General features: G+C 40.2%; 4 protein-coding genes across 6 annotated transcripts; 1 reads left to right on the top strand and 3 right to left on the bottom strand.

The window, feature by feature from the left end:
- Nucleotides 1–131432: 131432 nt before the first annotated feature.
- CCNH (cyclin H) lies at nucleotides 131433–395629 on the bottom strand. Of its 3 annotated transcripts, XM_069880011.1 has the most exons (9): nucleotides 395497–395629; nucleotides 394946–395068; nucleotides 393014–393087; nucleotides 392539–392749; nucleotides 392084–392247; nucleotides 389351–389421; nucleotides 387444–387555; nucleotides 386843–386903; nucleotides 382182–382343 (listed from the first exon to the last, which is right to left on the bottom strand). In XM_069880011.1, exons 1-9 carry the CDS (start codon nucleotides 395593–395595, stop codon nucleotides 382311–382313), a joined length of 948 nt encoding a protein of 315 aa, XP_069736112.1. In that variant the 5' UTR covers nucleotides 395596–395629; the 3' UTR covers nucleotides 382182–382310. The 3 variants fall into 3 exon arrangements, with proteins under 3 accessions (XP_069736113.1, XP_069736114.1, XP_069736112.1); XM_069880012.1 differs by lacking the exons at nucleotides 382182–382343; nucleotides 386843–386903 and adding an exon at nucleotides 131433–131444 and having other exon boundaries at nucleotides 387440–387555; XM_069880013.1 differs by lacking the exons at nucleotides 382182–382343; nucleotides 386843–386903 and adding an exon at nucleotides 239811–239820 and having other exon boundaries at nucleotides 387440–387555.
- Nucleotides 135102–153971, bottom strand: ISOC1 (isochorismatase domain containing 1). Its single transcript, XM_069880017.1, has 5 exons — nucleotides 153663–153971; nucleotides 141807–141926; nucleotides 141447–141650; nucleotides 140949–141065; nucleotides 135102–137011 (listed from the first exon to the last, which is right to left on the bottom strand). Exons 1-5 carry the CDS (start codon nucleotides 153933–153935, stop codon nucleotides 136865–136867), a joined length of 861 nt encoding a protein of 286 aa, XP_069736118.1. The 5' UTR covers nucleotides 153936–153971; the 3' UTR covers nucleotides 135102–136864.
- On the bottom strand, nucleotides 175218–218110 carry SLC27A6 (solute carrier family 27 member 6). The gene is made up of 10 exons (XM_069880385.1): nucleotides 217588–218110; nucleotides 208534–208740; nucleotides 204323–204481; nucleotides 203161–203285; nucleotides 190820–191014; nucleotides 184408–184498; nucleotides 180941–181139; nucleotides 180203–180300; nucleotides 177943–178073; nucleotides 175218–175712 (listed from the first exon to the last, which is right to left on the bottom strand). Exons 1-10 carry the CDS (start codon nucleotides 218099–218101, stop codon nucleotides 175536–175538), a joined length of 1896 nt encoding a protein of 631 aa, XP_069736486.1. The 5' UTR covers nucleotides 218102–218110; the 3' UTR covers nucleotides 175218–175535.
- Nucleotides 316751–380565, top strand: RASA1 (RAS p21 protein activator 1). The gene is made up of 25 exons (XM_069880009.1): nucleotides 316751–317005; nucleotides 333162–333311; nucleotides 335542–335677; nucleotides 336511–336581; nucleotides 339206–339323; nucleotides 340361–340392; nucleotides 342212–342264; nucleotides 342960–343110; nucleotides 348570–348648; nucleotides 351412–351532; nucleotides 351856–352012; nucleotides 354833–354920; nucleotides 357530–357607; nucleotides 358885–359042; nucleotides 359303–359379; nucleotides 363363–363535; nucleotides 363736–363895; nucleotides 364074–364216; nucleotides 364917–365032; nucleotides 366223–366309; nucleotides 368903–368970; nucleotides 373028–373116; nucleotides 374631–374708; nucleotides 378742–378876; nucleotides 379558–380565. The coding sequence occupies exons 1-25, from the start codon at nucleotides 316755–316757 to the stop codon at nucleotides 379639–379641; spliced, it is 2853 nt and encodes a 950-aa protein (XP_069736110.1). The 5' UTR covers nucleotides 316751–316754; the 3' UTR covers nucleotides 379642–380565.
- Nucleotides 395630–431813: the final 36184 nt, after the last annotated feature.

The raw sequence follows: 431813 nt of genomic DNA, 5'->3' as shown, positions 1-431813 counted from the left end.
ACATACCAACACACCTTTCCCACCCCCACAGCCCTTTCCCACCCCCCTTCCATTGCGCATCATATCCCACCCTCCCTTCCACCGCAGCATCCCACCTACCAGCACCTCTTTACCACTCCCCCTTCCATCACACATCATATCCCACCCGTCCTTCCATCCAACATTGCATGCCACCCCCCTACCCTAACTCTTTCCCACTCCCCCTTCCATTGCATCGCATCCCACCCCCCACATCTTTTCCCTCCCCTCCTTCCACCGCACATCGCATCTCACCCCTCCAAGCAACTCTTTCCCACCTCTCTTCCATTGCATCACATCCCACCCTCTGTACATCTTTCCCACCCTTCCTTCCATCACACATCACATCCCACCTCCCCACCTCTTTCCCACTCCCCCTTCCATCGCACATCACATCCCACTTCTCCTTCCATCACACAACACATCTCACTCCCCCTGTCCCAACTCTTTCCCACTCCCCCTTCCATCACTGTCACATCCCAAAGTCCCTTCTATTGCATTGTGTCCCACTCCCCCCCCACCTCTTTCCCAGCCCCCTCTTCCATCCCCGCTTCCAGTGCACACTTCATCTTATGCCCCCACCCCAACTCTTTCCCAGTCTTCCTTCCAGCGCTATCACATCCCACTCCCCTTCCATCACACATCACATCTCAGGACCCCCAACTCTTTCCATCTCCCTGTTCCATGGCTATCGCATCACACCCCTCCTTCCATCACACACCATATCTCAACCCACCACCTCTTTCCCACTCCCCCTTCCATCACGCATCGTATTGCACCCCCACTTCATTCTCCATCCCACCTCCATTTCCATCATACATAACATATCGCCCCCCAACCTCCTTCCCCCCTTTCCATCATGCACCACGTCACCCCCTACAATTCTTTCCCACACCCCCTTCGATTGCACATCACATCTCTTCTGCCCTTTTCTCCTCCTTCCCACTCCCCGTTCCATCACACATCACATCTCACCCCCCACCCTTTCATCGCACCACACAAGGGGCACACGGGGCACCCATCCCCTGCTCCTCCTTCCCGTTCCTCTTCCATCACACATCACACTCCTCTTTCCATTCCACATCCTATCGCACCCACCCTCCTTCTTCCCCATCTTCCGTTGCATATCACATCACACCCCTTCCTCTTCTTTCTCCTTCCCACCCACCTCTTCCATCGCATATCACATTGCTCACATCAAGTGCATTCCTGGAGCTGGAAAGGGGCTCCTGCTCATCCCCATCACATTCTGCAGAGACTCTGCCTCAGATTCCAGGCGATGCAGAGGTTAATCATTTCTGCCTGGTTTTGTGTGATCTTATTCTGGCACAGGTTGCCCAGAGAGCTTGCAGCTGCCCCATCCCTGGAGGTGTTCAAGGCCAGGTTGGATGGGGCGTTGGGCAGCCTGGTTCAGTGGGAGGTGTCCCTGCCCATGGCAGGGGTTGGAACTGGATGGGCTTTAAGGTCCCTTCCAACCCAAACCGTTCCATGATTCCATGACTCCATGATTCCATGATTCCATGATTCTATGATTCTTCAGTTCTATGATTCTTGAACTTCCTTTGCCCCCTGCTAGGCAACTCTCCGTGGATACCCATCACTTTCCACCACAACCCTTGTCAGCAGAGGAATGGTTAAATGAGGAGTCAAGCAAAAGCTTTAAATATGCATCTAACATCAGCATAAAGTGCAGAAGCAACAGGTAAACACCTCCCTCTAAAAGCCTGGCTTCTTATCACAACTGCTGCTCCCTAACCTACTGTTGGTGGTGTCAAAGGTGACTGCTGTGCCTTGGGGGAAAGCCAAGCAATCCAGTGTGGAGAGGAAATCCATCTGTGCCATTCAAGGCGAGCTACAAAGCTAAAAAGTGTCAAGAGTTCTTTGTGGAAGTTAGTTTTATAAAATAAAAAGCAAAACAAACAAACAAAGAAATCACATTAGGGCTCCAAAATGAAAAAAAAAAAACAAACCCAAAAAAACCCACCACAGTTAGACTCCACAGAAGCCAAATGCAGCTGGGGTTTGCTCTCTAGTCCATTCAATAGCTGTTTGAAACTTTTTGCTGCATGGGTGTGTATTCTCAGCTACATCCAGACTATTTTTGATGAGTTGTTTGGTTTTACAGGAAAAAAGATTACCATACAGTGGTCTTCTTTTTGTCATCTGAACCAACTTACACAAAGCAAAATCAGAGAGTTGAAGTAAAAATAAGGCAGCAGATTTACACCTAACAGTTTAGGAAGAGGGCAGTTTTCCCAAGCCTGCAAACTAGTATTTGCTTGATAATTAGGTTGCCTTAAAAGTGCAATTAAGTGAAGCTTTGTTTCCCAAGTAAATAACTACTTACATACTAATTTACAGTGGAGTTAGTTAATAGGCCCAATACTGCATCCTTTTCAAAGTCAAAAGGTTCCACACAAAAGATTAGGAAATACTGTAACATGTATTTTATAAACTCCTGTGCAAATACTATGTACAAATTCTGATTTTTTTTTAAAAAAAACCCAAATCAGAATATGTAGACAAGATGCAAAAATACACAGAGAAATATCTTTACTTAAAGTGCGTGCATTTCCATCCCTCAAAGATATAAAAGGATCACCAGCATGGGGGGGTGAGGAATAAGAAAAAAAAACACAGCATATGCATTTCCTCATTTTAAAACTGTGAATTGCTGTGACTGTTTTCAATCTGTTCCGTTGGAGGAAATTCTGCTTCTCTCATTCACATGTATAATCTTACCGAAAAGACAAAATACTGTTTTTATCAGTAAGATAAGCAGAATCTGGCCTTTTCAGCACAAGCTGCAGGGGGTAAAAAGACTGTAAGAAGCCAATTGAGAAAGACTTTAATATGTTTGACTTTATCACCAGCCAAAAGAAGAGGAACATTTCAAATAATTCTGCACATATGAATACAAGGCAAGCTAAAATAAACACAGAGCTGCAACGAATTTCTTTAGCTTATTTTATGCTTTCTTTTTATTGTTTCAATAGTTTAAGTAAAAATATAAGGGGAAGTTCTCTATGTTTAGCTTTGGGGAAAGTGCACTATAAAATGGAGCCCCTACTGGTGTTCATTAGTTTTAACGAAGAGTCTGGTCATAGGTTAATACTGGTAGACGGTATTGTAGCCCACCACATGCTAACTGTCGTCACTGTTGAACTAGTGCAGAGAAATCTATGTCCAAAAGAATAAGAATTAAAAGAACAAAACAATGCTTTCATACTGCAGTTATTTTGCAGAAAGAATAATTTTGTATCCACATGTGCTGTCCAGAACTTTATTTTCTTAATCACAAAACCACCAGAACTCTTTGCAAAACAGTTCTTATTTTAGAGAACATATTGCATGCTGGCTAGTATTAAATATGCCTTCATAAAATTGGCAGAATTAGTATCTTCAAGCTCATAGAGTAAGCAAAATGAAAAGAAACATTTAGTTTGGTCCTGTAGATTCTTGAAACTGCACTTCCTATCCAAAAGTTCTGTTGTCATTCTAAGGGACTCATGTGGCATCACAAATGCATTAAGCAAAGAATGTGTTGATTTGTGAAGTATAACAATGATCCAGACCATCTCACTGGCATAAGAAAAAAATTACAGAAAATGAGGTAGAGAATGTGGCCTCATCAGTCCTTCTTGATTGAGATAAATCAGCCTAATTTTGTTGAAATCAATAGAGATTAGGCAATTTCCTTTCTTTTAGTCCTCCCTGATGTTAAATTTACAGAATTGTGCCATCAGTCCCTTAGGGGCTGGCAGAGCAAGGGCTCTCTCAAGCCCCACCACAGGCTGATTTTTTCTTTCTTCAGTGTGCCATGATCATTCATGATAGTGCCTCAATCACTGTTCACATACCATAGCCATCTCAAACCATCTTTTGAAAGTATGGGTATTGTTCTTCAACTTCAACACCCTTCAACACTATGGTTTTATTTGAAACTGTGCTGCAGTTACTGTCTTATCTTATGTCAGCAAGGGCAGAATTCCGCCCCCGCCCCCGATCTCATAATGAATCTGTTTCAGTGATTTAATTCTGGGGATTAAGATAAATAAAATATTAGCTTCTAGCAATACAGACAGCACCATCATTCCAGTACTTTCCTTAGTTTGTTTTTTCTCTTTATTTAATCACCTAACTGTAATAGCGATCAAGTCTATACATAGAGAAGGGATTAAAATTACCTTAGCATTACAATACATACAAGATTGCCTCAAGAAATTATTACCAAAAAACGCCAAACCTTTAATCCTCTTCACAGGGAAATAGTTGTTAATTATTTGTGCACATGCTTTATATATCTGATTGACGATATCATTGATTTTTTTATATCTTTGAGTACATTTGTTTCAAATTTTTACAACTTAACAAAATATGCTAGATGAATGGAAAAAATCTACTCTGTTTTGAATGGTGCTTACTACCTTAAGGCTGTGTATCGTATGACCACTGAGATTAGAAACAGAAACTCACATCTTCCTGCTTCTAGGGTGCTTTGCAAATGTTATCTCAGTATAAATAAACTTGTTTTAAAGCAGATTGAAATATTTTATTTTAGCTGCAAGATACGTGAACTGATGCAATTTTTCTCCACTTAAGCATGAATGAAATAGGTTTTTTTCCATTTTAGAAAGTGTTGTGTTCCCTATCCCTTGAAGTGAACACTGAATTTCCACTGCCTGTTAGCTCATGGACTCTGAATGTTTAGTCTGTAATTCTACACTGTTATTTACATGGTCAAAATGAAAGGTTTGTTTAAAAAGTATGTATTTGAGACCACTTCAAACAACTTTTCTTAGCGGGTCTTGTTTCAGAGCAAATCTCACAGTCACATCTAAATTCAGTAGTACAATCAGATGACCTGGGGAGTAAGATGTGTGTTGAACTATTGTCAGCTTAATGCATCTACTGGTTTAAAGCGCAAAACCTTAAAAAATGTGGGCTAAGCTCATAGAAGCTCAATGCTTTTATGCAGCACCACCAATTCTTATCACATGGAATCATAGAATGCTTTGGGTTGGAAGGCACCTTTACAGGTCATCCAGTCCAAACCCCTTGCAGGGACAGGGACGTCTTCAACTCGATCTTTAACTTGTAATCCTATTCAGTTTAGGTAATTTGGTGAAATTTAGTCCCAAGCCATAGTTACCTTTGAAAAGTAGTATCATGAAATTGATGGAGACCTTTGTGGATTGCACGTATAAGTAAAAATACACTTTCAACACATTATTTATGTTTGGCAGAGTAACCATTTAACCAGAATAGACTTTCAAAACTCTTGTATCATATACTTTTCATTTGGTGCCTTTTTTTCCCAGAAAAACTGACGCTTGGATATTGTTGACAATTTGACAGAAAGCTCAGTCCATACATTGGAAGGTAGCAGAGAATATTACTCAAATTGAAGACACTTAAAAGGCAGGAAAGCTCTTTTTGTGAACTCAAGTCTCTCACAAGTTGCCAAACTAAGGACTTCCTTACGCCAACTTTGTAAGTGACACAGTTAGTAGGCTTTCTTTCATGCATTAAAGATTTCAAACCTCTGCTTGCTTTGTTCCAATACAAAAGCAAATCCATTGAAATTCTGAGCGTCTCTTCAAATTCAAATAATTTAAGTAGAAAATATATTTGCCGAATTTTCAAGAGTGGGAAATGAACATCCTTTTGATTTTCTTTCTAATTAATATGATGCCAAAAGACAATTTAATTTGCATTTCAAGAGATAGCTGAGAATTGTGAACACATAAATATTCAAATAAATACAGAGTTCTATCTAAAAAGTTCTATCTCTAACCAGAGAAAAAACAAAAATAACAATTCAGGGCCTTGTATGGCATTGGGAATCTCTGGTAACAATTATTTCCATTGACAGTAAAAATGTACTTGCCTTGATTCTGAAAGAAATTACTTCATTTAAAGATTCTGGTGGAAGAATAATAGGGAAAAAATTGATACATGCATGATAAAAAATATTTGAAACTTTAACAGTTTTATTAGTCTGCCTTTAGGGTTTTGTGCTTTGTAATTTCAGAACTTTATTATTCAAAAGGTAAAGCAGATAGAGACACTAGTTTTTATGAGCTTTTGGGACTGATATCTTCAATAAGAGTTAAAGCTCCAACAGTTCCATGGTTTACATGCATGCCTGGATTTAGAAGAGTAATCCTTTTGATGGCAATGTGTGTAAACATAAAGTTGTTCTTTTACAGGTGCTATTGAAATCTTGTTCCATTCTTTATAAAAATGCCTATACTCAACAGCACGTACATTTATGGAGAAGTCATTCACATGATTAATTAACACTGTGTGGTTCCTCTTGGCCATTGCATTTAAAAAAACACAATAAGCATGTCTTTGAAGAGTCAGGTCTTCAAAATTAAATGTACTGTTTACAACTGTATTATAATTTGTAAATGTATGTGAGAATATGGAATTGCTCTCCCCATCCGCATGTCCCCACATTAAAAGGCAGTGGGGACAGGAGGCAGGCACACAAGCTGTTCAGCAATGGAAGGTGTTTGGTAGGAACTACAAACATCAAGGACTGGGTACAAAACTCAGAGTCATTTATGTTCAAACCAGAATAATTGACAACAACATAAGACTATTAATGGACGCTAGGTAGATATGGGCTGTGTTTAAAATAGTAAGTTTAAAAGATTCTTTACGCCATAGTTGACTCAACCCTACTAGGCAACAAGTCTGATCTGGATTTTATTCTTATTTTATGCAGAGAAAGGGTGCAATCATGTTAAAAATTATACATTGAGTTAAAAATACGTTTCCATTGTTTCTGTACATAGCTTAAATGGCTGAGTGGTATTACCATTGTAATATGTTTACACCATTTTAGCTCCAGAAAAAAAGCCACCACCAACACCACCCCTATCTTTTGTCAAGGAATCAGTATAACTTGAAAGCATATAAAATTGAAGATAAAAAATGAAGAATATGGGAAGAGGAATGATAATGTGTAAGTGAGAAATAAGAAAGGCAATGCAAGAAGATCTTATATAATATGAAATGTAGCTCCAAATACCTAAATGAGTTTCAGAGATTCTAGCAGTTAAATTGCTGTATGGTCTTCAGCTTATCAGTACAGATGCATTACTATTTTTACTATGTATTTGGAACTATTAACTCACACAGAGAAAAAAAAGACAACAGACACATGACTGGACGCAGGATCAGGAGAAGTCAGGGTAGAGATGACTGAAAGATGATTGAGATAACAAAGTCAAGGAAAACAAGAGAAGAGAGAGGAGATAATCACTTCAAAAACTGTGAGTAAATTAAAGGAAGTGATCCATGCAGCAAGGTTCATTTCCGTGTTGTTTTGTAAAGTGAGGCGTATAAATAACCTTGCTTTCTGAAACTCATATTTCTTTCTGTGTGGATTTAAAGAATTCAATACAATACCTAGGCAAAGATAATCACTGATTTCTAGACATTCTTTTTTAACATGTCACCCAGCTTCAAGCAGTGAAGATATCATGAAGTCTTATTGAAATGAAGTTAACTAGTCTCCCAGTCATTATTCATTTAAATGACATTGCGGATATCCTATTTGCACTTTCCCCTGCCGTGAGAGAGAAAGACTTCATTATATCTACCAGATAAAAACCAAACATTGTAGAAATGATTTATTTTTCCCTATCTAAAGGATTTATTCATGAGAACTTCTGTGTGGTAGCCTGCAGAACAGGCAGCCTTGCTCTTTTAGCCTCTGTAACTGGGAAACCCATTAAGACCACATGAGTTGTCAAAGCATACGGTATGTTACGTACCATATGAGTACTGTCCACGGGCACTTGCTTTGAAGGCAGGCCAATGGCAAACAGTGGCACCAGTAGACGGGCTGAAATACAGAGAAATCAAGGTGACAGCACATAAAACACAGGTTGTGCAAGGCCTCTGTTAAGCAGACAAAAAGCCAGGGACACGTGGCTGAAGGGTTTCCAAGCTGCTCTCTAGTAGTCTTGCTTGAATTGAGGTGGAAAAAAAAATACTGGCATCAGATGAGATGTTCTCAATCTTGCTTCTGAATTCTTAATCTCTGCCTCTCTCTCCCTCCTATTATGCTGAGAAAGATAAGAATAAAAGCCCGAAAGTTATTGTACTTTAGTGAGGTAAGGTAGTAGAAATAAACAAATTGACAAGCTGCACGGCAGTGATCATCTTCCTGGCCAAAGCCAGAAAGTGTCAGTCAACTCAGAGTTCAAAGGTCTCTGTGGTAGAGAAGATATTAGTTCCTATTTGTAGAACACACTGAAGATTAAAAGGACTGTATATAATTACTAGCCAAAAATCTCTGCTGTCTAGCAAAATGCAAACTGTGATATATTGTTAGAAAACCTTGGGATTATTTATAAATGCTTTTTCTAAACCAGCTGATGTGAATCTGGTGTCCATGATTGCTCCTTCTTTTTCTGACAGTGTAAGACCTTGTAGACCAAGGATTTTATCTTCATGTCTAGGTAGTAGTATAAGCCTGTTTTATGGCAAATTGAAGGAAACAGATTTCTGTGTATTCAAAGTACTATACTGTATGACACCTGGGACAGGTCATATAAACTTATTTCTAAAAGCCCAGAAGGAATGGCTATCCTGCTGAGAAGAGGCTAGCAATTGTTCTGGTAATAAGAAATACATGTAAGAATTTTCCTATCAATAGAATATTTCCCACAGGACATCAAAGTAATGGCTTATTACAGATCCAGTTATGTGGTACTTAACCCTAACTTTTAAAGGTCAGACTATCATAGCCTTTTATAGTTTCTTTAGTGCTTTTAATCTACCACATGACTGAAAGATAGGAAAGCATATTTTTTATTGATTTTTGGTAAAACAAAGAACCTAGACACAGCCCAGTGGTGTGCTGAAAGCTACACAAGGAAAAACTAGCAAAAGCTGAGTTTAAATTCACGTATATGATCCTATAATTCTATCGTCTCTTACCTCCTAAGCTGGTGTCCTAGATACCAGACCCAGTTATTTTGGTATTTATGTTATGTAAAGAAGATAATGTTAATCCAAGTTGTTATACATTCAGTCATTTTCTAAATAAGTAATATTATTTGCACTTTTCCCTGCACATCTTTTACCTTCATTTTACTGGGAAGGAAACAAGAGAACAAGGCTCTAAAAGCATATCAAGAAGGGTGTCTGGTTTGACAAGGCTGATGCCAGTGTTATGGTTTTTTAGAGATTGTGTCTAATGATAGAAGGTACTCCCGTATGTTTCTGGCGTTCATTTCACTGCAGCTAACTTTGATCAATACTGATTTAGGCCTTGATTTGGATTCTCAGCTGCATATCATCAACAACTTCTTAAGCTATCCAGCTGCACATTTTTCAGTGAAATACTACCATCCCAAAATTTAGAATCTTCATGGGGAATGTTGCTCCATGAAGATATCCAGCTCTTCCTCTACGTAAAAAATTTTGTGAGCATCCTTGAAGTGGAAATAAACTCATCCGTAGAACAATCACAACTCTGACTCACAGAGATGTGATTTCTATACAGCATTTCCTTACAGTTTTGTCTCTGAAAGTCTTACTATCAGCCAGAGCTTTTGCATACAGCTACAAGAAGAATGAAGCCTTTCAATCAATACTTTTGACTATTAGCTTTTTGCCCAATAGCTCAGATGTTCAAGGAAAAGTAAAAATGTGGGAAGATGCTGAGGGGAAGTCTTAGATGTGTTTGTCTTTCCTAAGGAAGCTGACCTTATGTAAAGCCAATTACACAGTTATTCATCAAGACGGTAGCACGGCAGCTGTAGGCAATCCTGGACGCTCCTGGTGTGCATTGAATATAATTTCTTAGTCCAGTTTACAGAGACCTTGACCCGAGGAGATGTGATACTGGACCTGATGGTCACTAATACAAGGAAACTCATCAGTGACATAGGATCAGAGGCAGCCTGCGCTGCAGTGATTACACACTGGTGGAGTTTAATGTCCAGAGGGTTGTGGGACAGGCAAGGAGTACAGTAGGGCCCAAAGTTTCTGCGAAGCAGACTTCCAGCTCTTCAAGGAGTTACTTGGTAGAACCCCCTGGGACATGGTCCTCCGGGACAAGGGAGCGGAACAGAGCTGGAAAAGTGCAAGAGCAGATGAAAGAAATCAGGCAGAGAAGGGAAGAGACCAGAGTGGCTGAGTGGAGACCTGCTGGTTAAACTAAAGAAGAAGAGGGAACTGCACGGGCAGTGCAAGCAGGGACGGGGAACCTAGGAGGTGTATAGGGACACTGCCCGGATGCGTAGGGATGAAGTCAGGAAGGCCAAGGTGCAACTTGGCGAGGGAAGTGAAGACCAACAAGAAGGGCTTCTACAGGTTCGTCAATCAAAAGAGGAAGGTTAAAGAGAACGTACCCCTGCTGATGGTTGGAAATGGTGATCACGTATCTACAGACGAGGAGAGGGCTGAGCTACTTAACAACTCTTTTGTCTCAGTCTTCATTGATAACTGCTCTCCTCACCCCTCCTGGATCATGGGACAGCAAGATTTGGACCAGGGGCATAAACACCCTCTCACTGTAGAGGTGGAGCAGGTTTGTGACCACCTGAGGAACGCGAACATTTATAAGTCTATGGGGCCTAATGATATGCATCCCACAGTCCTGAGGGAATTGGCAGATGTGGCTGCCAAGGCACTCTCCATGATACCTGAAAAGTCATGGCAGTCAGGAGAAGTCCCTGGTGACTGGAAGAAGGGTAATGTTGTGCCCGTTTTTAAAAAGGGTAGAAAAGACAACCCTAAGAAATACCAACCTGTTGGCCTCACTTCTGTGCCTGGGAAGATCATGGAACATGGAGGTGATTAATGGCAGCCAGCACGGCTTCACCAGGGGCAAATCCTGTCTGACCAACTTAGTGGCTTTCTATGATGGGGTAACCACAGCAGTAGACACGGGAAAACCAATGGATGTGATCTATCTAGACTTCTGTAAAGCCTTTGACATAGTCCCCCACAACATCCTTGTCTCTTAATTGGAGAGATATGGATTTGAAGGGTGCGTGGTTCAATGGATAAGAAACTGCTTGAGTGGTCATATTCAGAGAGTAGTTAGTGGTCAGTGGCTCAAAGTCCAGATGGAGATCCGTGACAAGTGGTGTCACTCAGGGGTCCATACTGCAACAGATGCCGTTTAATATCTTCATCAATTATGTTGACAGTGAGATTGAGTGCACCCTCAGCAAGTTTACAGATGACAACAAGCTAAGTGGTACAGTTGCCACACCAGAAGGAAGGGATGTCATCCAGAGGGATTGGATGCGAACATCATGAGGTTCAACGAGGCCAAGTGCAAGGTCCTACACCTGGTTCGGGACAATCCCCAATTTCAGTAAAGGGTGGGGGATGATGTGGTTGAGAGCTGCCCTGCAGAGAAAGACTTGAGGGTGCTGGTTGATGAGAAGCTTGACATGAACTGGCAGTGTGCACTTGCAGCCCAGAAGGCCAAACATATCCTGGGCTGCATCAAAAGAAGTGTGGCCAGCAGATCGAGGGAGGTGAATCTGCCCCTTTATTCCTCTTTTGTGAGACCTCATCTGGAGTATTGCGCCCAGTTCTGGAATCCTCAACATAGGAATGATATGGATCTGTTGGAACAGGTCCAGAGGAGGGCTACAAAGATGATCTGAGGGCTGGAGCACCTTCCCTGTGAGGACAGGCTGAGTGAGTTGGGCTTGTTCATCCTGGAGAACAGAAGGCTCCAAGGAGATATTATAGTGACCTTACAGTATCTGAAAGGGGCTACAAGAGAGCTGGGGAGGGACTATTCATAAAGGCTTGCGGTGCTAGGATGAGGGGGAATGGGTATAAACTGGAGAGGGGCAGATTTAGGCTTGATATAAGGAAGAACTTCTTCACCATGAGAGTGGTGAGGCGCTGGCAAAGGTTGCCCAGGAAAGCTGTGGCTGCCCCATCCCTGGAGGTGTTTAAAGCCAGGTTGGATGTGGCTTTGGGTAACCTGATTTAGTGGGATGTCCCTGCCCATGGCAGGGGGATTGGAACTAGATCATCTTTAAGGTCTCTTTCAACCCTAACTATTGTATGATTCTTTGGTTCTAGGATTCTTTGATTCTATGATTCATGGTAGGGAGAGATAGGCAGGCATATCAGAAAGCTTCCCTCTCCCTTACCTCTCCACATCATTTAATTCTGAAACATATGATTGGACAGGCCCTTTATCCACCTTCCTGCAAAAGGAACAGTTGTAAGGCCAGTATCCCATCTGACAGTCTTTCATCAATCAATCAGGAGTTTTAAAACCTCAGTAGTGTAAAATCCCTGCTCACCAGTTAATACTAATTCCAGCATTAAACTGTCACAACTGTTAGAAAGCCTGTTTTCCAGCAATCTACCAAAGATTCATCACTGCTTTTTGGGGTCTTTGGACATATTGTTTCAGTATCTTCCCACTGGTGATGCTTTCAGATTCATGCTTTCTAGACTTTTTATGGGCACTGTTGCCCTCCCTTGGGCTCTCAAACTGACCCATATCTTTCTGGAAGTGCAATTACAGAAAACCTGTTCTAGCTGAAACCTTACAACTTCTCTGTAAGTAAGATCAAAAATTAACTCTCTACATTCTGAAGGCTGTAGTCCAGTCTGTAATGCATCTAGGGATGTTCGTTCCTTTCTGTTCAAAATCAGAATATTTTTTCTGCTTAGAGAGTGAGAAAAAATGAGGTCTTGGATTACAAATAAAATCATGTCTTTTAAGTATCCCAGTTGGAATTTTGAAGCTTCTCACATGAAAATAATAGTGCAATAGTACATGCACTATTAGATATCTTACTCTTAGGAACAAAGACATGTTATACTAAAATTAGACAGAATTATAGCTGCTGACCAGGGAATGCAGAACTTTTGTGCAAGTGTGTTTTGAATATGATTTCAAACTGGCTTAAGTTCTTCGACAAACTAAGTTTTTCAGAACAGTACTCAGAAGATGGATTTAAAGGGAGACTAGTGTATTCTATAAGTAAGTATTATGCCTGTCTGGCCTGTGCTCTTTTTTTCAAAAATGGAATATTCTTTTTCAGCTTGCTGTTACCTAGGAAGGCTAAGTATTTGCAAAATAGAGATGAGAGAATGTTGGGGTTTTTAGCCTCAGGAAAGCTGTGTTTGGTATCTGCACATAGGTGCTAAAGCAGCCCTTCCAGTTTCCTTCATAATGCAGCAAGGTTTCTTTGTACATTACTTATACCCTTATTCATCAGTCTGCAGGTATTAAGAGAAAGACCTCCTTTGATCTTTCAAAATAAAGACATCTTTTCTGAAAAAGTTTCTCAGAGTTAAAGGGAGCCAAATAAATAATTTTTGTAAAACAATGAAGAAACCTGGGTGGGGAAGTGGAGTCTTTATAGTACATCAAGCGAGTTAACAAATTCAAGTTATTACAGATTAAAGGGAAGAGTGGAGTGCCTTCCCTGTTTAAATAAAGTCCTTCTTTGTAGCCAGGTGTTCCAGCACAAGTGGCCTCTTGTGACTTCAGCTACAATTGTGGGGGTTTTGAAGGCAAAAAACTTATGTAGGTAGGACTCTTACAATTTAATGAAACTCAAATTCATCTTTAAACCATTAGTTGCTCAGAAGAAACCTAGGTCTAGAAACTTGCATTCAAGCTTAGTTTCATGCTGGCAAGCAAGTTACATATGGTTGTTTATAGAATGTAGTCATTGTGGTAGCTATCACTGATATTTCACAGTCTATTTAAAAGTGTAATTGATATTATCTGCTTTCCACTTGATATTTATATAGTCCTAGATCAGCTTTGATTCCTTTTTGACCTGAGATCATAATGGTTAGAGTCCTTAAAGAAGCATATGTGGTTTTACATACGAGGAGGACCATGTAGTTTATATTCTCGTTTATTATGACTTCTAGAGAAAAAAGAGATGAAGGTATAGCAAAAGCAAACAGGGATATGGTTTCATTGCAGGAAATTATGTGGAAATTGGCAATAAACAGGCTCTTCCTCTAACTGTCCCTCCTGACCTATGAAATGGGCATCTAAGTAGTGGAAATGCACAAAATGAGCAAGTTGTTTCTCATCTTCTCCCTTCTGGTCTATGAAAAATCTAGTTGGAAAGACCACTGCCTCATTTGAAAAAAACTTACTTACAGGGCAAAGTCTTCCTCCCATTATAAGCACCACAAAAAATAAAAATAATGTAAACTGTTCAGTCTTTACTACACAGGAGATCAGCTGCATTATTTGAAGCAGCATAAATGTACAGTTCAGATCCGGATGGCACGGAGTGTTGTCTTGCTCATATTTACACATCAAAATTTTTCCCCTCTTAATTTTCTCCCTTTCTTAAACACTTGCCAGTGTGCAAAATCAAGTGTCTCTTCAGTTAAGAATGGTGATTCATAAATACAAGGAAAACTGATGAATAAATGAGGAAACAACAAAAACCAAAATCAAAACCAAAGCAAAACCAAACAAAAAAACCCCAAACCCTTAGAAAAAATAAGAAAGAAATCAGCATTTTCCTTTTCATGGTTGGGTAGTGTAGGTTTTTGTGGTGGCTCTGTGACATATTTGCTCCAAGTGAGATGAAGTGAGAGCTTGTAGAGAGAAAATCAGAAGGGCTAAAGATTAGTTAGAACTTAGATTGGCCCATTCTGTGATAGATAATAGAAAAGCCTTTTACAAATACATCAATAACAAAAGAAGGACCAAGGAAAACCTCCATTCTTTACTGGACGCAGAGGGAACAATAGTGACAAAGGATGAGGATAAGGCTGAGTTGCTTAATGCCTTTTTTGCCTCAGTCTTTACTAGTAAGGTGAGATGTTCCCTGGATACTCAACCTCGCAAGCCAGTAGACAGGGAGGAGGAGCAGAACAAAACTCCCTTGATCCAAGAAGAAATGGTTAGAGACCTGCTAGGCAAATTAGATCTTCATAAGTCTATGGGGCCAGATGAGATTCCTCCAAAGGTACTAAGGGTGCTGGTGAAGGTACTTGCCAAACCTCTTTTCATCATCTACCAGCTCTCCTGGCTGACTGGGGAAGTTTCCTTGGACTGGAGGCTGGTTGATGTTACCCCCATTTACAAGAAGGGCTGGAGGGAGGATCTGGGAAACTACAGATCTGTCAGTCTGACCTCAGTGCCAGAGAAGGTGATGGAGCAGCTCGTCTTGGGTGCCATCTCCCAGCACATACAGGCCCACTCAGCATGGGTTCATGAAGGCAGATCCTGCCAAACGAACCTGATTGCCTTCTATGGCAAGGTGACCACTTGATGGATGAGAGAAAGGCTGTGGATGTAGGGTACCTGTACCTGGACTTCAGTAAAGCCTTTGACACATTATCTCAAAGTGTCCTATTTTAGAAACTGGCTGGCACTGACCTGGGCAGGCACACCTTCTGCTGGGTGAAAAACTGGCTGTATGGCTGGGCTCAAAGAGTGGTGGATGGAGTTAACTCCAACTGGAGGCCGGTCACTAGTGGTGTCCCCAGGTGTCAGTGCTGGGTCCAGCCCTGTTCAATATCCTTATCAAGGACCTGGATGAGGGGATTGAATCCTCAGCAAGTTTGTGGATGACACTAAGCTGGGAGAAAGTGTCGATCTGCTGGAAGGCAGGGAGGCTCTACAGGGGGAGCTGAACAGGCTGGACCGCTGGGCTGAGAACAATGGGCTGAGGCTCAAAACGGCTACGTACTGAGTCCTGCGCTTGGGACACAACAACCCCATGCAGCACTCCAGGCTTGGGGAATTGCGGCTAGAAAGCTGCCTGGAGAAGGACCTGGGGATGTTGGTGGACAGTCGACTGAACGTGAGCCAGCAGTGGCCCAGGTGGCCAAGAAGGCCAAAGGCATCTTGGCTTGGACCAGAAAGGGCGTGACCAGCAGGACCAGGGAGGTGATTCTGCCCTTGTACTTGGCACTGGTGAGACCGCTCCTCGAATCCTGTGTTCAGTTCTGGGCTCCTTGCTACAAGGAAGACATTGAGGTCCTGGCGCGTGACCAGAGAAGGGCAATGGAGCTGGTGAAGGGGCTGGAGAACAAGTCTTATAAAGAGTGACTGAGGAACCTCAGGTTGTTCAGCCTTGAGAAGAGGAGGCTGAAGGGAGACATTATTGCTCCCTATGGCTACTTAAAAGTAGGTTGCAGAGAGGTGGATGCTGGCGTCTTCTCACAAGTCATAAGTGATAGGACAAGAGGGAATGGCCTAAAGCTGCATCATGGAAAGTTCAGATTGGACATTAGGAAAAATTTCTTCACTGAAAGAGTAATCAAGCACTGGAACAGGCTGCTCGCGGAGGTGGTAGAGACAACAACCCTGGAGGTGTTTAAAAGGTGAGTAGATGAGGTGCCTGGGGACATGATTCTGTGGTAGACAGATACGATTGCAGTTGATGATCTCAAAGGTCTTTTCCAACCTAATGATCCTATGATTCTAAGCTTGAACCCTGCTGAAATTTTGCTCCTGCTTTGGTAGCCCAGAGCTTTGCAAAAGGCATACTGCTTTAAGGCATTTAAGGTATTATGTCAAACTTCTGCAGGCTCTTTTCTAAAACAGACAATAAAATGAATACCACTTCCATCTTGCAAAAGATTAATTTAAAATCCCTGGCGGCTATCAGTAGGATACATTATTTGTTTTCCTAATATCCATCAGTAGTTTATATTGTTTAAGTTAAACATACACTGTCAATAGTTTTAGACAAATGAACATTCCAGTCACAGTAGGTTAGCAGTAGATATTAAAATTCTAGAGCTCTAGGGGTTTGATCTTGAAAAAAACTCCTTTCTTTTTTACTAGCCACTCAAATATAAGTTGTGTGTTTTAATAGTTCAGTGGAAACAGTCATATATTAATGAAACTGCTCAGTTTCTGTTCATCAAATATTCAAGGCGACATTTGTCAAAAGTGATTATGATACTTGTTACTACCCTTTTGTTTTTTGTTTGATTTCTTCCTACACCTTCAACAGAATTATTTTGTTAGAAATGTATCTAATATTTTTAATTAAGAAAAATAAATGTCTATCTGTAGTACTTAAAGCCACAGGCAAATGTTGATTTTAAGAAAATCTGCAGCATTTTATGAAATGTATTTTGATTAATACAATTCATAAAATGATTATGTATAATGAAGATAAGTAAAAAATTTTATTAGGAAAGCAAATGTTATCAGTTTTGCAGTGAAATTTCATGGTAAGAATAATGCATTTTTCAACTTAGAAAAAAAAATGAAAGCTCAATTAAATATATTTTCTGCAAAAACAACATTCATAGAAAGACCAAACTTTCTTCTCGTTAGTTAACCTACCTTCTTCATTTACCAATTGCAAACATCTTAAGAATCAATACCAGTTTTATACACAGTGAAAAAGAATGATCTGTCTCTTTTAGTGGTAAAGTAGTTGTCATCATCCTTTTCTAGTGTGTTTGACATGCTCACGAGAGGATGCAAGTGGCAGCAAATTTCAAAGCTTTTTTTTCTGGTTTCTTTTCAAATCTTTGTGGGATAAAAGTCTTTTTTATCCTCTATTAGGTCTGTGATAAAAATAATATTCCTACATTTAATATATGTCTTTCAAAATAAGTTTGATTCTCAGATTTTCTAGCCTGAGCTTCAGAAACAAAGCATCTATATGAAGCGATTTATTTTATGAAAACAATGAGAAAAGCAGTTGTAAAACTACTTCAGAGGACACACTGGATAATAATGACTGATAATAAGTAAACTCTGCTAGAGGGAGCTCTGCAGCTACATATTTATCCAAACAAGTGAACTTCACAAGAATTTGCAATCAATCTACATAGAATTATGAAAACATGAACTTGAAATGTCATATATACATTGCATGTCATCCTTAGCACACATGTGATCTGTAAAGCATTACGTTTTGCTTTGAAAATTATTTTTTTTATCCAATTAGAGTCTGCTTTTAACAGCAGTATCTTTACATGGTAATTCGGTTATGCATACAAAAGCATGAATAACATTGTACCATAAGGAATAAGCTTTCTTTCCTATTTTCAAACCTACATGTAAGAATATGCTGTTGTACAGGAAATGCACTAAAAAGCCTGATCCTGTGCTAGGCAAAGCATTGGCTGATTTTAGAGTACAACCAGACAAAACAAATGGGCTCTGAAAAAGTTACAATTTCTACTCATGTGCTTTAAGCTGATCAAGAATTTAATTCCTTTTCCCAATTAGGCCCATAATTTACAGTCAAATTATGTCAATTCTCTTTATCTGCTCACTAGTTAAGTCTACCTTCTTACCCACTGTTCAGTTTTGCTACCTCCTTACAGCTGTGCTGCCACGACCTCTCATTGTCTGCTTTGCATTAGTGTGTCCTGGCATTGCTCGTAGTCAAAGCATCATGAAATTCCCCTGTGTGAAATGGTCCTGGTGCAAAACCTCTGTGGAGCAAGAAAATATTTGGACATTTTACCTAGGCTAAATGTTCTAGCCACTACAACTGTGTCGCTAGGAGAACTGAAACCTACTAATCAAGGTCTATATAAGAGGACTCTACGCTGTATTGCAGTCCTATGCACAGGAATGCCCCATGAATGAAGAAAGGTACAAAGAAAAGTGTACGGTGAGAGAAAAAAAACCAAGACCTTCTTTACCAGTTCTTAAAAAGCATTTTAAAGCTTAAAAAGCATAAAAGCACTTTATTTATTAATCATTGCAGAGTGTTTATCTCATTTCTTACTTTATCTGCCTCCCCTATGCATCTTACTGAGGAGAAGACAGAGCTCAGTATCAGAAAACAGGGAGGAAAATCTGACTGTTAAAAGGTACGAGTGACATGCTTCAACTTCCCATGCTAGGTTTACAACAAACCTTTAGTCTAAGACTTCCTTATATATGAGGTAGCAAGTGGTTCCAGGAGGAGATAATTGGTGTGAATAAGAGAGCATATAAGCAGTTATAAAGTAAATAAATACAGTGTGGTTGAATTTCCCTCCTTTAAACAGGAAAATATAGGCATTCTGTTTTTAGGAATTATTTAAATAAGGTGTTTTGGCAAATAATTTGTTGTTAAAAATATCACAGAAAAAGATCAAAATAGCCAGCTGAAACAATGGCCTCTTGAGCCCAAGCATCTTAACAGGTGGTTTCTATTAAAATTCTATTGCTTCTTCAAGAATTGCTTTAATGTCTACTATGGTTTTATTATTATTATTTTGAGGAGATACCTACAGTATTTTAGATGTATAAGGGCAAAACTATTCCAAAAATCTGACAGAAGCATTTCTAACAGACTTTTATTTTTCAGCTGCTGATTCAGATCACGTTTTCATTTACTTTCTGCTACTGTTGGTCTTGATAAATGATTCTGTCCAACAGGAGGCTCTTTCACCGCAGCTCAGTCTCTTTTCAGTGTTTCCTTGTGCATGTCTTCATCAACAGCACTTTTGAAGATAAGGTGCTTGCAAATATTTTATTTCTTTGGCTTTGAAAAAGCACAACTATTTAGGATTTAGAAGGAAGCATCCGACAACACTTCTGGATTGTTGACATAGAACTTGGTCCTGAACCCAGACAAGAAAACTCATGACTTTAAATCTTTTGTGAGCATAACAGCTAACAGTGTAACACACTTATCTTGTGTTCTTTCATAGGAAATGCATTCCAGACTGACAAGGTGATGTAATTCAGTTTCAGTACACTGTATTCCAGGACCATATACCACTTATGGTATGTCTCATATGCCATATACAAATACTATTTAGTATTTTCATTGATGATGTAGACAGTGAGATTGAGTGCACCCTCAGCAAGTTTGCAGATGGCACCATGCTGAGTGGTGCAGTTGACACACCAGAAGCATGGGATGTCATCCAGAAGGACCTGGACAAGCTGAGAAGTGGGCATGTGAGAATCTCCTAAGGTTTAACAAGGCCAAGTGCAACGTCCTGCACTTGGGTCAGGGCAATCCCCGGTTTCAATATAGAACAGACAATGTGATTGAGACTAGCCTTGTGGAGAAGGACTTGGATGTGCTGGTTGATGAGAAGCTTGACATGAGCCAACAGTGTGTGATTGCAGCCCAGAAGACCAAACGTGTCCTGGGCTGGAATCCCCAGCATAAAAAGGATATGTAACTGTTGGAATGGGTCCACAGGAGGCTACAAACATGATTACAGGGCTGGAGAACCTCTGCCATAAGAACAAGCTGAAAGAATTTGGATTTTTCAGCCAGGAGAAGAGAGGACTCTGGGGAGACCTTCCAGTACTTGAAGGGTGGCTGCAGGAAAGCTGGGAAGAGACTTTTGAGAAGGGCAGGGAGTGACAGGATGAGAGGGAATGCTTTGAATTAGAAGGGGAGAAGATTTACGTTAGATATTGGGAAGAAATTCTTCACTAGGAGGGTTGTAAGGCACTGACAAAGGCTGCCTAGAGAAGTTGTGGATGCTCCCGCCCTGGAAGTGTTCAAGGCCAGGTTGGATGGGGCCTTGGGCAGCCCGATGTGGTGGGAGATGTCCCTGCCCATGGCAGGGGAGCTGGAATTGGTTGGGCTTCAAGGTGCCTTCTAACCCAAACCATTCTGTGATTCTATGATTCTATGATTCTGTTATGATTTTCTAGGATAAATGTAATGCAAAAGGAAACATGTAGAAATATGATAGATTTGGCCACATTCAAAAGACCAATAAAAACAGGGGTGTGGGATTTGAGGTGTGGAATTTAGCACAGAGTGCTCTTTGATTCCCCTATTTTGCTGTTAGAATGTAATTAAGAATGATAATAAGGGATTCCTCGTATTCCTGAGCAAGGTATATTCGGCGTATTAGCTGGAATAAACTGTGTATAAACTTCCTCAAGGTGTATTTAATAGTGTGCTCTCTGCCTTCTTGTGATAGCTCTGATCTTTAAGGTTCAGCATTGGGAAACAGTATGGTGATTTGCTATTATCCTTAGCAGATTGCTTAGTTATAACACAAAAAGTTATGCCTGTCCACATGAGCATTTTATAACCTGTGTCAGCTGCAAGACCTGTTTCTTCCAAGTGACTTTCAATTTTTATTGCTCACAGAGATGTTAGGTATCATCCTTTTAGCAAACTTTTCTCTCAGTTTAATAGCTAACAAATAAACAGAAAGAACTTCTAGAAGTATATGTTAGAGTTTTTAAATAGAGCGTTTTAGTTCCAAAGAAAGCAACAAAAGTGATAAAAATAAACAATTATTCACCTTTTTCTGTAATGATTTCACCTTATCTAGTCTAACTGAAAGCAAATATAATAATCTTACCATATGTCTACCTCCAAACCCACCACTATTAGCATTACCTTTTCAGGAAATAATACATGATGCTTATCTGAAATGAACCAAAATTAAATTTCATTGGCAACTATTATTCTCGTTTGCCAAACATCAGAGTTATGCAATCAAGAACAAAGAATGGCTATGCTAACACAGTGCAAGCATATTTTCCTGAGCCACCCTCTGGAGGGAAGTGAGACATTTGCTGGAGAGATCAGGTTCTCAAGCTCTGTAAGGTTAGTTTAAAACCTTCTCAACATCATCATCCTTTTGTTTTCTTATGTATTTACATTTTCCTGTGTCCTTCTAACCTTCTGCCTCTGTTCCCCTGCTGCTTCAAGGTGAGGCCTCAGAGGTGGCTTAGTAAGCCTGTTTCTCCTTTGCACTCCCTAGAAACTAGTCAGAACTACCTCCTTGGTCTACATTGCAGAGTCCAGTACCAGAGTGAAGAAAGTAAGCATTTCATGTGACATCTGATAATGGTATTCTTTAACCTGTTCAGTATCCTTTATCATGGGTAGAGATATAGAGTCTGCCTACAAAACGCGTGGATACAGCGTGGACATGTATTCAATAGCAAAGAGAAGTTATATATGGTCTGTGTGAAAAATTAGGAGCAGATACAAGTTTGAAACTGTGTAAAACTAAAATGCTGGAGCATGTGGCAGTGAGAGAGGGTTTGCTTTTTGTGCAGTAGGGATGTGTCTGGATTAGTTGAATAGGATAATGGCATTAAATGATAACACAGTTAAGATCACAAGCACTATCTCTTACTCTCCATAATACAAATAAGTACAACAATTTGAAGGAAAGAAATAATACAAAATAAATCAAAAAATCTTTGTGCTGAGGATAGAGTACTTAAAAGACAGAGTTAAAGCCCCCTCAATATGAAATCAAGAAGTTAGTAATTAAAGTCACTCAGCATTACACGAGAGCTCCTCAAGAATATTAGAGAGGGAAAGCATAATGTTAAGCATAAAATCAAAATAGCCAAAGGGTGGAAATTCAACCCTATCAAGAAAACACAACAGAATATATGTTCTATCAGGAATAATGCAAGACTGAATTTATGGAAGCTATCAAATCTAAAGGAATTTTTAAAGATTATTTAAAATAATAAGAACAAAGAACACAAACAACAGCAACAACTCCAAAATATCTAATAGTGAAGTCAAGAAGCCTGAGAACTAAATTAGAAAATTAGGTTGGTAGTAATAGCTAGACATAAAGTAGTGAGTGGAATGAACGCTATGGAAAACTATTGCTAGCCTTGTGGCTGGAAAGATTGATCTGCTTCCATACAGCCATGCAGATGGCAGATTTTGCATTAGCTTCCAAGGCTAAGGGACAATATTCTCCTATAACAGCCACTTTCACATGTCAATGTGTATGTGAATGCTGGCACTTGCTAGTGTCTTTTCATAACCAGTTTATGTAGGAGAAATGTAGGTTTGGGCTTTTATACCTTTTTAAAACATTATTTGTTTCCAATGAGTTCTTAAATCACAAATGAATTTAATTTACCTTGGAGATTTATTGTCTCAATTTCCCGTACCTAAATTGGTTTGCTTTATGCAGTGGTTTTGCTTATTGTTTGGTGACAATAAATGCTGATTTTTTTCAACTTTATGTGATGTACCCTGGTTAGAGAGATTCAGTTTTCATTTAATCAGCAACAATGCAGAATTAGCAGTGAACATGATGTGTTTTTTCACAGTCTGAGGAGAGGCCTACCAAGAAATTTGTGTTTTTCTGACTATGAACTGAGGATTCCAGCTGTGGGGCGCCAGGAAAAATCTAGAACTCTGTCTTAATTGCACAGAAAGATATTTCTGTGTATTGCCATTTTACCCCTTCAAACATAACAAGTTTTTGAATTTGGGCCATGAAAGTTAGAATGAACTGGATGTCCATTTTTTTTCTTGACATATATTTGAAGCTTATCTAAGATCATGTTCAACAAAAACAAGGACACCATGAACAATTTAAAACCCACTGAGATCATGAATATTTTCCCCTGGGCACACACCCAAATATAATACTTTCAGTAGGTTTTAGTAAGTGACTGTGAAAGACATCTGGACCAGACAGATACACATACACACACACACGCACACATACACACAAACACAAAGGAAAATAGCATCCTGTTATTCAGTGGAGAGGAAAGAATGTGATCTTTACCTTTGAGTATTAAGGTGAACTTGTAATAGGGTGAGAGGATCCAGGTTAATGCATTGATATACAGGGACATGTAAGACAGGCTAGGTCATGGGCTTGAAATGCAGCTCCTGACAGATTACGAAGAGCAGAGTCCTCCTCTGAGTTCCTCTGGTTCACCTAGAGGTTTGGGAACACTGTCCAAGTACGTGTGCAAACCCAATGGACTGTGAGTAAAAGGAGGGTCCATAATGTGTGTGGATACATTTGCACACAAATTCAGTGTCTGGGTTCCCTTTCCTAAACTGATGAATGTATTGGAAAATTCAAATTACTGAGCATGGCTTGAGGTTGTTTTTCTTTTTTTTTTTCTCTTTTTTTCTTCTTGTTTTGAGCAGAGACCTGCACTTGGGACACAACAACCCTGTGCAGCGCTACTGGCTTGGGGATGAGTGGCTGGAAAGCTGCCTGGCAGAGAAAGACCTGGGGTGCAGGTTGACAGTTGAACATGAGCCAGCAGTAGTCCAGGTAGCCAAGAAGGGCAGTGGCATCTTGGCTTGTTTCAGAAACATTATGGCCAGGAGAAGCAAGGAAGTGATTTTGCCCCTGTATCTGGCACTGGTGAGGCCATACCTCAAATGCTACAAGAAGACATTGAGGTTCTGGAGCATGTCCAGAGAAGGGCAATGAAACTGGTGAAGGGTCTGGAGAACAAGTCTTATGAGGAGCGGCTGAGGGAAGGGGGGTTGTTTAGCCTGGAGAAGAGGAGGCTGAAGGAAGACCTTATCACTGTCCACAACTACCTGAAATGAGGTTGTAAAAACGTGGGTGCTGTCACTTCTTCCAAGCAAGAAGTGATTGGATGAGAGGGAGTGGCCTCAAGTTACACCAGAGGAGGTTCAGATTGAACATTAGGAAAAAAGTCTTCACTAAAAGAGTTATCAAGCACTGGCAGAGGCTGCCCAGGAAGGTGGCTGTGTTACTGTCAATGGGGATATTTAAAAGCTGGGTAGATGAAGTGCTTAGGGATATGATTTAGTAGTGGACAGGTATGGTTGGGCTTGATGATCTCAAAGATATTTTCCAACCTAGTGATCCTATGATTCTATGATTTTTTGTTTAGCTTGGAAAAGTCCTTTAAGAATCCAGCTGTAAACCTAACACTGCCAACTCCACCGCTAAGCCATGTCCCTAGTAACCACAAAGTTCCCAGGAAGCAGAAATTAGACAAACTCCAGAAGGTTGTAAGGTAGAAGGAGCAAATAAGACAACAGGAAGAAAAACAAAGGAACAGTCATTATAGTAAAAAATAGAAGACTAATAATAATAATGTCTTAAGGAAGCAGACCTGGTACTAGAAGGTCAAATAAACGGAAGTCATGTAAAATTCACTGGAATAATCGAATATGCTCCAAAATGGGATATGTACAATAACAAAGACAGGCTTGGAAAGTGTACTTAGTAGCAGACCCACTCATGAGGCAGTCGGACTGCATGTAGGCAGCCCTGTCTCATCCCATGTTTAATGGACTGGAGAGTCCCTGCGTATTATGCTTGGAAGTTTAGAGAACTTGAGGCTCTTTGGTCTCATTATAGGCAGAGCAATGAGAGGACATTCATAGAATCATAGAATTATTAATGTTGGAAAAGATCTCTAAGATTATGAAGTCTAATTGTCAGCCCAACACTACAGTGCCTACTAAATCATTTACCAAATGCCACATCTACATGCTTTCTGAACATCTCCAGGGATGAAGACTCAACCACCTCCCTGGGCAGCCTGTTCCAATGTTTCACCACTCCTTCAGTAAAGAAATTTTTCCTGATATCCAATCTAAACCTCCCTTGGCACAACTTGAGGCCATTTCCTTTTGTGTTGTCACTTGTTACTTGGGAGAAGAGACCAGCACGCACCTTGCTGAAGTCTCCTTTTAGGCAGTTGCAGAGAGCAATGAGGTCTCCCCTCAGCTTACTTTTCTCTAGGCTGAAAAACCCCAGGTCCATCAACAACTCCTTGTAATAGTTGTGCTTCAGCCCCTTTCTTGTAGTGAGGGGCCCAAAACTTAACATGCTATTTGAGGTGGAGGGGGAAAATCCCTTCCCTGGTCCTGCTGGCCACACCATTTCTAATCAAAGCCAGGATGCTGTTGGCCTTCTTAGCCATCCAGGCACACTGTTGGCTCATGTTCAGCCACCTGCCAAACAGCACCTCAGGTCCTTTTCCACTGGGCAGCTTTTCAGCCACTCTTCCCTAAGCACTGCACAGAGCTGTTGTGATCGAAGTGCACATTGATCATTTGGAACTGAAACGAGACGAATATCTGGGATCAGAAGGCAAGAAATGTGTCAGTAATCTTTGTTAGTTCTGCCAGGATTATCCTAGTGATAATCACAATTTAGTATAGTGAAATTGCACTTCCTTTTATGAAAAAAAAAATCTTAAGAAATTTTTGTATACTGATTAACATCTTCACAGAAGTCTATAATAAACCCATGTGGGATTTTTATGAAATGTATTTTGTTCAAAAAAACTTTGCTTCCCATTTCTCATGAATAAAAGTCAATCTTAGCTCAACTGCTGAAGACATTCTCATCTCTGTGGTAGCCCTTTTTTGAGAGTAGCTGTATTTGAACCGCATAGGAACCAATGAAATTAAGGAGATAGATGGTTAGAAACAAAACCAAAATCAAACCCAGAATACAAACCCCAACATCATATTACATCTAGAAATGAAGTGAAAAGAGAACATTGCAAAAATTTGCTTTTTGAGAAATTCTTGCCAACAGTCACTCTAATTCTCTCATCTGGAGGCTCTGGGACAGAGTTCCCAGTTGCAGCCCCTACTAACAGAAGGTAGGACAATGTCATTATCTCTTCTGACAAATTTTACAAGGGTAATTCTGCCTATTTTCATTCCCTGTGAACTTCATAGAATCATAGAACCATAGAATCACAAAATGGTTTGTGTTGGAAGGGACACTAAGGATCATCCAGTTCCAATTCCTCTTCCACTGGATCAAGTTACTCATAGCCCCATCCAAACAAACTTACCTGCATACATGCCGTGAACAAAAGGGATTAGTTGACTACTGGTATTGTACCTAGTAAGTTACAATGTAATGCTAACACTATTATTGTATCACCATCACAATTGTCCTGAAAACAGGAGTGAAAGACTCAGAAGATTGTTCTTAACCGATATATAAATAAATTAAATAAATTAATTATAATTAATAAATAATATATAAATAATTAATTATTAATAAATAATTAATAAATTAAATACATAAATAGATGATTTTTCTCACTCCCACTGGACTAGGTTTGTAACTCCTTTTGTTATATTAGCATCAGTGGCTGAAGTTTACACTATTTTCATTTTTTGTGAGCTGGCAAACAAGCATTAAAGATCAACACGGTACTGTGCCACACAACATAAAATGTGACAAAACCAAGGATTAGACTTTTTTACTCTGGCTACACATGGTGTCATAGAAAGTATGTTTGATAGCCACTTGATAATTTAAGAATTTATTAGTACATGAAGAAATAAGAGCTAAACCAATGTTTCACTAGTTTTAACTATAAATGAAGTGCGTTCTTCCAGTAATGTCATTGATCGAAAGAAACATGTGTGTTGGGCTTATTTATCAGTTTGAAAGCCCCCGCCCCCCACCCCAGTGCTTCTAAAGTCTCACCAAAACTCAAGCCAAAACCATTCATCCTTTCTGAAGCCAGCTTATTTCTTTGCAAGCCAAAAGTCAAGTCTGAGTTTTAGTGAGTTTATCCAAGTACAATAAGAATTCCTTATCATGGAACATTCAACGAACCCAGGAGCAGACAATTACTTGGAACTAGCCACTGACTCAGATGTTACAGATGTCATGAAAAAGAAAGCTCATATAGTTTTTCTCAGATAGTCATGGCATAAAACATAGTCTTTATCAGCATCTTTTCAATGACACTCTAGTTATCTCCTGTGATTCTTTAGGACATTTCTATGCTAAGTACTGAAAAAGATTATTAGGCAGCATTGCACCTATAGCTGTAAGCACACCAGTTTAGCAATGACTTAATAGGCAGCAAAACAGCTCTTCTTCAGAGCTATTTATAGCCAGTTTGGGTCAGAAAATGGTCCAGACTATAAAAAGGAAATCCTTAATCATACAGGATTAGGGTGATTTCTAATTGGAGTTTATATAATACGTAATACATATAATAAATTGAGTCTATATGGACACTGTGTGCTGCATTTTTGGTGTCTCCAGCCCTGTATCAAAAGCAAGATCCAGAGAAAGACACACTAAATATGCGAGGTCAGTAATGACCTTAATTATTCCTTTCATTACTACTTACAGAAATTATGAATTTTTGAAGTTGTTCTGAGGATTTGGCATTCATATGAATACTACAAGTGATCGTGGCAACAAGTTTCTTCAGACTTGATCAGCTGAAGTAGAAGTATTTTACTCAGCTAAGTAAAATTATTTGAATACTTAATTTTAAATAAAATATTGTTAGTAACCTGCAAGGAAAGTTCATCGGTCCTTAAATTTGGCCAGGATTTCAGTCATGGTATATACCATGCAGCCGAAGTTGTGAGCAGTTCTAGAAATGGTGTCGTAAATTAACAGCATAATGCTATGGATATTTGATGTCAATTCAGAAAGTCTGAGGATATGTCATAGCTGATAATGTAGGTATGCAGTTGGGGTAGTGAAGTTAGTGTATCTCCAATAAAGTGAATATTAATGTTCAAAAACTGTACCTGAAAATACAGCATTATATTAAACCGCTGGACCACTACTTCCGATGAACCCAGTGCCCCACTATTAAATGAGATACAGTGTGATAAAGAGGAACCAGAAATAGACTCTGTTGAGCTTAGTAGTTTGGGATTGGCATCAGAATTGCTGGAGAAGCCCCACGGGGAAAGAAGCAACAGCAGCAGCTCATAACATAGCAGAAATTGTAATGCAACCTATGTCTGACAAATCTTGATGCAGACAGCCTAATAAGCAGGAGTAAGTTACCCAGTTGGACATTAATGTGTTCAAATTTTGATTTTGTTGTTGTAAGAATACAGTGGAGGTACATTAGGCTGCCCAGGGAGGTGGTTGAGTCATCATCTCTGGAGGTATTTCAAAGACAAGTAGATGTCGTACTTGGGGACATGATCTAGTGATGGACTTAGAAGGGCTGGATCAATAGTTGAATTTGATGATCTCAAAGGACTTTTCCAACTGAAACAATTCTATGACTCTATGATTCTACCACATACAAAAAGATGTCACTGTGCAATAATCACAGAACCTACAGAATCTACAACCTTGTGTTGGGTCATGTTGTCAAGCTTATATAAAAACAATGAAAATGCCCATGACAAGAAATGAACTTTCCATTGCACATAGAAAGTGAAAATTTCTTACCATACTATAAAAGTTAAATGGGATTATGCATAAGCAACTCACACATGGATTATAAAAGTACTTCAGACTTTAACAGGAATTGCCCCTGGGGTCTACCTGCAGGGTTGGAGCCTCAGAATGTGACAGGGAAATGCTTAGGCATCTGCTGCTTCTATTTCTTTTTTTTGTTAAAAGCTGGAAACCATTCCAAACTGAGTTTCCATGCCCAAATCGACAGCACCTGTCTTTGTTTACACGTTCACAACTATGTCCCAAATGAAAATATTTTTTAATAAATACTGCAAGTGTAAAATAAATTATGGACAGACTGCTGGCCTTAACTGGAATCTAGTTAATTCTTTTCATAGTGATGAAAACAGAGTTGGTGGCGCACTGATGCTTTAGTTATTGCTGAACAGAGCCTATGCGCTGTCGAGGTCTTATTTGCTTCTCAGACTGCCCTGCCAGCCAGTAGGCTGGAGTTGCACGAGAACTTTGGAGGGAGCACAGCTGGCACAACTGACCTCAGCTCACCAGAGTGGCACCCCACATTGCCTGCTGGGGTTAAATCATGACACACTCCTGGGAAAGATGCAAGCACCTTAAGATATCCTTAAATGCATGGTTTTTAGAGATATACTAGTACAAGTCCCCTAGTTGAGACTGCTATACCTCCAAAACTGGAACGTTTTGTGTTTTGTCCTTCTTTAGTGCACATCTTTGAAAAATTCACCAATTACAGGGGCTGTCTCATAGCCCTGGAAGCCTACCCTGTCATTCTTCCTTCTGACAGTAAGATACTATCAGCTCAGTGAGATCTTGGTGAAAATTCCTCATCCCACCTGATTTTTCTCTTTTTAAATTCTGTATTTCTAAACAGAGGCTTTCAGAATAGAAATTATTTCTTATCTCTCTGGAGTGTCTTGTACTGTGAGGAAGAAACTTTACAAGACTATCTGCAAGGAGGAAATAAAAACTCACTGACTGCACTGTTTGTAACAGGCAAGAACAAGTCTCTACACCCTGAAATGCACAGGGGTCCTAATGCAGCATTGAATGCTACTGTCTCCTCAGCATGTCAAGTAATCTCACAGATGGATTGAGAGCAATCGCTCGTTTCAGTAGTCTGTTTTCCCATCACTGTTTATGTTGGAAAGTCATTCTATAGCACTGCTGATGGATAGAAATAGTTTGCGTATAGACATTGATGATTTATATCTGTTTGCTTTTGTGTCAATGCCATTATTGGCCTTAATGGCTGATGTATCTCAAATTTCCTGTCTCTTTCAGGATAGTGACAGGACCGTATTTAGTTTTAGTGACTCAGCTTACTGCCAACTCTGAATCATCATGAACTAGACCCCTTGGGTCTTTTATGCATTTGCATCTATGGATAGCAATAGTCAATGACATTGTTTGTAGACCAAGAAACTCAATCTCTCAGCTTCCACCTATGTTAAAGAAAATGCCTACTCTTTGGAAAAATATTCAGCATTATTCAACATGCCCTTGCATGAAAATAAACTTAGTCTACAACATTTTAAACTTCTCCATAAAATATAAGAAACATAACCATAAATGAGGACTGCAACACAACCCCTTATCAAGACTATTTGCTTCTGAACAAATAAAGTGGTTTCATGTGTACTATTGTCCCAGAATTTATATCTTTGTATGGAGGCAAAACCAGAATTAGAAGATCTGGCACAGAAATTTGAATCCAATGATAAAGTTTCTTTAGTCACATAAAGAAAAAGGCGGCACTATGCATTGAAGGTAGAATTTAAAGGGTGGAAAACAGAGGCATAAACTAAAATAAAATTAATTTTTTACCTTTCCAGAACAATGTTAAAGTTGATTTCAAGGGCCAAAGCAGAATGATTCATGTGCTACATGTTTGTGAATTATAAAACAATTTTTCCTTTCTAAACTGGAGGCTAACCTTTTGGAAGCAGGCAAAAAAAGGAAAGAAAAAAGGTGTAAAGCTCTTTGGATTATTAATTCTATGAACGTGATGGGATATCACTGTGAATGCAGCAGATGCTATCCTAAGCTTTACCATAGTAAAGCTGTTTTCAGTAGAGATCAAGGAATATTATTGCTTTTCTGGGTAGTGAGAGATCCCACATTTAAGGCAGATGAATACAAAGTGAATGAGGTTATGAAAAGGGATTTTTTTTTTGACAAATTGAATAGAAAGTGTTTCACAAGGGAAAAAATAAATGGGCTTTATCTTTTTGTCAGAATTGTTCTAAATGAGAAGGCCTTGTAGATACAGAATCACAGAATCACTATGTTGAAAAACACCTATGGGTTCATCCAGTCCAACCATTGCTATCAATCACTAAACCATGCCCCTTAGCACCTCATCCACCCGTCCCTTAAACATCTCCAGGGAAGGTGAATCAACCACCTCCCTGGGCAGCCTATTCCAGTGCCCAATTGCCCTTTCCATGAAAATTTTTTTCCTAATGTCCAGCCTGAACCTCCCCTGGTGGAGCTTGAGGCCATTCCCTCTTGTCCTGTCCCCTGTCACTTGGGAGAAGAGGCCAGCACCCTCCTCTCTACAACCTCCTTTCAGGGAGTTGTAGAGAGCAATGAGGTCTCCCCTCAGTCTCCTCCTCTCCAGCATAAACACCCCCAGCTCTCTCAGCCGTTCCTCATAAGGCCTGTTCTCCAGCCCCCTCACCAGCTTTGTTGCTCTTCTCTGGACTCGCTCCAGAGCCTCAACATCCTTCTTATGGTGAGGGGCCCAGAACTGAACACAGGATTCGAGGAGCGGTCTCACCAGTGCCAAGTACAAGGGCAGAATAACCTCCCGGAAGCTCACAACTTGTTGTAAATATTTTGATGCTATTCCCTTAGATTAAGTTGTTTGTATATATAATTCTGAATAACTCAGGTGTTGTAATTGCTACTTCTCCTATATTGTGAAAGTTGAATTTAGATTAAAATACATTGTCAGTCATCCTTGATGACTTTTAAAATTCATTTAAAATGTGACATGTTGTACTTAAAATTGCAATTAAATTTATTTCTCAAATCCTATAAAATTTATTCAGGGATTTGTCTTTGCAAGTCTGGAAATTGTAATTAATTTGCCAACATTTCCAAGCTTACATGCCCACGTTCTGTATGAAAATCATTCTATTTAAGTTTAATCACTTGATTCTTTCCACATAGTATTCTTAGTTGTAAAACCATTACTTGAAGTCATATGGAACCAATAAAATTGATCCCCAATAAAAAAATAATTTTCCCACCTTTTTATGATATGTGGTCTCTGTCTACAGGCTCTTTTTCCAGTTTGTAAGTTATTTGTATTCTGAAGTATATAGGATTAAAAGTGACCTTGAAGAATATCCCCTAGAGATTCATTCTGGAGACAAGACCACCAGCAGGATGTGACTGTCTTCTGGGAACAGAAAAACAGTAGACTTCCTGGTATTTTCTAGAGCAATGCCCCTTTCAACATCGACAGCCATTTATATCAAGTAAGCATCATGATATTTGACTCAATATATCTTGCTTGTGAGGTTTTTTTGTTGTTTGTTTGATTGGGGTTTTTTAATGGAAGCAAAGAGTGAGACAGGTAGCTGGGGATTTGCACCTCCTGCATACACTGCACTTCAGTATGTAGATAGAATTTTCAGGGAATATTGATGGTGCCCTACACTGTCCAAGAAATATACTCTCTTGGACAACTCTGAGTAAAAGATAAAGATTGAAATAGCAGGGAAAAGCTAGTCATAGGGATGATCTAATGGAGTTCATTGTGGAAGTTGTTTTCTAAACAAACACACTTTTTCAATTTGGACACAAGCGGTAATAGATATCTACTAAGTTAACTGTGAGCATCTAAAGCTGTGTGGGCTGAAGTAAAGCTCACAAGGTTTGTTGAAGCCAAGGTCAGCAAAGGCTCCCGAAAATGCTAAATGAAATTTTGGTTTGGGGTCCCACTAGGTTTACAAGATTAAAAAGGGTTTTTTTGTGAAGCTTTTTTTTTCTTAGAAGCTAATGAGCTCTTCAAAAACAAAAATCTGTTTATTCCCATTGGCAACTAATAACCCCAATGAAATAGATATGTGTTTTCCATTGGGGTTTATACCATTTGCTCTAGCATTTATATCACTGGCTTGTACAAAAGAAAGAAATAGTAGCCTAAGCTCACAATATGTTGGGCAAAACATCAAGAAGATTAGGCCACATGGTAGAGCAAAGTCTGATGGAAAACATATATTTGCTGCACAGAAATATTTATGCCAGAATCTAAGAAATTCTATGGCAAAACAGTATCTGTCTTGTATCATGGTCTTTTAGTCCCTCTCCTTTTATAAGATTTTCTTAGCAGAAAACTGGGCCTTAGCTAAAATAATCTGAATAGCAGATTACTTTGAAAAAGATTAAGAGAGTTAATACACTGATAGAGAAGGTGAAACATGGAAACAGAGAAAACCTAGACCAATTTTTATTAGCAAAAATATTTATCTCTTTCTGTTCCATAAAATTATGGCTGCGACAAATATAATACTAAGCAAACTACAGAAGTTGAAGGAGACCATCAAATATACTTTACAATGTTTATGATATTTATTATTATGACCTCATTTGAGATTGAGTCTAATAGCAATTATGCTCTGCAGCTGCTAGTCTGCTGATGGACTCCTTCACTTCACCTGGAAATAAGGAAAATGCTCCCACTACCTCACATCCATGAAAAACAAGCTGCATATTAGACAAACTGTTCCTTCACATGTTACGAGACTGCTGACTTCCTCTAACCTGCTCAGAAAACAGTCATAACCCAAAACACATCTGCTGCCTACAAGGCTGAGCAACCCAACACCTTCCCCTTCCACCCTAGCCAGAACTGCACTGATGGCACCCCTTTTTTTTCCCAGTCATCACCATTGGGAGGGTGCTGCAGGAGAGGCAGAGCTCACGGCAAACATGTCTTGTTTTCAATGTTTAGTAAGCCGGCTTCAGCACCTGCACACTGCAGAGCCTACCCTCACCAGCACTGCTTCACCCATGCACCGTCTTCCTCTTAAGTACATCATTGGCACATTGCACAGTATCCTATTTCCTGCTGACACATTAACATTCTGGGGATGCTTAAAACTGAAAAACCTTAATGATTTGAAAGGTTGTTTTGGATGTTATTTGTTATCTTATTAAAATCTGTTTTTTCTCAGTGGTAGGCTACAAAATTCCTTTGTTTTTTATCTATTGTTAGACACGATGCTGGAAATTTGGGGAAGTTATATCATAAAAAAATTATCTGATACTTCTCTTTCTTTTTAAATGAAATCTCCCTAAAACTGTCATAAATGCTACTTTCTAAAGTTGCTTTTTAAAATTAGGCTTGATTTGCCATTCTGTATTGAAACTGCAGATTGCCCCAGCTGAGGTGTAGGACCTTGCACTTGGCCCTGTTGAACCTCATGATGTTCACATGGGCCCATTTCTCCAGTTTTTTTCAGGTCCCTCTGGATGACATCCCATCCCATTTTTTGGTAGTGCACAGGTATGGTTGGACTCAATGATTTCAAAGATCTTTTCCAACCAAATGATTGTATGATTCTACGAAATTATATTTCACCATCAACCATGTACAGCTGTCATATTTAATAAAAACTGGATTTACTGAGTCTGTAACATTTAAAACTGATGCCAGAGGAAATGAGGAATTGCAGAAGTACAAGGAAACAAAAATTTCCAAACAGAAAAATCAATATGATTCCTTAACGTCTTTCCCATACTGAAAGATGTATTATATATTCTAAGAGGATAAAAAACAGTAATAGCTTGTAGTAGGGATCCCAAAGTCTGGCAGACAGAAATTGATGGGAGTTAGGTCCTATCTTCTCCTGCAGAAAAGAAGAGAAAGGGCAATCAAAACCTACCCCTTTGTACCAGAATATCTTAAATGATTGTAATTGCAAGTTCCGACTACCACCTATACCAAAGCAAAAGGCACTTAAAGAGCTGTAGCAAATGTTGTGTCTGTGCAAGAAGGGTAACCCACAGATCCAAGCCACCAAGACACATCACAAGTTTGCCTTCTGCAGTGTTCTGCATTCAAACACTTGCTTTAAATGCACATAATACACTGTATTATTTACGTTTAGCAGTGCCTGAAAGTCTACTATATTAGCATAATCTCACCAGTCAGAGCTTTAGTGTTGCTCTGTTTTGGGCTGTCTGGACTATATTGGTTTCTTCTACTTCTGCGCTCATGTCCCTGACAGCTGGAGAACCACAAAATATGCTTACATCTTTTCCTCATGAGATGTAGCTGTTCCCAGAATGAGAGCTTCTTTATTAAGAAATGTTGTCTTGCTTCCAGTTACTAGTTGTGTTTTTAGTTGTTTCCACATTGTGTGGCTCCTTTATGAAATGCAACCTACTTATAAATACTGCAGTAATGACGTTTCACTTGTTGCAGTCATGATAAGCATCTCTGTTCCCTTTATGTTCCCTTTGACAATATTATGGAAACCTTTACTAAAAAGAAAAGAGAGCTTTCACAAAATTCTTTGGGAATAAATAGAAAACTATTAAAAATTGAGTAAAATTTTTCAGGCATAAAATGGAAAATGAATGTATTTTTATATAAATTGTTTATTATGTCTATAAACACAAAGATTTGGGAGATATACTGATCACAGTGTCACTTTTTCTGATTATGCTTAAGTTTGTGAAATAGGTTTACTTCATTTCCTCAGGATTAGCTGAACAATTGAGAACATAAGTTTTAACTTTTGAGGGTTCTTACTTTTCATGTCACTCGACCTTGCCGCTGCTCTCCAGATGGGTGAACATCAATCCTGTAATTTGGGAAAAAAAAAATTTGAAGACCTATCAAGAAGATTGAATTTCTTAAGAAAATAAAATTCAGGAACTTTAAAATGAGGGAACAGACGGTCTAGGTTGTTCTTTGTTCAGGACTGTGCAGGCTTTATCTAAAGCATCATATCTAAAAATAAAATACAGCTACTGTCACATTTAATTCAATTTGAAGATAATTTCTCTAGCCAGACTTGCACAAAAAGGAAACGTATGTATATATTATCCAGATCAAAACCAGTCTTGCCACCTCTTCGTCTGCTTTATTTAATTGCCAGGGATTTAGGGACATTTCTTTTCCCTGAATGAGTATTTCATGCCATTTAAAATACTCCACATGTTTTGTATTTGCTGATCTGTAAATATCTGGTCCAGCGAACAGCTATTGAAACTAAAGAGTTACATGTGCTGCCTTGTCCATGGAAAGCTTGTGCTGCAGTTTGTTTAAAATCTGTGTTCCACGAGCATCTTCCGTTGATTGTTTGTAGTAGCCTCCTCAGGCTGCTAGACACCAGGGTATTCCTCATATTGAGCTGAAGTGAAGAACCATAAACGTGGTTAGGAGTAATTTGCTTTTAAATCTGTGCGTCTCACAAAAAGTCACAGTGGATGTGAGTTCTTCTTAAGAGCTGAGATTGGGTTGAAGATAGGCTAGGATTTTTAAATGTTTCTGAGAGCCTGACGTAGGAGCAGATAGGGAGAAAGGCTACTGTGGCTCTGACAGTCAGAGGGAAGATGGAAGAACGCTGAAGATAAGAGTGCTGCTATCTCTCTAGGCAGTGCTTGAAAGGATAACATTTGAGTAGCTGGATGCATCTTAACTATACTGGGGGACAGTTGTGTTTTGCTGAGAATGTGGCAAGAAGAACCCAAAGGTGAATAAAAAAAAGATTAACTTGTTACAGCAGGAATGGTGCTTGTGGTAGCATCTTCAAAGGGCACTAAATATTTCAGCAAAGTAACTAGGTGGCAAATGGTCCCACCTGTGCAGTGTGACTTTGCTGCAACCAGAGAATGAATTGAGGAGGCAAAGCCTGCAGCAGGGAGGCAGCTGTACTTTTAGAGTTACATCCGTGCAGTTTGAAAGGCAGAAAGGCTAGTGATCTTTCCTAGTTTTAGGGCAGAAAAATGCAGTTCTATCTATACCTTGGTAAAAAAAAATGGAAGGCAAGCCAGCAGGAGAAACATAACTAACTGCTATCTACCAGGGCTGAAATCTTTTAAAAGGCTTTCCCACTACCCACTTAGGTAGCAGATATCGTGACTTCTGTAACTTGTTCTTAGATGCAGCTCTGGCTATACTTGTAGAAAATATTCATTTGAGATATAGAGATAAGCTGCTCAAGAAACTTAAACTTCTTGGTGATTGTGACTGTGTTTACATGGGTTTTATCTAGCAAACCATCTGGTTCTTTTGAAGTCTCATCCAGTACAAGCCATGCCACATTAGCATGGCGTCATTCCTAAAGTAATACACAGTGCTGCACAGCAGGGCTTATTAGCTTGGGCACTGTGATATTCTAATGGCAATTAAATGGGTCTTCTTGGCTCAGGCTCTGAGAAGAACTTGCTCATGTCTGTTGTGCCAAACCATTTAGTAGTACCTCATGTAGTAAACGTTAATTGATGTAACTGACTGCATAGGTGGTCTTTTAAGATTTTATTTTTGAGATGAGAAATGAAGTGGAATGACAGATAGTGAAACATTTTCACTGTGCCTTAGCCTGAATTCTACGTAACCTGGACTTTTACTAATAATTTAAGTGCAGATCCTGACTTTTGCTCATGTTTAAACTAATATTTATGTCTTTTGTTGGTATCTGTTTTCTGTTCAAAAAATCCTCACTCTAATTGCTATGTATCTTTGTGTTTGCTATTGTTGTCCATGGAGATCCTCACTGTTGCTGCCTCTCAGAGTAGCTTCCTTGAGAGTCCAAGCTGAAACTGTCCAAGGAAGTCAATCTGCTAAACTCTGCACTGAAGGAGCACTCATAAAATTAATTGTTCAATGGTAGGTGGAAAGCCTACAGATATAGCTCAGCAACTGCTTAAGCAAGAGTCAATAAACTTCATTAAGCTAATGACTCTTGTGCCTTCCACTGAGTTGTACTGTAGTAACATTCACAAGTCTATTTCAAATAGTGTTTTAGGTATATCAGAAAATTTTAACTTTTCCATTAATTAATTTCCCAATTTATCTTTTTTCTCTGTCTTCATTATTAGAAAATTCCTGTTGTTTCCGTGTTTGGACATGTTTCTTCACATCACATGGCTTTATCTAGTAATCATGGTAGTTTTATACTGAAAGAGACAGAAAAAATAGTAGGTTTATAAATCGGGTTCTTTTATGGAAAAGACTGGCTAATTTTTGTGTTGATAGGCCTAAAACCAAGAAGTGGTAGTTACAGATTGAATTCACGTGTGTTCACAAAATTTTCTTTAAATCCTTTCTGAATTCGACAGAAGATGTGCTTAAACGGTGCAAAACAGGATCACCATTTAAATAAACACAGCGCAAACTCTTGAGGAAATATGCAATTATGATTCCTAAAACTCCCTGCTACTCTGAGCAGTTTGAATTATAAAAGAAATAGTGAGTAGTCAACTGCTCTCACTGTGCCATATCACAATTTGAACATGAGAAGTTGTGGTGAGTATGACATTATATGTAAAGAATATTCAAAGTTATTTAAACGGTCAAACTAGCTGTAGATGACGATTGTCCTACAGATACTGAAGACTCATGTTCTAATTATAAAATAAGTTTCCAGGAATCTATTCCTCCATGACTGTATCACACTCATCTGTCTTTTGCTAAGTCTCTGAAATACTCCAGACTTGACCTTGTTCCTGTTTTCTGTTTCTGTTTCTCTCTATTGCTTTTCTACTGGCAGCTTCATAATATCACGTGATGTTTTGTACCTCATTGAAAAGTCAGGGTGTTTCATAAGAACAGTTCCCTGGATTGTAGCATCCTTATTGCTTTAAATTAGACTTTGCAGAGCAGCTCTTCAGGTTAAACCATACAGTAACTCATAATCCAACTCTTTTTAAAAAAATAAAGTCCTTTTGTCTGGTAAAAGGAAGGATTCTCCAGTAAAACTATGTATAACCAGGGCAGTAAAACAGTGGAAAGCGCCTGCGGTACTGCAATTACTTCCTACTTCAGTTTGCAAGTCAGTTTTTTTACAAAATGAAAGAAAACAGAGCTCACACGTTATAAATTAGCCTCACTGTGACATATATGAGAATTCATTCAACAACATAGCTATACTTGAATTTTTGTATCTTTTTTATATGGTGTTCAAAATGTGGCCAGTAGAAAGAATGAAAAAGCCCTTCAAAGATTGATTCAAAGCAGGGATAACCCTTTCCATTTGTTAGAAAAGGAACTTCCCAGTGTAAGTTTACGTAACAATGGGTGCTGGAATAAATTTAAGGCTTGCCATTGGTATGAAGTGGTTTTGACAGTCCTAAGTTTGTTCTTTCAGGCTATTCTAAAATGTCACATTCTCATAGTCTTAAAATGTTTTGTTGCTATTATGAACAGACAAGAGGCCATTTACTCTGTTTGGAGGGGACTTAGTCACAAACCTCTCTGTATTAGAAAAACCTTATGTGGAATTTTGCATCAGGATTAGGAATTATTATGTAATTTCTTTCTTTAAATTTATTTCTCCTTCTATAAAGCGTTTCTTTCAACATACATCCTCCTTCATACGGAGGAATTTTCATCAGATTTGTTTTGTATCTTGAGCTAAAGATTTTTAAACATTCTTGAAAAAAACTATACCAAACCAAACCAAATAATATATTCCTTGTCCAAATCTTCTTTCATTTTTGTACTTAAGGCTCAGAAAATAAATGCAGTAAATACATTTTAAATGCATCGATTTATAAAACTGAAAACCTTCAGATTCAACATTAAGCTACATATTTGTATTTTTATATATTTATTTTTAATGTGCATTCCCTTTTCAGTTGTGGGGATTAAAAATGACAAATATCATGAACCATTTTGGGGAGACTCATGTAAACAAAAACTGTACTGAAATTATGTGTGTCAGCTTAGCTCATCCCATATTAAATGAAAGAAACTAACAAATTACACATGTTTATCTTCTTGATTTTTTCTGTAGGCTCATCTTGACAGATTCTGAAATACAATTCTGTGTAAAGCAGTATCATACAAGGATTTGCACAAAATTTTCTTGGTTCTTGCTAAAAAGTATTTTGAGATTTACATTATTCTGTAAATATGTACAGAAGAGAGACACTAGAAAGAAGAGGAAACTCATTTGGCTTGAATGAGACCTTAGTAGTCAGCTGAAATTATGGAAGAGGCAGAGAAGATACCAAGATGGAAAAGCAAAGTTCTGTGCCATTGGGCAGCAAATGAAGACAGTGAGTTAGAATAATTTATGAAACATTTTGAAAAACCTCCATTTTGAGGCTGATTAGAATGTCAGTCTATGTAGAAAGCTAGGGAATGACCTGGAAGATGAAGCTGATATAGTGATATTTACTGGATAGACAGAGCTGTCTGGCTATGATGCTTCATGTCTCCTGAAGCTGAGATAACAAGGATTTGTAAAGATTCTGAAGAGGGAATAGCAGTAGCCCAGATAAGGAATGATTAATTCACGACTGAGGATTTCAGCAAATGAAAGGTCATTATAAAACCAAATACAAGGCAATGTTCTGCAGGTGGAAAAATTATGTAAGAAAAAATAAAAGGAAAAAAAGTTTCTTGAAAGACCAAGATTATTCACAGGGCTTTCTTTTATCTAAATAAGAAGAATGAAGACAGTTTTGTTCTTAAAGTAGGACAGCTTGAAAGAAAATCATTACAGAATACTCAATTTTCTTGTATGACAAAGCTACTTTTCTCTGCTTTTAACTCCTATCTCATTTGGAATGCTTATTAAGTTTTCCTGTAAGAACAGCACTGTGTCTGATGTTCATGAGCAAAGATTTCCAAGTAAGAAAATAATTGCTTTTATACAACTGCTGTTCTCTTAATGAGTTTGTGTTTAAAGGACAAAATATCTGCAATTCACTCTCACGTTGTGATAGTCAAGTTGTGGTTTGCAGAAGCTCTGAATCCTCAGTCCCTAAACACTTATTCAGAAATTTAAAGTCTGACTTCTGTACCAGATAAATAACATTTAGGCTAATATTTTCTTTGAAAATGCAAGAAAATATTCTGCTAACTTCATACATACCTGTGTGACACAGCGTTGAACAAGAAATAGCATTATTTAGGTCAACTTCCACTTATAGAACTACATTGGACTTCTCTAATTGTACAAAAATGACAGGAAAAATTTAAAAAAGCTGAAATGCTACACTTTTTCGCTTCTAATGAATAAATATGTTTTATGCAGACCCAGTTAGCCTGTGTAACAATAAAACCAACCAACCAACATAATCAGAATTGTGTATCCTTCACAGTTTGAAATAAGAATATAAACATGAATAGCAGAAAACTGGCTGTAAAACAACCCTTTTATTGATAAAATGATAGGATTCTAGAGGAGAATGTATCCAGTGGCAGAGGGGTAGCATTAGAAAAATGTAGAAATTCTATAAATCAAAACACCTGATGACTGCTGTCTAAAGAATTTTTACTTCGACTATCTGAAGCAGAAGTTGCCTGCTCAAACTGTACTACATTTTAGTTCATGAATAGATATGAGGGGGAACTGCCAATTTAAAAAAATAAGTCCTGGTGAAGCTCCCTCTGCTCTTTACTCACTTTCCTGCCATCCTCTCACTGCCACTGTTGTTAGTCTACTATTTGCCCTGATGTTTTAAATGCCATGTCATATCTGTCAGCAAATTTGAGCCCTACTCAGTCTTTTTTGGCTCATGATTATAGCAAATCTCTGAGAAGGGAGGCAAAAATGAATTTCGAAGATTAGCATTGCCACTTTACAGAGAAGCTGAGCCAAACCATGAGCCAGGACCCATAGGCCAGGGAAGGACATTGCAAAGTGAAAATTTGGGTGATTGTCTTCTACATGAGTTTAAGTAAAACATTCATTTTCTCTGACATGGTCACTGAACAACAGTTTTATTTACACAGGATACTTAGAAGTGCTCCCTGCTACTCTATTTTTTTTTAATCTCAGTTCAGTTTGAGCTTTGTTCATTAAAAAACCATCAGTGAACTATTGTGTTTGAATTCTGACTTAAACAGGCCTCTTGAGGGTACTGAGCTGTAAAGACAACTGAGCAAGCAACATAAAAAAAAGGCAGACATAATCTCATTCACAGCCTAAATTCGCAGAAGGACACCTGGACTATAAATGTGTCTGGATAGAACCAGGGTTTTTGTGATTAATTGCCAGCTGTTGTCTGTAGGAGATAGAACTATGCTGAGGAAGTGTTCCCTGGGGCCTCCCATGCTCAACTTCACGTGTACTGGGGTGGGAGGGAGCACGGAGAAAGTCACAAGCACAGATAGATCTTTTCAAATGAAAATAAGACCCCAATTTTTATAAACTGTTTATTTGTCATTTGTTACAGCTATTCTTAATTACACATTTATGTAAGTTACAACCTGGCATATTTGCCTGTGTTTCTCCACAGCTTCCTTTTAGAAAGCATAAATTGCCTAACCACAAACTCAATTAAGAATCATGACCTGTGCTATTCAAGCATATAAATGTGGTAAATATCTGCTGAGACACAACTTATGGGGGTATTGTCAGCAAAACCAATAATTTGCTTAAAATATCAATTAAAAATTGCCTAAAAAATGACAGCTAGTAACTGACAGCATTAAAGCAGTACCAAACTTTGATAAGTTGTTCTGACAAATTAAATACACTTAGAAATAGTAAAATTAATATTTTACAGAACTACATTGCTTCTCATTCAAAGGTACCAACTTTATTCTGAGGTAAGATAGGTAACTATGAGATTTCAGAATTATCCAATTTCTTAGATATATAAAAAGCAGCTGATACATTGCATCGTCATATGCTGAATCATAAAATCTAGAAAGCAAGCCCTAGAAATACTTCAAGAACAGATCAATAATTTTCTGATGAGGTTTCACAAAACAACTTTTTAAAAATTAATGTTTCTCTGATCATGGACTTCTGGAAACTAATGAATACAGATTTCAAAAGCAACCAGATGATTGAAGGAAATAAATCCTACTTCTAGTAGCAACTTACTTACCTAAGAGAGTGGGGTATAAGTTCCTAAGTAGTAATATCTTGAAAATGAGCATTTCATTTTGAAACTTTTCAATACTTTAGGCAATAGTTCCAACTGCATAAAGTGCTGAGTACTATTTCTTTCAAAAATAAACTCAGACTCTCTTGGGTTAAATATTTAACACTTTTTTGTGTGCAGAGCTTCATCAACTGCATAATAAAAATCACGCACATATTAACGCAGTTTTCTCTAATGTGATGCAAGAATGCAAGCTTGCAAAGATCCTCCTGCAATATTAAGTCTAGTCTCTTTTTACTGCAAATAATCTTATTATATCCTCCATTCCATAAATTTGTAAACTCCCACTTAAAAGTAACTTATCCCTTTTTTATTCCTGTAGGAAAGTTCCTCCAAACTCTTGTTCCTTGAGTTCTTAGAATTCTAATTTCCAGTCTGTGTTTACTCATAACTTCCCTTCATCAGTCTTTCTGATATATTGATGGAGGTCAATAGCTGGGTTTTTTAAGTCATGTTGGATGTGGTAAAAATGTTTTATAAATATCTCTAAAATTATGTTAAACTTTAGAAAGAAGTTTAAAGGCCAGCTATTGCAGATACTAAAGCACTGAAAACTACTTTAGTTTCAGCTTTGTGCATTTTATCTATTAGAATCAACATCAGTTTGCAAATGCAGGCAAAAAAGAAAGATGTGATTTCTGTGCTCAAATTGAGTAGATAATTCTGATAAATCCTTTTGATCAAAAAAATATTCAAAAAAGCAAGTTTAACAAAGGTTTCAATGAGTTATCATTTCTATTTCTTTTATCAGTTATTGCTGGATTCTGTGATCCTGAAGAAATTTGTCTTCATCGAATGACTGCTCCATCAACCTTAGTATGGATTGTCCTTCCTGTTTCCAAATTCCTGGGAGCACACAGCTAGAGCAAATTTGATTTTTTTTTTCTTTTGTATTTCCCTCTTACATATGAAAGACTTATTTGTTTGTTTGTTTGTTTCATAAAATAGCCATACTCATTCATTGCGACAGACATACATGGCATGGCCATGCATGTCAATTCTCTATCTGAACTAGAAGTGTCTCAAGAATTGTCACGATCATTTGCACATTTCACAATCTCATATAGACTGGAGAAAAAGAAACAAACCAAGCTATTCAGAGTACATTCGTCTCATCATTGAAGAGCTTTTAAAAATTATTTGCAACAGAAATCTTATCACCTATTTATTTAATTGACGGTCATTAATATCACAGAATCACAGAATCACAGAATCACAGAATCACAGAATAACCAGGTTGGAAGAGACCCACCAGATCATCGAGTCCAACCGTTCCCATCAAACACTAAACCATGCCCCTCAGCACCTCATCCACCCGTCCCTTAAACACCTCCAGGGAAGGTGACTCAACCACCTCCCTGGGCAGCCTGTTCCAGTGCCCAATGACCCTTTCTGTAAAGAATTTTTTCCTAACGTCTAGCCTAAACCTCCCCTGGCGGAGCTTGAGGCCATTCCCTCTCGTCCTGTCCCCTGTCACTTGGGAGAAGAGGCCAGCACCCTCCTCTCTACAACCTCCTTTCAGGTAGTTGTAGAGAGCAATGAGGTCTCCCCTCAGCCTCCTCTTCTCCAGGCTAAACAACCCCAGCTCTCTCAGCCGCTCCTCATAAGGCCTGTTCTCCAGCCCCCTCACCAGCTTTGTTGCTCTTCTCTGGACTCTTTCCAGAGCCTCAACATCCTTCTTGTGGTGAGGGGCCCAGAACTGAACACAGGATTCGAGGAGCGGTCTCACCAGTGCCGAGTACAGGGGGAGAATAACCTCCCTGGACCTGCTGGTCACACCGTTTCTGAAACAAGCCAAGATGCCATTGGCCTTCTTGGCCACCTGGGCACACTGCTGGCTCATATTCAGTCTGACAGTAGATGTCAGGAAAAAAATCTTAAAAGAACACTGCTTGTTCACATCATGAACTTGAATAAAAACATGATTCTGTGTTCAGCCTCTGTGGAAATCAATTAAAGCACTTTTAAAGGAAAAAAATCGCAATCAGTCATTCCCTTCTTCATCTACAGAAGTTTAAAACTGGTATAGATTTTTCTAATATTTGTTTGAAATAATTTCTACAAAGAGAACTAACAATTAAGAGTTTTGTAGAACACCTGACAAGCTATGCTGAAATTCTTTTATAAGCACTTCAGATTAACAGCTGAAGGAGGGCATGATTTCAGCAGAAAGTGGATAATCTGCAAAGCTGGTGGGCCAGATGATAGGGAGGCTTGACATACTGGCAGTTTTGCAAATAATTGCACTCAAGAGTTTATGTCTATGGTGATGCACAAGTATTTTAGAGCTTTTTTTCCAAGCAGAAATAGGCTTGGGACCTATGCTTTAAGTTTCTCTTACTCTGAAGTGATGGTTAGAAGAATGGCCTTGTGCTGGACATGTGGAATAGCCATAGAAGTAATAGGCATAAGTAAAGTGCTTCAGGGAAAGGTTGTTCATGGCTTGACTTGAATAACAAAACTGTCTTTTAACAGGGAAGCAGAAAAAGATTTTGAAAGCAGACTGAGGTTTGCTATTTAGCAATAGTGTCATTAAAAGAGGGTGGTGTTGAAACTTAATTAAATCTGAGAACGGACATTGCCTTGGAACAAAGGGGAATAGAAGAAGGACTTAAAAGTAGGGAAAGACTGAATTGTGTGATGTTTGTAGGACATTTTTAGTGGGAAAGACTGAGATAGTAGAGAGATTAAAGGTTGGAGGTGGGTAAAGTATATGTCAGAAATGAACAAGAGCACATGCTTTAAAAATAAGTTTTAAAAACTATTGTAATTTTACTGATATTTTATACATGTAAGCTATTCATAAGTTTTCAGAGAATTGAATCATTATATATATATGCTACATACAGGTGGTCTGAACAGGGGAAGGGAAAATACTTGCAATGATTTGACGTACGCTTTTTGAATGAGCAAATCCAACTTCCAGGGCCAGAACTCTGCAATAAAGCCTCCCTTTCTATACAAATAATTTTTTTGCTTTTACATTATACCTAACACTACCGACAACTGAATAAAGCAGAATGCTTGCTGTGTTATGCCATACTTAACTGGTGTTACAGGTGGCAGATTCCTTTTGTGGGTAAAAATATTCCTCTTAACAACCAAAATGTCAGGTTTCCTGAAGGCTGCAAGGGTAATTAAGAGTGTAAGTCAACTTCCATCTCCTGGCAGGCCGTGTCACAGCAGATAATGATGAACCAAGTTGCTTCCAGCAAGACAACAGGAATTAACGGAAAGCTGCACAGGGGAGTCCTGATGCCTACCCATACACTGTAAACCATATATAAAGGTGTTTTTTTACTCTGGTTACTGAGCTGATAAGGACTTCAATGAGAGATACAGTCAAGGAGGGTGACTGAACACCTGTATAGCAGAGCAGGGGTTGGATTAATTCAAGAGTGAGTGAACCTGATGAAATAATGTCTCTACCAGATGGGGGAGAGCTGCTGTTAGTCCCTTTTTGCTTGGTTTGGGGTCATGCTAACCCTAATCAGAAACCAGCTCTGTGCTGGACTGAAGCGGCTGGTATCACTTCAGAGATAGCAGTTTATAATCTGTTTAAGACAAAAACTACATAGAGCATTGCTTAGGTTTGACTACCCTGCATTTGATAAAGGATGAGTGTACCTTTTATGAAAAAATTGCCAGCACTGTTAAAATTTAGGCAGATTTCCTGGTTCTGTGACAGTGAGATAGCTATATATGAGTCACTGGGAAGTTACTGTAGTTTTCACTCAGACCAGAATGCAAAAGCTTAATGAGGAATGCCAGGGCTTGCTGGTAGGTTGCACTTCTCGCTGGTAGTTTTAGGGACTGCAGTTACCAAGACATGCCCTGGCCTTGTTGAAGATGAAGGTATGGGGTATACAGAGCCCAAGTTGGAAAATTAACAAGGTAAAAGCCCACCTAGAACTCAATCTGCCCACTGTTGCAAGAGACAGTAAAAAATATTTTTGCAAATATATCTACAACAAAAAGATAGTGAAGGAGAACCTTCGTCCTCTACTGGATATGGAGGGGAACATTACTACTGAGTACAAGGAAAAGGCTGAGATGCTTGATGTCTTCACCTCAGCCTTTAATAGTCAGACCTGTTATCTCCAGGGTATCCAGCCCCTTCAGCTGTAAGATAGGGACAGAGAGCAGAACATACCCCTCCCCTCCATAATCCAGGATGAAGCAGTTAACAATCTGCTATGCCATCTAGACACTCACAAGTCCGTGGGGCCAGATGGGATCCAACCAAGGGTACTGAGAGAGGTGGCAGGGGAGTTTGTCAAGCCATGGTCCATCATTTATCAGCAGTCCTGATAAAAAAGAGGGGTCCCAGACAGCTGGAGGCTTGCAAATGTGATGCCCATGTACCAGAAGAGCTAGAAGGAACGTCCAGGGGACTATGGGCCTGTCAGCCTGGCCTCAGTGCTAAGGGAGACTGTAGAGTGGTTCTTCATGAGTGTTCTCACCAGGCAAGTCCAGGACAACCATCAGGCCATCAGCCATCAGGCTCAGCCAGCACAGGTTCATGAAAGGCAGGTACTGCTTGACCAACATGATCTCCTTCTTTGACCCCGTGACCAACAAGAGAAAGGTTGTGGATGTTGTCTTTTTGGACTTTAGTAAAGCCTTTGACACTGTCCCTCACAGCATTCTCCCAGAGAATCTGGCATCTCATGGCTTAGTCAGGTGTTCTCTTCACTGGGTGAAAAATAGGCTGGAGCTCACAGAATTGTGGTGAACTGAATTATACCCAGTTGGTGGATGGTCACAAGTGATGTTCCCCAGGGTTCACTTTTGGGGCAAGTTCTGTTTAATATCTTAATCCATGATCTGGACAAGGGGTGTGAGTGCAATGCTCAGTGTTGAGCCCTGCATTTGGGACACAACAACCCCATGCAACACTACAGGTTTGCAGAGAAGTGGCTGGAAACCTGCCCGATAGAAAAGGACTTGGAGGTTCTGGTCAGAAGTGGCTGAACATGAGGCAAAAGTGGCCCAGGTGGACAGAAAGACCAACAGCGTTGTGGCTTCGATCAGAAATAGATGGACAAGCAACAGGGAAGGGATTGTGCTCCTTTGCTTGGTGCTGGTGAAGCTGCATCTTTAATCCTTTGTTCAGTTTGGGGCTTCTCATTAAAAGAAAGACATCGAGGGGCTGGATCCCATCCAGAGGCACACAATGGAGCTGGGGAATCTGGAGAAGAGGGGTTTTTAGGAGCAGCTGAGGAAACTGGAATTGGTTTTTTTGGAGAAGAGGAGACTGAGGGGAAGCCTTACTGCTTTCTACAATTACCTGGAAGGATTTTGTAGCGAGGTGAGTTCCAGTCTCTCTCCCAGGTAACAAGTGATAGGATGAGAAAAAGTGGCCTCAAGTTGCACCAGGGAAGGTTTAGATTGGATACTAGGAAAAACTTCTCTACTGGATGAGTAGTGAAGCATTTGAACACATTGCCCAGGGAAGTGGCTGAGACCTCAGCCTTGGAGGTGTTCAAAAAATGTGTAGATATGTCTCTTCAGGACATTGCTTAGTAAGCGTGGTGGTGTCAGGCTGACAGTTGGATTAGATGATCTTAGAGGTCTTCTCCAACTTTAATATTTCTATGATTCTGTTCTATGAGTAAATTGCACTGCATGGGTTTGTTGGTTTACAAGCTGTGTTTTGTCATTGTCTACATAGGAACCAACATATTTCCATGCAGTTTCTGGTATTACGTATAGAATATAATGTTGATTTGTTTGCACTGGGTATGTGTTTGCCTGAGTTAACATGAGTTCTGAGTAGTAAATGGTCTTTCAATGCCTTTCCAGTAATAAATGCATGTGCTTGTATGATCAGTTGTGTCACCTTGCCCAAAGGCAAGGTTTCCTAGGAATAGCATCTCTAAATTTGTTGTGGTACTTTTCCTACTGTGTGGCATAGTGAACAGGAATACAAATCACACTGTGAAAAAAGCTGAGCAGCAGGAGCTACATTTGCTTCTTTGCTATGTACCATAGATATTTCTCTGTTACCAACACCACATGTCCTGGATTGAACCACAACAAAATTTCAGCAATCTTAGCTGTAGTGGAGAGAATGTGTTAATTCATGCTTCTGTATATGATGCTCTGTTCTCCTTTACCTTTTTGATCAGTTCTCAGGCACCTGGAAGATTTCTGTTTCTGTACCTTTACTACTTTTACGCTCACGGTGTTCGATTCAAGACTCAAAAATATGTCCATCTTCTACACCACAGAATCACCAAAAATAGGCTCTCCAGAGTATTTGCAGTCAGACCCAGACTTCTATGATGCTGAAACCAGCCACAATATAGCTGGCTATTTAAGGCAATTTTCTTCGTTTTTGTTCTTCATAAATTTTCAGAAGTCTGCTGAAAATTGATTTCATCTCCCTCCTGCCCCTGACAAGATCTGATAAACTCCAATATTTGCACTGCTTGATCATCCAGTCTGGAATAGGTGTATTTTGAATTAATTAGCTGGAGCATATAAATAGGCATTTATGCAGTATTTGCCAAAAAATTGCCACATATGGCCTCAGTTCCTTGTATATGTTCTCATCTTTGATGTTGGTGGTAGAGTCTCATCCCAGATATGTCTGTTATGCTGAATCTATCACTGTCAGTATGTTTATTCTCATGATCCAATGATTTGGCTTAGTTCCCTGTGGTTATCCTAGGAACTGACTTTGGTTTTAAGGTCTGACACTGTGGTCTGTAAGACCTTAAATAAAATGGCAGATATCTATGCCAGGATGGGTGGCAGAGAACTGTGCCACAAATCTTCGACTCCGGGGAATATATCAGGTTGAGGAAACTGGTTTTCATGGACATCAGTGTTTGTGCTCTATCTTGGTAAGGAAGCTAACCAATATGAGATTTCTGCTAGGCAAAGAAATACCAGGGCTATTTGAAAGCAGCCAGCCAGAAGCATGTATTGTGCTGTTCCTATTTATTTTGGTGTAAGTCAGGACCTCATTATGATTCGGGGGGCAACATGTGTCATTCAGAAAGAATTTTCGTCATGCTCTCTGCAGATGGTGCACCCACAGAAGGTCACAACAAGCCTTATTGACATGGTTTTCCCTATCCACAGTCAATCGGATGTCTGTGATGTGTGCTTTTGTTCTCTTCTCTGCCCACTTCTGTTTCTGTAAACATAGGAAAAAGTACTTCTCCATTGCATTTTAGATCAAGTCACTGTATCACAGTGAATGCTTTGCCACCATCTCTGTAGGTTGCATTGTCACTATAACCCTAACTAGAGAGATTTTCCTAGTGAAAACAGCACCAAGAATCCAGAATGTCCTTGATGTTGAGTCTCTTACCACCAGTGTAGTTATACTTGTTAATGGATGAGCCTTTGAAGTTCACCTACTGCACTTGAAACAAAGATCATTTCATTAATTTTATTTTCAATGGTATCCAGTAAAGAATTGCGGAGGAACCACCAAGGACTTGGTATGCTGAGGCACAGAAGCAGAAGCATATGGAGAATAGGGGAGAGGAATTGTAAACCTTTGTTCTCTTTGAATATTTTTGTCTCCCTGAAGAAAGTAGCCATGGGCTTGCACGTGAAATATTCTGAATAATTGTGAAAAATGAATTCTGACAGAAACGTTAGCCCTCCATCATAATAGTGAAGTTTAAGCCTAAGATATATAACTGGATTGCGGAGTAAAACAGCATATAATTTAGTAATCTCAAAGGTAGAAATTTAGTGCAAATATATTAATGCAACTACTCAACAATCAAATTTGCAGTGTAGTGGGAAATACTCACTTTATTAATATTGATAACAAAATATTAGGGAAAATAATTTTTATTGAGTGTAAATAGTAAAAAAAATAACTGCATAAATTCATTAGAAGTAATCTCAGCTAGTCTTGAAATTACTTTTTAAAAAGAGGAGAATCGGATGAAGTGATCTTGAAGTTGGTTGTAGTTTTTTTCCTTTTTATATTTTTTTCTGTTTATGATTAAGGTAGTTCAAGTTCATATAGTGTCTGTTTTCTTTTCTTTTCAGTTCAAATTACATAATTGATTCTCAGTGGACTTCATGTTTATATAGCCTTTTACAATTTTAAAATCTATGTAACATACATGCTATTTGGTTTTAGGCCTAGTATTTTAGCAAAGATTACACAAAGGCTATGCTGAACAGGGACAAATATCTTAGGAAAGTAGTAAAGCTATTAGAGATAATTCTAAATGTCAAACAGTAGGATTTAACTAGGTGACAACTAAGACATTAAACAGGCCACAGTCTTTGCAGAGATCTTGACATTACTTTGTAATGGAAGGAGGATTGCAGACTTGAATTAAGTTCAAAGGCTTCTAATTGAAGCAGGGTGCTGGAGAATCCTTAGTTAATAAAAATCTGTGTGGTATTTGATTTAACCCTTGAAAGATGACAGATCTGTGTGAACTAAATAAAAAAATAAAATAAAAGTATTTAGAAAAACCACCACAACCAAATTAGCAACTAAAACCTAAAAAAAAGCCCCAGATATACATATGAAACTAGCCATTTGGGTCCTTTTTCAGGATCGCAGATCCAGCTCAACTACCTACAATATACACGTCATTATCTTTCCTCAGTACATTGTTCTTAATAGGCTATATACAAAGATGCAAACCCCCAAACCCATAACCTGAAATGATAATCTTTTGAAAAAGGAGCCTGAGTACTGTTAGAATCAGAGCAAACAAGAAAAAACAAATTTCTGGAAAAAAACATATACTGCAATTGAGTGTGAAGTGAAATTAAATTTAATTTTGTATACAGTTTCTGTATTGAATTTGTAATCTCCAGTAATTTAATTACTATGAAACCAGTTCCGCTATGCTCAAAACTGGAATTTTATTGAAAAGCTGGAACGGCACCCAGAAAAAAAAATACAACTATAAAATCTCATCTCCCCGGAAGCTGAAGTGTTGGGCTTTTATTGCTAATGCTTCACGGATGAAAAAAAGTTATTGTTTTTCATTCCCTATTTCTGGATTGACAAGGACACAAGTAAAACTCCCAGTAGCTCAAGGGTTAATATTACTTACTATGAACCAGAAATTGGATAATTCTGCTGCTGATTTCTGTAGGCGAAGGCATGGCAGACAGAGGAGATATTTTAATAAAACTAACAAAACTACCATTTTATTGAAAGGAAAGAAAATTACATGAAAATGTTAATGAGAAAAAAATACAGAAAGTATTTTAACTGCTGTGGGAGAGGTATTTACCAGTAGTTTTACCTGGAGTTAGAACTTGAAAACATGGGGGAAAAAAGGCTAGAATTAAACAAAGTTTTATTTGTTTTCTTTTGCAAGCATTCCAAATGAGATTGATTAGTAGTTGGAATAAGGGTGAGGAAGGAAATGTATCCAAGTAAACTAGTAGTCCACTGGGCTTTGCAGATTATCACATAGACATTACTACACAGAATCACAAAGTCATCAAGGCAGGAAGGGACCTGTGGAGATAAACTAGTCCAACTCCCTTCTCAAAGTACAGGCAGCCAGTGCAGGTTGCGCAGGGCTGTGTCCAGTCAGGCTTTGGATATATCCAAGGGTGGAGATACTTGCTGAATAATTTAATAGATGCATATTTATAAAACAGTCCTCCCTTAAGGCATACAAGCAGTAGGTACTTATTCTTTTATTTATCTCACTTGATTCAAAAGTCCATTAGGCTGAGATTAAGAATATTATTCCCCTACATCCTTTTATGCACAGGAAGCTCTATCACAGGGGCTCCTGTTATTGACTGCCTGGTTTCCACCTGAGCAGACAGCTGCTAGTCTTTGGTTTGCGTAACAGCTTTGGTAACCTTCACTTCAGAAAACTCAGGTCTATATGAATGCAGTATAAAGCACTTTTAATTTTGTCAAAGGAGTCACTTGCAAACTCCAGATAGAGTTCTGAATGCAACACCTAGGGATGGCAAGAATCATACATACCTTTGAGGGTAGGAAAGTATTTCACAGTAGTGGCCACAAGCTTCCAAAATAAATAGTTATTCCAATGAAATTCTACTAGATTACTACTATATCGAGAGTTTATGAAGGCTTCCCTTGCCATGGAGTATATTGTGCAAAGTAAAATATCTAAATAATCTGTAGGCATTAGCTAAAGTTCCACTTGGCTGCTTCAAGGATGAAATAATTAAATGAGACAGTGAAGCGTTGGAGGGAGCTCCCAGTGTGTCTTGTGAGACCTTTGCTAAAAGGTTACAGAGCAGCCTCTTACTGCAGATGCGCTCAGATAACCCGTGCCAGAGATAACGTATCCATAGGACAGTGACTCATACTTCAGAGAAAATGTTCTCCTTTTGGAAAAGGAAAGACTACAGCAGGTGTGAATATTTCCTCATAGTATCCACAGTGACTATGCCACATGCAATCCAAGAAGACTTAAAACTGTTCCCCTTCACACTGACCTCCTCGCTTGCAGTCAGAACACTTGCGGCATATGTACATCTCTTGTCTCCTGGGCAAAATGAGCAAAAAGAGCAAAATGGAAATGCCACATCCTTTCAAACGAGTTACATATCACCCACACAAGGAATTGCTCTTCTGACTCATACAGAGAAGAAAACAAGGTCATGATCTTTCCTCCCATCTGTTTCTCCTGCATGTTTTGTGTAGGCTGGTGCAACACTGATTGCAATCTTCCACTCCAAGATGTGGAAGGATGATTATTTCTCACATCTTCTCCCCTAAGCGTGTTCAGGTTAAAACCCGAACATTTTAACTATTACAGTTAGGCCAGAGTAGAAAAAAAAAAAAACACAGAAACCCAGAAAGTCAAGATTTCTTCCACAAAGGTAGGAAATGGCAGTAGGAGTTCAACATGTTAAATTTTGCAAAAAAACCCCAAAATTTTAGTAAAAACTCCCTATCTTCTTTATTAATTTTAGACTTCAATATGTTGTAGTTGTAAAATAATATTTGTATTGAACTTTAAAACCAACTAGTAAGTGGTGATGAGTTCGTATTTGTTTTTATTCTATATTTTCTTTTTTTGTTATTACAGAAGCTTGTTTATTTCATAATAAAGTTTTGAAAAGTCCAAGGAAAAAGGAAAGTTTGGAAAAATCCACAACTTCATGTTAGTAAATTATGGTAAATTTTAAACTATACTACTTCCACCTGTGTTTGTTCTTGAGGTAATGGATTATTCTTTTTGAAGGAACATAAAGAGTTTTTAAAAATATGCATTCAATCTTAAATGGAAAAATAACAGAGTACATATTTGCTCCACAAACTGTTTGCATGTCAACAGCTAATTGCACCCAGTTGTAGCTGGATGCATAATTGTCATACTTCTCTGCCAGTCTGTGGGGTACGCAGGTGATTCTGAATACCTGAATGAAAGTCCTTTCGAATTCTTGGTTTTAATTATCTGGGTGATAAAATTTGAAGCAGCAATTTCCAAAAGAAAATCTTATTAGTAATGGTTCTGAATTGAAGCCATCTAACCTCCCCGAAAATACTTCTAAGTTCATAACATCACGGGATCATAAAATGGTTTGTGTTAGAAGGAACTTTAAAGCCTATCCAGCTCCACCCCTCTGCCACGGGACGGGGCATGTCCCACTAGACCAGGCTGCTCAAAGCCCATCCAGCCAGGCCTTGAACACCTCCAGGGATGTGGCAGCCACAACTTCCCTGGGCAACTTGTTCCAGGGCCTCGCAGCCCTCATTGTGAAGAATTTCTTCCTGTTTTCTAATCTGAATCTTCCCCCTCTTCCAGTATGAAGCCATTCCTCCTCATCTTATCACTACAAGCCCTTCCTCCCCAGCTTTCCTGTAGCTCCTTGAGATGCTGGAAGTTTGCTCTAAGGTCTCCTTGGAGCCTCCTCTTCTCCAGGCTGAGCAACCCCAACTCTCTCAGCCTGTCCTCATATTGGAAGTGCTCCATCCCTCAGGTCATCTTTGTGCCCTCCTCTAGACTCTTTCCAATAGCTCCATATCCTTTCTGTGCTGAAGACTCCAGAACTGAACACAGTATTTCAGTTGAGGTCTCACCAGAGCAGAGCATAGCGGCAGAATTCACTTCTCACCCTGCTGTTCACACTTCTCTGGATGCAGCCCAGGATACAGTTGGCCTCCTGGGCTGTGACTACACATTGCTGGCTCATGGTGAACTTCTCACCCACCACCACCCACGCAAGTTACATATGTACTACAAAATGGTTAGAGTAAGCTGAGGTTAGTAATCATTCCCATCCTTCAGTCAAAGGGCAATTCAGTAATGTATTCACTTAGCAGATAAATAATCAGATTACTTTTCAATGCAGTAAATGTATAATTTCTGATATGCCATTATGAAATTTTCATTCAATTCTTTATAAAAGTATGGATGTAGACAGAAAATACCTGGTGATCCACGTAGGATGTGTTTCTTAGCTTAAAGAAGCTGTAACAGTCATCATTTCCCAATCTGCACTGAATATTACAAACCAGGAAGAGAGTTTCCGCACCCTACATAAAACAGCTGATAAAACATAAAGCATTGACATTTAAGCCTCATTATTTCCCATGGGATTATGCACATCTCTTGTGAAAAGAAGGAACTATCATGAGATGAGTGGTAGAAATGACTGCATGGGTAACAGGTGATGACATAGGCGAAGTTATGTAGTTATTCTGAGTTGTTCTTCTAACTTATCAAAACTTGAAGTGTTTTTTTAAAGCTCTTAACATTGAAGACAGTGGTTTAGTATTGATCACTGGAAGAAATTTATAAGACTTCTTGAAAGAAGAGATGTCAAGACCTTAGAAGTAAGTCAAGGTATGCCACAGGGTTCGAAGAGGAGGGTCTAGGCTGATATCAGCTATGCAGGTCCAGGTTAAAAAGAAAAGAAAAAAATGTCTCATCATTCCATGCTGAGACATCAGGTAAAAAAAGAGTAACTGTCCCCATTCTCAGAGCTCCAAGATGGCAATAGAGCTGGAACAAAAACTGAGATTGCAGATAATAGATCTTGGATTCCTTTCTGTTGTTTTTAATTACTTACGAACACTGAAACTTCTGTAAGTTCATTTTCTCTTTTCCATGTAAGTTTTATCTGAGGACTACAAAATTAAACCCTGCTAACTGCTCTTAAATTTCTGTGCTTCCATTCTAACTCTGGAGCTTACTTTTATGTACTGTACAGGAAGCAGCAGAATACCACTTTTCAGTTGATGATGATGATAATGATTATTATATTTTGTCCTCAGTATTTATTAAGCAGCATATGTTTCTTATCTGATGTTTTATTTAATCCTTATTGGAGTTTAGATTTGATGTTCTAAACACATTTTAATGATAATTTGAGTAGTGCATGACTGTGTGTTGGTAATTTTATTTACCTTAACAATCAATATGGTCATGGTTGAAAAGATAATGCTTCATTTTAGCAGATCAATGCCACTTCTAAAGTTTTGGGACATGTGAAGGCTACAAGAAGCTGACTGTCTAAGACTGAGACAGCATATCTGAGAAAAGCAAAAACTCTCTAAAATTCAGATGTCTAAAGTACGGATGTATTAATGATGTCTAATACTTGGGTAACTGGCTTACATAGACATGTCCAGTTTATGCATCCCTGAAACTGGGCAGAAAAATCTCATCCACCTCCACTTTTATAATTTTGCTTTAAAGTAGGAGTTTGACAAACCTTAATATTTAGTTATCCCAGTCACCTGCTAAGCTGAAATCACTGAAACCTGGGTTTAGATTCCCTGTGTGGCAAATCTAGGCTATCCATGTACTGTCGTTACTGAGGATTTTGCTCTGATCATGATTAAAACCTGTGAACCTAAAACATTTAAACTTGTAGCCCAGATTTTCATTATACCTGTTATGAAGTGTTTAGAAAATCAAGTATAAGTATAAATCCAGTTACAAAGAACACACAGGGAGCTCAAAATTTGCTGGTTTTGATTAAAGAATCAGACTCTCTAAAGTCCATTGGGTTTACACCTGTAGCAAAGCTGATTCTGAAGCAAACACGCCTGTGATACAAAGTAGAAAGGACTGGGAGAAAGCCAGGAAGTAATGAATGAAAGAAAGGAATGAAAAAAATATTAAAGCTAAAAAAGGCAATACATTCAAATACACAGATTTTTTTCTTTTCAAGTTCATAAATTCTAAATATATTTCAAATATTCATTAAAAATAAAATTTGTCTTGAACTTCTATAAAATTATTCAAATTGCAATGGGAAACACCCATTACCTGCAGTAATTAACATTTGTGCTGTTGGCCTTGTATTTTGTGCAATAGCTTTAATTAAAAAAAAATTCAGTTTTCCATGGATAGAAGCCCTGAAAACAATGATTTGCCATGGAAATATTGACACAATGTAAAACACAATACGACCAATTCTGCTTTTAGACATAAATGATTCATACTGCAATGAGTCACTGTTCTACACAGGGGACTTAATTTCCTGGCTCCACCACTGCTTGGTTTATATTATACTTGTATATTTGCAGTACTATTAACTTGAATAGCTACAATTATTAATAAGGATTACCAGTTTATCTACAGAGCTACATAATTTATTCTCTGTGTCACATATGTAGATAGTGATGCCATGCTTCATCAAAAGCCTCTCGTACTGTTGAAGATAAGGTCAGTACGCCACATGGTTAACCTCAAGTTCCCTCAAGGAAAACACTTCTTTATATTCAATATATCTAAAGAGCTGTAATTACTTGGCTTTAAGTCTTTGGGATTATTTCAGTTGTACTCCCTTGTGCTTATTTCTTATGGTTTACCAAGAGCTGGTTGTTTTCCTGATGCTATGCAAACATAAAGAAATAGATTGAATAGAGCACTTTATTTTTAATGTTACTTTTTTTCTACTATAGATAATTGCCATTTTGAGGTTCCACATAGATACTTGTAACTCAGACTAAATTGGGAATTTATATAAAATATTCCAGAGTTAATGTATGCAGGCGGAAAAACAAAAGATATTTGTTTCAAATAGAAAAACAGCTTGGAGGAGCTGAAAAACATATAACCAAAACACTAAGTACTTATATTCCACAATCCCACATTGTCCTGCTGTTACAAGGAAAGACAACTCATAAGAAAACCTGAATTCAAAGTTAGAGGTGAAATTGAAAATTTCAATTTGCATTTTGAGGTTGCAGCCCATTTCTAGCCAGAGTTATCCAAATCTTTTCTGATTTTACGCCAAAAGTCAACAGAATTAAATAGAAGAGGGACCTGGCCAAATAATTTCTGGTATAGAAGGATTATTACTATCTTATAAAAACATTATGGACCTACTTGATACTAACCAGCTAAGTTCAGAACGAGCAATGTTTGTTTGCTGATGTACAGTTACTATCTTTGCTTCAGGTCTTTGTAGGTGTAACAGCAAGAAGTTAGCATTTCTTCAGCTAATAACTGTGCATCTCACTGGATAAGGAAAAAGAGAGTGCAAATGCATGATGGAAAGCTGTTTAGTTGTTCCTGTTCAGCATTACAACAGTAGGAAAAAGCTGATGAATAGAAATGTTGCCATGTGGCGGATTATCTGTTCCTTGAAATCCTGAAATAAATGAATTATACTTTTCTTACCAGTTAGACCTTTCCTTCAGAAAAAAAAAAAAAGAGAAGTATCAGACACAGCCAAATGCGTCAGGCAGATGTGGCTGGAGAACCTACCTGCAGTGCCAGCTGGATTTGTACTAGCATTCTTGGAGAGACTGAAGACACGAATGGCTGCTTTGAATTTAATATATGTTATTTCCTGCCTGCTGGCGTTACTTACGGGACATTTGCCGTCCACTCTGCTGTGCCCTCTGAATTTTTTTCCCTTCTTCCTGTCAATTTTTTCTTAGTTTTTAATATGGACTTTTCATGAAATGAAAAAAAAAAATTAAATGGTTGCCTTAAACATTTGGCTCCAATCACTTTGTTCGTAACCAAAGTCAGACAGCAGTTCGTGGTAAAGAGGAGAGGCAAATGGTTAACACATTTCAAGATAGATTTTTGGCAATGAAAGAAATTTGTGAAATAGTTTCTGACTTTTTTTTTCTGAAATAAAACTGCTTACTAGAGCAACTATAATGTTTCTGTGACACCATTGCCCTTGCAAAGCTTATTTGCATCTCATAATGTAATTATGTAATATGAGCCCTGCTGGTGATGAACAACATTGTTTATCCAAAAGTCTTATTTATTCAAACTAAATCAGGAAGCTTCATCCTAAAATTGTTGGGATTGACCCTAATCTTACTGGTCAAATACTATGCTCCACCACCTAGAAGTGCGTCCTGTTGCCAGAACGCACTGGACATAATGAGAGCACAGAATATGAGGTTCTTTGAATGGACTATGTACATCAGATTATGAAGGTTCCAGGATTAGTGCATTCATATGCAAGTATGTTTATATGTACACATGCACACACATGCTCTTGTGCTTTTTGAATGCGCATGTCTGTTTCTGTAGAATCTTTAGATTTTGTTTGCTTCCTAATATATGTCTTATGCATGTAGTTCTGAGAATTATTATTTGAATGCTAGCAGGTGAATGTTGAACTCTGTGTTTTGTTTCATAATTTAAATAGTTCTGTGACAAGAGACAAATAAGGCTATAGATGTTTTGTTGTTGATTTATTTTTTAATATTCATTTTATAGAATGGTTGAGTACCAGTGCCCTGCAGTCCTACACAAGCATATATTTAGTCCCGCATAAGGCTGCCCACAACCTGTCAGGTTCCTATCTATCTTTTTTGTGTCCCAGCAGCCTGTCAAGAAACAGCATGCACTGTGGCTTGGTGAAAATGACAGCCATGCTGACTGACTGACTGGTTTCTGTGATCTGACTACCTGGCTGTTTGCTTTTCCTCGGCTGCTGGGTGAGCCTAAACAGAACTCAACTTTGATGGATCAAACAAATAGCTCTGGAGCCTGTATGAGGCCCCTGGGCAATATTTTATGCAGGCTGGTTGAAGGAGCTCGATAACTTTGAAAACTTGATCTCTTTGTCAAATTTTGCTCAATCTGTCCAAGGGACTCCAAGGTACTAGTGAGACAGACACAGACTGCATGACTGCCTAAGCCTTGTTTCCTCAGGAAACCACGCTAAAAATGTGCCTAGAGATAGTCTTAACATCCCGAACTGCTTAGCAGTCCTCAAGATGATGAGAAGAAATATATACACTAGTTATTGTTTGCAGAAAGATTTCAGCACACAAAATGAGAAGGAAAGTAAAAATACATTTAATGCTATCTAAGACAAAGATTTAGGTTTGAAAAGGAGTGCCAGTGCTTTCCACAACTTACATTTGAACAAAATCAGCACCACCAACAACAATTGTAAGTAGCTATTAATTATAAATGCTTAAAAAAACAGTTCATGGCAATAGCATGACTCTTGTGAAAAAGAGGTTGTTCTTGTTAGACACATTCAGAACTTCATCCCATATAAACCCTTTCATATACTGCGTCACTCTCTTCCAGAGATATTTACATATGCCTCCCATTTCTACCAAAGTATCTGTGCAGTGCTTACACTATAGTTTGTCTGATATTTTGTGGGTTTTGCTCATGACTTCCAGATCTCATGCCAGGTTTTTAACCGAATATATCTTGAAGAGGAAATAAAAACTATCAAGCATGGAGGAAAGTTTATTCTTTTTTGTGTGAAAGTGACTAACTAGATATACTGGCTCAGGAAGCGTTAATGTAAATATGCACCTGGTATCAAAGTATGATTGAAAACTCAGAATAGATGGTGCAGAGGTAGAGCTTAAGTGTATACTGAAGATGCTGCCTTATATCTTCATAATTCAAAAAATGTGAACAATCCTACTGGCATAAATGAATTTATCTACAAATTTAAAGTTACAAACCTGTAAAAGGAATAGAATTTAAATGTATTTGATCAGCCTTACCTGGTAAAGCATTCCTGCCATGAGCTAGAAACTGCATCACTCCTTCTGAAACTGAAGTGTAAGTTATGGGTAAAGGCATTGAGTGCACCCTTAGCAAGTTTGCGGACAACACTAAGCTGGGTGGAAGTGTCGATCTGCTGGAGGGTAGGGAGGCTCTGCAAAGGGATCTGAACTGGCTGGACCGCTGGGCTGAGTCCAATGGCAGGAGGTTTAACAAGACCAAGTGCCAGGTCCTGCACTTGGGGCACAACAACCCTATGCAGTGCTACAGACTAGGAGAAGTCTGTCTAGAAAGCTGCCTGGAGGAGAGGGACCTGGGGGTGTTGGTTGACAGGGACTGAACATGATCCAGCAGTGGCCCAGGTGGCCAAGAAGGCCAATGGCATCTTGGCTTGGATCAGAAACGGCGTGACCAGCAGGTCCAGGGAGGTTATTCTCCCTCTGTACTCGGCACTGGTGAGACCGCTCCTTGAATCATGTGTTCAGTTCTGGACCCCTCACCACAAGAAGGATGTTGAGGCTCTGGAGCGAGTCCAGAGAAGAGCAACGAAGCTGGTGAGGGGGCTGGAGAACAGGCCTTACGAGGAACGGCTGAGAGAGCTGGGGGTGTTCAGCCTGGAGAAGAGGAGGCTGAGGGGAGACCTCATTGCTCTCTACAACTACCTGAAAGGAGGTTGTGGAGAGGAGGGTGCTGGCCTCTTCTCCCAAGTGACAGGGGACAGGACAAGAGGGAATGGCCTCAAGCTCCGCCAGGGGAGATTTAAGCTAGATATTAGGAAAAAATTCGTCACAGAAGGGGTCATTGGGCACTGGCAGAGGCTGCCCAGGGAGGTGGTTGAGTCACCTTCCCTGGAGGTGTTTAAGGCACGGGTGGACGAGGTGCTAAGGGACATGGTTTAGTGTTTGATAGGAATGGTTGGACTCGATGATCCGGTGGGTCTCTTCCAACCTGGTTATTCTATGATTCTATGATTCTATGATCCTATATAGAAATAAATCAATCTTCTTTGCTACTGGAAAATAATTTATTCTCTTTGATTATGTACTTGCATTCCAGTAAGCACAAGTGACTTTATTTTCTAACAAGGTGATCATTCAGAACAAGATCCACACAGTACTACAAGAACTCATTGCAAGAGAGGAGTCAAATAGCAGAACTTGCCTTTTCCACAAGTTCTCAGCTTTAGTGAGGGTCAGCCTTAATGAGTTTGGTACCTGGATCTGGCAAATTTTTAAGGACCCCAAAGGCAAAAAGATGTGCTAATACAGGGATAGTGTGAATTCCCTCATGTGCCTGCTCACTTTGTTTTTTTCTTGGAATACTCCCTGGCACACGCTGAAACCAGCTTGTGCTTTCCCAACCACAGTTTAAGGGACAGCAGACTCCAGGAACTATTCAAGTTAGGAAGACTACAGTGTGGCTGTCGAGTTTTAGGAGATCTAGCTGTGGACAGGAAAATGAAAGCTTAGATGTGTGAACTCAACCCAGGCTTTGTAACACTTTGTTTTGGAGCCAGAATATGTGCCCTGGTTTATTTTATTTAGCAATAGACAGACAAAGCCTCAGTGTTTATGCTTGGGCGTTTAGTAGTAGGTGATAGCATTCAAGCCTGTTGTGGATAAGCTGGCTTAGCAAAAAAGCAGTTTTTCTTCAAAGACACAATTTAAAAAATGAAGGCAATAAGGACATGTAGGAGTATAATCATGAAACTCAGAAAAAAATTGTAAGAGTAGATAAGAACTTCCAGAACAACCCAGCAATTTCTCTGGCCCCTGTAAACGTCCTGCCCTGGTGTAAAGACTCCATGGATAGACTATAACAGCAAGTGTGCCACAGGCACTGAATCTGTGGAGTTAGTCTGCAAGGTAAAAACTGGCCATGTTATTTTGGAGCTAATAGCTGTGCCTTTGGCTGTTTCACAAGTTTGCTTGAGGAAAGCAGACAAGAGTTCACTCAAATTTGCAGTGAAAAGTGCATCACGTTGCAATACAAGGAAAGGCGGTAGAACTCTTCAGAAATTGTATCTTATCCCAATTAGCCTGTAAAGAAATTAATGAAATTTTTTCTTTCCTTTATTACCTTATGCTATTTACATCTGATGAGAAGATTCACTTTCATGAGTCATTTCATTTTACTTTGAAATGATTTTACTTTAGTAGGCATTCTTTGACATGAATTTTCATGCATGTGCAGGAGAATGCATAAGCAAAAAGGCAAAATTATCTTAAATTCTTTAGTTAGCTGGTCTGTTAGGATACAGAATCTTGAATTTCTCAGAGACACTTCTGTGTCTTTTGTGGGTACAAGAAAGGCACATTTAAGGTCTTTCCTGTTACTTTATATTAAATCTCCATAGTGTAATTTCTGCATGATTTTAATCTACACATTACCTCTGTGTTCATAATGCACCATTTCAGTAGTTCTTTTACATTCATGCAACATGCTGAAACAGAATACTTTGAAATTTATCTTTTTTCTTTTATTGAAAAAGTTGTGCCAGTTTTCACAGAGACTGAAATCCCAATCATTTCAAAAATACATAAATACGTATTTGCAGAAATATGCTGTTAAAGAGAATTCAGAAAACATTGGCAAGAAGCACTTCTCTACCATGAGCAACTGATTGATATGTGTAACTGCAGATTTTTAAAATCAGGAGTAAAAGTGAAGAATAAATAATAAATATTTTTCCAACAGAAGTGATTTTTGTGTTGTATAAAACACTGCTGAAAGTTTTTATTGTGTTTGGCAGCATAAATGGACCACAAGCAATGCTTGAAAACATAACTACAATATCTTTAAACTATATGCTAATATTCAATGTCCAAGGCCCACATACTCTGTTTATTTGTTATTACATTTTGAATAAGTGAAATTTAAAAGAAATATGCCAATTTCTTAATGTACTCCATAGTTTCAACTTCAGAGAATATGCTTGTGATTACTAGTCCTTTGAAATATCATTGCACCTATCCATCAAATAAAATAGTTTGCACCCTAAGTACTACCCAAGTGATAGTATTCAGACCTCCTATGTGTGCAAAACAAAGATAAAAGCAAGCAGCCTTACAGCCAGTTTTGCCACCTGAGAAAATAAGCAATATTCTATAGCTGCTCATGGGTATCTGCCACTTCTCGTTTGTTTTCTTCCCTTCTTCTTGCTGTGTCAGTTGGTTCTTTCTCATCCTCTTCCAATTATTCAGTGGGATAATGCAACTGGTACAGGGTGTACATTGATGAATTGAACTGGAACCATGTGCCCAAGTTCCTGCCATTGTTTTCATACTGGGCTCCTGTTGCAGAGGATGTACAACAAGGACTCTGCAGCTGGTTGGAAGCAGGGCACATTTCCTTGGTTTTCCTACCCTGGACTCTCATTGCCAGGGACAGGTGCTGTATTACCTGTTCGGAAAGGTACATAATGTTTCATATTCCTATGCTTTTATAGAACTGTAGAGTCACTGAGGTAGGAGAAGACCTCTGAGATCATCCAGACCAACCGTCAACCCAACACTACTGTGCCTACGAATCCATGTCACAAAGTGAGAGACTCCATCAATTCACTGGACAGCCTGTTCCAATGCTGCACCAGTCTTTCAGTAAAGAAATTTTTCCTAATATCCAGTCCAAGCCTACCCAGGCCCGATTTGAGGCCATTTCCTCTCATCTTGTCAGTTGTTACTTGGGAGAAGAGACCAACACCTACCCCACTACAAACTCTTTTCAGGCAGTCATAGGCAGTGATGAGGTCATCCCTCAGCCTCCTTTTCTCCTGGCTGAACAACTGCAGTTCCCTCAGCCACTCCCTATAACCTCTGGGTTCCAGACCCTTCCCCAGCTCTGTTCTCCTTCTCTGGACATGGGATTCAGCGCTTGGTATCACTGGTGTTGAGTACAGGGGGACAATCTTTTCCTTACTCCTGTTGGCCACACCACTGCTGATCCAAGCCATGATGCTGTTGGCCTTCATGTCCACCTGGGCACACTGCTGGCTCATGTCCAGTGAGGTAGATCTCAGAAGGCATCTCTGCTCAAAATCCCCAAATTTAAAACCTCACAAGCTTGTAAAGACCCCAAAGGCAAAAAGGTGAGTTCTGTGTGCCAATATAGAGGTGGTGTGAATTCATTCCTGTGCCTGCCCTCTCTGCTTGTAAAGTGTTCTTTGGCACAGGTTTGGCTGAGGCCAGCTTGTGCTTTCCCAAGCATAATGTGGGAGAGAGCAAACTCCAGGATCTTCAGCCAGAAAATACTATTAAATTTAATTCAAGGTAAACTACAGTATTTTTGTTCTAAAAGGCAAAAGATCTCCAAGTTTTAGCCAAATTAAGAATCACTAACAAATACTTTTAGAACACATTTTAAAATCGAGCTGTATAAAATTAATTATTTCATCATTTAAATAACAAAATCTCTTTTGCTTCTCTGTTTTGTTGGTTAGTGGTTTTTTGGAGGGTTTTTTATTCGGCTGTTTTTATTTTCCTTTCCAGTTGTAGTTGATAGCATCTCAAATGTGCAAAGCAAATATGGGAAACAAATGTGTATTGCTGCTTTGGATTTTGTTGGGTCATCTGTTGTAGAAGAAAACCATCACTCCAAACTCATGCTTTGGCAGGTAAAAAATTTATTCACAATATTTTGTGCCTTGCGTTAGCTTCACTTGGAAAACATGGTTATTAGAAACATGGTTTTATTTCCATTTGTTTGTTATGACTACCAGTATAGGGCTTAGCCAGTTATTGACAAGACCTTTTTTCTTAATAAAGAAATTCTTCTGAAGCCGGTGAATTTCGTGTAATATGTATATATATTAATGATACCACAATTTACATTTCCTTTCACAACAAAAGGGGATTTTATTTTTCTAATGTAAGTTACAAGATACTGTCAGTAGAAGCCAGGTAACAAGAAAATGCGTTTGCATTTAAAACTTCTAATTCATAGGAAATTATTTGACACTGCATACTAATAACTCAGAGTAGTAACATCAAAATATTATCAATAGTTGTTTCCTGAGCATATTTTCTAGGTTCGGTACTGAGTACTTACTGACTCTTTGCTGTATTTCAGTGATACTGAGAATTACTCAGCTTACATTAAATCTGTTTAAAAGATCTGCGAGTACTTATGTGTGGATCTGTACTGCAGGTCAGTATTCTGTTAAGTTTTGGAGTCTCCAGCAGAATAGGATTTCTTAGAGCAGCTTCCAGTACTGAAAGGAGCTACAGGAAAGCTGGGGAGGGGGTCTTGATCAGGACTGCAGGGACTGGATAAGTTGAAAGAAAGGAGATCAGATGAGGTATTAGGAAGAAATGTTTTCCTGGGAGGGTGGAAAGACCCCAGCCCAGGTTGCCCAGAGACGTCATCGATGCCCCAGTCCTGGAGGAGTCCAAGGCCAGGTTGGATGGGGCTTTCAGCAACGTGATCCAGTGGGAGGTGTCCCTGCTAATAGCAGGGAAGTTGGAACTGAATGATCTTTAAGCTCCCTTCCAACCCCAACCATTCTATAATTCTGTGATTCTGTGAAAACTAAGTAACGTACACCACTGAATCAGAAATCAAAGCAGCAGTGTGCTCCTTTGAACTCTCCTGTCTGGGTATAGCATCTTTGTTACGAACATAATTTTTTTAGCATCATACTATTAAGTTCAAGGAAGGTTGTATACGCCTGATGAAGTTTTTTCAGATCTGTTAAGATACTGATTTAAATAATTCTGTTTAAATTGATAAATAGTTAGAGATTGATTAGCTGCATCATGAAAGAAAGACTGAAAATAACTTATTGGGTTTTTATCTGTCTACTTTGTGTGAGCCTGTCATCGTGTAGAATAATACAGTAGGATCATTTTTCCTGTATTACACTTCAGTATTACAAAAATTAAAACTACTGTAAAGCCAAAACATAATATATAAACAAATACATACTAAGTATGTATAAATACATGAGTATGTGTATACATGAGTATATATATTCATACATACTCATTTCAGAATATAGTGGCATTTCATAAGCAGCAAGATCACAGAATCACAGAATCACAGAATAACCAGGTTGGAAGAGACCCACCAGGTCATCGAGTCCAACCGTTCCCATCAAACACTAAACCATATCTCTCAGCACCTCATCCACCCGTGCCTTAAACCCCTCCAGGGAAGGTGACTCAACCACCTCCCTGGGCAGCCTGTTCCAGTGCCCAATGAACCTTTCTGTAAAGAATTTTTTCCTAACGTCTAGCCTAAACCTCCCCTGGCGGAGCTTGAGGCCATTCCCTCTTGTCCTGTCCCCTGTCACTTGGGAGAAGAGGCCAGCACCCTCCTCTCTACAACGTCCTTTCAGGTAGTTGTAGAGAGCAATGAGGTCTCCCCTCAGCCTCCTCTTCTCCAGGCTAAACACCCCCAGCTCTCTCAGCCGTTCCTCGTAAGGCCTGTTCTCCAGCCCTTTCACCAGCTTTGTTGCTCTTCTCTGGACTCTCTCCAGAGCCTCAACATCCTTCTTATGGTGAGGGGCCCAGAACTGAACACAGGATTCGAGGAGCGGTCTCACCAGTGCCGAGTACAGAGGGAGAATAACCTCCCTGGACCTGCTGGTCACACCGTTTCTGATCCAAGCCAAGATGCCATTGGCCTTCTTGGCCACCTGGGCACACTGCTGGCTCATATTCAGTCGGTTGTCAACCAACACCCCCAGGTCCCTCTCCTCCAGGCAGCTTTCTAGACAGACTTCTCCTAGTCTGTAGCACTGCATAGGGTTGTTGTGCCCCAAGTGCAGGACCCGGCATTTGGCCTTGTTAAACCTCATGCCATTGGACTCTGCCCAGCGGTCCAGCCTGTTCAGATCCCTTTGCAGAGCCTCCCGACCCTCCAGCAGATCGACACTTCCACCCAGCTTAGTGTCGTCCGCAAACTTGCTCAGTGTGCACTCGATGCCTTCATCCAGATCATTGATGAAGACATTGAACAGGGCTGGACCCAGCACTGATAAGACATTAAGTTCCTTCTTCAAAAAGAAGCCAGAAATGTAATCTAAAATCTTTTGCAGTTCATCAGAATCTCAAAAAGAACTAAGACTGAACAGCAATTAAAAAACATCTGCAGAAGGGGGACAGAACTTGAGTGTATTTCTTCTGGTTCGTTGCTAATCTTTTGCTCATGAGCACAACGCAGTATGAGTCAGAAGTTTATGAGAGTAAAGACTTCAAGATGGGACATAAAAGAACTGGAATAGTAAGGAATGCTATTAGCATGAGGTTGATAAACATGACTGATCTTCTACAGTTACACTAAAACTCTTATGTAAACTTGATTAATCATTGTCATGAATGTTAGTATGTATGTATTTTTAAAATTGTAAATTAATTTGCTTTGCCGAGCAACATATAGTATTTGTGTATTCTTTGAAGAACAGTTTTACTGTAAATATATGTTCTTCAAATATTTCCAGAGCCATCTGTTACAATACACTCTAACACAATGTTAAAACATGTATACTAGGAATTCCAAATGAAATGCGTTCGACAAAGAAACTGATTTTTCCCTCCACTGACTTATTAAAGGAATACTGAATAATGCATGTGAAAAACTGAAAAATGGGGACTATGGAAATATAAGATATGTGTATTGTTAAAAAGGATCTGTAAATATTAATCCAGGTTATGTGTTCCTATGTGCTTTACATCATCAGAGTCACATACTTGGAATAAAGGTAATTCTGGAACAAAAGTTGTGCTTGTCCTCATACAACCCTTGTGTCTCAAGTAGAAAAGTAGATCATTTCTTCAAAAAGGAGAATAACAATCATAGGACAAGTTATGCTATTTTTCTCACTCTGTTAGAGCTGGAAGACAAATTAAGATTGAACTGTTTAATGATGTTTATTTATAAAAATTATTAAACCTTATAAATCAGGTTTTTACTCTTTACTCTTGAAAATTGCAGTATTATAATATTTTAGGTCTATTTTCATTCCATTATATAAAACAGAACATTTATTATTTCATTCCCTAGGTTTCTAATAATAATTTTAATTAGAAAGAAGTACAACTTGGAAAACTGATTTTTGTATTATAATCTTTTTTTCTAACAATCTTTTTACTGACTTTTAGATAGTTTTTCTGTTGTCGATCATATTACCCAAATTTTAACTTCAAAATTAAGTGACTACCTTGTCAATTCCCTGACTAGTAGTGAAACAAATGAGCCAAGTCAATTCAAATGTTAAAATGGTAGTACAGACAGAAACCATAGAAGTTTATGAAGAGTGTCTCAAACAACAATATTAGACTGGAATATATGTGTGCATAATTTATTGGATGGGTATTCCTTATAAGGATTTAAATATAAAGGTCATCTTTGAAACCCTCTTCAGGGCTTACAACTGAACTTGACAAAACCAAACAACAACTCAAATTAGAAGAGATGGAAAATACTGTGAATTGTTATAGTATGTAAGACTTTCAGCCCTGATAGGCTGAAAGAACAAAGGTCAAGAAGACAGAGATGTTGACCATGGATTACACAGAAGAAAAGCCTCTTTGTTCCCCTGAGTTGCTTTGATTCTGTGAAAATGTTAACCAGTTTATATGAGAATTCTTCTCAAAACAATTCAAACAGACTTAAACATAATCAGTGTGAGGTTTTCAAGGAAGTGTAACTTTTATTTTCCTGCAAAATACTAACTTCCCTAGTTTCTGAGTCCATCTGAAGAAAAGAGTCCTTACCTAATAACTGAATGGGAGATTCTTTATTGTCTCTACTGAAATTCTGAAATTTTAGGTTACACTCAAATGAGCATCTTCAGATTACATGTTTTCCTCTGTCTTGAAAAAACAAAACTGTGCAACATCTCACTGTAAGTCTTCCTGCACTCAAGGAAAAATAAGAAAGAAAAATGTTACTATAACACAAGATTCCTGAATGTGGAGGTTAAAAAAAGAAGAAATGATAGCAGTTCTGTCTGCTTCCTAAAAAAATGCCCTCGAAGTCTCTCTTATTTGCAAGTAACCTCTAAAAAATGAAGTGTTTGCCTTGCACATTCACAGACTCTTGCCAAACTAACCTCAAAAATAAAATCCATTGTTTCATTGTCATCTCCTACCATAGCTAGATAAATCCTTTACTATGTTATTATTTCTACAGATCACATAGAGTCATTCCACTGTATTGGATATCTTCTGAAGGAAATACTAACATTTAAAATTTTTGTGACTTTCAGTTACAATTCAAATCTGTAAGGAAGAACCTAGTATGAAATGCAAATGAAGCTGCTTAGCCATTGAATCAATTGATCACACAGCTTTACTATAATATTTTAATAAATGATTAAACTAAAGCCCAAACTCTAAAAGTGCCTTATAAGGAAAATAGATTTTTAAGAATTCACAAGAAAATCAGAACCAAAATTAGTAAGAACCTCCATTTTTAGCACTATATAAAAATTCTAATATATATAATACCTCATTTGAAAGCATATTTAAACTATATAACTGTACAGAATAGTTTGGTATTGGCAAATTGGATTATGTCCTGAAAGATGTCAAGTTCTTTTAAGGACAGGAATAGAGTCTTTGAAATCACAAGAAAGACGTTTGTTGACCTTTTTAAAGACTATGGAGAGCAAATCTCCAGCTGCCATGTAACAAATAAAATAAAATCACAATGATAAACTGACATTAACAGCTGCATAGTGTTTGCAAATGTTATTTGTTCTTTTAAGCCAAATTTTTGTGATTTTTATATAAAATTGTAATGTGTGTGAATAAACAACTCTTTAATAATAAAATCCTTTATTGCAATAAATGACAGAACAAATATTTCATACTGATATGACCTGGTGAAAAAAGAGTTTTATCACCATTTGTTTCAGCCACATGTTCTCATTCACAGTATTGTTTACAGACAAAAATAATATTAGTCTTATGGATTAGAATGCTGTTTTATAACAGATTCCACAGCCTTACATGATGTTGATTGGCTGAACTCATAACACAAAATATCATAGCCTCTTTACTAAATCTTCCCTCAGCCCTAGAACTAAAATCTTTTGAAGCACTATGTACTTTTTTATTTCTAATCACATTACGACATTTCTCTACTTTAGTAAGAGGGACGGACAGAGAGAGAGAAAGGAACACCTGCAAAGAAAGAAAGGAATAAAAAAAGAAAAGGAATTAAATGTATTCTCTCTGTGCCCCAGGGCTTTTCACTGTTTCATTGTTCCCCAGCCCCACACTTGAAGAGTATTTTGTTTCGGGTATGGCAGAACCCTTAAATTTGTTTTTTCTCAGATGAAGCCTACAGGGTCATTTAAGAAGTGGCTTTATCTGTTTCTAGGTACTGAGATCATATTTCACTGGGATTTTTTAGGTCTTTACTGGATAACAGAAGCTCTGGTTTGAGCTAAAGCTGAATTACTTTTCTAACTATCGAGCTAAGCCTTGTCTGGCTAACTTCATTTTCTGAAAGTTAACTCTACTGTTTTCAGACCTTGTCTGTCTTTAGAAGTGATAACACTGAAAATTTATGATTATAACCAAGTAACAGGGAATTATTTGCAGAAAGGCCATTGCTCACATCTATCCCTTTGGAGATGAAGGTCCTTGTCAAGTTAGTGGAATGCTGTTAGTGAAAAGGTAAAAGAAATCACATCAGCAGGGAGAGATGGAATAGACAGGTGATCCAAAACCGATCAACAGAATATTCTATTCCATATACATCATACTTGGGATGAAACTGAGGGATCACAAGGGTCAAGCTCTCTTCTTTGATGAACTGCACCTGAAGTGCAGCTATGGTGGGGTATAGGCTTTTCAGGTGGGACAGGAAGGGTAGGAGAGGAGGCGGGGTAGCCCTCTATGTTAGAGAGTGCTTTGACACCTCAAATTCGATTATGGTGATGATGGGACTGATTGCCTGTGGGTTAAAATCAGAGGAGCCCTCAAGAATACAGAGATTGTGATGGGAGTCTCTTACAGACCACACAGCAAAGAAGAAGCAGCTGATGAGCTCTTCTATAAACAACTGGGGGTAGTCTCAAGATTGCTACCTCTTGTCCTTGTGGGAGACTTCAATCTTCCAGATTTCTGCTGGAAGTACAATAGAGCAGAAAGGAAGCAGTCCAGGAGGCTCCTGGAGTGCATGGAAGACAACTTCCTTGCACAACTGGTGAGCAAACCAACAAGGGAGGGTGCCCTCCTGGACCTGCTGTTTGTGAACAGAGAAGGCCTTGTGGGGGATGTGGCAGTGGGGGACGCCTAGGACAAAGTGATCATGGGATGATAGGGTTTTTAATTCTAGGTGAGGTGAAGAGGGGGGTTAGCAGAACAGTCACACTAAACTTCCAGAGGGCAGACTTTGGACTGTTCAAAAGGCTGGTTGGCAAAGTCTCATGGGAGACAGTCCTCAAGGGCAAGGGAGCCCATGAGGGCTGGGAGCTCTTCAAAAAGGAAATCCTGGCAGCTCAGGAGAAAGCCATCCCTGTGTTCTAGAAAAGGAGCTGGCAGGGGAAAAAAACAGCTTGGTTGAGCAGGGAGATTTTGAGAGATATCAAAAAGAAGAGGAATGTCTATGAGCTTTGAAAGAAGGGACAAGCATCTTGGGAGGACTACAGGGAGGAAGTGAGATCATGCAGGGCAAAGATCAGGAGGGCTAAGGCCCAACTAGAGCTCAAATTGGCCAAGTCAGTGAAAGATAACAAAAAGCCTTTCTATAAATGTATTAACAATGAAAGGAGGAGTAGGGAGAATACTCAGTCCCTATTGGATGCAGATGGAACAACTGTGACAGGGGATGAGGACAAGGCTGAGGTACTTAATGCCTTCTTGGCCTCTGTCTTTAACAGTAAGGAAAGTTGTTCCCTGTGTGCACAAACCCAGGAGTTAGAGGAGCAGAACTGCTCTAACAGCAGTAGATAATTGTTTGTGCCCTTTTCTGTTTTCTTTTTTCCTTTAGTGCAACAGGATTGAGTACGACACTGTTCCTACTCAGCATCAAGGAAAAACCTCTATATTAAAAAAAAAAAAATACAAAAGTTATCTGTCAAGGTTTAACAGACAAACAGGTGTATACATGAACTACTGTCATCCTTTCAGTTCAGAGATTTAGCTGGCCAAAAATCAGAGTCATGTATAAAAGAGATTGTATGTTGGCTTTGCCCATGTTGATAGGAAGCTGGACTCATGCTCTGGTGGGTCCCTTCAGCACTCTAATTTCCTTTCTTTGATCTAATTAGATATTTTTTTCTTAAATTCAAGAGACTAATATTTTTCACTCCTGCGCAAGTTTAAAAGTTGATTTTGAGTAATCTATCTTATATTTGACTTTTGTTGTTCATTTTGGTCTTGATCTTATATATTTTAGGCAACCAAAGGGGTTTCTTTGTAAAGAGAGGTTTGTAAAAAGAACTATGAAAACCTTACCATTTTAAAAGCACCTCTTTCACAAATGCCTTTGAATGTCAGCACTTCAGGAATTAAATTTCTTTTTTTAACTTCAGGGTACTTAAAAATTTTCTCACATTCATTCTTTTGCACATTTGCAAGAGGAGAAGACTGGTTTTGCTAAAACTATCAGCCAGTCATGGATGTGAATGTTGATTTATTTTATTATGGTGTTTATCATCTGCTTGACTTGATGAGGAAAATTAAATGTAGCTCCTACATTTGCAAGTGTATTAGGAATGTATTACTTAAAATGGGCCTATAGGAAAGATGGGGACAGACTTTTTAGCAAGACCTGTTGTGACAGGACAAGGGGTAATGGTTTTACACTAAGGGAGGACAGATTTAGACTGGATATAAGGAAGAAATATTTTACAAGGAGCGTGGTAAAACACTCCACAGGTTACCCAGGGAAGTAGATGAGGCCCCATCCCTGCAAACATTCAAGGTCAGGTTGGATGGGGCTCTGAACAACCAGATTCAGTGGAAGATGTCCCTGTTTATGCTGGGGGTTTGGGGGGGATGCGGGGTGGACTACATGTCCTCTAAAGGCCCCTTCCAACCCAAAACACTCTATGAATTATATGATTCTATGGCCAGTTCCCAGTAAGCCCTCTGTCTATCTTTTTTGCCTCTGATCCAGCTCCCATCTGCTGCTGAGCTCAGCCTAGAACCTTTTCCCCATGTCTGCTCTGCAGCATCAGTGGTGATGTAGCTACTGAGGGGGGAGTCAATTTCATGTATTTTATATATTTTATTATTATCTCATCAATAGTGTTTCCCTATTATCTAACCCACAAGTTTCTTTCTGTAATTTCCCACTCCCCTTTCTCTGGGTCAGGGTTAGGAACTGGGGTCACCATGGGTGGGTCTAAACTGCGACAACAGACTTGCCTGCACACCATCTAAGAACTGGAAGGAAACAGTAGTAATTTTTTAGCTACTTTGCCAAGACTTTGGCTAGGCAAAGGAGCTCAGTCTTCATTTCTAGAATATTTTTCTTCCCAGTTGTAAGCAGGGAAGAGAATCTATCAAGATGAACTCTGCCAATAAGAAAAGGAAAAAAAAAAAACAGAAAACAACCAAAAACCTCAGATGACAAACCATGAGACTGAAAATCTTTATTCTACTGTATGCTCAAGAGTTATTCCAGGATATGACAATTAAATCAATTCCTACAGTAACTGAGCATTTAACAATCAAATTCAAGTAATTGTTCTGAATTTGGCAGAAGACTTTCATTACTCCTCATCCTCCTCCTAAGAGATACAGAAGCAAAACCAAGCCTGATGTTTGGCAGTTTTTTACCAATTCCATGACTTGATATGCAAAGACCAAGTGCATGGTCTGTAAATCCTAGAGGTCAGAAGACTTCTCTGATCTCATAGAGAATGGCAAAGGATCTATGAACAAATTAAAAGAGAGAATGAGTACAAAGCAAAGAAATGGAAGTCATGTCTAATTGAAATATATCCCTTTGAAATTTGCACAGACTAAAATCAAACCCAAGCCAATATATTTCTAAATTATCAAAGACTGGCTTTGCACCCTAGGTTGTACAGAAGCCCCTACCTTTTTTCACAAATTCAATGTCACTATGCCCTTAGGAGTTCTGAAGTTCTGCATCTGCAGCTTCAACACTGAAGAAATTAAGAGATTGATAGGAAAAATACTCTCTAAAGCTTGTGATTTTTGTGAAACAGCTATGGAGTGAACTTCTGTATGGAGTACAACAATTGTGCAAACACTGAGTCTGGAGGAACTCTATTTTCTCAATATCTATTAATTCAATGCTTATGACAATTTTAAAGGAATATACTAAAGTTAATGAATTAAATTGAGTAAGCTTGCACTTGTTACAATTCTCTGCTTTCTCAGTTAATGACAGAAAATATCATTATGATGGATTGTGGTTCACCTACTTTTCTACCAGTTATAAAAATCTGAAGAGGTAATACTGGCATGCACAGTATCATTCACACAATTCACTGAATTTTTCCTTCATTTTTTCAAGGTCTACCAATCAACTAGACTAACTACACATATCCAATGCTAGTGTAATTTCTCAGTGATATAATACATGTAAAATTTAAGGCCACTGTGATAGAAAATGTACATGAGAATACCTTAAAGATATGACCATCAATATAATTAATATTTTACTATCAGCTTTGAAAAAAAATATTTCAGTGATTTTTTTTTTACACACTACAGAGTTCAAAATGTAGGAGTGAATTTTAAGAGATGTGGACAAGATATGAAAGGGTAGTGGTAAAATGAGGGTTAGAATTTTATATTATGATTTAAAATTTTCATTGAATTACAAGTAATCAATAGGAAAAACCAACAAATGCTGCAACATTAACAATAAGAACCATGTGAACTGGTAGCACTGCTATGTGTTCAAGATTTGTCTTTTAATCTGTAACAGATACAGAGCTTTCACTGCATCTAGTTGGATCCTATATTGCAGGCTATGACAACCATATAAAATGTCAGGATTAACTGTCATCTCTGGCTGCTGTCAATGTGTCGAGATGCTTCCTTAGAGCCGTGGTAAGCAATAAACTAGCTGAGAAAGTGTTATTTGGTACGAAAGGCAGAAGGAAATAAAATTAAAAAACCCAAAACACTAAAATAAAAATATAAATGCAATAAAATAAAAATATAAATACAATAAAATAAAAATAAAAAAGCAGAGCAATGTAAAATCCATAAAATCACTTATAAATTGAACACTTACAAGGCTCAAATGTGACTAGTCCTCTCTTAAATTAGATTAAATTGCTATTACTTTTTAATAATAATTTTTGTAGTAAATTTTTAAAATCCTTATGTGCTTTTGCAGAGAAATACATACTGGGCCACATTTGCAGTACTAGTGAACAGAAGAATGGGTATGATGAAGAGTAACTTTGTTTATTTCTTGAAGTATGAGCTACCAACTCAATGAGCCTAGTGCTATCATAGTGTATGTCCATAATAGGAAATACTAACATCATGCAAAAGATATAAAATACATGCAGTGTATTAAAAATTAAATATGTATATATATTACACATTTTCTTGCAACAACTGAACCTTAAGAGTAAGCAAGTTGTTAGCATTTTTTTTTCCCAGTATGCCTATTTTAAAGTTAAATGCAGACAAAGGAGGAGGGAAAGAAAGAGGGATGAAGATAGAAAGGAATTTGGATGGAATTCCCAAACTGCAAGGTAATTAGGAAGCTGTGACATGTTAAGAGCTTTATCCTGCAAAACAAGACTAACTTGACATCAATAAAAGTGTCTGCATGAATTCTCACAGCTGGGTAATAAAAAGGGAAGAGGGAGGGGAGCTGGAGAGCAGCTCAGCCTTTCTTCAGTTGTTTATGCATCTAATGCAACAACTGGGGGGACTGATCCGGTATGTACCATATACGTGCAGTATGTCAGACTGCTCTCTGTGCACGGAGCGCTGCACCCAGAACAGCTGGCTTTACTCTCACTTTCATGTGCTTCATTGATACCGTTTCAGTGTTTCTCTCCCTCCCACTGAGCTGAATTTCAGGGACAGAAGATAAGACCACAGCACTTTTATGAGATAATTCGTAAATGAATGTCTGGTTGTCAAACCACAGATGGTCTAACTAGTCATAAAGTTTATAGTGACAGGAGTGTGAAGACAAAAAAAAAAAAAACAACATTGCCTCATTATTTATGTTTTTTGGTATACATTATTTCATATTATTGCTGGAGGTTGATAACATATCTGATGTTTCTCCACTCATGACCTTCGAAGCCAGGGAAACAACAGAAACAGGCAGTATCCAAGTTGCTTGTTCTTCCAACATGCATGTAAATTTGAAAAGGTAATGAAACAGATGCTAAGGACCTGTAATTTCCTTCATATTTCACATGGATTTTTCTGATAGCTTTTTATGATACGACAGGCATCAAAACTTCACTGCATTTCTCCAGAGTTTTCCAGAAAAGCAAAATATTAATGGTGTGGATCAACTAATTTCTGGAGGATCTTAGTGAGGATGGTGCAGCACCACCTTGAGTACTACGTGCAGTTTTGCGTACCACAGTATAAAAAGCACACAAAGCTATTGGAGAGTGTCCAGAGGAGGCCACAAGGTTGGTGATGGGTTTAGAGGGAAAACTGTAAGAGGAGTGGCTACAGTCGCTTGGTCTGTTCAGCCTGGAGGAGACTGAGGGGAGACCTCATCGTGGTCTATGGCTTCCTCAGAAGGGAAGAAGAAGGAGCAGGTGCTGACCTCCTCTTTCTGGTGACCAATAGGACCCAAGGGAATGGCAGGAAGATGCTCCAGGGGAGGGTTAGGTTGGACATCAGGAGAAGGTTCTTCCTGCAGAGGGTGGTGGAGTGCTGGAACAGCTCCCCAGGGAGGCAGTCACAGCACCAAGCCTGACAACATTCAAGAAGCATTTGGGCAAGCTCTCAGACACCTTGTGTGAATGTCAGGGATGTCACAGAATCATAGTATCACCAGGTTGGAAGAGACCCACAGGCTCATTGAGTCCAACCATTCCTATCAAATACTAAACCACGCCCCTCAGCGCCTCGTCCACCCGTGCCTTAAACACCTCCAGGGAAGGTGACAATGTCCTATGGTGACAATGTCCTAGGTGAAGATGTCCTGTGCAAGGATAGGAGTTCTCCTCCATGATCCTTCTGGGTCCCTTCCAGCTGAGGACATTCTACAATTCTCTGATTCACTAAGCAGAATGAAACTAGAAGTTTCACACAAGAAAAATCCTTGCAAGCAATAATCATGCTTAAACAATATTAATTGTAGATGATTTTTGTTGCTAAATAGGAAACATCATCAATTCACTTAGCACCAGAGAAATTCCTGATAGTATTAGACCTCTCCTGATTTGTCCTCTGCCAGGATGACCCCTATGTGACAATACTCAGTATGTCTCTTTGCTCAGCACACATAACCTATTCACCTTTGCAGGTGCCTAGGTGTAATCTGTGTACATAAAGGCTTTGTCTTTTGAGGGCAGCCACAATGAATACTGCAAAAGGAATCAAAGAACAGCAAAACAGCCTCTTGTCATATGGATGAGAGAAAATACTGCACCACTTACATCAGCAGAGATATATCATCAGTTTGAAAGACTGTCCATATATTTACAAATAGGCGTGTTGGATGCAGGAAGTCCAAACCTAGGCACAGCAAGTCAAGAACCAAAGCTTACGGAAAACTCTGCTGTGAAAGGCATCTGAGGTTGTCATTGCTCCCAGTCGTATCTACACTGGTCTAGAAGCCCACTTTCAGGCACTGGACATCCTTTTTGAAATGTAGCCATGTCAGTGCAGGAAACGACTGCAGACTCCCTCAGGCAGCACCTTTGGATCTAGTGCTAGGAATACTTATTTCGTACACGTTATCCTTTTTTTCAGTTAACATCAGTGGATCCAGGGCACATCCAGAACTTATTCAGTTTACAGTAGCGTGGCAGATTTCAGGTGAAGCAGGTTAAGTAGTTGTTGTATGAGCAATTTAGATGGCTTTAGATAGCTTTCAGCAAACAGCACCCTCTGGCAAGAATGCAGTAATGAAGATACTTCCCTTTTTCACAATAACAGAAGAAGAGAAGGTGGATGTGAATGTATCACTTTATTATTCCTTCTGGAATAACAATGGTTTTAAAGACTTTACAGTAAAATTAATAAAAAAATAAAGAAAATCAAAAAAAATCACTTCACTGAGACGTCTCCAGAATTCAAGTGGGCAAAAGTTGCAAAACCACACTTTGTGATTCTACAGTGACATAAGAAATAAAAGCTGGAAAGAGAAAAGTCTTAGTCTAATCACAAGCAGCTACAGAAACTCTGTGTCCCAACTGTGATCTCCAGAGAGCCATATAAAGATAGGGGTGTTGCTAAATGTATGTCCCAAATAGTTGGGACCCATGGAGACCAAGTTTAGATAATGAGCAAAAGAAGGTTAGCAATTGCAGAATTCAAGCAGAAGCAGCACAGCACTTCATGTATCTATCCCCATATCACCTATAAAACTTGAAGTGCGTTGAACATAACATTTAACTTTGGCTGAACTTGATAAACAACTTGAACAGGGTAACAAATGCTTAAGTAGCCTCTCCTGCTTTCTGTGCTAACCCACTCATAATTCAAACATACTTAGGCAGCTTTGGCTGCAAGACAGCCCCAGTGTGTCCTTAACCATTCCAGTGCTAAGTACCACAGCTCAGCTCTACAACACTATTTATACCCATTAAGCACCGCTGGAGTCAGTGCTGTACATCTCTGATCTAGCTGCCTAGATATTTGTTTCAATACCCAAATTTCTTTTCAGAGAACGTTTTTGCACAAAGGAGGAATCATATATCATACAGTGGTGAAATCACAAAAAAAACAATGTAATTTGCTTTAGATGCCACGTGAATCTTCCTGTATTTATATATTGCTTAGAATAGAATCATAGAATCATAGAAGAGACCCACCGGATCATCGAGTTCAACCATTCCTATCAAACACTAAACCATGCCCCTTAGTGCCTCGTCCACCCGTGCCTTAAACCCCTCCAGGGAAGGTGACTCAACCACCTCCCTGGGCAGCCTGTTCCAGTGCCCAATGACCCTTTCTGTGAAGAATTTTTTCCTAATGTCCAGCCTAAACCTCCCCTGGCGGAGCTTGAGGCCATTCCCTCTTGTCCTGTCCCCTGTCTCTTGGGAGAAGAGGCCAGCACCCTCCTCTCTACAACCTCCCTTCAGGTATTTGTAGAGAGCAATGAGGTCTCCCCTCAGCCTCCTCTTCTCCAGGTTAAACAACCCCAGCTCTCTCAGCCGCTCCTCATAAGACCTGCTCTCTATATACTAAAAGGTTATTTCACTTTGGTTTTCAGTTCCTCACTGATCCATTGTGCCTGGTTTTCATACCTTACCACAGAAAGTTCATTAGCTTCTTTTTGAAAAGGAAAGAGAGGAAGGTAGTATCTGGGAGCTTTCTGATGATTCAGGATTGTGTGGAAGGCAAAAGACCCCTGTGCAGAACCATCATTCAGATCTAAAGGGAACCATCTGCTGCTGAAGTGCCTTCTCAGGAGATACTGTAACAGCTGTGAATCTGCAATTTTTCAGTCCAGATTTGTTCATAAATTGCCTGTTCACCCACTTTTTCTATTTGCTAACATGTTCCTAAGTACATTCACAAGAGTACAGTTAGTTTCTGTGTTGAAATAAAAGACAGTAAATAATAAGCATGAGGTGGTTGCTTTTAAAACAGTTTTCCTCATCCTTTTAACTTTCAATATCTGTGTTTCTTTAGAGCCAAGTAGGTGAGGCTAAGCAGTTTCAAGATACTTTATTTGGCTTTGTACCAGAAAGAAGTGGTAGGGGAGGTAAGTGCAGTCAGAAACTCAGTTCACCTGTTTCCAGGTGACCCCTGTACTAGATGCAAGCAATAAACTTGCAGCTGAAATCAAACTCTATTTGCTACAGCTGATTAAAGTGAGTGACTGCTTTTTTCCCCCAAAGCACCCACACAGGACTGCTGAGACATTTTCTTCTGTCTTCACACTCAATGAAGTGAATGGCAATTATTTTCCCCTTAAACCTGAGAGTTTTCAGTTGGTGTGTGATAAATGACTATCACTTGTAGAAACTTCAAAAGCAAATCTAGATCTGTCTTGGTCAAAGTCCCAAAGTGCATTTTATTAAACTGGAAACTGCAAAATTACTTTTATTACCATTTATCTTAGTCGCATCATTGCTTAAAAATTCGATGAAGTTTGGCCTCACGAAGAAAAAGTGGCTTCTCAGTTAGTTGTAGCAGTTCCTGGAGTAAAGGTCTACATAAATTTAATGAAGCAGTGGCTTGATATTTTATATTAATTGCAACTTTTGTTTTAAGGTGTCACTGAAAGGAGGGAAAAGAGTTTAGAAAAAAATAAGGAACCCATTTTACCCCCATAACCTGAACCATCATTCTTCTCTTTCATGCCAGACCAAACTCTCTTGCAGCCTTGGAAAAATTTGTTTAAGTGTTTTCTTGCCATTATTTTTCATTGTTGCATACTTCTGCTCTTGTGTAAGGAGAACTTAGTGACAGATGAAGCAGAAACAACTGTGAAACTACAATAAATAAATTGTATGTCAGAGTTGTCCAGAGGGGATAGTGCCAACAAACAAGGTAAGCTTTAATGATGAAAAGAATTTCAATTAAAATACGTAACTAAAATACATAAACTATTCTTTTAAGAAAATGATGTTAAATAGCTTTGAAATATATCACAAACATCCTTCTGTTCACAGCAGAAGCTCTTAACTCATGAGTATCAGGAAAGATTTCTTCAGCATAAAATCAATTTAATGTCTAATTTGTATTACTTAACTAAAAAGACAAGAAAGAAGTTAACCCCTTAAAAGAGGCAAACAAGTCTTTATGTAATTATTTATTAAGCTTTGTCCTTTTGGGTTTTACTCAGAATTCCTTACTGAGGAGCAAAATCTTTTCATCTTTCTTAGTATCTAAAACTGTTTATCCATTTTTAAACATGAAAAATAGATGAAATGGTCCACTCAGAGTAAAAAATTTGAAGGTGAAATCATGCTGTGGCTAATATGTATGATGTTTTTCCCCACTGATTTTATATTTTATTCTAGATGTGGATTATTTTCTATTTTTCTGAGCCCAGTTGTTTGTAACTGTGTTCATATTGTACAACCCGTGTTGTATGTCCAGAAAGGTTGTGCATGAAAAAGATCCACCAGTTACTTTCTCAGAAGAAATTCTCTCTAAGGAGATTCAGTTACATAATTAGTGATGCATAGTGAATACAAATGTTTTTTATGGGTCACTAAAGCTCCCTTTTTCATAAATTTATTTGGATACTACAAGCTTCTCTTATTTTACAAATTTCCCATCTCAGACCAGACAAATTATGATGCACAGTGTTGACAGTAACAGTGAAACAGAAAGATGTACTAGTTGTTTAAGGGTGGGGAAAGGTTATGGGAAATGCAAATTCCATTCTTTTTCTTCCCCAAACTACCTCTGTGGTCCTTGACAAGTCATTTTAGCACTTTGTGCAAGTGTACCCAGATGTTGTGATAGTGATGTGACTTACGTAAGCAACCAAAGTGAAAAAAGGGACACTTGGCTGAAGAGAAGTTATTTACATCTGTAAGGATATGCAAAAGCGACATAATTTTTGGACCTCAATCACATAACTTGACATTTGTGAACAAACCTCTGAGTTTTTATGAGGTTCTATTGTCTTTGTTGTTGTTGTTGATTTTTGTTGTTGTTCTATCTTTTTTTGTTGTTTATCTTTAATGAAGCTCCCTAGAGGCTTGGGGCTCCACTCATCATTCCAGACTCAGAATCAGGACCATCAATGCACTTTTTTTCACACAAATAAACAGCTAATCATGGACTAAATTACATGAACTCAGAAAATAACTTTTGATAGTGTTAACTGAAGACTAATGCAGAGTGCCAGCGAAGACCACATTTACCAGTGACAGGACAAAAAAATATAACGCTAATGATGAAAAGACATCAGTGGTGAATAGCTTCACCTCAGACAGGAGAATGGAGTCAGGTGTAGTGCTGTAAGATGAACGCAGAAGTACCAGGGAGCTGGATGAAATAACACGAAGAAATGGCAACAGTTACCATCTATCCTTCGGCTCACTGAGTAAACCAAAATTCCCCAGTGGCCATCATCCCAACATGATGTTTTTCCTGAAATGACAGTAAGAGAGCTAAATTACCTTTCTTGTAAAAGAAAACTGGATACAAAGATGGAAAAAACAATGGTGTAACAGAAAGTTCACTTTACTAAATAATGATGCATACATAGACACACATACACAGCCCTGAATTATATTCAAGCATAATTACCGTGTTTGTCTCTTGTTCCAACATACAGGCCATTTGCTGAAATGAAACACCTAGGAGAAAGACTGTAATTCATTTCATTGCTTAACTTTAGTTATGTTCTGGTGGGTTGGCAGCCACCTTCATATCTTAGGCTGGAGCCCAAAGAGCAGACTGAAGAGATACTTAACCTCTTAAATCATGTCTCTTACTTTCCGTTATCTTACAGTTCTAAAATGTCTTGGCAAAAGTATCAGGAGGCTAACAAGAGAAGTTCTTGTTTGTAAATTGCACTTGTGTTTATGGCCAGAATAACAGCCTTTAAATGCAGGTTCAGGTCATGTTCAGTCAATTCCAAGCTCTTTCAACACATTCCACAATTTGTACACTTCATATTTAAATTTCAGTATTGTTTGTTAAATTCTATGTCTTAGGGTATTACTGAGTTCATAGGCTCCATGCACTTGATTTTAAACTCAACTTTCTAGTTTCTCACTAGGAACGCTGTAGCCAGTAAGATCTTGTGACACCAGGACAAGGTCTCCTTCAACCCAAGCATTAGATTATGCTGCATTTAACCCCGTTTTCAGCTTCTGCTCTTCTTCTGGGCAAGTACACCTCTTCCTAGGTGTAAATATGGATTCACATTATATTGTCAAGTATTTACACATGTGTACAAGAAATAGCTCAAGAAATAGAAATACTTTCCCTTTCAAAAAGCAATTGCTCTAAAGCGTAAGAACAATAAAGCTACCTTAAAGAACTTCCCTCAAATGCTGTTCGGAGACTATCCAGCAACAACAAAAAGGGAAAAAAATCTGAAAGGCACCTTTTGAGTAGACACTGACTTCAGACAAATATCCCAAACATATATTTCTCCTAAAATCTGAATTTTCCAAAATTTTTGCTTATATTTATCTAGATTTAAAGCAAGAAAAGAATAGAAGACTGAAATAATCTTAACTGTACTAGGGACTTGAAATTATATTTCTTTCTGGATAGCTAATGATTTTAAGACAGGGAATACATTTTTATCTAAGAAAAAGTATTAGATTTTCTTGAACTAAATTTTAAGTTCTCTCTCAAAATTAAGTGTTCATTCAAATTTTTTAGGATCTACCCAGGATTAATATGGAAAGGAATCTTTCTTTATGTCTTTGGAAAGATTAACTGATGGGCTTCATAATGTTTTTCTGCATTACTGAAAGATTCATTTTTTCTTCGCAGTGCACGTAATTACTGTGATATCAAACAGCTGGAAGCTGTGCCATGTGCCTATGTTGCACTACTTACCTTATACTACCATCTCTGTTAAGAAAGCACATTCCTTACCTACATCCTTTGTCTCAAAGTGATATGTCTTTAAGTCTTTGACACAATGTGATCAACATTCTGCCACCACCAAAGTTTGTAAACGAAAAACAAATGCTGAGAGTTTAGGGGATGGTGGCTGGAGAGTATTTTTGGGTTTTTTTTAATATTCATCCAAGTTATCCAATTTTTAGTTGATCTTGTCTTATCATTTTATCTAAATACTCAAAAAACCTCACAGTAATTCATCACTAACAGTACGATAGCACAGTATATAAATTGTATACAATGGTTCCTTTTAATTGTCTAATTACATCAGTGTAGAGGATAATTATACACATTTTTTTTTAACCTATTTGTATAGTAACCAACTCCTACTACTTTTAGGTGGAAGAAAGAACACTAAATTCCAATAAGAAGACTCAGAGGGTTTGCACTGAATCTGCATGCCTATGTGTCTAGAAAGCCAGAAAGAGAAGGGTACCTCTAGAGACTGGGAGAACTTTCTACTTCTGGCTGGGACACAAGTTCCTGGTCTGTTGTAATTTATCAAAGTCAAGAAGTAGGAGATTTTTCAGTTGTTTACTTACATTGATCAGACAATCAGTTTAAAATCAAAATGAAGAAGCAGCATTCCTCATGAATGACATGTAAACAGTTTAGACTTAGATGAATAAGTGGCCATATCATTCAGGTGGAAGGCTCTGTCAGGATTTCAGAGAAACAGTGAGAGATGGAAAATGCTCTGTTACTCTGTGATAATAAACACCCACTCATTTCTTCTCCATAACCCATTTTCCATGAATTCTCTCATTTCGCTCTGCTAGCTTCAAAAGACAGAGCTCCAGAGTACCCCATGCAGGCAATATTGCAGAAGACGACCACACTGAGGGGAGACACCAGGCACCGTTCTCAGAGATGAAAGAGGAATCACTTCAAACAGTGGAGAGGGTCAAAGGCCTGGAGGTGTACAATGGAGGGAGCTCTAACTTTGCTTTGCAAGGAAAGGGATATATGAACTACTTGGGAAAATATTTAGATTATAGTGGGAATTTAGACTATAGTGGGAAAATTACATTTTGCATGTATGAAATGCTGACTGCTTCTTCATTTCTTTCTAGTGACTCATCTTCATTCTTCAACTATTGACAATACCCTCTGTAAAGCCCTTAAAAACGTAGTAATCCACAGGAAGAGGCCTGGAGACGTTTCCAGTACATTGATCCTTTTATTTTATTTCAGCTTAAGTTATTTGCTGTTTTAACATATGTCTGTTTCACCATGTGCCGCGAAATTTTACTGCCTTGTTGATTCGTGTCAACCTTTTTCCTCTAAATGAGTAATTCCTGACCTACTGACCTAAATCTCCAGCCACAGCAAGTTTGCTTGAAAACTTCTGGCCTGGTACAACCACAGCTCATTAAAAGACTAACATATTCACGTTTTCTTCCTCACTTCATCAGTAAGAGAATAACACAGCACAGTTTATTAAATAAATACAAAGAAAAAGATCAACTCCTTGTGAATGATCTAATGCTTACATTATTTTCATGGTTCATGTCCAGGTAATTTACAAGGTAAATTTTGAATACAGTAAATGCAGAAGTAGCAGCTGTTCTCATCCTGCCTGCCTACAGCTATCTGGCAGAGGAATCCAAGTAATGATCATGGGGGGAAAACTGATTTAGAGAATATGAATAATTGCAAATCCCAGATCCTGAGGTCAAAGTAGAAGTCCAGTTTGGATAGCTGTCCTTATAGGTCTGGTTGATATATTTTGATAGAACAAGAAAAAGTTTATTATTTGCAGTACCTAAGTTTATTATTTGCAGTACCTAATGTTAACATTATTTGCAGATGCAGTGGCAATGGGTTTTATTTCTATTTTCTTTTTTAGTGTGATTCTCCTTGCAATCTGTTATCCTAGGGCAGAGGATCCTGTCTGTGCTTAAGGTTTACCATATAAAAATTACACGTGAAAACCATTTGTAAACTGAGTCAGTCATTATGTAACAGCTTTATACTTTTTTGCAAGCTTCCACATTCTCACTGTAGTTCAGTTATGGCATTTTCACCTCACTGTACAATCAAGGACACTGCATGTGCATCTATGCACAAGATTGGTATGGTTATATTAAAAAAAAAAAAAGGGACTTAATTCAACATTGACAACTTCACCACATGAGGTCAAGAAGTGCTGACATAATATCCCCACAGGGTTTTTGGAAATAAAAAAGGCGAAGACAAGACAGTGGAAACAGTATGTAAGACAGATAGACTGAACAAAAAGAACAAGAGACTGTTTTGTAGGAGTGATTTCCAGGGTTCAAACAATTACAGCACATCTAACTAAAATCCAATTGTTCTCAATTGTGACCTTTAAAGCATTCCTGCTTCTCACAAAAAGTTAAACAGAATATTTTTGTTTTCTGTTTTATAGTCCATTAAATCAAAAACACATGAATGAGGTTTATGCAATAACATATGGAAGTCATTAATGCTGCTTTACTTCTCAACTAAGTACCCAGTCCTGTACTCCTTAAGTAAGAAAAACTCTTGCTGAAGTCACTGTGAGTTTTTCTTGCATAAAAGGGGAAAAAAAACGAGCACTAAATGTAATGACCTGTAGGCTACTAAAATTGCCCAGTGACCCCTGTGTCAGTCTCTTTTAATAACAGACACTTTTTTTTTTCTTGCAGGATATAAATTCTCGCTATACAGTGAGTGATTGTTTTCTGTTCAACCAGGGACCAATTTGGCTTTCACAAAGTCAAATGCAAAACTCTCACTGACCTCTGTAGGAAGCAGGATTAAGACTTTTACATAGTTCCTTTATAAGAAATCTTCTGTCTCAACAGGCTGTCACCTTCTCAGTTAGCTGTAGATACGAGTGGGCTGTTGTATCAGTGTCAGTTACAAGTTTCTTGACAAAGGCAGGGCAGAAAAGCTTCCCTGAACATTGAAAGGTGAAAACCGCAAAAGTCAGGGACATTATACCCCCTGTATGTTGTCTAAAGAAAGGCCTCTATTTCTCTTTTAAGGAGATGAGCAAACAAAAAAATCATCAGATACTTCTCTTAACGAATTATTAACAAATGCTTCAAAGTGCTGTAAATCGTGATCTCAACTGAAGAATCATAGAATCATAGAATCATAGAATCACCAGGTTGGAAGAGACCCACTGGTTCATTGAGTCCAACCATTCCCATCAATCACTAAACCATGTCCCTTAGCACCTCGTCCACCCGTGCCTTAAACACCTCTGGGGAAGGTGAATCAACCACCTCTGTGGGCAGCCTATTCCACTGCCCAATGACCCTTTCTGTGAAAAATTTTTTCCTAATGTCCAGCCTGAACCTCCCCTGGCGGAGCCTGAGGCCATTCCCCCTTGTCCTGTCCCCTGTCACTTGGGAGAAGAGGCCAGCACCCTCCTCTCTACAACCTCCTTTCAGGTATTTGTAGAGAGCAATGAGGTCTCCCCTCAGCCTCCTCTTCTCCAGGCTAAACAAATATGAATGAATATGAAGCTCACAAATATGAATGGCAAAAGAAAGCTCTCATAGCAGTAACTATGTGAGTGGATATAGGAATATTTTTGCCTTTCTGACATTTCATTGTGATTCCCAGGTAAAGATAGAAATTGTTCTATGTGAAGTCTCGGAATTCCAGTATTCTGCATCAAATTTTGCTCACATTCCTTCTTATTTTGACTTTTTTATATTTGCATATTTTTCTTCCATAAATAGGTCACCTTGCTGATTTCTCCAAGCCATCAGATCTTCAAAACTGCAAAATAATGATGGAAACTGAAGACTGGAAATAATTTCAAGTAATATGGATTAAAGAGCAATATGAGGTATCCTGATCTTCATGTATTCCCTGCTCAGCTGAACAACTATGTCTACGTGCTTGTGACATAACACTGTAAATTGTGAAAATACATGTGCAAAAGATAAATTGTTATACACTCACATGGTCTCTGTATTCCATTAGAGTATTAAAATATGTTTATTTTAAAAGATAAAATGTGTTCTTGGAAGTTGGAAAGGGGAATTCAGACAATGCTGTGTTGCAGTACAATGATTACTTGTTCCAGTGTTTTTCTTGGAACTGACTGATGATTCAAATCTCTGTGCATTCATTATCAGCTTTCTAGTACTTCAGAAATTCATTTCAAGGTTTGATAGAAAGAAAGAGAGAGAAAAGAAAGACAGGGAGAAAAAATGAAGGAGGAGAGGAGGAGAGAAGGGAAGGCAAAGGAGGAGAAGAGGGGCTACACAACTACCCACCATCTAAGTATTGTTCATGATGTGTAGCAGGAATTCAGTCAGGTCACACACTGTGTATCACTCGCACTGTAAGAGTGGCCAAAAACAAGCTGTTAAAAAGCCCCCTCATATTTCTATAGAATTTAACATATAATCTGGCTAGCAGTGAAAGAAAACAGCTGTAGTGGTGGGAAGCTAGTTTTATAGGTAGAATGTAATGAATCATCGCCTAAGTTGAAATAAACTCAATTGTTTTAACTTACTTAATGGAAGGTGTCTATGGAGGTTTCTTCATAATATTTTGATTAGATTCTTAGGAAATTTCATGCTCAATGCCATCATTTTGTGGAGAACTAGATTTTATGTATTCAGTGGTATGGAAGTTCACCACAAATTATAGGAATTCCAATGTGAATTTCCTTCAAATTTTTATTTTACTATGTTCCTCATAGTCATTTGTCCCCAGAATAATTCAATACAGTGTTCTCCAATATTTTTTTTTTAATTTTTACAGGGTTTTTTTTTTACAAGAATTAGCTTCTGCCTAGGGAATATTTTGTTGGATTCTGAGAACCTGGATGAACCAGCACTCCTTTTAATGGCCATAAATGGCTTGTCTCTCTTCATTGACCTCTTATGTATCTCTGAACTACGAAAAGGCAAAGCTATCAATCTGGAATCCTCAGAATTTCTTCTGCTTAGCCTTACTGAAGGGAATTATTGACAGTGACATCTGTAGTTGAGATTGTCCATTCAAATATCCCAGCTCACTGAGTAGTTATTGCCTACAGAATTATTTTCCCCATATTGACCTCAACAGTTCTAGTCTAGAAGATTCTGATAGTAAGACAGGGAAAAACATTTTTTCTCCAAATGAAACAATGCTGAAGAACAAGGACTTTTCATAGAAGAAAAGTAAGTCTGGTTTATGACACTAATGCCCAAATATGTATGAAAGCCACACATAAGGCATGAAGTCAATGATTAATCAAATTAAATTGTTCATATTCTTCTGAGGAGGAAAAGATGAAGAAAGCAAATTTTGATTTTGTTTTCACTTTTACTTTCATCCAGATGAAAGCTAATATACGTAATAACACACATTTCAAAATTAAATTGCCAATTAGCATTTCGATAAAAAATATTTCTGGTCACTTTGACAAAGTGACTAAATCCTTTTCTATTCCAGAGTTAGATTTTAACATAATTCTTTGCTGTTTTGATTACACTTTTACTTAGATGTGGGCTACATAGAAATCACTGGATGGGAAAAGGCCAACTCAAACAATTTCCCGGCAACATTTCCAAGTTAAATCAAAGGAAGTGTTTGGGCGACAAAGAGCTCTTTACTTTAGCAATCAGTGCTTAACTACCTCAGGGACTACTGACTAAGATTCCTGTTTCCTGGTAGGTTTCTTGAAGATTTTGGATAGACGTTTCTGAAAGGCCAGAAGGATGGTCATTAATTTGCATGTGCTTTTTTCAGAGATGTGGGAATGTAACTCCTGCCCTCTCTTCATTTTAATGAAAGAAAACATTTTATTTTTTCAGGAACACAAATAATTAGCAAATTAGTTATCAAGTAACTTAGTATTAATGATCTGTCAGTGGCACCCAAGAAACAGTGCAACTAAAAGTGATAGGAAACTAAACACATTTCTGATCCTAACATTGCAAAAGTCATAGAACTGATGCTTCCTCTAATTTAATTTTACTAGGTGGTGAGAAACAGGAGGGGGTATCCTGTCCCTGTGTGCAGTGGTGCCAGAATTTTACCCAAGAAGTTCAATCAGAGGCACAAGGATTCCTGGATGTGTAGGTTTCTTGAAACATTTCATAAGAAAATGCTATTGGACAAAGATTATTTTATTTTACTTAAGGTTTGCTAATGCATTGGAACACTAACCTATGCTGAATGTGAACACAAGCTATATAAAAAGTATTATTTCCACATAGTTATTTTGTTTACCTCATGCAATTAAAATCACTTCGTGAAAAGCAGGCAAGTATAAATATTGAAAGAGAAGGTCTGGAGATTTCAGGGTGGGTGTCCTGTTGTAGGTTAGGAAAATAAGCAGCTCAGACTTACTGTTTAAAACAGCGTGAGGTCTGTCACACCCTAAGTTTCTTTGTATCTTTAAAACTGCTGCAGGTGAAGCTTACCACCATTTTCTGTAAATAAAATTTAGTCTCATGATTGTTACTCAGATGTAGTTGGGGAATCTCTGCCTGATGCAACTGGAAGTCAAAACATTTCAGTGGGACTTGGCCCACTGTTCAAGTCTGTAGTTATCTCTGTATTTACATACATAAGTAGATAAATACTTGTGTTTTTTGCAGCTTATTAAATTGAGGATTGAAACAACTTAATATCCAGAAAGTCAATAAAGATCGCCATATTCCATGGATCATCTCTCTGCTGTTACGTTTTAAATCATTTTATATCCATTTTATATCCTCAGATTTTTCTTTCCTAAAAAATAAAGGCAGAGTTACAGTCACAGTGAAAACTTTGCAGTATTAGCTTCTACTACAAATATGCATCTTAATTCTCATAACTACAATGGAGTTTATAATGAGTTTTATTAGATTAAAAGGTTTACCAGGTGAAGGCAGATAGCATGCCCTACATGCTGGCAGAAAACAAGGTGAATATTCTAAGATGCAGACAGAGACAATCATATATAACACATTCTGTAGAATTACAATGGACAAATGTCACAGGAGTAGACGTATACAGAACTATAAAGCATCTGTTATGGCTATTTGAAATGCCTGACACGCCCATGAAAGAATGGATTCACCCATGAACAAATGTTTCCAGATCTGATAAGTTTAGCTGAGTGCATGTGTCCAGTTCAACCAGTGACATGTCATCATGGTAGCTTATCCCAAGAAAAATCTGTTCATGCCTAATCTCAGAATCACGCAAAAGCTCTTTAGGGACTGTAAAAGAAACTGTCTGGCTCTATAGTTGTATATGATACAGAAGTCAAGAACTGACAGAAAATTTTAAAGATTTTCAGTAAACAGAAAAATATGCTTAAACCCATGCTTTAGCATCCTAGGCACAAGAATCTGTGCTGAAGCAATGAATCTACATAGATTATGGCAGATAGTTTATGAGGCATATGTTTTAAATTGCTTTCAATACTTACTGTAAATGACTGGAATTATTCTGTATGAATTAAATCTAATGCAGATGTTGGACGTGTTAAAATTACTGTTTTAGGGACAGCAGTTTCTGAACATGTTCTGTAATTAATCTAATTTGTACTCAAGAGTTTTTACTGCTTGTAAAAGAAATGGCATCAAATGTAGCATCAGTACCCACAACAGATATTTTAGCATGAAGATTTATTAAAAAAAAATTTTACTGGTCAAAATTTTCTACCGTCAAAGTCTTATTTGAGCAGATATATTATTTAGACTTAAAGAATTTTCTTTGTCAATGGAACTGATATAAAATATTTCATCTGTCTGAATTTTGTTTCTTGAATTTTAACAGTCCAATTGTTTCTTAGCAGACCCATAAAACATGTAATTCAAGGTACCATTCATTTTTGTGAGCTGAGATACATTGGGGAATTTCTCTCTTGCAGTGTAATGCATCCTTTCCTCCTACCTAGATCACGGGTCTCATCTAGGAAGTATCATCTGCCAGGTACCTGCAGAACTGAGAAACATTCTTCCGTTAAATATCTGTAAAGGAGGAAAGGGAGTTTGGCAAGCCAAACAAAACCATCTGGAGGAATTTCATATTTTTATTTAAAAAGAATAGTCCATCAGGAAATATACAATCCCTTAATGAAGTGAAAGTTTCTGGCACTTTATGGATTGACATTCTGAAAGTTTGTCAGCTTTGCTCATCTTGAGAACAAAACTACAATAGTTCAGAAGTGCCAGGTGAAACAACAATTTCAAGTTTTACACCAGTTCTAGGTTCAGGCAGGTAAATTAGGATATGCATTTTACCAAGTCTTGCATACTAAGAATATTTGGTAAAAAATATTATTTAAGCTTAAGAAACTCAATCCTTCATATTATGCATAATATTTTAAAAAGCTAAAGGCAAACTTTACTCCATTGCCTTCATTAAACTTTTAACTCCAGAATGGCAAATATCTCAGATCAATTATGAACTTAATTTCCACCCCCCTTAGCCCTGTTACATCAACCCCTTGCCAGTTTGGAGTATTTTTTGCCTTTCTCGTAACAGTATTCACTCACATTTTGGTCTCCTACTGAGTGTTCCTATTCTAGATAATCCCATTTATTGAATCTCATTTCTATACAACCGTTTTATCCATTGCCTTCTCTGCCATGGTCCTCGAAGTCCTGCCCTGCCTAGCAGGGGCTCCAGTGTAGATCAGAGCTTTCCAGGTGTGCTACTTCTGAAATCTGTCCTAGGGAAGAACTGGGATTTCACCTACTGAGTGAACCCATCAATAAGCAATGAAAATTTTTCTGGGCATAGAAGAAAGGAGTATCCTGCTTACATAGTCTCAGTTACCTTCACCTTTATTTTGGCACTGTTAAGAGGAATAATTAAAACCTGAAGCATGTTAAATGAGCAGGAAAATTGAAAAGTACAGGGATCAATACTGGTTTTTCTGGTTCAAAAATGATGCAGTGAGAGGAAAAGACACCTGCTCTCAAAGCCATTCCCTGTTAAAGGCTCAAATCCACTTAAATCTACGCATATGTTTTCAATAGTTTAAGGATATATCTGAACATTGATAAAATACTGGCAAAAGAAACCATTAGCATTCCTATGAATAATCCTTTAAAAACCTACTCCCCTGCACTGTGGCAAATTAAACTTCTGAAATAATTGATGTCTCCTGCCAGATGCAGCTGGATGCCTCCCCAACATGCAACAAGAAGTCTGTGCTCCTGATGATGGGAGCCTTTAGTGGGGAATTACAGTACCTGGCCCAGCTCTCTTTCTCTCTCTCTCTCCTTCTCTGTGAGTTATAATTGATAAGCTGTGAGACTATTAGTTTTGTCATTGATTGTTTCTCTCAAAGCTGTTAAAAATTAACGAACCATTCAACAAAATTCACACGTTCACCGTCTAAGCCTCTGATCCTTTCAAACAAACCTACGCAGAGTTGGTTACCTTCATGCCTCCCTGAGTCCTGATGTGGTCAGTCAGAACCTGCGTGTGTCTGTCAGAGCAAACACATGTACAGGACTGAGCCTCCTGAGACCTTCATCTAGCATAAGTCTTTATGTGATGCCATGGGTGGTTCACATGTTCAGAAAGCTGCCTGGTAGGTGTCACTTTTGGGTGAATTTTTTCTTTTTATTGCCTTATACTTGCCTTCCTTAGGCTAAGACAAGTACTTGGAAAAGACAACTTTGATTATTTTGCAAAATAAAGGCTTTTATGAAGTACTGTAGTTTATTTTGATGCCTGTATGGCACAAGGTAATCAGTGAAGGTGGTTCCCACATATTTTTATAGTCTAAGAGCCTCATCTTTAGAAGCCTAGAGATGCCTTAATTCTTATGTCTTATATCTTTTGTGGTACTTACAGAAAAAGAATCAAATGCACAAAATAAAATGGAAGTCCTAGACAGTCAAGAGAGACTACAGTTTCAAAGGCCTAGCTATGCATCGCTCTAAATTCTACTATATTTAATAGCAGTTATCTGGGTATCTATTGTTAAGGCATTGCAAGTCTCCGTTTCAGTTTAGAATATTCAGAAATTCTCATAGGAGGTGGCATCACAGAGACTAGATACCAATAAAGAATACAACAATATGTCTTATATTTATACAACAAATTGATACAGTGAGCTTTCACATCTGTCAAACCAATTCAATAAGCATTTTAAAAATACCAAAATACTTTTAGTCGCATAATTCAATATACCAGGCTAAAACACTTACAGCAAAAACAAGAAAGGAAGTTAGAGAGGTGTTGCAGGCATTTAACAATTGCAAAATAAGTAAAGGGTAGTAGAAGTTGACTCAAGATAATATAGAATCATAGAATCATGGAATAACCAGGTTGGAAGAGACCCACCGGATCATAGAGTCCAACCATTCCTATCAATCACAGAATCACACAGAATCACAGAATAACCAGGTTGGAAGAGACCCACCGGATCATCGAGTCCCACCGTTCCCATCAAACACTAAACCATATCCCTCAGCACCTCATCCACCCGTGCCTTAAACACCTCCAGGGAAGGTGACTCAACCACCTCCCTGGGCAGCCTGTTCCAGTGCCCAATGACCCTTTCTGTAAAGAATTTTTTCCTAACGTCTAGCCTAAACCTCCCCTGGCGGAGCTTGAGGCCATTCCCTCTTGTTCTGTCCCCTGTCACTTGGGAGAAGAGGCCAGCACCCTCCTCTCTACAACCTCCTTTCAGGTAGTTGTAGAGAGCAATGAGGTCACCCCTCAGCCTCCTCTTCTCCAGGCTAAACACCCCCAGCTCTCTCAGCCGCTCCTCATAAGGCCTGTTCTCCAGCCCCCTCACCAGCTTTGTTGCTCTTCTCTGGACTCTTTCCAGAGCCTCAACATCCTTCTTATGGTGAGGGGCCCAGAACTGAACACAGGATTCGAGGAGCGGTCTCACCAGTGCCGAGTACAGAGGGAGAATAACCTCCCTGGACCTGCTGGTCACACTGTTTCTGATCCAAGCCAAGATGCCATTGGCCTTCTTGGCCACCTGGGCACACTGCTGGCTCATATTCAGTCGGCTGTCAACCAACACCCCCAGGTCCCTCTCCTCCAGGCAGCTTTCTAGACAGACTTCTCCTAGTCTGTAGCACTGCTTAGGGTTGTTGTGCCCCAAGTGCAGGACCCGGCATTTGGCCTTGTTAAACCTCATGCCATTGGACTCTGCCCAGCGGTCCAGCCTGTTCAGATCCCTTTGCAGAGCCTCCCGACCCTCCAGCAGATCGACACTTCCACCCAGCTTAGTGTCATCCGCAAACTTGCTAAGGGTGCACTCGATGCCTTCATCCAGATCATTGATGAAGACATTGAACAGGGCTGGACCCAGCACCGAGCCCTGGGGAACCCCACTTGTCACTGGCCTCCAGCTGGATTTCATACCATTTACAACCACTGTCTGGGCCCGGCCATCCAATCAGTTTTCCACCCAGGAGAGTGTGCGCCTGTCCAGGCCAGAGGTGACAGTTTCTCAAGCAGAACGCTGTGAGAAACTGTGTCAAAGGCTTTGCTGAAGTCCAGGAAGACCACATCCACAGCCTTTCCCTCATCCAGCAGCCGAGTCACTTTGTCATAGAAGGCGATCAGGTTAGTCTGGCAAGACATGCCTTTTGTGAACCCATGTTGACTGGGCCTGATCACCCGGTTCTCTTGCATGTGCTTCATGATAGCACTCAAGATCACCTGCTCCATGACTTTCCCTGGCACTGAGGTCAGACTGACAGGCCTGTAGTTCCCTGGATCCTCCCTGCGACCCTTCTTGTAGATGGGCACAACATCAGCCAGCCTCCAGTCCAGTGGGACTTCCCCAGTCTTCCCGGACTGTTGGAAGATGATGGAAAGGGGTTTGGCCAGCACATCCGCCAGCTCCTTCAGTACCCTAGGGTGAATCCCATCCGGCCCCATAGACTTGTGGCTGTCCAGTCGGGCTAGCAAGGCTCTGACCACCTCCTCTTGGATCATGGGAGCCTCATTATGCTCCTCTAGCTCCTGGGTTTGTACACAGATGGAACGACCCTCCTTACAACTAAAGACTGAGGCAAAGAAGGCATTAAGTACCTCAGCCTTTTCCTCATCCCCTGTTACTGTTGTCCCTTCTGTGTCCAATAGGGACTGTATGGTCTCCCTAGTCCGCCTTTTATTATTTATATATTTGTAGAAAGATTTTTTGTTATCTTTCACTGACTTGGCCAATCCAATTTATAGCTGAGCCTTAGCCCTTCTGATTTTTTCCCTACACAATCTCACTTCCCTCCTGTAGTCCACCCAAGAGGCCTGTCCCTTCTTCCAGAGCCCATAAACATTTCTCTTCTTCTTGATATCCCTCAAGATCTCTCTATTCAACCAAGCTGGCTTTCTCCCCTGCCGGCTTTTTTTCCGGACCACGGGGATGGCTTTCTCCTGAGCTGCTAGGACCACCCTTTTGAAGAGCTCCCAGCCCTCCTGGGGTCCCTTGCCCTTGAGTACTGTCTCCCATGAGACTTCACCAACCAGCCTTCTGAAGAGTTCAAAGTCTGCCCTCTGGAAATTTAATGCTACCGTCTTGCTAACCACCCTCTTCACTTCACCTAAACCACGTCCCTTAGCACCTTGTCCACCCGTGCCTTAAACACCTCCGGGGAAGGTGTCTCAACCACCTCCCTGGGTAGCCTGTTCCAGTGCCCAATGATCCTATCTGTGAATATTTTTTTTCTGATGTCCAGCCTGAACCTCCCCTGGTGGAGCTTGAGGCCATTCCCTCTTGTCCTGTCCCCTGTCACTTGGGAGAAGAGGCCAGCACCCTCCTCTCCACAACGTCCTTTCAGGTAGTTGTAGAGAGCAATGAGGTCTCCCCTCAGCCTCCTCTTCTCCAGGCTAAACACCCCCAGCTCTCTCAGCCGCTCCTCATAAGGCCTGTTCTCCAGCCCCTTCACCAGCATATAATTGGCTAAGATTAACTGTTCACGCACCTTGACATGTTCTGTTTTTCTGTCATACAGCCAAGGTATTTCCAGGACAGCCTCCACTTCCCTGCATCCTTACAATTCTTTGTGTCCTCCAGCCTGCAAAAATTCCTCCACAGATAAGTAACTAAAATTCCCTTGAAATCACTGAAGCTGGTCCCTTTTGCAGTAAAATTTGTTTCAATCCCAGGTGCAGAACCACTTTGACACTATAACAAGGAAGCATTATTATGGTCAGCCCAAAATGACACTATAGCTGGAATGATTTTTGCTGTGGTATAGGATGTCATTATGAGAACAGAATAACTCTTTCATATGTGTATTTAATAACCTCAAAACAAATTAAGTAATTAATTTATGATTAATTAAAAAATTAAATATCATGTTGTTATAGTTATCATTATAATATATTTAGCTGTTGCATAAAAGTTGAAGTTAGGGAAAAACAATAAACATTTTTGACATTTTAATTAACAAATCATTTGTTGATACAAAAAAAATGACATTACAATATTTTCACCTAGTATTAGTGATGAATTATTGTAAAGCAAATTAATTAATCCTGCAGTTCAATTAACATTCTGAGCTAATTACATGGCAATGATTCTGTTACTAACAGCTTCATCTTTTCATTGCTGAAATTTTCTGGTAAGGGAGAAAATACCTCCTGCAGCTTAGATTGGAGACTAAATCTTTGCTAAACTCATAGTGTCTTTTCACAGAACACAGAACTCCTCATGACAGGTTTAGTATCGTGCTTACTATTTCTTATAAAGAAAATATTGTAAAATACTTCTTTGCATCATTTCTTCCAATTTTTCTAGCATTATTTAGCTTTCCCTACATAAACAACTCCAGCTCCTACCAGCTCCAAAAACTGTGATAGAATCTCTTGCACAAGCCAATACTGAAGTTCCAAAATTAATCACAGAAAGAGTTGATAATTCCTTGTAACCTAATTGTATTTTGCCAAGATTTTCTGGTGGGTACTTCCATTTTCCTGTTCTGACAGACCTTCTTCCTGGCTAGAAGTGAAATTTATGATGAAAAATCAAAATTAAAACAATTCAGGATGTTCGTTTCTGTTTTTCATCAACGTCTCAGATTTGACCAGCTGTGCCCAGCCTGATAGCTCAAAAGGCCATATATTTAAGCTCTGCAGCTTTGCAACACATGTAGTCAACTGGACATCTTACCTCCACACAGTGATCATTCTGATGAGTCTTAAAAATCGTGCAGCAAATGTCTTTCCCTCATTTAAACTGCTATGTTTCAGGAGAACAATCTCTTCAGGCAGTGCAGAGCTGTGTACCCCACAGGGCTGCAGTGGAGATTAAATGTTCTTGTCTCAGCACTTTGAAGACTGTTAGCATTAAATTCCCTTCAAAGATAAAGGCTGTTAACCCTGTTATCTTTCATAAAACTTATTTCTGCAAGCATTCACAGGAACTTTCTAGGGGCAATTATTCTTAGAGTTCAAGAAAATTGGACTACATTTATCTGTAAATAGATTTTAAGACTATCTTATCCACTATGCGGTTACTTATTGATACTATTGCCATACTATTTATTATGCTTTTTTCTTAATATTTACGCATGTTGTCTTTAATACAAGCTGAGTAGAATGTGTCCTTCTGTAACACTATTTGTAAGACTATTTGTAAGACTATTTGTAAGACTTGATAACAAAGAAAAAGCAAGATGTTGTACTATACTCCTTTATCGCAAAGCATATAAAATTTGGAGCAACACTCAGTTGAAGCTTCCTGACTTCAGAACAGATACTTAAACAACGCTAGGCCTGTCCTATTTTTTCACAACTAGCAAGATTGTGAAATCCTGTGAGTGGAAGGCAAATACCACCAAGCCCAGAACTAGTGAAAGGAGCAGGGAGGGGTACCCAACACTCTAAATAATATGCATCTTATGCATATGTACTTTAAAAGGCAAATTCTGGTCCCTGATATTGGAGCTACTTATGCATTTCCCACTGAAACCAATAAAAGTTACAAGTGAAAGAGAAAGAGAAGAAGTCATCAAGATTGTCTACTCAAGCTAAAGTAATTAATGATTTTTTTTTTGTTATTGTACTAGATCTAAGAACATGGAAGAACAAAATATTATTAATATAGGAACCAATACAGTTATATTCAGATTCGCATCTGAGCTTTCTTGTCTCGGAGCTTTTGTTACTTACAATGCTGGCTATTCAAACATATCAAATGGTTTTACATTATCCGATATTATAGCCTGGAAAACAGTTAAAGGTGAGGAATGCTCTTAGAAAAATGACAGTGATTTACATTGAATAATATAACAAATCATTAAAAGAGACAGGGAGAGAAGTCAACAATCCTATTGTTAATCCTGAAGGCTACCAAGGTAATAGTGCTTCCTACTGGAAAAAAGTCCATTGTTATTTATAACAAGTCAAATAGTTATGCTTTTATACAGAAATAAATCAATTTACAGAAATAACCAAATGTCTTCAAGTTTATAGCTGAAATGGTCTAGTTTGTAGTTTACATGCAGGAGATGAAGAGCTAATGGGTCATTTTCCAGACTAGAAAAGCAAATGGCATTAGTATTTTTGAAATGTATCCAAGCTCCTAGTGTTTAGGTAGTAGCCGGTAAACTGTAACAGCTGGCCTGCTGCTGAGGTCAAAAGAATACCTGGTCTAGACATTTAAACATAGATGACAGAATCCTAAATTATGCACTGCTAGTATGTATGTTGCATATTTCATACACTTAAACTGCCCAAGTAGACCTCAGTGAGCTGAAATGCTAGGACAAGTCATAGCTTTTTTTCAAAAAGAAATCTGTTTTCATAGCACTCTCTTCATTCTAAAATTACTCCTTAAGGAGTAAGCACTAAGTACCATATCACAGAACTTCAGACGGCAAGTTATTTTTATTTTACACTAATATCTTGTGATAAGTCATATCTGTCAAATTCCAGATGCAAACTATACCGGGGAAAATAAAATGGGGAGAAGAGGTGGAGGTGATATCTCTTACAGACCTTGTTTGCAAGGTGAAGAATAGATCATTCTTATGCAGTTCATTATTACCAAGTAAATATTTCCTACAACAATCTTAATAATTGCAGAGGAGAAGGTACATATCAAGTAGGTAAATGCAAGGTGAGCCTAACTACATGATCTTTTCAGGCTAAGAAGGAATTAATGCATCGATTTCCCAATTGTTATTTGTTACGACCTCATGCTACAGGAACAGCCACTACAGAGCACTATAAGGCCCTTTCTGTGAAACCAGGTTAGTCTACTCTCACCTTCAGGGTAATTCAGCTTTAATCCTTCTGATTTCAAGTTGAAAAGACCAGGAACATTAACCTATTTAGTGGCAATGACAAATAAGAATAAGAAGAAAGCAAGAGTGGTGGCCATCTGTAAAAGAACAGGAGCAGGGGAAGGAACACTCTAATAGGTTTCCTGAGCACTGGAATAGGTTGCCCAGGAGGGTTGTAGAGTCTTCCTCCATAGAGATACTAAAACACCATCTAGACACAATCCTCAGCAACTGGCTGTAGGTGACCTTGATGCAGAAGAGGAGTTGAACCAGGTGACCACCAGATGTGCCTTCTAACAGCATCCTTCAGTGATTCTGTGAGGAACGTACACATCTCTGAGTTTAACATCCATAGGGTCGAGGGGAAAGAGTAAGAAAAAGAACACCAATTCATTGAATAAAACAAGATAAGAGCAGGCTGAATTGCAAACAACTTCAAAAAAAAAATCATGTCAAAACAATCTCTTTTCTTCCCATAACAGGTTCATAGAATTATAGAATCACCAGGTTGGAAAAGACCCACCAGATGATGAGTCCAACCATTCCTATCAACCACTAAGACATGCGCCTCAGCACCTTAGCCACCCGTCCTTTAAACACCTTCAACCACCTCCCTGGGTAGCCCATTCGAGTGCCCAATGACCCTATCTGTGAATATTTTTTTTCTGATGTCAAGCCTGACCCTCCCCTGGCGGAGCTTGAGGCCATTCCCTCTCGTCCTGTCCCCTGTCACTTGGGAGAAGAGGCCAGCACCCTCCTCTCTACAACCTCCTTTCAGGTAGTTGTAGAGACCAATGAGGTCTCCCCTCAGCCTCCTCTTCTCCAGGCTAAACAACCCCAGCTCTCTCAGCCGCTCCTCATAAGGCCTGTTCTCCAGCCCCCTCACCAGCTTTGTTGCTCTTCTCTGGACTCGCTCCAGGGCCTCAACATCCTTCTTGTGGTGAGGGGCCCAGAACTGAACACAGGATTCGAGGAGCGGTCTCACCAGTGCCGAGTCCAGAGGGAGAATAACCTCCCTGGGCCTGCTGGTCACACTGTTTCTGATCCAAGCCAAGATGCCATTGGCCTTCTTGGCCACCTGGGCCACTGCTGGCTCATGTTCAGTCCCTGTCAACCAACACCCCCAGGTCCCTCTCCTCCAGGCAGCTTTCTAGACAGATTTCTCCCAGTCTGTAGCTGCACAGGGTTGTTGTGCCCCAAGTGCAGGACCCGGCATTTGGCCTTGTTAAACCTCATGCCATTGGTCTCAGCCCAGTGGTCCAGCCTGTTCAGATCCCTTTGGAGCCTCCCGACCCTCCAGCAGACCCACTCTTCCTCCCAGCTTAGTGTCGTCCACAAACTTGCTAAGGGTGCACTCGATGCCTTCATTCAGGTCATTGATAAAGACATTGAACAGGGCTGGACCCAGCACTGAGCCTTGGGGACACCACTTGGAACTGGCCTCCAGCTGGAGTTCATGCCATTTCCCACCATTCTCTGGGCCCAGCCAGCCAACCAATTTTCCACACACGTTAATAGTCTTCTGAGCAAAGGGTAACAATAATCACACGTGTCGGGTTTGTCTGGAAAGCTTTTGACAATGCTGCAGGTGACATAATATGCAAGTGCAAAAGCATGAGCCAGAGGAAAATAGTACAGAGTGATGCCAAATTGTCCATAGTCATTATTAGCACAGTAACGACACAGCTGTCTTAAGCACAATTTGACAAAGGGTTTTTCTTTTGTTTTGGCTTTTTTGCATCCATAATTTGAATAAAGGTTGAATAACGTTTGTTAGGTTTACACCAAAATGAAAGAAACGGCAAGCATACTGCAGGACAATATCTGAAAATAGATTTACAAATTCAGAGTCATGGTCTGAAAGGTCCTACTAGGTTATGGGTCTATAACGCTAGTAACTCACAATTTCCTAAAGCCAGAGCAGTTTCTTGTGTGTCCAGATACAGATATTTCTTTATATATGTTATTTGTGTGTATATATACAGATATCCATATGTGTATATATGCATATATGGATATGTGTGGAAAAACATATTTATACGTATATATGTGTGTGTGTCTGTGTGTATGTATACTTATGTATCAGCTAAGACAGACGATCAATTTGAAAACAGATGTCATGGATAAGGTCTCACAAGGAGGAAGAGCAATTATTCAATGGCATGTGGCCTTCTTAACAGGATTTGAATCTACACTTTAGGAAGTTTTTGTCAACGCTTTGAGGTTCCTTAATTGAGTTAATAGCAATGTTTCATTGAAGGTGGAAAGGTTATGATAGACGTAGTAGTCAGTTGACCTTTCTGCTGAACAGATCATTACTATCCAGGCAAATTAAGAGTGGTTTCCTGCTCTAGTCTGATCTGAAGCTTAAGCACACATGGGAAAATATCCAAGATTGTATGCTGCAGGAATTGATTTACTGTTGGAACCAAAAATACACTGGAAACAGTAATATAGAACAAACCTGTCTTCCTCCTGCCACCAAAAGAAAAGAATAGAAAGAAGCACTTGTGAACATGTGTGCATAATTTTCCCAGCCATATACCAGCTAAATAAAATAAAAATAAAATAATTAATGTATTTAAATGGTTTACCAGCTATATGACTTATACTGATATTTCCAACTACATTTTTCTAATTTTCATTCTAAACATAAACTCCAGACCAGTTATCCTCCCAGGTCATCCTCTTGCAGAAAAGTGCATAGCTGTACCCTAGAACTGAGATCTGCCAGAAGAAAAACAAGTCAAAAAAACCCAAACAAAACCCTGTGATTAAGCCAAAGTATTACTAAACCAGAAGATAGCCTAAATTCTTGTTTCTAGTTTTCAGAACTGCACACATCATTGCTATCAATTGCTTTCTAATTATCAGTTTAATTCTTCATTAGAGAAAGTGTGCATTTTCGAAGGGTGGCAGGTGTCTGCAACCACAGGGCAAGCTTCCTAGCTGATTACAGCTGATTAGCTCTTCATTTTGTAGTCAATGTAAGTAATTTAGCCAGAAAACTGGACAGGCTATCCAGAATGGCAGGGTTAAATTATTGAAAAAAGTTTTGCCAATTTACACGTTTAAATGATATTTAGATGGTGACACTAGCAAAGGGAAATGAAGTAACAGGTTGTTCTAGCACAGAGCTTGAGGGACAGTGTGGGTGGTTACAGGAAAGGGGACTGAGCCTTTTCTAGAATTCCCAGTTTATACTCTGAAAAATAAATAAACAACTTGTGAGATTAAGTCTAAATGTCTTTCAACTGTTTCAGCTGTCTTCTGTAATTTCTAGTTCTTTAAATTATAAAATATATTAAATCATTTTTCATAGCTGATTCATCGACAAGGCGATCCCCTAAAAGTAACATGGCATGCACGGACTGACTGCACCACCTGCAGTATCTGACAGGCTTCCTTAGGCTGTCCATGAACATGAAATCCCTTCCTTAAACAAGTCCAGGTGCTACATCACAGAAACAAGGCACTTGATTATTTGCAGCCTATTTTTTTATGACTATGTGAATAAGCAGTGCCTGGTTAGAAGGCAGGTCAGTTGGACAAATGCTGCAGTTTCTTCATATTATTGTATGTCCTTGGATTCCTTTCCCATGAATCAGTGCAATAAGCAGGTCATATTACCTTCCACGCTTCTTAGCATTTCAATATCCCTTTCAGCAGGGAGGGTAAATTATCTCTTACATAGACAAAAATTATTAAAAAATAATATGGAAGAGTATTTTCCAACATTCAAAATCGCAAACGAGTCCTATTACCCTAGTAAGACAGCTATCATATGGACTAAATGGTTAGCAATACCTGGCATGCCTAGTGGATAAAAGTTCACTCAGCGTTTCAAGAGGAAGAAGCTACAGCAGGAAATTAAAAGAAAACCTCAAACAAGATGTCCTTAATATGGTTGATAAAGAACATCAATATGGCATTACTAATTTTTGTCTAGTCACAGTAGAAGACCCTACTGAGAGGAACGCTCACAGTGCAGACTATCGATTGGTGAAAACTGTGGGGAGGGATTAAGTATTTTCACAGACTTATAGAAACATTGTGAATTAGTCAAATGCTTAAAAGCTCAGCTGTTGCAGTTGTCTGTCCTTCTGGAATACATTTTCAAAATACTATCTTAAGCACAAGAGTGTTCTGCTTAACTGAAAAAAGAGGGCTTGGATTTGTTTACTGGCTGGCAGTGCAACGTATTTATGAGTACGTATAAGGCACAGCCAAAACAGGCAGTCAACCAAGTACCAAGTACTTCTAGTCATTAGCATGATTCTTTTTGTAAAGTCAATATGAAAATTACCTAAGAAATTTGTAATACAATACTTGCTGAATTTGTAATATAGGCAAGGAAAAGACTTCAAAGAGCAATATTGATATGACAGGTATCTATAATTTGTAGATGAAGGACAGATGAAATAAAAGAAAATGAAAGACTACATGTCAAAGCCTACTTGTCATTCCAAAAACTTTAAAACCAAGAAGCACTAAATGACCACACCTTTCTAGTAATAAACAAGAAAAAGTGCATTCCAGGACTGGATTAAGAACTTGTTAAGTATACAGTCCATAAACAAATTTAAGCTATGTTTCTTTGTGCACTGCTATGGAAAAACTCATGAAATACATTTAGAAATTAACAGAGAACGAGTGATTCATCACATGGTGGGATAAAATTAGTTACTTTTTTCATCAGCAATTCAGAGAATGAGCCTATGCCCTTCTAATGAAGAAATTAGGTTGATTTCCACTTAAAAGAGCAAACATTTCACGTTCATGAAGCTGGTGTACCGAAACATACATCAGGTCCATATTCAATTCTATTTAAAAACAAAAGAAGTCTTTCTACCTATTGAGTGGATTTCAGATTAGACCTTCAGTGGATCGTGAACAAACAAAAGGAGATGTTGAGAAGTGGAAAAAACATAAATGTTGATTAATTTTACAATAATTAACATTGATAACTTGTGCCCTACTTATCCTTTGAAAATTGCTTTCATTTCTTATCTGCCCATCAGGGGCAAATCCAACCTTCTTCATGCTGCAAGCCACAGAATTTCCTCACATGGCTGAAAGCCATGTAATACATAAAATACAGTATATGACTCAGATACTCCATAATGAGTAGGAGAATGCTAGTTTAAGCACATTCTGGCTAGCCTTAACACGCCCCACAACCCATGGGAAAATGGTCCTAGGGGGAGAACCTTTTTACAGCCCACTTCTTCCTTTGGAAGCCTCTTAGCAACCACAGACCAATGGGACCTCTAGGCTTTGTGTCTGTCCCAAGTCTAACCCTACCCCTAATCCAGGATCATAGGTGCAGTTCATACATCTTACCATAAATATTATTTTCTTTCTGAAACAGACACGGAGTGGAAGGTCAGAAATTCTGAACAAGCACCAGAACATCTGAAACAAGGGGGTCACAACCTAAGGTATCTCATTTCTGGGCACTTGACAACCTTTGCTGTAGAGGATAACAATGTGAAAAATCTGTAGCAAGCACAACAAAAAGAAATAAAGCAGACAGAAGACTGTAACGAGATTCACCAGTTCTCAAGGCAAGTCTAATAGGCAGCTGCAGGGAGAGATGAGATCAGTTTCTCCAGCCCAAACTGGCCCAAAGAAGCCAGATCTGGTCCAGAAGCTGGACAGCTGTAGTGTTCAACCCATTTAACTTCAGATATGATGTGCTCACACATCTCTGTAACTTCTACGCAAATGCTGAATTGCAGCTGGTTACTGAGAAGGATCAGCAAAGCTTTTCTAGTCTCACTTGCCATTGAATTCTTAATAACTTCGCAATGGTATCACATTGTTATTAATTAATGACTTAGTTCAGCAACTGCCTACATTTACAGTTTTAAGGGTGCCTCATGAAGTTGTACATGCAGGCAAATATGTACCTAAATTCTACACTATTTATGTAGATGCAAGACAGTAAATTATGTTTTGCTAATACAATCAAATTCACAGAAGAAGGAGAAAATATTATTTACAACATCTAGGGAGTTCCTTGAATAAAAGATTGACTGATTACAAAGCATTCATCAAAGAAAAATATAGAAGAAAACAACCTGAAGAAATAAAATAATTTCCAGAAATTACTAGCAGTAAATGGAAGAGGAATTTGGGTTCCCAAAAATGTGATTGACCTTGCTAAGAGGAGTGGGTCTTGGCAGCTCTATAGGGTTTATACATTGCAGCTACCTCTGAAGTACCAAGAAAGAAACAACGTCTGTTTCTTAAAAGCTATCTATCCCTGGCAGGGAATTGCAATATGCTGCTATACCTCTACAGATATCTGACAGTTATTATGATAATTTCACATTATATGTGCATTCTGTTCTGGACTGTTTAAAGAATCACCTTAAAATCATATGGTAAATTCATTTTCAATGCCAGAATTATGGCAGATAATTTATAATGAAAATTTCTTGATGTAATATTTGTGCAGAGTGGCTGTATCAATTTAGCTGGAGCAGAGTCTTTTGTATAAATGAGTGAGAAGATCTTATCATACAGATAGACCTTATGAACTGATAAATTAAGTCACCAGGAACAGCAAAACAGATAAAACTACCTCAGCCAAATGCCTTTTTTGAGACGCTCTCTGCTGATCATTTGTGTTAGTTTAGCATACCTGTATGTAGATGCTATTATGTTATGACTAAAACAGTCTCTGATCCTAACTTGTGACTTGGATCTACAGTTTTCTTCTCGTATCTCACTGTTTATGTCTCTTTTTATTCCTCCAACCCTCCTCCAAAATTAGAGACGTTACACACTTCAAAAACAAGTTACTGGAACTATTTTGCAGAATACTGTAAGTTGGTTTCTATTTCTGTTATAATTATACCCTAATAGTCATGCTTTCCTTCTCATTTCCTGGGATTTTGGGTTGCCTGCTATGGAGAAGAGCAATGGATGTGCCTTAAATGCAAAAGCCAAGCCCCAGTATGACCACAAATTTGAATGTTGCACAATTCCCAGTATATTTTTTTGCCAGAGATTTATTGTTAATATTCATATGAATGGGAGCAGTTGTTGAAAGAGTCTTAAATACAATTTGAATGCATTAGTTGTAGTTTCTTAAAATGTAGATCTGAGGAGATACACTTCATTTCCTCTACTTATCAGCTGGGAAAATCCATGTCTGTGTGGATCCATAATTTCAACATAATTATGCTGTTCTTAATGATTGTGTAGTATGAATCAAGATTTCTTATTCAAATAGGCTCACCTACTCAAGTGATCTCACCACAGTATCGATATCTTCTTTGCATGTTTTCATTAACAGGCCTCTGCCTTAGGCACTTTCCAGAAATTAACTAGACATTATGAAAGACTGCGTGTATCATGTCCATGAACTATCTCATTAACACAAAAGTTCTCCTGTTAATATCAAATTTTGTTTGTGCTTACAACAACCACAGCTCTCTTATTGTTTGCAATTACTTATCTTAAGTAGCAAAGAGATGATGGCATGGAGTGAATTTTTTTCTATTTACTTTAAATACTATGATAAAGGAAAGACAAGTGAATTAAAGGACAGAGATGAATTGTATTAGAATTGAAGTGGATGTAAAAACAAAACAAAACAAAACAAAACAAAACAAAACAAAACAAAAAAGCAAAACCCCTCTGATGTGAATCCTTTCGATTTGTTTCTATGTTGTGCAGATGGAGAGGAAACAGAGGAAACAGTGGTGGAATGGGGACTACAGTGAAAACAAACCACTAGGCCATTCACCTTCTGCCAATAAAAAAATAAGAGCTCTGTTAGTCTCATTTTTCCGTTACCCTTCACATGAAATAATCTCAAATGTCTTAAAGGTGTCAAGTAAATGTCTATTTACCATCAATAAAGATATGAGAACCAGGCCATGAAGATAAACTTATGGAGACATTGACTATTTGGCCTGTAGTCTCTGAAATATTTTCTCTATCTGTGTATTAGTAACTTTCATGATTTGTATACCAGTTCTGGAAATCTTAAACATTGCTACCACCTGCTGGTTAGTTTACACTTGAATTTACTAGCTCATCAGCAAAGAAACAAAGGGAAAAAGGAAGAAAAGCATAGTCTAAAATGCTTTTCAAAAGTAATATATCCTTGGTATTCCCTTGATATATTCTAATTCAGTTCTTTCTGTTGTTGTAGATGAACAATCTTTGTATCATAAGATGAGGAATCCTTTTATTTCTGAATTATTCACAGAAGGAGCCACTGATAGTATGAAGGAGTGGCCTGTGATATTACTTTCCTCTGTTTTCTTTTCTGCTTCCCATAGTACCTCTTGTAACTAGGTCACTGTCGTCTGCTATGTAGAATCTTCCATGGCTAAAGAGGGAAATATGCCAGCACTCCATATTACTGTTTTAGCTGCTGAGTTGGTGTTAAATCCATTTTTATGGTGTCTGTGGTTCAGAAAAGAAAAGGAAAAAAAACCCCAAAAACGTCTCCTGGATAGTTGTATTAAACAGCAACAATAATTTCTCTATATTAAAAAGTTACACATACAGTAGTTGTCTTGACAACTGAAACTTTCAGGATTATGGCAGGAAAAAATATGACTCCTTAATGTTAATAAAAACTAATGCTAATAATTCAATTCCATATTTAACAACTGATTGCAACTAAAATTTCATACATAGAGGAAAACACTGCCACCACTGAGAAGTGTAGAGTTTGCCTAGAAAACTGAGGAAAATGAGATGATACTATTCCTATACTGATTTCTAGCAAAATTGTGGTATTGAGGGGTTCTATTAAGTAGCCACACAAAAGCAACAAAAGTCCCTGTTAAACTATCTGCTTGGAAAAACAATCAGCCAGTAGTGTCTGGCACTGAAATCTATGGGCAAAAGAAAAATGATGAGCCTAAGCCAGGCTGTCTGGATGAGAATCGTCACTCCTTCACATTTTCTTCATTTTCAAATCTAGGATTATGATCCAAACCAGATTTCAGGTTCAGAATGGAATGTCTCCAAATTTCAGGTGCACTTTGCTGATTCTAACCATCTCTAAGAGGGGTAGTTGAAGTAAAGCTGGGTAAATAATGATGAAAAGTAGTGATACATGCTCATCAGGTTCATCATTGAAGAACTGGACTGCAACATATAATAATTGTTTGTTAACATTAATTCTTGTGTAACTTCTTCCAGAATTGTGTAAGAACTTCTTGATTTTGTTTTTTCACCAGTGAGAAATACGATGCTTACAGAGATGTTAACTAGTTCTAAAGCAGAGTTACCAGGAAAGAAGAGTGTTTGATTTCTTATTCTTTATGTATTGTAATAGTAGTGTTAGGGACAAAAAAACTGCAATCAGTCCTCCTGAAAAAAAAAAAAAATGTGTGCTTAATCCTTATTTACTTAGTGTTTATGTAAGATAGAAGAGAAAATTCATGGCTTAGTACTAGCCCAATCTTGCTGTCATGTAAGCAAGAACTGAATGTGAGCCTTAAATTTTAGATCAGATTTAAAGGGGAAAATTGTGCCATCACATTCTTTCTAAATTTATAATCCTGTTTAAAAATCCCAGACCTGATCTTACAGGCAAAGGTGCGTTTAAACTTAATGGTTCAAACCATTTAAGTACATGTTTTATTTTACCTCTTTACCTTTTAATTTTAGTGGGAAGAGAAAATACCAGCCAAAGACAACTACCAGAAAAGGCAAAAAAAAAGGAGGAAAAAAAGGCTTGTTGCTGTGAACCCTCCAGTTGGGCTAAACCCAAGATATGCTAACAACCTCATAGAAATGCCCCACTCTATTTTCAAGATTTCTAGACCATTTTGTAGACTAGAGAGCACTGACCAATAATCCATCTTTTTTTATGCTTATCTTAACAAAACTCCCAGATTTTTGTTGCATTCGTCAGTATGTTGCCATGGCACTTGGAGAGCTTCTGAAATCACATACATTTGTCCTACATTCCTTAAAAGCAGCAAGTCTTTTTGAGGATGAGTTATAAAAAGTTTAGCCATTGAATATTCCTGGGTAACCAATTGGAAGAGTAAACAAATTAAAATAGAGTATTGGTTAGATGAAAGAAAAGAGGAATAATATGTGGTCACGTGAGGTATAGGTTCTACTGTAGAATGTATTAAGGAAAGTATTGTCTGTATTAACTTATTTCTGCCCCTGTTGATGTAGGAGGGGGCAAAGGAAGGCCATCACGAAGCACTTCAGAAAATCCTACCCTAAGGGTTCAAATACAGTTCTAACATAGTAATGAGGCCTTTTGTTTTCTCTTTCATCAATGCTAGTTCTAAAACAATGGAATCAAGAAACAAGTCAGCGTATGCAGTTACCATGTTAAAAATATTTTTGTTATGATTTTATGCTCTGTAGCTCTTTCTCATCTGGCAGTGGCTAAATCTAAAACTGGAAGTTTCCTGTCTTTTATCCACACATCTGTACTGCTGAGGGATCCAGCAACATGTGGGCTACAAGGGAATATGAACGACTCTGTCACTTTGTGTGCTGAATAGAACAAACGCCAAGAAGGGAACCCTTAAAACTTTGGAAGAGGTTGTTCCACTGAGTCTGTTGTTCCACACGTGGCTTTTCTACACCTAGTTCCTGGGATTGCTACTGTGCATACCAACTAACCAACCTCCTCATAGCTGAGTTTGGTCAGTGTGGGTTTCTTATTTTATAACAGGAGAAGAAAAGAAAAAAAAGCCAAAACTTTAAAATCAGTTGGATTGTTTAGGATTGCATGTCTGAAGGGACTTTAGAAATAAGCTCAGCACATAAATGGTGCTATTTTATTTATAACAACATCTCAACACCTGATTAATTTCTTTAAATAAATCTCTCTCTGGCACAATTTGCACATTTCTGAAAACCACCATGTTATTTGGCACAATGTGATATATCTGGCAGCTTCCACTCAAGATAGGTCCAGGACAGGAACTGTAAGGTAGACCACAAGCCAGCACTGAGGTGTGTTGAAGGAGTTGCATTAGGAGGATTCCACAGTGATTGCTCACACCATGTCTGATCCAACCCACTGCTATTAATTTCTCCCTACCTCAAGCTCATTAAGAACGAGAATATTCCGTTTCCTAGAAGGCTTTTTCAGAACCATAGCCTTCAGAATATAGGACTGTAAAAGTATTTTTGTTTCCAAGTGGTCAATACTCGCATGTAGCAACCTGTCTGAATAAAGTCTAATCTCATCAGCAGTGCTGAAATTATGGAGACCAAAAGTCTGCAAGGTGTAAAGAAAAGAAAAAATCTGTCTATTGTTAAACAGGGCAGGGCAGGGCAGGGCAGGGCAGGGAAGGGCAGGGCAGGGAAGGGCAGGGCAGGGAAGGGCAGGGAAGGGAAGGGCAGGGCAGGGAAGGGCAGGGAAGGGAAGGGCAGGGAAGGGAAGGGAAGGGAAGGGCAGGGAAGGGAAGGGCAGGGAAGGGAAGGGCAGGGAAGGGAAGGGCAGGGAAGGGCAGGGAAGGGCAGGGAAGGGCAGGGCAGGGAAGGGCAGGGCAGGGAAGGGCAGGGAAGGGAAGGGCAGGGCAGGGAAGGGCAGGGCAGGGAAGGGCAGGGAAGGGAAGGGCAGGGAAGGGCAGGGAAGGGAAGGGCAGGGAAGGGAAGGGCAGGGAAGGGAAGGGCAGGGAAGGGCAGGGAAGGGCAGGGAAGGGCAGGGAAGGGCAGGGAAGGGCAGGGCAGGGCAGGGCAGGGCAGGGAAGGGAAGGGAAGGGAAGGGAAGGGAAGGGAAGGGAAGGGAAGGGAAGGGAAGGGAAGGGAAGGGAAGGGAAGGGAAGGGAAGGGAAGGGAAGGGAAGGGAAGGGAAGGGAAGGGAAGGGAAGGGAAGGGAAGGGAAGGGAAGGGAAGGGAAGGGAAGGGAAGGGAAGGGAAGGGAAGGGAAGGGAAGGGAAGGGAAGGGAAGGGAAGGGAAGGGAAGGGAAGGGAAGGGAAGGGAAGGGAAGAGAAGAGAAGAGAAGAGAAGAGAAGAGAAGAGAAGAGAAGAGAAGAGAAGAGAAGAGAAGAGAAGAGAAGAGAAGAGAAGAAAAGAAAAGAAAAGAAAAGAAAAGAAAAGAAAAGAAAAGAAAAGAAAAGAAAAGAAAAGAAAAGAAAAGAAAAGAAAAGAAAAGAAAAAAGAAAAGAAAAGAAAAGAAAAGAAAAGAAAAGAAAAGAAAAGAGAAAAGAAAAACAATAACTCCTGTAGGTTTTTATTACCTTGGTATACAGGAAGGGGAATAAAAAATAAAAAGCCCGCAACCATTTAAATTCTACAAACTATTAAAACTCCTACTGAATAACTTCGTGTTTCCCGTTTCAGCACTGCTGGGATCCAGCCGGTTGTCTCTTGCTTATTCTGAGGAAAATGCTGAGAGGAAAGGGGGTGGAGGTGAGCTGGATCCCACACCGGGTCTGCAGCACCACCTGCTGTCAGTGTGGGGAAAATTCTTCCTTACATCCCTTCTAAATCTGCCCCTCTCCAGTTTATACCCATTCCCTCTCGTCCTATCACCACAAGCCTTTACGAACAGTCCCTCCCCATCTTTCGTTTAGCCCCTTCAGTTCCTGGAAGGTCGCTATAAGGTCTCCTCGGAGCCTTCTCTTCTCCAGGCTGAACAACCTCAACTCTCTCAGCCTGTCCTCATATGGGAGGTGCTCCAGCCCTTAGATCACCTTTGTAGCCCCCTCTGGACCTGTTCCAACAGCTCTATATCCTTCTTATGTTGAAGTTTCCAGAACTGGACACGATACTCCAGATGAGGTCTCACAAAAGAGGAATAAAAGGGCAGGATCACCTCCCTTAACCTGCTAGCCACACTTCTTTTGATGCAGCCCAGGTAGATGAGGTGCTCAGGGACATGGTTTAGTAGCACATAGGAATGGTTGGACCCGATGATCCAAGAGGTCTTTTCCAACTTTGTGAATCTATGCTTCTAAGAAGCACATTGTGGTGCTGGAACATGATGAGAGAAGGCAAATGAAGCTGTGAAAGTCTGGAGAACAAGTGTCATGAGCAGTGGCTGGGGGAACCGGTACTGCTTCGCCTGGAGAAGAGGAGGCTGAGAGGAGATGGTATCACAGTTTACAGTGACCTGACAGGACATTGTAGAGAAGTGGGTGTTCTCTCTTCTCCCAAGTAACAAGTGATAGGACAAGAGGAAATGGTCTCAAGTTGTTCCAGGGGAGGTTTAGACTGGATATTAGAAAAAAAATCCCTTCTGAAAGACTGATAAAGTGTTGGAACAGGCTTCCTGGGGAAGTGGTGGAGTCTCTTTAGGTTATCAAAAAGCATGTAGATGTGTCTATCTGGGACATGGTGTAGTAGGCACAATGGTGTTGGTCTGACAGTTGGACTGAATGAGCTTAGAGGTCTTTTCCAGCCTTAATATTTCTACAATTCTTTGACAGATATTATTCAAAGTGCTTTTTAACATTAATTCATTTTACGTTAGTTCACTGATGTTTATTAAAATACTCTGTAATACTCAAAATACTAAGAAACAAACTCTGTAGGTGCACTGTAATTTGTTTATAACTACCTTTAAATGTGACTCCTGAATCTTCACTTTGATACTGTGGCTGATGGCAGCATTATGGAGAATTTTAAGATGTTCTGAAGACAGATGGTTTTGAAACAGGTAGGCCAAGGACAAGGACATAAGAGCCCTCCACCAGCACTTCAGTGGCAGCTCCGTGTGATTATAAGTGTGTTTTAGATGTTTATGAATATGTATATCTTTACATTATAAGTAGCTGCTTGTTAGACAATACGGTGTGTGAGTCAGGTGGATTATCCCACTCACACCTTGCCAGCGAATAAACACATACCTGCTTTATAATCCTTAACGGAGTTATAGAGTTTGATACTGCAAAACACGGTCGCTGCTGGTCAGGTGGGATAAGGGAGGGGAGATGGCTCTCAGGTGATGCCTGCACCATCGTAGGGCCACCCCAGCTGCTCCCTATGGCATCAGCAGCATCTAGAACCTTCCTGAGACGCTGCAAGCCTGTCCCATAGTAGGGAATGCCCATGTAAATCCTGTCTCAGGACAGCTATGCTGCTGATCATCCTTCTGAAATGCTATGGTAGGTGATTTGGTTTCAATTGTGTGACATACGCATTTCCAGCTGTGTTTTGGGGAGGGATGTGACATGTCCTGGGAAGATGGGAATTCCTCTGAAGGCAAATTGGATGAGTCTGAAAGTGTAGAATTTACCTGGAAAATCTTATATTTTCTTTAAATATATTTTGGGTTATTTTTGGTTAAATTTGCACTTGAGTACAGGGAGAAAGCAAAGTTGTTTTGAATCACACACAAATTAACTTATTACCCACACTATATACTCTCTAGTAGTATTCTGAACTAGTACTTCAGTGGAGACACTACGATTAGCCCACCTTAAGCCATGTAGAATTAAGGTACAGTATCTCTCCTGAACCTTTGGAAATACAGATTCAAGCTGCAACAGAGAAATACAGGAAAAGGAATTGTGCCCAAGACAGTGGGACTCAATGTGAAAAGCTCTGCAATCTCCTCTTCTTCATGCAGATGATAAATACCCCCCAAAAATTGAGATGAAGTGTGGAGCCGTTTCCAGTTGACTGAAACTACTTTTCTTGGGAAATGTTAAGTGTAGAAGCACACATATGTCAAGATATTTCTGGTTTTTCTCCAGAAGATAAATCTTGCCAATTACAGACCTCCAAGGATGAGGTGACACACAGTGAGGAGGAACAAGAGGCAACACGGCTGCCTATTCCTGCCCCTTCTCCTTCCTATTCAGAAGGTGCTTGGCATTCCATAGGCTTTCTGAAAAGCTGCGATTTCTACTCCATTAACTGAACAGTTTTTATGCGCAAGAACTTCTTACCTTTTTCAAGACAGTGTAAACAGAAAATATGAGATACTTAAATGCATCTGGTCAAGCTGTTTGCCTGTGATAATTAATATGTGGCTCCTTGTCAGTGTGGGGAATGGTAAAGCAGCTTATATTAATCCAACTCAATAACTGCACATCTTCAGGGGAACAAATACAAAACCATGCAGTGCTTGAGGATACATGCTACCCTTACAAAGCAATTTTGAAAGATTTCCTTTGTTTATCTAGCCAAACCAGCACTGTTTTTTTGAAATACATTAATTTGTTCATCATTTCTCATCTTACAAATCATCTCCCATCCTATTCTTCCTTAATCTTACCAGCCACCTTTAAAATTGTTTTCCTCTCATGTCATTTAATTTCTGAATGTTTTTATCAGCATCTACAAGTGTTCTGCCCCAATTTCTGTACTTGTCTTCAAAAATCTAAGCTTAAATGTGTTGATGTCTTAGTCCTATCATTACTCCATCAACACCTTTCATGCTGAGGTTTTGGTTTTTTAACAATCCGTGTTGTATGCTTTGTCTTCTAGAGTACCCTAGAGATGTCTTTTCAATCAAACACTTACCACAGAGCCTGTCACTGAAGGAAGACATGTTGTATAAGTTATTGCATAAGGCCCGTTGTTTCAAAAAGCCATCTTCCAAGTTATATTTGCATCTTGGAAATTGTCATGTTTGGGGGTTTGGAGTGGTGGTGTTTAAACACATTTAAAGTATAAATTCATAGTTCAGGAAACACGTATTTCTCTTTAAGTTTTAAAACTTGTGTTTTCAGTAGAAAGAAGAGCAAATCAGTAAGGGTGGGCACCAAAATGTGTCTCTTGACAGGTTCTTTTTATAGTAAAAGAAGGTTGCTTTTAGGCAACCTAGGGCCTTATATAATGCTACAGTAAAGTCATGAGAAAAAGCAAGTAACTTGTGCTGTATGAGTAAAATGACCTGGAAAAAAAAAATATATGAACTTACAGCTTGCTGAATAACCTTAACGAATTTGTAAAGATAAGGGGCAAGCAAAGAATGGCAGAAACACCTCAATAGATCTATTGAGCGGGCATTGAAACACAAGGTGAATGAAAGCCAGAGTCAGTAAACACAAGGTGACATACAGTGGCAAAACCAATCCCAACTCCACTTAAGAAAAGGGAGGATCAGAAGTGACTGTTACCACTCGTAGCACAGGACCTCGGGGCTACAAATTCAGTGAAAGCATTATCTTCTGCTCAGAGCTCAAAATAAGCAAATGAAACAGAAAACATAACAGTGCCACCGTATAAAGCTCTGCTTCACTGCCTCTCATCCCCTCGTGCCAAGTGGAATATATTAATGCTGGAAAAGGTTCCAGAGGCAGTAAATGTGATCAAAGCTATGGAACATCTTCTGTGTGCGGAACTCTGGAGGAGTTTAGGACACTCTAGATGGCAAAAAGGGACATTTGGGGATGAGGAAACGTCACATGTCTACAGAAATCAAAGTAGCCTAGAGAGCCTGTCTAGGCACCCTGCTGTTTACTTTCCCAGCTCAAGAAATGGCCAGCAGCAAATAAAATAGTAAGAGGAGACGTCAAAACCACACAAGGAGGTAGTTCTTCATGGCACGGAAGCAAACAAGAGAAGGACTTTTTGGTTAGTATAATTCATACTGCGTGAAAGCAAATCTGGACAAGCACTTGGAGGAAATTCTCCTGAAGCTTTAAAAAGACAGTACTTAAAGTAGCTAAAGGGAGCCTATAGGAAAGCTGGGGAGGAGCTCTTTATTGAGGAGTGCAGGGACAGGATGAGGAGGAGCTGAAATAAGGGGAGATTTAGATGAAACATTCGGAATAAATGTTTTCTTGCGAGGGTGGTGAGGCAGTGGTTGTCCAGGGAAGTCGTGGCTGCCCCATCCTGGAGGTGTTCAAGGCCAGGCTGGATGGGGCTTTGAGCAACCTGATCCAGCAGGTGGTGTCCCAGCCCACGGCAGGGGCGTTGGAACTGGATGGGCTTTAAGGTCCTTTCCAACCCAAACCATTCTATGATTATATGACAGCAAATCACACGCACTCCAGGAGATTCATTAAACTGAGGAAAGCTGGGAAAGTATGGCAAATACCAGTCCCTTTCTTATTGTTTTCTTAGCCTCCTACACATCTGTTTATGTCTAACTGCCTAGATAGGCTTATGGTCTTGCTTTGTACAGGATATTTTTGTGTCTGAGGGACAGTAGATGTTACTGTCAAAGTGCTACTGCTTTGCCATGCATTTAGGGAATAAATGCAGAACAGAGAGTTCAAACTGAAGGTTTCACTCCTCTCCTGAACTAGGAGATATTCCCCTATCTGAACCCATTCTCACACCACTTAGCTGCACACAGGGGTGACTGGCATGGAGGTTTTTTTGTTAAGAAATGAATGCACTTTCCTTTTTGTCTTTCAAGCAAGAATATTACCAGGTGTATTGGCAAATGTGCTACTGTCTTACATGTTATAGCTTATACATTTGGATTTTGGATTAGAAATGAAAGTCCTGTTAACTTTTGTAAGGTGTAATATGAAATACAGAAAAACTACTGGTTTCTAAATAGTGATGGGGAGAACCTGGAAAGGATTTGAATTCAAGATTAAAAGAGTTTTAGAAGTGGAATATGAGTTCCATCACTAGTTTGAGAGAGGGTGGGGTGCATGTATTAAGACGAGAAAGCAGCTTACTTTATAGTCTTATCAAGTAGATGAGTTTGCTTGCATTTTTTTCAGTTTTTGATATGTAGTATTATTAAATTATGTAGAAAGAATCTTCTCATGAAAGAAAAAGAGATGTGTATCTTTTTTTCAGGAAACTAAATCCCCAAACCTTTGATGAAGTGCATGGGTAAAGCAGCCTTTCAAGTCTTATGGTAACTGACTCTTCCTGATAAATGAAGAGAAGTGAAAGTTCTTAGTAAAGACTGAGAACATAAATCTGTATACTGCTTATATACAGTCAATTATTCATATTTAAGCCTCAGAAGCAGAACCAGCTCAGGCTTGCTAAGCATCTGTATTTACATATGAACCAGCATGATTTCTGGATGTTCTCATTAGGAAGTTAGTCTGGGCACCTTTATAGCTGACCCTGCTCTAAATATAAGTATGAAACCAGGCATTTTGCAGCTTTTCTGTTTGTTCTTTTCTGTGGGGTAGAAGAGTGGTAGCAATTTCTTCCTCTCAGCAGGTTGGTTGAGGTTACAGTTACATTCTAAATACAGATCATTCAACATATTATAAGATCTAGCTGAATATAAAATCTTCTTTAGAAAGTAGGTAAATATTCTTCATACTAGTTTTGTGCTTTGCACAACATGAAATGGATTTATTCTTATGTTCTTGCAAGCACCAGAACATATTCTTGCCAGAAGCCTTCACTGGCAGATGACCTACTTTTTCTGAAGAGCAGCACTCATCTTTCACCTCCTAATTTAAATGAAAATTATTATCAGATTCTACTGAAGTATCTCTTTTTGCAAGACATTACAGTAATTATGCAGGTATTAAATTGGACCTTGGGTTACAAATGAAGTACAAATAGCTCTTTAAATGAGACAGAAATAAACTGAAAAGTAGCAGAACTCAAGATAAACTTCTGAAATACCCCTAAGACTTCCCTCTCCTTTAACTGCATTCCTTAGCAAACCCTCCAAACCATCCTGCAAAAAATGCAGTGCTTATTTCAAGTGTAACATACAGACAGTTACTGAACACTAAAAAAAACCCCAGCTTCTGGGTTTATTTTTCCCTAAATAAAAGAAGTATCAGTACATTACAGTTGGAGTATGCATCAAGCTGTGAAGTTTACTAGAAATTATTGACAAAACAAACCCCTGTAAAGCTTGGTTAACTTTGTGCCAATAAGTCCTTGGTAGTTACAATCAGAAAACTATTAATAATACAAAGCAGCAATAATTGAGGCTCAAAGATGTCTATATTCTCTTATATCTATTAGGCAAATATACTTCTGATTTACAGATTCCTGGGTTTTGCCTGTGAAGACCATGTGATTTGCACCAGTCCCTCATAACACTGCCTCTTTGTCACACATGCCTTTGGTTTAAACAGATTCCAGATCGTTCTTGCTGAAAACATTCAGGTATTTAGCTTAACCTGTGTCAAGAAGTCATACTAAAGAAGGGGCAAGACAAAGGTCTTACTTAACGTAGTGAGGTATATCTGAGAGAATTATCTTCTCACTCAACAGGAGCTCTGCAAATGCAAAAGTCAAGTCTGCTTAGTATATCTAGCTAAATTCGGGGGGTAATTTAAACCTCTTTAAACATTAAATTTAATTTCTTGCATCAATATTCCTTCTTAGGCTTCTGTCAGGCTCATCTGTGACACCATAGAAGTACTGATAAGGCTTTTGTTTCTTTTTTTTTTTCCAAGACAACATTAAAAGAGGGATTGCTGTTGCAGTATGGATGACCTGACCCTTGGCAGTGATTGCAAACGAAGTGGATGGTCTAGGACCTAATGCCCAAAAGTCAAAGTCAGGCAGACAAGTGGCTGGCCATACAAGGTATCCTGCTAATCATGTCTCTTGTTCAACAGAGACCAGATACACAAATACGCTTTGCAGAACACACATCAAAAATATCATGATTAGGGGATTTTTCACCTGGAGTCTCCAGCACAGGAAGGACATGGATCTGTTGGAGTGAGTCCAGAGGAGGTCAGGAAGATGATCCAAGGGCTGGAGCACCTCCTGTATGAGGACAGGATGAAAGGGTTGGGGTTGTTCAGCCTGGAGAAGAGAAGGCTCTATAAAGGCTCTATTAGAGCAGCTCCCAGTACTGCAGGGGGCTCCAGGAAAGCTGGGAGGGGGCTTCTGATCAGGGAGTGCAGGGACAGGCTGAGGGGAAATGGTTTTAAGCTGAAAGAGGGGATATTTAGATTAGATATTATAAAGAATGTTTTGCTGGGGTGTGTGTGGATCTGGGTGGGCCTTAATGTCCTTTCCAACCCAAGCCATTCTATGATTCTATAATTTGTAGTATTTGATTGTTTCCCACATATGTATTATTCTGATAAGAACCCAAACACAAATTGATACCAGTGTATCAATTCAGGGACCATTAAAATAGAAAAACTTGACTGCAGAGACCTTTGATACTCATTCTGAAAATACAGCAATAGTAAGCATCAAGACAGGTTTTGTAAGAGTAGCTTGGTTTTATACGCTAGCTTTTTCCCTAGGGAATGTCTCCACAGAGTTGTTAAGCCACAGTACAAGTAGAATACTTAATTTTTAAATGTTATCAAGGTTTTATGGTCACTGAAACAGAAATCAAGGTGCTTCACATTTCTTCACCCTGTGTTTACCAACGTGCTGCAGCCTGACTTCAGTTCAGGAGGAATGTGTTGTTTTCTACCAGTATTTTTCTGCTAGATTAAAAGTTAAATGTTTCCCAGCTACATTTCCTTGTAATAAATTTCCCAGAGAGAAACTCCACAGTTTCCCAGTGAAGGTCAAGCATGGTGGCAACAAAAAGTATTTTTTTCTGACTTTTTTCTATTTCAAATATACAATAGGAAAAACAGTATCTAAAAGAAAAAGAAAAAAAAAAGTCATATTCACAGGAAATAAAATCAGCACAAGATTATAGAGCTCTTCTAAAACCTACAAGTATGATTTTCTCCGAAGATTTATCACATGCTACTTCTTCAAATTAAGATGTACTACCAAATTCTCTACCTTTTCTGAGAAGGAAAAAATATTAGAATATCCTAACATTATTGAACAGGTAATTTAAGGACTGGTCTTCTCTACGTGTAGTCACTGTTTGAACGTGTATCTCTAAGCGCTTAATCACAGAATACCAAAAATCATACTATTACATCAAGATCACTTGTGTTTTGATTATTGTACCTCATGTCAGAGCTCTGAATCTGGCCTTTTTGGCACAGTCAACTATAAAGGTGCCCAGACTGAGCTTCTAACGAGAACATCCAGAAATGACACTGGTTCATGTGTGAATACAGATGCTTTGTAAGCCGGAGATGATTCTCCCTCTGAGGTTTAAAAATATCCTATAAAAGCATTGTCCTCTGATTAAAATTTAACTCTGAAGCATTGCTCAATTTAATCATCTCGTACTTTGCTCCATCTCCTCACCTTTTCAGCACTTAGTGTTTTCTAAAGTACTGCATGTGTGTGTTTCCAGACTGCTCTACCATTTACAAGGTTATTGATTAACTTATGGGAAGAGCTAAAGGATTATCCTGAGACAAGAGAGCTTGAAGGCACTTGTGGTTTTATTAACTGACTGCAGTCTTCCTTTGAGCATCACTATCCAGTTGTAGTTAATTACACAGCTCTGAAAATGTCAGGTCTTTTACTTCAGCGTGTAAAAAATATCATTCTCATTGTCTGTTAGATATAAACATGTTTCACTGTATCACAGAAAATATTTGTTGAAATAACTTCTGTTATCTTATTTTTAAACATAGAATATCTACTTTTTAGACGTATGGGGAGCCTAGATTTTCCTGATGAAGAGATCACCAAGTGCTCTTAAATCATAACACCACACCCTGTGCATGACAGATGCAGCATGTACAATTTTTACAATTAAAGAATGTTCCTTATATTGTTGTTTATGATGACTCCATCTGAATTTGGAGACATAATATCACCTAATAACTTGTTGAGCATGAGTCAGTAGTTTTGAAATCTCTGAGGGCACCATCAAATACATTGATAAAAAGAAAAATCATGCCTATACTCAAGAAATTATGGTAAGTGTGTTGCAATTACTTAACTGGAGTATTAACACAGTTGTTTGGTAATGAGTTCAACCAACAGTTAACAAAGTAATGAGCATAGTAACAAAATATTGATCATGACTCCCCTGTCCATTATCAAATTTATTCATATTTTCTGAAGTGGTAACCCCAAGCCCACTAAAGTTTGACTTAAGCGCAAGAGCTGTCTCTCCCATATTAACTCCTCATGTGCTCCTCCTTGCTAGTTGCTGAGTTTCCAGTGCAGCACGCCATGGAAGCTGGCAGTAGGGACAACTGTGCATTCCTTGGTTTGCTTCTGCTATCCAATGCCCTTAAAAGATCATGTTTTCTGCAAGGTCAACCCCAAAGCAGACCTCATGCAGCCTGGTACATATCTATATCTTCCAGCTGCTACGCATCTGACTCACCAGAGTCTCCCCTGTGTTGTTCCCTAGTGAAGAGAGTCATAATGAGTTATTGTTAAAAATCAGGCTATGTGGACTCACATTTTCCTTGCTGTGATGTTTTCCAATCAGTTGTTCTTCTGTAAAGTCAGTGGAAAATGCTGTTATCCTCCGCGAGACTGCAAAAGATGTGTTAGCCTGGAGGCTGCAGGGTACAAGGATGCACAGAGGGTGAACCCGTGTGAAGCACTGAGCTGTAAAATTGTCCCCAGACTGCTGTCATAGTGATACATGTAGTGCAATGCCATGTTAGAACAGAACAGAGATGTCATGAACTTGAACAGGATGTGCAAAACAGAACGTGTCTGTATTTAAACACATAGATTTACAATAGACATTGAGGTTTTTAAAAAGCACGAAAGGCTGTATCATTGTTAAGTCATTAAGAAATAATTGTTATCACTCTCAAGATACTGTAATTTAAATCTAAGCAATGCTAATAGCATCATCGATCGTGCAAGTTAAGAGCAAACTACACCATGGATTTGCAGCATCAAGATCTTTCTGCAAAAAGCTGTGAAGTTATATTAATAAACTGTTGGCATACTTGTGAAGGGGCACAGGCCTCGGTTGCAGAGATGTTCTAGAAGTAATAAAATGCTATGAAATGTTAGCAAAACCCCACAGTTAAGACATGTGAGTGTGTGTTTGCACTTGTGTATGTGGCTATGGGTTGTTTCAAAACAGAAGACACAGGAGTTTTATATTCAGTCTTGAAAACTCGGAGGTTTCCATGAAGGACTGCCACAGCAAATAGTTTTAATACTAAAGTAGTCTTTACCTATACCAAGTGTGCAAGCAAGTTGAGAATGAATGGAAAGAATACACTGAGTTTACACTTTCCTACGTGATAAACTACACTTGTTATGAGATGTCCCAAACAAACTCTAGTACTTGCTGGAAGCATTCAGGAATACATGTGATTTTGTAATATGAAGAAAAAAAATGGCTGAAAAGCAGAATATCTGAAATGCAATTGGCTTTTTTTAAAAATATGACTAAAGCCACAATCAGCTAAAAATTAATATTTTAAAATGGAATACCTTGATTTTATGATGACATCCAAAATATTTCTGTTTACATATGAAAAATCCAAAGATTTATAATTCTACCGAAAAATATCCCACAGATAGCATCATTGTATGGCATGGGAAAGAATATTTTTCAATACAATTTATTACTCTTGTTGAAATACAGCTTTACTTTCAAGGGCAGCATTGTTTAACATAGTTTAAAGATCAGAATTTAACTATTAATTAAAACTCTTCACTACAAAGCAAGTACCAACCAAGCAAGCAAGCAAATTCTCACCTGCTTTTACCTCAGACATGTACAAAACAGAAGGAAAATAGAAAGGAACAGAACTGGTTTGTACTTTTCTGCACAATCTTACAGGTACCAATGTGACTGAGTTTATCACAGGTCATTGTACTTTAATGATGTGTTTCAGCTTTCATTAGCCAGTTTAACCCATTCTTTCCGGATTATAATTTGCTGTCATGCAGACACTTTTTAAATATTCATGAATTTCCATCCTGTTCTCCTGAGAAAATAATAAATGATGCTGAGACTGAATCATTAATAATCAGTAATGGGACAGTATGGAGGAACTAATGGTAGACTTACTAGAGCTAATCACCCTGGGAAACGTGAGCATTGCCTCTTCTTGCCATCACTTGCTTTCTCACAAGCAGAGATGAGAGACAGCAATGCCAGAAGTCATTTGCCATGTGGGTGTTCAAGGCCATGTGAGTTGGGAGGTGAAACACGGCTTATCATCTAATTCCTTGTGTTTGGTACTTGCCTTTAGATATTGGATATTGTGGATGTCTGATTACCGAAATGGCTTTGTCAGGATGTGTGATAAAGCTTGACTGCACACCCATCAAGGAGCACAGAGGGGCAATAGCAGGAAGGGGACCCCAAGCAGCACTATGCCCTAGCTGATCCCAAGCTCATCCCAGAGCCACCAGCCCATCAAAGGTCCATCACACAAGCCCTGAGAAGCCCAGGGGCAGGATAGCAGGTAGGAACCAGAATCCGAGGCTTCTGAAGAATGCACAACCTTGCCATGGCCCTCTCCAGGCTGTCCCAGGAAAGCCCTAGGCTGCACACATCATGAAACCCACCACCGGGAGCCATCAGGAGCACCCTCGGTCCACACTTCCAACTGACCTGGGGAACACATTGTGGGTGCAGGGGAAGAGCAGCTTGAGATCTCACGGGATTTATTTTGGGATGTTTGGGGAAAAGTGGGTTTAGGTGATCTGAGGAGGAACAGGAGTGGTAAAATGAGGGGCAATGATGAAAGAAGGTCTGGTGGCAGGTAAGCAGTTGGTTGCTGGGTGTGCTTGTCAGCTGTGCCCTGTGCCTGGGCAGTGCAGCCTGTGCTGGCTGCTTGTCATAGTCCTTCCTCCCTCTTTCACTGGTGGCCCTGTATGTGTGCGTGTGTGTGTGCGCAAACACCAGCAACGAGGCTGGTGAAGGGTCTGGAGAACAAGACTTACAAGGAGCAGCTGGGGTAACTGGGGCTGTTTAGCCTGGAGGAGATTGTACAGAGACCTTATCTTCTCTACAACTACTTCAAAGGAGATCGTAGTGAGGTGCGTGTTGTTCTCTTCTACCAAGTTACAAGCGATAGGATGACGGTAAATGACCTCAAGTAGCACCGGGGGAGGTTTAGATTGGACATTAGGAAAAATACCTTTACTGAAAGAATGGTGAAGCATTGGAACAGGCTGCCCAGGGCGGTTGTGGAGTATCTATTCCTGGACTCTGGGGCATGGTTTTAGTAGGCATGGTGGTATTAGGCTGTTGGACTTTATGATCTTGGAGGTCTTTTCCAACCTTAACTATGATTGTTTAGCCTGGAGAAGAGGAGGCTGAGGGGTGACCTCATTGCTCTCTACAACTACCTGAAAGGAGGTTGTAGAGAGGAGGGTGCTGGCCTCTTCTTCCAAGTGACAGGGGACAGGACAAGAGGGAATGGCCTCAAGCTCCGCCAGGGGAGGTTTAGGCTAGACGTTAGGAAAAAATTCTTTACAGAAAGGGTCATTGGGCACTGGCAGAGGCTGCCCAGGGAGGTGGTTGAGTCACCTTCACTGGAGGTGTTTAAGGCACGGGTGGATGAGGTGCTGAGGGATATGGTTTAGTGTTTGATAGGAACAGTTGGACTCGATGATCCGGTGGGTCTCTTCCAACTTGGTTATTCTGTGATTCTGTGATCCTATGATTCTATGTGTGCACACATGTGGGAGATGTCATTGCTCTCTACAACTGCCTGAAAAGAGATTGTAGAGAGAAGGGAGCTGGCCTCTTCTCCCAAGTGACAGGGAACAGGACAGGCCCCAAGCTCCACCAGGGGAGGTTCAGGCTGGACATTAGGAAAAACTTTTTCACAGAAAGGGTCATTGGGCACTGGCAGAGGCTGCCCAGGGAGGGGGTTGAGTCACCTTCCCTGAAGGTGTTTAAGGCACGGGTGAACGAGTTGCTGGGGGACAGTGATTGATAGGTTGCTGGTTTAGTGTTTGATAGGAATGGTTGGACTCAGTGATCCGGTGGGACTTTTCCAACCTAGTGATTCTATGATTCTGTGATTCTATGATTAGTAAGGATCATGCTGGATGGGGCACTGGGCTGGTGGAGTAGCATGGAGTAAGCGCGTGTGCGGCATCTTTGCAGGCGAGAACACAAAGGGTTGGGCTGTGGGGAGAGGGGAGTCACCACCAGCTGCACGTGCATGTCTCTGTGTGTGTGCACGTGCGCATTTGCCTGTGCCAGTCTGTTCCAGCAGCTGGTGTGGGGCTGCATGCCTGGTTCCAGCAGCTGGTGTGGGGCTGCATGCCTGCTGCCAGCAACCGGGGACACGCAGTTGTGTGTTGGTTTGAGGGTCTGAGCTGGCTGCCAGAGGCATCCACTTCACCCTTACGTGAGTGTATTGTGTCGCTCATGGACCTCCATCCTGCTCCACCGCAAAGAGGAGTCGGAGAGGTCCTCAGTGCTGCTTGTGTGTGTGCAAGTGCTTTGAGGGCTCATCTACAATCTGTGTTTGGATACACGTACAGGTACATATGCGATGCATATGTGTGCCTGCTGGAACAAATCTCCAGCTTTGCTGCTGGCTGGACCCAAGGATGTGCAGCTGAACATCCTCGCCTCTCCCAGGCTCTCAGATCCAACAGGATATACTGTCCTGCAACCTAAATCTATATATCCTAAAAAGTTACAACAGAACTATTTCTGTGTAAACAGATCAATGACTTATCTATCCATACAGGAACAGTACTATATTAAAAACTTTAGTATTTATTCTCAGACCTATTAGGGGGCTTGGATTCAGCTCCTGGACAGTTTGTTTTCTCATGAAAGTACAATGGGTTGTTGGCAGTTTTGTGTGAAACAGCACTGGCTGAAGGCTGTGGTCTCAACCCACCGATGACCTCAGTGCAACTGTGAGGAGGCTTGCCAGGCTCAGCTGGTCTGCACAGATGCAAAGCGCTCATCTCCACTGAGTGCCAAATATTCATAGTTTGGCTGACCATTTAAATTTTAATCAGGTCCCTACCATTGGAAGCAACTATACCATATATTCCTGCTTAATAACAGGATTGGACACGCAGGTTACACATGCAGATTCCATCTGAAACTAGTCAGGTTTTATGCCACTATTTCCAGTGGAGGAATATCTCAGAAATGCATTCTGGTGATGATTTGCAATTTTCTCTAATTTCCAGTCTGCATTAATTCCTGGCTGACGTCTTTTTCTTTCGTGACTATAACTGTTGAACTCTGATGGGTTATTTCCCTCCCCTAGCATTTATCTCATGATGCTCACATAGAGAGCAAATATATCTTTTAATTCCACTAGTTTAAATAAGCCAATCATTTAACATCCACGTTCACACTGCATATCTGGCCTGTGCTTGAGGCTCCTAAATTTTTACTGCATCCAAAATAACACTCAGCCAGACACCAGCCTCTCAGTTTGAATGTAACAGCCAACAACTGGGCAGCAGTAAGGAACAGCTTGCGAAGTCGTCTCTCAGCTGTGACTGATTGACCTCTCCATTTTAATGCAGCTAAACCTTGCCAGAATGGACCCTTTACTATACTGCTGCTTACGGGAAGCAAATAATACCTTCCCACCACCTTTCTGGGATCCCTTTTCACTGATCCTTGAATGCTATTGATTTTTTTTCAAGGACGGGATGATATACAGAGTGTTAGTGCAGATGTGGCCTGTCTCACACACCAGCAGCAGGCAGCATTCTGTGCAGAAGTTTATTCCAGCAGGTATTGAAACAGAATGAAAGTATAACCCAGCCTTTGCAAGGCTGCATGTAATAATGAAAGTTATGCAAGTATCACTTCAAGAAAAAAAGCTTTTGCTATTAATAATAATTAATAAACATTAATGATTATTCTGGTGGTGAGAATGTTCTTTCTTCCGTTTATCCCATTACTCAGGCATGTAAGGATCATTTACCCTCCACATGAAGAAATAGAAAGCCATACAGAATTTACTATAATCTGTGGAAACAGTGGAAGATCTCCAGGCTTTGTGATGAGCAGTAATAGAGAGTATTTTAGCTTGCTTTGTGGAACATATGGTGAAACTACTGCATGCTATGAAACTGTTAATCTCTTTGTAATTAATGGGATTACTCATGAGTTTATCAGATCATTAACCTAAACAAACTGGGATCAGAATCTGGATTCCAGAATATAATCTGCACAGAAACTAAGTATCAGCCTACCTATGCCTAGTAGTTTCAATAAGAGGTAAGTGGCCAACAGGGAAACAATTTGCAAAAAAAAAAGAAGGTGATATGAAGACTAGTTTAATAATACATACATACACTTGTGAAAGGGCAAAGCTTATGAAAACATTTACTTGTGTGCATATGCAAGTAACAGACTTACTGTAACACTGACATAGACAGGATCAGACCAACATCAAATAGTTGGAAATATCCCACATCTTTTAAAGCACCTAAATGATGCTTTACGTTGTTTAAAGCATCTAAACAAGGTGATTTTCCACCTCTGTAAAGTGAAGATTTGCAGTAAGTTCTAGTAGGCATTTGGACTCAAAATACATGTGAAAATATTATCCTAATTTTCTTTCACTGCATTATTCTATTGGCATTCGGAAATAGATTTTGGTGCATGGTAAAGCAGTAAGATGCTGACCCACACTTTATCCTAATGCCTGCAAAAACTCTGCTGGGAAGAATTAAGTCTGTGCACATTCACATTTTCTTTCCAAAAAACCTTTTCATGTGCTCTGAAATTTGTTTGTTTTATATTCCAGGAAAAAAGTAACCTCTTATTGCTCCCTACACACACAACAAAAAGAGAAGACACATTCTTTTAAAGTATTTGTGGGGCAGGGGGTTGCATCAGGGAATTACAGTGGGTTTTCTTTTAAAAAAACAACCTTTATTTTGTGCACTTGTCACTGTAAAGTCACCTTTACTTCCTACTTTTTCATCATTTTACATCAATTTCTTTCTGTGGACAAATTAGTCAGGTAAGTAAGCAGCACGTTGTACTGCTAATAGCAGTAAGACACCACCACGCTTTGCTTTGAACCCTACGCTGCCCCTGTTCTCTCTATTTGATGCATACTTGCACATCCTGGATTTACAACACTTAAAGGGAATGCCGTCATTAAGATTCAAAACATGAAATCAATACGTACAAAATACCAGAAATTCTTAACATTTCTATGCTGATGTCTACTTTTAAGTTTTGGCTGCAACAATTTCTACTGTGTGTACTTGTTCCATGTGACCAGAAATGACAGCAATTTCCTCTTCTTTGAAGGAGCATCTTAAAATAATGCAATAAAAGAAAAATCTGGTGCTGTGCCCCACTTGACCCCTCAAATTCCACTTTGCCAGCAGATCCCATTTGAGAACTGAACAAGTTTTTCTTCCAGTGTATGTCAAGATGTAAGCAAAGCATTTAAGAATCATCACCTGTGTCTTAACTTTGGAACCAGGGACAGAAATTCAGTCACTATCTATCTTTTTCTATAGGTATGTAATTCAGAGAGGCCCGATTGCAGTTCTTTTTCAGCCAGCAGGATACAAGCTGTCATTTCAGAAGCTGCTCAGATGTCATAGCTTGGTCTGCTTTACGTGGCATCTGTCACAGACACACTTCTGCGCCAGCAGCTGCTCCCTGGCTCAGACGTGCAGCGCTGGTGGGGGAGCACCTGCCTCCCTCTGTGTGGTCAGGAATTACATCATGTAAAGCTGTCACAGCCTGTGCTTGCCTCCCTGCGGTATAAAGAAGTGGGAACTACCAGCCCAGACCCGAGTGCCCAGGGACTGGGCAATCTGCCGGTCTCAAATCACAGCCCACCTTCATGATTCTCATGGGCGTGCTAGTATAAAAGCTCACTGACAGCACATGCTGGGAAAATTTGAACTAATTGATGATGTTAAAAAATATAACTGAAATTCTACTTAGAGTACAAATTATGCAGAAGTTGTTTCCTGAATGACAGCAACTATTGATGATGAGCAACAGAAATATACATGATCTACCTGAGCTAACCTGGCTTGGAGAAAAAACAGCCATCTTCAAAGGCTAATTTAAACCACATTCAAATTATTGTACCTTCATTGCTACAACGGATATCCCTGAAAGGTGTTGTGTTTTATTTTGTTACACACCCTAAGCCACTTCTACCGCAATGCATTACAAGAAATATTTTCTGTCATCACTCTTTACATGCTTGGAACAGGTTTTTCACAGAGGAAATTACTTTAGCACAGCACTTCAGCTTCTGTTAGTCAGTTTTCCACTGAGAATACGTGGACTTTAGTTAACGAACAATGTGGCACACAGCTACTACCACTGTTCTTACCATATCCAAAGCATGAAATACAGAGATTTTGTAATATGAAAATATGTTTTTATAAGGAGACCACATTAGGTATCCTCACCAGAAAATCCACTATGTAAGCCTGCTATAGGTTAACCATTTGTTTTAAATTAGTGATAGGAACATATTATACAGAAACTTAAAAATATCCTAAAAAATGCAATTCTGAAAGAAATTATGACACAATTTACAGGAAAAAAAATCATGTTTCATAGATACATGATTAAGGACAAGCACTAAATAGACTACTCTAGCATGGAACTTTGAATTGTCATGCACTGCTGGTCTTAACCCCTCGTGCAAATTGCCAGAGTATTCTCTTGGGTTCTCATTAAAATAAAATAATTGTCTTAAACAATAAAACTGCTCTTGTTTAGCTTTTCAGTTTCAGCCTTTTGCTCAACCTCCACATAATTGTGAGAGATGTTTACCACTGAGGAGGGAAAAGTGGTTCCTTAGCAGACTTTAGCCTCTCTTCCTTTTAATGTTGCCCCAGTAGAGATATGCATCTCAGCATTCAACAGCTTCTGCTTCCTAGAAGGAAATCTGCTCACAGGCTTCTTGCAATGTTTCCCTAGAGCGGCTGGTACTGTGCACTGCAAAGGTCTCTCTCCTGTAGCTCGCCTGCTCTGAGCCTTTGGATGGTCCCAGAACTGATACTTCTTGTCACGTCCTATCGTGGCCACCCATGGATACTGCTGAGTAGCTCACTGTACCGGGGCAGGTTTATGATATATACTCTTGGTATATAATGGTAACAACAATGTAGTGGATTTGTGGCCTGAATACAAGCGTGATGGAAATTAAATCAGATTCTCCTTCCTCTTCTGATATGCTTAAGCAAAACTCTTACACTTTTTACTTTGGGAGAGGGATTGTTAAGAGGCAGGTGGTAAGGAAAATCCTTAACTTTACGTACAAGCTATTTATTCTCAGCTTGTACCTAAAGTATATCCCACTTAATTTATTAATGGCAGACATGACATGTCAGCTCCTCAACATGGCAGGACTCTGTTTTCCTTTTAATTGTATGAAAACCTAATATTTATTCTGCTTAATATCTATTTATGGAATGCTACTTGGAACCCATCTTGTCATTATTCACAGTTAATGAGTGGATCAGGACTTGCCAGAGAAACCAGAGTGGGAGGAATTAACTAGCAGCAGCACCAGTCCCAGCAGAGCACACAACTGTGTCCTGGGCTTCAGCACCATGCTACTAAGCCAGAGCTCAGTAAACTGCTCATTTCCCACCAAACAGAGACTGACACCCTGGCCCACTGAATTAAACAATAAAACAATAAAATAGTACAGAGGAGTGAAATTTTACCCATGCAATTATTTACTTACCTTGGGATTTTTAATATATTAATCCTCATACTACAAATGGCAGAAGCAGCAGTTATGATCTTTAAAACAGTTTCTCTTTTGCATAAGGAAACTTTATACAGGAATGTAACAGTCTTATCTACCTGGTTAGCATGGTCTTACTGGATTATGATTAATATGTCTCATGTGATGTGTTGTTTCTGGTGATTTTCCTGCTCTTGAAACCACAGTGCAGGTAACAGTTCATTCCTGCCCCAGGGATGTCAGTGCCAAGTCTGTGGTGATCTTCAGCTTTTGCTCCAACACTTTTCCCATCTATTTTATTTTGACAGCATAATTCTCACCCTTCCAGCTGGCAATTTTTGTGATACTCGGAGCCAAAAAGCTTAGCAGAGAGTCTGCCTTTGGGACAGTTACAAAGTAATGAAAACAAGGTAAAAACAGTCCTGGAAGGGAAGAAAGTACACAGCAAGACAGAGGCAGGGACTGCTGTGACCTGCTCAGGCTTTGCAAACTTAAGGTATGTAATTCTACATTAATATGTGTTCCAGCTTCTTAACATCACCATGGAAAACAGAAAAATGAGCAATAATCAGAAAACAAGTTTCTTTTCCCATTTTGCCTTTGCACTTCATCGTCTATTCTCTATTAACTGCTCTCTTCATTTGTTCGCTCAATCTTCTTTCTTCAGCAGATAAAAGGGTTTCATTAAAGCAAAGCTTAATGCTGTCAGTGGCAGGAGAGCTGCCAACCCTGGCAGTTTTAGTAAGTCTATTAAGCTGACCTAAGCACGCTAATACTTAATTCCTTCTATTCGCAGCAGTACTTTGCAAATATTCCATTATCTTGTATGAAAAACTAAGTTATGCAATTCAAATGAGTAATAAAAGGCCAGACCCCACTCTCTAGCTAATCTTTACACATACACAGAAAGAGAGATAGATAGATAGATAGTTCTGTTCTAAAAGAAGCAACAACAAATTATCAATTGTAACCTGTGCTGCACCAGAAGCACTTGTTGAGATTACGAAAAGGTCTAACAGGAGCTTCATGAAAGTATTCCGTATCGGAGATCATTAAGAAGAAAGAAGCACTGGACAATCAAAACAGAACTTTTTTTTTCAAGGATTTCCTGCCATAGCCCATTTGCAGAGCAGATGTTCTAAGCCTATCTGAAGGACATATGTTATACCCATCTAGTACAGTTTATCTCTAATTTATCCAGAGGAGAAAAAAAAACAACAAACAAAACAGATTCTACAAATCACTGACCTCTTCTGTCACTGCCACAGAACTTAACATGGTAGAAAATACTCTGAAGAATAACAAGTGAACTATGTAACAGCATTAGTTGGCACCACCACCTATTAAATTCAAAGCATTAATCCTCCTTAATATCATTTGCCTTTTTTCAGATCTCCATAGCTCCAGCTATTACTTCATGTTTAACGAAAACAAAGTTTTTAAAGGAACAAAAGATTGAAGGTTCATCTTTTACATAAGAAAACAAATACGTAGCAGTAGAACAGCTTCAATTCAACAAGAACCTTGACAAAAAATACCTGAGGCTTCTAAAGGAAAACATGAGTGTCAAAAAGAGAAGATTTATCTTAATACTTCTCTCATGAAAGATTAATGTCATTGTTTAGGTAATGTGATTTACATATGGGGCGGGCAGGAGGGAGAGGGCACTATACAGATATCTAATAGAAACATAAATAAATCATACTGCTTATTGAATAAGTGCACATTTACCTGAGAGCTACTGCCAAGCAAGGGCAGAAATTATGGTGGAGCAGTACTACTGCATCATTTCTCCAGCCATTTGGGATGACCATGATACAAAACATTGGCTAGCAACAGCTGATTTTCTATTCATACCCTGTTTTCAGGTTTTGGAAAGGATACTGGAGACATTACTTTTTTTTAGTTCATAGAAAATTATTACATAGGTGGAAATATAATAAAAAGGCCATGGTTCTGTGAATAGACAGGATCATATTTTAAATGCAAAACCTAAACTGTCCCAATAAAAAAACCCAAATACTCATCTTTGTAAGGGTTTAGCAAAGAAAAACTAATAATGCACATGCCTATTATTACGTTTAGTGTAGAATTTATACACTAGCTACTCCAGTGAGGTTAACAACACATTAAGAGCTTTGCACAGAAGCAGAACACTCACCAAGAAAAAGAAACCAGCCTTCTCCATCAAGAGTTGTCTTTCTGCTTCCCCAAGGACCATGAAATAATGCTGAAGCATTCTACAGCAGGTGGCAATCCTGTTGCTTAGCTGTAGCTGTGGCAAAGCCTTCAAATAAAGGACAGCTTGGTACTTAGACAGGGATGAACTACGCTTCTTCACAATCACCTGCACATATGCCTAAGCAATTCTCCTCTCTGCTATTTCATTAATCGATTTCATATCTTTGCAGGGCAAAACAGTACTTACACTAGATAACAGCCTGCAACAGCCTGCAGACGACTTCTCACAGGACTCAGTTCTGCTGTTCTACAGTGTGGGAACATCCACTTATCAGAGAACAGAAAATACAGGTAAGTTAGAGAAAGAATAAGCAAAGGGAATTCTCTCCTATGAATAAACTCACTTTACGTAAGAGAAATATGGCAACATTTTTTTCTGCTCTTTTTAAACAAATGTCCTTAACCTCTCATCTGAATGATCCATGTGATGCTGACTAATGCACCCATCTAGTCTTCAACCATTCTGCCCCTAAATTCACATCTGAGAGCTCAGTTTTATAGCATAACACAGGATATTTCTTCATTCTTATTCTTTAAGCTTGTGTGAAAAAAACCCCACAAATTAAGGACCCTGATAAAAACCTAGTTTGCCACAGAAGGCTATGCAAATACCAAAAGAAAAAAAAAAAGTCAAATCATCACAGAGAATATCAATGTATTTTATAGATTCTTCTCTAGTGCCATCTTGCTAGCAATGATTCCCCTTGTGGCAAAAACCTTAATTAGGAAAGGCCTGTGTGCAAAGGAACTTGTGAGATCTGTCCTCCAACTTATATCAGTATAAAACCGGCAAACTGTTAGTAACAAATACATCCATCTCTTAACCCCCCCTGTATTTGTTACTGAGGAAAACTACACAGGTCCAAAAATAAACATGTAAAAATCCTGTTATCATTTTTCCTTCAATTGCTAACTCTATGCACCATCAACATATAAAGGTAAGAAAGCAATAAACTCATTATTTCCTAAGAAATTTATGGTACTTTAATGCACAGCTGTTGATTTATATAAGTGGACTTTATACTGCTAGGCAACGTGATTAATATACCAGAAAAGACAGTAAAAAGTAGGTCAGTGATATAGGACAATGGTTCTTCAACTCAACTCGCCTCCCTGCCTCCAACCTGAAACATAATGTTCATTCTTCATATTTTGAAGCACTAAATAACACTGTAACTAGACACAGAAAACAAGAATTATTAGACGTTATCCAACCTTGATCTTTACACAAAATTCCCATGACATCTACAGAAATTCCACAGCTGCACAAAACAGAAAAAGGTCTATGGCAAACACAGCTTTCAGGATTTGCTCTTTGATAAATATCACAAGCATAAAAGGGACAGCAAATGTTAACATTTTATTTGTTTTCAACATATAAAGGTTATAACTCTCCGAAACAATTCTTTTAGAGCCATCTTGTGGGGAAAATAAGCGCTTTAAAACAATACATGTACTCTAGTTGATTTTCTACCAAACAGATCAGTGTTCATTATGCCACTTTCTAGTACTCTTCTAAAAAAATAAAGGTCTCACGCACACTGTAAACTTTATACAACATGTTTTAAATGACAAGAACATTGCCTTATGAACAATCATGTGCTAAAAATTTGGTTCTAGATAGAAATTACATATGTCATTAAGTTAAAGACGCTATTTTTCTGAAGTACACCTCTAGGCCAGATTCCATTCAAACTTCCCCCAATTGCATACTACAAAAAATAGCACAAAAACCTGGAGACGCTAAGGTTTCTTAAAGAGCTCATTTGTACAAACGAGGGATCAGACGAAATTATTCCATCTAACCAAAACAGGGTAAAAAAACCCCAAATATAGCTAAACACACTAGTAGATTCACCACTTGAGGCTGAAAAGCTTTTGTTCTTTAATATCCTTAGTATTGCCAATTTATTTAAAGTTTTGGTAATCTTCGGCTAGTTCTGAAGGACTTTACACCCATTGTTTATAAAGAACTCATTAAATCACAGTCTTCTGTTTGTGTAAACTTAAGTGAAGTACAGGGTTGGGCAGTTAGTTGCAGAATAATTAAAAGTCATGATGTAAGCTTCAGCTACCTAGAGCAATCAAACATCAGCTGCTGCTTGATCTATATGCCTTATCTACGAAGCGATTAAATTTTATCCCAGAGAACAAAAGCACACACGTAGTCCATATTTCTTAGTCAGTTTTAAATTATCCCCAATGAACTACCTGATTTACACTAAACATTAAAGTGTATCACATCACATTTATCCCATATGTAATTACCTTCTACTAATACAAAAGTAAAACAGAATCACAGGACGCTTTTACAAAGTGCACAATCAAGAGGTGTCACAGAAATATGCACTTTTTGGAACTGTTACAATCAGTGTATAGTATAGACTAGCAGGCACCTCTGTGAATTTTTGTTTTTTAAGTAAATAAGAAAATTTGAGAACAAAAGGGTCCTACCTCTGGCAGCTGTAACTAAAGAGAACATACTGGCGCCCAGATGTACAACCAGACAATTTTGCTAAGGCAGGCATGAGTATGTCAATTTTTAATTTTACACTTCTACCAAGCTTTGAGTGAAAGAAGGTGTATGTGTGCGCTTACAGCTTTCCTTCCTCCTCTAAGATGACAATGAGATCCGCTTCCTCCACATCCTCTTTTAAACTTTGGAAAGGAGCCCTGACTCAGGGGCACTCGCCTTAATGAGATTTTGGATTTCTTTGAATTTTGGATGTTCCTTATCAGCTACCAGCTGCAGCAATATAGCTTCACTAGTAGTAACTATAATTCCAGTACGAGCAAGACGCTGGAAGAGAAAAGAGCAGAGAGAGAATAACATGAGATACTTGCAAATGTCAGTAAGTATACATTTTGTAAAAAAGATGGATGGTATTTTAAAAAACATCTATTAACAAAAGTATTGCCAATTCCTTTCTGGCATTTCTTAGCAGTGACATTAATAAAGCTAGAATGGAAAGCGACTGGTTTTTGACTTTATTGAGAATAAAGGCTGCCCTGGATTACAAATATAACTTTCTATTTGGAATGGATCCTTTCCCCATGACAGATTTGATATGCAGAAGACCCACCCCTCTTATATGAACATATTAACCCTTCTCCCTTGCTTAGTCCTGAGAATACCTTTCTTCAACCTCATTCAGATTTAAAAGGCCTAGGGAAAAAAGAAAATAGCAAAGTCCAAGCTAAAGGTGTTAAGCTAGACACTTAATCGTAAAAAATTCTCTTTCAGGGCTTCTTATGTAATAGTGCTTTGGTCTTTCAACTAGACAGTATGCTAGTACTAATAATCTCAGGAGACAAAAAGAAAAGCTCTTCTATAGATCTTATAAATCATAGTGGCACAATAGCAGCTCATTTTAACCAAAATATCCTTATAGCCTCAGTGATTCCCAACTTAGTTCTCACAGGCTATAGAAATAAAAGCACTGCTGCGCAGAAAGCAAAACTGAAAGAGGTCTGCTAGATCTTTTAAGTGTGCAACTAAACAGCAGAGCTTCATGCAGCCCAAATCACAGGACTTATTGCAAGGTTTCTGGACTTTTAAGACTGTGGTTATAGCCTACATAGCAAAGTTTTATTTAAGTAAATGCTGACTACCCTTCCCAGCAATAGTACAGATGCTTTGGCAGTAAAAGTCTTCATAGATCAAGCTTTCCCTCCTTTCCCTCTACTAAACCGCACGCTCCACCAAATCTAACAGAGTCCTGAATGAGCCACGGGAGGGCAAGAGCCTGAAAATAAAGATACGTACACCTTCAGATAGCTTTCAGTTGCAATCACTAAAGAGAAGGAAAACTCCAAACTTTCTAAAGCTGACACATCTCACTGCTGTTTATATTTTCAATTACAAAACAGTCAGTGGGGGAAAATTATTAATTCTAGGGGATCAGTGAAGTACATGTAACTACAGTCTATATAATGATAAACTAACCTGGCTAGGTTTACTCAAGTCAATGCTTCCTGCTTGCAATAATGGCAGCAAGCCTTGTGATATTGTTAAGCTGAAACAAAGCAGATAGCTTCCCCAGCTCTCCTGCTCTGTACAATGACGTATTTGTTTAAACCACAGACTCACACAAAAGAGAAAAATAGGAAAATCAAAATCAAATATTATGGCAATGTTTTCAAGATGTTCTTCTCCAGGAATACAACACTGTTGGTTTTAACTAGTAAGGATGAGAGATAAAACAGAGTGTTAAAGAACCTTGCCTTCTAAGAAATGTTGACTAAAAAATGAGAACATCTTCTCTTCAGAAGCAAAACGTACCATAACATGTCAAAGAGGCTGGCATTGCCTTATACAGTATTTCTAGGACTGAGTATAATTTATATAGTTTTGAGATTAGGAGGAATGAAGAGACATGGGCTAAGCATACTGGACAATTTTCAAGGCTAAGGAAAGTTTTCTTAGAACAGAGTCTTTCAGAAGAAGGAAAGCAGCAAGCACGTATTTCATCCACACTGCAGAAGCAAGCAGAACAAACACAGAACAGAAAAGAAATCCAGCAGGAACATACTGAGCTAGCTCAATCCGAGACCAAGCAGTGACACAAAGGCATCTTCATTAGATTGGCAGAGATTAAGAGCAGACACAACCAGGGTCAGTTGTGTTGAATTATTTCACCAACTGAAATTTTGAGAGTTTGGGGTTTCTGGCTGTTCTTTTAAATGCAAGTTTTTGCCTGCTGTCATTTTTAGGCACACAACAGAAACAGAGACAATAACTCCTTAGGGTCGTCCAAGTAGACATGAAAGCTTTGTCCATCAATTAATTCAAACTGCACTACCTAGTACATCTGTTCAGACACTTTTAAGTTCATCACCAGCACCACCAAAACACATGCTGTATCAGGCAGAATGTGGAGAACCAAAGGGGCAGATGGGATTTATTTGCGGGTGCTGAGGAAGTTCGTTGCTACCACTAGGTCACTTTTTATTATCCTTAAAAGGTCACTGTGAACAAAGGAGTGCTGTGTTTCTTCAAAAAGGTAAGGAGAAGGGTGCAGTGAATCCCACCTTAGCTCACCAGGTACGGAGCAAGTTTGCATGAGAGACATTGTCACACTCACCCACTAAAAAAGCACGAATAGAAACTGTATGGTGACACTAAAGCAAGGTTATCCAGTGCTTTGGTATTTTACCAGCTTCCCTAAGGAATGTATTGCCAGAGCCAGGAGAGATTACTGTCATGCTCAGCACATGTATTTCTTTTTCTTGGTCTCCTGCTACCAGGCATGCCCACCTCTTGCCCACTTCAGCCCACAGCATGGAGTAGCATTTTTAAGAGAGGCTCTACAGCACAAAAATGAGACAACATCGGCATGTGCAGCCACACAGGAGGAGGAGGAGGAGTTACTGTCATACAACTGCCTGGCTCATCACAGCAAGCCAGCAAATGTTCCCTGAATCATTTTAATGATAGCTACTTCAGGGACCACAACAGAACATTTTCTTTGTGCTTGCTAAGAAAACATTGCAAAGACATACTAAAATGTTACCTACAGCTAACCAGTTTGTCTGGATTTCAGCTTTTGCAACCAACAATACTTTTAAGATGATCAATACCTTTTTGACTTGAAAGAAAAGCAAAGCCACCTAATCACTGCTTTAAACTCTGTCACACTGAATGAACTACTACGCCTGCAGACACAGTATAAGTGTTAACCAAACGTACAAAGACGTAAACAATCAGGCAAACAGTTTTCCTACATTTGTTTTGCCTGCTACTGCTGCTGTATGATATTGACCTGGGACGCCCATGATTTCAATAATTCCTGCACTCTGTGCGTCACTACACTTTATGTGACAGACGACGTTAAGCTTCCACTTAATCAAAGTCATGGGTTTCATCAAACACTATATCCTGGTGATTTCCCTTCAGCCCTTAATTCTCTTATTCACAAGAAACAGAAGAAATTAAAAGTCTCCAAATCTATGAAAAAACTATAAAGTGCTGTCGTTAATACTAGCTTCAATTTCCAAATAATTGTTAGGGCCTGAGGCAAAAATTGCAATACTTCACATCTACATCAATTTATGATTTACAACAGCAATGCCTGTAGGCCAGTGAGAGCACACTATCAAAAAATCCTTTGCATGAATTTGCTACCAGATAGTTCTACATGCTTTTAAATCTTCTAGTTACTTTTATCTCCGCTTGCTCAACATTTAGTTAAGATTAAGCCCCTAGAACGGGGAGGGGAAGCCTTTACTGTAATCACAAAGTCTTGAGATTAAGCCTTAATTTGTACTGATGAGGAAGAACAGAAGGAAGGACAGACATACAAGGAGCTTTCAACAGGATCACTTACGCTATTACATTGCATTTAAAGGAATTTCAACAGCAGAATAAACTCTGACTGGAACAACAGAAGAAAAAGCTGTGTAGCGCTTTTACTGTGCTGTACAGATAACACTCCATAAGAAAATATCCTAAAATATTAATGGTTATACAGAGTAAATTAGACTGCATGGAACAATCACTTTTAAAATCCAAGTGCTCAAATGGGGTTCCACACATTAAATCGTAATTTAGGGAGGAAAAATAAGGCAGCAACCCTTCTCCTTCCTAGAAGCTATTCTAAAAATCATAGCGCTCACCTCTTCTCAAGTCTACATTAGTCCACTGCTTATTGTCCTTAGAAACTCCTTGTTTTCTGACAATAAGCAGGGAAATCAACATACAGCCCCAAGACAGAGAAAGCCTGGACTAAGAAACTTACCTCAAGTGCAAACATTCTGTCCATCATACTTCTTGATGAGGTGGCATCAGCTACAATATGAACTTCCAGACCTCTGCCGATTAATTCCAGTGCTGTTTGCTGGATGCAGACATGAGTCTACAGTAGAGAAATCAAAGGTAAAAAATACACCAGTAGATCATTGCTACAAAATATGAGCAGCACAATGACAAATTCGAGAATGTAATTAGGGTTCAAACCCACCATTTTCTCTCCCCTACATTACTAGGGAACTCTATGAAGGTTTTAAATGCTACTAAGCTTGACACAAAGAGCCTGTAGTTTACAAATACCTAATTTCAAATTTTATTATAAGAAAATGTCAGACAAATAACAGAAGAATAATGTATTCTGTAGAGGATATATGTGAGCTCTAAGCAATATAAATTGACTTATTTTAATTACAGAAAGCAATGTTTAATACTAGTGTGGGCCAACAGACATTACCATAAAAGAGAACAAGAACAGCAAGGGACATACTTCTACTCCAAATAGGACAACGCTGCGGACTCCAGGGATCTCTGCTAATGCTGCTTCGACTTCTGGCAACACCATTGAAAATTTTGTTTTGGGAAGCACAAGTTTAGCTCCTGTTAAATCAATTTCTTGCACAGTGCTGCCAAGACCTTTGGGATACTGTTCAGTTACAATAACTGGAATTCCTAAGAGTCGTGCACCTTGGAGCTGCAAGAGGGCAGAAAGAAAAGAAATTGTTGAAGAATAATAATACCAAAACCACTGTTATTACCTGAAACTGAAAAACCAGTAAACTGGCCATCTATATAACAATAATTCACGTGTGATCAAAACTCAGTACAAGAAAAAAAGCAAACCCCATACCAGTCGTTGGCCTACGCTGATGATATCCCCAAAATACTTGATGGCAGGCCGGAATCGCTCTTGCATATCACAACAGAAAAACACAGTGCTTGAGGGTGTCAGGTTGCCCAAAGTGGTCATCTAGAAAACAAAATACAGATCATGTTTTCTGTGGCAGTAAAGACTGCTTCAGCAAAGCAGTGGAACCAGAAAGAGCAATGCCTCAGCCAGGTAACAGATTCATGCTACTTTGAGTCAAAATAGGAGAAACTTTTTTCCAGCCTGATTTTGGTATGCTTCCAAATTCAAATGAAGAGCTGATACTGAGCAGTAGAATACATCATCGATAAGTAATCAAGATTTTATTGGTGGGAGACCCTGTCAATGTAAATGTACACAGAAACTTCCAAACCTTGAAGCAGAATGGAGGATGATACTGCCCAAAGTGCTGCACTACAAAAAAAAAAAGTAACAACAGCAAAATTACATTCTTCAAATTAATTTATGAATTCACAGCTCTTGGAACAGACATAAAATCAGGACAAAGTAAAGTTTAGAAAAGATAATAATCAGACTTCCACCTGTTTTCAATACTGTTTGTACAGATATTTTTAACAGTTTAATCATGCAGTCAGTTTGTTTTGTCTAGGGCATATTTTAGTACAAGTCTGATGTCCAAAGACTAGAATGATAGCAGAGAAGCTTGTTGGTATTAAGATCAGAAACTGAACTGAACATATTTTAATGACAAAAATAATCTCCCAGAGTTTCTCTCCTATTGGCTACCAACAGGGGCAGAAGAAGAGGACTAAGAAAAAAAGAAATGAAAGATTGCATTTCCCCACACTTTGAAAGAGTGTTTTGTATTTGTATGAAATTACTTTCGCTACCTGCAGAAGCAAAAGATAAGACTTCAGCTGGAGGCTAAAGGGAAAGAAAGCTGCTACATACTAGCATTTAGTTATAACACAATTCAAGGGAAATTACATCCATCCAGGAGCCTTTCGACAGACTGATAAATGAAATTGAATAAAGTGCTTCTGGGAAGTAGCCATTAACTGTATGCACTTCATTTTCTGCAAACTGAGGTTGTGATTTCTAAACTAGAACAAAAATCTGTAAAATAGCATATTTTGGAAGAGCATGGATATATTTGGCTTACGTGACAAGTTTTGATAGGGGAGGGAGGCTGCAGGGGTGGCTTTGTCGAGAAGATGCCAGAAGCTGGCCCCCACAGAGGGCCCCACACTGGAGCAGGTAGATGCCCAAAGGAGGCTGTGACCCTATGGGAAGCCTGCACTGGAGCAGGTTTGCTGGCAGGACCTGTGAACCCACGGACAGGAACCCTCGCAGGGTTTGTTGGATTACTAGGAAGATTTGTTGGATTACTAGGAAGATTTGTTGGATTACTAGGAAGACTTGTGCTGGAGCATTTCATTCCTGAAGGACTGTACCCCATGGAAAGGACCCATACCGGAGCCGTTTGTGAAGGACTAAAGCCTATGAGAACAACCCACATCGGAGAAGTTCACGAAGGGCTATCTCCCATGGGAGGGAACTCATGCCGGAGCAGGGAAAGAGTGTGAGGAGGAAAGAGTGGCAGAGATGAAGTCTTATGAACCAACTGCAATCCTCATTCCTTGTCCCCCTGTGTCATTAGCAGGAAGCAGGTAAAGGAATCAGATGCGAAGCTAAGCCTGGGAAAAATTGATAGGTTGTGCAAAATTGTTTTTACATTTGTTCTTATTTCTTGTTACTCTACTCAGTTATTGACTGGTAATAATTCTCCACGTGGAGTTTATTTTGCCTGTGACAGTAACTGGTAAGCAATCTCCCTGTCCTCGCCGTATTTTCTACCCCTGTCCCGTTAAGGAGGAGGAGTGATGGAGCAGTGTGGTGGGTACCTGGCAACAAGTCAAGGTCAACCTGCTGCAAGGGAACTGAGATTCATTAAATATTAGTCCCAATTTTTTCATTTATTCACACCATCTCCTGAGTAACACAGTTCTAATCTCAATTTCCAATGCTAAAAAACTACAACAATGGTCACACTCAGCCATACAGAATGGCCAGTTCAAACCACTGTGAAAATTACTTGTGTGTTAGAATTGTAAGCCCTAAAACTTTGCATCTTTCGGATTCAGTACACCACTACTGTCAAAACAGCAAATGTTCATAACCTTAGTTCCTCCAGTCCTTCACAGAATCATAGAATTATTTGGTTGGAAAAGACCTTTGTAATAATCAAGTCCAACCGTACCTGTCCACTACTAATCCATGGCCCTGAGCACCTCATCTACTCATCTTTCGAGTATCTCCAGAGATGGTGACTCCATCACTTCCCTGGGGAGCCTGTGCCAGTGCCTGACAACTCTTTCAGTAAAGAAACTTTTTCCTAATATCTAATCTGAATCTGCCCTGGCACAACTTGAGGCCATTTCCTTTCGTCCAATCACTTTGGAGGAGACCAAACCTGGGAGAAGGGACCAAACTTGGGAAAAGGGACCATACCTGGGAGAACAGATCACCTTGTAGGTAAAACGGCAATACTAACAATACAAGCGTTACAAAGGCAAATTGAGTAAGGATGACAAAGAAGATGTTCTAAAACTGGACTCATGGATGCCATAGGAAGACAGAAGAGGATCACAACACGCATCAGGGCAATCTTTTTTGCTAAGAAGCTACAGCTGTGCTGAAACAGGTTATCATGGGAGGCAGGATGCTCATCCATGGTGGTTTCAACATTCAGCAAAGAGGCAGCTGATTGGATCATGAACTGGCTTTGCATAGGAGTTAGGGAAGGAAGCCTCTAGGTATTTCTCCCAAGTAACACTTCTGTGACTCTACATCATGTAATAAATGAGGCCCAACACAAATAATGCTTGAAAATAAAATTAAATAGTGAATAACCACCTTGTTCTTGAGCACCATTCATCTACACGTCTGAATGATGCAGTAGCCATTTGGTGGGAAGTACTTACAAACAATTCAACACTGCACTGAGCACCTACTGTGACCCATTATAACTTGGGAAATTACTACCACAAGAGCAGTCAATCACGACATTTAACTTTCCTATCATTCAGCAGCAGAAATAGAGTTACTGGAATAAACAATATTTGTAAGTGTGCCTCCCACTCCGAAAATGTGTCATTTTGTCTTGGCATTTATATGACAAGAAAAGAATATTATTTTCTTTTATAAATCATTCCACCACTTCATTTTTTTTTTAAGATCATTCTGAACTACTGCAAACCAGCATGGATTGTAGAGTGTGTAGAGTGATCTACCCTCAATACACACCTTCCTATGCCAAGGCAGTGGATGGCACAACCATCCTTAGCAGAGGAACAAGCTTGAATAGACTAGTAAGGCCTTTGAGAAGCTGCAGTCTGCCTCTACAGAAGGATCAGCCTAACACAGTTATTATTCACAGATCCTGTCTGGTCTGACCCATCAGCAATACACAACATACACAACTACGATGCAATCCATCCCTCTGCTCTGTTATCTCTAGCTTGCACTGTTTTCACATGCACGGATCCTTTGTTGCCATTTAAAAGCATAATTTCCAGTTCTGTCCATGGTGGATTTGAAATGCAAGAGCATTACCATCCTCCTTCACATGCATAACCATGCACAAACACTTACTACTATACTTCAAGACTAGGATCTGGTATCCTTTAGTCCTTGTACTCCCCTCACTTATTCTAAAATATATCTAATACTTTCAAGCTTTCCTCATACAACTCAAATCATTTTCATTGCCCTTTCTGGAGTGCTTTTCAAATTGCAGTCTATAGCGTGGCATCCCATGCTACTGTAACAGTAGTATTTCGCTGCCCGTAATACTTCTCAGCACTAGTAAAGCCTCAGAGAAGATCAGTCAATTCACAGCCCTTGCAGGCCCTGTTCAATTTGCACGTCCCAGTATGGTATTCCCTCATTTCATAATTGATGATACTTAGACTCCTGAGATGCATTTTAGTCTCAAACCATCCCTTGAACTCTCCCTCATCTTTGATTTGCGTAGATTACTACTTCCAACTGAGCACAGGAATTATTTCCGCCTTTGTTGCTTCCATTTTGAACTGCATCTTGCTTTACCTTGTTTCTCCAACTTGCCAAGAAAAGCCTGATTTCTGCTCTCTCAGATGCTTGCAGTTCCTCCCAGCTTAGCATCTTCTGCAAAAGTAGTATTTGCCCCAAGTTTCAGCAATGACATGGGTGATGGAATATTTACAAACAGTAGGTTTGGAACAGATCTTATAGAGCCCAATTCACTTTATTCTGATTTGACAGTGAAACACAGAAGAAAACCAACAGCCTTTCCAGCCAGTGAGCATCCTCATTACAGACTTCCACTGAATTCATAATACCACACGTTTATGACAAACATCACAGGCAGCTGGAGCAAAAGCTTTATATCTGCTTTCCTCTATTATCAAGTTGGTTTCATATGATTTAATTTATCCCTTCAGTTTAATACCAGCACTCTAACAGAAAGATGAGTCAACAATATATTTGCCAAATAAAAGCTTTTACAAAATAATTCCTATATTGGTTTTTGTATTTATTGCTGATTAACTTGCAGTCTGAATCAAGTCGCACAACACATGGCAGAAAAAGAAGAAATGAGAAGAAATTGTGGGATCAAAAATTCAAAATTTGCTGGTGTTACTTGGAATAGATGTGGGAAAGACAGAGCACAGCTCAGCGCAACAGAAAGCAGCTGGAAGTTAAGTTTCATAAATAGTAGCTAATGCTGGTCATAAATATATTCAGAGAAGTATCTGCTATGTATAAAGGAAAGTTGCTATCTACGGGCTTGTCTGTGTGGCACAGTGTGGTTTACACTGGCTATAGGAAAAAATTTCTTTACCAAAAAAAGAGTGGTGAAGCATTGGAATCAACTGCCTAAGGAAGTGGTAGAGTCTCCATCCCTAGAGGAGTTAAAAAAATGTGTAGCCATGGCACTCCAGGGCATGGATCAGTAGGCACAGTGGTGCTGGGCTAACACTTGGACTGGATGATCTTGGAGGTCTTTTCCAACCTTAATGACTCTATGATTCTATAAATCCTGATACTCACTTGCTCTCAAAGCCATCACACCCTTACAGCTGCACATCAGGGACACGAGACACTTCCACCTCACCCACTCCCTGATGGTGGAAACCATGACCACCTGCACCCTACCACTGAGTTGGGGTGGGGGCAAACCTATGCCCCAACATCAAACCCTGGGCTGGCACACCAGCACCTCTTTGCTTTCACTCCAAGGAGCAACAGGCTGGGCAAGGACGATGAGCCACTGCAGCCACATAGTATCTGTCCAAATCCATCCTGAAGAGATCATCTACTCAGCTACATTTAAAACTAAATTTAAAAGCATAAAACCCCCAATGCCAAATCCCACATGCAGGATACATTTGTTTTGCCTACTGCTTCTCAGTAAGTCGCCTCAACTTTCATTCCTCCAGCAGGAAGTTAATCACAGCACAACCAGAATAGGTATGTCAAACGGACACGTAACCTGATGCAGCTCTATTACCCAGCTAGAGAAGTCATCTCTAGGACCTTGTCCAGACCAGGATTTAAAGGTATACTGTCACAAGTTACATACAGCTTTAAATCCTACTCTAGAAAAGGCCTAGGTGGGAAAGGTCAGGTGTTTTTTCACATCTATTTCATGTCTGATGATTATTATCAATCATATAAAATGTGACTGTGATAAAGTATTGTAATTACAGAATCAGCTACACAAAAACATTCACATATACTGGCTCTTTAACTGTACTTTCCCTTTTCAAATTTCAGAACACCACTACACACAAATAAAAACGCACTTTTTCCCCCAGTATTTGTTATGAATGGGAAGACAGAAGCAAAGAAATAATCTCATGTGATTACTGACATCACTAGTCACATCATAAATCTCTTGCCAAGGTTACCTAGAAAAAGGTAAGAGTGGAGGACCTCTCAGTCTGAGTATTTCAAGGATGCATAAAAAGACAATCGTGAGAAGATGGTGACTATCACATTTTCTTCACCTGTACTTCTAAAAGGAAATCTGTCAGATTCAGTTTTATTTTGCTGCTTGTCTTTCAAAGGGGAAAAAAAAACCCTGAAGAAATTAAGTTTAATGTATTTCAAGTGAAAAATAGGTTACAAGTGTTTCAATTTAGGAATATAAATATTTATTTCATGCCAAGCCAAAGTACAGCCTTTTATAGACAATTCAGTATTTAAAAAGGACAGACTTAATTATATGAACATCATGTGCTTATCTAACTAAGACAGTAAAAGATTCTTCATCAAAATCCAAAATGATTAAAATATTTGCTGCAAAGATACGCAAACTAGGAGTCTGGATTTGAAGAAAACTTTCTTCCAGTATTTCCAGTCCTTCTCCCTCCTTCTTTAAGGTTCTAAGTACAGCTTTTTTTTAAAAAAAAAAAATCTATTTGGAACACTATATTTAATTGAGGTACTAATGTATGAGATTTATAATTGAACTCTTTTAAGAAAAAATAAGGCAAACAACTGCCCTCACCTAGCTCATACCCTGCAATTTATGCTTTGTCTTTCCTAGTCTTCAGAAAGTGGTCTTAGGCTCATGAGTTAATGTTACTTTTACTTCCAAAGCATCTGAATGTCACAATATTAGATATGTGTAAAAACAGTGAAAGACCTGTGTAATTTTACAGTTCTATTTTATTTACTTTATCTTGCAGCAGCAGTTAAGGATCATTCCGCAGCAGCTTTCTGCAAGAGAAAGGCATGCCTATGTCTTTTAAAAAACCACTTTGAAGTAGAGGCGCATTATGCAATGATTTCAACAATAACTTTCCCCTTCTACCTGTACCATCTTAAGGTTACAAGTCTGTAAACGCAGAGCTGAAGGGAAGTCACCTTGAAGTTATGACAGAGACTGTGAAACAGCCTCTCTTAGGCATAGATTTGAATGCCGCCTGAGCTACTCTATTACACGGCTGCAATGAGCATAGCTATCTTGTCTTCCAAAATCAGCTTCACTCCTGCAAAGGCAGCTGCAACAGTTACAGCAAAACACAATAGTTTCAGTAGACCCATTTAAGTGCATTTAGAGGTAGAAGAGTTTAAAGGGGTCCTGCATATCCCTTGCCTCAACTATAAATGTTATTCTATTAAAACTTTTAAAACCCATAAAATTCACGAAAAGCAGATGTCTCCTTTCTGGTAGTACTCAGACTCTCAAGTTGCAAGCAAATGCCCCCCTAATCTGCTGGGAGAGGCCAAAGGAATAGTCCCTCTTCACTGCACGTCTGCGGTTTAGGAGTTTCAAGAGCGACAAGAGTGGCCTGGCTGAACATCAGCATCCAGCCAATAACTGCATCCCACTGCCGAACACTGGGAGGCCGTTAAAAGTTGAAGTGTCTGTTCTGTGCTACGACAGCTAAACCAAACAAACGTACATATTTGAGCACAGTACAAAGGCACAAATGCAACTGAAAAGCAAATGTCCCTGTAGAGATCGAGCCTTGGATTGAGCTGCATGGAGTGGCTTCCGAGGGCAGCATATGGCAATTTCTCTGTGAGATTACTGTGCCCCTCAACAGCAGCGACAGGAAATTAAAACAGCCCAAATACTGTTTGGTGCTGACATTTCTTAAGCTTCTGCAAGAAAAGTCATCCTTCCACAACAGGAATCAAGACAGGGAGACACCGTTCCACAGCTCACGGGTGCTACCACCCTAGGATTTAAAATGCCACTCCTAGCTAAAGGCATACATGTAATTTATAAAGCGTGCACATGAAAATACCAGAATTGTTGTCTAGGGATAGAGATGTTAGCATCTGTGAATCTTAATTTTAAACCAAATGTGCCTTTCCAAATATGGAAGTCAAATGACATCAGTGAGCAAAGGTTGTCCCTCTTGAAAGACACATTCAAAATGAGTATGCCACATGCAGAGCTGACAAACCTATGTCATGTGTAGCTGCAGATAAAACATCGGAGGGGGAGAGCACACAATAGCGGCAGTGCATCAATCAACATACGGAAAGAAAGTATAATCTTCCCATCAGTAAATCCTAAAGGTCTTAAAAAGCGCAGCTGTGACTGTATCAGACCAAATGTTCCCCGAGTGAGTGATCTCTGAGCACCTGCCAGTGGCTCAAGGCAAGCTGACTGACATCATTGTGATGTCTCCAGCTCATTCTCAGCTGCTGAAGTGCATCAAGGAGACAATTAAAATAATACAAGAGTACCACCCTTTTCATATCAACAGTTGCTACCGCCACAAATTTGCAACAGTATCGGTGAAAGCAGCTAATCCATTAGGCAATTAATGCACTAAATATTGGTTCACTCTGAAACTTTGCAGTCAGTTAAAGCTGCATCTGCACCCTAGGAATGACACGTCATTCCATATCTCAACGCTGACCTTCTACACAGAGATGCATGTCCTGCTACAAACGCTCAGGCTGCATTTACGGTTTCGGTGCTGAGGCTATCTGCAGGAGCGTTTTTGCAGAGCAGTGATCCGCACTCACCAATATGAAACGAAATCCTGACCTGCACCACTGCTACATGCTCAGATTACACAAAAAAACTCTTGCTTCAAATAACACCCATGCCAACTCCTTCTGCAAGTTGCAGACTGTCCTCTGCGGTTTCTCTGGCTGGGCCCCCATCTGTTCTGTTTCTAACACACAAAGGGGAAAGGTTTAAAACTGAATACAATCACTGAAAAACGATTAAATTAATAATAAATGACAAAATAAGTTATTAAGCTAGTTTGGTATTCTTATCCATTCTTTCCACAGACGGGTTAAGGAAAGGACAAATGTCTCGAAAGTCATTCTTGATGTGCAGTCTGAGCACCTTGAGGCTTCACGGGTTCAATACACTACAATTAAGTGGGGGTTACAAACAGTGCAAAGTAGACTTTTTCAGGCAACATAAAGAGAAGATGGGCAACATTTCAGTTTTTGTGACATTCCTTTTTCAACTTGCTAGTAATGTCAGCTTGGCAATCTAAAACTTAATTACAAATTAAAAAGAATGTTCTGAATTAATGCATTGTGTTTTTTTTAAAAAAAAGAAGTTTATTTCTCTGATCCTGACAAAAGGAAAAAAGCAATTTTGCTCTGAGTCCAACTATTACAGCAGGACTGGCACAGATCTCTGGTGTGCATAAAGATATCTTAGTATGAAATACACGTACTGTATTCGTCTGGCAGTCTGGCTTCCTGGTTTGTGGCCACAAAACCAGTGAATTATGAACCTGTGAATGGGAAAGAGGGTTTTTAGGGGGCAAGAAGGGATACAGGAATCCTAGGGACCTACGAGCTGTAAGACCTTTGACAGAGCCCTCCTTACCCATACCCTTTGGGTTTCCACCTAGCAGCATTCCCTGTGGTTGAGGTTGGGAGCACCAACCACCTGTTTTGAGGGAAAAACATTGGCTCTTTCATCTATTTCACTGGTTCTTTCGGCTATTTCAGGCTACCTTCCCATTCATAGGGCTGAGGAGGTTACGACTTGCTGGAGGCAAAGCGTGGTTAACCGAACAAGTGTGAGAGCACACCTGCCTTGGGGAAACAGGAGTTTTCAGGGAGAGAGAAGTCAAGGTGGGTTTGCGGAGCTCTGTCTGGCCACTACTGCAACTCCTGGGCAGGGTGCGAGGGACAGACAGACACAGTGCAGGGGCAGACAGGCAGGGAGCAAGGAACAGACAGACACAGTGCGGGGACAGACAGACGGAGTGGAGCGAGAGCTGTGCAGAGTGCAGGGAGAGGTGGACACTGAGCAGGGTGGGCCAGGCAGGGTGCAGGAGGAAGCCAGACATGGTGCGGGGACAGACGGACACAGTGCAGGGATAGACAGACATACTGTGGGGACAGATCGGAACAGTGTGGGGACAGAGAGATATGGGTCGGGGCAGCCAGGCATGGTGGAAGAAGAGCTGGTTAGGGTGCAGGGACAGACAGACACAGTCCAGGGAGAGCCGGGCAGTGTGCAGGGAGAGACGGACACAGTGTGGGGACAGACAGACACGGTGTGCAGGAGAGATGGACGCAGTGTGCAGGACAGACGGGCAGTGTGCAGGGACAGACACAGTGTGGGGGCAGACAAACATGGAACAGGGACAGATAGACACAGCGTGGGGGACAGACAGACAGGCTGCAGGAACAGATGGACACAGTGCGGGGACAAACAGACCTGGTGCGGAGACAAGTGGACACAATGCAGGGACAGCTGGGCACAGTGCAAGACAGATGAACATGGTGTGGAGGGACAGACAGGCATGGTGCAGGGACAGATGGACACGGGATGGGAGAACAAGGCAAGGAGCAGGGACAGCTGGGCACGGGATTCAGACAGATGGACACAGTGCAGAGAGAGCTAGGAACAGTGCAGGGACAGACCAACACAGTGTGGGGATAGATGGATGGACATGGTGCAGGGATGGATGGGCAGGGAGCGGGGAGAGACGGGCACGGTGCAGAGGCAGATGGACATGGGATTGGGATAGAAGGACATGGCATGTGGGCAATGTGTGGGGACAGACAGACAAAGTGGAGGGAAAGCCAGGCAGTGTGTGGGGACAGATGGACATGGGACGGGGACCGATGGATGCGCTGCAGTGAGAGCTGGACTCATGACAGGAACAGATGGACACGGTGCAGAGAGAGCCAGGCAGGGAGCAGGGACAGACAGACACGGGATGGGGGTAGATGGGCACAGTGCAGGGACAGACAGACAACGGAGGGGGAGAGCCAGGCATGGTGCAGGGACAGACGGACACAGTGCTGGGACAGGTGGACATGGTGCTGGGACAGGCAGATGCAGTACGGACACAGATGGATGTAGTGTGGGGACAGACAGACACAGTGCAGTGAGAGCCGGGCAGTGTGCTGGGACAGACAGACAGGGTGCGTGGAGAGATGGACGCGGTACTAGGACAGCCGGACACAGGGCAGGGACAGACGTGGTGCATGGACAGATAGACATGTGCAGGGACAGACAGACACGGAGCGGGCACAGACAGACACGGAGCAAGGAAAGCCATACACAGTGCAGGAAGCAGCCGGACAAGGAGCTGGGACAGATGCACACGGAGTTGAGACAGACAGACACTGTGCATGGACAGATGGACACGGTGCAGGGGGCAGACACAGAGCTGGGACAGACGGATGCGGAGTTGGGACAGACGGACACGGTGCAGGGGAGAGACAGACGCGGCGCGGGAACAGACGGACACGGAGCTGGGACAGACGGATGCAGAGCGCGGACAGGCGAAAATGGTGCAGGCGGCAGACAGGCACGGAGCTGGGACAGACAGACACGGAGCTGGGACAGACGGACACAGAGCTGGGACAGACAGGCAGAGCAAAGACAGACAGGCACGGAGCAGGGACAGACGGACGCGGAGCTGGGACAGACAGGCGGAGCTGGGACAGACGGGCACGGAGCTGGGACAAACGGACGCGGAGCTGGTTCAAACGGATGCAGAGCTGGGACAGACAGACACGGAACTGGGACAGACGGACACGGAACTGGGACAGACAGGCGGAGCAGGGACAGACAGACACGGAGCTGGGACAGACAGGCGGAGCAGGGACAGACAGGTGGAGCAGGGACAGACAGACATGGAGCTGGGACAAACGGACGCGGAGCTGGGACAGACGGACACGGAACTGGGACAGACGGACACAGAACTGGGACAGACACGTGGAGCAGGGACAGACGGACACGGAGCAGGGACAGACAGGCGGCGCAGGGACAGACAGACACGGCGCTGGGACAGACAGGTGGAGCAGGGACAGACAGACACGGAGCTGGGACAGACGGACACGGAGCGGGGACAGCCGTAGGCGCGGTCTGACCTGTATCTGCAGCGGCACCAGGCGCACCTTGCAGCGCTCGCTGACCACGAAGCCCTTAGGCAGGTCGATGTACTGGCTCCACTCCTCGGCGAAGACCTGCACCACGAACTTGCGGTGCACGTCGATCCGGTCCCCGTAGAGGCTGAGGAACTTCTGGATGAGCAGCTCGTAGCCGGCGCCGTGGGGGACGCTGGAGGGGCGGGCGAAGACGGAGAAGCAGAAGAGCACGGGCACGGAGCCGCCGCCGCCGCCCGCAGCCTCCGCCGCCGCCATTTCGGGGCAGCCGCGCCGAGCGCCGCGCCAGCCACCGCCTCCCAGCGCCCGCCCCGCCTCCGGCCCGCGGCCCGCGGGGGAGGGAGCGCCGGTCCGGGCGCCGAGGGACGGGGAGGGACGGGGAGAGGGAGGGGAGAGGGAGGGGAGGAGGGAAGGAGGCGGGGAGAGGGAGAGAGGGAAGAAGAGAGACAAAGGCAGGGAGGCAGAAAGGGGTGGAGGGGTGCAGAGAGGGAGAGAAAGTGAGGCAGGGAGAAAGGAGTGTTGGGGGAGAGTGAAGGAAGGATGGAGAGAGGGAAGCAAGAGAGGAAGGGGGCAGGGAAGTAGGGAGGGAGAGAGAAAAGGAAGGAGGGAGAAAGGGATGGGGGAGAAAGGGAAGGAGAGAAAAGGAGGCAGGCTGAAAGGGAGAGGGAAAGAAGGAGGGAGGAAGGGAAGCAGGGAGAGAAGAAGGGAGGCAGGGAAAGAAGGAGAGAGGAAGGAAGGAAAGGAGAGAAGGGGAAGGAAGGAGGCAGAGGGAAGGAGAGAGGCATGGGTGAGGCAGAGAGGGATGGGTGAGGCAGAGAGTAAGGGAGGGAGGAAGAGGGGGATGCGGGGGAAAAAGGAGAGAGGGAAGGAGGGAGGCAGGGAGAGAGAAAGGATGGAAAGAGGGGGGCAGGGAGAGAGGTAGGTGGAGGGGGTGAGAGAGGGAAGGAGGGAGGAAGGGATAGAGCAAGGGGGACAGAGTGGGAGGGAGAAAGAGGGAGGTGGAGAGAAAGGGTTGCTGGGGGGAGAGAGGAAGGGGTTCAGGGAGAGAGGAAGGGAGGCATGAAAGGAGGAGAGAGGAAGAGAGGGATTCAGGGAGAAAGGAAGGAAGGGAGGGAAGAAGGAAGGCAGGGAGGGAGAAGGGAAGGAAGGGAGGGAAGAAGAGGCAGGTGGAGGGAAGGAGTGAAGAAGGAAGGCAGGGAAGGAGAAAGAAAGGCAGGGAAGGAGGGATGTAGGGAGGCAGGGATGAAGGGATAGAGATGGAAAGAGGGAGAGAGGCAAGTGGAGGGGGAGAGAGATGAGGGAGTGAGGGAGACAGGAAGAAAGGAAGAGACAGGTAGAGAGGGTGGGAAGGAGGGAGAGAGTGAGGGAGAAAGGGAACAGAGAGAAAGGGATATTGGGGGAGAGGGAAGGAAGCAGGGAGAGGGGAAGGGAGGCATGGAAGGAGGAGGGAGGAAGAGAAGGATGCAGGGAGGATGGGAGGGAAGCAGGAAGGGGACAAGGGGAATGAAGGGAGGGAGAGAAGGAGAGGTATCGAGAGAAGGAGGCTAGGACAGAGGGAGGGAGAGAGGCAGGAAGGGAGAGGGAGAGAGGCAGGGAGAGAGGGAAGCAGGTGGGATGGAGGGAGGGACAGATGGCAGACAGGTACCCTGTGGGAGTTGCTGATGAACGTGTTGATCAAGGCTGTAACACATCTATTTCTTTCAAGAATGATCCAGCCCGATCTTAGATTGAGATAGGGAACAGTTGTTTGCTCTCCCAGTCTTGAAACCAGTTGCTGAGCTCTCTTCAGAAATGTAGAATCACAGAGTGGTTTGTGTTGAAAAGGGAAAGTAAAGCCCATCCAGTTCCAGCCCCCTGCCATGGGCCAGGACACCTCCCACTGGATCAGGATTCTCAAAGCCTCATCCAACCTGGCCTTGAACACCTCCAGGGACAGGACGTCCACAGCTTCTCTGGGCAACTTGTGCCAGTGCCTCACCACCCACACAGGAAAACATTCATTTCTAATATCTAATCTCCCCTCTTTCCGCTTTAAATCATTCTCCCTTGTCCTATCCCTGATCAAGAGCCCCTCTCCAGCTTTCCTGTAGCCTCTTCAGTACTGGATGGCTGCTCTAAGGTCTCCCTGGAGCTTTCTCTTCTCCAGGCTTAACAACCCCAACTCTCTCAGCCTGTCCTCATATGGGAAGTTATCCAGCTCTTGGATCATCTTTGTAGCCCTTCTTTGGAATCACTCTGACAGGTCCATATCCTTCCTGTGCTGAAGACTCCAGAACTGAATGCAGAATTCTAGATGAAGTCTCAAGAGAGCAGAGTAAAGGGGCAGATACCCATCTCTCAACCTCCTGGTCACACCTCCTGCTCACCCCGTTTAAATGTCACCCAGGTTATAGTTGGCTCGTGTGGCTGTCAGTGCACATTGCTGGCTCATGTGGACATTCTCATCCAGCAGCAAACTAAGTCCCTCTCTTTAGGGCTGCTTCCATTCCATTCCCCACCCAGCCTGTAACTGTTAGGACTGGAATCAGTTTCTGAACAGCGAGAGGTGCCTGAGCTGTGGCATGCTGCAGCAATGAACCTGCACTTGCATCTGCAGACAATGAAAAGTGAGCAGGATGGAATACATACTCACATTTTAGTCTTCCCAGCTTCTCTACAGAATTTCCAGATGGATTTATTTATTTATTTATTTATTTATTTTCACCCAGGAGTGACTGGCAGCTGGAAATGTTAATAGGATCATAGAGTGTCCTGAGTTGGAAGGGACCCACAAGGATCATCGAGTCCAGCTCCTGTCTCTGCATAGAGCAACCCTCACATTCACACCATGTGTCTGGGGGTTTTAAACCAATGCTTGTTGACCATTTTCAGGACTGGTACCATAACTGCTTCCCTGGGGAGCTGTTTGAATGCACCAACAAGCTCTGATTGAAGAATCTTTTCCTAAAACCTCCACCCTAACCCTCACCTGGCACATCTTCCTGCCATTCCCTCAGGTCCTATCATTGGTCACCAGAGAGAAGAGATCACAGAATCACAGAATCACTAGATTATAAAAGACCCACAGGATCAGCAAGTCCAATCATTCCTATCAACCACAAAACCATACCCCTCAGTACCTCATCCACCCGTCCCTCGTCCACCTTTAGTGAAGGTGACTCCACCACCTCTGTGGGCAGCCTTTGCCAGTGCCCAATGACCCTTTCTGTGAAAATTTTTTTCCTGATATCCAGCCTGAACCTCCCCTGGTGGAGCTTGAGGCCATTCCCTCTTCTCCTGTCCCCTGTCACTTGGGAGAAGAGGCCAGCACCCTCCTCTCTACAACCTCCTTTCAGGTAGTTGTAGAGACCAATGAGGTCTCCCCTCAGCCTCCTCTTCTCAAGGTTAAACAACCCCAGCTCCCTCAACCACTCCTCCTAAGACTTGTTCTCCAGTCCCTTCACTAGCTTCGTTGCTCTTCTCTGGACTCGCTCCAGAGCCTCAACACCTTTCTTGTGGTGAGGGGCCCAGAACTGAACACAGGATTCGAGGAGCGGTCTCACCAGTGCCGAGTACAGAGGGAGAATAACCTCAGATCAGCACCTGCACCTCCTTCTCCCTTGTGAGGAAGCTGTAGACAATAAAATGAGGTCTCCCTTCATTCTCCATTTCTGCAGGCTGAACAGACCAAATGACTTTAGCTGCTCCTCATACAGCTTCCCCTCTAAACCCTTTACCAACTTCATGGCCCTCCTCTGGACACTCTCCAGTAACTTTAGATCCTTTTTATCCTGTATCATTTTTATACTGTTGCCCATATTTTTGCTGTAATTACCAGATTTCTGATGTGCTTGGAATAAAGGCTCTGAGTGGTGTGTAACACTTGTATAAAGACAATAGTCTGTAAAAACCAATCAGATGTTTCCATGCACTATCCAATGCAGTGGCACAGCAGTCAAGTTTAATGGATGTCTGCCTGGCCAAATACTGACAAAGTGAAGTTCAAAGTCATTCTCATTCTTTATTCGGGTTGGAAATCTGGAGTTTCCATGTTAAATGACAATATTATATTTTTTCTAGATTATTTTTTTCAGAAAATACATTGAGGACATGAATTGATTTAATAATTGCAAGTGCAAGGAGCCTTTCACATCTACGTATCTACACACTTACATGCTCACTAGGAACTGAAGCAGCCACAAGTGATTATTTTACATACTACTGAACAAACACATGTGCAATGGCTACTGCATGTTACAGGGTAAACATGCAAATTTTACTGTGTCTAGACAGAAATTACACAAAGTAAGGTTTTAAAAGGATTCAGTTACAAGTCTGAAATATACATTGATTATGCCTTCTCATACTGCCGGAAATTCAGTGGATGCATACACAGTTTGCATCTTCTTTCCAAGGAAAGTAGTGCCAATCTGGTTATATTCAGTCTAACTGAACACATCTCTGTCATTAAAGAATAATTTTAAGAGACTGAAAATGCAAGAGACCCTGTCCATCTGGGTTCTGTTTAAAAACTTGATCCTGTCCTGCATGACAATATTTAGCTGGAAAATAAGGCAATTTTCACTTCCAGAAATGCATACATGAGTGTTCAGTAAAGTATATAAAACTTTCCCACCTACCAGCTATAAAATATCCACCAGCCAGGATTCAGTATTTGTTTTAATTACCCATGCTTACTGTTCTGCTGATACAGAATCACAGAATCATAGAATAATTAGGGTTGGAAGGAACCATAAAGATCATTTAGTTCCAATCCCCCTGCCATCAGCAGGGACACCTCCCACCAGATCAGGCTGCCCAAGGCTCCATTCCACCTGGCCTTGAACACCTCCAGGGATGGGGCAGCCACAGCTTCCCTGGACAACCTGTGCCGTTGCTTCTCCGCTCTCATGGTGAAGAAATTCTTCCTTATGTCTAGACTAAGTCCACCCCTCTCCAGTCTATACCATTGCCCCTCATCTTATCACTACAAGGCTTTGTAAACAGTCCTTCCCCTGCTTTCTTTTAGCCCCCTTCAGGTAGTGGAAGGTCACTATAAGGTCTCCTTGGAGCCTTCTCTTCTCCAGGCTGAACAACCCCAACTCTCTCAGCCTATCCTCGTATGGGAGATGCTCCAGCCCTCTGATCATCCTTGTAGCCCTCCTCTGGATCACTTCCAACAGCTCTATATCCTTCTTCTGCTGAGGATTCTAGAACTGGACATGACACTCCAGAAGAGGTCTCACAAGAGAGGAGCAGACGGCCAGAATCCCCTCCTTCGACCTGCTGGCCACACTTCTTTTGATGCAGCCCAGGATACAGTTGGCCTTCTGGGCTGTGAGCACACATGGCTGGCTCAAGTCAAGCTTCTCATCAACAAGCACCCCCAATAAGTTATGCATACAGTCATTAATGCTGTTATAGTAGAGGCATACAGGGTGAACAATTTTATGGCCCAGTCATTACCTGGCTTGAATAAGGTCTAGTTTTCCATGAGAAAAGTTTTCTAATTCACTACTTAATGAATTCTATTTCTTTTCTGTGACTTAATTTGGTTTCCAGTTCTTAATCCGTTCTTTATTTTAGTTGACTGCAGTTCTAACATTCCATATATTTTTTAAATATTGCATGAGTAGTGGTTTTGTTGATTAGTGGTGTCTTAAATGGGCTACATTTTTCCATTACGGCAAGATAGGGTTATCTGTATTAACAAAATGGGCTGTAGCAAGTTCTTATCTTTATATTGCTGTCTACAATGAATGTATTTGAATATGAATTACTCATTTACTATGCACAATGCATGGCTGATATTTTAGTAAGCTAGCTAGATTCAACCTTATTTAAAAAACAGAAAACTTGACTAACAGCATTAGATTTATGCAATGGCAAGGAAGCAGTGCTCAGATTCATCCACAATCTGAATGAGCTGATGCACCTCCACTGCAGCTCACTGTTGCCTGCCTGTATCTCAGGTCAAAGAACAAGGAAGGAGATGGACCCAGACATGCAGAGCAGGGGCCACTCCTCCCTCCCTCACTGTCCCAGGTCTTGCACGAAGAGGAACACAACTGCCATATCCCTGTGCACACATGAAGGTAAAAGCTGATACTTGCTTCTTTTTACCTTGCAATCCATCTGTCCCTACCAAGCAACACTTACCTGCATCTTAACTCCACTCATATTTTATTATACCACCTTAGACCTTTTTGCATTTTAAATTCCCTCTGTTACCCCAGCAGCTCCACAATCAGCCTTTTCACTTGTAGTTTATTTTTTCTTCTGTAAGCTTTTAAGGCTTTTTGATTAGCTGCCTGTGCTTGGATGGTACTGCCCCATACAGGAAAATGTGTCTGATGAAAGTAGATCTCAGACAATGAGTCCTTCCTATTTTCTGTTTTATTAAGTATCAATGTGAGACACAAACTTGGGAAGAAACGCTTTTCTAAGCATCATCAGCTGGGTGTAAGTTAGATTCACTGACCTTTCATGAGCCTTTCAATCATAGATTTCCTGTATCGGCAGAAGATCAGGCTGCTTTTAATTAAGTTGAAGAGCTATGGCACCATCACAAATGTGAGGCTCTTAGCCTACCTAGAAAATCCAGCATAGTATTTTTTGCTGCACAGAAAAAAATAGAGGGTGTGATGCATGACACAGGGAAAATATCCAAAGATCCACATTGCATTGGCCTAAAGCAAAGATTAACTTTTTACCCAGTCTGAACAACAGAAGTATGTGAGAACAGTTGTAACACGTTTCTTTGGCACTTCACATTGCAAGTAATGTGTGATTGGTCCTCGTACAGGATAAAGAAAACGTAACTCCTACTAGAAATTCAGTTCCTGGTCTCCAGCCATGGTGGGGTTTTTTTAAAAGGCTGCCAATATCAAATGTAGAAGCTCAGCATGTGACAAAGTCATAACAAAGGAAGCATAATCACAGTGAACACACCTCTTGGGTGCTACATGCAACAACACACTGTAAATGAATTTGTTGAAAACTACTGAAGTAGCAAGGATTTTAAGTGAAGGCCAAATTCCCTTAGCCCAATTCTGGAACATTTTTGTCTGTATCAAGTCTCCCTTTTAACAAGTCCATTTGCATTCTGCTCAGACACAAGGCTCTCCCTGCTCCATGGGACCTTCCTTTCCTGAAGCAGAAGTGAACAAGGTCATCTGATCAGTAGCCTCTGGATAGCTTTATTTGTTTGTTTGTTTTCAGCAGTTAAGCAGCACTTCTGTCAAGAGCTAGGACGGATAAGGTGAGAGAGATGGAAGCTCATAATATGTCTACTTTAAAAATAGAGGCAGATTGATGGTTGGGATTCAGTACTCTAAAATGTAAACTTCTTGGTATATAAAGAATTACAATTTCTATAAGACAAAACTAGTTCAGTATTCTAACATTTGGATGAAGGTTTATCAGTTTCTCAGTTCAAAGTTTCAGAAATATATTTTCTGCCAGATTAATTTTACTTGTTTATTGCAGTCTGCCTGAAAACTGTTATAAAGTCATCTTCTGAGAATGAAACACAATATTGACCTGAACCTTCTAATATTACACATTCCCTGAAGTATTCTGTTGAAATTTACAATAAAATAATTTCTACAGTAAGCCCTAGAGAAGAATATTTTCTGCTCTGGTGTTACCCTCTCTATCAGTGAGAAAAATGTAAATGGTGAGGTATGTTCTGCAGTTAATGGTTTTGTGCTTGGAAAATCCATAGTGAGCAGGTAGCTTTAAGATCCGAAACAGCTGATAGATTTCTCTACAATTCAAAATGCTCTTTGGCATAGCAGCCACATGAAATTCACAAAACATCTGCAATAGGAAGGAAGTTGAGGAGAAGGGAACAGCCATACTGCTATACTTCGTAAACTGGCAGGCACAAATACACTGCCTTTCTGTGCACTTTCATTGATTTGATATTATTGCCGTGCTCCTCAATTCCCCTGTGATATTTCAGAATTATTCTTGTCTCACACCCAGATCACTGCTTTTATTCCCTTAGAGAGCATGTCACAGGTCATATGGCTAAAAGTGGCTATAAATTGAAGAGGGGCAGATTTAGACTAGACATAAGGAGGAATTTCTTCACTGCGAGAGTGATGAGACACTGGCACAGGTTGCCCAGGGAAGCTGTGGATGCCGCATCCCTGGAGGTGTTCAAGGCCAGGTTGGATGGCTCTTTGAGCACCGTGATCTAGTGAGAGGTGTCCCTGCTCATGGCCGGGTGGTTGGAATTAGATGATCTGTAATGTCCCTTCCAGCTCAGACCATTCTGTGATTCTATTATTGTTAAAGCAAAAAAAATCTTTGTTAGATTTCACCTCTTGTCCTACACACCTTCATGAAGCTACCTTCTCATAGCAACGTAACCACATTATCACACAGCTAAGCACAGAGACTTTGGTTTTGCAGTCCTGGCTTTGCAGTCCCAGCTGAACTTTGTTGACTTTAATATATCTGGCTAGATCTGCACTGTATTTTAAAACCCTTGGACACTGGGCTTACAGCCAGGTTCACTTGCTATCTCTGCTACGTACCCGAGATAGCGTCCCTTGCACTGGCTCTGTAGTAATTCTGCTGGTACTGCCAGGGTAGGACTTTAGCAGGTGCATACTTTGCATTTAAGAGTTATGCCAGCTGCAATGTTGTTTTGCCTCAGCACCCCACATTTGGCACAGTCACTTCCATTTATCTTGTCCGCAGGGTCAGTGTATTAACGTTGCACAAAGTCCAGTCTGAGAGACGTCTATATTTCTCCTGCAGTTACCAATAATAGTAATCTGTATATGAAGCAGTGTAGTGTTTGGGCGTTCTGGATGTCAAACTGACCCTGATATCCGGCAACCCGAGCTAATTATCTCACAGCTATGTTGATGCCGTATGTTCAAATGACAGGCAGGTTTTTACAGCAGTATGGATGGAAATAGATGCAACTGGCAAAGAGGTCCTGGAATTTCCTGAAAGAATAAAAGCAGTCTTCATCTGGTCCTTTTTGCTTCCTTGCTATGAAATTATTTAACTTGGAAATTATTTAATACTGATAATGTTTTTAGCTTTTCTTCTAATGCTTTCTGCCCATGTTGCCCCCATTACCAAGAATTATCAGACTGTTTTATTTCTTTATTTTTTAAGACTGCCTGCTAATAATGATAACTCAAAATAAAAAGTATGTTATTGACAGAAATCTCTGTCTACCACCTGATTTTGAATTTTGATTAGTGTTTTAAAGCTCCGCTGCTAACAGTCAATTCTATACGTTGTCACTTAGGCTATATTTTGGTATTCTAAATTCCTTTCAGTTATCACAGTAATTGGAACAGGATAGTAAAGTGTGATAACAGTGAACAAATTGATAAAATATATAAACATAAAAGATAAAACATGCAAAAAATAGAGAGGTTATTCATTGAATAATCATATAATTGTTTTCACTGTGATATTGGAAAATAAAATGTCTTAGATCTTTTTTTCAGATGTGGTAGCTCTCATATTTATACTGATATGAATAATTGCATTCTTCATTATTAGTATTTAATGTGCTGTGGTAATTAATGATCTGATTATCTCTTACCTTTGTCTAAATCACAAAATACAACAGAAAAACTTGTAAAAGTTTAGCAATTATTTCTTCAAGGTCAGGTATTTTCAAAGTATATTTTTAGGGCACAGAATTACTTGGAATTAAAACAGTAGCTGGTCCCAAATTTCATTCAAGTTTCCTTTTAAGATAAGTTTATTACCAAAATGTTTTAAAAACTTGTTAATGTCATTGAACAAATGTATCCTTAGCCAGTCAGACAGAATCTCACCAAATAGGAGAGGGTTTTTTTCATCCCCTGTCTTCAAGCTGGCTAGTAACAGTGGTAGGGATGTTAAGTCATGCCTCGTAGAATCCATTTCGTTGACTGAAGGTTAGTGAACCTGAAAAATTACAGCGTTTGCTTTATGATATAATTGATCTGCACCTCTGGCAGCCACTCTTGCATCATCTTCATGTGCATTAGGTTTTGTGGGTTATTTAATGTTTCTACTTAAGTTTTCATTTTAATCAAGAAATTTTGGGACACCCGTTGACATAGTGAAGACTGTTTTGAGAGTTATCTATACTGTGCCTTTTGCTTGACCCACAGTTTATTTTTACATATTTGATGACTAGCACATATTTGGATTAAATTTACATTAGTCATAGGCTACTCTAGAAAGAACTCTCTATGCAAGTCCTTCTTTGGGTTGTGTAGTTTCTCTCCAGCTCATCAAAACTCTTCCAGTTACTATAATCCTGTCATATATACAGAATTCACTTCATTAGTTTTTTTTAGTTTTGTTTCTAAGGCAGAAATGTTTTATAAACAGTTTCATTGGGGGGATCTGTAGAATTTCAACAATCTCAACAAACCTTTTGCTGTCATACATGGACGAGTTAATGCACTACTCAGCAGGCAATATCTTTTATGTAGTCGCATGTCCGAAGTGGCACCTTTTTCTCTCCATTCATGCTGTTGGTTGTTATCATAAAATGGTTTATGTTGGAAGGGACCTTAAAGTTCATCCAGTTCCACCCCTCCTGCAGGGGCACCTCCCAAGGGATCACATTGCTCAAAGCCCCATCCAACTTGTCCTTGAACACTTCCAGGGAAGGGGCATCCATGACTTCTCTGGGTGACCCGTGCCAGTGTCTCACCAACCTCATCGTGAAAAATGTCTTTCTAACGTCTAATCTAAATCTTCCCCCTTCCAAGTTAAATCCATTCCCCATCATCCTATCACTACATGCCTTGTAAAAACTCCATCCCCAGCTTTCCTGTAGCCCCTTCAGGTACTGGAAGGTCACTATAAGTTCTCCCTGGAGCCTTCTCTTCTCCAGGCTGAACAAGCCCAACTCTCTCAGCCTGTCCTCATAGCAGAGGTGCTCCAGCACAGCTCTCATATCATCTTCATGGCCTCCTCTGGACCTGTTTCAACAGCTCCATATGCTTCTTATGCTGGGGATTCCAGAACTGGGCACAGTACTCCAAGTGTGGTCTCATGAGAGAACAGTAGATGGGGCAAATCACCTCCCTCGATATTTATGTTATGGACATTTCCAGTTTATCTACTTGGTTAGACAAAGATCAAGGGAGCTATCAGACAAGCCTAGGTTCCCCGTGTAACCAGTTTTTCCAAACTGTGAACATGTTTTTTCCTGCAAATGAGCTGTTTATTCACAAATGAGAGGCTGCCAGTTCATCTTGTTCCCAGTTTTGTTGCCATCTCTGCCAGTACACTCTGCATCATCGCATTCTTGCTTTGGCATCCTGCCTTTGTCCCCAGCTATCACGGCTTTTGCATTTTTGCTCAACAGCTGTGTTAAATGTGTACATTTGTGTTCACGTTACTAATATCTAATAGTTGATGGAAGCTTGTATATATAGCTGCTAATTGTAGGATAGCCAAGGTTTCTAAGCAGTCATTTGTGAAGAGCGTGCAAGCCGTGAATGTATGGAGGTTCACCTGTGACTTACAGGGGTGCTAAAGCATCCCATCAGCCTGGAGGATGGGTTTCCCTCAGCAGGAAGGAAGATCGAAGAGAAAGCAGGTTAGAGGTGGAAGAGAAGAGTTGTGGTGAGATGCCTAGCTCCTTGCAGAACAACTGTTCTCTCCCCTTCAGTACACTGCAGTAGCCTGCTCCATGCTGGAAGATGTATATTGTGCTCAGGGGCTTTTGGCAGCATGTGACACTTTTTCCACAAATGAGAGTAGTTCAGTTTCTTGAACTGTACTCTCTGGTTTGTCTCTGTAACTGATGTGCATGGAATAACAAATGGTATTAATTTTTTTTAGGCAAACACTATTTTATTAAGTTAAGATCTACTTCGCTTCTAATTGCAAAATGTATGACCTTTTTGTAATAATTAAGGCAGTAGTTAATGGAAAGCATTTGATGTATTTTAACACTCAAAATGTCGAAACAATTCTTCAGGTATTGAACATGAGTTGAAATCATCCCTGTTTTCACATTCTCAGAACAGAACAGAACAGAACTGAGCTCACAAGAACTGTCTTTTCTTCTCCGGTTTTGCATAGTTCTTCTTAGTCATCTCCTTGAAGACATTAAATTCAGCCAACAGAAGTATTTAAATTAAAAGAAGCCTCAAGGAACAGTAACTAGCACTGTTTTCCAGAATTCACATGTCTCTATGGGCTGCAAAACGCTCTGAGCTGTCTGTTTCAGAAGCCTAGAAATAACTGAATACGTGTGAAGGGTTTGCTCAGTACAAGTGGGCTGTTCCACCAGGGAAACATTTCCCAGGGAACAGGGAACGTCAGCAAGCCAGCTGGAGGCAACTCTTTCACCATCAAGGACATAGACCTGCAGCAGTCAGATCAGAAAGGCAGAGTAGCTCAGGAACAGCCAAATTTCTAGCAATGAGGCAAATCCAAGGTCAAGCCAGGAAAGCAAGGACAGCATGCCAAGCTTAGAGTTATAGAATCATAGAATGTTCTGAGTTGGAAGGGACTTATAAGGATCATCAAGTCCAGCTCCTGTCTCTGCATAGAACAACCCCTACATTCACACCACGTGTCTGAGGGCATTGTCCAAATGTTTCTGAAATATTGCCAGGCTTAGTGCTGTGACTGCTTCCCTCGGGAGCTGTTCCAGTGCTCCACCACCCCCTGAGTGAAGAACCTTTTCCTAAAACCTCCACCCTAACTCTCCCCTGGCACATCTTCCTGCCATTCCCTCAAGTCCTATCATTGGTTGCCAGAGAGAAGGCAGCTATCTGTGTTCAGTGATTCCTTTAACATAGCTAAAAGCCCTAGGGTTAGAAGCAGATCCCTGGCAGAAACAGGAAGGTGAGGCACCCTCAGCTCTTCCCCAGCAGCCTGGTGCAATCCGCACCAGCTGCAGCGTGCCAGGGCTGGCCACCAGCACAGGCAGCCAAACCCCAGGGGCGCAGCTTGCAGAGCCTGTTGGTGCAGGCAGGGTTTTGATGTGAGATCTGTAATTGTGGTGCACATGAAGCCTAGCTTTGGCAGGGAAATCACTGGCTAACCAAGTTAGCCTTTAAAAACACAAAGAGATTATTTAGAGATAAACTCAATAGTATTAATTTAAATACAACCAAGTTCTTGTCCTGTCTGCTCCTTTCTCCATGTGACTAGCAAATCAACAAGGTGTTTCTATCACATTTTGCCTTTACTTTTTCTTTTGAGAGGCTTCCCTCTTTGACATGCTTTCTAACCTACACTGGGAAGTGTAGTTCCACTCTTAAGAGATCTATCAGCAAACTATAACACAGAGGAAACTATTAGAGAATGTTAAGGAGAAAAACAGTATCTTCTGTCTGCTCTTTCACTATCAGCATTCATCTCCATCATATCTATTTTAAAACCAATCTTTCCAGTCCTCAGTTTCCCAGTTCTAAATATTTTATTTTGAGGATGTAATTTACAAACTCAAGAGCTCTTGCAAAAGCTTTCTAACTTGATTACTGTCATTTGGAACATCTGCCTGACAAACTTCTGCATTAGTAGCTACTGAATGAAATGTGGTTCTTGTTTCTCAGGAGATTCATAGGTTTAATTCCAGGAATCCTTAATCCATGAGTGATTTTGCATTAACTAAAGAATTATACTTTTCCTCCCATTTCCTTAAAATTAAGAAACCTTTTCTTTTTTTATTTCTCTCTCTTTTTTTTTCTTTCTTTTTTTAATGGAATAACACAATACAGGAGAAAGAAGAGGACCAGAGCACAGGTATTTTTAGTTAGAATCTATTGTCAATATTTTGGGGAGACTGGAATGAATAGCCTCATCATCACTTCATGTCTGGTGACACCTGCACAATTAATAAATTATATTCTTAAGAGTGAAGCTGAGGGGTAATTTCCCAGTTTTGCAATCAAAAACATAAATGTGTCTGAGACATTTAATAGTAACGTAATAGTTTTCTGAGTTGGTCTTTAGTGCTGTAGCACCGAAAGAAAAGCAAAAGATGAAAAAAAGCTGAAGCAAAAAAAATAGAAAAAGGTGCTTTTGCTTTTCCTTGAAGTTCTTTGTCTTTGGGGGATTTCTCTTGCTAGGTGTAGGGTTTGTGTGACTGTTTTCTGACTATGCGCTGTAAAATGAACAGAGCTAAAACATCAGTAGTTTGAACCAAGTTTTATTAATAAAGGTGATGCAGTGGAATATGTAGGGCTGAAATTATTCCCTTTGTGTTTTCAGTGGATTCAGTTGACCGGCATTGGCAGCGTTACTAAGAGTTTCGATACCTAAAATCCTTTAGATTTTTCCTAATAATCCTTGGAGGCTTATTCAAAATGGAGTTTCCATATGCATTATTTAGAAAAGGGTTTAGAAAAAGAAAAGGAAAGCAGAACTCCAGTGCCGACAGCAGGAAAATGGCTTTGAGCCATCTGTGTTGCTAGGTGCAATGCCCTAGCCACTGTAAGAATTTACATGGAGAGGAGTTCCGTGATGACCTACAGCTGCCACATGTGTGAATCAGCAGTTGTAATGCGTATTCTAAGTGTTCAGCAAAAGCTTGTGGTAAGGTTAAAAGATCTTGCAATTTTGGAAACTGGAAGTAATTATTTCAAATAAACTGCTTCTGGGTGACTCCTGTCTTAATGTCACAGCAAATAATTCTCTTGCAGCTCAAGAAACATCAACGTAGGACTATTTTTTCAACAGAATGACATCAACATGAGTCATACATTTATGTTTTAATATTTTATTGAATGCAACAAGCCCTATGCTGTGTAGCATGTTGCTTCAGTTGATTTCACTCTACAGTTTCAAGGTTCGGCCAGCTCCTGTACTAACAATATTTAACAACCTTATTTATCTGACAGAGACAAGATTGTGGGGACAGAAGGCAAGATACTGTGACTTATAGGATGTGTAAAGAATGTTTGCCACTTAAGATCTGTATATCACTGAATTTACAGGTTCTGAATGTAATTATGGGAAATGCCAACAAAACACGTACAGTGCAGCTGACAGGAGGGTAATTGCTGTCCACTGCCTGGTTGTGTAAATACTGACTCATCTGAAAAAGCTACTGGTAATTTACTGAGGGTCCTCATTCAGTCCTGGTAACTCTTTTTCTCTAGAAACAGATTTTAGAAACTCCCTTCATGACAATGGTCTTTGCCAAAGCAAGGCAGAGATTATCTTAACTCAGTCATATTGTCTAAGACCACCAATATTTGTACCGAACAGCACATAGAGAGTTTCAAGAAAAATACAGACTACAGCATTTAAATCAGCATTTTGGTTAGGAAGGTCTTCTTTTTGTTAATGTTATGAGCAAGCCGGACAATGTGACTGATCTCAAAAGTATTTATTTTTAATGTAGCACAAGAGGAAGCCAAGAATAATCTGCAGATCTGGAGAAAACTTACTACCTAAAGCCAGTTCTTAATATACCTGACAAATGGCATAGGGTTTCTTCCCTGTAGCAGATATGCTAGTATAAAAATGGACTAAGACAATGGGATGGTACTTACTGTTGTTTCAAACTACAAATTTCCCAACAAAACCAGTTTGTTAATGGCAGATTACAGGTATTTGGGTAGATGTAAGCTTCTTTTCCTAGAAATTGGATTTTACTGGCCATCAAAATGGAAATGGAATCATATTACTTTACTCCAAAAGAGATATTCTGCATTTTATGACAGAATATGGCTTTGTTACTGCAGTGCTGTATGACCAAGTACAATGCTTTCACATTCCATCAATAACGAATTTCCTCTTCTGCCATTTATGTATAATTCTAATGAAATTCTTGGACAGCAACCAAGCTGAATGCATATGTTTATCTTTTTGCTGACAATCTGTAGAATTACAAGCATTTGCAACAAATTTGATTTTGTCTAATTCCAGGAGAGAGCTCAAATATCTCTGCCCTCCCAGCAAATGAGAATTAAATTCCTTCATGCTGGCAGGATAGGGGTTTAAGACATAATCCTCTTCTCCATGTTTGCCACTAGTCGATTTAGGCAGTTCTTGCTCTTTGAACTGACTTTTGTGGGTCCTGTTCTCAGGCATATAACTCTCCCCTTACATTTTTTAAGGCCTGTCATCCAATGCGGTGTCTGTGAACTTCACTAAGCATTTGAGATCTTGAGCTGGGCACTGAAACGATGCCTGCAGCAACTCCATTTCCTTCAGCTCTCCAGCTTCAAAGATGAGCAACATTTGCTCTTAAGTGTGATGGCTTCAAATGAAGCAGAAACTTAGATCTCTTTTATTATCTGCTGATATAAATACCGATATAGATGATATACATTTAGATATATGTAAAGCTATACATATGTTTAAAACAATAAAGAATATGGTAGAAGGTGGAAGGGCTCCAAGTAGTAAGACTTTACAATGTGCCACAACCCTTGGAATTTAATCCAGAATTTTCCAAAACAATATGCTACTAGTCTCTTTGTATCCAAGATTTTGATTTCCATTATTACGTGGATGCACTTACCAATCTAGAGAACAGTCCAAATTTTCATAGCTAATGTTTTGGATTATAGTTTTTAGAAGAATTTTCAGAGGCTAAGGTCTTCATCACACTTTTTAATGAAACTTTACAAAGCTAGGAGTAAGTTCTAGTCTGTATCGGAAGATGATAAGGGGTTTGAAACCTTCTCTTTCCTCCCTGTATCTCACTCCATCTGATTTTCTTAATCACCTCCAGTTTTCTAAATTGCAGTGACTACTTTGGGATATATCAGCCAGAACAGGTTCATGACGAGAAGGTCCTGCTTAACAAACTTAATTTCTTTCTATGACAAGGCCACTCACATAGGTGACCAAGGGAAGCCAGTTGATGTAATCTGTCTGGATTTCATTAAACCTGTCAATGCTGTCTGCCACAGTCTCCTCCTGAGCAAAATGTCCAGCGTGCAGCTGGTTAAATGCATGATGCAGTGTGTGAGCAGTTGTCTGATGGGTTAGGCTAAAAGGGTCACAGTGGATGGGGTTGCATCAGGCTGGTGACCAGTCACTAGGAGGATTCCTCAGGGATCCATCGTAGGGCCAGCATTCTTTAATGTCTTCATAAATTACCTGGGTGCAGGACTTGAAGGTTTAATAACTAAGCTTGTGGATGACAGAATTAGGGGGAGCTGTTGACACTTTTGAGGGCAGAGCGGCCTTGCAGAGAGATCTGGACAAACTAGAGAGCTAGGCAATCGCCAACTGCATAGAGTTTAACAAGGGCAAATGCTGGATTTTGCTTCTGGAAGACAGCAACCCTGGCTGTCCATACAGACTGGGGAGCAAGAGGCTTGAGAGCAGCTCTGTGGGAAGGGATCTGTTCTGGTCGATGGCAAGTTGAACATGAGCCAGCAGTGCCCTGGCAGCCAAGAGGGCAACTGTGTCCTGGGGTGCATCCAGCACAGCATTGCCAGCTGGTCGAGGGTGATTATCCTGCTCTAATCTGCACTGGTGCAACCCACCTTGAGTACTGGGTGCAGTTTTGGACACAGTATAAAAAGCTATTCTTGATCATTTGATCTGAACTGTGTCTGGCGCAGGCTTTGGAGAAACTGAATGATGACTATTCTGGCAGAAGATCTGCAGACTGTAGAGAACTTGTGGATTTGGTAGTGATAATTACTTACTTCATTTAAAACTAGTATTGGCGTCTATATCATATAATCTATTTCTGTAATTAAGGATATAATGTGTAAGATACTATGTCCTGAACACTAGAGCACAGTGATCTTATGAAGTTACCCTTATGGTGAAGTTAATCATCAGACTATGCTGTCAGTTATTGACAGTATTGCTAAATAAAATACCTCACACTAAATTTATTCCTAAAATTACTGGTATTCAGGTGCAACTTTCTTTGTCTGTGTGCTGAATCATGGCCTCTAATTTTACTAAACATAGCATTTTTAGAGATAGCAAATTTTAAACAGAACATTAGAATCTTAGAGTCAAAGAATCATGCAGGTTTGAAAAGACCTCTAAGCTCATCAGTCCAACCGTGAGCTCAACACCACCGTGCCTACTAAACTATGTTCCAGATTGCCACATCTACATGTTTCTTGAACACTTCCAAGGAAGGTGACTCCATCACTGCCCTGGGCAGCCTGTTCCAATGTTTCATTGCTCTTTCAGTAAAGAAACTTTTCCTGATATCCAATCTAAACCTACCCTGGTACAATTTGAGCCCACTTCCTCTCATCCTGTCACTTATTACTTGGGAGAAGAGATCAACACCCACCTCGCTACAACCTCCTTCAGGGAGCTTTAAAGAGTGATAAGGTCTCCCCTCAGCCTCTTCTTCTCCAGGCTAAACAACCCCAGTTTCTCAGCCGCTCCCTGAATCCCTGTGGTCCAGACCCTTCCCCAGCTTCATTGCCCTTCTCTGGACATGATCCAGGCTCTCAACATCTTTCATGAAGTGAAGGGCCCAAAACTGAGCCCAGGATTTGAGGTGTGGCCTCACCAGCACCAAGTTACAGGGGAACAATCACTTCCGTGCTCCTGCTGGCCACACCATTATTTGCTTGAAATTAGTTTTGACTTAATGAATAAGTTTTGTAAATACTGATATTTGTCTTACAATTTCTGCTCTGTGTGTGAATGTACAGCAGATTAGTGGTTGCATTGTTAGTTGGGCACAGGATACTGAAAATGAATCGTTCCTTTTTTTAAAAAAAAAAAAAAATTAGAGGGGGGTGTGTCTTTCCTTCCATAACTACTCGGTATTTTTTTAATTTTAAAAATGCCAACAAGACTGCAAACAAGAGTAGAAGACATTTTCTGTATGCCATCTGCAGGGAATTCATAGTCCAGATGAAATATGTTCTTAATGGAGGCTGTTACAGGTATGGGAAAGATGTTGAAAGTCTGAGGGACAATTTAATTGCTTCATTTCTTGAAAAGCTGTATATACTAGACTAGGACGAAGAGGAAAAAATTCCTGATCTGCTTGGAAACTCTGTATTTTTTTACCATTTCCTGAGAATCCTGAGAAAGATTTATGAACACTAATTCACTATAACTGTGCTAACTGTACGTGATTCACTAGGACAAGAGAATGTATATATGTTTACCCTTGCAGAATTTTACCTTCCCTAAATGATAGTTTAAATCTCATTTTTTAAAATAAACACTGTTTCCATCATTAGCTATCCCCACTGGCACAGGAAAAGATGATAAAACTAAAAAATAATTACCTTTATTTATTTAAATATATATCTCTCTTCTTTATTTAAGCAGCTCAGCATGAGGTGCCAATGTGCACTTGCAGCCCTGAAGGTCAACCCTATCCTGGGCTGCGTCCAAAGCAGTGTGAACAGGAGGTCAAGGGAGGTGATTTCTGCACATCTACTGTGCTCCGGTGAGACTCCCACCTGAAGTCCCCACCTGGAATCCTCAACACAGGAAGGACATGGATCTCTTGGAGCAAGTAAAGAGAAGGCCACTGAGATGATCAGAGGGATCGAGCATCTCTGCTATGAGGACAGGCTGAGGTAGTTGGGGTTGTTCAGCCTGGAGTAGAGGAGGGAGAAATTAGAGCATCCTTCCAGTACTGAAAGGGGTATACAGAATAGCTGGGAAGGGGCTCTTGATCAGTGAGTTCAGGGAAAGAATGAAGGAGGATGGTTTTAAGATGAAAGAGGGGAGATTTTTGTGAGATATTGGAAATAAATGTTTTCCTGTGAGGGCGGGGAGGTCCTGGCCCAGGTTGCCCAGAGAAGCCATGGCTGCCCCTTCCCTGGAGGTGTTCAAGGCCAGGTTAGATGGGGCTTGGAGCAACCTGATCAACTGGGAGGTGTCCCTGTCCATGGCAGTGGGGGTGGGACTGGATGGGCTTTAAGGTCCCTTCTAAGCCAAACCATTCCACCATTCTAATACATAAGATTAGCAGTGCAGCTCCCCATCCACATCCCATCCATCCTCAGATGCTTCGTTTTCCCTGTTATATGAAATGAAACTTCCAAGGCAAATACTGGGTCATAACCATGCAGCAACAATCAAGCCCTCATCCCTCATCCATTCCACATGGTGACCTAGGTTTGACAGGAGGATACAAACAGGTTGGTCCAAATATTTTCTCTTTCTGAAAGGAAGGTTTTTCCTGATGTTTGAAATGAATATCATTGTCATTTAGTCTAACTTCAGTGCCAGTTCAACAATCTAGATATTCATGGGAAATGCAACACTTTTCTGCAAGATGGTTCTGTGCATCTGCTGGCACCTGACCTACTGGCTAAGAAAAAGAAAACTATTGGATTGAAAACAATATTCTGTCTTTCCTTTGGGAAATACAGACCCTATGGTTCTGTAGATTTTCTGTTTATTATTTTCTTGCTGTCACAAGCATCCTTTCTCTTGAAATATTGCATAGAACAGGATGCTTTTACTAGCCTTTGAAAACAGGTGGATTGCCCAGGCTGTCTTTGTCACACTAAGGAAGTACAGGGGAATAGCTAGAATCTTGTATTCCTCTAGTGGTCACAGCTGGGAAATAAACATTTGTAGGCTGGTTAAGCCTACAGCTGAGTTAGAAGAGTCTGGCTGCTGCTGAATGATATCGCAGAGCTCAAAAACACCAGCTGGCTGCCACAATTTTTCTTTCCTTTTGGTATTCATTTGTTTTTCTATCCTTTTCTTCATGTTCTTTCCCGCCCGCTCCTGTAGCATCTCAGTGGTTAAACCCCTTCAGTAGTCATAAATAGTTTTAAATACCATAAATCAAATGTTGCATCCTACTGTTTTATGAGCACCTGGTTTCATACCTCAGTTACAACAGAAGAGAGAGACTTACGATACCTAATGTTCAAGAGACCAGGCCCCTTCAGTATTCCACAATACTCATTCTGGCTGATCAAACTGGTATAACAATCCATTAGAGGAAGACACTGCACAAGCAGTGCATCAAAACAGACTACAAAACAGACTTTACACAGTCAAACCTAAATCAAACTAAGTACAGAACATAGTTTAAATAATTTTATACTTTATTTTAAAGTTGTAAAAAGCAATGCATTAGAATATACAATTTAGAATCTTATGATTTCTTCTATATTTTATACTCATAAAATAATGATCTCTGAGAGTCATTAATAGGAGAAAAGACAATATTTTTCAGTCAATATGCATGACATAAAGTGCTGTAATAATTCTTTGTATGCTATATAAGCATTTTTCCCCATTAAATGTGAACATTTCCTCTGTCCGCTGTTGATCTGCTGCTAAACATTTCATGAAAGTTTGCTCTGTGTTCAGAATTTGACACTACAAACAGCCAGTTTAACAAGTGAAAGAGTATGGATTACGACAAAAATATCAGCAGTGATATTACTATAAAACTTCCTGGAGGACTTTCTCCTGCTTAACTTTCTTTTATCTTCAGATCCATCAGAAATGTCCTCTGCAGTAAAGTTGTTTTCTCTTCCAATCCCTGTCAAGTCTTTATTTCTTAAAATACATCTTCAGAAGTATATAAGATACGTAAACTATATTAAAAAAAAGATGTTACTGGCATATATTCTCTATCTAGAAACAACTTCTGTCACAATATCTTTGTATGTTGAATATTTTTTAATCTGTTCCATACCACATATCATTCAGTTTCATTTAGTACTAAGAAAAACTATCAGACTCATTACTTATATTCCAAAGTCAAGAAAAAATAGATTTCAATCACGTTTACAGGTCATTTACTTAGAAATTGATCTCAAGAGCTAAAAAAATCAGTCAATAATAATGGTCAAGTTAGGAAAGATAGAAAACATATCATAATGTAAATATCAAGTATACAAAATATTATTATGGATAGCTATGTATAAATATTGGTAATACGTTACTGTTTCCTCGTAGAGTAGCTTGTATAGACTGTCCCTTAATAGCCTATTATGAGCATAACTAAAGTTTCATTTTCCCAGACAAGATCATTTCATGTACTTCTTTGGTTAACAAGACGTACGCTTTTTTGGAATTATCTAAAAAATAAAGAGGATCAGGAATTGTAGATGGATTAAAGCCTTCATCTACCAGTCGAAATTTTTGTTGTTTGAATGTTCCAGTCATTTCCATTTTTTCCTATAGAAGAGAGAAAGTTTTATTATTCTATAGAAGAGATTCTTTTGCTCACATTAATTACTGATTTTGAAAATCTTGCTTGATAAAAGGTTAACACTTTATAGTTTCATCATGTTGGAAAACTAGAACTTTTGAGCTGCTATGAACTGCATCCGAAGAACATGGTGGAAAACCATTATAGCCCACTGCTTTCTGCATTCCTGTGCAGTTGTCTCACTGCAGAGTCACAGCAGTGTGCCCATGTGGTCAAAAAGGTCAATGACAACCTGACTTATATCAGCAGGACCAAGTGAGGTCACAGGGTGGTGATTTGAGACAGCCAGCGTGGCTTCACAGAGTGCAAGTATTGCCTCACAAGCCTATGGCTTCCTATGATGCGGTAATGACAGCAGCAGACATGGGAAAACCAGTGGATGTGATCTATCTGGACTTCCGCAAAGCCTTTGACATGATCCCCCACAACATCCTTCTCTCTAAATTGGAGAAATATGGATTTGATAGGTGGACTGTTTGGCAGATAAGGAATTGGGTGGATGGTTGTATTCAGAGAGTAGTGGTCTATGGGCTGATGTCCAGATGGAGATCCATGACAAGTGGTGTCCCTCAGGGGTCTGTACTGAGACCAGTGCTGTTTAATATTTTCATCAATGACAGAAACAATGAAATCAAGTGCAGTCTCAGCAAGTTTGCAGATGACACCAAGGTGAGTGGTGCAGCTGCCATGCTGGGGCAGGACATCATTCAGAGGGACCAAGATAAGCTGGAGAAGTGGGGGCTGTGTGAACCTCAGGAGGTTCAACAAGGCCAACTGCAAGGCCCTACACCTGGGTTGGGGCAATCTATCGTTTTAATACATGATGGGGGATGAAATAAATGATTGAGAGTTGCCTTGCAGAGAAGGACTTGGGGGTGCTTATTACTCTCTATAATTACCAGAAAGGAGGTTGTAAAGAGGAGGGAGCTGGCCTCTTCCCCAAGTGTCAGGGGACAGGACAAGGGGCAATGGCCTCAACCTCTGCTGGAGGAGGTTCAGAAAGGGTCATTGGGCACTGGCAGAGTCTGCCCAGGGAGGTGGTTGGGTCACCACCCCTGGAGGTGTTTAAAAGATGGGTGGATGAGCTGCTCAGGGTCGTGGTTTAGAGGCAAATAGGAATGGCTGGACTCGATGATCCTGGAGGTCTTTTCCAACCTAGTGATTCTGTAATTCTGTGATTTTGTAGTCTTGTGTCCAGTTCTGGAACCTCCAGCATAAGAAGGATATGGAACTGTTGGAACAAGTCCAGAGGAGTCCAGGAAGATAAGCAGATGGCTGGAGCACCTCCCATACGAGGACAGCCTGAGAGAGTTGGGGAAAGAGCCTGGAGAAGAGAAGGCTCCAGGGAGACCTTATAGTGGCCTTCCAGTACTAAAAGTGGCTGCTGGAAAGCTGGGGAGGGACTTTTTAAAATGGTGTGTAGTGATAGGATGAGGAGGTATGGCTTTAAATTGGAAGAGCTAAAATTTACATTAGACATTAGAAGAAATTCTTCACCATGAGGGTGGTGAGGCACAGATTGCCCAGGGAAGCTGTGGCTGCCCCATCCCTGGAGGTGTTCAAGGCCAGGTTGGATGAGGCCTTGTTCAACCTGATCCAGTGGGAGGTGTCCCTGCCCATGGCAGGGGGGGTTGGAACTGGATGAGCTTTAAGGCTCCTTCCAACCCAGACCGTTTTATGGTTCTATGATTGTGGTGTTGCAAATAATAGTGTACCTTTTTAATTTATCTTTTCAATTTACCTAGTATCTTTTCAGATGCTTTAACTTTTGTCATTATATTACACAGCAAACCACATTTCATTTATTGTGGACAGTCTCCTGCTTTAGCTCTACTTCTCTCTAATTTCCACTGCATAAAATGGATTTTAGGTTATTTTCTCCAGATGACATTGTTCACATTTTACTAATCTGAATCTTTTTCTTCCCTGTGTTCATCCTTCTAATCTCCCTAAATCCTTTTGTATGACCTCCATCCTTAGTCATTTGTATAATTCATCCTATTTTAACACAGCCTCCAAATTTTATTGACTCTTTGTATCATTTGTTTTCCAGGACTCCATTAATGAAAACAGCAGATAGGACCAGTTCAAAAACAAAGCAAGTGCTATATGAACAAGCACTTTCTGTTATCCACTTAGCCATCTCTGTGTTCGAATGACGCGTGTTTTTATGCACTCTGCAATTACATAGCTTACCTGGACTCTTAAAAACAGAGGACAAGCGTAACTTGGTAGACAGGTCACTACTTGCTTATACATTTGCTCCAAGTCTAATGATGCATTCTGTTTTAAAATAAGACAGGCCATTCCTGCTTTTCCTTCATAATCTAGAGGAAAAGAAGTGAGATGAGAATTTGAGGATTTTGGAACATCAGTAAGGTTGACATTTTAGTGACGAACCTTATGAAAAAGAGCTGTAGTGCATTAATAAACTAACAGTCATATATTATCTTCTGAGTTTCAGTAAAGCTGAAAGATTACATTCATATTTTATCTGATATTACATATATTTGGAGATCACTCAACTGATTAGTTAAGCAATAATGTGCTAAATGTGTTTGGCAGGTAAAAGTAAATGGAGTCCCATGATCAATATTCAATATAAGTGGATAAACATCAACACCATTCTTCTCTCAAAAATAAGAGTCCTGAGGCTCTTTCCCAGATTAGCCATTTCTGCCTTGTCTTCAGTTTTAGCCTTTCTCTCTTGCCAGTATCTTATCTTAAAACTGTGGATCTGAATGATGTTAACAGAGAGTAGAACGTTTTACTGATTTGCCTGGAAAAAGAGAGCACTGTGGATGTATAAAGAAAAACAAAATGGGTAAAATAGAAAAGAAATTAATTTCAGAAATCAGAAATAACTTCACGCTGTAACCATCATCTAGTAGTAACAGCAGAGACATTCTGCCAACATTACCTTTTAATGACTCCTTTCTATACGTTTTCTGCTAATGCTGCAAAACCTGTGAGGAACTTGATTATATTTATATATATTTTTTTATATATATATAAATATTTATTATTTATTTATATATAAATATTTATTTATTTATAAATGTATATATAAATTATTATTTATATATAAATTTATATTTATATAAACCTTATATTTAAGGACAATTATCAAGACAATTGCCTAAGCTGTGTAGGAATCTGCAGGTAAATGTATAAGAAATTAGAAGCTCTCATAATTTTGAGTCTGATTTTCCATCAGTCTTCTTTATTATGAACTCTTTTGTTGTGTGGCTTTAGAGGTAAATGACAACTTTCCCACATTTTAAACTCTTTTATCATTTTGTGCTAGTTTCACCGTGGCAAATATTCATCCAGCTTCTCACACATTGCCTTCTCCTACGGGATGGGAATAGAAGGAAAGCAAGACAACTCATATATCAAGATACCGGCAGTTTTATAGGGAAAGCAAAAGCTGCATGCACAAGCAAAGCAAAACACAGACTTCATTCACTCTTCTCCATTGTCAGGCAGCTGTTCAGCTACTTCCTCCAAGGCAAGGCCTTACTCAGCACATGCAGTGGTTGTTTGGGAAGGCAAAGATCATAACCACAAACATTTCACCCTGTTCCTTTCCCCAAGCTTTTATTACTAAGCACAGCATCAAATGATATGGAATATCCCTGTGGTCAGTTTGGTCCCACTGTTCCATCTGCATCTGCTCCCAGCTCATTGCCCACCTCCAGCATACCAGTTGCAGAGAGAAAGCCTTGATACTGTGCAAGGTCTGTTTGGAGATAGCCAAGTGTTGGTAAGTTAATCAACACTGGTTTTAGCCACCACTGCAAGGCATAGCACCGTAGACTCCTATAAAGAAATTCATCTCTATCCCAATCAGACACAGTGTGCATTTAAAAAAAAACATATGGCATGAATAGAAATCAAGCCCAGATGACCTCATGAAAATTAAAAACAAAAAAAAGTAGTAAAAAGAAATTAATGTATTCTCTTTCTTAATAAATTATTTATTTTTCTCTTTGCTTTCCTTTCACATTCTTCTTGGCTTTGTAATATTTCTGCTTACAGATGGTGATGAGGGTGAGGAAGCACTGGCACAGGTTGCCCAGGAAAGTTTTGGATGTCCCCTCCCTGGAAGTGTTCAAGGCCAGGTTAGATGGGGCTGTGAGCAGCCTTGTCTGGTGGGAGGTGTCCCTGCCCATTCCATGAATGTGAATATAATAACTCTTTAAACTTGAATTTAGATTATGTAGCTATCATAAATTCAGGAAAGATAACTTTTCAGAAATATACATCACCACATACACATAGAAATGCATGATTCACTGTCTCGTTCACAATCTGGTAGTATTTTCACCATTTTAGCTAGGTATTAAAAAGATGACTCAATGTGGAGTGATTCATAGGTTTAAAACATGAAATAAAAGAGTATGAGGGCTAGCAACTTACCTAAAGGAAGAAAAACATACGGCTAAAGTTTTACCTGGCACAGATACACCATACACATTTGCTTCTTGTATGAAGTCCAACATTACAATAACGTCAGAAACTTCTGTAGTTGCAACATTCTCCCCTTTCCATCTAAAACGTGAAAAAATAATTTAACCATATGGACACCTCCTCTTTAAAAAACATTAGCTATAGTACAAACTCTATTCATTTCATCTTAAAACACTTCAAATTTGTTCCAACTTGTCATGCTGGTATAGTGATCTGGTCACTAGAATAGCTTGCAGTTCAAATGATACTGGGTACTGACTGTCACAATAAAGCACAATGAAAGTTTATCATAATCTGGTATAATGGTTTTCAAATCTTGATATGTATCTGAACATGTAAAATGTGACCAATCTTTACTATTTGATACATCTTTCTCCACCTCAGTATACAATTCACTTGCTCGCAGTAAAACCATCACTAGTTACTATGTTTACTGGAAGGGCTGCTCAAAGAGTATTAATTCCTACAAAACATTCTGGAAATTATCTGTCCAGGTCCACAGGACACTTTTCACAAAATCAAGCCACTAACATACACTTGAAGATCATTATGAACTTTAACACAATAGTAATAAACTGAACACTTTCCAACTTTTTGTTGAAAACAAATTGTTCTGTTCTGCTCTGTTCCATTCCATCCCATCCCACTCTATCCTACCCTATCCTACCATGTATGTCCATGTTTTTTAATGAATAAATGTGAAAAGAAACAATGATTATACCTGAAGGTATCTCCAATCCTGTCCCAAAAATAAAGAAAATTTTCATGGTCTTGAACCATTAGATCTCCAGTGTTGAAATAAAGATCTCCCCTCTTAAATACCTCAGAGAGTAATTTCTTTTCTGTGTGTCTCTTATTGCCAGCGTAACCAAAGAAGGGGTTTTTCGCATTGACTTTGGAAATGAGAAGCCCAGCCTCACCTACAGAGAGAAGTGGAAGGAATGTAAGCCTGAGGCATCATTGCACATTTCCTGTACTTTACATTAAAATTAATTTGTTACATACAATTTTACAAGATCAAGAACCAAGTCTGGCATGGTTGATAAGACACAATAATAAAAACTTGAATTGTTTCTACTTCTACTTCTTTACAGTTCCTTCAGTCACCTCCACCTGCACAGTGACCATAAAGATTCCCAGTCTTTTGTATTTATTCCTAATGACTTACCAGTTTTGTCCCAGAAGTGTCATCTATCAACTGTGAGTTCATTAGTAAGTTTGCTATCCTCAAAGAATGTCCTGAGTTGGAAGGGACCCACCAGGATCATCCGGTCCAACTCCTGTCCCTGCACAGGACAACACCAACATTTACAGTGTGTGTCTGAGGGCATTGTCCAAATGCATCTGCAATATTGTCAGGCTTGGCACCATGGCTGCCACCCTGTGGAGCTGTTCCAGTGCCCCACCACCCTCTGGGTGAAGAACTTTTCCCAAGCTAACCCTCCCCTGGCATATAGATATCTTCCTGACATTCCCTCGGGTCCCATCAGTGGTCAGCAGAGAGAAGAGATCAGCACCTGCACCTCCTCCTCCCCATGTAAGGAAGCTGTAGATTGTGATGAGGTCTCCCATCAGTCTCCTCCAGGCTGAACAGAACAAGTGACTTCAGAAGCTCCTCGTATGGCTTCCCCTCTAAGCCCCTCACCAACCTTGTGACCTCCTCTGGACCCTCTCCAGTAGATTTAGATCCTTTTCATACAGTGGTGCCCAAAACTGCACCCAGTGCTCAGGGTAGGGTAGCACCAGTGTGGAGTAAGGTGGGACAATCACCACATCGTGCTGGATGCACCCCAGGACACGGTTGCCCTCTTGGCCACAAGAGCTCACTGCTGGCTCATGTTCACCTTGCTGTTAACCGGAACCCCCAAATCCCTTTCCACAGGGCTGCTCACCAGCCTCTCGCTCCTCAGTCTGTATGGACATCCAGGGTTGCTGTGTTCCAGGTGCAAAATCCAGCACTTGCTGTAGTTGAAAGTCATGGACCTGGTGGTTGCCCAGCTCTCCGGTTTGCAAGGAGTGTCAACAGCCCCAACCAGTGTTGTGTCATCAGCAAACTTAGCAAACCTTCAAATCCTCCATCCAGGTCATTTACAAAGCTATTAAAGAGTCCTGACCCTAAGATGTATCCCTGCAGAACCCGGCTAGTGACTGGTCATCAGCCCAATGCAGCTCCGTTTACTGTGACCCTTTGTGTCCAACCTGTCAGCCAACTGCTCACACACTGCACTATGTTTATGCAGCTGAATGCTGGACATTTTGCTCAGGAGGAGACTGTGACAGACAGCATCGACGGCTTTAATGAAATCCAGACAGATTACATCAATTGGCTTCCCTTGGTCACTTAAGGGGGTGGCCTTGTCATAGAAAGAAAATAAGTTTGTTAAGCAGGAACTTCTCCTTCTCAAGGTCATATCACAGACCTATCCTCTCAAACTGCGCACTTCAAGTGACTATGTCCTGCTCCCCACACCTTACTGAATCTCCAGTGATAAGTATCAGCTTCAGCAGTTTTCTACTGAAAAACAAGTGTTAATAAAGAGCAAGTGTTCAATCCAGGCATTAAATCTCTATTTAGTCTCCTTTTGGAAGTACTGAGAACACTTGTTGAGAATTTTCATTAATGTGATATAGCCTCATTACTTTCTTTTTGGAGTAAAATATAGAACTTTTAATACAATTATTTTTTCTCAAAAAACAGGGAGGTATAGGGATAGGATTATCCTTTTATGCATATAGAGTATCAGGGTATGACAAAATCTATAGATTGTGATGATACTTTTTATTGGACTGAACTGTATAATCGGAAAAAAACTAGACCAGGTGTCTAATTACAGCATGTGTTCTCTTCACAGGTAAGTCTGACATCTCTAGAGATAATTTCCTATAAACTCTCACATTCTGAGGACTGTATTTTCTGAGAAGTGCACATCTTTGATTAAGACCTGATCAAGAATCTCTTAAATCCTTTGAAAAATCTGCCTCGGCTCCCTTTTAATGCTGTCTCCCTGACCTTTAAGAGGAGTTTTTCTTGCTTCAGTTTCCAGGCATTAATTACAGCTATTACTTTCCTACAGTATAACAGAGGTGTTCCTGTATCTGGTAGGCACCTTGAAAAGAGATCACAGATACTTGATAAGTATTTTCAAAACAGCTATAATCAAGAAACCACTTTTTGTTTTTAAATAAAATGGTTAAGCTTAATCAACTCAGTCAGGAACAGCATTTGTTTTAATCCACCAGTCTTTCTGATAGATCTCTTGGGCAACCATCTCGTTATGTAAAACTCTTTTAAAAAACATAGATGTTCTTACCTACATTTTCAGAGGTAATATCACATCATCGCTTTTGAACACTGGCTGTCCCTGAATATATCCAAAGATCTCCTAAAATGCTCGGGTGTCAGCAATCATATGCTTAATAATGCTCTATCTTAGATCACAAATCATATTGCATTTGTCAGAGCAAACAGTAATAATTTATGAAAGGGTTCTGCAAGGATCCATCTTAGGGCCAGCACTCTTTAATGGCTTCACAAATGACCTGGATGCAGGACTTGAAAGTTTAATAACTAAGTTTTCTCATGACACAAAGTGGGAGGAACCGTTGACACTCTTGAGGGCAGAGAGACCCTGCAGAGGGATCTAGACAAACTGAAGAGCTGGCTGGGCAATCCCCAGGTCCACGAATTTTAACAATGGCAATTGCCAGATTTTGCACCTGGGACGCATTAACCCTGTACGTCCACGCAGACTGAGGAGTGAGAGGCTGGTGAGCATCCCTGAGAAAGGGGAGACTAAAACGAGTCTTCATCACAGTTTAGTGCTCCCTCACAAGGGAAGGAGGAGGAGCAGGCACAGATTTCTTCTCTCTTGTGACCAATGATAGGACCTAAGGCAATGTGCCAGGGGAACATTAGGTTGGGTATTAGGAAGAGGTTCTTCCCCCAGAGGGTGGTGGAGCACTGGAACAGCTCCCAGGGAAGTACTCAAGGCACTAAGCCTGACAATATTCCAGGAGTATCTGGGCCAGCTCTCAGACACACAGTGTGAATGTTGGGGTTGTCCTGAGCAGAGACAGGAGCTGGACTTGATGATCTTTGTGGGTCTCTTCTAACTCAGGACATTCTGTAACTCTTTGAGTCTATGATTCTATATTGGTATAGTATATCCTATTAAAACACACACTTACCTTTCTTAACTTTTTCACACCAACCATCCTTATTTCTAATTGGTTCATCCTTTTGGAAATCATACTTGATTAAATCAAATGGGAAAAAAAGCTAAAAAAAAGGTGGAAAATATCATTAGTTATTCATCTGCACAGTGACATCTGGTGGCAGCAAATATAAGCATAGAAATCTTTACTCCAGTTTTGCTCATCTCAAAGTAGAAAGCAGTTTCATTTAAAACTGAAAATACTCTGTAACATGTTATGGGATCGAAGAGCCTCCATGAGTCAGGATAATAGAAGCATATCTAGAGTGTAACTGACGTTGAGTGGTGGTGGCTTATATCAACAATGTTCTTGGGGTCCTCTGGCACCTAAAATAACTGGCAAAGCAAAGGCTTAAATCTCCTTACAAAAAGAAAACTGCTTCCTGTTGGGCTTTGCTTTACTTAACTGGCCACAGTTATTCCCTCAGGCTTTCTCAGGCTGCTGTATGGTGAAAAGTCCTCATGAGCACCAGCTGAAGGATATGTACTCCCATGTTGTTTGACATAGTTATGTAGCTGTGTGCATTCCACAGTTGCATCAGCATTAGTTCTGCGTTTTTCTTGAGTCCTGGCACTGCTGACCTAAGAGATCTCAAGTTATGTTACACAAGTAACATGCCTCTTGTATAATGACCACAAAGATTATGGCTCTGGGTAAGCTGAAGAAGAGCGAGAGATACTCTTATCAACACTTGAAGTCACAATGCTTTTTTTTTCTTTTTACTTCAATATACAGAGACTGACTCTTATTTCTCTTAATTTTTCCACTGTGATATAAATCCAAATTAGATCTTTGAGAGACATGGACAATATGGTACTATATGAACTCCTGTGTTTGTAGTTATTAACTTAAGGCTTTGGTTTGCCTGGCTTGGGATTCTGGTTTCCTTTTTCATAAAGAACTATACCAGCAATCTATTTAATAACTAGTCAAACCAAGGATATTCAATTATTTTCACCTGGAGCAATCTTGGCAAGCAGAGAAAACAATTTTAAAAACATTCAACTGTACTCTTCAAAATAAAGGAATACAATATAATTTAAGGATAGTGTTATGAAAGTGACTGAAGAATTAGATGCTAAAACATAAAGACCTTTGCTTTTCTGCAACTAAATTTGATGAAGAGTTGCGTAGTTATTTTATCCCAATTCAAAGTGTTGCTGTAGCTGCCCCACATAATTTTGTTTTCAAGGAAGTCTGAATAAATAGCAACTTGAATTAAACATCAAGAATACAATTTCAGCCTCAAAGAGACAGCGTCCTTTCATGGAATCTTTTCAATGTTTTGCACTGTGTTTTATTCTACCCTAAATCTGAAACAAAAAGATACTTCTAACAGTTGACCAAAGAACGAGATCATTGTGTACAAAATCATGTCACGATCCAAAACTGGACACACTGAATAAAGTGAAGGGCATTTTTTTTAAGAACTACAGACTGTAGCATTTACAAAAGTTAAGAATATGAGAACCAAATAATTCACACTATTTAGAAAATAATTGTATTATATTTGAGCTTCAACTGCCTGGATTAACACATGCTAATGTTCTCCCTGTGAATCCAGTTTTACAGGGTCTTAAGATTTGCTTAAATTTGATTTTGTTTACTTTTAAACTAAAAAGTAGCTATTCTGCCAGGTAAGTGCTATGACTGCATGATAGAAGTGCATAATACTAATTCTGCATTGCTGTGTGAAAGTAAAAATATTGTATAAGTTGAAATAACTTATGATTTGTTATCACTTTTAAATGCTTCTTAGTTCAAAGCTGATTTTGATCTACACAGCTTTGAGTAAGAGCTATTTAGATTCCTGTAATAGTTGGAATACTTGTGCTGACAATAATGAAGGATTGCATTTATAAATAAAGTTTGGAATATTTGTTTTACATGCTGCTTTTTTCAGGTGTATTTGCCATGGGTTATTTTTAGCCCTTCTTATAACCTTCCTTGGATATCATTAATCGTGCTCTTCCACTGCATATTCTCTGCCATCACTCAGAATTTATTTCAGTGTAAGAAAGAGAGTTCTAAGTATATTTGATAGATATGATTGAGTCCTACAGATTTTTTCCCTTATCATACACACATATGTCATATAGAATAAAATTAATCACTAATATTAACTACATACAAACTTATGCCAGATGTAGATATTAAAGAGTAACTTATTATATTACTATGTTGATCTATACAATATCTCCTTTGTAAAACATTTTATCAGCTAGAAAACTATATAGAGGCTTCTACATTTCTGTTCACTGATTCTATATGAACTTTCCTATTGTTTTATTCCTATACCACAGTGATGATTTCAAGCACCCAAACCAATCACTCTCACACAAGGAGTTGTGTGAAAATAAACAAATGCAGACAAGAGCATTGCTTTAACATCACACAAGCAGTGACTTCTTTGGTATCTGTCAACTGCTGTAACATTCACCTGGTTTTGCCTATTAACTTGTGCCTTCCAAATTATTCATGGAAATAAATGTCTTCTGTAAAGCCTTAATATTTATCACAACTATTTGTCCCCAACCCTTGGCAAATACTGACAGAACAGATACTTTGCATATTCCAAGACCTCAATTTGTCTTTAAAGCTGTAACTTTTGTCTGCATTTCAGCCTTTAGAAACTGTTCCACTGCCACTTCCAAACACAGAAACGCTTTCCTATTTTGTTTCCTTTTTCTCTGCTAAAAATATTATACTTTTAACCTACCTGCTGTTACTCCCACTGTACTCTCAGTATCTTTATGTATGGATATTTGTACTGCATTTACTTCATTCACACTGTGCAGTTATGCCAACTGAAAGCGAGTAAGTTTCTTCCTTCCCTTGACTCAGTTTTTTCTTTCTATTCCCAGTTTAAAAAATGGATGTTTAGGATATCCCTAGAGAGTATGTCTATGAATATCTCTTCAAATCATCCTATGTGTAAAGAGAATAATTCTTCAAATGCTGTTGTTGTAATTCTTTGAAGAAACAAATTTAGGAATGGGATGGCTGGGCCTTTTCTGTGCCACTCTGCTTTCCAGCAGGAGACAGCCTCTCTTTCCAACTTCAGAGCATTCACAAGATCACCAAATCAGAAATAAACCTGATCCTCTTTACATATTGCTAGATGTCCAGCATCTGTCCTTCAGACAGAATTAAAACAAACATAACAGCTATGCTTCAGAATGCACCTATAATCTGTGAACTGTATTTAAAAAAAAAATCACAAAAAAATGCCTGAAATAAGCCAAAAAGAAATTATTTATGGCATTAAAATGCATATTTTTGTCATAATACTCACAGATAGGCTCCCCAAACATGAGTATTTGATTAAATATGTAGGAGTTTTTTAAAAGAAAATTTATGTCTCATGATATTTTCCACATTCCTTCTCTCTCTAGCCTCTTCTAGACTTTTCTGAAACTGTAATTTATCAAAGCACTTGTTCACGTCAACAGTACCCTGCTTCAGCATGGGAAGGAGCTAGCTGATCCTGCAAGCTTCATGAAGCAGCGTCCAGGAGCTGCTGTCCAGAAGACTTGCACTGGTGGCAGCAGCAGAGCCCCAGTAATTAACCGACTGCAAAATTGTTAATTTGAGGCATATAACTATTGTAATATTATTAATATGCCATGTTGTTCCACTGACAAAATTCTTTCAGAGACCGTGTATATCACACAACCATAAAACATAGAACCAGAGAACGGTTTGGGTTGGAAAGGACCTTAAAGACCATCCAGTTCCAACCCCCGTGCCATGGGCAGGGACACCTCCCACCAGACCAGGCTGCTCAAAGCCCCATCCAACCTGGCCTTGAACACCTCCAGGGATGGGGCATCCACAAGTACCCTGTGCAACATGTGCAAGGGCCTCACCACCCTCATCATGAAGGATTTCTTCCCAATGTCTCATCTAAATCTTCCCCCTTCCAACTTAAAGCCATTTCCCCTCATCTTATCACCCCAGGCCATTGTAAATTGTCCCTCCCCAGCTTTCCTGTAGCCCCTTAGTACTGAAGGCTGCTCTAAGGTCTCTCTGGAGCCTGCTCTTCTCCAGGCTGAACAACCCCAACTCTCTCAGCCTGTCCTCACAGCAGAGGTGCTGCAGCCCACTGATCATCTTCATGGGCCTCCTCTAGACCTATTCCAAAAGCTCCTGCTAAAGCATTAGAGTAGTCTCTGAAAACCTCTTTCATTTGAAGAGATTTGGGGCAGTTTTATTTCCACAAAAAATGGGTCACACAATCCACCAAATGACCTGCCTAGAAATACAACGCCATGTAACCAAGGCAAGGTAGTTTGATTCTGTAGTGAATCTGTTCTTCAGTGACAACTTTCATTCTTCTATATAGCTCTACAGTCATAATATGCTAAATGTATATACATTCATGGGAGGGCAGGGAGTCAGTACATCTCAGGCACCTTGGAGAATTGTAGTAGCTAAATATTGAGCCTACTCACAAGTAACAAGATATAACTACCTTCCTTATGACAGAAACTATAGAAACAACTGAAGATTTATTTCTACAGAAAAGAGAGTACTGAATACAACAGAATAAAACTAATTTCAAGCCTAGCCAAATGGAATGAATGGCTTTTTCCAGTTCATAAAATACCTTATGATCTTTCCATATTCATACTGAGTAAGCAAGGGACAATAAGTAATTATCTTAATAGATTATACTAATGTTTCCATAGACTGTAACATTTGCAACTCAGAGTTTTATATAAACTACAGTAAAGACGTCTAGGGAGATCAAGTATTCAGTTACAACTGCATTTATTTTTTAACTGCAGTTTGCATGAGCTGTTTTTCCTCCTAATACGCTGTTACTAACTCAAATCATAAGTACAATCATCAAAGAGGAAAAGTAGCATGTTACGTATGCCAAAAAAAACCCATAATACTAATCTTTCTTTCAGAAACACCAACAGCATATGTTATTGACATATGAAGTGACTGTTAATACAGGCAAAACCCCACACTACTTGATAAAAAATATGGATAATTAAATCAATAAGTACATAATTTCAAGTCTCATGCTTTATCTGCCCTAAACTTACCTGGTGTTTTCAAAAGGTTAATGATCTATGATACAACTCCTATCAAAAGTTCTGAAATACTGAAAACAAGTTTACTCGGGTTTGGAACGAATGTAATCTTTCATAAGAACATAACAAAACAAAAAAGGTTTAAAATAATTAAAGTATGTAGGCATGGTACTTCAGGACATGGTTTTAGTAGGTACAGTGGTATTGGTTTGATGGCTGGACTTGATGAGCTTAGAGGTCTTTTCCAAACTTAATGATTTTATGATTCTATGGAAACCTTGCGAAATCACCTTTCACATTATTAACTAAAGCTTGGGACACATTACTTACTAGGTACACAGACCATTTAAGAGATGGTGTTAACAGGACACAAAAGGAAAAATCTCTGTGCATTTCTAGCTGAAATAAATTCTTCTTCAGTTACTCAGAAGGATGAAGAAAAAACCACCATGTGTGATATGAGTAGTATTTATTCCTCTTCCTCAAGACATATACCTTTGATTGCCAAAGCCAATGAAATACCAAACAGAGACTACCAAATAAGTAGTAAAAAACCATGTTTTTCTAGTTTTTTCTAGTTTTTGTAACCTAGAACAAACCAAATAAATATAGCAGACTTAGTTGATAGAAGGGGGAGTAGAATTTTTCAATTAATACACTAGGCAAGTATTATCTGTCAGAATTACTCACCAGTGAATATATTTGTATAGTGTTGTCTTTGACATTTCTGAATAATGACACAGACTAGATGCAGAATAGTTTAATGGAGTTATTTATGTTTAATTGCACCTAGATAGAAAATATATCCTAGGGTTATATCTGCCTGTAATGTTACTTTATTTTAATCACTATTAATTCCCATTTATGCCAAATATTTACATAGTTATAGGCAATACAAAACATATTCTTTTAAAACAGCTCTAAATATAATCCATAGAACACCAAATCCAAACAAGGCAATTGTATGTTTATTTCACAGATGATGAGTTATGTTTAAAAAAAATTTCCATCTTCCTCTTTTGTCCTTTTCTACAGTAGAGATCTGAAATGATATTCAGAACGTTCTCAAAACTGTCAGAAGAGAGGCAATGTTTTTTCGACTTTTGTGAACTTTAAGAAAAATGTGTTACTGCTGAAAGTATAAGTGGGTTGAGTGCTAAGCACTATCTGCAGTACTTTGGCAGCCAAGATTTTACTGAAGGTCAATTAAACTTGCAATATCTAAGTCACAAAATTTACCTTGGACTTGTGTCTGCAGCCCCATGTCCTGTGGTCAAACAGAGAAACACATTTAACTCCAGTACTCTCTTTTATAAAGTACAATGTAAATAAATAGTCACCTTATAAAAGAAATTAGTGCGTCCAACAGATCCAATTTTTCCTGTGTGGTTCATGAAACAGATGTTTCCTTCAGTAGAACCATAAAACTCACAGATCTTAACAGCACCAAACCTGTCCAAAAATTCTCTCCATACATCATTCCTCACACCATTTCCAACTGCCAGTCGGACTTTGTGATTTTTTTCTCCTTCCTTCTGTTAAAAGAAGAAAAAAAAATTATTTAGAATACAATATACTGCAAACTACATTTGAATGTTGCATCTATTGTGAGGAAAATGTACCTTCTTTAAATACATCAAGCATAAACAACAATTAGAAGTTGGACATTTGAGAAGGTTAAAAAGGCTGGCGTAGCTTATCTACAGCTACAATGTAGCAAACCGCAAGCAAAAATCTATTATCTTGCTGAACAACCAAATTATTTCCTGAATAATGGCTACAATAATTGATATAAGTGCTTCCATATTTTAAAAGCTGCATTGTCTCAGTCTTGTTTCCACACAGAAGAATTAGAAAACTAGGAAGAACAAACAAAGGCAAGAATTATTTCTGTTGAGTGCTTAAAGTCAGCAGAGATTAATAGTTTCTCTCCTGTGTCTTTAGACTGATTATAAGAAACAATCTGATTTCACACACTTGTAATATCTGTGTCTAACCGCACTTGCATATGAGTCATGTTCTGTATTTATTTCAATATTAAGATTTGCAAGGTTTTGTTCAATGTTAGCTGGGCTATCTCTTGGTGATTTTGAGACTTTATTGCTGCCAGCTCCCGTGTCATATTGCAAGAAACACATTACTATATGTTTATCCAGTTCAGTGAGACTCAGCTCTGAGGTACATCCCCAGACTTTGTGATTGCATGGAGCACCTTTAAAATAGAATCACAGAATGGTTTGGGTTGGAATGAACATTAAAGCCCAACCGGTTCCACCCCCCTTGCCATGGGCAGGGACACCTCCCACCAGATCAGGCTGCTCAAAGCCCCATGCAACCTGGCCTTGAACACTCCCAGGGTTAGGGCAGCCACAACTTCCCTGGGCAACTTGTCCTAGTGTCTCACCACCCTCATTGTGTAGAATTTCTTCCTAATGTCTAATCAAAATCTTCTCCTTTCCAATTCAAAGCCATTCCCACTCATCCTGTCACTCCATTCCCCTGTAAACAGTCCCTCCGGAGCTTTCCTGTAGCCCCTTCAGTACTGGAAACTGCTCTAAGGTCTCCTCAGAACCTTCTCTAGGCTGAACAACCCCAACTCTCTCAGCCTGTCCTCATAGCAGAGGTGCTCCAGCCCTTGGATCATCTTTGTGGCCCTCTTTGAGGTGAAGCACTGGAAGGCAAGGGATCTAAAATGTTGTTCCATTTAAAAAAAAAAATCACCTATTTTAAAATAAGACTCCCTTTTTAATCATTGCTAATGTCAATACAGAATACCTCAGACGACAGGCACATAACTTTAGAACTGAATAAGTTCATATTTGCATAAATGTACACAAACTCCTCTCTATATACATAGGCACATGTTCACACTCTTTAGAGAGACGTGTGTGTATACACACATCCACATATTTATACTAAAGAAAGCAGGTAGTCCATATTTTCTGTTCTTCTATTCTTGTTTCTCTTTCCCCTCTTAACTCTAATTCAGCATGAATTAGGTGTTTCTTTATAGTGAAAATGCATTTTAGCACCTTTAATCTGTCATAAAAAGCCCAGCAAATTATTTCTGCAAAGACATCTGGTTAGCTGACTGCAACAGGAATCTTTAAATATTTTGGATGTTACAAACTGAAGCTTTTATGGCGTATGTAGACAGGAATCTTCTTCTGAGGGTTATGTCTTGGCCAAATGCAGTTTTTCATGCGGATCATGGAAAAAATATCACTTCTGTGACGAAAACTGCAAGTACAGTGAAATCTTAAGTTTCTTTTCTAAATCACAAGGACTGGTTAAGATTTTTCTTCCCTCTTCAAAACCAGTAACTCATAGAAAGGTAAAAAATTCCTTTACTGGGCTTCAGTGTCTTTCTTCTGGAAATTACATCCTCCTGCTGGAATAATTCAACAAGGATCTCACCTGTTTCACTTGATGCAGACAACATCAAAATCATTATTTTGATGCTGGAAAAGTCCTTTGAGATCATCAAGTCCAAACGTACCTGTCCACTACTAAACCACATTCCTGAGCACTTCATCTGCCCATCTTTTAAATGCCTTTAGGGATGGGGACTCAGCCACCTCTCTGGACAGCCTCTGCCAGTGCCTGAGAACCCTTTCCATGAAGATATTTTTCCTGATATCTCATCTGAAACTGCCCTGGTGCAACTTGAGGCTATTTCCTCTCATCCTATCACATCCTACTTGGGAGAAGAGACCAACAGCCTCCTCACCACAACCTCCTTTCAGGGAGGTGTAGACAGTTACAAGGTCTCACCTCAGCCTCCTTTTCTCCAGGCTAAACAAACCCAGTGCCCTCAATCACTCTTCATAAAGATCTGTGCCTCAGATCATTCACCACCTCCGTTCCCTTCTCTGGATGTTCTCCAGCACCTTGAAGTCTTTCTAGCAGTGAGAGGCCCCAAACTGAACACAGGATTCAAGGTATGACCTCACCAACACTGAGTACACGGACACAATCCCTTCTCCTGCTGGTCACACCGTTTCTGATACAAGCCAGGATGCCGTTTGCCTTCTTGGCCACCTGGGCCACTGCTGGCTCATGTTCAGTCACCGTCAACCAACACCCCCAGGTCCTTCTCCTCCAGGCAGCTTTCCAGCCAGACTTCCCCAACCCTGTAGCGATGCACGGGGTTGTTATGTCCCAGGTGCAGGATTTGGCACTTGGCCTCGTTGAACCTCAATCCATTGGCCTCAGCCCATCGATCCAGCCTGTTCAGGTCCCTTTGAAGAGCCTCCCTACCCTCAAGCATATCAACACTTCGACATATCTTAGTGTTATACATGAAATTATTAAGGGTACACTCAATTCTCTATTGTCCATCTTCAAAATATTCCAATCAACTCAATTTACTTTTAAAACTGAATTATTTTTTATTACAGTTTCATTGCTAAACTGAAATTAACATGTCAGCAACTGAACTGCAGCTACCCCTTGGCTGACATCACTGAATTATTCCAATGTGCTGTCTTATGCTAAGATATGAAAAACTGCACAAGAGATTCTTTCACAGAAATCCTTTGCTGCACAAAAAGCAGAAGAGACCAATATGTGTGTGTATATATATCCATATTAACTAAGTCATTCATCAGTTTAAGAATACTCAGAATCTCTAGAGACCAAGTTAATAAACAGGTGAGTTTGCTTCTACTAGTTATACTTTAAGAAAAATAAAAGCAGGGGTGGCTGTTTGCTGCAAAGTCACCAACTGGGATGAGCTAGACAACAACAGCCTATGTGCATTATGATTTTTATCCTCAAAGGACAAATAGAGCATCATTTATAAGTGCAGCTACTCCAATATCTTACATTCCTCATGTTGCTTTGGCTGGTTTACATTACAAGAGCACAAATTGTTCCTCTAGTGGAAATGATGCAGAGTAAAACTGACAGGTCAGCATTCTCCTATGCTTGCAATGTTAACACCTATCAGCAATGTGATATATGACTATCTCACTTTAGGAAGCATTCTCTTAAGGCATTCAGCTCTTCTGCAAAAACGCAAAGAAGGTGTACTATGCCACCAAGAACTGATTGCAGAAAGCAAATTTTCTTAAAACAGAGGATATTGATTCACTTCTTCACAACTAAGGTAAATTTTCTGTTAGACTGTATTGCTGCAGCCATCATATTTGTGGTTTAGTCAACTCCCTCACAGACACACCCATCTGTTGCTGCAAGACTGCTACAGGCTTTCTGGGGAAAAGGCATTGAAACTGCCATCTACAGTTTTTCAACTGTAAGAATGGAAACTATATTTAATTTAATGTCACCGCAGGCTTAATAAGTATGAAGAGAATGATGATAGTGAAAGGAACCTTAAACAGCAATAATACACATTAGTTTTGCCTGAGTAAATTCATACAGCTATTTTTTATATATTTTTGCCTAAACTTTTGTATAACTAATATGACATTATTTCATGTTACCTTTATGTGTAACTAACTTTCAATCAAACATGAAGCCAGCAAATAAAATGAAGTTAGCCTTTATAATATCTTTTTTTTAATGACTCACTCTATTTATTTATCATCTGTATTATTGACCAGATCACTGCCAGAGTCCAGCTCTAGTGCAGTCATTTTGGTATCCATGGGCACTGTAGCTGAAAACTTATGCAGTAAGTAAAATGCAATAAATACGAGAAGGGAAGGAAATAGGATAATAATTCCAACACATTCTTGCAACATGGTTGTGTGATACACATTTAGGGTGTCCTACAGTATGAAAAACAAAATAAATTAAACATGCTGGAACCTGTGTTTTAAACAGACCGTGACACCAAACAGTCACGCTTTGAATTTCAGCCATATTCTGACAGCATTTCATCAACTAGCTTCCCTTCAGTACAGCAGACAGGATTATAGGAGTAGGAGGAATTCCAAGGAGTCACCTGGTACACATCTGTTCTGAGAGATAAACCTTGCTTACGCCTGTGCAATTCTAGACACCTGAAGAAGCTATGTCACATCCTCAGCCAGCAATCGTGCAACAGCTGGTGTGCAGAATTGTCTGCAAGTGTTTCCTTAACCTGCTGCAACAGCACAGTACCTGGTTAACACTTCCTTCGCTAAAAGCTGTATTTCCTCATGGTATCGCATTTGCAAAGAACTCAGTGCCTTGCCTTGGTCAGCTATCACAAACAAATTTAAATGATGTGTCTTGTGATAATTTGCTCATGCTTAGTGTTTCTGAATGTGATTAATAGTTCTTTGCAGATAATTAGGAAGACAGATTTTAGAACAACAGAATGTTAGAATGTCTATTTATTTTCCTGCACCATAATTTTTTTTTTTTTTTGCACAGTGATTTGGAAATAAAATGAAGATTCAGTCTGTATCCACTTATTTCTAACAGTAAATGTGAAACATTTTTTCCAATGCTTTTTTTGGTGCATTAATAAACAAGTACTGTTCTTCTTTACACCTGGATTTTTCTTCAGTTCATTCTGCCAAGATCTTTGAACTGTGTACCAAATATCTGCATACATCATAAATCAGTCTCTGGCACACTTTTTCTCCATTGTGAGTGCTTGTTTAGCTTGTATAGTAATTAACTGACAAGTCAAGATCTGCCTTATAACACGGAATAGCACATACCTGAGATTTTCCATCTGCCACTCTATCGTCCTTAAGTGTTCTTTATAAACTATGTGGAGGATCTGCATGACTAAGTCGTTGATAAAATAAATGCCTTTCAAAGTGCCATCAATAGTGCATTAATTGGTGCAGGAGGGATTAATGACTGCAGCTATATAAAAATTAACTTAGTAGTTGCTTTAAAAGAACACAAGAAAACAGGCTGATTGCCCTGCTTTTACCATTTCTGCAGCAGCACAAACCAAACAGAGAGAAGCGAAGGCAACTTCAAATAAACAAGGTATGAAGTCTTTCCTGTATTATGGCTTTCAAGAAACTAAAAGCAATCTTAGGGCCTGAGAAATGCAAATAACTGTTAAGTATGAAACATGTTGCACAGATCACACAGGATTTACATCCATTACAAAGAATGTATGTAACACATTCATCAGTTCTCTATCAACACATTAGGTCTGCAAAAGGGGTTCTTAAGTAGTTAGTAGAGAAACTATAAGCTGAAAGGTATCCTACTGTCATTATGATGGCAGATGTAATAAATTCTCCAAGACACACATTTACATTCTCTTTCAGTAATGCTTAATTATAACTTGCAATTAGATTTTTCAGCAAAATACATACCCAAATTTTAAAATACAAGTAAAAGACAACAAGAATGATATTGATGAGGTGCATCATAAGAAAGGAACAGGAATTCTAGGAACAGGACATTCTTCCAGTTCAGGAACTGGTTTTTTTGCTATTTATTATAGTGAACTCTCGTATCATTTTCATTATTAATCTCCTGATAATATAATCTACTGCTGATTGATAAGAAACTCAACATGAGCCGGGAATGAGTGCTCGCATCCCAAAAGGCCAACTGTATCCTGTGCTGCATCAAAAGAAGCATGGCCAGCAGGTCAAGGGAAGCGATTCTGCCCTTCTCCTCTGCTCTTGTGAGACCTCACTTGTGGATTGTGTCCAATTCTGGAATCTTCAGCATAAGAAGGATGTGGAACTGTTGGAATGGGTCCAGAGAAGAGCTACAAGGATGATAAGAGGGCTGGAGCACCTCAAATACGAGGACAGGCTGAGAGAGTTGGGCTGGAGCAGAGAAGGCTCTGAGGAGATAGTGACCTTCCAGTACCTGAAGGGGGCTACAAGAAAGCTGGGGAGCGACTATTTACAAAGGCTTGTAGTGACAGGACTAGGGGGAGTGGCTATAAATTGGAGAGGGGAAGATTTAAATTAGACATAAGGAGGAATTTCTTGAAAAAGAAAAGTCTTGAACCACAATGCCAGAACCAGTAGCTGGCAATTTCAGTGCTGTTTGGGTATGGAAAACCAATGCTTTTTGAAAGCAAAGAAATTCTCCAAACATTACAGAAGAAAAAATGGAAACCTTTACCATTATTAGCAGGAAGAATGAGAAAATAGGCAGAGAATCACTGTCCAAATTGTGTCCAAGACGTATACAAGTATGTTTAAACAAGTATGTTTAAACAGGATTATAATCTGTTTCTAAACTCACTTCTTAAAAATAACATTGTTCTTGTAGTCATGGCAGTTTAAAGCAGCACAGAAAAAGTTTGTCATGACACACAGTGTATTTTGTACTACAAATAAGATACTCATATAGTCTGGGAAAAGTATAAACTTCCAAAGCCCAGGTCATTTCTAAGCTTCATTTCAGATACGCTGAACATGTTCTTAGTCTAAAAACTGTATTTTCTCTAACTGCAGGTATAAACAGCGTTCAATTCTCCTTTTAGGCACTGTTAATGCTGTAGTTAATTTGGATTAAGAATGATGTCTGCTTACAACGTATACAAGTGGTCATAGGTTTTTTTAAAAATACACAGGTTACTAGAAGAACAAATAAGCCGCACAATCCCCCCAAGTAAATAAAATTTTAATGACGTTTCGAGGTTATTCAGAGTCTTCAAATGAAAGGTAGGTTTTCTGTAGCTATGACACATTACTGGCTTGGGGTAATTAACAAAATGTTTATGCTGAAAACCTGCAAGGGGCTTGACAAATTTCCACTCCACATTGTAATGATAAGAAAAAGAACAATTTCGAGTACTAAACATAAATTGAACTAAACTTTAATGGGGAATAAAATGCAAAGTCAAGTAATACCTGCATTGTAGATAATTGCCTGCTGACTCATTTTTCCTTTCTTGCCTATCACAGTGTTATCCAACATATATAAACCCCATTCTTAGCCCCCTTCCCACAACACTTGAGTCAACAGCAGGGAAATAAGTGTTCATTCCACATGTTTATCCCAGCAGGACTGACTTCCTCGTTTTCTCCTTCTAAATCACTATTGTTCTAACACAGAAGAGTTTAAATAAAATAAACCCTTAAGCATCTTTTCTAAAGTCACTTCAGAGAGCTTAATCCCATCCACAGAAACCTTGGCCAAACTGGATCTATTAGAAAGATTGACTTGCTTAACAAAATAAAGCTTCAGCTTAACAAAATAAAGTCTGAAAGCTGATATACATAGTCTCATAGTCTTATCACTTAAGGTAACCCTAAGGAAAGAGGAAATGCTACTGGTCCCAAAGCATAACATTGGATCAATAGCAAATGGACATAAAATGGGACGGATATTGAAAGAAAATTTCTAAGAAATTATAAAATTAATTATGAAACAGACTTTGACAACATGTATAAGTGAACTCTAGTGTTGATAGGAAGCTTACCAAGTTCATCCAATGTATCACAAATCATACAGTTAATGTCATAATGTACAACAGCTTATGAGAGTACAAGACAGGACATAATGATCAAGACAAAATATTCCTAGCCTTTGTTTGTAAACCACTTCAGGAGTCAGGTCTCCAATACAGGAAAGCAGGAAAGAGATGCTGCATTAGCATTCATATCTTTCAAAAAGCTTCAGGATGCAATGTATTATTTAAATAGGTCATTATTTGAAATCTGAAATAAACCTGCAAGTCCATTAGGAAGATTTTGTATACAAAATTTTAAATGTGTTCAAACTCTTTATGGAAAATACATCCGAATACATCCACAGATTAGACAAGAAATATTTTCAAGGGCTTTGCTTAGAGAGAAAATAAGGAGTAATTCTATGCCATACTTCTGAAATTTCATAGATTACTGTCAGCAGAGACTTTGACCAATGTCATCCAGCAAGACTAAGTTATTAATTTGCTAAATATTTTCTTTCACTGGAGTAGTTATGATAGTATCTTTGAGCAGGATCCATTTTGTAGCTACTAATGACTACTAGCCATCAATGCTGGCTCTTAGACTTTCACTAGGATGATCAGGGAAACCTTCCATACAAAGTTAGGCTGAGAGAACTGGGTCTGTTCAGCCTTGAGAAGAGAAGGCTTAGGGGAGACCTTATCACCATGTACCAGTAAATAATGGGTGCCTACCACAAGGATGGAGACTCCCTTTTTACAAGAAGTCATATGGAAAAGACAAGGGGTATAAGTCTTCTGGAGATACTCTTATCGGATTACAGAAGAAATTTTTTCCCCATGAGAACAGTTAAACATTGCAATGATATCGCATAGTAAGTGGTGGATTACTCTACACTGGACATTTTCAAAGCTCAGCTTGACAGGGTGCTGGGCCTTTTTATTGAAAATATGGATCACCTAAAACAGTTGGACCAGACAGTCCTCAAGGCCCCTTCCAGCTAGTATTCTGTGATTCTGTGAAAAGACTTCAGAAAAAGAGCTTGGGAGAGGGCAGGCATGAGGGTTACTCATTTATTTAGGGGCACAGCTTAATGTCCTAGTGCCACATAATGCAAGGCCTTTGTATTCATACTTCAGCAAAGAAGACAATATCCTTTTCTAACAAATGTTCTTTCCAGACAACAGGCTACTAAAGCCAACTGGATCCAGAACAGGTTTCAGAAAAATTGTACTGCAGAGGAGTCTTCAAGAGCTGTTGCAGATGTAAGTGGGAGGCAGAAAGAACAAACAAGACAAAACTAAAAAAGAAAAATGAAGCCAAGAGCCTATAAGCTACCACAGAGACTTGCTAAAAGTTCTGTTCTAAATCTATGAAATGAGAGGCCACACTGTGGCCTCCAACTATTAGAAATATACCATCTATTTAAAGGTTAGTGTTAAAGAAATAAAATGAAGCACTTTTAAGATTATTGCTATGGTTTTGATCTATGTTCATTAGAAGGGCTTTATAGTACTCTAACCTTGAGAATACTGCCCACATACCTTCACAGAGCTTTAAATCTTATATTAGATGTACCTTCCTCATGTTGCCAGTGTATATAGCACTTCTAAGCTAATGAAACTTAAAGAGAGATAATAACTCAGCAAATCATTTCACCTACTGGAAAAACAATAATGGATTGCATAACATATTTACGATCCTTTACTTATTTGTGTGAACATGTTTCTCTCCCAGCTCCAACATGACTTACTGTTTTTCTTCAAAAATGTAGCTGTCAAACCAATTCATTTTATCATTTTAATTTTTCTTGATAAGGTACATTAAAGTGCTTTTTAGGCAGCTAGCAAATAAAGCCCAGGAGAGAAAAACCCTGTAACTTCACAGAACAAAGATTTTAGATATGGCAGCTTCTTAGAATGTATGCACACAAAATAATAAACAGAATAGTTATATAGTTAATGAATAGTTAACAATGGTATAAGCATACCATGTAGTATATAAATAGTTATTGATGGCATAAATCACTTTATTTGCAACATTTAAAACTCATTAAATTGCATGATGGCTTGGTAAGGATTTAAAAATGAGTTTGTTTTCAAAAATGAAATATACTAATGTAGCATTCTTGTTTTAAGGTACTGAAAAGGGAAGAATTAGAAAAGGGAAACAATTAACATCTGAGGCTGTAAACACAACAAAAGCTGGGAAGTATTGGAAAGAAGGGAGTTGACTTTGAGGAAATCATGTTAGCGTCCAATGAAGAAAAATCACAGTTTATAAAAGCTAGACCCTCCATGTGTTTTGGTTTTCCTTATGGTTTTTGGCTTGGTTTATCAATATCCTGTAACTTTTGGGGTTTTTTTATTATAAAGTTAGCAAACAAACAAAACAAAAAAGCCACCCCAAATAAGAGAAACAGACAAAGGTATCACTTTTCTGGTTTCATATTACAGCCAGTAGTGATCATTGGGACATCAGGCATGACCTCTTTAATCCCCAGCATAAGAAGGATATGGAACAGGTCCAGAGGAGTCAACGAAGATGGGCTGGAGCACCTCTGTTATGAGGACAGACTGAGAGAGTTGAGGTTGTTCAGCCTGGAGAAGACTCCAAGGAGACTTTATAGCAGCTTTTCAGTACCTGAAGGATGCCTATGTGAAAGCTCGGGAGGGACATTTTACAACAACATGGAGTGATAGGATGAGGGTGAATGGTTTTAAATTGGAAGGGGGAAGATTTAGATGAGACATTAAGAAGAAATTCTTCACGATAGGAGGTGGTGAGGTAGTGACACCGGTTGCACAGGGAAGTCGTGGATGCACCCTCCGTGGAGGTGTTCAAGGCCAGGTTGGATGGGGCCTTGAGGAGCCTGGTTTGGTGTCCCTGCCCATGGCAGAGGGGTTGGAATTGGATGATCTTTAAGGTCCCTTCCAACCCAACCAGTTCTGTGATTCTGTGATTCTAATTCAAGAACACCGTCTTTGCTGAGGCATGCGTAGATGCTGATGTAGGCTCTATGACCCACTGCTACATCACTTACATACACTACTAAAAATTTTCAGAAGAAAAACATGCAATGCTTTATGAACACTGACTTCTTCCTTTCTTTTTACAGCAACTTCAGATATTAATTTGAATTGTTATTCTGCTGGAAAAGAAGACTGATTTGCATTCTCTTTGAATTGCTAGAACACTGTTTAAGGAGGAGGTTATTCTGGAAAATCATATAATAAGGACTTATAACAGAACATAATTTTCCGATTCATTAATCTGAATTATTGGCACCATGTCCTAAGAGATGAGTAATATCAACAAAATTCACTGAAAAGGAAATAAAGCACTGATTACTTTTTTGAAATCCCAAAATGAAATTATGATAGACATAAAGGAAGAACGTTCAAAGAGGTAATAGCTACATTGTACCCAATTCTGCATGTCTTCACAAATGCTTTTGTGTTCTCCTAGATATTTTGTTAAAGTAAACAAGGATACAGTTATTTTTGCTTAATGTTATACAGGTACTTGGAAAATATTTTATTTTATTATTTAAAATAAAAAAATTAAATCTATTTATGATAATAAATAACTGTGTAAAGTCATTTATTAAAATGCTTGACCACGTAAGATATTGGATGATGTAACATTTAGGTTCTACTATTGAAACACAGTAGGAAAACCTGCAGCTCATAAATCGATGGAAGTTGCCAAAAAGACCATCATGTCACTGACTGCCAGAGGAAAATAAGTATTTTCAAGTTAGGGCTCACACAGCTTCAGAGAGGGATTGTTACTTTAATAAAAACTACCTTTGTTGCCTGGCATCACTTTCTAATTGGAACAAATGTCATTCTTCAACATTCTCAAACCATTTTAAAATATGGCTTAGATGGTCTCAAACCAAGCACATTCTGCATGCCAAAAGAGTGTTAAAACCTGACCTACAAAACCAAAGACCTCCGATATAGTCACGTGTCAAGAAAAGTTCTGAAAAGATATTGAAAGTAATCTTGATTTTCTGGACTTACATTGTGAGACCCTGTGAAATAAGTTGTTTTTTTTTTACTGAGATGATACTGAATTAGTTTTTAGCCTTAATCTCTTTTGTTTAACATTAGTTAATATCTTTTTACCTTTTTTTTAATGTTTTTTAAATCTTTTTTTTTATCTTAGTTAATATCTTTTGCTTAACATTAGTTTTTAGCCCCAATATCTTTTGTTTAACATCTTTCTGATTCAAGCCATTTGCAGATCACCAAATATTTGAAGACTCTCACATAAAAAGAAGGGCAGAGGGACAGGTTCAGTACAGTTTTATTTCCCTTTTACTTAACCACATCAAGAATAATAAGTGTGCTTATCACTTGCAGACAAACAGTCATCACTGTGTTCCCACTTACCACTGGCTGGCTGCAAAGGTAACGGCAAAGCTCTCCAATGTACTGGATAACAGTCACATTATACTTTCTGCAGTCATTCCAAAACTGACTAGCTGAGAACTTCTTTTTTAATACACAGGTTGCACCTTTATGGAAACAGTAGGAAAGGAAATTAAGTATTTTCTCTATACGGCAGCTTGGTTATGTTTACTATTTCTACAAGACAGAACATAAGACGAACTAAAAGCAGCCTCATTCAGAGAACTGTATGGTATTTGAGTTGTTTTATTGGAAGATGTGTCCAAACCTGGTAGACAAAGAAGGGAGATGAACCCAGTCTCCTCCTTTGTGAGACACTTAGGAGGTCAAAAGTAAGAAGACAGTTTCTCTTTGTTGGTGTTGCAGCATTATTCAAAATACCTTAACTGAGAATTATTCAAACTACCTTAACTGAGAACATCCACAAAAGTTAGGCTGAATTAGGGTATTTGGGTATCGTTGACACCTCATTTTTCAACCAAGAAAGTATTCATTGATGCAGATTCAGATAGAATTAATCCAAAAGCCAATGACCTTTCCCTTGCTCACGACTTGTCCTTGATGCTTCAGGAAACAGGAAATATTTGACATCAAGTTCCAATTAAATCTTATAAGAGAGTCACTGAGGACACCTACAGTCTCAGTAAAATATGAATTATATTGTCTGTGCCAAAACTGTACACAAATTAAATGGAAAAATGTCATATATCATCTAATGACAAAGCTAAATGCTTACTACAAAAGTATTTGTCAGACTTTTTTAAGGTCACTAAAATACATTTTAATTCTATTCCACTATACAATGCTTAGTCTGTATGTTCACTAATGCACTATATACACTGCCAAAATATTACGTAAATCCTTAGATTTCTTTTTACCTAAATACAAAAGTAAAAACATTTGTTACAGAAATGACTATAACTAATCCTTCTCCAGTACCACACAGATAGCTCATAAGAGAGCCTTCACTATTACAATGGCCCCCCCATCTCCAAAATACAGAAATACAAAGCTTTTTGGAAAAGACTATTAATTTGATTTCAGCAAAGTTTTAGTTTGCCTAATCCCAGTGAACCTAAGCATGCGTTATACATTTTTATAACAATTCCATATTAACAACACAATTCAATTAAACAAGCCCTACCCAATTCAATGCATCCACCAATGCCAAGAAGAGATGCTGCACTGTGATAAAGAGGCAGAGTAATATAAACAATGTCTTCTGCTGTAGCACCAAAAGCCCACAGCCCAGCAGCTCCTTTAAGAACTTGCATGTGACTGATTACTGCAGCCTTTGGAAGACCTGTAGTGAGAAGAAAAAAACATGCATTGTTCTAAAGCAACTCAATCTACCTTTTTTTTTTTTTTCTCAGTGCAAGGTCTGTAAAATCATAAAAGAATCAAATCTTTCTTCTATATCCAAATTATCAGCCATCAGATGGCTGTTCATAGACAACTGGCTGTTTAATACAATATTGCATTTTTGTTCTATACACATTAAGACACATAAGCCAGTTTGTAACTTCGACAGTTATTCAATCTGATGTCAAGTCAATTCAAACAGGTGAAAAGATGAAGAAACTCCATGGTTAGCATGCAATCAAACTATACAGAGCCAACAAAGGGTCTGAAGCATTTACTGTACGTATGGACTTCCATTAACATAGTATCATAGAATCACAAAATAATTTTGATTGGAAAAGACCTTTAAGATCATCAAGTCCAACCATAGATCCAGCCCTGTAAAGTCTGGCACTAGACCAGGTATGACATCCACTCATCTTTTAACACCTTCAGGGATGGTGACCTCCCTGGGCAGCCGTGACAATCCTTTTAGTAAAGAAGTCCTTCCTATTATCCAACCTAAATCTCCCCTGGCACATAGAATCATAGAGAATTATAGAATCATAGAATAACCAGGTTGGAAGAGACCCACCGGATCATCGAGTCCAACCATTCCTATCAAACACTAAACCATGCCCCTCAGCACCTTGTCCACCCGTGCCTTAAACACCTCCAGGGAAGGTGACTCAACCACCTCCCTAAGCAGCCTGTTCCAGTGCCCAATGACCCTTTCCGTGAAAAACTTTTTCCTAATGTCCAGCCTAAACCTCCCGTGGCGGAGCTTGAGGCCATTTCCTCATCAGACTGGGCCTGATCACCCGGTTCTCTTGCATGTGTTTCATGATAGCACTCAAGATCACCTGCTCCATGACTTTCCCTGGCACTGAGGTCAGACTGACAGGCCTGGAGTTCCCTGGGTCCTCCCTGCGACCCTTCCTGTAGATGGGCACAACATCAGCCAGCCTCCAGTCCAGTGGGACTTCCCCAGTCTTCCAGGACTGTTGGAAGATGATGGAAAGGGGTTTGGCCAGCACATCCGCCAGCTCCTTCAATACCCTTGGATGAATCCCGTCCGGCCCCATAGACTTGTGGATGTCTAGTCGGGCTAGCAAGGCTCTGACCACCTCCTCTTGGATCATGGGAGCCTCATTTTGCTCCTCTAGCTCCTGGGTTTGTACACAGATGGAACAACTTTGTTTACAATTAAAGACTGAGGCAAAGAAGGCATTAAGTACCTCCGCCTTTTCCTCATCCCCTGTCACTGTTGTTCCTTCTGCGTCCAATAGGGACTGTATGGTCTTCCTAGTCCGCCTTTTATTATTTATATATTTATAGAAGGTTTTTTTGTTATCTTTCACAGACTTGGCCAATCTGATTTCTAGTTGAGCCTTAGCCCTTCTGATTTTTATTCTGCACAATCTCACTTCCCTCCCGTAGTCCACCCAAGAGGCCTGTCCCCTCTTCCAGAGCCCATAAACATCTCTCTTCTTCTTGATATCACTCAAGATCTCTCTGTTCAACCAAGCTGGTTTTCTCCCCTGCCGGCTTTTTTTCCAGAACATGGGGATGCCTTTCTCCTGAGCTGCCAGGATTTCCTTTCTGAAGAGCTCCCAGCCCTCGTGGGCTCCCTTGCCCTTAAGTACTGTCTCCCATGGGACTTTGCCAACCAGCCTTCTGAAGACTTCAAAGTCTGCCCTCTGGAAATTTAATGCTACTGTCCTACTGACCACCCTCTTCACCTCACCTAGAACAGAAAACCCTATCATCTCATGATCACTTAATCCTAGGTGTCCTCCTACAGCCACATCCCCCACAAGGCCTTCTCTGTTCACAAACAGCAGGTCCAGGAAGGCACCTGCCCTCCCTTGTTGCTTCATTCACCAACTGTGCAAGGAAGTTGTCTTCCACGCACTCCAGGAACCTCCTAGACTGCTTCCTTTCTGCTCTGTTGTACACCCAGCACATATCAGGCAGATTGAAGTCTCCCACAAGAACAAGAGGCATTGATCTAGAGATTAACCCCAGCTGTTTATAGAAGAGCTCATCAGCTGCTTCTCCTTGGCTGGGTGGTCTGTAACAGACTCCCATCACAAAATCTACCTTCTGGTGGGCTCTTCTGATTTTAACCCACAGGCACTCAATCTCCTCATTGACACAATCAATCTCAATGGTGTCCAAGTCCTCCCTTACACATGTTGAGGACATTTCCATAAATAAATATAAGGAGGCACCACACTAGATCTCTTTCAGAAAACAGTCATCGTGACTCTACTGTAATTAAGAAAGGCAGGGGACCTACACAACACAGAACAGGCAATGGTCATTTACCTGAAGTGTGTACATCTCTGTCTACTTGGTTTTTTATTAGACCATGTAGAGTTAAAAAAAATTAAAATCCAGCAATAAGTCTGCTGCAGTTAGGTTCTTCTAAATTGGTTTCTTCATGCTCAGCATAGAATTTCTGTTCAGCAACACGCAAGGGCTGCTTGGGCTACTACTCTGGTAGTCAGTAATTTCAGCAGGGGATGTGTTCTTTTCATACATGTTCTCACACGCATACACAAATTTCAGATTGGGATCTGACGATGTTAAAAAATTTAAAAAATTTAATAGCTTATAAAGTTCTATCACCTATTCTAGCAGAGCTGCTGTTCATTTGAAGACTTAACTAGAGCTGTTAACTCTGGAAGTGTAATCTATGGAGATTCTAGTTATGCTTCAAACCTGTTCCAAAACCCATTATTGCCCAGGAGAAACACAAAGTTGCCAATGAACCACTTACAGCAAGAAGTGCTCTACAGAGGTTTGAGGTTTTTCCCTCTGTCTTTTTACACACCTGACTACAGTTCATACAAGACTCTTCTTAGCTAAGTTTACCAGTCATTGATTTTAGGAGGAACACTATGCTCTTGCTTTATCAGTGTGAAAATGCTCATTTGCTTTAGACTAAAATTAGTTATCTCATCCTAACAATACTACATACTAGTTATCTTAGTTATATAGTTATACTGGTGCATTAGTTATACTTACATATATAGTATGTATATTATATTTTTACATCTATTATATTATCTATTATTATCTATTATCTATGTACATTTTATTTACATTATACTTGTACGTATAGTTACGCTACTATATTAGTTATTTTATACTGAACATATGCCACATTCTTCAGACTCTTCAAACATTCTTCATTCTTCAGACATTGTTTGTAAAAAACAGTAGTTTTACAAACATACCTAACATCTTGACAATGTTTATGCCCTAAGTGTTTTTATTCTAGACTGACATTTTTATTTCCTATTTTTTTCCCAAAGCTAAAGCATATAAATTAAATAATTATTTATAAAAGGGAACAAAGCCATAAAACACATCTTTATTTTAAACCTTCTGTGCCTAAAACTATTGTGTTCAGCTGAATGAGAATGCCAATCTGCTTATCTTAACAACATCATGCTGCTTTTCATGTCAGTGATCAATTTTTTTTTAAAGTCTTAGCTTCTTAACTGCTGGAGCTCTGGTAATAAATTCAGCCATCTGTTTCTAAACTAAAAGGCTAGCAACTTAATCCTATTTTCTGCTTCTGCAGTGACCTGCACAGAACATGACTTGATGAACAAAAAAACATATATCCACTTGCTTGTTTGAAGATTATTTTTTCAAGTTCTAGATACAAAGTTAGCTATATTAGCTAGAGAGTGGTATGTGAACACAAAATAATATTTAGTATCATTGTACACCCATCAAAAAACCAAAGTGTTTTATAAACATCTTGGCTGCAAAGTAATAAGAGCTAAACCTTCTCACAGAACTTGCACATTGTGGCAGGAAACAAAAAAAGCAGCTCATAAACCACTGAATATACAGTTGCTGACAAAAAACATGTTTCTTTTCTACCACAATGCTTCTAGAAAGGAAATGTGATATTCCACCATGAAAAGCAGAACCAAAATATTAGCGTTTCAGATAACCGAGCTTCTAGATGAAAGCTGAAGGAAAATATAGTACCTGTTGTTCCTGAAGTAAATATATATAAAACAGATGACTTGAGGTTATTGGCAGAGCGTCGATTAACTGGAACAGGGTCTTCAGATGCAGCTTCTATTTTGTCTAACAGGCTGTGCACACTTGGAAAAGTGGAATCTTTGGTCATTATCCAAACAGTAACATCTTTTTCGAGGTTAGGAAGAATTTCTTCCAATGCCCCAAGCAAATCTTAAAAATTAATATAAAATAATGTTAATTACATTGTGTCTTCAAAAAACTAACAAATAAAGTATTTTGCCTATGAAAGTTTTACTTTTTATAATAGAAGAAGGAGTGAAAGTCAATTCTATGGACATAAACAAATTCAATAAAATAATGATGAACTAGAACTAAAATCCACTGAAAATAGGATGTGATGTGGTAAACCCCTCACAAGGTCTAATAGTCAACTAGTCCTTCAAGGCAAAACAGTGAGCCTTGATGAATAGCTCCTGCTTTCTGCTCCATCTTTGATAATCCTTGGTCATTGCTGAGACTAGAATGAAGTGTAGTCAAGTTTCAACGTCAAATAAATAATGAAGAAAGCTGATGAAGATGCAAGGGAAATAGATACACAGCTGGTAATTACATCACAGGTTTCCCTGATGCCCTCAACCTCAACCTCTCGTTGAAGGTACTTGTTTTCCAAAACACAGAAATAACTTTTTTTTTTTCAATTAAGAAAACACAAAAAAATCCCCTGTATTCTGTATGTAGGTACCTGAATTTCACAAAGGAGTGATTATCACGATGAGGGAGGTGAGGCACTGGCACAGGTTGCTCAGAGAAGCTGTGGCTGCCCCATCCCTGGAGGTGTTCAAGGCCAAGTTGGATGGGGCCTTGAGCAGCCTGATCCAGTGGGAGGTGTCCCTCCCCATGGCAGGGGAGTTGGAACTGGATGTTACCTTGAAGGTCCCTTCCAACCCACCCATTCAATGATTCTATGATAGAGGCCTGTGACTTATTCAGACACTTTTGAAGAACCACATGGTTACTTATGTAGTTCTTTGAGCAGTTTAGATACCTTAATGACTCTAATGACATCTTCATTCACTGGAAGTCCTTCCTTCTATTGGTTTCTACCTGAATATAAATACAAACTCATTTTTTAAAAGTAAAAACAGCTGCATAACTGAGGTCTATACTGTTGGCTTATTGGGAAAGAAACCATGAGAGAATCCCACACTAATCAAAAAGGAAAAAATAGAAACAAAGGCCAATCCTTAAGTAATACATTTGTTATTTATGTTTCTATTTCTAAGCATCCCTACAATCTGTGCTTTCTTGGAACACTGCACAGGCATTAAACTACTAATCCAGGAAAATTCTGAAGAACAGGAATAATATTGCCTTTGGTAGAACTATTCATATACTTAAAGACTCATTTACACTTAAGTGCTTTGCTGGATGTCAGCCCATGCAATTAATGTTGCAAATATCCCTACGGGTATAAATTTACGTTATTATCTCAGTTTTCATAGACGAATAAACAAACAAAGTTGATGAGTCACCCAGAACCTCATAATGAAGCACTGCCAGCACCAGCATTTGACATCCTGATGTCAACTCCAAGCTGTTTTTGCAAATACTAAATATGGATACCACTAAAAGACAAATATCTTGCATAGATTTTACACTAAAATAGCTGAAGATTTTTAATCTTTCATAAAACTACATTCCTAATAGCAGACTGCTGTATGTACTTCAATGAATGACATACTAATCCCTATTACTATAAGAGAGGTATAGCCTACCATCACCCACTAAGCACACCATACGAATGTAAAGCTTTCAAAGTACCAGTTCTAGATCTTTTATGAACCTTTACCAAAAAGACCTATAGTGTGACATTAAAAGTTTTTTGTTCCTTGCACTGCAGAATGATACCAGGAAGGACCCACTCAAACGATTGTGAAAATCTAAAAGATAAATTGTGTCCTGTTTGAATGATGGGATGATGACTCCCCAGTAACACAGCAACAGAAAGAAAAATGTGAACAAAAACTAACATTAAGGATATTAGCTTTACCTGCTGGAAACCAGATGCACTGAAAATCAAGATTCACTGGCATATTAATTCTGTTTTGCTCTTGTATTATAAAATTAGTGTCTATTTTTCAAATAATAAATACAAAAATACAATATTATTAGTTCTAACGAAAACCAGCTATTAATAAACCAAATATGACAGAATAACGATATAATCCCCAACATAATAAAGATACAGAACTGCTGGAACAGGTCCAGAGGAGGCCATGAACTTGATCAGAAGACTTGAGCACCTCTGCTATGAGGAAAGGCTGAGATTGTTGAGGTTGTTCAGCCTGAAGAAGAGAAGGCTTCCAGGGACACCTTACAGCAACCTTCCAGTGCCTGAAGGACCTACAGAAAAGCTGTGGAGGTACTTTCTACAAAGGCTTGTAGTGATAGGATGAGAAAGAATGGCTTCAAATTGCAAGGGGGAAGATTTAGATTAGATATTAGGAAGAAATTCTCATGATGAGGGTGGTGAGGCCCTGGCACAGGTTGCCCAGAGAAGTTGTGGATGCCCCATCCCTGGAGGTGTTCAAGGCTAGGTGGGAATGGGGCTTTGAGCAGCCTGGTCCAGTCAGAGGTGTCCCTGTCCATTGCAGGGGGGTTGGAAGTGGATGGGCTTTAAGGTCCCTTCCAACCCAAACCACTCTATGATTACATGATTATATGATTCTAATACTGATTTTTATCTTCCTATTATGCTTATGTACACATAGCTGTCTCCTAAATAGATGAATGGTAGTTTGTGTAGGTACAAGTTGGGCTGAGCTAGCAAAAGGCACACATGTGTTAGAAGTTGCTGGAGCTCTGTTTCTGTACTCAAACAGTAAAAGAATAGACCGTTCTCTGCCATTGTTTGTTGGTGCACTGGCTCCAACTACAGTGCTAGCAAAGTTGTTAAGGACTATTAATAATTTTTTGCTCCTCTAGCTTCCAGTAACCATCTGAACCAGATTCAGCTGCCCATCCTGCATAGTGTCCTCAGCAGATAACAATTGCAATGTGCAAATATTGAGAAAAACTTCTCAATAAAAGTCAGCATGCAAAATTACCCTGTGTAAATAAAGCACAATTGGAAACAAAATTTCACCTGTTGTTTAATTGTAAATTATTCTTTTGCAAAAAGTCTGGCAAAAAAAAAGCCCGCAGTGAGCATCAGCCTTCACTGCTGTTACCAAACGGAACATTGCAGCACTTCCTTATTTCCACAGATAAATTCAATCCTTCTTGCATTTCCTTAAATTATTTTGCTTTTTACATTTGTGAAAGGGATGAAGATGAAGCTGTATTACCTACCAATTCTTAATTTGTCTACAGAAGACATTTTTGTTTAGGACTGCACAACATTCATAAATATTTCTAATTTTTTAGTATTCAGAAACTCTAGATGAGATATACACCAAGTTCCTTGGGTACCTGAGTAACATTTTGAGTCTGTCAAAAAAAAGACAACTTGCTTCTTTCTTTTCTCTTCCCCCCTTTTCTTTCATTCCTTCAAAGGAAGAAATATGGCAACTATTAATTTCAACTTCATGGACACGATCATGTAAGATTCATGAATGACAGGAGGGAGTAGCTCCCTTTTAGCTGACTGAAACATATTTACTCTAAATAATTACGACCAACCTTCTAATTAGACATACACACTGTTCATTGTTTCTCTAAGCACTCATAAAACCTACAGGTTTTTGTTTTGCACCCAGGTTTGCTTGGTTTTTTAACCAATATTGAACTACGAGTCAATTATACAATAGAATTTTTCTTCTGTGCTCAGGAATCTAGTACTTGGAGCAATGCATGAACAGCTTGTAATTATATGTTATCTTGAAAGAAATTTCTAGTTAGATAGCAGAGAACAGCGGAAACAATAAATTATTTCCTGAATAAGAAAGTGTAATTTAAAACAGCTGTATTCAAAGTGCCAGAAACTGCAAATTACCTCTGGAACACATAAGGTCATGGAGTGTTTGAAAATAACTCTCAGTTGTACTAACATATTTCTAAGATTAATTCTGATGATAGTCAACTAGTGTTTTGTTCCATGAACAAAGAACTACTGTGCCAGACGTTGTGTGGGTCTCATTGGTCTTTACATATCAACTTGTCCACGTTTCAGGGAAAAACAGTTCTCTTGGAGGAACTGCAGTTTGGTTATTTCTACAAGTACTTGGTACGTGTGCTTCATATGTAGGAAAGCAATAGTAAAGCAAAAGTAGTTAAAGCAATTTAGTTCTTCAAGCTTGTGGTTTCTCTCAAGCACTTGTTTGCTTTTTATGCTATGAAAGTATATTCAGGTCTTAGTTTATTTGTTTTGGAAGAAGTAACTATCTAAAGTTTGGCAACGCAGTCAGCAGTTGTGTGTGCAGTGTTTACATAGTTTGTATATGAATATACACCATTTGCTAACTCTTTGGTTTCTACTGAGAAAATAAAATATCTGTAATTGATCACAATGAATATGCTTCTCCACTTTTTTTACCTTTCCCTTCCCCCTTCTTGTTTTTAAAGAATTTAATTATTCAAAAAAAGTGTGTGAAACTGTTACACTAAATCCACATGAATATGTAACTCTCATATCTTTTGAGAAAGCAAAGCAAAGATATTTGGTTTTGAACTGCCATCCTAGGCTTGAAGTTGCATAAAAGATTTTTTTTATGTCATTTTCTAGCAAAGAAACAATGCAGCCTGTTGGCAAGGACACGGTCCGACGATGATGAGAGGAATACCTCAGATTATAAGATCAATTTGTACTGAACAGAAAGTTACTTAGAAGGAAAACTGTGTGAAGTGGTTCTTACATAACTTTGATGTGTACCCTGGCTGATGTTCTCAGTAAGTCATGGCAAGCTCTAACTCTTCCTCACACTGTCTGGCCTCAGAAAATTACTGTTACTTGTACTTGAACCCCTAAGTGGCTCCCTACCCTCAGTACTTATTCTCACTAAGTCATAATAGCAGAAAATTACCACTCAGTTTTGGCTCAGGATCAATGTTGGTATCTTGAAATGCCACTGAAGCCAGCAAAGGAAACAAAACTGAAACTGGCTTGGAATCGTGGCTGGCACTGTTTTCCACTCAAATGCCGTCTGGGACAAAGGTACAGCCTGAGGAAAAGCAAGTGATCAAAGAGATAGTATGTCTAAGAGAGCAAATCAGACTGTCTTGTGAAGGTCTTTTATGGTTTCCTTGTCCTAAATGTTTAGGTCTAAATAGCTTTTTTTTGCCAAATATTTAAGAAAAGATGATTTTGATAAAATCCACTGTATTTTTCCACCCAGTGCCTAACATAGGAGATATGATGTTGCTACTTGTATATAATACCACTACTTGTATATAATACCATATGATCTTAATTCACGAATACCAGAAACGACTATGTTTACTCTCTCTCTCCAGGACACAGACACACTGTCTGAACTCTTCTCCTGCCAGCATAAACCCTGTTTCTGAGCTTAGATGGTGAGAAGTTCAGAATACACTGAGCAGCAGCAGAAAGCACTGCTAGTACCCAAAGTGTGAAGAATCCTGGCCAGGAAAATGCTGTACTTGCACAGCTGGAGGATTTAAATCTTTATAGAACTTCAGAGTCATAGAATAGACATGATTGAAAGGAACCTCTGGAGGTCCTCTTGGTCCAGCACCCCTGCTCAAGAGGGCCCACGCAGAGCAAGCTGCCCGCTGCCTTTGGTACCACGACCAACATAAACGAATCTCACAGAGTTTAGTAATGCAATCCTGTCACAGTTGAATCCTTGTATCAGAAGTCATGGTGATAACCTGGGATGTCTCACTAAGAGCTGAACCCTTCCAAGCGTCAACACACTATAAATGTACTGGCCAATTCCATTTGTACCTTTCTGGTGGGTCACTAGATTGTAAGTGCTCCACTGCTGTTACCTAGGTACTGTCTAGAAGATGAATGCAATCCTTTGTTCAAGCAAGACTCCAATGAATAGAAACATTGCCTAGACAGGATGCAGTACCTTAAAAGGTGCCTTCATTTTAAGCAGTACTTTACTTCTCTGTTTAACCACGAGTTTTAAAATGAATAAGGTGGTATAATCTGGTCACAAGCATACTGGGGATGAATATCTTCTAAACAGATCAGATTGCTGTTAAAGTAAGCTATTGCTGGCAGTTTGATGGAGAGAAAGGCATACAGCTTCTATCTTTCTTTCTCTTTTACAAGTTCATTTACTTACATGTTAGCTAACTGCTGTTTTATTAAAAACGCAGTTTTAAACTCCAACTTTTGAATCTCTTTCAACAAGCATTCCCCAGAATGGGAGTGGTGGTAGACAGCATTTCTGGGAATGGAAGTGTGAGAATGTTACATAACAAGTTAAAGCAAGAACTAAATGCTCTGGGAACACAGCAGACAAATTAAAGTAGCTAAAGCAAAAACTCTCTGTCACAAAGGCAAGTGGAAATACTGAAAGGAACAGAGTCTAAATATTGGCAAATCATTGAATCTGTATTTGTCCTACAGCCTGAAGCAAGGCAAAAAATAAACAAGTTACTATATTGTGCTAAATGAATTAAAGAACATTTCTGTTACAGAAAAAATTAGACCTTGTAAGGATATCCACTTTACATAAGAAACTGAGAAGAGGGATAAATTTTGAAGTTTTTTATAATGTATCTGAGGCTCAAGAATGAAACACTCAATTGCAGAGTTTCTAGAATAAGCAAGTCAAAACCAAACTCCCAGAACTTAAGTACTATTGGAAAGACTCCCATCTAAAGTTAGAAAAAGGAATCAAAATATCAGAGAATTGTCAGACTAGAAGAAAGTAAGTGCTGAAGGAAAGATAAGATGATACTAATTGGACAGGGTTACAAACCACAACCTCTGAAAAATATGCTGGCACAAAATAAAACTGAAGAGCACAAATTCCACAAATGAGAGTGATCTTGTAAGAGGAAGCATGCAAGACAGCAAACAAGGCATGGAAGAAAATAAAATCATAAATAGTACCCAGCCTGCTTGGATAGAGGTATTACATATGTAAAATGCTCCCTTTTGAGCAGGGAAGATTTAGCAATCAACAAGTTTCTGTGGGAGCTGTTCCAAATACCAGCCAAAAGTGGAAGGTACCCTTTGGTACAAGTTAAACCTTATTATTAAATGGATTTTAATACAGGTTCCTGATTTAATGTGCCATTACCAACAAGAATTTCAAGAGGAAATATTGCTGAGCACTGACAGCTAGTGGTAAAATTGTTACAGGGATATTTCTGCTATGCTGCAGTACACGGACAAGACTGAAGGTCATGCAAAATACCGAAAAGATAGTTTTGTAAATTGAATACGTAAGTCAAACTTATATTTGTTTGTGAAGGGTGAAAAAAACTACATATTTTTGAAAATTTTTATCCAGAAAAAATACCATTCCATACTAACCTCTGATTAAATAAACAATCTCAATTGCCAAACACAATTCCTGACTATGACAGTAACAGATACAGGGCCACATATTGATTGTTTTTATTGTAAATATACTACAATAGAGTGTATTATGTTCAAGCTACACTCAGTCCTGTGGAAAATGGTGTCACAACAGCAAAACACATAAGAAAGTTCAAGCTATGCCTACTGGCAAGGAAGAAGGCACACACTAATACTGGACAAAACAATGTTTAACAAACCTCTGAGAATTATCTAACTGCCTGTGTAACCTCAGCATTAAACACAGCCCTGCTATTTTTATAAACATTAGGGGCAAATTATTATGTACAGTAACTGCGTGTAATATGTTTTTGTTTCAAAAGTAGTACTATTACTTGCAAAACCTGGACTCCTTTGGAGATGCTCCTTTTCCATGGGACATGGCCAAGAAACAAGGACATAACGGAACTGCAACTTCTTTCACAGATACAGACAAAAAAGAGCCTCTAAGACCCAAAGAAGAATACTGTGAAGCCTTTGAGGTACAAGGGTCCAACAAACTTAATGCAGAGATGGAACCCCATGAATAAGGGAAGAATACCAACACATTAAAGACCAGCTGAGAGCCTAATTTGCTGGTTTCTCTGTTGTTTTATCTGCCTGCACACAGGACTTTGCAGACTCCTGTAACAAGTTAGTCCAACATAGCTGTTCTTACATTCAGCTGTTGGTAATAAATTAAGAGTGGAGAAATACTGACTCCATTCCTGCTTTGCAAAAGCTTTTTTCATTCATTCATTAGCCTCTCATTTTAATAAAGACACAATAAAGACTCTTAGGCACAATTTTTGATCCAAAGTTCACCTTCACCCCAGTCAATAAGAACTTCCTGAACATTAATTGCATTCCTCAACCCATACACTCAAAAGTGCATATTTATGATAGGGTGTTAAATGAGATTTATTTTTTTTAGAAAAAAAAAGTAAGTAAGCAGGCAAAAATAAAAACTATAGGTTCAGAAGTATGGTTATCATTTCTTCAGGGATTATTACAAATCAACCTCCTACGTGCGACACCTGTAAAAAAACCCCACTCAATTTTAGTCCCTAGAAGACTTATCATACCTTGTTGAACAGTGATGCAGCAAAGGTTATACAGTCCGAGCTTATACCTTCTAGTTTGCAGTGATTTTGATCACTAGAATGATGTGGAGATGATAGTAAAGGGGAACAGAGTAAGTAACTTAAATTTAAGACTAAGATGGGCTGTTTAAAAAGCAACGGGAAACTATCCATACTTCATTTTAGTCTCTTCTGAGACACACTAAGCAACTATTGAAGTGATTAAACACTTGGAACAGGCTGTACTTCAATGTTGCAAGCCTCCCTACAACCCGCATTTTTAAAGAAAAGGATGTCTCCAAAGCATGGATACACTTGATTCTGCCTGAGACCTTTGAGCTTTATGATCTCTGGAATCCCCTTGTAGCCACAGGCTTCTTTCATTCTGTGAACATCTGAAAATCAGGTTTTCAATAAAGGATCTGGACAAGCGTAGACTGGGGTGATGCAGCATCAAAAGCTTTGGATGTATCAATCAGGCACATACTCTACCTGCTCCCACAACCAGTATCTTGGGGTCACAGCTACGGATGCAGTGCAGGAGGGACCTGGAGCGGACATTAAAGTTGAGGAAAGCCACCACGCATCCCAGCTTGGCCAGTCCGAACCACACGTGGATGAAGTCCGGCTCATTGCCCATCAGCAAGGCCACCGTGTCACCCTTCTTCAGAGCCCTGTGGTGCAGGAAGACCTGTGCGACCCTGTTACTCCTCCTGTCCACATCCTGGTAGGTGAGCACCTTCCCTTCGTAGATAAGGAACGGCTTGTGGGGCTGTTTCTCAGCCAGCTTCACGAACTTGTCCAGGACGGTGACAATCCTCCCTCGCCGCTGGTACAGCTCCACTCTCAACCCATACACGAACACCTTCAGCAGGTACCTCAGGTCAGCCCAGAAGTAGGGGAAGAGGAGCTTCTGGATGAGGTGCAAGGAGACGATCCCAGCGACAGCGCCCGGTACCCAGGAGGGAATCATTGGGAGAGGAAAAAGATCTTCCCAGCCGCTCATTTCCCCGACACGCGGATACCAGGAGCGGCCAGGCAGGGTGTGGAGTCTGCGGGGAGAGCCGGGACGGGCTGAGGCTTTCCCAGCCCTCTCCTCCTCCGGAGAGGTGCGCCTGAGGAAACCTGCGCCCACCCCCGGGAGGCAGGAGGAGCCGCGGCCGTGGGAAAGCAGCGGGCAGGGATGAGGGGAGAGCTGCTGGACCCCGGGAGAGAGGGAGCCCCTAACCTCGGGAGAGGGGAGAGGGGGAGCCCCTAACGCCAGGAGAGAGGAGAGAGGGAGCCCCAGCCCAGGGATAGAGAGAGAGGGAGCCCCCAACACGGGATAGAGGAGAGAGGGAGCCCCCAACACGGGATAGAGGAGAGAGGGAGCCCCCAACACGGGATAGAGGAGAGAGGGAGCCCCCAACACGGGATAGAGGAGAGAGGGAGCCCCCAACACGGGATAGAGGAGAGAGGGAGCCCCCAGCATGGGAAAGGGCACACATAGAGCCCTAACCCCGCCGGAGAGCAGCGGGCAGGCAGAGCAGGAGTTCCTGCCGTCCCCTGCGGGAGCGGCGGCCGATGGAGAGCATCTGCTCCCTCCCCCTCGGGATCGGGACGGGCAGCTCCGGCCCCCGCCGCCGGCAGACGGACCCCTGGCCGCCCCGGGACTCACGGACAGCGCGGAGCTCCCTGAGCCGGTTGCATAAGGAGGATCCGCTGCCTCCCCGGGTCACCGCGAGGGCGGCGGCACAGGATGCTGCCTGCATCCTTCCAGCCCCGGGAGAGACCGCGGGCCCGCGGGTCCCCGCGTGGACTCGGCTTCTCACAGCTTCCAGCTTAGAAACTGTCACCTCTGGCCTGGACAGGCGCACACTCTCCTGGGTGGAAAACTGGTTGGATGGCCGGGCCCAGAGAGTGGTGGGAAATGGAGTTAACTCCAGCTGGAGGCCAGTGACAAGTGGGGTTCCCCAGGGCTCAGTGCTGGGTCCAGCCCTGTTCAATGTCTTCATCAATGACCTGAATGAAGGCATCGAGGGCACCCTTAGCAAGTTTGCAGGTGACACTAAGCTGGGTGGAAGTGTCGATCTGCTGGAGGGTAGGGAGGCTCCAAAGGGATCTGAACAGGCTGGACCGCTGGGCTGAGACCAATGGGATGAGGTTTAACAAGGCCAAATGGCGGGTCCTGCACTTGGGCCACAACAACCCTATGCAGCTACAGAGTAGGAGAAGTCTGGCTGGAAAGCTGCCTGGAGGAGAAAGAGCTGAGGGTGTTGGTTGACAGCGACTCAACATGATCCAGCAGTGGCCCAGGTGGCCAAGAAGGCCAATGGCATCTTGGCTTGGATCAGAAACAGTGTGACCAGCAGGTCCAGGGAGGTTATCCTCCCTCTGGACTCGGCACTGGTGAGACCGCTCCTGGAATCCTGTGTTCAGTTCTGGGCCCCTCACCACAAGAAGGATGTTGAGGCTCTGGAGCGAGTCCAGAGAAGAGCAACAAAGCTGGTGAAGGGGCTGGAGAACAGGCCTTATGAGGAACGGCTGAGAGAGCTGCGGTTGTTTAGCCTGGAGAAGAGGAGGCTGAGGGGAGACCTCATTGCTCTCTACAACTACCTGAAAGGACGTTGTAGAGAGGAGGGTGCTGGCCTCTTCTCCCAAGTGACAGGTGATAGGATAAAGGGACAATGGCCTCAAGCTCCACCAGGGGAGGTCCAGACTGGATACCAGGGAAAAATTTTTTACGGAAAGGGTCATTGGGCACTGGCAGAGGCTGCCCAGGGAGGTGGTGGAGTCACCATCCTTGGAGGTATTTAAAAAATGGGTGGCTGAGGTGCTGAGGGGCATGGTTTAGTGATTGGTAGGAATGGTTGGACTCGACAGTCCTGGAGTTCTTTTCCTACCTACTGAATCTGTGATTCCATGAAACATCCATGCCCTGTCCCCACCAGAGCCCAGGGCAGCCCACTGACTGCCCTTGCACATCCTTTTCTCCTTGGAGCAGCATTGGACCAAGAGGACCAATACTGCCAACTAAGCCAGGTCTGGGAAGTACTCCAAGACCAGTTTGATCCAGCTGGGGTTTGGGCAAAGGCTATGGGTCAGTACATTGCACCTGTCACTCAGGAGGATGCATTTACCCCTGGTATCCCTGAAATGAGGTCGCCTGACCCAAATGAGGTGGCTGGGCATCAGCAAGATACTTCTTGTAGCCATCACCATTATTGACAGACCAGATCACCAACAGAAAGAATAGAATCATAGAGTCACAGAATCATTAGGCTGGAAAACACCTTTGAGATTCCTCTCTTGTGAGACTTATTGCTCTCTGTCAGATCTCATCTGGAGTATTGTGTCCAGCTCTGGAATCCCTAACATAAGAAGGACCTGGAACTGTTGGAGTGGGTCCAGAGGAGGGCTGCAAGTGTGGTAAGAGCGCTGGAACACCTCCCATATGAGGACAGGCTGAGAAAATTGGGGTTGTTCAGCCTGGAGAAGAGAGGGCTCCGAGGAGACCTTACAGTGACTTTCCAGTACTGGAAGAGGGCTAAAAGAAAGCTGTTTACAAAGGCTTGTAGTGATAGGATTAGGGGCAATGGGTATAAAATGAATGATTTAGACTAGGCATGTGGAAGACTTTCTTCACCATGAGAGTGGTGATGCCCTGGAACATGTTGCCCAGGGAAGCTGTGGCTTCCTCATCCCTGGAGGTGTTCAAGGCCAGGTTGGATGGGGCCTTGAGCAGCCTGGTCTGGTGAGAGGTGTCCCTGCCCATGGCAGGGGAGTTGAAACTAGATGACCTTTAAGGTCCCTTCCAACCCAAACTATACTATGATTCTATGATTCTATAATCATCAAGCCAAATCGTACCTGTCCACTACTGAATCATATCCCTAGGCACTTCATCTACCTGTCTTTTAAACACCTCCAAGATGGTGACTCCAGCCTCTGTCAGTGCTTGATAACCCTTCTGGAGAAGATATTTTTCCTAATGTCCGACCTGAACCTCCCCTGGCACTACAGAAATGTTCACTTCAGCTGTCAGGAAGCTTGTGTCGGTAACATGCTTTGGGGTAGCAATCTCAGTCAGCATAGTCTTCAAGACAATAGCAAAGCAATAGATACAGTTTATTTTTAAACCCTGTAAAATGAACAATCAGCCCTTTCAATGGTTAATTAAGTTTTTTCTACCTTCTCTGTCAGTACACAGGCCTTTCTTTTTCCCTGAACATTGAAACAAAATACATTCACAGAATCACAGGATGCTAGGTTGGAAGGGACCTCAGAGATCATCTGTTCCAACATTTTAGGTAATACGTAGTTTAAATGTGAAGGTCCACAACCCTGTGAAGATGAGCCTTAAAAGTGTCCAGTACAGAGGAATCATTCTATATAAGCTAAACCTCTTCATGCTGCAGGAGCACCATGGGCAAGAAGCAGTTACACTTCAGCATGGTGCTGAGCCCACTGCCACTGAGGTCTGTCACCCACAGCTTTTCAACACACTGATGGCTCCCTCCTATCCAAAGGCATCTATGGCCTTTGCTCTTGGCGAGATGTGTAACTTGGTGTTTGTTTAGTTTAGTGCAGCTGAGTTGCATGGGCTGTGAGAAGCTGAGTTCATTTTACAAGTGACAATTTTCTGCCTTTGTGTTGGCCACAAACAGTTTGAATTCATGACCCCTGTGCATCATATCAAAAAATTAGAGGGTACTTACTTATTTTAAATCTAGCCTATAAGTATTTATTTTTACACTGCCACTGGGCACTGGCAGAGGCTGCCCAGGGAGGTGGTTGAGTCGCCATCCCTGGAGGTGTGTAAAGGATGGTTGGCTGAGGTGCTGAGGGGCATGGTTTAGTGTTCAATAGGAATGGTTGGACTCGGTGATCCCGGAGGTCTTTTCCAACCTGGTGATTCTATGATTCTACGAACTTAAACTTTGATTTTAAAGAAGATGGAGGGAGGCTGAGAGATACTCATTTGCAAGGATTGCTTTGAAGAAGGCAGAAAAAAAGCAGAAGGGCAGACGTTCTGCTGTGTAGTGCAGATTTGACAGGAAATGTAAACAAAAGTATTCAAAGAATCAGATCCATGAAGAGTTCTGGTTGTATTGATGAGAGTGAAAGGAAAAGCCGTCGGTGATGGGTAATTGATAGAGCACAAGAGAAAGATAAATATGGAATAGCCTGTGGATGAGAGAGATCTATTTTAGATGTACTTTGCCATGAGATGAAAATCAGTCAGACAAGTGAGCAAGGGAAAGCATTTACTAAGGTGACTAATGACTAGCACATCACAAAAGACATTAGTCATAAGAAAGGAAGAATTTTTTGCTTTATATGTTGTCAGTGCTGCTAATCTCCAAAACCAGAAACGATGATCCATATAGTGACATGATACACTGAAATTCTTAGTTTCAAAGGAAGATTGCGATTTTGTGATCTCTAAATTGCCCATTCTTCTCAAATGTGCTATAAAAATTGATAGGTTGAGGCAAGAAATTTTAGTAGGCAACAGAAGAGTCACAGAATTCAAGTGAAATGGTGCTGGAATTGAATTGGATCCCTGCCTGTGCCAGAATTCTCATGTGATACTGGATTAATCACTTACACCCTCCCCAAACTGAGTGACTTAGCCAAGTCATTTGCCTAACCCTAAACTTTAAGACCTTTTTAGATTCTTGATTTGATGATTACTTAAATAACTATCAATTAAGACATGAGGAGTCATTCTTTTACAGTATGCTAAGTGGAATGATGAAAAATTGAACACTAAAAAAATATCAAATGTATTTGACTAGTTTTCCTAAGTCACACTCAGCTCACAGTTGTCTGTGAGGTAGACGGATATCTGCATGTGATCACTGTTTATACTCGGAGCTTGCATCAAAGAAAATTGAATATGATAAAGGGAATTTAGAGTTGCTTGTCTGACCAAATGCTGATGTCTAATTTGGGATGAGTTGAATTGCTTGCTTCACTACCCTGACAAGGTCTCAACTTAACTGTAAGAATGTGGCTTAACACACAGGCATTACTGATGCCTTAGGTTTGAATCAGTTGCCCATGGTAGGGATCTAGCACTGTTCTGGATTCCTTGGCAATAAATACTTATCTTTTAGCTGTCTGTGGAGGATGTTCTGAGCTTTTGAGTCACGGGTGCTAGTCTCATGCATCCCAAGTGGCACTTACATGCCTCAGTTTAGGTAGCTGGTCTAGCCCCTAAAGTTGAGAGAAGTAAATTTACCTTCAGTATTTTTGCTCTCTACTGTTTCATTTTTTAATCCAATGGAAATGTGTGCACATTTATTTATATATTTTTAAAATAAATAGAAGAGTATTTGAAAGGCCCACAACAAAATGAATACATTTATTTCATATTAACTAGTTAATATGAGCAGTGAAGGTAAAATTTTCTGCATGCATGGGTCAGTGAGTTTAACACGAGGTACTGAACTATTGTTAAGTAAGTACAAGCTGCCATGCACATTGAATAAAACAATAGTTGTCTGGGAAAAATTGAATGCTGTTAGATTCAAATTACTAACATAACACTTGCTTGCAAGCAGTAAATTCATATTGTGAAGAAAGATGAGTGTAGGCTATTTCAAAGGTTAACTCTTAAAAAACCTTTAAAAACTCTTATGTTTTAAATGTAATGATATTTATTTTTAGGTAAATAAACCCCCAACAGCATAGCAAGAGATTTACCTGTTAATCACCTTCTTGTTACGTATCATGAGCTGGAATCTGTATTGCTCTTGCCATTATGTAGCACTCATAAACTCATATCATGGCCACTGAGCCCTGAATTATTTAGTATGCTGTAATTATTCTGCTCAATTTCCCTTCAACAGAAAACATTTTGATGCCTGAGAGTATGGTATGACTCAGTAATTAAATATGAAGGAGTTTAATTTTCTCTTGGTGGAACTCAGATGGAACAAAAATTTCTTTTTGAAAAATGTGATTAGATAAAACTAAAATGTTTCCCTGAAACATCTAAATGTAGCAAGAATATATTAAAAAAACATCACTGAAATGCTTCTGGAATGTAAAAACCATGTAGTTTTGATTATGCCTTCTAATATACAGATAAGTCAATATAGTGTTTTATGTATACCTGCATTAACTCTGAACCTTGCTCGTAATTAGCTTGTGTTATTTTAGTAGCATAACCATCAACAGTGTGAAAGACTTCAATTTTGGGTAAAAAAAAAAATTGTTTTAAATAAGATATTTTATATGTATTAAGTTTTTTTGCAGGAAAAATAATAGCACAGATTTTGACATGCTAGCTATTTATTTATTAAAGTAATTATTTATTAAAGTAATTTAAAGTAGTGACTTGTCTTCTGGAATAAAGGTTTTGAATTTTACATCAGAAAAATGTGAAATAGAAGCTCATAGAAGAAATGAGTGTCTAAGACCTAAAAATAGACAGCTAGCTTTTTAGATTCTCAGAAAATGCTGTAATATAGAAAAGGAAGGAAACTACTCTACAGTCTGAAGATGGTCTTGCAGGCTGTGTCCCCCCTCTGTCCCCAAAATCTTCCTTAGTATCTGTTGAATCCTTTTCTATGTTTTAAAAAAAGTAAAAACACAATCTAGAAAATCTGTAGAAAAATAAACATGTTGAAAATGCAGTTCTTAGATCTTCACATCTCACTGTTTAACTGCATCCTCATTAATGTAAAATAATTCTATCAAATAATTGTGTCTATTAATATCCACAGTTTATCTGTCGTACTTATGGCTAGCAAAGTCTGGAATCTTAAATCAAAAACTTGGTCAAAACAGGAAAACCAGGAATGAATGGCACACACAACACAAAACTAATTCTTGACTAAGAATGTCACATAGATGTTTGGGGAATGAATGCTGTAGTCATACTACAGGTATTGTCGGGGCCTGAGGAGGTAAAGACTAAAGTTGTTGTGGTGGAAGAGGCAAGACCTTATGGATGTTTTTGATCACTGAAAGCACTTAAAACTCAAATCCATAGAAAATGAAAATAACTTTTGTAACATTTTGGATTGCTTCTTTATGCTGTAGTTCTGTGAGCACATTAGATTAAAATATTTATATTACATGAATTGTCTTGACTGACATTGTTCTTTACAGTATGTCAGCACTAAGACTTGTGTCAGCCTTTCAAGGATGTAAAGAAACATAATCGCTGGTAGATACATTTTTTTAAACAGAATTCTTTTAATATTAATGTAGTAGACCCGTAAAAAAACTCACTTTATTGTTATTTATTCATTTGCTTTGAATAAGCTTAGTGGGTGAATCTGTAGTTCTGCCTGAATGAATGAAATTGTGTTCATACTAGGAGCCATTTGCCTGTATTTTGTGCCAATGTATTGCTATAGCTATAACCTCTCAGGGAAGCAAGTTTAAATATTTAGATTTTCTCACAGCTCAAACAGCTGTGTTGACTGCTGATAGAGTAACATCTCAATACTGTGTTTTTTTAGATCCTGCAAAGATGGAGTTGGGTTTCAGTCTCACCATCATCCAGAAGTTATCCGAGTTAAGAACGGATAGCAATCTGCGAATATAAGCCTGACATTTTTTATTTAGCTCATTAGTTAGTTGCCAGTTTATGCATTTGAAACAAAATGCAGTGATGATATGAAAGAGTTTAACATTTTACTTTGATAGACTCAAGTCAATGTTTTTGATTTTGCTTCTTGAACAGCTCCTGCCTTGCTAATCCAGTATAGGAAGTGGCACTGACCTTTCAAAAGGACACTTACCTTACTTGACTCTTGTGGACAGCTAATCATTTGTAGAGAAGGATCAAAACTACCTCTTAAATGAGAGTCAGGTGAAGATTTGAATCTAAATCCTTAAGAAACAATATTCTGGTGCTGTCTCAGGTATAACGGATGCAAGAAAACTAGGTCCTTAAAGCATAGGGAAAACCCAGACAGGACATAAAGAAGAAAACAGACTTCTTAGCACAAAGTGCCATAGTTTTCACATTGTATTTAAGAGTATTTTATTGACTGCTGGTTTAATTTGACTTGAGTTATGGGTGATTTGAAGGTATCTTACATATTGGCCTTCCATGCCTTAATTTATGTTTATCTTTATAACTGCTATTCTAGACTGCTAATGTGAGGCATAGTATCCCAAATCTTTGGGGGGGGGGAAGGCAAATAATAAAAACATACTTCTATGTAATCTTATCTTGGCTTAGAAAAGGCAAATACTGGAGTCTAGCAGATAGCCTTCCAGTGATCGCCAGGGAAGTTTCTGGCACGTTTGTCTGGGTCAAACAAGCATGGAACACATCTGAGGCATGACGATCTTGAGCAAAACTGCAACAATGAGTAAATACAATGAGCTGGCTCTAAGAAATCACCTCTGTGCTAGATACATACCGTTTCCATTCTGTTTGCCTGTGCTTTGTGGGTATGTGTTAGGAAGACCCAAGTTAACTTAAGAGAAAATAGTAATTAAAAAAAATCTTTCTTGTCAGGGTGTTTTCAATAGCTACCAGTTGAAATAATTAGTCTTTTTATTATCCTGTTGAATATCTAGGTGAAAGGGCTGCCAGAATCATCCTTCAAAGGATTAGAACAGGGTGGTTTGCCTTCTGTGCCTTCAGGCATGCTTAAGATAGTTTTCAACTTGCCTCTGTTTTCTGAGCTTTCATGTTTTTCATCACAGATGAAAACGCTATGCTGGAAAGTATCTGTCCCTTGTTTGTGCTTTCATTATTTTGTACTTTGATTGCATTAGAAATTCTACCTGACGGCTCTGAAGATGCTTCTATCAGTGTGACCTGATATAACAGTTTCTGTGGCCTCTTCTTGCTAGCAGTAGTTCCCTGTACTTGTACTCCCATTTCCAAACCTGCTTCTATGTTTTAAAAACTTGTGTCTTCTATATGGAACACCACTTTCAGATAGACATTGCCATGGTATAGTTGGACTGTAGGCTAAAATACTGATTTCTTTAAATTCTGTAGCAAAACCTTTTGCTCTTTTTCTTAGTTCTCTGCTCACGTACTCCTTTTCTGTTGTGTGAAAATGAAGAGGGGAAACAACTCTCTTGAAAGTACAAGAACCAACTTACAGCAGCCTAGGGATAAAAGAATTTTAAGTGTTTAAAAGTTACAGGTACTTGTACTTCTCTGCACGTTTGGGCCATATCTTCTGAATACTGAAACCACAGGCATTTTGTTGTGCGAGCGAATCATTACTCAAGCATCTTCTACCTGGATCCTAGTAAATGAGTTGTAAAGCAAATTGTTCACGTATTAAGCCTCCTGTATTGAGTTGGTGTGTTTTTTTTGCAGCTATTAACACTTTCTGGCACACACAAATTTCAGGCTTGCTTGAAGCGATGTTTGATGCACTCTTTGTGCTCCCTTTTTTTTTTTCCTGGTATTCCTTCCCCTTTCACAAGGCAGCTTACATTGAGAGATGAGTGAAAATTCCCACTTCATATTGCTGTGGCTCCGTTTCACATAGTCAATATCACCAAGCAGCAACAGCAGGGCTACTCCACAAGTTAGGGGACAAAACAGGAACTGGGGATGTCCGTAATACAGGGAGCAGAGCCCTCTCTGACCAGATATCACTCCTGCTTCACCTGAACACACTGGGTTCTGGGGTCCTCCAACATAGGGCAGCAGTTCGAGATAAAGCACATGTATGAATCAGGTCTAGGGTTGATCCTATGAGCCCAAACAGATCATAGAGTCACAGAAACATAGAATCACAGAATGACCTGAGTTGGAAGGGACACACAAGGATCATCCAGTCAGGATGCACAGGACAACCCCCACATTCACACCTTGTGTCTGAGAGCATTGTGCAAATGCTTCTCAAATATTGTCAGGCTTGGTGCCTTGACTACCTCCCTGGGGAGCTGTTGCACTGCTCCACCACCCTCTGGGTGAAGAACCTCTTCTAATATCCAACCTAACCCTCCCCTGGCACACCTTCCTGCCATTCCCTTGGGTCCTATCATTGGTCACCAGAAAGAGGAGATCAGCACCTGCTCTTCCTCCTCCCTTCATGAGGAAGCTGTGAGCCATGATCATGTCTCCCCTCAATCTCCTTCAGGCTTCATAGACCAAGTGACTTTAGCCACTCCTCATATGACTTCCCCTCTAAACCCTCCACCAACTCTGTGGCCTCCTCCAGACACTCTCCAGTAGCTGTAGATACTTTTTCTACTGTGATGCCCAACAGAACTTGAGATTGGTCTGCACCAGTGCGAAGCCCGACTAGACACCCACAAGTCTAGGGATTCACCCAAGGGTATTGAAGGAGCTGGCAGATGTGCTGGCCAAACCCCTTTCCATCATCTTCCAACAGTCCTGGAAGACTGGGGAAGTCCCACTGGACTGGAGGCTGGCTGATGCTGTGCCCATCTACAAGAAGGATCGCAGGGAGGATCCAGGGAACTCCAGGCCTGTCAGTCCGACCTCAGTGCCAGGGAAAGTCATGGAGCAGGTGATCTTGAGTGCTATCATGAAGCACATGCAAGAGAACCAGGTGATCAGGCCCAGTCAACACGGGTTCACAAAGGGCAGGTCTTGCCAGACTAACGTGATCGCCTTCTATGACAAAGTGACTCGGCTGCTAGATGAGGGAAAGGCTGTGGAGGTATCTTCCTGGACTTAAGTAAAGCCTTTGACACAGGTTCTCACAGCATTCTGCTTCAGAAACTGTCACCTCTGGGCTGGACAGGCGCACACTCTCCTGGGTGGAAAACTGGTTGGATGGCTGGGCCCAGAGAGTGGTGGGAAATGGAGTGAAATCCAGCTGGAGGCCAGTGACAAGTGGGGTTCCCCAGGGCTCAGTGCTGGGTCCAGCCCTGTTCAATGTCTTCATCAATGATCTGGATGAAGGCATCGAGTGCACCCTTAGCAAGTTTGCGGATGACACTAAGCTGGGTGGAAGTGTCGATCTGCTGGAGGGTCGGGAGGCTCCAAAGGGATCTGAACAGGCTGGACCGCTGGGCTGAGACCAATGGGATGAGGTTTAACAAGGCCAAATGCCGGATCCTGCACTTGGGCCACAACAACCCTATGCAGTGCTACAGACTAGGAGAAGTCTGTCTAGAAAGCTGCCTGGAGGAGAGGGACCTGGGGGTGTTGGTTGACAGGGACTGAACATGAGCCAGCAGTGGCCCAGGTGGCCAAGAAGGCCAATGGCATCTTGGCTTGGATCAGAAACGGTGTGACCAGCAGGTCCAGGGAGGTTCTTCTCCCTCTGGACTCGGCACTGGTGAGACCGCTCCTCGAATCCTGTGTTCAGTTCTGGGCCCCTCACCACAAGAAGGATGTTGAGGCTCTGGAGCGAGTCCAGAGAAGAGCAACACAGCTGGTGAGGGGGCTGGAGAACAGGCCTTATGAGGAACGGCTGAGAGAGCTGGGGGTGTTTAGCCTGGAGAAGAGGAGGCTGAGGGGAGACCTCATTGCTCTCTACAACTACCTGAAGGGATGTTGTGGAGAGGAGGGTGCTGGCCTCTTCTCCCAAGTGACAGGGGACAGGACAAGAGGGAATGGCATCAAGCTCCACCAGGGGAGATTTAGGCTGGACATTAGGAAAAAATTCTTTACAGAAAGGGTCATTGGGCACTGGAACAGGCTGCCCAGGGAGGTGGTTGATTCACCTTCCCTGGAGGTGTTTAAGGGGCGGGTGGACGAGGTGCTAAGGGGCATGGTTTAGTGTTTGTTAGGAATGGTTGGACTCGATGATCAGGTGGGTCTCTTCCAACCTGGTTATTCTATGATTCTATGATTCTATGAAGTAGAGATGAGCTAGATGTGGAAATAGACACAAGGATATAGGGAGGTCCATCCACAGGACAGGACAACACAGTTCAGGTAGGAGTGGCAACCCAGGCCTAAGCTTGAATAGAGCTGTTGGGGTCATTGAGTGGAGGATAGGAGATCCCAGGTGACTGTTGGTCAGGGCCATTGAGGCAACTTAATGACAGTTGCTGATTGTGACACTGCCTTGGACTTGATTCATAGAATCATTGAGTGATTTCAGTTGGAAAAGATCTTCTAGATCGAGTTCAACCATCAATCCAGCCCTGCTAAGTCTGCCACAAGATCATGTCCCCAACTATGGCAACTACTTATCATTTAAATACCTCCAGGGATGATGACTCAACCACCTCCCTAGTCAGCCTGTTCCAGTAAAGAAATTCCTCCTAGTATCCAGCCTAAATCTTCCCTGGTATATCTTGAGCCATTTCCCCTTGTCCTGTCACTGACTACCAGGGAGAAGAGACCAACACCCACGTAACTACACACTTCTTTCAGGCAGTTGTGGAAAGCAATGAAGTCACTTTCTCTCTAGACTAAACAGCACCTGCTCCATCAGCTGCTCTGCTTAAGGCTTCCCACAGATTCTTCTTGATTCCCACATGATTCTTCTAAGAAGCTACAATGCTGTCTGACTCCAGCTGGAGCCTCATGTCTTTATCTGTTTTATAAATTATCTGTTTTCAAAAAAGTGCTTCTGAAAAAAAAAATCCTTTGTGTTAATTCAGGTAACTTGTCATATGAAATGTAGGTGAGAGCCGTCATATTGAACCATCTTGATTGATAAACCCCATGAAGTTAATAAGGAAATACAGGATAACTCAAACAGACATTTTAATGTCATTAACTTTGCATATATTTGATATAGTCAGGACTACATGCACAGAAAGTATTTTTTATGTGTCATATTATGGTGTTTTTAATCTGTAAGCCATGAACATTTCAGACAAATTGGCCGTTTTCTTAGTTTCTATCTGCATGGTGGGGGGGAGTGTTTGTTGTTAAGTGGTTATCTTAAAAATGAGGAGGTAAACATGTAGGCGTCTTCAAATGGTAGCTTGGCAATGAAAGAAAGTAACAAAAAGGCAAGTATAGACACTTAACAAAAAATCAGCCTTACGTGAGCAAATAACTATGTGTTTGTTTCTGGAAGGGATTTTCTTGCCAAAAGCTTCAGCTCCATGCAGTTTAATAACTTTTTATATCTATAGGTATGATCTTGTTGCAAAATGTAACTTTTATGCCAGGGTGTTGAAGAAGCGATGTTCAAGGATATATCTGTGTGCTGTGGCCTACTTCTTTTTAAAAGGACTTACTGTAATGAACGGTAATAACATGCATTTTACACCAGTCCATTAACCACTTAATAAATGGCCTGCTGGCTAATCACAGCTTCATCATCCTGTCTCAGCACTGTTAACAATCCCCTTGCAGCATGAGTGTTAGTGGTCAGTGAAGTATTACACCAACACATTTTGGGGTAACCCTGTTTTGTATCGTCTCCTTTAGCACATTGTCCCCTCAGGTTCTACTTTGTTGATAGCACTGAAAATTGCTTTATCCTGAGGTAGTCAGTTCCACTTACTACTGAAAGCAAAAGGAATTCTGGAAGCATTTGGAAGGTCAGCTGACCATGCAAAGATGTTCAAAGATGAACAGATTGCCCAGAGAACTCACAGATGACCCATCCCTGGGGGAGTTCAAGGCAAGGTTGGATGAGGCTTTTAGCAAACTGATCCAGTGGGAGGTGTCCATGCCCATGGTAGAGGGGTTGAAACCGGATGGGATTTAAGTTCCTTTCAAATCTAATTAATTCTGTGGTTCTGTGTCCAGCCAACATGGTCTGACTGGAATGATTTGTGTTTAATATCTTCCTACACTTAATAGAATCATACAACCATAGAATCATCATAGAATGGTTTGGATTGGAAGAGACCTTAAAACCCATCCAGTTATAACCCCCCTGTCATGGGCAGGGACACCTCCCACCAGATCAGGCTGCCCAAGGCCCCAGCCGGCCTGGCCTTGAACACCTCCAGGGATGGGGCAGCCACAGCTTCCCTGGGCAACTTGTGCCAGTGCCTCTTCACACTTATTGTGAAGAATTTCTTCCTAATGGCTGGATTAAATCTCCTCCTCTCCAATTTTTAGCCATTCCCCCTTGTACTATCACTACAGGCCCTTGTAAAAAGTCACTCCCCAGCTTTCTTGTAGCCCCTTTCAGTATTGGAAAGGTGCCATAAAGCCTCCGTGGAGCCTTCTGTTCTCCAGGCTGAACAATCCCAACTCTCTCAGCCTGTCCTTGTAGCAGAGGGGCTCCAGCCCTCTGATCATCTTCATGGCCCTCCTTTGGACCTGCTCCAACAGTGCCATATCTTTTTATGTTGGGGATTCCAGAACTGGACACAGGACTCCAGCTGGGGTCTCACGAAAGCAAAGCAGAAGGGCAGAATCACCTGCCTCACCCTGCTGTTCACGCTGCTTTTGCTGCAGCCCAGGATACAGCTGACCTTCTGGGCTACAAGAGCACGTTGCTGGCTCATGTCGAGCTTCTCATCAGCCAGCACCCACAAGTCTTCTCTGCAGGACTAATATGCCGTAGTTACAGTCATGCAACCTGTAGTTATTTCAGTTTTCAGTACTGAGTATTTGTTTTTCTGATTTTAAGTTCAGAAGTCTTTCCTCTGCCTATGTATTTCGGAATTCAGTCTTTGTCCGTATCAATTTTCTGAAGGAAATTAGGGCCTTATTACTCATTCAGAGCTCTTACCTTGGAAAGTGGTAAAGGTTCTGCCTGGAAATTGCTAAAAGTCCTTTTCTGAATGAGTGTTGAGTGTGAGCATGATTGGTTACTCCATATTTATTGGCGTTTGTTTAAAACTAAAATTACTTGATTTGTATGCTTTGCAAATACTGTATTCAGAAATTACAGGTTAGTGAAGTATTTCGAGAAAGATCAGCATAGTTCATTTTTAGTAAAAATTCACAAATCATCTCCTTCAAGTTTCAAAAACAGATCAGGAAAATTACATGAGAGGTATCGCTAAATATAATCTAGGTGGAAGTACAACCAATGAATAGAATTCTCTATTACAGGTTCCACAATCCAGAGCTCTGTCATTCTTAAACTGTTTTTCATCACAGAACACAGCAATTTTTCAAAATTATTGTCAGTCAAAGTTGCTAAGTATTGCTGTATCTGTATAAAAGCTGTTTGATAGGCCAGGCAGAAAATAATTTATATAAAGACCGGTTGCTCCACAGTAACCTTTTTCTACTTGTTCTCTTATCAGGCAGACACCAAATGTTCCTTTACTGTCTCTAACATTCAGAAGCAGAATTTCCAATGTATCTTCATCCCTTTCAGCTCTCTCACAAACCCCATTGTAAGGTGTTGTCTGTACCTCTTTCTCTGCCTGTCCTTTGTTCTGTTGTTGGTTCTCTCCTTTCTCAAAAAAAAAGGCCAATGCCTCAAGGCATGCTACAGAATCTTTAGTCTTTTACAATGGAAGTGGTGTTCACGTTAGATTCTCTAGCTCTCTTCATTTTTGCTGTGTCCTTGTCAGTACTTTATATTTCTCATTTTGGGGGTGAGGTGGCTGAGATTTCTAGTTTATTGATGTTGCCATTTTCCTTTATTATTATCTTCCTATTTACGTGATTTTTTTCATTGCGGTAGGAAGATCAGTCCGATGACTTTAACTTTCTTTATGTCCTGAAGTAAAAGTACAGAGAATTTTGGATAAGGATTCCCTATAATGTAATTAATATAAATTGCATATGTATTGTTAGTATTTAAGTGGCAGTGTAGATGTCCACTTAATAGAAAGGAAAAAGTATGTTAAAAAAATAAGCATGCACACAAAGTGATAATAGGTGAAGACTTTATATAACCTACTTTGTACATGTAAATAATAGTATTTTTTTAAATGTAGGGAGATCTTGAATGCTAATTCTAATGATTTCATTTATTATTTAAAGATCATTTGGGCACTGCAGCATTTTATGTGTCTTAGAGCAAAATCCAGCCTATACAGGAGGTTATTTTAGAACACAGTCTAGATTTCTGCAGTACTTTTACTTCAAGAGCTACAAGTATCACTATATGCAGGAATGAATGAGATCTAAGGCACAGGGAATTTAAAAGACAATACCAGTATCTTTTATTAAATGGGCCCATAACTTCATAAGGCAATTCTTATTATGATAAAGATTAAGAGAAAAATTGAACTTAATTTAGTTATTTTGAAAGAATTTCTTAGGCTGGCACTATTTCTACTGTCAAAGAGTCACTATTTGGGGGAAATTATATAATTCCTGTGTGAAGGATAAATGCATATCTCAATAGACAGTAATAGGAGTCATAGGAATATATAAATAATAATAAGCGGTAGAAGGTAATAGGAGTACACATAAAAGTAACAGGAGCTATGTTGTAATCAGATTTCTGTTATTTAAAAGGCTATTAAATACTTTAGAAACACTTTGCTTCACTTATTGCTCCAAATTCTAGGGTGATGTAGTTTAAAGACGGCTGTATTTGTAGTTATTTACTGGATAGCATGCCAACATTGTTTAATTTAGATACATTCCTCCAAGGCTTTTATAAGAAATACGTTGTGAGTTATGTGGAGTTTTTAGTTTTTATTTTTTGAGAGATATTTTATTTAAATCTAGATGCTAAGAGGCGTGGAAAAGTTCAGAATGCACACTTAGTCTTTTTTGTAAACACTTTCCCTTCTCCTTGACTTGAGGTTTATCATAATTTTGGGTAATCTGTAGATCCTCTGAAGATGGTATAAATACAATTCTTGAACAGAAGTTCCAGTGAAATAAAGCAATATCAAACACCTTACGTTGTAATATTTTTCTTTATGTCCGTTTGGGATTAGCCCATGGTATCAGCAATGAAAGAAAGACGATCACTCATCTTATAACTTATATTTCTCTCTTTTGTCCGCTTTCAGTATGTTCAGGTCACAAAGTCTGGTCTTCGTATTGTTTTATTGCATTGTTTATTGTTTAAAGCATTTTTTTCTGAACTTCTTTCCAGAGCTGATTTCTTACTGCTTCTAGCATGTCAAAAGCATGCCAATATCACCTACTCTCTTCAGATCATAAAAAGGCTGTGTTATCTACAAATGCAAGTGCTGGTATCTTTGTAGTTAAAAGGATTCCAAGTTTTGATTGCAGCAATTTGTACTCTTTCTGTTTATTGTGGAAATTGTTGATGTGTTAAGAATTGTTCTATCTTTTGTAGGATTTTTTTCCCATTGCTGGAAACACACTGATTTGCATATGAAATATTCAGTCCCTCAATTTCTTTAAGTGTCTTCTTAGTCTAAGATTCACTTTTGTTTCACACCTATCTGTGGCATAGATTAATTAATTACATATTTTGAAGTATTTCTGTACTAAAAATCTTATTATTGTATTTTAAATTAGTTTTTGTAATGATGACTTGATTCTGGTTTAAATATTGAGTTTCAACAGTTGTCATTTGTTTAAGGTTGTTGTACAATTCCTGTTTGTTTTCTTTTATTGAAGTGAGTTTCTTAGGTAATATAATTTTAAAAATTGAGTATGACTGCCTGAACAACAAAAGCAAAGCCATACATACAGAATTTGAAATAACAAATGAAGAGATGCTACTGATAATGTTTTGAACTGGGTGTTTGCTGATATGAGAAAGAAACAATATGACAAAACAGACAAGATGCATAAGTTTGATATGGTCATGGAAAGAGTGTAAGGAGAAACCAAAAACATGAAAGAAAGGTTAATCCTGGAAGAGATTACTAAAGGCTTTGAACTATGAAGCAGATGAAAGAGTATGGAAAAATACCTGACTCTGACATCTGTTTCAACCCTTATCAAAATAACCTTACGGATCTTGAATTTTGGCAGGTCACTTAGACCTTATTGATGCATAAAGAGATTACTTTTAGTCCTGAGATAAAACTCCTCCTGTTTTTGAGTAAGAACTAAAAAGCACAGGGCAAGAGGAACCCCAGGAAGTCACGAAGTTCTTCTTTGCTTTGAAAGAAATCTAGCTGTAAGCCAAGTAATCCTGATATTTATCTCCCCAACAGAGACAATTTATGAGAACAACATCCTTGTGCCCATATGACGATGCACAATCTCCTGTGATTGTCTGTAATGTCTGGTTTTTTGAGTCACAGTGTGATGGTTTCATGTAAGTCCATAACGAGTTATTGGAAATACCCTGGCCAGAAACTTAGGGCACATCTGAGCTGAATTTTTATTAAAAGACTGCCTCCTTGGCAGTCTACCAGTTTCTGTTGGTGTATGGGAGTGTTTTATAATACCCAGCCCTCTTGTTCTATTCTCTCACCTTGAAAGGAGTGTTTGGTTGAGTGATCAGGCTTTGAGAGCTCTTCACTCAGAGATACCTTCTACGCTGCTGCTTTGCTGCTCATGAAATTGTGTACTCATATTCTGCCTTTGCAGCGCCAGGGGAGAATGAAGGGAGATCCATACAGAAGTGAAATGCTATTAAAAAGAACTTTTACTTCACTGTTCTGTAGACATTAGATATGAGGAGAAAAGTTTCAAAGTCGTTACCTGAAGGAAGGGTGTAAAAAAGATGGAGCCAGGCTATTTCCAGTGATGCCCAGCAACAGGACAAGAAGCAAGGAGCACAAACTGAAACACAAGGGTTTCCTTCTCAGCATAATGGAAAAGATTTTTACAGTGAGGGTGACCAAGCACTGTGCAGGTTGCCCAGGGATCTGTGGGATCTCCCTCCTTGGAGATATCCAAAAGCCATCTGAGCAGCTGGCTCTAGGTGCCTCTGCTGGAGTAGAGGGGTTGGACCAGAAGACCTCCAGAGGTCCCTTCCAACTTCAACTATTCTGTGATTAAAGATCAGACTACTGCTCTTCTGTAAAACTCTGTGCCGTAAGCACTGGAGAAGAAAGCAAGTGCCAGTAACATTCAGAAATGCTACCGTCTTGTGGTGCCTGAAATGACTTTCACACTTTCACAGTCAATTCTTTACCTACATGGTATATAATTACATGTAGTGTGTGCGTGCCTTCTAAAACAAGCTTTCAAATCGGTTTTGTGATTCCTTAGTCTGATTTTACTGATTTCTTTTAGTAGGTTAGATTGGGTTTGGTTTTGAAATTAAATACCTTCTAATTACTTTGCAAGAGATTATAATAAAAGGTTATAAGTGATTATAGTAAAAGGTTATAAGTGATCCATGACTTAATGGCATATAAAATATTTGTTTATGAAACAAATTCCTGGGTTCTACAATACTCAGAAAGACTCTTAAAGCTGAATAAAAAGATTATTCGCTGAGGACAGCTTACAATTGGTATGCTGCTTTCAGGATTATGTTATAATATGAACGTAGGGACTTGAGAACCAATTGTATCTTTTATAATGCTTGGTAAAAACTTTATCTCCATTGATATTTATACTTCTCACTAGCATGTCTTGGTGTCATAGGATATCAAACCTTTCCAAGTATTGCTTCCCCTGGCACTAAGAATTATGCCTTTTTCTGTTCACATGGTCGTTCTCAGTTACTGGACAGACATTCTTTATTTCGTTAAAGATACATTAAATATGTGTTTTACAAAAAATGTATATATTTTGGGGTTCTTGATTACACTGCAACCCAAAAGCTTCTAATATTACAACTAAATATGATTTATAGTTAATACTAAAATATTTTGCTTGCAATTTGTTTCACTTGATTTAATGTGCCATAGAGATTATTGAAAGCAGTTTGCTATATTTGGTGCAGTATTTATCATTTAAGTTCATTGTTATACATGCAAAACTACAAAATAATTGTGGGAGTATATTTGAAATTTACTTTCTATATTACAGAGTAATTTTATTTGTATGCTTTATAAAAAAGATTTCACAAACATGTTCTTGGATAACATTTTGTCAAAGAAATCTAGGAATGTGTAGATTCATGCAGGAAATAGAGATATAATTTCTGGAGTAAATACTTCACATAACATTCTAAAAAAAGGAATAATTCAAATAAAGTGCAATATTCCATTTCAGCCTCTATCAGTGAAAATATGGTGCAATTACTGAAATAGATGGATCATACAATTTTGTCTTTAGTTAAACAGAATGATCTGATTTACAGGTGCAGTGAAACCTAAATGTAATGCAGCTTTTATTTCTTATTTATGTCTCCATCAACAAGCAAACTTGCAAACTTCTGTTTCAAAATCAGGATTTTCTTTAACTTTCATTAGCACAGCTGATCACAAAATCTGTAGTTTATGAGACACTTGGTGATGCTCTGCAGAGAGCTGGCTGATTTTATAGTTCTGGCTCTCCTCTCATTTCCAAACTGCTACACTTCACTAAAGACATTAAATACAAGTATGTTAAAGGCTTTCCAGTGTTATTTTCCATGTGAGCAGTCACTACATAGCGGTTATTCAAATGCCGATTCACCATCAAGCTGGTCTGCACACAAACGTATGAGAGAAGAAGTGGTCTAAAAAATAATCTCATTTAAAATGTGGCTCAAATTAGGGGAAAAGTTTAAAACACACTGTTCTCGAGTATTGTTACTACTCTACTTCATTTTCAATGTAGCCAGCATTTTCCTGTGGTGAAAATGGGCTGCTTTTTTGTTCTTACTTTTTTCTCTCTGTAATGTACTTGATTTCTTTTTCACACTGCTACTCCATTTCCACAACTCCCAGATCATTTAGTCTTTGGCTTCTGAGCTGAGACTGCAAATAAGCTTGCCAGTTTGTTCTCTCTTTTGGCAGCACTTACACTAGGAACCACGCTTAGACCACCAAGTCATTCCACACAGACACTGAATAGCTGCCAGATGGTAATAATGTTCAGTCATTACCAAGCAGGCTTGCTTCAGATTGAATAGCTAGCATGAATTTGTCTTGCTAATTATTTAAAAAGTTACAACGATAAGATTAAAAATTTAATAAAGAAAGTTATTAAATATTTTAAATTTGTATTATGAATTCAGATTGCTGAGATTTTCTGTTTAAATTTTCTCCAGATATTATTTTATAAAATCAGATTTTTCTGCGTGGAAGTATCAGATTTGAAAACCAAAACCAAAACAAAACTCCCCCAAATGAAACAGAGCACAAATAATGCAAAATTGAAATGACTCCCTGAATGCTCTTAGAAACCTCTTCCTAATGTCTTTCTGCAACAAGAAATAAGATTAGCAAAAGTCAAGAGAAAAAGCTACTATCTCAGAGCCTCAGAGTAAGCTAGTTCTTTGTATCACTATTAGAAAGAGCTTACATATGGACTGCTGAAAATTTTTCAAGTTTGATTTCATCTTAAATCCAGTTTTGTGTGAGAATTTAACTTTTTTGTTTGTCACTCTTGATTAGGATGAACCCTTTCTCAAGACACATATTTTCTTGCTCAGAAGAAACTTAATTTTCTGTCCACTCAGAAACCTCAGCATTCATCCCATTATCCTCCCCTAAGGTGTTTTTTAAAATAAGAACGTGGAGTTTGTAATTTGGATTTTTTTTTAATTAAAACAGTCTTATCTCCTTTAATAAGAACTTTCACACGTAAATATTCATGAATTGGTATTGATGGTATCTTTGGTAGTAAGCTTCCTTCAATTAGCTAAAAAAATCTTTATTCAGAGAACACATAATTGCATACAGGTTTATTCAGTTGCACATATGCAGACTTTAAATCTCCATATAGGTTTTCTCCATCCCTGGAAACATAAAGACAAAATTGTTCCAAAGGTTTTTCCCAGAAGAGGGCACTGCTGTCCTGAGGCTCCTTAGACAGTACAGCCTACGATAACTGCATTTGAAGAGGCATTTAGTTCAGTGCAGTAACCTATAAGTGAAAAAAAAATACCTTTCCTCTATTCTTAGAACTCTCTTAAAAGTTGTTCTCTGTCTAAATTAATACATTCTTCTTTTCCTCTTCTTTTGCAGTCTCACTCAGTCTGTTACATTCCCATCTTGTTCTGTCAAATTTGTGCCTTCAGACAATTTTTCAGTATTTTAGGAAGAGGAAAAACTGCCAAACACCTTTCAGCATCTCCTGATAGTAGAAAACTTTCGGCTACAAACTTTCAGAAAATGTAATGTGGATATTTTTCACTGCTCTCTAGAGTTCATGGTGTCCTGCCCTATTGCAGAAGGTCATCCTGGGGGGAGTACACAAGGGATGCAATCCATGCACTTCACAGTGCAAATTTAAAAGTAATTCTATCCCAATTCTACTTTTATCCTCTAAAGCATGTGGGTACCTTTTAGTTCTCAGATTATGAGATCTTCACTGTCAAGTATTTATCTTGCAAAGAACTAGATATTTCTTTCATGCTTTGCCAGTAACAGTGAATAATTATTTCAAGAACAACCGCATTAGGAAAAGGTTTCGAATGGATCATAGTGTCCTTTTGTAAGAGGACACTGTTATGTGTCAAATTACCTACGTGCAGCTGCTTCATCTTCCGCTGGCTAGAAGAACACGCTAGTTAAATATGAAGAGCTTTGAAACAAAAAATACCACTTTGCCATATTATTAATCAATTCTAGGATTTTTAGATATAAATGTATCTTTGAAGCAAAATATGTTTAGTTCATCAAATATTTGTTTAACTTCTTAATAATAATAGCAACAATAATTCAGACTAGTATTACCTTTCTGTTTCAACTCTTGAAGATGCCTGTAAATTTCCATGATTGCAGAGACCATTTTTCAGGGCAGGCAGAAAATAAATACAAATGGGAGACAGCTGATTGTCTTCCCATGATTCTCACAAAGAGTGTCTGGGCATAACTTGGAAGAAGTCCACAACATGCTTATATAGGTTTTCTCCATTAAATGACTGGTCAGGTTTAAGTACAATTGCTGCCATCTTTGTTCTTCCATCATAATCTAAAAAAAAATTGAATTTATTGTGACAAGTACAAATGGGAGTGAGTTTCGTATGGTGTTTGGAGGGATTTAGCATTGGTCAGAGCAAATATTTATATACTGTGCAATACCTACCTTATCTTCTCTAACATTTTTTGGCATAAGTTTCATGATACTTAGGAAACTTTAAGTTAAATTCAGTGCTTTTTTCAATTAAGAGGTCTCTAACCTCTTTTTTTTTTTAGGAATTCTATATGGCTGGCAGCTTGTTACTAGGTTGACTTTCTACCTTGCTCAGTCTTAGCAGTGGTAGCATGGTGGCCTGGTGAAATCACAGTCACCATCAGTTCAATAAAACGCTGAATGCACTTCCACAAAGACTAGTGCAAAAGATGGACACAGACACATATGAGGCTGTATTTGGTCTGTATCAAGTCTAGTGGCTGCTCTACACTGTAAAAGCTCTGCTGAGTGTTTTCTGCTCTGTGCCACAGACAGGTTTGTGACAGACAAGGGAACTGCCTCACAGTAAATTACAAGCAGTGAATTATGTTTGACGTGGAAACAGAAACAATACCCTTTCAAAGAAGAGATAAACAGTTTGTGCTTTCTCTTTATTCAAACACAAGTGAAAAATTCCAAATAGAGAAAACATCTAAACTGGAAGAAATTAGTTGCCATGTTTAAATCTGTTTAGAATAAAAGAGCAGCTTTGAGGTATGGCCAAGGAACCGAAAATATAAAATATCTATGTTCATTTTTCACGAAAACTAACTTGCAGTTGCTTAATGGGTCGTATGCTATAAAGTTGTTTTGGAACTATTTGGGGGTCAAGTTGATTCAGAAATATGATAGACTGTGCTATCTAGATTTCATTAAGAGTAAAACCAAGAATGAATGTGGTTCTTAAGCTCTTGAGGTTTTGTTTTGATGTGCAATTCACTGCCTGAGAAAGCAATAGTCCTTTGAGGAGTTCTTGTCAGCTCCAACTGTAGGTGAAAATGAGATATGCTTCCCAAGTTAGGTTACAGTTTTATTTGTATGCACTTGAGGATACAGTCTCTCACAAATTAACATATTGGCACCTGACAGCCAGCTGCTGATCAACCATTCAGATTATGACATTTTACTCATTTTATATCCATATATCCTCTTTCTTTGAATCCTTTCTGTCTCCCATCTCTCAGTGCTAAGTAGCAGCTTGTCTGTTGGTAGCTGCTTCTTCATGTAACTAACTCCTTTCAATACTAAACTTTTTTCTGCCTTCATTCAAAGGTAACAGAATAGTTACTCTGCACAGCAAGAAACTTTGCTTTACTCAACATGAATATATCCTCTGAACAATTTTCCACATCTTGTATTTTACTTGCCTACCGCATGGAATTGTATATTTTTATGAAGCACCATATGTGATTTGGAACATTCCTATTACAAATATATATATCTTCTAGGACTGTACTTACAAGATAGTTGCAGGTGTTTTCAGACATATCATCTTTTAATATGCCTACCATCAGATGAAAGCCTGTATTTTAAGAGAAGTCTTGTAGTTTATGACTTTGTACATCTCACATCCATGTTATGAGTTTTAATTCATCTCTATGTTTCATTACACAATTTTAGCATGCTGCGTTAACTAAACTCAACATTTTGCTGAAAAAAACATTTCAAAGCACTGCACGAAAGCCCAAATTGCATCTACAAAAAGGGCCGCAGGGAGGATCCAGGGAACTCCAGGCCTGTCAGTCTGACCTCAGTGCCAGGGAAAGTCATGGAGCAGGTGATCTTGAGTGCTATCATGAAGCACATGCAAGAGAACCGGGTGATCAGGCCCAGTCAACACGGGTTCACAAAAGGCAGGTCTTGCCAAACTAACCTGATCGCCTTCTATGACAAAGTGACTCGGCTGCTGGATGAGGGAAAGGCTGTGGATGTATCTTTCTGGACTTCAGCAAAGCCTTTGACACAGTTTCTCACAGCGTTCTGCTTCAGAAACTGTCACCTCTGGGCTGGACAGGCGCACACTCTCCTGGGTGGAAAACTGGTTGGCTGGAGGGCCCAGAGAGTGGTGGGAAATGGAGTGAAATCCAGCTGGAGGCCAGTGACAAGTGGGGTTCCCCAGGGCTCAGTGCTGGGTCCAACCCTGTTCAATGTCTTCATCAATGACCTGGATGAAGGCATCGAGTGCACCCTTAGCAAGTTTGCAGATGACACTAAGCTGGGTGGAAGTGTCGATCTGCTGGAGGGTCGGGAGGCTCCAAAGGGATCTGAACAGGCTGGACCGCTGGGCTGAGTCCAATGGCAGGAAGTTTAACAAGGGCAGATGCCGGGTCCTGCACTTGGGGCACAACAACCCTGTGCAGCTACAGACTAGGAGAAGTCTGTCTAGAAAGCTGCCTGGAGGAGAGGGACCTGGGGGTGTTGGTTGACAGGGACTGAATATGAGCCAGCAGTGTGCCCAGGTGGCCAAGAAGGCCAATGGCATCTTGGCTTGGATCAGAAACGGCGTGACCGGCAGGTCCAGGGAGGTTATTCTCCCTCTGGACTCGGCACTGGTGAGACCACTCCTCGAATCCTGTGTTCAGTTCTGGGCCCCTCACCACAAGAAGGATGTTGAGGCTCTGGAGCGAGTCCAGAGAAGAGCAACAAAGCTGGTGAGGGGGCTGGAGAACAGGCCTTATGAGGAACGGCTGAGAGAGCTGGGGGTGTTTAGCCTGGAGAAGAGGAGGCTGAGGGGAGACCTCATTGCTCTCTACAACTACCTGAAGGGATGTTGTGGAGAGGAGGGTGCTGGCCTCTTCTCCCAAGTGACAGGGGACAGGACAAGAGGGAATGGCCTCAAGCTCCGACAGGGGAGATTTAGGCTAGACGTTAGGAAAAAATTCTTTACAGAAAGGGTCATTGGGCCCTGGAACAGGTTGCCCAGGGAGGTGGTTGATTCACCTTCCCTGGAGGTGTTTAAGGCACGGGTGGATGAGGTGCTGAGGGACATGGTTTAGTGTTTGATAGGAACGGTTGGACTCAATGATCTGGTGGGTCTCTTCCAACCTGGTTGTTCTGTGATTCTGTGATTCTGTGAAGTTGATACTATTTATTTCCCTACATGTAAGTGTGCATTCTGTTGAAGAACAGAAAGGACAGAGCAGGAAACTACTACTACTTTGTATTCTCAAACTATAGGGAATGTCATACTTTTCAAGCTTACACTGTAAATATTAACTTCTTGGACACAGTCCATCGCACAAACGATCTCTGATCTCCACAACTTCTCTACAATGGCAACATTTTCTCCCTTCTGCCTGTTGGAAATATTTTTTTAAATAATGTAGATATCAGCTAAGAAATTTTTATTCTATACATGGCTATATACTACTTTAATGTGGACTGTGTTTTGTGCTTCTCTGGAGCACACTATTGCAACTGCTTTTGGCTCTGTACTGGTGTGGAAACACACTTTGGAAGCCATGGCCCTCCAAACACCAAATCTCTAGAGTGTGCGGCATATTCCTAGTGGACATCACTCCTGCTGACTGTATAAGTACCATTTCTACCAAGGGTAAGACTTCCATTGACTTCAGTAGAATTGGCTCAGAATACCTTTTAAATTGTTTTTTTTATTATTTTGAATCTATGATAGGTACTGGATTATTCCTGGCTTATTATACAGTCTGTTCCTGAGGTTAAAAGTGTTTTCTATCTTGTAAAGATTTTTAGTATTTTTCCTTCAACATATGTATGCAGATGTTTTCAAACATTTTTTCCTAGCTGTATATCTGCCTCTTATATTTAATCAACATTATTGTTTTTTACTCTAAATGTGAAAAGCGGAATAAAAGCTCGTACTACCGTAATAATCTTAAATAATCTACAGTACTGTGCAGATGCATAAATAGGCATGTATTGTATAAATATGTTTTGTAATCATATTTAGTGGCTCTTTGTTATTCCTGTGGTCCCGTTGTAAGTAGGGAAAACAGGTGCAGAAGAGGAACTGGCGTTGCTGCAGATAGGATGCATGCTTTATAACAAAAGCAAAAGCATATGAAAAATATTGAATTTATAAAAAGTGTTGCCCTAAGCCCCAGCCAATTTTACGGGATGATTCTCTGTTCCAATTCGAAAATTTACTGCCACTACTGTCTCACATTATATCAAGTGATGACTTCAGAATTATCTAAAAAAGAAGTGTAAAAACCTGCAAATTTTTTCTAATTGTGTTGTCAAACTGGGCATATTGTCAGTTTCACTGAGAAACCAAGAATTTTTGTCCTGTTTATGAAATAATTGCAATGAGGAAGCAAGATCTTTTCAAGAAAGAAAATAATCATTCTTTTGCTTGATTTATATATTAGCAATCAATAATACATTATCAGAAATAATTAATAATTGGTACTTTATTTTGCAGTATAGAATTCTGCTACATGCCATCTGTAGTAAGCAGGTGCTTTCTTGTACGCTTTCCTGCTCTCTATAATTTTTGCCTTTCGGCTGCTTTTTATTTATTGGTTGTCTGGCTAATTGATTGGTTGGTTGATTTGATTACATTTACCCTTGAGGGGGTTTTTTTCAGTTTTAATGGTAAACCTGAAGGAATAGCATGTTTTGATCACGTGTGTTATTAAACCCAATTTTGATCCAGCTGCCTGTCTGATTGGGAGAGTTACTTCATGCCTAATATTGTCCCTTCTTCAGCACTTAGCCCTCAGGAAGAATCAATGAGGTTTATTATATTTTTTTCAATATAGATGGTAAGAGTCTAGGATTTAAAGTAAATCCCAGGACCTTCAGAGATTGTAAGCATAGGAGAAACTGTTACCTTGTTTCATCCCTGGTATAAAAACATTGCAGACCTTCTCTGCATTACCTTGACTTTTAGAATACCTTTTATTTAAAAGTTGTAGGGTTCTTTTTAAAAACCTTCCTCCAGATACATTGTTTGTTAACTTCTATGAGGTGCTGTGTTCAAAATTTAATTCTGATAGGCACATGGCTGCCAAGTAAGCTTCCTTATTTAGTCAGAGAGCAGCGTCTAGAGTCTCTGCACCAAGGAATCTGAGTGTGCCTCCTAGTTCCCAAATCCATGCTCTTTCTCAGTTTCAGGCATGCTGGTTGTGATCTAGAGCACACTCCAATGAGTTCCTCACCTAGGTAGCCTTTGTCCTGAGCAACGCCAGGACTGCCATGCCCTGGCATGTAGCAGTACAAGGATGTAGCTGTTGGTTTTATTAGTCTGCACAGGTCTCTTTCACTGTGGAAGAAGCTGTGTGGTACACTAGAGATTACGCGTGATACACTTTCATAAGATACTTGATCCTGACAGGATACAGCACTTCCCCTGATCCACTTCAGCTGGCATCCTCAGCTTCCTCAGCTCAGCCACACAATCCTGTTTTCCCCTCTCTTTACCAACTGCCTATTAAATATCAATATCTTTTCCATGAAGTCTTGTTACTGAGCCAAGTAAAAAAAATTGTCCCTGTCTTTTCCTGCAGGAGAGACTTTTACATAACTAATCTGGCCTAGCTAGTTACCTTTTTGGGTTTTTTGATGCATGGACTACTGACATAATGTTTGCACATACTTGAGTTCTGGCAAACAGCTTTCCTCCTGGCTTGTTTCCTCTAATACCTTTCTGGCTTTGACCCCTACCCTGCATCCGGCCCACACAATAATAGGTCTCTGTTCAAACCAGCTGGTGGATCCTCTCAGATGTTCCCTTACTGCTAGTTCTTACACCAATCTCTGACCAGTGGAGCTGGAGATCATTTAAACCTCATGCTTTTCTGTGGTAGGTAGGAATACTTCTTGTAACCTCCCTTCAGTAACTTCCTAACTCCCAAGTATAAAATTAAGAAAATTAACCAATCTTTTCCATTATCATTGAGAAACAAGCATTGCAATATAACAAATATTTTCATACTTGCTTTTCTGCTGCTGCTCTGTTTGGTAACATTTTTTGTCCTAATTCTGATCATAATTTAGCTTCCATGTTCTTCAGAACTGTTATCCTTGGGGCAACCAAGATTTTTCACCACACTGAAGTATAATGGCTTTACACAGATAAGTTCATCATCATATACACAGCCATGGAACAAAATGTGCCTTTCGAACACCTCTTCAGAAAAAAAAATAAACAAACAAAAACTCATTCAGTATTTTTAAAGCCATACAAAAATTAATTATCAGCCATTACAGACTGAATAGAGTGGCCTTCTCTTAACAAGTAAATACTTTGGAACTGCACAGTACAGGTGGTTAATCATTTAAGCTGGTTCATGCTCTCATTTGATCATTGAATCCGATAAAGCTTTTAGTGCTTATACCTTTTCCTTACCGACCTGCCAGTTGCCTAGCACTCAGATGAAAAGCTAACAAGCTTGTCTTTACAGAGGAATTCGTGTTAGTATCCAGGTATAACTGTCCCATCCTACCAGGATTGTTTTGATGTAACCACTACTTTGCTGATATAATCTTGATTGCTATCATAAAATTACCAGGTACACAAGACCCAAATTTTGTGTGCATTAGGAAAAACCTATGAAACATTAAAAATACTATTCCACTGAAAAATGGGTATATCTTTATGACTTAACTAATATAAAGTTTCAAGCTGTGGTTGCAAACAAGAACTTACACTGGACTAGTTACCAGAAGTAGTGACAGAGCTCTCCTATGTGCATTGGGTTTTCTAAAATTACACAAAATTTCTTCTTGCTTCCAGAAGATTTCTTCTTCAAAATAAAATTTTCTCCTAGGTGGTGAAAATAGACTAAAAAAAAAAAAAAGAGAATATCCTTTAAAATATGTCTTATCTTACTCAAATTTGTGACTCAAAAAGATCCAAAACGCAAGTAATCAACCTTATTCTCAAGGTTTGCTAAAATTCCCACAATGCATTTGTACTTTCTGACACCAATTAAACCTGACTTCTCAAATGCCTATGTGAATGCCCTTTTAAGATTTTGGTGTAGGTTACAAATATGACTTGAAATCTACAGAATATATGCAGGGGTATCAGTGAGACACAGACCTCAAGTCGTGTTATATTGGATCCATACAAAAATTGGTGCCTGTTCTAAGTGTTAAAAAATATGCATAGATCTTAGCTAATTTTTTGCAGACTGGAAAAAGTGATAAAAAATGAGAAAAATTGCAGAAGTCTGTTGGGAGACATAATATTTGAATCAATTACCAAATGGAATTAGTCACCAAATAATAAATTCTTACAGCATTCTCAAGTTAAGGAAACCTCACTGGAAGGTGTATATTACCTAATTCAATGCACCTGCTGATGCCAAGAAGAGAAGCACTGATGTGGTACAAGGGAAGAGCGAGATACATAATAGCCTAAAAAACTCACCAGAGCTGAGTAAATGCTAAGCAGCCAGAAAGAGCTCTTAGATGAGTGATCACAGCAGCTTTTGGGAAATCTGTCAAAGGAAGAAGAGCAAATAATTATAAATGTACTGCCTGCATTAATAATTTTGCTGCAAAAAGTATTATGTTTGGAATGTACAGACAGAATAATTTTCTCAGTATTTCTCTCCTCTATCCTTCAGTCTTTACCTCACGAGTATATCTCCTTAGTCTCTCAGCTTCTTCAGTCTTTTTGCCTGTAAGGCTGTTTAATCCTCTTGTCTGCTTTGTGTGGGGAAGGATGTCCATACCCTTCACAGGTGACTGCAGATCAACTGCACTCACAGTGTTCCCTCACCACAAATCAAGAAAGGGAAAGCATCTGCAGGGCCACTGTGCCACTCACCTGCTATATGCAACAGGATTCTACAAAACTGTTTGAATTTACTAGAGGAAGGATTCCAGTTTTCTTCCCAGTGAAGCAGAATTATAGAATCACAGAATGCTTTGGTTTGGAAGGGACTTCACAGGTCGTCCAGTTCCCACTCCCTTGCAGTGAGCTGGTATATCTTCCACTTGAGCAGGCTGCTCAGACTCCCATCAAACATAACCTTGAATGTTTACAGGGATGAGGCTTCTACCACTGCTGTTGGAAACCTGGTCCAAAGTTTTATCACCTTCACTGTAAAAAAATTCTTCCTTATATACGGTTTAAATCCCCCCATCTCTTAGTTTAAAACCACCACTCCCTAGTCCTGCACAACTGGCTTCGCTAAAAGCAAGAGAGGTGAAGCATCATTATTCAGAGCAGTCTCAGAGGACAAGTTTTCTTCCAAGGCCCAGGCACCTGATCTGGCCGTATTTCTTTTTAGTGAAGACCCATGAAATTCTGCCACTATGGAATTCAAGCAGCTGTTAGAGACTGACTTTATTTGCCTTAAAAAAAATGTGTGAAACTTTACCTCCCTTCAGGACTGGGATATTCTTGATCTGTTAATCTTCAAGTATAGCCCTGTTCATAGTGGAGTGGAAGAGGAATCACCTTGAAGTGTTCCACCTCCTGCACACATGATGCTTTGATATCCCGGAAAAGCCCTGAAAGGAGTTTGTCCCATCTTCTTGCCATGCTCTTCTAACACTTTTGACACCAAATTTGAAGAGAACAAAAAATACTGCTTTCTTTCCCACATGAATCTTCTGCTGAAGCAATTATTGACCCTTCTTTCAGGCTCCACTCTCCTTTTAATGTTTCTACTTCTCCATTTTGGAATAGCATATGCTATTTTCTGAGCCATTCCTTTTTAAAGATGTTATTTGACTAACCTGCGCAGCAACGTAAGCAGCTGAGTTTGTGTTTGTAACCTACTGTGTGGTGAATATGCTCCAATGATTGTTGTGGCTAGTGAGAAGCAGCGCTGTTAGAGGATTTTCTCTTTCAAACTCATATGGGGAGCTGGACGTGAACTGGCACTGTTCCATTAATTTAGTAGATACACAAGTTTTAGGGCTAGAAGGAGACATGATCAGCATGTCTGGCTTCCTGTGTAAAAGACACCTCAAAAACTCACAAAGTGACTCCTGTGTCAAGTTCCATAACACGCACTGGAACTGGAGCCTGTACTGCCAAACAAAAAAGAAGTAATCTGCTCTTGTTGTTTAAACTGTTGGGGGATGAAATATTCTCCATGCTCATTCCACCTAGTTAGTTGTTACAGTGATTGATGCACCTGTTTGTTAAAATATGTATGTAATAGGCAATTCGTATTTTTCCCACTTGAAGTGATTGTTTTATTGTCAGCCAGGTAAGTATCAGAAATTTTCTAATGCAGACAGGAGGACCAGGGTCTAGTCACTTCTGACCTTGTAAGCATTTCATTATCAGCTGAAGAAGTTGACCCATTATATTGTGTCTTGACTTAAAAAGATGCTTCATTGCCTGTACCCCAACAAGCGAAACTTATGTCCCATAGGGTGGCAAGCCCCAAAACACAAGTATTTAACTTTGTAGATGGAAAGGAGACTGATGTATGTGGCTTGTGCAGAGACTGTTCTTGTGAAGTGAATTTGCCTAAGAGACTCACAATTAGCTTGGCAGCATACTTACCTTTGTACTGATGCATGGCAGAGATGCATCTCAGCAGAAGACGACAATTTCTCAATAGTCCGTTTGAATGGCAAATCAAGCTCCTGTTAGTTTAATTTCAAACTGTGTTAAATATGAAAGGATGACATTACAAAAAAATTACATGCTTTCTATGCCTGTCCTATAAGTGTCCACAAAAAAACCCAAAGATGCTGAAAATCTTCAGATTCAGGACTGCAGCCTTGGGCCTGTGATTAGAAGTCAGACAGTGCCAAAGGGGAGGAGGCTTGTGGCAGAAGGGAGATTTGTCCCCTGTGCAGCTTTAGAGGAGGCAGAGGGATTTGTGGGAGGAAAAGGGAGGCTTGAGGTCTGGTGTGCTTGATAATAGCTGTTGGAGAAGGAAACTGGGAAGAAAATTAGGGTTTCCTCAGGCAGCTGGCTGTTGGAAGAGAGTTCCTAAGGCAGAAGTAGCTTTTTGTGTATGATGCTGGAGGGTATCAAATCCCAGAAAGTAAAAGAATGGGGGAAAGGAGTCTTGAAATAAAGAATAGAATGAAGATGGAGGAGTACAGACAAGGCAGTGGGAGTTATGTTAGGTTTTAATTTAAACAAAATTTAGAATTTATTTTGTTTATAGCCACAGGCAGGGATGCTGCAGTTGCATGACTGCAAGTTGACTTTAGATATAGCCCAAATATTTCAGTTAAATTAACCATATCCTCTTGATTGCTGTCCATTGCTTAATCTTCCATGGTCATGTGGATTTTCTGTTCATTTTGTTCTAAACCTGCAGGCAGTCTAAGGTCCAAATGGACCGATTCTACTCCTGTTACCCCTCCACAAACTGGGAGTAATGTTAAGGATTCAAATTGAGTTTCTGAGGACTTAGCAAACAAAAATGAATTCATAATTAGCTGTTTTATATGAAACAAACTGTGTTAACAGTGGCGCAGCTATGTTGGACTAAGGACCCATGGGAGACTTTCAAAATCTTAGGGGTTATTCCACAGCTTCAACATTTTTCTTGTGCTTCTTGGCCAGCGGGGGAACAGATGTCCTTAGAGGGGAAGCAACCTTTTCTGGTATGGCCAGAAAAGGATGATGGAGGCTTGCTACTCCCCTTTGACAGCTGTACTTTTCCTATGTAAAATTTCTTCCAACACCCCAGCTAAGGGCAGTGCCTCAAACTCTGCTTTGTATTCCACTTGCCATTTTCCTCATTTGTCAGCCTTCCAAGAAACTCTTTCTTCATTTTTGCCTTTCCCTTTTCTTTAGTCCTTGCTAATCCTCTCCTTTTCATGCAGCTCTTTGTGCTTTAATTTTTTGGTAAGCAAAAAAAAAAAAGCTAATGTTGGTTTGGTCTCAGCAGCAGGAATGACAACATAAGGAAAGATCATGAGCCCATTGTTCTTTCCAACACTGCCCCTGTGTGGTAAAGTAGCTGTTTTGCCTGTTTGCTTGCTCTTTGAATCAGCTAGTTTCCCTTCTGTCAAGTAGCTTGAAAGCTCTGACATGAAAGAATCCAATCAAATCAATCAAGACATCAGGAAAGTATCATGACTTGGAAGTAGATTTCTAACGGATGGTTTTCTGTACAAATGCATTGCTAATAATGTCTTGATAATAGAAAGATGTTGCCATCTTCATCCCATCTGACCTAAAATAGAATTTTCTGATTTTTCTGTATGTCAATAAAGACACTGTTACTTTCCTGGGAGATCCTAAACATCCTCTGAAGTACTTGTTCCTGCGCACACTGTTGCAAGAGACTGTGTATATCTATCTGCATAGATATGTATCATCTATGTATCATCTGCATGTGTTTTTACATCTCAAGCAGTTAGAGATTGATTTGATGGCCATGTTTAGAAAAATGGTAAATCAGACCAGATTTAAATTGCATTGAATTAATTGATTAACAACAGACAAAGGCAGCACTTACACAAGACTACTCAATAGCTGTGCTTAAAATGTTAGTCTTACCCAGTCATACTCTAAATTATCTGTGGGTATGCAGTACTGTGGAACAGATGCCATACAGTGAGTCTATATGGAAGAATCCCTGCTGGTTCCTTGTCCTGAGGTTGTAGTCTGGAGACATCCTTAATAAGAAAACATGAGAACCAAACTGTTTGTGGTTCTTCTGCTTCTCAGGTTCTCCTTGCCGGTGCCAGTTTTTACACTGACGCCCTCTGTTTCCAAAAATGGCAGGACCGGGAGTGGGGTATCCCTTCTACTTGCCATGGGGCTCGTTTTGTTTTCTGTTGTCTTGACACTCATTGTTCTTCTATATTTGGGAGGATGCCCTGCCTGTTTGTATGCCCTTATTCTTATCTTGATTGTTCTTCCACCACTGTTGTTACTCGCATGCCTGCTATATGCAACTTCACCAATCTGGGCATTTTATGTAACCCAGTAGCTCACAGTCTTATTGTGCTTGAATGACAGTACTACAAAAACCTCGTGTGCTACTGCTGTACTGATTGAATACACCTCTGTTCAGGTTTAGGGCAAGGTGGGGTGCATCCAGCATGGTATTACCATCTGGTCAAGAGGGGAGATTGTCTTGCAGTGGTGCAATCTCACTTTGAATACAGGGTGCACTTTTGAGTGCCACAATATAAAATGGATCTAAAGCTACTGGAGAGTGTCCAGGGTCACCCTGGAGGTGTTTAAAAGACAGGTAGATGAGGTGCTGAGGGGCGTGGTTTAGTGATTGATGAGAATGTTTGGACTTGATGATCCAGTGGATCCTTTCCAACCTAGTGATTCTGTGATTCTGTAATTCTGTGAGCAGGCCACAAGGTTCATGAAAGGTTTAGAGGGGCAGCCATATGAGGAGCAGCTGAAGTCACCTGGAGAAGAGGAGACTGAGGGGGCATCTCATCATGCTCTACAAGGGGAGGAGGAGGAGCAGTTGCTGATCTCTTCTCTCTGGTGACCAATGATAGGACTCAAGGGTATGGCAGGAAGATGTGCTGGGGGAGGGTTAGGTTGGATATTAGGAAAAGGTTCTTTGCTCAGAGTGTGGTGGAGCAGTGGAACAGCTCCCCAGGGAAGCAGACATGGTGCCAAGCCTGACAATACTCCAGAAGGATTTGGACAACGTTCTCAGACACACGGTGTGAATGTTGGGGATGCCCTATGCTTGGACAGGAGCTCACTCAATGATCCTTGTGGGTCCTTTCCAATTCAGGATGTTCTCTTTTAACTTGTGCAGTCCCTTGTGCACTGGACATGTGTTACTGATGAGCCAGGTTGCATCTGAAGTTAGAACTACCTTACCATGAACAAAGGAAAGATGTTTTGTTTCAAATCAAGTGCCCAGAAGAGAAGCTTCTGCAATGATACTGCTGGGTCTTTGTGCTGATTTTGATAAGGATAGTCAGGGTTTAGCTATGTACCTGGTAATACCTGTGGGGTGCACAGATCAAGGCTTTCTTAGAGCAGCTCCAGAAGGTCATTCCAGAGCAAATTGCTCTGGTTTGAACAGAGCCAAACTCAATGAGTCAGTGGTGGCTCCAATTCCTTGATGCACCACCACTGGGAAAGTTAGTAATTACTAGCTGATGCCAGTTGCATAAATGCTTTACTTCAAGTCATATAATTTACTAATCCACACAATTTTGATGTCATTACAAACAGTGGTATGAATTGTAAACTTAAAAACCAGTTACAGCAACTTCTGTCACACAACCAGCTTTGAAAAAGCAGACAGTCTGTTTGGGTCTCTCACAGAGTCTTCTCTGCAGTAGCTGTTGCTTCTTCCTCTTTGCTTTTCATTCCACCCACTGGACTTCCAGACAGAGAGATGGATTGTATCTCCACTGGTGGAGGTGACCCAGAACATTCTTTTCTTGTGGTTCTGAAAAGAAAAGGAAGTATCAAATTGGTTTTTTTTATTATCAACAGCATTTCACAGTGGAAAAAAAGCAATACCAAAGAGTTATTTATAATCTATTTGTAGACAGGACCAAGACAGAAAAGATATAGAAATAAGCTCCCTTTAGCTTTCATTCCTTACCAGACTATGTCATGAATTCCCAGTCACTATTCCTATGAGCTTTTAGAGCCCCATCCCAGCTTATAAGAAGCAAATGTCCTCCAGTACTTCTCCAGAAGGAACCAGAAACCACATTTTAAAACAAAGAAGATATCTTCATTCATTGTCTGACCCCTCCTGCCTTGTATGGGGAACTAAAGGCCATGAGAGTGTCAATGGAATCAGACAATAGAAAAGCACATTGTCATTGCAAAGAGTAGCAGCCACTTTGCCTTTTCTCTGCCCTCTCTCTTTGGTTTCCATTAGAAAATTAAACTGTTAAGTGAGGAAAAAGGTGCCTGTTAGAACAGCAAGCTGGACAGGCTGGTAAAGTCAAGAGCAGAACTGCACAGCCAGAGGAGGAATAGGCTGGCAAATGGCTAACAGCTGAGTCAGTGCCACAGGAAGGGAATGAGAAGTGTTAAAAAAAAAAACCAAAAACTTGCTCATTTGCTCCATTTTAATGTTGCAGATCCTTCTCTTTCTGTTTTCTGCTTTCCCACAGATTCTTTGGATTTGGTATCCTCTTCATTTTCAGTTGGAAGCTCCTACATTAAGGCAACAAAAGACGTTGCTCATGCACAAGATTTTACATTTCTACAGAAAGGAAATGAATGTTTCCTTCATCAAGAAGTCATGCAATTACATTACTATATCTCTATTCAAAACATAAACATTTCCATCTCAAATTATGGTACCATCCTAACAGTTCAAATTCTGGAATTAACACAGAACCCACCAAGCAAGGTTAAAGCAGCCACTGTATCTTTTGTTCAAGGCAAAACAATACTTATTAATTCTTGACGTAAGGAGATTCAAAATTGACTTTTGTGGCTAGTTTCATGAGGAAAAATAAAAATTTTGGCTGATTAATTTAAGCCATCTTTTTAGAGACACTTCCCAGGAAAAAGGCAAGGCATTGCAAAGTATGAGTTGAAAAAGTGCTACAGGCTGAAAATCAAGAACGTAAGACAACCTTTCTACTGGTTTTTACTTACTGGTTCTTTTACCATTTGGGAAACAGTAGATACAATTTTTCTCCCTGATCTCAAACCATGGAGTGAAAGGAGTAAACGAGAAGACACGTCAGGGTCTAAATCCTGATGCTGCAGAGGACGGTCTGCTTTTCCAGCTAAAATGAGAACAGATTGTTAACATGCATGTACATTAGCCATAACAGGCAATGGCTTCCTGAAATAAGAGGTCTAATCTAGTTCATAAACACTTCATGTGGAGGCATTTCTTCCTAGAAGTATCTAGAAATGTCTCGTTATCTGTTCTTTTACAGTGGTGGGTGAAATAAGAAGCCAGTGCAGTGATTTTTCCTGCACTGACATCATCAAGGGTATTGTGCTCAAGAGGCATCAACAGTCCTTACAGATCTCAAAAAACATTATTATCACATGCTCTAATAATAAGTACCCTATGCAGAGTGACTTCACTAATGAAGTACATGCCAATGAAAAGTGATCCCATAATTAACCAGCTATAGAGTTTTTTGCAAGACACGGGTCATTTTAAGGTAAAGCTGAACAGAATTTGGCAGCGTCTCCCCTTTATTTCTCAGCTGAGGGGGGGAAGGGATGGAATCGCCCATTAACAGACAACCTCCAGTTTTCAAAACTCCCAGAAATAAAGCTCGTGACAAAAATTCAGCTTCAATTTCACTTTGCTCTACTCAGGTCAGCCTCCTCATCTGTTGCCACCACAACTTGCCAGCCAGTCATGGAGAGTCCAGAAAAAGAGGAATTACCACTTTCCAAGTGTTTAATTTGGCATTGTTATATTCTCTACAATACTTTCAGCCGAACTCACAGTCTGTTCTCTGTGGTTTACAAAACAGCACTACACCCTATTTTGCAAATACACCTAACACACCTACCTTTGAATTTCTTTGTGAGAGGAGGAGGGAAAAGGAAAGGCTTGCTTTCCTGAACAAATGGTTTACAATCCATGGTGGTTTTGCAGGAACTTGCCTCCTTCCCTGTACTCTCCTCCAACACTGACCTTCTCTTTCTCTCCCACTGCTCTCCTGTTGCTGTAGTCCTGTGGGGGTTCATTCTTCCTTCAGCTGTTCAGATCTTTTCTCAGGAGCTTTTTCTAGTCTGGCATGTGGAACTCTTCTTGTTCTTTTCTTTGGAGCATTAAGGTTTTCTGCTTCCCCACCTTAATGTATGTCTATCTGAGCAGAGAGAGATTCTGTGTCTGTCAAGAGATCTTGTGCCTCTGTAGAGTTGGACTATGTGTGTATCTTTGCCTTAAATATTTTGTCTGGGGACTACCCATTTGTGGCACCAGGTTGTCTGTAGCGTCAGGGTCAGCAGAAGGGCAGTGCAGGAGCAGGCACCACTCTCCCTCGCTTTGCTGAGGCTCAGGACCCAGAGCTGGACCCAGAGCTGGCTTCGGCTGCTGCCCCTGCTCCCCCCTCCATCCCTTCTCTTCACCCGCCAGACGACCCGGGCCGGACCCACCAAAAAGACACTTGCAAATGGGAGTCAGACAGGCCTTATAAAAGGACTTTCAAGGAACCAGGCACAGGGCAGTCTCGCTCTCACCCACACACTTCGATCGGACGAGCCTGGACCACGCAGTCTGGAAGAAGCTGCTGCAGTCACCATGTGTTCCCAAGAACGGCTGCTGCCATCAAAGTGGTGATTTCTTTCCTTCTCTCTCTCTCTCTTTTTGTTCATGTCCCCCTGGAGCTTGAAGCACCATCACCTGCACCGCGACCGAGCCACCTGCACATCGCTGGATTCGTGGTGGTGGTAATTAGCTGCGCCTCTACTCTTTTCTTGCTTAGGGATTCTGACTTTTCTTTCCTTTTCTCTCTGTCCTATCGCTGTTATCAGTTGTTCTAGAAAATAAAACTCACAAGTTTGTACAGCATCTGACCTTGTTTGTGTCTTAATCTCGCTCTTGGAATCATTTAAGAACCCTCCCCGATACTGGATGGGGACAACATGTAATGTCCTCTCTGCCACAGAAAAGTTTATGCGTTTGGGGACAGAGAACAGAGTATTCAGTGCATGCACTCTCATGCTTTGTTTCTGATATTTATGTCCATGACTAACAATATGCTACGCCCTCTAAACACAGTGTGCAGGTTTGCACACTGGGCAGTGATCTCACTCTGTAGCACTTTCTGGGCTGACTACAACAGCACAGAGTGACCGACTCTGCATCTGACAGGGTCAAATACAATTATGTGCCCTGAGTTTAAAGTTTCACTTGTGATAGTTGTGACAGCAACGCTTGGTCAAACCGCCCAGGTACCCCTTCTGACAACACTGCATTTCACAGAATCACTTGGATGGCCTGAGACAACACATCTATTAAAAATACCTCCACCTCATGTTCTGTACTTGCCTGCATTGAGCAATTATTCCTTCTTTTGAGGTCCATATGAGATACTCAAGCTTTTACGTTGAGAACAAAAGTCATGTCTGTTACTAGGAAACAGATGGAAAGGGTGCCTGGAAGGGCATGCTGATGGGTAGTTATTCTTCATGGGATATACAGGGTAACTGCGAATTATGCTGAAGGGCTGGAATTAAATGCAGGTCATGGCATTTGTTGCTTTCAAAGAAGTTTGATTCACAAACTGAAGAAACCCAAACAACTGGCTCAAGCAATATTCCTTACCTTCACTCCATAGCACCATCAGAGCAAGTACAGTGGGAGGCTGAACTCAGTTCGCAACACTTACAGCTCCTAACAACACCTGAGTGAAAACCGCAAAGGTCATGGGCATTTATTATGACTACGGTCCTGCAGGCATCATGCAGCCCCACAGCGGGTCAAACACAACATTCTCTGCCAAAATACAAGTCTGCCATTTGGATTCGCAATTCCAACTCTCAACAGAAGGAGTCTGGGCAAAGCTGGCAGAAGTCTAAATCAAATCACAGTCCATAAAGCCTGTAACTGTAAAAATCACTGATCACAGCACAGCTTTTTGAAACAGCCCATTCTGCATTCAAGCACTCGTCCCTGAATGATATGCCAGGTTCCCTTGCTGATAGAGGAGGAAGGAGTGACCATCTTGGGCATGCAGAGGGAGTTGTCAGGAGTTTGGTGCAAAGGTTGGGCCTGGAAGGAGACTGAGGAGTAAACACAAGAAAACCAGAAGGTCTGAACCTTTAGCATTCTGTGAAAAGAAAGAAAAACCCTTCCTTTAAAACCAATTAAATCTTCACAACAGAAGACTGCACTTGGCAAAAGTATTAGTTTAAAGTACAAACTGGGTTTGTACCTGCAGAGAGGACAAAGTTTTGTCTCTGCACTGCTCTTTTTTCAGAGGTACAAAAACCTTAATTACAAAAATCAAGAGTTTTATGGTTTCTTTTAGGTTTTGAATTTCTTTAATGCTAACATAAATTGTTATTTTTCTAATTAATTTCCTGAAGAAGCCAGGATACGGATCTTGTTGTCTGCAGTGTTATCTGCCATCCCACTGATTCTGGCAGTTTCTACACTGTTCTTCTAAAAGGCAAACAACTTGACATGTCACCCTAGGCATACACTGCCACGAGAAACAGCAATCACTTCATTGACTTCACTGGATTAAGAAACCGAAGCAGATACATTCTTGCTGGTAGATATGCAAGTCAGATGCTACAGATCTATTGGGCACTTCAATAACAAGATTTTTAAGCCACAAATTGCATCTTGAAGTATCTGAGTACATTGAAAAGTCCGATTTTAACTTGCTGTGTTCCATGCCATTAAAAGAAGTGTAAGTCATAAATCTACAGGACAATGTGCACACTGCAATTAACTTAGACCTAAGTTAAGACTCTTAATGTGCACTTCAACATAAGATGCTGAGTTTGTAGGGACTAAACCAAATGTATTTCAGGGATTCTTGTGGACGCAAAACCTTGTGAGCCATGCTCTATAGAGTCAGCTTGGAACACAGCTGCTTTGAACAAAATTAATTACACTATCTGGCTATCCTTTGGTATTAATACTAGTGGAAATGGTGTTCATAACACTAGTGGAGATGGCATCCATTGCCTTGCTTGAATTATTCCAGTACAGCCTGCATCTGTGACCCCAGGTAAAACAAAGATTCCCAACCGAATTATTGATAACCATTCTAATTACAAGGCAGTAAATCCACCCCCCAATGGTCCTTTTACGTTCCGTGGTATTGTGTGAAGTACAGATGATTGCAGCACTACTGTGATGGTGGTGATCACGTCAATCTCGGTGCTGCCTCTGGTTCTTGCTCTGAGGTGAGAGCTGCTGCTTGCCGTGGAGGCATCTGTGTTGGTACACACCTGAGAACCATGGTTTGCTCCTGGTTTTCTGACAATACTGTCCCTTTCTTATCCCATTTTGATCTACACCAACTGGCAAAATGTTTACCCTTTCCACACCGAAGGCAGATTTTAGGCCCTCTATCCTGGCATTGCGTGCGGCAGTCTCTTTTAAAATGTCTCTCCTTGCCATGTCTATAACAGGACGTCTTTCTCTCCCAGTTTACAGTCAGGGCAGCAGCTACCAGCTGTGCTTGATAAGTAAATGATCCCAGCTGCTGTTGCAGGATCGTATCTTTCTACATTTGTCATTAGGACTTTTGATCACCAATTGCAAAAATAAGGTTACTGTAACTGCTCGGTTGTCTACCTGCCTGTCGAGCACATCCTTCAATCTGTCTATAAATACCACATACAGGTCATGCCTGTTTCAACTTTCCAACCTCCACTGTCTTTAAAAGTGTTTGATAAAGCAAAAAGCCTCATATGTTGTAAGATCGCATTATTGAAGCTGTCTTGATTCTTGAACAGCTACCAATGTTGTTTAATTGAGTAATTTCTTATCATATCTGTTAACAGTCCCTTTTGTCATGCTGAAACTGCCTGGGTTTTGCAGCGGCAGCAGCGGCAGTGGGTGGCCCTCCCCTTAGCCCAGGGCAGCGTCCCCCATGCGGCAGTAGCAGAGCAGTTAGTACTTTCTCTACAGGTTTTCGAGTCTCGTGCCTCCAGCGAACAAACCCCAGGAAAAGTTTGTAGCTGTTTAGGGTAACTGCACCTCCGCAGATGAAAATAAATCAAAGTTCTCTCAGAGGCTGCTGGCCCTGGATCAAAGGGATTATCGGCAGTCGCTGATGTCCCTGCACTAGTCTCTAAATGTGGAATATTACTGTCCTTCTCTGCCAGAGGGAGAGTGGTTGGATTCAGTCCTCCAAAAAATTCTTTAGCTCCCACCAGCAAAGCAAGAGGCGGAGAAAGATCCACTGCAGGAATATTGCTTTTAGTTTCCTGCTTATCTGCCTCAGCTGTCACCCGGAATATTTGAGCAACAGCCGCCTCTGTCGTTGCCCCTGCCATCACAGTTTCTAACGTCCCTTCAACAGTCTCCCAAGTTCATGCAACCTCAAACGCTTTGGATTCTCCCCTGGTAATTGACTGCCACAAATCTCTTCTCAGGGATTCCCAAACAGTCAAACTGAAAATGTTACTAGGATGCACGAAAAAGTCCTTGCACCGTCCCCATATTAAAAGTTGGGACGATGCCTCCAGGCTCAATTTCACGCCCTGTCACGTCGCAAGCTTCATCAAGAAGTCATGGACCGACTCGGCACTGGTGAGACCGCTCCTCGAATCCTGTGTTCAGTTCTGGGCCCCTCACCACAAGAAGGATGTTGAGGCTCTGGAGAGAGTCCAGAGAAGAGCAACAAAGCTGGTGAAAGGGCTGGAGAACAGGCCTTATGAGGAGCGGCTGAGAGAGCTGGGGTTGTTTAGCCTGGAGAAGAGGAGGCTGAGGGGTGACCTCATTGCTCTCTACAACTACCTGAAAGGACGTTGTAGAGAGGAGGGTGCTGGCCTCTTCTCCCAAGTGACAGGGGACAGGACAAGAGGGAATGGCCTCAAGCTCCGACAGGGGAGGTTTAGGCTAGACGTTAGGAAAAAATTCTTTACAGAAAGGGTCATTGGGCACTGGAACAGGCTGCCCAGGGAGGTGGTTGAGTCCCCTTCCCTGGAGGTGTTTAAGGCACGGGTGGACGAGGTGCTGAGGGATATGGTTTAGTGTTTGGTAGGAACGGTTGGACTCGGTGATCCGGTGGGTCTCTTCCAACCTGGTTATTCTGTGATTCTGTGATTCTGTGATTCTCTTCCGCGGATGCCACGATTCCTATGGCTGCTTACCTCAAGCACGCGCGCTGCTGGCCCCCCAATCTCGCCAGCCCTCCTCCTCCTCCTCCTCCTCTTCCTTTTCTTCTTCTTTTTCTTCTTCTTCTTCTTCTTCTTCTTCTTCTTCTTCTTCTTCTTCTTCTTCTTCTTCTTCTTCTTCTTCTTCTTCTTCTTAAATACTACAGCAGCCCTTCCACCTGCCTTGTTGATCTCCAGTTTGGAGAGTGTAGCTCCACACTGTCGATGTACAACAGCGCTCCTATCACGTCTCTGGTCACCATTTGTGGGAGGCTGAATCCGTGCAGATACCCTGGACAAGATCACAGACAATCAATATGATTGGAAATCAAGTTGTTTATTAGCAAGCACGCCTGCCTTTTTGTACTTTTCTGCTATCTTGTCTAATGTTTACATAATGCTTGGCTAAAGCCCAAAGTTTCCCCTAGTAGTTTTTGTATAAGTAATCTTGCACGTAGACTGCCTTCTTGTTCTTATGCTGTAGCTGCTTCTCGACCCTGATGTATTCCAAACTTCTCCCTAACAACCTGATAAGGCCATATCGTTAGACCAGCACATATTCCCACACTGAATATTGGCCTGATATTCCTGACAATCTAGCAAACGGTTTACACTTTGGCAAGAAAATTAATTCCACCTCACCTTCTTGAGATCCCAGGAAATATTCCTGCAGTGGATATAATTTCTCTATAGTCCTTTCTCTGCTTCATTCAATCACTGCATTGCCAAGTTACCTGTAAAAAAAAATTTTGATCTAACTTTAAGAAAGGTGTTAAGGTATCAAAAAATGTTATGATTTTCTAAATTTGGAAACAGATAGGAAAGTTATGAAGCATGAAACTGTACAACTACAGTCAAGGAATGCTGCAAGCATTAAGTACTCCTTAAACAAACAGGGCTGAATCCTAGATGGGGAACAGGAGGTCTCTCACAGAATAGCAATATTTCTTCTTATTCAGCGTATTAGCTTTTAAATAAATGCAAAATAACTTATTCTGAGATACAGCCATGCTACAGAAAACATACAATAAAAAAAATTGTATTTCAAACTACCTAATTCCTAATATTTTTCAGTAAACATTTTCAGCCATGATCTTTATTTCCCTTAAATTTAGATACACTTTGGCAACAGATCAATACATCAACATGTGTAAATTCCTGATCTAGCAGAGTCCAATGTGACTTTAGGCTTCTTTTTTTCCCCAAAGTAAATTTTTAATTATTTTCTTTAGTCAGATGCTGACTCTTCTCTCACGCAGACAACATCTTTTCAAGTCATCTCTGTCTGTGATAGCCTTGGTGAAAGAGTTACAAAATTAAAGTAATTTTGATTTCTATCTTCAGTCCTTTTGTGATGCTAGAAAATAATCTCCACCGAAACGTTCCATTTGAGGAAAGACTGGTTCAGACCTGGGTCCCAAAGAGCCAACAGTAGTTTGGTTTTCAGATGCAAACTTGTTCTTGAAAATAAAAGAAAAAAAGTGGACAGTAGGCCCTCCGTCCTCCAGCTGAAGTCAGATTATTTTTCAGAGACAAATAATTAATTCCAATCCATATCTAATCTTAACATCAAATTTACATTATCCCAGGTCCTTGGTTGATGATGATTTTACTTGTGGTTTTGCTTCAACTTTTATGCACTGAGTATCTACACATTTGAGGGTATTTGGCTAGCATGAGCAGCAATCTCGTCAAAAATAAATCACTACCGCAGCAAAAGCAATCAGAACTGTTAACAGAGAAAACTATGATGTAGAAAATAGAGAAGATCGTGTGCATAAGAACTGCTGGCAAATGTTTGACATCTCTCAAGTGCGAAAACATTTTAAAATAATGTTGCTGGAATTATCATAAAAGTCAAGCTCAGAGCACATTTCATTTTCTTTTATATAAGAAAAACACATGTTCCCTGTTTCTTTCCTATTATTATTCAAAGTCAATTTGCGTATTTCTGCTTCTTTCTGTTTCATATTCAAGCTGGATGGACTTGGAGCATCTACATACTTTTTATGAGTCTTAGTCAGTTTGAGGAACTTCTTTTTCCCTCTTCCTGTATATGGAAATATATCACAGAATCACACAGAATCACAGAATAACCAGGTTGGAAGAGACCCACCGGATCATCGAGTCCAACTGTTCCTATCAAAAAATATGTATATATTAAACCAAATTACCAGCTCTGTGTTGAAAATAACAGTTGTTTGCTTTCTCTGTTATTTTCTTAGTTAACTTCAGACATAAATACAGATCCATGATCATGACACAAATATTCTGGCTTCTTCTGTCACACAAGACCTGATTTTACATGCTATAGGTAAAAAAATTACTTCTTAGAAGAATCACTGCAACTCTATGACAATTCTAGAGGAGTAGATCATCCAAGAATTACCTAGATAAGAAATATGAACATTCTAATACAACAGAATTGTCCCCTGATTTTGAAAATGAAAAAAACTACTAGACACTCCCTGGAATTTAAAAAAAAACAACCAAACAAACGAAAAACCCATCCTGAGTACTTTGTGTTCAAAAGGAGAAATCAGTGGAAGGAGAAAAAGGGAAGAATGGATCCCACATTCCTTACAAGGTCCTGAATATTTTAAAAGACTGATTTTAAAAAACTCAAACAACAAACCAATGAAACAAACAAATTTAAAAAAAACCAATAAAAACAAAGCAGAAAGGATTTATATATATTTTATTTAGCCCTGTGTGTTCTTTTCCTTTCTCAACTATGGTTTGCTGGTCCCTGTGCTCCTCACTTTTCCGATGTCACCACCTCCCTTGCTCCTTCTCATAGAAGATACAGCACTTTAATCTCTCCAGAGTGAAGAAGTCAGAGACACCAACTGGTGGCTCATGAGTCCACAGTGTGCCCAAGTGACTATCCAGCAGATGGAGAGTTTGGGGAACTGTGGTACCAGCAATGACCTGGACAGCATCTCCAGACTTCTCACTATATCAAAAATCTTCCTCTATCTACTCCCTCAAATTCAGGAATAAAAGTTTCAGCAGAAATTAGTCTTTGTGTGTTTGTATTTAAGGGAAATAATCTAATGTAGGAAGACTAAATTGGAGAATGAGTTTAGCAGATCATTTTGATTGCAGTGACGTGAGTCCTTATTCTAACTACTTCTACTTTAGCAGATCAAGCATCAGTGCAGGCTCAGTTTTCTGTGCTCTGCCACATATCCCTATCTTTTCTCCAGCGGGCTGGAGAATTTGATACAGATATATATCAGTGGATCTCTGACACAGGACAGCAGGAACAGGATTGAAATGTAAACATAGTTGAGCTTGAGAAACTTCTGAGACAAGCTATTTTCTTCTCTTGCCATGAAAAAAGTGAACCACACACATGCGGCTCTATTTACTGTTCTGCCCCCAGGACGTATGTTTTGATATCATTTAACACTTCTGTAGTTTCCAAAATAAGTAGAGCAGCACAGTACAAATAAATGAAAACATTTATATTCCCATTAGAGGTAGAACAAGCATTTGTAGTCTTCTCATGGTTTCTAAGACACTCATCAGTAAGGCAAGCCCTGTGGAGAAGGGCTTGGGGAAAATGATGGATAAAAACCTGGGCACGAGCAGGCAATGTGTGCTGGCAGCCTGGAAAGCCAACAATATCCTGGGCCGCATCAGAAGTGTGACCAGCAGGGCAAGGGAGGGGATTCTGCCCCTCTACTCAGCTCTGGGGAGACCTCATCTGGAGTCCTGTATTCAGTTCTGGAGTCCTCAGCACAGGAAGGAGATGACATGGATCTGTTAGAGCAAGTCCAGAGGAGGCCACGGAGATGATCAGAGTGCTGGAGCACCTCCCATACAAGAACAGGCTGAGATATTGGGGTTGTTTAGCCTAGATAAGAGAAGTCTCTGAGGAGACCTCAGTGCAACCTTTTAGTACTGAAAGGGGCTACAGGGAAGATAAGAAGAGGCTTTTTAGCAAGGCTTGTAGTGACAGAACAAGGAGTAATGGTTTTAAACTAAGGGAGGGGAGATATAGACTGGTTATAGAATCATAGAATCATAGAATAACTAAGTTGGAAGAGACCCACCGGATCATCGAGTCCAACCCTTCCTATCAAACACTAAACCATGTCCCTCAGCACCTCGTCCACCCGAGCCTTAAACACCTCCAGGGAAGGTGACTCAACCACCTCCCTGGGCAGCCTGTTCCAGTGCCCAATGACCCTTTCTGTGAAAATTTTTTTCCTAATGTCCAGCCTAAATCTCCCCTGGCGGACCTTGAGGCCATTCCCTCTCGTCCTGTCCCCTGTCACTTGGGAGAAGAAGCCAGCACCCTCCTCTTTACAACCTCCTTATAAGTAAGACCATTCCGTTTCTGATACAAGTCTATTTCCTAGAAGATATTTCAAACAGAAAAAAAGAAGATAGTATTAAATACCTAATGCCTAAATTGTAAACATTTCAAATAAAGGGATTTGAATTTTGGAAAATATTATACTTCATAACTGTGAAAACAAGATAATAAACTATTCCAGAGGCCTTGTTTCTTCTGCTGCTCCTCATCTTTGCCAACTGAGATCCTCCTGTTTTGGCTCTGTTTCTTTGGAGATATGGTTTTCTCTGATTTTTTTAGCATTCCACTCTTGATGATTTATCTTAAAGATAGCCTTATAGCTCAGTCTATAACACATTTTTCTGAAAATCCTGTTTTTCTGCATAGAGGTAAAATGTAGAAATGTAGAGTGCTGGGATTTAACCAAGATCAGTTTATAACTGATCCCATTCTAGAATGTTTTAAAGGCAAGTGAAAGTGGGTAAATTAGAATTGGTGTTCTTATTACCTAGTACGAAAGTTACCTGAATGGCAGGCATGCAATCATTAATGGGTTTATTAATGAGATGCTTAAATGCTGCTTACAAGCCAATGTGTTACCAGGGGAAATTGCAGGGATTAAGCAACGCAAGAAAAATATTTGTGGTAGGTTTGTTCTGCTGGGGCAGCTGCTGGTGCTGGCACTTACTCTTTTCCAGTTCAGCTGTTTCCTAGCTGCCCACTAATATGTTAAACAACAAAGAAGTATTTCAAAGGACTGCAATGCAGACAAGGATAAATCACCCAAGCTAAAGGAGGGGAATTTAGTGGGATACTGCATTTCAGTCTCAGAATGAAAATGAGTTGTAGAACTAAAATGAAACTGATGAAGAGTTTTTAGAGTGAGAGAATTCAAAAACAACCGAGCCAGATTGAGCCTGGTATCTGGCCATAAAGGAATGCCAGGTAAATTTGATTATCTTAAAGCCTCCTTTATTTGTAACATTTGGACCTGTTTCTTTCCTTCCTCAAGAGACTTCTTTTACTCAGAAGCATCAATCAGTTTTCAATATCCTTTAAGACATGACATTCTGCAAGAATTATAAATCTACTTTTCTGAATAGAAGAATAAAGTATTTGTGGCACTAAATAACCATTACAGCATTGCCTACATCATAAACATTAGAAACAATTGGAAGTGAAAAGTAATTGGAAGGTCAGCGACAGTTAGAACACAAACTGACATCCAGAGAGATGAGATTTGGTAAAACTCAGCATGTTCCTGCTACTCTACTTTTATAAAGTAATATAAAACTACAAACAGAAATAAATTTCCTGGAGTCTCTTACTGAATAATTTCACAGTAGCTATAAAGCCAGCAAGTGCCACGCTTATTAGGCATTGATGTCAGGTGGTAGAATAAAGGGATTTGTTTAAAATAATTATTTCTAAGTAGAAGCCTGTTGAATCTGTCAGCTGTTCATCTCCATTTTCTTCTACATCATGTTTTCCTCTTGAGGAAAACTCTTTCCAACTTAGGTTTGAAAGCATGAGAAGTATTGGTTTATTGCATGAAAACACATGCAGTCCAAGAGATTTCCTGGATGTGGAGGTGTGTAGCATCACACAGTTTATCTCCTTATGGCTGAGATGTTTTTTTCCCTCAAAAGGTGGCCACATTCATACTGGGGGCAGTCCCAGGTCCATCTCAATCCCAGAGCCATCATGGGCATTGCCTAGAAGAACACTAGATCGGAGGTCAGGAGATTAATTTGTGTGATCCACAGCCAGGCAGGACCACAGCTGTGCCAAGGCAGCTAAGAAGAGACCAGCCGCCACCTCACTACAACCTCCTTTTGGGTAGTTGTAGACAACAAGGTCTCCCCTCAGCCTCCTCTTCTCCAGAATAAACAGCCTCAATTTCCTCAGACACAGCTTATAAAACTTATGTTCCAGACAATTCCCTAGCTGAAAAGTCTGTATTTATTTCTGCAAGAAAGTCCTCAATTGTTACTGTGTATTTCTAAGATTGTAGTAAACAACATTGATCAGAAGATTCCAGACATTATCAAGAAGAAGGCTCAAAAAAAAAGGGGAGGAGGAACAAAGTATTGTTTCCCAAAAAAACATCTTTTTACCATACACCTTATTGACTCCGGGTGCTCTGAATACCAGCTGTCCAAAGCGTCTCGATAATTAAATAAATTAATGAAAAAAAGGTTCACTAAAGCTTTGGAGTCAGATGGTGTGCAAGTAATCCCAACAGTCTTACTAGACACCTTCTAGAAATCCATAAATGACAAACTGCCCTATGTTGTCAGACCATACCAGTGACAAAACATACCTCTCTGTGTTTTGATCTGTACTTTCAGTGTTTCCTAAGTACTTGATAGGACAGATGAACTGCTGGTCTGACTTGGTACAACCACTCATATGGTCTTTTACAGTAAAGATACCAGTTGGTTTTATTCTGTGGACACAATGGCCACAGAATTTTACTGAATCTTCTTACTGACACAGTTATTTTGCTAAGCCTTAAGGCAAGCCTGTAGCTTGCATTTATGTCACATCATTAAAAATTAGTTGGGTCTCTTGATTCCGCAGCAAGTTCTACCTGTATTACAGTAACACTGAACCACGTATTTTGAAGCCTTACTCTTCAATGTCTGTGAGATACCAAGTGATTGCAGTTGTAAGTATTAGGAAATATGACTGAAAATAAATAATTATATCTCTGAAAAATTGTATCTGATTTGATGCCTATTAGTTGAAGTCATGTTTCACAGATTCACTTCCTCCTAGGTCCCTCACTTTCTCATGTTTCAGATTCCTCTTAGAATGCAGTATTTTTTATTGTTATTAGTTGAAATCACCAGCATTTCTTTTGAGGTTTGCACTCCTTCTAGGTTCCTTTGTGGTATTCCTCTTTTAAAAAAGCTCACAACTCCTCTTGACTTAGAAAAACCTGCACATTTCCTCAATATGGTCCTTGTTCCCCTTTCTGGAAGAATAATGAAGTCATTGAATAAGATCATACCTTTTGATAATGCCTGGTCTCTCTCAGCTTGCCTGCAGCAGATGTTACTGTGCTGTAAATAAAGGCATGAATTAACTTCATAATAACCATTTTATAACCTCCCCTAGATGGGTGCTCTCAATGCACAACAAGGACAGATTATGCAGGCTTGGGTGTTATTTTGAACAGCATCCTCCCGTAGCTACACCATAGCTAAACATATCTAGCACACCATTGTATTTTACATCCTGCTTTCTGACCTCAAATAAAATTGGTACCAGATTTGTACAGACGAGAGGATCACATTCCAAGAGAAATTATTTATTCCTATTTGAAGAATTGCCCCTTTGACCTTGTTCAGGTTACCTGCCAAACTATTAAGCAGAAAACTCCCTCTACTCCATCCTCCTCAGCAACGTGCAATAATTACTTCTTTCTTCCCAAAGAGCACATGCCTTAACCACACTTTATCTAGATTTGCTAGATGATGTGTCTGGAGTTAGCATCCTCACCCTTGGCATTCAGTCCACAAACCTGCTTCCCTATCCTAGTTTTAGTGTGTATTTTGTGACCTTTTTTATTTCCTGGCTAACAGCTGAATTCCTAACAGAATTGTTGCGATGTCTTTTTTTTCACAAAGGTCATCAATCTTATACATTCCAAAAATTGTATTCCTTTGCATCCAAAAAAGTGTATTTGATGAGAGCAGGTTTGTATACAGGCCTTAAATTCACAGTGTTGTCTTCATCGGTTTTGCTGGAAATTGCTGTAGGTAACTTTAACTCAGAATTCGCCAGTGTCAGTTTTGACCTCCATCCGCATAAATCTCTTCTTTTCTGGACACATCTGTGAGGCAAATAAATAAACCATCCATCTTCAAGTTCTAATCCCACACTCAGTTCTGTTAACCCATTTCTTGGAGTCCAACAGTCAAAATCTGTTGGATAAAAGCATGTTTACAACACTTACACGTGAATGACTATCCTGCTCATTCACCTGATTTTACAGCTTTTGCAACAGCAACAATGGAACAAAAAGCATTTCTGAACTAGTTATCCTGCTTTACATTCTGATTTCTTTAAAATACCAAAATCTAGTGAGGGCATGTCATTTTGTTCCATTAGTTATTAAAGAGATAAAACTCAGCAGAGGAGTGGAGTAAAGCGATGGATGTGGTAACATCAAAAAATGCCTCTGATAAATGTCTCTCATTACATTGATGAGGGTCTGAGAAGTCTGATCTGGTTGTGTCCCTGCCCATGGCAGGGCATTTGAAACTAAATGGGCTTTAAGGTCCCTTCCAACCCTAACTGTTCTATGATTCTATGACAAATGAGACAGTCCTGAGCAAAGGCTGAGGTTGTGTCTAGATCAGGAATTTAAAAGTAATTGTAGCCATAAAAAAAGAAAAAATAAGTATACTTTTTTCATGACTTCGCTAGACAGGGATATGTCAGTTTACACTACTTGCTGGCATTCAAATTGGCAAAACTGCATTAATGTTCAATAATCAGAACTAAATTTTATATATAAGGAGTGAGTAGGCTTCTCAATGGGTTGAGATTAGTGTTGTGTCTAGGCAGGATGGGTGGGCTAAGGCTAAGACAGGCAGCGTCCCTGGGTTTGTGCCAAACCTGGCAGGCGCCAATAACTTGTAAGTGACAACTGCAATTTGGGCTAAAGGCAGCAGGTTTTGGTAAGCCAGCAGGACGCCTAAGGCTGGCAAAAATAACCAGGCAAATCTTAAGGCCATGGTTGGTTTTAGGGCCCCCAGCAGATATCAGCAAGCAAGGAATAGCTTTTGTTTCAGAAGATGTTGTAAGGTTTGTTTAGGATGGGTGTTGCCAGAGAGGACACAGCACAGGTACTGGTACCCTCAAAACACACTTCAAACCATAAGCTGCATAACAGCTACCACAGGGTTGTTTTAATTTTTTTTTTTTGTTCACTAATTTACCACTTCTCCAAAACTTAGGCTTCAAATAGAACAGATTCATATACTCTCTATCACATGACTAATAGTAGCAGCATTAACAGCTAAGAAAGGTGTAAGACAAGGCTCTGGAATTCAATGAATGGCTTTAAATATTTATAAAGATATTGAAGAAAGACATTATTTAAATTCTAGATCAGAATCCTTCCAGTTTGCCTGAACGTATTCTATATTTAACATGAAACAATCAGTAAAAATGTGGTTTAGTAATAAAAGTTGGGTATTCTGAATGGGGCTGTGAATATCAGTTCTTCAGGATCAACTCACAGCAGATTCCTGGAACACACCTGGTGTGCTACCTTGACCACTGACATAACAGTCCAGGCAACAGTGCATTGTAAATTGTAGGACTTAGACAGTGTGAACAGGCTTTGATGAGAAATTTGAGCTATTTACTGTTACAGCTGAACTGCAAACAGCTGCAAGTGGCTCCAATCCTTACTCAATTAAGATTTATTGACAACAATGGAAGTGCTTCCCAGTTTCAGTTGTGGAGGATCAGGCTATTTGGTGCCTTGAAGTCAAACCCGTCCACAGGAGGTGTTTGGAGATTCTGGCTCATAGAAGGATTTTCCATTATCTAATACAGGCCTCAGCAGTGATCTTCATACAAGTCGTCTGCTTCCAGGATGGGATCTTTCAGAAAGGTGAAATCAACAGATCAGACCATTGGAATAAGCTTCAGCCCGGGGGAGAAGGATGCTGTAAGGCTCTCTCCCGCTGACTTTTTCTTACCTGTTCTGTTATTGTCAGTTGTAATACATTTAAGGTATTTATTGTATTTTCCTGCTGTTAGAAGTATCTTTAAATCATTAGAATGTCCATTCATTAGCTATTAAAAAGCACGTATCTTTCAGAGTAATTCAAGTTCAGAGGCATCATTCACAGCAAGTGTGGGATTGTGAGTGGGGCTTCAAACAAAGAACTGTCTCATCACACAGGAAAACAGTGCTTCCAACCAACACAAGTGAGACTCATTGATTTCAGTATTTTTCAGTCTCTGAGTTGCACATTTGACTTGTGACTGGTTTTGAATCATCCTGTGGTTTGAGGTTTGGGGGAATTTTGAACAAAGGAAATAAGCACTGTGACCAAAGATATTCATCAAATTTGATCCAAACTTATGAATATTTTCCATCAACCTGAATCAGCAGACTGTACTGCACACTGAAAGAGCAGCAGTGAGAAATAAAACGTTACTAATACAGTTCTCTCATCAAGCAACAGCTCTTCTGACCTAAGAAGGCAAGCATCCCCATGCTGGTACATGATGGTATTATCTTTCCAGTTTATTAGTCTAAGAGTAACCAAAGTCTGAAAGTAGGTTATTCTCTCAAGTTATATTAAATGCTCACTGATGAAAGCCCTTGGAGACCTTACATCAGGAAAGGCCATGACACAATACAATGCACGCTTCCACAGTGCAGTAACATAGAACCTTTCACCTAGAAATTCACTTCAACAGGAAACGCTGAGGATCTTTTTACTTGGTTTTGTATAGTAATATCACATCAGTAATGTGGAGCACATCAAATAATTGCCTATATTACTTCCTTTTTAACGGAAATTCTGTCAAAGCTAATACATAATTTGGATACTTGCAAGACTACTAATCTTTTGCCACTTTGAAGATTTGTTTTCCATTTGAATAAGAGGTAAAATATCATCAGTAGCTGCTGAAGCAACCACAGCAAGTGTGTATGAAAGTATTCTTAAAACCAAGTAGAAAGCCTTCCGTGGGGGTGGTTCACCACTTCCTCTGGTTGCCATGCAGGAACTCACTTAGCTGAGAAGATAAAAACAAGAGCTGAGTGCAGAATAATTAGACACTAGAGATGACCCTGGATCTGGATTTCTTGCCATTGTGTACCAGAGAATGACATTGTCAGTCATTTGTGTGGCATATATAAGATGCCCCACATTTTTTATTATTAATTGTGGATTATTTCTTTCTCTGCAGTACAAGTTTGGGTTTATGACATGCAAAGACAATTTAGTTTCAACTCAATATCTTTCAGCAGAAAGATAACGTTTTAATAGGAGACCCCCAATGAGGAGTAAATCCTATAAATCTTTATCTACAAGAGGCACATTTACAACTATTATTTACCCAAAAAGCCCTTTCTAAGTATTTGCATCACACCCAAACAAAATATTAGAACTTGGAATACCAAGACTTAATGTCTTTATTATCTTTTTTGTTCTTTTCATGCTAGTGTTCTTTCCTCTTCAGGCAAGAAGTATAATGGAGGATCACAGATGGAGCGACATTCAAATGGCATTCTTTTTCAGGCAAAACCCAAAACATAACATCTACCTTGAAGGCAGTCTATGGTTGTAGTTTTCAATACAAACACTCAACTAAAATGAAAGCTAGCTGTACAAGTTCTCTTAACAAGAATATGTTCAAATCCTATCAAAGACCATAAAAAAAGGAGGAGTGAAATAAATACACTTTGGAGAAGAAAAAATAATTCTGATCTTTGTGATATGGAAGACTGGAGAAATCAATGTCTCCACATAAAGGTCTGAATCTCTTTGAAATGATGAGCCAAAGACTTCATCTCAGCAAACAGCTTGTACTCTGCTGTTTAGCTTCTCTGACTCCACTGGAGATAAGGTGGAACTTGGATGAGATAAAATGCACATGAAAAAAGAGTCCCCCGCAGCTAGAGAAAGTGAATTAATAGGTGCTTCCTATAGGTCACTGCAGTTCTGCTGTAAAGTATGGGGACTACAGAGTCTGAACTAATCATTAACCTGCTCCAATCCAGAGTGATCTGCAAAGACATGTGATGGTAGTAGAGACAAACCATGCTAAATCTGTGTGACTGGGAAAGGTGTCAGAGTGAGTTAACAACTTCCTTTGACTTCACTTGACTTCGTCAGGCATCAGGTCAAACACAGAAATAGAACTGTCATTGCACAGCTATGTTTAAAAAATGGTCCAGGCTACCACATTGGTGAGACCGCACCTTGAATCCTGTGTTCAGTTCTGGGCCCCTCACTACAACAAAGACATTGAGGTCCTGGAGTGCATCCACAGAAGGACAATGAAGGTGATGAAGGGGCTGGAGAACAAGTCTTATGAGTAGACACTGAAGGAACTGGGGTTGTTTAGCCCAGAGAAGAGGAGGCTGAGGGGAGACCTCATTGCTCTCTACAACTACCTGAGAGGAGGTTGTGGAGAAGTGGGTGTCTTCACCCAAGGGATAGATGATAGGATGAGAGGGAATGGCCTCAGGGTGTTCCAGGAGAGGTTCAGACTGAACATTAGGAAAGAATTTCTTCACCAAAAGGTTTGTCAGACAGAGGAACAGGCTGCCCAGGGAGGTGGTTGAGTCACCATCTCTGGAGGTGTTTAAAAGATGGGTAGATGAAGTGCTTAGAGATATGATTTAGTAATGGACAGATATGGCTGTACTTGATGATATCAAAGGTTTTTCCCAACCTAGTGATTCTATGATTCTATCATTAAATGCAATGATAGTTTCACAGGGAAGTCATGGGGAAGAAGTGGGAAGTTCTTTTGAAGCCAGTTTTTCTGTAAGATGGACTGAAAGGTGACCTGTAATGGCAGTAAGCCCCAGGAAATAAAGGGCCATGTATTACCATTACTGCTATAAATACTTAAATACTTAAACTAAATGGAATTTGGATGCAAGTAGGTGTGAAGCTGAGAGAACTTTTGCTTCTGGGAGGTTTAGGGCAGAACCTACATAAGAACTTTATTTAGTGCTTTGAAGACACAACTTGAAATGCTTGGAAACAATTTCTCATTCAATAATTTTAAAAGAAATTTCTTTTTTTCTGAAATGAGTTATGGAACCCAAAGGACAGATAAAAAGATTTGGTTGGTAATACACATACATCCTCAGTTCCATGCAGTATTGATGTAAAATTGCTGCACATATAATCTTAAAAACCGTTTTTAATTTAAATATTGTTTTTTCATTCTGTGATCTTTTGTTGCCTTCATATATGTCCAAATGCATTTTGGAGACCTGTTCATTGGAGGAATAAAAGAAGAAAAAAATATTTCAGGCATGTTTCCCATGACCACAGTCTACAGATAAATGCTTAAGGGCACCTCAAGCTGCCACCACAATCATCCTGACAAATGAGGTGTCCACATCAAAATGGCTAGTTATGAACCAAAACCAGACTAAGTTTAACAGGCTTTGAAGTTTAATGCAAGAGCAGTTATGCTAAAGCCTTATGTAAGTCCAAGACCCTCACCTCCTTATAGGGAGGTCTGTGAGCTGTTATTGGGTATCTGTACACTAGATGTCATTCTCTTTGAACATTATGTGTATAACAGTGTGTTACAGTTTGTGGTGGAGTGCACCATAATGCTTCTAAATCTGAACTCTGAGAACACAGAAATTCCCCAAGCAACCACCAACAATCTGTTCTGAAGTACAAATGACTGAGCCGTAACTCCTGCAACATCCCATCAGATATTATGTGACATTTAGTACAATTAAACAGAGAACAGCATTGACTTTTACCATGAGGACCACGTAAGAGGCCACTCTAATCATTTCCACCTTTAAATAAGGTCACTGCAAAGAAGGAACATGGCTACAGGCTAGTTTAGCACTGTTCCACTCTACATGTTATGAAGGATCGCAGAATCAAAGGACTGGTTGGGTTGGAAAGGACCTTAAAGGATCACCTAGTCCTGCTTTTTGTGAGAGAGGGAGCCTAGATGAGATTTTCTAGCACATTTTCTTATCATGTCCTGAAAACTTCCAGTAAAGGGGCTCTTCAGTCTTTCTTCTTGCAACAGGTTCTCCAGCCCTGTGATACATAACTGCTGAGCATGTATGCACCAAGAAGCAGAGCAAAGGCAAGTTTAGCAGAAGTTACCAGGGTGGATGAAGGAAGGACAGTTCTGCCAGCAACACAAACATTATCACTGGACGCAAGCCAGGCATTGAAATGGTTGTCATCATTGATGTTCCATTAACCAAGATACCAACCTTTGAAACTTAAATGTAAGTAAACTGTCGCCTTTCATTGCCTGCAAAATGCCTGAGACACGCTGTATGTACCACTTTTCTCCTCAAAATATATTTCTGGAATTGTTATTGCATGGCTTTAGGGATCTTGTTCACTGTCTGGATGTTCACAGGCTGAAAATCTTCAGTACAGATATGTGGAGCTGTAACTTTTAACACTGTAGGCACATCTTACCTCACAGCTGGTAGAGGTTTCAGAGCAGCACAAGGGAAAATGAAGGAATGCTCTTCAGACTTGTATGCAGAAGATACAACATACACATCCCATTTTTTGAAAACTAAGGATATATATGTACAGATTACTTTATTGATCCAGCTTCTGTCACAGGGGTGAATTCAATAGTTACATTAGCATTTCTGTGTTCACACAACTCTGAAAGTACATCCTAATGTACATGTGAATTGTAACACTCAGTCTAGCAGCAGAAACCACACTATTTCCACCTTGTATGCAAAGGCCGGAACAGAACAATCTTGCTTTGTTTTGCATTCTGTGAGGGAATTTGAATTCAAATATTCCAGACAGACTCAGAGCTGTTTATGCTAGACATAAGGAAGAATTTCTTCACCATGAGAGCAGTGAGGCACTGGCACAGGTTGCCAAGGGAAGCTGTGCTGCCCCATTCCTTGAGGTGTCCAAGGCTGGGTTGGATGGGGCTTTGAGCAGCCTTATCCAGTGGGAGGTGTCCCTGCTCATGGCAAGGGGTTGGAACTGCATGATCTTTAAGGTCTCTTCAAACCCACACTATTCTATGATCCTACAATTTTATGATTCTATGAATCTACGATTCTATGACACTGAATTCAGAGTTCAATTCTTCATCTCTCTTAAAGACAGCTTTGTAAATTGGTTAAAGATAAGCTCTTTCTGCCCACATATTTAATATATTTTTTTTCTCAATTATTTCAATTTATTTTAACAGCAAGAACTCAGGTTATGAATATATGCATGTAAATGTATATTACTTGAAAATTATATTTTATTTGAAATTTACTAGCAGAGCAAATAGCCATGCTCTTATTGGAGTAACAATAATGGATATATGCTGCTGTAATAATTTTTCATAGATGATAGCTTTCTCAGTTCTCACAGAAAATATAAAGCAGTTATAATTTCCCTTCTCTTAAAGGTCATATTGACTTCAACCTCAGTATAAGCAACAAGTCCAGATTATTCCATGTTAATATTTCCTTTTCCTGACTTGAAAAAAATATTCAACATGAACTCTTGTATTCACATGGATTTTTTTCCACTAGTATCACACATGTTATAATTCCTCCCACATTTCTGCCAATGAGCAAAGTAAACCCACTTCAGAAAACAGATATTCTCAGATTCATCTACACAAAACTAGTGCTGATATATGAATATTGTATTGTACATAGGGGCTTGAAGTGGCTTTCAGGTCTTGGACTTGCATTTTTCTTATTTTCTATCACCTTGAATGCACTTCTTCAAACCTCTTATGTTCAGCACTCAGATGTTCTCACCTTCCACTTAGTAGCCCTAATAGAACATATTTTGAAGGGTACAATAATTTACACGTGCTTTCCACTGTGCTCCTCCTGTGTTATTCACACATCCACTGAAGACTGATGCTTTCCTTCCAAAGCACCCTTGTACTCAGCTCCCAGGTAGAAGGTGGTACAAGCTGTTCAAGAAGCTTGAGCTCTGTACATACTTCCCACTGATCTTCACCATCACTTCCTGCAATTACTGTTTGGAATAAACTCAAGTGTACATATAACCTTAGTATAGCAGAATCAAATGGCTATTATGAATTGAACATAGGTCAGCAATGAGGATGTTGTTATAACTTCCTCCAACTCTGACTTCAGCCACGAGCTGACATTGCACAAAATCTAAATCTGATTGCGTCATAAAGCTATGATTTAATATTACACTGAATAAATTAGACTTTAACCTAAACTTTTTCCCTCTATGCTATTTCTATAGTGTTTGGGATGCATTTTTGTTTAGAACTGTTCTCTTTAAAAGAATACATTGCTTCTTGCACACCTTGAATCTACCTAACACAAGTAATTTGGCAAGTAGCCTCTGGCAAAATTAATGAATTTGCTTTGCAATTTAATTCCACTCACGTAAAATTAAAAATATGACTTCATATTTAAAGAAGTATGGATTTGCTGAGGTAAAGAAATATCTTTCTTCCACAAAGAAATATTGCTGGCAGTTGTCCAACACAAACTGGTACTCACTTGATTGAAATGTTTTGGTTACTAAAAAAAGAGCTATTTTTAAATTACATGTCACTAAAAAAGGCTTTCCCCTTCTTTCATCATAAGTGTTTTTTCAGTTATTATGATTGAATTGGTTCTGGCTAGAGCGGAGTCCAAAGGAGGCCATGAAGATGATCTGAGGGCTGGGGCACCTCTCAGCATGGAGAACAGAAGGCTCTTGTAAGACCTTATCGCAGCCTTCCTGTACTGAAAGGGCCAACAGGAAAGCTGGTGAGGGGCTCTTTGTCAGGCAGTGCAGGAATAGGATGAAGGGTAATGGTTTTAAGCTGAAAGAAGAGAGATTGAGATCAGCTATTAGGAAGAAATAATTTCCTGTGAGTGTAGTGAGGCACTAGCACAGGTTGCCCAGAGAAGTCATGGATGCCCTGTCCCTGGAAGTGTTTAAAGCCAGGTTGGATGGGGCTTTGAGCAGCCTGATCTAGTGGGAGGTGTCCCTGCCCATGGCCGTGGGGCTGGAAGATCTTTAAGGTCCCTTCCAACCCAAACCACGTCATGATTCTGCCATCATTATCTTCACAGCCACCCCTAAGGAACTGTGTTTGGGATATGTGGCTAAACTAGCACTGACATTTTGCGTAGTGATTGCACAGAGCCCAGGCTTTCTCTGTTTGCCAGTTAACCCCCACAGCAAGTGAGCTGGAAGGGTACACAGCCCAGGCAGCTGACCCTAAAGGGAAAATCCCCACCGAATGATATCAAGAGATTGTAAAGGAGATAGCAGATTTTTGGGACAGAAAGCCATTGCTTGATGTTGTCTGGGCATCAGTCTACTTGTGGGAGGTGGTGAGTGAATGCTTTTGCACCATCTGTTTTGCTAGTTTTTTTTCATCTCCTTTCCTTCACTTAGTAAATTATTTGAGCTCAGGAGTTTTCTCGCTTTTGTTCTTCCTGTTCTCTCCCCCATCCCGTTATGGGTTGCAGAGAGCAAGTGGCTGTGCAGTGCTTAGCTGTGGACTCACCATTCTAATTTAACACAAAAGTAGGTTTAGAACCTGACACAAACTATTTTCATTAGAAGTAATGACATTTAATTTCTGATGCCGCAAGAACAGGCAGCAGGTCTTAATACTACAATAGATACTTGCATTTTTTTCGTTCAGTTCTGAGCAGGCGACATTGAAAAGCGTGGGTGGGATGAACTCTCCTAACTTAAAGTTTCAAATCACTACAAGTTATAACAGCAGGCTCCTCTAATGGGCGCCTCTGGGTGCCTTCCGAGTAAGCAGCAGCAACATAAAAGCTACGGTGCAATAAAAGGCACTGACATGTTACATAAAATGTTGTGTTGGTTTTGATAATTCATCTCCTTTTCACCTTCACAAGAAAACTCTATCCATGTTTACTAAAAAAGCTGCGTAAAACAAAGGTCAATAGATTTGACATGGGAAAGAACAAATACTTTGCAAGATGACTGCTTCTCTGAAAAGACTGATGACAGTGACCAGCTAGTTGTACTAAACCCCTTGAAAAAAACATTCTGTTGAAGAGAAGACACAGGGTTAGCAATCACTTGCATCTACTAATTCTTTATTTTCCTGACTTTTTTTCTTAATATTTTCATGATTACTCTATAAGGAAGAATACTTTATAAGGAAGAAATATAAAAGGAAGAAAGCTAAAGAAAGACAGAGCTGTTACATTGAAAAATGTTAAGGAGTGGGGAGTAATGTCCATCTCTCAGCACTGTGGGCTTCTTTTTAAGAAGCATAACACTGTGTTAACTGCAAGAATTCAGTTTTAGATGTTGGCTGTTTGATAGCCTGAGGAATGTTTCCAGGCCCTAGAGGACAAGTTTCATCTCAGAGAAACCACTACTGGAGCCAGATATTACCTGAGGTTAATAAACAAACAGTTCAAACCACAGCCTGAGAGAAAATCATAGCTCAAATATCAAGGAAAGCAAAGAGTGCCTAAAAAAAAAAAGCACTTCAGCTCAATAACACTTACTCTCAACTGTGAAGAAAAAAAACAAAAGGTCAGCCACCATCTGATGAGCCTGTGGAATTTTTTTCCTGGCAGATTACAGCAGATGATTCCAGAGTTACTTGTCTTTGAAAGAAAAAAACACAATATGATAAATCTGTGACTTGTTTTAGCAGAGATTCCCTCAGGCAGAGAATTTAAATGCCAAGATGTTATCCACTGCCAGTCCTTGCAAACCTATGGCATTGTAAATCAGCATCAGGGTCTTGCCTCTATTCTCCGTCTCTTCCTTCTGTTTCTTCATTGAAGAAAACATTAAGGCTTGCTGCACAGCTGGCGGAAACTAAAGAATATACAGCCACATGAATGTCCATTACATTCCAACTCAATGGAACTCAAACACATTTCATGTGTTCTGTGGAAGAGAGAACCCAAACAACAGAAATACAGGGACCAATGGGAGCTGCAACTTCCAGCTAACTCCAGGAGCCATGCTGTACAAAGCCCAACGGGTGATCCCTGCTATGGAAACAGCTGAGAAACTGCCACAAAAACAAAGACTGGGATCAAAACCAACCACCCCAAGGTCCCTATCCAGATAAATCTCTTGCAAAATGCAGAGTTTGGTTGACAAGTACATGGTAAGTGATTGATAACCCAATTTTAAAAGAAGAATAGCCTCACAGAAGAGAAAGAAGTTTGGGGTTTTTTTTCATTATCACTCTTCTAACAGAGTCTAGAGAATATTCCCAACACTTCTACAGAAAACAAAAGTAATGCAAAGCTTACAGAATTGGCAGAAAATTATGAAGCAGAAGGCTTATAAATAAGATGTGTATTAGGCTAGTGTTTGGTTCACCTAGGCTGAAGAAGCAAAAGAGTTAAAGGCATGAAGCATGAGTTAAAGGCAATGGGTATGTATTTATGTTATGTTATTTATGTTGTATGTTATTAACGTGCAAGGAAACAGTCAGACTCCCAGTAAGCATTAGACAAAAAGTAATGAAAAGAGCATACCACAATTCTACATCGTAGAGAACACTTCATATGGGTGATGGAAGCTAATAATATTGGCAAAAGTTACCTAGGGCTACACATCATTCTTAGAGTGACCAAAAATATTAAATTTTAAAAAATAAAACAAACCTGAAGCAAATAGACCATATTACTATGGGGATGTTATCTCCTGCTTCTTGGCTTTTGTTCTCTTTAAAATATTAGGTATTTCTGATATGTTTACAGAAACAAATTAGGGAAAGGCCACCTGCTTTACATTTATTACTGGTTTCTTTTCTAAATGCAAAGAGCTCACTATATTGCATCCAACGAGATCCTCCATGACTAACACAGACAGGAGCTGATTCATCCTCACCCATAGGAATATTTTCTCATTTGCTGGAATATGACATCCTAATGCTGAAGCAAGTTCGCAATTCCCAAAACACAGTGCCACAAAGACAAACGATCTTATGAAAGGAAGTTTTCACCAGTCTTGTATAAAGTGCTACAACTTGACACTAGCAATAAATCTTCCTAGGTGGTAAGCTCTCTTTTGCTAACAGCTGAAGGTGAGATGCAAAGCCTGCTGAAGACCCACTGAACTGGGAAGTTCTCACTGACTGGAAATGGGGAAACATAACTCTCGTTTTTAACTAACATCATCCTGCCTACAGGAAAGCTGTGGAGAAACTCTTTATCGGGCAGTGCAGGGATAGAATGAGGCGTAACGGTTTTAAGCTGAAAGAGAAGAGATTGAGGTGAGATATGAGGAAGAAATATTTTCCTGTGAGTGTAGTGAGGCACTAGCACAGGTTGCCCAGGGAATTCATGCATGCTCCACCCCTGGAGGTGTTCAAGGCCAGATTGGATGGGGCTTTGAGCAGCCTGATTCAGTGGAGGGTGTCCCCACCCATAGCAGGGGTGTGGAACTGGATGGGCTTTGAGGTCCCTTCCAACCAAAAACATTGCATGATTCTATGATTCTGTGAAGTCAAATAACAGCTTTTCAGCAATTTCAATGAGATCTGCATCAGGTACAAGAAGGCTACATCTGATGTATGGAGACGACCTACCCTTCTTCAACACATGTTGTTTATAAGTTGTGTCAAACCCAGGAGATTTCAATTCAACTATCCAGCTTGGATTATTGCAGAGAATGTCTACCTTCAATCAAGATCTGAAATCCAGATCCTTCATAGGAAGATGAGTATAAAACTGATGCCACTTTCTAAGCAGATTAACCACTTTGTTGCCTAGGTTTCACTTACCCATACGTTGCTTAGTGCTCTGCAGCTATAAAATCCTAATTCATACTTTGTTTTTTTCAAAAAAAATGTGCTTTCTTGCTTTTCTTATCATCAACACATCATGCTAATAGGCAGTTCAGTGCCTCTGGAAAAAGAGAAGTAAAATTCATATTAGATCAAACAACAGATTTTTTTTTTAGCATCACATCCATGCAGTCTTCATGGAATAAAGTTAAACACATTTGTCAGTGCATCAGTGAAGGGGAAATTCTAACATGTAGCTCTATCGGCTGAAAAACTGATTTCTGCCAGTTTATTGAGGCTGAATGAGTTACAAATAACTACGAACTCTCTTGTGAGATTTTGTTAAGTGGGTACAAATGGCATGTCAATTCTAATGCCTTGTTAGATACAGATCAAAGACATTATCATTAAAATGTATTACAATCTGAGGAAAAACTAGACATTTTTTAAAGTTTCTAAGAAACATCTTACAATGCTTAAATAAAAACCTGTATTGTGTTGCCCGACAGAAACCCATGCTCAAGTTTCAGATGCATTTTCCTTCATTTAACTGGAATTTGTTGCTTTACCATGAACTCTGTTTTCTTTGATAATATCCAGGACGAGCCTGCAAGCGTGGCAATCACTGTGGCCATACTCAGGTTTCAAGCAACTTCTTCCTTCTGAATCATAAGCAGCCCACCACATCCCTCACACAAACTCAGGCTCAACGCACAGGCATGTTCCCCCTGACTTTCAGCAAAGGCCAAACACATCTTCTTATACGTGTCACAGACTGCTGGGCAGTCAGCACAGATCTGTATGGGTGGCAATTAAAGCTGCCAGCTGTCCCTGTCTTGACTCAACAGCCAAACTTTGCTGCTGAGGGCAGTGGAGCAGCAGCCACTGTCCTCAACCTTCGGCAACCAGACATGATGCATAAACAATCCTAAAAGGATTTATGAGGATGTTGCTATAAAATGAAAAATATGCAGTGATTCCCAGGTGTTTCAACAAGAGAACATAAACTACAAAGATTAAGGTAGCATGTTTGTTGTTAGTGGCAGTGATGTAGTGTGTGGTATGAAAAAAACAAGATACCTCAAAGAAAAGCATAGGGGTAATTAGAGAACTACAATCCACTTGATTTACCCAAGTGAGATTTTCACCATAGTCTGTCGATACAAATCAAAATTTGGTAGAAGACAGCCCGTCCATCACTTGTAAATTAACAAGAAGGATTTCTGAGTAAATTGAGTGTTATTAGATCAATGTAAGAAGATATTATCGAATTATTTGGAGAATAAAATATCTGAAGACAGAAGGAATATGGGCATGATGTCTCTGTATTATGAGACTGATAAATTTTCTAGACTATTAACAATTTCTTGTCTTCAAAACCACGACCACCCCCTTTTAGATCCCAGCTAAATAAACTTTGGTGGAAAGGTGTCACACACAGCAGCGCTATGTGACTGTTACCACACTATTTAATTCATGACTTTATTATTAGTTGTCTACTTGTGTTTGTTCAAAGAAATCCACTTCATTAATAATAGAAAAATCTGTGTCCTCAGTATACTTCATTTTCATGCAGCAAAGTTCTCATGGCTGATGCTTCTATAATCTCCTTTAAGCAGCAGTTTCTCTATACTTATTTTAAGTCACTGAAGCCCAACTGTACAGTGGATGCTAAAGACTTTAGAAGTCTGTTGTCTGTTTAAAACTTGTAAGAAAACATGCAGCATTATTTGTTTCATGCAGGGCCATGAAGATGATCAGTGGACTGGAGGAACTCCCATATAAGGACAGGCTGAGAGAGTTGAGGTTGTTCAGCCTGGACAAGGCTCCAGGGAGACCTTAGAGCAGCCTCCAGTACCTGAAGGGGTTACAGGAAAGCCAGAACTGGACTTTTTACAAAGGCTTATAGTGATAGAACGAAGGGGAATGGCTTTAAATTGGAAAGGGGAAGATTTAAATTAGACTTCAGGAAGAAATTCTTCATTATGAGAGTTGTGAGACACCAGCACAGGTTGCCCAGAGAACCTGTGGCTGCCCCATCCCTGGAAGTGTTCAAGGCCAGGCTGGATGGAGCCTTGAGCAGCCTGGTCTGGTGGGAGTTGTCCCTGCCAACACAAACCATTCTGTGATTCTATGATTATTTGCTTTGCAGTGGCCATTGTAACATTCCCATACACTGGCTGTTGTCAGGGCACTGGCTTTGTTCACACCATGTGCCACCTCAGAACACTCACCTTTCATACATACTGTACTTCCATAGTTTTTCTATAGATTCCTCCTCTCTGAACCAAGGTGTGGTGTATTAAACACACACGGACTCTGCTTTCATTTCAAGCTAAGACCAAGTTTATTGTTACAACCTCATCTTTATACCTTAGTGAAATGTCAACAACAGTCCTGCAAGATCTTCATAAAAATTCCCACAGTTGTTCTTCTCCTTCCCAGCTCCTCATGACCACTGTTATTGTTTCTATGCCTTCTTGTTTTTGCCACTGATGTTGAATTTTCTCAGGCTGGAGGCTGCTGGTTATCAGAGCTCTCTGCACTCTTTATCTCCAGAGGCTCAGCAACATTCATGGTCATTTTTGCGCAGCATCTCTTCTGACAGCAAGGAACAAATTTTATCATCACATATACCTAGAAAATGTAGAAGTGCAAATACTAATGCAACAGATGACATATAAGAGACGGTTGTTACAAAGTGGAAAAGGATCAACTGTTGACGGGAGCATCACGTAATCAAACGCAGAGATGAATATGATCAGCGAGTGTTCAATTTATTAAGCTTAGCTTTTTCTTTATAAACCCTTTTTGGTTACATAACTGGGTGCCCATGAGGGTATCTACAGTGTATTTTTGGTTAAAGGTAGCTGTCCATAAAGCTATTACTAACATATTACTGGTTTAACTACTGCACATGCTAAGAAACCAAGTTACACTAAAATTAACTATGTTGATAGTTCTCTTTAATTGTTTCTCTTTCAGCTGGTACTCGTTCCCACTGAACTTGCTGTTGTATTCCTTTCAGCTGGCATTTGTTTATCTTTCAGCTCTCTGTTTCAAGGTCTTGTTAGAGTTGTTCAGTCTCACAGCATCCAGGCCTTGTTCTCTGTAAAATGTTCCCACAATCAACAATGATAAACATGAGCTTGTCATATCCATGTCAAACAATGAAGGATGTTTACAAAGCAAACAATTCTCTTCAAGGGTGAATCACCTTCAAATGACGGAGAAAGTGGCACTTTTAATCTTGCCTAGTGACAGAACATGGTTGACCTACATTGTGTGAGATATTGCACAAGGACAGCAAGAGGGGCAGCCCCACACAAAGAAGTTCAGCCCAAATAATCAAGAGGTGAAAGAAGAAACAGAGCCTTGAGGAGTTCAAAGCATCCTAACAGATGCAATAGCTGAATGAAGGCCACAAGGGAGATAAGCAAGATCGCAGTCAGGTCTCCATCCCATCTAGAGAGTTAATGCCTTTTTATTGAGCCCATGACTTCATTTGGCTCCAAGTCATAGTGCAGTATTGTACTCCTTTTACATTGGTTTCTGCACAAAAGACAGCTTAGAGGAGAAGGAACACATTGAAGAAGTACACAGTTAGGTGCAATGCACTGCAAATGCTCTTAGAGCTGTGAAAACCAAACAAAATACAGCATGAAAGCTCTTGCAGTCCATACAAAAAATGTCTTCTTAGTCCTTTTGTTATGGGAATCTCTTCAAATAGAACAGCACGCCTAAGGACCTGACAGTCCCAAAGTTGCCCTCTTCCAGTCAATATTCTTGGTTATGAACATCCATTTCTCCCAGATCTACCTTCATCCTTTACACAGCAATTAAACACTGGGTATTACTGAGCTATACATCTAATGGTCTGGCACAAGGTTTGTTTATTACCTTGACTGTTAGGCTTAGGTAAGAAAGCATACATTTTTCTCCACATGAGTGCACTTACTTTTTTTCTTGTACTCATTATAAGTAGCTTTCGAAGACCTAAAAAAGAAACAGATAAGTAATATCAATGAGAACTGAGACCTATGTTCTTAGTGCATTTCTAAATAACAACCTGTGCTGCTAGCCTCTTTATGTATACCAGCCTGTTGTATCTGAATACGCTACTGATGCAAAATACTATTCTGTAAGAAGGGGACTAAAAGAACTTGCTATTGTACTTTTCTCATGTGGCCTGGGGACATAGCCACTTACTTTAGTACTTTAAACTGTGGACTCAAGCCACGTGAACTACTACTCAGGAGATGCAATGGTTACTGATGCCATGCATTATAAAAGCTTGAAGGTTTGAGTTACTACAGCATTTTTTCCCATGTCAAATCTGAATTGAAGCTCCACATGAGCTGAGAGTAGCTAGAAAGGAGCTGAAGGCATTTGTTGGAATCTCAGGTGGTTGCTCAGCTGACTGGGATTGGAATGAAAGGAGCAAAACTTCCTTTTATAAAGAGAGAGATATCACCACTGAAGTACCTGAGAAAAAAGGTGGGGTCATGTTAAGTGATGTGATTCTACTTACATCCCTGGAATAACTAAATACAAAAAGAATAGAACTTCTAGGTTATTCATTACAAAGAAAAAGGGTAAAGAATAACTTCATTTCAGCTCAAGGGACAGGAAGATATTTCCTTTGTTCTTACTTTTCTTTTCTCAGTTTCAGAAGTGCTAATCAAACTGAGATACAGTTTGCCAGGCTTTAAGATCTAAGTCATTAGATGCAATAAGAAATCTCAGATCAATGGATAATTCAAACAAACAAATAAATAAATCAATGCAACCAGGTGCATGTTACTGACCTGACAATGACAAGAAGGGAAACAATTAAACAAACTTAAAGAAAAATGACTACACAATAATTATTTTCCATTTTTGTCATACATTTTGTTTCATTAATAAACTAAATTGTGGGAAAGGCTAAAATTTATATCTTAACCTGTATTGATATAAAATCTCAGGCTTCATATTGTATAAATCACTAATTTTGTATTTGCTAAAATGTGAAAATAATGTTCCTTTGGATCAAAAAAAATTGCTCTATTAATTTTAGGAATTTACTGCAGAGATTAATTTGACCCAATGTAATTAAATTCTGTGCAACCTATTTTTTTTTCTCTTTGAATGCTATGTGTAGTGATTCTAATATGCTTTCATCGTGCAGCAGCTGTATCAGTTCTTTGTCAGTGCTTTCACAGCCTCTTTTGAACTATTTCTACGTTTCAGGGTTGTAAGTAAAAGCATAAATGAAGACGTAAACAGAGTGTAATGTTCATAAATGAGTCTTATAAAGAAAGGAGCTGCTCTGTTTAACTCTTCCAGATCCTGTCTGGAATCTGTTCTGTGTGACATAAACCTTTGGAAACTGCTTCTATGGCTTTGGAAACCACTTCCATGGCTTCTCAGCAATGGGATCATGTTACTGTTAAGTGGTTTAATGATCACTTCAGCCATCCAAGCAGCCTTCAGCTCCAAGAAAATAGCAGTGAGATAAACAGTGGAGTGAATAGCAGACTTCAAAGAGAAGCTGGTAGGAAATATCCAGTCATTCCATTTCACAATTCTGCAAATTCTGAAGCATTCTAAAACACATGACTGTAAGCTTATCTTCTTGTGTTAAGGGATACAGTACTATGTGTGAAGAAAGTAAGATGAAAAATGAATGCACCTTCATTTACTCATGAGGCATTCTCTTGAACAGAGTTCTAATACCATTGTTTCGTAATGAAATGAAAGTTTTGCTGTTTAATGCAGTGTACTGCAGTATTTGTTGCCTTCAAGATTCTTTTAAAAGATTTTTACTTCAGGTACTGAATGCTGCATCCACTTTTTTCCTTTCTTCTTTAAGTTCAGATATAAAGGAGCAAATGCATGGTCAGGTAGAATACTGATTTCCACCTGCCAGAAAACACTTTTTTATGTGTAAAGAAAAAAGTTACAGGGCAATGGTACCTCCATTCCTAAGCAAGAACTATGGACTTGAAAAACCAAGACATCTGGGAAATTACTTTCACATTTAAACGCTGTATCAGCCTCCCTTCTAGGCTGTGATACAAATTTCTGGGCTTAGCTGCACAATACCTGTCCCAAATGTGTAAGCTGAGCTCTTCCTCGTGGGATATATACCTCAACGACAACTGAGTCTCTGCTCGCACTACTTACACCTGCAGGATACCACATTTAAAATAATACTATAACTACCTGCCTTTTTATGCTTTCAAAAATATCCTCTTGTAATGTTATCTTGCACAGAAAATATGGCAATACCATTATGTTTACACAAACTCTGAAATAACAAAGGGAAAGGAAGCAACTTCAACCTTTCTTGACTGGAAGGTGAGAAAATGTCTAACTAAAAGGCAAGATAAAGATCAGATGTTAAGCAGTTGAGGTAGGTAAGAAAGCACGAAACGCTTTGCTAGAAGAGGAAATTACATATCTAAATGGAAAGATGGGTGGGAAGTTATATACAGAGAGAAGTCAAAGACTGTACTACTTGTTTGTTTAATTGTAACGGGCCTTTGAAATGAAAAGACAGCTAAGACACTGAAAACATGAGAAAAAGGAGACAGAACACTTGAGGAAATGAAATTTTGTACTAATATCAGTACTGTGATTTTCAGTTTCTCTTACCATTATTATTATCACTCATAATAACAGTATTTTAAAAACTAAATTTAACAAGTAGTGCTAGTTAAATCTATTTAACCTGAAATTGCCATACTTGATTTCTTCAACAGGTCTCTTGGCTTATTTAAAATGACTTTTACTATAGACAACCGCTTCCCCTTGTCAAACCATTGGACAGAAAGCGCCAATTCTGTCCAGTTCTGGAATCCTCAACATAAGAAGGATATGAAGCTGCCGGAATGGGTCCAGAGGAGGCTACAAAGATGATTAGAGGGCTGTAGCACCTCCCATATGAGGACAGGCTGAGAGAGTTGGGCTTGTTCAGCCTGGAAGTAGAGAAGGCTCCAAGGAGACCTTATAGCGACCTTCCAGTACATGAAAGGGGCAACAAGAAAGCTGGGGAGGGACTATTCACAAAGGCTTGAAGAAAGGGTATAAATTGGAGAGGGGCAGATTTAGGCTAGACATTAGGAAGAATTTCTTCACCATGAGGGTGATGAGGCACTGGCACAGGTTGCCCAAAGAAGTTGTGGCTGCCCCATCCCTGGAGGTGTTCAAGGCCAGGTTGGATGGGGCTTTGGGCAGCCTGATCTAATGGGATGTGTCCCTGCCCATGGCAGGGGGGTTGGAACTGGATGATCTTTAAGTCACTTCCAACCCAAACTATTCTGATTCTACAATTCTACGATTCTATTTCCATCACTGGCATAACTCCGTTGAGTCAGATAACAATACTAGGGAACAAAGAAAGAACAAAAATATACAATAATTCATAAAATAACACATTTTACTTCAGAATGGTATCCTTTCTTTTCACCCTGGAGACAGCAACTGTATGAATCTGAAACAAAAAAAAGGCTGCTGTAGAAAACTCACATGATAAGCAAACCACAAAAACAGCAACGTGATGGAAATCACTTTCTGAGGCAGAACCTTAATGACTCAAATATTCTGAATTACTTTTCAAAAGGAAGTGGTTATTTTTTTGGGGGGGGAGGATATCAACTGTCACATGACACTTCACAATATTTGCACTCAGGGCTCTACTGAAGTCACTTATTATTGCAAAAAAAGAAGGTGCGCAAGGCACTTTACATATGTCTCAAAACTGCCATCACAGGAGTGGGAGAACAGACCCTACACGTGTGTCACTTGAGCAGAATCCAGGCTTCCATATTTCTTTTTGTCAATGGGACTACCAGAGGATTGATGGATAGAAGACAGAGCTGCCCAAGAACAATGATGGAAGTGAGGTGCACACCGCCAATAGACATGGAGCACTGTATTTAACCAAAATCAAGACAGACTGGTAACCAGTCTGGTTGTTCAGCACTTAGTGCCTTTGTTAACCCTCAACATTTGCATCAGCCAGGATCTTGATGCAACTGAGGATGTGCCCTGCTCATTCCTACCCAAGCCCTCCTAATCCGACATTTAACCCTAATCATAGCTCCCTTGCAACAAAAAGTTATATCTTCCCTTCTTTGCCTGGTATTAGTGAGAAAGTTCTGACTTTAAAGAGGAAGTGACAGGCTCTCATGCTGAGAGATGACTCTTCCTTCTAAGTATTCATATATGTAAATAGACACAGGATCATAAAATCATAGAATGCTTTGGGTTGGAAGGTACCTTTACAGACCATCAAGTCCAATCTGCTGCAGGAGGAAGGTCATCTTTGATGAGATCAGGTTTCTCAGAGCCCCATCCAACCTGACCTTGGATGTTTTGCACAGGGATGGGGACTCATCTACTTCCCTGAGCAACCTGTGCCAGTGTTTTACCACCCTCAGTGTAAAACATTTCTTCCTTATATCCAGTCTAAATCTATCCTTCCTTAGTGTAAAACCATTACCCCTTGTCCTATCCCTACACTCCCTGATAAAGAGCCTCCTCCTCAGATTTCCTATAGCCTCCTCTAAGTACTGGAAGGCAGCTTTAAGGTCTCCTCGGAGTCACCTTCTCTCCAGGCTGAACAACCCCATCTCTCTCAGCCTTCTTTAGTGGAACTCCTAGCCTTTTGGCATTAAAGTGTTAGAACTCATAGATTTGATACAGATGGAGGACTTGTTTAATTCTCTCTTCCACATAGATTTGGAGAAGACTAGCCATGCTGTAATGCCCCAACATTTAGAGATGCACTGAACAATGATAGAAAACCATAGTAAGCTAACATTATTATAGAATTTTTTATGATATAAATATCTTGCTTTAAACTCAAAGTTGAGATTGCTTTTTTATACGTGACCTTCTATAAGAACAGGTAGTAACTCATTAATTTGGTGCATGTCTACTTTCAAAAGACATGAATGGAATTAACATCTTTGCAAATGATCTGGATGGTGGCACAGACTGCACCCTCAGTTTGCTGGTGATACTAAACTGGGAGGAGTGAGTGATATTGGCAGGAGTGGCTGACATGCCAGATGGCTGTGCTGCCATCCAGAAGGAACCTCAATAAGCTGGAGGAACAGGCTGACAGGGAAATCATACGGTTCAACAAGCACAAAGTCCTGCACCTGCAAAGAGTGACCCCAGACACCTGTACATGCTGAGAGCTACCCAGCTGGAAAGCAGCTCTGCAGTAAAGGACCTAGGGATCCTGGTGGACTTGAACATCAGCCAGGAAATTGTCCTTGCAGCAAAGCAGGCCAACAGCATCCTGCATCAGGGGGAGTGCTGCCAGCAGGCTGAGGGGGGTGATCTTTCCCCTCTGCCTAGCACAGGTGAGGCCACACCTGGAGTCCTGGGTGGATGGACCCAGGCTCTTCTCAGCAGTGCTCAGTGACAGGACCAGTGGCCATGGGCACAGACTGAAACACTTTTTCACTGTGAGGGTGACTGAGCTCTGGCACAGGTTGCTCATGGAGTTTGTGAAGTCTCCATCCTCAAAAATATTCAAAAGCCATCTGGACACGGCCCTGGGCAACTCAGTCTGGCCCTGCTTGAGTGGGAGTCTTGGACAAGCTGACCTCCAGAGGTCCCTTCCTACATCAGGCATTTTGTGATTCCACGAATACACATGATAAAGGACCCTAACACTGGATATGTTAATGAAGGATTATTCATGACATATGTGAACAGTGATTAGACAAAAAAAACCCAAAAAGTAATGACTACTATTAAGTTCTTCATATCATATATGAAAAACAGAGCAAGAGGGCATTAAGGTTGTTAAAGCAAGCATTCAAGAGTCAGAAAAAGGCAGAAATAAGAGTACTGCTCCAAACTGCTTGCTTTTCTTCCCCTGTATAAATTTTATGTGGCTGGTTATTAAATAACATCATAGCTTCCCCCCTGCTCCTACTGGGACTTCATATATGAAAATTACGTTGGAGTATTTTGCTCAAACTTGCAAAATCTGCTGGTAAAATTTGGAACAAGAGAAGGTTTCCCATGAACAATTATAAATACATAGCTCAGAATACAAAGAATTGCTCTTGTAAACAGAATGAACATTAATTGTTTATACTCCTTAAATGCTGCAGCACTTGTTCATTCTTTATCATGTTGTCGAACTTTCCCCTTTCATCTTCATCTCTCAAAATAGCAAGAGAAGTGGGTCCTCTCTGTTTTTCCCTGGAAGCATTAGATTTTCTTCTGTGTTTGTTAAAAGCTGGGTATAGTTCACTCTGAATGGTGAGATTTGCTCTTCTGTGAAGGAACTGATATTTCAACCTGATATTGTGAAATAAAACTCAATGTTAAAAGACATGCTTGGGAAAATAAATGTTATCCACATCATAAAGAACTTAAACAGGGAAGGGAGGACACTTTTTTCCCCTTCCATTTTTTTATTTTCCTTTAAAAAGCAACAAGTTAGACCAAATTAAACCCATTAAACACAAAGACTGGAAAGAAAATCACTATTTGTTTCATTAGCAATCAGTTATTTTAAGAAGGATGTGTTTGAACAAATCTCTTCTTTGTCTATAGTACAAGATCTTATTGGAGAAATGGAACAATAAATAATGACAATAATCCAGTACTACAGTAAATGTGAAACATAAACAAAGTAGCGCCTTAAAATGTAAAACCTTCAGAGTTATCTTTAAATATGTGTGAATAACACCACATCTGAACATGAGATGGAAAGAAAATCATGATCTGAATAAAAAGAACATTAATTCTCTCATCAGAAAGACACAGTGGCATTCTTCTGAGAATGTGTTGGTAAAAGTCCACAATATTTTAAGCATCTTAAAACATCCTTGGATCATCAGACATGAGACTTACACAAGATGGGTCCCAGTTAATGATTATCTTTTGGAATTTTTGTGTGACAGAAACACGTACTTCTAGTTAAAGTTTGTTCAGCTGTAAGGGAATGAGGCTTTTGGAAATAATAATGCAATTTATCAGCATGGCTTTTGAATGGGGAACTGGGAACTTTAATAAACTAAGAAGTTCCGAGTCAGTGATTTAGAAATATTGAGCCAAAATTAGGGAGGAGATTGGGAGGAGTTGACCGACAGATGAACTTGGCAGGTAATTTTGGGGGTAAGAACAACCACGCACCCCTAAAGAACCCCTTGGAGCATGTGCAGAAGGTGCAAGGAATAACCTGGCATTTATTATACTTACAAGTAAATACGTGATTACATGCTTGATGAATAATGTATGGCTTTGTGTAACTTTCATGTCTGAATGAAAGCAACAAACCCTTTAAGGTGTGTTTGATTTCAGGACTGTCTCAAGCACCCAGGATTTGCACAAACCTAAATATAACAATGTCTTACTTGGTGATGTAGTTATTGGTTTATTGCTCACTGGGTAATAGATCCAACTTTTCAGACAACATAACCATAACTAAAAAAATAAATTACTGAGGTTTTCAATGAAAAATAACACTTTTGTTCAATGGCATAATAGTTGCTGAGTGAAGGCTATGTATAACAACACTGAGACTTTGAATTTTAACTGTGAATTACAAAGCTGATTTAAGAGCATTCCCAAATAAAGGAATGAACTAATACAGTAGCTTCAGTGATAGCTTTCTCTAACACTATAGATGGACAGTGTGGGATAAGGTTCTGTCAGACAAATGTCAGGTCAGCAGAAAAGAAAATATCTTAAAACAAGTACCTTTTTCATGGGTCTTTGCCATATTTTAGAATCAGCCAACCCACCTTCTGAACAAGAAAGCTTCACATGCCCTAGCCAATTTATTCCTGATTCTCTAGACTATGTAAGGTTATGTATACTGTGAAAGAAGTAGGATCGAGATAAGTAGACACCAAGACTTGGGCTTGCACCACACAAGCGGAAGAAGATTGTTCAGAATTAGCTCAGGTTTCTCTGTGTGACATCTCTACTTTGCATGGGAGCTAGTTTCCTCAGCAGTTTCACTCCAGTAAAAACACAAATACTCTGCAACCAACAGGGCAGCTACATTGACACCTATTCCTAGTATAGTCAAGACCAAAAAAGAAATTTACACAGACTTTTCCTCTTCCTTTGCTGCAATGCAATTTTTCCTGACCAAGCATGCCTGAAAATACATTTCAGGTGTCCATTATACCAAATGTTAAATGCCTTCAGTAACACTTATTCATTCAAAAAATGACCCTCATTTTTCACGTGAATTAAACATAAAATATTGTTTCTTTTATAAAACCAGGATTAAGTTTTAACTATCAAGCTCAGAAAATTATTTGTGCATTAATCAGCGAAGATATCTAAAATGGGGGTGTGTGCTAACAGTAGCACACAGACTTAAAGCAGTTTATCCAGTCTGCCCTTTCTCCTTCTCAGTTATCTCCTTCTTATGTATTTTCTCATCCCATGTACTCAAAATTTATTTATTGCTTATTCTTTCCACATTTGTCTCAGCTAATGTGAAATCCCAAAATATTGAATATTTTATATTTTGTAGACAACTGCTAGAAGTCCTGGCATCTTTATAAGAAATAACTTACGAATGGGTGCTTAATTATTTTCCTTGTCAACTGGATAGTAAGATTCAAAGGGATCTGAATGTTCTTCAGAACAGTGCCTCCAAAACTCCAGGACACTTGGCTTTCTTTCCTTTTCTGATAAATGTAAACCCATTGTTATTCAAGACTTCTCACAAAATGATTTTAGGGAGTTAACCTGCCCTTAGGAGCACTTCAGTGTCATGTTTCACAGTATAGGATTTGAATGTTTTCTTGTGCATTATTTTGCTGGTTTTTTTGTAGTTCAGATATACCTCTATCCTACAAGTGACTGCAGGTGTACAGGTGTTTGTACTCAAAGAATTCAGGTTTATTTTGAAGCAAAGACTCTGATACAGTAGTTCAGATGGGCATTTGTACACTTTTTTTCAGAGAGGATTTTGGATTGTTTCAGCCGAGCTCACACTATCTCCTCTTCTTTTGTTTCAATGTAAATGTCAGACAAATTGACACGTGTGAAGGAGTATTCATGCCATGTTACCAAGCAGTTTGTATTCTTTGAACAAGTGACACACTGGTCTTCATTTAAAAAAAAACAAACAACAATATTATTATATATTCAGAGGACATGAGCAATTGTGTAACACATTCTTTGTTACTATGAGCCAAATTATGTATGATTTTCACTACAGCAGATAGAAAAGCATGTAGAGGATCAGATCCCATTTGAACACACAATTCTGAAAACCACTTCTGTAAGGGGGGGCTATAATACCATTTTAATCTGTTTTGAGTGGAAATCTGCAAAAGTTGGAAATGTTTCCTGAAGTATACGGAGGCTTTGACATTTTTCTTCACTCTAAGACAGAATGAAAACCTGGCTTTTTCAAATTCTCTGAGACAGAAAATTCGAGGAGAACAAGTTTGGGACTGTCCAAACCCTTTTGTTCTGAAAACATATTGTATTTTCTGTGTGAATACAAACATTTCTTTCACAAAGAAAGAGAATCTTCAGCAGTCAAACCCAGGATGATTCAGTATCCATCCACGGTTACAGAGCGTAAAGACAGGAAAGTGTTCTCAGAAGCTTATAAAATGGTTCAGGACTGACCAATCTGCTTAGTCTGGTGTTTCACTGAAATGACTCTTAAATTGAATGGGTCAATACTGGAACATCATTAGCAGACTTTGTTCATTATCTAAATAGGTGCTAAGGAATGACACATCCTGCGGGTATCCCTTAGACAGTCACCTTCCCCTTCTGTTTCTGTGAGTGGTGTGAAACACACAGTTCTAGAAAGAGATTTTTAAAAAGATTGCTTAGAATAGGTCAAGAAAATTGCAACTTGAAAATGCTGAGACAGTCTAGAAACTTGTTTCAATGGAAGCATTTACAGTTTAACCACACAGTTTAACTAAGTATATGATTGTGGTAAGCTGTTTCCTCGTAGCTGATTTGGCATTACCCTACAGGAGTTCCTTTTATACGTGACAATGAATTTTATCCTTTATCTTTGACACTGAATGACATGTATACAAAATGTGGTGACATTTAAAATTGACAGAATTGGGTAAGGCTGCGTGGTATATTCTTTCCTGCTTTGTATATGTGTAAATAAAGTACTGGTTGCATCAGTGAAACAGTACTATGTTTGAAAAATAAGACTTGAAAAGTGCAAGCAGCTTTTAAAAAGTGATTGTGCTCATACCACTTTGTATTATTTCATGTTTAAAATTCATATATTGCAGTTTCCTGCATATTGACATCTGAGAAATACTGTACAAGATATCAAAGAAGAATCTTTTGATCATTAAGTTACACACTAAATTCTAAATCTGAGGAACTGAATTATTCTAAGTTTTGCACTACAGTGATTCGACAGTGATTGCTTTTCCTGTTGCAGCATGAGTTATATGCAATTACCTGTGACCCAAGAAGATAACTGAAGGTTGTTTTCTTTATATGTTTTTGTACTTCTGAGAAGCTATAGAAACAGTGGAGGCTGGTACTTTGTGCATTATTTGAATCAGTTCCTTTGCACAGTGAAAGAGCTTTATTGAATGGATTGTGTGTAAACCTGAAGCATTGCATTGTTTTTTAATGACTATGTGAATCATCAGTTCTGTGAATTCTGCCTACATATTCAGCATTTTACCAGGTAATCCAGTCACATTACGGGCTGAGGGAAATTGTTCTAATTGTCTGGTTTGCAATATGATGGGGTTGGAGAAAAATTACAGATACCTATCAGCTATGTCATTACCATCAATGACACTATTAACTGAAGCAAAACTTATATCTCATTTCTATTCAGCAAAAACTTCAATTTTTTTCATTCTTTTCTTCTCATTGCTTCTTCAACCGATGGTCTTACTACACTCGGAAGAGTATTCAACAATGTGAGTATTGATGTCAGTATTTAATCCTGGCTGCCCCAGTCCAAGCAAACAGCTGCAAAGAGTCATTGCTTCCACATGCAAGGCTTTTCTGCTGAAGAACACATAAATGTCACAATTGGATATCTCATGATGACTGCTTCTACTAAATGTGTGGGAATATCTAGCTCAATCTAGCCAGCAGTCTATTTGTCCTGCAACTGCATGTCAAATTCTACAAACATTATGTCAAATTCTACAAACATTCAGCATCTGCCTGAAGACCCGCATAAATTTTAGCCCACGTCAGATAAAAAGCCAACATGAGTCACTTATTCATTCAAAACTATTGGCGTTCAGCCCCTGATCACTGCTTGCTACCCCAAAGGTACTAAGCAATTTGAAATGGACAGGTCTACTTCTGTGACTGTTGTGGCAGAGTTGTGTGCAGCCACTAGAGAGGCTGCGAGGATTTTAACACCTTCTGTTTGTCGACAATAACAAATATGCAGATTTTCAGTCACATTCGTGCAATTAACAGAACCCGCCTGTGTTTACAATCTATCCAAATCCTCATAGACACTAAAGTGTGCTTATACGGAGTTCACATATACTAGAGTTCCTTACGAAGTTTACACAGGAGCTCATCTACCCGAGGGTGCATCTCTTTGATGTGTTCTGAAGTCTGATCACTCTCATAAGGCCTGTTGGCATTACTGTAAGTAAAAAAACTGTAATGCGAAACGTTCAGTCATTCTCACCGTAATGGAAAAAGACTGTCTTCTTAGAGAAAGTTATGCTTTGTAAGAGAGTGGTATTGGCATCCCGCCACTATTCCAGGAGACTTTGCCTGTCCTCTAGCAGTGTGGCTGATGAAACCTCGTATCAGATCAGAAAATAATTAACTGTCACAAAAGGAGATGCAGGATGACAGAGGGGTACGCTCTTGGGAAGCTGATGGGTAAACAAACGGTAAGTGTAATCAGGAGTCTGGAAGCAGCAAGTAATATCTGCCTTGAATCTCAAGCATATGCTCAGTCCCACATGACATCTGGAAAGCACAGGAGAAAATTTTGCAGAGCTGGAAGGTGGTTTATGTGGCAGTTCTCCCTCAGCCTGCCAGGGGAATGTCTGTGCACCTGCTTTTAAACATGAGTGTGCTGTTTCATATGTCTTCACTTGCACTGTGATGGGTATTTGTGGCATTTATTCTCTATGAATTTTTTCTGTAGAGTTTGCGTGCCTAAGAGGGTGCTATGCCTGAAGCAGAGACTTAGAGCAGTTCCAGTACTGAAAGGGGCTACAGGAAAGCTGGGGAGAAGCTCTTTCTCAGGGAGTGTAGGGGTAGGATGAGGGGGAATGGTTTTGAGCTGAGAAGGGGGAGATTTAGATGAGATCTTAGGAAGAAATCTTTTCTTGTAAGGGTGGTGAGGCACTGGCACACATTTCCCAGGGAAGCTGTGGCTGTCCCATCACTGGAGGTGTTCAAGGCCAAGTTGGATGGGGCTTTGAGCAACCTGGTCCAGTAGGGGATGCCCCAGCCCATGGCAAGAGGGTGGAACTGAATGAGCTTTAAGGCCCCTTCTAACCCAAATCATTGCATGATTCTCTGATTCTAAGCAAGATTCCGGTACAGAAAATGGTGGAAAGTGACCACATGGACGATAAGCACTAGTGACTGCATTTCCCTGCTGTGACCTGGCGATGTGGTTAGCATAACTAATGTCATTTTATGAGGCAAGCATCCATGTTTTCAGACCAAGCACATCACATACACATCACCTCCTCTCATTATCAGGCCCTGATGGTCCTGTGCACCAAGCAGACAAACCAAAGAGATTTCTCCTTCCCCCTCCTCAAGGGCCCTGGGCACCAGGCTGGCTACTCCCCTCCTTGCTAGCCTTGAAGGTCCCAGACACCTGGCCAGCCTGGTGTTGGCGATGGCCCCAGCACAGAGGAGGGAAGCACAACACCACAGAGCACTGTCCGTAAAATCAGTTTTACTACAAACTCTGTATTATCCTACTTATAAGTGGTGCCACATTGACTCTGCTTGTAGAAATTCCATGCCATTCTAATAATTAAATCTGTGATAAAATAATAACAACAACAACAATAATAATAATAATACATTAAGAAAAGAAAGCTTTAATTTTCACTATGATTTAGTGCCACCATCACTCTGCCAAGTATCCCCAAAAAAACCCTTTCTGTTTCCCCAGCATTGGGTGGCAACTGCTCACTATGTTCATCAGGTGTTTGTGTCTGGTTTTCTTGGCTATAAGGTCCCGTTTTGTCAATGTAAGTGTCATTAATTAAGTGAAAGTGAAAAGACTCTCAAAAGACCATTTCTCTCCCTCCTGGCAGGAGAAATGCCTCAAGTCTGCATGTGGTTTTCAATCAAATAATCCACAGGTGGTTCAGAATCAGATACATACTATGCTTTCTCCTCAGGCAGTGCTTAGAGAAGAAGAGATGGTGATCATGTAGGAAGATGCACGAGGCACAGACACACAGAAATATACAGCATAGATTCTTAAGAAATGGTTGCTTATAGGTTTGCTTGGTTGTTTTTAACTTTCTTGCTGGCACTCCGCTTTCACAGTAGCACTGCCTAGAAATTTATATGACACCTTGCTTCTCCAAATAGATGGTGCTACTCTCAAATATGCCATACTTTCTCTACTGGATAGGTAGAATTTTCTTTGATTTCTTCCTAGGGTGTGATACAATCCATGATCTTAGCTTAGATAGGAGGCATGGTAGATGTCTAACTAGAACAGTGCATTTTCTAGCTATGCTGATATCAAAACCATGAGATAGAAAAGGCAGAATATGGCCAAACCCTGGTATTCAGACAAAGAGGTCATGTCAGGCATTCATGTTGTCCAGGTACTCTGTTCCCTGGGAAACAGAGGTGGTACTGATAGGTGGATTGGCTGGTTAGGACAGTAAAGTGGTTGGAAGGGTGAGAAAGCAGAGCAGGAAGGCAAATGCGGAATTGCTAGAAAGTTTGGCACAGGTGCAACTAAACAAGTCCATGTCAATGCAAATTACTTCTCATTCCCACAAGAATAAATTCTCCAGGGGAAATCTGAATTACAGAAATGTGAGTTATACTCAGGCTGTGGACTGGAACAACATCATTTGCCCTGTTGTAAATGTCTCATACACAAACCCATAACTTCTTCAACTAGCATCTGCTTTAACTTGAGGTGCAGAGTTACTAGACATTTGAAGGCAAGACAGCCAAGGGTAGGTTGTAACAGTGTTCTGTCAGTCCATAATTCCCCTGCATACACACAGAAACTCAGAAACACAGACACTAAGTAGCACCCTTTGTCAGTGTGGAGGCCACTTTGTTTCTCTGTGCAGGCATAACAAGAGCTAATATGTTCCTGAAGAGAGATTTCTTCCTATGGGGAAAAACATTTTGAATGAAGGTGCAGTAGGCTTAAAATCCTACACAGATATGCAAGAGTGAAGATTCATTCCCACCGCCAGTTCTAATTCCATTAGAAAGATAACTTTCACCTTGCCTGAAACCTGTCAATCTGACTTTATTGCTCCTGGAATTGCTGACCATCTCCTTGCATTAATTTAGCTGGAAGCCAGAACCGTTTGTTCCCTAGGGAGACAATAGTTTCTGATTTACTGCAGCTCTGTTGAAAACAGGCTGGAGCTTGTCTCACAAGCCCTGGAGAAAATCTCCAGTCCTTTCCATACCAGAATCAGCGAACGTCCACTGCAGGCTTTACTGACCCTCTGCTAACGACAAAAGCCTTTAGCTCACAGCACTTTCTGTTGCAAGCTGCTTTTCTCAGAAAGTAAAGCCTCTTAGTAAAAAAAAAAAAAAATATAGATTATATAGAGATCATCTGCTTCCTCTTCTTTGTGAAGTACTATTGTACTGCTTTCTTGCTTAGTGTTATTGACAGTGGAACATTCCACCATGTCGCTTCTGTTCTTTCCTGGTGCAGAGACTGGACGTGCTTATTCCTTGTGTATATGAAGCTATTGGTTGCACAAACTCCTTCTAATCATGTATTCTGCAACTCCCCATTAGTTAGAACAGAAGGATACGAGCATGCAGCCTTCCCTAATTTTGTATTTACTGTGCTAGACCCTGCTCCTGTTATAAACTCTAGCCATGTACTGCTGTTTATATGGTAAAATATTCAGAACAGACCCAAAGCGTTGTATATTCTCATATATACTCTGTGATTGATGTACTTCTCTAAACAGTCACACCCTGTGACCTGCCACATATATACAAATAGAAAAATCAGTGTGTAATTGCTGATTATCAGGAAATGAATATCCTTGCAAGTTGCACTATGTCAGTGAAGGTTGCAAAGATATTCATGGGAGCTGCAAACGCAGAAAATTAGCTATCTATATAGCAGGACATCTTAGAAAATCTTAGTATAAAAAGCGAGTAGAACTTATCATTTAAATGTCAAGCACAACTAATATTAGTTAAAACTGTTAACTGCTGCTAAAATAATTGTTCTCAATGTTTGAACCTCCCATCTTCCTAATCATCCAGATTACCATCATGGTGAAGCATATACATGTGATTTCTAGCCCTTTTAAGGTAAAACAGGTTCAGGAATGAGGGTCTAGAACAGCTCTCTGAGGCCAGCTCTCTGCAGCCAACTGTCTGCTGGACTTCTCTACGTGACTGAGTCTCTCCACGGAGACAACCCTCTGCTGGGAGCCCTGAGTGCCTGGCAGCAAGTGATCCAGCAGGCACTGCCAGTCCTCCCTGCACTCAACCCATGCTAAGCTCCACAAAGCCCTTGAATGCTGCCGGAGGCTCTAGCCTGGTGCTTGGGGCTCCCATACAAAGTTGACCCAGTGGAGAGTCAGCCACGTACAGGTGTCTCATGGAGAGTTGTTCCACAGAGAGCTGGCCACAGAGAGTTGTCCCGTTCTGCAGCAGTGATTTCACTATTGTTAGACCCTCACATATCTCCAACTTACACTCAAACACAATAGCGGGTTGACAGCCAGCAATTTCTTGTTTAATACGTACTAGCATTTGATCCACAATTAGTTAAAATTTGAGAGAATAATCACTGCGTGATTGCAGTTAGGTTTCTCAGGAATGAGTTACACCACACTTTAAATCTATGGACTATTTAGGTTCCTGTTCCCAGTAGTTTCTTACTGTGGAATCAATTTTAAAGTCAACAACAGGAAAACAACTAGTTTAAATAAATTGCTTTGACACAAGTAAATACTATTATAAGTGATAAACAGAATAATAACAGAAAGACTAATAAGTGGGCTATTTGAAAAGCATAAATTTAGGTTAGCACATTATAAGATTAGGAAGTTTAGAAGTCTGGGTAATTAGACAAACCACGGCATTTCATCTATTTAATATTTTGCAATTAGGTTAATACACCATGTCATAATTAAGTCCTTGTATTCTATAACAAAAATAGCTAGTGATTAGTTTCAGTACATTGGATTTAAACATTTTGTTTCTTCTTTCCAATTTAGAAACATTACTTAACTGAAAAGTCCTAGGACAGAGGACACGCAGGAACTTACATGTAAGTAGAAGAACAGGGCACTTAAACTATCCCAGTGTAACACCCAAAGGAACTTGTTTCATGGGAGTATACACATAAAGAAACAGTAATCTCCAAATACTGAATGGATACTTTAGATGTGCAAACATGACCTCAGACACATGTACCAATTTTGTAAATACATTTTATATGTCTTACATGCAAATACTGGGTTTTTGTAGAGTCAGTAAGTGTACATAGAGTTTGTTGGCACTGTGTGAGCAGCTGTTTTAAAAAACTACTGGCTTTATGCAGATTGGGTGTCCATGAAATCAGGCTCAGCTACACCTTTACTAAACTCACATCTGTAACATGACACAGTATTTAATTTCCTTGAGTTTTTTCAGTTTTCAATGACAACACTTATAAAGATGTTAGTTTAAAAATATAGGGCAAAAAGAGCTGATTTTTACTTTCTGGTAACTGGATATGTACATGAAATTCTAAAATTGAAAAAAAAATATTTTTATTGTTGTCATTTTATAAGCTCCACTATACAAATATTCTTAAAAAAAAAAACCATTGTATGCCTATTTGTCACCTGTATTACAGCTGCATCCAGAAAGGTAGTCGTGGCTGACTGGGGAAGTTCCCTTGGACTGGAGGCTGGCAGATGCTATACCCATTTACAAGAAGGGCTGGAGAGAGTATCCAGGGAATTACAGACCTGTCAGTCTGACCTCAGTGCCAGGGAAGGTCATAGAGTAGCTTGTCTTGGATGCCACCTCCCAGCACAAATGGGACAACTGAGTGATCAGACCTACTCAGCATAGACTTATGAAAGGCAAATCCTGCCAAACTAATGTGATTGCATTCTATGGCAAGGTGACCCCCTTAATGGATGAGGGCAAGGCTGCGGATGTAGTGTCCCTGTACCTGGATTTCAGTAAAGCCTTTGACACAGTATCTCACAGCATCATACTTGAGAAACCAGCTACCACAGACCTGGACAGGGGCACACTCTGCTGGATTAAAAACTGGTTGGCTGGCCGGGAGTGGTGGTGAATGGAGTTAACTCCAGCTGGAGGCCAGTCATTAGTGGTGTCCCCAGGTGTCAGTGCTGGGTCCAGCCCTGTTCAATATCTTTATCAACAACCTGGAAGAGGGGATTGAAGGCACCCTCATCAAGTTTGTGGACAACACTAAACTGGGAGGACGAGTCAATATGTTGGAGAGTAGGGAGGCTCTGCAGAGGGACCTGGATAGTCTGTATTCATGGCCTGAGACCAATAGGTTGAGGTTTAACAACACGAAGTGCAGAGTCCTGCACTTGGGACACAAAAACCCCATGGAGCCCTACAGGCTTGGCGTAGAGCGACTGGAAAGCTGCCCCATGGAAAAGGACCTGGGGGTGTTTGTTGAGAGCAGCTGAAGGAGTCAGCAATGGCCCAGGTGGCCAAGAAGGCTGATAGCATTTTGGCTTGTATCAGAAAAAGTGTAGCCAGCAGGTGGAGGGAAGATTCTGCCCCTGTACTCAGCACTGGTGAGGATGCATCTTGAATCTGGGTCCTTCACCACAAGGAATACATTGAGGCACTGGAGCATGTCCAGAGAGGGGAACAGAGCTGGTGGAGGGGCTGGAGAACAAGTCTTACAATGAGTGGCTGAAGGAACTGGGCTTGTTTAGCCTAGAGAACAGGAGGCTGAGGGGAGACTTTATTGCTCTCTATGACCCCGAAAGGAGGTTGCAGAGCGGTGGGTGTTGATCTCTTTGCCCATGTGACAGGAGATAGGACAAGAGCGACTGTCCTTAAGATGCATCAGGGGAAGTTTAGACTGGACATTAGGAAAAATTTCTTCACTGAAAGGATTACCAAGCACTGGCAGAGGCTGCCCAGGGAGGTGGTGGAGTCACCATCCCCGGAGGCGTTTAAAAGACAGGCAGATAAAGTGTGTGGGGATATGATTTTACTAGTGGACAGGTACGGTTAGAGCTGATGATCTCAAAGGTCTTTTCCAACCTAATGACTGAAAGATTCTAAATAGTCTATTTAAATTTTACACACTTGCATTGTTCTATTACATAAGTATATCAGTTCCTACAATCAACACAGAACGTAAGCCTGCCAAGTAATGTATAAACACAGTATTTGTTGATTTTTATAGGTTGTGTATATGGTTTTTTTTACAGGAACAGCTCTTAGCTATGTCTTGCAGAAACATCCTTTATTTAAACACAGAGACACAGGTAGAAGGCTTATATAAACTCATTGTGATTAATAACCAGAAACTAGGAAATTAGTTTACTGCAACTACCGAGAACGATATATTCCTCAACAGTGCGATTAAACTGTTTGCTTAAAAGAGTTAGGGTAAACAGCATAAAAAAATTGCCTGAACTTGAAATGAAAGATAGTTCTGCACGCAATGGCTGTGATTATCCTGCATAGGTTACATCACGGGTCTCAGAGGAAGTTCTGTAGGTATTACAAATATAATCACATTTTCCTGTTTGTTCATTCTTATCAGACTTTTTCCTTTCCCTAGCTCCTGTAAAAGCACCTATATAAACATCCAGAGGATACCTAAACAGCTGCAAAAATACAAAGATGTTTGTCAATCTGTAAATTTTTGTCCATCAACAGTCAGAGAGAGATATGCTGCAGATACCTAAGGTCATTCACTACTGAGAAATCTTATTGAACTTGGCTGAAATTAACTAAGCAAAGAAAATTATTGCTTGCAAAATATTTTCAAATTTGAAATAGGAAGAAAATGTTGTTTGTCCTTTGTAAATCATTATTTTTGTCTTTTCTTATGGAAAAAAACTTTAAAAACTAACAAATCAGCTTCCAAAAATGAGGATACTTCTAGTGTTGCTTAAAAAATAACATCATTGCTTAATGTATCTGTAAATGGAATCACCCAATACTTACATGCTCAAGAAAGAATCCATAGCTGGTTTATGTGAAGGCGTAAATTATGAATACAGATAAGTATGAATAGACAGATTTCTCTTGCATTTAAATATCGGCAATAATATGGAATTGAAATTAAAGGACCACAGCCTTTGGCAGAGCATTCATATAGCACTTATTCCTGTGCTACTGAAGTTAAAGGGGTATTTTACCATGGCCTTTCAGGGTCGTAAAACTCAGCTCTCAAAAAAAGAGGACAAGCGTTGGTGCTGCTTAATTAACTGTGTTATGCTAAAAAAGACAGCCAATCTGTCAAAGAGGATGCTGATAAGAACAAAGACATCTATGAAAAATCACAAATGGAAAATCCCAAGTAGTTTTTTGAAGCAAATACATGGTCTTAGGTGTGTCTTTTTTTGTGTGTGCTATTTTTTTCAGTTTGTTACTATGATTTGACTCTTGCAATATTTCCTTTGGAAAAATACACCATTTACATGACTGTTCTGATTTCTGGGCCCTGTGTCCACTTATGCTCTTGTAGTTGCTCCTCTGTTCCAGGTAGAACTCCCGTTGTTGCTGGTCCCATGTGGTGTTATATGAAACGCACACTGGCCCAGCGTGTTCTATTACACAATCACTTCTGTGACTGAAACCTCTTTATCATGTTTCCATCTCTAACACACTTTATAGACAGCATTTTCCTGACTGTAGTCTTCCTCGGGATTGCCAGACAGGATCTGCCATTTGGGTTCCATTTACTGATCAGTTTCACACAGTCTCCAGAACAGCTCTTGAATTTTCAGGTTGGTGTGTAAATTAAAACACAACACAGGCAATTTCAAACTAGTACTGACCAGAGCCGTGTACCACAGTACAGGTCAGCACAAGAGCACTGGTGTTTATAGAATTATGGAATGGTTTGGGTTGGAAGGAACCTCAAAGCCCATCCAGTTCCAACCCCCCACCATGGGCAGGGACACCTCCCACAGGATCAGGCTGCCCAAGGCTCCATCCAAACTGTCCTTGAACACATCCAGGGATGGGGTAGCCACCCTGGGCAGCCTCTGCCAGCATCTCAACACCTTCATCATGAAGAATTTTTTCTTAATGTATAATTTGAATCTTCCCCCTTCCAACATAAGGCTGTTCTCCCTTATCTTATCACTCTATGGTTTGTAATAATGTCCCTCCTCAGGTTTCCTGGAGCCCCTTCAGGTACTGGAAGCTGCTCTAAGGTCTGCCTAGATCCTTCTCTTCTCCAGGCTGAACAGCCCCAACTCTCTCAGCTTGTCCTCACGTGGGTGCTCCGGCCCCCTGATCATCTTTGTGTCCTCTAGTGGAATTTGAAAATGTTACGCTTGAAACAGAGACCCATATTCTGAAACCTGCTGCTTCGTCAATGTATTTTGCCAGGTACGAGATGATAGTTATTAGAAGAAACAACTGCAACTAGAAAAGCTAAAAGCAATGACCAGTAAAATGTTATTGTCTCTGCCTATTGTTAAAACATCTACTGCAGGATATTTATGTGAAGTGCTAAGACACCAGCCTAAACTTAGCAGGTAAAATGTACCCAAAAGTCAAGCCACAGTAGATTTACAAAACGAAAAAATTCCTATAATATCATGAAAAGCTGCAGCAAGGGGCATCAGTGAACATGCAGTTCCTCAGACACATAGAGACTGATAGAGTATATCAAGTGTTTGACCACAGGAAAATTCAGTAAGAAGGTCAGTTTGAGTATTCTGATGCACTACTTCATTGGTTTTGCTCCACACGGTTTCATTTTTTGCACTCTCTTATGCTGTGGGTCCTTTTCATGGCATTAGCCTTTACATTTTCCTAGCGCTTGGTTAGGAATTATGGAAAAAAACACATTGTCTGCCTTGTTACTGTAAAACACCTGAAAGATAAAACCCTTGGGCACTGACTTACCAGGCAAAGAGCAGCAGGAAACAAAGTTTCTCATCTGTTCTTAGGACAGGCCAAGGTGCAGCCAGGAAGCTGTGTGATGCCTCCAAACGAGTGCTACTGAATGCTGTTCTCTTGCTTAAAGTGGTTGTTTCTGAACAATTTACTTGCTGATATACTATATGAACTAGGGTGAATATTCATTCAGATGAATATAGTATGTTTACATCAGCATGTCATAAAACAGCACGTTAAATTTCAGGATAATAAATGGTCTGAAACTACAATTGTGTCAAACCAAAAAACACAGTATAAAATATGCAGTATTTTGAAATTTCTTTGGTGATGTGGCAATAATTAAAAGTAAGATGCATCCTGACATTAGTGATCTACACTCCAACAAAAGAAATGGGTGCTTTAAAAGTCAACAGCAAAATAATTACTCTTTGATTAAATTAGTGAGCTGTGCACAGCATTTAAGTAGGATGGCATAGAAACTGCATGCTTTCTAATTCTCAGAAACACTGCAATACAACAGGTTCTGAGTGAATCTGCGAGGATGTACAAATCATAAAGTAGGGATTTTCCATCAGTGTTCATTACTGGAATGACTGAAGTATGGCCAGACTCAGGTCAGCAAGGAACAAGGTTTGCCAAGAAGAAAAGATGTTGAGCCTCAATATTCTAAAATAAGCCTTCAGACTCAAAGATTCAAATGCTGAGTATGGAGGTGTAATATCAGTTTCTGAAAGGAATAAGATTTGTTGCATGCACTGAAGACTTACGAAAGCGACTGAAATACCACAGGTCTGTTTACACCAGCAAACCCATGAAATATGTGAAATCAGAGGTAGTGTGTGGGGAGAACTCTGTTCCAGATGCAGCCTGAAGTGAAGTGAGACAACAAAAAACCTGCACCTCTATGTAATGATGCTGATCTAAAACTGAAAAGAGAAGGTGAACAATCACAGGCAGCTACAAAAAAGCTTTTTAAGCAATTCGGAAGACAGACAAAAGAAACCAATGAACAGTATCACACACAAATACAAACAATTACTTCAGGATAGTTGCTCACATGTAGTTTTGCATTTCTATTAGTATGGTGAATATAGTCTTTCATTTGGGCTTAATTCGTCTGCAGTTTAAACATTTATTTGAAAGAATATCAAACTACACAAGAACAAAATGATCAGGGACAAAAGGTTCTAAGAAGAGCTTAGAGTTTAACATAGAGATCATTTCTCATGTGACAAAAATGTTCTTGAAAATCTATAATAATCAGGAAGTCATTAAACAAAAATAATATTTGAAAGCTGTTGGTCTTTTAAAATGAAAGGAAAGATTTCTAAAATACCTTATTGTTAATGACCTATTCAGAGATTCAATACCACAAAATAGTCAATGCAAACAAAACTTTCTAATTTCTGCCATTCATATTGGAGAACTGACAGCACAGATACAAATTTATATATACAGTCAGTGATGATGACTGTTTAATTATTACCTTGTGATAATCATTCTGGGAACACAGTCAGTTTTATTTGATAAAAATAAAAGAATATATTAACATGGTGGAAGTCAAGAATTTAAGTAAATAAATTTAAGCAAATAAAAAAACCAGTACTCAGATTCTTGCCCAGACTCTCCCACTTTTCCACCTCCCAAGTAATACATAGCCTTCCATGTGTTATAACAGCCACGCAGGCAGGAAGAACTGGCACTCACTGTTATTATACAGCTTTAGTAGTGCAGGGGAAGAGCTGGAACCATTGGAACACTCAGAATTCTTCATTATGGGAAGGCTGCCTTCTTATTGCTCCATATGGCATCACAAAGATTGAAAATTCCCCTATTGCAATTTATTGGAGCTAGGATAACACCTTTCTAAAAGTGGAAACAAACTGCACTTACATAGAGGTCAGAAGCAGGTTTTGTCCTGAAATAAGGAGTGAAAGTGAAGGCTACATGGTGTTTGTACCCATGATGCAAGCAACATCTTCTCTATAAATAACTGAAGTACTAGGCCATTCACTTTATGTGGCTTTTCATCCTAATAGGCATTAATGTTGAACAGTTTCTAAATGCTGTGCAAAACCTAATTAATCCTCTGACACATCCATGAAATAACTCCTCACTTTACTGATGGAGAAATTGTGACCTTGTTCAAATGACTTGCCCAAAGCTATGCAAATCAGTGACAAACCTGGACTAAATGCTATTGAGTTCTTAATCATGTATTCAGCTGCCGGGAACATCTCACCACTGTCCCCATTCTTACAGTATGTACTATAATATTAGTCCAAGCTGTGTGCCAGTGGTACAGCACTAGTGTCCTATATGAACCAGGGTCTCTGATTTAGTAACATACTTCAAAGGCCTCAATGGCACTGTAATTCAGCTGACACTTCACTGGAAGATGCAGCTTTGCATCCCAAAGGCACAGAATCATAGAATCATAGCATGTTCTGCATTGGAAAGGATGCACAAGGATCATTGAATCCAACTCTTCTCCCTGCATAAGACAATCCAATATTCATACCATGTGTCTGAGGGCATTATCCGAATGCTTTTTGGATATTGCCAGGCTTGGCACCTTGACTGCATCCCCCGGGAGCTGTTCCACTGCTTCACCACCCTCTGAGATAAGAAACTAGACCTCTCCTGAAACATGTTTCTACCATTCCCCTCGGGTCCTATCATTGGCTGTCAGAGAAAAAAAAAGAGATCAGCGCCTGCTCCTCCTCCCCTTGTGAGGAAGCTGTAGACCACAAAGAGGTTTCCCCTCAGTCTCCTCTTCTGCAGGCTGAATAGACCAAGTGACTTTAGCCACTCCTAATGTGCAGTACAAACTGGCTCTGTGAAGGACACCTGTCACTATTAATAACATAACAGCAGTTAGGGCTGCAACTACTCCACACCAGTGAATTAAGTGTCCCTGTGAATGCACACGGGCTCTGAAGCCAGCTGGCAGACTGGCATGTGATTCCATATGGGAGCAATCTTGGTCTCCTCGGAGACTTCCAGCTGGGAAGGGTGCCTGGCACCCCTCTGCTACCAAGCAGCACTGAGCTGGTGGTACGCTCGGAGGCACAGCAGAAAAGGTCACTACGCTCTGGGCTTTGCAGACAATCGCATTCAAGCACCTGGAACACTAAGTTTTATTCACAAGCATGGGCAGAGACTGTGTTAGTCCTCCACAAGCACAATCCTGTGCAAAGAATTATATTTGCCATAAATCAACAAGTGAACGGGTAGTTATAACAGCAGCATTAACAAACTTTCAACAATGCCCTTTTATGTGTCAGACTTGGTTTTGACCTTTCTTCAGGTTAGTCTTTAAATTAGGTCAGAAAAATCATCATCTACCTGTGCTCTGACATTTCAATACTAGACTGAGGGTCAGGGATACCTGATCCAACAGCCAGCAGGGGAAAAATCATGTACGTTCCCAGATCTGCAAACTGAGTCTAGGGAACATGCAAACAGACTTTTCAGAGAATCTAGCCTGACATCACCCACGCATGAAGGACTAACTGTCCTAGTCTCATTTATACTAGAGATTTCAGAAAAAAACCCTACATTTTTGCAAATGCATGAGAAGTATGAAGAAAAACTTCATTACAATTGTTCCTCCATCCACATATATTCATGTAAATGAAGCCCTGTGAAGGCTTGTATAACGGAAGCCAACTCACAAGCCTTAAGAAAGAGGAAATGCAGGGTTATGTGAGATACCTGCAGTGCCAAACCAGCTGAGACAGACAAGCTTGCCTGCAAAGCGAACAGAAACGGTATGTCAGAGGCAGCAATGCAACAGCTTGGCTGATCTTACTTAGAAGCTCTCTTTCTGTGGAATCCTTGCCAAATTTAAAGCTGCTCTCCCCAGACTGAATCTCCTGAAGGAGAGCCACTGTCACAACACCCTCTGCTGCAGGAAATTCTTAGCACAGCTGTCCTAGTCCCCACATACCTATATACATGCTGCTGCCCTGGAAGGCACTGGGAAAAGCCTGTCTCATAAAGGGAACCTTAGAAATATTTACTCTACATTTCCATATTTCGGTACATCACTTCTACAACAGCAAAAAGGCTGTGTTAAAATAATTTTATGTAGAAATCTGCAAGGGAAAGCAAACAGCAGCAAATAAAAACCCACCAGGACACCAGGCTACAACATAATTTTAAATAATATTTATAATACTGAAACATGGTAATGCAAAATCCAAGTTGTGAGGGACTGCCATTGAAATTGCAGTTTCTCAAACAGAAAAGCAGCAGGGAATTAATGTGTTACAATGCTGTAAATACAAGAGCCAGCTTCTCCTTTCACTGACACTGGGCAGAAACCCAGCATAATTCCACTGATCTTAGTGGAGTAACAAGAAGCAACTTTTGCCTTTAGAAGGCAAGATATGAAACTTTGTTTCAGCAGATAAAAAAAAAAAAAAAAGAGGTTGGCTGGAGAGCTGTGAAAGTGGGAGTAGCAGTTTGTTTTAGTGGCCTCAGGAAAAATTCACTTAATACTTTTGGGTAACGCAAAGCTTTGAAAACCTGAATGTTTAGATGCCTTCTGAGAACTCTTGAGAGACATACAAGTGTCAACGTGCTGCTATTTGTCAGCTCTTTTAACACCACTGGAAAAAAAAATAAATCAGAAGATATCTACATGTTGTACTGCCTGGTAATGTTTGTCACACAATGTCTTCTCGATCGCAGAGGGGAGGTGAGCCTGATGTGCTGATGTGCTGAGCAAACCCAGAGCTTGCAGATTTGAGTAACAAAAGGAAAAAAAAAGGTACAATTTCAGGAAAGCGTGGGGTAAATACATTTTTAGTAGCGGTGGGGTCATAACTCTTGGAGGATAAACAGTATTTTGTAGAGTCTGGGATGCATTTTTTATTATTCTTATTGCTACAATATCATGTCTTTGCTATAAAATTGAAAAGAAAAGGTGCTTCTTGAGTGGATTTCTCTGAGGAAAATACCCTGGTAAGCAGCTCGGCTGCTCTGTGTGCTGGCAGCCTGGCACAGAAGTGCTGAGCTAACAGCTAATTCCCCCATACCCTGCATGTTTCTGCCCTGGAGCCCCAGGCCAGGAGATGGCTAGGAACCCCTCAACAGCCCAACTCCACCACCACGATATGATTTCCCTGGCTTGTATCAAAAATGGTGTGGCCAGCAGGAGCAGGGAAGGGATTGTGCCCCTGTTTTTGCCAATGGTGAGGCTGCAACTTGAATCCTGGGTTCAGTTCTCAGCCCCTCAGTACAAGAAAGACAATGAGGGGCTGGAGCATGTCCAGAGAAGGGCATTGGAGCTGGGGGAGCATCTGGAGCACAGGACTTATGGGGAGGGCTGAGAGACATGGGGTTGTTTAGCCTGGAGGAGGCTGAAGGGAGACCTCATTGCTCTCTGCAGCTCCTGGAAAGGAGGTTGTAGTGAGGTGCACACTGGTCTCTTCTTCCAAGTAACAAGCGATAGGACAAGAGGAAATAGCCTCAAATTGTGCCAGGGGAGGCTTTGACTGGATAATAGGAAAAAATCTTTACTGAAAGAGCAGTGAAGCACTGGAAAAGGCTGCCTAAGGAAGTGGTGGAGTCTCCATGCCTGAAGGTATTCACAAAGTGTGTAGAGGTGCCACTTCAGGGCACGGTTTAGTGGGCATGTTGGTACTGTGTTGATGATTGGACTGGATGAGCTTAGAGGTCCTTTCCAACCTTAGTGACTCCACGATTCTATGACACGTCCCTGTGGGAAGGCCCCAGCAGCAGGAGCACTCACTCACCCTGCCCCTCCTCTGCGCCATTTGCCCTGGATAATTTATTTTTTTCCTCTCAGCAGGGTGAAGGATTGCATGGTCACATTCAGGGAGTAGTGGTCAATGGCTTAATGTCCAGATGGAGATCCATGACTAGTGTTGTTCTATATTTTCATCAATGGTATAGACAGCAAGATTGAGTGCACCCTTAGCAAGTTTGCACATAACACCAAGCCAAGTGGTGCAGTTGCCACACCAGAAGGACAGGATGTCATCCAGAGGGACTAAGAAAAGCTGGAGAAGTGAGCCTGTATGAACATTATGAAGTTCAACAAAGCCAAATGCAAAGTCCTGCACCTGGGTTGGGGCAATCTGTGATTTCAATACAGGCTAGGGGGTAATGTGATTGAAAGCAACCCTGAAGAGAAGGACTTGGGGCGCTGGTCAATGAGAAGCTCGCCATGAGCTGGCAATGTGCACTCACAGCCCAGAAGGTCAACTGTATCCTGGGCTGCATCAAAAGAGGCATGACCAGCAGGGTGCAGGAGGAGACCCTCCCCCTCTACTCCACTCTCATGACACCCCACCTGGAATCCTGTGTCCAGTTCTGGAATCCCCAACAGAAGAAGAGTATGGAACTGTTGGAATGGGTGCAGAGTAGGCCAAGAAGATGATCTGAGGGCTGGAGAATCTCTGCTATGAGGACAGGCTGAGAGAGTTAGGGTCATGCAGTCTGGAGAAGACAAGGCTCTGGGGAGACCTTACAGTGGCCTTCCAGTACCTGAAAGGTACTACAGGGTATGCAGGATCTACAGGAAAGCTGGGGAGAGATGTTTTACAAGGGCTTGTAGTGATACGATGAAGGGGAATGTCTTTAAATTGGAAAGGGGAAGTTTTAGATTAGACATCAGGAAGAAATTCTTCATGATGAAGGTGTTGAGGCAACGGCACAGGTTGCCCAGGGAAGCTATGGATGCCCCATCCCTGGAGGTGTTCAAGACCAGGTTGGATGGGGCTTTGAGCAAGCTGATCTGGTAGGAGGTGTCCCTGCCCATGGCAGGGGGGTTGGAACTGGGTGTGCTTTAGGATCTGTTCCAACCCAAACCATTCTATAATTCTATGATGATTCTATGATTCTAGCCAGTGGGAGGCATCCCTTCCTACCACAGTGTGGTTGGAAGTGGATGTGCTTTCAGGTTTCTTCCAACCCCAAACATTCTATGATTCTGTGATTCTTTGATTCTATAATTCTAAGATTCTATCCCTGCCTATTGGAGTGGCAGTGGAACTGAATGTCCAGTAAGGTCTCTTCCAACCCCAAAAATTTTGTGATTCTGTGATTCTATGAGTGTATGATTCCCCAATTCCATGATTCTATGACTCTTGCCAATGAGAAGTGTCCCTGCCCATTGCAGTGGAGTTAGAACTGGATGGACTTTAAGGTCCTTCCTACCCAAACTATTGTGTGATTCTGTGGTTCTGTGACTCCATGACTCTATGATACCATGATTCTATGATTCTTGCCAGTGGGAGGAGTCCTTGCCCATGACAGGAGGGCTGAACTGGATGATGAAAACCACTCTGCGATTCTGTGATTCTATGACTATGTGATATATGATTCTCCAGTTCCATGATTCTATGATTCTACGATCATATGATTTCACAATTCCATGATTCTTGCCACTAAGAATGGCAGTGGGGTGGGAAGTGGATGGGCTTTATGACCCCATCTGACCCAAACCATTCTGTGATTGTATGAGTTGATGAATCTATGATTCCACAAGCCTATGAATCTAGGAGTCCATGATTCTATGATTCTGTCCAGTGGGAGCTGTCTGTGCCTATGGCAGTGGAGTGAAATTGGATGGCCCTTAATGTCCCTTCCAACCAAAAGCATTGTATGATTCTACATTTCTGTGACTCTATGATTCTATAATTCTATGCTTCTAGTCAGTGGAATGTGTCCCTGCCCCTTGCAGTGGTGCTGGAACTGGATTTTTGTTCAGGTCTCTTCCAACCTAAACTGTTCCGTGATTCTACGATTCTACGATCCTACAATTCTATGATTCTCTCCAGCTAGAGGTGCCCGTGCCCATGGCAGTGGAGTGGAACTGGGTGGGCTTTAAGGTCCCTTCTGACCCAAACAACTCTGTGATTCTATGATTTTTTTATTCTATTATTCTATGATTTTAAGGTTGTCACTAGTGAGAAGTGTCCGTGCCCATGGCAGGGGGCTGGAATTGGATGGGCTATAAGGTCCCTTCCAACCTAAACTGTTTCTTGATTCTCTGATTCTGTAATTCTATAATTTATGGTTCTAGCCAGCGGGAGGTATCCCTGCCCATTGCAGCGACATTGGAACTGGATGTTTGTTCCAGTCCCTTTTGACCCAAACCATTCTGTGTTTCTATTACTCCATGATTCTACAATTCCACAATTCTGTGAATCTCCCCAGTGGGATGGGGGTTAGAACTGGATGACCTATAAGGTGCCTTCCAGCCCAAACCACCTTGCGATTCTGTGATACTATGACTCTATAATTCTACGACCCCACGATTCTACGACTCTTGCCAGTGGGATGTGTCCATGCCCATGGCAGTGGTGTTGGAATTGGGATAGACTTTAAGGCCCTTCCTACCTAAAGTATTGTGTGTTCTGTGATTCTATGATTTTATGATTCTATGATTCTAGCCAGAAGGATGTGCACCTTGAATCCTGTGTTCAGTTCTGGGCCCCTCACCACAAGAAGGATGTTGAGGCTCTGGAGTGAGTCCAGAGAAGAGCAACAAAGCTGGTGAGGGGGCTGGAGAACAGGCCTTATGAGGAGCGGCTGAGAGAGCTGGGAGTGTTTAGCCTGGAGAAGAGGAGGCTGAGAGGAGGCCTTATTGCTCTGTACAATTACGTGAAAGAAGGTTGTAGAAAGGAGGGTGCTGGCCTGTTCTCTCAGGTGTCAGGGGACAGGACAAGAGGGAATGGCCTCAAGCTCCACCAGGGGAGGTTTAGGCTGGACATCAGGAAAAAAATTTTCACAGAAAGGGTCATTGGGCACTGGCAGAGGCTGCCCAGGGAGGTGGTGGAGTCACCATCCCTAAAGGTGTTTAAAGGACGGGTGGATGAGGCGCTGAGGGACATGGTTTAGTGGCAGATGGGAATGTTTGGACTCGATGATCCCGTGGGTCTTTTCCAAGCGGGTGATCCTATGCCTGCACGCGTCCCTGCCCACAGCAGTGGAGCGGAGCTGCGCGCTCTTCCAGGTCTCTCGGGCTTCGAACCCGGTTCCTCGACGATCCGACGACCCGGGGGGGGGCACCGGGGAGGGAGAACTGCGGGGTGGGGGGGGGGGGGGGGTGGGGGGCGGCGCCTGTGCGCATGCGCGGCGCGGGCGGCGGGGGGCGGGCCTGAGGCGGCGGGAGCGCGCGGAGTTGCCCTGCGCGCCTCAGCCCCCGCCCCGCCCGGGCATTGTTCGCAGCCCCGTCTCCGCCGGGGAAGTTTCGCCCTCGTCCCGGCTCCGCTCCCCGCCGGGGCGGGGCTGGGGTGGGGGCTGGGGTGGGGGGCGGTGAGGGGAGGCCGGGCGGCCGGCGGCGGCGGCGGGACATGATGGCGGCGGAGCCCGGGGGCGAGGAGGGCGGCTCGGCGCTGCCGGGCAGCGCGGCTCTGCGCGCGGCGCCGCTGCGGGAGGAGCGGGGCGCGGCGCAGGCCGATCCCGCCGCCTTCCCCCCGCTGCCGCCCCCTCCCGCCGCGCTATCCGGGGCGCTGGGGACCGTGGATGAAGGAGACTCGCTGGACGGGCCGGAGTACGAGGAGGAGGAGGTGGCCATCCCGCTCAACGCGCCCCCCACCAACCAGTGAGTAGGCGGGACCTGGCCCCCCCCCCCGCCCTTCCCCCTGGCCCCGCCGTCCCCGACCCCCCCTTCTTCTCCTTCTTCACCTCTTCCCCGGTGGAAAGTGTGTGTCAAACTCCCGTGGAAGTTTCGCCTTCTCCCGCCTTGGTTCCTCTCGCGCAGGGAGGGTGCGAGGCGGAGGGGAGACCCCACCTTTCCCTGCTCCCCTGCCAGCCCAAACTCGACACCCCACACCCCCACACCCCCCCTTAAAAGGGCTGCTCTGGCAGTAGCCGGGATCGGCTCCTGGAAGAAAAGGCAGCTAGGTTAGGTTTTTCCAAGTTTTCATAGCTCCCTCCTCCCTTGAAGATGCTGCTCTAGCAGATCCTGGAAAAACAAGGAGCTCAGTTAGGTTTTTGCAGGTTTTCATAGCTTCTCCTCTGTTAAAGGTGCTTCTCTGGCAATAACTGCGACCAGCTCCTCGAAGCAAAAGCAGCTCAGTTAGGTTTTTTTAAGTTTTCGTAGCTCTCCCCTGCCTTGGAGGTGCTGCTCTGGCAGCTCCTGATAAAAAAAAAAAAAGGCAGCTTAGTTAAGTTTTTGCAAGTATTCATAGTCTGCCCCCCATCCCGACTCCCCTTTCTCCCCTTTCCTTAAACCTGCTGCACTGGCAACTCCTGGAAAAAAAAGAGCTCCCTTAGGGTTTTGCACGTTTTCATAACTCCCCCCTCCCTTAAAGGTGCTCCGCTGGCAGCTTCTGGAAGAAAAAAATAGCTCAGGTTTTTGCAAGTTTTCATCTCGCCTCTACCACTGGCAGCCCAGCCACGGGCTCTTATTCCCTTAAAAGTGCTTCTCTGGCAGCTCCTGATAAAAAACTCAGTTTTTTGCAAGTTTTCCTAACTCCACCCTCACTTAAAGGTGCTGCTCTGGCAGCTCGTGGAAGGAAAAGAAGATCAGTTAGGATTTTGCAAGTTTTCATAACTCCCCTGGCAGCCCAGCCATGGTCTCCCCCTCCTTGCCAGGTGCTGCTCTGGCAATAACTGGGTTCTGCTCCTGGTAAAAAATGGAGCTCGGTTAGGTGTTGGCAAGTTTTCATTGCCCACCCCTGGCAGCCGGGCACCGCCTCCGTTGAAGGTGCTGCTCTGGCAGTAAGTGGGATCAGTTCCTGGATAAAAAAAGCTCAGTTAGGTTTTTTGCAAGTTTTCATAGCCTTACTGCCAGGAAGAGTGAGCTATACCGGTTGTGGTTGTAACTACCTTTTGGGAGGCTTTTCCAGTCTCTGGTAGCTCTGCAGTCATTCTCAGAAAAGCCATCACCGTGATTTTTCTTCAAAAAACTTACCAAAAATGCTATTCACGATGTGCAATGATTGATGCACTGTGTCATCGTTTGGTATGATGCGGTTTTTTACTTCACTGCTTTGTTTGGATGTGTTTTTTTAATCTTTAGCTTTCCCATCTCACATAAAAACAGAGCTGAACTGACACGCACATGTTCTGTCTTTTTTTAAATTCAGGAAGTCTTGGAACCTGGATTTAAAATGAACTAAAACTAATCCTGTGTTTTAAAGTGTTAGCAAAGTGGCTACTTATATTTTAAAGTGTTAGGAGAGTGACTGCTTTTATAAATAATGTCTAACTGCTTTGGTGCTTGACCAATTTAAAACAAAGTTGGTTATGTTTCAAGACAGGAGGCAATTGGCAATAAAGAAACTGTAAACCTGCAGTTAGGTGTTATTATATTTATCCATCCATTAGGTTAATCGGCATTCCTGCAGTGCTGGTAATAGAAAGAGTCTTGCAGTAGAGGCAGACCAGTTCTGTGTTTATGTTGTGTGACTTATAAGATCAGATAATGCTATGTAGAGTTGATGTAATTAGTAAGTCCTTTTAACACAACCTTTGGATTTAACTGTAGAAAGTCTTCAGATTTATGTAACGCGCTTACGGGGCTTGTATTAGAACAGAAAATAGCCCTCCTGCTCTTCCCCAAAATAAATTGCTTCAAAAGCTTAAATTACATTCATTGCTGTCTGTTCTTCCTGAAGTTACGGTGAGTGTAGCTGACAACCCAGGGTTTCGAGGAACAGGGTGGCAGATGTATTTGAAGATGAAGCTCACAATGTTAATCTGAAAACCCATCTGAATTTGGGTTCATTTTTCTATGTACTCTTATCTTCCCTGTCACAGAGTTAACTTCTGCACTGTATCAGGTTCAGATTTTGGGAGCCATTGCAGTTACAAGGAGGGTATAAAACGGAGCATTAATGAGTTCTTCTAGATTAGCCCCTCTGAGTTTGTCGGGCTTTGTAGTAATCCTTTATTCTTGGAATTTCTGGGGTTTTGTGGAAGTCTAAACATTAAGGCCGTGTTTTGTGGTGTTTGAATAGTCTTAAACTTGTAGACTTCCCTAACAAGGTAAAAATGGGATTAGGCAAATTTGACAAAAGGTAAGGAAGGGAAATAGCAGCACATAAAAGCAGAGTTACTTCTTCAGTGTTGTCCGCCAAGCTGGTGAGATCCTGAATTCTGCTCTTCTGGTTTTATGTCTTGAAAGGTCAGACTGCTGCTACTGTTACACCTAGATAAGTTCCTTGGGAAACTGATGAAAAAGCCAAAAAGCAGGCTTCTTTGAAATATTTTTAGAAAGAGGGGTAATTATTTCTGAATAATCACCTGTTTGATTCCAAATATGTGTTACCACATCTGCAATTCTGAGTGGATTTTGCAGTCAGAATGTTGTCTTGTAAATCATGTGTAAGCATGATGGTTAACTTTGGTGGAAGGGGATGTTAGAGTTATGACAAGAGGAGTATTGGCTGGGGGAAGGTGGTAGAGGCCCTGGTTTTGTTTAGGTTGAAGAGGCTACTTACCTTGTTCAGACGAACGGGAAACTGAAAATTTTGCAGGACCAGGGCAGAGCTCTGTAGTTAAATGGTCTTCCCTTCAAAATTCTTTAATACAGAAACATCTAAGAAATACATTTTAAGAAATAGATTCAGAAGTTCATACTTCCATATGGGTAACCTTTCTCTTTGTTATTTTATCCTTGATCCATGACTTTTACAGACACTCAAAGAAATTAATTTGGCTGTTTAAAATAATTACAAGGCTTTTTCCCTTTCATTCATATATTGCCTGTTTTATGCAGCGTTGTTTTTACCATTATCAGTCAAGTCATTGAAACTGGCTGTATGTTGATAGTCAATTGTATCCTTTCAGTCCTGCTGCTTTATTTTGGAAGTGCCCGTTCTTTGCAGTCACACCATCTGCATCTATGAAGTTGAACTATGAAGTTATTATGAAAACCAGAGATCCAGGATTATCTATCGTATAAGGAGATGTCCAAATAAGTCTTTAAGAGCAGAATCTTGTAACTTAAATGTGGATTAAATTTCTCCAGTTGAATGTGATTACAAAACTGCTCTTCCATTTGTTTAAATCTGACTGCCTGCTCCACCCTTTCCCACTTCCTCCTAATTCATTCAGTTTTTATATAAGGCGTGCAGGATTGGCCTGATGGATAATGCCATGATTCTGTCAAATGGTTTTATTTCTTTGTCTGAGTTGCTTGTAAGACGTTACGTGTACACCAGAAAATGGAGAGTTTGTGATATGAAATCACCATTCAAATGTGTAAGGATGAAAAGGCATTGTTTCTTTCGTAACAGTAACGACTCGCTGAGCTTCTTTGCCTTCCCATGGACATGCATCATGTTCCAGGGTTTACTGAGTGGTTGGCTACTGACTCCAAACGAAAACACCTGGTAAAAGGTGCTGCTGGTGTTTCCAGGATCGTACTCCAATCTTAGGTTGGGCTTAAATATATAATAAAATGCAGTTTTCTGCATAAACTGAGATACAACTTTATCACTTTTTCATCTCCTTACTTGTTTGCCAAAAATCCCCCCAAAACCCCAAAAAACAATCCAACCCCAAACAAACACAAAACAACCAAAATCAGAGGGAGTTCTCAGTTTGCAAGTGTTAGGCTGTAAAGGTGTTACAGACCAAAGGATTTTTAAACACGAATAAGTTTTTAAATACCGTGCTTCACAGTAACTAACCTTAAGAGCTGGGAAATGAAGCAGATGTAAGTTCTGTGCTTCCCATCAGGATGCTGTAAATATAGTTTGTTTAGGGTAGTCAGGATGTGTTCCTCTTTGCTAGCAATATATACACTTAATTTCCTCTTCTCTTTTCCATGTACCTAAGGAAAAGAGGAATAAGTCTTATCTGAGTTTGTTTTCTTTAGTTTTCTAGCAGTGGGAGGAGATTGTTACCATGTAGCAGGTACTCTTTATTTACAAACTGAAAATCCCCAAGTAGGCTTGATTTTTTTTTATCTGCTTTTATTCTGAGTGAAGCTGGCTTAAGGCTTGTCTGTTCTGTATGTGTGTGGTTTTCCATTTTTCTGGAGCACAGCAGTAGCGTGTTTATATTGTAGCTTAGTGCTGGGTGGGAGGCACAGGATGTTGGGGAATAGCGTGGGCGACTCTGGGTTTGTTTTGGTCATTTCTTTCTGTGCTTTCTAACCCATTTGCAAAGCTGGCTGACAGAGGCTGACATAGTGTAAGGAAATGCCTTTGGATTTAATGAGTGAATGCTATTTAGTTTGGTTGCACACCAGTGGTATGTGGAATTGTTCGGTTATTTATGTGTTCAATTAAAATCTTAGTTGACAAAATTATTTGAGATCCCAGTGTTGGGTTAAGGTGGCATAGGCAGTTCCAGTGTATTCCAGCAAAACTTGATGTTTTTGTGCATTTTTTTGAGCAGTACTTATCAATAGGAAGTGGAAATTGGTTGAAATCAAGAGCCATCAACCATACCAAATGAAACAAGTTGTCAAAACACAGTCTGGTTAAAAACAATCTAACCCAAAGCAGATTTATTCTTACAGTCACTTTTGGTCCCTGTTGAGGCAACATAACAGTGAGAAAAAGAGCTGAAAATACGGATGAATAAACACTAAATAGGCATGGATTGTATAAAAGTAATGCATTTTTCTGCTTGAAGCCAGTGTGAAGTTCTAGTTTCTTCACATGAGTGCTGAAGGCGGCAAGTCCAGAGTTCTGCAGCATTTCTTTATTTTGGTACTTGTGAAAAGGAATTTTTTGAAGGCCCTTTTCCATACTGATGAATGAGTCTGTTGCACTGAAAACTGATGGGGAATAATACTGGCATGTTCAGTTAGGTACTGCATAAACCAAAAATGAACTTTGATGCAACTTGATTGTAGTGTATGAGGCTTCTTTTCTGTTTAGCAGTTAGTATGGTTGAGGGTGAACTTTCCTTTTTTAGCTGATGAATTTCTTTATTAATTTCTGTTCCCTACAGAAGGGAAACACCTTATTTTTCTATTGTCGATGGGTAGTGTATTGATATGGCCGCTTGCAAAATAGACCTGAATCTAAGTCTGGGTTTGATTCTGGCTGAATGTGTGGTGTTAAATGAATAGTTAAAAGCAACAGAGCAAAATCGTACCTAACCACATATAGGAAGTGAAGCAGTGTGTAAACTGAGTGTGTTAGGTAAATGAAAGCTTCAGATAAAGAAAGCCGAAAGTAGAATGGTATTTTATGCTGGAAAAAAAGTCTGAGGAGGATTTTTCAGTAGTTTAGTCAATATTTCTAGTTAACATCAGATGATGTAATTTTTTTTTAAACAGTGAACAACTCCTCTTGACCTGCACTTTACCTAGTTTTTATTTTGTGTTGTATATTGACTCCCAGAACTTCACCATGGGACTTGTGCCCTTTATCTACTCACCGGCTGTATTGAGAAGTGTAATACTGTGCCATGTTTCTCATCTTTTCTTGTTTCATGGCTGGGGAGTGGGAGGAACAGAGGTTTTACCAGTGGGAGCATGGATCTCTTCAGAGTAGGACCCCATCTGCTGTTTCAGCATTAAATTCTTAGGACTCTCATAATAGTTTTCCAGTTTCTCATGTATCTTTCTCTTTCAACAAAATAAAGAAAAATTTTGGGGTTTTCTTGCTGGTAGGTACAATAGTGAGGAGGAGAAGTCATCTTGTTTTAACATTATCTTTGTGCTGCAAGTGTTGCAGTGAAATGATTGTGTGTTCCACTGTGTCCTTTTGGTGTATGGTCAGTATCAATAAAAAGTTATGAGTGCTTGACAAGTTTTATATACTTGTCCTGTTTTATATACTTTTATATAGATTGCAGGCAGTCTTTAATATTTTTTATTTTTATGTAAAATGTCTGCTCTGTCACTCTGGAGCAAGCAAGACCTTCTGTTCTTACATAAGTCTATCTTCAAGTTTTGTGTTGAAGGTGTTTGAGGAATAGTCAGCTTGGATTTATGAGGGGGGAGTCATGGTTAACCAACCTAACAGCCTCCTGCAGCGAGGCCCTTGGCTCGGGGAGGCAAAGGGAGAGTTTACCTTAGCTTTATTAATGCTTTTTGAGACAGTCTTCCATAGCCTCCCTGTAGGCACAGCATATGGGTTAAATCAATGGACAGTGAGGTGGATTGAAACGGTCTGAATGGCTGAGCTCAGATCGTGGTGATCAGCAGCACAAAGTCCAGGTGGAGGCAAGTCCCTGGTGGTGTTCTGCAGGGTGTACCCAGGAGCCAGTGCTGTTTCACGTTTTGATTAATGCCCTGGATGCTGGGACAGAGTGCACCCTTCACAGGTTCGCAGACAATGCAGAACTGAGAGGAGTGGCTGAAACACCAGGTGGGTGTGCTGCCGTCCAGAGTGACCTGCACAGGCTAGAGAACCGGGCTGTGAAGGATCTCCTGAAGTTCAACAAAGGAAACAAAAACCTCTGGCACTGGGGAGGAGTGACCCCAAGCACGTGCTGGGGTCTGACCAGTTGGAAAACAGCTCTGCAGAGAATGATGTGGGCGTCACGGTGGACAGAGCCATCAATGTACCCAGATGGCAAAGAAATCTGACAGCATCTTGGGCTGCACTGGGAGACCTGTTACCAGCAGCTCCAGGGAGAGGATCGTTCCGCCCTGCCCAGCAGTGGTGAGACCCATCTTGAGTGCTGTGTCCAGTGGTCTGCACTCCAGTACAAGGCAGACATGGACTTTCTGAAGTGGGCTCGGTATAGGGCCACCAAGATTATGAAGAGACAGGATCATCCGTCAGACATGGAGAGGCTGGGAGAGCAGGAAGTGTTCAGCCTGGAGAAGAAGAGACTCGGGTGGGTCTTATCCATACATATGAATACCTGGTGGGAGGGAATGAAGATGAGGAAGCCACACTGTCCTCACTGGTGCCCAGTGACAGGGCAAGAGGCAATGGAAAAAGAAAACTAAAAAGCTTGACATTCCATCAGAGTACAAAAAAAGCCTTTTATTTCATGGTGGGGAGGGTCAAACAGTCGCAGAGGTTGACCAGACAGGTTGTGGAATCTCTGTCATTGAAAGTTTTCATTACCTGACTAAAGATGACCCTGTGCAACCAGCTGCAGCTGACCCTGCCTGGGAAGGGAGCAGGCGGGGAAAGTTGAACTAGATGATCCTCGCTGTCATTTACAACTTAAGTGATTCTGTTTATAGTTGAGGATCTGGACTTATTTGCTGAAAATTGTTACTTGAAGTGGGCAGGAATAATGTCAAGAGTCAGTAACTAACAGGGAAGAATTTAAAGGAAAGTATAAGAAATCCTTAGGTTGGGTAAGCAGAATGTTTCATTAGTTTCTATGTAAGCTGATATCGTAATTTCTGCAGAAAAAGGTCAAAGATTTACATTTTGAAAAACGAAGTCCTTCTAAGGTAGCCAGCAGTTCTTCTTAAGTATTTAATAAGTTTGCTTGGAATATCTTCCTTCTGAGGTAGGTTTTTATTACAGTTATTAATGAATACAAACCTAAATGCTAAATTAACTTGAAAGCTCCAGTCATATTTCAGGAATGGAGTATCAAGGTTGCCAGGACACTCGGTGTACCCTCTTGGTGTTCCGGTAAGTCAGTAGTCTGATTCGTTTGATGATCAGGCCCTGGAAAACCCACTTTCATCATCAAATTTTGGTATTTTCAGCTGCTTCTCAGGTCAGCTTCATACCAAATAAGTTCTTTTTGTTAAGGTTTCCTTTTCTGTTAAATAGTAATAGCTGGTCATCCTCAAGCGCTGTCCCTTCTGATGTGTCCACCTCACCACTCAGTCTGGTGTCATCAGCAAATCCGGTGAGCGTGCTTTCCATCCTACCTTCCAGCTGCTTTGTGAGGATGTTGAACAACACGGGGCCTGGTGTCAGTCCCCAGGGGGACCCAGCTTATGACAGGTGGCTAGCCAGAGCACAAACCTCTGATTGCCATGCTCTGAGGGTAGCCTGTGAGCCTGTTTCCTGCCAGTCATGCAGACCACCCACCCAGTCTGTGTCTTGCCAGTTTGTCCAGTTTGTGTTAGAGTTGAGCTGTTTTAGCTGTATGTAATTGTAGTTGAAGGAGTTGAGCGTGAAACTACACAAGAATATTTGAAATGTTACAGTTTTCTGTTAAGGATTACTGTAATTTGCTCAGCAGGTGTGGGTGTATGGTATTTTTATTAATATCTACTTACAGATATTTTGACTAGGGTTTCTTCTGTGAATTTCCTCCTGCAGACTACACTGCTTTCTTTGCGGGAATTGTTCCCAGACACCATCTAAGTTTAGCCAGCCTTTGATAGTCATTTCAGGAATCAGATGGTAATTCTGGGTAGATTTGTATAAGAAGCTTTTTTAAAATTTTGGTCTCTTTTTCTAATTATTATTATTTTAAGAACATCTCTTGCTTTCCATAGAATTTTACATATGTGTATAATATTCACCCACATGTAGGACATGCAGGAAAGGATAGCCTGTCTGTGGTAGTTTACTGGGTTTTGTATGCTTGTTCTATAGCATCATCTTTTTCTGTGTATAAAATTTAAGAGGAACATAAATCAATCAATTCTTTCTTTATACTGCCATCTGTTAGCAGAGTAACACTACTAACGTTAGAGATTCAAGCTTGGATAATTGCTTAATCCAGCAGATTAAGGAATTGCTTGCATTATCTTCTTCAAGCCACGTTTTCCCCAGATTCTTCCTTCCATAGATTTTTGTGCTTTGTAGGCATCTGCAGGGAGACTTTCTTTTTGTTCTTTTCACTCCTTGGCAACAAAAGGGACACTGGAAAAATGTCTTCATTACTCCAAAAGCAAAATGTTACCAAGCCTCTGTAATAATACTCTCATTCTGTTATTTAAATCTAGAAACATGTTTTTTTGCTCTTCTTAGTTTTACACACAGTTCTTTGTCACACTGTTGGGTTTGCTGTCTGTGCATTGTATTCCCAAGTGTATATTCCCCCACTTTTGTTCCTAGATCATCTGGGAAATATTGAACGTCTTTTAATTCAGGTGTTGTACCTGTCTTTGATTTCTAATGTGTAAGTTTCAGGGTTTCTCATCATAGCAGCAGTTAATCTGTCCATGGATGCTTCTGGAGAGGCATTCCAGCTTGCAAGCAGAGGTGAGAATGGAGCACAAACCTGTGCTTGGTTGGAGAGGGTGAAGTGCAAGGGGAAAGTTGAAGAAGCCCGTGGTACGTTTAGTAGTGTTAATGACAGACGAGATGAACAATGTCTTAGGAATTCTTTCGTTTACTGTCAAAGAGTATCTGCTGGTTTGTGTAGCAGTATTAACATCGTTTCTGTAGTACTTACTCTCAGTTCCAACATAAAAAGGCATATTTTGGACCTGAGGGCACAAATAGGAAGCATGTGGAAATGGGAAGCTTCTTGCTAAAAATTTTAATGAGTTGTGGGATTTGCTTTCTAAGCTGATCCTTCAGTAAGAAGATGGAAGAAGTTTCAATAGGTAATTTTCAGTTGGTTTAGCTATATTTCACCTACTTATTGGTGACTTTCAAAAATGAGATAAGCAATCAGTGCTTTTCTGTTAATATGTGTCAGCTAGAACTGGATATTATTCTGTTTTCACATCTCTGTCTCTTTTAAAGCTTATAGCATTGTTTGTTACAGCAGTTGAAAGATTTAGAACCCTTATTTCCTTAGTGAAGTTATTTACATGCATTTCTTTTTTGACTGTTTATCTTGCTCTTTAATCTTTGCATAGTCTTTTTGTTAAGATGTACTGAGGTTTTGGTTGATCTGTTTTGTTTTAACCCAGAGTGGACATTATCTCTGCTGGAAGTGTTTTAACATCTTCTTTTGGAGGTGTGCTGGAGTCCCAGAGTTAACAGGATGGCACAGCTGGTGCATGTGGAGTGCCTGTAGTGGCTATATAATGACTTTCCACGTTAGCTGACTCGTTTCCAGTCTTAAAGTGCAGCACAGTTTAGTTTCAGCTTACTGTTTCTAAGGGGGTTTGGAACAGGCATATGAAAAAAATCAGGTTTATTCTTCATTAGGCTTACATGGGTTTGCTTTCACTGCCTCTTAGAAAAACGTTCAGTGATGAAAAAGAGATAAGCCCCCCTCTCCCCCCTTCCTAGAAAAGTAAGTAACAATTTGATGCACACTGGGTGACACTTACTTGGCTTAAAGTTCATTTCAGCTCTTCTTTCATTATCTTAAGGGTGCATTCAGGTAGTAGTTGATGTGTATTTGCAGACCTTTTTCTGGCAGGAAGTTTTGTGGTATGGAGAACTGCAAAGACTTGGTCAGAAATGGATAACTGCTCAGTAGTAACTTCACAGGATAGAAGGACTTGAGTTTAATAAAATCTGAGTGAAATTTACCTTAGTTTAATTGTTACTAACAGTATGTGTAAAGGAAGTTTTGCAGCCTTACGAATCTGACAGTGAGCAGATAAAATGTTAAAATGCAGAGTCAGAGTAAAAATGGAAAAAATAAGAATGCATTTCTGGCTGAGAGAAAATGAAATGTACAGTGAATGATAACATTTAGCTTTAAGCTGCAAAGCTTGAAGGGGGTGGTTGGTGTTAACAGGGTAGGAAGAAACAAGAATATAGGATATTTTCATGTGTGGTTTTTTTTCTCCTCTGTTTCCATGAAACTATAGTTTAGATTTCTGTGTGCCATTTGGAACTGTGGCTTTTGCCAATGCTAGGTGATTATCCTTGCTCTCGTTTGCTTCTGATGGGCACAGAGCTTGCAAAGTCTGGAGGAGGTAATAAGAAGAATTTTTAATGTGTGAAAGGCACTAAGGCAGTGGCTAGATGTACAGGAGCAGAGCTTTGACCGTAACTCCTAGACATTCCCTACTCTTATGGTTTTTTTTAAGAAGCAGCAAGGTATGGCTAAGAAGAGCTTTGAGTGAAGTGGATATGGCATTTGGTGACCTTTTTCTGTGTACTGTAACTTTTTTTCCAGGCAGAAGTAGTGACATCTGCATCTGTTATCAACTATTACATTTATACTAACTTGCTGAAAACCACTTGTATTCCTCTTCAGCACTTTCTCTTGCATTCCCTCCTCCCTAACCTATGTGTTCTGAAGTAAAAATCACAGTGTACTGTAACAGCATAATCCTTCAGTGGAACAACAGAGCTTTGTAATATCTGCCTTTCCAGCATGTAAAAAGGAAACATGTAAATAAAAGGATTTGGTCAAACAATGTGACATGCTTCCACACACAATAGCAGCTGCCTCCTTCCAGATGGCAAATTCACCATCTGCTGCCTCTTTGTGAGCAGCCTTTGCCTTACATGGCCCTTATGTCTGTGTTGGGGGAGCTGAAGTCCTGTTACTGTACAGGGAGTGGGATGCTAAAGGAATGCTGAAGGGATGCAGTGTAGTTGCATTTCTGCTTGCAGTACAAAGTGCTGGCTGGGCTTAAAGGGGCTGATGTGCCTGCATGTCTGGTACCCAATGTCTTCTATTGGGCAGAGGAAAATTAAGGAGCTCTTGTTTGCAGGTCAGAGGTATCATCTCTGACTGCAGGGTGACTCACCTCATGAGGTTCATGACTTGGCTGACAGGTGTCAGTCAGTGTGGCTGTAGCATAGGGACCATTCTGCACAGCTGCATGTTGCTTGTGTGGATATATAAGCTGTTTGTGATGATGTTGTGTCTGCATTCTGTCTGTTTGCTGTAATTATGGTTGTGATGCATAGGGTTGAATGTTTGAACATGCTGCTTTTGATTTAAACTGGCAGATGGGAGTATTTCCTTGCACAGCTTCTGACTTTTTGTGAAACGTGGAAGCCTATTACTGGTATCCTTTTAAAAGTGAAATAAGGGTCACAATTTAGCTAATGCATTTACAAGTTTGTTAGAGCAGTTGAATGAGTGGTCATGGAAACAGTCACCTAAGGCTGGTTGGTAAGACGTTTTATAGTTGAATTGCTCTATAGCATCCTGTTGCAAGGCTACTTGTGTTTTCTAATGCATCTCATAATAGCTATTGTACTGTCAGGGCACTAGCTGTGTTCTGGAATGTCTTTTAATTATGTTTGCTCAAAACACTGTGAAAGTAATGGGCTGTCAGCATTTAAAAACTTACACAGTTACTGTTATAAGTACAAAAGTGTTCCTAGGTAGGACTAGGCAAGCAAGCAGAGGTGGCTGACTAGAAATGGTAAGAATCCTGTCTTTGGCAATGATGGATCTAAGTGGTAGTGAGTTTTGCGTGCACGCTTTTGGTGAGTCACAGCCACAGGGGCAACTTTATTATGAGTAGCTAGGCAGGCTTTTTATTTGATACCCTCCTATCCAAACATTAATTCATTTCATGAGACACTTAGTGCACTGTGGTTAGGACTCCCTTTTACATCTGTTCAGAAGCTCAATTTGACGTAAATCAGGAGATCTGGTTAAGCATTGCTTCTAGCGTGAGCACATTAAACTAGAAGCTGTTAAAAATGCTGAAGTTGCTGATCGTGACCTGTAAAACTCAAAATTGTCCAGAGCCTCTGAAGAGGGAAAGGTAGTTTCTTGTGATGTGGTTTTTTTTCAGAAACACTGGACTCAAGCTTTGTTGAGGTTCCTGATGGTGGAGTTGAGCCAGAGGATGTGGAATTTATTTTATTTCAGAATTTATGATTGCCTGGTCCTGTCGTTCTGAGTGTTCTGCACTCCTTGTTCTCTGATGAAATTACAAGTAGGGCAGGTTCTGTAGTTTAGTAATTTCTGTTGTACCTTCTTTGGATAGCATTGGGTATTGCCTGGATATTCCTTTATAACGTAATACAGCATAAGTGAACTTAACATTTTTCACTTGAATGAAATTAAAGTGAAATGAATTGGTGCTCAGTACAGTAACCAGTGTTCACAGGAAAAATCATCTGTGAATGTATTTCAAAGCAAAAAATCGTGTAGGCTTTTAATGGAAGTGTTAAGAAAATGATCCTGCTGCTTCTTAATTGAGCATGTAATATCCTTAAATCGGATCAAGTACTGCAGTTTTGTAAAGTTGTCCTTACTGTTTACTGTCAAACTACGTGAAGATTATGATGCAGAGTTGCAGAGTGCATCTTCATATAGCATTGAAAACAGACGATAGCTGGATGTGCAATTGTAAAAATGAAGTCTTTCATCACTCTATAGGTTGCTTGAATAAAGTGTTTCTGTCTAGCGATGAGACTGCTCAATGGGAAAAGACAGTTATTTCCAGACAAGTATGAGTGATGGTATTGTAAAACTTGTACTTCATTGTGTACCCTGTTTGTTAAAAATGTGTGATTTCTACAGAGGCTTCCTGAGGGTGTCACTTGAGCTGTTTTCTGCTGTCATTTCTCAGTGTTTACTGCTCCACTGACATGTGTGTCTTCATATCAGTTGGTGGTTAAATTCAGTGTTAAAGCTCATTTCTACAGCTAATGGTATAGAGTAATTTATGCATTACACTAATGCATAGCGAGTTGTGTTTTTTCTGTCAGCCATAAATAGTTCAAATATGTGCTCATTGATGCTAATTTGATTGCACTTAGAAGTTTTATAAGCATTTATTGTTTCAGAAAACAAACTTTTCTGAAGTGGGAAAGCAAATAATTTGTAACCCCGCTTCCGCTTAGCCTGATAATAAGTGTCTTCTGCTATGCTACATACAAAAGTATAGAATGGGAGAGAATATCCATACATGTAGCCTGTTCAGCATTAGTTATCCCCAACATGCGGCTTATAAATCATAGAATCACTAGGTTGGAAAAGACCTCTTAGATCATCGAGTGCAACCATTCCCATCAGTATTTCTGTCACACAGAGACGTATGTATTAAAACATATATATATATATATATATAGTTGTCACTGGCCAGGAGTGCATCCTCTTTGTTGAAAACTTATGTCTTAAAACTTCAGTACCTAAGACTGTGCTATCATTATAAGAAATCTTGATCCCTTACAGAAAAGTTGAATGTTTTGTTTGGAAGTAATCCTGCCTTTTTGTTTTCCTCTTATATTATTAGTAATTTATGTTATTATCACTTCCACCTTCCCCGTTTCACATAAGTTTGCTGTTGTAAGGCAATGTTTCTCTCAATAGACTTAAGGTTATTTTTTCAAGTGAGTGATGAATAGGGTCAAATAAAAGCTTAGTGCACCTGCTGTTAGTTGAAAATAGGCTTAATGGAATGCTGGTTTCAAAAAAATTCTTGATCAGGAAGATTTCTAGCGCCTCTGTGGAGTTTCTTACTTCATGAAAGTCAGTCTATACAGAATAGTGATTCCCAGTTGTTTTAACATGTGATGGGAATAAACAAACTCAGGTTTCGCCCATGCTGAGCACACTGCCAAACAGAATATTTCATCTTAGGTACTTCAAAATAGGTGGTCTTGATCCCAAACTCTTGTCTAAAGGACTGTCCTGACAGGGGTAGTGTGGTAGTGTGGACCATGTTTAAGCAACAGGCTTCTGTCCGTGAGGCCACATTGCACTGGAGTGGGGTGAGATGGGATATAACTAATGTAACTCAGCCTGCAGCAGCCTTGCGTGCTCTTTGTTGTACAGACTAAACAGTGCTTTTTCTGGTTTAACTTGTTTTGATCAGGAGGAGGAAGAGAAGTAAAGGAGAGCTGTACTAGAGAGCACACAGCTTTGCCATGGTGTAACAGGGTTTGGGCTGGTGCTGCTTCTGCTAGTATACATGGTGTTTATTGGTTCAGTCTGTCTGATTTTCATTCTGATAAAACCTCCCCACACTTTTGTTTCTGTTTCATAGACAGTAATGCTTCTGGTCAGATTTTATCAACCAACAGCTATCCTTTTTTTTTTTTTTTTAGTATTTTAATTGTGCATTTTTTTGGTACTCTTGCATATATTAGTTCAAAAAGTCATTTATGTATCTCTTCCAAAATGTGTTTTTGTGACTCTTTCAACCTGTATGTGAACTGTTAGAACTGAAATGCAAATGGTCTGAGGTGGTAAATGAGTTGTCTAGAACAGTGACTGCATGGAAGCTGATGTTTTCTGGAGTGTGGAAATTAAAGGTTGAGTTGTGCATGGTTAGTTGATGAATGGAGGGATAATAAATTACTACACTGGGTAGCTCTGGAACGTGCTGTGGCTTTGTGAAGGTGATGAGAACAATACTTAGTTTTATATTTACATGGCGCTCTGCATTGCTGCCTTTCATTTTTTTCAACCCAATACTTGATCGTTTGGAGTAGAAAGTGTTCTGACAAAAGCTGTGTCAATAAAATGAGGTAAGGCAGAATGTTTGAATGGTAACAGCCTAACCTTTACTTTAGACTGAAGTGTTCCTTTGTCATTTGTTGCAGACTGGTTTGCCATGCATCTGCACTTGCTTTTAGTTGATAGAGTACGTATTGTAATTAGGAAAGATGTTTCTGGGGCTGGTGACTGCTGTCACTCCAACTCAATGCAGGCTTAGCGACAGCATCATCTCTGCCTCCTGAGAAACAGGTTGTTAAATTCAGTTCTCAGTTTATGCTTTTTGAAAATCCGTCCTGAACTGAAGCCTGTCTAAGCTTCCAAAACAACAGTCTGCCACGTTGGAGCAGTCACCTTAGGTTCTCTTTATTTTAAATAAGCAAATTAGAGAGGAGAGAAAAGTTGATGATCTTCACGGAGCCTCAGTCCCTTGGGATGGTTCAATGAGTGAAAAATGGTGCTGTCTTACAAATATTGTTTACTGGAAATAAGTAAGTTGGGAGGGTAAATATGCAAAGGTGTGATAACTTTAAAACAAAGGTTTGGCATTACATCAGTTTGGACTGGAAGCTTTTGTTAGGTCAATTCTGTGACAACAAACAAAAACCTTAAGTTCTAAGGACACGTTTGTTTTTTTTTAATAGGTGGTATCATGGAAAACTTGACAGAACAATTGCAGAAGAACGTCTTCGGCAAGCAGGGAAGCCTGGAAGTTACCTTATTAGAGAGAGTGATCGGAGACCAGGTTCATTTGTGCTTTCATTCCTTAGTAAAACAAATGTCAATCATTTTAGGTAAGAATTAAATATTTTATTTTAAAATACTGTAATCTGTTAGTTTTTTGTTTCAGAACACAAAAAAAGTAGAAACTGGAAACAGTCACTGTATTGTAATTGAGTAGTGTTGACCCTTCTTGCATGGTACAACTTTTTACTTGTGTCTAATTGTTTTAAAATATGCTGCTTAAAACCTGCTTTATAAGCTAAAGAACAAAAATGTGAGGAAACTAGCAACATCTGGATAGAGAAGCCTGTTTGAAGAAGTCATGAGTAGCCTTAAAGCAATGTGCTGTCAGTCAGGGAGTTTGTTCTGAGTCTGTAGCCATTGTAGTTTGCAAGATGTACTTACAGTGCAAGCACATCTGCTTGGTTCCTTAATTTCGTGGGGGGGGAAATAAACCCCAAACAGCCAAGAAGAAATGAAGGGATTATGTTTTTAATAATTGGAGGGTTTGATGGAAACAGCTTTCAGTATGTGTTAAGAGTTAGTTGTTCTAAATACAAGTAGTTCTTTATGCAAAGTTGTAACGAGGTTTATTTTACCGTTTCTAAGTTCATTTATTCTCTGATGTAAATGAGATGTATTGTGAGAAGAGCTTGAAGGCTCATCAGCAAGTGAGAGTGTGCAGTGTGATGTACATTTTTACTAATAGGAGAGAAAACCTTAGCAATAGAATAAATCTTTGTCAGTTGTCTTGATAGCAACAGATGAATTCAAAGTGAACTTTGCAGCTTCTGAAAGTTGGAATGATTCAGAATTGCAGCATATGAGCCACTATGTGTGTGGTTTATAAATGTAGGGAGCTTTTGTTTGCATCTGCTGTGTGAGAGAGTGTGGTCCAGAAGCCCTGATCCACCATTGATATGATAGCATAGTTCTAAGCGAAGACGACACAGCACACACAAAGTGCCTCATGTTTGGCTCTTGCCATCTGAGCTTTCAGTTAGAGCTTCTCAGCTGTACTGATGCTCCTTTGGGAGCTGGCTAGTGCATAGCAGTAGGTGAAAAGTGAACTGTGCTATTACTGGCTTTCTAGTGCTTTTGTGGTGTCCTGGATTATCTTTAGTAACTTCTTCTGAAGCCAACTGACTGTTAGTTCATGCCCTCCTTAAAAGTGATTCTGGCATCTCTGGCAGCAAATAGTCTAATGATTTCTCCTAAGGAAAGGGTCCTCACAGTATTTTTAAACCTTAAGACATATTTCATTCTGAAATCCATGAAACACACAGAGGTAAACATTCAAAGGGAATTAATTTAATAGTAGTTAGTTGATTTAATAGAAGTTAATACAGTTTTTCAGAGATTAGACACATTTTTCAGTTTTGTTCTTTGATGGCCAAGTGTGTATTTTTGTTCATTATTAGGTAGGCTGCTCTTATACTCAAGAACAGTGTCACCCTCAAGAGCGGCAGCCTCAAAGTAATCTCAAGCAAATACGAGGATGCATCTCCTGTGTCCCACAGAGCAGAAGTGCTGTTCCCACCTAAGCTTGATCTTTGTCAGTTGCAGCCTACCATGAATGAGTGAAACTTTCATTACCTGGCAACATCCATCGCATTTTGTTTCCTGAAAGCATTATTTTTTACATGAAACTCTCCTTAAAAATGAACAGTTTTTAAGAATTCTTCATTGTGTTAAACTACTGAAACGTTTTTTAAGTTTTTCCCCATCAGTTGGCAAATTTTAAATTGGCTATAAGGAGAAACTTTGATTGTTCCAAAGTAGTTTCTTAATTTTAATATAGATACTAAACCAACTGTAAAAAAATTATTAAAGTTTTGAAGGCATTTTTCTGCATTGTATAATCAAGTGCAGTTACTTGTTGAAATATTTCAATACTTTAAGTTTATATAATCCTGTCATAAAAGATGTATGTCCTGCATTATACAGTAATAATGCTATTGAGTCTTTGTGCATTATTTCAGCTTTCCAGGACACCTACAATTACATTTTCCAGTTTAATTTCATTTAGTTCCAGCAGATGTGCTGTCTTTTTTGTGAATCAGCACTTCCTTCAAAGTCTCAGAGTACTGGTGTGTCATTTGATATGTTTCTGTAACCTTTGATGAAATATTCATTAGCTAAGATTTTACTTACTAATTGTTTTTGAAGAGCTTGTGGTGCTGCATTTTGCTGAATGTGAGCACTGCTTTAACCGTTTAACATTAACTTATTACCCCTTTTTCTTAAAAAGAAAATGGGTTGCTAGAAATTTTGTCATGTCAAGCTTTTTTTTTTAAACAGGATTATTGCCATGTGTGGAGACTATTACATTGGTGGACGTCGTTTTGCCTCACTCTCAGACCTAATTGGTTATTACAGTCACGTATCCTGTTTGCTGAAAGGGGAAAAGCTCTTATATCCAGTAGCACCTCCAGAGGCAAGTAGTAAAATTTTAAAGTGTCATTTACTTTAATACTAGTGTATTTAATCATAGTTTTATCTAGAAAAAGCATTGTAGAAAATTTCCTGTATTTCTACACAGGCTGAGCTTGTGTTGAGATATAAGGAATATAAATATGCATTGTTGCTGACACAATGTAATGATTAAAAAAGAAAGTTGCTGTTTAATGAAAATGTAATGAGAAAACTGGACACCAGGTGTTGCTGTTATCTCCAAATGTGCCAATAGCACTGTAAGTCAGCAGAAATAAACAAGAAAATGTGGTTCTTGGCTAGTGAAGAGTGCCATTGTAATGAAACCTTTGTTGTTTTCTGATATTTTGTGTATCTGACAATGGTTTCAGAGTAGGTGTCCTGGAAATAACCATGGTTTCTGAAAACATGGCTCCTTTCGCATGCCCATCCTTAAAACAATTTAAGTAATTAAGACAAACCAAACACTGCATAGCATCCCCCCTAAACAAATCCCAGAACCTAAATGAAGATGTTTCTGAAATGTAGAACTTATGGAAATTTCTAAGTGGAATAAGTTTAAAAGTATACTTTTATGTGAATTTAATGTTGAAGATGACAAATATAATTTAATTGTCGTGCTGCAAGACAAAACAAAGTGAGAAGTTTTGTAGCTAACTATGAATTGTGCTTTCCTAGCACTCAGTGGTTTGGAGCTTTGAAAATTTAAAACTGGCAAGGGGTTGTAAAGTGACTGCCACCAGTCCTGTGCCTCAGAGTAGTATAACACTAGGGTCAGGAATTCTACATTAGAAAGAGGGAAAAACATTAACTTTGCTCTCTTCTCTTAAATTGCAGCCTGTGGAGGACAGAAGGAGAGTTAGAGCAATTCTACCTTACACCAAAGTGCCAGAAACTGATGAAATAAGGTATGTTTTAAGAATAGTAGCAGTTGTGAAATTCACAAGAGTATTTATAAATACTGATGATTTAAGTATGTGTTCATATGCAAATACTGTCCAGTTGCATCTTAGACTTAACTCAGGCGAAAGAATGATGCATCTCTGTTTTTCTGTTGGAAATAGCAATAACACTATTCTGGATGTATTTGTTTGTATTAATGGTAAGGGAAGTTACACTAAGTTTAGAAAGTAAAGTTGGTGATGTTATAATTTTGAAGTATGTTTTATAAAGCCCTACTTTTTTATCCAAGAGGGTAAGTTCAAGTAAGAAGGAATTCTGTGCAGAAATGCCTCATGTGAGCGTCTGGAGTAAAAGAACTAGTGTTTTTTTCCCTGAACTGCCTGCAAAACTTAACTAGTAAGAGGTAAATAGTTCAAGCCAAACCTAGTCTGACCACCAGAAAGAGAACGTGAGCTTTGACTAGTCACGGATGTAAAAAAACACTTAAGAACTTCAAAGTATTCATTTTTGTATGTGCGCTTAGAAACTTGGTAACTGTTTTTTCTGAGTTATCTTTACTTCTCTATCTATAGAACGGACCAAAAGTGATTCTCCCTTCCTTTCTCATCCTGCCCTCCTTTTGGAAACAGTCTGTATTGAACAAATGATACTTTAAAATATGTAATCTCCCATAATTTTAAGATCTTAAAAAAAGTTATTTAACTACAGGCTTCTCTCTCATGTTCTTTTACTTAGAATCGTATCATGGAATCATAGAATGGTTTAGGCTGGAAGGGAGCTTTTCTGTTCACTTCTACTTCCTTTCTAGCATTGATGCCTCAATAATTTTTTAGGGATTGTCTGTATTTCTGGCTTTTCTTGCATTTTCATGGTACACCATGTGGAAGTGAAACAAAACCATCAGCCCATACCCGCTAGAAAAGCAATTGCTGGGTCCCTGGAATTGATGCTGCTTCCTTGAGATTTCAGAATTACTCTTTTCTAGCTGGTAATGTAAGAGGGTTTGAAGGAGAGTTGTAATGATTTCTAATCTGATTTCTAATGACATAGTCCAAGTCATGTAAGTTTTTTACACATGAATTGTATTGATAATTGGGTTGGTTTTAAGGAGCATTAGCCTAAGATGCAGTGAAAGGTGTGGAAGCTTTGTATCTTTATTGAGGGTGGAAATTTATCTCAGAGCTGTTTTTATTAAGTGGGTGAGAAAATGGCAGGTCAGGGAAGGGACTTTTAATTGTATGTTCCAAGTAAGGCTTCCTACTATGTGTAAGGATAAAAAGATGGATTGAGTCCATTACATACTTCATTGCACCTACCAAGTTAAAAGGAAAAAGCATTTTATTACGTTCCTATCGTAATAATAATTGTAAAAATATATACCTTTTCTCTGTCTTTTAGGATGCAGCAAAAATGCAAAGTCCTGTCCTTGGATTTTGAGGTCCATATGGCTAAAACAGTTCTGTTTGTGGCATAGCTGGGACTAAAGCTCTCAGATTGCTCTAGGTCAAATTAATGTGCTCTTGGAGACTATGCATTTCAGGGAATCTTGACTTAAAATTTTAATCTTGTGGTTAATAAACAGAAAATTTGGAGTATTACAGGTGAATTTCAGCCTGTGTTCTGTGCAGTAACTTAATGCATAGCTCTTTGTAACAGAGCTAATGGAGGGTGTTCTTGCTGTTTGTCACACATTCTTAGGATTTATGTTCATTAGCAGGTGAATTTATTCTGTTTTCGATAATGGTTTGTTGGGTTATGGTTTTTAATTCTTATCATTTGCTTTGTGCTTGAGTTAATGGCTTTTCTGTTAGCCTGCCTCAAATGAGAGAAATGCCATAGACGTTTGCTATGTAATTCTGGACTGAAATAGTAGTCATTGATCTTCAGTACTTCACTGCTATTTCCTCTACTCTGATGCATCATCAGACTTGGTTGAGAAGTCTTACTGTACTACAGTGAAAGGTTTTCATTTGACCTGAGTTTGGAATGACACTTGGGGAGTAACTTACAGTAGCCTTCCAGAAAACAAACTCCCTTGGACATGTTAATGTTTTTTATTTGTGATTTTCTTGTAGCTAATGACATGATTTCTCTGGTAACTCTTTTGTGCTCTCCTTGTAACGCTTGTCTTCCTATGCGAGGACGTGAAGAATGGATATTCCACAGTCTTTTATTTAGTTTTCAGTAAAAGGAGTAGTATTTTTTTTATGGACCATTAATTTTATATTAATAAGGTTTTTACTTGTGTTTAGTATTTGATCCTTCTTGACAACAGAACAATATTATTGCCTTCTAATATTGTCATTACTGTGTTTTTATTATTTTATTATTATTTTATTATTTTATTATTTGGTGTTATTTTTTTATGCATCCTTAGCACACTTTAAAGGTGACAGAACTGAAGCATATATTGTTATAGGCATAAATCAGAAGTATAAATACTCATATATAGCAAGCACTTAAACTGTGAGGAAAAATACATAGGGTGTGCTCAGGATGTCATTTTGCATTTTTCATGAATAGTTTTTCTCAAATGCTTTGCTGAATTTATACTCAGAAATTCATTGTGTTTATAGAGTTTACGTTATGATTATATCTCTGATTCAAATCTTGCTGTAACTCTCTTCAGTTTTCTTAAAGGAGACATGTTTATTGTCCATAATGAATTGGAAGATGGCTGGATGTGGGTTACAAACCTGCGGACAGATGAACAAGGTCTTATTGTAGAAGACCTTGTAGAAGAAGTGGTAAGTGGTTTTATATTCAAGTTTATTAAATAAAAGTGTTAAGTTTATATTCAAATTGCTTAAATTCAGTAATAATGAAATAAACTAGAAGAAGTGACATTTAATTGCCTATTTTCGAAGTATGTATTTTTCTAAACCTAGTTAGTGGATTTACTACTTAAAGGTTTGTTAGATTACTTTGTGTGTAATTCAGTATCAAGACAGTGCTTATCCATTTGTTGTCCAAATAGAAACACCAATGAATGGTAAATGTACTGGACTGTTTCCTAAACTTGGCTGTCCTGATAAAGAATCTGCTAGTAATTTAATTGCATTTCTTTCTTGTATTTGCCATAAAGCGTTCATGAACTGTACAGATTGTAATTTTATATTGTGATACGTGTTTCTTTTAAGGATGAAGTGTGGGTGAAAAATGTCTTGATGAGTTAATTGCACCTAGAAGGGCTTATGTAGGCTCAGGACAGTAATCGGGTGCTCTGAAATAATTCAGTTACTGTAGGGGAATAGTTTAATGGAGTTCACAAGGGGAAGATGATGATCATCTACTACTACTACTATTTTCGTTATTATCATCATCATTTTACAATCTCAGCACTGCTTTGGAACAATTGGAGCAGGATTTCCTGCACATTATATCCACTTTTGCTAGTAGTGTTATTACTTGTAGATGCTCCTCAAGGATCTGTGTTAGGATGTGAATAGTTTAACTGAAGTGTCAGTACTAGACTATCAAGCTGTAGGCTGTTGTATCAGTGGTTAAGTTAACCTCAGAAAAGCAGAGGTTTCAAAAAGCTACCACCTCTAAAGAAGGACTTAAAGCATGACAGGAGCAGTCTGCTGAAATATCATATTTTGGCTGAATTTCTACTTGATGAGTGAAGAGAAAATCTTTTCACAGAACTGCAGTAAGACCTTTAGTTAAAAAAGTGTCTCAGACTTCTTAAAGTTTTTTTCTAGAGGTCTTAATCTGTGATGCTTATTTTTCTAAACTGAGCTGTACTGTTACTATGCACTTAATATGTTAATTTTTTCATTAGGGAAGAGAAGAAGATCCACATGAAGGCAAAATGTAAGGATTTTTGTTTTGTTAATAAAAGCAGTCATAACTGTTTGTAAACCTCAGTCATGAGATTACCAAGTTTTGGGAAGGTGAAATAAAGAGTTTTATTTCTTCAACTCGACCTTTTTTCCACAGTAGCTGCTGAAGATGCACGGATAGTTAAAATTAAAGAATTGTGCAATAGATATGCCTGTTGCTAATGGGTTTTGCAGTGTTAGAATCTTGGATGATTCCCCATATGATCACTATCAGCCAAAATATGCACAGTGGAGTATCTTTGCCTTAGAGGTAACCTTTTTTCAGATCTGCATGACTCTTAAATCCTGGGGGAAGGTCGTGAGAGACCTTATAGCAGCCTTCCAGTACTTGAAGAGGGCTACAGGAAAGCTGAGGAAGGGCTCTTTACCAGGGCCTGGTATGATAGGACGAGAAGGAATGGCTTTAGATGGGAAAAGGGAAGATTTAAATTGGGCGTTAGGAAGAAATTCTTCATGATGAGGATGGTGAGGAACTGGAACAGGTTGCCCAGGGAAGTTGTGGCTGCCCCATTCCTAGAGGTGTTCAAGGCCAGGTTGGATGGGACCCTGGGCAGCCTGGTCCAGTGGGAGGTGTCCCTGCCCATGGCAGGGGAGTTGGAACTGGATGGGTTTTAAGGTCCTTTCCAACCCAAACCATTCCATGATTCTATATGTGTTCCCTTTGCTTAAATAATTACAATTTTTAAAAGATGGACTAAAATTTAGAATCAAAAATATATTGATATGTCAGACTGTTGATAGATTATTTTTAGCAATGAAGATGAGTGGCAAAAAAAATTCCAAGAAGTTTATCATGGATTAATTATTTTGTCCGTACTTGCACCTCCTGTTTTCTTTCACTTGCCCAGTTTGCAGGCTCCGTGGGGCTGATGGCTGTAAGAGGCACTTCTTGTTACCTTAACAGAAGAAAGAAAATCACTGATGTATATGTTTACTGTTTGCTAGTGTTCTGCTAGTCCATCTGCTAGGGAGGCCTTCAAAGGGAGGATTATTTATTTATTTATTTATGTGAAAAGCAGTTCATCACAAGTGCTTGGAGCTTTGGTACTGTCTGTCCACAGTTATTTGTGCTGCTTGGGGAAACAGTGATTCAAACATTCCAGTAGGCAGAAGTTGTCCTCTAAAGGTATTACAGAAGGACAGAGCTATATTTCTTTTCTGATGCAAAAGACCTTATTTTTAGCTTTCCTTTAAAAGAGAAAATAAGTTATTAAGTTGTAGCATGTCAGGCTGTCCTATGTAATTGTAAGAATTGGACTGACTCTGAACGGGAGCTGCTGAGCTTTTTTAGGACACGGCTCTGACACAGGACTCTGGGAAGACACAAGGTGTGAGATCAAAGCAGTTTGCGTTCAATCATCTAGCAAAGCTGGGTTTTATTTCCACAGCTTCTGGGAAAGTTCAGTTTGAGTTTTTCTGTACAATGTTTAACCTCCTTGTTTGAGCTTTGAATTTCATGATTCAAGTCATTTGCCATGTGAGATAGACTTCAAATAACACCAAGTAAATTATCCATCATTTAGACAATTTATTTTAATCTCTAACACACTTGGATTTGAATGGCTGCAAGTGCTGGACGTTTATTGGGGTGAATTTAAGTATATAGCTGTTAGAGTTTTCTGTGCTTTTGGTAGAAGAGAATCAGTAAGTAGCATGGCTATCTCATCTATGTGTATTAGGTCTTTTAAAATAAAGGTCAATTCATAGGTGCCAGAGCCTAGAATATCACTGCAGTCAAAAAAGAGAGATGGTAGTCATGCTTTCTAATTTTTCTCTTCATCTTTGTTAAGATGGTTCCATGGGAAGATCTCCAAACAAGAAGCTTACAATTTGCTGATGACAGGTACTTGTATTCCTGATTGAAATACAGTGGTAGCAAAATGGCACAAGGTGACCCTTTGCTTACTAAACTGTGGTAAAATATCCTCTGATGTGTGAACATACATGACTGTCTTAGTCTGACCAGTCCCCGTGATTTTCACCTTGGTCTAATACTACATTGGAAGAAGAATATTGTGGCTATGACTGTTGACTGTTCTCAAGTACAGTTAATCTAATAATTCGTGATTGAAACAATTTTTTAAATTAATTCTTGTGTAATAAGTTATTTTGCTTATTGGTCTTTGCATCAAATGCTATAGAGAATATGCTTTCATATACTTAAAGTAAAACATAATACTAAATTTTTAGTCCTTGCACAATGCAAATATTTCTTTAAATGCAAACATGATGACTTCTGACCCATATTATTAAATAACATTCTTTAAATATTGGAACAGAAATTGCTAATTTTTGAAAATGTCAAACGTCTTTTGAATTCATAAAGAGGTGGCAAAGATGTGGCTAATTTGCCAGCTACAGCTAAATCACTTCGCATTGATTTTGGGAGTTTAGCACTCAATTTGTTTAGTTTGAGATCACTGCTGGGACTTACATCAAAGACTATATTTCTTCAACTATGCAATTCTTGCTATTTTGTGTGGGAGTAGACTTGTATGTAACACTAAGAAAAGTAACACTGCTGTGATATCTTTCCAGTTGGTCAAGTGTGCGGTTTTCTTGTGAGGCCTTCAGATAATACTCCTGGGGATTATTCGCTGTATTTTCGGACCAGTGAAAATATTCAGCGTTTTAAGATATGTCCAACCTCAAACAATCAGTTTATGATGGGAGGCAGATACTATAATAGGTAAGGTTTCACAGTTAGTGCAATTGTGTGTGCTTTATATTTGTGTAAAGAATTGGTATAACTTGCTCCAGATAATTAATTACTGCTGTGATTATGACTTAATATTAGTCATAGTTTTCTTAGTAGTATACTAACCATCTTACCTAACTTGCTTACTAGTTGCTTGTAACTGAGCAAGTTCTTAAAGCATGCAGAAGCCTGAGTGTCATTTGTTTTTTCCGAAGTATTGTCCTTCTTTCTGGAAACCACTCAAATTGTGGATTGTATGGATTATATGTGGATCTGTAAATAAGAGAATGCTGTTTTGTCATGGAAGCTGCTGTTTATATTCTTGTCTGTTGGACATATTTGTTTTCCCTTTTCAGTCTCAGACATTCAGTACCGTTTTCAAATAGTAGAAATATGTATTTACAGGAATGAGGTAAAAATACCTTCGCTACTGGAAAAAGACATTAAGTTTTGTTGTAATGCGTGCATTAGACTTGGTTCAGATGTATAAATCATTCAGATTGAGCAGATTTAGGATGCATTTGATTTGCTGTTGATACAGATCCTAGTAATTTGTAGAAAAAGAAGTAACAAGAGATTGGTTTCCCCTTTTGTGGGAGAAGCCATCAATACAACACCATCCAAGAAAATTGTGGAACCATAGAATGGTTTCGGTTGGAAAAAACCTTTTAAGACGAAGTCCAACCATTGATCCAGCACTAAGTCCACCACTAGACCATGTCCCCAAGTATTGACATCCACTTATCTTTTAAACACCTCCAGGGATAGTTACTCCCTTTCAATAAAGGAGTTCCTTCTAATATCCAACCTAAATCTCAGCTGGTGCTTCTTGAAGCCATTTCCCCTTGTCTTGTTACTGGCTACTAGGGAGAAGAGACCAAGCCGCACCTCACTACAGCCTCCTTTCAGGCAGTTGTAGAGAGCAACAAGGCCTCCCCTCAGTTGTCTTCTCTCCAGACCAAACAACCCCATCTCCCTCAGCTACTGCTCATAAGACTTGTTCTCCAGCCCCTTCACCAGCTTTGTTGTCCTTCTCTGCTCATGCTCCAGCATCTCGATACCCTTCTTGTAGTTAGGGATACAAAACTGAACACAGGATTTGAGGTGTGACATCACCAGAGCTGAGTACAGGGGAAGGAGAATATTGGTTCTAGCGTTATGATAGATGCCTGATTTCTCAGCAGTGAAAACTCACCTCCATCTTTTTAACAGAGGCTGTTGCCTGCTTCATGGATTTGGCACTTTTCCAGAATTGCTAGCTTACAGCCAGTGCATTGTTCATCCCAATAGACAATGTCTGTTGTTTCCAGCTTGGTTTTTGAGTGGGTAGACATCCAGCAGCTGATGTGTCTGAAAAAATGTTGAGGTCTACTCACTTAGAAGTTAAGTGGACTTTTTCAGAGGACTTCAAATGGACAGTAGTGTGAGGCACGTGAACCTATGCGTATCCCATACGCAGGCTACTTGAATGCCTTCTGCATTAATCAGTCTGACCTCCAGACATCCTCACTGGAACCCGAGCTAGCTGCAGGTGTCAGCCTTGCACCAACACAAATGCTCTTTTGCCCCTTCTCTAGTCACATAGCTGATAAGGAGGACGGCAGGCCAAGAGCCCCAACCCCAGGTGATGTCAAAGTAATCAGCAAATTAGTGGAACTCTTATTATAAAGTCTCAAATGGGTCTGCAGCATTAAATAATATGCCTTCAGAAAGTTACTGCATTAAGTAAGGTGCTTTTTTACATTATTACTATTGTTATACTATTATTAGATTCTACAATCGTCCTTGAGGGAGGAGATTCTTCCCCTCTTCTCCGCTCTTATGAGACTCCACCTGGAGTGCTGTGTCCAGTTCTAGAATCCTCAGCAGAAGAAGGAAATGGAACTGTTGGAATGGGTCCAGAATAGGCCACTGGGGTGATCAGAGGGCTGTTAACACCTCTGCTGTGAGGAGAGGCTGAGAGAGTTGAGATAGTTCTGTCTGGAGAAGAGAAGGCTCTGGGGAGACCTTAGAGCAGCCTTCTAGTGCCTGAAGGGGCCACAGGAAAGCTGGCGAGGGGTTTTTTCACAGGCATGTAGTGATAGGATGTGGGGGAATTGCTTGGAAGGGGGAAGATGTGGATTAGACATTCCTTGAATTCTTCACCTTGAGGGTGATGAGGCAGTGGCACAGGTTGCCCAGGGAAGCTGTGACTGCCCCATCCCTCGAGGTGTTCAAGGCCAGGCTGGATGGGCTCTGAGCAGCCTGGTCTGGCTGGAGGTGTCCCTGCCCATATCAGAGGTGTTGGAACTGGATGGACTTTAAGGTTCCTTCCAATCCAAACCACTCTGTGGTTCTGTAATTATGATGCTGGATTCACTTGAGGTGTGTGCATGAATTACATATATCTGAAGAAGACCATGTTCTGTGTTGAACAGAAACAAGGTTTTGAAGTTCAGCAGCACTAATACCTGAGAAAATGCTATCAGAATTTTTTCAATATTTTGGTACGTAGTTTGCATGAGTCTTCCTCAGTGTGAAAGCAAACCTGCGTATCTTTGAAAGGCTTAATTTCTGTTCATGTTTTGGAGAATTGCTGCTGCTCACATTCAGTCCAACTTTGTATTGGCTGCAAGTTAGTGAACTTGCAGGAAGTTAAAACATGTAATCAAGTTCACAACGCAAGATCGTCTTTAAGATCCCTTCCAACCCAAACCTTTCATGATTATATGATAATAAGGCCACAAAGTGAAGATGCCAGCTGCCTGGATTCTGTGATGTAAGATCTACTGCAGTGAGCAATAAATAATGACCAGGGAAGAGGCAATAACCTTTTTAATCGTGTTAGTTCATTTCATGGGGACACTAAGGAAGAAGTCTTTAACAAGTTGAAGGCTAAAGTGGTTTTGTTGTTTGGAATAATTGGAAATGACTAAAAAGCGATAAACAGGGCATTGAAACCAGAACAGAGATACACAAATCTTTATGCAAGATCACATCTTTATGCAGGATAATGAAACTATTTATAAGCGTTTATTGGTGCAGAGTGTTCTGTCTTTGTGGCTTATCTAAAAATGTAGTGTTTGTCTTCAAGGTAAAAATTTCAGATTTAAAAAGTGCTGCTTCTTGATTAAATGCATCTGTTTGACAGTTTCCATTGTCTATAAGGTTTTTTTTAAGCTGTTTCAATAATTGCTCTCAAGGTATCTCCTTTGAAATCTGATGCTAGAATTAGACTGGATCTTTATGAAGTTGTTGTTACTAGTAGAGTATTTTTAATGTTCTCTAACAGTTTCTGTGGTAGCACAATTTGAAAATTTTGTAGGTGGTTGGAAGGCAATTTTGTTTCAGCTGGTAGATTGGTCTATATTGTGATGTGTTGAACAGTATGGGTTTAATGGTGATTCTTTATAGTTTAATGGTGTATCAAATGGTGCTGCATTTAGTTATGCTTTCTAAGTTCTTTGTTTGAAATGCCAGCTGTTGAAATAACTATTTAAGCATTAAAAAGCAAAAGTTGTGCTGTTCATGATGACGAGATGCTTTTAAAATCATCCAGGTAGCTGAGACTTAAGGAATCTAGCAAGCTTCATGCTTAGCATTTTGAAATTATTAAAGCTATTGTGATGTAGTATTGAGATACATCTTTATCTCTGTGTTGCAAACCAAGTTTAACAGTTGCTTTTTCTAAATCCATGCTTCTTTATACATTCCTTGACACATTTTGTGCAAGTAGGATTTTTGTTGCTGCATGACATTGAAGAAGGCTATGATTCATTTTCCTGTCTCCTAGATAAGTTTTGTGGTCAGTCTGATTCTGTCTGACGTTTTATGTGTTAGATAAATTGATCACTCACGGATTTCCACTCTGTTGTGTACTTGCCTGGAGATACGTGGTATCTTTGAAGTGTTTATCTTGTTAAGGCGAACAGTACATAAGTGACCATCCAAATTGCGCTCACTAGTGGGAGTGGAGTTCTGCAGAGCCAAGCCCTTGGTTGCTCCACCAAAGTATAAAGTCCTAGTCTGTATTGTACTCTTGATGACAAAAGGAGTTTTTGAATAAAAGCGAGTCTACTCTTCAGCATGTATTACAAAACAGGAAGAAAATAGGCGCCTGCTCCTAATACTGAGGATCTCCTGCTGGCATTTTTAACGAAAAGAGGAGAGGAGGCATTGGTGATTAAGGTATTCTTCATTTGATGAGTGAGGAAAACTTTATAATGTGATTTTATTTAGTTTTATTTATTACAAGATGTTGTCAGTACCTAGTCAGTGTGCAAAATACAATAGACTAAGTCATTATTTTCTGTAGTGTGGTGTATTTTTATGCAGAAAATATCATACGCGATTGTTTATCAACAAAATTTGAAATAAATTACTGAGTTTCAGAAAGAGAAATTCATGTCATTCTGTGTAATTAAAACAAAATATTTGTTGGAAGATGAAATGTTTTATCAGGCATGCACTAGTTCATAGTTTTTGAATGGGAAAGTGGAACAAAGATGTTTTGCTGTTGCTTTATTTAAATGTTTCTGGGATTATTTTTACATTATCAGATACTGTTCCTGTGTTGGACACAACTGTATCTTTTTGTAACTGATCAAAGATTTCAGTGATGAGTGCCTTGTGGGTTATTTTGGCACACACTGCTAAGTGTGCATGAAATCAGAAAATGCACTCAGTTGTGTTTTCTTTTCTACTTAATTATTCAGTTCTTTTTTTAAGTTGATACCTTGCGTAGGAATGATTAGTTTGTTGATTTTCATGTAGCTGTTTTATGTTACTGTGTATATTTCAGCAACTGCAGAAATAAGTTAGGGCAACTCAAAGGACTTTTAATTTCACTTGTACCTGCTGCTACTTCTCTCCTGAGCTTCCCAAGCACAATTGCATTCTGAACCTGTTGATTAGAATGCAAGCTTCCCTGTAGAGAGGTGCTACCAATGGAGTGTTTAATTGAACAAGATAGTTCAGTGATTGCTAAATATAATCTGTATAAGCTCTGCTGCAAACCTTTGTTGCTTTCTATTCCTGTCCTCCTAGAAAGATGCAGCTCTGCACTTACAGTATCTTCCGCTCCCTTTCCCTTACTTCCCTTCCCCTTAGTCTAGGAGTTTGAAAATTATATTGCCAATGAAATAGCAATTTTCAGCCTGGTTGAAGAGCTGGTTACATGTGTGCTACTTGCAGGTGGAAAAATCAGTGTGTGCTTGTTGGGCATTTTAAGCAACTTAATTAAAATATTTTGCAGAGCTTAGAATTAGTACATCCTCAATAGGATTTTGTGAACTTTCTTGACTTCAGTGTATTAGTAAATTCTCATTGCTACAAATGAGATTATAGTGTTTAACTATTGATTTTATTAAAATTTGTGAGGAATTTTTCAGCAATTAGATGGAAAAGCAAATTCTTGGAGAAAAAAGCTAACGTGTTTTAACATTTGAATTTTCTTTTTCTCATTGTAACAGTATTGCTGACATCATTGAGCATTATAGAAAAGAACAGATTGTTGAAGGATATTACCTTAAAGATCCTGTTCCAATGCAGGTAAGACTTCATCTCTGAGCGTTTGTTGCAAATCATCATTGAAATTAATTCATCAACTGAATTATAGCTGAGATACCAATGGTAGTTAGACAGTGTCATCTCCAATTTTGATGTTTTCAGTTTGTGTGTTTCTTTTGCTTTATCCTCAAAGGCATTCACTTACCAAAGGTTGGCTTGTAGTCAACAGAAAACATGATAAGTGCTGTCTCTCCTCTGAGGTTCTGTGCTCTGTGGCCCAGCTCTGGGCCCTGGCTCAGCAGTTCTGTGCCTTAGTCCCGTATCAGGGGGAACCAGGCTGCCATCCTGTCCCCTGTGTCTGGGGTTTTTCTTCTGCCAGAGGAAACCTGTTTGCACAGAAAATTTCATGAGTGATTGCAGGGCTTGTTCTGGCGAATCTTTGCCCTGTAGCAGAAGCTCATCCTAATAGACCACCAGTAACAAGCACACTACATCATATACCTTTTCATAAGCTTGTGGCTAGCATGTGTATGTAGCTTATATAAAATATACACTTCTGTTTTGTTCCCTCATCATTCCCAAACCTTCCTGTTTCAATGGCTAGAAATTTGCCTTTAATTTCCTCCCTAAACAGAGTTACAGTCAGTTCATATAAGCTAAGCATACCAAAGCTGATCCAGTCCCTCTGTAGTGTTCTGCAGTACAGATTTTCGTGCAAGCTCACCATTCTGGAATGTGGTGAACCAGAACAGTTTAGAGTAGCATGTCATGGGTAATTGCTTTTCTCCCTGGAAAATACCTAAGAGAAATATCCTAGCGTAGGTGTCATTTTCTGTGCTGGCTGGCCCTGGTGGGCAGCTAAGGACCCACACCTTTGCTTGCTCATTTCCCTCTCCTACGGGATGGGTGCAAAAGCAAAAAGCTCCTGGTAGGAATAAATACAGTTTAAGAAGTGAAGGAATGGAGTTAGGGAGATGCAAAGGCAATCACGCACTGCCTCCCACAAGCAGACTGATACCTGTCTGGTTGCTGAGCCATGGACGATGACAACCCCTAATGCACAAACACAGGAGTTTTATCTCTGATCATGAATATCCATGTTTGGTCTGTTGTCCCGCTATGTCTGCTCCCAGTATCTTGACCTCCCACCCCACAAGCTGCCTCACTGAGGAGGAGGGGCAAAGAGGGAAATGGAGACAGTCTTGGTGCTGTGCAAGCACTGATCAGCAACAGCCAAAACACAGCACCATGAGGGTTGCTGCTCTGCCAGATCCATTAACATCATAGCCTCATTATATCAGCTCAGTCCTCCTGTGAGTGACTCAGCTGCTGAAGTTTCTTATTTTCTGTTTTCTCATGGTATTAGCAGGTGTGTCCTATGCTGTACCAGTAGACTTACACCTTTTTATCCCAGTCTTTCCTATACTGGTAATTGTCTTGTGTCATCAGTGCTTCCTAGTTGTTTGCTGCTATTAACTCGGACTTGGTAATGCGGTTGGGACGAAAAGCAAATATGAATCCTGAGTCTGCTCCTTGAAGGAATTCACTATTAACTTCCCTCATGCTCCAGCACTCTTCTTGAATTATGACAGTCACTGTTTTCATTTTAGCTTTTTGCATATGCGCTTACAGTTCCTTTATTAATGATCTCTGCGTTGACTAGTTCTCTGCATGAGAATACTTGAGATTCTTTTAATCACTTCAGATGTATTTGTGACTATCTCTGTTTAAAAATTCAGGGGTAAGTGGTCTGATTTATTTTCGGCTTTGTGTTCTCTCCCTTCCACATACTACCATGCTCTTTGATTTTGGTGTCGGTCTGATACTTCCTACATATAATATGAAATTTACCTAGAAATAGCTGTCGCTAGTCTTGTTTTGTGGACTCTTGCTTGCATAGTTATGCTATGGAGATTATCTTGAGCTCATAAACATCTGGATGTTGGTTCCAATGTAGGTCCTGTAATGTGTATTAGTATTACTGAAGTATTTTTTAATTTTACTATTGTCACGTTGTTCAAAATCATAATTTTTGTAGATACATGGGCAGGAGAATAGCAGTATATTTTGTATGAGCCCATTCATATGTTACTTTTCATCTCATTGCTCTTCTCACTGCTTGACAGCTTTGCTTTTCATGTTTTCTTATGGTTAAAGAGCTCTTGCTGGTCACCTTCCTTGGTAAGGTCAAACTTAGCTTGGCTTTTGGCCATTCTCATTTGTTACTTGTGTTTCCAGGTACTGCAGTTTTCCATATGAATTTATCCTTCTTCTGTTCACTGTTTTTACTTTCTTCTTTTGTTGTGAGTTCTACTCAGTTAGGACACGTGAGTTCTAGTGAGCTTGCTGAGGGGCTGTGCCCCTTTGAGTGAGTTGGTTTTGATTGTGATCTGCACCATTCCTGTTGCTCTGGTTTACCCTTGGCTACTCAGTCTCAGAAGCTTTGGAGAAGACAATTAGAAGCAGATCGATCTTCAAAGACTTGCTTAAATTTAACAGAAATCGCAGTGAAGGATGCTGCTTTTTATTTAATATGAAAAAAGAAACAGTGTTACTTTGTAGAAGTTGGTTTGTATTGAAAACCTTTTTCTTCTGTCATAATTCTGGGAATACGGAAATAATTATGTTACAGTTCTAGTAAGGGTATTTTATGAAAGATCATATTACTTAATTAAAATGTTTGAGTGAACAGTAGTAGTGGGTTGGTAGCATTCACTGAGATGATCCTAGTTGCAGCTTCACAGTATGCAATTTTTTAGTGATGACTTCTGTGCTTAAAATATGTTTTTCTCACATGTTTACCAGCACCAAGAGCAAGTGCTTAATGATACAGTGGATGGAAAAGAAATCTACAACACAATTCGTCGGAAAACAAAGGATGCTTTTTATAAAAATATCGTCAAAAAAGGTTATCTTCTGAAAAAAAGTGAGTTATGTTTACTTCTATAAATTATTTTTTAAAAAAATGCAGACGTGGATCATAGAGTCACAGAATATCTCAAGTTGGAAGGTATCCACAGGGGTAATTGAGACTAACTCCCTGCTCCTCTCAGAACTACCTAAACAGGACCATACAACTAAGAACACTGTCCGTTTGCTCCTTGAACTGTAAACAGGCTTGGTGCTGTGACCAAAACTCACTATTTATACTGACACTTTAACTTAAGTGTGATTTTCTCTTTTGTTTTCTTAATTTACAAAATTTACATCTCCTTTTAAACAGTATCATAACTTTTCACTTGACTACAGGTAAAGGAAAGAGATGGAAAAACTTGTACTTCATATTGGAAGGAAATGATGCCCAGCTTATTTATTTTGAAAGTGAAAAACGAGCCACAAAACCTAAAGGACTCATAGACCTTAGTGTGTGTTCCGTCTATGGAGTACATGACAGCTTGTTTGGCAGGTAGGACACTGGCTTTTAATTCACATATGTGCAGCATGAGAGCTGACTGCTGGTTTGAGGAAAAAATGAGACAACACATGGCTGTTGAACAAGTAGCCCATGCTTGCACTGTGACTCTTGGCTCACACAGAGAGGCTGGAGGTGGTGGGGATTGCAGGACTGCATGCATACAGATGTAGCTGCAACTTTTTTAGCCATGGCAACTTGATTGCTGGCAAGTCTATGTAAACAACTGCTAGTTGGAAATTTCAGTGTTTAGTATTAAAGTTTTCTTGTGAAATAAGATGTGATGATGATGCAAGCCTTTTTGCACTGTTACTCTTGAATACAGAGTGCATTGGTTGTTTCACCTTTCATTTTACAGACATTAGAGATTATGAGTGAGAGAATCATAGAATAGTTTGGGTTGTAAGGGACATTAAAGCCCATCCAGTTCCAACCCCCCACCATGGGCAGGGACACGTCCCACTGGACCAGGCTACTCAAGGCCCCATCCAACCTGACCTTGAACGTCTCCAGGGAGGGGGCATCCACAGCTTACCTGGGCAACCTGTGGCAGAGCTTCACCACCCTCGTGGTGAAGAATTTCTTCCTAATGTCTAATCCAAATCTTTCCCCTTCCAATGTAAAACCATTCTCCCTCATCCTGTCATTCCATACCCTTGTAAAAAATCCCTCCCCAGCTTTCCTGTAGACCCTTCCAGGTACTGGAAGGCTGTTGTAAGATTTCCCTGGAGCCTTTTTTTCTCCAGGCTGTGTGACCCCAACTCTTTCAGCCTGTCCTCATAGCAGAAGTGCTCCAGCCCTCAGGTCATCTCGGGTCGTCTTTGTGTCCTTTTCTGGACCCATTCCAACAGTTGCTTGTCCTTCTTCTGTTGGGGATTCCAGAACTGGACATGGGACTCCATGTGGGATCTCATGGGGGTGGAATAGAGGGGAAGAATCACCTCACCTTCCTCGCCCTGCTGGACATGCTTTTTTTTATGCAGCCCAGGGTACAGTTGGCCTGGGCTGCAAGTGCACATGAACCACCTCCCTTCACAGCCTATTCCAATGCTTGACAACCCTTTAGTGGTGGAATTCCTCCTAATACACAACCTAAATCTCCCCTGGCATATCTTGAGGCCATTTCCCCTTGTCCTGTCACTGGCTACCAGGGAGAAGAGACCAAGCCCCACCTCACTACAACCTCCTTTCAGGTAGTTGTAAAGAGCAGTGAGGTCTCCCCTCAGCCTTCTCCTCTCCAGACTAAACAATCTAAACTAAACCCCATCTCCCTCAGCTGCTCCTCATAAGGCTTGCGCTCCAGCCCCTTCACCAGTTTTTTTGCACTTCTATGGACGTGCTCCAGCATCTTGATACCCTTCTTATAGTGAGGGGCCCAAAACTGAACTTCTAGTTATTTTTGTGAAAAAACTCCAAGACAACTGCTTGAAATCAGTGATATTTCTTAAGATGTAGAGACTGGTGCTTTATTTGATATTTTTTTTCAATCTTTTTAATAATTTTTGAAACAGAAACCAGTTGAACTAATGGGATAAGGAGCATAGATAAAGAATGCTAATATAAACATTACCAAGGTGTTCCTTATGTAAGCTGGCAGTTAAGCAGGAAGCTTTGGTGTATATTGTGATCAAGGAACATTTTGATTAACAGCAACTGTCTCTTAAACAACTTTCAGGAGACACTGGTGTGGATTAAAGTGTAGCTGGGTGTGTGTGGTACTAAGCGTAGGTGGGAGGAGATGCACCAGCTTAGGAAGCTGTCTGTGAGGAGCTGCAGCTGAGTCAAAGTTCCTCCTACATTTTAAGAAGCTGGTGAAAACAGCCTTTGCCCTTTTGTCAGAAGCATGATGAAGTCTGTAGCTTTGCATGGCTCTTTAGTGACAGTAACTTAACTTAATCTCTGCCTGCTCTCCCCAGCCCTCTGTGGCATAGCCACGGAATGTTGCATCAATATTTCTCTAGGCAGTGCAATGGATGGGGAACTGGAGACTGAAACTCCTATGCAAATAAAGTAGGATCCTTCATGTAATACAGCTTTTGGGAGAGATAAATTTCCCTGAGTGCAGTGTGGAAGGTCATGACTGCACTTGAAATAGCTTGTAATATAACAAGCCATATTTTTCATTTTTGATGAATGAGTGGAGGAACACAAAATGACTAAGAAGCTATAATTACACTTAAGGTTGTAGAGGTTTGTGTCACATACGTTCAGTGATCAGTCTGTGGTCCTATGTACATTTGATTGAATGTGTCCCACCACTTTTGTGACCAGATGGGATTCCTTATGTTAATGTTGTTTCTTGAAGTCCTGAAAAAACAAATCCTTAATATATGATTAATGGTTTGTGAACTAATGCTGAATCTCTGTAGCTTTTAAATTTTTGAGGAATAGTCCTCGTTGACAAGTCTTTTCCTATTTTTTTGCCTTCACCATAAGTCAGCACTCATACTCAGTGGAGAACATTCTAAAAACTTCACAATATTCTGAGACAAACTAGCTGTGCTAAGGTGTGGTTTTCTTAAAATGACATCATACGTGCAAATGAAAATGCAGTTCTGAAGGACCTGAGAAATGTTCTAGTGGGAGTTCTTCCTCTTTCTGTGTGTGACCAAGCTACATGTGTACAAATAAAAATTGATGCAATGTTCAATGCTTCTTGCAGACAAGCCTCAGAAATATATTAGGTCAGTATAAGCTTTGTTTTGGTAGAGATCAGCAAGGGGAAAACGTCGGTTAATATTGCAAAGATTAATAAAACTTTAAGTTAATATTGAAAAGATTAATAAAACTTTAATTTCTTTGTTTATTTTTAAGGCCAAACTGCTTTCAGATAGTAGTTCAGCACTTTAGCGAAGAGCATTACATCTTCTACTTTGCAGGCGAAACTCCAGAACAAGCTCAGGTAAGAGTTTTTGTTGTTAAATACAATATAAGTAGTAAATTTTTGTCTTGTGTTTAATGATACTGCCTTTCTTGCACAGGAAGCAAGTACGTTACAAACAGTTAGTAGCTATGTTGTATTAGCAGTGTTGTGGTGGAGCAATAGTGAATCCGTAAGGGTAACGCTGGGTGTTGAGGATCCAGCATCTACATTACCTGCAATCAGGGATTTTTAGTTGGACAAGTTCCAGGCAATTGCCATGGACTGAACTTCCATTATTTTCCTTTGTATGTTTCTGGAGAACATGGGTTTTTTTTGGTGTAGCTCAATTCAGAAGAATAATTTATTTTCCAAAACTTCTCCACATTATAAATCAGAGCATGATAAGTGGGAGTTCTCCTTCAAAGGCACATTCCTGATCCAAAATAAATGCTAATGCATGTGTATGTGTCCAATGACCAAAGTATATCCAATAGATGCCTCTTCCAGTTATGTTTGTCCTGTCCATAAAATGATTTTTCACAGTCTTGGCCCCTGACTGTGCAAAAGAAGTAAGTTTTTTCTGGTTTCAGTTGGTTTCCTTTAGATAAGAGCTCTGCAGTGGTTACGTTGGCTGATTAAGAATTGTAGGACGGGAGCATAATTCTCTGAAATTCACTCACAGCAGGAGAGCATACCTAAGATGAGACAATGTCCTTATTTAAGTCCGCAGCTGTGAAAGCCCACAGCTCTGAAATACATTGCATCAGAAGTTAAACCTTGCGTTTCATTTTGTTTGACTGGAATTAAGCTGTTTAGAACTACAGCACGAAAGCCATGTCAGTTCGCTATTCCTGTGCTATATATAAAATACTAATTTTCTTGTTAAATTCATGCACATTTGTTGCTGAGATGACATCAGAGTGATGTGGCAATCGGAGTGACTGAGTCACAGCACTCTTAAGGTACTGTTTTTGAGAAGCAGCACACAGTATAGTAATTGAGAGTATCTACATTGATTTTCACGCTCCTTACTGTACATTCGTTTTCTTCATATCTGCAACATCTTTTGTGTTCTAGAAATTAAAAGAACTAAGAATGTGTATGAGGCAGAATATCCTGTTTTGTTCCCTGAACGTTTGGTATAATCTGCTTTTGTTTTTAATCTCCTTAACAGGTTGTTCGCTGCATTTATACAGAATACAGGGTTTATTATATAAATATGGATTTGGACCAGGAAAGTTTATAGATATTTCTCTTTTGAGAACACTTAGCTTTCTTTACTCTGTAAGATTTCACAGAAGAGTAGTTTAGTTTGTATATTAAGGCTCCCTCATAGTACGGTAAATAAATAACCAAGGCAGAGCCATCCTATGGACTGTGTGTCGTCTTTATGGTTTGTACGAAGACGAATATAAAGTGTAGCTGTACATCCTAGTGTCGTGGTGCTTCTGCAGCACATGGGTCATTCTTGCTGCTGTAACCTTTGATTCTGAGTGGTAAAGGTTTTCCTGCTGACAGTGAGTACAGACGCCTCCAGCGCATCCAGGAAGTACTTCTGTTGGAGTATTTAGGAGGCATTTGTTTCTTTGGTTTTGGTTTGGGTTTGTTTGTTTGTTTGCTCCTGCTGTTGAGAATAAGGAAATAGACTGCTGAAAGCTGTGATGCACAGCTAAAAGCTGAAACCTGGCTCAGAGTGGTCTGGCTGAGAATAGCTGCAGTACCTGTTCCTCTGTTTATAAATATGTGGAAGGTTGTGAAGGCTAACATCGAAACAGTGTTGTGGATTTTTTAATCACAGTTTTAAATTGTGAGTTGTGCTTTGAGAACAGATGGCAAATATTTGAGATAACAGCTTGAGGCTGTTGGTTAAAACCTAAATTTTATCCTCTGCGGGAGCTGTACAAAGTTTGGTCATAGGGGAATCGCCAAAAACACTGGACAACGAGACTACAGCAAAAGTTCCACATTCCAAATGCCTCTTACAAAGCCCTCCCCTGTTACCAACCTTCTCACACTGCAATGACTTTTTCAGAGGTGGCCTGGTGAGCTGACAGTGCTCATAGCAGCTTATTCGCTTAAAGCACAAAAAGGCTCTACAGTCAGTTTGCTGTTAGACAGCTTGTTCATTTTATTGATCAAAATGGATTCCATACATTCACTCTGCTTTATGCATTTGTTAATGAAGTGGGGAATGATGGATACAGGCTTCTGTTTCTCTGTTAATGCTGGTTTAGTTTTCATTTGAAGCATATGCAGTAGTATCACTTCTGTACAGAAGTACTGGAGAGTATAATCAGAACAGTTTGGCTTGTTAATGGTAACTTTCCTTGAAGCAAACAAGTTTTGTTTCATTTTGTATACCACTTGTGGTTCCATGTAGTAGGCTGGAAAATTGGTAAAGGTCACATTCTTAATATTTCTGACAGAGAAAACTGTTTAAATTTGCAAATACTTTATTAGGTTTTGCACAGGAAAGATAAGGATTTTACTTTAATATTCAATCTTGCATAATATGGAAGTACAGAAACCTCTGGTTTAGCCAAGCTTAAGGGAAAGCTTCAGACAGTCTTTGTAGATTTTTATGCTCCACTGTGAGAAGCTGTATCTGACTTTGTTTTATGACAGTGTTCTGTGTCCTTCTCCCTTAGGACTGGATGAAAGCTCTGCAGATGTTTTGCAGCTTAAGAAAAACCAGTCCAGGAACATCAAATAAACGCCTGCGTCAGGTGAAGCTGATATTGTAGTGGTGCATGAGGGGGAGTGTTTTGTCTCCACACATTGCAAAACAATTAAATCTCAGAATTTTTCTTTGCCCAGCAGTAAATCCTGCATGTGCTTTCTTTCCTACTTGGAGTTACACAGTATTGTTGTGAAACCAACCAGAATGGCTTGCATGTGGTTGTTATACTTACCTATATGAAACCCCAAATTACTTTAGGAAGCCTGCATGCACTTTGCTAGGTATTAATTTCTGGCCACATTTGAGACAAAAAGTAAGGAAGTCAGCATTTGTATCGTCTTTAACTTTTAGTATTTGCTGTATGTGGGGGAAACTTTAAAAATCTGTTGAACTTCTGTGAAGTGTAAACAAAAGTCTTGTTTAAATGATCTTACTAATTTCAGTAACAAATACATGCTGAGCCATGCTTGTAGTTTAATTTCTCTTGGCCTTTTGAAGGTGTTGTGTATGCCAGAATTTCTTCATAGTTAGAGGACAGATATATTTATAAATTGCTTAAATCTGTAACGCTTGGAGAATAACATGGAAATACTTGAGTTCCTGCTATTTTTGAATGTTAGGGACATTGAATGTAGTTATTCTGACCAAAAGAGGAGAAAGGAATAAAGCAGGTTGGGTTTTGGGACACACAGCTATTCTGTCATAGATATTAAAGATATCTGAGTACTTCTGAACTAATGTACTAAAATAAGTGAATTCACAGATGAGGGTGAAATTGGAGACTTCAAACTGCAAAAACAAAGCAGAAAGAGTGACAATCTGAAATAATTCTTTACTTCAGGAGGTGAAGAAAATGCTTACCTACATAAAGGAATGGAACGTATTGTGCTGCACAAGGGTGTTTTATGTAATCTGTTAGGCAAGCATCAAAAAAGCCATTGCGTTTGGAATTATTCACGGCTGTTATTCAAAGTGCCAGTCTTTGATTTCAGTGAAATTGTCTGTGCCTAGAAAAGCTAGTATTTGCAAATCATAATGTCTCAAAGATAATTTTAAAAGAAGAAAACAAGATGTCTTAGGAACATGAGACTGGAGATGTGTTTTCAGTAATTATTTGTTATGCTTATTTTGTAACTGGTGACTCCTAAAATGCTGTCCTGTTACTTCTGTTCCTTGCTCTTTTATTAGGAAATTTTAGTTTGTACCAAGTATTCATATATTAACATTAGACCTCTAGATTTTTATCCTCTAGAGGATAAAAAATAATTCATTCATATGTTAGCACCAAAAGGTAAATTTTGTGTATTTTTTCTTTTTTTTTAGGTCAGCAGTCTTATTTTGCATGTGGAGGAAGCTCATACGCTCCCAGTAAAGCATTTTACGAATCCCTATTGTAACATCTACCTGAACAGTGTGCAGGTAGCAAAAACACACATCAGAGAAGGGCAGAACCCTGTGTGGTCAGAAGAATTTGTCTTTGAGTAAGTCTTAACTTGTTGAATTACTGAATTTCACTTGTAAGTTGCATTGAATTTAAGGCTTCTATGCTCCATGCTTTTCGTATATGCTTTTTAAAGATGCTGTATGTGTCTTTATACAGCAGCAACCTTTCAGCCAGCTTCTGCGTGGGCAGAATTTTCTGTAGACACCTAAATATCTTTGTTAATATAAGTGTCTTTGGCTGACAGTGAGAACTCAGCCAAGTGTAGTATTAATTGAGGCTCTCTGTCTTTTCTCCTAGTGATCTTTCATCTGATATTAATAGATTTGAGATAAGTCTTAGTAACAAAACAAAGAAAAGTAAAGATCCAGATATATGTAAGTATATTGCAGCAATGAATATTGTGTGTGTTTATCATTACTTTTGTCAAATGTTACAAGAGAATAGTGGTGTGATCACCGTACTGCTATGTTTGCATGTTTTGGATGTCTGGTACTGGCTTTCCATTATTGTCTTTATAAATGAGAACTTGCATGTTTTCTAGCAATAAAATGCAGAGTAACCCAGTGCTGTGTATCTGATGGGTTTCCTAGCTCTGCCGTAGAGTGGCCATTGTGTTGTACAATGACTGTGCTTGCTAAAAAGCAAGAGGAAAGGGCAACTGTCAATATTAGTTTGCTCCACAAAATGCTGAGTTCATGGGGTTTTAAGTCTTTATTGCACAGAATTCCTTTTCAAGTTTTTTGTTTTTTGCAGTGAGAACAAGAAAGAGAAGAGAAATGTGACGTATACAAAAATATAGATGTTTTAAAAATATCTAGGCAAATTTGCTTGGTTTTCTATCTGCCCTCCTCCTACCACTTGTGGGATTAAACCCGAGGTTACCTTGGTATTGTTTTAGATGGGAAAGGATCGTTACTTTCTTTCTGCCTTTTACCAGACTTCCCAAGAATTTATTTTCTTTGTGTTACCCAGACAGCTGCTTCTTCCACTGTGGTTTTGTTTCTGTTCCAGCAAAATAACAGCAAGCTGGTGAGACCTATGTGTTTTCTAGAAAATGAAAAGGCTCACTTTGAAGGATGTGGATTCAGAATTCTTGGATAGAAAAAATTATTTTTCTTTTTTTTTTTTTTTTCCCCCAGTTTAGTTCTTTTCTCACACAATGTGTTCTTAGGGTTTTCTTCTCTCATACAAAGTATGTTGCTTCCCACCATGCTACTTCTTCATCAGCTTTAGCCCCCTGCCTCCTCTTTGCTGCCTGCAGGGCAGGATGCCTTCCCTGCCCCCTTCAAATTTGTTCCAAGAATTTTTATTTTCCATTGTGTTGAGAGTTGGCTACTCCAAAGCCTGTAAGAGTATTTATACTCCATTGCAGTTGTTTTCAGTTTGCTTGTATTGTGTTACTGGCCTGTTACATATCCTTCAGTGTGAATATCTCTATTTTCTTTTTGTTTTTTGAGATTTGTAGGGAAACTTTGACCAATGTAGAAGAATTATTGCTCGTTTTCAATGCTCTTGCAGAACCTAATTCAATTTCGAAATTCTTTCACCTTCCTCTGACTAGAAAACTTCCTGCATAGCAGGAGGAAGAAAATGCATATATTCTCTGTGACAGACAAAAGGGTTCTGATTGCAATTGTAACTATGTTCTTGCACTGTTCTTTTACTCGTTTGAGCTGGAAAACTCATTATGTGTCTACATCAGAGTTCTGATTAGTAAAAGAACTTTTTAAAGGAAAACTCTTGAATGGGATACTTCAGCAGGTCTTTTAAAAGTCTTTGTGGTTTCCTCCTCTTTATCCAGATCGAGGAGATTGTGTTGGTTTTGGATGCATGCAGGTGATGGAAGGTTTCCTTGTCTTGGTCAGGAGCAGGATAGGCTGTTTCTTGGTTGCAGTAAGGTACACTCTTACAGTGTAATCCAACAGTCCTTTCCTTTTGGGATGAGGATTAGGCTCACATGTGATTATACAGTTGAATTAATAAACTCTTAAGGGCAATTCCACACCATGTTGAACTGGTATGGAAGTTGTGGTTTGGTTTTGCACTGTGATAGCTGGCTAGTTCCAAATTAGTTTATGCTGAAAAACTCTTAAAATGGAGGGGGTCACCTCATGCAGGCAAGTCTGTAGAGCTCGGTTACTAGGCAGTGTCTTTCCTTTCAGGTGCAGTTATTTGCAGTAGTGCTGAAGCTTGTTTTTGAAACTGATAGGTGAGATTATAGGAGGGTGGGCTGTGCTAATGTGGCAGTGACTCGTGGCTGTGAAAGGCAGAGTTTAACGTGCCCATATAGTGAGCAATTTCCTCTTTCTCAAGACTTCAAGTGGCTTTTTTATTACTGATTTACTGCATCAGTAATTACAATTGTTTTAGGGTTTTTTGGATAGTCCTATCTTGTTCTGGCAGGCTTGGACAAAGGCTTTTTAGTAAATCCAGGTTCGTTTCCATTCTGAGGACTGGAATGAGCCTAGGTTTGAACCACTTTCCACTTTGATTCCCAGCTTATAACTACTAACAATCAAAATACAATCTTGTTATTAAATACTGTGTCTGAAATTCATTAGCAAGTGAAGCATTGAGAAACAGGAGCCCTATATTTTTTTGCACTAGTATTCATCATGTAAAACATTGTGATTCTTTTTGGATTGAGGTTTTTGCCAAGAAAATTCTACTTGTATCTGAGAGAATAGATCAGCTATTTTTTGGTTTTATGATTTTCTGTATATTTACTTCTCTTTTAAAATGTATTGTGCAGCAAAGTGTAAATATCCTGAATTTTTCAACTAGTAACATTATTTTGCTAAAGTGCCCTAGGTAATTCAATGTGAGCTGCTACATGGGAAAGTCTTTTTGCTTTAAAGTTGTTGAATATACATTATGATAACAACTGTTTTGCAATCCCTGTATGGATATTTCTGTTCAGACCTTTTTTTTTTCTAAATCAAAACGAGATTATGGTATTTATATTACAGCTGCGAACTGCTGCTATAACCACAGGGAGTGATTAAATCATCAGTTTATTCTAGGTTCTGCATTTCTTTCACTTTTCTTCTCACTGAGATATACAGGCTTACATGAGCAAGGAAAATAAGAATCAAAATGCATTGCTTAGTTGCTGGTACAGGAGCTTTGATGCTGGGGTGAAATATTCTAGGAGAGTCAATCGATTGTCTGGTCTAAAGGCATAGTCCCATCCACACTAGTGATAAGGAGCAGGTGATGACTAATTGTTTTTCACACTTGGCTGATTTGAATCCACTGGTTTATGCCAGTTTATCAGCCCTGAAGTACATGAAATCAATAACAGGAACGTCCTGAAGTGAGCATTCATGTCTTTCTGTTCCAGTATCAGATGATACCCTGCTGTGGCAGCATGGGTGCAGTGGGAAGTCTATTGGGACTGTTGCCAGTTTCTGCAAGGCAGAAAGTCTGTTTGGTTTGCATTTATTTATTTTTCTTAAATCTGAGGAACTAAAAAGCAGATCTTGTAGGGAGGTGTGGAAAGAGGGACTGCTTGCTTGGAGTATCCAGACTGACAGGCCGCATGTGAAACTTGAACTGCGGACCACTCTTGGAGCTGGTGGGTGTTTCACAGGCACAGTGTTCCCTCTGCAAGTGCCTGGGCCCTTCCTGTGCTAAGTAACTTTCTCCAGAGTGCGTGTGGCTGCTCTGGTGGGGCCTAGGCTCCAACTGCTGCTGGTGAGTCAGGCTTCAGCTGCAGTCCAGGTCATTGCTTGGTAATTTCAAGGTACCAGCACCACTGATAAGTTGAATTAATGATGTGGCTGTTCTTGAGGTAGCTTTCATTATGATCTAGGCAGCAAGCTGCTAGGGAGTACTTTTTTACATAGTTTGCATAAGCTGTTAGATCCTTAGCCTGTGAATTAATGTGCAAGGAATACATGTGGCAGTGCTTGGGATAGGCATAGCAACACTATAGTAGTAAGTAGTAAGAATTAACACAGTGGTTGGGAGCAGAAACGAAAGTGGTCTGGAAAGAGGGCAGTGAATTCTGAACACTTAAACCGTTTTCAGTTTCTGACTGCTACTTGGATTTCCAGGGCAGCACTTTTTTACTCACTACTTTGATGTTGAAAGAAAACTGTCAATACCCATGTGGCATTTTTTAGTGTATATGTACATATGTTTTACGGAATCCATTTTATTTCTTCTTCAGTTCACAAGAGTCTGTTAAATCATTGAAGAGAGAATCTCCATATATTGATAGCAAAAATCTTGATTACTCTTATTAATACTCTTCTGCTGAAGTGGCGTGTGCTGAAAATAAGAGGTTTCTTGTTCAATAGTAGCACTGTTTTGCTGGAGATAACTTACTTGAGCAATGCTTTTTTTCCTTAAGTGTTTATGCGTTGCCAGTTAAGCCGATTACAGAAAGGGCATGCCACGGACGAGTGGTTTCAACTCAGTTCCCATGTACCACTAAAGGGTATTGAGCCAGGATCTCTGCGTGTTAGAGCACGATATTCTATGGAGAAGATCATGCCAGAAGAGGAGTACAATGAGTTTAAAGAGGTACGAAGTTGTTTAACTTCCCTTGGTTTGTCTGTCAAAACAAATTTTGATGGTTGTTTGTGGCAGATCCCAAATCTGTGGTTGAGAACAATAATTATTTATAGTAACGTCTGTCACTACGGATGTGATATCATTTTTTCCAAAGCTTTTATACGTTAGGAGGAGCTTCTGAGTATTATAAAATTCTGTTTTTCTTTCAGCTTGTACTCCAGAAAGAACTTCATGTAGTCTATGCATTATCCCATGTCTGTGGACAGGATAGAACACTGCTGGCTGGCATTTTACTGAAGATTTTTCTTCATGAAAAGCTTGAGTCCTTGTTGTTACGAACACTAAATGACAGGGAGATAAGCATGGAAGGTACTGCACTAAATGACACTGAAGTTCACTGGAACTCAGGGCATGTGGGGAGGGAAATGCTCTGGCGCCTGCCTTTTTTCCTTCTTCCTTAGTTACACCATATATAATGCATAAATAGCACTTTTTGTCTCTGCTTCTTCTTGTCTCCTTGTCCTAACTTTTTTCTCTTTACTATTAGATGAAGCGACTACCTTGTTCCGTGCAACCACTTTAGCAAGCACGCTTATGGAGCAGTATATGAAAGCCACAGCAACCAGTTTTGTTCACCATGCGCTGAAAGATTCCATATTAAAGATAATGGAGAGCAAGCAGTCCTGTGAGGTGATACGTTGAACCATGGTTTTAAAAATTTTTGTTTGTTGACACAGTTACCCACTGGTTGTTATGTTTTATGTTTGCATTAAATATTCCGAGACATTTATTAATCTCTCAGACTAAAATTTGTTTCAATGAGAAATACAGGGACTGAATCATTAAAGTAGAATTTCAAAGTAGAATTTTTTAAGTTTTTAGATTAAAATTTCATTAAATTGTCTCATTATTCCTTAGCAACTGTAGGCTGTTCTATAGCAGCTACTGAATGTCCTAACCTAAATAACTTCTAGAAAACTCAAGAAGTCTGTTTGAGTTTCAGTTGTACTTTGAAACTTCTTGACAGTAAGTCTTGAATTGATTCTGAAACTGTTTTTTAATGACATTCTGAACTTCTGTGTTTCACTTCAATTTAATTGTGAAGAGGATGGGACCCTAAAAAGTTGGATTGAGAGAAACAAAAGAGTGAAGCAAGTGGGCAGTGGTGAAAATCTGAGCTGTTAAAGCCCAGTGTATGAGAACTTAAAACCATTACTTCTTTACATTTCCTCACAAGCCATTGAAACAGACTTGAGTTCTGTAAGAGGCCTGTGCAGCAGCAGAATATTTAATTCACATTGAATTAATATTCAGTGTGTAATATTATGAAACTATAGATGCAGCTCTATGTAGGAGAAGAAACATAATCTTGATCTCGTCTTTGTTTTAGCTAAATCCCTCAAAGTTAGAAAAGAATGAAGATGTAAACACTAATTTGGCACACCTACTCAGTATACTTTCAGAATTGGTGGAGAAAATATTCATGGCTGCAGAGATACTGCCTCCGTAAGTTCCCACTTTTCTGTTCAGATTTGTGTGTGAATTGCATTGCACCTGAAAATCGTGTTCTTGCTGGTTCATCGGTCATGGACTAACATCTTCAGAGTTGTTATGTTCACAGAGAGAAATGCAGATGGGGAAAAATATAACTTTTGGGAATTAATAGTGCTTCTGGCAAAAGCCTCTGGCTAGCACATGAGCTTTTCTTTGAAGGAGAAGCTACCAGATACAAGAGGTCAGGGGAAAAGAATATAAAAATAATCAAATTTGTATTTCCACGAAAAGGTAGAAGGTTGTAGTAATTAGCAGACAATTACGTATCTTTAAGTTGATTAGAAACTCCTTTTAAAGCCTTCCACCTCTGAGAAAGAGATGGAATTAACAGCATATTATAAATAGAAACAAGTAGTAGTAGAGTGATACTGTGCTTTGCACGCTTCTGTCTGCTAAGGAAGTGCAGAGGTTTGAATTTTTGTTTTCTTTTTTTTTATGGCTAAAATAACTTGTATTCATAGTTCAGGTTTGATCCGTTTAACAAGCAGTGGATAGCACTAACAGTTTTCGTTCACTGTTGTTGTAAGTGAACAAAGTCCTCAGTTTTGAGGGTAGCACAGAAGTGTTTCTTTTGTGTTAGCACTGGTGAGGTTAAAAGTTGCACCCCTTTTCAGTTTACGTTGCAGCTCAATGTTTTCTGAAATACACCACAATTTTCCCACTTTTTTGTGGGAAAGAACTCTTGCTGTCATTGCTTGACTTCTGAACACTTAACCTTCATATATGGAAGGAATAGTTGTTGTTTAGTTAAGAGAATTTTTAAAACGGGAAAAATCAAGTGATCAAAATTGTCTTTTTAAAAGAAACACTACTTAAGGACGAGGGAACAGTTAAAACATTTAATGCACATCTGAATAATCACTGAGTTGCGTAGAGAATTGTGTATTAATGAAGATTCTTCCCTTGCCACTTAGAAATTTGCTTTTTAATATAAATTTATGAATTTTGAACTTGATTTTTGATAGTTTTATTACCTTATAAATTAACTCTTAGTTGAAGTTCATTTAAAGCTTATGTCTAAATTATAAACATAGAATTGATAATAGTTCTGCATTAAGTAGGAGGCTGATCTGGGTCCTTTCTGCCCAGATTTTTTGGTTCTGCAAGTTCAATGGAAGGGGTAACTGGTGGTTATTTTGCAGGACATTGAGGTATATTTATGGGTGCCTACAGAAATCTGTGCAAAACAAGTGGCCAGCTAATACCACCATGCGAACCAGAGTTGTTAGGTAAGTTACTGGTCACTTCATTCTGAAAATAACCTTTTCAAATCTGGTTAAAGGTGTACTTCAGTGTGCTTGTTTGTATTCCTCTTGGTGATAAAACTGTATAATCATAGATTGATAGAATGGTTTGGGTTGGGAGGGACCTTTACAGCCCATCCAGCTTCAACCCCCTTGCCATGGACAGAGACACCTCTCACCAGACCAGGCTGCTCAAGGCCCCATCCAACCTGGCACTGAAGCAGGGGGCTTCTCTGGGCAACGTGTGCCACTGCCTCACCACCCTCATCGTGAAGAATTTCTTCCTCGTGTCTAATCTAAATCTTTCCCCTTCCAATTTGAAGCCATCCCTCCCATTTCCTATCACTACAAGCCCTTGTAAAAGGTCACTCCTTGGCTGTTTTGTAGCCCCCTTCAGGTACTGGAAGGCCTGAAAGGCTTACATATGTTACGGCAGTACTGAAGCATGATATTCCAATTAAGGATTATGAGCGTGTTAGGTTCTACATCATGTTTTTAGAGCCATGCCAGAATAAGATGATGCAGTATAGAGCCTAGTATAGCTTCACTTAATAGCTTTAACTTTGAATTTAAATCTAAGACTTGATAAAGCACAAACTAATCTAAAATAGCAATTTCCTTTTTCATGCTGGGAGAGAAAATCTTCTGTCAAAACAATAGTTAAGCTTTGTGATGCCTGTAGAGATCAGTGACATCTGAAGATCAGTTTCCATCTGGGAGGTATGTGCCTTACACAGCAAACTCAAGTAGGGTGTGTTAATTTCTGGAAAAATCTTACATGGTTTAAAATCCGGACCCAACACAGTAAGCGGTCTTAATGCCTCCTAAAGACAACTGGACAGTTAGGTTTCGCTAAAGTACCATCTAAATTTGGTATCTTGTTTTCTGCATTGGAGAATGCTCCTGGGCACTGGTGTTGGGCTGCTGGTTGTTATCACTCGCATGGCACTGGTTTCTGAAAACAGATAATTCTGTGCAGCTTTGTTTTATTTCTCTGCCCCGGCCCAGTCATGTTGAAGCATTCCAGAGCTCCTATAAAAATGTCACAGGAGGTTACTGAGCCTGGCTTCTCAGAACTCACACTAGCCGTGTAACTGCCAACATAAATCCATAAACCAGTGCAATACACATTTTTCCTCTGATGCTGTCCATTACCATTGTAGGTCCAGCACATATCTTTGATGAAGATGTGGTCCTGATGCTGTTTTTCTAAATGCTACTTAGGGTTTTAAGAGTATCAGAGTCAACATCTTTCCTTTTTCGTGGTGTCTGGCAGCCATACAATTTGCTGAGGTTGATCTTCCATGGAGAGAGTCCCTTGGAGGATTTGTCTTTGGCTTGTGTTCATCGTGTTGACACTGGAAACCTTACGTCATCCGAGGTGTCATATAGGGGCATTGCCTTCAACAAGGGGTTGCTCATACTGCAAGAGCTGTCTTGTTTTGAGGGGCCAGCCTGCTGGAAGGCTGCAGAGCTCAGCAGTGAATACTGCATCTCTGTATGTTCTTTCCCAGCACCAGAGAGAACCATGTGGCTTCACTTAGTGGACACACCTCCCATTCAGAGTTTTCCAGAGGTCTCCACTGGATGCTATAAATATTGGATCCCTTACTCTTGTCGTGTTAGTCTTTGCAAGTGGATACCAGTGATTTCTCTCTCAAGTAGAGTTTCACAGCCTTCAGTGATGACGATTACCGTTTTACTGCACTGTTTTGGGTGTATGGAAGTTGTGTTAACCTCACTGCTATATGTGTAATTTCCAAGTAATATGGACATTACCATCACTTGGTACTTACCAAGAGGGAAGGCAGTGTAAGGTCCCATTCTTTAGGAAATGCTCAGGCTTTGGTTTGTTTGAGTTGGTCCATATCTCACTTCATTGTACAGCAATTAGCCAGAATTGTGGTTAACCCAGCGGTGTCTGGTTTTTTACTTCTGCTATTAACAGAAAGCTAGATTTCCCTCATGCTGCTAAAGGCTGTTCTGGGTTTCTGTTGAATCAGTTCCTAGTTCTGCAGTAAAAACAGTGTGGTTTTTTTTCCCAGCTTTCTAAGCAGCAACAATTACTTTGGGGAGAAAAGTAGCAGATGTCTTATTATTTTTCTACTGTAGTGTATTGTCATCAGGATATGGATAGGCTTAAACTGACCTAAGGCTGTGTTGCTTCCAAAAGAGAGGATTTCCCTTTGCCCACTGCTCCTCAACTTCTTCCATTGGCATGGGGGAATTGGGTAGCTGTGGAATGGATGCTTTGCTGAACCCTTTGGGAGACCAGAAGTCAGAGTCTGCTCCTATTTGAAGCTGGCCTGGTCTGACATTGGCTTCAATATAAGTACATTTAAGTTCTTCCCACATGGTGTCAAGTGCTGTCACCTTAATTGGGACATCAACGTGCCTATTCTGTCAGCTTTTATAATAGCTGAAGTCATAGCATGACCTTAATTTGTTTACTTATTCACAGAGTGCAGGCTGGTGTTTGATGTCTGTCTCAAAAAGATTCCATGCTAACTTGAGTCCTTAAAGACTACACAATTCTACATTAATTCTCTAGCAAAATAAAATTTTCTTCTCATTTCAGTGGCTTTGTTTTTCTCCGACTGATTTGTCCTGCAATCCTGAACCCGAGGATGTTTAATATCATCTCAGGTGACAACAAGCTTCAGATTGGATCCATACTTTATATATTAGTAGGCATAAAATTACTGTAGTGTCTAATGTAGCAAAATACCACGTTTTTTTGAATGCTTTGACCAAAGTAATGTTATTATGTAATGTGGCTGACTTTTCCACCAGGCAGCCAGTGTATGCTTTTACCCTCAAAAGTAAAGTTGCGGTTATTCCCAATGTCACTTTAAAGTCCGTAAAAATATGCATTGTGGTATTTAGAATCATAGAATAACCAGGTTGGAAGAGACCCACCGGGTCATTGAGTCCAACCATTCCTATCAAACACAAAACCATGCCCCCCAGCACCTTGTCCACCCGTGCCTTAAACACTTCCAGGGAAGGTGACTCAACCACCTCCCTGGGCAGCCTGTTCCAGTGCCCAATGACCCTTTCTGTGAAAATTTTTTTCCTAATGTCCAGCCTAAATCTCCCCTGGCGGAGCTTGAGGCCATTCCCTCTTGTCCTGTCCCCTGTCACTTGGGAGAAGAGGCCAGCACCCTCCTCTCTACAACCTCCTTTCAGGTAGTTGTAGAGAGCAATGAGGTCTCCTCTCAGCCTCCTCTTCTGCAGGCTAAACAACCGCAGCTCTCTCAGCCGCTCCTCATAAGGCCTGTTCTCCAGCCCCCTCACCAGCTTTGTTGCTCTTCTCTGGACTCGTTCCAGAGCCTCAACATCCTTCTTATGGTGAGGGGCCCAGAACTGAACACAGGATTCGAGGAGCGGTCTCACCAGTGCCGAGTACAGAGGGAGAATAACCTCCCTGGACCTGCTGGTCACACCATTTCTGATCCAAGCCAAGATGCCATTGGCCTTCTTGGCCACCTGGGCCACTGCTGGATCATGTTCAGTCCCTGTCAACCAACACCCCAGGTCCCTCTCCTCCAGGCAGCTTTCTAGACAGACTTCTCCTAGTCTGTAGCTGCACAGGGTTGTTGTGCCCCAAGTGCAGGACCCGGCATTTGGCCTTGTTAAACCTCCTGCCATTGGACTCTGCCCAGCGGTCCAGCCTGTTCAGATCCCTTTGCAGAGCCTCCCGACCCTCCAGCAGATCGACACTTCCACCCAGCTTAGTGTCATCCGCAAACTTGCTAAGGGTGCACTCGATGCCTTCATCCAGGTCATTGATAAAGACATTGAACAGGGCTGGACCCAGCACTGAGCCCTGGGGACACCATTTGGAACTGGCCTCCAGCTGGAGTTAACTCCATTTCCCACCACTCTCTGGGCCCAGCCAGCCAACCAGTTTTCCACCCAGGACAGTGTGCGCCTGTCCAGGCCAGAGGTGACAGTTTCTGAAGCAGAATGCTGTGAGAAACTGTGTCAAAGGCTTTACTGAAGTCCAGGAAGATACCTCCACAGCCTTTCCCTCATCCAGCAGCCGAGTCACTTTGTCATAGAAGGCGATCAGGTTAGTTTGGCAAGACCTGCCTTTTGTGAACCCGTGTTGACTGGGCCTGATCACCCGGTTCTCTTGCATGTGCTTCATGATAGCGCTCAAGATCACCTGCTCCATGACTTTCCCCGGCACTGAGGTCAGACTGACAGGCCTGTAGTTTCCTGGATCCTCCCTGCGACCCTTCTTGTAGATGGGCACAACATCAGCCAGCCTCCAGTCCAGTGGGACTTCCCCAGTCTTCCCGGACTATTGGAAGATGATGGAAAGGGGTTTGGCCAGCACATCCGCCAGCTCCTTCAATACCCTTGGATGAATCCCGTCCGGCCCCATAGACTTGTGGGTGTCTAGTCGGGCTAGCAAGGCTCTGACCACCTCCTCTTGGATCACGGGAGCCTCATTTTGCATCTCTAGCTCCTGGGTTTGTACACAGACGGAACGACTTTCTTTACAATTAAAGACTGAGGCAAAGAAGGCATTAAGTACCTCAGCCTTTTCCTCATCCCCTGTCACTGTTGTTCCTTCTGTGTCCAATAGGGACTGTATGGTCTCCCTGGTCGTCCTTTTATTATTTATATATTTATAGAAGGATTTTTTGTTATCTTTCACAGACTTTGCCAATCTGATTTCTAGTTGAGCCTTAGCCCTTCTGATTTTTTCTCTACACAATCTCACTTCCCTCCCGTAGCCCACCCAAGAGGGCTGTCCCTTCTTCCAGAGCCCATAAACATTTCTCTTCTTCTTGATATCACTCAAGATCTCTCTGTTCAACCAAGCTGGTTTTCTCCCCTGCCGGCTTTTTTTCCGGAACATGGGGATGGCTTTCTCCTGAGCTGCCAGGATTTCCTTTCTGAAGAGCTCCCAGCCCTCGTGGGCTCCCTTGCCCTTAAGTACTGTCTCCCATGGGACTTTGCCAACCAGCCTTCTGAAGAGTTCAAAGTCTGCCCTCTGGAAATTTAATGCTACTGTCCTACTGACCACCCTCTTCACCTCACCTAGAACAGAAAACCCTATCATCTCATAATCGCTTTGTCCTAGGCGTCCTCCTACTGCCACATCCCCCACAAGGCCTTCTCTGTTCACCAACAGCAGGTCCAGGAGGGCACCCTCCCTCCCTTGTTGGTTCATTGACCAGCTGTGCAAAGAAGTTGTCTTACATTCACTCCAGGAACCTCCTAGACTGCTTCCTTTCTGCTCTATTGTACACCCAGCAGATATCAGGCACATTGAAGTCCCCCACAAGAACGAGAGGCATTGATCTAGAGATTAACCCCAGCTGTTTATAGAAGAGCTCCTCAGCTGCTTCTCCTTGGCTGGGTGGTCTGTAACAGACTCCCATCACAAAATCTACCTTTGGTGGGCTCCTCTGATTTTAACCCACAGCCACTCAATCTCCTCATCACCATAATCTATCTCAATGGTGTCCAAGTCCTCCCTTACAAAGAGGGCTACCCCGCCTCCTCTTCTGCCCTTCCTATCCCACCTGAAGAGTTTGTACCCCACCATACCTGCACTCCAGTTATATGAATTGTCCCACCACGTTTCCGTGATGGCAGCGACATCATAGGCTTCTTGCCCTAAGACAGCTTCCAGCTCTTCCTTCTTCTTCCCCATGCTGCATACATTGGTGTAAATGCACTTCAGCTGAGCTGCAGAGCCTTCAGCCCTCTTAGAGGGAACAGAGTTCATTCCCAGTTGCCTGGTAACAGGAGTAGCTAGCTCCAGAGTGCCTGTATCTCCCTTAGGACCCTCAGATGTGTTCTCCCCCACTTTCTGTGTGGTGAAGTACTGGTGGTCCACACCAGCACACCCTCTCCGAATCACCATTGCCCCACATCCAGGGTCGTTCCTGTCTAGCCTGGGCTCAACCCCCTCCCCCATCACTTAGCTATGAGCTTAGCTAGGTTTTTAGCAAGGGCTTTAGTCCCCTTAGGAGACACACGTGTCCCATCCATAGCAAGAAAGCCTGGGGGTGCGTGAGCCACTCCATGATTTAATAACAGTTTTGTGATAAAGTCTATGGAGTATATTCTAGCACTGTGAAAAACGTGTATGATCTTCAGATGTCAGTCTGAATGCAAAGCAATACCAAAGGTAATGGCTGAAATTCAATGGTATATCTTAAATAAGCAAGATTTGTAGCATCTGAGGTGCTCGGAATAAATTTCTGCACCTAGAAAATTAGAGTTTGATAACCTATTTGGATATTCTGCTTAGATAGCTTCTAGCCATTGCGGGGGTTTTTACTTTGGCTTGCTAAGGACAGTCAGTCTCAAATACAGAATTGTAAGGATGAGACAGAGGGGTCAATTTTTTTATTCTTTTAAGAGAACAGTTTCATTTTAGTTCAAGCGGTTCTTACTTCACTGAAGTCTTACTAACACTGCTTTATTTTGCATACTTGTCCTGTATGCAGCTATTACAGGAAATCAGATGTTCATCTTAATATATTTCTGTGGGCATTGCTAAAGCAAAGTAAGTTTTATTTCACCAAGTGTCGTCTTCCACATGCAACTCTTTTATGGTAATAGAAAAATTCTGTTTCTTGAGAAAATATGGATTTGAGAAGAGCTGTACTTTCACGTGACTGCTGTTAGATTCAAACTGAATGGCCAGTAACTCCCTGCTTTGTATTTCTGCCAGATTCTCCTTCCCCCACTGCTGCAAGAACCCTGACGCTGGTCGCCAAGTCTGTGCAGAATTTAGCAAATCTGGTTGAATTTGGAGCCAAGGTGAATATAATTGCACACATGGAACAGCCTAGAACTGTTTGCAGCACACATCAGTGTTCCTGTTGAAGGCATGCAAAAACCAGTTGGTGTTTGCTCGTGCAGAGCCTGGCACATGGCCTGCTGGGCCTCATCAGCGGGGAGGCATTGCTGCTGCTGTTTCTTCTGCCCTCTTCCCTTAGAGCTAACAGAGGGTGTTGACCTGAACTGGAGAAGTAGTATAAAGTCTGGCCAAACTTGGAAGAGGAGCCATAATTGAAAGGAAATGATCTGGAAACTCTTACTAATGGCTTGGTACATTCCATGATGATTTTGAGTCTGGCAGTATGAACAGCAGAATGGGCTGTTAAAGTAACAGATGAATGACCGACCATACTGGTAGGGACTGCAAAGTGTGATGCAACCATATTTTGATGCTGTGAGCACACAGATAAACCCAGCAGGCATTTGTTCCAATGACAGAAGCGGAACAAAACTATCCATGAGGATAGTAAAATGGGCATGTCTTATTTTTGAATATTATACTGAAAAGCTTCAGAATTGTGACAGCAGGAATCTGTGATGGGCAAAGAGTGAGAAGGATAACTATTCTGCCTTGAAGATGATGGCAGCTTTTTTGTATTTCCATTCATTATTTGATGTCAAAAGGGAGCCATATTTCAGTAGTACTTGTGTACTTCTTTACACAACCTCGAAATGCATTCCACACATGGGTTCTATCTATTTATAGTAGTTAAGTTTCAGATTTAATCTGAGACTAATCAGGCCTCAGTTCCCAGATTGGTATTGATTGTCCAATCCTGAAACAAACGAACTGCCAACCTCCAACTCTTCCTTCCCCTTCAGCTGCTTTCACCCTGCGTTTACTTACTTCTTAGCATGGTGTTTTCTGTGGTAGAGCTCCACAAAGCAGCCCTTCTGTTTGTACTCGTTTTCATTCTGTTAGGCATAATTGGTGCTGTAGATCATGTACATAGTGCACTAAGCCCCTGTTTCAGTAACGTTTCTGTTATTACCACTAAGAGAACACCAGCCACAACTGGTCTGCCTCAGTTCCCAGGCTGAAACATGGCTGAAAGACAAACCTGGTGATTTAAACCTAATTAGAGTGACTTTGGCCTGGCATTATCAAGTTATTTCTATGACACGCATACCTTGCAACGTAAGCATTAATGAAGGAACAGGAAAGAGTGCACTTATTCCTGACCATACTTTTGAAAGCAGGGCATTTATTCACAGCAACTAAGTATTGAAAGGCGTTCATCTCAGGTGCATACTGACATGAATTTGCATTAAAAGGACATTTCTGGAATGTAAGAAAGTACTGAATTCTGCAGTCTTTTGATACGCTACACACCAGATGTTAGAAACTCCTGTGAAAGAAGAAGATTGCTTCAGATGATGCACTTGTTTTGCGGTGTCATTTGTCTGACTGGACTGTGCTCACTCTAATAACATAATAATAACAATTACCTTGGCATTGATTTGTTCTAATGAATACTTTAAAAAATTCCTAGGAGCCATACATGGAAGGGGTAAATCCATTCATCAAGAGCAACAAACATCGTATGATCATGTTCTTGGATGAACTTGGGGTGAGTGCTTAAAAAAAAACTTTACTGGAAATTACATAGTGACATTATAAGTGAAAATTCTTTACACTTTTACTGACCAGCTCAAAATTGGATCAGCTCCCACACAGTTCTGAATGCTTGTAACTGAATAAATTATTTTATGTACATTTAGAAGCCACAGGTTGCTGATCCATCATACCACATTAAAAACATCAAATATCATCTTAGACATCATTCATTTAGAATCATAGAATCATAGAATAACCAGATTGGAAGAGACCCACCGGGTCATTGAGTCCAACCATTCCTATCAAACACAAAACCATGCCCCCCAGCACCTTGTCCACCCGTGCCTTAAACACCTCCAGGGAAGGTGACTCAACCACCTCCCTGGGCAGCCTGTTCCAGTGCCCAATGACCCTTTCTGTGAAAATTTTTTTCCTAATGTCCAGCCTAAATCTCCCCTGGCGGAGCTTGAGGCCATTCCCTCTTGTCCTGTCCCCTGTCACTTGGGAGAAGAGGCCAGCACGCTCCTCTCTACAACCTCTTTTCAGGTAGTTATAGAGAGCAATGAGGTCTCCTCTCAGCCTCCTCTTCTCCAGGCTAAACAACCGCAGCTCTCTCAGCCGCTCCTCATAAGGCCTGTTCTCCAGCCCCCTCACCAGCTTTGTTGCTCTTCTCTGGACTCGTTCCAGAGCCTCAACATCCTTCTTATGGTGAGGGGCCCAGAACTGAACACAGGATTCGAGGAGCGGTCTCACCAGTGCCGAGTACAGAGGGAGAATAACCTCCCTGGACCTGCTGGTCACACCGTTTCTGATCCAAGCCAAGATGCCATTGGCCTTCTTGGCCACCTGGGCCACTACTGGGTCATGTTCAGTCCCTGTCAACCAACACCCCAGGTCCCTCTCCTCCAGGCAGCTTTCTAGATAGACTTCTCCTAGTCTGTAGCTGCACAGGGTTGTTGTGCCCCAAGTGCAGGACCCGGCATTTGGCCTTGTTAAATCTCCTGCCATTGGACTCAGCCCAGCGGTCCAGCCTGTTCAGATCCCTTTGCAGAGCGTCCCTACCCTCCAGCAGATCGACACTTCCACCCAGCTTAGTGTCATCTGCAAACTTGCTAAGGGTGCACTCGATGCCTTCATCCAGGTCATTGACAAAAACATTGAACAGGGCTGGACCCAGCACTGAGCCCTGGGGAACCCCACTCGTCACTGGCCTCCAGCTGGAGTTAACTCCATTTCCCACCACTCTCTGGGCCCAGCCAGCCAACCAGTTTTCCACCCAGGACAGTGTGCGCCTGTCCAGGCCAGAGGTGACAGTTTCTGAAGCAGAATGCTGTGAGAAACTGTGTCAAAGGCTTTACTGAAGTCCAGGAAGATACCTCCACAGCCTTTCCCTCATCCAGCAGCCGAGTCACTTTGTCATAGAAGGCGATCAGGTTAGTTTGGCAAGACCTGCCTTTTGTGAACCCGTGTTGACTGGGCCTGATCACCTGGTTCTCTTGCATGTGCTTCATGATAGCGCTCAAGATCACCTGCTCCATGACTTTCCCTGGCACTGAGGTCAGACTGACAGGCCTGTAGTTTCCTGGATCCTCCCTGCGACCCTTCTTGTAGATGGGCACAACATCAGCCAGCCTCCAGTCCAGTGGGACTTCCCCAGTCTTCCCGGACTGTTGGAAGATGATGGAAAGGGGTTTGGCCAGCACATCCGCCAGCTCCTTCAGTACCCTAGGGTGAATCCCATCCGGTCCCATAGACTTGTGGGTGTCCGGTCGGGCTAGCAAGGCTCTGACCACCTCCTCTTGGATCACGGGAGCCTCATTATGCTCCTCTAGCTCCTGGGTTAGTACACAGACGGAACGACCCTCCTTACAACTAAAGACTGAGGCAAAGAAGGCATTAAGTACCTCAGCCTTTTCCTCATCCCCTGTCACTGTTGTTCCTTCTGCATCCAATAGGGACTGTATGGTCTCCCTGGTCGTCCTTTTATTATTTATATATTTATAGAAGGATTTTTTGTTATCTTTCACAGACTTTGCCAATCCAATTTCTAGTTGAGCCTTAGCCCTTCTGATTTTTTCTCTACACAATCTCACTTCCCTCCCGTAGTCCACCCAAGAGGCCTGTCCCGTCTTCCAGAGCCCATAAACATTTCTCTTCTTCTTGATATCACTCAAGATCTCTCTGTTCAACCAAGCTGGTTTTCTCCCCTGCCGGCTTTTTTTCTGGAACATGGGGATGGCTTTCTCCTGAGCTGCTAGGATTTCCTTTTTGAAGAGCTCCCAGCCCTCGTGGGCTCCCTTGCCCTTAAGTACTGTCTCCCATGAGACTTTGCCAACCAGCCTTCTGAAGAGTTCAAAGTCTGCCCTCTGGAAATTTAATGCAACTGTCCTACTAACCACCCTCTTCACTTCACCTAGAACAGAAAACCCTATCATCTCATGATCGCTTTGTCCTAGGCGTCCTCCTACTGCCACATCCCCCACAAGGCCTTCTCTGTTCACAAACAGCAGGTCCAGGAGGGCACCCTCCCTTCCTTGTTGGTTCATTGACCAGCTGTGCAAGGAAGTTGTCTTCCATGCACTCCAGGAACCTCCTAGACTGCTTCCTTTCTGCTCTATTGTACTTCTAGCAGATATCAGGAAGATTGAAGTCTCCCACAAGAACGAGAGGCATCGATTTAGTGCCTGTGTAGGTGTGAGAAGCTCAAACATTTTATAGCTATGAGGATTAGAAGTTTTGGCCAAGAATGTAAGTCTTAAAGTATGTTTTAAAACAAAAACTCTTAAATACATTTGTTGTGTAGTTCTGACCAGAGATAAAACCATTTTATGCTTTCAAAAATACTAGGTTGAGCTTCATTTATGTGTTACCGTGTCTGCATTGTAGACATTGTAGTTTGAAAGCAAACTGCAGTCACTGTGTTCTTCGAACTTGTTACTGTTCTGTGTATGACAGCTATAACAACAGTTAGGACCTCACCTTAGATAGGCTGTTAAACCAAAAACGCGTTTGCAAAAACAAAATTTAAAAATGCACCAAGATCCCTGAGTTGATGCCTTAAAAGTGACTTAGAAGACATCTCAGGATATTTTTATAAGATAAAAAATGAGAGTGGCATTGAAATACACTGCCATATGTCACCTTTATCTGTTTAAATTGCAACTTCTGCATATTAGGTTACATCAGCCTTCTTTAAATGACAAATTTTGCACAAGGTCTCTGAAAACTGTTGGTTTGGAAGTAGTTGTATTCTGCTGGTTTAGTATTGTTTTATGACTCGTTTAATGAGTTACTCGATAGTTACAGGTTGTGCTGAATTTTTGTTGCTGCTGTTTTCTTATTTAGCTTGGAAAAAAAGGCACTAAGGGATTGGTTCCCCCTCATTTAGAGGAGGGTTACGAGCCTGTATGCAGCAGCTCTCTGCTCAGCAAAATGATAGCATGGCAATACCAGATCCTTTAGTGAATCTTTAGCAGGAGCAGAAACTGCAGCATGCCCATAAAGCACGTGCTTGCAGAGAGGAGAAATACATAATTCATAGTGAAAAGGTGAACTGAGAGAAAAAGCCCTAGAGAAAAGAAGGCTGAGGGGAGACCTTGTCACTGTCTACAGCTACCTGAAAGGATGTTGTAGCAAGATGGATGTTGGTCTCTTCTCCCAAGTAACAGGCAATTAGGATGAAAGGAAATGGCCTCAGGTTGTGCCAGGGGAGGTTCAGAACTGGGCATCAGGAAAACTATTTTCACCAAAAGGGTTCTCGTGCGCTGGAACAGCTGCCCAGGGAGGTGGTGGAGTCTCCATTCCTGGAGGTATTTTAACAGGCAGGCAGACGAGGTGCTCAGAGAGTCCTACAGGTATGTAAGACTTGATGATCTTAAAGGTCTTCTCCAACCAAATGATTCTATGACTGTAGACTTAGCTTGGAAGACTAACACTGTAGTACCTGCTGTCAGCATGAAACAGTTGTGTTGGCAGGGCTGTAATTTACCTTCCCATGTGCCCAGGCACTCAGCATTCTAAATCTGCTCTCATGTTTTTTGTTGAAGAACGTTCCCGAGCTTCCAGACACTACAGAGCACTCTCGAACTGACCTGTCTCGCGATCTGGCGGCCTTGCACGAGATATGCGTGGCACACTCAGATGAGCTCCGGACGCTCAGCAATGAGCGAGGAGTAATGCAGGTAAGCGACAGAGGCTGATGAACAAGCACAGGCAAACAATCACAGGCACAGCCGAGTTGCTCTTAGAGCACAGTGTGCTGTTATAGTATTTCTGGCTTCTACATTTTTAAGTAGGTGTACTTCACCGGGAGGCTGTTAGCTGTTACTTAAGTCTGTAGTTTTGTTCCTTAGTGTAACAAAACCAAAGAGATGTTTCTGAAGCTTCCTGATGAAGTTTTAGCTTCTAGAGAAAGCTTGAACCCACAGAATTGCTGCCTTCTGACAGGCAATTTGGGTCACAGTCTTAGCATCTTGGGTTTTTTTCACTTGAGAACTAAATTTACTTGTTAGCTTTCTGTTGGTACCTACCACTTCTGCTTCTTGATGTGCGAGTGTGTTTGTACACAGACACAGCAGCCTTGCCTGGCAAACCCTCGTAGTGTGTCCCACTCTTGGCCTCCCCATTAAATGAGAACGCAGCGCAAAGATCCACCGGCGGAGAGGCAGAGTTTGTGATGCTGGTTTAGACTTCCCTTTTGAAGTAGAGTCAGGAAATCAGCTGCTTCCTCTTTTTTGTTGGTTTAAATGTATTTTATACAACCTCGTAGCAGGTCTGACAGGCTAATGCTGAAAACACTTCTCCATCAAGTTTGTTTCATTTCCAGTCCCTAATGTATGGTTTTGCTGATTGTCTCCCTGCAGCATGTTCTTAAGAAGCTTTTGGCCATTACTGAACTGCTTCAACAAAAACAAAACCAGTATTCAGTGTCTAACAACACCAGGTAGCAGCCCTCTACCTGAATTCTGCATGGATCCAACATGCCCAACACGGCAACTCACACCAGTATCACTTTCTTCTTGCTCTTGCCAAAAATAGCACACCGTGTCACATTCCCAGTGATGTGTGAACTATGCAAAAAGAAAACAAAGATCCTGTTGGTGAACGATTGTACCAGCAGCTTTTTTTTAAGCTATCTGTGCAGGACATTTGCACTTTTTTTTCCACTTGGAAACGGTTTTCACAACCTCTGAGCCTTGGTGTACAGTTCACCTTCTGCGAAGAAAATGCTGTGACTGTGTCTTGAACTTTGAAAATTACTTTTCAGCACCTCTGATTGCCAAAGTTTTGCTGTCTCATTAGAAAAGAATTATCAACTGACATGGAAAGAAACACTTTGTTCTGACAGCCACATATAACTGGATAACACTTCTTACTGTAATTTCTGACTGGTTACAATAATTACGACTTTTTGACTGTTTCAACCACTTTAACTTGTATTTACAGTTTCCAGAATTTGATGTTATGGTAGGAACAATCTTTACACTTTTTATACCATGCTGTTTCTCTTGCTGGAATCATGTTGGAAGAGAATATGCAGAATGGGTCTTGTCAGCTTTATTTTTTGATGTGCCATTGATTCAGTCTGAGTAGTTCTTCCATCAGGAACTGTATATCCAGATAAATCACAATGCTTTTGTAAGATGTTTACAACAGTAAATAATTTGAATCCAGTAAATTTATTGATCCTTGTATTGGACATGCATGCGTTCATTAAACCATTTTATAAAATAGGTATTGGTTGGTCTTTTCTGTACTGTAAGCCTGGCATAAATATTATTTTTATAAGTGAAAAATGTTTTTAAAATAAATCAAGCTGCAGATCAACTCTTTATGGAAACTGGCAAACTTTGGCTGCTGTGGAAGTTTTTTTACAGTGTCTGCACATGTGATATACTTCAAAATGTTCGTGGCATGAATCCTCAGAACAGCATTACCCTAATGTGTACATACTGTCTCAGAAAGTACATGTTAAAACGGTTAGAAAAAACTAAAAATAAAGCATGCAGTGGATTTAGAGGGTATTTCAGCATCACTGTTTGTAACTCTTCTGGAAAATGACCTAATAATGAACAAAAGGATGCTGAGATTCACTGACAAGACTGCAGATAATCACATAAATAATTCTGTAAAATGAGAATGGCTGTTACACTATTAGAACAGCTACATTTATTTCCTGTCTGTTGGAACTGACTTTTCCTTTCACTGTCACACTAAATTGTGTAGAGTTTATCCTTGAGTGTCTGTGGCATTATGCCCGTCTGTGAGGTTTGCAGTGGGCTCTTCCTGTGCTGCTCCAGTCTCTCCAGCTGGGACAGCTTCCCTGAAGGCAGGTGCCCAGGTGTGATGGGAACTGCTTTTAGACAGAGGTGATGCTCTTACAGCTTTGTGAGGAGAGACCTGTTTGCAAGGCCTTGCTACTACTTGGTTCTTGCTACTTGAGCTACTGATGTCAAACCTTGTATTAAACTGGACCTTGGAGGAAAAGGTATTTAACAGTTTTTCTGCATTGCTCAGTTCTCTTTCCCTGTGTACCGTTAGGTCACATGAATCACAGTCCATAATGTTTTCATGTGTGCTGAATGCTCTGCTGACAACTTCCAACCTATTCGGAACCGAAGTACATGACTTGAATCATGTTGTCACACTTCTTGATGTAGTTACGAAGTTGTTGTGTAAATGGCGTCACGTTTTCTGAAGTGAACTGGCAATCACTATTCCTCCAAAACTAGTCAGCTTAGTGCACAAGGAGTTGTCAAAACCAGAGTGGCTAAAGCCAGTTATTGTGTAGATTTAGTTGGCTGGTGCAGGGGCTGTAGCTGTTGAAAGCAGACACTTGGAGTCCAACAGATTTAATTATTTCCCCATTACATACAACACAGGGAGATGAGAAAAAAACTAGGAGACTCCCAAAGCTGCACTGAGCTGTGTGTATTGCAGAAATGCTGATGTTCTGAAAGGGTCTGTGAAAAAGAATTAGAACTTGCTCTGGATGTACCTGCTTAGGCAGATTTTAAAAACACTTCTCTCAGTTGCTGCCAGGTAAGTCAGTCACTGAAATGGCTCAGGGATCGCAGCTGTGGTGTAAATCAGAGAAGTATGACTGTTGCTTTCCCTACTGTAAAATACACTGTTGCAGCCTGCTGGTACATTTGAGACGTTTCCAGATACACAGTGTTTTTTAGCTGCCACAGTGACAAGCCTGGGAAGAGGAGAGCATATCCTTCTCCTCTAAAGCACGTATCGGTTTGTTGCCACATCTGTGTCCTGCTTGCATTTATCCATCTCACTAAGTGCCCAGTTTGATGTTGAGTTTAGGACTACAGGATGGCAGGAGCTGAAGCCGCACCTCAGACTGTTCCTGCATGGGAACGCCTCCCTGGGTGACTAATTTCTTAAAGCAAACACTTCTTACTCGTGTTTGTCCTTGAATGGATGAGGGTTTAATGGACACACAACCAATTGTTTAAAACAGTCATCTACTTTATTGCAAAGTAAAACCTGGCAATAAAAGCATTGTGACAAAGAGCAAGGAACCTGTCACAGACAAGTTTGCACAGGACCCTGAACAGTGGCCTTTTTGTGGCAGGATCCAGTCTTCCTTTCACAGTTATGCTCAGTCCAGAAGATCCTCGTCAGTCCGCTCCTCCTAATGAAAACAAAACACAGAGCCTTGAATCATAGAATCATAGAATAACCAGGTTGGAAGAGACCCACCGGATCATGGAATCCAACCGTTCCTATCATACACTAAACCATGTCCCTTAGCACCTCATCCACCCGTGTCTTAAACACCTCCAGGGAAGGTGAATCAACCACCTCCCTGGGCAGCCTCTGCCAGTGCCCAATGACCCTTTCTGTGAAGAATTTTTTCCTAATATTCAGCCTAAACCTCCCCTGGCGGAGCTTGAGGCCATTCCCTCTTCTCCTGTCCCCTGTCACTTGGGAGAAGAGGCCAGCACCCTCCTCTCTACAACCTCCTTTCAGGAAGTTGTAGAGAGCAATGAGGTCTCCCCTCAGCCTCCTCTTCTCCAGGCTAAACACCTCCAGCTCTCTCAGCCGCTCCTCATAAGGCCTGTTCTCCAGCCCCCTCACCAGCTTTGTTGCTCTTCTCTGGACTCGCTCCAGAGCCTCAACATCCTTCTTGTGGTGAGAGGCCCAGCAAGGCACGGATTGGGTTTTACAGTAAGGTGGGCTGGGCAATACACAACTGTGGGCAGAGATGCTCCTGCACGCACTCGCACAGTAACATACGTGAAGAGAACCGTCTGCTGTCGGGGGGGGTTTAAATACCAAGCTTTAACTGAGTGTAAGCGCTGTGCTTGTCCCCATTACATGCCAGGTGGGCATACCTGCCAGGACACCTGCACAGGAGAGGGGACGAGGGACCACGCCTTCCTCGCACACACCATTCCAACAGCCAGGTACAGCTGTCGGTGCAGGTTCACCCATAAGGGCAGCTCAAACTGGAACAAGAAATCATGCACGGCCTGCAGGGAAGTTAGTTACTCAATGAAGTGCAGGTTCATGAAGTTCCAAGCAACACTGCCCAGTGTGCTCCATGACTTGTGCAGGGAAGAAAACAAAAATAAGTTGATCAAGTAAATACAACAGAGGGAAGATTTCATATTCAGCGAATCCCAGAACAGAGGACTGGAAACTTCCTGGGACTCAGCCATTTTTCTTGCTTCTGCAAGCATGCCAGTACATTTACCAAGGACATAAAAACCCCGCACATAGAAAATTACACCCAAAAATCCCTATGCTGTTTGCAACTAGGATTTAGTACTAACAGAAATACTCCACAAACAGAAGTCAAAATATTTTAACTAGCAGTGCCTAAATACTTTACACGACAAGCTAGTTATCCATGCCTAGTTCAACCTTCTGCTCCCTTCCCAGGCAGGGTCAGCTGCAGCTGGTCGCACAGGGTCATCTTCAGTCAGGTAATGAAAACTTTCAATGACAGAGACTCCACAACCTCTCTGGCCAACCTCTGCGACGGTTTGACCCTCCCCACCATGAAAAAAGGATTTTTTTTGTACTCTGATGGAATGTCAAGTTTTTTAGGGTTTTTTTCCATTGCCTCTTGCCCTGTCACTGGGCACCAGTGAGGACAGTGTGGCTCCCTCATCTGCCTAATCTTAACTTCACAGCAGCCCAGTCGTATCAGCAGCCCTTTTTAACCTCCTGGAGGTTAAGCTCATTCTTCTAGAGGTGATCTTGAGTGCTATCATGAAGCACATGCAAGAGAACCAGGTGATCAGGCCCAGTCAACACGAGTTCACAAAAGGCAGGTCTTGCCAAACTAACCTGATCGCCTTCTATGACAAAGTGACTCGGCTGCTGGATGAGGGAAAGGCTGTGGAGGTATCTTCCTGGACTTCAGTAAAGCCTTTGACACAGTTTCTCACAGCATTCTGCTTCAGAAACTGTCACCTCTGGGCTGGACAGGCGCACACTCTCCTGGGTGGAAAACTGGTTGGCTGGAGGGCCCAGAGAGTGGTGGGAAATGGAGTTAACTCCAGCTGGAGGCCAGTGACGAGTGGGGTTCCCCAGGGCTCAGTGCTGGGTCCAGCCCTGTTCAATGTCTTTATCAATGACCTGGATGAAGGCATCGAGTGCACCCTTAGCAAGTTTGTGGATGACACTAAGCTGGGTGGAAGTGTCGATCTGCTGGAGGGTAGGGACGCTCTGCAAAGGGATCTGAACAGGCTGGACCGCTGGGCTGAGACCAATGGCAGGAGGTTTAACAAGGCCAAATGCCGGGTCCTGCGCTTGGGGCACAACAACCCTGTGCAGCTACAGACTAGGAGAAGTCTGTCTAGAAAGCTGCCTGGAGGAGAGGGACCTGGGGGTGTTGGTTGACAGCGACTGAACACGAGCCAGCAGTGGCCCAGGTGGCCAAGAAGGTCAATGGCACCTTGGCCTGTATCAGACACGGCGTGGCCAACAGGTCCAGGGAGGCTGGGGTTGTTTAGCCTGCAGAAGAGGAGGCTGAGGGGAGACCTCATTGCTCTCTACAACTACCTGAAAGGAGGTTATGGAGAGGAGGGTGCTGGCCTCTTCTCCCAAGTGACAGGGAACAGAACAAGAGGGAATGGCCTCAACCTGCACCAGGGGAGGTTTAAGCTGGACATCAGGAAAAAAAAATTCACAGGAAGTGTCATTGGGCACTGGAACAGTCTGCCCTGGGAGGTGGTTGAGTCACCTTCCCTGGAGGTGTTTAAAAGACAAGTGGATGAGGTGCCCAGGGACATGGTTTAATGGCAGACAGGAATGGTTGGACTTGATGACCTAGGAGGTCTTTTCCAACCTAGTGATTCTATGATTCATGATGGACAACCTTTTACTGATATGTGGTGCTTCTTACAGCTTTATTGCCTTGGCAGCTGGGTCATCTTATGCTCAACCAGCACCCTGTGTGTTTCTTCCACCACTTCAAACTGATAAGCTACCCATACCAGTTGGTATTAGCATCTGGTATGAAATCAGGAAACAAAATCTTAGAAGCAGATGAGAACAGATTGTGCACTTCTGTATTACAGCCCGATTACTTAGAGCGGCAAATATTGTCAGTATTGGCTAGCCCCAGGATTAGTGAGGTCTCAAGGTCTGAACTGTATGCACACACTATAAGCTTTTCAAAATTGAAGCACACTTCTCCCTTTCTATTCCAGGCTGCTCCAATCTGCTCCTGCATGTGATGATTACACAGAAATCAAACTATGCCAAGTACAAACCCTTGCAAGTTCATACATACTGGTATTTCAAAAGCCTAAGTTTCAAGAGCTGTTAGATCTGTGCAAGAGCTTATCATGGAATGCTGCAAGCCACATGCATCTATCCAGTTAGTCCACTCCTTTCAAAAAAGGAATTGTGAATATAAATTAATAAGAAACCCTAAATCAGGACTGCCTCAAACCACAGCAGCCTAATAATAAGATCCCCACTGAAGTAAACTGGGGCAGGGAGAGGCCAATCGTCAGAGCTCAGGTGGAGCTGTTCTTCTAGTCATTTGTGAGAAAGCAGAAGTTACAGAAGTGCTAGTTTTAAAGTTACCAGTTTCAATATGGTTTTTAAATCTAGGATCTGGAGTAAACACTAGTCAAAGTTTACAGTAAAGAACAAGTACCATAAAATACGCTTGAGGTTCCACGTTTTGTTAGAACATACTTTCAATGCTTATTATAGTATCTCGTTCAAATAATTTTTTAGATTTTAGTTTGACTCTACAGCATCAACCTACAATGATAATTTGTAACAGCAAGTTTTCTTGAATCTTTAAAAGCCACACATCCAGAATTTTATGTTAAGACTTGGACAGATGACTCTCTCCAGCTGTTAGCAACTCTTTCTAAATGCCACATTTAAGGTATCTTAGACTCCAAGTACTCAGAATCAAGAGAAGTACAGTTAAAAAGGGGTTTTCACCTAACTTTTCCTTATCCAGGGTGTATTCTCTTCCAGTCAATGTTACACCTGAAAGCTCTGAAAAGTGTTCACGTTTGATACGAAGGACTACCTTAGTTCTGTTTTCATTTGCTGAGTCACCCTCCTCAGCCTATCTCCACCTTATTTATACTTGGTCTTATAAATGGAGGTCCTGGCCACCCATAAGGAATTTATGCAAGTCTTACTAGCAAAGTGACTGACGTAGAAATTCAGCCTGGCAGCTGAAGCCAAAGGCAGTAAGTAAGAACAGTTTCAGAAACACTGTCCAGAAGAAAAAACATTGCATGAAACTTCAATGAAAAAAAGCCTGCTTAAGTATGTTTCAGCATACACTCGTTATTTCACCCACACTCTGAGGACTGAATTTCTACCTGTAGAGCCAGGATTTCTCCTGAACCATTTGATTCCTGGCCTTCCAAAACCTCCTTTCATCACAACATTCCAAATCTCAGTTTCCCAGCTATTTCCCCAACTGGTATAATGGAGTTCCATATGCTTCAATGACAAGTACTAAGCTTCATGTTTTTCTGTGGTTGTTCCATAGTGTGCCAGACTTTGAGAGCACAGGAATTAGCAGGAAGGACAGCCTATGTGTTAATTAACAGATGCAGAAGTTGGTATCAGTAGCTGAGGTACTTCTGTCTTGGCAGTTAAGAACAGACAAACAAGTACTAGTACAATATGTTTACTGACCTCATCCACTTTAGATTTCTTTGCGACATATTCATCATCTTCATACCCTTTCCTCTTCTTCCTAACCCCACCACCCAGAAAAAAGTGAAACATTTAGGTATTTTTAAGAGTCAATCTCCTTATCTAGCCACAAGGAAGCTACTGAAGCCTCAACTAGCAGCCTGCTGAAAGCTCACAGTGAGTACTAAAGACAAGAGGGCAGAAAAGAAAAAAAAACAAAGTCCTTTTCCATCCACTTAAACCTTAAGAAAACATTAACACTTTACACAATTCTTACTTTCATCATGTGATTTTTCAAGCACTGGTCTTTCATTACATATGACATCAAGTGGCCAGACCTTACAAGCCACCTGAGATTCCTGCTGTGAGCTACAAAGCAATCAGAATCACAGCTTGCAATGCAAATGTATCACTCAAAGTGCTGCTTTGAGCCTGGGTTCTCGGCTTCCAGTACAGTCACATAGTGAGCATGTGAACAGACATCCTTGTGTATACATTTAAATGTTTTCATTTTCAGTCACTCTCACAGATCAGAGAAAGTTAATGTTTATCTATCAATAAAAAGGCAGAAGTTTAACACAGTAAGAAAGTATCTACTCACGGGTGTGTGTTAAGCGAAAGCTCCGCACTGTGACACTTCTCTAATTTCTGTTTTAGCGCAGCAACCTCTTCAGACCTTGGCAGTTCATATTTCTTTATGAGATTTTTCATGCCTACAGTGGCAACAACACAGCACCAAGTAATTTAAACAATTTCTGCTCTATCTTGTCAATTACACAAACTACTGTTATTGCTTCTCCCTCTTACTTAATCTTCAGCCAACACTTTACCCTCCCTCCCCTCAAAGCAGCAGGACCACAGCATACATTTTCAAGCAGCTTCTACTAGGAAAAAATCCTACACCAAACAAATCAGAACAGCACAGAGAAAATAAACAGAATCCAAGATGGTTTTAAGTGGACACCTCTACGAGGTTTCCAAAGGATCCTATCTAGCTTTTAAACACTCAAGCAACACTACAAGGCAACAAGGAAGGTATTGCAAACAGAAACCTTGCCAAGTAAAATCCCTACATTTGTCTAAGCAAGCATTAGACATTTGAAGTATTATCTCCTCCCAAACTGCTTTCTAAAACACCTTCCCATCCCACACAGACCTCTAACTTTAGAGGATCAAAGATTATGTATGTAAGACTTAACTATAGTTTTACATGCAAGGATGAATTCTAAACAGCACCAAGATATAGCAGAACACAAACACAAAGAACTACCCTGAAACAAGCAGGTAGCTTTCTAGATCTCCTCACTCTAGATCTCCTCAAAGTATGTTATGATAATGTGGAGTACTCAGTATTGCTTGCAAGCTTCAAAGTACACTGGTATTTTTTTGCATTCAGGACTGTATCTCAGTCTTCCAAAAGAAAAAGATTGTTCTCAGTCTTCTTAGGAATGCAAATTAAATTCACAGCTACCTTTTCCTCAACCACTAGCCCTTTTGCAAACCAGTCATTTACAGATGCTTCAAAATTTCCTTCCAGCCAGCGCAAGTGTATAGAAGAGCTGCCTTTGGTTTAAACCTACCTTCCAGAATAATGCAAGTAAAACACAAGTAATCCCAGCATTCTCTTTGCATCTCAGGAATGGAAACATGAAGACTGGATTTGCTAATGGAAAAAGCATCTGAAGTTTTATAAATTCAATTTCCATTGAAGTTGTAGACTCTGGTGACTGGCATGGCATATACGCTGCTACAGTCAGCTTAGTGAAAGGACTGGGTTTTTAATACTATCACTCTCCTATTTTAAATGTGTGCACCAGCATAAAGCATTAAATAACTGGCCATGTACTGGATCAGTTATTCAGTATCCAGGCCTTTTCGTTTAATTAAAAAAAGGTAATAACCAGTGTACCACACTCCCACTTATCTCAGCCAAATCATGCTAGCATTCTTGGTATTTTACATATACATATCTATTTTTATATATATGTGTGTGTATTCTCACACTAGTGAATCCAAACATCTTTTGAAACATCTTTATAGCTTCAAAACAATAGTAAAATATAAATCCTGCCATTATCACTTAACATTAATAAATTAGCTCAGAACAGGTACCCTCTGGTGGCAGCAGAAGTTACATGCAGGCTTGTGCCTGAAGCTGTTATTAAGACAGTGACTGAAGAAAGTCATTTCACCCTAACTTACCAAACCCATTATCTAGTTCCTAAAATAGATGTCTCACTGCAGAGCCAGTTGCTAGCACTTAACTGACTATAGCACTGATGTTCTGAGAAGAATCAGGCCCTTTGCCTTTTAATTTCATCCATTCATATCAGAGGAAAGTCGAAGTGTTTCCTCACATGCTGTAGTTCATTCCAGTGCCTGTGTTCTACTTACCTTAGCACAACCAACTAAAGCACAACTTTCTGTGTTAAGCTTTTATGGTTTGCAAAAAGCCATTTTTCTTCCTTTAGAAATATTGTTAATCATCTTTTTCCAAAGTTTACTTACATTTCATATCATCTAGTAGCTTGGCTAAGGTTGTTCGGTCTTCTTTCAGCATAAGACTTTCTGATAAATAACTACAGAGAGACATGGAAGAGTAAGTTCTTCAAATAAGGTGCCATAACGAGTAGTTAATAAAATGTGTATTTATCATTTACATCTGCTAGAACTTTGTGATTAGACTTAGTAAAAACAATATGGTTACCCAAGCATGATAAAGTGATAAAAAAGCAAATCTGTCACTTTTAACATTCTTCTTCTGAAAGAATGCGACAGAAGTACACCCCAGCCATCTAAAGAACCCAGGTTCCAATACTGCAGAATTAAACATTTGTAAATGAGCCTCGATCAGCTAAGCCAATTTATGATAAGATTCTATGAACTATTATACAAACATAACACTGCGCAGTATAACTGCTGGAAAAGCAAATACTACAGAAGAAAAGTCAGATAGCAAATACTCAGCAAAGCCTGCAAGATGGGATTGCTTCTTGTGGCAGCTGAAAGCAAATCCTAAATGCTGTCTTGCGGAGTCTCTCAGTCCTTTCCTCTTCCCTCAGAGATTAAAGCTTCCTTTAAGAGCTTTAACACATATACATACCACCTGGGTAAACACCAACACGTAAGCAACAGTCCTCATGAAGATCCACAACAATCAAGTAGTTTTATCCCTTCCTGGGAAGTGCACTTAAGGATAAATTACAGAAATCCAAAGAGTCCAAAGCACACCAGCCTCCTTAGGCTATATTAACTTCAATCACAACAGTCACGGCAGTTATCAGGTTATAGCTCCCAGACTGAGGCACCAGCCACCAGAAGATGGCAATTACTATAAGCCAAGAGCTGCTCTGGCGGCATCACTGCTCATGTAGAAATCAAATTTAACTGTATTGCACTCAACCTTGTGCTGATACCACCACTGAAGACTAACGTGGAGCCACTTGTCTACCAGAGCACAGTGGCACCCACTTTTTCCTGAAGCTCTTAAGTTTTTCCAAGACTGATGTAAACACTGACAACATGGGAGTAACAGGTTTTTCACCTTCCATTTTCCATCCCACCTCTGCAGCTTCCCAGCTGCTCACAGCTCCAAAAGACCTGAGCTGCAGCATTAGCTTCTCTTTTGCCCAGCACTAAAGATCTTGCATAGAGCAATAAATAACAAGGTTACAGCAACAGTACAGCACAAACAGGTGACAGGGACTTAAGTTCTTCATGAATACACAAAGATAAAAGTTCACACACCTTGATTCACATACTATCTACAAATTATTTACAAAAAGCATGCCTTTCTGAAGTTTGGCACAACTAGTACAGACAAATTTCAAGTTATAATAAGCACTCGAATGCCTTCACACTGTTCTGTGAGGGCAGCAAACTCTGTAGAGGATAATCCCGCACCGTCATATTATTTTAGAACAAGAGAGATTTGAGATTCATGTAAAGCCTCTTTAAAAAGAACTGCTTGCATCTACCATCTGCCCATGTACCTGTTGGCACTACACTCTAGATGCAAAATGCTCATGTGGAGCACCATGTGATGAAAAGACAGAATCATAGAACTGCTTGGCTGGAAGACATAGAATCCAACTATACCTGTCCACAAATAAGCCACATCACAGAGCACTTCACCTACCCATCTCGTTAAGACCTCCAGGGATGGTGACTCAACCACTGCCCTGGGCAGCCATTCCAGTGCCTGAGAACCCTTTCATGAATACATTTTTTCTAATATCCAATCCAAACCACCCTTGCTGCTTTTTGAGGCCATTTCTTCTTGTCCTATCACCTGTCATCCACCTTGCTACAAACTCCTTTCAGGCAGTTGTAGACAGTGACAAGGTCTCCTCTCGGCTAAACAAGCCCATTTCCCTCAGCCACCTCTGATAACTCTTGTTCTCCAGCCCCTTCACCAGCTTCACTGCCCTTCTCTGGGCGCACTCCAGCCCCTCAATGTCACTGTAGTGAGGGGCCCAAAACTGACACAGGATCTGAGATGCAGCCTAAACAATGCTGAGTACAGGAGCACAATCACTTCCCTGGTCAGCACTCCAGGTAGACACTTAAAACAACTACCTCAGCTGATTTTCTGCAGAACAAGGAGCATGTGTTGTCCTTAAAAAAAACCAAACTCAACCATGCATTTCAGCAATAACAGAATGCTCGATAATGCCTTTGTAAACACCAGTAGCTATATGATTTAAAACAGCACCTTATCTTTACCCCACTTCAACAGAAACTGAGAAGTTGTACCAGCCAAATACAGCACTTGGTCCCCATGTGCCTCACAGGTACCAGTTTAGTGCAATTGCATTTGATTCTGTAACCTTGTTACCTTAAAGAAAAAGTAATTTAGAATTCTAAGTAATTCTTCAGGTGTTTCAAACTCTCAGTTTATAATATACTTATTATTTTCTTCACAGCAATCTTCAAGATGAGTTTGAAAATCATGTTCTGTTTCAATTAGGGCAAAGTTGTCAGTTTGAATTTGTTTTTTCTTATTACAAAGGATAACGAAAACTAGACACGATCTACTCAGATTTATCATCTACCTCTTGAAAATGGGGGAAAAAAAAAAACCCACCAGAACAGTTTTGGTTCAGTTTTGAAACCTAAAGGGCATACCTGAGCATTAACAATCAGTAAATACACACTTCTACTTATTAAAAATGCCTAGAACAAAACCATTTTATGCAACAGGCAAGTAAATCATACCTATAACAAAAAAGAAAAGACTACCTTTCCATATTAATTCCTGCTCTTGAACCACTAGATAATATGGCAGCGAGAGCTATCTGTGAGGGAGTAAACAGCAGATATGCATCTGTCAGAGACACTCGATTGAGGAAGTCATCAGCTGTTTTTCTCAAACCTTCAGGATTTTCCAGCACTGGATAGCGAGTCTGAAAAATAAGTATTTAGAAAAGTAAGTAGCTGTTCATCTTCTGGTTCATGACACACAATTCAACAGTATTTTTAAAGCTAAAAAGTATCAGGCCATCTTCTTATTCCAAAGGTAACCTAACATGGTTAAAGGTCACAACTACACCAGCTTCCTTTCAGATATCTGCCTATCACTTTAGGAACTAGGTCTTTTAAGGTCACAGGCACAAAAAGAAATAGAGCTTTCTAACACAGCCCACATCAGATTAATGCTACAATAGCATACGGAGTACACAGCACATAAAACAAACCTTCAGATCTATTAAAAATCCCTCAAATGGCCTGTAAGGATTGTGGACGATAAGGTGGAAGTTCAGTTGCTGAATAAGCAGCAGTTCATACTCCAGTATTTGTTCAAGAACTTTTTCCTGTCCAAAAGGGCTTTCTCGAAGGTTACCAACGAACTGTGCACTGGACACGTTGAATTCATCCACTTTACAGGCTAAAAATGCACATGTGAGCCTGGAGAAGGGGAAAAAAAGTCAACAATTGGCATATGCAGCAACTATCTTATTATCAACAGTTTGGAAAATTTCTATCTTCAAAACCATGTTCTGAACATAGCAGTTTTTTCCACATGGAAACTGGAAGTGACCAGTGCTTTGTCTTTACTCACATCTAAGCTCTCAAGTTTCCTTTCTCATGTTTTCAAGTCATTACAGACATAAAGATAACACTTCTAATGTTCTGCTTGACAGAATAACTCAAGAGGTATTCATAACTCACATTATTATTCGAGGATGATACTCCATCACCGAGTTATTGAGGTAAAAGCGCTTGAAATACATGCAAGCTGTTCCCTAAATTAAAAAAAAAAAAAGGCAGGGAAAATTAAGTACAGAAACAAAAATGGATTAAGAAAATTAATTTAAAAAATAGCATCACAAAACAGAGCAGGAACATTCAAATATATACTGCAGGCCGACATGATATACAATGGCACTAATATGCACACAATGCCATGTCATTAAATATTTCTAAGTCTGACACATTTACACCTGCAAATGCCTTACAAAATGGCAGTTTGATTATCTTTTCAGATGTTCTTAGATAAGATGAAGAAGTGGTCAAAAATACCTTACAGAGAAAAATCTGATATTTAAATGAAATTTAAAAACAAAAAAGACTGAAAAAATTATCCTGGAAGTTGCGAGTAATCCATGCCAAGACATCCAACGTCTTTAATCAGTAAAATTCCCAATACATTTAAAATCCATGCTTCTCCATCTGTCTGTAGTAAATGCCAAATTTCCAAGTTGATCTGAACACCATCAGCACAAAAGCAGATGTCTTAAAATCTCCGTTCTTGGCCAATTTGACCCAGTGCACACACTCAATAGAGGGCACTGCTAAAATACCAGGTCTGTCTCCACACAGCATGCAATGTCAGCCACTGCTACGTTTCACATGTTCATCTTCGTTACTCACCACACCTGCCAGAAAAAGGGAGGATTGACAGGTGACAATTACACATCTAAATGGCTAGATGACAAAAGAACCACGATTTCATTCCATGTGTAAGCTGTAAATCTTTACTTTTTCCCTTTGAAATCCATTCTTCTGCATTCAAGAGAAATAAGTTCAAAGACAGACTTTTTTTTCCTTTGTAGATTTAGTAGTAGTTTACTGCCAGTACAGGTACTTGACTCAACTTGTTTTGAGGTCAGACAAGAACCAATGCTTGAGGGTCAATGGGACCAGACAGCCCAGCTACGGGGCTGTCTTCTTCAGGTACAGCAAGGTCGTTTCACTGTATCATCAATCCACAAATCTCTAAGTTTGTTTCTAGTCTTTGCTTAAGGGAGAGGAAAGAAACAATCAAAAGTCATCTATGCAAGTTTAAGAGCCATAGGAAACAGATTACATTAAGGAAGAAAGAAGAAAGGAAGAAAGGAGTTTGGTTCAGGAGAGACGTCATAGCAGCCTTCCAGCAATGAAAGGGGACTGCAGAAAAGCTGGGGAGGGGCTCTTTATCAGGGACTGCAGGGACAGGACAAGGCACAATGGTTTTAAGCTGAAAGAAGGGAGATTTAGGCACTGGGAAAATACTTTTTCCCTGTGAGGGTGGTGAGGCACTGGCATTGGTTGGCCAGAGGAGCTGTCGATACCCCCTTCCTGGAGGTGTTCAATGGGGCTTTGAGCAACCTGATCCAGTGGGAGGTATCCCTGCCTATGGCAGGGGCATTGGAACTGGATGGGCTTTAATGTTCCTTCCAACCCAAACCGTTCTATGATTCCATAAGAACTTTTGCATTTTGAAACGACTGCACTGCCCAGTACACAGACAGAGGTCTGAAACATGGACTGCAGCATTGGGAAACACAAACCTCAAGACACCTTTCTCTTCAGAGTGTGGGTAAGTAAGGGAAGGCAGAAGGGGCATAGAGCAGTCTGAAACATGGACTGCAGCAACAAAAGACTAACACCTCAAGATACCAGAGCCATGAAGAGAAAGACAAGTGAGAGAAGACAGAAGAAGCATGCTCTGAAGAGAAGAGTAAGCAAAGGAAGGCACAGGGGGAGTGGAGCAATCTGAAACATGGATTGCAGCACTGGAAGACACAAACCTGAAGATACCCAAGCTCTGAAGAGCCAGGCAAGCCAGGGGAACTAAAAGCGGCATAGGTGGATGCCACAGCTGGCAGGCCTGTTGCTTACCACCACTGATCTTGGCATGGTTGGCTTGAAGACTGTACAGAAGTCCACCAGACGCTTCTCATAGTACTTGCATATTGCCAGCTCCTCATGGGGCTCCAGAAGGGCAAGGTCGGTCTGCTGGACCTTGACAGAGAGATAGATTGCAGCATTCCAGTACCTGAAGGGAGCCTACAGGAAGACTGGGGAGGGACTTTCTACAAGGGTATGGAGTGACAGGATGAAGGGAAATGTCTTTAAATAGGAAGGGGGAAGACTGAGATTAGACATTAGGAAGAAATTCTTCATGATGAGGGTGGCTAAGCCCCGGAGAAGGCTGGCTAGAGATGCGCCCTCCCTAGAGGTGCTCAAGGCCAGGCTGGATGGGGCTTTGAGCAGCCTGGTCCAGCGGGAGGTGTCCCTGCCCACGGCAGCGGGGCTGGAACCGGATGGGCTCTAAGGTCCCTTCCAACGCAAACCACCCTGCGATTCTAACGCCGCTCCCCTACGCTCCCCACCTCCCTTCCCCTCAGGGGCGGAGAGGCCGCCCCTCCCGGGTCTCTCAGAATCCACACCTTCCCGCGGAACTTGCGGTTGGCCTCGGCCCGCCACCGGCTCAGCTGCTCCTCGCTGCGGAACGTCCAGAACCGCTTCTGCGTGCTGCTGTGGAACATGTCGCCACCAACGCCGCGACACGCGCCCCGCGCGCTTTACGGCGGCACCGGCCGCGCTGTCTCTCGCGGGGCATGCCGGGAGTTGTAGTTCAGAGCGGGAGGGTATGGCTAGACCCGTCGTTCCAGCGCGGGGCATGCCGGGAGTTGTAGTTCATGGCTGCAGGGTCTCTAGCGTTGGGAGTCGGGCGCGCGAGGCATGCCGGGAGTTGTAGTTCAGTGTTTTCCCCAGACACTGTGACACCTTGTGTTCAGCATGATCTCTTCTCCTGTAATCGCCTCTGTTTGCAGCCTGCTGCCCAGGGAGGGGCTTGAGTCCCCTTCCCTGGAGGTGTTTAAGGCATGGGTGGACGAGGTGCTAAGGGACATGGTTTAGTGATTGATGGGAATGGTTGGACTCGATGATCCGGTGGGTCTCTTCCAACCTGCTTATTCTATGATTCTATGATTCCAAAGCTCCAAATTAGCAAGAGATTTGTGAAGTTCATAACAACATTTAAATTAGTCCTCGGAAAGGAATAGAATATGCATGAGGTTTCTGGGAAAATGCATAGACTGGCCTGTAAGTGGGAAATGTATTCTGTCCCCAGCTCTTGTCTCACTCACTGCACATGATTGATGGAGATCACTCCCTTGTGTTACTCAGGATGGATAAAGAATGTTTGCTTTCTAAAACTTAAAAACAAGTCTTAGAAACTTGATCTGTAGGCATTTTAGGTATCAGGAACAGTGGGAACACAGCAGGGAGCTGGGGCCCTCCTCCTGGATGCAAACCACCACATAGAAACACCACCAATCTGCCACTGCAGGCTTTCATGGCATAAAAGACTCGTTTGTAAGAGTACAGGAGCTGGGATATAGCCCAAGGGAACACTTGGTGGAACACATTTCAGAGAATTATAAAATAATTGAAGCATAGAATGGTTTGGATTGGAAGGGACCTTAAAGCCCATCAAGCTCCAACCCCCATGACACAGGCAGGGACACTAGATCAAACTGCTCAAAGCCCCATCCAACCTGTCCTTGAACGCCTCCAGGGAGGAGGCATCCATGCCTTCTCTTGGCAACCTGGGCCACCCTCAGAGGGAAAAATGTCTTTCTAATATCTTATCTCAACCTCTCCTCTTTCAGTTTAAAACTGTTCCCCCTCATCGTATCCCTGCACTGCCCGAACAAGAGTCCCTCCCCAGCTTTCCTGTAGCCCCCTTCAGCACTGGAAGCTGTTCTAGGATCTCTGCAGAGCCTTCTCTTTTCCAGGCGGAGCTACTCAAGTTCTCTCAGCCTGCCCTCATAGCAGAGGTGCTCCAGCCCTTGGACCATCTTCATGGCCCTGCACTGGACCCACTCAAACATCTCCACGTCTTTCCTGTGCTGAGCCCCTGAATATGAGGAATTATTTTTCCCATGTGAAAATGGAACAGCCAGAGGACTTGTCACCCAGCATGAAAGCTCTGTAGGGCTACAGCCAAATGTGTAGCACTGTAGTGCCAGCAAAGGCAAGCGTCTTCTCCTTTTACATGGAATGATCTTGCCAGCAGTCTGGCCAGGTGACCAAGGTGGCCAACAGCATCCCAGCTTGGATCAGAAATAGCGTGGCCAGCAGAAGTAGGGAAGGAGTCGTCCCCCTGTACTCTGTGCTGGTGAGGCTACATTCAAATCCTCTGTTCAGTTCTGAGCCTCTCAGCACAAGAAAGACATTTAGTTGCTGGAGCGCATCCAGAGAAGGGGAGCAGAGCTGGTGCAGGCTTTGGAGCACAGGAGTTATGGGGAGTGACTGAAGGACCTGGGGCTGTCTAGCTTGGAGAAGAGGAGGATGAGGGGAGACCTCATCACTCTCTGCAGCTCCCTTAAAGGAAGTTTTAGCTAGGTGGGCCCTGTTCTCTTCTCCCAGGTGACAAGTGGTAGGACAAGGAGAAATGGCCTCAAGGCCTACCAGGGGAAGTTTAAATTGGTTAATAAGAAAAAATTCTTCACAGAAAGGATTGCCAAGTGCTAGAACAGGCTGTCCAGGGCAGTGGTTGAGTCACCATCCCTGGAAGTATTTAAAACACAAGTAGTGATTCTATGACTTGGAGGTGAACTTGGCCGTGTTAGGTTAAGGGTTGCACTCAATGATCTTAATGGTGTTTTTCAAACTAAACAATTCTGTGATTTTCTGAGGAGCACCAGGCCTCATGTCTGTGGATGGTGTGGATGTTCCAGCCGACAGCGGTCCTGCTTGTGTCACGCTGCAGTAATGCATGGCTATGAAATCATAGAGTCATAGATTCATAGAACGGTTTGAGTTGGAAGGGACCTTAAAGATCATCCAGTTCCAACTCCCCTGCCATGGGGAGGGACACCTCCCACTAGATCAGGCTGCTCAAAGTCCCATCCAGCCTGGCCTTGAACACCTCCAGGGATGGGGCAGCCACAGCTTCTCTGGACAACCTGTGCCAGTGCCTCACCACCCTCATGGTGAAGAAATTACTCCTAACATCTAGTCTAAACCTGCCCCTCTCCAGTTTATACTGATTTCCCCTAGTTGTACCACCACAAGCCTTTGTAAACAGTCCCTGCCCAGCTTTCTTGTAGCCCCTTTGGGTACTGGAAGGTCACTGTAAGATCTCCCTGGAGCTTTCTCTTCTCCAGGCTGAACGTCCTCAACTCTCTCAGCCTGTCCTCACATGAAACCGTGCAATTTGTTAACATATAATAATAATAACAACAACAACAATGGTAATAATAATAATATGTTGGGGAAAAACAAGCAAGGAATCCTTTATGTTATATGAAATAAATCAGTCTTGGTGTTTTTTCAATTAAATGCAAGAAACAGAATGTGAGAAATAGCCCTATAGCAGTTTTTCTGCTTTGTAGACCTGTCTCATGTTGGGCTTGATTTGGTTATTGTTAAACATATCCCACAAGTTAATGCATAGTTTCCATTACTATCTTCACTGTTTCTAGAATTTTGCGTATTTTCGCTGTTGCAACTTTCAAGTTGGATAATTATTCTTCTGTATAGGCAGGCATGTCAATGGCATTGACATTGCAATACAGGCACTTGAGTTTCTATTTCTCTTTCTAGATGGCACAGGCCCAGCTATCAGACTTTCTTTAACCCAGTCTTAGCTTGCAAACCTTTTGCTGTTCTTATTTTTTTTTAACTATTGTTTAGAAAAGGAAGTTAAAGAATTAATACAGTCCTTACCACACATTTTACTCCTACTGCTGTGTGGATTGACCCCAGCTAATGGCCAAACACCCACACAGCTACTCCCTACCCTCTGTTGTGGGATGAGAAGGAAAATAGGAGGAAGGTGAGAAGACACATAGGTTGGGACAATGACAGATTAATAGCAAAAGCAAAATCTGCACATGTGAGCAAAGCAAAGATTTCATTTATTCACTATTCCCAACAGAAGCCTGATCTCTGGGGGGAGCGGGGCAGGGGGATATATTTGGAGTCATGTGGAAGATGTAGTACCTGAAGAGCTGGTGATACTGGGTGTTGTACAAAGACCTGGAGAAGCCCTGATCTTAGTATGAGTGGCTGCTGCAGAGGCGTCTGCTGGAGTGCCCTGTGATGGCTCACGTGTTGTGACACAGACAACACCCCAGCCTGTCAGCCTTGTTTGTTACATGAAACAAAAGGCATCATGGAATGTAGAAGGAAGAGGAACCTTCCCATGGATGGGATCTGCACAGTGTGGCTGAAGAGACATTAAGATTTAATCGCTGTTTACATACTTGTTTTTATTCTATCTTATTAAAGTAACTGTTTTATTAAGCTGACCTCCTTTCTCCAGGTGTAGAACACAGTCAAGGGGGAGGGCAGGACTGAGGAGAAGGAGAAAAAGCGTGGATGCTTGCAGGAATGAAACATAGAATCATAGAATCACCAGGTTGGAAGAGACCCACCGGATCATCGAGTCCAACCATTCCTATCAAACACTAAACCATGACCCTTAGCACCTCATCCACCCGTGCCTTAAACCCCTCCAGGGAAGGTGACTCAACCACCTCCCTGGGCAGCCTATTCCAGTGCCCAATGACCCCAATGAAACGACAAGCTGGACTCCAGATAGATGTAAAAGCAGAGACCTTTATTGTTGGAACTTACAGCTTTGTATACCTTTGCTCATCTGTCCATGCGCTTCTCATAGCAACCTGATTGGCCCAGGCCTGTTGTCCATGCACTCGGAATCACCAGCAGCAACATTTGGTTGGTTAACCTCCAAAACCCCACATGCTGCCCCTAAATGCTGTCTCCACCCTGATTTCCATCTCTGATGTTCAGCTTCCCGGTCTTACAAGCCAAGGTCAGTTCAGGGACCCCAAGTCAAAAGTATCCAACAGGTCTACCTTGCTATCACTGATTCCTACAGATGCTGTTCAAGCACTGCCCAGCATAAGCCAAAATACTGGTGTGCTACCAACACTGTTTTGGTCACAAAGCTAAAACACAACACCATAGGGGCTGCAATGAAGAAAGTTAACTTCATCCCAGACAGATTCAGCACATGCAGGCAGGTTGATGTGGAGCTGACATTAGAAGGTAAACATCAGTATTCTTCAAAGAATATTGAAAACCCTGGCAAAAAGCATTTTAGAGACTTTTACAGAATAGTGACGCTCTTTCAGTTTTATCCATGTAAACCTGCAGGTTCATACTGCTCCCTTTGGTTTCTTCAGTAGTCTCTTGCTCCTCACAAAATAATAATTACCTGTAAGATCCAATTAAGTTATAGAAGCAGCTTTTCATAACCCCTGTGCTTTAGCAAGCAAATTACAAATACTACTGCACTTGAGGCTGAAATATGTGAGAGAAGTAGGTTAAGCATGTGTGGATGTTTATGGGGCTTGTAGTTAAAATGGTTTCTTACAGTCTGAAATGTCAAAGCTCTTTTTTCCAAAATACATAGGAGATAATTTTATTGTCTCTGTAGTCTGACAGCAATGGAAAATCTCTAGTTTGAAATCAGAACAAGTCTGATTTTCAAGAACTATGGATACCAAAAATACCAAAGCAGGAACACTTTTTTGTTTTGCATCTAATCCTAACAGCTCCACAGCAAATGAGAAAATCATAGGAATTGCATGTTTGAATAATCAATCAATCTACTGAGTGGGCATATGTAATTTTGCATAACCACTGTTAGTGTAAAACGTAACAATAGGAACAGTGATTTTTTGAAAAAGAAAAGAGCAGTGGAGAGGATAAAGCAGATTTTTAAAATAAATCTCCACTGGTTTTATACCTTTCACATTTCAGAATCTGTGCTTCAAAGGGCTATGAGTTTAAATTTTAAAGATACCCAACAGCTGTGGACTTTTATTGGTTTTAGTCTCACATTGGCTTTACCTGATAGCCTGCATCATTAGTGATTCTGAAATTTAGGCTGAAAGTGGAGAAAGGCAGATATAACTTTTGCAAGTCTGTTACAAACCCATGTGCACAACCAAAAAAGCACTTTTCTAGTGCTGTGCTTTGACTACACTTTTCACAACCTTTTTTTACCTAAACCACAATTTTAATATCTCTTATTTAAAGAAGTTATTAAGAAATACAAATGATACAGTTGGATTTTTGTGCAAATATCAAAATCTACAAAGAATGGTATAGAATACGCTAATAAAGTACAGAGTCAGTGCAAAATGATTTGTTGCTAAAATCAGAAAGATAGCTACCAGGACAGACAGATTTCTTTGGAACTGAAGTCTAAGGCTCTAAAACACAGCAATTTCATTATGAAATGCAGAACTATGTTGGGCAAAGTATCAGTAGGCAGTCATGAAATTAGAAATACAGTCTCAATTTTCCTAAGTAGCTGTATGAGTTATTAATCAGCTGCTCTATTCAGTCAAATGTAAACGTTTGCAGTCTATCTTTTATTCTGGTTTTAAACATCATATGTGCAGGGATATTTGCTCAGAATTATGCAAGCAGTGAGATAAGAGAGCAGAACTTGTGAGATAATAAAATTTATCCAGTTGCCTGGGCATTTGAAAATGTGCAATTTCTCAGAAAAATTGCCTGAAAAGTAAATAGCATCCACAAACTAAATGTTACGAACAGAGCATAACTTACTTGCATGTATTGACACATGCCACAGAAATGTTCCTTCTGAAGTAGTGTGTCAGCAGAGCTGGGGTGCTCTTTAAGGCCAATGTTTCTCCCATATCCATTTCATAGAATCATAGAATCATAGAATAACCAGGTTGGAAGAGACCCACCGGATCATCGAGTCCAACCACTCCTATCAAACACTAAACCATGACCCTTAGAAACTCGTCCACCTGAGCCTTAAACACCTCCAGGGAAAGTGACTCAACCACCTCCCTGGGCAGCCTCTGCCAGTGCCCAATGACCCTTTCTGTGAAAAATTTTTTCCTCATGTCCAGCCTAAATCTCCCCTGGCGGAGCTTGAGGATGCCTTCATCCAGGTCATTGATAAAGACATTGAACCGGTCTGGACCCAGCACTGAGCCTTGGGGAACCCCACTTGTCACTGGCCTCCAGCTGGAGTTAACTCCATTTCCCACCACTCTCTGGGCCCTCCAGCCAACCAGTTTTCCACCCAGGAGAGTGTGCGCCTGTCCAGGCCAGAGGTGACAGTTTCTCAAGCAGAATGCTGTGAGAAACTGTGTCAAAGGCTTTACTGAAGTCCAGGAAGATACATCCACAGCCTTTCCCTCATCCAGCAGCCGAGTCACTTTGTCATAGAAGGCAATCTAGGCTAAACACCCCCAGCTCTCTCAGCCATTCCTCATAAGGCCTGTTCTCCAGCCCCTTCACCAGCTTCATTGCTTCATTGTTGAAAGGCAGGAGTCTCCATGAGAACGATTGTGCTGAGGAGTGTGGGATGGGAGGTAAAGGGTCTGAACCTTGCCCAGGGAGCACATGGTTCTTTGATGATAGCGTGGGCTCATCAGTGTGAATACAGCTTGCTGGGCAAATATGTGTATTTGATATATGAAGTATACAGGGTAAACCTCTTTGGGTGCTCTCCTCTTTGGTGGACAGGGTTCCCCAACGTTTCCAGAACTCAGTTGTATGGCAAAGAGAAGCACTTACTTCTGTGGAAGGAAGTTTAGGAAGGCACCAAATGCTAATCCTCAATTAAAAATTTCTCTGTCCTCTTCCAATTTGCCATTGCATGCATCCTTGGACTCGTCTTTGTATTTGATTCCTGGGAATTTTCCCCTTTCAAAGCAGCTGCAACATTTTCACACATGAGTTCTTCTTGTGACTCCCTACTCTGCCCATTCCATAGGGAAGCTCACACTTACCATACAATTGCGCTGGGAATTTTTGTCTGTGATAACCTTTTTCTTGAACCAAGATGAGGTGAAACAGGCCTGCAGAATGGGAATCATATCGTAGAATTGTAGAATGTACTAAGTTGGAAGAGACCCACAAGGATCATCAAATCCAGCTCCTGTCCTTGCGTAGGACAACCCCCACATTCACACACCATATGTCTGAGGGTGTTGTCCAAATGCTTCTGGAACGTTATCAGGCTCCACACCATGCCGGGTCCATACGCTTGGCACCATGACTGCTTCCCTGGGGAGCTGTTCCATTGCTCCACCACCCTCTGCGTGAAGAACTTCTTCCTAATGTCCTTCCTTGGCACATCTTTCTGACGTTCCCTTAGGTCTCATCATTGGTTGCCTGAGAGAAGAGATCAGCACCTGCTCCTCCTCCTCCCTAGGTGGGGAAGCTGTAGACCACAATGACGTCTCCCCACAGTCTTCTCTTCTCCAAGGTGAACAGACCGATTGACTTTACCTGCTCTTGATATGGCTTCCCCTCAAAACCCTTCACCAGCTTTGTGGCCCTGAATATAAAAACAGCTGACAGCTTTACAAGATGCTGAAAATGTTCTGCCCGTGCTGCATAGCAGGGATAAGGAAGTAGACCACTACTTAAATTCAGAATAAAACTTCTGTCACCTTCAGTGTGAGCCAGTTGGTTTATTACTGTGTCTTTATAATGCTCTGTGTCACATAGTGCATATGGATCTTGCAAACGGCTACTGTACATATTTCCAGTCTTAATGCAATTGGATTCACAATGCAACTATGCTCTTGTTGACATTGTTGTTACCATAGGTATGACCTGAACAGGAGGCAACGCAGTTGTATTTCCACTTAAATAAAAAGGAATGCTTTTTGTACAAAGGGAGCATTATCAAGGGACCCAGCCTTGTTCAACTTAACTTAACCCCAGGTGTCCTTCAGACTTGTGCCCTTTCTAGCCTGAGAAAACCCAAGTGCTGCAATGTCTTGATGATGGCTATGGCTGCTGTAAATGTTCTTTTTGCTGTGTTGGGTGATACAGTGAGACAGGATCTCTTGGAATAGCAAAAAGTGACTGATCAGGACTAGTCAAATAGACCTATAATTAGGAATTAGGACCTGTTCTGCTTGCCCACTGTGTTACAAAAGACACATTATTTATCTTTAGTTTTCACGTATTGCTGCTAATATTGATGCTAATTAATCTTGGTTGTTTTTTTATTAACAACTGTAAATGACGAATCATGTACAATGGCCTGTGATTGTTAAGGAATTATGATGGTACTCTAAAAGACACACTTACTATACAGTGCTTTCATAACAGTAGGCCAAAGATGAGAAAAATGTAGAAAAATCTATGTCATGTATTCTAAAGCTATGGAGGAACTCAGAGGAGGTGCATTTTGCCAGATAATCCAGAAAAGATCTATTCAGGTTTATATTTGTGAGTGGTGAAAAAAGATGAAGCCGGATAAAATTATTTGCCCAAGTTTTTAAAAATATACTCTCTAAACTCCAGTTCAGGTCAAAGAATTGGAGTTTTGTGAAGCTTCTGACAAGGAAAATTGCCCTCAGATACAAACATTTTCAGACTGTTGACACCGAGTTTGTTTTCCTCATCTCAGGCTCCTTACAGATACCTCAGGGTTTTTTTTGAATCTAAGGGCTAATTCCATTTTCATTCAAATCAATTTTAGAGAGATATAATTCATTTTACCCACAATTCAGCTGAATATAAGGATAATTAGTTTCCTAATTATTATTCTTATGCCTAAGTGCAGATACTAAGTAGCCTAAAAAACATGATTGCGATATATTTGAAGAAAGAGTTGACCTTGTTGTTGATCCTGGAGAGGATTAAAAGCCTTAGAGAGAAAAAACTTATCCGTTTATTACCACATAATTTTAATATTTGCTCTAGTTAATGGTACTCAGAATTTGGCAGTAGCCCTAAATTTAGAGTCTGAAATACTGGTTTAGTCCTCACTTTGCTGAACATATGAATGTAAATCTTAGGGACCTCTACTTGACTTTGCAGTGTTTGGCTATCCATTTTTCTAGCTAAAACCAGATTCTTACCTCTCTTGCTTTAATTTTCATTTGGTCTCACTGATATAAGTGAGATTATTTTGTAAAAGGAATGCTGTTCTATATTAGCAAAACTTACTTGGTCATTCAAACTAGTACACAAATGTATGAACATATAGCTGTAATTCACCTACACTGAGTATGCAGTACAGGGGCATAAAAGTGAGGACTCTCAGCAAAAACACAGACTTTGAATAAGAAGAAAAATATCAGGAAGAACAGTTTGGAATTCCTGACCTTTGCATGTTTTAAATGTTACAGAAAATCTTTTGTCTTTGATAATGTACAACTTCAAAAACACATTAAGTGTAGTCTCAAACAAATCACAAATCATGGGAGTAAACCTTAAATACGCAGAGATAGGGATGTTTGTTTATTCATAAATGAAGGGTTTCACATTAATTTGGCAGTGAGGGCTGAATCCCTTCAGGGCAATCAGAACTGTATGCTACTTTTGATACCATGGAGGGTATCTGTTGAAGTCAGTGGAAAATTTGCCTTGGGAGCAAGAGTCAAAGTTAGCTTCTACAGAGAAGAATGGTTATTTTGGCTGTTATTCACTGGCATGTCCTGAATCAATCACGGAGAAAGTTCCATTCCTTCCATCCCTTGTTTCTTGCTCTTCCTTCTCTATTTAACTCTTCCCCTTTCTGACCTTGCCTTGATGTTCTTGACCTTTCTTTTCAATTTCAATTCTTCCAACCCTCTTCTCTTCCAATCGGTCAATACGTATGAATATAATTAATTTAATGATGATGAAAAGTCATCACTGGTTTTCTGGGCTGCTGATACCTTCAAGTTAAGGAGAAACTGGGGATGTGAACTTCTGAGTCATTGCTCCCATGAGGGAGCAATTTTCTGAGGGCTAAATAACTACTAGCTGTTCATATAAGGTTTCCTGACCTGAAAGCCACTGACCTGAGGACATAAGAGGTTGCAAGAAATGGTGTAGACCTTCCTTCTTGTTGCTCAAAAGCAACTTCTATGCTGGAAGAGGGCTTGGATTTCAGAGATGGGGTGCCTGCCATGTAGAAATGCTTTTGCTGATCTTGAAATTTCACTGCGCTGCCTTAAGTTCACTGTTACCTCTTGTACTGCCAAACTCTTCTCTGGAGCACAAGAGGAGCATAGATTCTGGGCTCAAGCAGGGCAGAGGGCTTCGGCGGGCTGGACCCTGACATGCCTGGAGAATACTTGGGCTGCAGTGTTTTAGAACAGATTCTCCTCAAAGTAGACTTTTCAAAGGAGATAAATCCTTATCTCCCCCAACAGACTACTGAGAAGAAATACTATTAAAAATGTAAATGGTTCCAAAAGGACTTCTTTTGGGATAAAACAGAAAGAAAATTTTCCTTTGGCCCTGGAGAAATAGATAAGTTGGCTGTAATTCTGCATATCTGAACACTCTTGTATTACTAGCAGGGCATTCTAGTGACCATGGACATTATCTTTTAAGCATTTAACTTCTCCTTCTTGTTAAATAATTAACAGTTTCAGAATTATTTCTACAAAAACATCTAACATATTGCATATGTTCAGAAAAGATGGTGTCAAAATAATTGTCCTATTTTTCCTTGAACATATGCCCTAACATGTGGGATAGGAATACTTTGTGATGTGTGGAAAGCCTGCCCACTGCTTGGATTTGACTACAATCTTTCCTGTTTTATTGTTAAATGAGGAATAATGACATTATTTTAGTTATCACAATTATGATTTGTGATAAAAAGGGGGATTAATCTGCCAGTGGGAGTTAAGTAGACTTGCTTAACAGTCTGGTTTGCATCATACATGCCCCAGTACTTCCACCTCAATAATATGGTATCTGTACAACTGTCACATTTACACAAAACTGCAGCCTGGATGTTCTACAAGTACATTGGAAAATAGGGTTTAAAGTGGTTTTTAGAAAATATGGCGAAGGTGTGAAATGTCATTATGCAGGATAAGCTGCACAAATATAAGAGAAAATGCATCTGGCTGGGTAGTTATTGCTCGGTGGGTAGCTGTCCCTTGGAAAAGCTGAATATGAAACAATATCACCCTGCTGGAAATGATGTGCCATTATATCTTTTGCTTTTAATTAAATTGCATTATAGTATTACCTTTTTTACTCTACCTAGCATAGATAAGTCTGGACCCATCCCCTGTCTGGGGCACTTCCAATAACAAAGTATGGTCTGCTTAGAGAGTCTAAAAGAAAGACACAAGAAAACTTGAAAATTCTAATGGTCTTGTAAAGATGGGAATTGTCTGAAATAAACAGAGAAAAAGTGTGAGAATGAAAATTTGTCATAGGCAGAAATATTTCATGTCTTTGAAGGACAGAGGATTGGGCTCAAACAGAATAAAGGAGAACACAGTTTAGATGTCAGCAAAAACATAGGTTTGCTGTAGAAGAGATGTTCCTTTGCAAGGTGTCTGTTAAAATGCCATGGATAAGAGGTGGTTTTGACTTCACCAGTGGGGTGCGTGAGGAAATCTTAAAAAATTTTCTTCAGTCCTATGGTTCTGTTTTCATACTGGTTGCCATGTAACTGAGATCATATGCTAGCATCTCATGTGTGCAGTAAAAAGGAAATTTTCTACTAATATTAGAGTTTAAGAATCTTTTTCTTCTCCCTTTGCATTACAGCATGTGTTGCATGAATGCAATATTCTTGAGTTTTTTTAAATTAATTTTTTCAAGTTACGAAATGAGGTGCCTAACATAATTGGGATATATGTCACTTATAGGTATAACCTACTTTTCTCTTGATGATGATCTGTGTAATAAATTAGGCTTTGAGTCTTCTGGGATGCTTAATAAAGAACCAAAGTACATATTAAAAACTTGGTTTATGTCAGATCATAATTCAGGGACCATGGTTAACTCCTGTGATTTCAGAATTCAGAAGTTGTCTTGAAATTATGTGTCTGGGAACATCACCAACATACGCCTTATGAAGGAATTTAAAAGTGGCTGTGTTTAAAACTACAGTTGTTTTATGAGTATGCCAAGCAGGAAGGCTGGATCTAAGAAAACTTCTGCCATATACTGGGTATGAGAGAGCTTCCTGTTGTGAAATTTACCCATGGAAAATTTAAGACACGTTGTCTTCCTCTAGATAAACAAACTGAGTAGAGCACAATATTCTTTTAAAATCATTTAAAGATCCAACTTTGTGTCTAACAGTTTCTCCTTTCTGAAGGCCAAGTCTGAGGACCATAAAACTAGGATGGTGCAGCTGTGCAAGGACAATACTACAGGAGAAAAAATACAGCAGGAAAATAGAGGTTTGTATCTCAGCTGTTTTACAGCCTATTTGATAAAGTGTACTTTTGTAGTCGATGCAGGGGAGCTAGGTGAGGAAGGAAAGACTAATCCTGTCAAGTCAAATCATGTGACTATGGAAATGCAAATCTGTAAGGCCATCGTTTAGCTAAAGACTACATCTGATCTTTAGAGATTGTATAGCTAGAAAAAATGGTATGTAAACAGCTTACTTTCTAGTTATTTCAAATGCCACCTTTTCAATCTTCAAAAATAACATGACTTTGTGATTTTGGTTTCACATAATATGCAATGAATGTATACAATTCAGCTCAGATAATAAATATACATAGCTAAGCGTATTAATCCATGATTTTAGCCTCTTACTCCCTTCATTTCTTTGTGTACTTTACATATAGAAAATAACGTTCTTTCTGTTCTCCAAAACACTTTCCATGAAACTCTCATGCCCCAATTTCTGTCTTTTGAACAGGCAACTAACTGATTTTCGTGGCTGACCTCTTAGGCACTGAGAACATTTTGGGTATCATGTTTATCTGGTGTTCCGTGCTATGAAAGTATATGCATTGTGATAGGTTTAGTGCTTTTTTTTTGTGATTATGATTTTCTTGGGAATAGTTTTTATTGCGAATGGTGGTGGAAAGAAAGAAATATTACTGCATGAAAAAATGCTTTTTAAGGACATTAACAACATTTCTGTAAACTTATAGCAAAATTCTAGTGAGAAATTTTATACATTGAGATAAGGAAAAAGTATTTTTATTGCTTTTTTTTTTAATCTTCCTAAGATTCTATAGCAGAACTTTTTAGCTTTCTCATATATTTTTTAAAGTCACTTACAATTCTTTTATATTAGATAGCAAAGAAGAATTAGCATGCCTCTGCTGGCACATTACTTGTTGCCTTGAGCACAAATACTACACAGGCAGTTGCTGTAGGATGGTGACATCAGGATTTATCCAAAACCCAAACCTGGCAACTGGGCAGGCAGATAGATTTGAAGCTGCAATTTCATTCTTGTGCTGGCTGCTGCTTTTAGGCCACAGAATTTATGCATTCCAGATGGCGTTTGTTTCCCTTCATGTAGTTGTAATGAGATATGTAAACAGTATTTAAGGTAATCAGAACAGACTCAAACTATGCCAAAGCTCAGGTAACCCAAATCTTCCTAGCACTGAATTATTTTTTGTGCTTCTGCAGTGTAGGAAAGTGATGCACTGTACTCCTCTAGTGCAGGTCTGTTCAGTGCCTCATCCCTAGCAATGCAGGAACCACTGGATGGTCAAGGAAGTAAACCATATTTTCTTATTTAATATAAACACATTAAGACACCAGTTTCAAGACTAATTGTAGCAAAGTCTTCTACTATTCAGTGTATTTTTCTTTGCATTTTGTTTACAAATGAATATTTGAAAGAGCAATTGTCTTGTTGCGTGTGCAGATTTGATGAATGAAAGAGTATTATAGAATCATAAAATCATAGATTGGTTTGGGTTGAAAGACATTTTCTCCTTGAAAGCCTAGGAGGCAGTTTTACTGTATGGCAGTTAATGCCAGGATGTATTGTAAAACTTGGCAACCTTGGAACCTCCACAGGTACTTTTTCCTTCTCATTTAATTGAATATTCTTCAACTACTCTCTGTTACAGAGTCTACAACTCAACAGGCAGGAAAAAAAAGCAAGGAAACAGCTAATACTTTTTGCCTTAGAATAGAGAGAAAGTTGATGGTACTGTATGTAGATAGGTGGCACTCATTGCTCGTGTCTTAGGAACTGCCTTCTGCAATTTGTGATCTTTGTCTGGAAAACTTCATTCAAGATACACCAATACTGGCAATATAAAGAAATTCAAGGGGGGAAAAAAGTATAAAGTAAAATACTTCAGAATAGTTTTGTTTGACATTAAGGTTTCCTACCTAAATCTTTATCCTGCATACCTTTCTTTGCAGGCTGTTCCTTCTGGAATGAAAATTTCTGTGTCTGTAAGGACCTGTGAGTGTAATCTCTTGACCGCAGATGGAAGCCAGATGGGATTTCATCACTGTCACACCCTGTCTTCTGAAAAGTTGTTTTCATAAGGACTTAAAAGGTTATCCATGCCTGTTGCTGTGAGGTCTCCTCTCTGAGCGGGTACACTGGCTACAGATATATCTGCTGCTGGTGCATGCAGTTTGGTAAAGCCAAAGTTTACTGTTGCATTACGGGGTCATGAGTGAGATTCCAAAGCCAATGCTGTTTAATAGTTTCTGTTAAAACCCTGAGTTAATCTACTCTGCTACGTTGGCATGGGGAGGGGAGAAAAGGCAGTCTGAAAGTAGTGGCAAGACAGGAAACTACCTTCTGGCTGAAATTTGCTTTTGATTATTTCAGCATTGGGTATTTTTTTCTTCTTTGCTGTGTTTTTTGTCAATTGGGCACAAAAATTGTGCTTGAGATAGTAAATTTCAGAAAATATGGGAAGTTGGCAACGTATAGTGGCAAAAATTTACAGGTTATTATTCACAAAGAGTTCTTCTTTCTTCCAAACAGGATCTTTAGGAAGAAATGGAAATCAGAAAGGATTCAGTTGGGATCATTCCTACCTTTTCAGATTTGATTTTGAAAGAGGGAAAGCTACTACAGTTATCTTTTTACTCTGGATTTCTTTTTTTGGGGGTGGGAGGATAAGGTATGGGAGGAGGGAGATGGAGGAATCTTCTTTATGGGAGGTTTGTGAGCATATTTTTATTTCCTTTGCACAGGCATACTGATTCTGGCAGGAAGGATTGTTTTGATTTAATTTTTTTCCTCTGTATTCAGCATCTATTTGACATTATCTTTTCCAAGCTCTTTTTGTCATTCTGCTTGTTTGCCCTGCTAAGACCAAAATGCAGGACACTGTTTTAGGAGCACAAACAGACCAATTTCCAATGAACAAGTTTTCAACCAAAGAAGATCTTAACTCTGCTTAGCCCTATATATGAGACTAAACAGAGTGCTTCTTGCCTGTCCCAGCCAAAATGACAGAGAAAAAATACTACTTGATAACTTCTTAAGTTAGCCCCATTTCAGGCTAGATCTAGAGACAATGAACTATGTGCAGATGCGTATCTTGCCTATAAGCCTGCTGTATTAATCTTGTGAACAAATCCTATGCAAGACTGCAGTATGCAGGACAAGTAGTTTTCACAAACACTACACTGATTAAAAGTGGTGATATTGAGCTGTCACTAATGATGGCTCCAGAAATTGTTCTACGAGCTCTGCAATTTCAAAGGGGACCACAGAGGTAAACCAGAATAACTTCAGCTTTTTTCACCATAACCTTAAACACAGGCTCCAATTCTATATCAGAACTTAAGACAGGCCCTCTGTTGTCAAGTTGTCAATCAGCTCTAACTGACCTAAGCCATCATCAGATATCTAGAGCACAATGCCAGAGATAGGCTAGAATCTACTGCTCCTTTGTTATTAGCTGCTGATTTTGCAGACATCATAGGAGGAAAAGTCCATAAACACATTCTTGATAACATATACAACTCAAAACGCTCATCTTCTCAGTGAGAGGGTACTACTTTTTTCAAATACAAGAATTCAAATCACCTACATGATAAGAAAAGTTATTCAACTTCCTTTCCCAAAAATATTTTTGTTTTATTTTCAAAATGGGACTCTGAATCTGAAAATGCATTGAAATTAAAAGCCAGCTATCCAAGTGGGTAACAATGCTGAATCTTGTACTTTCATGCTTCAGGCACACAAAAGAAACAAAGTCACCATTAGTTATTTAAACAAGCATTAAATAAGCGTTAGAACTGTTTATCCTGAACTGATATGCGCTGACATTCTTTTGAGGGCCATTTTTTCGTGTTTATTTATTGGACAACAGAACACTGAATTTGACATGCTGGTTGGCCATTCATCATGCTCCTTCAAGATCAGGTTAGAAACAAAGCCAGATTTTAAAGACCAGATAGTCAGAAAACATGCCACTTGAATCTGAAGGTGCTGTGACACACCTTCCTCTTACACACACCATGAAATTCCATGAAGTGAAGATGAATTTGCTTACAAAAGCAAAAAGCCCAGATTTTCAAGGCAACAATTGTTACAAGAGCACAGAGCAACTCACAAAGCCTCCCTCAGCTACTGCTTTGCTCAGCTGTTTATAAGAATTGACTTGTCTAAGACTGCTTCTGACTTTGCCTCAAGAGCAGTGCACACCTACAACTTCCAAGTCCAGTTTACCATTTTACTTCCACGAGAAGATAGAAACAAGTCTGCATTTTTAGAAGATATTACTGTTATTTTGTCACGAGGCTGCCACATGGTGTAGTTAAATAATTTGTATTTTAATCTTTTTTAGGTGCAACAATCAGTGCAGCTTCCAAATTTTTAATAAAGGTGGCACATCAATCCTGGCACATATGTAACTGGAACTCTTGAATGCCAAGAGAAGAACACATAACTAAAATCCCACTGCTGAACCATGAGTCCTCCTTTCTGTTTCATGATTGATCTGGCAAAAAATGCACAACCTTCCCATGAGATGCAATGGGTGCTGTTAGCAGCAGTTATGTCTCAGGATCAAAAGCTGCAGTCCAGGTGCCTACATCTGGGAAATTCAACACTTCACCCTATTGAGCTCTTTGGGCTTTAGTTGCATTCCTCAATCATCCGCAGCAATATTTGCTTGAAACTGTTTGCACTTTCTTCAGTTCTGCTTCAGTTCTTCCTTGCTGTCATAATTCTGCAGTTGTCCATAATGCAATAAGCAATCTGCTTGATATAAACTGCATGTAGTTTGTGCTGTCCCACCAACTCATTGTGAAAAACTGAAGCCAAAGAATTTTTAATGAGTGAGCTTTGTTTCTTCCTTAACACTATTTACATGTGCTTTAAAATAAAGACTGCTCAACATGGGTTGAAGTTAATACTTCTAAATAACCACTGTTATATTTTGTTATACTAAACTTGTTTTAAATAACTCAATATCGGCTCTTCCTAGGATGCACAATGTAAATGCAGAGCAAAAGTCTACAGCCACATAAATTAAACATCCATTGAGGGATGTTTGGTAGATAAACTGAATTCTGAACAACTTCATGCCTTAACTCTTTTCTTGTTTTAAAAATAACTACTCTAGACACCATGAAAGACATATTCATACTGTAAACCATATATGATTTGATTACATGGAAGACATACATTCTTACCCTTGCTACAGCTTTCAGCCACAAAACAAAAACCATCACATCTTATATTCCACTGTCAATGAACATCTTGGGAATGCAAGACACAGGAAAAAGTACCAGCAACAAAGCTCTTACTTACTCTGACCTCATGAGGCAGATACCTTTATGTCAGCATTAAAACAGATTTATGGCAAGTGAAAGCACAAGGTTACGTGTTGAAAAACTGAACTCCATTGTTATTGGTTATTCCTCTTCAATGTAGAATTATATGCATGGTAGTCAGTTTTTAATCAGGAGGTGTCATAAGGAATAACATTCTTGGATAGAGGGCTGTGATATATGCTGCACATTTCCATCTCTGTATTTGAAATTAATCCCTAAAACATGTAACTGGAAAGACTCATTGCCAAAGCAGGTAGTATAATGGATAATCAAGAAGGAATATATTTTAATCATCAGAGGTATGTTGACCTCCTGGAGGTGAAATCACATGTCCCCTAAGTGCTGTTGGGATGCTCAGACTGAAAATGACCATGTTCCTTAATCTTACTGAGATCCTGCTTTACACCACTCCTAAATCCTGTCTTCTACAGCAGCAGCAACAAGGGTGGTGGCAGCCAGAAGGGCTTGCTCATGCTTGCCATGTGTGTCCTTCCTCCTCAAAGGACCACAAGTGTTCTTCTCACTCCATCTTTACTGCTTTTGTGGCTTGTTTATTTGGGAAGTTACAAAGATTTGGCACTAGGAAAATCTAGAATTAATTTTGTAATTTATTTTGTAACCATAGTTCATCCATCCTTCTTGACTACTGCTAGAAGCAGAATTAGAGAACTCTGTAGTCTCAATCATATGTGGTAATACTAACAAGAAATCATGATACCCCTGTGCTTGCTATCAAATATAGAACAGCAAATGTCATCTAGCACCCATGTGACAAAGTAACACATTAAGTCTCAAATTTCTATGCCCAGGGAATCCAGGGTTATAGTCCCATTTCATCTGTATAGTTTATTTCCCTGGAAATGACTCTAGAAATCATCGAGGAACTTCTATATCTACCTTGAAAGATAAATTTATGATGGTATAATGTCAGTGTTAAAGCAACTGAGGAGACTTGACAACTTGACTAAAAGATGATTTGAAATAGCCAGTGCTGTCTGTAAAAGCATCAGCACGTTTCAAGCAGGACATTTGCATACAGAGACATGGAAATAATTTCTTCACAGCATTTTCGTGCCAGCACAGGCTGTTATTGTGTTAAAAAATGTTGTTTAAATAACAAAATAAGCTTCACGTACGTTTTGTTTGCTCAGAGTATCAAATCCGTGAAGACTTCTGTCTTTCCACTGCACAATTTCTCATTCCACATAATCCTGGAAATCTGATGGAAAATATAGACTTCTTCCTGTAATAAGTGTAAAAGGACGTTCCTTTAGTTTATTTGAGAAACTATTGTCTCGAGATCTTGATGTCCTAGTCCTAATCCTATTAAAGAAAACCAAGTATTTTTAGAATTTTATAGCGAACACTTAACAGTTGCAACGCTGCCTTTGATCTGTAAGTGGCAGTGTTTAAGCTCGTAGAATTTGTAGCTGGAATGTCTGATGTTTGTGAAGTCCTATGTGTCACATTGCTTCTTTTCCAACTATGCTCTATGTAAATCATATGCAGCTTCATGTCAGCAAGAAGCGCAATTTGCAGAATCGTAGAATCACTAGGTTGGAGAAGACCTCTTGGATGATAGAGCCCAACCATTCCTATCAAATACTAAACCATGTCTCTCGTCTTGTAAACACCTCCAGTGATGGTGACTCCACCACCTCCCTGGGCAGCCTCTGCCAGTGCCCGATGACCCTTTCTGTGAAAATTTTTTTTCTGATGTCCAGCCTGAACCTTTTCTGGTAGAGCTTGGGGCCATTGCCCCTTGTCCTGTCCCCTGTCACTTGGGAAAAGAGGCCAGCTCTCTACAACTCTCCTTTCAGGAGAGAGAGAGAGTTGTTGAGAGTACATTACTGTGATACCATTTCAAATGTGGTTTGACCTACCTACATCCTCGAATTCTGGCTAAGCTGCGGTATCTGTGTCTATTATAACCCTGACCGCAACTCTAGTCTAAGTTGTAATGTAAGGTTTGTGCTTAACCACTGGTATACAGAAGGTCTCAGAGATGGCAAACCTCTTTGCTTAAGTTCGGTGGGTGTTCAAGAGGCTAAGGTGACATCTGCCAAGTGCTCTCCCACCATCTATCACTTGTATTTCACAGGATGTTGCTTTGTCACCCTCACTGGGTGCCTAAAAGAGCAGTGCTAAAGACTCCACAGTCATTCTGCACTGAATGCAGATCTTTGATACAGTCCTTCTTTGAGTGGATCCAAGAAAAACTTCCAAGCCCGGTAGAAACTTCTGGAAGAAAGGTGTGTGAAATTGTGCACATGTTAACTGCCCATATACTTCAAGACTGCATCGCTTCTTAGTGAGGATGGAGGTAATTTTATTGGAAAATCGTTACACTCCCTATAACCCCACAGTCTGCCTTGTACTAATAACCATCCTGTTGGATGTCTGCCTCTTTTGAGTGTTCACCATAACTGTATTCACCACAAACCTTCAAGAAGACCATTGTGTAGTACCTGTAATGTATTTCTGTACTAAATATCATTAATTTAAAAGTCTTTACTTTATGGTCAACAATAGCACCCTCCCAGAGCTACGCCTAGGGTACCAGTGAGACCTTTCTGAAAAAATACAACTTCTCTTTCTACTCTGGCAGGTCACAGTACTTTTCATCTGTGACATTTAGAGCTAGGAAGGTTGTTATGTTTGCAGACTGAGAGCTGCCTTGCTTGAACCTCTATGAGTAGGCCAAGTTTGCTGCTTGAGATATTATTTCACAAACACAGGAGAAATGCTACCATTAACTAAATTGCCTGAGTAGGAAGGAAAAAACATGCTGAAACGATCTAGGATATCAGCCTGGATTTTAAACTCTTAAGGGTTACAATGATAAATTTTCTCAAAACTTCCGTGGGCACTCTAGTCAAAAGAAAACCCTTAATGCGTTTCTTTTCCCTAGCTTAGCCTCAGCAGGGAATTAAATATCTATGTTACCTGCTAAAATTGCATATTGTAGTTTGATCCCTTTACTTAATAGCCTTTCACAGTCACAATACTATCAGAAAAATAAATATGTTAATCTTTTTGATAACATACATTTATCTGGTATAAATAGATTTGATATGTATGTGTATATGCAGGAAATATCAGATAAAGTCTGTAGCCAGCCATTCCAGTCTCTGGTGTTATAGTTGTTGAGTACTCTGTCACTGAAATGTATTAAAATACCTGTGTTGAACAGTGTTTGAGATTGCCAGACTTGTTCGGTACAGCACATTCCTCAAATCACAGGATCATTGAATTGTTTGGGTTGGAAAGGACCTTAAAGATCATCCAGTTCCAATACCCCTGCTATGGACAGGGACACCTTCCACTGGATTAGGCTGCTCAAAGCCTCATCCATCCTGGCCCTGAGCACTTCTAGGGATGGGGCAGCCCTGGTTTCTCTGGGCAACCTGTTCCAAAGCCTCACAAAAAGTCTTTTCAGAGAGGTCTGAATGCAGAAAGTTCTTCTTTGGAGGAATCTTTCGAGAACACTCTGCTTATCATTGGGTTAGCAGCATAAACTAATTGCCGTGCTCTGTTTTTAGGCTTCAGAAAGCTTAACATTTGTTGTTACAGGCCTGAGAGATGAGATTTGACATTGTGATAAAGGTCCTGAGCTCCTTGCCCTGAGGGATTTTCGGCATTCACGGCAACATGGCTGAGATACAACAACCCAAACCCTTGCCTACATATTTAATTACGGGCTTTCTCAAATGATCTCTCTACTAAATATGTAGGAGAACATCGGTGGAGTGGTACTTGTTTGGTAAATATGTGTGGGAAAACTAAAGTGTGGATCAGTGTTCTGGAGGGAGACACTTGGTATGAGGAGTTGGTTATTCATTGTTTCTCAATGTAGGATTATGGTTCCAAATGCCAACCACAGTATTTTTTACACCCTAAAACCTGTTCAACAATTAGGTTTCTCAGATACTTTCATGCTATAATGCTGATGTTAATTGTTTAAAAATTAGCATTCTGGTAGAGTGGGAAAATGTTTTTCAAACACATTCTTTCATATCAGCCACCTTGACTCTAAGTTTCCTCTGTTTCTGACTCTGGTTTGTGTGGGATACATAGATTATTTGAGATGAGAGTTGTAAATCTGCAGTATTCCGAAAGGTGTTGTGTGTGTTATAATGCATTATGGGAAAATTGCCATACAGACCTGGAAAACAATTTCCTGCCCACACTAAATGTGTAATTATGCAGTTGTTGTCACTCAATAAGTTATGCTCCGAGCTTAGGTCAAGCAGCAGTTTTATTTAAAGAATGAAATGTAGAATGACTTCATGTAATGTAACATTCATGTAATGTATTAGGTGTTATACTTATTAATATTGTATGACATGCATAATATATAGAACATATGTATAATATATATATTTGAAATAATATAGTGTGAAAATTAAACACATTAGAAGAAGGTTACTAAATATTGTATGCAAATATATGCATCCAAGATCAATGTGTTTGTGCTTCATATGCTACTTAACTGCAGAAGGCTACAAAGTCGATGTCTAGGTAGAAAGCTGTTTTACATAAATACTCCTCCTCCTCCTCTTGTCACTCATAATACCTGACTGAAATTAGCATTTTAACCCTTGCCTGTGTTTGTGTAATGAATATGTTCTTTTCCAAAACTCTTCATTCAAGAGAATATTGTATGTGCCTCAATAACAGTTACTGTAAATATGTGGAAAGAGGATCCTTGACCTAGAAATGTCCTGGTTGTTTTCAAAAGAGCAAGTTTAAAATTTTTTTTTCCCTTTAGGTAAATTTTCAGGTTACTGTTCCAGCAAATATCTCTCCTGTAGTTTTAAATGTAGAACTTGCCTAAACATAGTGCTACCAAATCTCCCCTGTGCCTTTCTGAATGACTGAAAGGTTTGCATACTTTGTTTTGATTTACATAGTTGCTCCAATACAAATGCTGAAAAATATGTCTGTCCAAAAAGTATATTTGCTTTGCATACAGTATATGGCAGGTGGTTGCACTCATTTTTAACAAGGAGGTGTAAAATAGGCATGCATATAAATATAAAAATGTGTATATATATATTTATCTCCCCTGCTAAGGTAGAGTTCAAGCAGAGTATTTTTAACATTACTCTTTTACCTCTTATTCTGCTTTAGTATACATTTCCATCTTTGGTAATTTACATAAACATACATGTTCTATGAATAATGCATAAGAGTTACTCTAAATGCAGACCTTCCATCTCCCACAGTGCAGTAGTGTATACAACAATTTGATTGGCTCTGCTCTGTTTTCATTACTGGCAATTTCTGGGAACACAAAAGAGGTTGAAAAGGCTGACAGGAATGGACAATATTTATTTTGTGAGAAATATCTGTAGCCTTTTCAAGGCAACTGTATTGCAAAGTTTTGCCTGCCATTGTTGTTCTTTGGATTATGTTTTTTGTACCCTAGGAAGAATGCATTAAAATGCCTGTGATTGCTCTTTTGCAAATTCAGGCAGATCTGTGAGTTTTTTAAAGGATACTGCTAGATTTTTCTCTGTTTGTATAAATGTGAGCATAACCTATAAATAAGTAAAGAACATTCAGATCTCTTAAGGTGTCTCAACTAAAGTAATAAGGCAATGTTAAGAAACAACTGAAGAACCTGAAATGTCTTGACATATAGAAATTTAGACATAGAGTTTTTAATTTATAGTATTTCAGGGTTTTATTCAGAGGAATGCACTGGCTTCTTATATGTACATTCATCTTTTTCATCTGGGTCAGCTGATGCTGTTACAGCATATAGGTTATCTTTATCTTAAGTAGTCACATGTATTTTTCATAGACAACAAAGACATGGTGTTAATTAACCAAGATTCACAAAGGTTTTACTTCTATTTTAGCAATATCTTAGTAATACCATTATGTTTACGCAGAAAGAAAATCTATTCTTTCTCTTTGTCTCCTCACAGTTATTGATAAGACTGAAGGTCCTGATGTTGCTGCTGATTATGATTTGACCAGTAATTTTCCAAGTTCTTCAAGCATGTTCATATAAGTAAATACCGTTTCTTTTCTTGAAATATAACGGTCAACGTGCCAGCCTGACTGTAATCATTCTTCAATTTAATCCAGTTACACAAAAAAAGCTTTGCTTTAGAATGTTAGTCCCTGTAAATAAGTTGAAAAGACTTTTCTAATTTCTTTTATTACTATGGGCAAGTATCCAAGGTTGCTATGGCAAACATTTTCACAAGGTGTTTATCTGAGGATTAGGTTATGTACACGTTCTCACAGTTAGCTTTGATTAATATTTTTCATAGCTGATGATACTGTCATTTCACCATCTGCCGCTTATATTATTCGTCCTGTAAATGAATTGGTTTTAGCTGCCAGTAGCTCATCACATCTAAGAAAACAAAACTCAGTGCTGAAATGTCTTCTCTTTTTTCTCTCTTTTTAACAGTGGCAACTGAACTTTGCCAAGCGGTTAGTATTTCAAGTCCACAACAGCTTGTTTCTGATAGGTTATCAGAGCAAAACTTTCTTTTTTTTTCCTCCATAGACCTGGCCAAGACAAATACATAAATGAATGAATAAATAAACACAGCATCTGAGGAGTAAAAAGCAGGTACAAGTGCAAAGAAAGAGCTCTGAAGAGCCTGCTTTTTGACACATTCAGAGGTGCACGGAGAGGAAGATGTGGCCATGGCTGTTTTCTACCTTCACAATGCTCCATTGTGCAAAGGTCGGTGAGCTCCCCACAGAAGGGCAGCTGGTGGGATGTAGGCAGCATTTGAGGAGTGCCAGTCCGCAAGACAAGCTCTGGCTTAAACAATCATGTTTTCTATGCCTGCTCCAAAATGTTGCTAATAAACACTCGAAAATATTTTAAAGGAAGTTCTTTCTATTTCTCTCTGCAAAATCCTAGTGTGGGGTTTTGTTTGATTCTGTGATACCATCAGTTCTTTCCTAAACTTATACATAAGCATGTGTGATAACTATTTACCCAGCTGCCAAAATGTGAAACACTTTCCATGTTGCTAATAACTGCAGAACAGAAGCCTTTTTCCCAGAGACATGCAGATATGTGGAAGAAAATCCTGAGCCAGTCAAGCTGCCAGCTTCATTACAAACCAAAAATCCAGGTAGTCTTCTCTTACATTCAGAAATGCAGACCTCCTTTTTAGAGAACCTTGGAATAAATCAGCTTTTGATGAGAAATGTTCATGATTAAACTTGGTGGAGATAGAGTTAAGTTGTGGGATTTTGAGGGAGTTCGGAGTGTTTTCAGTTTTGGTTTTGGTTCCCCCCTCAAGCTGAGGAGCAAGGGGAGGCAATTCCTGTGCATTGAATAATTCTAAGCGAAAAGAGAGCAAGAAGAAAACCTGTTTTGCTTCACTCGGCTCTGATCTTCCCACAACTACTGTAAATTTAATACAGTGGAATCCTGATCAAGATGCCTTGACAGATGGCCCTTTGTCTCCATTAAGAAGAATACTTGACTAACTGAAGACGTTGCTTGAATAATAATTTATTTGGAATGATACAGTGCCCACCAAACAACTGAGAGGCTCTTAGGCCAGTTCCTTGGTGGGTGCAAGTCAGAAGGGCTCTGCTGGAGCCCACAGAAGTGTCTCAGTCTGCAGCTGATCTTCCCAAAGTTGGGAAATCACATATCTAACTACAAACACAACTCCAGTCCTGAAAAGTATTTGGCTACCTGGATCCTATTTACACAGTGAACTGCAAATGATTGACCAAAGCACTTGCCAAATAAAGGTTATCAAAGGTTATCAAATCAGGTTATCCAGGGTGGCTGTGAGCTACCTGCCATGGTAACTGGTGAAATGCAACTGAGACAAACCACAGAGATGCAGGAATTAATGTACTTACTGTGCAGGGAAGAAGACTAGGCAGTGGATCAAAATGCTCATCAAGCCACCAGGGAAAATAATTGGGGAAGTATAGAGACACCAAAAACTCACAGATGCCACTGTGTGATTAGGTCGTGCTGCTGATGTAGAAAGCAGTGTCTTTATATCACTGTGAAGGCTGAGAATAAGAATTTAATTTAAATTTATTTGTCATAAAGAATGTGTGATAAATTATCAGTAAATAATCTTATCAAGATGATTTTCTATTGAAAACACCTTATCTTAGGTGCTATTCAGCAATTGCAATGTGCAAAATGCTTTCTAGTCCTAATGACTTAAGAAGTGCTCGGCATGCCACAAAAGATTTCACTCCCATTAGAAGTGGATCATAACATCACCCTCATCACATCTACTTTTTATATACATGATACCGATCTGTTGTGCCTGAGCTCCATTCTGTCAAGATACAATCAATCATGGAACAAAACAATGAAAACATCTCATTCTGAGGTTGAGTACCTGAAACGGCTTTTCCTATTTTTCCGTAATTACAAGGATTCTGATTCTTCTGGTCCTTTCCTTTCTGAGTAGACTATTCAGTGGATGTCATTTCAGCAGCTGTGCAATTATTTCCATTGTTGGCACATTGCTCTGGTGTCAAAGTGTTTTCACATCATTAACATTAGTTCTGGGGATAGGGGCTGTTGGGTCTGGAGTAGATCTGAATGCTGAACAGCTCTGTGTGGTGTCATGTTGGGATGCAAGACAATGGATTAGGGTGGAAGCAGTTTCCGTGCAGAAGAATAAAATGCATCCAAGCTTTCAGAGGCTGGGCAGACTCATGCTGTTGCAAAGCCTACCACTCAAAAAGGCCTTTTATAAGTACAGTGGTCCAAATCCCACTTATGAAAACTGTTGTCATTAACACAGAAGGGAAGTTAAATCACAGAATTGTAGAATCATAGACTCGCTTGGCTGGAGATGACCATTGAGGTCATCAACTCCAACCATACCTGTCCACTACTAAACCGTATCCCTAGGCACTTAAGCTATTTCTTCATATGAGGAGGACTCCATTACTTGCTGTGAGCATGAGAAAGGTTACCCGACATAGCTGGAAAGCATTAGCTCCTTTCTTCAGTTGCGAAAAAATCGCTTTGCCATATAGGTCAGCATCATGATGTAAATCTTAATGAAAGGATTTAAGATGTCAGAGCAAATCACACTGTTTGGCCACCCTGATGCTCCTTAGTCTATCCCCCTGTCTTTTTCTCCTTATACTTTTTATTTTTGAGGTAAGAGTTAGGGAAAAAACACAGTTTAGTTGTAGACCAGTAGCTATGAGAAACACCCTATCTTTTTCCTCTCTGGCAGCTTGGGCAGAATTGGTATCTAGATGATTATAATCTTTATCAAGCTCCTTTCCTTACTGGAAGAGAAGCAAAACTTTAGTATTTTGAAAATTGTTCCTATCAATTCAAATTTTATTCTTCCAAGGCTGAGTCCTGATGCAATTCTTGGACAGTCAAACCTCTCACTGCAGTTATTTCGCCGATTAGGAGGTTTTCTAATCAGCAGGGATGGTATCACAGTAATTTTCAGCACTGAGTCTGCTATCTATTCTCCTGTGCTAGAAGAGAAGATGCATTTCTTTCCTACTGTGGGAGACGGGGGGAAGCGTCCACCTTTATATCTCACTGAATATTGTAACAGCAATCAAATTTTTGTTGCCATTTTCCAAAATGCTGGAGACAGATTTTAACTGCTATGAATCCACTTTGTGAAGCTGACTTCAATGGAACTGTATGTTTTTTACCTTTGCTGTTTAGATGTCCTTCGATCTATTGAAGAAACACAAAATTTTTGTGCTGATTCACTGCTACATTCATTTGGAAAGATGTGATGTCCTGAAACTTTGCCTTCTTGTATACCTCTGTGCTCTCCCTGTTGACCTCTGTGCTCTCCTTGTCTTGCTACCCAAAACCTAAATGGATGAGGAGTTACGTCTGCATCCAACAGAGATAATACGTACAGGTTTATCCATTCAACATCCAATTAATATTCCCAAATTACTTAAATTAACCCTCATTTGCTTCAGCTTTCTGATCTTCCAACTTCTCCTTTTTGTCACAGAAGATTTTCATTTTATAACATCTTGGTTTGTTGTCAAGGAGACTTAATTGAAAAAGCTGGCATTTCTGTGGATATTTCCTTGGATGTGTCTCTGTGAATAAACTATGCTTTGTAAATCCTTTCAGAAACCTGGCGTAAGAGTCAGTACTTCCTGGTGGGTTCTTCATTGCCATGTATGTGCCTAATGATGGATGATTATGTTTTCAATCAAATGTCAGTTATTTCCTGACGCTTACTACTGCTGCTTTAGAAGAAGTTGTGGATGGATTCTAAAAGCCCCAAAAGCTTTTTTAGGTGAGTCATGCATATATTATCTTGAGAAGCTTATCAGGAAAGCAGCTAAAACCCATTGTTTCTCAGCTATGCTGAGAAAACTCTGACAAATATAGTGCTGGAGGTATGAAGAAGATCCTCGAAAGCAGCAAACTTAACTAAGCAGTACCTGAACCCATATATTCCAGGAAAGTATCTTTTTGATTGTGTTATTTCTCTCTTTCATCTGTTTTTTTCAGGAGGTTAGCATTTAGATCTGGAATAAAAATCCATTTATGTCATTCAAGAAAATGATCCAAGACAAGACTGGGCTCCCTTTCTGAGGTACTTAATGCCTTCTTTGCCTCAGTCTTTAGTTGTAAGGAGGGTTGTTCCGTCTGTGTACTAACCCAGGAGCTAGAGGAGCATAATGAGGCTCCCGTGATCCAAGAGGAGGTGGTCAGAGCCTTGCTAGCCCGACTGGACAGCCACAAGTCTATGGGGCCGGACGGGATTCACCCTAGGGTACTGAAGGAGCTGGTGGATGTGCTGGCCAAACCCCTTTCCATCATCTTCCAACAGTCCGGGAAGACTGGGGAAGTCCCACTGGACTGGAGGCTGGCTGATGTTGTGCCCATCTACAAGAAGGGTCGCAGGGAGGACCCAGGGAACTCCAGGCCTGTCAGTCTGACCTCAGTGCCAGGGAAAGTCACGGAGCAGGTGATCTTGTGTGCTATCATGAAGCACATGCAAGAGAACCAGGTGATCAGGCCCAGTCAACATGGGTTCACAAAAGGTAGGTCTTGCCAAACTAACCTGATCGCCTTCTATGACGAAGTGACTCGGCTGCTGGATGAGGGAAAGGCTGTGGATGGATCTTCCTGGACTTCAGCAAAGCCTTTGACACAGTTTCTCACAGCATTCTGCTTGAGAAACTGTCAGCCTCTGGCCTGGACAGGCGCACACTCTCCTGGGTGGAAAACTGGTTGGCTGGCTGGGTCCAGAGAGTGGTGGGAAATGGTGTGAAATCCAGCTGGAGGCCAGTGACAAGTGGGGTTCCCCAGGGCTCGGTGCTGGGTCCAGCCCTGTTCAATGTCTTCATCAATGACCTGGATGAAGGCATCGAGTGCACCCTTAGCAAGTTTGCGGACGACACTAAGCTGGGTGGAAGTGTCGATCTGCTGGAGGGTCGGGAGGCTCTGCAAAGGGATCTGAACAGGCTGGACCGCTGGGCTGAGTCCAATGGCAGGAGGTTTAACAAGGCCAAATGCCAGGTCCTGCACTTGGGGCACAACAACCCTGTGCAGCTACAGACTGGGAGAAATCTGTCTGGAAAGCTGCCTGGAGGAGAGGGACCTGGGCGTGTTGGTTGACAGCCGACTGAATATGATCCAGCAGTGGCCCAGGTGGCCAAGAAGGCCAATGGCATCTTGGCTTCTATCAGAAACGGCGTGACCAGCAGGTCCAGGGAGGTTATTCTCCCTCAGTACTCGGCACTGGTGAGACTGCTCCTCGAATCCTGTGTTCAGTTCTGAGCCCCTCACCATAAGAAGGATGTTGAGGTTCTGGAATGAGTCCAGAGAAGAGCAACAAAGCTGGTGAGGGGGCTGGAGAACAGGCCTTATGAGGAGCGGCTGAGAGAGCTGGGGTTGTTTAGCCTGGAGAAGAGGAGGCTGAGGGGTGACCTTATTGCTCTCGACAACTACCTGAAAGGAGGTTGTAGAGAGGAGGGTGCTGGCCTCTTCTTCCAAGTGACAGGGGACAGGACAAGAGGGAATGGCCTCAAGCTCCGCCAGGGGAGGTTTAGGCTAGACATTAGGAAAAAATTCTTTACAGAAAGGGTCATTGGGCACTGGCAGAGGCTGCCCAGGGAGGTGGTTGATTCACCTTCCCTGGAGGTGTTTAAGGCACGGGTGGATGAGGTGCTGAGGGATATGGTTTAGTGTTTGATGGGAACGGTTGGACTCGGTGATCCGGTGGGTCTCTTCCAGCCTGGTTGTTCTGTGATTCTGTGATTCTGTGATTCTGTGATTCTTGAATCATACCTGTATTTCAGTTTTCCATCCATCATGACAATATCTTTATGGTCAAATAAAGTTTCATGGTGCTTGTAGACAACGCAGAGGGATGACTTTGTGTGAAACCAGACTACATTCTGTTACACTTCATGAATTGCTTTTCTAGTTCTTTGCAGGAGTGGGATTGTGACAGCCTTTGGAGTACGTTATAGGAGAAAGCTTATATCTATTTTACTTCTTGGTGTGGATGGGATAGGTTTGTATGAGCCACATCCATGGAGTTCTTCTGTCCATGTGCCAGGGTGAAAAGGACAGGCACTTGACCTGATGGAGCGTGACCTTGTTCATATTAATCAAAAATCATGAAAAATGTAGCCAGTGTTAGTTCAGTTATGCTAGTTTAAGTAAAAAAATGAAGGCAAGCGTGGTAGCAAAGCCACAACATAATGATATCCAGGAGAATATTTATCTGGAATTCCTAATACTATTTTCCTTTGGCTGAATCCTACTGTGACCTATTTTCATGAGTGCTGTAATCAGAACCAGCCAGATTAAGTTTGCTATCTATCTGCTGGCAGTGTTTTGCTGCATAAATGTCCTTATCTGAATGTGTTTTCCTATGAAGAGATGATGACAAGGCAGTTCTTTTTACTTTTAAAATCTATTCATCTATAGAAGACCATTTCCTTATAAACATGTACATTTTCACTATTTGCCCAGGATCTATTGGCTGAGAAACTTTGAGTAACCTGCACCATTCCCTTGCTTGCTGTTGTTTTGAAACATTTGATGCAATTTTCACATTCTGTCTTTGCATAGCAACACAAAGCTGTGTGTGAATGTAAATCCTTTATGTCCTCCTGCTAAGACCCTGACTACTGTGACCAGTCCTGCTTCTATTCATATGATAAACAGAAAGCTGCATCCACTTTGCATGATTATTTTAGCCTATTAGCTTTCAGGTGGTACCCCTGTTGGGTAGGACTGCTGTTGGGAAAAGGAGCCTTATAACACAAAAGCAATTGCAAATTTTACATGCTTTTTTAAAAAAAATCTGCAGACAAGGTAAAGAGAGTTTGAAATGAAGTTTTACAGTTGCTCCGGACCACTGGAAATCTCAGATAAATGTTATAATTCAGAGTCTTCAGCCAGAGATTAGCAAAGAGCATGAAGTAAGATTAAGATGTGGAAGGTTTATCACCTGCTGTGTTCCTGCAGGTCATGTCCTGTGTAATGCCAGAACTTTGGATGATAAATTAACTATGTCCAATCCTATTAAAAATGTGAAGTAAAGGCTCATATCATGAGCATCACAGTGATTCTGCCTTCTTGGGCAGATGGGAAACACAACTTGGGAAGAAATTCTTAAAAACGTCAAAATAATCTGCTTAATGACTCACTAATTTGCTGTTTGCACATGCTTAAGAAACTAGTGATGTGCTCAGGCTCTCTCTTTACCTCAGCAGAAGTGGAATTTGTTGGTTATGAAGGCCTTTAATAGCGTCACCCAAGGAGAAAGCTGAAAGATTATATGTTAAATCAAGCTTCTGTTGGTCTGTGCTGTGCTTTCCGTTATTTGTATCCTATTTCCCTACTCTCTGTGCAAGAATGGGAAGAGAAATATATTTTCTGTACATTTTATCTTTTTGGGGCAGATGTCCCAGGAGTCCAAGGTGCTCTTGCTTTTCACTATGCAGGACAAGGAGCTGTCCCTTCTGTGAAATCTGTCCTTGTACAGCCGAATACCTTAAACTTTCTTTTATTCACAGCCGTTACTTCCCCTTAAATCTCAGCAGTGTGCCTGTAAATTTAGCCCCATTTTTTTTAAGGTAAAGATGTTTCTCTGCCTGCCCTCACTTGTAATGCCTTCTTTACTTGCTTGTTTTTCTTCATCCTTTCCTCTAGTCCATTTCCATGCAAATGAAGGGGGAGAGGACTTGGGCTGGAAAAGTACATGTTTATCCTGACACTCCATTTCTAGACAGACTACCAGGGCTCGGAGCTGGCATTTCCTTGCCTTTTGTTTAAAAATATGAGTCTGTGAATACAGCCATGAAGGGGTTTTGCGTAACGTGTAAAAAGTTGTCAAAATGGAACGGTACTTCCAGGCACTTTCAAGTTGAGGAATTGTGTGTGTGTGTGTGTTAGCCAGATTGGGCCACTGTCTGGGAGCTCCACCTGCTTCACAAATACTCCCATGATAGTGACTGCCAGCCTTCCCCTTCTAAAACCCATTTCTATCTTGTTAATGACTCGTCTTTTACGAAGATGCAATTTCTTTTCTCAGTAGGAGATGGGCAAGATTTCAAGAAGGTAGCCACTAAACTCTTTGGAAACTAGAATAAAATTGATTTTGGTGAGCTAGTCATCACTCAGAAGCACTTTTAGGCATAGCAGTGCAGATAAATCTATCCTATCAGGAAATAAAGCTTAACAGCTAAGCCAAGAAAAAACATAGCATCTTGTGCCAATAAAAAAACTTTTTTATGTCTTACACCAATTTCCTGATTAAAACACTAAAATCTGTCATTTCTAGCCATTAGGGTCATGGCACTGACACGGTTTTTGCTGGCCATAGAATCACTGGCTTTTTTTGTGGAGCACTAAAATCAGGTTTCAAAGTGGTGAGAGCTCCTGGCTGTCACTGAGTAAGAAATGAAGAAATATGATGCTTCATGAGTTTCAGTCTTGTGTTAAAGGGAATTTGGCACTATTGGAGTAATGGTGGACATCTTGTTAGTCAATGGCAACTAAGAAACAAGAAAGAAGGGATACTGGAGAAACTGGCAGCCCAGTACTTTACTTCCAAGCACCTTGTCTAGTCACTACCAGCTGTGTAATTTGTACAGTGGAGGAAAAATCTGTCACTCTGCTCTGTCATAATTTTACACCATACTGGAAGTGATCAGGCAAGGCATACAGTGATGGGGAATGCAGGGTTGTTTATGTGCAATGAACACAACATATTCCATCTCAAATGTTGCATTGTGGGTGTTAGAGGAATACTGGAAGCTTTCTAGTTTCTCATTAACATTAGGGAATAAAATCGCTAGCCCAGAAGCTAGGCTACATTTCACTGTGCATATTAAAATCTTATTTCAGTCCTTGTTATTTTACTTTTGCTGGCCTGTTGTACTTATCTGCTACAGATCTTATTACTGTTATCCTATCATTCTGTGCTCCCATTCTGTTAATACTTCAGAGGAATTAGCATTGGCAAATGTTTCAAAAGATATAATGGTTGGCTATTAGAAGGCTTGCAGTTAAATAAACTACCTGCTACAAGGGAAAAAAGGATAAGCATTTCAAAGGACTTCTTTAAGAAAATCAACATATGTATTGTGTTTCTTTTGCACATCAAGTTTATTTTCAGGATTTTTTCTTTCCTTTAGCTAGGGTTATATGTTGCCTCTGAAAGTTGGACTGAGGTCACTGTGCCAGATTGCAAACATCAGTTCAAGAGTGTAAAATCTGGCAGATCTGTAAAAGTTTCTCTCCAAAATTTGCTTTGGGTTGAAAAAAATCTGCATGTAAAAACGGAAGAAAATTGTAAAAACTTGCATGAATGTGATGGAGAGCTCAGACCCAGATTTGCAAAGGCAGAGGTTTGCAGAACCATGCTGAGACTTTAGCTAATGAGCTTTATTTTCACAATTAGGTTGGGGTGACTGTGTGCACCCAGCTGGGTCTTGTGACACATTTGACAGAGGGTAATGTATGAAGCCACAAAAACTTATCTTTCATTTGGTCTTTTGAGTGTTGATTTTGCACGTAAGTGCAGTTCTGCACACACTATCAGCCTGACTTTCAGGAATATGATGCATACCTGATCACACTACTGGTCTGTTAGTTTTCACTGAATAATTCTTAAACTTTTTGGCCAGTTTTGAAAGCTAGCTAGAGGGCTTATAGATATTAACTAGTCACAGAAAGGTACCTGTGTTCAGACATGACAAAAGTGGAGATGTGAAGAACTTGGCTGTCCGCTTCTAGCTGGCAGCAGCCAGCAAAATAGAAGCTCAAATTAGTGCACCCCGGTGAGGCAAAGGCAGTTATAATTCAGACCCTTTTCCCTTTTAAGAGGCAACAGCCAGCTGGTCAATCAGTGTGCATGTGCAGCACGTACATATTAATGGCACACACTGTCAAGCATGGCACCTAAGGAATAGGAGAGGGAGATGGATAAGCAGCAAGAAAAAAAATTAGGAGGCACAGGGCACACATCCTTATGAAAACAGTCCTTCTTTGTTCCTTTACTACACCGTGAGCAACTTTTTTCCTCCACCATCACTATGTGTCCAGGCTGGAGAGAGTGGCCAGCAGCATGAGAAGGGATATTTGAAGAAGGGGATGCTCTTCAGCATGCAGGTGTGAAGTGCTTGTCACTGCTATCTCTTTCAGTAGGTAGTTATCTATAACATGATCAGCTATATAGAACAGGCAAACATGGTGCACACAAAGGGTAAGGGGTTTTCATAGGATTTGGGATTTTCAGGCTGAAAGAAATGTAGCAAAAGCCAATGATTGCTCTGGAAGACCTGAGGTGTTTGTTAGAATATGGCTCAACCTGCACATTGAAATTCATTATTGGCTTTCATCAGATTTATGCAGGCTTATAAGTCTAATGACTTGGGTGACCTTTAAAAAAAGGTTAGATTTGTTTGCCAGGTAGATTTTCTGCATTTGAAGCATGTGTAATTATCATAAAAATTATTAGGAGTGTAGATCTTCTTCAAATTCAGTGTAAGGTTGTTCTTTTGTTCTTTGTCTTCGACATTAACAGCTGAGGCTAGTAAATACCATGACTTTATTAATATGCTTTTTTTTTTGGCAAGCAAAGTATTCAGTAAAGTCATATTTTTAGAAATATTGTTTTTCTGAGAGGATTAGCCAGTATCTTTGGATGTCTCATTTCCTTTCTGTATGAAGAGAAAATGTGAATCTAAACTTAGACCTCTGATCCATTTGCATTCACATTTCAGCAAGCTGCTTAGGACTGCTGATTTATTGATATTTCAAGAGTTGCTCTGGACAGAAATGAAAAAGATCTGATACCATGTGTATTTTTTTAAAAGAACAAGGAAAGAAGTGCTCCACTGCTTATTTGACCTTAATTATTCCCAGTTCCTTTAGAGAAATGAAGTAAGAAGGGGCCTTATCTAATGCCTCAGGATAGGGCAGATGTCTTATTAGTACAACGATAAGCAAAAATCCTTTCAAGGAGTTTTAATCAGAGTAGCTGACTGCTGTTAGATGGGCTGACTGTGGTATGTGGAAGGGTGGAAGGCTGTTCTCTTTCTTGGATGTACAGGGAGTAATCAGAGTTTGGGCATATACTGCCTCTTTTAAGACCTAACAATTTACCTGGACAAGAATTTGTAAGACATGGTGTAGAAGATCAGGTGATGGAGAGGAGGTATTTGGAGACTCAAATCAAAAGAGGGAGAAATCATGCAGTGAGAAATTCCTGTTGGTTGATCTCAGCTCACGTGAAAAACCGAAGCCTGAAAGTGACTGACAAAACTCCACCCCTTTTCCAAAGTCAGGAACGACAAGATGCCTATGCTGACTGTGGTACAAGCTCAGCTTAACCATTCATAAAAGTCTTTGGAGATGGAGACTCCATAACATCCCCGAGCAATTTCTTTCAGTGTTTCATGACCCTTATTCTCTGAGAGTTTTTTCTAATAGAGAACCATCCTTGCTCAGACATGGTGATACTATTCTCAGACTTTCTGCAATATCTCTGGTATATTTGAAGGCAGTTACCAGGTTCTACTTAGCTCTCTTTTCTCAAGATGAGATCTCGTATGTATCTGAGGATGACCTAGCCTGCTCTCATGCTGAAAGAGTTGTCTCCAGCTTTCTACCACCAAAAGCAACAACTACCTGTACACCAAACCCTAAGTACTTTTAATTCCTTGAGTTTAAAAAGAATAATTGAATAGAACATTGTTTCAACTTTTTTTTTTCCCTTTCTGATAAACACAA

This window comes from Phaenicophaeus curvirostris, chromosome Z (assembly GCF_032191515.1).
Source record: "Phaenicophaeus curvirostris isolate KB17595 chromosome Z, BPBGC_Pcur_1.0, whole genome shotgun sequence".
Lineage (NCBI taxonomy): Eukaryota > Metazoa > Chordata > Aves > Cuculiformes > Cuculidae > Phaenicophaeus > Phaenicophaeus curvirostris.
Note: the sequence above shows the minus strand (reverse complement) of the source record. Positions and strands in the feature narration are given on the sequence as shown.

Bases quoted from the DNA above. Each gene is read 5' to 3' on its own strand.
- SLC27A6 (XM_069880385.1), bottom strand. From the start codon at position 218,101: ATGAGCGGCTGGGAAGATCTTTTTCCTCTCCCAATGATTCCCTCCTGG. The intron at 204,482-208,533 runs GTACTATATTTT...TTCTCACTACAG, and splicing joins ATTTACTTCAGGAACAACAG to GTCTTCCAAAGGCTGCAGTA. The intron at 184,499-190,819 runs GTGACTATTTAT...CCTTTTTTTTAG, and splicing joins GCACTAATTTCTTTTATAAG to CTTTTTTTCCCATTTGATTT.
- CCNH (XM_069880011.1), bottom strand. From the start codon at position 395,595: ATGTTCCACAGCAGCACGCAGAAGCGGTTCTGGACGTTCCGCAGCGAG. The intron at 389,422-392,083 runs GTAGTCTTTTCT...GTCTCTCTGTAG, and splicing joins GCAGGAATTAATATGGAAAG to TTATTTATCAGAAAGTCTTA. The intron at 382,344-386,842 runs GTCAGTAAACAT...TGTTTTCATTAG, and splicing joins AGAAATCTAAAGTGGATGAG to GAGGAGCGGACTGACGAGGA.
- ISOC1 (XM_069880017.1), bottom strand. From the start codon at position 153,935: ATGGCGGCGGCGGAGGCTGCGGGCGGCGGCGGCGGCTCCGTGCCCGTG. The intron at 141,651-141,806 runs GTATGGGGTTTG...GCCCTCTTGCAG, and splicing joins TCAGCGTAGGCCAACGACTG to CTCCAAGGTGCACGACTCTT. The intron at 137,012-140,948 runs GTAAGTTTCTTA...TTTCTCTTCCAG, and splicing joins ACAGAATGTTTGCACTTGAG to CGTCTTGCTCGTACTGGAAT.
- RASA1 (XM_069880009.1), top strand. From the start codon at position 316,755: ATGATGGCGGCGGAGCCCGGGGGCGAGGAGGGCGGCTCGGCGCTGCCG. The intron at 359,043-359,302 runs GTAAGTCTTAAC...CTTTTCTCCTAG, and splicing joins TCAGAAGAATTTGTCTTTGA to TGATCTTTCATCTGATATTA. The intron at 373,117-374,630 runs GTGAATATAATT...AAAAATTCCTAG, and splicing joins TGGTTGAATTTGGAGCCAAG to GAGCCATACATGGAAGGGGT.